At 45.2% G+C, this 572,633-nt stretch overlaps 12 protein-coding genes, 1 long non-coding RNA gene, 1 other non-coding gene, 3 pseudogenes and 1 gene segment (V, D, J or C); 11 read left to right on the top strand and 7 right to left on the bottom strand.

Annotated features, from left to right (window-relative positions):
• The first annotated feature begins 8,429 nt into the window (after positions 1-8,429).
• On the top strand, positions 8,430-8,638 carry LOC114200821 (thymosin beta-10 pseudogene; annotated as a pseudogene).
• Positions 8,639-27,368: 18,730 nt separating this feature from the next.
• Positions 27,369-74,553, top strand: FA2H (fatty acid 2-hydroxylase). Of its 2 annotated transcripts, XM_088027144.1 has the most exons (8): positions 27,369-27,716; positions 35,112-35,131; positions 54,358-54,457; positions 64,186-64,328; positions 64,929-65,035; positions 71,161-71,333; positions 72,784-73,036; positions 74,474-74,553. In XM_088027144.1, the coding sequence occupies exons 1-8, from the start codon at positions 27,369-27,371 to the stop codon at positions 74,551-74,553; spliced, it is 1,224 nt and encodes a 407-aa protein (XP_087883270.1). The 2 variants fall into 2 exon arrangements, with proteins under 2 accessions (XP_087883270.1, XP_027948821.1); XM_028093020.1 differs by lacking the exon at positions 35,112-35,131 and having other exon boundaries at positions 27,369-27,638; positions 54,365-54,457.
• A 20,646-nt stretch (positions 74,554-95,199) lies between these two features.
• RFWD3 (ring finger and WD repeat domain 3) lies at positions 95,200-141,007 on the top strand. 2 transcript variants are annotated; one of them, XM_028092929.1, is made up of 13 exons: positions 95,200-95,303; positions 100,880-101,405; positions 112,686-112,885; positions 117,855-117,925; positions 119,372-119,563; positions 119,663-119,754; positions 128,725-128,839; positions 129,350-129,578; positions 132,655-132,805; positions 133,936-134,112; positions 135,747-135,961; positions 136,623-136,834; positions 138,561-141,007. In XM_028092929.1, the coding sequence occupies exons 2-13, from the start codon at positions 100,882-100,884 to the stop codon at positions 138,702-138,704; spliced, it is 2,322 nt and encodes a 773-aa protein (XP_027948730.1). In that variant the 5' UTR covers positions 95,200-95,303; positions 100,880-100,881; the 3' UTR covers positions 138,705-141,007. The 2 variants fall into 2 exon arrangements, with proteins under 2 accessions (XP_027948730.1, XP_027948738.1); XM_028092937.1 differs by lacking the exon at positions 133,936-134,112.
• On the top strand, positions 109,944-110,414 carry LOC114200806 (small ribosomal subunit protein uS17 pseudogene; annotated as a pseudogene).
• A 16,278-nt stretch (positions 141,008-157,285) lies between the features above and the next one.
• On the top strand, positions 157,286-305,487 carry GLG1 (golgi glycoprotein 1). Of its 2 annotated transcripts, XM_028092855.2 has the most exons (27): positions 157,286-157,732; positions 245,534-245,566; positions 260,798-260,884; positions 264,555-264,770; positions 270,602-270,805; positions 271,652-271,723; positions 272,636-272,819; positions 275,456-275,670; positions 279,716-279,837; positions 281,342-281,443; positions 283,404-283,557; positions 284,330-284,467; positions 286,694-286,780; positions 288,057-288,119; positions 288,850-288,963; positions 289,957-290,045; positions 291,312-291,429; positions 293,183-293,275; positions 294,892-295,029; positions 296,454-296,577; positions 297,262-297,404; positions 297,823-297,924; positions 299,000-299,107; positions 300,627-300,747; positions 301,325-301,431; positions 303,510-303,673; positions 303,771-305,487. In XM_028092855.2, the coding sequence occupies exons 1-27, from the start codon at positions 157,292-157,294 to the stop codon at positions 303,790-303,792; spliced, it is 3,561 nt and encodes a 1,186-aa protein (XP_027948656.1). In that variant the 5' UTR covers positions 157,286-157,291; the 3' UTR covers positions 303,793-305,487. The 2 variants fall into 2 exon arrangements, with proteins under 2 accessions (XP_027948656.1, XP_027948685.1); XM_028092884.2 differs by having other exon boundaries at positions 303,510-305,487.
• Positions 305,488-310,212: 4,725 nt separating this feature from the next.
• On the bottom strand, positions 310,213-319,545 carry LOC114200730 (immunoglobulin lambda variable 5-39-like). The segment is given in 5 exon segments: positions 310,213-310,583; positions 311,213-311,281; positions 311,961-312,117; positions 312,430-312,789; positions 319,324-319,545. Coding segments are annotated over 4 exon segments (651 nt in total).
• Positions 317,187-352,185, top strand: LOC114203682 (uncharacterized). Of its 8 annotated transcripts, none has more exons than XR_015769142.1 (9): positions 317,187-318,007; positions 321,060-321,094; positions 322,209-322,295; positions 322,608-322,737; positions 340,602-340,890; positions 342,039-342,172; positions 344,246-344,425; positions 347,398-347,542; positions 351,030-352,185. XR_015769142.1 is itself a non-coding variant. In XM_088027488.1 (9 exons), the coding sequence occupies exons 4-9, from the start codon at positions 322,229-322,231 to the stop codon at positions 347,444-347,446; spliced, it is 849 nt and encodes a 282-aa protein (XP_087883614.1). In that variant the 5' UTR covers positions 317,187-318,007; positions 321,060-321,094; positions 321,723-321,862; positions 322,209-322,228; the 3' UTR covers positions 347,447-347,746. The 8 variants fall into 8 exon arrangements, 5 of the variants coding, with proteins under 5 accessions (XP_087883614.1, XP_087883615.1, XP_087883613.1 ...); XR_015769141.1 differs by lacking the exon at positions 351,030-352,185 and adding an exon at positions 350,245-350,345; XR_015769143.1 differs by lacking the exon at positions 351,030-352,185 and adding an exon at positions 346,613-346,762 and having other exon boundaries at positions 347,398-347,746.
• PDPR (pyruvate dehydrogenase phosphatase regulatory subunit) lies at positions 348,369-381,883 on the bottom strand. 5 transcript variants are annotated; one of them, XM_088027485.1, is made up of 19 exons: positions 374,187-374,273; positions 373,776-373,961; positions 373,447-373,550; positions 372,905-373,038; positions 367,996-368,077; positions 367,736-367,899; positions 366,963-367,084; positions 366,097-366,214; positions 365,240-365,389; positions 363,972-364,164; positions 362,749-362,873; positions 360,811-360,966; positions 360,485-360,618; positions 359,968-360,116; positions 359,427-359,539; positions 357,665-357,759; positions 356,239-356,328; positions 350,853-351,035; positions 348,369-349,859 (listed from the first exon to the last, which is right to left on the bottom strand). In XM_088027485.1, exons 4-19 carry the CDS (start codon positions 372,963-372,965, stop codon positions 349,455-349,457), a joined length of 2,340 nt encoding a protein of 779 aa, XP_087883611.1. In that variant the 5' UTR covers positions 372,966-373,038; positions 373,447-373,550; positions 373,776-373,961; positions 374,187-374,273; the 3' UTR covers positions 348,369-349,454. The 5 variants fall into 5 exon arrangements, with proteins under 5 accessions (XP_087883611.1, XP_087883610.1, XP_027948767.2 ...); XM_088027484.1 differs by lacking the exons at positions 373,447-373,550; positions 373,776-373,961 and adding an exon at positions 381,688-381,883 and having other exon boundaries at positions 374,187-374,475; XM_028092966.2 differs by lacking the exons at positions 373,447-373,550; positions 373,776-373,961 and adding an exon at positions 381,688-381,883 and having other exon boundaries at positions 364,065-364,164; positions 374,187-374,475.
• An 8,150-nt stretch (positions 381,884-390,033) lies between these two features.
• On the top strand, positions 390,034-399,836 carry LOC114199136 (C-type lectin domain family 18 member A). The gene is made up of 12 exons (XM_088027143.1): positions 390,034-390,178; positions 390,733-390,824; positions 392,816-393,055; positions 395,375-395,472; positions 395,884-396,005; positions 396,197-396,304; positions 396,901-396,993; positions 397,522-397,628; positions 398,221-398,350; positions 398,648-398,744; positions 399,208-399,299; positions 399,799-399,836. Exons 1-12 carry the CDS (start codon positions 390,034-390,036, stop codon positions 399,834-399,836), a joined length of 1,362 nt encoding a protein of 453 aa, XP_087883269.1.
• Positions 399,837-407,567: 7,731 nt separating this feature from the next.
• On the top strand, positions 407,568-411,831 carry LOC148163174 (RNA-binding Raly-like protein). Its single transcript, XM_088026914.1, has 5 exons — positions 407,568-407,638; positions 410,793-410,846; positions 410,926-411,074; positions 411,207-411,332; positions 411,686-411,831. Exons 1-5 carry the CDS (start codon positions 407,568-407,570, stop codon positions 411,829-411,831), a joined length of 546 nt encoding a protein of 181 aa, XP_087883040.1.
• TRNAG-GCC (transfer RNA glycine (anticodon GCC)) lies at positions 409,396-409,466 on the bottom strand. The gene has a single exon. It is a non-coding gene; the product is annotated as a tRNA-Gly (tRNA).
• A 2,524-nt stretch (positions 411,832-414,355) lies between the features above and the next one.
• Positions 414,356-415,676, bottom strand: EXOSC6 (exosome component 6). Its single transcript, XM_028095032.2, has one exon. It carries the CDS (start codon positions 415,626-415,628, stop codon positions 414,810-414,812), a length of 819 nt encoding a protein of 272 aa, XP_027950833.1. The 5' UTR covers positions 415,629-415,676; the 3' UTR covers positions 414,356-414,809.
• Positions 415,677-416,909: 1,233 nt separating this feature from the next.
• AARS1 (alanyl-tRNA synthetase 1) lies at positions 416,910-438,386 on the bottom strand. The gene is made up of 21 exons (XM_028094210.2): positions 438,325-438,386; positions 434,819-434,983; positions 433,607-433,795; positions 433,229-433,374; positions 431,152-431,343; positions 429,938-430,082; positions 429,215-429,360; positions 428,499-428,607; positions 428,193-428,343; positions 427,273-427,397; positions 426,702-426,846; positions 425,671-425,849; positions 424,374-424,487; positions 422,233-422,439; positions 421,535-421,719; positions 420,072-420,180; positions 419,266-419,379; positions 418,551-418,670; positions 418,350-418,436; positions 417,811-417,924; positions 416,910-417,459 (listed from the first exon to the last, which is right to left on the bottom strand). The coding sequence occupies exons 1-21, from the start codon at positions 438,379-438,381 to the stop codon at positions 417,274-417,276; spliced, it is 2,985 nt and encodes a 994-aa protein (XP_027950011.1). The 5' UTR covers positions 438,382-438,386; the 3' UTR covers positions 416,910-417,273.
• On the top strand, positions 423,409-423,811 carry LOC148163173 (phosphatidylinositol N-acetylglucosaminyltransferase subunit P pseudogene; annotated as a pseudogene).
• Positions 438,387-442,052: 3,666 nt separating the features above from the next.
• On the top strand, positions 442,053-459,857 carry LOC114201916 (ATP-dependent RNA helicase DDX19B). Of its 3 annotated transcripts, XM_028094888.2 has the most exons (12): positions 442,053-442,242; positions 448,557-448,605; positions 449,452-449,505; positions 450,263-450,398; positions 450,811-450,903; positions 453,290-453,392; positions 454,164-454,278; positions 456,603-456,780; positions 457,138-457,375; positions 457,914-458,076; positions 458,556-458,747; positions 459,167-459,857. In XM_028094888.2, the coding sequence occupies exons 1-12, from the start codon at positions 442,069-442,071 to the stop codon at positions 459,226-459,228; spliced, it is 1,557 nt and encodes a 518-aa protein (XP_027950689.1). In that variant the 5' UTR covers positions 442,053-442,068; the 3' UTR covers positions 459,229-459,857. The 3 variants fall into 3 exon arrangements, with proteins under 3 accessions (XP_027950689.1, XP_027950694.1, XP_087883609.1); XM_028094893.2 differs by lacking the exons at positions 448,557-448,605; positions 449,452-449,505 and having other exon boundaries at positions 442,079-442,242; XM_088027483.1 differs by lacking the exons at positions 442,053-442,242; positions 448,557-448,605; positions 449,452-449,505; positions 450,263-450,398; positions 453,290-453,392 and having other exon boundaries at positions 450,815-450,903.
• A 14,123-nt stretch (positions 459,858-473,980) lies between these two features.
• Positions 473,981-498,161, top strand: LOC114199164 (ATP-dependent RNA helicase DDX19A). Of its 2 annotated transcripts, XM_088027481.1 has the most exons (12): positions 473,981-474,145; positions 479,507-479,555; positions 482,653-482,703; positions 483,920-484,055; positions 486,628-486,720; positions 488,402-488,504; positions 488,858-488,972; positions 491,896-492,073; positions 492,431-492,668; positions 493,251-493,413; positions 493,890-494,081; positions 494,502-498,161. In XM_088027481.1, exons 1-12 carry the CDS (start codon positions 474,089-474,091, stop codon positions 494,561-494,563), a joined length of 1,437 nt encoding a protein of 478 aa, XP_087883607.1. In that variant the 5' UTR covers positions 473,981-474,088; the 3' UTR covers positions 494,564-498,161. The 2 variants fall into 2 exon arrangements, with proteins under 2 accessions (XP_087883607.1, XP_087883608.1); XM_088027482.1 differs by lacking the exons at positions 473,981-474,145; positions 479,507-479,555; positions 482,653-482,703; positions 483,920-484,055 and adding an exon at positions 484,237-484,421.
• On the bottom strand, positions 482,385-495,559 carry LOC148163172 (uncharacterized). 3 transcript variants are annotated; one of them, XR_015769138.1, is made up of 3 exons: positions 493,220-495,559; positions 486,702-492,778; positions 482,385-486,400 (listed from the first exon to the last, which is right to left on the bottom strand). It is a non-coding gene; the product is annotated as an uncharacterized LOC148163172 (long non-coding RNA). The 3 variants fall into 3 exon arrangements; XR_015769139.1 differs by having other exon boundaries at positions 482,385-485,669; positions 486,120-486,400; positions 486,702-495,557; XR_015769140.1 differs by having other exon boundaries at positions 482,385-485,301; positions 486,120-486,400; positions 486,702-495,554.
• An 8,672-nt stretch (positions 498,162-506,833) lies between the features above and the next one.
• On the bottom strand, positions 506,834-556,567 carry ST3GAL2 (ST3 beta-galactoside alpha-2,3-sialyltransferase 2). Of its 2 annotated transcripts, none has more exons than XM_028096058.2 (7): positions 556,346-556,567; positions 521,539-522,942; positions 517,985-518,178; positions 513,293-513,472; positions 510,572-510,617; positions 510,151-510,270; positions 506,834-509,338 (listed from the first exon to the last, which is right to left on the bottom strand). In XM_028096058.2, the coding sequence occupies exons 2-7, from the start codon at positions 521,875-521,877 to the stop codon at positions 509,165-509,167; spliced, it is 1,053 nt and encodes a 350-aa protein (XP_027951859.1). In that variant the 5' UTR covers positions 521,878-522,942; positions 556,346-556,567; the 3' UTR covers positions 506,834-509,164. The 2 variants fall into 2 exon arrangements, with proteins under 2 accessions (XP_027951859.1, XP_087883606.1); XM_088027480.1 differs by lacking the exon at positions 556,346-556,567 and adding an exon at positions 550,584-550,725.
• Between the last annotated feature and the right edge of the window lie 16,066 nt (positions 556,568-572,633).

The following is a 572,633-nucleotide window of genomic DNA, read 5'->3' as shown; positions in this document are numbered from 1 at the left end:
GATTTTCTTCCATTATGGATGTAGGCAGCAAATAAACCATAGTGGTATTAGCAGTACCAACAGAAATTGGAGACATTTTCATGTCATACTAGTCATTGCGGAGATCTAGAAAAGTCGCTTATGCCCACTTTTTCAAAATTCTTACATCTTCTTATTTATTCCTATATGTTTTATGCATTTGGAAACATCATTCAGTGAGGGTGGCACTTCATCAGGTCTCTACAAGGAGTCCAAGCACAAAATGGGTAAAGAATCCCTGATTGGGGTCATTTTCATTTTCTGGTGCACCAGGTGGCTCGGGGATCTGTTTTTTTGTGGTTGTTTTTTTTTTGTTTGTTTAAAGATTTTTATTTATTTGACACAGAGAGAGAGACAGCGAGAAAGGGAACACAAGCAGGGGGAGTGGGAGTAGGGAGAAGCAGGCTTCCCGCCGAGCAGGGAGCCCGATGCGGGGCTCAATCCCAGGACCCTGGGATCATGACCCGAGCCGAAGGCAGCCGCTTAACGACTGAGCCACCCAGGTTCTTCTTATTATTTTTATTTGAGTGTAGTTGGCATACGATGTTAATATTAGTTTCAGGTGTACAACATAGTGATTTGACATTATACATTGTCGGTTTATACATTATGCTGTGCTCACAAGTGTAGCTACCATCTGTCCAGTTACATGGCTATTCCAATATCATTGACTGGATTCTTTATGCTCTGCCTCTTTTTGCCCTCTCCCCTTCACCCGTTTTGCCCATCCCACCACCTCCTTTCTCTCTGGCAACCACCATTTTGTTCTCTGTATTTATAGGTCTGATTCTGCTTTTGTTAGTTTATTCACTAGTAGTTTGTTTTTAGATTCTACTTACGAGTGGAATCATATGGTATTTGTCTTTCTCAGTCTGACTTATTTCACTTAGCATTATACCCTCTAGATCCATTCCTGTGGTCTGGGATTTGGTTTTGAGGGGGAATGAGACTGGCTTAGCCCTGCAGAGCTCCTGGGACGGTCAGGCAGGGCAGGGGGTGTGGCTGGTTCCAGGCTGCTAGTATGAATCTGCCACCTAGTGGTGAAGGGCTGCGAGGGCGGGCACCCCACAGGGAGTCTACACCCAGCCCATAGGTGGTCCAGCGCCCCCACTCAGCTGCCCATCCACTCCCAGGATGCCAGATGGTGACCATCCCCTGACGCACACACCCTGACACACCCCTCCAGGGCCCCAAATTTAAGTTTTCTCCTCTGCACCTCCTTCTAGGCCTCAACATGGAAGGCTCTTCAGATGATGCCCTGCCAGCTTGTGCAGGGGTGAGGGCCAGGGGAGGGATGCCCCAGGGAGAGATACAGCCCAAGGTCATGAGGGAGGGAGACGGTTACATTCCCATCCAGTCTTCTAAACACAACTGTCTAACCTGGTGTGCGCTCACAAACCCTTCCTGCCCCAGCAGGCTTTCAGGGTGCTGGGGACACACCCATGGCATATATAAGGGGTACTGACACTCACCTGGGGCATATAGAGGGGGTAGGGACACTACCAGGGGCATATACAGGGGCCTTCCTTCCTTTTTGTATGCTAAGCACGGTCATTACCACCTGATGGATTTTGCCATCGTTATTTAAATATGTATTAGTTTTGTTTAATGGACTCACTTTTTTACTGAAATAAATGTATATAAAAAGAATACTATATACCACTTTCACAAATGGAAAACCCGGTATCTCTTGCCAAAAATATAAAGTAGCTATAGGGGCGCCTGGGTGGCTCAGTCGGTTAAGCGTCTGCCTTCAGCTCAGGTCATGATCTTGGGGTCCCGGGATAGAGCCCCAAGTTGGACTCCCCACTCAGCACGGAGTCTGCTTCTCCCTCTCCTTCTGCCCCTCCCCCTGTTTGTGCCTTCTCTGGCTCTCTCTTTCAAATAAATAAATCTTTAGAAAAAATATAAGGTAGCTATAAAGATAAACACAATAAAAACAAAACAATTACCTTATTGTTAATCGGTTCTAGCAAGATTTCGTTTGCCTGCCAAAGATAATTTCTAGCAAGGTGTTAAAGATCTAGTAACATCAAACAGAGGCTTTCTCTTTGACATAATCAGAAGGACTGGGGAAAATTGACGTAAGAATGACTTCCTTACTGTGGCATTCAGCATCATTGCAGTAAAATCATCTTACCTTTTGGGGAACACGGGGAGCAAGACAGAGCAGTTGGTAACATCTCAGCACTCAGCAGTAGTGCCTTGAGGGACTGGCCATGCAGACCAGTTTTATTATTATTATTTAATTATGTGAGTCTCTTTTATTCTAACCTTTTCTCCTTTCATGAGTCTTTTTTATTCTAAACAGGAGTTCTTTGTCAGCTATGTGTTTTGCAAATAGTTTCTATCAACTGTGGCTTGCTTTCTTTCTTTCTCTCTCTCTCTCTCTCTCTTTCTTTCAGATTTTATTTAAATTCAATTTAGTTAACATATAGTGTATTATTATCTTCAGGGGTAGAATTTAGTGATTCATCAGTTGCATATAATACCCATTACCTTTTTTCTTTCTTTCTTTTTTTTTTTTTTTACCTTTTTTCTTTCTTAATGGCATCTTTTGAAGGACATGGGTTTTGGTTAATCATAAAGTAGTTTCACTTATCAGTCTTTTATTTTATGATTGGAGCTTTTTGGGTCTTACTTAAGAAATATTTGCCTACCTCCAAATAATACATTCTTCTATATTATCTTCTAGAAGCTTTGTTGTTCTGCCTTTCATATTTAGATCTCTAATCAACTTGAAATTGATTTTTGAAGATGGTGTAAGGTATGGGTCAAGATTCATTTTTTTCCCATATGGACATTCAATTTGTTCAATGGCTATTGAAAAAAAACAGTCTTTTCTCCACTTCTCTGTGGTATCAGTTTCTTGGTTCCCAGATCTGTGCCATTAATATATTTGGTCTATTCTTGAACCATTACCATACTACTTAAGTACTATATACTTTTAATAAGTCATAAAATCTGGTAGGATAAATCCTTCAACTTTGTTCTTCAAGATTATCTTGGCTTTTCATGGTCCTTTTAGTTTCCATGTATATTTTAGAATCAGTTTGTTCATTTTCACCTTAAAAAGCTGATGGAAGGGGCGCCTGGGTGGCTCAGATGGTTAAGCGTCTGCCTTCGGCTCAGGTCATGATCCCGGGGTTCTGGGATCGAGCCCCACATCGGGCTCCTGGCTCAGCAAGGAGCCTGCTTCTCCCTCTCCCTCTGCCTCTCTCCCTGCTCATTCTCTCTCTCTCTCTGTATCTCTGTGTCTCAGATGAATAAATAAAATCTTAAAAAAAAAAAGCTGGTGGGATTTTGGGGCGCCTGGGTGGCTCAGTCAATTAAGCATCTGACCCTGTATCTCAGGATCATGATTTCAAGTCCCATGCTGGACTCCATGCTGGGTGCAGAGCCTACTTAAAAAAAAAAAAAAGCTGATGAAGTTTTGATTGGAATTGCACTGAATCTGTAGGCCAGGGAGAATAAATAATTTTACGTTGCTGAATCTTCTAATCTGTCAATATGGTATGTCCTTGCATTTATGTTAGGCTTCTTTAATTTAACTCAGTGTTTTCTGCAATTTTCCATGCAGAGGCATGTACATCTTCTATTAGATTTATTTCCAGGGATTTCTTTTCTTTCTTTTTTTTTTTTTTAAAGATTTTGTTTATTTGACAGGGAGAGACACAGCGAAAGAGGAAACACAAGCAGGTGGAGTGAGAGAGGGAGAAGCAGGCTTCCTACTGAGCCAGGAGCCTGATGCGGGGCTCAATCCCAGGACCCTGGGATCATGACCTGAGCCGAAGGCAGACACCCAACCGACTGAGCCACCCAGGTGCCCCTATTTCCAGGAATTTCATGCTTTTTATACATACATATATATATTAATGCTACATACACACATATATATGTGTATATATAACTAGATATACTATATAATGTATAATACATGATAATATAATACATAATAGCTAATATTATAAATATATTATGCTATTATAATAATTTGCTATTATTATAATATTCCTAATATTGGTAATTTGGCCTTTTTCTTTTTTATTGATCAGGATTGCCAGAGGTTTATGAATTCTATTAGTTTTTTCAAAGAACCAAATTTTGGCTTTCTTGATTTTATAGATTATACCTTTGTTTTTCATTTCATCGATTGCTGGTTTTATTTTTTTATTTTTAAAGATTTTATTTATTTATTTGAGAGAGAGGGAGAGAGAGAGAGCATGGGAGCCGGGGTGGGGGCGGGAGGAGCAAAGGGGAAGGAACAGATGGGGAGGGAGAGGGACAAGCAGACTCCCGGCTGAGCAAGGAGCCCCACATGGGGCTCAGTCTCACAACCCTGCGATCATGACCCCAGCCGAAACCAAGAGTCAGAAACTTAACTGAGTCACCCAGGTGCCCCTCGGCTGCTTTTATTTTTATATGCCTTCTCTTCTATTATTTTGTGTTTGGTATGGTGTTCTTTTTTTAAGTCCTTGAGATATATACTTAAATGATCAATTTTCAGCTTTTGTTCTAACATATGCATTTAGGCTATATATCATCAAGCAAAGTTGGCAGTCTTCTACCATCATCATAGGTTTGTCTGTTTCTCCTATAGTTCTATAAATACTTGCTTAACTTAGTTTGAGGCCACATTCTTAGTTGAAAAAAAATTCAGGGCTCCTGGGTGGCTCAGATGGTTGAGCGTCTGCCTTCGGCTCAAGTCATGATCCCAGGGTCCTGGGATCGAGTCCCGCATCGGGCTCCCTGCTCCTTGGGAGCCTGCTTCTCCCTCTGCCTCTCTCTCTCTCTCTCTGTCTCTCATGAATAAATAAATAAAATCTTTTTAAAAAAATTCAAAGTTGTGACACCTTCCCAATGAATTTGACCTTCTGTCATGAACAGAGTAAACCTCTCATCTCTTGTAATGATTTCTGCTTTTACATATATTTAATATTCCCATACCCGCTCTATTACAAGCCTAATATATGTTTGGCCATGCTCTTTTTTGTTATTTTTACTTTTTCTATTAACGTATGTTTAGATTTCTCATAAACAGTGAATAGTGGGCTCTTAAAACATTTTTGACTGACAGCTTTTGTCTTTTAAAGATTGGGAAGTTTAGGGGCACCTGGGAGGCTCAGCCAGTTAAGTGTCTGACTTTTGATTTTGGCTCAGGTCATGATCTCAGGGTTGTGAGATCAAGTCTTGGGTTGGGCTCCATGCTCAGCAGGGAGTCTGCTTGAGATTTTCTCTCTCTCTCTCTCTTCTTCTGCCTCCCCCGCCCCCCGCTAGCATGTGCACGCACACACACACTCTCTCTCAAATAAATAAATAAATAAATATTTAAGAAATAAAAAGATTGGAGAGTTTAAAAAATTCCTACAAAGGAAAAGTTGAATTCGGTTTTTCCTTAGTTCGGTAGCCCCTTCCAGATTGCCTTACATCTGCGCATGATACGACCATTTACCTAGTCCCCACATGTACAAAAACCCTAGAATTACCCAAAACCTATGCTGCAGTCTCCTCCTCTAAAGGGTATCTCCTGCAACTCTCATTTCCTTTTCCTTTTATTTTTTATTTTTAATTTTTTAAAAAGTTTGTTTGTTTCATTTATTTAAGTCATCTCTACACCCAATGTGGGGTTTGAACTCACAGCCCAGAGATGAAGAGTCACACACGCTCCTCAGACTGAGCCTGCCAGGTGCCCCTCGTTTCCTTTTCATTTTAGAAACATTAAAGTTAAAAGTGACACAAGAGAAGGAATATGGCTCAATCTTATCCTTTGATAGACGAAAATGAGCCCCAAGATCACACTGCTAGTGACAAGTACAGCTGGGAGCCAAGTTCTCTTTCACTTCAAGTTTAATGTTCATTCTTCTATTGCCACTAGAGGGGAGCAGCTAAAGGAGCCATGTTGCCTACCTGGTTGTTGAGGTGCTTCATAAATATTTGTTGGAATTGAACTTCTCTCTGTAACTCGGATGTTCCCTTCATGCTGAAACTAGTGCCATGTCCCCGACAGTCTCTCTTCTTCCAGGCCCCACCCCTTCCAATCCATCTTCAACACCACTGAAGAACTGACGTTTGATTTAGTACATGTCACCACCCTGCTCAGAAACTGCCAGAGGTTCCCTCTTGCAAAAACAATGAGATACAAATTCAACCTGGGATGCAAACCCTAACTACCTCCTCAAAGTCCTTCAAATTGCAAGATCCTTATATCTCTCCACCTGGCTGGCCTGACGCCTAGATTCAAGGGCCACCTCTCCATAAAGTCTTCTCCTTGGCATGCAGTGTCCTGTACAGTTACCCAGTCCCTAACTAGACTAGAAGTGCTTGAATCTCCAGCACTTAGCACACAGGAAAAGTCAACAGACACCTGCTAATAATTATGCCGGGAAATATAAACACACATTTGCCTCTAGCATATGTGAGCACACAGAAACCATACATGCACACACCCATTTTAAGCACTCATCTGAACATTAAACACTGTCGATATTAGGATATCTGAAGGTAATATCTTTTTATTCCACAGGTTGTTGAAGACGTACCTCATTCACTATGGGACAGACCCTAGGTTGCTTTTTTTTTTTTTTTTAAGATTTTATTTATTTATTTGAGAGAGAGAGCATGAGAGGGGAGAGGGTCAGAGGGAGAAGCAGACTCCCCACTGAGCAGGGAGCCCGATGCGGGACTCGATCCCGGGACTCCAGGATCATGACCTGAGCCGAAGGCAGTCCTTCAACCAACTGAGCCACCCAGGCACCCAAACCCTAGGTTTTTTTTGTCTGGTTGGTTGGTTTGCTGAAGGGCAGCAGATGAAGCACTGAGTTTGCGTTTTGTGTTTTTGTTTTTGTTTTTTTAGTTTTATTGAGATAGAATTTATATACAGCTGTGTGTGAGTTTAAGGTGTACAGTCGCACTTATATGTAGAATCTAAAAAAAAACGAACCCAAACTCAGAGAAAAAAAAGGTCAGATTTGTGATTACCAGGAGTGGAAACATTGGTTTGTGAGTCAGAAGCCCTGAATCGACTTTGGGTCCTAACATCGGCCCCAGTGACGTTAGCAAGTTTCTTAAGCTACCAAACACTGATTTCTTTTCTCTTTTTTAAAAATAGAGTTAAAGTTCACATAACACAACATGTATCATTTTAACCATTTTAACATGTACGGTTCAGTGGCATTTAGTTCACTATGTTGTACGACCACCACCTCTACCAAAACATTTTCATCATCCCAAAGGGAAACCCCATGCCCATTTCCTTCTCCCTGCCCACCCACCCCCCCAGCCACCCTAGGCCCTGGCTACCAGTAACCTACCCTCTGTCTCTGTGGATTGGCCTCTTCTGGCTATTTAATATAAATGGAATCATACAACATATGACGTTTTGTGTCTGCTTACTTTTACTCAGCATATTTTTTCAAGGTTCCTCCCTGTTGTAGCATGTATCAGCCCTTGATTCCTTTTCCAGGCTGAACAATATTCCACCACTGTATGGATATATTGCATTTTGTTTATCCATTCATTGGTTGAATGACGTCTGAATTGTTTCCATCTTTTGACAGTTGTGAATGGTGCTTCTATGAATATTTGGCTTCTTTTAGTGTAAAATAGGGATTTAAAAAGCTCACTGGCCTGGCTGCCCTAAGGGCTGTTGTGAAACCCAAATAAGAACACATAAGAAACACCTCATGAGCCCTCAGCCGCCTGCATGTGCATTGTGGGGGTGCTGGTGGTGGGAATGTTATGGTTATGCTTCTGGGCAAGTTACCCGTTCTGGCCTCAGCCTTCCCTCTGTCCAGTTTGCCATCCAATGCCAGTTTCAAGCCTGGCAGAGACCAGCTGCTCATAGCTGAATCTAGATGTCCATTCTTGGCCATTTCAGATCAAGCAATCAGGGCAAAAGGGCCAATTATCTATGAGGACGATAACTCCCTTTGGGCTTCTGAGTCACAATCTGGCCTTGCTGCTACTGGGCCTGAGTTATTCATGGGAGAGTGGAATAATCTCTAAACAAATCTACTGTGTGGGGTGCTTCTAGATGGGTAGGATGGGCAGTGAGTGATTGGGGTTATTGCAAAACTCTCTTAGTGGCTCTATGCTAGCCAGATCAGCAGTGCAGAGGGTGACCTTCATCTATTCCCTGTTGGCCAAGTGCCCACTCTCTTGTGACCCAGGACACCAAAGAAAGGGAAGATATCCATATGTCCCCCAATGGGGGAAAAAGAACGTGAAGCTATAGAGTATTTGTAAAGCAACTCATTAAACAAAACAAAACAAAACCCAAAAAACTCTAAATCGCTATGGTGCTGAGTGCCAAGAGCAGAGAGAACATACGCATTAAGAAACGATAGTTTAGTCTCTTGCTGCAGCAACGCGAGTGGGAGCACCAGGTGCCGGGCTCGGAGCGGAACTCCACGGATAGCTCTAAGAAAATGGCAGACAAGCCGGACATGGGCGAAATCGCCAGCTTCGATAAGGCCAAGCTGAAGAAAACGGAAACGCAGGAGAACACCCTGCCGACCAAAGAGACCATTGAGCAGGAGAAGCGGAGTGAAATTTCCTAAGAACCTAGAGGATTCCCCACCCCCGTCATCTTCAAGACACCCCAGTCGCGATGTGGAAGAAGAAGAGCCACCTGCAAGATGGACACGAACGACAAGCTGCACTGTGAACCCGGGCACTCCGTGCCGACGCCACCAGCCTGCGGGTCTCTGAGGGGATCCCCCCCAATCAGACTGCCAAATTCTCCGGTTTGCCCTGGGATATTATAGCAAATTATTTGTATGCTTAATGAAAATAAAACACACCTCGTGGCATGGCAAAAAAGAAAGAAACGATAGTTTAGAGAAATTAATGAGAAAAGGCCCCCAGGCAGTGGGTGCTCGGGTGATTTAGAATAAGGAAGGCTGGGATTGGTGCAAATTACTCTATCCCTCCCAGGGCATTTGCTTGGGGGCCAGGGACCCCATCCCATCTTTTGTGACATCTACACGCTTGCTGGGTCGCAGTGTGTGAGGTGGGAGTTTTCCTTGTCCATTAAATGATAGTACCATCCACACTCTTGACCTCCATGTTCTTACACTCGACCCCCAGGTCAAAGAGGAAAAGGGAGCAAGGGAAGTGAGAGCCATGGATCTCAGGTCCTTGTAGAGGGTTGGGAGTCTCTGCACTCTCACTTTCTTCAGACCAGTTTTGGCCCCATCGTGTTGATGTGAGTATGTCCACCAGCACCTTAATGATGGCAGCCCTTGTTCTGCTCTTATGCTTTGGCTCTAACTTCTTGTGGATCCTTGCCCCTTCTCAGACACTCACTCTCCCAATGCTTATCAGCCCCTTTGATGGCCCCTCCTTCTCCCCCACCCCCATCACCAGCATATTTTCTTTTTCCTACCACCTCTGAGATGGAACTATTTCACAAGGTCACCCTCAAGTCTCCATTTTCCCCTCTGTACTCTTCCCTCTACTTCCTTGAGCTCAGCAACCCTCTCTTGGTGAATTTTAAATCAACAGCTCCCTCCCTAACCCTCTGTCAAATCCAGGGCGGTATTTTTGGTCACTATGTGAGCTTCCCCCATGCCTGAACCCAAACCCATTATCTGGCCCCTAAAACACCAGCCTCTCCTATTTCTGCAATGACATCACGAAACTTGGCAATATTCAGTGAGGGGCTCCTTTTTAGTCCTCATCTCCCACAGGATCCAAACCAACCAGCTGCTGCGTTGGGTCCATTCTACCTCTGAGCTGTCTCTCATCTTCACCCGACCTTCACAGTCTGGATACAGATCCTTATGTCATTCACCTGGACCATCAGAGAACCTCACATTATTTCATTGAGTAAAAACTGTTGGGATAACTAGTCAATTACTAAGGCAAATGAAAGTCTGTGAGTCAATTTGGAGCACAGGAAGCAAATATATTAAAGCAGTGGCAGAGCTGCCTGGTTCGGCTGAGTATCTACTTGAGAAATTTGTAAGAATATGTACCAAAATGATTTTGGAAGTTACCTCCCATTTCCATGTTTATATTTCCCGCCTTTTTTTTTTTCTGAAATGAGCATGTGTGGATAATGGGTTGAGGAAAAATAACCTTAGATTAATATATTTATTTATATGGGTGGTGCACAGATGTGTCATTACTGTATAAAAGTTTTACAAGGGATAAAATCAGACCAAGGGCTGGGGGTAAAGGAGAGAACTGACTATAAAGGGTCATGAAAGACCTTTTTGGGGGCAATAGAAATATTCTAAGTTTTGATTTTGGTGGTGGTAACATGACTGTATTTGTCAAAACTCACAGAACTGTATGCCTAATGGGGTGAATTTTACTGTATGTAAGTTATACCCCAGTGAACCTGACTTTAAAAAAAAAAGAGGTATATAGTAGTTTATAGATTGAGTAAGGCAAGCCCTGTTTCAGTCATCATGCCCCAGCCCAGGCCCCCAGTTCTACTTCCCTCACAAGAGGTAGTCATTGTCCACAGTCTGGCATATTTCCTTCTGGTTCTCTCTCCACCCCAACTTCTGTTCCACATATACTTCTTTTTTTCAGGTTTTGAAGATTTTATTCACTTATTTGAGAAAGAGAGAGTGGGGGAGGGGCAGAGGGAAAGGGAAGGAGAGAATCCCAAGCAGACTCCCTGCTGAGCGCAGAGCCTAACTTGGGGCTCCATCTCATGACCTTGAGATCATGACCTGAGTCGAAATCAAGAGTCAGAGGCTTAACCAACTGAGCCAACCAGACACCTCTACACTTTTTTAAAATAAAGATTTGATTTATTTATTCGATAGAGAGAGAGAGAGAGTGAGAGTGATAAACAAGCAAGGGGAGGGGCAGGCAGAGGGAAAGGGAGAAGCAGATGCCCTGCTGAGCAGGGAGCCCAATGCGGGGCTCGATCCCAGGACCCCGGGATCATGACCTGAGCCAAAGGCAGATGCTTAACTGACTGAACCACCCAGGCGCCCCAACCCCTACACTTTTTTAAACTTGACATATAACATTGTATTAGTTTCAGGTATACGTCATAATGATTTGACATATGTATATATTGTGAAACAATAAGTTTAGTTAATATCCATCATCGCAAGTAATTACATTTTTTTCCTTGTGATAAGAACTTGTAAGATCTAGTCTCTTAGTAAATTTCAAATAGATAGTACAATATTGTTAGCTATAGTCACCATGCTGTGCATTACTTCCCCAGGAATTTTTTTTAAATCTTATAACTGGAAATTTGTACCTTTTGACCACTTTTACCCATTTTACACACTCCCCACTCTCCTGCCTCTGGCAATCACCAAACTGTTCTCTGTTTCTATGTTTGTTTGTTTGTTTGTTCTTTAGATTCCACATATAAGTGAGATCATACAATGCTTGGCTTCTCTATTCAGTTTCAGTTTCAATGCCTTCAAGGTCCATTCATGTTGTCACAAATAGCAGAACTTCCTTCTTTTTTATGGCTGAATAATACTCCATTGTATTTTTTCCATAACATTCCACACACACCATATTATCTTTATCCATTCATCCACTGATGGACACATAGGTTATTTCCATGTCTGCACCTTTCTTTTTCTACCTAACAATGTAGCTTAGAAATGGGAGCACCTGGCTGACTCAGTCAGAAGAATACAAGAATCTTGATCTTGGGGTTGTGAGTTCAAGCCCCAGGTGGGTGTAGAGATTACTTAAATAAAGAAATAAACTTAAAACAAAAACAATATGAATTACTCCATATCCACTTATAGAGATTTTCCTCACTTTCTGTTACAGCTTCATAGTATTACACTGGGTGGATGTATCACAATTTATTAAACCAGTCTCCTTTCTGTATATGTACATTTAGATTATTATCAGTATTTTGCAATTACAAATTGTAAAGAATGAGTAGTCACGTACATATTATTTTTATATGACTTAGATGAGTATTTTCAGAGTAAATTCCTAAAAATGAAATTGCTGGGTTAGGGGGTAAATGTATTTATAGTTTTATTAAATAGGGTCAAATCCCATTCCACAGACAACCTGTTGCACTCCCACCAGTAAAACATGAGAGTCAACAGTGGGTGGTCAAACTTTAGAATGCTTGCCCATCTCATAGGGGAGAAATTGTGTAGTCAATTTGCATTTCTCTTGGTAAGAATCAGTGTAATCTTTTGAAAGCCTTCCTGATGCAAGTCCCTTCCCCCTTAAATACTACTTACATGATGACTGTTGCCAAGTTAAAAATCTTTTAGTGTGTTGCTAAAGCATACTGACTATAACTTACATTCCTTTTCTAGTATGCAATGTCTTCTGCCATCTGTCTCAATCCACCTTTCATCTGTGTCTCCAGTTTTTGTCCAGATATTAAAAGAGAAGATAGACTGGATTCATTACTCCTAAATACACTCTTTTTTCCCCCTCTTCTCTTCTCTTCTCTTCTCTTCTTTCTCTCCTCTCCTCTCCTCTCCGCTCCTCTCTTCCTTCCTTCCTTCCTTCCTTCCTTCCTTCCTCTCTCTCTCTCTCTCTCTCTCTCTCTTTTCCCTCTGAGGCTTTGCTCATTGTGGTAGTGTCCTCTTTTGGGGATGGCCATTATACTCTTTCCATGAATTGATGTTTGTCTCTATCTCAAGGTCCAGCTTAAATATCCACCCTAATTTCCCTCATTCATATTTGTTGTATCTGTTCATAATCCATCCTCCTTACCAGACTGTAGACATTATACCAACCACTTTCTCTAGAAGAAGAAGGGACATACTGAATCACCAGAGGAGGATTTTTCTTTTTAACAAACATACTCGTATGTTCAGCTCATCACTCAACATTATGGGTATGAAAAATTCTGGAGAAATTTGGCATATTCTAGGGGATTTGGATACAGTGGTGAAGAAAACAGATAAGTTCTCTCTCTGAAGGAGATTGGTGAAAAGCACCAATCAGAGAATTAAAATGGTGATGTGAAGACATTCTCTTCCATTCAAGATGAAATAAATCAATGTAAGCAAAGCTGGTTCTTTGGGAAGATCATCAAAATTGATTAAATCTCTAGCCAAAATGATAAGGAAGAGAAAAGAATACATAAGTTAACAGTATCAGGAATGAGAGAGGTGAGCTCAAAACAAATTCTACCACTATTAAAAAGTTAATGAGGGTTTACTACAAATTTTTCCCTAACAAATTTGACAATTTAAATGAAATGGACTAATTCCTTGAAAGACATGAACTACCAAATCCATTTAAGAAGAAAGTCCTATAGCTATTAACAAAATAGAATTTATAGTTTAAAACTTCCTCACAAAGGAGATTTTAGACCCAGATGACTTCACTGGTTATTCTACCAAACGTTGTCTTCACTGAGTATTTTACTAAACATTTAAGGAAAAAATAATACCAACTCCACACAAATTCTTTCAAAAATTGAAGAGGAGTCGATACATTAACTTATACTTTGAGGCCAATATTACTGTAATACTGTATATTACTGTAATTACTTATACTGAGGCCAATATTAAAACCAGATTTTAAAATCACAAGAAAATAAAACCACAGACCAGCATTACTCATAATCATCATTGCAAAAACGATTGCAAAAATTCTTAATCAAATTTTTAAAAAGTAAGCAAATTAAACACGGTACATTAAAACAATAATATATCATGACCAAATGGGGTCTCCCAGGAATTCATACTTGGTTTAACATTAATAACTCAGTCAATAATATCACCATATTAACAAGCTGAAAAATGCAAAAGTATATGATCATCTCAATAAATGCATAAAAAGCATCTGACAATCCAATATCCATTTCTCATTTTTTCAATTTTTAAAATTGTAGTAAAATACACAAAATGTAAAATTTACCATCTTAACCATTTTTAAAATTTTTTAAAAGATTTTGTGTATTTGACAGAGAGAGAGACAGCGAGAGAGGGAACACAAGCAGGGGGAGTGGGAGAGGGAGAAGCAGACTCCCCGCTGAGCAGGGAGGCTGACCTGGGGCTCAATCGCAGGACCCTGGGATCATGACCTGAACAGAAGGCAGATGCTTAATGACTGAGCCACCCAAGCGCCCCCCATCTTAACCATTTTACGTGTACAGTTCAGTGATACTAAATACACTCATAATGTTGTGTAACCATTGTCACCATCCATCTTCATAATTCTTTTTGTCTTGCAAAACTGAAACTCTATCCCGGTTAAACAATAACTCCCCATTCCTTCCTGTCCCTAGCCCCAGGCAACCACCATTGTTCTTTTTGTCTATGATTTTGGTTACTCTAAGTACCTCGTGTGAGTGGAATCATACAGTAGTTGTCTTTTTATGACTGATTTATTTCACTTAGTATAATGTCCTCAAGTTTCATCCATGTTGTAGCATATGTCAGAATTTCCTTCCTTTCTAAGGCTGAATAATATTCCCTTGTGAGTACAGCATACCAATATCCATGTCTATCATCCCATAATATCCTTTCATCGAAGCAAGAATAGAGGGCAACAATATCAATCTCCTAATGGTTATCTTTGAAAATCTTACAACGAATATAAAACCTAATGGCAAGAAACTGAATACTTTCTTCTAATATCAGAAAGAATGCAAGGATTCCATGCTTACCACTTTTATTCAACATTATACTAAAAGTCATAGCCAAGGCGATAGGAAATAAAAGGCCTCCAGAATAGAGATGAAGAAGTCAAATTATCTCTATTGAGAGATGACATGACTGTAGAAAATCTAATGGAATCTACAAAAAAGCAACTAGAAGTACTATGTGAGTTAAGCAAGTTTGCAGAGTATAAGGTCAATTTACAGAAATCAATTATATTTCTATATACTAGTAACAAACAGAGGTTGGAGTTAAAAAACAATACTATTTACAAAGCATCAAAAAACATGATATAGTTAGGAATACATCTGACAAAAGATGTGTGAAACCTGCACCCCAAAAACTACAAAACATTGCTGAGAGACGTTAATGGAGAATTAAATAAAAGGAGACATACTATGTTCAATAATTGGAGTGCCTAATATTGTTAAGATGTCGGTTTAACCTAAATTGATCTATAGATTGAATGCAATTCCACTCAAAATCCAGCAGACTATTTTTATAGAAATTGACAAACTGATTCTAAAATTCCATGGAAACCCAAAGGACCTAGAATAGACAAAAGACCTTATAAAAAGAACAATTTGGGGACTTACACTACCTGATTTCAAGACCTATGTTGAGGCAGCATTATAGTGGGGGTAAAGTTAGATAAAAGATGAATAAAACAGAGTCCAGTTTTATTTTTCCCTCTCTTCCTTTACGATCCTGTTTTGTTTCTTGAATTCCACATATGAGTGAAATTACATGATAATTGTTTTTCTCTGATTGAGTTATTTTGCTTAGCATAATACTCTCTAGTTGTATCCATGGTGGTTGCAAATGGCAAGATTTCATTTTTTTTGATGGCTGAGTAGTATTCCATTGTATATATATATACCACATCTTCTTTATCCATTCATTGTTTGATGGACATCTGGGCTCTTTCCATAGTTCAACTATTGTGGACATTGCTGCTATAAACTTTGGGGTGCACGTGTCCCTTTGGATCACTACATTTGTATCTTTGGAGTAAATACCCGTAGTGCAATTGCTGGGTCATAGGGTAGCTCTATTTTCAACTTTTTGTGGAACCGCCATACTATTTTCCGGAGTGGCTTCACCAGCTTGCATTCCCACCACCAGTGTAAGAGGGTTCCCCTTTCTCCGCATCCTCACTTCTGTTGTTTCCTGACTTGTTAATTTTAGCCCTTCTGACTGGTGTGAGGTGGTATCTCATTGTGTTTTTGATTTGTATTTCCCTGATGCCGAGTGATGTTGAGCACGTTTTCATGTGTCTGTTGGCCATTTGGATGTCTTCTTTGCAGAAATGTCTGTTCATGTTTTCTGCCCATTTTTGATTGGATTATTTGTTCTTTGGGTGTTGAGTTTGACAAATTCTTTATAGATTTTGGATACTAGCCCTTTATCTGATATGTCATTTGCAAATATCTTCTCCCATTCTGTTGGTTGTCTTTTGGTTTTGTCGACTGTTTCCTTTACTGTGCAAAAGCTTTTATCTTTCTTTTCCCCAAAGATTTTATTTATTTATTTGACAGAGAGAGACACAGCGAGAGAGGGAACACAAGCAGGGGGAGTGGGAGAGGGAGAAGCAGGCTTCCCGCGGAGCAGGGAGCCCAATGCGGGGCTCGATCCCAGGACCCTGGGATCATGACCTGAGCTGAGGGCAGACACTTAACGATTGAGCCACCCAGGCACCCCAAAAGCTTTTTATCTTGATGAAGTCCCAATAGTTCCTTTTTGCCTTTGGAGATGTGTCCAGCAAGAAGTTGCTGCAGCCAAGGTTGAAGAGGTTGTTGCCTGTGTTCTCCTCGAGGATTTTGATGGATTCCTGTCTCACACCTAGGTCTTTCATCCATCTTGAGTCTCTTTTTGTGTGTGGTGTAAGGAAATGGTCCAGTTTCATTCTTCTGCATGTGGCTGTCCAATTTTCCCAACACCCTTTGTTGAAGAGACTGTCTTTTTTTCCATTGGATATTCTTTCCTGCCTTGCCAAAGATGAGTTGACCATAGAGTTGAGGGTCCATTTCTGGGTTCTCTATTCTGTTCCATTGATCTATGTGTCTGTTTTTGTGCCAGTACCATACCATCTTGATGATTACAGCTTTGTGATAGAGCTTGAAGTCCAGAATTGTGATGCCACCAGCTTTGGTTTTCTTTTTCAACATTCCTTTGACTATTCAGAGTCTTTTCTGGTTCCATACAAATTTTAGGATTATTTGTTCCATTTCTGTGAAAAAAGTTGATGGTATTTTGATAGGGATTGTATTGAAAGTATAGATTGCTCTAGGTAGCATAGACATTTTAGCAACATTTATTCTTCTTATCCATGAGCATGGAACATTTTCCATTTCTTTGTGTCTTCCTCAATTTCTTTCATGAGTGTTCTATTGTTTCTGAGTACAGATACTTTGCCTCTTTGGTTAGGTTAGGTTTATTCCTAGGTATCTTATGGGTTTTGGTGAATTGTTAATGGGATTGATTCCTTAATTTCTCTTTCTTCTGTCTCATTATTAATGTATAGAAATGTGATTGCCTTCTGTGCATTGATTTTATATCCTGCCACTTTGCTGAATTCCAGTATGAGTTCTAGCAATTTTGGGGTGGAGTCTTCTGGATTTTCCAGATAGAGTATCATGTCATCTGTGAAGAGTGAGAGTTTGACTTCTTCTTTGCCAATTCAGATGCCTTTTATTTCTTTTTGTTGTCTGATTGCTGAGGCTAGGACTTCTAGTACTGTGTTGAACAACAGTGGTGATAGTGGACATCCCTGTCATGTTCCTGACCTTAAGGGAAACAAGCCATAAGAGACTCTTAATCATAGGAAACAAACTGAGGGTTGCTGGAGGGGGAGGGGATGGGGAGGGGGGTAACTGGGTGTTGAACATTAAGAAGGGCACGTGATGTAATGAGCACTGGATATTATATAAGACTGATAAATCACTGAACTACCTCTGAAACTAATAGTACACTATATGTTAATTAATTGAATTTAAATTAAAAAATAGAAACTAAGCTGTTTAAAAAAACCAGAGTCCAGAAATACATACATCTCTCTCTCTCTCTCTCTCTCTCTCTCTCTCTCTCTCTATATATATATATATATATATATATATATAGTCAAATGTGTTTTTTAAATAATCCTTTTTGAGCCAAAGTCCACATATTATACAATTACTTTATTTAAAGTGTATAATTCAATGATTTTAAATATATTCACAAAGTTTTGCAATCAATATCACAATCAGTTTTAGAACATTTTCATCATCCTGAAAAGAAATCCAATATCCGTAAGAAGTAAATTCCTATTCCTTTTATTACCCTCCCCTGACCAGCCCTAAGAGACGACTACTTTAATTTCTATCTCTATAGATCTGCCAATTCTGTGCATTACCTATAAGTGGGATGATAAAATATGTGACTTTGGTGTCTGGCTTCCTTCACTTTGCATAATGTTTTCAAGGTTCATCTATGTTGTAGTAGGTATCAATATTTAATTTCTTTTTATTGATGAATAATAATCCATTGTATGGATAACACACATTATTTATCCACTCCAGTGATGAATCTTTAAGTTGTTTCCACTTTTTGGCTATTATGAATAATGCTGCTATGAGCATTCATTATAAGTTTTTATGTAGACATATGTTTTTATCTCTCTAGGGATAGAACTGTGGCAATTCAATATTTAACATTATGAGGAACTGTCAGACAGTTTTCCAAAGTGGTTCCACTATTTTACATTTCCACCAGAAGAGTATGAGTGTTCTAATTTCTCTACATTCTCACCAACATCTGTTATTGTTGTTACCATCCTTGTGGTGTGAAGTGGTATCTCATTTCAGTTTTCATCTACACTTCCCTGATGGCTAATGACGTTGAGCATCTTTTCATATGCTTATTGGCCATTTCTTTTCTTTTCTTTTTAGATTTATTTATTTGAGAGGCAGGGGGCAGAGGGAGAGAGAGAATCCTGAAACAAACTCCCCACTGAGTGTGAAGCCTGATGCAGGGCCCCAACCCAGGACCCTGAGATCATGACCTGAGCTGAAACCAAGAGTTGGACGTTCAACCAACTGAGCCAACCAGGCGCCCCATTTGTTTCTTTTTTTGGGGAAATGTCTGTTCAGATCTTTTGCCCATTTTTAAATTGGGCTATTTCTCTTTTTATTATTGAGTTGTAGGAGTTCTTTGTATATTCTAGATGCAAGTCCTTTATCAGATATATAATTGCAAAATTTTTCTTATTCTGTGAGTTGTCTTTCCACTTCCTTGATGGTGTCCTGTGAAGCACAGAAGTTTTTTTTTTAATTTCTATCGTGTCCAATTTATTTATTTTTTCTTTTGTTACTTGAGCTTTTGGCATCATAGATAAGGGACGATCACCTAATCCAAGGTCATGAAGATATATGGTTATGTTATCTTCATATTCATAAGAGATATTGGTCTGTAGTTTTCTTGTGATATCTTTGGTTTGAGTATCACGGTAATATTGGCTTCATATAATGAGTTGGGAAGTGTTCCATTCTGTTCTAATTTTTGGATGAATTGCAAAGAATTGATATAAATTCTCCAAATGTTTGGTAAAATTTACCAGTGAATCTGGGCTTGGGATTTTCTTTGTGGGTGGTTTTTAGTATTAGTAATTCATTCTCTTTACCTGTTACAGGTCTATTCAGATGTTCTATTCCTTCCTGAGTTAGTTTTAGTAATTTGTGTCTTTCTAGGAATACGTCCATTTCATACAAATTATCTAATTGATTGGCATATAGTTGTTCATAGTATTACCTTATAATCCTTTTTATTTTTGTATGGGAATAGTAATGTTCTCTCTCTTTCATTACTGATGTTTGTAATTAAAAGACTCCCTCTCTCTCCTACCTTCCTCTCTCCTTTTCCCTCTCTCCCTCTTTCCCTTCCTCCCCAGTCTAGCTAAAAGGTTTGTCTATTTTGTTGATTTTTTTTCCGAAGAACTAACTTTTGGTTCTGACAATTTTCTCCATTGTTTTTCCCACTCTCTATTTCATTAATTTTCACTCTAATCCTCATCATTTCCTTCCTTCTGCTTGCTTTAGATTTAGTTTGCTCTTCTTTTTGTAGTTTTTTAAAGTAGAAGGTTATTAATTTGAGATGTTTCTTCTTTTTTTAATCAAGTATTTACAGCTATAAATTTCCCTCTCAGTTCTTCTTTTACTATATCCCGTAAGTGTTAGGATATTATATCTTCATTTTCATTTATTTCAAAATATTTCTAATTTCCCTTGTGACTTCTTTATCGGCCCACTGGTTATTTAGGTGTTTTTGTTTAATATTCACATATTTGTGAATTTCCTGAATTTCCTTCTGTTATTAATTTCCAATTTAAGCTTCTTGTGATTGGAGAGCAAATTCTGTATAATTTCAAAGTTTTTGAGTGTATTGAAGCTTATGGCCTAGCATGTGTTCTATCCTGGAGAATATTCCATGTGTACTTAAGAAGAATGTGTATTCTGTTGTTGCTGAGTGGAGTGTTCTAGATATGTCTATTAGTTGTTCTATCCATTATTGAAAGTAGAATACTGAAGGCTATTATTATTGTTGAATTGTCTATATCCCCCTTCATTTTTTTCAGTTCTTGCTTTATGTATTTTTTGGCCCTGTTATTAGGTGCATATATATTTATAATTATTATATCTTTCTGATAGGTTGATACATTTAACATTGCAAAATGTCCTTCTTTATCTTTAGTCACATTTTTGGGTTTTTCTTTAAAGATTTATTTATTTGAGAGAGAGAAAGAGACAGAGCACGAGCCAAGGGGAAGGGGCAGAGGGAAAGGGAGAGGCAGGTATCCCGCCGAGCAGGGAGCCTGATGCAGGACTCAATCCCAGGCCCCAGGATCATGACCTGAGCCAAAGGCAGATGCTTAACCGACTGAACCACCCAGGCACCCCAATAATTTGTTTTAAAATGTATTTTATCTGATTTTAGTAAAGCTATTCCAGCTTTCTTATGGTTGCTGTTTGCATAATGTATCTTTTTCCATCCTTTTACTTTTAACCTATTTGTATTTTTTAATCTAAAATATGGCTCTTATAGACAGAATATAGTTGAATCTTCTGGTTTTTAAAAAATTCAGTTTGAAGGCGCCTGGGTGGCTCAGATGGTTGAGCGTCTGCCTTCAGCTCAGGTCATGATCCCAGGGTCCTGGGATCGAGTCCCACATCGGGCTCCCTGCTCCTTGGGAGACTGCTTCTCCCTCTGCCTCTTTTTCTCTCTGTCTCTCATGAATAAATAAATAAAATCTTTTTAAATAAATAAATTAATTAATTAAAAAATCCAGTTTGACAATATCTGCTTTTTCATTGAATTGTTTAATACATTCACATTTAATGTTATTTTTGGTATAGTTGGAATTAAATGACATTTTACTTTTTGTCATCTATATATCTCACAGTTTTTTGGTTTCTCTTATTTCTCCTTTACTAGCTTATTTCGCATTAAGTGAATTTTTTTAGTGTAACATTTTATTTTTTTTAATGATTTTTTTTCAACAGATTTCCATGCATTCCTTTTCCAATGGCTGTTCAAGGACTTATACATACATCTTAACCTATCAGAGTCTACTTCAGATTTATATTAACTTAATTTCAGGGAGATGTAAGAATGTTACTCTTATATAGTTCTATTCCACCTTCCTTCCTATTCTTTGTGCTATTATTGTTATATATATTAACTCTGTATGTGGTGTTAAAACCCTACAATACTTGTTATAATTACTCCTTTATATAATTTTCTCTATTGAAGAACCTGAAAAAAGAAAGGACAAAATACATTTATAGAGGTATAGTAACCTTTCTATTTACCATTTCTGGTTCTCTTCATTTGTTCCTGTGGATTCCAGTTACTGTCTAGTATCATTTCCTTTCTCCAATACAGCTTTGCTCCTATCTACCTCCTTTGTACTGTTATTATCATGTATGTTACATTTCTCTATGTTATAGGTCCAATCATATACTTATTGTTTTACAATCATACAATTTTATATTTTAAAAATTTAAAAATCTTTAAAAAATATTTATTAGTTATCCTTATAGCCCATTGTTTTTACTGAATTCTGTCTTTATTATTATTATTATTTTAAGATTTTATTTATTTATTTGACAGAAAGAGACACAGCGAGAGAGGGAACACAAGCAGGGGCAGAGGGAGAGGGAGAAGCAGGCTTCTGAACAACTGAACCCCCCAGGTGCCCCGGGATAACTAATAAAACTTAAATGTTCAATCTCATTGTTTCTGAGGAAATACAAGTTTAAATCACAGTGAGAGACCAATATATACATGCCAGGATAACTAAATAAAAACATTTTTTTTAAAGAGGAATAATACCAAGTGTGGCAAGGATGTGGAGATATTGGAATTTCGGGCGGGGGGTGGGGTGTGACTTGGTATGTTTTCAGAAAACTGATTGGCAGTATCTACTGAAGCTGAACACACTCAAGTCTACTGTTGGGTATCTACCTGACAGAAATGCATTGACATGTTGATGAAAAGATATGAACAAGATGTTCATAGCTGTACTATTCTTAGTAGTCCCAAGCTGGAAGCTACCCAAATAGCCATCTATGACAGAATGCCTGACTTAAGTGCAGCATCTTCACATAGGGGAATAGTATACAGCAATAGGAACGTACAAATGATTGCCATACCTCAAAACATGGATGAATGTCACAAACATAATGTGAGTAAAAGGAGGTAGTTACAAAAGAGCACACTCTTTATGATTCCATTAGTATGAAGTTCAGGGAGGCCTGGGTGGCTCAGTTGGTTAAGCGTCTGCCTTGGGCTCAGGTCATGACCCCAGGTCCTGGGTTCAAGTCCCACATCGGGCTCCCTGTTCCGCGGGGAGCCTGCTTCTCTCTCTCTCCCCCTCTGCTGCTGCCCCTGCTCGTACTCTCTCCCTCTATATATATATATATATCTCTGTCTCTCAAATAAATAAGTAAATAAAATCTTTTTAAAAATATGAAGTTTGAAAGCAGACAAAACAAATAGAGTTTTTGAAAACAATATGGTGATTTCCTTTGGTAAGAAGGTAGGTTGTAAGTGTCAAAAAGGTGTGAGGGAGGGGTGCCTGGGGGGCTCAGTCATTAAGCGTCTGCCTACGGCTCAGGTCATGATCCCGGGGTCGTGGGATCGAGCCCCACATCGGGCACCCTGCTCAGCGGGAAGCCTGCTTCTCCCTCTCCCACTCCCCCTGCTTGTGTTCCTCTCTCGCTGTGTCTCTCTCTGTCAAATAAATAAATAAATAAATAAATAAATAAATAAATAAATAAATAAAAATCTTTTAAAAAAAAGTGTGAGGGAGACTTCCGTGGGGCTGGTAGTATCTATCTTCTGATAAGTGTGTGTTTTGTGAAAATTCATCAAGCTGTATATGCACTTATGATTTTATGTACTTCTTTCTGTGGATGTCATACTTTCACAAAAAGCTTACTTTAAAAAGAAGTCATTTACAACAGCAAAAAGAAAAAAAACCCTATAAGGTATACTTAGGAATCAATTTGCATATATGTGCAAGTCCTATATGCAAAAAAAACTTTAAACTTTATGGAACAATATTACATATGACCTGAATAAGTAGAGATTTTGCTCAAGTTCATAAATAGGAAGACTCAGTATTACAAACATATTAATTGTCTCCAAATTAATCTATAGATTCAGTGCAATTCCTTTCATAATGCCACTAGACTTTTTCGTGGACTTTGACAAAATGATTCTAAAGTTTATATGAAAAAGAAATCCAAGATAAAACAAGACATTTTCAAGGAGAATAGGGTATGGGTAGCAGCCTTCCCAGATAACAGGATCTATTGTGAAGCTATGTAATAAAGACAGGGTGATATTGGCAAAGGGAGAAGCAAACCTGATCGTTACAACAATATAGAGGATCCTCAAACTCATATAAGGTACAAAAGGCCAAGTTTTACTGTATATAAATTATATCTCAATAAGAGAGCAAAATGACCTTATATGTTTGGATCTACTTATGGACTTTTCTGTTCCATCGATCTCTTTGTTGGTTCTCCCCTGTCTTGAATATGTAGTTTGAAGTCTCAAAGTCAGGAAGCGTAAGTCCTGCAACTTTGTTCTTTCTCAATGTTGCTCTGGATATTTTGGGTCCTTTATATTGCCACATACATTTTAGAATTACTTTATCAGCTTATCAATTTTTTCCTTTTATTTTCTTTTTTAAAAAGATTTTATTTATTTATTTGCCAGAGAGAGAGAGAGAGAGAAAGAGCGAGCACAAGCAGGGGGAGGGCGGGCAGAGGGAGAAGCAGACTCCCCGCTGAGCAGGGAGCCCCATGCGGGACTCGATCCCAGGACCCCAGGATCATGACCTGAGCTGAAGACAGACGCTTAACCAACTGAGCCACCCAGGCATCCCTTCCTTTTATTTTCTTGTCATTTATTTATTTATTTGGTGAGAACACTTAAGTTCTATTCTCTTAGCAAATTTCAGTTATATAATAGTTTGTCAACTTCTAAAAAAAAACAACTAGCAGGATTATGATCGAAACTGTGTTGAATGTTTAGATCAGTTGAAGGATTTGAGATCTTAATAGTGACTCTCTCAGCCCATGAACTTGGAACTTGTTATAGCTGTGAACACTTTCATTTCTCAGCAGTGTTTTGTGGTTTTCAGTTAGAGGCCTTAGATTTACTTGTTGTTGTTGTCTAATTTATTCTCAAGTATTTTGTGCTTTTTGACATTATTATAAATGGGATTTTAAAATTTCATTTTGCAGTTGTTTGCTGCTAGTAATTAAAACACATTGATTTTTGTATTTTGACCTTGGATCCTGTGAACTTGCTAAATCCACTTGCTTGTTCTAGTTGCTTTGTGAATTAGTTGATATTTTCAATGTAAACAATGATGTTATGTGCAAGTAGAAAGATTTTTGAGCCATCATCTCTGCTCTTTATGCCTTTTGTTTCTTTTCTTTTTTCTTTCTTTTTTTTTTTTTTTTGCCTGTATCACCATCTAGGACCCCTAACACAATGTTGAATATGAGTGATGAGAGTGGGCATCCTTGCCTGGTTCCGAGACTAAGGGCTAGGGATTTTCATACATCTTTCATGGGGATGTAAAATAGTATAGCCACTTAGAAGTTAATTTATATTATCTCGTAAATTTGAACACTTGTGCGCCCTATGACCCAGCAACTGCATCCGTAGGTATAGAGGCTATAGAAACTCTTACTGTATGTATAAGAATGCTCATAATAGAAAAGAAAAAAGAAAGCAAAACTCAAGTAAAGAAAATGGGTAAATAATATAGCGGAATATGACCCTGGACTGAAAAATTGGTGAACTACAGTGACCCTCAGCAACATGGATAAATCTTAAAATGATATTGAGTCAAACATGCAAGGCAACAGAAAGCAAAATACAGCATCAGGTGATTTTCATAAAACTCAAGACAAAGCTAATCTAAATAACATATAGGCCTATATACATAGACATGATAAAAATATTAAAAATAAAAAGCAAAGGAATGATAAGCACAAAAGTCAGGACAGTGATATCTCTTGGGAGGAGGCAGAGAGATAGAGGTTTTGGAGTACAGAGGCAGGTGCAAGTTTTTGCAGTGTCCCAGCCCTTGGGTTGGGAGGCGAATTCATTGAATTGGTTATACTATTTTTACTTTGAAACTTACAGAGTTTCTTTTGTTTGCATTCAAAGTCTTTTGAAAGATTAAAGAATTGAAAATAGCAAAACAATTGTTAGCATACCTTACAGAGTTGTTGTTTTCCACTTATACTGTCCTGGGGATTATTTCCCGTCAGTACACCCAGATCTACCTCATTCTCCCTAAAGGCTATCTAACATTTCACTGTGAATGCACCATCACTTAGTTATTTAGTCAGTTCTCCCTTACGATGAACATTTGGGTTGTTTCTGGTCTATAAACAGTGTTGCAATTAATATTATTACACATGCATCCTTATACGACATATCCGTAAGGTCACATTTCTAGAATTGGAATTACTATGGCAAGCAATGTGTTATGATTCTGAATAGATGCCTTAAACCACTTGTTCAACTTCAGATAATAGTTTAAGGTAATGGTGAGAAATGCAAACAGGGGTTTCCCCGAAGATATTGTCAGCAAGGAGTACCAGAGGACACCTGTGAGTGTGTGCCTGACTGCTTTTGCACACGCAAGGTATTTGGAACAGAGAAGGTGTGGAAATGGGGTGAGGGTGACAATGCATTCACCACTTGTGAAAAGCAACATTCGTGACCTAATGCCTCCAGGCCTGTTAGACAGGAGTTCCATCCAGATCCAGAGACTCAACCCAACTCTTGCCCACTCCCTGAAGATGCGTCAGGAGAGGCCCAGAAGGGGGAGAAGGAAAGGACAACTATCCTGACCTTGGGCACATCTATTGTTGGGGTGGCTTCTGAGGCATCTGGGCCAGGCTTTCTCACAGCGCTGGCTGGGCAGAGGTGCCCAGTCCCAGAACATAAACAAGAGTGACCCTGAAAATAACTTTTCCTGAGAGAGACAAGAGCCCAGCTGGATACTCTGTTCTCCCCTCAGGGTCCTCCCCCCAGGGCAAGATTAGAGTTTTGCAAGCGAGGCAGGCACTCAGGGTGTGAAATTTATGCCCGTGCCAAAAAACTTTATAATCAAGATAAAGAATATTTTAATGCAGTATTTTTAATTCAAAATTAGTGCAAAAAATAATCATGATGAACACAATACCAAAATTTTAAATATTAAGGACAAGATCCAAACTTGCACTTTGCCACCTTGCTTCTCCTGCCTCACCAGCCCTGGTTCCAATAACCTTTATTTACAAAAACCTGATTTTTAAAAATTCTTTTTTATAGGGGCACCTGGGTGGCTTAGTTGGTTGAGCCTTCGATGGGCTCAGGTCATGATCTCAGGGTCATGGGATTGAGCCTCAGTCAGGCCCTGCTGGGCATGGAGCCTGCTTAGGATTTTCTCTCTCCTTCTCCCTCTGCCCCTCCCCTGCTCTCTCTTTCTCAAAACGAACAAACAAAAACTTTATTAAATATTGTGATAACTATTATATTGTTATTGTGATAAAATACACATAATGTAAAATTTGCCATTTTAACTATTTTTAAGTGTACAGTGGCCTTAAGTACAGTCACGACTGTTGTGTAACGATGGGATTTTAAAATATTACATTAAGATATTATGTATTGTGATTATGGAGTTTGGGGGCGCCCAAGCCCAGAGCCTCACTCGTCTTACTCTAGTACTCGCCCTGACTCCACCACTCCTCGCCCCCTCCTGGAGCCTGAGAATGGAAAAGTGCAAGTTTCTCCCAACAGGCAGCTGCAAGAGTTATTCCAATAGCGATCAGGCCACCGAGGATGTCCGTCCATGCGGCCACCCGCGACAGGAAGAGTTCCTCCGCCTGCATCTGCGCGTCCCCTTCGCTTTCCTCTTGCGACGGGACACACCTGGCGGGCGCGCCCTCTACCTGCCTAGGGCCACCTGGCGGGCGGCCCGCAACGGGTGGCCCGCCCAGCTCGGGTCGCCCGGGCTTCCCCTCGGCCAATGAGGAAGAGGGAGCCTCCGGGTTCGGGCAGCGTCCGGCCGAGCGGCCAATGGGAGCACGGCATGCAAATGAGCAGGTGCGGTGGCGGACGGCCCGTCAAGGCGGCCGGGGCTCCGGGGATGTTAGAGGAGAGCTGGGCTGCCGCCGAGCAGAAGCCCGGGCTTCCAGCTGCGAGCTCCGGTCTCCTGCCATGGTCCCCGCTCCGCCCCCCGCCGTCTCCTTCTCGCCCGCCGAGGTTCAGCGGCGCCTGGCGGCCGGCGCCTGCTGGGTCCGCTGCGGGGCCCGCCTCTACGACCTCACTGGCTTCGTGCGGCACCACCCGGGGGGCGAGCAGCTGCTGCGGGCGCGGGCTGGCGAGGATGTGAGCGCCGACCTGGACGGGCCGCCGCACCGGCACTCGGCCAATGCGCGCCGCTGGCTGGAGCAGTACTACGTGGGCGAGCTGCAAGGAGACCCTCAGGTACATCCCGGCCCCGGGGTCACACACCCCCTGACTCCCCTTCTTCCCTTCCCCACTCTCCACGCACCGGCAAGCCCAGTCCACCTGCCCTCTAGGAGGTCCCAAGGTGACAGCCTCCGCCCTCACCTTCGCTTCCCACTTCTCTCCAGGGAACAGGTCACTACCCGCCCCCCTCACCAGGACTTGTCCTTCCTCTCCAGCATTGCTCCTGACCTGACCCTCTTCTACCTGCTACTTCTACCACCACCTCCCAAGTTACTCCCTCCTTCCTACTTGTTCCTTCTGCAGCCTCGGCCATCTGACAATTTGGATCCCCTTTTACCAGCCCCTCACATTCCCAATTTTTCCTTCCTGTTCCCTTATCAGCCCCTCCCTCTTTGCATCTGTTCTTCATTTCTGTTGAATAATAGCTTCCAACCTCAGCTGTCCTCCCCTCCCCATCTCACCCTACTGCTGCTTCCAAAAGTCACAGATCAGTTACCGTTCTCAGCCAGTTTGGATTTCCTGGTACTGCCCAAGTCTGCACTAGGGCTTCCCTGGGTAGGTGGAGTGGTTGGGGCAGTGTCTTGGGTGGACTGTGTGCTCCCATCCCTCAGACCTCCCTTTATTTCTTGTCTTGCATGCTGGCATGGGTGTCCAAAAGAGCGAAACGAGAAGCCACTGTTGGGGGGAGAGGGGCCGGGGATTAGCACTGTGAACTGCATGCTGCTGTGCAGGACAGCCTCCTGACGCTATTGAAGCCTCCAACTGATCCTGGTGTAGGTTTTGTTATCCCCATTTTAGGATGTGGAAACTGAGGCTCAGGGAGGCTCTGTAATTTGTCCAAGGTTAAAGAGCTAGTTAGTGGAAAAGCCAAATATATCTGACTCCAAAATCGATGCTATCTCCATCCCAAGGATCTTGGGATGTGGGGGATTGCCCCAACCCACAGGGCTCCAGGTAGGCTGAGCCAGAGGCAAACTGACTCCTTGGGCTTCCCCAGGTTCAGCTGTCGGACTGGTGACAGTGGGACCATCATGCTTGGGCATTAAGCCAACAGTTTTTTCTTGCTTCTACCTCTTGTTCTTAGGGTGGCCCCAGGAAGTGCTTGTAGATCTTTGGATAAAAGGACTTGCCTCTCACTGCTCCTGGTGGCTCCGCATGGGGCCGTCTAGTCTAATAGGTCAATCATTTCTTCAGTCACTCACTTGGTCCTTTAATGATTGTTAGCACTGAGATAGGCACTGGGGAGGTGCCGATGGACAGAACCAATACAGTCTTCAGGGAGCTAACAGGCTAATGAGGGAACATACTAACGGCACAACAATTATTTCATTATCTGGTACCATCAGAATGTGGATTTGCAGGTGAGGAGTTCAAGGAGAGCTTTCTTGAGAAAGTGACATTTGCACTGAGAGCTAACTGGTGTTAGCCTGGTGAAGTGTGGTGAGACGAGCATTCCAGACAGAGGGAACAGCGTGTGTGAAGAAGGCTCTGAAGGGTAGGGACTCGGCACAGTCAAGGGACAAATAAAACCAACGTGGCCAGAGGCTGGTGGGCAAGGAGAGAGAGGAGGGAGGAGGCCAGAGATCAGCTGCGTCACACGGGGCCTCCTAGGCTGTGGGCAGGATTTGGGACTTGATTCTAAGAAGGACAGGAAACCAGGAAGGGATTCAATCAGGCAGGGGTGTGGTGTGGTCAGATTTGCATCTTTGGAAGAACACCCTGGCTGCGGTGCCAAGAAAGAATAGAAGGAGCCCAAGTGGGTTTGAGGAGACCAGGCAGGAGGCTACCGCAGAGCCTGGGCAAGAGGTGAAGGTGGCTTGCACGATGGTGGCGGTGACCAAGGGGAGAAGGGGGTTGAATTTGGGAGATTCCATAGGTAAAATGCCAGGGCTCAGCATTCTGCTGTGGCAGCCCAGCTGACCCCTGGAAGTTGGTGTTCGGTGTCAGGTCATGCTGAAGGGGCAGAGAGGTTTAGCTATAGATATACCTCAGGGTGAGTGCAGGAAACGAGAGGTTGGGACCAGAACACTAGAGGTTTCCAGGCTTGTGATGGCCAATGGAAGCCATCCTACAACGTAACTGTGTCCTATAAACAGGAGCCTTAGGGTGTGGCTTCTCTTCCCAGATAGCAAGGATCACCCCAGGCCAGCTGCCCTAGTTGGTTCCGCCCCCCAACTCTGCGAACCACCAAACACTATGGTTTGCTTTTGCTTCGCTGTGTTTTGCCTTTACTTGACCCTCAGGGACGACTCAGAGAATAGGGAGACCAAATTTGCTTCCTACCCCTGCACTCACCTGTTACCCCAAGAGTCCCAATGTGGCCATGCTGCAGGCATCCTTGTATCTGGGCCCCAATCTGAGGATATGGGGGAAAAAAAACTAAAAACTAACAACATACTTACAAACCCATGGCTCAAACTTGACCAGTAGCCACACTTACCCAATACTCCAGCTGCCCGTCAGTTTCTGTCTACAGATTTCTCTTCTGGAAACTAGTATAGTGTTGTCTTTAAATTGAGGGAGAAAGGCAGTTGGAGGAGAAATCTGGAATGGGGTATCCTGTACAGAGAGAAGCCCTCTTCTTACAGCCTGAATGGAGACATTTATGTCCTTCTTTCTGGCTAAGCCCTTCAAGCAACCTTCATATTACTTTCTTTACCTCCCTTCTCTCCTCCTGCTAGACCAGAGATGCTGACCTCTGCAGAGCTTGGAGCCCAGCTCCTGGAATGTGAGGACCAGGAGGGGTGATGGGAAAGCGGGTGTCATGAACCAGCTCCGTTTGTTTGGAGTTCATTTCTTTTTCTTTTTTTTAAGATTTAATTATTTATTTGAGAGAGAGACGGAGCACTAGCAGGAGACAGAGCACAAGCAGGGCAGGGAGGGGCAGAGGGAGAAGCAGGCTCCCCGCTGGGCAGGGAGCCCGATGCAGGGCTCCGTCCCAGGACCCTGGGATCATGACCTGAGCCGAAGGCAGACGCTTAACCGAAGGCAGACGCTTAACCGACTGAGCCAGCCAGGCGCCCCTACAGATCATTTCTGAACGGTACTCCTTCTAGGGGTCCTTCCTCGCCAGTGTAGTCCTTGGAGGGGAGCGTCCCGGAGCTCGGCTGTGAAATTTCCAGGGAGAAGGCATGGTTCCTTTGGTTTCCCCCGTTCTCCAATTTGCCGCACCTCCTCACACACCCCTAGGTACTCTTACACACATTCACACTCACACAAAGGCACACACACACACACACACACTCACACACAAAACAAGTCAAACTTGTTTGAGCCAACATACTGTTGGGATGAAACAAGGTCTGCTCGGGCCGTGGTCTTGCACTTGAGGAAGCCGAGCTGCCCACCTAGAGCGAGTGAGAGGGCTATGGCTGAGCAGCGAAGTCAAGTCTTCTTCTCATCCTGACCCTTGGGTGGGGGAGGGGGAATCAAGCTCCTCACTCCAAGCTCAGGTAAGAGCAATGTTCTCCCAACTGTAGTTCATGTCATTAGTGGGGGCATGGAGGTCCATTTATTGAGCTGCAACCAGCATTTACGTATTTAAGATTTTATTTATTTATCTATTTTAGAGAGAGAGAAAGAGAAAGCAAGAGAGCATGTGAGCAGGGGGAGAGGCAGAGGGAGAGAATCCCAAGCGGACTCCCCACTGAGCACAGAACCCGACGTGGGGCACCATTTCACAACCCCAAGATCACGACCCGAGAATTGGACACATAGCCAACTGAGCCACCCAGGCGCCCCTGAGCTGCAACCTGCATTTAAAAGGAGTAAATAGGAAAGGAAAGAACTTTGGGTTCAAATCTCCTCCCAAGGCCATAGATACTATGTTTCCCAGAGTTGGGTCATCCATTAATCACTGTCAGGTTTGTTTGTTTGTTTGTTTTTTCTGAATTGGTATACTACTTGATCTATTATACTTGATATTCATTTTTAAGTAGATTCACTTTCTGTTTTCCCACTTACTCACCCTAGGCAATAATACCAGTGACATCATAAGTTTTACATGCACTTGAAAATAGAGAGCTATTCAGATAAGAAATGCTCATCCCCTGTATCTCCTAAAATCATCTCGGGTACCATCGATGGAGTAAAGATCATACTTTGGAAAACATACAAAGCAGAGCTTCTTAAACCTGGTGTTCTATGGATCATTTTGTGGGATTGGTGAATGAGATGAAATGTGTGCATTTTTCTAGTGAGAGAGCAACTGCTATTATCATAGTCCAACCAGAATCCTGCCCTCACTCCAAACCAAGAGGCTAATAACTGTGAAAGGATGGCTTGTACTCCCCCCACCCCCCACACCTGCAGACCTTGGGAGGTCTTCCTGTGGGCAAACATCTGACCGTGCTCTGGCTAGAAGCCCTCTGAGAAGACCCTGGAGGAAGGCAAACCTCAACTCCTCCGCCACTGCTGTTGGCATAACTCTGATGTCGAATGACTCTGGGTGCTGGGTCCTCATCCCACAGGGTGCATCCCTCTCTGAGTGGCTGAGAAGTCCGCAGCTTCTGCCACGTGTGTTTCTGCCAGCCTTTGGGGGTCTGGCCACGCAGAGCCTCAGGGCTTGAGTAATTCAATAGGGCAGGACATCTCAGTACAGGAAGACTCAGAGTGTCCACCCCACCCCTGAAACTACCCTTGCCGGGGTCATCAGGACTTTTGCCTCACTAAACCCAGCCACCAGTTCACACCTTACCTCACCTGGTCTGGCAGCAACTCAACGCAGTCAACACTCCTCTTCCTTGATACGCTTCCTTCACCTGGCTTCCGGAGACCGCATCCTTTAGTTTTCCACCTGCAGGAGTTTCCTATGGCTGCTGTAAGAGATCACCATAAACTCAGTGACTTGACACAAATGTATTCTGTTTTAGTTCTAGAGTTTTTTTGTTTTTTAAGATTTTATTTATTTATTTGACAGAGAGACAGTGAGAGAGGGAACACAAGCAGGGGGAGTGCGAGAGGGAGAAGCAGGCTTCCCATGGAGCCGGGAGCCCGTTGCGGGGCTCCATCCCAGGACCCTGGGGTCATGACCTGAGCCGAAGGCAGACGTTTAACGACTGAGCCACCCAGGCGCCCCTTCATAATTCACTTCTAAGGTCCCTTGTGATTACACTAAGCCCACCGGGATCATTCAGGATCATTTCCCCATTTCAAGGTCCTAAACTTAATTACATCTGCAAAGTCCCTTTTGCCATGTAAGGTAACATATTCACGGGTTCCAGGTATGGGGACATAGACTGGGGGGCGGGTGGGTGCATTACTCCACCTACCTCACCACCTGTAGCCCTGGTGACTAGTTCTCAGTCTCTTTTTTGCACGTTTCTCTTGCTCCTCATTTCACAGAAAAGTTTGCAAAGTTTAAATGGAACCATACGACATGTACTGTGCTAGATGGCTTCTTCTATTCAATACTATGTCTAGGAGATTATCTGTGTTTTCCTTACTCTTTTTTTTTTAAATAAAGACTTTATTTATTTATTTGAAAGAGAGAGCAGGAGTGGGAGGGTGAGGGGCAAGAGGTAGACTCCCCACTGAGCAGGGAGCCCAACGCGGGGCTGGATCCCAGGACCCCAAGATCATGACCTGAGTCAAAGGCAGATGCCTAACTGGCTGAGCCACCCAGGCACCCCTTCCTTACTCCTTTTTTTTTTTTTTAAGATTTTATTTATTTGTCAGAGAAAGAGAAAGAGGGAGAGTACAAGCAGGGGGGAGTGGCAGGCAGAGGGAGAAGCAGGACCCCCACTGAACAAGGAGCCTGACGCAGAACCCGATCCCAGAACCCCGGGATCATGACCTGAGCCGAAGGCAGGCATCCAACCGACTGAGCCACCCAGGCCTCCCCTTCCTTACTCTTGATAGCAACTGTCTCCACTGTCTGTCCGCTCTGTCCTAGAGTTGCCATACACTCTAGAAAGGAAAAAATGGAGAATAACTGGAAGACAGAGTGGATGGCTTGCACAGACCACGTGCTAATTCTCATGAGCGTCCTTAGTCTTCCTTCCAGGATATCTCCCCACTACAGCCCTACTTTGGCCAGCACCCCGCTAAGCTCATTCTTGCAGCAGTCTCCCGGGCAGATCTCTCCCTGCCCATACTTCCCGCACCCAAGTGCCTGAGACCTTTTCTAAAGAGAATTTTGTTATGTTACAGCAGTATTCCTAAGCCGTTAGGGCCTCCCCACTGCCACACCCTTTTGGTCCACCTCCAATGCCTACTTCTTTCATAGAATTTCCCACCCTTTCCCTGCATCTGCGTTACAGAGTTCATAATGTTCTTCCTTATTTACTGTGTTTTCACTGTGTCTTATCTTCTCAACTAAACTATAAACTCTCTGAAAACTGGAATCGTCTGATTCATCTGGGTTCCTCTAGGACACATTAGCACACTGGGTTCCTCTAGGACACACATACACTGGTGTATGCCAACAGGAACTAATCAATGTTTGAATCAATGAATGAATGAGCTGCTTGGAAAACTGAGACCTGAGCATAATTGAAAAGGAAAGTGGTAAACTTAGCACACACATGATACTTCAAGAATTACAAAGTTAAAAAAAAAATCTTGTTCCAGTTCCTCTTTGTTGGCTAAAAGAGCTGGGAGTTTGATGGAAAGGATGGAGGGCTATCCAGTGAGTCACTCATTTCTGCCTTTGTCCCCAGTTATTCTCAGCCAGAGAGTTGGCCAGTGTCTTCCATACCAGGCTACTCCCATGCACGCATGCTCATGAGTCCCCTACGGAGGTAGGCATGAAGTTAACCATGGAAAATGCCAGTTGAGAGCCCTCATTGCTCTCCAGGCTATGACCAGCCCCATGTGGCTGTAAGTACGAGAAATCCAGGCAGGACCCAGGATGCCTGGATTTCCAGTTCTGTTTTCTCTTTCCTGTGTCTTTTCATGCAAATTTCTCTAAAGCACATGGTCTCAGAACTGCAGTTCTCAGTCTTCTCTAATCACTGCTAATCTAGGACAATATGATATATAAACCTCATACTTAAGATTTTTTGTTGTGAAGCTTAATTCTCCAAATATTTTGTTTTCCTGCTTTGATAGTATATTGCAAGGTATTTAAATAGCGGTACCAGATAAGCAAATTTGGGGACCTGTGATGCATATAAATATGTAAAGTCCTGTCATAGGAAAAATAACAGCCAGAAATTCTATTGATACAAGAACAGGTGACTACAAAGGTAAACCATCCGATCTACAACAAACTTGGTTGATAATTACCTGTGTGAAGTAGTCTTAATTTCTCCTTTAAAGGGAATAGAATTTAAAAGTGGAGTTCTAGTTCTTTACTTTCTTCTGTGCCCCATAGAACCTTCCCAACAGTGCTTAAGCTCAGATTTCCCACTGGAAAGTGGATCTCCAGTAACAGTTTTAGTTTTATAAGGTCCAAATGTTGATGGACCATGATAACCCACTTAGTTGCTAATAAGCTCTAGTCTTTAAAAAAAAAAAAGATTTTATTTATTTATATGACAGAGGGAGTGCACATGTGCACAAGCAGGCAGAGCACCTGACATGCGGCTCTATCGCAGGACCCTGGGATCATGACCTGTGCCGAAGGCAGACGCTTAACCAACTGAGCCACCCAGGGGCCCCTGGTCCTTAGTCTTCTATAAAAACAAAACTCTATGAAACAGTCATCATTTATCCACAAAGATGAAAAACCTCAAGTTTTTTTAAGTCAATTCAAGGCCCACACTTTGAGACTGGCTGCTATTGAGGAATAAAGAATACCTACACTGGACTGACTAAAGACAGCTTCTGTGATCCTATACACCACTCCCTGCAAGCCAGGGACAAGGTCAAACCAACCAATGATTTAGTGGTTGCTTTCTCTTATCCCAGGCAAGGCCCATTGGCATGCCAAGTGTAATGGCTTTTGCAGGTTGGAAATAGGGTGCCATTAAAAATTCAGTTGTTCAGGGATGTCTGGGTGGCTCAGTTGGTTAAGCGTCTGCCTTCGGCTCAGGTCATGATCCCAGGGTCCTGGGATGGAGTCCCGCATCGGGCTCCCTGCTCTGCGGGCAGCCTGCTTCCCCCTCTGCCTCTCTCTCTCTCTCTCTGTCTCTCATGAATAAATAAATAAACAAAATCTTTAAAAAAAATTCAGTTGTTCCTTGGACCTAAGTAGGAAGGTCCTTGACTCCTAAGAAAAAAGTCACTTGAAGCGAATCTACTTTAAATGAAGACTAAATTTCATAGAAAATGGGATAGGGGTTGGGAGACGGGAACTGATTATCTTTAAAATTGAAAATGAAGGGGCGCCTGGCTGGCTCAGTCGATAGAGCGTGAGACTCTTGATCTCAGGGTCATAACTTTGAGCCCCATGTTGGGCACAGAGATTACTTAAAAAAAAAAAAAGGAAATTAAAACAAAAATGAAACCAAACATTTTTTTTAGTTTATTTTAACCTGACAACCAAGTTAAGATTGCGTGCAGGTTCTTAAATTGAGCAAATAACAAATCAAGTTGTGTAGGTTTTGTGCATATGGGTGGTTTTTCTGGCAAAACTGTATGAAAGCACAATGTGGCATTCCAAACTTCACACTGGCTTTTCACAGCGTGATCATAAAGAGTCTTTTTGCAAGAGTATTTAAGAGCTAGGGATCTCTCTTGATCCTTTGATAAACAGGTCATTCATTCTCTTTTGAAGAGCCTCATCCTTTGCTGGTCGCCTGTATTTCAGTGTTAAACAGCCTAACTTTGCCAGATCCTTATTTTGCAATGGAATTGTGAGTAAACGGTTTTCTATCAGTTTCATTGACTTCATGAAATTTTTTGTATTTTGACATTAATATTCAATTTCACGGGGCGCCTGGGTGGCTCAGTCGGTTAAGCCACTGCCTTCGGCTCAGGTCATGATCCTGGAGTCCCGGGATCGAGTCCCGCATCGGACTCCCTTTTCGGCAGGGAGTCTGCTTCTCCCTCTGACCCTCCCCCTTCTCATGCTCTCTCTCTCTCTCTCCCTCTCTCATTCTCTCTCTCTCTCAAATAAATAAAAATCTTAAAAAAAATTATTCAATTTCACTTCGTTGTGGGTTTGCATTTTGTTACATTGTATGTTGTCCGATGACAGCAACCCCAACCATCCCTTTGGCTAGGTAGACTGTGGGGACTTGGGGGAGCCAGGGGTCAGTGTTTAAGCAGGAACGAAACTCATAAATGGTCAGTTGGCTTGTGAACAGTGGCATGTTAAAGTGATTTTTGCTGTTCTTTGCAACTTGAATCTTCAGGGACCCAGATAAAGAATACTTGGATAGGGGCGCCTGGGTGGCTCAGTTGTTAAGCGTCTGCCTTCGGCTCAGGTCATGGTCCCAGGGTCCTGGGATCGAGCCCCGCGTCGGGCTCCCTGCTCCTCGGGAAGCCTGCTTCTCCCTTTCCCACTCCCCCTGCTTATGTTCCCTCTCTTGCTGTATCTCTGTCAGATAAATAAAGTCTTTAAGAAAAAAAAAGACTACTTGGATAATAATGATCCCTCTAGAACTAATAGTTTGTATGGCGGTTTACATTTTTCTAGCTATTTCTCATAGATTTCTATTTGAACCCTTAAGGTAGGTGGGGCAGATGCCAATTCTCCCATTTCATAGATGAGAAGCGTGTAGTTCTAAGAGATCCTGGAATGTGGTGGGTCTCCAGGTGCCCAGTATTTCCACTGCACACACATGGGGCAAATCTTAAGCATGTGCTTAAACCAAGGGGATCTTTTTCTTATTGATTTATAATCACTCCTTACATATAAAGGATATTAGCCCATTTTCTATCATACGTTTTACTATTTGTCCTTCAGTTTTCATTTGTCTTTTGACTTGTTTAATGTTTTTTCTCCACTTAAACCTTTAAAATTTCCATGTTGTAAAACATATTGTTTTATCATTCTTAGAAAGACCACCTCTACTTTAAGATTTTATACATCAAAAACATTTTAGGGGCGCCTGGGTGGCTCAGTCAGCTAAGAGTCTGCCTTCGGCTCAGGTCATGATCCTAGGGTGCTCTCTGCTCAGTGGGAAGCCTGCTTCTGCCTCTCCCTCTGCCTGCCGCTCCCCTCTGCTTGTGCTCTCTCTGTCAAATACATAAATAAAATCTTTAAAAAATATATTTTAGTATCAGGGTGCCTGGGTGACTCCGTCGGTTTAGTTCCGACTCTTGGTTTTGTCTCAGGTCATGATCTCACTCAGGGTCGTAGGATTGAGCCTTGTGTAGGGCTCTACGCTCGGCAGGGAGTCTGCCTGAGATTCTCTCTCCCTTCTCCTCTCCTTCTTCCCCTGCTCACAGGTGTTTGCACACGTGTTTTCTCTCTCTCTAAAATAAAATCTTAAAAAATAGTGTCTTGCTAATAATGTTATGCTTAATGTTTTGATTATTGTTTTTTTCCTTAAATTTATTATCTACCTGAGTATTTTTTAGTATAAGGAACAAAATAGATTATTTCAGGTTTACATTTTTCCAAATGACCAACTGGTTATCCCAGTAGATTTATGGAATAATCACTTTTCCCACTGGTTTAAAAAACACCTTTATCACACATCAACCATTCAGAGATATATTTTGGTCCATTTTGGGGCTTTATTCTGTACCAGTGAAATCACTCATTTTTTGTTAGGTTTCAGCCTTTAGTTAGTTGTTTTTTGTTTGTTTGTTTGTTTTGTTTGTTTTTCTTCTCCTTCTCCTTCACCTTTTTCTTCTTCTTCTTCTTCCTCCTGTTCCATTCCAGCCATGATTCTGCCCCCGCCTGCTCCACTAGAGAAAGCAAAGGGCAGGACAGGGACTGAGCATCATTTATGGGCCATGTTGCTGGCCTTGAGGAAACAGTCTGACTTTCAGGGGCTGGGGCTGTCTAGCATGCCCTGGACCCTGAGGTCATGTGGCCAGAGCAGGGAGGAAGCAGCTCAAGGAAGCCCACACAGGCGACATGCCCCAGTCACCAAGACTGGAAGGGAGGGCGGGCATCCAAAGTGGGTGTCCAAGCGGTCATGGAATGGTAATGATTTCAGCTGGGAATGCAGGGGTGGGGAGGGGTGTGGAGAGAGTGACTGGTAGCGGCCTTGCAGCTAGAAGTCTGGACGCGGGTGGTTCTGTGTGCTTTCCCTGCATTGTGTCCACAGCCTGTAGTTAGAAGCTAGAAGAATAGTGAAGCAGCCGTGTTTGCTAACAGGGAACCTAGTGTCCTTCTTGCAGAGTGCTGTAAATCTCACACTTCTTGTCCCTCTGGCTAAGGGAACTGCATACTTATCCCCCCCCCCACCTTCCTTCATCAAAATCAAATGAGGAGCTTCTTAAAAATAGATTCCTGGGTCTTCCTGGGGTGATGGAAATGTTCTACATCCTGATTTAGACATTGGCTACAAGGAGGCATATAATTGTCAAAACTTATCAAACTATACACTTAAGATCGGCAATCTTTGGGGTGTCTGGGTGGCTCAGTCGGTTAGGCGTCTGCCTTTGGCTCAGGTCATGATCCTGGGGCCCTGGGATCACGCCCCATGTCAGGCTCCCTGCTCAGTGAGGAGTCTGCTTGTTCCTCTCCCTCTGCCCCTACCCCCCAGCTCGTGCTCTCTCGCTCACTCTCTCTCTCTCAAATAAATAAAATCTTAAAAAAAAAATTGGTCATCTTTTACTATATGAAAATTAGACCAAATTTTTTTAAAGGGAGGCAAATAAATTTAACACTTATTTAGTAATCATGCCTTTGGATATGACCTCGTGATTACAAGAGTTAGATGTTGATATATACAAACCTTTAAAGAGTGCTTTTAAAAAGGACCCGTAGGTTGTAAATAAATGGTAAGACTTAGGTAGTGGGGATACATGTGTTCATGGTGAGGTTCTTTCAGATTGACTGCAGTTTAAAATTCTTCAATAATAAAACATTGGGAAAAAACTAAGTAGTCACATTATAGACATCACAGAGAGATACATGTTCTTAAAGGATGAGTGGAAAAATAAAGCAACAGCACTTGAACGGTTAAGTGCAACAAAGCATCACATTTCTAGTAATATTGTACTACTTTCCTAGAGCAGCTGTAACAAAGTACCACAAACCAGGTGGCTTAAAATGAGAGGAATTTATCATCTCAGTTCTAGAGACTGGAAGTCTGAAATCAAGGTATGGGTGGAGTTGGTTCCTTCTGGAGGCTCTGAAGGAAAATCTGTTTGCCTCTTTCCTGGTTTCTTAGCTTATAGGTACATCATTTCAATCTCTGCCTCCATCCTCACAAATGCATTTTTTTCCTGTACCTCTGCATTTGCATCTCCAAATTTCCCCTCTTCCTTTAAGGACACCAGTCGTATCGGATTTACAGCCCACCTTAATCCAGTATGACCTTAAATTAACTGGATTCCATCTGCAAATACCCTATTTCCAAATAAAGTCGCATTCACAGGTTCTAGGTGAACATGAATTTGGTCTGGGTGGTGGTGGGGGGAGACAACATTCCACCCAGTACAGATATCATTAAACAAGTCTGCCACTCAGACAACCTAGATGGAAGTGAATAGGATGCACACCAAGAACTATATTAGATTTCAGGAAAATGACTCCAGTGGCAACAGAGATTCGAATAGTGAAGACTTGTGTGAAAAGTCTGATGTTTCATTTGAGTGAAAAAACATACCTGTAAACAATCAAAGAATTAATTAACATAATACACTATATATATTTATATGAGTATGTATATATTATATGCATTTTTTCCTCCAGGGGCATGCCCCAAACCCATAAAATTAGTATCTCTGGAGGTGAGGTGCCTGGGTGGCTCAGTTGGTTAAGTGTCCAACTTGATTTCGGCTCAGGTCATGATCTCAGGGTGGTGGGATCGAGCCCCGCGTCGAGCTCTGTGCTCAGCAGGGAGTCTGCTTGAGATTTTCTCTCTCCCTCTCTGCCCCTCCCCCCCAAATAAATCAATCTTAAAAAAAAAAAAGAAAAAAAGGACTCTCCAGAGGGACGACCCCGGAAATGTGGCTCAGAAGCATTGTCAAGTTTGCAGCCCACTGTCCTAGAAGGCTAAGGGCGGAGGGAAAATGGGATGGAAAACTGGAGGCACGAAAGCTGGTCAGTGGGCAGATCTCTCGGGATTACTAAAGAATTGGCATCCCCAAGCTCCGAGCGTGAGGCTTGGCACAGAGCAGCTGTGCAGAAGGGCCACCCTCTCAACCACCCATTCAGAAAGAGCAGGGGCCTGGGGTCTGCAGCCCAAGACCTGTGCCCTGGTCCAGCTGTGTGTCCCATTGGCTGTGTGACACTGTGTGAATCGTTTAAACTCTCCCAGCCTTGGTTCCCTTATTCCCTGCATCCCTACAGGATTTGTGTGGCTACAGTGAGATCACGTGAGATCCGTAAGATAGAACATGTAGCTTAAACGGAATCAGGATGATTATAAGCCCCCTCAGCCCCACCTTCTGCTAGGAAAAGGTAGATTCCTGATGAGTGGTGAGAGATGCATGTTTTCAGAGTCTGAGATGCTATGTGCTCTGACCCTCTTGGGCAAAGCCACCCACCCCCACAGGAGTTGGAGACTGGTGACATTCCAGTCTCTCGCTGTCGTCCCTTCCCCCAGTTAGGGCCTTGGGGGTCTGTTCCAATCTGCTGCCCTCATTCCATCTTCACCTGGACAAGGGCAGGGCTGGACCGGGGAACTCACCCCCATCAGGGATGGGCAGTCTCCAAAGATGAGGCTGGCAAAGCCCCAAGTGGTCCCACGGGTGTGCAGGGCCACTTTCTTCCCCTCACATCTTCTTCCTTTATTCAAGCACAAATGCTCAGACTGAGCTTGGTGCTCAGGATAAAAAAACAACTTGTAACTGCCATCATGGGGTGTACCTGCCAGTGGAGGGAGGGAGACAGATAGGACAATTATAGGTGATTGATAAGAGCTACAACAGAATATTATATATATATGTATATATGTATGTTTTTATACATGTGTATATATAATAGTCTATGTGTGTGTATGTGTTATACAACCAAATAGATAATGTATTTTAGAATGGGTGCTGTGACACAGTGACAGTTGCAGCCCTGATGGGAGTAGTCTAGTGTGTCTTCTCTGAAGAGCTGATATCTGTGGATGACAGGAGTCATCATAAAGGAGAACTGGGCCAAAAAAAAAAAAAAATTCTAAGCAGAGGGAATAACAAGTGCAAAGGTCCTGGAGTATGATAGGACTTGGTGACATTAAGAATCCAAAAGAAGGCTCTTAAAAAAAAAAAAAAAAAGATTTATTTGTTTATTTTAGAGGGGGAGAGAGAATCTCAAGCAGTCTCTCTGCTGAGCGTGGACCCTGACGTGGGGCTCCACCTCACGACCCTGAGATCGTGACCTGAGCCAAAATCAAGAGTTGGATGCTTAACCGACTGAGCCACCCGGATGCCCCCCGCCAAAAGGAGGCTCTTATACTACTAGAGCCTTGCAAGTGAGGAGGAATGTGGTGTGGGTAAAGCGGAGGGAGCAGGAGACTTGTCTCTGCAGAGATCATGGACATCGTTAGGGGTTTTAGATTTTGTCCTGAGAACAATGGGCTGGAAGATTTTAAGTGGGAGACTGCCACAGTTGGTCTGTATTTTACTAGATTGTTCTGGCTGCCATGTGGAGGGTAGGTTGAAGGGGGTCAAGAGTGGAAACAGGAAGAGAGCTAACATTGCTACTGTTGACAGAGCCGCCGTTGAGACAAAAGGAAGTAGACAGGCATTGGAAATGTCTTGGAGGTGGAACCATTATAAGTTGCTGATGGATTAAATGCTGGGAGTAAGGGAAAGAATTGAGGATGATGCCAAGGTGACTTGAGCAACTGGGTGGCTCAATATACGGAAACCATGATTACTGGGGTGGAGACCCAGATTTGGGTTGAGGTAATCAGAGTTCACTGGGGCCACATTAGATTTGAAATGCCAAGGAAATACTCAGGTTGAGATTTCAAATAGTAGTTGAATACATGAGTCCAGAGCTATGCTCTCCAATATGGTAGCCGCTTACCACACGTGGCTATTTAATTTAAAATTAATTAAAATTAAATAAAATTAAAATTCAGTACTTCAGTTACATGAGCCACATTTCAAGTGCTCCATAGACATATGGGCCTAGTGGCTCCTGTATTGGACAGCACAGATCTAGAACGTTTCCATCATTGCAGAAAATTCTATGGGGCAGCATTGGTCTAGAGCTGTGGCCTAGAGTTGAAAGGTATTTCTCTTTAGGATAATGACGTCCTAATCTGGTGACTCTGGTCCAGGAAGCTGGTATCCCTGTGTTGTTCACAAATAGCTCCTGCTTGCCCTTGACCACACCAGATTGTGTATTTAAGTGATGTCCCTGAGTGGTAGCTATATCAGAGAGGCACTGACCACCCAGAAGGACAACTTGTCCTGGGGTTGTTCAAGGACATCATCCCCTGGGGCTACAGCACCTTATAGTGACAAGTATAAACATAGTGTTTAATGAGCATAAAACAGGGAGTATAGGCCATCGATCACCAGGAGATACCTGTTCTAGGGCTATAACTGTGGCGATTCTGCTAGTTTAAGAGATGTGCAGTGGGTTTGGAATTAGGTTAAATGAGAGTGGAAAAGAAGACACAGGCTCAGAGTCCAACAGTCTTGTGTTCTAGAATTAACCCTACCACTGGAGACAAGACAGTCGACCTCTCTGAACAAAAACATCCTCAAGAAGATTCCAGGTCCAGGCGCGGGGGGAGGGAATTATTTGAGTCAGTAGGTTGGAATCCGTAAAAAGTAGCAGGTGTGAGGCAGTTCAGTTTTGGGGGTGGTTGTTCTGTTTTGCTTACAAAACAGTTCGGTGCCTTCTCATGTTTTTGGCAATATAATCATCTGCCATTTTGTAACCAGTGGTGAGAACAAGTGAGTTATCTCTCTTAAACTAATAGATTATAAAAGGAAAATTTAGGAATATTGTTTCTGGGATAGTGATATATGGAGTCATTTGTAAACAGTGGCTTTGTTTCTCCTTTTAAAAACAGCAGTATAGGGGCAACTGGGTGGCTCAGTTGGTTAAGCATCTGCCTTCGGCTTAGGTCATGATCTCAGGGTCCTGGGATCGAGCCCCGTGTTGGACTCCCCGCTCGGCGGGGAGAATGCTTGTCCCTCTGCTTCTCTCTCTGCTCTTCCCACCTGCTTCTGCTTACTCTCTGTTTCTGTCTCTTTCAAATAAATAAATAAAATCTTTTTTCAAAATAAAATAAAAACAGCAAAATATAGTATTTTGAGGATAATCCTTACAGATTGGAGTGTTACATGATAAACCAAAATGTATTTTAACCTAGAAGTTGGGCCAGTGAGGGGATAATATATTTTAGATGGTTTAAATGTATTTCCCTTGTGCATAGCACATTCTATAAGCCTGCCCTGAGGTACGTTGAGGTCTAAGTTTTGAGAGACAACAGTCTAGAAACGTCCTATCAAATCCACAAAAGGGATTCTGAGGAACTCATTTCCTGCAGGCTGCTGAGTTGAAACCCAGGTGCTGCTGTGCCGGGCAGGATTTTGTAAGGCAGGACTGAGGAGGGGAGCCTCAGAGAGCTCCTCTTGTCCACCCTGGCCAAGCCCACGTCACCCCCACCCAACCCCAGGCTCCCAGCTGCTCCAAATCCCAGAGTCAGGCTTTCATTGAAAAAAAAAAAACCACGTGTCCACTTGACTCTTGGTGCCTTTCTAGAAATGGTGCCATAATCCCGAGGTCAGAGGCTAGAGAGGAAAGGCTCCCCGTGGATGCAGATGGTCCATGGCAGGGGCTAGTAGAGAATCAACCTAACAGCCTGAAAACTTGTATGTGTGTGTACTCTGGAGAGGAGAGGTTTGGGGAGTGATTTAGTATTTTTAATCCACTGGCCCCCTTTCCTGATGTCCTGGATTGCCCACCTAGACTGGCTTCTGCTTCCGGTGACGAGGTCGCTGGTGACGTCCTCCAAGGGGGGATCAGGCCGTGAGGAGAAGCAACCCCAGGCGAACCGATGGCAAGGACCCAGGAGGCTGGGACTGTCCTGTCCGTACCCCCCACATCTCCTGAGCGGAAGTTGGCCCCGTGTCAGGCGCACACTTCCTACTAGCTTTCTCTCCTCCTCCCTTATTCCTATCATGAACACAGGCTTAGCTGCGGGCAGAGCTATTCTCCTTGCAGGCATCCTGGGTGGGTGAGAAGGGGGGATGCTTCTGGAATGCCTTGTCACTTGCCACGTATTGTTTTTGTTTGTTTGTCTTGTACAGAAAGGCTGCGTTTGAGACGTTGTAAGGACAGACCTGACTTCTGATTTGGACCTAGTCTGGCAGAGGGCAGCTTATTAGAAATGAAAGCGAGTAGATCCTGCTGCCTTCATTTTTAGTCCCACATTTCTAGCTACTGAAAGCAACCAGTGGTCCCTGGAGGCCTCGGGGGTGGGCTTGGTAACTAGCACAGAGGGAGGACCCTCGACGCCGCTGTGGCTCTGGCACCGTCCTCCTCGGCCAGGCCTGCGCCTTCCTACTTGCCCAGGACCGTGTGCTGCCCAGGCACGTGGGGCGCCCGGAGCCCCCGCCTGCCTTTGGGCCTCTAGACGCTGGGGGCAGCTGGACACAGGGCCTGGGCCCCGTCTCATTTCAGAGAAAGAGTTTTCAGGCCAAACCCAGGCTGCGGGATAAAAGGCCATCTGTCCACCCCTGGGTGCCCAGCCCCAGCTTTCCTGAACAACATTCCTTTATGCCAGCACCGCCCCCCGGCCCCGCCTCCTGCGCCCCCGCCCGCCGCACACTGCGGCCTTTCACCGCCTCTGGGCCGGCTTGTTTGTTTGTCGCGCAGAGTGCAGGCTTTCTGTTGTTCTTCTCTTTCCTCTCCCCCTGAGGCACTCTGCACACAAACCCTCCCTGGGCACCGCAGGGTCTGGGGCCCTGGAGGAGGGCGGGGGGCTGAGGCAGTGTCCGCGCCAGGGGCTTGGGCCCCCACCCCAGCCTGGGAGCCCCCCCGGGGGAGGCAGAGGAGGGGCATGAAGAACCTTCGCGGGGCAGCCCTAGAAGTGGTTTCCTGTCTAGCTGTCCCAGCCACCACGTGAGACTTCTTGAAGCAGTGATTTGAGCTCTCGGTGTCTCCCCCGCCCCCGCATCTGTGGATACCTCCTGCCTGCCTCTCAGGGAGAGTTGCGTCGATGCCAAGGAGACACCAGCCACACGTGTGGGCTGCCGATGGTGCCACCATGGGCGTGGCATGGCTGTCCCAGGGGCCGCATGGCTGTCCCAGGGGCCGCATGCCCCAGTGGAGGGGGGAAGGGCGAAGTAGGCCAACATTTACAACAAGAGGGCGGCAGGTTGCCTGACCCCCTCCCTCCCGGCCCCCGCTCCCAGTTCAGCCTGCCTCTGAAAACGGAATAGGGAAAACCCAGGAGTGACTTTCCAGGCCCTGGGGAAGGCGAAGAAGGGGTGGGGGGCCGACAGCAAACAGAGGGCTAGGAAGGGGGCAGTGCCTCGCCTCGTGTCTTCCACACTGAAGGCTGTCTGTGTGGGCTGCCCCGGCAGATCTGGTAGGAAGGCTGGGTGGATGACGAGCCCCCTCAGCAGAGGATGAGAGGCCGACTCTTTTTCCACAGGGCCCTGGATGCCTCTCCCAGTGTTTTCTCTCCTGGTTGAACTCCTTCTCCTTCTGCGGCCCCGTCTTGATCCCGGAGGAAACGGGCTCAGGCCTGCTATTAGCTTGCTAGGCTTGCAGAGTCCCACAGACTAGGTGGCTTAGGCAACAGTGATTGACAGTCACAGGGTTCCAGAGTCTAGAAGTCCTAGATCATGGTGTTGGTAGGGTTAGTTCCTTCTAGGGCTGAGAGGGAGAATGGGTTCCATGCCTCTCCCTAGCTTCTGGGGGGTTTGCTGGCAATCTCTGCTGATTCTTGGCTTGTAGATGCCTCACCTCTATCTCTGCCTTCGTCTTCACTCGGTGTTCTCCCTGAGAAGGTGTCTGTCCCAAATTTCACCCTTTTCTAGGGACACAAATCGTATAGGATTAAGGCCCCCCTAAGGACCTCATTTTAACTAATCCCATCTACAATGGCCCTACCTCAAAATAAGGTCACATTTTGAGATACTGGGGGGCCAGCATTTCAACATATGAATGTGGGGTGAGGTGGGGAGGGCCAAAGTTCAACCCAGAACTGGCCTCTGTACCAGAAAGCGAGGCCCTGGAGGTAACATCCTTGGCGCATGGCCTGTGTCTCCACCGAGATTCCTTCACCATCACAGATTTTGTCTCCTCTTCAGTCACACAAGGGGAAAGAGAACCAGTAGAAATCAGCATCTACCACCCACTTCTGCTTCCTCTTGAAGCCAATCCTCTCTGCTAGGAGGAGGAGGCTGAAGGTCACCCCTCAATGAACCTTGCTGGGGGTCTGGCACCCAACCCACCCAGGGCCTCGTTACGGCTGACCCTGTAGGCCTGCCCCATGTGGGTGCAGCCCAGGCTCCCACCTAGACTCCCTGTTCTGGGCAGTGCCCCAGAGGACAAAACCCTGGCTCCTGCCTGCCCGGGCGTGTCCTTCTCTGTGGCAGTACCATGAGGCAGGAGGGCTGCGGCCCCCCAGACATTTCAAACGTGCAGACCAAGGGCCACGTTTGTATTCAGACAGGTTGGTTTGGCCCACATCTTTTGTTTGTTTGCTTGTTTTAAATGGAAAGCAAATTTTAAAATCTGGAGATTTCCCATAAAAATCTGGTTTCCCAGCTTTTCTTAGAAATTGGAAGGTCTACAGCCCTGAGTTCCTTCCTTACCTGACCTGGACCTAAGTCAGGGCTGCCCCCTTTAATGGGGCATGACCCCGCTGGTTCACCGCAGTCCACTCCATTCAAGACCAACAGACAGTGACCTTCGAATACTGTTCTCAGTGCATTTCCTTTCTTTCTTTCATCTCTAGCAAAAAGGTGCCTCATGGTTTTGTTTATTTTGTTTCATGGTACCTCATGTTTCCAAAATGAGAGTGAGCATCTTCCCTTGTGGAGGTGAAGGATATCCTCCATGTTTATTATGCAAACAAAATGAGTCTGCATTATGAACCACATCCTGCCTGCTTCACACATTGGTGTCACCTGCCCAACCTCTGGGAACAGAGCAGGAACTCGGGGTGCCCTGTTAGGGATAAGCAATTTCTTGTTCCGAGGGTCACATAGCAAGTTGATAATGGAGCCTGGTCTAGAACCAGGTCCCTCAGTCTAGAAGTGAACCTGCAGCATCTAGAACTAGAGGCTGGCCCCAGATTCTTCCCCCTGCCCCAGGCTGCCCCTGAGGGCTGCCTCCTTGAGGACAGGTGTGTTGAGGGCACTGGCGGGACCTTAGGGAGCTGGCAGGAATAACTCCTGGGTCCTCTGAGTTTGGGTCTGAGGGTGCTAAACTCAGGGTGAGAGAGGGCAGAGGTTGGAGCCCAGGGGAAGGGGCAGCGGTGTCCATGAGAGGAAGTCTGTGGCTTGGGCCAACCCGAGAGGAGATAATGCCTCACGACCAGCGAGGAACTGGGCATTGCCCTGGAGGAAGCTAGGGCTGGCACTGCTGTCCCACTGGCTTCTCTCCCTGCAGCTTTGCACTGAGGCTGGAGGCCCCAAGGAGAAGGGAATGCCCTCCTTGCTGCCCCCACCATATTGCCCAGCACGTTCAGTGGTTCTCACCTCAGAATGGGCGGTGCCTGCCCACCCAGTCTCCTTGGTTGGGCACATTGGCCATTCTTGAACACGTTGACCTTCTCTCTCCAAGTACACACAGGCCTTGGAAGGCTTTGGGCAGCTCTTTGTCTCCCTGCCCTGCCCACACTTCGGTGGCCTCTCCAGGCCTGGGCCCCTAAAGCCTCAACAGGCCACCATCGACTCATTATTGTGTCATTCAGTAAGCCTTGAATGCTGATCCCATGCCAGCTGCTAGGGACCTAGGGATGAGCAAGACAGCGGGATCTCTACCCACATGGAGCTACCCCATGTTCCGGCTTGGGAGACAGTCACGGGGAAATGTGTGAGGAGAGCAAGATGCTTTCAGCCCCAGCACCACCCAGCTCCACTCATCAGGCTTCTCCCAAACAGCCTTGGGCCTGATCACAAAAGTGCTTCTAGTCGTGCTCTGGCCTGCCTTCCCAGGGTGGAAAGGTCAGGAGGCGCCAGGACCATGGGGTGGGTCTTCAGCTCCATTCTTGCTGCCCCGCGACCGTCTGTGTCCTTCAGGTGGACCCTCTAAGAAAGCTATCGCCTTACCCGGGTGGGTTGCACACCCTGGGTCAAGGCACATTCATTCCCACTTAGGCTGACTGTTCTCGCAAAAGCCGGTGAGAGCCTGAGTCCTGAACTTCCCTTACCAAACTTCGCTTACCCCAATACTGAAAACATGTTCGACCGGAAGGCAGAACAATTTCCAAACACTGGAAAATAACGCACACGTTCTTCGCTTTCTGACACTTTCTTGGTTTTTAAAGATCTCTTGGGCTTGCTTCCAGGATCAGGAGAGTCTTTTAAATAATGCATCATGGAAGTTTCCAAGAAACTTTAAAAAAAAAAAAATCTTTTAAAGCCTGAGTTATAGCCTAGTGGCCAGGAGTGACCTTTACACACTTCTGATTCATGGATGGTGTTTGCCTGTGGAATTCAAGGGTGAGCCCGGCTCAACTATAAAATAAACACTGGGGCATGGAAGGCTGGAAAATGTGGCCCAGATTGGTGTGTGCGGTGCAGTGGCTCCCAGGAGGACTCATTCCTGGATCCCCCGCACTCTGGGTCAGATGGGAGCAGCCTCCAGAGCGGGAATGGGAGCCTATCTTCGGGAGGGGCTTCGTCCCGTTTGTGTGTGGAGAAGCCTTTTAGAGCTTTGGAAATCCCACAGGAGACTCGAGAAAAAGAGTTAATGAAAGACACGCTAGAGGGCACATCCTGGTGCCTGAGCGTGTCGGCCCCTGGCCATACCAACGTGCTGCTCGTCCTCACTCTCCTTGAAGTCTCCTCCCAGACCAGAGGTGTGGACCGCCTTCTGATTAAGAACCTGGGCTTCTGCCAGGGAGGGGTGTGGTCCCGATGAGGCCACCTGGAGAGCACCTTGCTTATACGGTCAGTCTGGGATGTATTTGCCAAGAGCGTATCACCCACGACACTGCTACCTGGTGCTTCCGGCGCTCTCAGGTTGAGATCAGGCTGGGGCGGCAGAAAGAGGGAAGAAAAGGACAAGAAGTGGAGCCTGCTCCCTTCCCCGCCTCCCTCTTTTCCTCCTCCTCCTCCTCCTCCTCCTCCTCCTCCGCGCGTGCGCAGTGCACCCCCATGCCAGCCTTCGTTCGCGCGGGTCTGGCCCAGGGTTCGAGGGGCCCGTCCTGAGGGAATCTCCCGCTGCTTGGTGCTGGGGAGGCAAGCCCTGTGAGCCCTGCCGTGTGGACGTGGCTCTCTCCCACTTCTCTCCTTTCACCTGGAATATTTCCAGATGAGCGACAAGAACTGTTCCAGAGTTCCATTGTTTCCATTGGAAGCCAACACCTGTCTGTGAACCTGGGTTTTTAGCAATTTTTAAGAAAAACTTAGGGGCGGGGCGCCTGGGCAGCTCAGTGGGTTGAGCGTCCCAGTCTTGGTTTCAGCCCAGGCGGTGATCTCGGGGTCGTGGGATCGAGCCCTGCATGGGGCTCCACACTCAGCGTGGAGTCCGCTTGGAGATTCTCTCCATCTGCCCCTCCCCCCACTCTCTTTCTCCCAAATAAATAAGTAAATCTAACAGAAAGGAAGGAAGGAAGGAAGGAAGAAGAAAAGAAAAGAAAGAGAAAGAAAGAAAACCTTAGAACTGGAACAAGTGAACATTTGCTCTACTTCCTGTTCCTCGTAGTCTATAGAGCCCCACACCGGCTACTTTGAACCAAGAAAATAATTGAAAAACAAAATTTTAGGTTGTAATTTTTCTGCATTAAAAATGTTTACAAACTGGACCCTTAAAAAAAAAAAGTCAGTGTAAAGTTGCCAAATGTCCTTCCTTAGGAAGAACTGCCTTTTATTCTGGAAGTATGCATTTCCTACCTATTTGGTCTGGAAATTTCCTTTCATTTATGAAATGCTGCTGCTGATAATTTTTAAAAATATGTTTATTTGGCAAAATAAAAGGCCAGCACTCCTGTATCAGTCTGAGGCAACTTTAGTTCTGCTTATTCCATTGTACTTGGCCAAAGCGCACCAAGGATATATGGCCCAGATTATTGCAACTCTGACCCTTGTATCTGGGCACTGTCGTATCCAAAGTGGCATTTTAAGATGGTGTGTTCAGTGTCCTGGGCCACTTCTCTCCTCGAAGCAGATTTGTTTTCCATTTCCAGGAAGCAGGAGCCCTGCAGAACCCCAGGGTTTTATCCCCAGCAGCCAAGCCCACCATCCTGCAGAAGCCTCAGGGAACCCTGGCCATTTGGCAAAGGACATTGACACATGGCCCACTCAAGAAATAATGAGTAGTGGGGCGCCTGGGTGGCTCAGTCGGTTGAGCGTCTGCCTTTGGCTCAGGTCGTGATCCCAAGGTCCTGGGATGGAGCCCTGCATCGGGCTCCCTGCTCCGTGGGGAGTCTGCTTCTCCCTCTGCCCCTCCCCCAATTCATGCTTGCACTCTCTCTCTCTCAAATAAATAAATAAAATCTTAAAGAAAAAAGAAAGAAAGAATGAGTAGACTATTTAGGATTTTCAGGAGCCCATCCCAGGCACGCTAAGAAAGAGGAAACGTATCCTGCCCTATTGGAATCTATAACACCATTGGACAAACAAGGTAATCACCCAAACATACAAAAAACAGCAAGGGGCAGGAAATTATAAATAACCAACGGGGACAGTGGGACACGTGGAAAGTATGATTTTTTAAACACTGGAAAATGAAGAGGTCATAGAGTTGTTCATACAGTTGCTAGGATGATGACAAGCTGGGTACGTAGGAAGCGTTTGTGAATATTAATCTTTTTTCTTAAGATTTTATTTATTTATTTGACAGAGAGAGACACAGCGAGAGAAGGAACACAAGCAGGGGGAGTGGGAGAGGGAGAAGCAGGCTTCCCACCGAGCAGGGAGCCCGATGCGGGGCTTGAGCCCAGGACCCCGGGATCATGACCTGAGCCGAAGGCAGACGCTTAACAACTGAGCCACCCAGGCGCCCCGTGAATATTAATCTTTGTCATCATCCTGGGAGGATGACATTTGAGAAGGAAAATGTCTTTTCCTTCTAGAGGGAAAAATTAGGGTTCATCCAAGAGTATAACAGCAGAGGAGTTTGGAAATACAGGGGAAAGATTTTAAATATAGGGAGGTCAACCATAAGCCGACTTACAGGGGATGATGCTATGTTCACTTTTAGGAAGTGGCATCAGAGGGGTCAGCGGGGCTTTTGGGTCAGACGATGATGTGGGCAGTTGGGAACATTCTCCAGAGGCCAGGAGTGGGGCCAGGGTCAGAGAGGGCGTCTTCTGGGCTGATGCTCTGGCACATCGTGGGTGCTCAAACATGTGTGTCGACGGGTGAATGGAGGAAAGCTGTGTGGGAGGGAAAATCTGGAGAAGAGGCAGTGATATTGCACGGAGACCATTAGCCCCGAAGAGGAAGCTGGTATGGGGCCAAGGCTTCCTGTCCCTGCAGACTTCCCGTGGCAGATCTCATTTCCGGGCTTTCTCTGTTTTCCATTGCCTGCTACTCGCCCTCTCCCCGCCCGCCCCATCACTGTTCTGGGCGCCCAGTCATCACACATCTTTCGGGGCTGTCCAGTGAACAGGCGTGCAGGTCCAAATCACCTCCTGGACCACGTCAGCCTTGCACACAATGCCAGCAGCAGCAGCCCATACAAAAGGCTCCAGGTGGCCTAAGCTAAGTGAATGAGTGCACAGGAGGGCTGCCCAAAGGCCGGTGGAAGCTCAGCTCCCATGACGTTCCATGCCAGGGAGGCACGAGCCCTGCTGGGCTCTGTGCTGGTCCCATCACATCTGCCATGGAAGAGAAACAGAGGGCCAATCCTTATGCTTAGAGACCCTGTTGTGTCCTCAGAGGGTCTTGGGGAAAAGCCGGGTGGCAGGGGGTGGGCTGTGGGCTGTCCTCAAATATGTGTCAGGCTGGCAGGTGAAAAAGAAAAAGCGTGCACAGTCCTAGAGAGAAGGAACCAGGAGCGATCCCTGAAAACTTGAGGCAGCCAGGTGGGCAGAATGAGGACTTTTCCAGGGACTGGAACTCTCGGAGAACAGTCCAGACTTGAGTGAGTAGAAACATGGGTTGGATAGATGGGTGCTCTGTGCCCTGTGCTGTGAGGGGACGCCCTTTCCTCTGCTTCATCGTTGTTCAGGTGGCTGTGCCCCAAACAGATCTGTGTCTGCTATTCAGGGATGTCTGAAAAGCCTAGCACAAAGATATTAAATGCTAATCCTTGGGATGACAGTTCCCCTGCCCGGTTTGGGATGTGTGGGGATTGGGGGGGGGTGGATGGTGCAGAGGAGGATCAGATTACCCTACTTAAGAAAGGATTTGGGGTGCCCAGGAGAAAATGACTAGCCAGGAGGGAGGGAGAATCAATACCTCAGTGATTGGGGGCGCTCTGGGATATTTTGAGGCTAGAATGGAACTAGAAGGGACAGGTGTATTATAGGACATTTATATCAGATACTTAAGGAGTTTCATTGCAGGATATGCTATAAAACGCACTCTTCTTTGTCCTTAAGGGGTCATCCGGGATGCTTTTTTAAAGAATTCAAGTATCAGCATGGTGGCCCAGACTAAGATACTGAGCTATCAACCCTGAGACAGAAAGCCTACTTTTACTTGGGTTAATATGGGTTTCCCCCAGAAAAATGCCAGCATCACTGTCACCACCAGTTTCACTTGGTTCATTTGGAAGCAAAACTGTAAGGATTGTGCCAATAGAAACCCCAAAGGGCTTTCCAAACAGGCTCCTCAGTTCTTGCCAGTACCCTGCTTCCAGGGGCCCCGCCATGGCCACCAGCACCACGGTTCCCTTTAGTCCCAGGCAGGCCTCCCCTTGGCAAGGGCTCTCCCCGCCCCCCTTTCCTGCAGAAAGACGTGAGTTTCACCTACGCACCGGCCTGCCCTCCCCAGCCTCACCCTGTGTGACGTCAGGGCCAGCTGCAGCTATGTGACCTTCCCAGTACATTCCATCTCCTTCTGACTTGGCCTCTTTGTGACTTCGGTTTCACCTTGAGCCCATCTGGGCACCTCCCTGCCAGTTCCGCCCCACGTACGGCTGCTGACCCACGCATAGGAGTTCCTGGAGGGACCGTCTCCCTCTCTCTGCTGCCTTTCTGATGGGCAGGTGGTCCTAGATGCCCCAGCACAGGCTCTGGCATGATCTTACCAGGAAGGGAGGGAGCTGGTATAGTCATCGGCATGACACAGTGAGGCTGCCAGGTACCCAGGGTGCCACCCTGTGATTCTCTCTGCCTGACACCTGCCAGGGACCTAGAGAGACTGGCAGGAGTCCCCTTGCCTACAGCGAACCCACTGATGGCTCTCACTTCCCTACCGCCTCTCTGCCAGGCTTCTTTTCTCTCCCGTATCTTTCTCCCTCTTGTTGGGGCAGAAATTATTTTTTTAACAGGAGAAGAAAAGTACAGAGAATAACACAATCAGCATCTACCTATTTTCAGATGCACTCAGCGTCCTTGATTTCCACCCTACCCACCCACCCCCACCCTGCCCCAGTATGGGGCTCTCGCCACGCGCCGTGGGGCGGCTCCCTGCTCCCTTCTCCCCCAGCCCCCGACCCTCACCCAGAACCGTAGGTAATCACCTGTATCTTCTCTCCGCAGGGCTCCGCGGAGAATGGGACTTTGACCTCTGCAAACACTCAGAAGACAGACCCTTGGTTGGAGCCAAAGCTCAAAGTGGTGGATTGGGACAAGGTAGCTGGTGCAGGGCAGGGCAGGGTGACGATCCAGGGCTCCTGGGGCCAGGGCGAGAGTGTGTGGAGCCAAAGGCTGTGGTTATTCATAAAGTTTTCCCAAGAGAGATGAGGATGGGGAAGCTGGTGCTCATAGCCCACAAGCATGATCTAGGGCAGCAAACCCCAGCTGATGGGAGTGGGTGTGGGGAAGCTGTGCACAGGAGGTCTATGCAGACCCCGGCCGTGAACACCCCAAAGGGCGGTCTCCCACGGGGATCTGGAGCTAAGAAGAGCATGATGACAAGTTCAGAAGGTCCAGACGTGCCCGCCTCGACCAGCATGCAGTGCGGAGCTGCCCCCAGCGGCCAACAATCCCTCTCAAGAGTCAGCAGCCCACAGGGGCTTGGGAGCCTGCTGAGGCCAGGGGAGGCATTTGTCCGCCGGGGGGGGGGGGGGCGATGCCTGGGAGATCAGGGGGGGAACCCGACTTGAGTGCCATTTCCCTCCAACCTGGGTTGTGGGACTGTCCCAATCCTGGAATAGATCTTACTAGGCCCATCCATAAATGGCCCCCACCTGTGTTAGACACGGAGGACAAAACACAATCGGGACAGGCCCCAGCCCCCAGGGAGCTCACCACCTGCTGGGACGGACAGACCACCCTCACCCACAGTTATTACAACACGGGGAGACGTGAGAAGCACACCCAGAGAACACAGGTGGCCAGAGGTGGGGAGGACTCCACAGAGCGGACTGTTTCCTGGGCCCCTTTGGCCAGGACCCCAGGAACTCGGAGACAGTGTCTGTCCCATGGGAATTGGCACTGCCTCTGGGGGAGCCCGCCAGCCCATGGCAAAGACACTTGGGTGCTCTACTAGAGAGGTCCGGACAAGTTGTTCTGGGGCCCGTCTCCCTCGGGGAGGCATGACAACCAAAAGGGAAATGGGCCCGCGAGAGGGAAGCCTTGCCCCACAGCTTGCCCCCAGAGGGTTCACCAGAACTGGGGGTCCTGACCTCAACCCCTGGGTTTGGCCACAGTGCTTGTTGCCCAGGCCAAGGTCTGAGGTTGGGAGGGTCTCGGTACAAGTGGCTGACTTCTCTGGAAGTTTTGGGGGCTTGAGCTTGTTCTGCACGTGGGTAGGATGGAGAGGGAGACGGCCAGCTTGAATGGGTCAAGGATCCCGGAAGCTGTGGAGTCAGGGTCTCATCCTAGAGGACGAGGAGCTGCGGAGGGAGATGAGGAGGCGCTGGAGAGAGGGCAGGACCAGAGAGTGAGCTGCAGGGTGTCCAGCTTAGGGCTCAGGGACCAGTGGATGGCACCGAAAGGAGCGGTGCAGAAGGATCGTTAGGGCCAGCGTCTGTGTGCCTGGCTTGGGGGTTGAGTGTTGGAAAGAAAATACTCTGAGGAGAGAGCCCACCGGGGCTGGGTGCATATGGACAGCCCTGTGGTGCAGTGGCAGGGAAGAATCATCCTGGAAGGGAGGGGGCTGTCGTTGGAGGCTGCCTGGGGACAAGCAGATCCTGCACTGCTGGCCCTGCCCCCCCGGGAAGGGTCCTCCGAGTCTCCTGCCAGGCTACAGGTTCTAGGCTGACCCGAGCCATGTCACTGCGTGAGGCAGGGAGAGGAGAAGTCAAGTCCTGTTCCGCCATTACCCCAGCCCGCCCCCCGCCCCCCGGCCCCACCAGAGGGGAAGAGGGGCCTCCCGCCTGCCTCCCCTCCCAGGGCCTGCTCCTGGCTCCTTGCCAGCACAGCCTGACTCATTTCCCTGCTCCTGTCATTCTCTTTCACACACTGTTCTCTCTTCCTCCTCCCCCTCCTCCTGTGTCTCCGGGCTGAGACACACTGCGGAGACCTGCTCTGGCAAGGGCCCCCCGCCCCGCAGCCCCACTGGGGGCAGTGGGGCTCAGCACAGAGAGCTGGGCCTCCCAGGGAAAGGGAACAGTGCTTTGCTAGCTTTTTCTTATTTTTGAATTCATCTACCCAATGGTCAATCCCAGCCCCTTATGGGAAGTGGAGATGCTGGGAGAGCCCCCAAGTCCCTGGTCTGATTTAAATAAACCCTACATCTGTTTCTGCCCCAGGTCAGGGGCTTGGGTGGGTCCGTTGGGTCTGGACCTTGAGGAGCTGTGGAGAGAGGCCAAGAAGGCTGCAGCTTTGCCTTGACCGGGCTTCCCCAGGCCTGGGGTGGACTTGCACACCATTCCTGGAGCAGAAGGACTTGCTGGAGTTAACTCTTAGTGTTTTGCATTCAACGGGAGCCCCTCTGGGTGCTGCCAAGGAAGGGAGTCTTAGCTTCCAGAACGCAGCCTCCCTAGCCCTAGAAGCTGGAGGGGGAATAGTGAGGGGCAACTGAGATGGGGTGCCAGGGCAAAGGGTGGAAAGTTCTAAAAAGGCAGCAGAAAGGGCCCGGAAGGGGTCCAGAGTGCCCCGTCCTGTTTAGAGGTGCGGTGTGGTCTGACGTTTGGGCTCTACGTGGGATTTTACTGGAACAATTTCTAAACCATTCCTTCGATCACTCAGCGGGGCAGGAGCCAAGCTTCCTTGCAGGATGAGAAACTACATTGTGGCACCTCACCCTACACTATGCCCTACTTGTCTCTCCCTCTGTTCTGGAGCCCGGCCAGCCTGGAGCTTGCCTGGGTACAGGTGGCCCTGGCTTCTAGGCATACCTGTCCCATTTGCCCCACTGCATCTTTTCACATTGACTGCCCCGCCCCCACCCACGGCAGCCTCCTCCACCCTTCCCACTTTGGGGGCCAGCCTCCCAGGAACCAGATAGAACTGGTGGGGTTTGAGGGGTTTCCAGAACCCCCTGGGCAGCGGGGTTACCACTGAATTAACGCTTCTTTCATTGAGCTCTAACCACATGCCAGACACTGGGCAGGGCAGTTTATATATATTATCTATTACCTGATTTAATCCTTTCAGCAACAGGACAGGGTAAGGATTAGAATGATCCTGATTTAACTAACGAGGAAGAACCGAAGTCTCTGGCCCAAAGTCACTCTGCTAGTTGGCTTAGCCGCGCAGCCCGTGGTTCCTGTGGAGCCCCCTCCCTTGCTGCATATCCTGGATCCCTTCCCCCCTGACAGCTGGCCCAGAAGAAGAGCCTACGGCCTGTCCTGGGAGGGGGGCTGGCAGAAGGGAGGGAGGAGGCTGAGGTTCAGGCTTCTTCCCCATCCTGCCTGGGGCGAAGCCAGAACTGTTCCAACAGACCGCTCCAGCTCCCCTGGCTACCAGTGGGTGAGGCCCATTCTCTTCCCCTCAGAAACAGGTAGAATCATCCAGCCAGGGGTCTTACAAAGCCATATGCAGCAGTAGGCTCTCCAGCCCCAGGTCCCGTACACACACACACACACACACACACACAGCCCCACCCACATAATCCTTGGCATCAGGGGCTGCTCCAGGGGCCCCCAGGGCCTACGCAGATGTTGATGTGGGCTACGTGGGTTTAACCTTTCGGGACCCTCAGATAAGTCCCTGAGAACTGGGGAGAGGAGCCCCTGGATCAGAACAAGGGCACTCTTGGCCAGCCCACATCCGGGGAAGGGTCAACCTCAACACTGTGGGTGCGGGCCTGACTCACCTCCCCACACTCTGTCCCCCGGTCACCTTGGGCCTCCTTTCTCACCTTGACCCTCCTCAGGGTAGGCGTTGAGAGAGTCCAGCTGCCCAGAGAGACCCCCAGGGACCTCCTCAAGGCTGTCCTTGTGGGGCCCAGGTCTACCGAGTCTCTTCCCTGCTCGCCGCCTTGCCCAGAGCTCCCGGCCCCTCTTCTGCAGTGCTCAGCGGTGCTTAGAAAAATACCTGCCCCCAGAAGGGAAACAGGCAGGTGCGCAGGGTGGGCTCTGCCCTCTGTATCCCTGCGAGGGCAGTGGACGGGGCTGGTGGGGAGGTGGGAGGGGCGGGACTTATACCTGGGTGGCCACACACGGCTCCAGGTCTATTTATCTGCAAGGTGGAGGAAATTATTCCCACCCCGTACGTGGGTTTATTAGGAGGATCTGGAAATGTAGGAAGGGGTATAGAAAGTGTGCTGCTGGTGAAAGACCAACCAACCTTGCTTTGGGATGGGGGGCAGGGCAGGTGCCTCTGCTGTTCTTCAGCCCCGAGGACTGAGGTCCCACTGACTTTCTGTATGACACGGCCAGACCTTCTCTCTCTCTCTGGGGTCTGGCCCTTCACCCCTGCTTCCCGGCCACACTCATCTCTGAACCCTCATGGCGAGGAAGCCTGAGGCTACCACTTCCCCTGGGTACACGGAGGAAGTGGGTGGACCGGAACTGCCTCTGTGGACTTGAGCTTGTCCAGCTGGGGGCCCCCCGTTAGACTGTACAGGACGGGCCTGCAGCCACCCCTTAAGGCCCCTGTGGGGCCCTCAGATCCTCTGTGCTGGGGAATTCGCAGCCACGGGGGGCCTGAGCCAGCTAATAGGAGGCCTCCCAGCCCTGTGGTTGAGACCCTGGGCTCTGGAGCTGGGCTGGCTTGGGTGCAGGTCCTGTCTGCAGCATAGACCATTGAGCATCTGACCTCAGTCTCCTCATCTGTAGAATGGGGTCGTCTCAGGCTCTAGCTCTCAAAATCACAGCTCATGTAGGATAATGGACATGAAGGCTGAGCCCAGGGGGCCTACGACAAGGACAGAGAAACAGTAGCTGGGATTCTGGTGGAGCTGCTTGTTCTCACTCTTGTCCTTAGGTCACGGCTGTGGAGGTGGGAGGAATGCTGGCCCAGCGGCCCCCTCTCCTCACATGTGCCCTGTCTAGGGCAAAGCAGATTCCCCACTCGCCACTCCTGAGCTGGGGTGGCCCCCGGGAAGAGTTCTGTGCCACCTTGTCCCTGTGCTGCCTGGGAGGAGGGGGACCTGGGGCACAGAGGAGGCCCCCTTCCAACCCTGGTGGCATGCAAGCCCTCCCGTGCTCCCTCTGGGCAGCAGGCTGCCCTTTCCCCCTGCAGGCCTTGCTGCATTCCAGACATAGCCCAGGAGAGCCCTCCCCCTCCCTTGGGTCAGGGGCAGAGCTGGGTGGGGGAGGGGAGTAGGACTTGGGCCAAACTTACCCCATTTGCATGTGTTTCCTGGGGCCCAGCCTGTTGCACAGGATTTTTGAGTTCCTTAAAGGACCCCCACCCCCGCCCTCAACAAGCAGTTTCTGGGTATATCTTCACCTTCATTCACACAGTCAGCTTTAACTGGGTACCCCTGAGTGAATCACTTGTAGTCTCTGAGCATCAGGCTCCGCATCTGTAAAAGGAGAATTTGCTATGGAGAAGGTGGCTGTGGAAGCCCCCGGATGCCTGGGAACCGGAGGTGTGGTCAGGGGTCTGTTCTCACCTCCTTTTCCCCACTCAGCCTCACGCAGAAGCCACAGACCTTTGCCCATGCGTTCCTTGTGTCCCAGAGCCTGAGGAAGTGGGGGTGGGAAGGGGCCAGGACCAGGAGCTGGGAGGGGGAAGAAGAGAGCCATTTGTTTGGGAGGACTAAGGAGCCAAGGGATCATTAGCCAGGGACTTTCTTTGGATTCCCATCTTCCTATCCCATCAGATCCTGGGCTGTCCTCTCTTACTGTCCTCCCTTCTCAAGAGCAGTTCCCAGACAGGTGCCATGTTGGAAACGACCCAGTGAGTGAGTGAGTGGTGCTGGACGTGTTAGGACCCAGCTGAGACTTTCTCTGTCAGCGATCAGGACTGGAAGAGAATTGAGAAAAGACACCTCGTTGGTGCATGTACTGTCTAAATCAAGGTTGAGCGTATGGTGAATGTCCCATCCCCCGGGAGACTGTGTGAAGGGAAGACTGGGCTGGGGAGTAGGTCAGAGGCAGCCTTGCAACCAACTCTAGACAGCAAGTCTGCCATTTGTACAGTGGCCAGTGACCACTGGTCTACCCAGGGAGGAACCAAAGTCATCTCCAAAGACCAGATGGGCCACAGGACATCGAACGGGAGACCCCTGTGTTCAAGGGGGTGGGGGGCTGAGGGGGCTGGCCCTGACTACCACACCTGAAAACAACCAGACCTCCTATCTGCTGCCCTATTGTTCTGTTCTCTTTGCAATAGGGTGTAGGATTCAGGCTGGAATCCCGGTTTGCTGCTCACCTAGACATTCTTCCTGTGTCGCAACTGAATTAAGCTTATAAGTCCCATGCTGTTTTCTACTCACTTTATGAAATAAGGGCAAAATGGATCAATAGGTAAAAATTTGCCCAAACCACTGCTAGGCTGAGAGAGGGGCCTGCCTGGCCATACAGCTTGTTATAGCTAGAAACGTTCACTGTCTAAGTTAGCTAAGTTTGAATTACGTGTACGAATGAAAAAAGGCATGGAATGTTGTGTGTAACATGCCAAAATGGAACATAGAAAATCCAGGGGTTTCATTCAAGATACATGGTGATAAGTTAAGGATGCATATTATCCTTAGAGCAGCAACTGTGGGAAAAATACAAAAGGGCATAGCTAAAAAGCCAACAGAGATTATAATATAGACTATTTCAGGGCACCTGGGTGGCTCAGTCGGTTAAGCATCTCTCATCGGCTCAGGTCATGATCTCCGGGTCCTGGGATTGAACCCCACATCAGGCTTCCTGCTCAGCAGGGAGTCTGCTTCTCACTCTCTCTTTCTCTCTCCCCCTCCCTATTACTCGTTTTCTCTCTCTCTCTCTCTCAAATATAATCTTTTTAAAAAATATTTCTAAATACTTGATTAATACAAACAAGACAAGAAAAGAAGGCAGAGGAGACAGAAAACAAACAGCAAGATGACAGACCTACCCCAGCATTAAATGTAAATGGACAAAACACTCCAATTAAAAGGCAGAGATTGTCTGACTAGATTAAAAAAGCAAGACCCAACTATATGCTGTCTTCAGGAGATGCACTTCAAATGTAAAGACATATGCAAGAGGAAAGTAAAAGGGTGGGAAAAGATAGACCATGCAAACACCAAGCATAAAGAAAGCCCAGTAGTGGTTCCATTAAAATCAGAGAAAGTGGGCTTCGGGACAAGGAATATTACCAGGGACCAAGATGGCTATTACCCAATGATAAAGGAGCCAATTCATCAAGAAGACATAACTGGGCAACCTTGGGCAAATTGCCCAGCTTCATTTCCCGTCTGCAAAATAGCAATAATAACAGTACCTGCCTAGTTAGGGGTATGGTGAGGATCAAATTATTTATTCCCTTCTTTTTCTTTTTCTTTTTCCTCAAATTATTTAATTCATATAACATGTTTAGAACCATGCTTGGCACATGACAAATGCTCTGCGAATGTTAGTTCTCAAGGTAATTGCAACTGGGACAAAGCCTCAAGCTCTCACCATGACCCTGGCTTTGCTTCCTCTGAGGTGGGGCTCTGCAGGCTGCTGCAAGATAAGGTGTAAATACAGGCCACTAGCTGGTTCCTCCAGTCCTTTCTCCGGGTAGCGGTGGTGCTATGTGCGTGCATGTGTAGAGACATGAGGCAGAGGAGTGGAGGGAATGAGACAGCCTGCACCCAATGAATCTGTTTGCTACGAGACCCAAGAAAGAAAGTCAAGGAGGCATGGGTACTGGGGCCAGGAAGGGAGCAGGCACCAGGTGGAGTTTGGGTGATTGTCTGGTATGACTGGTGCTGAATGGGATGGGGCTCCAGGCTGACTTGAGTCATCTCCTAGCCTGAGAAGCAGGAAGGCAGCCACTACGTGGGAATTACCGAGTTCACGTGGCAGGAACCACAAAGATCCTTGGGCCTTTTCCCCTGGTCACAGGCACAGAAGAATGCCCAGTGAATTCCCTGCTTGCCCCAAGGCCCCTACGCCCCTGCTCCAAGGCAGTGATAGTGGGGCTGGTTTCACCTGTGGCAGGGCTGGGAGATCTGCTAAAGCTATGCGAGCTTTGGCATGGAGGTCTGGGCAAGGATGACATTCCAGCCAGGGATGTGGGAAGACAGGTCTCTGAATCACTGTTGACTCCTTCTCCCAGGCTCGAGAGCTCTCCCTCCACGTACACCTCCTTTTCCTCTCCTTTACTCTCCTGACACTATCTCTCTTCTCACCCTCAGTGGCCGCCTACCTCCCTTATATTGGAGATTTACTGGCACCCACCACTCACTGGGCACATCTCACCCTCTCTCCTATTGTGGGTGGTAGGTCAGAGCACACCGGCTTTATAGAGGTGAGAGCCTAGGAGCTCCAAGAGGTAAAGGCATTTGCCCACTTCTGATAAATGGCAGAGTCATTCTTTGAAGGTGGTCCCTCACTACAAATTAGTTGTTCTTTACCAGTTTTAGTTGACTGATTTTGGTCCAGATTAATCTTCTTCAATACACGGACTTTCAGAAACCTTTAAGAGCTTCCCATTGCCTAGAGCTGCAGCTTCCAAGTTTTTTTTTTTTATCTTGCATCCCTATGAGTAAAACATTTAGAGCACATTCTCCATTCTATGTCCATTTTAATTTTCTATAAATTATTTGCATGTGCTAATGTACTCTTGTACCATGTACATTAGAAAATATGTGGTTTAAAGATGAGATAAATATATCACAAATAGAAGGAGTCCCTAATATTCTCTCCCTGCATCTGTGGACCAGCCTGTGAGTACCCCTAGGATATGTGTACATCCCTACCTTGGAAACAGTTGGCCTGGAGGAAAAAGTGCCAAGTCGTGGGCCTGGTACGGGGTGTTCTGCCATCTAAAGCTGTCAGCAGATTTCTTCCTACTGCCCTGCGGATCAGTGTCAAGGTACCAGATGGGCCGCAGTCATTCTCAACTCCATGTCTCCCTCTATACCCTTCCCCTCTCCTCCTTTCTGAGTCCTCCATGTTGTGCGAGCTCTAGCCCAACCCCCGGGTTTTCTGCAAAGTCTTTCTCTTCGACCCTGGACCCAGGCATTTGTACCAGTCATTCTGCCTCCTGATCTCAGCCTACCTGCGTCACCACTAAACAAACTATCTTGCCTGGCATGTTTCATGTTGCCGAGCACTTTAGGCAGGTACTATTATTATTACTTCCATCTCATAGCTGGGGAAGCTGAAGCTCAGAGAGGTCAAGTAATTTGCCCAAGGTCACACAGTAAGTGTTGGAGCCAGGATCTGTACCTGGACCTGACTCTAGAGTCTACTCTGATTAAGCACTAAGCTAGATAAAGCAAAGATGGTCATTTATATTCCTGTTTATTTTTCTCAGCAGCTTGCATAAAAATACACACACACATGAAATAGCAAGCAAATTTTTGAATGAATGAATGAATGAATGAATGAATCACTCAACATCAAGAAGAAAGCCATGGTAAAAGGGAAAAGGCCCCTTTTATTACCAGTACAGAATGTATTGGCTCCTGTACCTAAAGAGTCCTGGGAAGGACTTCAGCCTTCAAGCGTGGCTGAATCTGGGTGTGCAGGTGTCATCACCCAGATTCAGTGTCTCCAGCTCCTGGTTTGGCTATCCTCTGTGTTAACCAAGTCCTCAGGTAGGCTCTGCTAGCAACTCCAGGGTCATGCCCTGCCAACTTAGCATCTCCAGCAGGAGGAAAGAAAGGGTGTATGACGGCTCATTGCACCAGCTCAGGTCATGGGCCTGTCCTAGATCATATTTCCATGACCAGGGGGGCTGAGATGAGGGGCTTGGTCAGTTCTGGGATCATTAAAGTGGAAGGGTGGGTTGTGCCATACAGACCCCGTGAGCTGAGGTGGAGGATGGGGATCGGGATATTGGAAGAATGAGTGTGCACAGGTGTGAATATCAAGTCCACTTGACTTTGTCTCTTGCAGGATTTGGTAGACTGGCGGAAGCCCCTACTGTGGCAGGTAGGCCACTTGGGAGAGAAGTATGATGAGTGGGTCCACCAGCCAGTGATCAGGCCCATCCGTCTCTTCCACTCTGACCTCATCGAGGCCCTCTCCAAGAGTGTCTGGTGAGCCCTGCTCTGGACCCATGGTGGGTTGTCCCTCTCTCCTGATGCTGCCAGTCAGATACTGAAGGAGAAGGGGCAACTGGGGCCCCCCCCAGAGCCCAGAGCTGTACTATAGCTCTTGGGGGATAGTGGAACATGCCATAGGCATAATCCATTCCTCTGCATGGCTTGTCCATCGAGTGAGTGGCAACCTAACATGTAGCCAGGAACCACTTTCAATGTCACCCTGTTCTAGTCCAAACTCTTCTTGAGGATTTTCCAGCTTCTAAAGCCCACTGGAATTATTTTGCCTGCAATTGGCTCCTTTGCCACAAGAGGTCAGCATCTATCCAGCTGCACAGAGTCTAGCCACAGGGATGCAGTTCTTTTCTGCCAATAACTTCTCTCCGAGAGAGAAGCAGATAGACTTACAGTCTCTCTCTTCTTTTCTCCTCCCCGCCCCAAAGCAGTGTCCCTTTGGCCCTATGTCTCCATATGCTTTCTGTATAGGCTTTGGTTTCATTTATCCCTTCCTCTAGTTGAGAGATGCATCTCTGGGGAAGCTGGACGCTGTCGAGCCCCAGTGCACGTATCTCTCTTACCCTGATGGCTCTCCTACAGGTACAGTGTCCCTATCATCTGGATGCCCCTGATGCTGTACCTCAGTTGGTCCTACTACCGAACCCTCGCTCAGGGCAACGTTCGACTCTTCGAGTCCTTCAGCACAGGTAACGTTGGTTCCTTCCCGGAGGCAGGAGATTGCAGTGCTGTCTCTGGTCCTGAGTTTCGAAGAACATAGAACCCCAAGCCACATTCCAAACATTTGTAGATGAGACCTATCTGTAGCAATAGACTTCCAAAGAACAATGTCGGACTCCCCCCATTCCAACCCCAAGTGGATAAAGGAAACAAAACAAAACAAAACAAAACCAGCAACATGTTAGCAGAAACTAAATGAAATCATTTCATAGCAGTAAAGGAGAGGGCTTCTTGCTGAGTCTTGTGCTGGAAAATGTATGGCTTGGGATGGTCAAGAAGCTGAATGAGATCATTTCACTAGGTGCACAGCCGGGAGATGGACTCACAATGCTCCGCAAACACAGCACAGATTAGAACACGGGCGAGGAAGATGTGGGAGTATCCTACTGTGTTTCCTGGGCAAAGGCCCATGCAGCAGAACCCCTGACCACTGCTGAGCACTTACCATGGGCCAGGCCGACTGCTTTCCAGGGACCATCTCCCTTAACCCTCCCAGCCTTCCCTCGAGAGAGGTACTGTCATCATGCCCTTTCAGAGATGAGGAGATGGTATGCCTCAGACAGGTCAAGGGAAGTGATTCAGGTCACGTGGCTAGGACAGGCTTGGGTGTGGCCACTTCTGCCAGCCTGCCTCCCAAGCTTAGTGCCCTCCTTGTGCCTCTAGGAACAAGCCACCTGCCCAGATGATCTCCTGCCCTAGCACAGCCGGCCTCAGGGAGGTGCCTAGCCCCCAGGGGGTGGCTCAGACCAAGGCAAGGTTGGGGGACAGGCAGGAAAGGGCTGCTGGGAGTCATTGAGGTGGGTTTTCCTCTCCTGATGGCACATCACGTTCCTAACTGTGAGCCGTCAGAACCCCGCGCCCTCCCCCCCCTCGCCAGACACGGCCCCTTCTCCCCACACTCCAAGGCTTCGCTCCTGCCCGTCTCTGCCGGGAGTGGCAAGCTGAGGGTCTGAATGGCTTAGGCAAGAGGGGCCAGGAGGCCACAGTGGTGAGAGCCTCCATTGTCCCAGCTGGCCCAGGCTGGGGTGGGAGATGGACAAGCTGCAGGAAGCCCCCCAGCACCTGGAACGGCTCCTGCGCACCGCGGGTTAACGCGCCTGCCCTGCAAGCCAAGGTTACCCTTTTCTGCCCACGCTGAATAGCTCAGGCACAGCACAGGGCTTGTTGCTCAGAAGGGCTGCTCACTGAATCGCCCACTGTCCACCCGGCGCTGCTCTAACAATCACCAACAGTGGCCGGGCCGCCAAGGCTGGCAGCCGGAGGGGGCGGGGGACGCCGGAGCTTTGGCCCAGGTCCCTCTGCACGATTCCTCCAGAGATGCCACTCGGTACCAGCTCCGGCCGGATGGGCCGACAGGGCTGATGCTGGGGTGAGGAGGCGGGCAGAGACTTGACCTATAGGAGGGGACTCTTCTGCGTGGCAGGCAGAGTGATTTGAGGGCTGGGTCCGAAGGCAGGCCTCTGCAGAGAGCTGAACTGTGCTGTCTGATAGAGGTCCAGGGTGGAGTCTGTGACCGCAAGGCCAACAATGATTGCATGAGAGAGATGTGTCCACAGCCCTCCCTCATCCCCTAGCTCATCAAGCGAGGCACAGGTCCCATGCAGAGAGGACGAGAACCACAGAGGGAGGGGAGGGGATGCTCAGCAGGGTCCCAGTGCAGCTGCTGGACGGAGGGTGTACGGGAATAAAGGCAGACAAGTCAGGGTGCCAAGGAGCCAGGGAAGCTGAATGGAGGTACCAGTTCAATGCTGACATTCCTAGGTGCATGTTGAAAATGCTTGAAAAAGCAGAGGGGTTCTGCAAATTTAGGATGGCCCCCAGAGCGGTTCCTGGGAGCAGGTTAGAGTAAGCACAGCGCCAGAACCATGGCCACGCAGCACCCTCGGGTTGCAGGCCACCCCCTTGGGATGCAGGCCGCCACCGGGACTCTGTGGTGGGAGCCCGAGCAAAGGTCAAGACCAAAATCTGTGGCCAGGGAACGTTCCTGCGTGTCCAGTCCCCTCCCTGCTGTCAAGAGAGCTAAGCAGCAAGGTAGGGCTCCTGCACTGTGGGAGGGGGGAGGCAGGGGGCTGGGCTGGGAACCTCCTTCTTCAGCCAGGGACCCTCCAGAACTCTACAAGGAGAATCAAGACAAGGTAGGCACAAATTAGAACCTAGATGTATTTTGCCTCATACTTAAATTTAAATGGTCCCATTTGAAAATCACAGAGGCTACTTATTATATATGAGGAGCATATTATTATCAGTATTAATATATAATTATATATTAGTCTTACTATATAATATATATCCTATACATCATATAATCAGGTATTCTGTTTCCTCCATCCTAACAACAGCCTTTCATGGTGGGTAGGACATTTTACTGTTGAGAAAACACCAAGGTGGTGCAGAGCCAGGATTTGAATCCAGGTCTGCAAATCCAAAGCCTGTGCTCAGTGTACTTCCCCAGAGTGTTCTGAAGGACCCCCAGAGGTGTCAGAGCTTCCCCAGAACGAGGGCTTTCTTTCCTACCTGAGCAGCCCCGCCAAGGTCGGATGGCCACTCACACAAAGCTGTTAGGCAAGCATCTTGTACCAAATGCGGACACAGCTTAGGTTGACATCCTGATGAACTTCCACCCGCTGAGCTCATCTCTGTGGGACGGTTATCTGCAGAGCTGCAGGTTAGGAACAAGTGGACTGAGGAGAAAGCCAGCCTTAGGGTGCCAATTGCTAGGGATTTGGCTGGTAGGCCCTGGGTGGGGGAGGGGTTGCAGAAGGCCACTGCGCCCCCCGCCCCCCCGCTGAGTCAGCAGTCAGCAGTACGGTCCCATCTGAGAAGCCTTCAGGGCTCTCTTACGGTTACTGCTCACCCTTCCTCCCCTGCCCCTCAGCTCGGCCTGGGACAAAAGGTCAGATTCACATTGGTCCTTCATTGTTTTGTCAAATGGGGCTGGGCCTGGATTCTGTTTCAAAGAGCCAGAAGGTCACCACCACCCCCTGCCTTCCTGGGCTTTCTTCCTTCCTCAGCAGCCACCTGTGGTCATCCACGAGGGGACCACTCTGCCTGTAAAATGGGGACAAGGGGCGACAAGCATGATGTGAAGGGCGGGGCAGGAGCTCCGCAACCAGCCCAGGTGGGGATAAAGGGCATCTTCAGAGGCTTCTCGCGGTAGATACCTGGGCTGAATCTCCAAGGATAAGGGGGCAGGGAGGGAAGTAAAGACAAGATGAGCAAAATTAGGCATATGGTAAGAGCGGGGAAGTAGGAGGACGAGGTACAGCTAAGGAGCCACGAGGGCTCTGATTTGACCCCAGGACAGGTGGACAGGGAAACGAGGCCGGGATGTGGCCGGCAGCACACGTCTCGAGGGACTCTGAGTGCCCTGCTGGGGGTTTGCACTTCACCTTAAAGGTAATGAGGCACCACTGAAGAGTTTGAACAGCGCACGGACACGGGATTGGGATGGGAGGCAGATGCCTCACTGGGCAAGAGGTGATAAGGTGGTAGGAGATTTAAGAGCAGTGAATCGACCAGAGAGATTTTTTAAAAATTGAGATGAGGTTCCCATAACATAAAGTTAACCATTTTAAAGTGATCAATTCAGTGGCATTTAGTACATTCGTGACGGGGTACAACCACCACCTCTGCCTAGTTCCAGAACATTTTCACCACCCCAAAAGGAAACCCTGTGCCCACTGAGCAGTCGCTCCCCATCTCCCCTTCCCCCAGCCCCTGGTAACCACCAAATATACCTCCTGCCTCCGTACATTTGCCCATTCTGGACATTCCATACACGTGGAATCGTACAACACGTGGACTTTCGTATCTGGCTTCTTTTACTTTGCCAAGAGATGTTAAAGAGGGAGAACCCACAGGGCCTGGTGTCCGGGTGGATGCGAGAGGGAGGGATAAGTTAAGCCTTTGGTCACAGGTGGATGTTGGAACCTCTGGCTGAGGAAGAAACCCAAGAGGAGCAGCCTAGGGTGACGAGGTGGGCAGGAAGAAGTGGAGGAGGATTGGCCTCACTTCACAGCTGGTGACTTTGGGGGCCTGTGGACAGCCATCTGGAGGTGCCCAGCAGCCAGTGGCTGTCCAGGACCGGGGTGGAGGTGGAGGTCTGGGTGGGGATGGAGGCGGCGGGGGGGAGGGGGGTGGCCTGTGGGTGTGGCCGACTTCCAGGATCCAGCAGAGAGTGTGTGAGAGTAGAGGATCAAGGCTTTGATGCTGGGGACAGAGGCAGCATTTCCATGATGGCACCGGACAAGGGGCATCTAGAGAAGAGGAGAAAAGCCAAGTGACCCAGCAGGCAGGGAGAGGAGCTGTGTATTCTAACTATATCGGTCGTAGATCCTTCGAGAATCTGAAAAGCTGTGGATGGGCTCCCCTGAAACATCGCACAAAAATCAGAAGATTAAATTTAGTTACGATATGACCCAGGAACCTCACTCCTAGGCTTATCCCCAGGACAACGGAAACCATGCCCACACAAAAACTTGTACTTGAATGCTCATAGCAGCACTTTCCGTAATAGCCCCAAAGTAGAAACAGCCCAGATGTCCATCAACTGAGGAACGGATAAACAGAGGCGGTATATCCATACAAATGGAAAAATATTCAGCCTTAAAAAGGAATGACATCCGGATCCATGCTACAACATGGATGAGCCTTGAAAATAGTATATGTTAAAAAAGCCAGTCATAAAAGACCACACATCATAGGATTCCGTTTATATGGAGTGTCCAGCATGGGCAAATCCGTAGACCAAAAGCAGGTTTGTGGTTTCCAGGCGCTGGGAAACGGCAGGAGTGCGGAGAAATGAGGAGTGACCGCTAACAGAGACAGGGTTTCTTTTTGGGGTGACAGAAATGTTCTAGAATTGACCGGTGATTGGCTACACAATACTGAATATATGAAAGAAACCACTGAATTGTACACTTTAAGGGGGCAAATTGTAGGATATGTGAATTATATTTCAAGAAGGCTGTTATTTTTCAAAAGGGAGAGGAAGCCTGGCCAAAGCAGTGGCTCATGGAGGAAAGTACAACTCGGAATGAGAATAGGCGTGGAGAAAACATTGACTGGAGCTGGTGTCCCTGTGAAGCCAAGAATGAATGGGGACAAGAAATGAGAGCTTCTAAGACTGTCATCAGAGGGTGGGGGGTGGGGAACCTCACGCTTGATGACAAGTCCATCTCTCCCGTCTTCTGGTCTCCAGGCGAATCATCTTCAGGTTTTCCACATCTCCCTCGTATGCTATGATTTCAAGTCTTATCTGTTAAGATTTCTGTACTTGGGTTTTTCTCTCCCTCCTGCCCCTCCCTCCCCCGTCCCTTTTTGTTCAAACATCTCTCCTCAGTAGCCCCCTGGCTCTACTGTCTTAGTCGGAGCCATCCCTCCCTCTCCCCGGTGCCACTAAAGCAGGGTCACCCTTCCCGGGCATGTCAGCCATTTGGACCGCTTTAACAAAACATCACAGCCTGAGTGGCTTATGAAAAACAGGAATGGATTGCTCAGAGTTCCAAAGACTGGAAGTCCAGATCAGGATGCCAGCCTGGTCGGGTGAGGGCCCCCTTGCAGGTCCCAAACTTCTTGTTGTATCCTCACATGGCCGAAACAGGGAGGAGCTCAGGGGGTCTCTTTGATGAGGGCACTAGTCCTGTTCGTGATGGCTCCACCCTCATGACCTAAGAGCCCCCCAAAGGCCCCACCTCCCAATACCTTCCCTTTGGCAGTGAGGTTTCCGTTCACGTGAGAATTTGGCGGGGAGGACACTCAGACCACAGCCCCAGGGAAATTTCCAGCACTGGCAACAGCTGCTCCTCTTACTCCCCCCAAGCAAGATCTCAGACCTCTGGCCGGCAGCACCGCTGTTCCCTGGGAGGACCCCTCCCGGCCCAGGACAGATCCTCACGGCCTCCTTCCCATTTTGACCCAAGAGCCCCATCCAATGTGGCCTGGCCCCATAGCTGCTGAATGGAGAGCAGCTGCTCCCAAGGTGATGGGGCAGAGAGACAGGGCTCCTGGAGCCACCAGCCATCACTGCCCCCTGGGGCCGTCTGCCCTGACTCTGGCCTCTCTCTCTCTCTCTCTCTCTCCTGCCGTTCTGCAGAGTACTCTGTAGCCATGCCTCAGTCTGTGTTCCCGGGCCTCTTCGTGCTGGGGATGCTCTTCTGGAGCCTGCTAGAGTACCTCATCCACCGCTTCCTGTTCCACATGAAGCCCCCCAGGGACAGCCATTACCTCATTATGCTGCACTTCATCCTGCACGGCCAGCACCACAAGGTGAGCGGGGCAGGCTCCCGCCTGGGGCCTGGCAGCTGTCCCCAGCGCAGGGGGGCCGCGGGTCTTTGTGGGGGTCAGCGGGGGAGCAAGAGGCAATCAGGGCACTTCATGTTGCTCGGAGGGGTGACTGGGCCCTCATCTGACCCGGGCGTGGGCTTCGAGAGCCTGCGTGCCTGCCCACCGTCCTTACTAACGCCAGGCACGCTGCAGGTACATTTCAGAGATCATCCTCACAGCAACGAGTTCATTCATTCATTTGACAAATGTTCACCCAGTGCTCACCATGCGCGGGTACTGTTCTAGACACCGCTGGACAAAGCAGTAAAAAGTCGCGGCCCTTGTGGAGTTTCCTTCTGAAGATGGTGCCACAGTTCTCCCCGTGCCACAGAGCAGCAAACTGAGGCTTGGAGAAATTAAGAAACTGAGAAACTTGCCCAAAGTCACACCTGGCACAGCCAGGAGGTTGTGCCCCATTCTGTGAACTCCAGAGTCCGTGCGCTCAACCCTCCACCACCCTGGGGCTCTTCGGGGACAGACAGTATGTCATCCAGAGGCTGGGAGCAGAAGCCAGGGCTGACCGAGGAGGCTGCATCCCCCTGGCTGCCTCTCAGTTCCTGCATCTCAGTTCCTGTACGGTGCTCTTCTCGGCCTCTCCCAGGGCATCCCTTCCTTCTTTTCTCCTTCCCCCCTTCCCTCCCTTCCTGCCTCCTTCTTCGAGGAGCTGGTCCTGGGGGGAGGGAGGCCCACATCAGCACATTGCTCTGTGGCTATCACCCGCTTTCTCTCACTCGTTCCCCCCCCACCCCCAGCCCAGAGAGGGTCTGTCTCTTCTCAGAATACTCACCGGGGTGTCTCTGAAATCTTACCCCTATGCCCGGCCCTTGGCTTCTGAAGCTCCAGAGCCTGATGCTTGGCTCTTTTGTCTGGTTCACTGTGACTACACCCCCTTGGAACCAAGAAGGGCTCCCATTAGGATGTGGGGATGGGGAGAACGTATCCATGAACACTTCCAGTACCAGTCCTCCCTGTGAGCCTGCATTAACCTCAGCTTGCTGGGGTGCTGCCCTCCCGGACAACGTCAGGCCTCAGTCTGGTGGTGGGGCTCCTCTCTAGCACTTTGCAAATTCCAGAGCCAAAGTGGCTTCATGAGCATAAAGCAGGACTCTGAGCCGTGAGCATCCTGTCCACCACCATATACTTGGACAGGCTTCCAGGTCCCATCCTGGCTTGGAAATTGGGAGCAGGACAGTCTCTCGAGGGCTCTCAAGCGTGGCAGCCTGCCCTCCCCAAGGCCACCGAAGGTGCCAGGCCTCCCCCCACCCCCATGCATGACAGGCTGCTGCCACCTCGCTGAAATGGGCGGGCTGCTCTGCCTCCATCCTCTGCCTTTCTGAGACTACAGGCAGGCCGGCCCGGCTGTCTTCTGACATGTGAGCCTCTCCATCCACAGGCACCCTTTGATGAATCCCGCCTGGTCTTCCCCCCCGTGCCGGCTTCTCTGGGCATTGCCTTCTTCTATGTAATCCTACGGCTCCTCCTGCCTGAGGCGGTGGGGGGCACTATGTTTGCGGGGGGCCTCCTGGGCTACGTCATCTATGACATGATCCATTACTACCTGCACTTCGGCTCACCGCACAAGGGCTCCTACCTGTACAACATGAAGGCCCACCACGCCAAGCATCACTTTGCACATCAGAAGTCAGGTGAGGCCCACACATCCCTGCCCCCTCCATTTGCTTACTTATTTATTTGACAGCCACCACTGAGCCCCTAGCAAGGGCCAGGCACTGTTCTGGGTACCGGAGATCCACGGTAAGGCAAGTCTGGGGCTCCCACCCTGCTCACTGGGAGACAAACAGGAAATCAATAAATTAGCAAAGATAATTTTAGGCAGTGTTAAGGGCCATAGAGAAAAGAAACCAACGGGATGTGGGGGAGGGTCCAGCTCTAACAAAATATAATGCAAGTCACAGATGTGATTTTAGATTTTCTAGTAGCTACATTGACAAGTAAAATTAAACAGATATAATTAGTTTTTTTCTAATTTTTTAAAAGATTTTTCTTTATTTATTTGAGAGAGAAGAAGCACGAGCAGGGGGAGGGGCAGAGGGAAAAGTAGGCGCCCCGCTGAGTAGAGAGCCCAATGCAGGACTTGATCCCAGGACCCCTGGGATCATGACCTGAGCCAAAGGCAGACGCCCAACCAACTGAGCCATCCAGGCCCCACAGATGTAATTAGTTTTAATAATATATGTTATTAAGCCAAGTACAACCAAAATATCGTCATTTCAACCTGTAACCAATATAAAAAATCGCTAATGAGATATATTACATTCGTCGTATATCAAGTCTTCAACATCTGATGTGTACTTTGCACTTAGAGCACATCTCGATTCAAGTGCTAAGTTTTCATTAGAAATACTTGATCTATATTTAGAGTTTATAAAATTGACTGTAAAAAAAGCCAAAAAAGTAGATTCATATATTTGAGTTGTCATAAACGTGCTTACAAGTTTTCCAGTAACTCAATCAACACTACGTTTTCAAATTGAAATTTAACTCAGTTAAAATAAAATGAAATTAGGAATCTAGTGCCTCCATAGCTCTAGCCACGTGGTAGGTGCTCAACAGCCACATGGGCCAGGGGCTCCTGCCTCGGACGGCACAGCACTGGGTCGAGTGGTCCCGGAAGGTGTCTGTGCAGAGCTGTCTTTATAGCTAAGGCGTCCGCTAAGGGGAACCAGCATCCAGCGTCCGGGGAAAGAGCATCCCAGGAGCAACAGGTGCAAAGCCTCTGTTCCGGCCTCTGAAGCAGGAATGAACTTGGCATCTCCAAAGAGAAGGAAGAGGCTGAAGTGTGTGAGAGAGAGAGGGCAAGCATCAGACAGGGGCCAGGCTCTCCCCGGAACTCAGGACGGATAAGGAACTTGGGTTTATTCTAATGGCATCCTCGGGAGACTAGAAACACAAGTACCGGGCCCTGGACTTCTGCCAGGATGGCCCTGAGAGTTGGGAAGGCCATCGGGGACAGATGTTCAAATGTTGCCTACGGGCTGGCCCTCCCCAGGCTCCCTTCCCGAGGAAATCCCTCGCACGTTTCACCACTGCCTCATATTCTCCCCATTTGTCTCCCTCTCTAGGATATGGCATCAGCTCTAAATTGTGGGATCACTTCTTCCACACCCTTATACCGGAAGAACCCCACCTGAAGATGCAATGACAACTCCCAGCCCCACCGTCCTGCCCTAAGCCTGGCCACGGCCCCTGCCCCACCCCCAACCCCCATCCAGACCCTGCCAAGAAGGTTTGCTTGGCCAGGCAGGACAGGCTTTGTCAGGTCTTTGTGCTTGGTGGGGGTGCTGAGGAGACCAGGAAGACTGGGACTGACCCTGAGACGGCTCTCCTGACCCACCAAGTCGCTCTCAGGGACTAGCGCCTCCTTGGAGCATCCCAGCCGCCCCACGAGCATCCCTGCCCTGAGCCTTAGCCCACGGGACTGCTTCAGGACCTGGTCAACGGGGAATTTTCCAAGGGGAATGAAGGAAACTGACCTCTGGGGCCAAGCCTGTGTCCCACCTGTGTCTTACACCTTGGACTCCCTAGGACACCCCTCCCCCCCATGGTGGGGCTGCAAAGAGCGGGTCTGCAGGGTCCATGTCCTTGTCTTCCTCACCTTCCCTTCCTGGCCAGGGTTTGGTGGCTCTTGCTGTTCTGATGAGTGGACAACACTGAGGTGGATGAAGGGCTCTCACAAGGAGAGACGACATGATGCCTCCCACAGGCCACCTCCAGTTCCTTCGTCCCCCGCCACTCACCAGCTGTAGCGCCAGATGCGCCGGGCTACCGCTCATCCAGCACCTGCACGCATGGCCCTCACCTGCCTGCAGAAGGACCCGGGGCTGCTGGCAGGGCCTCCAAGCTGGCGGGAGCCCAGGCCCCTTTCTTTAGGAACCACCAGCTTCGCTAGCCCTCCTCCCGCCTGCCTTCAGAATCACAAAGCTTTTCCCCAGGGGAGGCTAAAGAGGCCTCTCTGTGGGTAGGAGCCCCACCCCATGTCTGGCCATTCTTGACCTCCACCTGGAATCGGTGGGCCTCTACCCCACTCACTCAGGACCCTTCCAGCTCGTGCCTCCTCACACCAAGAAGGAGCCTTCATGCGTGCCTTATCTCCCTCTCCCTTTGCTTCTCAGCACCACCCCCAGCAGATGAGGCTCCCGCCCCTCCTTCCTCATAACCAAAACCCTCACTGCTTGTAAGAGAGTCTTATTTATAAACCTTATAAATGCCCTTAGTCTGGCCCCAGACCAAGTAGCTGCTCAGACTGCCCCATCTAATCCCACATGTCAGGCTTCTGTAAAAAAATTCTGTCCTGTTCTTGTGCCCTTCTGACCCACAAACCGTTACTACTTGAAATTTTCTGAAAACTCGCCGAGTGTAAAGGCTAAAGAGAAGCAGTGTGAGGGATCCTGTGATTTGTACTGTTTACCGTGGAGTTATTTAAAGATTTCAGAATAAATATGCAAACTATAATTGTGAAATAAAGGTGTAAATAAATTGTATATTTTGAAAAATATAAACGCCGAAAAAGAAAACCAACGAAGTTTGTTGCTCTTGTCGACGGTGCCTCACCAGATGTCATGGGCTCGGGGAGGGGCGGCCGGCTGGGGGATGGGAGTGGCTGGTCCAGCGGGGAGGGAACGTTTATTTTATCACTGACCAGGCTGTGTAGACTTGCGGGAGCATCGTGATGATAAAAAGCTTACCAACTCTTACCCTCTTATTCGGTCTTATTACCGTTTTAAAATTCTCTGCAGACCACACCGCCCCTCTCTGCTGGCGCCTGGGGTGGAGGTTGGTGGGTTGTCAGGCCCACCAACTGCCTGGACACACCACCGCGGAGGAGTTTCTTCTGGGATTTATCAGACCCCAACTGAGATTCCAATGGACTGTCCTAAAACAAAGGGGTAAGGCTGTGACAACAAATGCCCACACCCGGAACTAGAAATTCAGGCTAGCTCAGTGCAGATAAAAGAGTTTCTCAAGAGGTCTTCTCACCCACATCAGTTCCCACCTGGGAAGCCTGTCCTTGACACTCAGTGTCTGATTCAATCGGTCTGGCGGCGGCAGAACCGGACGTGGGACGGAACCGGAAGAGGAAGGAGGCTAATGTTGGTGAGGCTCTGGCCACCCGGAAGGAGTCCCGGCATCCGCGGCCCGTCCCTGCTCCAGACGGCGCGCGGGGGCCTGACCTGACTGAGCCACCCATCCCACAGACTCCTGGAATCGGCCCGTGCAAGCGGCAGAAATCACCGCCTCCACTTCCTCGGTGGTGCTGGAGATCTGACCACGGAGCACCACGCCCCAGGGATAGGAAGAAACAAAAAGGAGGAGCAAAGGAAGAGATTCACTAGGTGTACGTGGGCAAGTCCACCAGAGAAGAGTCTAAGATGAGCAAGTTTGAGCAAAAAAATTAATTGGGGGGGGGGAAAAAAAACTTATGTAAAAAGACTGAAACAGAACTAGTAAGAAATGCCAAAATCCAAGCAAGTTTATAGCATGGTAACAAGATTTAGGGGGGAAAAAATAGTGAAACCAAGCCAATCTATTAATGAAAAGTTCTACTCCGTGAACACTGGACAGATTCCCCCAGAGCTTCTTGTTGTGCCCACTAGAACTTTCCAGGGGGTTAGGAATTTCCACAGAGCCTTTGGAAGACAGTCAGCCTCACTGTACAGAGAAGAATATAAGTGCCATGAGGCCATTAACCTCAAGCCAGTTGGCATTCATAGTGCATTCCCTACTCCGTCACCATCTAGTAGAGTCCAGGGATTTTATTATCAAGTGCAAGAGACGTAAGTAAGAGTCAAAGACATGATCAACACAGCTAGCATGATGGGAAAGCCTGGAACTCGTGGCATGTGATTATGTTTCTTGTTTGTTTGTTTGTTTTTGTGTGTATGGCTTTTTGTTAACATTTATTTATTTACTTTATAGAGAGAGGGAGCCCGTGGACCCCTGGGGTGGGGGTGGGGGCGTCAGAGGGACAGGGAAAGGAAGAGAAGCAGACTCCCCACTGAGCAGGGAGCCTGATGCAGCTCCATCTCCTGATCTCACAACCCTGAGACCATGACCTGAGCCAAAATCAAGAGTTGGACGCTCAACTGACTGAGCCACCGAGGCGCCCCTGATTATGTTTATTCCTATAGTGAGAGAAGAGTCACAAACGATCAAGAAAGTTTAATGTTTGCTTGGGCAAAGGGCCATTTAAATTCTGACCGGTGTGAACATTCGGGCTGACTGACTCTCAGGGATCCTGGAAACTTACCTTATCTTACCTCTGCCCTGGCAGAGGACAGGCCCATAGCCATTACGTTTATTTCTGGCACTCTGCTTGTACTTACAGATATGCTGTCTTTGGGTGTTTCCTGGCTGACCTGAAGACCTGCCCTCTTAACTCCACTCTGTTCCATTCCTCCCTTGGCTCTGGCTTCTGATCTCTGCCTTTGAACTTTGTACCATTTCTTATTGTGCCCAGCACAGTGCCCAACTTGTAACAGGCCTAAATAAATGTTAGTCTTGTCTCTGTGGGATCTCTGGCAGGTTACATTGTTTGATAGCTACTTCTCCACCTGTTCCCTGGCCTCTGCTGCCCTCTGGTGACAGCATGAGGCTCTACCCCTTATGACTACCCTCACAGTGAGTGTTTTGGTATCAGATGTGTGTGGTTGTAAAATTCCAGCACTTTTCCACTTTACCTGTTCTCTGGACTTACAGTTTTGTCTCGGCGACTGTTTTTGAGGGAAATCTGGAATTGTGTGTATGAATTTCCCCTTCTAATTTTCCAGGAAGATATGATGGCTGCAGAAATTCGACTGGAGCTTTCAATACAGTGAGGTGATAATAGCACAATGAATAAACTTTTTAAAAAAGATTTTATTTATTTATTTGAGAGAGAGAGAAGGAGAGACAGAGAGCACGAGAGGGAAGAGGGTCAGAGGGAGAAGCAGACCCCCCCCGCCGAGCAGGGAGCCCGATGCGGGACTCGATCCCGCGACTCCAGGATCATGACCTGAGCCGAAGGCAGTCGCTCAACCAACTGAGCCACCCAGGCACCCCACGATGAATGAATTTTATCGGCTAAAGATGCTACAAGTTGAATGTGAAATTTGGAAAATGCCAGAACTCTCATATTCACTCCATCCCAAATACCTTATAAGCTTGTGGCAGGGAGAAGGAAGAAAGGATTTAAAAAGGAGGAGGAGGAGGAAGAGGAGGGGGAAGAGAAGGAGGAGGTGGAGGGGAGGAGGGAGGAGGGGAGGGGAAGAAGAGGAAGGGGTGGAGGAGGAGGAAGGAGGAGAAAAAAGAGAAGAAGAAGTCTCGTTTTGGCAAAAGCATAAAGGTGGGATCCTGTTTTCATTTAGGTTGACCCTAACTACTACGTGAATGTAGTAGTTAATTTGGAAGGCAATTGCAGAAATCGTGAGAAACTGGGAAGGATTAGAAAGGGAAAATGGGGGGCCATATAAGGATGAGTATGTGAGGTCCTTATGCAAATTCTGCAGGGGCGTCTTGAGAAGCAGACAGAATACCTGCCAGGATTGTCCACCCAAAGAACAAGAGGCTGGAACATTTATCCACCAGCTTCCTCTCCTGTTGGTTCAGGATTGTATTCAGGGGTGTCAACCCCGTCCTCAAATATGAGCTGTCCTGGCATGCAAGACGACCAAATTCTCTGGCTTTGACAAAGTTCCTGGAGCAAAAGGAGAAATATGGTTACGTACACTTGAAGTGGGATGCAGTTGGTATAAGTTGAGTGAGAGCTTGCTAGGAAATACCAGAACTGTGGCTGAAATCAAAGATGAGACTGTGTTCAGACAGAACCTTTCACCACAACTGAAGTGAAGACCAGAGGTAGACAGAAGGGATGTGACAGGGATCACCATATGTATCTGACACAGAAGCCAAAGGGCTGCATTGTCAACGTAAGAGTGAACCAGCATTAAGCCCACCTTCCCAGGGCATTGCCTGCGTGGAGAGGAGAAAGGAGAATGTAGAACCACAGGCATAGCACTGACGGAGGTCTGAAGCCCGAATTTATGCAAACTGTGTGGTCCCAAACATCTCAAGTCAAAAATTTAGTGTAAAGTATGCATGGCTGGTAAAACCTCAAGGCTCTCAGAAGAAGGATTTACAAATTTCTGTGGAGAAATGCAATGTCAATCAGGCCTCAAAAAACTCCCACAGATAAAATTCCAAGGACTATAAACTCACAGTAAAAACAAAACAAAACACACAAGGAAAAAAGGCACCGTGAGTAAAAGCTGATAGAAACAAAATGCAACAGAAACACACAAAGACATCAAACATTGGAATTATGAGATGTGCTAGTTATTTTCCATTTGTTCTCCAGATTCACTCTGCATCTTTCCCCATCCCACTCCATATCCTTTGTGAACTGCATTGGTGTGTTCTTTTGCTTATTGGCTGCAAATAGAGGTACCTCAAGAGATTGGCAAGATGGAGAGGAGTAGAGTCCAGGAACGAATACCTCTACCCTGTTCTTTCCTTTTTTTCAGCAGTGTTTTGTACTTTTCAGCGTACAAGTTTTTTCACCCACATGGTCATGTTTATTCCTAAATTTTTATTCTTTTGACTGCTATTGTAAGTGGAATTGTTTTCTTAATTTCCATTTTTTATTTTTCATGACTGATTTATAGAAACACAACTGATTTTTGTATTAGTCTTGTATCTTGCAACTCTACTGACTTCATTTATTGGCTCTAGTAAAATAGATTTTATGGATTCTTTGAGTTTTCTATGTGCAAGATTTTGTCATCTGTGAACAGAGATAGTTTTACATCTCCTTATCCAGTTAGGATGTCTTTATTTTTTTCGTGACTAATTGCTCTGGGTAGAACTAGTAAAATATTGAATAACGGTGGTAAGAATGAGCATCCTTGTCCCTGATCTTAAGGGGAAAGCATCCAGTCTTTCACCATTAGGTATTATGTCAGCTATGGGTTTTTCATAAATGTCCTTTATCATATTGAAGAAGTTCCCTTCTATTCTTGGTCTGCTGAGTGTTTCCATCATGGCTGCTAGAGCCATGTTGAGTTTTGTCAAATGTTTTTCTTTCCTTTTTCTTTCTTTCTTTTCTTTTCTTTCTTTCTTTCTTTCTTTTTTTTTTTTGAGATGATCCTGTGGATTTTTTTCCCCTTTGTTCTATTAATATAGTGTATTCCATTGATTTTATATGTTGAACCAGCCTTGCATTTCTGGAATAAATCCCATTTGATCACAGTATATAATCCTTTCATATGTTCTGGAATTCAGTTTTCTAAATTTTGTTGAAGAGTTTTGCATCTGTATTCATCAATGATACTCGTTTGTAGTTTTCTTTCTTGTAGTGTCTTTGTCTAGCTTTGGTATTAGGGTAAGGCTGGCCTCCTAAAATGTTTTAGAAAGTATGCTCTCCCTTTCTATTTTTGGAAGAGTTTGAGAAGGATTGCTGTTAATTCATTTTTTATTTTTATTTTTTTAAGCTTTTTTTTTAAAGATTTTATTTATTTATTTGAGAGAGAGAGAGAATGAGAGATAGAGAGCATGAGAGGGAAGAGGTTCAGAGGGAGAAGCAGACTCCCTGATCAGCAGGGAGCCCGATGTGGGACTCGATCCCGGGACTCCAGGATCGTGACCTGAGCCGAAGGCAGTCGCTTAACCAACTGAGCCACCCAGGTGCCCTAATTCATTTTTTAAAGATTTATTTATTTGAGGAAGAGAGAGAGAGAGAGAGAGAATGCAAATGGGGGAGGGGCAAAGGGAGTAGGAGAGAATTTTTTTCTTAATGGAGTCTTTAGGATTTTCTATTTATAAGATCATGTCATCTGCAAACATCTTTACTTCTTCCTTTCCCATTTGGATGCCTTTTATTTCTTTTTCTTGCCTAATTGCTCCAGCTAGAATTTCCATTATTATGTTGAATAGAAGTGGTGAGAATGAGCATCCTTGCATTATTCCTGATCTGGAGGAACAGCTTTCAGTTTTTCACCATTGAGTATGATGTTAGCTGTGGGCTTGTCATATATGGTCTTTATTAAGTTGAGAGAATTTCTTCTATTTCTAGTTTGTTGAGAGTTTTTATCATGAAAGAATGTTGAATTTTGTGAAATGTTTTTTCTGCATCTATTGAGATGATCATGTTTTTTGTCTTTTATTCTGTTAATGTGGTGTATCACATTATTTGATTTTCAAATGTTGACCCATTCTTGCATCCCAGGAATTAATTCCAGTTGGTCATGCTGTATGATCCTTTTAATATGCTGTTGGATATGATTTGCTAATATTTTATTGAGGAATCTTACATCTATATTCATCAAGGATATTGCCTCTAGTTTTCTTGTGGTGACTTTGGCTTTGGTTTCAGGGTTATGCAGCCTCAAAAAATGAGTTTATAAGTGTTCTCATTCAATTTTTCACAACAGTTTGAGAAGGATTGGTGTTAATTCTTTAAATGTTTGGTAGAATTCATCAGTGAAGCCATCTGGCCCTGAACTTTTCTTTGTTGGGAGGTTTTTGATTACTGAGTCAATCTATCTCCATATTAGTTATAGATCTGTTCAGACTTTGTATTTCTTCATGATTTAGTCTTGGTGAGTTGTATGTTTCTAGGAATTTATTCATTTCTTCTAGGTTATCTAGGTTGTTGGCATGTAGTTGTTTATCATAGTCTCTTATGATCCTTTCTATTTCTGTAATATCAATTATAAGGTCTTTCATTTGTGATTTTATTTATTTGAATCTTCTCTTTTTTTCTTAGTCTAAGGGTTTGTCAATTTTATCTTTTCTTTAAAAAAACAACTTTTGGTTTCACTGATTTTTTTTCTATTTTCTCCCTTTCTTTCACTCTTTCTCTCTTTCTTTCCTTCTTTCTCTTTCTCTTTCTTCCTTCCTTCCTTCCTTCCTTCCTCTCTTTCCCTCTTTATTTTTTCTTTCTTTCTTCTTTCATCTTTCATGTAGGCTCCACACCCAGCATGGAGCCCAACATAGGGCTTGAACTCATGACCCGGAGATCAAGACCTGAGCTAAGGTCAAGAATCAGACACTTAACTTACTGAGCCACCCAGGTGCCCCCTTTTCTATTATTTTTTTATTTTTTATTTCATTTCTTTCTACTCTAATATTTATTTCCTTTCTTCTGCTAACTTTGGGCTTAGTTTGTTCTTCTTTTTCTAGTTCCTTGAGGTGTAAAACTGTTACTTATTTGAGCTTTTTCTTTAATGTAGGTATTTATCACTATGAACTTCCCTTTTATTTTTTTAAAGATTTTATTTTATTTGTTTAATTTTTTTTAGATTTTTATTTATTTATTTGACAGAGAGAGACACAGTGAGAGAGGGAACACAAACAGGGGGAGTGGGAGAGGGAGAAGCAGGCCTCCCGCTGAGCAGGGAGCCCGATGTGGGGCTTGGTCCCAGGACCCTGGGATCATGACCTGAGCTGAAGGCAGATGCTTAACGACTTGAGCCACCCAAGCGCCCCTAAAGAGTTTATTTATTTATATGTCAGACAGAGAGAGAGAGAGAGAGAGAGAGAGAGCACAAAGCAGGGCAGGCTCCCTTCTGAGCAGAGAGCCCAATGCAGGACTCAATCCCAGGATCCTGTGATCATGACCTGAGCCGAAGGCAGACGTTTAACCCACTGAGCCACCCAGGCGTCCCTGAACTTCCCTCTTAGTACTGCTTTTGCTGTGTCCCGTAAGTTTTGGTATGTTGTGTTTCATTTTCATTTGTCTCAAGGCATTTTGTAGTTTTCTTTTGATTTGCTTTCTCTTGGACACAATGGTTGTTCTAGAGTTGTTTAATTTCCACATATTTGTGAATTTTCCGGTTTCCCTTCTGCTATTGATTTCTAGTTTCATTCCACTGTGGTCAGAAGAGATACTTGATATGATTTCAGTGTTCTTAAATTTGTGAAGACTTTATCTGACCTAACATGTGATTTATCGTAGGCAGAACAGACACTGCCTCTTGCTCTGGATCCCCCCCATGGAATCTGGCCGAAGCCAGTCTCCCCTGAAACCACATCCTTGCTTAGCTTTCTTTTTTTCCTCTGCGGGATCTTAACTTCTGTCCTGAGAGCCTTCCTTCCATAGATCACATGTACCTGAACTTCTTTCTCAGATTCTGCTTCTAGGGAACCTCAGGTAAGAAGAAAACGTGACACAATAGATGGAGAACAATACACGAATAAACAAACACCCCAGACATCCTCTACCTCTGCCTTCCCAATTCAAACTGCAATCCAGTCCTGTCCTTTCAGAGGAAAATCGTCCGATGAGTAAATGAATGACATCCCTTAGACTTTTTCGCTGGGAACACAGCTAACTTTAATAAAACATGTCTCACACTGTAAAAGAAAGCTGAGCACTGACCTAACAGGGGGAGGTGATTTCCCCCTCTTAGGTACGTCTCTTCCCTCACACCCCCACCCCCATATTTTCAAGCACACAAAAGCAGACACAAGGGGTGCCTGGGTGGCTCAGTCGTTAAGCGTCTGCCTTTGGCTCAGGTCATGGTATCAAGCCCCGCATCGGGCGCCCTGCTCCGCGGGAAGCCTGCTTCTCCCTCTCGCACTCGCCCTGCTTGTGTTCCCTCTCTCGTGTCTCTGTCTGTCAAATAAATAAAATCTTAAAAAAAAAAAAAAAGCAGACCCAAGAAACTTTTCTCCAGCTTCCACAGTTTTGTTTTGTTTTTGCTCATCCAATCCTTCCCATACTGTATTCCGGCTATAATAGTTCTCTGGACCTTACTCTTTTTCTGAATCAGTAGAGGGCCTGATACTGGTGAGTACTCTATACGTAGTTACTGAGTGATTTTGGGAAAGTGAGGGAAAGTGTGGAAAAGGCTGGAGGAAGGAAGGAGCCTTCGCCCGGAACTGCCAAAAGGGGGTTCTAGGGAGTCAGGGCACTGTGAGCCGGGTGGTTGGCAGCAAGAACAACGTGGAAAGCTCGGAGGAGGCAAGTCAGACACCCTTGCCCACGTCCTAGCTAAGGACAGAGTCCAGTAGGTTGGCCGGGGGGCGGGGCCACACGTGTAGGGGTGGGGTTCAGGCGCAGGGTGCTGACCAGAGGTTCACTTCTCGAGGAAACTGGACCAGCGGGAGCGCAGAGCACCGAGGGAAGGAGGTGCAGGGACTTGATCTTCGCAAGTGGCTCCCCGGGAGGCCGCGGTCGGAGCAGCGGGAGGCGTCTTCCTGGAACTGTGCACGGGACAGATCGGACGCCCTCGGGAGGGACGAGGGTGAGTCTTGGCGTCGGCCCGGAGCGCCCGCGGTCCCCGGAGGCGGCCGGCAGGGAGGCTGCAGCCGGATCCTGCGCAGCGAGGGAAGGAAGTGGGGTGGGAAGTGGGGGTGACCCACAGCCCCATTTTTTGGAACTCGGAACCAACTTGGTTTCCTTTCCTCCGCTCTGATGCGGGAGCAGCTCCCGCCAAGGAAGGCGCAGAACGGGGGATGGGGAGTTGGGGACGGCGGAGGAGGAGCCTGGGGAACCGGATGGGGGTGGGGGGGGGGCAGGATGGGGATTGTCCAAGCAGAAGCAGCCCCAGACAAACTCCAGGTTGTCAGTGGGAAATTACCAAGATGCACGTTCCACTTCCTAACGATGAGTGCCATCTTCCTTTTCGGGGACCCTTTTTATTTATTTATTTATTTAAAGTAGGCTCCACGCCCAGCCTGGAGCCCAATGGGGCCTTGAACTCATGACTTAGAGATCATGGGTCAGACGCTTAACGGATTGAGCCACCCAGGCGTCCTTCTGGGGCCCCACTCCCCCCTCGTGTTCTCTCTCTTTCTCACTCACTCTCTCAAATAATCTTTTTAAAAAGAAAGGTGACTGATATTAAAATGTTAAATATTAAATTACGTTACAAAATATTAAAATACGTTAAAAACGGTAATAACTAGGGGTGCCTAGTGCTGTCCCGGGAGCTTTGTTCTTCAATGTGGGCACTGCCTGAGCTGGTCAGTGGGGTCCCTGGAAGCTCTTATTTCTTAAATACTTAGAGTCCTTAGTTCTGATGCCCACCGTCAGCATCCAGAGAGATGTTTGAGTACCAGAGCAACTTTTTAAGCCTCCCATGCTATTGTTTTCACGCCAGGCTGTGATTCTAAGATTTGCCACTTGGTATCCATGGCCCAGCACCAGGAGCCACTGGGTGATGATTGCCCTTCACACTTGCAGGAGATCACTGATGATTGTTGGGCATGTGAGCCCTCCAGGCGGCCCTCTGTTAATGGTGGGGGTAATTTTGTGGTCCAAAGAGCAGGAGCCACACATGTTATTTCACATTTGTGAAAGATTTCCTTTGTAGTTTGCAACCAGGGGTGGTTTTGCTCCTCGGGGGACATTTGGCAATGTCTAAAGACATTTTTGATTTTCACAAGTCAGGGGAGGTGGGGTAGGGTCGGGCATGTTACTGGCATCTAGTAGACAGATGGTACTCAACATCCTACAAGGCACGGAAGAGCCCCCTACAACAAAGAATTATCCAGCTCAAATATCATGAGAATAGCAGTTCAGAAACCCTGCGCTAAGGTCATTGCTTAGTCTGAAGTAGGTTGGAAAGGCAGGTTACTTTACTCCTGTCTATATTCTCTCTTTCTCTCTGTCTTTCTTCCTCCCTCCCTTTCCTTCCTTCTTTCCTTCCTTTTTTTAATATCCTTGGGATAATTTCCCCTACTCAGACTTTTATCTCACCATGTTATTACTCGTAGTTCCCTTACATCATCTCCCTCCCTGGAAAAGTCTCCTTCTCCCACTCTAGCTCCACATCTCTCAGGCATTCCACAGAGCTCCATACACAAAAGAGCAGCCCTGGATTGGGGAAGTGTTTCCACTGAAGTTACTACAGATTTCAAAGTCACAGAATATTTTTTTCTTATCTTTATTGTGATCTGTATTCTACTACAGCACTGTATAAAATGTATATGTAAAGTTTCTTTTAAAAAAATCCAGGGGCGCCTGGGTGGCTCAGTCGGTTAAACATCTGCCTTTGGCTCAGGTCCACAATCCTGGGGTCTTGGGATCGAGCCCCATGTCAGGCTCCCTGATCAGCGGGGAGTCTGCTTCTCCCTCTTCTGCCCTCCTCCTGCTCGTGCTCTCTCTCGTTCTCTCAAATAAATAAATAAAATCTTTAAAAAAATAAAAATTTAAAAAGCCAAGTAAAAGAACACCACTCATCCACCCCTTGGTTAGGGAATAGAAAGAAAATTGCCATTAACTCAGAAACCACCTACACATCCCTTCCTTTTCACATCCCTCTCCCTTCCTCCAAAGGTAATTGATGTCCTAACTTTGGTGGTAAAAATTTGTTTATAGGTTTACAACTTAGGTATACTACATTCTTTGGTTTCTCAGGTATGAGGACTTTTGATAAATGATATCATAATCTATAACTTGCTACATTTGCTCAGCATTATGATTCTACATTCGTCCATGCTAATGTGGTGGTTTCAATTCATTCATTTTCACTGCTGTAGAGTAGACCATTGGATAACCATGTGCCTTACTTACCTACTCCACTACTGACGGACATTTTAGTTGTTCCAGTACTTTGATCTTGGAAACCATACCCCTTTAAACATTCTTGTGCATACATTCTGGGGCACACATGTGAGAGTATCTCGACTTAGAGACCTGGAGGTGGAGAACACTGATTAGTGTGGATGGAATGCCTTGAGGGAGGAAGTAAAGAGACAGTATCTAGCCTTTTGAGGCAGTTCTCCAAGGACATCGGCACTGTCTACAGAAGTCTCTGGCATGACGACTGTCCTTCAAGGCCTTCTGATAGGTGGTGCATTGGGAATCATTCTAACAGAAGGTAGCTCATCCCTCATCCCACCCTGCCCTTCACCCCCATCCCCAACCTTTCGGAGTGAAAAATCAAAATCATGGCCTGGCATCTATCAGAAACTTCTCTTTGCCACCACAGAGCAGAAGAGCTGACTCAATGGTGCTTCCCAAAGAATTAGCCTTCAGGGTGGACGAGAAGCTGACAATGTTTTCTATGTAGCTTCCTTTGCTTCAGACTCTCCTTTGTCTTCTTCCTTCCTCTTCCAGGCTCCCTTACGATCTGGGGTCCTCCTGGTATGAGAGAATCCGATACTGGAGACTAATTCACACCAAGATGTGAGTTTCCCCCTCCCACAAGCTGGTTGCATTTTAAAAGTTGACCAAGTAAGAAGGAACTTCATATCACAAAGACATGAATGCAGATGGTGGTTTAGGCTCCAGGCAGACCAAGAGGAATGCAGTTTCTACGTTATTGTGCAGTGTAGAAATGTCTTTTTGTTTTTAGCTGGGCTCTCTGGTCTCTGCTATTGCCTAACTTTCTGTTCATTCATTCACAGAAATCTTAAAGAAATTGTCTACCTTTTACTAAGCTGTGATTTGAAAGGGAAACTAAGGAGTGTCCCTGGACAAGAAACAGGGAAGAGGCATAAGCTGGGCATCTTTCTGTCTTATATCCTTTGGCATGGAGTTATTTGTGGGTACAGGGAGGCAGGACCTCCCTGTTACAAACAGAAAACAATTCTGGTCATACAGACTCCCTCCCACTCCAAAGGATATGGTCAAAATTACACCTCTGATAGTAACTGTGATAGATATTTTACAAAACATATCCACCCCACTTGGCAATGTGACTTTGCAGCTTCTCCTATGAGGAAGTGGGGTCGACTTCCCCATCATTGGAATCTGGGCTGGCATGGTGACTCCCTCTGGCCAAAAGAATGTAGAAGAAATGACGGTATTCCAGTTCCAAGCCTAGCCTTCAAGAGGCCTTACAAGCTTCCACTCCCTCTCTTGGAGCCCTGCTCATCCATGAATGAGCTGGGCTAGTGTGCTGGAAGATGAGAGACCACATGGAACAGAGAGAGCCTGCCCCAGCTGAGATCATACGGGACCGGCCAGACCAGCAGTCGTCACACGAGCAAGTCCAGGCAAGACCAGAAGAACCGCACAGCTGAACGAGCCCAAATTGCCTGCATACAAAAACATGAGCTAAGTAAATTGTTGTCTTAAACCACTAAGTTTTGGGGTGAATTGCTACACAAGGGTAGTAACTGAGCAAACACTGTTCAATCCTTCCTCTAGCCCATAGAAATGGGTACAAAGTCTTCCTTTGGATACAGTTGGCCTTATATCTCGGACTCAAACCTGATTTCCGCTATTAGGTCCCAGAGCTCTCCTACCAGAGATTGCAAACTCTGGTTGCCTAAAGAGTCTAGGGGGGGATCTAAATGAGTAAGTTCTGCCTGGAAGGGACTTCAGTGAACAGATGAACTTTGTGAAGAGACAGCCTCCACTCTGCTCCAGCCTATTTTTATCACATAGGAATGAGATTCCAGTGTTTCCAGAGCTTTCTATTTTGCCAAAAAAAAAAAAGCTGAAAATTCATATTTTTCTGTAAATTGTTCATCTTTTTAAAGGTTGGCATCTAAAAATTATTTTAATGCTGTAGAGGACAAACACAATATGTTAGCCTAGGAGCTCTCAAATTTTAAACCCTGCCAGACTCAGATGCATGTCTCCTGTGTTTCCTGCATGGGGCCCATTTGTTCTGAAATTCTTACACTTTTGCTCGCGGTGTACCATTTGTACCTAGGGTACACTAACACTTACCTCTACATGTTGCTTTTTTTCCCCAGGACTCATCCCAACTCATTCAACAGCAAATGTGCTGGGCATTGTTCCAATCACTGAAGAACCAACAGACAAAACACATTTAGAGCTTATATTCTATTCTAGTAATCATCTCTGGGGAATAAAATTATGGCTGATTTCTTTTTTTTTTTACCTTTTACTTATTCTTGATTTTTTTAAAACCTAGAACATATTTTTTCTATAAGTAAAAATGGGGAAAAATAAATATGACATGTTGAACATTCAGAATTATTCTTTTTGGGATGCCTGGGTGGCTCAGTCAGTTAAGTGTCCGACTCTTGATCTCAGTTCAGGTCTCGATCTCAAGGTCGTGAGTTCAAGCCCTGTGTTGGGCTCCGGGCTGGGCGTGGAGTCTACTTTAAAAATATATATATATTCTTTTCTAGAGCTTATCAGGTACTACTATTTTCATCTTTAAGAGCCTTTGTTGTCTTTGCTGTAGGAGTGCAACAAAAGTCTTTCTTGTAGATTTATTATTTATACTCTGGCAGACCCACAGGCAGAGGTGGATTCACTGTGAAACTAATACAACTTAATATTCAGGGTCCTTCTCTTGCACAGAATATCTTCTAAGGCCCTGTACCTAATTTTTTCTCCAACATTATTTATGAAAAATTTCAAATACACCGAAAAGTTAGTACAGTTATACTCTGAACACCTGTATGCCCATCACCTAAACTCTACAACTAGCAATGTACTATATTTAGCACATACCTACCCATATATCCATGCCTCTTTCTATCCTTTAATCCATCCTTTTTTTTTTTTTTTTAAGAGAGAGAGTGCATGGGCAAATGTGAGCAGCATTGAGGCGGGGGGAGGTGGGTGAGCAGAGGAAGAGGGAGAGAGAGAATCTTTTTTTTTTTTAAGATTTTATTTATTTGATACAGAGAGAGAGACAGCGAGAGAGGGAACACAAGCAGGGGGAGTGGGAGAGGGAGAAGCAGGCTTCCTGCCGAGCAGGGAGCCCGATGTGGGGCTCCATCCCAGGACCCTGAGATCATGGCCTGAGCCAAAGGCAGACGCTTAATGACTGAGCCACCCAGGCACCCCAGGGAGAGAGAGAATCTTAAGCAGGCTCCACACTCAGCACAGAGCCAGTCACGGGGCTCAATCTCACAACCCTGAGATCATGACTTGAGCCAAAACCAAGAGCTGGACACTTAACCAACTGAGCCACCCCGGAGCCCCTACTCCATCCTATTTTTTATGCATTTAAAAGGAAATATCAGACATCACTACACTTTGTTTCTAAACACTTCAGCACTTCTATCACGAACTGGAGTTCAATAATTGTTTATGGGTTTGGAGGGGGCAGGCAGGTAGATTTTCCATTGTTGTGAAATGCACAAACTCTAAATATATCACTTGATGAGTTTTGACAAATGTATATACACATGAGTAATCCGAACTCCATCAAGAGAATAAGCATTATCATCATGCCAGAAAATTCCATTATACTCATAAAATCCATTCCTGCCAATTCTGATTTTTGAGGTGTAATTGTCACACAATAAACTATAATACTTAAAGTGTGCAATTTGGTAAGTTTTGATGTATGTATATACCACCACAATCAACATAATGAATATACCCATCAACTCCCAAAGTGTTCTCAATCTCCTTTATAATCACTGCCTTCTACTCCCCCCACGCCCTAGGCAACCACTGATCTGCTTTCTGTCACTATAGATTAGTATGCATTTTAAAGTTTTATATAAATGAGATTATATGGTGTGCAAAAGTTTGCTTTCTTTTACTCAGTATAGTTATTTTTAGATTCATCCATGTAGTTGCAGGTCGTGACAATTTATTCCTTTTGACTGTTGGAAATGATTGCAATGTACAGATTTAACATAACTGATCTATTCATTTGCCTGTTGATGAAAATTTGAGTTGTTTATCATTTCTGATAATTACAAATAAGGCTGCTATGAACTTTCACGTACAAGTCTTTATTTGAACATATGCTTTCATTTCTCTTGGGTAAATACTGAGAAACAAATAGCTGGATCATATGATAGGTGTACATTTACCTTTTTAAGAAACTGTCAAACTGTTTTGCAAAATGGTTGTGCCATTTTCCATTCCACTGGCAGTGTGTGAGAGTTCCAGTTCCTCTATATCCTTGCCAACATTTGGTATGGCCAGGCTTTTTATTTTTATTTTTTTTTAATTTTTTTAAAGATTTTATTTATTTATTTGACACAGAGAGACACAGCGAGAGAGGGAACACAAGCAGGGGGAGTGGGAGAGGGAGAAGCAGGCTTCCCGTGGAGCAGGGAGCCCGATGTGGGGCTCGATCCCAGGACCCTGGGATCATGACCTGAGCCGAAGGCAGACGCTTAACTGACTGAGCCACCCAGGCGCGCCTGGCCAGGCTTTTTACTTTTGGCAATTCTAATAAGTACATAATGAATGGTATCTCGCTGAGCCTTTAATCTGCGTCTCCTTAATGATTAATGATAGTGTTAAGTATCCTTTCAATTAATTTGTTATCCATATACATCTTCTTTGGTGAAGTGTCTGTTCAAATCTTTTACCCATATTTTACTTTTTTTTTATTTGTTTAAAGACTTTATTTATTTGTCAGAGAGAGAGAGAGAGAGAGAGCAAGCGAGCAAGAGTCGGGGGAGGAGCAGAGGGAGAAGCAGGCTCCAGGCTGAGCTAGAAGCCTGATGCCGGACTTGATCCCAGGACCCTGGGATCATGACCTGAGCCAAAGACAGATGCTTAACCAACTGAGCCACCCAGGCTTCCCCTTTTGCCCACATTTTAAATTGGGTTGTTTTGCTAATTATTGAGGTTTGAGAGTTCTCTATATATTGTGGATACAAGTCCTTTATCAGATAAATGATATGCAAATATTTTCTACCTGTATGCAGGTCATCTTTTCATTTTCTTAACAATGTTTTTCTGAACAGCAGAGTTTTAAATTTTGATGTAATACAATTCATCAATTTTGGCTTTCATGAATCATGCTTTTGGGGGTCAAATCTAAAAAATCTTTGCCTAACCCAAGGTCATGAAGATTTTCTCCTGCTCTCTTCCAGAAGTTTTATAGTTCTTGAATTTACATTTAAGCCTATGATCTCTTTAATATGGGAATTAGCCAAAGGACTTAAGAACCGAACATTCTTCTGGTTGTCAGCATTTGGTGGAGATCATTCTTTTCCCCCAATCTGCTTTGAAGCTCTGCATCATTTTGTAGTTTCATAGATTTGCTGCACTTTAAACAAAGAGAGGTTTTCATCTGCATCCAGGTACCTAATTTTGCCACGCAAAAAAATGAGATCCGGGGCGCCTGGGTGGCTCAGTCGGTTAGGTGTCAGACCCTTGGTTTCATCTCAGGTCATGAACTCAGGGTTGTGGGATAGAGCCCCTGACCAGCTCCAGACTCTGGTTGGAGTCTCTTGAGATTTTCTTCCTCTCCCTTTGCCTCTCCCCCTCCTCCTCTCTAAAGTAAATAAATAAAATCTTTTTTTAAAATAATAAAAAAAAATGAGATCCAAAAATGGGCAGCACCTTGTAGATATTAGTGGTGGCTGGGGGAGGAGAGGCAGAACTCAGTGTCCTGAAGTCCTATCCAGTTGCATTATCTGGGCCACTACCATGCCTATCACAGAACTTAACTTACTCCATTTTTTATTATGGTTGTTTATTGACTATACACCATTTCTCAAACTTTTCTCTAAGGTAGTTAGGTGTCAGCTCTAATATCAGCACCTCAGAGAGTCCTTGCTTGAATCCCTCAATTGAAACTAGCTTTTCTGAGCACTTCCCACTCATATCCCTGTTTTACTGTTTTTATGATACTTACTACTTGAAATTACCTTATTTATTCTTGATTACTGGTTTAGGATTTGCCTCTCCTTAGGAGGATAGAAGGGTTTTTTGTTTTGTTTTTATGACTTGTGTCTTTATTCTGGTTTTAGGAGTGAAATTCCCACCTTTTTGTTTTGTTTCTACCTTCCTATCTCCAAACATCATTTATGATGCTAATTCTTTTTCTTTTTTCTGTTTTTGAGAGAGAGCACACATGGAGAGGGTGGAGCAGAGGGAGAGGGTGAGAGAGAATCTTAAGCAGGCTCCATGCCCAGCACCGAGCCCCATGCAGGGCTCGATCTCACAACCCAGAGATCATGACCTGAACCGAAATCAAGAGTCGGAAGCCCAACCAACTGAGCCACCTAGGTGCCCCATGGAGGATACAAGTTCTATTAGGTCAAGGTCTTCTCTCTCTCTCTCTCTCTTTTTTTAAAGATTCTATTTATTTGTCAGAGAGAGAGCACAAGCAGGGGAATGGCAGGCAGAGGGAAAGGGAGAAGTAGGCTCCCCGCTGAGCAAGGAGCCCCATGTGGGACTCCATCCCAGGACCCTGGGAGCATGACCTGAGCTGAAGGCAGGCGCTTAACAGACTGAGCCACCCAGGCGTCGCAAGGTCTTCCCTGTCTTATGTACTATATCCATACCATACAGACCAGAGCCAGGATTGCAGTAGTTGTTGAATACTTGTAGACTGAATGAATGAGTGAATGAATGAATGGTACTCCTAATGATAGAGGAAAATTAATGACTTCCCCAGAGTGGGAGGATAAGGTTTCCACAAGTATAAAACTTTCTTTGGCATCTTTTGTTTAACCTTGACAATTCTTTCAAATTTTGCATTTTAAATTATACATGCAGGTTCTAATTACTATTATGCAGTATAGAAGAACTCATTAGTCCTGTCTTTTGGTGGAGAAAAAGAAAAAGACCTCCAGCCAAACAACTTTCTATGAAGTGAGTCTTAGTGCATTTATTTTTCAGTCTTTTTACAAATGAGCCAGTGGACACATTGGTATTCAACTAATCACCCATAAAGGTGGGAATGTCACCCCTAAAATGGAACACAGCCAACACCTTTTCCCTCTAGCTATATATAACTTTTGGTAGTTGGAGACAAGACTATAAATTTCTGGCATGTGTCTGTATTCTGTTCCTCTCCTAGCTAGTAAACATGGCCATTAGGTGGATCATGAATGAATATCAGAATCATTTAGAAACATTCTGTATACTTCTCACCAAGTAGCCATAACTGTTGTCCAGTTTTTTCTACCATGTGATATTTTATCTATTTTTATTTAAATTCTTTTCAAAGAGTCACTCAGTATTTGATGATGTGCATATGCATTCATTAACATGGAAAGGAATTCAAGATACATTTTAAGATTAAAACACTGTATTTAGGTAGATGAAGATTTTAAGGGAAGTTAATAATGACTTCTCTGGGATAGACACAATTTTTCTTTTTCACTTCTCTGCATCCTCTAATATTTCTGTATTGAACATGCAGGATTTATATGAGTACAGACGTTTTTCATTCTATTCCATAACATACCTGTTTGTTTACAAAAGAAAGTTTCGTTTCTCCTATTAGCCATGCTATAGTTCAGTAGCAGGTCCCTTAGATGGCAGGAAAAGAAGAAAAAGTAAAAATGCTGATGCTGACTTTGGTAACAGGTTCAGAGAAAATATTTGATTACCCACGACTTACAATTATTTATGCCATCAATTCCCCTGAGAATTGACAGCTGAGCAAATAAAATGTTGGCAATGTGCCGTCTCTGCCTGAGGTTTAGATTTTCTAGGTCTTACTCCTAGAAGTGAGATTTCGACTTTCAGTGAGATTCTTAAAAAATGTTTGCTGTCAAGTAATGTGACGATGGAGTAGCAGGCAATTTATTGCAATGGTTTGGGATTAAAGAGACGGTGTAGGCAAGTTGTTTTCCATGAGCTCTTCCACCTCAGCAGAGGATATACATGAACGCGACTGTCCCACGCCTCAGGCTCCGGAAAGATCCGAAGAGATCTTTTTCTTACAACTTTCTCCCGCCAGAAAGTTCAAATAAAGAGCGGTAAAACGCTGGTTCTGTTTTTCTCCTTGTGGGCTGGGCACGAGGTGACTGGCGAAGGTTTCTACCAATTGAACGAGGGCCCCTCGCGCGTGGTCCCGCCTAGTCAGATTACGAAATATCAGCCAGTGAGAGAGCCGCTTTTTCAGTCAGCGGCGACCTAAAGAAGAAGACGACAGGGAACTGGCCGCCGTCTAGAACTGCTGCCCAATAGGAGCAGGCCGCGCCCGCAACTCAGGCGGGCCGCTTGAGCTGCTCAGGAAGTGGCTGTTGGCCCGGGTCTGTGCGAGTTCTTCCAAAAATCCGCTGGGACCGCGGCGATTTTGCAAGCTCACGGCGTCCTCCCGGCTCTAGGTGAGGCGGGCGCTTGCGTCTGCGCAGGCCTTGGGCCTCTGGCTCCAGGATAACTTCCCGGGCTTGATCCCTGGCTGCGGGGCCCGGGGACGCCCCACGAGGGGAGTTGCGGGCGGGCACCGAACCCGGCGGCCTGGGGAGGTTCGGCCGCTCCGGATTGCCCCAACCGTCGGGCCCGTGGCGCCCAAACCCAAGCTCTTTCGGGCTTGCTCGGGGAAGGCGCCCAAGGTGGGGGCGGGGGAGGGAGGGCGAAGGCAGGAGCGGAGTTCGCCGCAGGCCGCTCTCTTGAGCCAATCTTCCAACTCTTCCTGTGCAAATATAAGTGCTCTCCCGCTGAGCGCCCGTTTGTTGCGTTACTTTCCGGTTCACCGAGGAACCTGATGTTTGTTCTTATCCGCTCTGTGACGTAAATACTTTTATCATCCCAGTTTTAGTCGTGAACAAGTTGAACAGAGAGGCTAGGAAACCCGCCTAAGGTGCCGCAGGTAGTACGCGGCAGAGCGGGGATTTGAGCCGAGATTGGCTCGCCTCGGTGCTGCGGCCCCTTATCCGGGTGATCGGCGGCTGTCGTCGTCCCGCCTGGTGCGGACATTGATCTGATTAACCAAAGTTGGAAAGATGACAAGTGGGAGGCTAGCGTTTGTGTGGCACGCCGAGGTCAAGGACAAGGCTGCTCCAGGCTTGGGGTGCCCAGCCGACAGTCTTTTTGGCTCTGATCACTCCTGGCTAGCCCAAGGGCTGGAGGATATTTATTTCCCCGCCTTGATCGGGAAGCTCTGCTCTAGACCGCCGCTGTTTCATAGAACTTTCTGCCAGGATGAAAATGTTCTCTCACTCTCCTAGATCTGATCTGTCTTTATCCGATGCTGTTCTTAGATGTTGGGGGGTGGTTGGTTGGTTGGTTGTTTTGGTTTCTTTTTTTAGGTATATGGTGGATAATTCTGTAGGTATTTAAGCATCTGCTGTGTACTTGTTGCTCTGGAGGATACCGAGATGAACCGGTTGGATTCGGCCGTCTGCCTTATTGCTCTAATCAGAACAGACCTATGACGGGGAGAAATTTCCTTTCTAATATTTAACCATAATGAAAAGTACAGAGAATGATTTAAAAAAAATAAAAAGACCTGTGCACTCATCATCTAGATCTAACAATTCTTGACCTTGACCTTTTGCTATAATTATAATTGCATCCTTTTTTTTTAAGAAATAAAAGTAATATATAGTTGAAGCCCCACGTGTATCTGAACTCTCCTTCTCCAGAATTTGGTATTTTTCATGCCCACGCTTGTTTCATACTACTGTTGTATATTTGTAAGTCCAGATAGCATGGTTTTTCATGTTTTAAAGTGTCCTAAAAATGGGATTATAGCGGATTCCTTTATAACCTGCTTTTTTCTGTTTGATGTAATTTTGAAGAATTACTGTGTTGAGGCTCTTAATGGGACGAGAGCTTACCGTTCCGTCTTGACCAGAGGTTTTGTTTTACTTTCTTCTCCGCTTTCTTGAGTTCTCTTTCTGGTAGTTCAGTTAATCAAATATCCTGGCTTGGCATTTTAATTTTATTATTGTCCTTTTTGACTTTTAGTCTATTTTCTAAAAGAGTTCCTCGACGTTATCTTCCAGTCCTTTTTTTTTTTTTTAAGATTTTATTTGACAGAGAATGAGCGAGCACAAGCACGCTCCCCCGCACACACACAAGCAGGGGAAGCAGCAGGCAGAGGGAGAAGCAGGCTCCCGACAGAGCAGGGAGCCCGATGTAGGGCCCAATCCCAGGACCCTGGGATCATGACTGGAGCTGAAGGCAGACGCTTAACGGACTGCCACCCAGGTGCCCCTCTTCCAATCCTTCTATTAAATATTTTATTTTGGCTGTCATTTTTCATTTCCAAGAGCTCTTTCTTGTTTTCTGATTTGTCCTTTTCTCCCCTGGCGTTCTTTTCCTGTAAGTTTGAGGGAGTTTTTTGTTTTTGTTTTTGTTTTTTACAATTTTTCTTGCATTGTTTTCCCTTCTTCCCTCCAAGTTTCTTCTGTTTGTCTGCTTTGGTCTGTCTCATGTTGGAAGCTTTGCTCAAATGTCAATTGAGCCTTGGCTCTTTGTTTTTTAAGGAGGGCCCCCTTCCTCCCCCAGAAAGCAGTTTGGAAGCTCTGTATGAGTGGCTGAACCTTATCAACCAGTAGGCTTTTACTGTTAAATAGATGGGCAGAGACTCAGCCATTTGCGGGGGGGGGGAGTGATTCACAATAGTCAGTATTTTATTTATAGATCTTTTTTCTTGAGGTGATTTTCTGTAGTGAACAGTCCTCTAATCTCCTGCCTTGGGTAGAGAATGTGTATAAACCAGAATATTGTGCCCTGGATTTGTGCAGGGAAAAAAGCTGGGGAGAAGAGTTGGAAGGGTCTCACACTGTTCAGTGTGTAGACTTGCACTTAACTCCTTATTTTCACTGCTGTGCTGTACCATTCTGGTGTTAATCCTGTCTGGCACAAACTGCCAGTTTTCTACAGCATTCGCGGAGGAGGTGTTTGTTTGCCTGGCTTTTTGTTCACTTGAGACAGGCTTTCAACCAGTCCTCTCTTTCAGCTCCATCTTTCAGCACTGCCCTCTGTGGTGCCCGGTTTCTGCAATCCCCTCAGTGGGAATCAGCTTGCTTCTCAGGAGCACACAGTCCCCCCTCATTGCAGGCACTTGTGGATTGGATCTTTTCAGCTCTACTAAGAAGTTAACGGTTCCAGTAAGAATTGCCTATCTCATACCTGTTTGAATTTGTCTTGTAATTTACCTTTTCTTTAATGCCTTTGGGGGTTTGTGTCATGTTCATTGGTTTTCAGGAATGACTAGAAAAAGAAAGATAAGTGTGCTTCATTCATCCACCATGTTTATTGGAATTCCCTTTATTTACTCAGCCCCCTCCAGTCTGGCCTCTGGGCCCATCACTTCAGGGAAGCTCCTCTTCTCTAGGCTGTGTGTCATCTTCATGTTGTTAAATGTAGTGATCACTCTTCTGTCCTAGACTCACCTGACCATTCCATTCTTGAGAATTCTTGAGAGCCCGTGCTCTCCCAGGTTTCCTCCTCCTTCACAGTGCTCTGGATTCTCTTCCTGTTAACTGTTGGCCTTTTATAATGTGTGTCTCAGGTTTGAGTCCTTGGCCCAATATTCTTCTATCTCTGTTCCGTAGGTAGTTTAATCTATCTTGTGATTTTAAGTAGCATGTCTATTCTTAGGGTTCTTAAAGCTGTCTACTGCTTTCCATCTCCTGCTACCACTCTGGCCCAAGCCTCTGACCACTGGTTTACACCCCCACAAGGAGCCTGTGAACTGGTTGGCTTGCTTGCAGTCTTGCTTCCCCTGCAGTCCATTCCTAACACAGAAAAAACTCCTTACTGAAGCCTTTTGCCTTAGTGTTCTGCCTCCTCAGCCTCATCCCATACTTCCAGTCTTTCTTCCTGTGCTCATTGCATCTGCCCCGTTTCTCAGTTGCACCAAACTCATGCTCATCAGGGACCTCTGTACTGATTTCCTTCTGAAACTCTTCCTTGGCTCTTCATATGGCCACCTTCTTTTAATCCTTCACGCCTGGGCTCAACTTTCACTCTTTTTGAAAGACTTTATAAAATGGTGCTCCTTGGGGCGCCTAGGTGGCTTATTCGGTTAAGCGTCTGCTTTCAGCTCAGGCCATGGTCCCAGCATCCTGGGATCGAGCCCTGCATTGGGCTTCCCTGCTCAGTGGGGAGTCTGCTTCTCCCTCTTTGTGCTCTCTCTCACTCTCTCTCTCAAATAAATAAATAAATCTTAAAAATAAAATAAAATATGAGCCGTGTATACAAGACTAATTTCCCCAGTGAAGCTGAGTAAACTTTTCCCTAATAGTTGAGGGAAAGATTCTCACATGAATCTTCGAAATAATGGGATGTGATAATATTTCTTTATATAATTGATACTGTCAATTAAAGACCATTTCCATGATGTTAAGCCGTTAACTCAAGCAGCAGATCTCAACAATTGATCAACTGTCTTTCAGAACAAAAATTGCATATTTAACATCCATGATAAGATGTCAAGATTTTTTTTTTTTAACCCAGACCAACAAGGCTGCAAATGGCTTTATCCCCCAAGAACCTGACTTTTCCCATTTGATTATTTTTTTTATTCATTGGAGAAATAAATTTATGATAAATTTTGGACCAAATTTTAAAAACCACATCCAAATGACAACATGGGATGTAATGAAACACATTGCAGAGTTGAATGCAACCGAAACTGAGAGAAGGGGTCCACCCACTGGGTTTCCACAGAGAAAGATTCGCCATGGGAGCATCAGAGAGAATTTGAAAGTTTTCAGTAAGAGTTCGCTTTATCATTCGTATGTCCACGTTTGATCCAAATACTCATAACCGTCTGCTGTAACTACCAAACATGTGCTACCATTTCAACACCCTTCTTTCCTTTAAGCTTTCTTGATTTAGCAGAAATAAAAAGTTAATAAATAAACTAAAAAAAAATAATAAAATAAAATGGTGCTCCTTGATTCCTACTCCCAAGACCAGATATCACAATGTATAATTTCCACATTTATTTATTTTCCCATTTGCTAGAATGTAAAATCTGTTATGCAGTTTTATCCTGTCATTATCTCTGTGGGGTATCTGACTATTTAACAGGTGCTTAATAAATATTTCTTGAATGGATTAACATCATGGAATTAGAGACAAGAAACAATGAAGGGGACATGCCAGGTGCCTGATAAATACCTGTGAAATGGACTAACCAATAGCGTTAGTGATGGGAAACAAAAATACTGGAAAGGACAGAGCAAATAAAGTTTGGTCAGCCTTTTTGGAGAAATTAGGTAAATTTCTATTTTGAGTTAGTATTGAGTTAATTTTGCAACTATAAAAAGCTTTCTTTGTTTATCCTTAGTAACTTGGTGCTGTGAAAGATGACTATTGCCTATGCCGACTAAAATCAAATATAGCATATATTTTGGTAAATATCTGTATTGGGGTCACAAAGAACTGCTAGAGGTCTGGGAAATTACTTTCAGTTACAAAAGTTCAGTCTCCTTATTTCATAGATCATTCTGTTACAGAAGATAGTACCATGGGGCGCCTGGGTGGCTCAGTTGTTAAGCATCTTGCCTTCGGCTCAGGTCATGATCCCAGGGTCCTAGGATCGAGCCCCGCGTCGGGCTCCCTGCTCAGAGGGAAGCCTGCTTCTCCCTCTCCCACTCCCCCTGCTTGTGTTCCCTCTCTCGCTGTGTCTCTCTCTGTCAAATAAATAAATTAAATCTAAAAAAAAAAAAAAAAAAAAAGAAGGTAATCCCATGATCACCTGCCTTCATGTTTTCAAAGGGGAAACTGGAAAACTAGTTATAAGTACCTGTTATGGAGAAAAAAGTTACTGATTACCAAACACTTCTGACTTAAAGAGATTTTAGTTGCTTATTTTAAGATTCTCAGTTTTGCCAAGAATGACCTTAAACAGAAGTTCTAGAAGACTTAGATATGATTATACCAGCTATATGGCATGTTTTATCTATTTTACTGATATTTTTTACAAATCTTACTTCTCCAGAGATGGCTGAGGAAGCAATGGAATATAATCTTGACAGGCAATTAGAGCATCATGTTGCAGAACAGCCTGTTCCTGCTGAAGTGGTCAGCGGCCAAGGGGGACCACCCCTGCTCCAGCCTCTACCTACTGAAGTGGTCAGTGGCCAAGGAGGACCACCCGTGCCCCAGCCTGCTCCTGCTGAAGGGACCAGCGGCCAAGTGGGACTGCACGTGCTCCAGCCTGCTTCACAGGTGTCTGTTGACCTGACAGAGGAAGTGGAGCTGTTGGGAGAAGATCGTGTGGAGAACATTAATCCAGGGGCTTCAGAGGAACATAGGCAGCAATCTCATGTTAACCGCCCCATCCCAGTGTCTTCGTTGGTTTCAATGAACACCTTCATCAGTGGACTGCAGAGACTTCATGGCATGCTGGAATTCCTGAGACCCCCTTCAGACCACAATGTGGGACCAGTGAGATCGAGGAGGAGGAGGGGGTCTGCTTCACGCAGGTCAAGAACCGCAGGGTCTCAGAGGACAGATGGTGCCAGGTAAAAATTTGTTAAAATCTTGGGATTAGTGCCAGGTTGGGAATTAGGAACACTGGTTATGCCCCCAGTGCTGCCGAGGCTTGACGCCATGACTTTTGGCAAGTTAGGTAGTCTTTCTGAACCCCCAGTTCCTTACAAGTCAGATGAAAATAAAAGTGCTTGCCTTATTTACTTCAGAGTCATTGAGGGAATAAGTTACACTGATGTGCTTTGAAAACTAGGTGGTGATTTGTTGGCAATGGTTTCTATGGGGGCTGGCTCTTCTTTAGATCATTTGCATATCAAAAAAGTGTATCTTTTAACTTAAAAGTCCACAATCCAATTACCCAGTATCCATCGTTCATTGGCATCCCATGTAATGGTGCAGTAGACTTTGGAAGACAGGCAGGCTGGATTTAGAGAAGCCTTGTGAAAAGTAAAATGTGAATTAATTTAGAGCTTATCTGACTAAGTGGGGAAACATTCCAGCCCTCTTCACCAGAGAATGTGTTGCAAAGTTGAAAATAATTTTCTTCCATAGTTTTTCATTTGAACTTGCCTTTTGAAGAGCTTAGCTGTCAAGTCTTGACAGGGTTACTATGAAAAATAACCACTGGCCATGCCTTGCCTGTTTTTTAACTTCCTCCTGCTTTATTTGAAATACTCAATTTCACATTTGGCCTTCTAAATGTTTTCATAATGTTTAAAGTGGTTGAATTCAACATCGTCATTTTATATATGAAGGAAACTTGGACCCTGAGAAAGTGTTTTGTTCAGGGTCTCATAGCTACAACGGGGGACAAGGTTGAGTTGGTATTGGAACCTGGATCTGACTCATTTTCTATCCAGGCAGATAGAGGAAGCTTCGGTCATATCCATTTGTTTTCTTAACATTATGAAAATAATGAGATGATACTAAAAAGTAATAGCTAGGCCATCTGTTGATTGTGTTTTACAAATGAAGAAGCTGATGGAATAATTTGTGTTCTGACTAGGGTAACTCTGGAATTGGGATTGATCCTGGACTCAGCATCCTTTTCCGTGGCTTCTGCTGATTACTGTGGGGTGAAGGGGAGGGTCCTGCTGTTCCCGTGGATCTAGTCTCTAGCCTAGTCATTCCTGGACGTGACCCATCAGGGATGATGTGCTTAGTTTTGTGTTGACAAGAGTTTCAGATGCATGTTACTGTTATTTTAAGGTGTCATTCCCTCTGATTATGAAGGCAGAATAAGATATCATATGTTTGCGTCGTAGGTGAAGGCAGCTTGTAGTGCAGTTTGGGAACCCTTTCAGAGTCTGTGGGCTGAGAGTTGAAAGTGGTGTCCCCAGGAACTGGCTGACTGCCACGAGACCTCACAGTATTCCTCAGCCTTGGTTCATATATTCATTCGGGGGAGGGGGGCGGGGGCAGATTTGATTGCTTTTTGGTGGGAGACTCTTGTGTTAACCCAGCTCACAGGAGAGTGACACTTAAAAACTAGATGCCAGTTTACAGAGAGAAATAGAAATGCCACAGAGACCAGAGTCTCTTGCTGGCATGGTTGGCACCATTCTCCTAAAAGAAATTTACCACAGAAGCTAAACTCTAATCAGAAAATTGCTTGACATATATAAGAACTGTGCTCAGGGACTGTGAAAGGATATCAGTTGAGCTCTTTGACAGTTGTGTTTGTTTCTACAAAAGGAATAAACCTAAAGAGCCAGGGATTGTGCAGCTTAGTGGAGAAAACATGGATTCTGGAGCCAAATAAATGTGGTATTAAAACTTTTTTTCCCTAAATACTGTGTTGGAAGCAAATGCGACACTAAGTTCACATAAAAGTAGGAGCTTTTCTAGGATTGATTGCTTATGATACTGTCTGAATTTCTTTTCTTTTTTTTTTTTTTTAAAGATTTTATTTATCCAACAGTGAGAGACACAGCGAGAGAGGGAACACAAGCAGGGGGAGTGGGAGAGGGAGAAGCAGGCTTCCCGCGGAGCGGGGAGCTTGACGCGGGGCTCGATCCCAGGACCCTGGGATCATGACCTGAGCCGAAGGCAAGACGCTTAATGACTGAGCCACCCAGGCACCCCACTGTCTGAATTTCTTAACATGAATTTCTTATTATGGTGTTTGGCATTTACTTACCTGACAGACTATCTCTGGGTCAGGTGTTGAGAGCCTGGGCGAGGGTGAGCAGCTTTTGCCTCAGACTCCACTGAGAAGCCAAAGTTGGGGGAAGCTGAGTAATGAGGTATTTTTCCCAACAGGCTTCTCAGTCAAGGTCACAAACTCCTTTCCTATTTCTTTGTTTGAGGCTGCTTGATTCTGGCTGTCAGCGTCATCACTCATTCATCAAATATTTCTAATACTCCACTATGTGAGAGACTGAACTTTGCCTTGGAGTTACATTGTGAACAGGACAGATCAGGGTACCTGTTCTCATGGAGCTTCTGAAATCTAGGACTACAGAGGGTAAGCAAGGCGCAAGAACTTATACTGTTATTTAATTCAGAGATGGTAAGTGCAGGGAAAGAGGAGGATTTCTTGGGTTTCAAGATTGTACTCCCAGAGAAACCCTAGCACTGCTTCCTGATGACGTAGCTCCCCTTTCCTTTGTCCTCATCTGACCTTGGAAATGCCTTTTGCTATATTAAAGCAATGTTAATGAGTGGTTTTTTTTTTTTGATCGCTTAATTTCTTACCAGTTTCTATGCAAATTCTCTATGCATGTCAGTAGCCTAACTATTAGCCTAACTTTAGTGTGGATTTCATTTGATTAAAATGATCTTAGGAGATAGCATTCTTACGTGCTTATTCTAATGGTGGCTGTAGCTGCTGTTAGCACACAATTGCCAAAATTAGTTGGTAAACTTGCTTATTAGCATTTTTAAAAAAGAAAACCTGAGTAACATCAAAAAGGGCAGAGTAAGGACCTTCAAGACAACTGGCAAAATTTATCAGAATCAATTTTCAGGACTGTGGAAATTAAGCAGATGCTTAAAGCAATTGCTTAAAGCAATTAAAAAAAAAACAGATGAATATCAGAACAGTAAGCTTCATGGCACTCCCTGTTACATATCCCTCTTCAGCTCAGTGGTAATGGTGAAAACCAAGTGTCTGCAATCACAGTGAAAACCAGCAGCCTGACAGCCACTAGAGGAAATAGATTGGGATTGGAGCTCCTTCAAAGCTTCATTCCCAGAGAATTGTCTTACTTTGTCCTGTTTGGTGGTTTCATGGAAGATCCCACTTGCAGGGCTATTTCTGACTTACCACTATGCCCAGTCTAAAAAGCTGAAAGCCTTTTCCCCAGAGGCTGCCTGAGGTGGTACATACTATGGGGGCAAACTAAACTGACTAAAAAGCTTAAAAGGAAAAGTTGAGGAATGAGATCTTCATAGGGGTTTTGAAAAGCTCTGACATATTCTTGGAAATCTAGAAGGCCACAGACATGCCTAGGGCTGTGTACGGCTGTGCTCATGCCCAGGAAAGACCTAAGAAGGCACTAATTTCTCAATTCTGGCTAACCTTGAGGCTCTGCACAATCAAGAAGCATTGTCACTTGCCTGGCTGATTCCTGAACGTGTGTCCCAACATAAACACACAGTCACACGCTCAGCAAAGACTAGGAGACTTACTGGTCCTGGGTGTTTAAGCATATCTCTGTCCAGGCATGAACTAACCCCTGAGCTAACCACATAGACTTAATGGCCACATGCAAACAAAGAATGCAAATCTTACAGAATCATTTCAGAAAAGTCACTAAACAAAAAGTAACAAGTATAAGAAATAGCAATAACAACAAACCCTGAAAAGGGGAAGAATCTGATTTCCAGAGTTACTACATTATAGTATTTGAAATGTCCAGTTTTCAAGAAGAAATTACAAGACATGGAAAGAAAGTATGGCCCACACATAGGAAAAAAATAAAAAATAAAAAATATGTAAAGAAGCCAAGATGTTGGACTTACCAGACAGACTTTAAATCTGCTTTTTAAATATATTCAGAGAACTAAAGCAAAGTATAAAACAGTGTGTCACCATATAGACAATTTCAATAAAGAGATTGAAGTTATAAAAATATACAAAATAGAAATGGTGGAGTTGACAAGTACAAGAAATGAAAAAAATCACTAGAGGGCTCAGCAAGTTTGAACAGATAAAAGAAAGAATTGACTTTGAAGAGTCAAGAAGCAAAATTGAAGATAGGTGAATTGAGGTTATCTGGCCTAGATAACGGGGGAAAATGAAGAATAATGAACAGAGCCTCAGAGACCTGTGGAACATCATCAAGTATATGCCAACATACGCATAATGGAAGTCCTTGTATGGGAAGAGAGAGAGAAAGGGACAGAAAGAATATTTGAAGAAATGACAAAAACTTGCCAAATTTGATGAAAAACATTAATCTACTAGAAGCTTAACAAACTCTAACCAGAATAAATTTCAAAGCGATCCACACCTACATAGATCACAAACTGTTAGTACCAAAGAAAAAGAGAGAATCTTGAAATCAGCAATAAAGAAGTGACTGACTTATCATGTACAAAGGATATTCAATAAAGTTGACAGCTGATATAGCATCACAAACAATGGAGGTCAGAATGCAGTTGAATGACCTGTTTAGAGGTTTAGGTGGGTATTTTTTAGAGAGAATGCACGTGCAAACACGGATGGGGAGGGGCAGAGGGAGAGAGAATCTTAAGTAGGCTCCACGCCCAGCATGGAGCCAGATGCAGGGCTTGAGATCATGACCTTAGCCAAAATGAAGAGTCAGATGCTTAACTGACTGAGCCACCAAGGCACTCCTGACCTGTTCAGAGTATTCAAAGGAAAAAAAACTAAGAATTCCATGTCAAGCAGATCTATCCCTCAGAAATGAAGGAACAGTGAGGCATTCTAGGATTTAAACAAAACAAACAATTTCTTTAGAGGAAGCCTGTCCTACAAGAATTACTAAAGAGAGTCCTTCAGGCTGAAATTAAAGAATCCCCCACCCCCCCCAAAAAAAACCCACCAGACATAAATAAATTGAATCCACAAGGAGGAATAAAGAGCACTAGCAAAGATAACTACATAGGTAAACACAATAGACGATACACTGTATTTCTTATTTATAATTCTTTTTTCTTTCTGATTTAGAACAAACAGCATAAAAAATATAACTATAAATCTGTGTTGATGGACATAAAATCATCAAAAGTGGGGAGTGAATAGAATTATAACTAAATGTGGTAAAAGAAATGAGAGAATTAAAATGTGCACTTGAAAATAATTCAAAAGAAGGCAATACTGGAGAAGTAAACTTTTTTTTAAGTTTTTTTTAAAGATTTTATTTATTCATTTGAGACACAGAGAGAGAGCATGAGCAAGGGGGGAGGCAGAGGGAGAGGGGGAAGCAGGCCCCCTGCTGAGCCAGGAGCCCGACACAGGGCTTGATTCCAGGACCCCGGAATCATGACCTGAGCCAAAGGCAGATGCTTAACCATCTGAGCCACCCAGGTGCCCTAAAGATTTTTTTTTTTTAAGTAATCTCTACACCCAATGTGAGGCTCCAGTGCATAACCCCAAGATCCATAGTCACATGCTCCACTGACTGAGCCAGACTGAGCCCTAAACATTTCTGTTATGAGCATTTAGAATAGATATTCCTATATGAACAAAAAAAGACACAGGATTATAGAAAACAGAAAAATCGTAGGTATAAACCCTGCTTTAAATTAAATGCAAATTGTTTAAATGCTCTAATCAAAAGGCATAGATCAGCACAGATTTTTTTAAAAATCCAACTATATACTGTCTGTAAGATACACAGTTTAGGTTCAAAGGCATTAATAGGTTGAAAGGACAAGGACAGAATAAAATATGCCATGCACACAGTAACCACAAGAGAGCAGGAGTTGCTGTACTAATATCAGACAAAATAGACTTTGAGGGAAAGATTGTTATAAGAGTCAAAGAAGGACATTTTATAATGATAAAAGGGATTAACCCTTTTATCATTATATCCAAAAGATATAATAATTATAAACCTGTATATATCTGCAACAGTGCCCCCAAAAACATGAAGCAAAAACTGTCATAATTGATGGGAGAAATAGACAATTCACCAGTAAGAGTAAGAGGTATCAGTACCCCATTTTCAGCAATGAGCATAACTAGACAGAAGTCAACCAGGAACCAGAAAGCTTGAAAAACACTTTCAATCTACTGGACCTAATAAACATCTGTAGGACGTTCCACTCGACAGCAGGACATAACCTATATCTCAAGAGCACATGGAATATTTTCCAGGACAGATCATATGTTAGGGCTAACATATGGGTATAAAACAAGACTCAATAAATTTAAACTATTGAAATCATGCAAAGTATGTCTGGACATAAGTAACAGAAAGAATTTGGAGAAATTCACAAGTATGTAGAAATCACATAACTCCTAAATAACCAATAGATCGAAGAAGAAATCCCAAGAAAAATTAGAAAATACTTTGAGATTAATGAAAAAGAACATACCAGAACTTATAGGATGCAGCTAAAGCAGTGCTTAGAGGGAAATTTATAGTTGTTAAGCACCCACACTAAAAAAGAAAGTAGGGGTACCTGGCTGTCTCAGTCGGTAGAGCATCTGATTCTTGATCTCAGAGTCATGAGGTCAAGGCCCACACTGGGTGTAGAGATCACATAAATAAATAAAACTTTTAGGGTAAATACCCAGTAGTGCAATTGCTGGGTCATGGGGTAGCTGTATTTTTAACTTTTTGAGGAATCTCCACACTGTTTTCCAAAGTGTCTGTACCAACTTGCATTCCCACCAACAGTGTAAGAGGGTTCCCCTTTCTCCACAACGTCTCCAGCATTTGTTGTTTCTTGTCTTGTCAATTTTTGCCATTCTAACTGGTGTAAGGTGGTATATCAATGTGGTTTTGATTTGAATTTCCCTGATGGCTAATGATGTTGAACATTTTTTCATGTGTCTTTTAGCCATTTGTATGTCTTCTACCCCAAAGATACAGATGTAGTGAAAAGAAGGGCCATATGCACCCCAATGTTCACAGCAGCAATGTCAACAATAGCCAAACTGTGGAAGGAGCTGAGATGCCCTTCAACAGATGAATGGATAAAGATGTGGTCCATATATACGATGGAATATTATTCAGCCATCCAAAAGGATGAATATCCAACATTTACATTGATATGGATGGAACTGGAGGAGATTATGCTGAGTGAAATAAGTCAAACAGAGAAAGACAATTGTCATATGGTTTCACTTATTTGTGGAACATAAGCAATAGCATGGAGGACATTAGGAGAAGGAAGGAGAAAATGAAGGCGGAGGAGACAAACCATGAGAGACTCTGGACTCCGGGAATCAAACTAAGGGTTTTAGAGGGGGGGGCGGGGGATGGATGAGCACAGTGATGGGTATTAAGGAGGGAACGAATTGCATGGAGCACTGGGTGTTACATGCAAACAATGAATCATGGAACACTACATCAAAAACTAATGTACTCTATGGTGACTAACATAACATAATAAAAAAATTATAATAATTAAAAAATAAATAAAAAATCTTTTAAAAAGAAGGTACTCAAATCAATAACCTAGCGTAAGGAATTAGAAAAAGAAAGGGAAAAAAATCCAAAATTCAAAGCAAGCGGAAGAAATAATGACCATTAGAGCAGAAATAAATGGAATAGAACCTAGAAAAGCAAGAGAGAAAACCAACTAATCCCAAAGTTGGTTTTTCTGAAAAATCAACAAAATTGATAAACTGCTATAAGTAGACTGACCAAGATACAGAGAGAAGACTCGAAGTAATAAAATCAGGAATGAAAGAACATTACTGTCAGTCTTACAGAAGAAAGCAATATTATAAGGAAATGCTGTGAACAGCTTTGTACAAGAAATTAGATAACCTAGGTGAAATTGACAAATTTTTTTTTTAAAGATTTATTTATTTGAGAGAGAGAGCACAAGCTGGGTGAGAGGCAGGGGGAGAAGCAGGCTCTCTGCTAAGTGGGGAGCCCAGTGCAGGTCTTGATCATGGCCTGAGCTGAAGGCTGACGCTCGCTCACCTGACTGAGCCACCCAGGCGCCCCTAAGATGACAAATTTCTAAGAAGACATTAGTTATCAGTATTCTTTCAAGAAGAGAACAAAAATCCAGATAGATGATTAACAAATACAGAGATTGAATTAGAAAAAAAACAAAAACAAAACAAACTTCTCACACGGAAGAGCCCAGAACTAGATGGCTTCCCTGGTGAATTCTACCAAATGTTTAAAGATGAAATAAATAGGGGACGCCTGGGTGGCTCAGTTGGTTAAGTGTCTGCCTTTGGCTCAAGTCATGATCCCAGGGTTCTAGGATGGAGGGTCCTGGGATTAAGTCCCACATCAGGCTCCTTGCACAGTGGGGGAGCCTGCTTCTCCCTCTACCGCTGCTCTCCCTGCTTGTGCTCTCTTTCTCTCTCTGACAAATAAAATCTTAAAAAAAAAAAAAAGATGAAATAGGCAGTGGATAAGGAAACCCAGATGGCTTCGGTGCTTTCCTTTTTTCAGGCAGCCAGAAAGATGGTGGACATTCAGACTGAGCATGCCTGCCAAAAGCAGCCAACCGTCTTTCAAAATAAGAAGAGCGTTCTGCTTTAAGAAAGTGGCAAGGGGAAGCTCCCGAAATACTACAAAAACATTGGTCTGGGCTTTAAGACACTTAAGGAAGCATTGAGGGCACCTATATTGATAAATGCCCCTTTACTGGTAAAGTCTCCATCCAAGGGCGGATTCTGTCTGGTGTGGTGACCAAGATGAAGATTCAGAGGACCATTGTCATCTGCCACAACTACCTCCACTACATCCGAAAGTTCACCACTTTGAGAAATCCACAAGAATGCGTCCGTGCACCTGTCCCCCTGCTTCAGGGCTATCCAGATCTGCGACAGTGTCACAGTGGGTGAGTGCCAGCCGTTGAACAAGACTGTGTGCTTCAACATGCCCAAAGTCACGAAGGCCACTGCTACCAAAAAGCAATTCCAGAAGTTCTGAGACTAGACATCTGCCCACATGCCTGAAGAAAATCAAGTTATTTTCCCGGTTAAAAAAAAAAAAAAGATAAAATAAATAACACTAGTACCTCATAAACTTTTCCAAAAAATGGAAGCAGGGGGAATACTTCCTGATTCTGTAAGGCCAGTATTACTCTGATACCAAAACCATATAAAGACATCACAAGAAAACTATAAGCCAGTATCATTTATGAATATAGATAAAAGAATTCTCAACAAAGTACTAGCAAACTGAATCCAACAACATATGAAAAGGATTATACACTATAACCAAATAGCATTTGTTCTAGGAAAGCAAGGCTGATTTCAATATATAAAAAACAGTCAATGAGATATACCATATTAATACAATAAAGGAGAAAAAACATGAACATCTCAGTAGATAGAGAAGGAGCGTTTGAGGGGCACCTGGGTGGCTTAGTCGGTTAAGTGTCTGCTTTCGACTCAGGTCTTGATGTCCGGGTCCTGGGATCGAGCCCCGAATCGGGCTCCCTGCTCAGTGGAGAATCTGCTTCTCTTTCCCTCCGCCCCTCCCCACTGCTCGTTCTCTCTCTCTCTCAAGTAAATAAATAAAAATCTTTAAAAAAAAAAAAGCAGCATTTGACAAAACCCTTTCATGATAAAAAACACTCAACAAACTAGGAATGGAAGGGAACTTCCTCAACCTGATAAAGACCATCAATGAAAACCCTCGACTAACATACTAAATGAGCAAAGACTGAAAGCTTTACCCCTAAGATCAAGAACAAGACAAAGATGTCTGTTTTTGCCAGTTCTGTTCACCACTGTACTGAGGTTCTAGCCAGAGCACTTAGGCCCCCCCGAAAAAGGGGGGGCATTCCAATTAGAAAGAATGAAATAAAACTATAGCTATTCACAGATGACATGGTCCTTGTATATATCATATATATATATACCATATATATATATAACATATATCATGAAGTTATGAAAGGGGTCATACCCAAAAGACTGTATGCTATATGATTGCATTCATATGAAATGTCCAGAATAGTCCAGTCCATAGAGACTGAAGGTAAAATAGTGGTTGCTGGAGACTGGGGAAAGGGGAAAAGAAGGAAAGACTGCTTATATGGGTATGGGGGTGTGGTAAAAATGTTTTGGAATAATACAGTGGTGATGGTTGCATAACCCTGTGGTTATGCTAAAAACCACTAAATTATACACTTAAATTGTGAATCAAAATGGATTCACAATTGCTGCTTCTCATTTCAATTTATTCACATTTCTCTCTCTCTTTTTTTTTTACAAAGGTGAATCTTCTGTTGAATTGGATACCAAATAACATTTATTTTGTTCTGTCATTTTTTTGTTGTTCTATCATCATTTTTTAATAGAAAGTCCTGGTTTGCCGTAAATTACAGCCAAACTACGAGAAATCACATTTTTTCTGTATTAGCAGTCTCCAACGATGTTTCTGGGGAATAATATATCTTAATGTTATAAAGACAATTGTTAAAACTTAAAAGTAGGTCACCTTTCAGTAATACTTCGTAATTAGTAGCTAGGTAGTATGTTCTAAAGTACAGAACACCTTTTTGGTTTTTAATATTGAAGGTCATTCTGTGCAGGAAGTAGAGTATGGTTTGTTAGCTTGGATGTGACGGTAACAGCAAACTGTAGTGAGTGTGGTTAAAACTCTGCCAGCCTGACAGATGGAAGTGTTAAGAAATCTGCTACCGGCTCTTCTCATCCTGAGTTATTTTTTGATATCATGCTATGTTTTTAAATTTACCATGACATTATTTAAACTTAAAAAGAAAAATAATGTTTTAAAGTAAGAGGTAAAGCAATGGTGACTGAAGCCAGACTTCATTTTTACCCTGAAAGACTGTGGTGTGCGTTGTTGCAGCAGCAGAATCCTGTGAGGCTGTATTTGGTCAACAGAGCCCTTTTTCTTCTTGTCCACTCTCTTTCAGCCCTCTAATACCAATAGACAAATTGCTGCATTGTGTCCTTTAAAAGATACTGACACATGGCCAAAAGTCAGTAAAGGAGAATTTGCTTTTAGCTAGAGTCAACCTCCAGTGTGGCGAATGTGGAAAAGAGAATATCCAGGCCAGCCAACATCTGCCTAAAACTGCTGTTTCTGCTTCAGTGGTCAAAGGCAGCATTTAATGGCCTGGAGATGGGTTGAAATGACTAGGATTTACCTTCAGATCACTGTGCATTTTTCTTGTGATGATGGTCCATTGTACTGTAATGCTGTTGTCTTTCTGTATATACATAGGTCGAGAGCACCATTGGATGCTTACTTTCAAGTGAGCCGGACCCAGCCTCATTTACCAAGCACCTCTCACAATTCAGAGACCAGGAATCCTGTTTCTGAAGACTTGCAGGTCTCAGGTAGTTCCGATTCTGACAGTGATAGCTCTACAGAGCCCGAAGAAATTGTCCCGGCGGAGGAAACCAGAGCTGTTGTTTTAGAAGGTGAGTGTTTTATTCAGTTTTGGATTCGCAAGGCTAACACCCAGGAAGCTTAGCCTCCAGGAAGCTAGGAACTCTCGACTTGTGTTTTGATACTTGACCTTTTCCCCCCAGATGTCATCGATTTGTGCTTCAGATAGTGCAAAGCTTTCACTGGCCATAAGCCTATGTAGAGGATTTGATCTAACTTGAAATGTAATGTGATTTGTGACCCAGTAAGTTGGTCACTTTGTCGTGGCATTTTATATCCTCTTTCATTTTCTTTGACATCCGAGAAGGAAGTAGCTTCTATATTTAAAAGAGAAGCTTTGTAAATTCAGTACCCTGTCTAGTTTGCCACTTTTGAAGTCCTAGTATAATGTTACGCATTGTGCAAGTAGGATTTTGTTTAGCAGTAGTGGGCAGAGACCCCTCGTGCATATGTCCTGCTTACTCTCTGATACCCAGATTGTGGTTTTTTCCCACTTAAAGGAACCAGGGCTTCTTGGAGAAATGGTTTTCCAAGTCTGGGATAGGAGATACACAAGGTGAGCCTAGGGCATTTAATTGTGCTAGGAAGCAAGGAAGCCGTCTCTCATGGAGTCACCGTGTCCGAAGGCATGGGAGCAACCTTAAAAGGGCTCCTCGTGGCTTAAGATGGGACAATTTAAACATCAAAATGAATAATGAATGTATTCTTGGATTATGGATTGAAATGTAGGTTAAATACATCAAATCTGTGAAAAATCTATAAATTCCTGTAGATTTTAAAACCTTATTTATCAGCATCCTAGGTTATTAGAGCCCTGACTCATTGCTCTGAAAACTGGTAAATTAAAGGATTAAGCATTTATCCTGTTTTTCCTCTGTGAACTTTATTCAGGAAAACCAAATAGTTGATGAAGGAGGTTTGCTTTTGTTAAGATTTTTTTTTTTTAAGAGTAGTTTAAGATTCACAACAAAATTGCGAAGGCTCAGAGATTTTCCATGTGCATGTCTCCACACATGCATTGCCTCCTTATTATCAGCATCACTCACCAGAATGGAGATTTGTTACACAGCATAATCACTCAAAGTCCATAGTTTACCTTAGGGTTCACCTTTGGGTTATACATTTTACAGATTTGGACAAATATATAATGACATATCCATCATTATATAGAAATTTTCACTGCCCTAAAAATTCTCTTTGCTTTGGCTATTCATTCCTTCCACCTACTGCTAGTGAAGTTTTTTTAAATGAAAAATTCCAGCTAATATTGGAGGAGGAATGATAGGAAAAAGTCATAATTTCCTGACTCCTAATAAAATTATGTATCTAGGCAAAGATCAGCAGTGGATCCTAAAACGATTAGGTTGAAAGGTTAATGGGATTCCTTTTAATAGAGGGACCAGGCTGGCACCACCAGACCTTATATGCCTTTTGATATGTTGCAATCAGAAATATCCAGGGTGGCGCCTGACTGGCTCAGTCAGTGGAGCATGCAACTCCTGATCTTGGTGTTGAAAGTTTAAGCCCAACGTTGGATGTAGAGATTACTTCAAAATAAAATTAAAAAAAAAAAAAAAGAAAAATATCCATAGCACTTAGGAAGTACTGTTCCTGCCCCCCAAAAACCCTGAATCTACTTAAGACTCTAGATAAAATAACCAGGTTGCACAGTGTACAGGAAGTAGAGGAACAAGGTAAATAATACTTGAAAGACGCAACCATTCAAATCTAAAATTTGGGACATTCTACAAATGGAACACCTAGAAAAAGATCTAAATGTATATGAAAATGTAGTATAGGGATGCCTAGGTGGTTCAGTCAGTTAAGCATCTGCCTTTGGCTCAGGTTATGATCCCAGGGTTCCAGGGATTGAGCCCCACGTCTGGCTCCCTGCTCATCGGGGAGTCTTCTTCTCCCTTTGCCCCTCACCACACTCATGCATTCACTGTCTCTCAAATAAATAAAATCTTGGGCGGGGGGGGGGAAGAAAATTTACTATATTGTAAAGGGACCATCTCAAATCAGTGGGGAAAAGATAGACTTAAATTAGGTACTATTGTAAAAACTGGATTGCTAACTGGAAAACAGTAAAACTAGATTCATGACTCATACTAGAAAATAAGATATTAGTGGATCAGGGACTTAGGATAAAACAAGAAACCATCCTAGTATTAGGAGGAATATATAAGTGATAAAACCCAGAAGTAAGGAGTACTTTGAAATTTAGAGGCAATACAAGAAAATTGCATCAAAAAATTCTTTTTTAGTTTATGACAGTGAACCAGCATAGGTACTTTATGATACCACTTACATAAAATGTCTAGGAAAGGCAAATCTGTAGAGAAAAAGTAGATTAGTGATTGCCTGTGGCTGCTGGTACAGATGGGAAATGATTCTAAATTGGCATGAGAAATCTTTAGGGGATGATAGAAATGTTTTAAAATTGGATTGTGGTGATGCTTGTACAACTCTGTAAATTTACTGTAAATGAAAGTTCATATCATGAGGAAGCAATCGGTCAAATCCAGGATATAGACATTTTTCAGGACAAATGATCAGATTTCTCAAACAAATCAAGGACAGATGAGGTGAATTTTAATTTAGAACTTAGGTTCATCAACAGACATCATTAGAAGAGTGAAATGGGAACCCATTGACTGGAGAAGACATTCATAATACATATATCTGAAAAAGGGCTTATATCTAGGATATATAACTTTTGTAGCCTAACAGAAAAATGGGCAAAAGATTTTAAAAGGTACTTCCAAAGGAGGGTAGCCAAATGGCCACTAAATATATAAAAAGACTTCATTAGTCATCAGGGAAATACAAATTAAAACCACAGTGTGGTAACTAGTATGTATCCACCACTACAGCTAAAATTTAATACTGACAATATCAAGTATTAGAAAGAATATAAATCGTCCAGACCTCTCATACACCGCTGGTGGGAGTGTAAATTGGTACAGACATTCAGGTGGTATCTTTACAAACTCATCTGTATATATAAGACCTGTGGCTAAGCAATTCTGCTTCTAGGTATGTAACCAAAGAAAGGAGTACATGTGTTCAATAGAAACGTACAAGAATGTAACAGCATTGTTTGTAATGGCAAAAAACTGAAAACTACCCAAATACCCATCAGCAATAGGACAGATAAATGTGATATACTTACACAATAAAACACAATACAGTGGTGAAATTAAATGAACCACAACTCCGCATGTTAGTATGGAAGAATCTTAAAAAGAGTGTAGAGTAAAATTAGCAGACAAAAAAGTTGGATAACTCTGAAATGCTGTTTATATACAAAAGCAGGCAAAAGTCAATAGACGTTCCTAGAATTTAGTAAGGTGGTAACCTTTGGTGGGGGCAAATCATCTCCCTTCTACCCCCAAGAAATAAGGAGGACATAAGGTATAAAAGGCACTCTTGGGGTTTTTGGTGATGTTCTGGTATATAGTTCAGTTTGTGAGAATTCACTGAATGGAATACTGAGGATACACTTTTCTGTATATATATTCCACTTCAATAAAAGTTTGTGGGATTTTTGGTGTTGGGGTTTGTTTTTGTTTTTTGGTTCTAGGAGCCATTTGAAAGGGGCTCCCACAGGCCTATGATGAGATCATTTGAGCCTCAGAAAGCAAAAGGACTAAAAATTTAAAATCACCTCCTTGACCATCAGTGGAGGTTTTGAAAGGTTGACGAGGAACCTAGGGATCAGACTGGTACCACCCGAACCCAGTATGAGCCTTCTTATGTGCTACAATCAGAAGTAAACAATAAAAGATGTATTCTTGCTGCCCCTTTTCTTGCCAAAGAACAAAATTGAATCTACTGAAGGCTCTAGATTTAACTGCCAGTGTATAGGAAATATAGGTGATAGAACAAATAAGTAAGCAGTACCTCAAGGAAGCAGTCAGTCAAATGTGGGACGTAGGATATTTCATAAGACAAATGACCAGATATCCTCCAACAAATCACTGACAAGGAAGGGGTAAAATTGAATAAAGGAGGGATGCCTGGGTTGCTCAGTCAGTTAAGCGTCCACCTTCAGCTCAGGTTATGATGATCCCAGGATCCTGGAATCAAGTCCCACATCTTCCTCCTTGCTCAGCAGGGAGCCTGCTTCTCCCTCTGCCTGCCACTCCCCCAGCTTGTGTGTGCACTCTCTCTCTCTCTGACAAATAAATAAATAAAATCTTTTTTAAAAAAATGAAGGAGAGGGGCGCCTGGGTGGCTCAGTTGGTTGAGCGACTGCCTTCGGCTCGGGTCATGATCCTCGGGTCCTGGGATCGAGCCCCGCGTCGGGCTCCCTGCTCGGTGGGAGGCCTGCTTCTCCCTCTCCCACTCCCCCTGCTTGTGTTCCCTCTCTCGCTGTCTCTCTCTCTCTCTGTCAATTAAATAAATAAATAAAATCTTTAAAAAAAAAATGAATTGTTAGAGTGAAAAAAACATAAAACAATCAAGCTCGTGGAGGCTTTGCTTAGATTCTTATTGCAATAAATGTGCTGTAAAGAGCAACTTGAAAACAACTGGGGAATTTTGAGTATGAACTGTGTGGATATTAGACAGTATTAAGGGATTATTGTTACTTCCCTTAGGTATGATAATAAGAGTATGTGTAAAATCTTTATCAGTATTACAAAAATTTTTATAAGTGAAATAACATTTTAGAGTTTGTTACTAAGCATTACAAAAGAAAATGATGGGAATGGGGGCTTAGAACAAGATTGTAAAATACTGATTTGTTTTGAAATTAGGTGATGAGTACTTGTGTGTTACTTATACTGTTCTGTCTACTTTTTATGTATATTTGAAAGTATCCAAAATAAGTTAAAAAGTAAATTCACTATTACTACTTGGAGAAATTTACAGCATCATTACCAATGAGAAACGGAAAGCCGTGGTGAGCTAGGCTCTCCTGCTAGCCTCTCATACCTGACTTCTGTCTTGTTTTGCGCATTCTCTCTCTTACTGTTCCTGGAAATGACTTGGCAGAACAAGTAGGAGGTACCTCAGCAGAGCAAGAAGTTACATGTATTGGTGGAGGAGAGACCCACCCCAAACAGGTAATATGAACATCCTTTTAAATGAAATGTTTGGATTTGCATTTAAAGAAGAGGCTGAGGGCTAAAGTGGAGAGCTTGCAGACTCTGTAGGCAGGAGGTCAGGGTGTGAGTCCAGTCCATCCTACTCAGTTATGTGACTACTTCCTTACAGGTTTTGAAAAGCAGGGATAGAGGTGAGGATAACTTGGCTTGCCTACCAGACGAAGTTAAGTTTTGATTAAAATAGTGGATATGAATACAGTTTATGAACTATCTGGTAGAATCTGATTGCTATGTGGTAAACAATTTTTGTTCACAAAGGTAACACATAGTCCTTAATATGAGTTATTTACGTCAGCAGTGGACTCTGCCAATCTCAAAACATCCTTGACCTACTTTTTGCATGTTTCTATATGGCCTCCATGTTTTTATTTTTTTCTTCTAGGAAAATTTTGTGTGCATGTAAATTTATATGTGTACATAAATGTTCCATTTTTTTAATTTACACTAAAGGGAACCTCATTCTTACTAATCACTGCATAGTGTTCAGTCATAAAGAAATTTTTAGTTAACTCTTATTTTGTCATGTACACTATAGTCGTTCCCGTTTCTTCCTCCCTCTCTCCCTCTTTCCTCCTCCCTCCCTCTTCCTTCCTTCCGGTACAAATCATGCTGGACTAAGCATTTTTGTACAGTTGTCTTGCACGTATTTGTGACTATTCATATATTCATAGATATATTTCTAGCAGAGAGATTGCTCTGTGAAAGGAAAGATAGATGTATTTAGTTTTGATAGATAATGCCAAACTGCCCTCTGGAAAATTTGTGTCACTTTCTACCTGCAGCAACAGTATGGAAGTATGCCTATCTCTTCCTTAACCCTCAACATTGCTTGGTGTCATCACACATCAATTTATACCATCTAATAAATGAAAAAAATGGTTTCTTACCTTAATTTGCATTTTTTAATTATAAACGAACACTTATGAACCATTTGTATTCTTTTTGTAAGCTGTTTCTATCCTCTCTTTGTTTTTCTGGGTTTCTTTTATGTATTTTCTATTCAAGTATTTTGTAACTATTTGACGTGATTATGAACCTAATTTTGAATGTTTAACAACCTACTCTTCCGTGTTGTTGGTTATTCAGGTAACTGCTGGATTTGTTTTGTTTTTTTAATGTCTTTGTAAAGATAGTTCCTTTTCTTCATTTGAATGAAAAAGAAATCCCAAGAATTTCATAAGATCAAAGGGAAGTAATATTTTCATGGCTTCTATGAAACATTTGACCAGATTGCACTTTACAAAGAATGACAAGTGATTCAGAGGTGTTGTAGTTTTTCGGCAGCATTTTCAGTTGGGTTTGTATTGTTTTTGTGTGGTTTTGTTGATTTGATAGAGTTGCGCATCCTCTTCAAGACTGATTTTGTATTTTCCGTAATTTGAATATATTCTGATTTCCATCTAGTCTCCCCAGAAGACCAGCCCTCTTCTACCTTCTGTTTCTATGGATGATGAAGAAGGGGACACTTGCACAATATGTTTTGAACATTGGACCAATGCTGGGGATCACCGACTCTCAGCATTACGCTGTGGACACCTCTTTGGGTATAAGTGCATTTCTAAGTGGCTCAAGGGCCAGGCACGAAAATGTCCCCAGGTGAGAACCATAGATAAGGACTGAACCTGTGCACAGTCAGCATGTTAAGTCAGGAGGGTTCCTAGAACCACACTAATTTTATCTTGTTGGGCTCTTTAGTGCAACAAGAAAGCCAAGCACAGTGACATCGTTGTTCTTTATGCCCGAACCCTGAGAGCTCTGGACACTAGTGAACATGAGCGCATGAAAAGGTAGGTGGCAAGAATCTACCTACTTGGCAAATCTGAAAAAGGAGGTATGAGTCACTCTTAATGTGGTTGTAAGGCTTTACTTGGATTGTGATGGGGGAACCTCTGGGGGATCACTGGCAGTCTGTCTCACATTGTGATTTTTAATACATGTCTGATATCTTCTGAAGGAGGTCTGCATGGTTTGCTCTCCATACAGCATTAAAAATGAGGTTTTGGAGTAACAACTAATTGTGACTTCAGCTAGCTCAGTGAATGTGGGCCCCAGGCTTATTGAATGTGTACCTTCTCAGCCACAGAATGGAGGAGCCTACCTAACAATGAAGTTGATGCACAAGAAAGCAGAGCTGGGAAGTGGAGAAAGACAGATTCATGGCCCTTGATTCAGCCATGCCTAAAGTTAGACTCCAGTGGATTTCTCAGTTATCCAAGTCAATACATTGGTTTTCAGTTTTAGTTTGCCAGCTTAAATAAAGTTTCTATCATATAATCTAGGGAGTATTGACCAATGTTTCATCACATAATGTTTTCATTCTGGGAAAACTGACACCTGGGTCATGAAAAACTCATTCCTTGAAAGAAGGGGAAGAGTGCTCGCTTTGGCAGCACATATATGGAAGATAAAAGAAGGATGATAGGTGGTAGACTGTGCCACTTACTTGTGTGCCTCGTGTAAGCCTCCGCTTTCCGAGCCTGAGTGCTGTGTGCTGATTGGAACAGGTAGATTCAGAAGGAATAGAGCACCTGTTCCTTCTGCAGGAGCACTTAGCTATCCCCACAAACTTAGAATGAGCTCTAATACTTAAGCTGGCAGTAACATGACCCGGGGAAGCCAAGACCAGGGTGTCTTAAGCCCTCCCCCAGTCAAAAGTCGTAGAGAAACCTGCAGCCCTCCAGGATTACCTCACACCTGGTGTGGGCAGCAGACCCAAGCAGAAAGATTCCCTGAAATTTTTGTAGCTTATTCAGATTCTTCTCTAGGGTTTACATTTCTGCCTGCCTGTGCTTCTAAATACCATGAACATTTAATCAGGGATTCCTTGTCTTACTCTTTGTAGACAATTTATAACCACTTGGAGTATTTTCCAAGTCTTAGTTTCCTCTTCCCTACAGTAGGCTTAATGATACCTTAAACAAAACAACAACAAAAAAGAGAATCTGGCACATTGTTTGTTGCCATATTTTGCTGCTCATGTCCCTAAGCCCTCCTACAACGGCACTCTATACAGAAAATTCATGAGTGAGGCTTTGCACATGTAGTGCAATGTAAGAAATTATCAGGATTTTGGAAGCCCAAGAACAGTTGCTAATAATACTGCTTAAACTTTAAGAACACTAAAAAAATAAAAATACCCACCGAGTGCAGGGACGGGTTTTCTCACAGTGCTGCTGTTAAGAATGTACACCAACACAACTATTTAGAGAGACCATTGACTCTGTGCTTCAAAAGCATTTAAAACTAATTCTACTTTAGGCGTTCATTCTAAAGGAACGATTTGTGAAGAAATGTGTGCAAAGATTTACTAATGGGGGCACCTGGCTGGCGCAGTTGGTGGATTATAAGTTCGAGCCCCATATTGGGTATAGTGATGATTTAAAAGTAAAATCCTTAGGGGCACATGGATGGCTCAGTCAGTTAGATGTCTGACTCTTGGTTTCAGCTCAGGTCGTGATCCCGTGGGTTGAGAGATCAAGCCCCACATCAGGCTCTGCACTCAGCAGGGAGTCTGCTTGAGATTCTGTCCCTCTGCCCCTTTGCCCACTCGCGTGAGCTTGCCTTCTCTCTCTCTAAAATGAATAAATCTTTTTAAAAATAAATAGGGGCGCCTGGGTGGCTCAGTCAGTTAAGCGTCTGTCTTCGGCTCAGGTCATGATCCCAGGGTCCTGGGATGGAGCTTCGAGTCGGGCTCCCTGCTCAGCAGGGTGTCTGCTTCTCCCTCTGCCCCGCCCCCTGCTCACGCTCTCTTTCGTTCTCTCTCAAATTAATAAATAAAAAAAAATCTTTAGAAGTAAATAAATCATTTTTTAACAAAACAAAAAGATTTACTTCATGAGACTTTCCATTTAAGCATTGTTAATCCAAACCGAGAGAATTAATTAATTGAGTAAACTGGCATATCCAGCGATGGAATACTACACATTTATTTAAACTGATGTTAAAGTGCATGTAATATTTTGTCATGTGAAAGCACATTATGGTGATTATATTTTTGCAAAGCAGAAAAAATACTACAGGTAGTCACTGAGTAGTGGAATTACAGATGACTTTAATTTTCTTCTTTATTTTTTCTCGTTTGGTCCAACAAATACTTACTTGGTCCAATAAATATTTAGTGTTTTTACATGGCAGCCTTGTGAAGAGGGTAATTTTGTTGAAAAAGCTAACTTTGTAGGCATGGTTGTTAAGATATGAGTATATTTAAAACTTTGCTGATTACTCAAAGAACTCCCAAGAAACAGAAGTCCAGGACCAGTTGGCTTTACAGGTGAATTCTACCAAACATTTGAAGAAGAGTTAATACCTATTCTTTTTTTAAGGATTTATTTATTTATTTTAGTGGGCTGGGGCAGAGGGAGAGAGAGAATCCTGAAGCAGACTCCCTGCTGAGTGTGGAGCCCAACACAGGGCTTGACCCCAGGACCCCAGGATTGTGACCTGAGCCCTAATCAAGACTCAACCGCTTAACCGACTAAGCTACCCAGGCGCCCCAATACCTAATTCTTTTCAAACTTTTTCAAAAAATAGAAGAGGAAGGAAAACTTCCAAATTCATTTTATGAGTCAAGTGTCACCCTGATACCAATACCAGATAAAGACACCACAAAAAAAAAAAAAGAGAACAACAGGCCAATATCTCTGATGAATATAGGTGCAGAAATCCTCAACAAAGTATTAGCAAACCAAATCCAACAATACATTAAAAAAAAATCATTCACCATGATCAAGTGGGATTTATTCCCAGGATGCAAGAGTGGTTCATTATTTGCAAATTAATGTGATACATCATCTCAATAAGAGAAAGGATAAAAACCAAAGAATCATTTCAATAGATGCAAAAAAAAATTTGACAAAGTACAACATCCATTCATGATAAAACTCTCAACAAAGTAGGTGTAGAGGGAACAGACTTCAACATAATAAAGGCCTTATATGAAAAACCCCACAGCTAAATCATCCTTAATGGGGGAAAAGTGGGGTCTTTTCAGTTAAGGTCAGGAACAAGACAAGGATGTCCACTCTCACCACAGCGATCAGATAAATAAAATAAAAGACATCCAAATTGGTAAGGAAGAACTAAAACTTTACTATATGCTGATGATATGGTACTGTACGTAGAGAACCCAAAGAAGACTCCACCAAAAAACTGCCAGAACTGATAAATGAATTCATTAAATTTGCAGAATGAAAAATCAATGTACAGAAAACCATTCCATTTCTATACACTAATAATGAAGCAGCGGAAATAGAAGTTAAGAAAACAATCCCATTTATAATTGTACCAAAAATAATAAAATACCTAGAAATAAACTTAACTAAAGAGAAAGACCTATACTCTGAAAACTATAAAACATTGATGAAAGAAATGGAAGATGGCACAAATGGAAAGACATTCCATGCTTATGGATTGGAAGAACAAATATCATTAAAATGTCTGTGCTACCCAAAGTAATCTACACAGTTAATGCAATCTCTATCAAAATACCAACAGCATTTTTCACAGAACTGGAACAAACAATCCTAAAATTTATAAGGAATCCTAAAAAAAAACTGGAGGTATCACAGTTCTGGAGTTCAAGTTATATTACAAAGCTGTAGTAGTCAAAACAGTGTGGTAATTGGCACAAAAACAGACACACAGTTGAATGAAACAGAATAGAAAACCCAGAAATGAATCCACAGTTACATGATCAATTACTCTTTGACATAGCAGGAAAGAATATGCAATTCGGGGACAGAGACTGTCTCTTCAACAAATGGGAAAGCTGGACAACAACATGCAAAAGAATGAAACTGGACCACTTTCTTATACACAAGAATAAACTCAAAATGGATTGAGGACCTAAATGTGAGACCTGAAACCATAGAAAAGCCTAAAAAAGAGCATAATTACACCACTGACATAAGCAGTAGCAACATCTTTCTAGCTAGGTCTCCTGAGGCAAGGGAAACAAAAGCAAAAATAAACTACTGGGACTGCATCAAAATAAAAAGCTTCTGCACAGCAAAGGAAACACCAACAAAAAACAACCTACTGAATGGGAGAAGATAATTTGCAAATGACATATCAGATAAAGGGTTAGTATCCAAAATATATAAAGAACTTCTACAACCCACCACCCTAAAAACAAATAATCCAATTTTTTAAAAAATGGGCAAACAACATGAACACACATTTCTCCAAAGAAGACATCCAGATGGCCAACAGACACATGAAAAGATGCTCAGTATCACTCATCGTTGGGGAAATGCAAATCAAAACTATAATGAGATATCCCCTCATACCTGTCAGAATGACTAAAAATCAAAAACAGAAGAAACAACAGGTGTTGGCGAGGATGTGGAGAAAAAGGAACCCTCTTGCACTGTTGGTAGGAATGCACACTGGAGCAGCCACTGTGGAGACAGTATGGAGGTTCCTCAAAAAATTTAAAACAGAAATACCATATGATCCAGTAATCACACTGCTGTTTAACCACAGAATACAAAAACACTAATTCAAAGGGATGTATGCACCCCTGTGTTATAGTACCATTTTACAATAGCCAAAGTATGGAGGCAGCCCAAGTAGAGATGAATGGATAAAGAAGAGGTGGTATACACAAACACACACGAATATTATTCAGCCACAAAAAAGAATGAAATCTTGCCTTATGCAACAACATGGATGGAGCTGGAGAGTGTAATACTAAATGAAATAAGCCAGTCAGAGAAAGACAAATACTGTATGATTTCACGCATATGTGGGATTTAAGAAATAAATGAGCAAAGGGGGAAAAAAAGAAAAATCAAAAAACAGACTTTTTTTTAAGATTTTATTTATTTAACAGAGAGAGACACAGCAAAAGAGGGAACACAAGCAGGGGGAGTGGGAGAGGGAGAAGCAGGCTTCCCACAGAGCAGGGAGCCCGATGTGGGGCTCGATCCCAGGACGCTGGGATTATGACCTGAGCCGAAGGCAGACGCTTAACGACTGAGCCACCCAGGCGCCCCCCAAAACAGCCTCTTAACTATAGAGAACAAACAGATGGTTACCAGAGGAGAGGTGGGTGGGGGCTGGGTGAAATAGGTGAAGGGGATTACAAGTACACTTATCTTGATGAGCACTGAGTAATAGATGGAATTGTTGAATCACTGTATTGTACACCTGAAACTAATACGACACTATGTTAACTACGCTGGAGTTAAAATTGAAAATAAACTGCTGGTTACTATAATCAATCAGTATGCTCCCTATCCTCCTTAGAAAATGCGAACATTCTGAAAATGCCAATAAATACAGAAACTTAATAAAATGAACACCCTTGTACTGGACTTTATCAGATCTTAACAAATTGCCATATTTGTTTTAGGCCTTAAAAAAATAAATCATTATAGGTAAGGCAAAAGCTTCCTTGTGAATTTCATTGTCCTTAATTCCATCTCTTTCCCCAGAGGATCTATAATTATAAATCATATAGTATGATTTAGAGTTTTTACACTTTATGCAAATGTTACTAGATTATAATTTTCCTCGGTAATTTTTTTTTTTAATTTTATTTATTTAGGGGCGCCTGGGTGGCTCAGTTGCTAAGCGTCCGCCTTCGGCTCAGCTCATGATCCCAGGGTCCTGGGATCAAGCCCCGCATCGGGCTCCCTGCTCTGCAGGAAGCCTGCTTCTCCCTCTCCCACTCCTGGGAGCTGAAGGCAGACGCTTAACCAACTGAGCCACCCAGGTGCCCTGTTTTTTTTGTTTAGAATTATGTTTGGGGTACATATCCTAGTTGGGATAGCTCTAGCTTATTCATTCTAACTCTTGTAGAGTGTTCTAGTTCTCTAATTTAGAATTTCCCTGTACATGTTTTGTATTGGTGGACAGTTAAGGTGGTTTCCGGTTTTTGTTAATATAAGCCATCGTGCAGAGAGATGGGCAAAAGTCTCCTTATGTCTAGAAATGGAATTACTTTATTGTAGGTCACATGTAATTTCAACTTCACTAGATACTGTCAAATTGCTCTTCCAAGAAGCTGTTTCCAATTTACACTCCCACCAGCAAAAGTAAGATTTCTCATTTTTTTCATACCCTTGTCCGCTTTGTGTTATCAGACTTAATTTTGACAGTCTCATGGAGTCAAGTAGTGTTTATTTAATTTGTATATCCTCAGTTATTAATGAAGTTGGACATACTCGTCTGTGAATTTTGTTTTTTATCTTTTGTTCATTTGTATTGAGCAAAATACATTGTTTATTTCTTACTGATGTATAGTTCGTTGTGTTTTCCTTATACAGTTGACCCGGGGACTAGAGGCACCAACCCCTCTCACAGTCAAAAATCCACACATAACTTTTTTAACTGCCCAAAACCTTAACCTTAATAGCCTACTGTTGACTAGAAACCTTACTGGTAACATATATTGGTTAACATATATTTTATGTTATATGTATTATGTACTACATCCTTACAATAATACCTAACTTTTTCTTAATTTTTTCCACATTTCTAGGCTACATGGCCAAACATTTCTAGGTTTATCTGTGAGTTTTTTCAAATTGTTGCAAATCTCCAAAAAAATTTTCTGGTGTATTTATTGAAAAAAATCCACTGTAAGTGGACCAGCGCAGTTCAAACCCATGTTGTTCAGGGTCACCTGTACTGATTCTTTGCTGGTTGTGTATATTGCAAATAGCATCACCCATTCTGTGGCTTGTCTCTTTAACTTGTTTATGTTTTCTTTTGTTGAACATGAGTTTTTAATTTTAATGCAGTCAAATTTTATCTCTTGTGTTTCTTTGTCCACTGCTTCAAGGTCATAAGGACTTAACGTCTTCTTCTAAAGGTTCTTCAAAAATTTTGCTTTTTATGTAGGTTTTAAATATTTTTAAATATAGTTTTATGGATAACCAGGTGTTATAGCGTAATTATTAAGTAATATGTTCTTCCTGTATAAGTTTTCATTGCTACCTTTATCCTAGATTAATTTTTTTTTTAGATTTTATTTATTTATTTGAGAGAGAGAGAATGAGAGATAGAAAGCACAAGAGGGAAGAGGGTCAGAGGGAGAAGCAGACTCCCTGCTGAGCAGGAAGCCCGATGTGGGACTCGATCCCAGGACTCCAGGATCATGACCTGAGCCGAAGGCAGTCGCTCAACCAACTGAGCCACCCAGGCGCCCCTAGATTAAATTTTTGTATATGAATGGACTGCTTTTAGGTTCCATGGTCTCTTTGTTAATTCTTGCCCCAGTATTCCAAAGTTATAATTTAGTGTAGTTTTAAAATACCTCCTCCCACCTTGTTCTTCAAATTGACTTTGGCATTCTTGGCATTTTGCTCTTAATTTTAAAATTAGTTTCCTAAGTTCCATTTAATGCAATTTCAATCAAGATTTCAAAGGGAAAAGCTCCCTTTGAAATCTTGATTGAAATTGCATTAAATTTTTTGAGTAACTTGAGAAGTTCTATCTTGATGATTTTGAGTCGTTCCAGCTGTGAACATTATATAATATCCTTCCTTCCACTTATTCACTGTCTTCTTGTGCCTTTTACAAGTGTACTTTGCTTCGTAAAGCTCTTGCATGCTCTTTAACTTTATTCCTAGATTGCTATTGTTAGAATTGCTCTTGTGAATGATGTTTTTTCTGTTACATTTACTAATCAGTTATCTGGCATATGGGAAATGCTGTTGATCTAAATCTTTTGTTTTAGTTCATTTATTTTTTCAGTATTCTGTATACCCACCGGGGGGCTTGAGCTCAATGACTCTGAGATCAAGAATCACGCATTTCTGTGACTGAGCCAGCTAGGCACCCCAATCTAATTTCCGGATCTTAATTCCAGCACATAGTTTGTGGGTTCTCTTAAACTTTCCACGGAGATGAATAGGGCAGCTTTATCCTTTCCAGTTTTCATCTTTTCTCCATCCTGTCTTACTGAGTGTAAGTTTTTTTGTGTATGCATATTTTGAAGTGTCTTTGGGTACATGCAAATTTATAACTTTTATTTTTGGTGAATGTATGTTTTTCATTATGCATTGTTCCTCTTTATGCCTATTCATGTTTTTTTGTTTGTTTTAAGATTTTATTTATTTATTTGACAGAGAGAGAGACAGCGAGAGAGGGAACACAAGCAGGGGGAGAGGGAGAGGGAGAAGCAGGCTTCCCGCCGAGCAGGGAGCCCGATGCGGGGCTCGATCCCAGGACCCTGGGATCATGACCTGAGCTGAAGGCAGACGCTTAACGACTGAGTCAACTAGGCGCCCCTATTCATGCTTTTTAATTCTGACTGGTCTTAGCATTTTCCCAGTATATACCTTCTATCTTTTTACCTTCAGCCTCGTTTTTGTAGTGTTATTTAATTTTAGTATCTGACAAACAACTCGTAACTTACTGTTTTCTTTTAATCCAACAGATGACCTTGGTCTTTTAACATTGTCATTTTACTCTTATAATTTGGCCCTAACTCGAGCAGTGGGTTTGCCTCTGTTCTCTCATTTGGCACTTTTGCATTTTTGGTCTCATTTCCTAGTAAAAGCCAGATTCCTGGACATCACTGCCTGCATTAATGCTGAATCCCAGTGACTCCTGAGTTCGGCCCTGCGTGCTCCTTTTCTGTAGTGTTTCTGGATGTGAGAGATTTTTTTCTTTTGTTATATTTTATTCACCATCATGACATATTTACAGCAAAGTGTGTGTATCTAGCATGAACTTAATCTGACATCTTGTTGGGAAGTCTTCTGTGGCCTTCCTAATCTACACCTGTTGCTGGCTTCCCTTTCTAGTTCCTTACTGAAGGAGCAGATGCTGAGGAAGCAGGCCGAGCTAGAATCGGCACAGTGCCGGCTCCAACTTCAAGTCCTCACTGATGAATGCAGTAAGCTTCATAGTCGTGTGCAGGTAGGTTTCCCATTCTAATCCAGAGAACTTTGGGGATAGGAATGGAAAAGGAATCTAAATAGAACTTTGGTTCATCTTAGATACAAATAAAGATTTACCAGGTTTTTCAGGAAGTAAGCAAGACCAACTCTTTATTCTATTTTTGATTAGAGCATTTGTTGGAATTGTACACTCTTGAGGATGAATTCTGCAATTCGAACTTGGAACAAATTAAACAGTCGGCTGTTAATTCAAATTTTAAGTAATTTTACCTCCCAGAATCTACCAATAAAATGAGGAGTTTAGCCAAGATGACCATTGGAGACTTTCAGCCCCCCTATTTTCTGATCTGTGCTCTTGTTGGCTCAGTTTCTTGTTGAAATACTGGGAGAACGGCAGTGGGGCTCTCGGACTCATATCAGCATTTCCATGTAACGGAGAAGAAACATTCCCATGTGAAATGAAGGAATTGTGCATGAGGGGGATATCAGACGAAAAGGCTTCACATTTACAACATCGTTTTCATTTTAGGACTTGCAGAAGCTTATTGTGCAGCATCGGGATCAGATTTCACAGTCCCCCGGGGGCTCCCAAGCACGTTTCCCGAACTGCCTACCCTCCAGCCAGAACCAGCACAAGTACCATTTCCAGAAGACCTTCACAGTGTCTCAGACAGGAAACTGCCGCATCATGGCATACTGTGATGCTCTGAGCTGCCTGGTGGTGTCACAGCCTTCTCCTCAGGCCTCCTTCCTGCCAGGTGAACAATCCAGCACCTCAGCTTTCATGTTCATTACCGAACTTCATTTATTTCTCTTGTCTCTTTTTTGTAGAATCCAGGACTTGCTAGTGGGTGAACGCTGACCACAGCCCACCAAATCACCTTTCCTAGTCTGTTAATGCAGATGCTCTAAGGTGCTGCAAAGATTATCTGTCCATTGGCTTCATTCTGTACACACGTGTGTATTCACCAAGAGCCCAGGAATGCTGATTAATAACTGTAATAAAGTAAGAGAAGATAGGGTACTTGGAAGCATGGGTTACTGGTATAGTCCAAGGAAAAGGACAGCACTTCCTGTCTGTCCCATTAAAGTCACACGTTCATGGGGGGCACCTGACTGGCTCTGTCAGTAGAGTATGAGACTTGAATTTGAGCCCCATGTTGGGTATAGAGATTATTTAGAAAAAAATTTTGTTTAATAAAAATTAAATAAGGTCACAGATTCATTTTAGACTAGAGACTTTTTTTTAAGATTTTATATTTTTTTAATCTCAAAAAAAACAAAAAAAAACCCCACAAAAACTAAAAAGGTAATCTCTACACCCAACGTGGGGCTCAAACTTAGAACCCCAACATCAAGAGTCACATGCCCGGGCGCCTGGGTGGCTCAGTCGTTAAGCATCTGCCTTTGGCTCGGGTCATGGTCCCAGGGTCCTGGGATCGAGCCCCGCATCGGGCTCCCTGCTCGGCGGGGAGTCTGCTTCTCCCTCTCCCACTTCCCCTGCTTGTATTCCCTCTCTTGCTGTCTCTCTCTCTCTCTGTCAAATAAATAAATAGAATCTTAAAAAAAAAAAAAAGAGTCACATGCCCTACTGACTCACCCAGACAGGTGCCCCTAGACTGGAAATATTTTTAAAAACGCTATCCCAGGGGTGCCTGGGTGGCTCATTTGATATATCATCCCACTCTTGATTTTGGCTCGGGTTGTAATCTCAGGGTTAGGGGATTGAGCCCCACACTGGGCTCCGTGCTCAGTGGGGAATCTGCGTGGGATTCTCTCCCTCTCCCTCTGCCCTACCCCTTGCCTGTTCGTGCTCTCACTCACTTGCTCTCTGTCTCTCTAAAATAAATAAATAAATCTTAAAAAAACAAAAAATACTATCCCAAGGGCTCATTCAAGTTGAAACAATTATTTTCAGTAGTATTCAAATTCACAAATTCTGAATAAAAGAATTTGGAAATTGATTAGTTATTGATAATAATACAATAAATACTAAATTTTCTCATATTTTGTGCTTTTTTAACTAATTAATTTATTTATTTTAAAGATTTAATTATTTATTTGACAGAGAGACAGCGAGAGAGGGAACACAAGCAGGGGGAGTGGGAGAGGGAGAAGCAGGCTTCCCGCCGAGCAGGGAGCCCGATGCGGGGCTCGATCCCAGGACCCTGGAATCATGACCTGAGCTGAAGGCAGATGCTTAACGATTGAGCCACCCAGGCGCCCCTATTTTGTGCTTTTTAAAAAGCTTAATTTTAGGTTGTCTTAATGTTGAAATCTCCTCACATGCCCAGTTAAATCATTCCTGATTGTAGTAGATGTTTCTTTCCACAGTCTTCAGCATATGATTTCTCCCAGCTGTCAGGTCCTTTTGCTTCAGCCTGATTTCCTGTTTACCCACTTAGAAGTTCCATTCAAATGCTTCAAAACTGTGTCCCCCTAAACGTAGGTATGTATAGAATTAGAAGTGGAATTCCTAGATCATTGTATATTTTTCTGTTCACTGATAGCTGGGAGTTGAGAGAAGCTCTAGTTACGGGGAACATAAAAGAATTGTTTATAATGTTTCTATGTTCCGTCCACATCTTTAATAAAAGATTTATCATAAAAGCCTTTCCTACAAACTGGGAAAATACCTATTTCTTTGAATTGTTCCCCCATTTGGGTGTGATCTGTTCCTTTTTCCTTAATGCATCTATTCCACACAGCACAGCCAGGTCTTGATAGCTTGTTGGCGCTAATTTCTCTCTGTTTCCCTTGATCATTAACTAGTCCAGTATTCATGCTCCCTCTTGATTTAAAGCCCATTATTTCCCTGTTTGTCTTTCTGGCTCTCCTAATTCTGTTTCAGGAGAAAACACAATAAACTTTTCCCACTTGGTTCCCCAGAGAAGCTGACGTGTGACTCAAGGCTATCCTAAATCTTAAGATTTGACAAATTCTTTTGTGGATAACTTGGATAATAATAGATACTTAGTAAAAATAAATACATTATCAGAGCCTAGGAAGAGAACAGAGTAACAAATAAAAAGGTCAAGTTTGGGGGGGGGATTTTTTTCCCCTTCTGGAATGGTGCAAATTGATTAGAATACTTGAAGTGTCATCTGTTTTTTTTTCCACTCAGACAAATGTAGCATGTCTTGACCACCTGGCATAGAAATCACCCATCTCCATTCTTTCTTGTTCACTCTCTCTGCATCTTCACTGTGAATCTCTCTGTTAATAGCTTTATTGAAATTTGACTGACATACAATAAATTGCACATATTGAAAGTATAGTTGGATGAATTTTGATACATGTATACACCCCTGAAACCATCCCCACAATCAAGATAATGAACATCTATTGCCCCAGAGTTTTCTCATGCCCTTTATAATCTATCTCCCATCTGCGCCTCCCTCCTCTCTCCATCCCCAGGCAGCCACTGATCTACTTTCTGTCACTACACATCAGTTTGCATATTCTAGAATTTTACATAATCATAATCATACAGTATTACCTTTTTTGTCTGGCTTCTTTCAGCATAAAGTTTTAGAGATTCATCCATATTATTGTGTATATCAGTAGTTCATTTCCTTATATTGCTGGGCAGTGTTCTCTTCTATGTATATGTACATATAGTGGTTTATCCATTCACCTGTTGTTGGACATTTGGAGTGGAATATACTTTTTAAAATAATTATAACCCTGGGGAATTTTTTTTTTCTTTGTTTGACCAGCTGTTTTCCCGGGATTTATATGCCAGGAAAGCTGAACAAAGGAGCTACTTGAAAAGGTAGTTTGCTTTGCCTTAAATTGACTTTCAGTGATTTCATGCTCTCTTGTCTTTGGCAGGCTTTGGCGTTAAGATGTTGAGTACTGCCAACATGAAAAGCAGTCAGTACATTGCCATGCATGGCAAACAGATCCGCGGACTGGCTTTCAGCAGTCGGTTCAAAGGCTTACTGCTTTCGGCTTCCCTAGACAACACTGTTAAACTGACCAGGTGAGTGCTTCGGGGAGGAAGTAGGAGCCTGGGCTGTTCAGTGTTGAACAGAGTGGAAATTAGTATCCATGTTAGGATGGCCTTAGCTCGCTTTTTTTTCCTTTTTTTTTTTTGGTCTGAGGCATTGTCTTCTGAGATCCAGGTTCATTGAGTTTGAAATGTATTCCTTTTCAGAGTAGATGCCGCAGGCTGCACAACAGTATGTGCAGTGCCCTGTTTCTTTAAAACTTATTTGTGTTACAAAATACATCCTAAGCCAGGCAGATGAGAGGAACAGCCTAGAGATGGTTGAATGACATTATGGAGGGAGGCTTGGTACCGGGCACCATGGGGTTACCATGCCAGCTTGGACCTGCTTATTCCTGGTCTGTTACTGGGATCATCCTGCCGAACAAAAATGCTCTCCAGGAGCTCATTCTCCTGGGGTGCCCTGACTTCTCTCGTCAGTAACCCTCGGTTACTGCATTTTATCCATGTGCCCTGTGACTGCTATGAACCAGATCTGAACGCACTCACTGCCTTCATCTTAGGAAGTAGTTCTGATCAGACGTCTGATAGTTGGTTTCCTGTCCCACAGTTAAATCTGAGGGACATCATGATATTGCTATCAGGCCTGATAAGCCTTTTGATTTTTCAAGAATGCTCCGGCTTAATTAGCCCCAAAACTCAGCGTGACATTATGTTTTATACATATGTATAAAAGGTTTTTTTTTTCCCTAGTAGTGTTAAAAAATAGATGAGAAGAAAAGGGCAGGTTAAAGACTAAAGTGTTATTAATGACTATCTCTGGGTGGTTGGATTGTTAGTTTTTATTTTTCTCACAGGTATATTCTAATTTTTCAGCATTGAATATTGATTACCTGTATAATAGATAATTATGGAGAATTATTTATTTAACTTATTCTTTTATTTTCCTTACATTTCAAGAGGAAAGCCTGTGTCCCCCAAAACAAATATTTTGGAATCGAAAGGAGTTACCTGGGCAGTCCCTACAGGAAATTGGGAATCCCAAATTGTTTGGGTGTGTGGGTGTGTTCTTAAAAGATTATCACTGAAATGATAATCTTTACATCTTTGTTATATATTTGATTTCCTTAATGCATAGCTGTGAAAGTCTTATATCTCCACAGCCTGGAGACAAATACAGTGGTCCAGACTTACAATACTGGTCGCCCTGTCTGGAGCTGCTGCTGGTGTCTTGATGAAAGCAATCACATCTATGCTGGACTGGTCAATGGTTCGATCCTGGTGTATGACCTTCGAAACACGAGCTGTCATATCCAGGAGTTAGTACCCCAGAAAGCCAGGTAGGGAACCACTTAGTTTTTCCCAGTAGTTAGCAGCTTTCTCTTGGACCATCATATGAATCCTCTCTTTGGAGAGTATTTCCCATTTGGTCAGAATTCCTCACAGAGGGCAGTTCTCTGCGTGCAGTAATGTGTTCTTGCTTTGGGCTCAGTAAGATCCTTTCCATATGTTCATGCTATTTCTACATGGTAGAAAGCCCTAGTGCCAAGTATAGCCAGGTTCAGTACAATCATTCATCACTCAGCATGGCAAAATGAAGTCAGATCTGTGTTCCAAACCTGGCTCCACTGCATAGGAGCTGTGTGACCTTGGTCACGGTTCTTGGCCTGTTACAGAGACTTGCTTTAATAGCCACGTGTCTAACGCACAGGAAGAGATCAGTAAAGGGTAGGCCTATGCAAAATGATTTAAAATCTCCAGCTAAACCAACTTGGTCTAAAGATGCCATGTTACTATGATGGATCATCTATAATCCAGTTACAGAGTTGGGAGGTTTATAAAGTCAAGCCCAGAATCTGAGGGTGGGTGGCCACCGGCACCACTGTGACTCTTCAGAATGTGTTGAGTACCATTTGGGCCTAATACGCTCCTGAAGGCATAAAGTTCTCAAAAGGAAAAGTGGAATCTGACCTAGGCCAAAATGAGAAGTATCTTAAAAGAGAATTTCCATTTCCAATGTGAATATATATTAAAAAGGGGGCAGGGGGATCTAAATGTAAAGATATCACTATAGTAATGATATAGTAATGGTTACTAAACCTAGGCTCAATGCTCTGGGGTCTTCTCATTTGAGTGGAGTAGACTCATGCTTATTTTACGTGGTCTGTGGGCCTGAAGAGGATGGATGTGAACTCCCAGCAAACATGGGGACTGCCATTGATGTTGACGGATTCAGGCAGAGCAGGCAATAAAATAGAGCAAACAGCCAGGAAAGACAGGGCAATGAAAGAAAGCAGGCAAAGTGACCGTTTTGAAAAGTCCAGCAGAAACAAAGTTCATAGGAACAGATTCGGCAGGCTGATAGTTCTGAGAGAATTCTTGGCGTACAGTTCTGGTCATATGCTTGCAGAAAGAGATTTAGAAAATTTCTAAAGAAACAATCTTGTTTCTGAATTAAAATGTAGTTGCTTCAGGGCCTGGCTCAGTTGGAAGAGCATGTGACTCTTGATCTCAGGGTCATGAGTTGGAACTCCGCGTTGGACGTACAGAGTATTTAAATTTAAAAAAAAATGCAGTTGCTTCAGGCTATATGTTAATTGAAGGGTCTGTCAATTACAGCTTGGAAGCTTTATTAAATGTGTAAGCTGCATTTCCTTTCTGACTTTCCTTGTGTATGTGGCTAGCCCCATTACTAGAAACTTCACATCAGTCAATCTTCCTTGTATTTGTGATCTTGTACTATTAAATTTCCTAGTCCTTTTTTTTTCTTAACTGTTTTTCAAACATGTGATATCTCCTCTGAAATTGGATGCAGAGATTATAGGTATACTCTTGTGTTTCTACAGAGTGGGTTGGTAGTTTTTATCAAATGTCAAAGGAGAGTGACCCAAGGAAGGTCTTTACCCTCTTCTATAGAGGTAGGAGCAGTACAAGTATTGGAATGTGAAACATGGTTTCCTTTCTTCCCCTTCAGATGCCCGCTGGTATCCCTATCATACATACCCAGAGCTGCCTCAGCTGCATTTCCATATGGTGGGGTATTGGCTGGAACCTTGGAGAACGCTTCCTTCTGGGAGCTCAAAATGGGCTTTTCTCATTGGCCTCACGTGCTGCCCATGGAGCCAGGGGGCTGCATAGACTTTCAGACAGAGAGCAGCACCCGGCACTGTCTTGTGACCTACAGGCCTGGTGAGTGTTGGGATGTCCTCGTGGGACCTCCTGTGGGTTGTCTGGGAGCAGATCGGTTCAGAGGAAAAAAGGTGAGCTTGCCCTACTCTTCAGGTGGCTCTGGGAAGCGCCCCCAGAGACTAACGGCTCCTGCTACTACACTACATGGAAGATGGTGGCCCCACATTCCTCCCTAGAGCCTGCCTCTGCTTCTCACTTGTCTGAGAATTCTGCCAGGTACTCCTTGGAGTGAGTCAGCCACTTGAGGAGCCCCTGTGATTTAGAACAGTAATGGAATGAGGAGGCCTGGAATTGAGGCCAGTGAGTCACCCTCAGTGCAGTTTCGTGTCTTCTGCGTACCCCTAAGGAATATAAAAACCTAAGCCGGGGTCTGGCAGAATACAGTGATTTTACTAAGAAGGATAGCTTATGCTCAGAATTGTTTCCCTCATAGGCAAAAATACCTTGTAGATAACTTGCTTTATCTTAGCCTGGGGTTCTGAATTTCATTTATGCTGTATCATTTTGTTCTTATTATTATGGTTGCTTTGTAGCTATTCTTAATGGCTTAGTAAATTGTGGCTCTTGCACTCAGGTAGTTGGTTAGCATCCGAGGTTCGGGTACTTCATTCATTTCTTTGGATCATCCCCATGGAGCAACATTGATTTCTTTGTCCCGTAGATAAAAATCACAACACTTTACGAAGTGTGCTGATGGAGATGTCCTATAAGCTGGATGGTGCTGGAGAGCCAGTCTGTTCCTGCCATCCTGTACAAACGTTCCTTGGGGGACCCGCTTGCAAACTACTGACCAAAAGTGCCATTTTCCAAAACCCAGAGAATGATGGCAGCATCCTGGTGTGTACCGGGGATGAAGCATCACATTCTGCCCTGGTGAGCCTGTTATTTTTTTATACTGAAGTGTGTAGAGCAAAAAGCCAAAGTTCTCCATAATTGTACATATCTGTGCATGCGTGTATGTAGGGTTGTTTATTTTTACCCAAGTTACACTTTACATACTGCCCTATAATTCGCTCTTCTCCCATTTAACTTCCTAGCTTGGGTATCTTTCCATTTCAATATCTGTAGATTCACCTCATTCTTTTTTATGTGAGCTATAGTGTCCTGTGGGTCATCTTGTGAATCTTTAAAAAAAAAAAAGAACTACTGAAACCCCTATAAAATAATTGATTCAGGGGCTCCTGGGTGGCTCAGTTGTTAAGCGTCTGCCTTCGGCTCAGGTCATGATCTCAGGGTCCTGGGATCAAGCCCCATGTCGGGCTCTCTCCTCAGCGGGAAGCCTGCTTCTCCCTCTCCCTCTGCCCCTCCCCCTGCTTGTGCTGTTTCTCTCTGTCAAATGAATAGAATAAGATCTTTTAAAATAGATAGATCAATAGATAAAATAATTGATTCAGGTAACAGTTTCATGAGTTCAGGGTGAAACTGACAAATGGATGGTTGATGGGGAGTTGTACAGTGCAGGGATCATTCTGTCATGACCTGGACACATTGATCAACCTTAATATCACTGTAAGTGGGTTAACAAGAAATAATTTGCCTCTTAATGTAAGACAATATGAAACACACGGCACCTGTGAGATGCCCTTGAACCTAAATCTAATCAAGCTTTGGAGTGTTGCTGACCAGTGTAGTTGCACTAACCACATAAGGACTTGAAATGTGATTAGTATGAATGAAGAACTTAATTTTTAAATTTTTATTTAATTTTAATTTAAATAGCCTGATGTGGCTAGTGGTCACCATATTGGGTGGCACTGCTATAGCGTAAGGGTAAAATGACATGAAGTAAGAAACAAACCAAAATAGCATCAGTAAAGCAGATATGGTAAAAAGCTTAATAATCTGGGTGATGGGCAGTTCATTGTACTACCCTACTTTTTATTATGAAAATTTTTTTCGTAATAAAAAGTTTGTGAAAAGGAGAAGAAAGCACTAGTTAGAAGATTTCATGAGGGCAGAGACACAGGGACTTTTGTCTTGTTGACTCTTCTGTCCCTCGATGGAAGGGCTTGATGGAGGGCTGAATGCTAGCTTGGTTTTAGATCCACTCACAGGTAGACTAACTGCTTATCACACTGCAGAGGCCAGAGCTAAACCATGTTGTGTATCCTGGCTTTGTGAAGGTTAGGGACAATCTGTCTTACTCCCCGGGCAGTGCTCTCTCTCTCTCTCTCTCTCTGCAGCTCTTTCAAAGTTGTCTGATGGTGTTAAGGAGTGCGCTTGTGAGGAGCACCCGGTGTTGTACGGAACTGGTGAATCACTTCATTGTACACCAGAAACTAATATCACAGTGTATGTTAACTAACTGGAATTTAAATAAAAATTTAACAGAAGGGCGCCTGGTGGCTCAGTCAGTTAAGCGTCTGCCTTCGGCTCAGGTCATGATCCTAAGGTCCTGGGATCGAGCCCTGCGTCAGGCTCCCTGCTCTGCGGGGAGTCTGCTTCTCTCTCTTCTGCCCTCCTCTCCCTCCCTCCCTCTCTCTCTCTCAAATAAATAAATAAAATCTTAAGAAAACCCCACAAAGTTGTCTGATGATCAAGCAAGCAGGAGCCCCAGCTCAACTGAATGACCCCTGACCCTTCTCTCTGTCTTCTGTAGCTGTGGGATGCCGGCAGTGGCTCATTGCTTCAGGAACTGCAGGCCGATCAGCCTGTCTTGGACATCTGCCCATTTGAGGTGAACCACAACAGCTACTTGGCTACCTTAACCGAGAAGATGGTCCACATCTATAGGTGGGAGTGACTGTGTCTGGAACTTGGCAGGCCTGCTGCTGGTTTTCGTTAAATGTTTGCTAGCAGCTAGCAGCCCTGAGCAAGATCCCTGCTTATTGTCTGTGGCCTAGAACTTCTGGGATCATGATTCCTTTGGGTTGATGTGACTCAAAGACTCCGGGTCACTGAAACACTACGGGCCGTGTATTTGCAGTGTCCATCAAATGAGTAAGTGGCCGGTACTCCCATCTATGTATTCATGTCTTGGGTTAAAATCCTTCATGAATCTGCTGAGAATCTATATCTGATCAGACATTCTGCTGGGCCTCCGAGAATATCCTCCAAGCAGTCATGTAGGATATGAGTGTACACCAAGCATTTTCTGAAGGATGTGACCCTGCCTAAGTGGTCTTGTCACTTGAGCTCTATGACTTGGGGATGAATGCTTATATTCCAGAAGGGGCCAACCATCTTCATGTTGCTTGGATGCCACGTGGATGCAGAAGAGTCTTCAGTTGAACACAAGAGGGCACTATACAACCTGGTGAAGGATTTGATCTACTTCTGACTTTGTTGGTGACAACCTTTTAGTCACTTGGTCTCATCCGCACAGAAGCGTGTGGTAGAGCACATCTGGTCTGCTTTGTGGCAGCAACAGAACATTCCAGGTGTGCAGTGCTGGGATCTTGGCAAGCCCAGTGAGGGAGGCGGCTGATGAGCTATAGACCCTTTCCTAATGCTGAGTGCATTAAGTTCATCACATTGTGGGAGCCAAGGAAAGAGACCAGTTGTTGGAGCAGTGGGGAAGCCTCATTTTTTCTAGCTAGCTTGGGATCTCAGGCTTGGTTTTATCTAAGCAGTGCTCTGAAAACCACTCCTTTTCCCTCACACTAGGAAAAAATGAATATATGTGAAAGCTCTTACTTAAGTCTCTCCTAGTAAAAGAGATCAAGAGCAAGGGGCTAACCAAGAGAGGGCTGCAAAAGAGAAGCTCCTCAGACTGCTTCTGAAAACAGGAGAAAGGCTTGTCTCTTCATTTTGAAAGAGTTCCTATCTGAATAAAGCCGAGCTCTCAGTGAGGGGGCTGTTCTTGAGTGTGTTTATAGAGTTCCCAGGTAAAGCCTTCCTCCTGTGAAACTGATGTTTGGCTCCGATAGGCCTCCCTTCCTAACCTTTTTAAAAAGTTGTTAGAAAAATAGTTACTCTCAGGAAGATAAAGTGGTTGGAGACCTGTGTGGATTGCAGGGAGAAGCCCATGAGCTTTCGTTCCGACCGTGGATTGTCCAACGTTGAGAGCTGCCCTTCTCTCCAGGAGAGGGTTCAGTATATGTCTTTTTGCTTTGCCGAAGGCTGCCCTGCTAAAGCACAGTCCAGAGAGGACGTGCCTCAGGCGTGGTGGCCCGTGCCCTGTTTTTAGAAGCAGGATGGCCAACACTGTGACTTTCTTAAATGATTGTTCTGTAAGTGTTACTATTTTTATTTTAAAACAGTTCTGGCCTGACAGGTCCTGAGCTGTTTCTAGCATTTCTCACTAGCAAGGGGTTATTGTAGTCGATTTCCCCAGAGTTCCAGGTTCTAGTTGTGCCTTTTAAAGAGTGCCCTCCTTCTCTTTTAGTACATCTTTCAAAAAGCCAGTTTCCAGAGCCTGGGAAAGAGCCCCCTTTTCTCAGAGGAGATACTCCTTTCACTATGTCGATGATTCAGAATGACTGCCCAGGCCTAGAGCATCAGTGGCAGGAAGGGGTTTGAATTGAAAAGCAGAACTCATCTGGTTTCAGCAGATTGCCAGAGAGGATGCAGTTGGGCAGGCCCTGGCTGCCTTTGTCTTTGGCAGGGACAAAACCTGGAGCCGGGTTAGGATTTGACTGGGGCTGGAAGTACACTCAGCTGTTGCTGATTGATCCCCCCAAGCACAGGAACCACGGGCCTTATTACCACGGAGGTTGGGTGAATCTCAGGTCTTGCTAATTCTTGTGTTCCTCCAATAAATTTGAATGCTTCAGAAACAAATTTATATGACTTCAACTGATTTCTCCCAAGGAAAAGACTTTGCCCCCAGCCACTCTACCCCTGCCCCCCTCAGCCCGCAGGAGGTTCCATCTGTAGACCCAGGCTCCGGGCTCTCATGCAGCACTAGGCTCTGCCCCAACATGTCCCCTCACCCGTCTCTAAGGTGGTTCTCCCTTTGGAAGGTTTGGAGTTAAACAGACTCAAAACATTTTGTAAATGTAGATATCCTTGTACCTGCTTTGACAGGGCAGTGGGACCTCTGTTCATATTCTGTGTTTTAATGTTTGTGTTAATATGAAAATAAAGCATTTGCCATGTGTACCAGCTCCTGGTGTCTTTTGTCTCTTTGACTGCCAGAGGCAAAAGCATGTCTGCCTCTTGGGAAAGTGGAACAATCTCAGCCTGGTGGATTTCTTCATTTCATGCCGTACTGGATCTGAATTACACAGGATGGACTCTGGATCTGAAGCAAACATCTTATTTAAATTGATGAGGTAGTTTAACTGGCAGTTCTTTTCTACTGTTGCTTAATGGGAAGCTGTGTGTTTGCTTCTTAGGAACTTGCCTACACTGGTGATTTGTTTGCTCTCAGATCCAAGGGGCTTAAATCTTGGAAACTATACTTCCCAGACTCCCTTTGCCCACTGGCATCCTTGGTGTGTTCTTTGAATCCAGAAAACCGTAATGTGGGAGGAGGGGAGTGGAAGAGAGGACTTACCCTTTTATTTGTTTTAGTCTTTGGCTGCTCTGGGCAAGTGGGGACTCTGGGTTCCTGCTCAGCACAGTTCTGGCCTCTTGCCTCAGTGTCTTTGTTCTGTTTAGTTCCAGAATTTCTGTTGCAGTAAATCATGGTTCTGGGATTAGATTGGAAAGGCTGAAAATGTTTTCCAGATGAACAGCAAATGGAGTATACTAGACTCCAGCAGGACCGGATCCATAGGTGGAGGCTTGTTATTGTCATGGAGCCTGGTGCTCCAACAATACATGACAAAGGTCCTGGGATGGAAGGAACCCCTGCATTACTAAGAAACCCAACGCCATTTTTTTCTCTTCCACAGTACTCGTTTCCCGTCTCTGATTGGCTGTCAGGTGAAATTCTGGAAACAGACATTTGTGTGTCCTTGTCTTTTAATGAGTCAACTTCGGTGTATTGGTAACAGTTGCTTCTGTTTATCCCTTTAGAGTTTACAAAGTCCTCTCCTAATCTATTGATTAATTTTTAAACAGTGTTATGGAATAAGTAGTTATTCCAATTTACAGGGAAAGAAGCAATTGAAAAATCCTATTAAAGGAAAGTGGCATTAGATAGCGTTGAACTAAATTTTACTTCTCCTCATGTTGACATCCTATCCTTTCCATTACAGCTAAGCACGAGTTAGGGAACGGGGGGAAGCTCACTTTGACTCTTAACGTCTCCATCTCCAGAACAGCCCAGGCTGATTCCCCACAACTCATTTCTCCTATATTTAAAATGAAAATAAATCAGACAGTCAGTATTATCGTGATGCTTTTACACCCTTGTGGGTGCCGAGGCTGCAAACACCACTGCCCAGTACAACAGTCACATGGCTAGAACTGCTCTGTTGGCTCTAGAAAGCAGGGTGCATGCAGGGCTGGCTGAATAAGGAGCCTGCTGTTGAGATGGCATGTGCAGAGGGATGCCATGAACCCTCACTCGCCCCTAAAAAGTACCAATAGGTTTATCCAAAAATGGCTACACTAAACAGAAGGGCTCACCTAGAAGCCGAGACATGGGGCCGAAACTAACAATACCTGGATTTGGTTAAAAGGAAATGTTACCCATTGAGAGGAAAACAAAGGAAGTTCAGAACCTCACTTAACAGATGATTGGGTAAAAAGACGTGGAGGTTTGGTTATGTAAGCTAAGCTCTGGGTGAGTTCCCAGTGGTTGGATGGACTGTGGGCTAATGAAAGTGGGGGCTTGGCAGACCACTTGTTCCTGGAATGAAGGAAGGAATATCTGTCCCTGGATAAAGACCCTGCCATCTGATTAAAATACCACCCCTAGGGGGAAAAAATACAATAAAATGCCACCACTAGATTAAAAAGCAGTCCTTCCAGAAAGGTCCTGGTAAATTCCTAGGCTTGAGCTATGGGAGGGGTGTTGGATGTTAGTGTGGCTCAATTGTTTCTCTTAAACGTGGTGTAGAAAATTGATGGTTAATCAAGAGGTCCCTGGTTCATATCCGGGTTCCCCGTGCCCCCTCAAAAAAAAAAAAAAAAAAAAAAGATTGTTAAATTAGCCAGCAACAGATAGGAAGGAATGAGGGTCTAACCTAAGAAAGGGTGTTGAGGTCAGGAGAGGAGAAATTGTTCTGGAAGCTTAAGCCCTTTGAAGTGCTGAAACCTGACTTGTACCCCAATGGAAGCTCTAGAATTGGCCCTGACACCACGTCCCCTCATGAGGATGGTATCCTGACTGTGGAGACAGTGACAGTACTGTACTGGGCAGATGATAGGCCCCTTCCCTCAGCTCACAGGATCCACTTGCTACCTGAGTCAAGGAAAGGAAAGCTATGTTATCAGATTCTAACATTTATGTCTTTGATTAAGACCCCCTTCCTCCCCAAAAAGCATGAAATTTCTTTACAGTAGGGACCACATGTTGTGCAACGTGGCAAGTTGTTCTAAGGGAGGTAGGCCATCCAAACTAAAATGCCGTGCTCCTCTCTGGGTCTTACATTCTCGGCCTAGATAATCACTGACGTTTCTGTGATGGACATGTTCAGGCCCCTTAGCTGCATAATTTGGGGGTGCCTGGAAGCACGTTAGTACATTGTTCATCCCGTAAGTCCTAATGCTGTGGTACACCTTTTATATGAAAGGAACGCTCAGAAGTTACAGAATTTGCCTGGGTGTGGTGGCCATGAAAATGAGTCCCTCAGAACTCCAACAGTGGGGAGCATAACTGACTGCTACTGGTGTTCCACCTGGTAAGCCCTGACAATCCATTAGTGCCCCCGCAGCAAGACTGCCCTTCCCGAGCGTTGCTCCAGCCAGTGACCGAGGACAGCAGGGATACTGAGGCAGGCCCATTTCTAGGGGAGGCTGAACTCCCAACAGGCATCTTTAGCTTGAGGAGTCTCCCATGGCCTTAGCCAAACCTTTTTTTTTTTTTTTTAGATTTATTTATTTGAGAGAGCACACATGCGTGTGCAAGAGAGACCACAAGTGGGGGAGGGGGGCAAGGGAGAGGGAGAGAGAGAGAGAGAAGCAGACTCCCTACTGAATGCAGAGCCTACACAGGGCTCTATCTCATGACCCTGAGATCATGACCTGAGCCGAAATCAAGAGTCAGATGCTTAACCGACTGAACCACCCAGGTGCCACCTTAGCCAAACCTTAAGAGTTGAAGTGCAGTCTAAGTTCAGTCTAAGCTGTTTCCACCCATCTATCCTTCGCTCCCTTTCTTACAGGGTCAGACCTGCGTCATGTTTAATGGCCCTTTCACTCACCCAATTTTTCCCACAGGTGTTGCCCCCTAATAAATTTTTTGCATGGCTAACTCCCCTTCCTTTTTTGCCGATTTTTTAAATTGTGGTAAAATGCACACTTATTTATTTATTTATTTAAGTAAACTCTACGCCCAACATGGAGCTTGAACTCATGACCCCGAGATCAAGAGTTGCGTGCTCTACAGACTGAGCCAGCCAGGCGTCCCACCCTCTCAGACATTTTTAAGTACAGTTCAGTATATTTAGTACATAGTGGTTTAAGTACAGTTCTGTGTATTAAATTCATATTGTTGTACATCCATGTCTATAATTTTTCATCTTGTAAAACCGAAACTCTATGCCTATTAGGTAATAACACCTCATTCTTCCCTCCTCCCAGCCCCCTAGCAACCACCATTCTACTTTGTGTCTCTGTGTATTTGCTCTCATCACCTCATATAAGTGGAATCATACAGTATTTGTCTTTTGGTGACTGGCTTATTTCACTGAGTGCAATTTCCTCAAGGTTCACCCATGGAGTAGGATATGTCAGATTTTCCTTTCTAAGACTGAATGATATTTTATTGTATAAGTAGACCACCTTTTGCATATCCATTCATCTGTCAGTGGATACTTGGGCTGCTTCCACATTTTAGCTATTGGGAGTAATGTTGCTATGAACATGGGTGTACAAATACCTCTTTGAGATCCTGCTTTCAGTTTTTTTCACCCAGAAGTGGAATTGTTGGATTACGGTAATTCTGTTTTTAATTTTTTGAGAAACTGCCACGCTCTTTTTCTGCACCATTTTACATTTCCACCACCAGTGCACAAGGGTTTCAATTTCTCTCCCCCCCTTTTTTTGTTATTTTCCGGGTTTTTTTTTTTTAAGTTTGTTTTTTATTTAAGTAATCTCTCCACCCACCATGGGACTCAACCCACAACCCCGAGATCAAGAGCTGCATGCTCTTCTGACTGAGCCAGGCAGGCGCCCCTATTTTCTGGGTTTTTTTGTATGGTAGCCATCCTACTGGGGATGAGGTGGTATCTCATTGTAGTTTTGATTTGCATTTTCCTTGTGATTATTAATGTTGAGCATCTTTTCATGTGCTTATTGAATGTGTATCTTCTTTGGAGAAATATTTATTCAAGTCCTTTGCCCATTTTTTAATTGGATTGTTTGCGTTTTATGTTAATGGCTAATTCCCTTTTATTGTCTGCTTCCTGGCAAACCTAGAGTAATAGAAGTCGTGCTGGGAGTGTTCCAGAAAACAGGTAATAAGATGGGGATGATGGGACCCCAGAATAATAAAGACTGGGTGGCAGTACTTAACTGCCAGAAGCCAGGAGACCACAATTATCATTATTCCCAGCAAGACTGAAGAGGCAACCAAGGGGCCAATCAGCAGGGAGTTGTGGAAAGGGCTAATAAAAGATAGCATCCCTAAGGGCAAAATAGACTCAGTCAACAAGGGTGATTTTTCACATCCATAACCAAAAAAACCCCAGAAGACTGGAGGGGCAGGAGGCTAAGGGTGGCCATCCCCAGTAAGTCATGCTCCCATGCTCAGTTTCTAGACCTGAGCCAATTTTCAGATCCAGAACCCACTGATGAATAAGGAGCCGGGAGCCTAGGAACAGAGACTCTGCAACACCATGGCAGATATATACCCCAACAATGATTCCCTCTGTCCTTCCCCCAAAGAGATTCATGGCATCTACTTGGGTGACCGTACACTGGCAAAAGGGAAATAACCAAATATGTTGAGGATCATTGTACACTTGGTCTGAGTTGACACTGACACTCAGAGACCAAAAGCATCATCAGCCCTCCTGCCTCTGGGGGCCAATAGCAAATGGAGTCCTGGCTAAGGTATGGCTCATAGTGGTCCCACTGGATAGGTGGGCATATCCGGTGATCATTTCCTCAGGCCCCAAATATATAACTGGAAATCTAGAATAATACCACATTGTGTTTCTGGCCTATGTAAGAATGGTAAGAATGGTAACAGGAGAGGCTAAATGTGAACCTTGGAAACTGCTCTCATCACTGGCCAGAATAGTAAATTAAAAGCAATGTCTCATTGGGGGATGGAGGATGGTGGAGATTCGTGCCACCGTTAAAGACAGGAAGGATGCAAGCATGACCCTGAAAGAGGCAGGGTGAAAGATACTCCTAGGGAGAGGAACTGCAAGCCTTGCCCTTGGCTTTTCACTTTGTATGGAAGGACAAGTGGTCTAAGGTGAGATGATATACAGGTTACTGGGCAGGGTTCAATGGCCTCGTGGTTGTGGATGAACTATATGGAAGAAGGCATAACACATAATTTTTATCAGATGACAATGCCTGCCAGAAAGCCTCCCCCATGGAAGAGGCACTGAACAATCAAGCAGGCAGAATGACTAGGTCAATTCACGTTAGCCAGTCTTCAGCCCCTGCAGACTTGATAGGCTGGGCACATGAACAGAGTGGCCATGGTGACAGAGATGGAGGCAACATATGGACCCAAAGTCCATATGGAAGAATGGACTCCCACTCACCAAGGCTGCCTCTGAATGTCCACCCTGTCGGGAATAGAGACCAACACTGGGTCTCTGATTGGCTCTATTCCTAGAGAAAATCAAGCAGCTATGTGCTGTTAAGTCAGTTACAGTGTGCTCCCTCCCTCCAAAAAGGCCAGCAATTCATCCTTACAGGGCTTGATACCTGTTCTGGGTATGGGTTTGCCTTTCTTGCTCTCAGAGCTTCAGCCAGCAGAATACCTGATCGAGGCACAGATTGCCACACAGCATAACATCTCACCCAGGGGACCCACTTTACAGTGAAGGGATTGCAGAAGTGAGCCCATGACCATGGGATCTGCTGGCATATCATACACTAGACCATCCAGAAGCAGCCAGCTAATGGAATACTGGTAATGACCTTCTAAAGGCACAGCTGAAGCACCAGGGGAGAAGAAACACTCCAAAGAATGGGATGCCATTCTTCAGGTTGCAGTATTAAATAAGGGACCTCTATATGGTGCTGAACCCCAGTAGAGGGAATACATGGGTCCAGGAACCAACATGGGGAAACAGGAGTGACCCCACTTACCATCACTCTCGATGACCTGGGTAATTTTGCATTTCCCAGCCTAGCAACTCTGGGCTCCACGTGGTTGAAGTTCCTGAGTCCCTACAGGGCGTACACCTTGCCAGAGGACACAGAACTACAAGTTATAACTGCTACTTCGGGACCTTGTGCCCAGGGACCATAGGTGAGAAGAGGAATCACCATACTGGCAGTGGAAAATAACCCTCGTCAACAGAAGGAAGTGGGGCTGCTTGTACATAATGGGGGTGGGAGGAAATACCCAGGTAGTCCACTTGGATGCTTTCTCATTCCCTGTTGCCTCTCTGTAACTATAAACAGACATGTGCAATAATACCACGCCAGACTGACAAGGGTATAATGACCAAGAGTTCAGACACCACCACCACCAACAAAAACCCAGGAAAGAAGGCTTGGGTCATATTACCAGGTAATCCACCAAACCTTCCGAGATGCTAGCTGAGGGTAAAAGAAATTCAGAATGGAGGAAGGAGAGGGCAAATGCTATTTGCAACCCTGAGATCATTTGCAATGATGGATGTTAGTTTATGCCACTAATCTCCCTCATCGCAGTTTTTCCCTCGGAGAGAGAGACCCATTGAAACTATGGAGTAGCTGTTCACTAAACTAACATAGAGAAATAAATCTGTGGGCCCAAAGGGTACAGTATGGTGGCCCTGAAAATTTGCTTCTCAGGTCTCCAGATGGGGGAGTGCAGTTGACCAGTCTTCCCAACTGCTGTGCTCTGAAACCACATTCCCCAAGGGTTACTCCCAGCCAGTGACTGAGTGTGGCAGACATGCTAGAGCAGACTCATTCCTGGGAAGCTTTCATCCTAGTAAGTCTCGTCCATGGCTAATTCTGTCCAGATAATTTTTTTTATTTTTTATTTATTTATTTATTTATTTGACAGATAATTTTTTTTAAAGTTTTATTTATTTAAACAATCTCTATGCCCAACGTGGGCCTCGAACTCACGATCCCAAGATCAAGAGTCACATGTTCTTCCGACCGAGCCAGCTGGGCATCCCTGGAGATTGCTTCTCCTAGAACCCAGAATAACCCAGCAGTAGGCAAATGGCAGAGTAGCTAATGAAACCCAGACAGCCTAGTCCGGCTCTCCTACCCTACAGAGCTATCCCTAAGGCATGAAATAGGAGGCATTCAGACATAATTGCCGTATAAACGAATGAATATAAAAATGACATGTTGACAAGGGGTTAAATTTTCCCAGTGAGGCCTTAAAGACATTGAGACTTTTGAGTCGAGCATTGAGGGATAAGAAAAAAAAGTTTTAGAATGAAAGTGTTAGAACTTAACGGGTCAAAGTTACTCTGTTTGATCTTGAAATCTTGGATACCGGCAAAGGTCAGGAAGATGCCTGGGGAAAGGGAGACCACCCATGCTGTCCTGCACTACAGCAGCTGTTGCCAGAGACCCACGGGGATCAGTGCTGGCTTAGTTGTTGGAAACAGCATATTCCTGGATACCATAATCAGAAACGTTTGAAAATTGCTCCAGGTGATTCAGCTTCACAGTGAAGTTTGGGAAAGTATTGCTGAACTCTGGAAGCTGCCATAGTACTTAAATCAGAGTAAGAAGGGGCGGGGGGCTGCTCTGCCCAATCACCTGCTTTCACCTTGCTTGCCCAAACAGCAGGTGAGAGAGCAACTGGACGGCTTCCTGGAAGTAGGGACCTTTCAGCCGTTCGCTCAGCAGTGGGAGAAGCAGCTTGGCCATGTCAGTAAGTCTTCACTGATTGCCCTCTGTGTGCCTCGCACCATGCTGTGCACCGTAGAATCTTTATAACTCAATAATAAAAACACAATCCAATTTTTAAGGGGGTTAAGACTCCACCTTTAGTAGCTCCTACTTGGCGATTAAATCATACCCCTGCTGAAAACCCTCCAAGAGCTTCCCATGGCACTTAAATTTAACTGGACTTAAACTTCACGCAGTTGTTTCCTATTTACCCCATGTGTTGTTACTTTATTCCCACCCTTTAGGTCTTCTTTTGGATTAATCATGTGCTTTTTATTCCAGTGGGGGTTTTTTGTTTGTTTGTTTCTTCTATTAGCTTTACAGACACATTCTTGTGGTGTTCTTTTAGTGTTTACCCTAGACTCTAGAGCCTAGAGAGTACCATCTGCGTCCTTGATTATATATAATGGGAATCATATAGTTCACCGTTACATCTGTTATAAATCCCTCATTACTGTTGCTTAAAGCAATATTAATTGTCCACATATTTACTCTTTCAGCGCTCTGTATTCCTTCCTGCAGTCCCATGCTTCCATCCGGTCATTTTCCCTCAGCTTAGAGTAGGGCAGGTCTGCTGGCGATGAGTTATCTCAGCTTCGGCTTGTCTGAAAATGTCCTTAACCTTTTTTAAAATGGGTCCAGTTGTATTTAAAACATTTTTTTATTGAGGTAAAATTCACATAACATAAAATTCACTACTTTAACCATTTTTTAAGTATACCATTCATTGTTTTTTAGTATATCCACAATGTCGCGCAACCATCACCACTATCTGATTCCAGAATATTTCCATCACCCCCAAAAGAAACTCCATACTTTTCAATTCTCCCTTCCCCTCATCTCCTGGGAACCATTAATCTACTTTTTGTCTCTATTGATTTGCCTATCCTGGATATTTCATATAAATGCAATCATACAGGTGCACTGGCTTCCGTAGTTTCTACTGAAAAGTCAGATATTAATGTTACTGCTTTTGGAAGATAATATGTCTTTGTCTGCTTTTAAGATTTTATCTTTCTTTTTGATTTTCAGCAGTTTCATGATGATGTGCCAAGATGTGGTATTCTGTGTTTATCTGCTTAGGGTTCCTGGAACTTCTTGAATCTATAGGTTGATATTGGGGGGAAATTCAAAGCATGTCTCTTCAATATTGAGCTGCACCATTGTCTTTCTCCTTTCCTTTTGGGATTCTAGTTATATATATGTTAGAACTTTTGACTATGGCCAACATATCTCTTAATGCTCTGTTCCTTTTTAAAATCTTTTTTTCCTTGGGGCGCCTGGGTGGCTCAGTCATTAAGCGTCTGCCTTCGGCTCAGGTCATGATCCCAGGGTCCTGGGATCGAGCCCCACATTGGGCTTCCTGCTCGGCGGGAAGCCTGCTTCTCCCTCTCCCACTCCACCTGCTTGTGTTCCCTCTCTCGTGCTCGCTCTCTCTGTCAAAATGAATAAATAAAATCTTTAAAAAATAAAATAAAATAAAATTTTTTCCTTAAAATAAAATAAAACAAAACAAAGTCTTTTTTTCTTTCTGTGCTTCCTTTTGGATCTTTTTTCTAATTTTATTTTATTTAATTTATTTATTTTTAAAAATTTTATTTGGGATGCCTGGGTGGCTCAATTGGTTAAGTGTCTGCCTTCGGCTCAGGTCATGATCTCAGGGCCCTGGGATCAAGTCCCCCATGGGGCTCCTTGCTCAGTGGGAGCCTGCTTCTCCCCCTCTCTCTGCCCTCCCCCTGCTTGTGCTCTCTCTCTCTCTCTGACAAATAAATAAAATCTTTTAAAAAATAAAGATTTTATTTATCTATTTAGAGAGATTGAGCAAGCAGGAGGAGGGGCAGAGGGACAGGGAGAGAAAAAGAACCCCAAGAAGACTCCCTGCCAAACCCCAAGAAGACTCCCTGCCAAAGAGCCCCCCAATGCAGGGCTCAATCCCACAACTCCAAGATTACCACCTGAGCACAAATCAAGAGCTGGGATGCCCAACTGACTGAGTCACCCAGGCGTCCCCCTTTTGGATATTTTCTACTGACCTGTTTCCCTTCAATAATTCTGTCTTCTGCCATATCCAGTGCCATGATTGAATGTTTGTGTCCCCCCCAAATTGATGTTGAAATCGTAACTCCATAGTTTCTATTGAAAAGTCAGATATCAGTGTTATTACTCCTTTGAAAATAATATGTCTTTGTTTCTAAGATTTTTTTCTTTCTCTTTGATTTTCATGAGGGTGGAGCTCACATCAATGGGAATAGTGTCCTTCTAGAAGAGACCCCAGAGAGCTCCCTAGCGCCTTTATACCCTCTGAGGTTGTAGCAAGAAGATGGGGCTGTCTATGAATCAGGAAGTGGGCTCTTACCAGGTATGGAATCTGCCAGCATCTGGCAGTCTATTATGGACTTCCCACCCTCCAAAACTGTGAGAAATAAATTTCTCACCCGGTCTATGATATTCTGCTATCGTGGCCCAAACAGACGAAGACATCCAGTCTGCTGTTAAAATCATCTAATGAATTTTAGGGGTGGCTGGGTGGCTCAGTTGGTTAAGCGTTTGCCTTGGGCTCAGGTCATGATCCTTTAGTCCTGGGATTGAGCCCCAAGTTGGGCTCCCTGCTCAGCAGGGGAGTCTGCTTCTCCTTCTTCCTCTGCCCCTCCCCCACTTGTGCGTGCTTGCTCTCTCTCTCTCACTCTCTCAAATAAATAAATAAAATCTTTTTTTATAAAAAAGTTTTTTTTTTAAGATTTTATTTATTTATTTGACAGAGAGAGCCAGCGAGAGAGGGAACATAAACAGGGGGAGTGGGAGAGGGAGAAGCAGGCTCCCCACTGAGCAGGGAGCCTGACTCGGGGCTCGATCCCAGGACCTCATGACCTGAGCTGAAGGCAGACACTTAATGACTGAGCCACCCAGGTGCCCCAATAAATAAAATCTTTAAAAAATCATCTGATGAATTTTAATTCAGTTCTAGAATGTCCGTTTTGTTATTTGTGTAGAATCCAATTTTCTGTTGAAATGCTCTATTTTTCACCTATTTTTTTTTAAGATTTTTTTTTTTTTTTTTTAAGTAATCTCTACAGCCAGTGTGTCGGGACTCAAACTTACAATCCTGAGATCAAGAGTCACGCATTCCACCGACTGAGCCCACCGGGTGCCCCTATTTTCTCTTTTATTTTCTATAACATATTAGTCACAGCTATTTTAAAGTCCATATCTGATTAAGTCCAATATCTGAATCACAGGGAGTTTGGTTTTGTTCCTTTTTTTTTTTTTTTTTTACCTTTTCTTTTACATGTAGGCTTCATGCCCAGTAGGGCTTGAACTCACAACCCTGAGATCAAGAGTCGCATGCTCTACCAACTGAGCCAGCCAGGCACCCTGACTTTTTTGTTCTTTTTGGTTTGGGTTATTTAGTTCAGTTTTGTTTTGTTTTTAGCATGCCTCATAATTTTTGATCCAATGCTGGGTCATGCAGATTAAAAATTATAGAGGCTTTCGATGATGTCATCTGTCTTCAGAAAGATGACGTTTTCTTCTTGTAGACAGAGTACTGGTGGGTCACATTGACATTGACCCCATTGAGGTATGTTTTAGGCTTTATTAGGGTTGACTATTGTAGTTTTGCTTTTTCTTCTAGAGCAGTACCCTCACTCCTCAGGTGGTGTCCTTTCTCCTGGGGTGTGGTTTTTCTTCCCAAGGGGTAACCGTTCTGAGGCCTCAGTTTAAAGCCTGGTGCATTGACCAAGGCTTCTATACTTCAGCAGGGTTTAAGCTCTAACTTCTATTTCCCTAGCACACATGAGGCTGCTTTTGTTTTCTTCTGGGTTTGTGGAGTCTCCCATCTGCTTACACAGCTTAGGAGTTAGCCAGAGACTTGTGAGAAATGCATTCACAGATTTTTGGCTCTTTCTCTGTGGTTCTCTTCTCTCCAGTCTTTTGACCCTTAAGTCCCAGCCATTTGGGGGGCCCTGAACCCCTACCTGTGTATTTTTGGCCCATTGAGATCGCTGCTTTCTGCATGGGCTCAATTCTTTTGAGCTACAATTTAGATAGTATAACCCAGAAAAAAATCTGGACTGTGTAAATCCCTTTTCTCAAAGATTGTCGCCCTTCATTTCCTAAATTGCCTTGGTTACTTTCCAGTTCCTTTCAAAGATATTTTATATATTTTGTCTAGCTTTTATGTCTTTCTTTCAATGGAAATACACACTGTTTGGAGTCAGAATTCTCCCCCAGTTATATGGATATATAGGGCCTACGGGGTCCACTATGGTCTGTCCCCTGACCAGTTCTCTGATTCCTTCTTCTGTTTCCTTCTTTCTTCATTCTAATTCAGCCATATAGGCCTTTATTTTAAATGCTTATTCCCACATCAGGGTCTTGAACTTGTTAATCTCTGCTTTTGGAACATTTTTGCTATGGTCTAACTGTTTGTGTCCACCCCTAAGTTTATATATTGAAATCCTCCTAGCCAATGTGAGTATATGAGGACATAGGGCCTTTGGGAGGTGCTTAGGTCATGAGAGGATGGGATGAGTGTTCCTATAAAGAACCCCACAGAGCTCTCTAGCCCCTTCCACTGTGCAAGAACACAGCAAGAAGTCAGAAGTCTGCAATCCACAAGAGGCTTCACCAAAACCTGGCCATGCTAGCACTCTGATCTTGTACTTCTAACCTCTAGAACTGTGAGGAACACATATCTTTTGTTTATAAGCCCCCTAGTCTGTGGTATTTTGTTATAGCAACCTGAACAGGCTAAGACAACTTCAGATCCAGATTTTTTTTCCATGGCTGGCATCTTTACGCTGATTGGCTCTTTGTTCGATTATCACTCAGAAAGCCTCTCCCCAGCTGCCTTTATATAAAAGCCCCTCCCTACCCGTCATCCCATATATCTTTTATTTTCTTTACAGCACGTATATGGTCTGAAATGATCTTGCAGACCATTCTTTACAGCACGTATATGGTCTGAAATGATCTTGCTCTTTGTTTACTGTCTTATTGTTTATCACACATAAGCTGGTTTTTGAGCAATGCCTGGCATAAAAAAAAAAAAAAGCTCAACAGATACCTGTTGAGTGAATCAAGGAAGTCAGGATCAAGAAAAAAAAGGTACAATAAAGGGTAAAATGAATTCGTAGTTTGTGATAGAGATAGTCTATATTTTTTTAAGATCTTATTTATTTTACTGGGGTGCCTGGGTGGCTCAGCTGGTTGGGCATCTGCCTTCGGCTCCGGTCATGGTCTCAGGGTCCTGGGATTGAGCCCTGCATGGGGATCCTGGGATTGAGCCCTGCATCGGGCTCCCTGCTCAGCAGGGAGCCTGCTTCTCCCTCTGCCCCTCACCCCACTCATTCTCTCTCTCTCTCTCTCTCAAATAAATACATAAATACAATCTTTTTTTTTAAGATTTTATTTATTTGAGAGAGTGTGAGCTGGGGGAGGAGCAGAGGGGGAGGAGGAGGGACAAGCAGACCCTGCAGTGAGTGCAGAGCCCATCCAGGGCTCCATCCCCCCCACCCCCCCCACCCGGAGATCATGACCTGAGCCAAACCAAGATTCAGTTGCTTAACTGACTGAGCCACCCAGGTGCCCCAGAGATAGTCTATTTTATATTGAAAAGTCATTGCGGTCAGGAGACCCAAGTTCGGTCAGCCCTCTTCCTTAGGGGTTTGTACCTTGTATAAAGTCTAGACTTGCCTGACACAGCCTGAGCTGGCGAGGTTCCCAGATTTCTCTGGGTTTCCTGCTTCTTGGTCATTGTGATTTTAAGATAGGCACATACACTCCTCCCTATCTCCAGAGGCAATCTGTGGCTGGGTCTAGTGTTTCCTCAGTGCAGGATGAGAGATAGGCAACTGCTGGCTTCTCAACAGATTGTCAATTTCTAGCCTTAAACTAGTTTATTTTAAAATGTTTTTAAAACGTTTTATTTATTTATGTAATCTCTACCTGCAATGTGGGGCTCAAACTCACGATCCCGAGATCAAGAGTTGCATGCTCTTCTCACTGAAACAGCCTGGCGCTCTTAGCCTTAAACTTGTTTATTTTTTTTTTAAGATTTTATTTATTTATCTTAGAGAGAGAGAGAGATCTAGAGAGAGCAGGGGAGGAGCAGAGGGAGAGGGAGAGGGAGATAATTTCTAGCACACTTCACACTGAGCGCAATCCCAGGGCCCTGAGAGCATGACCTGAGCCGAAACCAAAAGTCAGAGGCTCATCCAACTGTGCCACCCTGGCACCCCTTTAAACTAGTTTAAAATAATCTCCCACTTGTTTTCTGAGCACATGCAGACCCATTATTGAAAATTAATGGCCCCTAGTGACTTTTTAAGAGCTTCTGGTGATGTCTCCAGCCTGCTGACTGACTACTTACCTATGCCGTTATCTGTTAATGAATATGTATGTTTATCTGGTCAATCCTGGGCTGCCTTAGTCAATGCTAATGTTAGCATCAGCCTCAGGACCATTTTATGGCAGTAGCGGGGTGGAGGGGGAGTGTTGGCAGAGATGCCAACATACCCTCATTCCCAAAGATAGAGACCTGCTGTCAGCCATAGTGGGGGGTTTGTACTCCCAGGATATTCTCGGTCTCAGGGGTTCCTTATGGGGTCTCTGAATCCCCACCTGACTTTTTTTTTTTTTAAATTTATTTATTTCAGGGGTGCCTGGGTGGCTCAGTCGTTAAGTGGCTGCCTTCTCAGGGTCCTGGGATCCAGCCCTGCCTCCAGCTCCCTTTCTCTCTGCCCCTCTCTCCGACTTGTGCTCTCTCTCTCACTCTCTCTCTCTCTCTTAAATAAATAAAATCTTAAAAAAAAAAGAGAGACTGATTTTAGAGAGCCTGTGAGAGCGTGCAAGTGGGGGGAGAGGCAGGAGAGAATCTTCAAGCAGACTCCCTGCTGAGCACGAACTTGAGGTGGGGCTTGATCTCACAACCCATGAAATCATGACCTGAGATGAAATCAAGAGTATGACACTTAACCTACCCAGCCACCCAGACCCCCCCACCCCCACGCAACTTCTTAGACTCTAGTTACGTTTGATTTGATCTTCATTGCCCATTTGTGGGTCAGGACAAAAGTTGCAGTTTTGAACATTTTGAACATCCCAGTTGGGATCCTATGTCCCTAGCTCTCCTCATTCCTCAATATGCTGTACTGGTAGAGTGGGATAAAAGTGCACCAGGGCAGTGAGAAGCCTCCCCAATCCTCTTCCCAGGCTGGCAGAGTTCATCCTGGGCAGGTCTTTCAACCCTGCTGTGGAGAACTTGTTACCATCTCTGTGCCATTCCTCAGTTGAATTAGAATCCAACCCAGGCTTGATACAAGGCTCAAATGACGATGTGAGACCTTTGAGAAGGTATCACCTCTCCTCTAAGAAGAGGGAGGGGATACGGTGTGAACTGAAACAACCAGTCCCTGCCTAATATGAAGATGCTGCATGCAGGTCAGCAGAAACAGTTCTGCAAGGCACAGACTTAGAAACCTGAGACCTCAAAGACCTGTTTTGTTATTTTCTTTTCCTCTTTTAAACACGAGGTTAAGTTCTGGTCTGCCATCAGGTCTCTGGCACAAAAGGCTTTCCAGTTTATTAATAATATTGGCTATAACTTTTTAAGTTCTATATTGTGGGCTAGGCGCTTTCCTTATCATTTTTTCTAATCTTCACAATTACATTTCACATTAGAGCTCCTCCTCTTCTTCATGGGACGAGAAGAATGAGGCTCAGAAAGGTAAAGGACTTGCCTAGTCTGCAGGGGAGCAAAGATTATAAACGCGTCTCTTCTTATCCCGGAATCTGTGCTCCTAACCACTATTCAAGACTGCCTTCTTCCCTGGGTTAAGAAAGATTCTGAGGCAGGTAGAAAGCCGCAGGGAGAGATGCAAGAAGAGGCTCTTAGATTTCGGAATACACCTGATCGTGTAAAGTTCACCTCTACACAGAAAGTTTTTTTGTTTTAGTTTTTACCCCCAATCACTGAACAGGCGACATACTCTACCGGCCATCTTGGTTGTGGAAATCCCAATTCCTCTTTATTTTTCTGTGACGACAACCCAGGGAATGAGGCAAAGCCTCCCAGCCCAGGCTTTTTAAGGAGCTCCAGCAATTCCCCGGGCAAAAAGCCTCCAGGGCCCAGGGCGTGGGCCGTTTCAAGCGCAGCCTCCAACAAGGTTCCGCTCCCGGCTCGCCGGTCGGCGCCGGTCGGGGAGGGGCTCGGGCTGGCCCCGCCGCACCCCGCCCGCGGGCCCGCCCCCTCATTTAAATACGCGGCGCCGGCGGGTGCGTCGAGCTCGCCGCGGACCCAAGATGGCGGCGTGTGGACGTGTACGGAGGATGTTCCGCTTGTCGGCGGCGCTGCAGCTGCTGCTGCTCGCGGCGGCCGGGGCCCAGAAACTCCTGGGCCAGGGCGGCCACAGCCAGGGCCAGGGCCCGGGGGCCAACTTTGCGTCCTTTGTAGGGCAGACTGGAGGCGGCGGGCCGGCGGGTCAGCCGCTGCTCCAGCTGCCTCAGGCATCTCAGCTCCAGCAGCAGCAGCAGCAGCCACAGCAACCGCCTCAGCCGCCGCAGCCGCCTTTCCCGGCGGGTGGGCCTCCGGCCCGGCGGGGCGGAGTGGGGCCCGGCGGGGCTGGAGGGGGCTGGAAGCTGGCGGAGGAGGAGTCCTGCAGGGAGGACGTGACCCGTGTGTGTCCCAAGCACACCTGGAGCAACAACCTGGCGGTGCTCGAGTGCCTGCAGGACGTGAGGGAGGTGAGGAGGCGGGCCGGGGCCGGGAGGGCCAGGCCTGGTGCGGGCCCGAGGGTGTTGCCGGCCTTGGACGCCGCTGACGCCGGTCCGCTGCTTCTCTCTCTTCCTCTGTGCTGCGCTCGCTCCTTCCCTCCCCGTCTCTAGCTCCCCAGCGCATTCCGAGAAGAGGACCCCACCCCCCCACCCCTCATTCACTCCTTGGTACGGGGGTCTGGGACTCAGACCCTGGCTCCTGGCCGCTGTCTGCGAAGGCCCAGAGCGTGTTTATGTTTGCTCCGGTCTTTTGTGTGATGCTCTAAGCACAGTGGCTCCTCGCGGAAGACCTGCTTAGAATTTGGCTGTTTAGACTTGGACAGTTCGTAGCAGCCCTTTTAAACGTGAAAAAATGGTTGGCGGGCGTACCTAAGCTGTTAAGAAATGATCTGTTTATTGGCAGTAGATAACGTTTGTTTAGGTAACTCAGGTTCTGTTCTGATGTGTATTGTAGTCAACACCGAATTTACTGTCTTTACCCCATTCTTTTGTAATTTAGCAAATTCCTGTTATCAGATAGGGTGTTGAATAATGTATCTTTTTTTTTCTTAATTTCTTTTGGTCAATTTGTAGTGAATCTCAAGCTATTACTCCAAGTAAATTAGAGTCCCAAAGCTTGAAAAGTTTGGGGGTGGGGGCAGCAGTCGAAGCTGTAATTCCTATACAGTATTTGTGATTGGGTTGTGGGATCTTACCTTTCTGACGTCTGAATATGATTTTAGAGTACCTTTTAGTGAAATCTAGATTTGATACTCTTTAATGTGAGTCAGTTAACTGACATGTCTTCTCTTGATTTAATGCTGCAGACATATTTGAAAATTCTCAAAGTTTGGGAGCAACTCTGGTAGGGTTGTGGGATTTTTGTTTGTTTGTTTGCTTGTTTTTTAAGATTTAGGTATATAGAATTAGACCTAAAGGTTGACAAATAGAATGAAACTGCTGCTTGATACAGTTTTGTGTGGGAAGTTGTATCATCAGAATTCTGTTAGGTGTTCATGATCATGGGATCACTGGTTTGTAGAAAATTGCTAGTCTTGGCAGTACTCCCCCCACCCCCATCCCGCTGTGATACCTGCTCTAGTATTCTATACAGAGTAATTCATAAGAGGAAAAGACATAAATAATCCGAAGACAGAAAGGAAATTTCCTGAGCCAACAGAAATGTGGGGCCACAAATGACTTCTCATCTACAACATGAAGACTAGAAGGATAATTCATTGTCATTCTTTATTTTTCAGCTACTTCTCTAGTAGATACAGGTGAGATTCTTAACTGTCAGGTTTTTTGGAATTTTCTCTTTGGTCTTTGAGGATATATAATCGATGTTGGTCCCTCAGAGTAAGACCCTAATATTGGTGACCACTTTGTTTGTGGCTTATGGCAGAAATAGGACATTATTAGGCAAAGTGGCAAAAAATGGCCCATGCTTGGAGCACGTCTCTTTCTTTGTGTACATTAGGGACATTTGGAAACTTCCACTTACAAGAGCAGGCTTCCTTTGTCATGCAGTAGAAGTGTGTAGCAGCTTTATATAATCCATAAATAACAGATTTGACCACTTTTGGAGTCTGTTTAATTTTGTGGGTACTGTCTTGCATTACTTAGTGCAGAGAACCTGGCTTGAAAATGGAGTCCCTGCTCCACATTTGACTGTAAGATTCTCAGCAAGGATACTCTTTCTGTAACTACGTTTTTCCTCCTTTATGGAGGTGATGTATAAACTCTTTGAGGGTGGTTACTAGGTCCTTTATTTCCTTTGTAACTTTCCAGATTACTTAATTCAGTGATGCGACTCAGTAAATATTGCCAGCAGATTGAGGATGAATAAACTAATGAAGTCAGTTTTATGCTCCAGAGGAAGAAAAAGTGTCATGTAAATTGGAGTTGGGGGTATTTTGGGGAGCAGGGCTTTCCAAATTTATAATTTAATTTTCCTCTAATTTTATATACATAAAAGTTGAAAAAAGAGTACGTGAATGACCATGTATATTCTTTGGGAGGTGGAACTATTTTCTTTTTCTTTTTTTTAAGTAGGCTCCTTACCCAACATGGGGTTCGAACTCACAACCCTGAGATCAAGAGTTGCATGCTCTAGGGACTGAGCCTGCCAAGCTTCTGGAGGTGGAGCTATTTTAAACTCCTTTTTTTTTTTCTTTAAAGACAGCAAAAGAACATTTAATCCACTTAGTCTGAGAATTAGTTAGATCTGATTTATGTGTTTGAAAGAGCATACCTGAATTAAAGAAAGAAACTGCCTAGGCACATTTGAAGTGAAATTATGGAACATATTTTGTATTTGCTCTTTGCTAAGTAGTACTATTTGATAGGGAAGTTGATATAATGTGCTTCTTTATCCCTTTGGGTTTTCTTTGTTTTTTGTTTTTGTTTTTGTTTTGTTTCCTCTTTATCCCTTTGGATACGAATTTGGAGAAGACTGTTCTCTGTGTACTTGCTATTAGAATTATGGAAAGGCAAAGCATGTGAATATTTAAATGGTAGTAAACATTTGTATTTTGAAACAACATGGGGGTGGGGTATATAGTGTTAGGTTCAGTCTTGAGCTCAAATATTTTAAGATTCTCTCTACTGTAGTGTTCAAAGTTATGAGGTAATTCACTTACAAACTTTATTTGAAAGTATTTATAGCTACCTTTAAATAATTTCAACTGATACTTTCAGTTTGTCTAATGTATGGTATATCAACAAATTAAAAATCTGTGTGTAAACTACAGTAAGCCTGCATATGGACTATAGTTCACAGCTTTTCCTCAGTCACTTTGGCTGCTATTTTGAATGCTATTGTGTTATGTGAGGGATTTTTTTTTTTTTGAACCCTTTCAGATGAGTCATGCTTTTTAAAAGGTCAAGTATACCCAGTGGGTCCACTATTAAATAGTAGATGTAATAGTACTAATAATGGGATAGTAGTCTTGGTTGTGTGTGTGTGTGTGTGTGTGTGTGTGTGTGTGTGTGTGTGTGTGTGTGTGGTGTTGCCTGTGTTAATGTGTATACGTGTATACATATATATGTTAGGTTACATACATGTATATACATATAGAACTAATAGTAGTGCTAGTCATAAAAAATGTTAACAATGTATAAAGGGGAAAAAGGAAAAATATACCCTGGGCTGTTCTACCAGGTGGAAGAATTAATAATACCAAAGAAAGAGAAGGTACTGCTATGTAGTTAGTATTTAATGAAGAGATAAGACATGCTTTATGTTGAGAGTAATCTTAAAATACTTTATGTATTTTTGGCTGAAATGACCGGTATTATCTTGTCTTTAGAAGTTTCAGATGAAGACATTGGTTTCTTGGGAGTTTATTAGTGATATGCATAGTTTTTCTTAGGGGTTTTTTTTTTTTTAGTATCTGTTTGTTTGTTTGTTTTTTAAGATTATTTATTTATTTGACCGATAGAAGACACAAGTAGGCAGAGGGAGAGGGAGAAGCAGCCTCTCCTCTGAGTAGGGAGCCCGATGTGGGGCTCGATCCCAGGACCCTAGGATCATGACCTGAGCTGAAGGCAGATGCTTAGCTGACTGAGCCACCCAGGCGCCCCTGTTTTTGTTAGGTTTAAAAAAAAAAAAACCTTTCTAATATGGAAAATTTCAAGTACGCACAGAAGTAGAATAGTATAGTGATTCTCCATGTATGCATCACCCAGCTTCAACTGTATCTACATTTTTTGTTCGTTTGGCACAGGAGTTGGGAGACTGGCATATTTTAAAGCAAGTCCCAGACACATGTCATTTCACTTCCTTTTTTTTTTTTTTTCCATTTCACTTTCTAACTACTTGAATGTGTATCTTTGATAAGGACTTAAAAAAATTAAAATGTAGATATTTATTTAAGATGTATTCTTATGTATTGAACAGGAATTAACATTTAAACATTACAAACTGTAAACCCACTTTCAAACTCACAGATGAACATTTTTATTACTCTATTCTTTAAAAAAACTTTATTTTTGAAGATTTTTATTTTTCAGTAATCTCTATACCCAGTGTGGGGCTCGAACTTACAACCCTGAGATCAAGAGCTTTACACTTTGTCAGCTGAGGCAGCCAGGTGCTTCTACTCTATTCTTAACCTTAACAGTATCCTAAGATCATGTTTTGCACTGTCTGTATTATCTCATTTAATATTCTTGATAGTCCTGAGAGGTAAATGTCTTATTATCTTAGTTGAGAAACAGGCTCAGAGAGATGAAGTAATTTGTCTGATGTTACATCATCATAAGTAATAGACCTGGTATTCAGCAAGTTCTCTTTGACTTCAAAGTCATACACTTTGCAATCTACCATGGATGGTTGCAGCTAGGGAAATTGGTATGTGACTGTTGAGAATGCCAGGGTTTCAGAAATGGACACAAAATGCGAGGAGTCGCCTGGAATTACAATCCTCTTTTCTTTACTACTGAGAACAATTGGGTAGCAACAAGTCCTATCCACTCAAATACTGTAGATTTCTCAGGGAGACAGAACAGCATTATTAGACAAAGCTAATTTAATTTCTAATTTGAGCCCGTGATGAGCAGAATTTCTGCTTAATGAAAAGATTTTCAAATTCCATCTTACCTGAAGCAGGATTTGTACTGGTATAATGGAAGAATTTAGACATATTTCCCCACTGTGTTGAATCCATGGAACAGCACAGAGTGAATTAGGACTAGAGCTGGCACTTCCACTAGCTAACCATATGACTGTGGGCAAGTCTTTTTACCACTTTGAGTTCTGGTTTCCTCGTGTATTAAATGAGAGGTTTGGGTAATACTACAATTTCTAAGATCCCTGTTACTTTTTTTTAAAGTTTTATTTATTAGAGAGAGAGAGCGTGCGCGCGCGAGCACGTGCACAAGTGGGAGGGAGGAGCAAAGGGAGAGTCTTAAGCCGACTTTGCTCTGAGCGCAGAGCCCGACATGGGGCTCAATCTCACAACCCTGAGATTATGACTTGAGCCGAAACCAAGAGCTGGATGGGTGCTTAACCGACTGCACCACCCAGGCACCCAGTAAGATCTCTGTTATTTAATCTGTACAAGTTTCCTATATTCTATGTATATGTTGTATAGTTTTTAGGATTTATAGGTATACCATCTCCTGATTCCTTATTCATTCATGGGAGGAAATAGTGATGTGAATAATGCAAATGGCAATTAATCCAAACAGTGTTTGGCTTTAGGATATCTTATGATTGTTTTGTTTGAGCCAATGTGAAATTTCCTCCAATGCTAACTCTCAGTGGTTGGAAGCAATCTAACCACAAAATCGAGGCGTTATTGATCTTTTATTATGAAAGAACACTAGTGCTTTAAGACACCACCACTGCTTACAGTTGGTTTGATAAATGAGATTGTGATCAAGAAACAGTTATTTAAGAGAGTGTCCGTTGGTGCTGTACAGACAGTAAATTGTTTAGGGCAATGAAAAGAGCCTAAAAATCCTAAAAAATTAGGATTTAGGCTTGAGTGGAATCCAGCTCTGCTACTCTTAGCTTAAAAGTTTTTTCTCCCTAAGGGGCACCTGGGTGGCTCAGTCGTTAAGCGTCTTTTGGCTCACATCATGATCCCAGGGTCCTGGGATCGAGCCCCGCATCAGGCTCCCTGCTCGGTGGGAAGCCTGCTTCTCCCTCTCCCACTCCCCCTGCTTGTGTTTCCTCTCTCACTGTCTCTCTCTCTCTCTCTCTCTCTGTCAAATAAGTAAATAAAAATCTTTAAAAAAAAAAAAAGTTTTTCCTCCCTTCAGTTGTGACTGTTGAACCATGTCATAAGTGAAGATACACATGAATTCTTGAGTTTGATGTGCTACTTATATTTTTCTAATACACATTAAACAAAAAATACATGGCCATTAAGTATACAGTACTAACACCTCTGAAATTATCTTTCTTACCTTCTATGGTACCTGCTTTGGAAAATACCAAGACTGGATTATCTCTTAAGATCCTTCTAGCTCTGATACTTTGTGATTCTGTGATCTGTAAGAATACAATTATGTGTGGGACACCTGGGTGACTCAGTTAAGCGTCGGCTCAGGTCGTGGTCCCAGGGTCCTGGGATCGAGTCCTGCATTGGGCTTCTTGCTCAGCTGGGAGTCTGCTTCTCCCTCTGCCTGCACTTCCCCCTGCTTGTACTCTCACTCTCTTTCTGGCAAATAAATAAAATCTTAAAAAAAAAAAAGTACAATTATGTGCAAGAGAATGAAAAATTAAAAGCACAGGTGAAAGGGGGAGATACTTTAAGAAATTTAGGGGGTTGTACTGATGAAAATAGAGTTTGAGAATTTTTTCAGAGTCCAGATTATAAAGGGTCTTAGAGGTACCACTGGCTCGTTCTCCAAGTAAAGCCCAGAAGTGGGATGTGTTTTTATTCCGACCTGAGATAAAAATATTCTTGCAGATAATTGAGAGTTACCTGTAAAATTCCACTGTCATTGATGAGAAATACTTTTCTAAGAAGTCTCTTAATAGAGTGCTTAATAGTGTATAGTTGCTTAATAATTCATTGTTCTCTGGAACAAAATAAAAATACTTGAACAGTCCAAAAGATGAAATGGTACACTTCTCTTCTGTATACTTCTAATGTGTTCAAAACCAGTGTAGTCAGCAACAATAAAAAAAAAAAACAAAAAACTTCACCTGTTTATATATTTGAAAAATAAGCAATTAAAATGGCTTATAGGATGTCATGCAAATTAATTTTTCTTCCTTCAGCAAACATTTATTGAATACCTACTGTGTGTTAGACACTGTGCTGAGTGTTAGAGAATATAAATACCTGATAATAGTTTGCATTTATTGAAGGCTTTCTCTGTGCCCTGTGCTAAGGGACCAGATGTTTTCTAGGCATTATATCTCATTTAATCCTATCAGAGATGTATTATTATTATTTAATGAGGAGACTGCTTCGGGCCAGTAAGTGGTGGAATTAAGATTTGAAAGCAAGTCTGTCCAGCTACAAAACAGCTCATTCCTCTTCCATCCCTGTGGTAGTCCAGTGTGGTAGTCACCAGCTCTATGTAGCTGTTGAGCATTTCAAGCATGAATAGTCTGAATTGGGATGTACTCTAAGTGTAAAAGACACACTTGATTTTAAAGGCTTAGTACAAAAAAACAAATGTAAGATAGCTCATTAATTTTTATATTGATTATCCATTTAAACGGCAATATTTTGGATATATTGGGTTAAATACATTATTAAAGTCAATTTTACTCTTATTTTTTAATATGACTCTAGAAAACATAAATAATAGATGTGGTTTACATTTGATTTCTAATGGACAGCACTGATCTGGAAGAAGAAAAAGATATCTTTCCTAAAAATTATTAGTATATAATAATACTAATTATTAGTAAATAATGGTTCAGTCGGTTAAGCGGCTGCGTTCGGCTTGGGTCGTGGTCCCGGGGTCCTGGGATCAAGCCCTGCATTGGGCTCCCTGCTTTGCGGGAAACCTGCTTCTCTCTCTCCTGCGCCCCTTGCTGTGTGGGCGCTGTCTCTCTTTGTCAAATAAATAAATAAAATCCTAAAAAAAATTAATGTAAGTTATGAAATAATAAGTACCATAAAAGAAGGATAAAATAAATGCAAGGGTATATGCTAGGGGAAGTGGTTGGGAGGATCAGAAAAAACTTGTCAGTACTTTTCATTCTTCTTAAGTTGATTGTTCTTATCATGAAAATCTTTTTTTTTTTAAGATTTTATTTTTCAGTAATCTCTGCACCCAACATGGGGCTCGAACCTACCACACTGAGCATGCTCTACTGACTGAGACAGCCAGGCTCCCCCATTTCATGAAATTCTTAATTTAGCTCCTTTAAAATGCCTCCTAATCTGGCATCATTTTCATGCCTAATTTATGAGTTGTAAGGGGTGCTCCTTCAAGTTGAGAAGAGCAATACTCATAAAACTGGAAGTCAGTAAGTGGTTCATCTTTATTTGGTTGAGTTATAGAAATTGGAAACTTACGAAGGAATCTCAAATGATGGCCCTTCAGAACTGTGCCAGTGCTAACTCTTGTATCTGCATTAAAATAGAGTGTGGAGGAACAAGAAGTGTGGACTGGAATCTAAAAACAATTAAGAGAACCAGGCATCTATTTTCATTCAGCTTTAATAATTTTACTGAAATTAGAAAATTGTATTAGATTGAACGCATAGTATTTATAGTACCTTCTAATGAAGATGTGAATATCATGTATAATTCTTTGTAGGGGGAGGAGTCATAGTGAAATAGGTGCTCACTTGAATTCCTGGATCTGTACATTTGTAAAATAGAACAAACTCTTAAATTGTTTTTGTGTTCCTTAAAAATAACAAATGTGATACATATTTAGAGTAAGTAAGATAAACAGTGAATGGAAATGATGTGGGAGAAAAATTATCCAGGAGAATGTGCATACAAGCTATAAATCAATTCAAATGCAAAGGAACAACAACAAAGAAGGAAAAAAATGTTTAAAGAAAGATACAGGGGGTACCTGGGTGGCTCACATGGTTGGGTGTCTGCTTTTGCCTCGGGTCATGATCCTGGGGTCCTGGGATCGAGCCCTGCGTCGGGCTCCCTGCTCCATGGGAAGCCTGTTTCTCTCTCTGCCTCTGCCTCTCTTTCTCTCTCTCTCCCTGTCTCTCATGAATAAATAAATAAAATCTTTAAAAAAAAAAAAGATACAGAAGGTATCTAGAAAGGTTTCTTTTGTAACTTAAGTTTAAACTAGAAAGAGCCTGCAAGTCAACAGAATTCCCAGTTTCTACACTGTCCATCAGCTATGTAATGTGATAAACAATTGAAGTGAACAGAAACTTCAAGGAGGGAGAAGGGGATGTAATGGAGGGTTTTAATCATGAACAAATCTGCCTTCTGTTAATTAGGACCATCTACTCTGCACACCTATTTAACATAAGAAATAAAAATCAGAATCACAGTCCTGGATTCAAATCCCAGCTCATTTATCACTTACTCTGATCTTGGGCAAATTAATCTCTTCAACCTTCAATTTTCTTATCTATAAAACTGAGATATGAAACCCACTCTCACAGGGTTATGGTGAGGATAAAAATTTTTTAAAAATGTAGACCGTGCATCAAATTGCATTTGCCCATAAATGGTCTTTCCCTTCCCTTTTTCTTCATTGTTGCAAATGAAATCATTCAAGATTAGGTTTTGTGGGGGCGCCTAGGTGACTCAGTTGTTAAGCGTCTGCCTTCGGCTCAGGTCATGATCCCAGGGTCCTGGGATCGAGCTCCGTATTGGGCTCTTTGCTCAGCGGGAAGCCTGCTTCTCCCTCTCCCTCTCCCTCTCCCACTCCCCCTCCCCCTGCTTGTGTCACCTCTCTTGCTGTCTCTCTCTCTCTGTCAAATAAATAAAATAAAATCTTAAAAAAAAAAAAGATAAGGTTTTGTGTTCAGTGTGTGTTAAGAGAAATGTGGAGTGAATGTAATGTGCCACACCTTTATATAGTATTTCCTAGGCTCCTTGATGAAAACTTTAGTTGAACTTACTTGAAGAGTAAGGTCAATAACATTTATAGTCTTTTTGTTGTTGTTGTTTTCTTTCAGAATTTTATTTTATTTTAAGTAATCTTTACACCCAATGTGGGGCTTGAACTCACGACCCCTGAGAACAGTAGTCGGATTCTCTTCTGACTGAGCCAGCCAGGTGCCCTGAGAACATTTATAGTCTTTACTGAGTATTTAAAATGTGTGCACTTTGAGATTACGGAGTGCAAAGGAGTGAATTCTCTGGGTAAAGGAATTCAGTTCTGCCCAATGTTCTTTAGTTCTCTTGGCCTAAATGATGCCTAAATTTGGAGTATACTGCCTGTCAGACAAAGGAAAATCACATTCTTAAATAGAAGAGGAAAAGAATTAGTTCTTGTATTCTGAAGACAGCATTACTTAACGCAGATCCTCCCTCTGCAGAACGGAATGACTAAGAACTTAGCTTTTTATTAGCTGAGAAAAAGAAGGCATTGATTCTTTTTGCCCTTTATAAAACCGGATAAATATAAAAATCACTGAAATTTTCCTGAAGATTGGCAACTTTTCAGAGGGAAAGTAATATGTCAGGACTTTGATATTGCTAAGGTTGGAACATTCTCTGGCCTGTGAAACAATCTATATTAAAGTAAGTTAATCAATGTTAAGGATAGTGCAAAATATTTTCAGTATGCAAGCCTTCTTTCTGAGGCAATTAGATAGCAGAGTTAGTTTTGAATAGTTTTGAAACAGTTAAAATTCCACAGTCATATTATTAAAACTGATTTGATTTATTAGGACCTCACTGTTTGCTATGTGTACAGATAAAAGTTTTTGGTGTGTCTGGTTGTTTTTGTTGTTTTATTATTATAAGAAAGTTTGGAGAAATTATACCATTGTATATTGACTTCCACCTTGAAAGTGTATCTAAAATAGGAGAAATTAGAATAGTGGAAATAGAAATCAGAAGAGATTGGTGGGGTTCCCTTCTTCTTATGGAGACAAATTTACGTTCTTCAGTGCCGTGATCTCTGCCTCCTTCTCCAGCTCGCCTCCTGCTAGCTCATACAACATCCTGCCATCCCGTGTCCCCAGCCCTCCCCATACGTGGTGTAGTGGTGTAGGCTTCCTACACCGCCTTACAGCTTGTGAGTTTACAGAGTTTTTGTGTAAATAATACTTGTTGGTAAAGATTTTATATTCAGTGATTTGGGAATTTTCTGCACCAGCATATTGTTCAGTATCTTTCCCTTTGCATAACCCAGTGGCCCTCTCCCACTCCACCTCTTCTTTAGGCATGGTTTTCTGGCTACATTGTTTTTATTAGATTGAACTGAAGAGTTACCTTCTTTTTTTTTTTTTTTTTTTAAAGACTCCATTTATTTATTTGACAGAGAGAGAGAGACAGCGAGAGCAGGAACACAAGCAGGGGAGAGGGTCAGAGGGAGAAGCAGGCTTGCCGCCGAGCAGGGAACCCGATGTGGGACTCGATCCCAGGACCCCGGGACCACGACCTGAGCCGAAGGCAGATGCCCAATGACTGAGCCACCCAGGAACTGAAGAGTTACCAATATTTGGTCATATTTGACTTATAAAAGGAGCAATTTCATATGGTTCAACCTAATAGTTCAGATTTTGAGTACATAATATCTGCATTTATAGCAATTCCATTGTTTACTTTTTTGTATCATCTTGAAATCTACAGTTAAGAGTGAGGAGATAGGATGAATTTGTTATTTTCGTGGAGAGTTTTACCTTGGGAGTCTTCCTGAAATTTTTTCCCCCTGACCTTTTTACTTGGTTTATCTGCCCCCAGGACCAAAAGAAGAGAATCAGAATCAGTCTAGATTATCTTACACTTTTGCTCGTTTGTAAAATATTTACTGAGCACTTACTCTGTGGGATAATTTGGCATAAAAAAGGTGACTTGAGAGTTTTGTTTCATATGAAATAATGTGTTCCAAAAAACTTTTCTTAACTCTTGCAGTAGTGGAAGTGTGAAACCAGGTACAAATATCAGAAAGGACCTTAACCAAATATACTTGCTTTTTTAAAAAATGAGTATTGGCCTAACAGTCTTCTCCCTAAATATTTAGTTAATCTGAGTCAAGTAAGTTGTTATCAGTGTGTGATTTATGGAACCCTTTTTTATGTCATTTATAGCTCTTGATAAAGTATACAGTAGATAGAATAAAAGCCTATTTTACAAATAAAAAAAAGGAATCAGATGGATTGTGATTTGTTCAAGTCACGTGTAAGTATTAAGAAAAAGAGCTTAGACTCCACCCCAAATCTTTTTAAATGTAAAGCCTCTGTCTTTCTGTGTTATCACATTGCTTTTCCGATAAATTTTACATTTACATACATATTTTTATTTTGTTTCTTATAGCCTTTCCCATTTTTATTTAAATCTGTCAACAGATATTTGAACATACACTGTGTGCCTGTTGTTTCTTCAAATAGTTTTTCTGTCCCTACTCTCCTGGGCTCTAATTTTACATATGTTTAATTGCTTGCTATTGTCTCAAGTCTTGAGGAGATATTCTTCACCCTCTCCTCCCCACTGACAGTTGTTTTCTTTCCCCACTCTTTACTATTGCTGTGTCTTTACGTTCATTGATCCTTTCTTCTCTGGCTTTCAATCTGCTCTTAAACCCATCTCGTGTGTTTTTTATTTTCGATATTTTATTTTTCATTTGTAGAAGTTTGATTTGGGTCTTTTGTGTGTGTGTGTGTGTGTGTGTGTATGTATATTTATTTCTCTATTATATATATATTCTATGGAATATATATATCTTCCATTTCTCTATTATGTTCATGTTTTCCTGTACAGTTTTTTTTTTAAGACTTTTAAGTAATTTCTACACCCATCGCGGGGCTTGAACTCACAACCCTGAGATCAAGAGTCATATGCTCTACCAAGTGAGCCAGCCAGGTGCGACTTTCTTTCTTTCTTTCTTTTTCTTTCTTTCTTTCTTTCTTTCTTTCTTTCTTTCTTTCTTTCTTTCTTTCTTTCTTTCTTTCTTTCTTTCTTTCTCTCTTTCTCTCTTTCTCTCTTTCTCTCTTTCTCTCTTTCTCTCTTTCTCTCTTTCTCTCTTTCTCTCTTTCTCTCTTTCTCTCTCTCTCTCTCTCTCTCTCTCTCTCTCTTTCTTTTCTTTCTTTTCTTTCTTTTCTTTCTTTTCTTTCTTTTCTTTCTTTTCTTTCTTTCTTTCTTTCAAGATTTATTTATTCATTTATTTATTTGACAGAGAGAGACACAGCGAGAGAAGGAATACAAGCAGGGGTAGTGGGAGAGGGAGAAACAGGCTTCCCGTGGATCAGGGAGCCCGATGTGGGGCTCCATCCCAGGACCCTGGGATCATGACCTGAGCCGACGCAGACGCTTAACGACTGAGCCCCCCCAGGTGCCACTTTCTTTATAGTCTTTTCTCCCCCGCTTCCTTTACAGTCTTGAGTGTATTTATAATGGCTGTTTTAAGGTCCTCATCTGCTAATTCCATCAGTTGTCATTTCTTGGTCTTTTTCTGCTGATTAATTTTTCTTCTTGTGGTCACATTCCTGTTTCTTTGCATGTGTGGTAATTTTTTTAAAGATTTATTTATCTTAGAGAAAGAAAGCATGTGCTAAAATGAGCAGAGAGAGGAAGAGTCGCAGAGTCCCCACTGAGTGGACCTCAAGTTCACGACCCCCAAGATCATAACCCCAGCCAAAACCAAGACTCTGGTGCTCAACCAACTGAGCCACCCAAGCGCCCCTACATGTGTGGCAATTTTTTATTCGATATTGGCCACTGTGCATTTTACAGCTTTGAGTGCTGAATTTTGTTGAATTCCTTTAAAGAATGTTGGATTTTGTCTGGCACAGAGGTTATATGCAGATCACTTTGAACCTTTTGAGGCTTGTTTTTAAGTTTTGTTGTGGTAAGTCCAGAGCATCCTGTAGTCTGTGCCTAATTTAATTCTACTAAGATGTGACTCTTCTAGGATTCTACCCAGTGTCCCGAGTTAAATGACAATAGCAAGCAATTAAACATGAGGTCTCTCCTTTCAGGCTGGTGGGAATGAACTACTCCCTGCCTTGTGTGAGCATCAGAAATTATTTGGTCTATTTGCTTTTTGTATTTTATTTGCCACCACACATGGGTAGGATAAGACAACACTCAAGGGGATCCCTCTGCAGACATCCTGGGTTCTTTGTGTACCTCTTTTTTCCAGTACACTATCTTGCAAGTTCTAGCCACCTTGATTCCATTGGAGTTTGATTTCTCTCCTCTACTCAATGAGAATACTAGATTCTTTTGGGCTCCCCGATCCTGTGCTGCAGCCTAGAAACCTCCTCCAGGCAGTAAGTTGGGGTAATCATAGGTTCACCTTGTTTCCCTTCTCTTAGGGATCATAAGTCTATTCTGCCTGTTGTCCAGTTACTGAAAATTATTTCATATATTTTGTCCAGTTGTTAATTACTATGGGGGCAATTCCTATGATAATTAATCCTTCATAAGTAGTAGTAGAAATCATCATTGCTTGAATTTTAACTTCTGACATGCCAAATGGGATTGAATGGAGAGAATTTGTTAGAAAAGGAGATCATGAATTACTTATTAAAATTGTAAATATATGTATGTGTCTTTTGACCCAACAGCCCTATTTCTGAAACTTTATATATAACACTATGATCAATGTGTAGGAAGTATTTTATTGAGGTTTTTTTTGGTAATAGCAAATAATTGGAAATAACCCAACACCCTTCAATAAGGGAGTGATTAAATGTATTATGTGTATTCATACAATGAGCTATTGTATTACTGTGGAAAAGAAGGTGTTTACGTCAGGTATGGAAAGATCTCCAAGATCTATTATTAAATTATTAAATTATTTGCTTGTATTTGCATTAGAATGCTCTGGAAGGAGACAGAAGAAACTAGGTTAATAATGGAGGATAAAAATAGGTGGGAAACTTTCCACTATATTCTTTATATTTTTTATTAAAAAAATTTTTGAGCCTGTAATATGTCCATTTGACATTTTTAAAAAGTTAAGATAACAAAAGATCTTTATTGCCCTATGTTGACAAAACTACTTTAGCACAAGAGTGCCACACACAGGTATAATTTCATTATGTGTCAAGGGGTCAGCTTCTCTGTAACCGGGTTGAGCCAAGCTTTTTACTAACTTAGAAGATAAAAGATTTCATTTCAGTTAATGTATTATTTGCGGCAAAACTGACCCCCCATAGTAAACCCCAAAATATCAGTGGCGTAACACAAGAGAAGTTGTGGGAGACTATCAGCCATCTGGTGATCCAGAGACCCTGGTTCCTCCCATCTTGTGCTTTTGCTTCTTAGGGCTTCAGAGTCTTCTGCTTTCACGCTGGAAAGTCAGAACCCCTGCCTGCCTGCTGCTTTTATTTATTTATTTATTTTTAATCCTTATTTCCCTCCCTCTCTTTCTTCCTTCCGTATAATTCACATACCATAAAATTCACCCTTTCAACCACCTTCTCTTGAAAGCCCTGGCCCTGAAGTGATTGACTGTCTCGCTCACATTCCACTGGTGAGAACTCTTCACATGCAGCACCTAGCTACACGGGGGACTGGGTAAGCACTTAGAGAGACAGTTTGGCATTGTGAAAAGGGGAGCACACAATTCTAGCAGACAGCTAGCAAGCTCCCTCGCAGTTGTCTGGGCAAGTCAGGTCAGGTTCATGTGCCAGCCTTTGATTTGTCACATTAAGAAGTTAATGTTCCTTCCCATTTTCTCTAGGAAGGTGAATGTTGTTGATAAATAATCAGGTTTTTCTTTTTTTTCTACTCTAAATGTGTAGAAAGGGAGATACTTTCTTGTGATCAGTTTTCTGTGTTACAGTCTCTTAGGTTTAAAGTATGGAAGCAGTCTCAGTGGTACATATTGATCTCAGTTCTAATTTTATAATACTTGCTGAGGGTCAGTATCTTGTGTCCTGTCCCTTGTCATTAAGCCCCAAGCCCTAGGTTAATGAAACAATCTCCCTTCTTCCTCTCTTTCTTGATGGCCATGTGTTTTTTTTTTAAGATTTTACTTATTTAGAGAGAGAGCACGTGAGTGTGTGGGGGGTGGGCAGAGGGAGAGGGAAAGAGAAAGAATCCTCAAGCAGATTCCGTACTGAGCGGGGAGCCCAATGTGGGGCTTGATCCCATGACCCTGAGATCATGACCTGAGCCGAAACTAAGAGTTGGCCACTTAACTGACTGAGCCACCCCAGGCGCCCCAGTGCCATGGTTTTTAATCCATCCTTCCTCCCTCCTTTTCCTGGCAGCTAGGGGAGTCCCCTTTTCTTCTGCGTTTGCCTGTGCCTTTAAAAGGACTTTGTTTATACTGTTTATTGATGAAGTCTTTTCAAGTTCTGTTCTTTGCTGAAGAACATAAATATTGCTAGAACCTGAAGTTGTTGACTTTTGAGATAACCTATTCTTTTGATGTTGTTAAAAACGGATGAGGAGATAGATTAACATTTATTGGGCAACTACTGTGTGCTTGTGTACATTATCTTGTTTAAGCACCTTTGTTTCTAAGAGATATATTTAGTTTTTGCCCCCATTTTATTATGAAGAGTTTCAAGCATACAGAAAAGTCTTAAAAAATCGTACATTGAAAGAAAATCACACATTGAATACTTACATACTCAGTCACTGAAATTCTACCATTCACATTTTACTTTATCTTTGCTTTATCAATAAAGATGGTAGTTTTAAACATGTAAGTTGTATGAAAAATTGTATTCCATTTTCAATTTTATTCATAATTTTTATTGTGCTTACTAAAACAAAATATCCTTCTGCTGCCAGAACTTTAAAAATCTTGTATCTTAGTAGAAAACAACTGCATCCCCCACCCCCCTCATCTTAAAGTGCCTTAAAGTGGTTAGGAAAACCAGTATCTTTTTGAAGTGGGTCTGCTTCATTCCGCTCTGGTGAGCCAATATTCTTAGACTTTCCTTTTTTCCTCAAGTGTATTTTTTTTTTAAGATTTATTTATTTGAGAGAGAGAGAGGAGGGGAGGGGGAAGAGCAGAGGGAGAGAATCTTCAAGCAGACTCCCTGTTGAGTGCAGAGCCGGATGCAGGGCTCAGTTCCATGACCCGTGAGATCACGACCTGAGCCACATCCAAGAGCTGGTTGCTCTGCTGACCCAGTCACCCAGACACCCCCTTTTCTTCTTAGTTACTGAAGAATTTTTTTTCACAGTTGCCTGTTTCTGGATGTGTCCTTTCCCTTATTATAAGTATCAGTTTATGTAAACTAAAAAGAATTCCAGATGCTTTAAGGTATATCAAATTTGGGGAATTGAGCTTTCTCCTGAATGGCAGACCCTGCAGTAAGGCATGGCAAGCCAAATTAATACACATTGGAACTTTTGCTATTATACATGAGAGTTCAGCAATGCCATATGATGGTGATTTATAGATTACATAGAGATAGTGATAGATTTATTCTTTAAGTTTATTAGAACATAGCAAGTAGGGGGGCACCTGTGTAGCTCAGTGGGTGAGCGTCTGCCTTCGGCTCAGGTCATGATCCCAGGGTCCAGGGATTGAGCCCCATGTCGGACTCCCTGCTCAGCAGGAAGCCTGCTTCTCCCTCTCCCTCTGCCCCTCCCTCTGCCCCTGCTTGTGTACTCTCTTGCTCACTCTCTCAAGTAAATAAAATCTTTTTTTTTTAAAGATTTTATTTATTTATTTGACACAGAGAGAGACAGCAAGAGAAGGAACACAAGCAGGGGGAGTGGGAGAGAGAGAAGCAGGGTTCCCGCTGAGCAGGAGCCCGATGCGGGGCTCGATCCCAGGACCCTGGGATCATGACCCGAGCCACCCAGGAGCCCCTAAATAAATAAAATCTTAAAAAAAAAAAAAGAACATAGCAAAATATTCATAGTAGAATGTAGCAAAAATGGAGACTAATTGTTACTCTGAGCCAGTATCCTCCATCACCCAAAATAATTGTTTAATAATGTAGTTATAATAATAGTTTGTATAGGATGTTGTTAACCTTTTGAAATGTTTAGTTTTTTTTTTTTAAGATTTTATTTATTTGACAGAGAGAGAGGGAGACACAGCAAGAGAGGGAACACAAGCAGGGGGAGTGGGAGAGGGGGAAGCAGGCTTCCCGCGGAGCAGGGAGCCTGATGCGGGGCTTGATCCCAGGACCCTGGGACCATGGCCTGAGCCGAAGGCAGACGCTTAACGACTGAGCCACCCATGCGCCCCTGAAATGTTTAGTTTTTTAAAAATTCTATTATTTTGTGTCTTCATTGGATGATTGACAGATCAGTCTTTTGTGATGATAAATTAATTCCATTGACATACTAAAGTCTAGACTAGGTTTATTCTTGGTGTACATTGCCTGTGTTTCTTGGATTCAGAAGTTGGCTGTTAGCTGGAGGTTTCTTTCTTTTTTTTTTTAAGATTTTATTTATTTGACAGACAGACACAGTGAGAGAGGGAACACAAGCAGGTGGAGTGGGAGAGGGAGAAGAAGGCTTCCTGCTGAGCAGGGAGCCTGCTGTGGGGCTCAATCCCAGGACCCTGGGATCATGACCTGAGCCGAAGGCAGATGCTTAAGGACTGAGCCACCCAGGCGCCTATTTAGCTGGAGGTTTCGAAGAGTCAGTTTAGTATGATTGGATATATGTTAAAATGCTGTTTGTATTGGTAATGACTCCTTTTTGCCAGAAGGACATTTAAAATGTAGGGTCCTGGTTTATTTTTTGTTTATTATGTGGTTAGGTTACAAACTAGAATACTTGTGAAATGATGCTACTTGTTGAGGCAAACATACTCATTTATATAATGTATTTACATAACATTTATATAATATTTCCTCCAAAATAGTTAATTTCTTTCCTTGCAACACTTAAGAATTCATCAGATTTTCAGCAGAGAAAATGAAAGCAGATTCAACCATGGAGAATGTTTGCTATCAGCACAGAAACAAATCATTCAAGAAATAGTTGTGTATATAGTTTTTGCAACAAAATTTAGTCGCTTTGCACATATTCGCAGTGGTGATGCCCATGATTTAGTGTTTATTTGTATTTGTGTTTTAAATTTTTCCACCAGCAAACTGAATAATTGCTGAGCAAACACTTAAAGTTACTCACTGAAATGGACTCTTAATATCCAATTTGGGATGTCTTGCAACCTAGTTTAGAAAGTGCTGATAATGCCTATTCTGGTAGTGATGCTTTATTTATTGATGAAGTAAAGGAATGTTTTATTTTATTTTATTTTATTAAGATTTTATTTATTTGACAGAGAGAGACACAGTGAGAGAGGGAACATAAGCAGGGGGAGTGGGAGAGGGAGAAGCAGGCTTCCTGCCGAGCAGGGAGCCCGATGCGGGACTCGATCCCAGGAACCCAGGAGGAATGTATTTTAACTAAATATGAACATCATATATAATATTTTTTGAAACTTTGAGTCAGAAAACCATAGATGCTAAATTATTTTATGCAGGTCAATTTGGTGAGCTTCAGTTTCTTTATAAAAATGAGCAGTTGTGGGGCTCCTGAGTGGCACAATCGTTAAGCATCTGCCTTCGGCTCAGGTCATGATCCCAGGGTCCTGGGATTGAGCCCCATGTAGGGCTCCTTGCTCAGCAGGGAGCCTGCTTCTCCCTCTCCCACTCCCCCTGCTTGTGTTCCTTCTCGCTGTCTCTCTCTCTTTGTCAAATAAATAAAATCTTTTTAAGAAATTATTTAAAAAAATGAGCAGTTCTAAGGCGTAAAGGTTAAGTGAGATGTAATAGATCTGAAAGCATTTGGTGAACTGGAAAACTTTCTATGGGATATAAAGAACTCTACTACTGATCAGGATATTCTGTGGGAGTTGGCAGATTATTTTATGTCAATTCAGCATTACATGGAAGAATTATAGCTCATTCAAGGTTTGGAACAGTTTGTGAACAAGTATTTAAAAATTATTTTTAGGTTATTTCAAAGAAGTATTCCCATTAATGTGTGATTAATTGATATTTGTGTGTAAACTTGGATTTGATTTAACACCTTGGATTAGACTTTATAGGCTGCTTTTTATGTTAATGATAAGAATTTAGTGATAGAGACCCCTTACTGTGATGTGCCTTTACCATTTGGTTTAGCTTGAGGTCCTAGACCTCTGTCTGTATTTGCTTGAAGCTTTTATCCAAGGTAATTAAGTACCATTTTTAAAACACATTCTTTGTTTATGCTACTGTATCATTCTTATACCCTCTCTCCTTCATTTCAGTTTTGGGCAAATTACCTAGTGTCTCTGGATTTAATGTAACACTGGTGATAAAACACAGAATAGCTGGATTCCTTGTTTAGTTCTTTTTGAAAAGCCAAATTGGAATTCTTATTAAAAATTTGTGGTAAAATTCCCACTGTCTTTTTTGAATTTAGATATGGTGTGAGGACAGGTTTATTTTATGAAGTTCTAGGAGTGTGACTGGTAACGTGTTTTTTGTTTTGTTTTTTTAGTAGTGTTTAATCATGAATTGAGGTCCATTTTGTTCTCCAAAAGCACTAAATTTAGCAAGCCTATTTGATAGTCTTCTCTTCCCTGCAAAATTTTGGGGTCATATTTGTGGTTTTCTAGTGGTGTGGTACCTGCCTGCCTAATGTCCACTTGCTTGTTTTTTTTCTAATCCAGAGGTATTCTAACTTTAATAATGCAGCTTTTTATTTCAGGAAGTTCTTTGTATTGAAACATGAATAAAATTATGCAGGCATAGAATTAAATCACTTAGAAGTAGTGTAAGTGTTTTAATAATAAAGAATCCTAAAAAAATTTGGTAGTATTTCTTTCTCTGTAAATCTTAAGTATATAATCTGAAAAATCCATCTGGGGAAAAATACTTGCCATTAGAGAACATAGTTTGTTTATTTTTATTTTTAAAGATTTTATTGATTTATTTGAGAGAGAGAGTGAGAAAGAGCTTGAGAGCGGGTTGAGGGACAGGGAGAAGCCCGATGTGGGACTCGACTCCAGGATCCCTGGACTCCAGGATCATGACCTGATCCGAAGGCAGCTGCTTAACCGACTGAGCCACCCAGGTGCCCAGAAAACAGAGTTTAAATTATTGGAATTAAATAATTAAGCCACTTGATTGTGTTACATACTATTATATTTCATAAAGATTTTACTATAATAGCATAGTGATACATTATGGTCAACTTTTTTTTCTAATTTTTAAGTATTTTGTATATTTTATTTTGTATAGAAACAACTTTTTGAAAAGGAAATGTGCAGTTTCTTAATGGTATATTAATAGATTTTTCTGATATTGAACTAGTCTTCATCTGTTGTTTTTGATAGCAGAATTTAATTTGCCATAATTTTACTTAGAATTTTTGAACCTGTGATCTTTAGGATTTAAGGACAAATTTATAAAATGAAACTTTCTGAAACTATGATCAATAAGAATGTTATAATGTTATAAATAATAGTACTAATCATACCTTCTAAGAAATATATCCTTTTTTTTTTTTAAGATTTTATTTATTCATTTGAGACACAGAGGTACAGAGAGAGAGAGCATGAGCAGGAAGAGAGGCAGAGGGAGAGGAAGAAGCAAGCTCTGCGCTGAGCCAGGAGCCCGATGTGGGGTTTGATCATAGGACCCTGGGATCATGACCTGAGCCAAAGGCAGATGCTTAACCATCTGAGCCACCCAGCTGCCCCTAAGAAATACATCCTAAGAAATACATCCTAAGAAATGGTTTAATCTGTTGCCAACAAGACTTGCTTCAATAATGTTAGGCATTTGTGATGCATTTGTGCTGCAATTAATAGTAATATTTCCAAGGTAATATTACTGGTGGTGGTTTGCAAGGAAGAATAAAGCAGAGTCAAAGAGAAGAGTCAGTGGTTTTCAAAGCCGTGACCAGTGGGAAGGGCTGCCCTGAGTAGCTGACATTAGTGTTCATGGCAGATTGAGCTCTTTAGTGAAAGGTCTGCATAAGTTTAGATTTGTTTTTGTTTTTGTTTTAAGATTGATTTATTTGAGAGAATGAGAGAGAGAGAGTACATGAGAGGGGGGTGGGTCAGAGGGAGAAGCAGACTCCCTGCTGAGTGGGGAGCCCGATGTGGGACTCGATCCTGGGACTCCAGGATCATGACCTGAGCCGAAGGCAGTCGCTTAAACCAACTGAGCCACCCAGGCGTCCCAGTTTAGATTTGTTTTTGAGGGAAGTGGGAAGTAGTGAAGATTATTGGGTAGGAGAATGGCATGGTAAAATAGTTAAGGAAATTATTCTTGTGTGCAGTGTGGATTGAAGTAAGGAAAATCTGAAGGAGCTCATTGAGCTGCTTTTGTAATTAAACTGTGAAGTAAAGACCTGGATGATGGTGGACTAGTAGGAGATGGAGATGGGATTGATGGGAGACTTATTACCTAGGAAAAATTTAGAGTGCTTTTGTTTATTCATTGGACAAATTTGGGGTAAATATTATTTACTCCATGTCCAAAACTTAACGATAGATGCTGGGAATATGGTGATTATCATACCCCTCACCTCCCACTCTGAAAAGACATAATCCCTGCTCTTACGGAGTTTACCATCTAGTGGAGGAGGTAGCCATTAAAGAATCACACACAGGGGCGCCTGGGTGACTCAGTCGTTAAGCGTCTGCCTTCGGCTCAGGTCATGATCCCAGGGTCCTGGGATCGAGCCCCGCATCGGGCTCCCTGTTCTGTGGGAGGCCTGCTTCTCCCTCTCCCGCTCCCCCTGCTTGTGTTCCTTCTCTCGCTGTCTCTCTCTCTCTGCCAAATAAATAAATGGAATATTAAAAAAAAAAAAAGAATCACACACAAATCACAGATAAATGGAAAATTATAGCTATGATAAGTGCTATGAAAAAGAGAGATGTGGACATTTGGCTAATCAGAGAGTCAGGGAATGTTTTCCTGAGAAAATGATTGAACTGAAGGAATAGTGGAGTTTAACCAGGTGACAAGAAGTCAAAGTTTAACTGTTAGGTTACCTCCAAAAATATATAATTCTTAGCTTGTGTTGAATTTGAAATGACAGCCAGGTATTTCAAGCAATTTCCAGTAAAAGGATGTAAATTTGGAACTAAACCTTGAACTGAATCTAAATTTTAGTCATTCAGCTTAAAAGGCTATAGTTGGAGGTATGAAAGTGGTTGAGGCCTCTTAAAGAATGTGTAAGTAGAAGAGTATGATTGCAAGGACTGAGCCTGGAGAATGCTCACAATTGAGGGTTGGAAGAGAAGCTTGTGGAGGGAATTACAGGGAACAGAAGGAGTGGTTGAGAGTTAAAAGAAGATTTAGAAGAGTTTAATTGTGGAAGCCAAGGAGGGAATTTTTAGCTGTGGGAGCCAAGGAAAGGGAAATTTGAAAGGAGGGGGTAGTTATCACTAGGATAAATAGCATAACAGTTAAGGTTAATGACTGGGAAAAGGGGGCATGGTGTTTGGTATAACTGAGATAGAACAGTTTCTATAGAACCCAAATTTGAATCTATTTCAGGAGTTTGATAGTGGTGACAAGAAGTGAGAATAGCTGGAAGGGAGGATATTCCAGTTAAATAAAGGTTTTTCAGGATTAAAGAAATCTATTTTAGTTTAAAAGAAACCAAAAGAAGGTGAGCGATTGGAAATGTTGAGAAGGAAGAAGATGAATATAAATGTTCATAAAGGAAGAAAGGAGGGGAGGAGATTCAAATCATTTGGGTGACAGAAAACAATGTATAATTTTTTTGAAGAACTTAAAGGCTGTAGCTCTTATGAATTTCACAAATCTTACCAGTTCCCAAGAGAGTTGCTATCTTAGGTTGCTATGATCCACAGAGTAAAGATTATTCTGCTTTTCTTCTTTTTTTCCTTCCTCAGAACTGTTTTATTCTGAAGTTAAATTTCAGCAAAAGTAAATAGAGATGTTTAGCTCTGTTGTCCAAAATAATTGTGTAGCTGCTTTCTAAATTGTCACCATGTCGATTAATATTGCAGAGTAGTTTTGGGGTGAGGCCAAACACTTGGGACTTTGTGCCCCACAAATAATGTTTAGTAAGCCTGGATGACCTCTAGGAAAGTAGATCAGAAATGGCCTAAATGCCATTCTGTAGTAGATCCAGAACATTTGAAAAAGTACCATAAGTAGCTACTGTAAAGAAGAATTGTAGCTGTAGGAATGCAAAATGTCAGGATTACTAAGAGGGAACATGATCTAGCTAGTAGTTTTTCACACTTGATCTTAGCCAAAAGGCCAAGAAGCTGTATCTAGAAGTTTTTCAATACATTGTATAATACCTGAATTTTATCAGTGTGTCATCTCATTTTTGTGTCTGTGTGGAAGGACCTGGCTTTTTGGGCTCTGAGTATATATGCTTGCTTGCAGCATCACAATGTTGTATTCCCAATTCCCAGCCCAGTGCCTCCTAGATGCTCAATAAATCCTTGATGGAAAAAGAAAGTAACTTTTTACTGGCTGTGAGTAATTAGAAAATTTTAAATTTTGCTGCCACTAATGCAAACAAGGAGTATCTTGTTTTATATGGTTTATTTTCAAACTTGGCATCTATCCCACTGTTTTTTTAGAGAGAGAGAATGTGTGTGTGAGCAGGGGAGGGGCAGAGGGAGAGGGAGAGAGAGAATGAATTAAGCAGGCTTCATGCTTAGTGCATAGCCTGCCGCGGGACTGGACCCCACGACCCTGAGATCATGACCTGAGCCGAAATCAAGAGTCTGATGCTTAATGCACTGAGCCACCTAGGCGCTCCCCTGCATACAAGTTCAAGAACAACCTAAAACTATGCCATCCATTTTTTCCCATTCTTTTTTTTTTTATTGTGATAAAATATATACCAATAGAATTTAGCATTTTAACTATTTTAAGTGTTCAGAATGAATTAGGTACATTCATATTGTTGGTAAACCATCAGTCACCACCGTCCATCTTCAGAACTTTAATCATCACTAACTGAAACTCCCTACCCGTCAAACACTGTGCATTCTGCTTCCCTCCAGCCCCTGGCAATCGCCATTCTTTCTGTTTCTGAATTTGACTACTCTAATACCTCATGTAAGTGGAATCATACCATGTTTGTCCTTTTGTGTCTGGCCTATTTCACTTAGCATTAATGTATTTAAGGTTCATCCATGTTTTGGCATGTATCAGAATTTATTTTTTTAAGGCTGAATAATATTCCATTGTATGTGTAGACCATATTTTGTTTTTCCGTTCATCTGTCAGACATGTTGTCTTGCTTCTGCCTTTTGGCTATTGTGAATTATGTTGCTAAGAACATGTGTGTATAAATATCTGTGACCTTGCTTTCAGTTCCTTGGGATATATACTCAGAAGTGGAATTGCTGGATCATATGGTAATTTTGTTTTTAATTTTTTGATGAATGGGCATACTGTTTTCCACAGTAATGGCCACCACTTTACATTACCACCAGTGGTGCACAGAGTTCCAATTTCTCCACACCCTCTCCAACACTTATTTTCTGTTTTATTTTTTTCATTTTTAAAAATAGTAACCATTTTAATAGATGTGAATTGATATCTCACTGTGGTTTTGATTTATACTTCCCTAATGATTAGTTTTGTCGAGCATGTTCATGTGTTTATTGGCCATTTGTATACCTTCTTTGGAGAATTGCCTGTTTAAATACTTTGCCCATTATTAATTGGGTTGTTTTTTGTTGTTGAGTTGTAGGAGTTTGTTACGTATTCTGGATATTAAGCTCTTATCACATAAATGATTTGTAAATATTTTCTCTCATCCAGTGGGGTGCCTTTCACCCGGATGATTGTGTACTTCAATGCACAGAAGTTTTTAATCCTGATGTAGTCCAGTTTATTTTTGTTGTTGTTGTCCATGCTTTAGGTGTCATAGCCAAGAAATCATTGACAAATTCAATTATAAATTTTTTCCCCTATCCTGTCTTCTAAGATTTTTATAGTTTTAGCTCTTATATTTAGGTTTTGGATCCATTTTGAGTTAAATTTTGTACTTGCTGTAGGGTAAGGGCCCAGCTTCATTCTTTTGCATAAGGATATCCAGTTTTTCTAATACCATTTGTTGAAAAGACTGTCCTTTCCCCATTGAATGGTCTTGGCATCTTTGTTGAAAATCATTTGATCATATATGATAACGTTTCTTTCTGGGCTCTTTATTCTGTTCCATTGGTCTGTGTGTTGTGTGTCTTTATGCCAGCACCACAGTTTTAATTACTGTAACTTTGTAATAATTTTTGAAATCAATAAGTGTGTGAGAGCTCAAACTTTGTTCAAGATTGTTTTGGCTATTCAGGGTCCTTTAAGATTCTATATGAATTTTAGGACAGATTTTTCAAAAACCATTATTGGGACTTTGATAGGGATTGCACTTAATTGTAGATTTTTTTGGTAGTATTGACAATATTAAATCTTCCAATCCATGAACATGGGATGTCTTTCCATTTATTTGTGTCTTTAATTTCTTTCCAGAATGTTTAATGGTTTTCTTTTTTTTTTAAAAGATTTTATTTATTTATTTGAGAGAGAGAGAGAGCATGAGAGGGGGGAGGGTCAGAGGGAGAAGCAGACTCCCCGCTGAGCAGGGAGTCCGATGTGGGACTCGATCCCGGGACTCCAGGATCATGACCTGAGCCGAAGGCAGTCGCTTAACCAACTGAGCCACTCAGGCGCCCTGTTTAATGGTTTTCATGTGCAAGTCTTCTCTTTAAATTTATTCCTATGTATTTTTTTTTCTTTTTGATGCTATTGTAAATGAAATCGTTTACTCAGTTTCCTTTTCAAATCATTCATTTTCCTGAGTTTTTGACCCTCAAGCTTGACCACACTGAGCCTGGAGCAATTGTCAGTTAAAATTCCTGTATTCCCCTGGGTGCTGGCTCCAGCAGTGGTCTTCTGCTCCTGGGCTTCAGCTTCCAGTAAGCTGTGATTCTCTGTATTTGCCTGTCTCTCCAAATTTTGGCCATGAGTTTGCCCTGTGACTTCAGTTCTCTTCTGGATCTAAGAGGAGTTGTTAATTTTTAGTTTGTTCATCTTTTTTCTTGTTGTGAGGATAGCAGTGATGAGGGGTGCCTGGGTGGCTCAGTTGGTTAAGCATCCGCCTTTGGCTCAGGTCATGATTCCAGGGACCTGGGGACGAGCCCTGCATCGGGCTCCCTGCTCAGAGGGGAGCCTGCTTCTCCCTCTCCCTCTGCCTGCCATTCCCCTTGCTTGTGCTCTCTCTGTCTCTCTCTCTGTCTCTCTCTCAGATGAATAAATAAAAATCTTTTTTTAGATTTTTATTTATTTGAGAGAGAGAGAGAGCATGAGAGAGGGGAGGGTCAGAGGGAGAAGCAGACTCCCTGCGGAGCAGGAAGCCCGATGTGGGACACGATCCCGGGACTCCAGGATCATGACCTGAGCTGAAGGCAGTCGCTTAACCGGCTGAGCCACCCAGGTGCCCCTAAATAAAAATCTTTAAAAAAAAAAAAGAAAGAAAGAAAATGAATCTATTTCAAATGACCGTAACCATAAAAAGAGACAAGTATGGAGGAGGGAGAATAACTTGAGTGGCTCATAAACACAGTATTTTGAGTATATATCCTCAGTCCAATGACAAAAAGAGCTGTAAACAAATACTGAACTCTAGGAGGTTTGTTTTTTCATAATGGCATAGCTTAGAATTTTAAATATATTTTAACTCTATTATAGGATTCAGCAAATAAATAATTAGAGGATGATAGGAACCATGTTTTCACTGTGATAGGAGGAAATTATAAACATGGACAGGGAGACAGCTAGAATAAACCCTGTGGTACTAGAGGCATCGATATGAATAAAAATTACTTTTTAACATGTGTGCCTGTACATATAGATATGAATAGATGTCTGTGTGTATATACACATATGGAGATGCATATGTACTTAAGAATGTATTTATGTAAAAACATAGAAACACACACACACATCTACTTTATACATTTTCTGGCTTTGCCTGCTGAAGCGATAACACTCCAGAAGCAATGAGCACATCTAGCACCTGGACCTTGGCTTCTAAATATCATTCTCCACTAAAAGGAAAGAGAGCTCCTTGGAGAAGTGAGTGACTTCAGGGCTAGGATTAGAAAAGTACAAGAGAGCCTAGGAGACTTCTGCTTTCTGGGCTGATATGTAAAGTGCTTTGAAATCATCACTCCTATCACAACCCTGAGATCACGGCCTAAGCCAAAATCAAGAGTGGGGCACTTAATAAACTGAGCCACCCAGGTGCTCCCATTTTTTTTCTTTTGATTGCATTTTTGCCTCCCCCCAGTCTTACTTTAGAAATATTGAGTCAGTAAAAATAACACAGTTCTAGGGGCGCCTGGGTGGTTCAGTCGGTTAAGGGTCTGCCTTCGGCTTAGGTCATGACCCCAGGGTCCTGGTGTGGAGCCCGGCTTCAGGCACCCTGCTCAACAGGGAGTCTGCTCCCTTTCTCTCTGCCCCTTCTCCCACTCATCCTCTCTATCCCTCTCTCTCTCTCTCAAATTAATAAAATCTTAAAAAAAAAATAGCATGGTTCTAGAATTGCCTTCCTGCTACACCTTTTATCCCATTCCCTTCCTTCCATTTTCTTCCTGCACATTCCTAGGGTAGCCAGTCTCCGTTTTTAATTTATACTTTGTTTCTTTATGTACAAGTGAGCAGATACATGTGTATTTTCTTATTTTCCCTTCTTTCTTACCCAAAAGGTAGTGTAGTTGATACTCTTCTGCATTTTGCATTTTTTCATTTAACGTTATACTTGGAAATCACTTTAAATCAATTCATACAGATCTTCCTTAGTTTATTCAGCCACTTTCCTATGCACGAGTATAAAAGTTATTTCCCATATTTCACACTTATGAACAATCTTCCCTAAAAAGCCCTGTACTTACTTACTTTAATATTGTTGGAGTTAATGTTCCTAGAAGTGCAGTTTTGTTGACTTTTGTTACTGCACCAGCAGAATATAAGTTCCAAAGCAGATTAAAGATTTTTGAAGTTTTGGGGGCGCTTGAGTGGCTTAGTCAGTTAAGCGGCTGCCTTCGGCTCAGGTCATGGTCCCAGGGTCCTGGGATCGAGCCCCGCACTGGGCTCCCTGCTCGGCAGAGAGCCTGCTTCTCCCTCTTCCTCTGTCTGCCGCTCTGCCTACTTGTGTTCTCTATCTCTGTTAAATAAATAAAAATCTTTAAAAAAAATTTTTGAAGTTTTGTACAATTTATTTTTCACAAACAGTTGATTTTTGAAGAACCTGTTAATAGATGACTCCCCAGCTACTGCTATTGGGTGATGTAACCTGACTGAAAAATTCCACCTATCTGAATTGCTTTAAAAGTTAAACATGCAAAAAATTGAAAGAGGAAGCCTCTCCTTATCTCAGTAAGCTATGTTCAAGTTCATAAACTTACTTTTAAGTCACAAAACATTATATACTATTTCATAATTATTTTTCTTAGTTAGTTCTTAGTTGTAAGTTTTGGGAAAAGATTGTCCTGTACAGCTCTGCGAGTAATATGAACTCCAAGCCTGTCACTTGTTAGGAAAAAAAATCTAGACATACATTAACAACACTTACAGTTTTAAAAATTGGTTATTCATTTATTTATTTATATTAACATATAATGTATTATTTGTTTCAGGGGTACTACAGGTCTGTGATTCATCAGTCTTACACAAGATCCTTGATTTAAAAAACAAAACCGTCACAGCATTTGTAGTTAGTGTGGCTTTGATTCTCAAGGACTTCCTATAATGAACTGTTGCTTTTCTCCTACCCAATCTTTGGATCTTCTGTTTTCCAGATAGGCCTAGAAAAGCCTCACTGGGATTTGTTCTTATCCGTACTAAGAGCAGCATTTTCAATTTAGTTCTTTGACTTAGCATCTTTAAAAGCCTTTAGGATTTAGATCTGTGTTTTCAGAAATGGTGCAGCATGAGATTCAGCTGTTCTGGAAGTGTTATGCTAATACCTTTACATGAAGATCTCTTGAGTTTTTAAAATAGTTTACGCATTTAATTTCTCAAATCCTGGTATATTATTAGTACTCAACATTCCTGAGGCAGCCTTGAACCCTCTGATTCAGGATCCTAACCCATTTATGTGGATTATTAGAAACTTGCTCTTTTTACAGAACTTTCAGGACCAGGACACATTTACCTATTTTTAACTAGTTAAAGATTACTTAAATACCTTGTAAGACCATGTCATCTTGGCAAAAAACATTGTTTCAAAGGTCTTTTCTTAAATCTTATTTTAACTGGAGAACTCAAGATAATCTATGTAAAGGGAGAATTTGGGGAGAATTTAAGAAAACCAAACCAAACCATTACCTCCAGACTAGGTAACTTTTTGCGTCCTGAACCACAGCAGAGCAGAATAGGAGTACAAGTTCAGAAAATGCTCCCATACTCACATAGACACCCTATGTCCTGACAGACATATGGATTATTCAAGTAATACATACATAGTTTTAATACATGATTGTAGAAGTCAGAGTGCTACCAGGTATATAATGGAAAACTGTAATCTCCTGTTTTAGCTCTCCCCACTTTCAACTCTTTTAGCTCTTTATTCTTGCATTTACCTAATTTTTAAGTAGAATATTTATGCTGTTCTCTTGTTTTTTTTAAATATTAGACATTATTGATTTCTTAAAAACGATTTACATTTAGTCCTCATAAAGCACACTTGACAGTATTTACTCTGAAATTGAACTTCATAGAGCAAGAAATCCTACAAAGCCACAGGATAAAATAGTCTCTGTTGCACCATAGTCAGTATTCAGACAAGTCTGTAGCTGTAGAATATGGCATTAATTGGCTGAGTTTTGTAGAAAGCTTTTACCTACTTTAATGAGATCAATTTGGGTCCATTTCCTTTTTGTCTCTCATTCTTATTCATCAGTCATGAGTCATCAGCATACTCATAAGTAAACAGTTTTTTAAAAGAGAGATTAAACTCATTGCCACTTAGGGCTGGTTGGTTAAAAAAACAAAAGCAAACAAAAAACCAACCTAAAGTTGAGTTTTATTCATTCTCTTCGTTTTAACAAGGAACAAATCTAAATTCTTGCTATAAGAATGTTTTAGTGTGAAGTCAGAATACTTAGAACAAGATATGTGATCCCCCTACATTGGTTTTATAATTTTCATTGTTATAGTTGAAATTCTAGTTACAAATTACAGTCCATTATCTATGTTTGTTTTGCATTGCTGGACCCATAGCCATGGCCCATTTTAACATGGCCCAAAAGAGTTCTTTGTTAGAAAATATTTCTAGAGTCTGCCTTTGGTGATTTCCTTTGTGATTCAATTTATCAGAATAGATTTACTTAAAATTGTGTGAATGTACTTTTTAAATTGGTAAATGTTTTCTTCGACAAGGAACAGCTAAGGGTATATATATGGTCAGTTTGACAGATTTTTCTGAACTAGCATTCAGTTATTAAGTTTTTTTTAGTAACTCCTGAAAACACCATTTATATAAAACTCAGCAATGAAGGGATTTTTCCTTTTATAAACAAGTACATATTGGGCAGCACTAATACAAAAGCTGTTGCTTTAGCCTTGGCATTTTACTGATCTTTAGAGATTCATTTCTCTTTTTTGATGTTTATCAGAACCTGTATAGGCTTTGCAGTTAGCAAAGTGAGCAGGATAATCCGCTGATAGTTATTTTTTGTGTATTTTTTGTTGAAGCCCAGGGTTGTGGAGGGTAGGGTCCCATGTATAGAGTATGATAGAAATCATTAGAAAAAATGATGTGACCTCAGTAAGCTCTCAATGTCGGTTTTTCCTAAATTAGAATTAGTACATGATTTTCTCCAAGAAATAAAAATAAAAAATATTTCTTCAACCACTCATTTAGGTTCCTATGCATAAATAAACAGAACCTTGTCAAAGATTATATTATATCTTTAAAAAAATTTTTTAAAGATTTTATTTATTTATTTGACAGGGCGACACAGCGAGAGAGGGAACACGAGCAGGGGGAGTGGGAGAGGGAGAAGAAGGCTTCCCACGGAGCAGGGAGCCCGATGCGGGGCTCGATCCCAGGACACTGGGATCATGACCTGAGGCGAAGGCAGACGCTTAACAACTGAGCCACCCAGGCGCCCTCAAAAATTATATCTTAAATGAAAAGAATAAAAAATAAAGTTTTTCTTCACTAAGCTTTATTAGTTTTTTTGGCTTAGCAGTTCTTGTTAAAGCATTTTCCCAAACCTGTTAAATTAAAATCTGGAATAGATCTGTTCTCTAATTTCTTCAGCAACCTTGTTTTATGAAGCACTCATTTATGCCCATTTATATCTTAGACTAGAAATTAGCAATCTACAGCCCATGGGCCAAACCCAGCCTACAGCCTGTTTTTTATGTCTCTGGACGTAAGAATGGTTTTTACAGTTTTAAAAGAAGACACCAAGATTGTAGAGATTGTATGTGGCCTGCAAAAACTAACAGTAATTATGAATGTCCCTTTATAGAACAAATTTAATATATAATATGTAATGTTCATACAGCTTTTTAATGGTTTACAGTCCATCCGAATTAGAAAAATGTTTTGCTATAATTTCTTTACATAATCCTACATTTATTGTAGGAATTCACTGAATTTGTCAGTTTTTATTTTGGTATGAACTTTTATCAATCAGGGCCAAATGTGTATGCATGACACTGCAGACTTTCATTTAATTAGCTTGACTTTTTTAGAGACAGAATGTGCACGGTGCACAAGTGAACCAGCACACTTATGCTTGCTTTCTTATACGGGTGTGTACATTTTTGTGATACTGCTTTAGGGGTGGTGATGAATTTGAATATTGCCATTTCTCTATTGGTGTAGCATTTTCTCTTTGATACCTTTACTGCATAGTTATTTCCTTGAGGCTGTATTTTGATATTAAATTGGGTTGTGTATGTTTGGTTTGGATGAGAGTTTTAATACTGGTAGGTAGCTTCTGGCAAAAATTCCCTGGTTGCCTGGTTATAATGCTTTGTCATTTATCTTATTTTATTGACTATAAAGCATACTTTTTATTTTTCACCTTAACATTTTTGGAATCAGGATGCTTCTTAAATTTTATGACATAATTATGATTGGTAGAGTTTTTTCCTCTAGTGATACATGAAATAATGGTGTATCTTAAAATCAATAAGGTATGGCTTGTATATTCTACTCATTTATAATATCTGTTAGGTGCTTCGTTTTCTTATGCCTTATGTTAATTCCACCCCTTCTAATTTTGCTATTGCAGCCAGAATTTGTTATTTTGGAAATTTTTCATCATTTAAGGGTTTGCTTTGAGGGTTATTTAATTCTGAGATTGGTGTATTGATTTAGATCATAAGCACCGTAAACCATATCTAGTCAACATAACAATTTAGGAAAATGAACAGTTAACATAGAGTGTTTTGAGTAGTACAGTGTCCTGATCGGTTACTGTTAGTTTAGTTAACAGATGGCCTGTAGGCTGGTCTTAATATTAGTTACTCTTTTGCTGAATAGACTGTAGAAGAACATTAACTAGAAAATCTGTTTAGTTTTAGCCTTAGCTGAGATTTTCTTGAATGCTTGCAACTGGGAACACGCTGTGAATTTATAGTAATATCCTGTTGATGGAAAATAATTAGAAATTACATAGTAATTGTTTTAAGACCTTTTAGTGTCTCCCAAGGTGAGCCACTTTGTATTACAGAGACAGTAATTTTTTAAAAACCTATTTCAATGGAAAATCACAAGTCAGTATTTTCAAAAAAGGCAAGCCAAATAAAAGTAGAAAGAAGATCAGGATTAATGCCAACTTTAAATATACAGGCATAAGTTTTTTATTTAAGTTAGTGATTCCAAGCCCTTGTTGCACCTGGGGTGATTTTTAAACTATCAGTACCCACATGTCTCTGGTAAATTAAATCAGAATGTCTGGGAGTGGTTGCTGGCATTGAATTTTTTTAGCTATTGTATTACAAAAGCAGCTGGCATTGAATTTTTTTCATTCTATTATTATTGTATTACAAAAGCAATATTTTTATAGATTACCTATGTATTTAGCCCTTTCTTTGCTCCTCGTGCCTTCTCGCATCTCTGATCTTCCATCTGGGACCACTTTCCTTCTGCCTACAATACATTCTTTAGAATTTCCTTTAGTGAGGGTCTCCTCGTGGCCAGCTGTCAGGTTTTGTTTGTCTGGAAAAGTCTTTATTCTACCCTGTTCTTAAAAGATATTTTTGTTGGGTCTAGGTATCAATTATCTATTTCTGGGTAACAGACCATCCCAAACTCAGTGACTCAAAAACAACAACTGCTTCCCCATATATCTGTAGGTTAGCAATTTGGGCCCAGCTCAATGGGATGGCTTGTCTCTGGTCTACATGGTATCAGCTCAGCTCATTCATGTATCTGTGGTCACTTGTCAGGTTACCTGAGGGCCAGACAGTCATGTGTCTGGTGGTCTGCTATAGAAATGGCAAGTTCCAATGCACAAGTACTTTTCAAGCCTTTGCTTGTATTTGCTGATTTCTCATTGACCAGAGCAAGTCCGGTCGCCAAGCCCAGATTTCAAAGAGTGGAGGAATTAGACTCCATCTCTCGATGGGAGGAGTGACAGTGTCACATTTAAAGGGGTGTGGGGTGTGCATAAAGAAATGGGAGAGATTTATGGGCTTAAAAAAAATCTATCACGATATAAAATTTTAGGTTGGAATATTTTTTCTTTTAGCACAATTTCTTCTTTCCACTGTCTTTTGACTTTCACTGTTGCTATTGAGCAGTCAGTTCCTATGGCTTCTTTTCAAATATTCTTTGTGTTCTCTCATTCACTGTGATTTGTCTAGGTGTGAATTTCCTTTTATTTGTCTGGCTTTGGTTTTATTGAGTTTCTTTTGATTTAGTATCTTTTATCCATTCTGGAAAATTCTTAGCCATTATCTGCCTCTGCCCCACTCTTTCTCTTCTTCTTCTAGAACTTCAATTAAGTTAGATTTCTTTGTGTTTTCCCATGTTTATTTTTTATTTCTGTGAAGGTTTTATTATATACAGAATGGGGAGAGGGCTCAGTCCACGGCAGCCGCTTTCCTTTTGGCAACCAGGACTTTGCTCAGCTCCTGTTGCTTCCTTTTGGCGTGGATGTGTGTCCCCAGTCTTTTCTTTCTTTCTTTCTTCCTTTAAAAAATATTTTAATTATTTATTTATTTGAGAGAGAGAGCACACGCACAAGCGGGGAGGAGGGACAGAGGGAGAGGGAGAAGCAGGCTCCCCACTGAGCAGGGAGCCCAATGCGGGGCTCGATCCCAGGACCCTGAGATCATGACCTGAGCCAAAGGCAGAAGCTTAACCAACTGAGCCACCCAGGCGCCCCTTTTTTCTTGATGATCTTGAGGGCATACTTGTCATTGGAGACTTTGAGCAGCTCCAAGGTGATCTGCTTGTATGAGGCGAAGCCACATAACTCTCTGATCATGTCCCTTAGGAATCTGGTGTGCGTGATGAGGTGTCCACAGTGATGGCTGTGCCTTAGCTTGCTCATGTGGCCCTTGTTGAGGCCCATGACCATTGGGTATCACAGAACCATGGCTGCTGTTGTATACGGCTGCACTTTAACTTTTCTTTGTGCTACATTCTGAGTAATTTCTTTTGACTTACCTTCCAGTTTACTAATTTGCTCTTCCATTATGTCCAGCTGCTTAACTCTTTCTTTTTTTAAATAGATTTATTTATTTATTCGATGAGAGAGAGAGAGAGCGCGTGTGCATGTGCACAAGCAGGCGGAGTGGCAGGCAGAGGGAGAGAGAGCAGCAGGCTCTCCACTGAGCAGGGAGCCCAACGTGGGGCTCCATCCCAGGACCCTGGGATCATGACCTGAGCCGAAGGCAGATGCTTAACCGACTGAGCCGCCCAGGTGCCCCAGCACATGCATAGACTCATTCCTTTTGTCTGTATATTTGTGCTTATGCCAATACCACACTTTTTTTAAAGACTTTATTTATTGAGAAAGAGAGAGAGCAAATGGGGGGAAGAGCAGAGGCAGAATGAGGGAGAGAGAGAATCTCAAGCAGACTCCACACTGAGTGCAGAGCCTGGCTCGGGGCTCGATATCAAAACCCTGAGATCATGACCTGAGCCACCCAGGTGCCTCTATCACACTCTTAATTACTGTTACTTTGTAGTAAGTCCTGAAATCTGGTATAGTGTCTTTTTACTTTCTTTTTCACAATTGTTAGGCTCTTCCAGTTCTAGATCTGCTAGATCACTTTTTATGTTTTACTGTTCCGTAGAGATTTTGTCAAGTTTGTCTCATTTCTTTAACTCTTGTACTATATAAGGTTCCATTGGACCCAGTTTTAGTTTTTGAGTTTCTTTTTTGAAAAATAATATTTGTGAAGATTGATATCATGACCTTTATTCTTTCAAAGAACAAAGAAAAATTACTTTCTATCTTGCAGTTACTATAGGATGCATTAGACCTTTTATAATTCTAAGATACCATGTTTATAGTTTAGGCTTTCATTCAACACAGTTGAAAATTCAGAATTTTTCATTTTCTGCCCATAATGGCAAAGAGAAGAACATTGACAGAAGAACATTGACAGAAGAACATTGACAGAAGAACATATGTACTTCATAATTATATGAATTAGGAGAGAGATGTAAAGAGACAAATAGCAGCACTGTAGATTTATGTATTTTGATACGGTAGCCACCATATCAAAGGCTATATGAGGCTATTGAGCACTTTAAAAAGTAGACTTGAGATGTGCTGTAAGTGTAAAATGTACGTGGGATTTCAAAGACTGGAAAGAGAAAAGAAATGTAAAATTTCTCAATTTTTTATATTGTTACATGTTGAAATAACATTTTAGCTATATCAGGTTAAATCAAATATATGAAAATTAATTTCACCTGTTTCTTTTCACTGTTTTAATGTGCCTACTAAGAAATGTAAAATTACATATGTTGCTCATATTACATTTCTGTTTGGCAGCACTGGTCCATACTCTAATAGTATAGAAGCAACATTTTGGACTGAGTATTCAGATGACAGTATCCTGGGTAAATTTTCTGAAACTCAAAACTCAGTGGGTGAACAAATTATTTCTAAGGATAAAAATGAAATATATTCTTATCTAATTAGTTATTCAGCAAGGTCTTCATCAAGTAGTATTTTATGACAAGTATCTAGAACATCTTTTGCTGGAAGAATGTGCGGCAGCGTTTGTATATCTTTTATGATGTTTTTGCACCAAAATTTACTAAACAAGTGGACAAATGCAGAAGTCAGGTGTGTATACAGAGGTTAATAGATGGATAAAGGTGATGTAGAAATGAAAAATATTCTGGGGCGCCTGGGTGGCTCAATCGTTAAGCGTCTGCCTTCAGCTCAGGTCATGACCCCCGGGTCCTGGGATCGAGCCCTGCATCAGGCTCCCTGCTTTGTGGGAAGCCTGGTTCTCCCTCTCCCACTCCCTCTGCTTGTGTTCCCTCTCTTGCTGTGTCTCTCTCTGCCAAATAAATAAATAAAATCTTAAAAAAAAAAAGAAAAATGAAAATATTCTTTGGGTTTATTATCCTGATTGGTTTTTATTAATATATAAATGAAAATGTTTTGCAGTGATAGAGCAAAGAAGAAGCAGTCCTGTATTATGAGGTATCAAAATTTTAAAAACTATTGCATTTTGATGATGAAAGTATAAGAAGCAGCAGAAATAATGATAAGCTCGAATCTGTTAGAGATGTATTTGAAATCTCGGTGGGGAGTCTGCTTCTCCCTCTCCCGCTCCCCCCTCTTGTGCGCTCTCTCTCTTTCTCTCAAATAAATAAAATCTTTAAAAAAAAAAAGAAATCTGAGATCAGTATTTATAAGATGGATATGTTCTAGGTTTGTCATTGACAGCTGATAAACAGCTGGGTATGTATACCTTCAAACCCAGGAAAATACAGAATAACTATTTGGGTTTACTGTATTAAAAGGTATATTAAGATTTCTATTAAAGTTTTCTACTTTTACTTTATTCTACCCTAAATTATTCATGAAGTATTTAATATAAAAATGGTAAATAATGATTTATATAGGATTTTTGTAGTTTTCTGATGATTCTGGTGATTACCTACATGATTTTTCTTAGTATTCTGAAAGTTAATTATGATTATTCTTTTATCTCTGTCAAATAGTTCTGATAGTTCTGATAACTGAAATCTTTTAAGATCTGTTTCTTTGTCTTTCTGTTCTCATTCTAGGTGTCTTATTTTACAGTATGTTTAGTTATTTTTACTGTATGCCACTTATTGTCTTTTGGGAAATTATTTGTAGGAATGATTTGGGGCCTAAGGTAAAAGTGCTCTTTCAGAATGGATTTTTATTTGCTTCTGTCAGGCTCTTCTGACCACTACCAGTCCAGGACCACCTTTTTTTTTTTTTTTAAAGATTTTATTTATTTGATAGAGAGCGAGAGAGGGAATACAAGCAGGGGGAGTGGGAGAGGGAGAAGCAGGCTTCCCGCTGAGCAGGGAGCCTGATGCGGGACTCGATTCCAGGACCCTGGGATCACGACCTGAGCTGAACAGGCAGATGCTTAAGGACTGAGCCACCCAGGCATCCCCCAGTCCAGGACCACCTTAAATCAGTTTCATAGTCTTGAGATTTTCTGAGATTGCCAGACAGTACAAATCTGTGGAGGGGATGGTTTACTTGTAGTTTGCCCTTGAGAGTGTATGTAGCCTTTTGAGAGTCCAACTTAAGGGAGGAGCATCTCTTATTAGACTTTTTGCCTTGGGCAGATCTTGGCTTTGTTTCTGTCCACATACCCTTCAAAAAGGAGGACCCATTTTGATAGGTTTAGCAAGTACCTTCAAGGCTAAAATAAAGTTTTGAGTTCTCCTATGTTTTGGGGTATCCCCCTTCCTTTCAGCACTGGCTTGGCAATATCTACAATTTTGTTAGCTATTAGTTGCTTTTAAGAAGATTTTTTAATCTTTTAACATTTTTAGTTGATTATGATTTGAGGATCATTCCAAATAATCTAACCCACAAGTGGATTACCACATCTCTTTTTTGTTTTTTTTTTTAAGCTTCCTATTAGTTTACCTGTACACTAGGTTTAGGATACTCTTGATTAAGCAAATAGAAGATACATGTAGAACTATAAGAATTAAATAGGTGGGGAGTCAACATTTTAGGAGGGAGAGCCCAGGAGTCATTAAAGTCATTGGGTGTAATGTTCATTTCAGTTTAATCAGACAAAAACTTGATTTTCTTCAGTTAATAAAAGGATGAGACAAAATATTTTTGTTATCTTTGGGGCTTTTGAGTTGGTCAAATATGTTTGTGGTTGTGCTTATCAATATGGAAAATTGAGGTTTGGTTTGAAAAGAAATGATTACTAAAACCCTTACTGATGGCTGCTTTAGTGCCTGGATGACAGATCATCCATACTCATGAGTTGTGACATGCCTAGTGAAAATGTAAGGTTCAACCCTTTTTTTTTTTTTAAGATTTATATGTTTGAGAGAGAGAGTGCACATGTGCAGGTGCACACGGAGTGGGGAGGGGCAGAGGGAGAGGGAGAGAGAATCTTAAGCAGACTCCACACTGAGCATGAAGTCCACACAGGGCTCAGTCTCATGACCCTGAGATCATGCCCTGAGCCGAAACCAAGAGTCGGATGCTTAACCAACTGTGCCACCCGGGCACCTCTAAGGTTCAACTCTTATATCAACCTATTTTGAAGGAAGCTTAATCTAGTAATTTATATTTATTTTAGGGTTCAGGTTTGCATTTTTTGTTTTGTTTAGTTTACAGTGAGTCACTTTTCTAAGCTACCTTATATGCAGCAAAGCAATTGTAATTTGACATTCTCCAGTCTAAATCTACAGGTGAGATGTAGAAGGATGTCATCTCATTATTTTGTATTGTACAGACTTTTTCTCTTGCACTAAAAGCAAATCTTTCATACCCAATTATTTTCTGTTACATTTACAGCTATGGTATAGCTAGGGAAATGACTGTTTTTTTCTTAACACTTAACAAGTAGCTTTGCTTACTACTCCTCTTTAAGAATGTGGTTTATTATGTTGCTCTTGACTATACAGGCTAGGAATTAAGGTATTTAAGTAGGAATATCAGATATTTTAGTAACTTATAGTAGGTTGTTGCTATTATTCTTGGCCCTGGTGGTCTCAAATTAGATATGTCTTTTCTTGAGCCACAAAACAAATGGTTTAGAGCAGTGTGTCAGAGACATGGCAGAAGGTAAATCAGATGTGTGTGGTGGTGAATGGGAGCTTGAGAGCTGGTACTTATGTTCCCACTCACATTGAATCTTGCAGTTGACGAAGGCAAAAGAAGAAATTAATTAATTAATGTAATTGTGTCATAAGGAATGAAATTTTTGCCCATTATGTGATTTGACAACTCTTTGTGCCTTGTAACATGCTTTGGTTTATTATGCATTAAAGTCAACACTGATGTTTACATTTTGCACAGTGAATTATGTCAAGGATCATTGTCATCTGAGATAGTCACTCTAAAGTCAAGCTGGAGTTACTCCAAGCATTGAATAATTCACACTGCTATGAATTGAAAAATTGAGTGTGTTAATATTTATTAGGCTATAAACATTTAACCATATTTTTACATCAGTGATCCAGTTCCAATGTTAGGAAAAATGAGCAAGTTCTGTTCCTGTACTTGTCTTTTTGTTTAATACACTTTTTTTTTTGTTTGTTTCTCTCTCAACTCTTGCCTCCTAATAGTAGTTGCAGCATCAACTGCTACCACCAGCATCCACTAAACTATTTTTTGGTTAGTTTCCTTTCACAGACCTATCTCTGAGAAAAACTGGATGACTTCTTGGGCGCCTGGGTAGCTCAGTTGGTTAAGCGACTGCCTTCGGCTCAGGTCATGATCCTGGAGTTCCAGGATCAAGTCCCGCATCGGGCTTCCTGCTCAGCAGGGAGTCTACTTCTCCCTCTGACCCTCCCTCCTCTCATGTGCTCTCTCTCTCTCATTCTCTCTCTCAAATAAATAAATAAAATCTTTAAAAAAAAAAAAAGAAAAACAGGATGACTTCTTTCCAGGATTACCTACATGTAATCAGCTTCTGGGTCTTCCAGAGAGGCAGGCATTTTATTTTTAATAATTCTACATAACTCATTTGATTTGTTCTTCTGTGAGACTATCATTGAAATACCTTGCAGGATTTCAGCATACTATAGCTGTAGCCAGAGATCTGTTAATAGAATTTGTGTAATTTTGAGATATAAACTTGTAGTTTGCCATCTGCCCATTAAAAAACAGATGAGACTTCAAATAAGCAGGTGAAAATTTAGTAACTCTTCCAGGCCTTACTGAAAAATGTAATTTAGAGGGCTGAGAGATCCCAATTGGGATCTAATCACCCATTGTGATTAGAAAGATAAGTGATATGAAAGTATGTCATGTTACTTTTGGAAGACACTAGGCAGAAGTTGTTCTTCGGAACTAAACAGGCCCATTTGCCAGACTATAGAATAATAAGCTTTAATGTCTTAAAAGTACTATGTTTCCTTTTCCGCCATCTTGGAGTCTGTGGAGGCCTGCTGGGAACAGGACTCCTATAACGCCAAATAATGTCTAGAACACTGTGGTCCAAGGCCATTTTTGCTGGCTATAAGCGGGGTCTCCGGAACCAGAGGGAGCATACAGCTCTTCTTAAAATCAAAGGTGTTTATGCTCAAGATGAAACGGATTCTATCTAGGCAAGAGATGTGCTTATGTGTACAAAGCAAAGAACAGCACAGTGACTCCTGGTGGCAAACCAAACAAAACCAGAGTAATCTGGGGAAAAGTAACTCGTGCTAATGGAAACAGTGGCATGGTTCGTGCCAAATTCTGAAGCAACCTTCCTGCTAAAGCCATTGGCCACAGAATCCGTGTGATGCTGTACCCCTCAAGGATTTAAATTTAATGAAAAGTAAATAAAGGTGTAGATTTGTTAAAAAAAAAAAAAACAACAAAACAAAAAAAGATAAAAGTACTATGTTTCATTTTCCTGTATCCTCTTAAATTTTACTGGGTGACTCCATTGCACTTAGCATTTAGTGTGTCTCTTTTCTTTTAAAGAAATCCAAATACCATTGGATTTCTTTAAAAGAAAAGAGACTTTTACTGTGTTGTCATTACAACTTTAGATAAACATGGGCTAGATCAAAGATAATAAAATTATTCTAATGTTTCCTTCACCTTTGTTTTATCTGAGTGAGATTTAAGTAAGAAGTACATGTTCATCAGGGTGCCTGGGTGGCTCAGTCGGTTAAGCATTTGCCTTCGGCTCAGGTCACGATCCCAGGATACTGAGATCGAGTCCCGCGTCAGGCTTCCTGCTCAGTGGGGAGCCTGCTTCTCCTTCTGCCTGCCGCTCCCCCTGCTTGTGCTCAGTCTCTCTCTCTCTGTCAAGTAAATAAGTAAAATCTTAAACAAAAAAAAAAGTACATGTCACTAAATCAGTTAGGGGTTATGATTCTTTTGTGGTAACAGGAAGCCCTATCCAAACTAGGTTAAGCTAAAAAGAGAATTTGCTTTATATAACTGTAATAAAGAATAACATTGACTTCAGGTTTAGCTGGATACTGGAGCTCAACCTCTTATCTGGACTTATTTTTCTCTTCCCTCTGCTTTTGGGTTCGCTTCCTTCATAGCCTCTAACTGGTGGCAGGATGGCCACAGTAGCTCTTATTCCTACTCCATCTATGCCAGCATTGTTTGCAAATGTTTTATTGTTTGTCATTGTCTGAGTCCCTGAAACACTTAGGAATGTTGCATGTATAGTCTGAGGTTGGAATCATTTGATATCTCTTCCCAGGAATGAAGTCCCACCTGAAGTGCTGGAACAGAGTAGGATTAAAAGTGGGAGAGACAAACAGGAGCTCAGTGTATTGGAAGCAGTGACTTTTGTCTTTGGGAGTTTTATTTCTGAGGTGACCCAAAACAAGATCAGTTCTATGTCCTAGGGAACTCTACTGTTTTTACTTCACTTCTTTCATTAGAATAAAGAGATACCTGCCGTTTTGCTCATTTCACATCCTAAAGAGCTGGCGTCATACATCACTGAACCACTGTGAGCTAGGCTAGAGCTGAGGGAGATGTTCGCAACACAGATGACTTACTGTGTTCTTTCCACTGAAAAACAAAACACAGGAGACAAAAAATTCTATCTGAAAGGCAAGTCCAGGAGGCCAGTGCTCATGTTTCATACCATGAATTATAGATCTCAGCTGTTAATCAGTCCTCAGTTCTCAATAAATTGGAGAACTTTATAATAACGAAGTTTTAGTGTTTTGCTGATTTAAACAGTTTTTAACCTCTATGCAATCATATCTCTTTATATTAAAAATAAGAATTTAAAAAGCTTTCTAGTCAGATATATTATTAGCATTTTATAAAAGCAAGGAGAAGTAAATGACATTTGGGCAACTCACACTTCATTTCCTCAACAAAAATAAGCTTTGTCCCGCCCTGCCCGCCCCCCCCCATTTTTGCCACTGTCCTACCATCCTTTATTTCTTGTGTTAAATAGTTGACAAAGCTATACTACATTATCTGCTGCTTACAGATCAAAAGATAGGATTGGATCCCTGTGGTATAGGATATGTCATTTTAGTCAAGATTTTCTCCTATAGAAAGTTCAGAACACTAGGTTTTGGAAGACTATTGAAGAATCTGGATTCTTAAACTACCTACATTATTTTTCCAGGCAAAGACATTTTTCTTTTCTATCTTCTTAAATATTTTCTTAACTGACATTTACATTCTACCTGTGATTATTTTTCATTCATATATTTTTTCATTCACACCTTAGTAATATGTATTAGGTTTAAAATAATTAAGATTTAAATATTTCTGTTATTTAATTTTTTGTAGGCTGTTTTTATTTCCTAGCATGGAGACTAAACTGTGAAGAAAAATTTTGTTGTATTTTCTACTTCCCAGCATTTATTTATTCACTTTCTATATTCTAGGTACAAATTTAGAGTCAGGAATACTCTTTCTGCCTTCGCAGACATTTCTGTCTCATACAGTGTAGACTGTGTGATACAAAAGACAGTTTGGAGTAGAAAAACACATGGAGGGAAAAAAAGTAAGTCCTGCTAAGAGCTTATTTAAATCATCTAGAAAATGAGGACGGCCTGGATTAAAGCAATGACAAAAGAAAGAGAGATTGACTTAGTCTGAACAACAGTGAAAAAAGATGACTTGGGAGAGCTTGTTACAGGACTAAGATATGAGACATGCAGGAGAAAAAGGAATGAAAGGTGAACCCAGAGTCCCATTGGGTTTGTGGGGGTTGCTCACCAAGGGAATGCTGATGCCATTCATGGTAGAAAGGAGAATTGACTTGGGGACAGAAATTAATTCTATTAAATAAATAAATGGGAGAGAAGAGACAAATCTGTATGGAATAGCAGGTAATTTACATAGGTACGTCTTTGAGCTTAACTCAGCATTCCCCCTTCAGTATGGGTTGAATTTAGTTAATTGCTTCCAAAGAGTAGGCTATGGGAAGGTGGATGGGAGTCATTTTACATTGGAGAAATCTGACAGACCGTCTCTTGACCAGGTGATCCAAGTTGGCATCATCAGTGATGTCATGTTTATGCCATGTATGCCTTTCTTATGATGTGTTGAGAATGGCTCTTCCTGGGTGCCTGGGTGGCTCACTTGGTTAAGTGACTGCCTTTGGCTCAGGTCATGATGCCAAGGTCCTGGGATCGAGTCCTGCATCAGGCTTCCTGCTCAGCGGGGAATCTGCTTATCCCTCTGCCCCTCCCCCTCATTTGTGCCCCCCCTTGCAAAAATAAATAAATAAAATCTTAAAAAAAAAGAATGGCACTTACTCTCCAAAACCTATAACCTATGAGAAAAATATCACATAAACCTAAATTGAGGGATAGTCTACAAAATACTTGACCCCAGGCTTCCTTAAAACTCTGAAAGTCATTAGAGACATAAAGGCTAATGAGATAGAATGACTAAATCCTGGATGGGAATAATGTTTGACCAAATATCTGGGCACCCTTTGTCCTAGTCAAGTTTATACATAATCTTGTGTCACTGTCCAAAACTAAGAAAGGATAGAGAGTTAAAGAGGATAAAGTATTGGGGCGCCTGGGTGGCTCAGTCGTTAAGCGTCTGCCTTCGGCTCAGGTCATGATCCCAGGGTCCTGCGATCGAGTCCCACATCGGGCTCCCTGCTCCACGGGAAGCCTGCTTCTCCCTCTCCCACTCCACCTGCTTGTGTTCCCTCTCTCGCTGTGTCTCTCTCTATCAAGTAAATAAATAAAATCTTAAAAAAAGAAAAAAGAGGATAAAGTATTAAGGGGGAGAGAGTTGTGTCTTCAACAGCAAAAACAGCAGAAAGCCTCAAGATGGTATAGAGATTATTTTTAATGATAAAAGTCACATAAAGTAGGAAATAAGGAACTGTAGACAACCTCTTCACTTATTTTTTTATTTTTATTTTTTTAAAGATTTTATTTATTCATGAGAGAGAGAGAGAGAGAGAGGCAGAGAGAGAGGGAGAAGTGGGCTCCCCACGGAGCAGGGAGCCTGATGTGGGACTCAATCCCAGGACCCTGGGATCATGACCGGAGTCGAAGGCAGATGCTTAACTGTCTGAGCCACCCAGGTGCCCCTATAGCCTCTTCATTTAAAAAGTGAAAGGAAGGGCGCCTGGGTGGCTCAGATGGTTAAGCGTCTGCCTTCAGCTCAGGTCATGATCCCAGGGTCCTGGGACTGGGTTCTGCATTGGGCTCCCTGCTCAGAGGGGATCCTGCTTCTCCCTCTGCCTCTTTCTCTCTCTCTCTCTCTCTCTCTCTCTCTGTCTCTCATGAATAAATAAATAAAATCTTTAAAAAAAGTGAAAGGAAGATGCACAGTGACAGAATGGATAATAGAATTAACTTAAAATTTCATTTTATTTTAAGATGTGATTAATTTTTTAAAGATGGATTTAAACATTTTTATCTGCCCCTCTCTTAGGACATCCTTTTCTTCTGACTACTTCAGTCCCCCAATACTTGTAGGGCCAACATAACTAATTAATATATAAAATTTTCCTTAAAACAAGTTTAACATCCTCTCAAAAAAAGCAGATGCTTCACGTCCTCTAAAAATGTCTTGAGATTCTCACGTATTCAGATTTATGAACATGTATTCATAGAAACATGGATGAAAGCCACAGAGGTTAAATCAGATTTACATGTTATAAAGCAGGTGCTCAGTGAGTTAACAAATATTATGAAATCCCAAATTGCTCTTACCCTTTTAGATATAGTCTTCAGTAATATAGTTCAAATATTTGTGCACATTCTTTCATTTTATTATCCACCCTTCATAATTGAGTAATGGAAGACTGGCTTGAGAAGAGAAAACAGTTAAATTGGAGATGCTTCTTTTTGCTAATATTAGCACTTGCACCGTCTTCCTTCCCCCCCCCCCAATACCAACTAGGGATTCTAATAATTTCACAAAGATGCACCTTAAGTAGTGATTGTGGCAAAGGTGAAATATTGGTGGGCAAGTAGTAGTACCTCCACTCAGTAGTTCAAAAGTTTGTCAGTTGGAAAAGTTGGCAAGCACAGTCTACAAAGGGGACAGACCATACATACACAAGACCATTCCTTCAAATTTACGAAAAGTAGCTGTTCCACCTAATCCATAGAAACAAATACAGAAAGTCAGGTAAAATGAAGGGACAGAGGAATATGCTTCAAAAGAAAGAACAACAAAGGACCTCAGGAAAAGAACTAAATGAAAGAGAGATGAGCAATATGCCTGATTAAAGAATTTAAGTAATGATCATAAAGATACTCACTGGGCAGGATGCCTGGGTGACTCAGTCGTTAAGCGTCTGCCTTCAGCTCGGGTCATGATCCCAGGGTCCTGGGATCGAGTCCCACATCGGGCTCCTTGCTCTGTGAGAAGCCTGCTTCTCCCTCTCTCTCTGCTGCTCCCCCTGCTTGTGCTCTCTCTCTCTCTCTCTGACAAATAAATTAAAAAAAAAAAAAAGATACTGGGCTGGGGAGAAGAGTGGGAGAACTCAATGAGACCTTCACTAAAGAGATAGAAAATATAAAAAAGAACCAGAGTTGAAGACCACAATAACTGTAATTAAAAAACACACTAGAGGGAATCAACAGTAGATTAGTGATGCAGAAGAATGTATACATGATCTGGAACACAGGGTAATGGAAAGCACACAAGCTGAACAGCAAAAAGAGAAAAGAATCTGAAAAATGAGGATAGGTGAAGTGATCTCTTGGACTACATCAAGCAGACAAATGTCCGCATTATAGGGGTCCCAGAAGTAGAAAGAAAGAGTAGAAACTGATTGAAGAAATAGTAGCTGAAAACATCCCTAACCTTGGGAAGGAAATAGACATCTAAGTCCAAAAAGCATAAAGTGTTACAAACAAGACGAACCCAAGGAGGTTCACCCCAACACATAATAATTAAAATGTCAAAGAGAGAATTTTAAAAGCAGCACGAGAGAAAAAGTTACCTACAAGAGAAAACCTATAAGGCTATCAGCTGATTTTTCAGCAGAAATTTTTCAGGCCAGAAGAGACTGGGATGATATATTTAAAGCACTGAAAGGAAAAAGCCTACAACCAAGAATACTCTACCTGGCAAGGTTGTCATTCATATTTGAAGGAGAGATAAAGAGTTTCCTGGACAAAAGATAAAGGAGTTTATCACCACTAAACAAGCCTTACAAGAAATGTTAAAGGGACTTCTTTAGGTAGAAAAGGACTGGCCATAATTATGCCTAAGAAAATTATGAATAAAAAGATGTAAAATATGGCAGTATATACATAAAACATGGGGGAGGGAGAAAAAAAGGGAAGGGAAAAAAGAAAAGTTTTTTTTTCTTTTTTTAGAATGTGTTTGAACTTGAATAACCATCAAATTAACATAGACTGCTGTTTACTTAGGATGTTATATATGAACCTCATGGTAACCACAGACCCAAAACCTATAATAGATATACAAAAAATAAAGAGAAAGAAAGCTAACAGCACTACAGAAACCAATCAATCACAAAGAAAAAAAGCAAGAGAAGAAGAAGGGAACAGAGAACTACAAGAAGAACCAGAAAACAAATAAAATGGCAATAAATACATAACTGTCAATGATAAGTTTAAATGTAAATGGCCTGAATCCTCTCTTCAAAAGACACAGGGTGGTGGAATGGTTAAAAAAACAAGACCCATCTATACGTTGCCCACAAGAGACCCATCTCAGACCTAAAGGCACATACCAACTGAAAGTGAAGGGCTGGAAAAACATTTACTGTACAGGTGGAAGCAAGAGAAAAGCCAAGGTAGCAATACTTAGACAAAATAGAATTAAAAACAAAGACTGTAACAAGAGACAAAGAAGGGGATTACATAATGATAACGGGATCAATCCAATAAAGATATGTAACAGTTGTAAATATCTGCATACTCAACACTGGAGCATCTGAGTACATAGAGCAAATTGAAGACATAAAGAGAGAAATTGATGGTAATACAATAATAGTAGGGGACTTTAACAGCCCACTTACATCAATGGATAGATCATGCCGGCAGAAAATCAACAAGGAAAGACTGCCTTTGAATGACACATTGGACAGAACATTCCATCCAAAAATAACAGAATACACATTCTTCTCAAGTGCACATGGACCATTCTCCAGAATAGATCACGTTAGGCCACAAAACGAACCTCAACAAATTTAAGAAGACTGAATCAAACCATGCATCTTTTCTGATCATAATGGTATGAAACTAGAAATAAATCGCGGAAAAAGCACAAGTACATGAAAACTAAACATATGATACTAAACAACAAATAGGTCAATGAAACGAAGAAAGTAAAAAAAAAAAAAAGAGACAAATGAAAATGGAAACATGATGGTCCAAATCTTTGGGACACAGCCAAAGTAATTTCAAGAAGGAAATATATAGCAATATAGGCCTACCTCAGGAAACAAGAAAAAGTTCAAATAAACAGTGTAAACTTAGAACTAAAGGAGCTAAAGAAAGAAGAACAAAGAAAGCTCAAGGTGAGTAGAAGGAAGGAAATAATAAAGATCAAAGCAGAAATAAGTGACATAGAGAAAAAAAAAATCAATGAAACCAAGAGCTGGTTCTTTGAAAAGGTAAATAAAATTGATAAACCTTTAGGAAGACTCATCAAGAAAAAGAGAGAAAGGACCCAAATAAAATCAGAAATGAGAGGGGTAGTAACAGCTGACACCACAGAAATACAAAGGATTATAAGAGAAGAGTATGAAAAATTATATGCCAACAAATGGAAACCTTGAAGAAATAATCTCATAGAAACATCTTCCAGAACTGAATGAGGGAGAAATAGAAAATCCAAACGGACCAATTACAAGTAACAAAATTGAATATGTAATCAAAAAACAATAAAAAGATAAAAAGTCTAGGTCCAGATGGATGGATTCACAGGTGAATACCAAACGTTTGAAGAAGAATTAATACTTACTCTTTTCAAACTATTCCAAAAAATAGAAGAGGAGGGAAAGCTTCCAAATACATTCTACAAGGTCAGCAATACCTTGATACCAAAACCAAAGACGCCACAAAAAAAGAAACTACAGGCCAATATCTCTGATGAACATAGACGCAAAAATCCTCAACAAAATATTAGCCAACTGCACATAAATGCATTAAATGGTCATTCACCACGATCATGTGGGATTTATTCCAGGGATGCAAGGATGGTTCATTATTCACAAATCAATCAACATGATATACCACATCAACAAAATGAAGGATTAAAAATCATATGATCATCTCAGTAGATGTAGAAAAAGCATTTGACAAAATTCAATATCCATTCATGATAAAAACTCTCAACAGAGTGGGTTTAGAGGGAACGTACCTCAACATGATAAAGGCTATATATGAAAAACCCACAGCTACCATCATCCCCAGTGGGGAAAAACAGAGTTTTTCCTCTAAGACCAGGTGGAAGAGAAGGATGTCCACTCTCACCACTTTTATTCAACACAGTACTGGCAGTCCTAGCCACAGCAGTCAGACAAGAAAAGAAACAAAAGGCATTCATATTTGTAAAGAGGAAGTTAAACTCACTATTTGCAGATGACATGATACTATACATAGAAAATCCTAAGGACTTCACTAAAAAAACTAGAAGAAATAAATGAATACAGTAAGTTGCAGGATATAAAATTAATACCCAGAAATCAGTAGCATTTGTATATACTAGTAATAAAAGTAGCAAAAAAATTAAGAAAACAGCATCATTTGTAATTGCACCAAAAAGAAGAGGGGGGAGGGTCGGAGAGAGAAGCAGACTCCCTGCTGAGCAGGGAGCCCGTTGCAGGACTCGATCCTGGGACTCCAGGATCATGACCTGAGCTGAATGAAGGCAGTTGCTTAACCAACTGAGCCACCCAGGTGCCACAAGAATTAATATTGTTTAAAAGTCCATATTACCCCAAGCAGTCTACAGATTCAGTGCAGTCCCTATCAAAATACCAACAGCATTTTCAACAAAACTAGAACAAATAATATTAAAATTTGTATGAAACCACGAAAGACCCTGAATAGCCAGATAGTCAAAGAAAGAAAAACAAAGCTGGAAGTTTGACAATTCCAGATTTTAAGATTTACTACAAAGCTGTAGTAATCAAAACAGTATGGTACTAGCACAAAAATAGGTAGATTAATGGAATAGAATAGAGGGCCCAGAAATAACACCTGTGATTTTATGATCAATTAATCTATTACAAAGGAGGCAAGAATACACAATGAGGAAGAGGCAGTAACTTCACTAAATGGTGGTAGAAAAACTGGACAGCGACATGTAAAAGAACAAAACTGGATCACTTTTTGACATCGTACACAAAAATAAACTCAAAATGGATTGAAGACCTTAATGTGAGATCTAAAACCGTAAGAATCCTAGAAGAGAACGCAAGCAGTAATTTGTCTGACATAGGCTATAGCAGCATTTTTCTAGATAGGTCTCCTAATGCAAGGGGAAAAAACAAAGTAAACTATTGGAACCACATCAAAATAAAAAGCTTTTGTATAGTGGAGGAAGCCCTCAACAAAATTAAAAGGCAAACCTACTGAATGGGACAAGATATTTACAAATTATATATCTGATAAGGGATTAATATTCAAAACATAAAGAACTTATATAACTCAACACCAAAAAACCCCATTAAAGAAAGAGGAGGTGCACCTTGGCTCAGTCAGTTAAGCGGCCAACTCTTGGTTTTGGCTCAGGTCATGATCTCAGGGTGAGGGATCAAGGCCCTCATTGGGCTCTGTGCTCAATGGGGAGTCTGCTTGAGATTCTCTCTCTCCCTCTGTCCCTCCCCCTGCTCACTTATGCTCTCTCTCTTTAAAATAAATCTTTTTTTTTTTTCTTTCTTGTGGGGCTCCTGGGTACTAGGTCATTTAAGCCTCCAACTCTTGATTTTGGCTCAGGTCATGATCTCAGGGTTGTGAGATCGAGCCCCATGTCATTGAGCTCCAGGCTGAGCGTGGAGCTGTTTAGGATTCTCTTTCTCCCTTTCTCCCTTCCTCCTGCTCTCACACACTCGCTCTCTTGCTAAAAATAATAATTTTTTAAAAATGTAAAAATAAAGAGCAGAGGACCTGAATAGGTATTTTTCCAAAGAAGAAATACAAATGGCCAACAGTCACATGAAAAGATGCTCAACATCACTAATCATCAGGGGAATGCAAATCAAAACCAGAACAAGACATCCCTTTACACTTGTTAGAATGGCTAAAATAAAAAATACTTAGGTGCGCCTGGGTGGCTCAGTTGTTAAGCATCTGCCTTTGGCTCAGGTCATGATCCCAGGGTCCTGGGATCTAGCCGCGCATCAGGCTCCCTGCTCAGCAGGATGCCTGCTTGTCTCTTGCTATGTCTCTGTCAAATAAATAAATAAAATCTTAAAAAAAAAAAAAGACAAGAAATAACAAATGTTGGCAAGGATGTGGGGAAAAAACCCTTATGCATTATTGGTGAGAACGAAAATTGGTGCAGTTACTATGGATAACAGTATGGAGGTTCCTCCAAAAATTAAAAATAGAAATAACATAAGACCTAATAATTCCACTATTGGGTGTTTACCCAAAGAAAATGAAACACTAATTAGAAAAGATATATACACTCTTATGTTTATTGCAGCATTATTTGCAGTAGCTAAGATAGAGAAGCAACCTAAGTGTTCATTGATAGACAAATGGATATGGAAGGTGTTTTATATATACACAATGGAATATTATGCAACCAGAGGAAAGGATAAGATCATGCTCTTTGAGACAACATGTGTGGATCTAGAGTATATTATGCTAAGTGAATTAAGTCAGACTGAGACAAATATCATTTGATTTCATGCTTACAGAATCTTTAAAAAAAAAAAAAGCCTAAATGAATAAACAAACAAAAGCAGAATCACACCTATAAATACAGAGAACAAACTGATGGTTGCCAGAGAAGAGGAGAGTGAGGGGATGGGCAAAATGGGTAAAGAGGAGAGGGAAATACAGTCTTCGAGTATGGAATCATGGGGTTAAAGGGAACAGCACAAGGAATGTAGTGATATTGTAATAGTGATGTATGATGATGGGTGGTAGGTACACTTGTGAATATAGCACAATGTATAAACTTGTTGAATCACTGTGTTATACACCTGAAAATAACACTGTGTCAACTATACTCAAAAATAAAAATTATAATTTAAATTCCTTGCATTAAAAAAAAAAAAGTTTGTGAGGTGGTGAACGCAAAATAGGAAATCAACATTTAAAAGTTTGCTGGAGCGCCTGGATTGCTCAATTAGTCGGTCATCCTACTCTCAATCTCAGCTTAGGTCTTGATCTCAGGGTCGTGAGTTCAAGCCCCATGTTGGGCTCCATGCTGGGTGTGGAGCCTACTTAATATTCTCTTTGGTATATAAATATATAATGTATGAAAATCAGACTGAAAGTTGAAGACCATCTGTAAATCAAAATGCAAGACTTTTAAATTCTTAACTACCCAGGATTTTAGTGTTTTACTGCTTTATTTGTTAGTATGTATCTGCCATTTTAGAATGTTCTTCATTCAGCATATGTTCTTTCCAAATAACTAGTCTATCTTCTAAAAAGGAGTCATTTTACTTCCCCTTTAGTATAGGGGAAACTGATTAAAAGCCCAGGCTCAAGACAGTACAGTTTCTACCAAAGAACCAAGGTGACTGCTTCTGGATGGCTATCTTGATGTTATGCATGATTATTTTATACAGAAGCATAAAAACAGTTGTAAATCATTTGGAGAATGGTATCACATTTTAAATGTACTGATGGAATTGATGATTTAAAGGAAACGTGCTAAGTTTACATTTTTAATGTTCTGTATAATGGATCCTTTCACAACATGAATAATTGACCTATTTTATGTTTTGTCAGTCTGGAACAAAGCCACTAAACAAAGAAGATTACAATTTGGGGGAGTTTGGTGACCCAGTCCAGTTTCAAAGAAGGAAAAGTTGAAATTTGTGAACATGTTTTTAAAGCCACTACAGTGATCATTTGATCAGTATGTGACAATAGTCCATCTAGTTAGTATCACCCAAGCATAGCTATAACTGATTAAACTTTTTTTGATAGATTTTTTACATTTCGCCATAAAATCCTATAAAATAAATGGAAGGAAATTACATCTTTTTATATTAGCATCTCATCTTTGGCTATCAGTTGGTCCACTTTTGAGCAGGAAGCGAGTAAAAGTGATAAACAATGATATCATTGAATTTACAAGTTAAGGAAATGAATATTAATAAGATACATCCATCAAAAGATGATTTTATTCATGCATTTTACAAAGTTTCTGTCTCTAACAGTTCTTTTCCTGACTGTTCATTTTCATCATCGTTCAATGAAGTCCCATCTGACTTTAAATGACCAACTGATATTTAGCAGCAATATATTGAGAAAAGTATAGGAGTCCAGCCCATTTATGAAAAAACCCTGTCTTTTTTTTTTTTTTTTAAGATTTTATTTATTTATTTGACAGAGACACAGCGAGAGAGGGAACCACAAGCTGGGGAGTGGGAGAGGGAGAAGCGTACTTCCCATGGAGCAGGGAGCCCAATCTAGGGCTCAATCCCAGGACCCTGGGATCATGACCTGAGCCAAAGGCAGACGCCCAACAACTGAGCCACCCAGGCGCCCTGAAGAAATCCTGTCTTAAATCATTTTGGAACAAAGTAGGGTTTAAATATGTAATGCTGAGGAATTGAACAAAAAAAAATTTTTTTTCAAGACTGATTTTGTGCGAACAGTAATTTTCAAATACCTCCTAGGGATGACTATTCTGTGTCATACTACCTGGTTTCTAAATACTTGTGATACTGAGGTTTACCATAGTTGTAAGCCACATTGCCATGGTTAAGAATGTTGGATGGATATGCTTTGGCTGAGAATTTTTAATAATGCCATAATAAATCTGGATTGATAATTTGTATCTTTGTATATGTGAGTCCTGCTGTTATCACATGGCTCCTTCTATAAAAGAGCTGTTTGCCATTATGGAATTTGGATATACAGTAAAAATTCATGGTTTAGCAGCCACAAGAAGATCTTACGGCAAAATGTAAGAACTGGAGTTGAAACTGTTGTGGAGTCTATCCCTATTTTATTTTAATTAATTAATTTACTTTTTTTTAAAGATTTTATTTATTTATTTGACAGAGAGAGACACAGTGAGAGAGGGAACACAAGCAGGGAGAGTGGGAGAGGGAGAAGCAGGCTTCCTGCTGAGCAGGGAGCCCGATGCGGGGCTCGATCTCAGGACCCTGGGATCATGACTTGAGCCGAAGGCAGACGCTTAACACCTGAGCCACCCAGGCGCCCCTTATTTATTTATTTTTTAAAAGATTTTATTTATTTGAATGAGGGGAGGGAGAGGGAAAGGTAGGAAGCATGGGAGGGGCAGAGGGAGAAGCTGGAGACCAACACGGGGCTCCATCCCAGGACCCTGAGATCATGACCTGAGCTGAATCCAAGAGTTGGCTTCTTAATTGACTGTGCCACCCAGGCACCCCCAGAATAGTCAGATTTTGAACAAAGAGATAATACAGGGTTTCAGACTCAACCATGAACTTAAATACAAGTTACCAGAGGGAGTTTCTCCTAGAAGAGGACGTAAAAGGAGGATTTAGTGAGCTATGTGGGAGAATGGAGAATTATCCCTGAATCATAGCCCCCGCTGTACTGAGGGTATGACTGAGGTATGGCTGCGGAGACACTGTAAAGGCAACTCCTTGGAAACCACTTCTGTTTCTCGGGTCCCTGTTGTGCTTGAAATGACCCAAGTTAATTTTGAGTTTTAAAGAAAGGTAGTTGTAAAAAATAAATAAATAAATAAATAAATAAAATAAAGGTAGTTGTAGAGCAGACCAAGTGATCCTCATACATACCACTTTCACGCTGGTGAATTTGTGGCTTATTTATAAGGAAACAAGCTTCCCTCATTTTTTTTTAAGAGTATGATAAAAAATGTATTTGGTCTTCATCCCTGGTTCTGGGCTCCGAGCTCCTAAAGCCCTTGGAATTTACTGAATGATAGGAATTCTTTTGTTATTTCTAACAAGCCTCCTTCCATTACACCTGAGTTTATGTGAATGTGGTGACTTAAGGTAGGGCCCCTAGATGGGCTTGGTCATCTGAAAGACCAAGAGTTTAGAGGATTGGAACTTTCTGTCCCACCTGCCCACCTCTAGGAAGGTGGTGAGGGTGGGTGGCTGGAGGTTGAGTTTCATAAAAGCTCTTGACCTAGAAGACCTGGGGAGATTCTGGGTTGTTGAACATATCAGGGTGTTGGGAAGGCACTTGCAAGCCCTGTGGCTCCTCTTCCCACTCTGCCCTAAGCATCTCTTCCATTTTGGTTATTTCTCAGTTGTATCTTTTATAATAAACTGGTTAATGTAAATGTTTTCCTGAGTTCTGTGAGTCAGTCTAGAGAGTTATACAACTTGTTGAGGGAGTCTTAGGACCCTCAAATCTGTAGCCAACTTGGACAGAAGTACAAGTGTCCTTGGGACTTGGGACTCGTGAATGGTATCAGAAGTGAGGGCAGTCTTGTGACTGACCCTTCAACTTGTGGAGTCTGTACTAATTACAGGTAGTATAGAATTAAATTTTTTGACGCCCAGTTAGTGTAGGAGAATCTGATAGTTGGTGTCACAAAAAGTAAGCTCTGCTTTGCTTTTATATGTCTTTAGTAGATATTAAAATTTGCATTAAAAAAATTACATGAGAATATGGTAAAAGAAAGTAAAGATCTAACTAAATAGAGATAATCTTCCTGGGTTTCGAAGACTTGGTGGTTCAGTTCGATGCAATCCCAGTCAAAATCCCAGCAGGCTTTTTTGGGGGGAGAAGTAAAGGTAGGGAGTAGAAAACTGACAAGCTGAGTCTAAAATTTATATGGAAATGCAGGTGAACTAGAAATAGTTTCAATAACTGAAAAAGAAGAATAAAAATAGATGTTTTGCCTTACTTGTATTTCAAGATGGCTTATAAAGACTTACTATAAAGCAATTAGGATAGTATGGTGTTATCAGAAAGATAAATTTATAAATCAGAGGTCCATGAAATGGCTTTGTGTTTTGTAAGGAAAGTTATATTGGAATAAGGCAAAACCTATTAGCTTACATATTCCTTAAGGCTGCTTTTGACCTGCAGTTACCAAGTTGAGTATAACAGAGACTGTATAAGGCCCCCAAGCCTAAAATACTGTCTGTCCCTTTAAGATCAGCAGTTCAGAATAGAAAGTCCATGACTAGGTCTGTATATTATGGTGTCTCTACTGATCGGATGGGGGACCCCAAATGTGGGGTGACCTGATCGGGTAGAAGCTGGAGGCGCAGGCAGGTGGTGAGTTCACTTGAGGTAGAAGAAAGGAGTTAGACGTTTATTGAATGTACAAGGGAATGGTGGGCAGGACAGCAAAGCAGAGATTGTCTGCAGTGAGGCAGTGGTTGGGGGCTATATTTAAAGGAGAAGGTGTAGAGGTATGGGAACATAGGGAATTTTCCTTTTTTGGTCCTGTGCCTTGTGGTAAGTAGCCCATTGGTTCATTAGGGCTTCTGGATGTTTTGAGATGGGTCACCCAATGGGCCTGTCTGTATTCAGCCAGGGGGTTACGGTGGGCTCTTTTGCCTTGATCAGGCTTTCACTGCTCAAGTCTGTTGCCTAAAAGCGGCCTCTACACATATATATGGCCAAATAATTTTTGACAAAGATGCCAAAGGGAAAGGTTAGTCGTGCTAGCACAGTTTGTTGAAGAATCTGTTATATTTATTTGGAAAAAAAATTAATTTCAGCCCTACCTCACAACCTTCACAAAAAATAACTTGAAGTGGATCATAGACCTAAACTAAAACTATAAGAATTCAAGAAGAAAATACAGAATATTCTCATCAACTTGGAATAGACAAAGATTTTTTAAGACACAAAAACATCATAAAAAGAAAAAATGGATAAGTTTGATTTCATAAAAGTTAAAATTTCTGCTCTTTTTCTTTTTTTTAAGATTTTATTTATTTGACAGCACAAGCAGGGGGAGTGGCAGGCAGAGGCAGAAGGAGAAGCAGGCTCCCCGCAGAGCAGGGGAAGCCTGATGTTGGACTCGATCCCAGGACCCTGGGATCATGACCTGAGCTGAAGGCAGTCGCTTAACCCATTGAGCCACCCAGGCGCCCCAAATTTCTGCTCTTTAAAAGTCACCATCGGGGGTGCCCATGTGGCTCAGTCAGTGGAACATGTGACTCTTGATCTTGGGATTGTAAGTTTGAGCCCCACGTTGAATGTAGAGATTACTTTAAAAATATAAAAACATACATACAAATACATAAATACATAAATATCACCATCAGGAAAATAAAATGGCAAATCATAGACTAGGAGAAGATATTTGTGTCTAGAATAAATGAAGAAGTCTTTAATAATAAAACCGTTCTAGGGGCACCTGAGTGGCTCTGTCAGTTAAGCATCCCACTCTTGATTTTGGCTCAGGTCCTGATCCCAGGGTCATGAGATGAGCCCCACTTAGGCTCCACGCTGAGTATGAAGCCTACTTAAGATTCTGTCTTTCCCTCTCTGCCCCTGCCCACCTTTCCCCCCCAATCTGTGCATGCTCTCTCTTAAAAAAAAAAAAAACCAACTCCATTTTCAAAAATAGGGAAAAGGGTTTGAACAGTGCTTTACAAAAAATATTAAAATGATCACTTATCACATGTATAAATTCTGTATATCATTGGTCATCAAGGAAATTCATATTTAAACCATGAGATACCACTTACCATCCACTAGAACAGCTAAAATTAAAAACACAGGAAGTGAAGCAGCTAGAGCTCTCATACATTGCTGCTGGTGGTGGTGTCTAAATTGGTATAACCACTTTTGAAAAACTGTTGTAATTATCTTATATTTCAATATATACTTAACATATGACCCAGAAATTATAGCCTTCAAATGAAAATACACTCATATGTAAAGATCTGTACATGAATATTCAGAGCAGGTTTTTTCATAAGAGCCCAAACCAGAAACACCCCAATTGTCTGTGGGTGAATGGATAAACAAATTATGGTATGCTTATACAACAGAGTACCACTCAGCAGCAAAAGGGAATAAATTACTGATACACACAATGGCATGGATGACCTTCACAGACATTTTGTAATTGAAAGTGAATAGACATAGAAATTATTCCATTCATATGAAATTTTGAATAGGCAGACACTTATCTACTGTGATAGAAACAGACCATGAGTTGCCTAAGGCAGGGGTGAGAACAGAAGAGATTCTAGAGGGGCCCAAGTGAATTTTGGGGGATGGAAATGTTCTGTATCTTGATTGTGGTGGTGATTACGCAGACACTTACATTTGCCTGTACACTTAAAATGTGAATTTTATTGTAAAGTATATCTCAAAGTTTTTTTTTAATAAATTTTTATTTATTTATTTGAGAGAGAGGGAGAGAGAGAACACAAGCAGGGGGAGCAGCAGGCAGAGGGAGAGGGAGAAGCAAGTCACCACCTGAGCCGAGGGCAGCTGCTTAACGGACTGAGCCACCCAGGCACCCCTCTCAAAGTTTATTTAAAAAAAAAATTGTATTGAAATTTGATGGGTAAACACTATCTCTTTTACAAAAGTAATTTCATCATGTCTATCCCCTAACTGAAATTCTTTAACACCTTCTCATTGCATTTCTTTTTTTTTAAAAAAAGATATTATTTATTTGAGAGAGCATGTACGTGGTGGGGAGAGAGGGGCAGGTGGAGAGGGAAAAGAAGACTCTCCACTGAGCAGGGAGCCTGATGCGGGGCTCCATCCCAGGACCCTCAGATCATGACCTAAGCTGAAGGCAGCTGCCCAGCTGGCTGAGCCACCCAGGCGCCCCTCTCATTGCATTTCTAATAAAATCCAAACTCCTTCCCGACTTTCTTTTTGAATGCATTTTCTGCCATTTTACTTGCCACTGGGCTCTGTCCACAACTGTCTCTAGCTGCTAAAACTTGGCCAGACTCTTTCCAATATGATGTTCCTCTGCCTAGAATGCTTTTACTACACCTCCACCTCCCCCACCCACTTTTGCATAGTTGCATCCTCTCCCTTTAGAGCTCAGCTTAAATGACAGAGCTTTTCCTGCCCTCCCCATCTAAAATAAACTTCCCACTGTTACTCGTTATTCACTAGTTTGTTTCTTTCACAACAAAATTTGCTGTAGTTTTAGTCATCTGCCTATTTTTTCTTTACCTCCATGCTCTCAAATGTCAGCTCCATGAGGGAGTGCGCATGACTGTCTCATCCAGCACACATCTCCAGCGCCTACACCAGGGGAAATGCAGAAGTGAACATTGTTCCCTAAGCCTGAAATCTCTTTTCCTTCTCCTCTGTTGAAATTCCCCCTCATCTTTCAAGGCCTAGCTCAAATTATGGCTATTCTTCAAAGTCTTCTTCCAGTACCCTATTTAATTCCCCTAAGAATTATTTTCCTTCATGTACAGGCTAGTGTTGATCACATGTTTTCAAAACTGGTGAAGGAACTTAGAACCAAAGCACAGGTTGAACACTGGTTTAAGCAGAAGGACCTATAACTTAACAGAGTTCATATCTTCCAAGTCAAGACACTCGAAGGAAAAGATGGTAATTCATCCCATAGAAGACAATACTGAGTTTCAGGCAAATGTTGGATACGCTTTTGATTGCTCAGGGAAATTTTTATGTAGCCTATTTCCCACATTCCCAAATTAGTCATAGCAGTGGCCTAAATAATGTACTCTTCAAACTTCTTTGATTAAAACTTAATTCTTCAGGAGGAAAGGTGAAGGACTGTAGGAAAAGAAAAATTGGGAAGATGTTTCCATTTCCTTCTAGTTGTAATTACCTTCTTGTTTTAGACTAGCTGCTGTTGTGTCTACTTGGACTAGAGTAAGATCTTTAAGAGTTGGCAGATGGAAAAAGTATTTTATTTATTTTTAAATATTTTATTTTAAGTAGGCTCCATGCCCAATGTGGGGCTTGAACTCACAACTCTGAGATCAAGAGTCACATGCTCTTCCGACTGAGTCAGCCATGTGCCCTGAAAACAAGTATTTTTTTTTTTTTTAAGATTTATTTATTTGGGAGAGAGAGAAAGAGGGAGAGGGAAAGAGAGAATCTCAAGCAGACTCCCCATTGCATGCAGAGCCTGACGTGGGCCTCAATCTCACAGCCCTGAGATCACTACTTGAGCCGAAACCAAGAGTCAGATACTTAGCTGAGTAAGCCACCGAGATGCCCGTGCATACTTTGTCTTTCTTATATCAAAAGTCCTCAGTGGTTCTTAAACTCAAGCGTCCATTAAATCACCTGGAAGCCTTGTTAGAACACAGATTTAGTAGATCGAGGGGTGGAGGCCTAAGAACTTGCAGAGGCTGATATTGATGCACTTTGAGAACCTGAGTAGCTTGTAGGAAAGTTTCTACATATTTGGGTTGGCTGGACCAAAGCTCTCTTTAGGTGAATATTATTAGCATTTACAATTCACCTTACTCTAGATAATTTGTGTTTATTGTTGTTCAGTGTATTGGGTGGGCAGGAAAATGGGGTTTTCACTTGTAATTTTAGATTCAATCTAGTCCTTATCTTAAACTTTTCTTGCCTTATGTAAAGCAGTTCATAAAACCCATTTTATTTCAGGGCAAACTAAAAGCTATTTTTATTACCTATAATTAACCTAATTCACAAAGAAGGAGCAGGCTTGGGGAAAAGGCTAGCATTGACAAAAGTGTGGAAGCTGAAAAATTGCTTTTCTGAAATTAATATCACCAGCGTCAATACAGCATTTGAGGTTGTTGTTTTTAGAATCCTGGAGCTAATTATTCCAATCTAGGGCTGCACTTGTAAGGGTTAAGTAGTTTGTTGGATTCAACATGAATATTTCCCGGCTTGCTCTGAGTTCAAATATTGTATCATCTTATTTGAGTAGTTGGAAGTTTGTTACTGTGCTAAAACTTGGAGAAGTGGCTAGAGAGAAATACAGAATCCATCCTCTTGAGGAACCGTCCTTAACCTTCTCACATCTCCTGCACTCGCTTAATGTTTTCAAAATGTAGTATTTCAAAAACCGTTTCTACACATTGTACCCTTACGTTCATAGTACAACTACAGAGTTTCTGTTTGAATCCTTCAAAAATATTATTTTCAGAGAATAGCTGCCAAGCTTATTCCCCAACTCTGAACTTTTGTTTGTGTCTTTGTCTTATTTCAAAGACTGAGAGCTGTTACCCAGTTGAGCGCTGAATTACAAAAGTCCAATATTTAAAATCTTTAAAAAGATCTTTTTTGGTTTAAAAATTCTTAATGTTTTAAATTTGGGAATTATCACATTTCATGGCCCAAAATAGCTCGTTGAATTTTTGGCAGCTTCTGCCCATGCCAAGAAAAGCAGCACCGTATGGTGTGACTGCACTAGGAAACCCACACCCTGTGGAGACACCGCCTGGCATGAAGCAGAGCTGCTGCTCCCCACGTGCTTATCTCTTTAAGTCAGCATATTGGCCAAGATACATTAAGATTCCAGGATATCATCGTATCCTGTCACTTGAGTCTTGCAGCTCTTTTTCCCACCAGCTCTAACATTTGGCCACATTATAAAAACCTGTACTCAAAACTTGATGGAGGGGCGCCTGGATGGCTCAGTTGGTTAAGCGACTGCCTTCGGCTCAGGTCATGATCCTGGAGTCCCGGGATCGAGTCCCGCATTGGGCTCCCTGCTCCGCAGGGAGTCTGCTTCTCCCTCTGACCCTCTTCCCTCTCGTGCTCTCTATCTCTCATTCTCTCTCTCTCAAATAAATAAATAAAATCTTTAAAAAAAAAAAACTTGCATCTCTCACCCATCTTCAGAAAAAAGCTTTTGAATGACTATTTTAAGAAAGGAAATTATATACTTTTTAGGACACAATTAGTACAATCAATTTAGTACTCCTTGCAATGCTAGTACTCCTCCACAATTGTGTCTTCTCTGAATAATAATCTCTTCCTCTCCTACTAACCCCCCTCCCCTGACCAAATAGCCAGAAGGAAAATAATTTGCAAATATTCATCCTAGGTGTGGGTTAAATGTTGGAAGATGGGCTAAAATTTGTAGTTTTGTGTGATGGAAAGTGTTCAGAACATGGCAAATAGAAGGGACCAGTTGCTGTCCTTCTTTCTCTTCTGTGAATTTTGTCCTTTGTTGACTAGGTGTATTATGTTTTACAAATAAGTGCCCTCTTCCTGTTGTCTGTCCTATCTTAGAGCAGTCATTTAATTCATTGTGACCTTCATCCAAATGTTTCTTAATCATAGGAAATTACTATTAAGGCTTTTCAATATAAAATTGTCTAATTCTCCTGAACATAAAGGCATGGAGGTAGGTTTTCTTTATCATATAGTTTATTACTTTTCAGTAACCTTGTTCATTTATTCTTGAAACAAATATAAGCACCTACTATGTGTACTAGCTGTACTAGGCTCTGTGTATAAAAAAATGGAATAGACAAATTTTCACCCTCCAAGAACACGGGAGCATTTTATAATACAGTTTAAAGATTTTTAAAAATTTATTCATTTATTTGAGAGAGAGAGGGCATATGTGCAAGCAAGGCGGACGTGGGGGTGGGCTGGGGTGGGGGTGGGGCAGAGGTGGAGGGAGAGAGAAGGAGAACTTGCAGCCGACTCTGAGCACAGAGCCTGATGCAGGGCTTGATCCCACGACCTTGAGACCACAGCCTGTGCTGAAATCAAGAGTCCGACGCTTAACCGAGCCAGCCACCCAGGCACCCTATAATACAGTTTAATGCTTTACTAAAGAGATACACTATGCTTCTATCTTGAGGCAGCTGATGAATTTACACGTTCTAAAGATTCAAAGGAAAATACTACATTTCAGCATTACGGAGAAGTGCTTATAAATGTTCTTGCCTGGTTTGTCAAAACAAAAATGCTTAAGCTCAGTGTGAATTACAACCCTGGTTCAAACTAAGTGACAAATAACTGAAAAATATCTCTTTAAATATTTTATGTTATTTCTAAAATTTGAATAATGGTCATGTGTGATTTTTCAAAAAAAATTGGGGGAAATTATATTTTTAATTTGCATTTAGTGGAATATTTTGTTGGTAAGGCAGATGCCTTGTATTTAAATATTTTAGGATAAGAATCTGTAGGTACTTAACCTTTTGAAGTGCAGATGTGAACATGTTTAAGTTAGTGTTTTTCACTAGGAATGCTTTTGGTGATTAGGAGGCACCATTCCTCATTATGCATTACTATCCTGTGCATTGAAGGTCATTTAGCATACTTAGCCCCTTTTTATGATTTTTGTATTCATATAAAAAGCTAAATGCTAACTTACAACTGTTTGGCCCAGTAATATCAAGGCAGCTTTTATAAAGTGTAAGTGAATACCACTATGTATTCCTGATTTATTATTTTTTAAGGTTCTATTTATTTATTTGAGAGGAAAAAAAACACGGGCAGGGTGAGGGGCAGAGAGAGAAGCAGGCTCCCCACTGAGCAGGAAGCCAGACTTGGAGCTCGATCCTAGGACCCTGAGATCATGACCTGAACTGAAGGCAGACGCTTAACTGACTGAGCTACCCAGATGCCCCAGAAAATTGTAGTTTAAACATTGCCCTCCAAATATAAGTGTTACCCCCAAGTCCGTGTGATGAACAAAAATGCCCCTTCATATTTTCAAATGTACCTGATTGGGAATTGGTCACTGCCTCTCTCTCTGTCTCTCATGAATAAATAAATAAAATCTTTTAAAAAGGGGCACGTGGGTAGCTCAATTGTTAATCATCTTCCATCGGCTCAGGTCATGGTCCCAGGGTCCTGGGATCAAGCCCCGCATCGAGCTCCCTGCTCCGCGGGAAGCCTGCTTCTCCCTCTCCCACTCCCCCTGCTTGTGTTCCCTCTCTCGCTGCCTCTCTGTCAAATAAATAAATAAAATCTTAAAAAAACCAAAAACTCTTTTCTTTAAAAAAAAATGAGTCTTTTGCTCAACATCACAGAATCATCTGCTGGCTGAATGCAAGTCTTAAGGTTCCGTATGAATGCTATTAAGTACAGAAAAATATTAAAATCTGTGTGAAAACTGTACTGGGAAAACCTAGCATACCTGAGCAGTGTTTTGAGATTTGAAAACACAGCTATAAAACAAAATTAATCCTTCACATATCAAAAACAAAATAGCACCCCAACACAAAAACCCAAACTCCACCTTTTCCTTCATCTTCTTATAACTCCATTCTAAAACCCCAAATCTAAAACCTTCTGTCATGTCACACCTAGGAAACAACACTTAATGACTATTTTCAGGAGCTAGTCTAGCCATACTGTGACATGAAAAAGATGGTGTGTGTTTAATACCCGTTTCATGTTTATAGGCTTTTTTTTTTTAAAGGTTTTTTATTTATTTATTCATAAGAGACAGAGAGAGAGAGAGAGAGAGAGGCAGAGGGAGAAGCAGGCTCCCAAGGAGCAGGGAGCCCGATGTGGGACTCGATCCCAGGACTCTGGGATCATGACCTGAGCCGAAGGCAGACGCCCAACCATCTGAGCCACCCAGGCGCCCTAGGCTTTTTACTTATACAAATAAACCTTCTGATTCCCTATCAGATCTAACCCTTTATCTACTTGATAATGTCTCCACTTAGTATTCTCCTACCTGGCATCTGTCTTCTTTTGAATAACAACAGAACTACACATTAAAATTTAGCAATATAGGAGTATTCTGGTCAAGAACTGGTCATGCGGTAGTCCCTAGTGACTGGTGCTAATGTGTGATAAGTCTGTTGGTTACTGCCAGCAAACTGGATGAGTACTAGTTAGCTCAGTAAGCTGATGCTGAGTCAGGGGTCCGCCCTGGTCCTCGGGTCCCCTTCTTCCTCCAAAAAAATGAGACTGGTAACTTCTCTCCAGAAAGAGAAAATGTGGGCCTCGGTGCTGAATTGTACACTTTAAAATGGTAAATTTTGTAAACTTTGTGTTACGAGTATTTCTCATAAAATACCAGTGAAAGAAAGAAGTGGGCTTCAGCTTGAGATCTGAAGCCTTAACTACTCAGTAGGAATTGTGGACGGTTTCCTTCTATCCTCAGTCCTCTTAAAACACACTTTATAAGTAGAGCAGAAAGTTGGGGAACTCTTACATGCTATAGTTCACAGATTGGAATAGGAGCTAGACAATCAAAGAAATCATGAAATTAAGTAATTTGGCTGATAGTCCCATACATAGATCTGTAGGCACTGTGGACTATGGATGAGACTTGTTCTCGTTTTAATTTGGGCAGTAGGCTCCTGGCTTAGAAATGAACTGGAAACTCTGATCATGATCTCTCTCCTGTTGGGGCTGCAGTGTACAAATACATAATCTCCCGAGTCTTAAATGATGGATCAGATGATCCAACAAACAAATGCTCATCCCACAATAAGAACAAGTTGATATATATAGTAGATGAAATGACTACTACCAGAAACTAGATATGCAACCATGATTCTTTAAAACAGTGGTCTACATCCGGATTGATCATGTCCCTAGGTGATAATGTTCCCCTCTCCAGTCTGCGCTGAAGAAGGACCATAAGAGAGGACTGATAATGAGACCAACTCTGTAACGTAAGACTGTAGACCGCCTATGCTAAACATGACATAGTTGTTATTTCAGGGCATCTTTGCCCAAGAAAGACAGATTATAAATCAATAAATAACTTCACCATTTGATTCAGGGAATTCCTAAGAGATCAGTTTATCAGAGTCAAGAGTCTTCTCATCTGAGCAAATAACTTCCTTATCTAACATGTTTATGTCAAGAAATGCTTTGGGACTCCTGGTGGCTCAGTCGGTTAAACGTCTGCCTTGGGCTCAGGTTATGTTCTCAGGGTCCTAGGATCGAATTCCACATCGGGCTTCTTGCTCAGCAGGGAGTCTGCTTCTCCCTCTGTCTGCTGCTCCCCCTGCTTGTGCTGTGCTCTCTCTCTCTCTCTCTCTCTCTTTCTCTGACAAATAAATAAATAAATAAAATCTTTAAAAAATAATAAAAAAATTGCTTTAAGACCTTTACCTCAAAATGTCCACCAATCCTAAATTATTGTATCACAAATCTGGCCAGTCACAATCAGTTCCCTTCTTTAAAAGGCCATTTGAAACCACTTGATCTCAGACCTCAGAGCCACTGAGATATCCCAGTTTTGAATTCTTCCTGTCAAGGTGGTGTTCTCCTTTCTCTATTAAGTTCTAATAAATTCAGCTTTGTTTTATTAACAGATAGTCTGGTGAAATTTAGGAGAGTCTATCGGGGTCCATGCCAATTGATTCTTCAATATATAGCTCAAAGAAGGGAGTCTATGGCTAAACTGGGAAAAACTCAGTTGATATTTTAAGACTGAATCTTCTGGGGGGTACAAATATCAATGTGCATAATATAATCTAATAAAATCTTTGAAAGTTTCCCACATTTTTTCTTGCTTGGATAATATCAACTTACAGTTGACAGAACAAGGTACTTCTAAGTATATGTCAGTAATCACCACTACATCAAACTATAAATGCTGAAATGATATTAATTAAACACTTACTTTGGGAAATATTGACAGATTAAAGTAAACCTTAATAAAGATGCAATATTTTACAAGAATTATCCATAATCTCCAAATCATATCTTTGCCTTTTTAAAGTCATAATTTTCTATTATAAAACGATTTGATTATGCAACCAAAGTGCAAAGAACAAAACACCAAAAGGATCCTTTCAATGGTACTCCAGCTGAGCTAATGATCACTATATGACCTGAATAAGTCACATGTCTCCGCGCTTCAGTTGGAATAGGTGGAAAACTAAATAAAAAGCAAGACATTTTGACTCCAGTTGGTTACATATCTAATATGATTCCATAAAAACAATACTTCTTTCTGAGGAAGGGGAAATAATGTTATAGAAAGGGAGTAGTTCACTGGGAGAAGTGAAAGGAGGTAAGTGGACCAGTTGCAGATCCTTTTAGAATCACTGTTTTAAAACACTTCATAAAGTACATCAATGGTTTAAATATGCTTTACTTCTCAGGTAAAGAACGTTCACCTCCAGTGATTGAAACAAAGGACACTCCTAGCCATTTCTAAGCACTCATTACTGTATAGTCTGTAGGACTGGTTGTGCAGCATAGACTGGAAAGAAGTGGGATCAGATTTAGGTTCTTCAAGGTACTAGCTGGACTAATTATTTAACTCTTGTAAGCCTTAATTTCCTCATTTATAAATGAGGAGGAGGATGAGTATTTATTCTATATGTAGGAATAAGTAAGGCAAAACATACAAAGCACCTATGAGTGCTCACTGTAAGCATATAATAAATATTATCTATAATAATATTATAGTATATTCTAGAAGAGTGTTACCTTTGTACTGCCCTAACTCCAAAATAAATCAATAAATCAATCTCAAAAATAAGGAAAAAAATAAAAGGTTTTCTTTTTCTTTTTTTAAGATTTTTATTTATTTATTTGACAGAGAAAGAGAGAGCGAGAGCAGGAACACAAGTAGGGGGAGAGGGAGAAGCAGGCTTCCCGCTGAGCAGGGAGCCCGATGTGGGGCTCAATCCCAGGACCCTGGGACCATGACCTGAGCCGAAGGCAGACGCTTAACGACTGAGCCACCCAGACACCCCGAGGTTTTCTTTTTAAACCTCAACTTTAGGAGTAAGTTTGTAGATACAGAGATTCTTAGCTACAGGAAGGCAACTTCAGTTTAAATAGTTCAATTACATTAGGATAAACTGAAGTAAAGGCATAAATTAATTTAGGAGATTATGGTAGAAAAATCTTATCCCGATGGAAAGAATAGTCTTTAAATAACTTCATCAAGTTTGCTTAGCACAAATAAGTGTGTGTGGAATTTCTGCCTGCCCCTCACCCTAATCTCTCAGTCTAATATCCATATACAAATCCAGATGTGATATCTATTTTGAATTTCATTTAGGTGGTTTCTAAGTAAACACAGGATTAAATACTTTTGATTTTGTTCACTCATGTTTTAAGGCTCCAAAGAGCCTTTATATTTAAATCCAACTGCTCAGATGCAATTATTTTTAAATATGCAAACAAACCAAGGCTATTAGTCGTCTAAAATCACTTTTCTCAATCACTTGGGAAATGTTTCTAGCCCACCACTGGCACTCAAAGCACCTTTCTCATCACATCAAACTCAAGTTGATGCATTCTGTGAAAATAAATGTTACTTGTGGCCAACTGGCCAACTTAATAATAAGCAAGATCAATGACTGACAATTCAATTTAGATGTTCTGCATTCGTCTGGCTTTATGACAGCCACCTGTAAACAGGTAGTATAATGCAGTGCAAAATGGTGCCTGGAGGGCTCAGTCGGTGAAGCCTCTGCCTTGGGCTCAGGTCATGATCCCCGGGTCCTGGGATTGAGGCCCTCATCAGGCTCACTGCTCAGTGGAGAGTCTGCTTTTCCCTCTCCCTCTGCCCCTCCCCCTTGCTTGTGCTCATGTGCTCTCTCTCTCTCTCAAATAAATAAAATCTTAAATAAAGCGGTGCAAAAGAGGTCCAGGACTACACTACCATAATTCTTCCAAATACATTCAGATCTTACAACACTATCTTTAAAATTTTGATCATCACAATTATTCTTCAGAAGAAGATTAGGAAATCTAATGTCTAAAATACAGGGCTTTGACTAAAGGTCTTTGAATCTTTAGTCTACACCAGAAATAGAAAAGATAAGGACTGGAGGAAAGTTTGCTATTTCGAAGATAATATATTAAATTCCAACGTATGATACAAATGAAATACCTCACACGGACCACAGAAAGAGGACAGACCAAATAATGTAAGTGAGCCACAAAAAGCACACGAGCATTTTCCAAGAGAAATTTTACTAAATGACCCACATCATAGAACTTGACTGGGAAAAGACTCTCTGCATTAGGTAGAACATATCCAATTCATATACCTACCTATTCAGAAACAAGAGATGGTATCTAATAACGGAAAATATATTTTTGTTTCAATTTCAAAAGGAAAAAAGAGACGGGGTGGGGTGGATAGTAGAAAGTCAATTTGGGATTGCTCTCTCTAAAAATCTTGCTTCTGGTGCCAGGAATTTTTTTCTTTTTAACCATCTACATAGATTCTCTATGTTCCTTATTTTTACCTCAGTATGCAAGGAAAAAAGTTTCAGGCATTTAAATGAGACTTACCCTTTCTGTAATATGCACTAAATGAAACATTCTATAATTTATTTAAAATACACACTTCAGGGGCGCTTGGGTGGCTCAGTCAGTTAAGCGTCTGCCTTCGGCTCAGGTTATGATTCTGGGGTCCTGGGATCGAGCCCCGGGTCGGGCTCCCTGCTCGGCAGGAAGCCTGCTTCTCCCTCTCCTACTCCCCCTGCTTGTGTTCCCTCTCTCGCTGTGTCTCTGTCAAATAAATAAATAAAATCTTTAAAAAAATAAAAGGCACACTTCAGTTGTAAACAGTACTGTACACTTGTATATGTCTACTCCAAGCCATTTGTCTGGTTAAGAATCTTACAACGCCATGATGTTGATAGCTAATTATGGCATTAACATAAGGAATTAAATGCATATACACAAACCAATTTAGATGATCCACAATAGATTTTAAAATAAAAATAAAATTTTAGGACATACTGAAATATCTTAGATTATTTTATCTAATTAAGTAACTTACTAAAAACCTTTAGCTATAACTTTAATTTTTAAACTTTATCTCAAAATTAACAAGTACACAAGGTGGCGCACCTGGCTGACTCAGCCAGTGAGGTGTGCGACTCTTGATCTCGGGGTTGTGAGAGTCTGAGCCCCAAGTTGGATGTTGAGATTGCTTAAAAATAAAATCTTAAAAAAAACTTAGCAAATACTCATTTTAAAATATAAATATGGAGTAATTTTGGCCTAAGAGCAAGTTAATGAAGTTTCAGAAAAGAAGTGAATGCATTAATACCTCCTTCCCAAAAAATTTGCCACTGAATAAATAATCTCACTATCCATGACTTACCAAAATAATTTATTCAGTTGGTTACTAAAATTGTCCCTGCTTCCAGACAAAGAAATAGTGTATAAGAATGGGAAGCTGCCTTTCTGGTTTAAAAGAGTCTCTCGGGGCACCTGGGTGGCTCTGTTGGTTTAGCATCCAACTCTTGATTTTGGCTTAGTTCAAGACCTCAGGGTTGTGAGATTGAGCCCCTTACCGGGCTTTGTGCTGTGTGGAGCCTGCTTAAGATTCCCTCCCCCGCCCCCCCCGCCCCCCCCCCCGGCCCAACCCTGGCTCATGCAGGCCCTCTTGAAAAATACGTACATACATACATAACAGTCTCTTATTAGTTCACTTTGGGGCCATTAAAAATTCCTAAGTTTTTCTGGTTTTATTTTGTTCCTCTGCCCTTTTGCTGGTAGTGCCTCAGTTAAAAATAAACACAAGAAAATTCCTGTAAATCTAAGTTATCTTTTCAATCTTTTCCCTGTTTTACCAGTACCTTAATTAATAGAATTCCACACGCTCTCTAAGTCTCAGAAACACAAAAACAGAAAAAATAAACAGCAGATTCTTTTTCCCCGAGATGACTAATCACCTCTGCCTTAGAATTTAAGTAGATCCAATTTACATCATTAATTGCCACCAAAATAGATCAGACAAAAGTATCTTGCATCTGCGTATTGACTTAAGGCTACAGTTTCTTCCACTTATGACAAAATACTTTTTTTTTTCATATTCAGCTTTCTTTTTGCATAGTGAGGAAACCAACTGACCCGGTAAGACCATGAAATTGTTAATTTCAATTCCTATTCTACCAGTTAACTTATACTGTGATTTGGGAGAAGCCAATCCTTAATCTTACGTTTGCCATTAGAATTTTTTGAATCTGAACTATGGCAAAAAGAGAAAAACACATTTTTTCAAACCTTTTCCCTATAAAAAATAGACCCATCCTTTCTGAAGCCCTCTTGACAATTTTGATAGTATAACTACCAACTCAGAACAGCTTACATCTGTGAAAAAATACCCACTTTCAAATAGAGGGATTGTTTAAATCGTCTCTGATGCCAAAAGTTGCTTTCTTGTGATATATATACATTGATACATTGATATATATATGTGTATATATATATATCAATGTATGTGGTGTTGATTTAATCTACTGATGACCGCTTAAATGTGCATTTTCAGAACAGAAGAATAATCAGGATGAAAGATTTCAACTCTTAAAGTCAATATTCAGGATCAGTCTGAATGAGAACCTGACTCACAGCAAGCCCTGGAGCTGCTCCTCCATTCTAAAAATATCTGCCACAGGGCACCTTATTCATTCCAAACTGAAAAAGAATTTCAGATCTATGTTCTAATTCTTACTTGGTGCAACCATGACATCACAGAGCAGGCAAATGCACAAGAAATTTTGCTACAGTAATTTGGCTATGAGTTTTACCTGTCTTGAAATTCTTCCTTTAAAAATTAAAATCCTAATGAAATAAATTCTTGACTGATCACAAAACCCCCACACTCTCTGGCAGTATTTTCTTTTCAGATAACTGAGGGCAGTGGAGCACCTGGGTGACTCAGTTGGTTGGTTGTCTGACTTGGTTTCCGGGGTTTCCGGCTCCGGTCGGGATTTCAGGTTGTGGGATGGAGCCCCCTAATGGGCTCCACGCTCAGCGCAGAATCTGCTTAGGATTCTCTCCCTCTCCCTCTGCCCCCCACCCAAATAAAATAAATAATCTTTTAAAAAAGATACCTGAGGGCAGTTCCAGGAAGGCAGTGATCACAGTTTGGGCCATCACAGCATTAGGCATACCCTGGCATTCTGTATACGTTTTTATTTGGTTGACAGAAATTCTGTCTGATCTCTAGGCTTCCAAAGTCAAGCTCTCAGTCACTGGGGTCACAATGAAATAAACAGCTTCTCCCCAGCTTCTTCCTTTTGGGTCTATTTTTCAGGCTTTTTAATTTTAACATCAATTCACTAATATAGCCCCAAATTAAAACCAAAACTATGCAATGACTTCACGTTGGACGGGACAAGAAATTACTAAAAAAAGAGGTCAAAGAGCACTACTCTCAGAAAATTAAGCCCACTATTTTGGTTTCTTGATGGAAAAACATTAGGACAGAGAAGGAAAAGTATCAAGAATTACATATCTGGAGGGCCTCTGCACACATCTGAAGGAATTCATTACCATTATTTATTTAAATCCAATTCTCCAGGCAGAAACTACTCATGCTTCAAATGAAGCTTTTAGAAATGACCAAGAAAAAAAAATCCCATATGAATAAACACCAATGGATTAGATCCGAAGGGGAAAAAAAGACAACTTCTGACAAGCCGACTTACCTCATGAGGACAACGTTATCTCTTTAAACTCCCCCCACAATATACATCCTTTTACTTATTTATTTGTTTATTTATTTTTAAAAATATTTTATTTATTTAACAGAGAGAGACACCACAAAAGAGGGAACACAAGCAGGGGGAGTGGGAGAGGGAGAAGCAGGCTTCCCGTGGAGCAGGGAGCCCGATGCGGGGCTCTATCCCAGGGACCTGAGTCGAAGGCAGACACTTAACGACTGAGCCACCCAGGCGCCCCTATACATCCTTTTAAAAACTTCTAAAAATTAAGCAGACATAAACTGGTTACAACTTATGTATAACGTGGCTTTCTGCCTCAGAAATCAACCACTCATATGAAATCTCTCAGTAAATTCTGCTTCATTTCCTTCTTGTAAGCACCTATTTGGGGCAGTCACAAGACTGACTCTCTGGGAAGTGAATGTGAGGCACATAGAGATGAGTGTGGATGAGCACCCGTCAGCCTCATGTAAGGGGTGGAAAGGACCTGCATTTTCTTAGGCCTGTGGGGAGGGAAGAAATGTTGACAGGGAGAGGGCCTGAGCAGTAAAAGAAGAAAAGAAAACAACTAAAGAGCAAAGCGTGATTATGTCCCCAAGATAACAAATGGAAGAATAAATCAAAAGAGAGAATCATAAGAAAGCCATCTCCTAGACAGAAAGAAAAACCCCTCTCCTTAGTTTCTCAACAGCTGCTTAGGAAAAGGCGTCCTTATGAGCTTCTACGGATTCTAACAAATCTGTTCCTCTGTTCTGCACCAATTCCCCTCAGGCCATGATCTGAGTGCCCTGGAAGTCTAAGTCAATAAAGATTCTGCATAAAATTTTAAATGCTCTTTATCCCACTAAAATGTGCTGCTAAATGAAAGAATAAAAAGGAACTTTACTCTTGTAAAGGGGAAATGCAAACAGTAGCATTTACCTGCTAAACTGGAAACTGCTTCCATCTAATTGTCTCAAACCACTGTATACAGGCATTCAGTTTGTTATGTGAGTAGCAATTTTGTTGTGAGAAATGAAACTGTAAATTATACTTCTGTTCTTTAGAACGTAGAAAACTTTTCTTACAATATAGGGAGAAGGAAGGTAAAAGACAGAAGAATCTATGTTTATCCTTAATTTTTAAAAAGTATAAGGGGAAATACAGATTGCTATGTCTTAACAAACTTTGTTGAATCCACTGTTCTTTTTTTTTTTTTTTAAGATTTTATATATTTGAGAGAGAGATCACAAGTAGGCAGATGGGCAGGCAGAGGGAGAATGGGGAGAAGCAGGCTCCCGGCTGAGCAGGGAGCCCAGTGTGGGGCTCGATCCCAGGACCCTGGGATCATGACCTGAGCCAAAGGCAGACGCTTCACCGACTGAGCCACCCAGGCACCTGAATCTACTGTTCCTTGAATTACATGCAACTTTTCTAAAAAAAAAAAAAAAGAAAAAAATTAAAACTAAATTATAATACAATTAAAGCTGATAAAAAGAATTTTGAAACTTGTTAAAGATGTTACTAAAACTGTGCTGAGTTTATTCTGATCAATCTCGAAACCCAGAACAACTGGTAAGGATGAGAATTTACTACGCTTCCCGTTAGGGCCTGATCTTAACTTAGAATCTCTACGTATTTTTTAAAAAAGAATCTCTACGTATTCTTGACTCAAACTACATGGCATACTTAAACCATAAATTTAGGTTAACTATATTCAGTGTATGTGGTATGTAGGAGGTGATTTCAGAGTTGGAAATTTACTGGACAATGAAGTGAGGGAAAGAAGAATAAAGTATGATGGTGCCCTAGTTTCTGGGTTGGGGGACAAAGTGGATGGTGGCAGCTTCACTGAGAAGTGAAATCCAGGCCCAGTAGGCTTGGAGTAGCAGGTACTCAGCTCAGTTCCAGAGCTGTTGAGATTGAAGTGCCCATGGACATCCCCCACAGACATAGTTGGCAGTATGGTTCTGGAGCTTAGGAAAGAGGTTTAGGCCTATGATAGAGATACAGGAATTATCACATTTACCTGGGAATGAAATCGTCTCGGCCAGGTGAGAACAGAACCATGACATTTAAGTACCTGATTAAGGGGGTGACTGAGAAAGAAGAGTCCGATAGAAAAGCCACAGAAAAATGTTAAGTTTTTGTTTTAATTGCTTAGTTAACATACAGTCTTATAGTAGTTTCAGGTGTACAATATAGGGATTCAACAATTCCATACATCACCTCATGCTCATCATGACTCCTTTATCCCCATCACCTATTTCACGCATTCCCCCACCCACGTCCCCTCAGGTAACCATCAGTTTGTTCTCTGTATCTTAATTTGTCTCTTTTTTTTACCCCCTTTGCTCATTTGTTTTGTTTTGGAAATTCCACATATGAGTGAAATTATATGGTATTTGTCTTTCTTTCCTCATCTTCTGTGTCACAAAATTTGTGGGCATGTTTGGCAGTATCCATCACATGGAACCAATCTCAGGGCCTCATGGATAATTTCTCTGACAGTCCAGCACCAGGATTATCTGGCCGTACAAACAGTGGTAGACATGGAAGGGCTCCGTGCCCTCGTCCTGGTCCCAGGTGTTGGTGCAGACTACTGACTGGGACACTACTTTAGGTATAGTCAGAGGAGCAAGCCCAAAAACTCAACATCAAGAATAATATATACTAGTTACTTCTATAAGAACATGTTGAGTTTTAAAAGGGGTAAAAAATAGATATGACCCCCACAAAAGTGGGTGCCTGGGTGGCTCAGTTGGTTAAACGTCTGACTCTTGATATCGGCTCAAGTCATCATCTCAGGGTCATACCAAAGCCCGGTGTTGTCAGGCTCCAAGCTGAGTAGGGAGTCTGCTTGAGATTCTCTCTCTCCCTCTGTCCCACCCCCCTGCCGCTCACACACACTCTCTTAAATAAATTAAATAAATAAAATCTTAAAAAAAAAAAAAAAAGACCCCACAGACAAATTAGGGTCTTGGTTCTTGGATAGTCTCACTTAAGTGCAGAGCATTAAGGGGTCTGTGTTGAGGTTAAGACCGATTTGTACCTTTAAAATGAAAAATACCTTCAATGCCCTTTAATTCTAATAAAGTAAAAGGACACACACATACACACTACAGTGGGGATTAGCAAATAGTTCTGCTTTGTTTCAGATAGCATACTTGACCCATGCAAATAAATACTGGCAAGACTTTCAGCTCTGTCAAGTACTAATCCACTCATCTTCAGTGAGGTTATACCCCTGTCCTGAAAGTATGAAAACACACAACAATCTAGCTAATTACTGAACTTAATGGCTGACAAAAAACAACAACAAATTGAGCAACTCTTGACTCAGTGATGGAATAATTCATATCCATGAAGATGCCATGCCCCAGAATTTACTTTGAGATGTCAAATTAACATATAATTTTAAGAAAACTTTAGAACTAGTTAAACTGACTGAGTGGAAACACTCAAAATTAATACAATTTATCATCTACGCTGCCCAGAGCAGGAAATGACAAATACCAAATAAGGATACAGTGATCTAGTTATTGAACAAAAACTGCATAATCACATTATGGCATAATCACATAGGATTATGGTTTTGCAAATATTAAAATTTATTTTTAAAATGTAAATTACAAAAACATGTACTCTCTCTACCATAAGAAATACCGTGAACTCTTTTCTCATTTTCCCCCTATTTTACTGTTACGAATTAGAAATAGAGATACCTATAAACTGTAGGAGACAGTCATCCTCAAAAGAATGTTTGGAGATAACTTCTTTTCACGTAAGAGCTCAACCTTTTCATCAGCTTCCTATTGGGTACTGCCCAATATTCAAGATATGTAGGGCTTGTTTTATAATGACAAGCATTTAAAGTCCCAATTATGGCCTTACAAAGATTCTGCCTCATTTCCACATTGTGAATGAATGAGCTTCTCTGGAACTAAACCTTCCTCATGAGAGCCTAGAATCAGTAGGGAGGGAAAAGTTAACCTCCCATTACTCATTTTTTTCTCCCTAGGAGATGACTTAGATTTCTAGAATCCAGTTTAGTGCGGCTGGGAACATTTTAACCTAATTGTTGGGTGAAGGAAACAGATTCAGACATTCTATGGAATGCTTGACCAGATTCCCATCTAGCCTCAAGGGAAAGAATCTTCAACAGGTGGGTCTGTCAGCTTGGCTCCTAGCCATGGCAGGGTCATAGCTGTAAAGGGACAAAAGGCCTTGTTTTCCATTGCCCAGTTGCCTGGTTAAAGTCAGTTTGGAGCCTGTGTTACCACAGTGACACCTAGAACATTATCATTCAGTCTAAAGTGCCTTGCATTAATAAAATATTTTGTAGAAATTCATCACAAAGACTATACTTCCTCTGAACCATGAAGCTGTAAATACTACTATTGTAGTGCTACTATAAAAATATAGTATCAAAATTCTTCTAAAATAGCTACTCATAGTATTTTTCATACCTCATAAAAGCAGTGTATTAGATCCCCTTACATCATAGTGTTTCAGAGGCAACATGGTAGTAAGAACTCTGAACTAGGAGCCAAAAGACTTATGAATTCCACTGCCATTGCATATTCGTTGTGTAATACCCTCGATCAAGTCACATAATTCTTTAGGCTTTAAATTTCATGTCTAGAACAGATAAATCCTGCTTTACCTACCTCACGGGGTTGCTGTAAGTAAAATGAAGGCTTTGAAAATTAGAGGACCTTGCAAATATAAGATAGTACTGGCCTTTCATTCTCTGTAAATAATCCAGTCATTTAAGCATCAAAAGCAACCTTACTGCTTTCTAGTAAGCCATAATTAATGCAAAGAATATGAATTGAAAATACATGAAATACATACTTAACTGTTATGTGTACATACTGTCTCTGAAAGAATACATAAAAAATGTATTTTCAGTATATACCCTTTTGCACCTTTTGAATTTTGTGCCAAATGGAAAAAAAAAATCAAAGATAATTCCAGCTTACGCTTAAACAGAGACACTTTTGAAAATATTTGGCATACACTCTTCCCAGTCCGTATTTTTCTATTTTCTTTCTCTTCCGCTGTCTATTTCAAAGGGATTGTGAGGGCGGGGAGGGGGGCGTGTATGGGAAGTCCACTCTCTCTGGGACATGGCAGGTAGCAATCTGGCCCTCTTAAGAGTCCTAGATTGGTAGTTCTGTTCTAAGAAAAGCACATTAACCATTCTATGGTTTAGTTTTCCCAGTATGGTCAACTTAATGTGGGAGTTTTAGAGTGAGAGGTGAAAACAAAATTATTTGAAAGACATGGTATGAGTAAGAAACAGAGTATCAATTTTTGTATGGTATCCTTTATATTCTTTATTTATTTGCCATTTCAATTGATATGGAACAGCTAAATACATGTCCAAATTTGTCAAAGCAGTAGCTACTATAGCCAAATGCAAAGTGAGAACCTAAAATAGAAAATTTCCAGACATCTGACAATACTATTAATATTTATACTGAGTAAATCTGGAATGATTCTGTCAATGTAGCTCAGTACCTCCAATCTGACTATGTTACTTCTATAATTTTGAAAAGATAAAACCAAAAAATGCATATAAAATTGCCAGATGCAAAAAAAGTCCCCAAAACAGCACCATATCCAAGTATCTAAAAATATCACATTTCTTCCATACTGACCAGTTCTTAGTGTGCTGTTTACTTTAATTGGCCTAAAGAGAAGCAAATAGCGCTGAGCTGCCAGAATGCGTGGAACGCTTTCTGTATAACCCAGTGCAGATGACTAGCGCTTCTGAAGAGAAGAGCTGTGATTCGGGGACTGGCCTTTCATCTGAGTGAGAGAGCAACTGCATAATTCTCAAGGATGTGTAAGTTTTGAAGCAGGAGCCGGCAGGAAGACAAAAATGAGGTTAGGTGAGAGAGATAAAGACCATTTGAATACTGGGAAATGCTGTGTTGAAATGGGGGAAGAACAGTACCTCGTACCTCAGCATCAGTGGACTTGAAAAGTATCAAAGAAGCAGCAAATATTTTTACACAGATAGTCTGTTCTTGAAAGAGAGTCACGTCAAGAAACTGAATGGGCAAAAGTAATCACTGTTGAACAATATAGCAGCTATGGAGAAAGATAAATATAAAATAACAGACAAATATAAAGAAGAAAACCTGAATACAGTTAAAGATAATGACAAATGCAGCTATAGGAACCTTTAGAAACTCCTATAAGTAGTCCTGACCAAAAGCTATAAAGGGTATTATGTCCCAAAGTTCACAGAATCGTCAGAAGGTCGAGGAATTAAAAGCATAATTTAGAGATACTTTATCCAAGAGATTTTCAAATTTGGGGGACCTCCTCCATACTCCTCATGACCGTCTGAGGCACTGCCAAGGTAATCCAAAACCACTTCCCCAACCACGCTGTACCACTCTACCTTTCTACTTAAGTCAAAAATGAGGAATTTGAGGACGCCTGGGTGGCTCAGTCAGTTGAGTCTGCCTTCGGCTCAGGTCATGATCCCAGGGTCCTGGGATTGAGCCCCACATCAGGCTCCCTGCTCATTGGGGAGTCTGCTCCCTCTCCCTCTGCTGCTCCCCCTGCTTATGTTCTCTATTTCTGTCAAATAAATAAATAAAATCTTTTTAAAAAAAAAGTTATGATGACCAAATGGACTTAAGACATGGGCAAGTTCAGCTCCGTAGAGGAGGAGGAGATTGAGGCTAGGGATGTTGCTGACTCATATGCACACAATGCCGAAATGAACGAAAAACAGCTCGGGCACAGAGTCCCGAGTAAAAGCTTCCAGAGCTGGCTGTACTGGAAGCCAAGAAAGTGAAAATGAGGGGGACTTTGATTGACAACCAGTTCAAATGATTAGGACCTTTCTCCAAACCTGTACTGGTGGCAAACGTTTAGATCAGGAGGAGAAAGAACTTTTTCGGGACTACACAGTCTGCCTCCTACCTTTATGCCTCAGCCCCATTGATTTTCCTACATTCAGCAGGGTCTTTGCGTTCATATGATCTGCTTTCTAGAGATGGATTTTTCTAAATCTTTCTGTATATGGATCTTCTGTACTATTTTTTTTGTCTATTTGATGTAAGCTTCTTGCTGTGTAGAAACTATGAATAGATCAATGCTTGAGTGTCTCCAGTTTCTAAAGTAGCTGTTCTTATTCCTTCTTCAAAACAAAAATGTTTAAAGATTAAAAAAAAAATAAGTAGTAGTAACAATACCGTATTTACCAGCTATTACCCCACCCACTTTCTGGGGATGCACACAGGTAAATAACAGTAAATTAAATTACCACTCTCTGCACTGTGTTTAGCATAACATAACTAATTTGGATTATGGAAAACCATTATTGGATCAGCATTGAGATTTTATTAAAATTTATAGTTATCCCACCATATATTAGGAAACATCAAATATGTAAGCCTAAGAATGGTCACTGTAGGGTTCCTCATTTTCTCAGGTCTCTGCCCTCTGCACAGAATGTGCCTTTCCGATTCCTCCCACACCCTAGCATTCTTCTGCCTTGCACAGCCCCATCTCATCTGCCTCAGCATACACAGAGCATCACATCACCAAATCACAACCTCTTTTTAAGGCTCAACTCAGATGTGCCCTCCTCCATTAAACCCCCTCTGACTTCCTTTCTATCATCTTACTCGTGGTGGGTGGGGTTGGGGCGAGACTCTTTTCATTCTTTAAAGTATCAGGCCCTCCCTCCACCCAAACTCCACTCTTTGTATGATGGTTACATATAGACTCATGTTTTATCTGCCCCACTCTTTATATGATGGTTACATAAAGACTCATGTTTTATCTACCACACTAATTTACTTGAAAGCCAACATCTATAATCTGTGTCTCATACCCTTTCTTAAAACTCTCCCACTGGACCTTTACTGTAAATCCTTTTTGAAAAGATGGGTTGAATGTTAAAGAATCACACAAAAGCACAACTCTTTAGTAAATGAGACAGAGCATTGTTGGAGGGCACAAAGCCTATGTTGATCCACTGTCCTTTTGGAGAAACATTGCTTAGCAGCAGTCCCTGGATACAAGTAAGAAAAGTGAATTCTGATTGAGCCAGAATAATGCACTAAGAGGTTATGAATCTGAGGGTTAAGATTCAATTGACACTTGCTCAGGGAAAGTTTACCAAGACTAAAAGACTGACTTTTTCTGTTCATTACCAGCCATATTATGTTCAGTTTCCTTTTTTTTTTTTTTTTTTTTTTTTTTTTGGAGGGTGGGCCGTGGTTTGGGTTAAGTTAATAAATGAATTGCTCATATGATTGGCACTTTACCAGGTTCTTAATGAGTAAACTCCCAGAAGAAGAATCTCTTTACTACTACTACAGGAGAATGTTTCTAATTACAGGGAGACATCATGTTGTTGCCCAGCCTTCAGATTTTTGCAAGGCCATAAAAGCACTGATACTGTTGACATTTTTTTGTTTGTTTTCTCCCAGGTGATTAATAAACAGAATCTGTTGTCACTTCATTTAGTACTAGGTGTGACCATGTAGGTAGTTCAACTCTAGTTGATCTAACTGTAGAATGTTGGAATTTTTTGCATGAATGTTCAAATTTTAGACACAATCCAACTCCCAAGCATTTCTTTTTCAGAAACTGGGACAACTTCCAAGTTAGTTTCGTGAATCCTTTAATTTCTCCTGCGAGACTCATTAACTCAGCCTGTTCACCTTGGGGAAATCATAGCTCAGACTTGTACTTTCTGTAAAAACCATCCTCTTAAGTGAATGTGATAGTTGATTTAATTGAGAACATTCAGACTCAAGCTTTTCAATAGTTTATTCTGAAACCTGTTTGTTGTGCTTTGATCAGGAGAGAATGATTAAGATGAAGCACTAGGAAACCATAATCATAATATGCAAATTACCTACATTAAAAGACATGGAAATCAATAAATACCTCTATTTCTGTATTCCACATCTCAGATCTTACAGTCTCCTAAAGCTGCAGAGAATCTCAACCATCTTAGACCACTGTTTCTTAATTTTGGGGTGTCTTATGGATCTTTCTGAGATTATGATGACAGCTGTGAATTCTCAGAAAAATATACTTAACACACAAAAGTTTGTATTCACTTTCAAGACAGTTTCACTCCTAAAGTCAGTTCATGATCAGAGGTGAAGAAATCCCTGTTCTGTCTTCAGGGGTCTGGAGAACTGACACACCCAAAGTCACACAGCTTCTGTAGCTGAATATTTGAGTCTGTTGTCCTTTTTTCTACCATTGCATCCTTTAGTTAAAACCCATTTTGAGGGGTGCCTGGGTGGCTCAGTCGGTTAAGTGTCTGCCTTCGACTCAGGTCATGATCCTGGGGTCCTGGGATTAAGCCCCGTGTTGGGCTCCCTGCTGAGCAGGGAGCCTGCTTCTCCCTCTCCCACCCCCCTGCTTGTGTGCGTGCTCTCTCTCTCTCTCTCTCTGCCAAATAGATAAAATAAAATCTTTTTAAAAAATACTTAGGCGCGCCTGGGTGGCTCAGTCATTAAGCATCTGCCTTCGGTTCAGGTTGGGATCCAGCCCTGCATCAGGCTCCCTGCTCAGTGGGAGGCCTGCTTCTCCCTCTCCCACTCCTCCTGCTTGTGTTCCCTCTCTCGCTGTCTGTCAGATAAATAAATAAAATCTTTTTTAAAAATACTTTAAAAAAACCCATTTTGAATTACAGAGCTTAGAGGAAGGAATACTGATTTTAAGCCTTAAAGTCAACTATTTCATCTTTGCTTACCCAACATGGAGATTAAAGTACAGTAATACCCAAAACATTTATTCTTAATCTTTTAAAAAACATTTATTTATTTGAGAGAGAGCACAAGTCGGGGGAAGGGAGAGGGGCTGAGGGAGAAGGAGAAGCAGACTACCCTTTGAGCAGGGGGTCTGATGTGGGGCTGACCCCAGGACGCTGGGATCATGACCTGAGCTGAAGGCAGACACTTAACCAACTGAGCCACCCAGGCGTCCCTATCCAAAATATTTAAATGATTTATAAAGGCCAAGTGAACTAAGCAAAATTTTTTTTATAACTTGCTGTGGTTATCATAGGGCTAATGTGGATTTGTAGTTCTAATTACTCCAGCAGTTTCTTCCCTGGGCCACCTGCATCTAAATTCATCATGTAGCTGTCAGATCATTCTAGAGCACTTGTTCTGTTTATTCATCTTGTCTTTTTCTTGCACCTCCTGAAGATACACCCTCCCCCCATCATTGTGCTCAACTTGGCCTACTGAGCCTTTTTTGGAGGTATCAAGCTGAAATCGTTACAGTGAGCATTAGTCACCATTTATTATCATTATTTAAACTCCAGTTTTGTTGTGTCCTAGAAGTGTACTTTGATTACTTAGTTTCTCCGTATTTCAATATCCTCATCTGTAAAATTGGACATAATACCATTTTTCTTTTTTTTTTTTTTAGAGTTTTATTTATTTATTTGACAGAGAGAGACACAGCAAGAGAGGGAACACAAGCAGGGGGAGCGGGAGAGGGAGAAGCAGGCTTCCCGCTGAGCAGGGAGCCCGATGCGGGGCTCATCCTCATGACCTGAGCCGAAGGCAGAGGCTTAATGACTGGGCCACCCAGGCACCCCAATACCATTTATCTTGCAGTCCATCATGTAAGAAATTAATGTAGCACCTAGCTCAGTTAGTTAAGTAACAACTTTTACCTTTTCCTGCTACCCATGACATTCCTTATAGGAGTCAGGCACGTGTGATCAAGCATTCAGTGCTTATCTCCTCTACAGTGTTATTGCCACATTGCTCATTCAGCATTATCGGAGCTCCTTCTCTAGTTTTAGTCCCTGCTGTGTTGGGTTGGGTTGTATCACATTTTCGTCTTTTTCTTTTTCCTTTATTCATAATAGTTTCTTTATTGATACTAATGTATGCAACTTCAGGAGTTTCTTCTACAAAGTTTGGTCATTAAATTAACAGAAAGCTATTTATTTATGAGGCTTTTCATAAATTTTTCTCCTCCCATTTCCATTGCCAAGAGGACAATTATTTATTTTCCATGAGGAAACACTTGATGTAAGAGACACTCCTTTTTGTTTTTTTTTTTAAAGATTTTATTTATTTATTTGAGAGAGAGAATGAGATAGAGCATGAGAGAGGGGAGGGTCAGAGGGAGAAGCCGACTCACTGCTGAGCAGGGAGCCCGATGCGGGACTCGATCCCGGGACTCCAGGATCATGACATGAGCCGAAGGCAGTCGCTTAACCAACTGAGCCACCCAGGCGCCCGAGACACTCCTTTTTGAAGTCCAGAGTTCTATCTCCTAAGTGATGGAGAACAGCTAATAATGTAGCAAAGCTCAGCTTCAAATCTGATGCTCCACAGGCTTGGAGCCAGCTCTTTGCCTCTGATTTGAAGCGGTGGGAGTGAGGGGAGGAGTCCTAAACTGGTTGCAAGGAAGGTTTCAGCTCTTAATCCTCTGTTTTGATCGTGTTCTTCTTTATCACTTGAAGCAAAATTACTACATATACCCCTAGTATTATATAGTTTTTTTTTAAGATTTTATTTATTTATTTGAGAGAGAGAGAATGAGAGACAGAGAGCACGAGAGGGAAGAGGGTCAGAGGGAGAAGCAGACTCCCCGCTGAGCAGGGAGCCCGATGTGGGATTCGATCCCGGGACTCCAGGATCATGACCTGAGCCAAAGGCAGTCGCTTAACTGACTGAGCCACTCAGGCGCCCCTTTATAGTTATTTTTAAGTATTAATTATTCTAGGGATGCCTCGGTGGCTCAGTCGGTTAAGCATCTGCCTTGGGCTCAGGTCATGATCCCAGGGTCCTGGGATCGAGTCCTACATCACACTCCTTGCTTGGCGGGAAGCCTCTTTCTCCCTCTGCCTGTGCCTCTCTCTCTCTCTCTTTCATGAATAAATAAATAAAATCTAAAAAACAAAAACAAAACAAAAAAAGAAAGAGACAAGATAGGAATGCCATAAGAACAAGGTTATGGTATTAAGCCATTGAGACTCATAGAACTGAATAGCTATGAAGAATGTCTACGTGTAATTGCAAATAATTAATTTCAGAAACTTAAAAGGGTCTTTAGAATCAAAGGACACAGTGATGTTTAGGGGAATTGAACAGAGACCTATCTGTAAATATAAAAGATGAAGTAGTATGCCCAAACAGTAGGAACATGAATAATGCCAGCACTAAGTAACTCGAGGAAGTAGAAAGAGAAAATGCTATGGTTTAGTACTCAATCTCAAGGACCAAAAACAGATGTGGGTGCTGACACAGGTTTATTCTCAGACTGCGTGATTCCTGTGATGTCCCAATCAAATCACTTCATCATAGTGTAACTACTTCTGCTAAACTATAAATGCAGATAGGCTTCATTATCTTTAATCTTAGAAGATGAATAGCATGGGGGAATAAAACCCAGAATTACTAAGGTAGAATAAGGCCGAGGATTTTTTTTTTTACTTTTGTTAACTATCAATGAAAGAATATCTGAAATGATCCCAAGAAATGAATCAACAAGTAAATACTGCATAATCATGATGTACCCAAAACTGTGCAAGGCATTGCTGTTGGATACAGAAGAAAGATAAGATAGTCTCTAACCTCAGATAGTTTACAATCCAGTTGGAGAGATAAAATGGTGAAGTCATGCAATTAAGCAAGAATAGGGACTTGAGATAGGCCTGAAGGATTAGACAAATGATTGATGCTCCAAATGAATGATTTCCAAAGAAGATGCAGGTTAGATGACCCCTAGGGCTCAAGAAAAAAATAAAAGAATCTCTTTTTTTAAAAGCTCATCTTTTAATTTATATTTTAATGCTTTTATAATGTATATGTTAGAATAATTAATATTTAAGATTTTATTTATTTGTCAGAGAGCGCACAAGCAGGGGAAGCAGGCAGGGAGCCTGATGTGGGACTTGATCCCAGGACCCTGGATCATGACCTGAGTTGAAGGCAGATGCTTAACCGTCTGAGCCCCACATTGTCTCTTTCTGGAAAGAGACATTAAATCTAAAAAGAAAAAAATAAGACCAGTTTATTGTCAATTACAAATTAAGTTGACAAAAGAGACCCTGGGTGGCTCAGTCGTTGGGTATCTGCCTTCGGCTCAGGTCCTGATCCCGGGGTCCTGGGATCGAGCCCCGCATCGGGCTTCCTGCTCAGAGGGAAGCCTGCTTCTCCCTCTCCCACTCCCCCTGCTTGTGTTCCCTCTCTCGCTCTGTCTCTCTCTGTCAAATAAATAAATAAAAATCTTTAAAAAAAAAAAAAAGACAAAAACTAAACACGGGTTTCCAAATGTGCAGTTCATTTGTGTTCATGGCTCATGTCATTCCTTCATAAAGGCTGTAATACTCTGTACTTACTAACATAACCCACTAAATTAGATTGTAGCTGTTATCAATTGCAGCTTTAAGGTTTTTAGAATTTTTATTATTTCATTTGCTTGATAGGTATATTGCTCATTTTTTTCTTCATAACAAACTCTTCAACATTTCAAGTGCTTATAATGACAAATAGTTATTTTTCTTGCCTGTGGCTCTGCAGGGCAGTTGGGATGGCTCTGCTCTGGGCTCCAGGTTAGGTTTAGGTCTGCTTCATGTCTTTCCTTCTCCTTGAACTAGCAGCTACCTGGACACGTTCTTCTCTTGGAGAATGACAGGAGTGTGAGAGTAAAAAGCTAAATGGCCCAAGAACATTTAAAACTACTTCTCTTATGTCTCTGTAAAATCACGTTGGCCAAAGCTCGTCAGGAGCCTAGCCTCCTATCAGTGGAGCAGGGTGTATACTCATTGCACAGCAGGAGTGCTGTGCAGAGTTACAGGGCAAAGGTTGTTGGTATCAGATGCTATTAAAGAGGAGAAAAAACCCGGGGGAAATAACCTGGACTACCACTGTAGGGAAGCAAACCACTAAAACAGTCATTAATTTAGTAATATGGGTCCTGTGAATATAGGTCCGTTGTAAACATGACAACACTTGCATATTATTTAACTACCTTCTTTTGGAAAATGCTCTACCAATGCTCTGAATTTCTTTCCAGAATGTTCTCTCTCTCTCTCTTTTTTTTTTTCCTTAAGTAGGCTCCACACCCAAGGGTACACAGAATTCACTTCCTTTGAACAGGTTGGAATGCTATGGAAACTCAAAGAAAATGTGTCTGTTCATACAGTTGTATCTTTTTTAAAGGTATGAACAAGAACACTAAAGGAGATATGTATTGCAGTTATGTAATATTAAATATAACCTAGTCTGTTTTTTAAATTATGGAATAGATATTTCATTTTATCTCTGGTTCATGGACCTGGCTTTGCAGAGTATATGTAGTCATGGGAATATGTATATAATTTCTGTTTTTAAAAAAACTTTTTTTTTTTAAGATTTTATTTATTCATTCGAGGCACAGAGATACTGAGAGAGGGTATGAGCAGGAGGAGAGGCAGAGGGAGAGGGAGAAGCAGGCTCCCCGCTGAGCCAGGAGCTGGACATGGGGCTCCATTCCAGGACCCTGGGATCATGACCTGAGCCAAAGGCAGACGCTTAACCATCTGAGCCACCCGGACGCCCCTAAAAAAACTTTCCATTTTAAATTATATACTTGAAAGATTATAGACTCCTAAGAAGTTACATTGAGGTCCTGTGTACCCATCACCTAGCTTTACCTAGTGGTGACATGAGATTAGTATGTATGTATGTATGTATGTATTTGAGAGAGAGAGAGCATAAGCATGAGGGGCAGAGGGAAAAGGAGAGAGAATCTCAAGCAAAGTCTGTGCTCAGCACTGAGCCTTGTGGGGTTCGATCTCAAAACACTGAGATCAGCACCTGAGCTGAAATTAAGAGTTGGTCACTTGACCGACTGCACCACCCAGGCGCCCCGAGATTAGTTTTGAAATCATTGATAAACCTTCTTTGCCCTCTTTAAAAGCCTGGGTTTTTTTTTGTTTTTTTGGGTGTTTTTGTTTTTGTTTTAGATATTTTACTTTCTTTAAAGAAAGGACACCTATCATATGCCTGATCCTCCTTAGCTTTCAGAATTATGAAGTGTCCTGTAAGGATCCTGATGTCACTATTGCTTTGTTTCTTTAGTACTTTCTTCTCCATTTTCCTCATTTTCAGATTGTACCATTGATTGGGAAGTGATTATGTCTCATCTGCTTTTCTGGTATATTTCTCCCTGAAAATTTAAAATATATATAAGCCCCATTTTATTTCTTAAGTTGAAGAAACATATTCAGTTAAATATTCAGATTTCTTGTTTGGAGTTTATTTTGGTGGTATTTGAAAACTTGAGGGTTTTTAACATCATCTCTTTTTTTTTTTTCCTTTTAGCCTGAAAATGAGATTTCTTCAGACTGCAATCATGTAAGTATGGATTTTCCATAACTCACCATATGTGCTTTATATATATGGCAGATTCAGGATGCTTTTTCTGTTGTTTTGGGAAACATGTCTTCTTAGATTCTCTTAATCTTAACAAGGATGTTAAACCTTATTTAAGGACCATGGTAAATCTGCAAATACCCCTCCATTCTAGAAACAAGCAAATTTTGTCAAATATTTATGTGCTTAAGTTTTACTTCAGTTATAGCTACCATATGAAAATAATTTTCTCTGCTTATCTTGCTTACAACTTTATTTTTATTTTTTTTTTAAGATTTTATTTATTTGCGAGAGATAGCAGGCACAAGAGAAAGCATGTGGATGGGCAGAGGGAGAGGGAAAAGCAGACTCCTGCTGAACGGGGAGCCCCACGCAGGGCTCCATCCCAGGACCCTGGCATCATGACCTGAGCTGAAGGCAGACACTTAGCTGACTGAGCCACCCAGGCGCCCTGTGTTAAAGGTTTTATACACACACATACACACACACACTCTAGAGATAACTATAATGAATACATTAAAAATCATTTATATAGGGGCGACCTGCGATCCTGACCTCAGCTGAAACCAAGAGTCACATGCTTAACTAACTGAGCCACTCAGGCGCCCCAAAGGACTATATTCTTTAATAGAAAGTGCTGTTAATAAACATAGGCAACAGGGGCTCCTGGGTAGCTTAGTTGGTTAAGCATCTGCCTTCAGCTCAGGTCATGATCCTGGGGTCCTGGGATTGAGCCCCGCATCGGGCTCCCTGCTCCGTGGGGAGCCTGTTTCTCCCTCTCCCTCTCCATCTGCTTGCCGCTCCCCCCTGTTTGTGCTTGCTTTCTCTTTCTCTGTCAAATAAATAAATAAAATCTTTAAAAAAAAAAAACATAGGCAACAGGTATAAGTAGATTCTTCACAGGTAAAGAAAAAGATGTCCAATAAATAAGAAAATTTGATTCTCTCTTATAATTAAAACTGTGAAAATTAAAAGACAGATGAGTGCATTATTTTCATCCATCTGATTAGCAAATATAAAAAATTTGACAAATACACAGTATTGATGGGAATATGGGGATTTAAGCATTCTCTAGCCTGCTAATCAGCAAACTGCTATCCATTAGTCAAATCCAGACCACTGCCTGTTTTTATGCATAAAGTTTTATTGGAACGCACCCACACCTATTCAGTTACATACTGTCTTTGGTTGCTTTCCATGCTATAATAGAAAGGTTGAGTAGTTTCTTTTTCTTTTTCCTTTTTTTTTTTTTAAGGTTTTATTTATTTATTTGGCAGAGAGAGAGCACAAGTAGGCAGAGTGGCAGACAGAGGGAGAGGGAGAAGCAGGCTGTCTCCACTGAGTAGGGAGCCCGACGTGGGGCTCGATCCCAGGACCCTGGGATCATGACCTGAGCCAAAGGCAGCAGCTTAATTGACTGAGCCACCCAGGCGCCCCAGTTGAGTAGTTTCAACAGTGACTGTAGGTTCCTAGAAGTATAAAAGATTTTACTTTCTGGCCTTTTGCAGAAAAAGTTGTTAAACTCTGCTCTAGCCTATAAATAAGAATATAAATATGAAAAACTTCTTTGTAAAGCAGAGAACTTAAAATATACTTTGGCCTAGCATTTTTACTTCTAAGAATTTATGTATAGTTATACTTAAAAGAATGGGTTCAAATATGTCTATAAGAGGATATTTGGCATTATTTATGAAGCAAAAAATTAGGGAAAAAACTCAGAATCCATCAGTAGAGTGACTCGGGCATGGGGGAATCCCAGAAAGCAGCTAATCTGTGCCCTAGAGCTCCTAAAAGACTAGAGAATAGGAAGGATTTGACACTGCTGAAAATGGGGACAAATAGTATACAGAAAACAGGAGAATTGATGTCCTTATAAAAAGAGATTAGGACACAGAGACAGAGGGGAAAACCATGTGAAGATACAAGGAGAGAGGTCTCAGAAGAAATCAGTACTGCCGACACATTAATATCAGACTTCTAGACTCCAGAATTGTGAGAAAATAAATCTCTTGTTTAAGACACCCAGTCAATAGTATTTTGTTATGGCAGCCCAGCAAACTAATACACTTTTGGGTTGGGATGGGTTGCATGATAATTTTTACCACTAAAATTATTGGAACAAATTGTAAAAATCAAACAGCTTTCCACATAGTAGGGAGATCTGGAATGAGTTAGTGTTGTTAAGCAAGAGATAAAATTGGTTGTGAACAATTGTTAGGCCTGTAAATACATTTGAAAATGTTTACACAATGGACAAATTCCTAGAAAGACAAATTTACCAAAACCAACACAAGAAGTAGAAAATCTGAAAATCCTATGTTTATTTTAAAAAATGAATCTGTAAGTAAAAATCTTTATTGGTTGGCTGGCTCAGTCATTGGAGCATGCGATTCTTGATCTCGGTGTTGTAAGTTCAAGCCCGATGTGGGGTGTAGAAATTACATAAAGAAATAAAACTTAAAAAAAAAATATATATATATATATATATAAAACATATTTTTTTAAGTTTTATTTATTTGAGAGAGCGAGAGCCAGAGAGCATAAGTGGGGTGAGAGAGCACGAGCAGGGTGAAGGATAGAGGGAGAAGCAGACTCCCTGCTGAGCAGGGAGCCTGATGCAGGGCTTGATCCTAGAACTCCAGAATCATGACCTGGAGCCAAAGGCAGCCACTCAACCGACTGAGCCACCCAGGTGCCTCTTAAAAAATAATTTTAAAAAATGGATCTGTAAGTAAAAATCCCATAATGAAAATTTCAGGACCAGATGGATTTATTGGTGTAAGGAAAAAACAGCACCAGTCTTTTATTTATTTATTTATTTATTAAAGATTTTATTTATTTGAGAGAGAGTGAGAACATTCAAAGTGGGAGGGGCAGAAGGAGAGTTAGAGGGACAAGCAGACTCCCAGCTCAGTGGGGAGCACGATGCCAGATTCCAGTACCCTGAGATCATGACCGCGAGCTGAAGTCAGACGCCCAACCCCTGAGCCACCCAGGTACCCCGTAACCAGACTTTTATTTTATTTATTTATTATTTTTAAGGATTTTATTTATTTATTAGAGACAGCTTGTGCGCAAGCAGGGGGAGCAGCCGAGGGAGAAGCAGGCTCCCCACTGAGCAGGGAGCCCAGTGTGGGGCTCGATCCAGGACTCCGGGATCATGACCTGAGCTGAAGGTAGACGCCTAACCAACTGAGCCACCCAGGAGCCCCTATATCAGTCTTTTAAGAATGTTATTTATTTATTTGAGAGAGAGAGAAAAACAGCATGAGAGGGGAGAGGGAGAGGGTCAGAGGGAGAAACAGGTTCCACACTGAGCCGGGAGCCCAATGCGGGACTTGATCCCAGGACTCCATGATCATGACCTGAGCCAGTGGCAGTTGCTTAACCAGCTGAGCCACCCAGGCACCCCCAGTCTTTTAAAGAATAAAATAAAAGTGGAAATATTTTTCTGTTCATTATGAGGCTAACATAACCTTACTGTCACCTAAAAAGGATATAACAAGAAAGAAAACATAGGCCAGTGTAGTGTCACTTGTGAATCATAGATGAAAAAATGTTAACCAGATTAGTAACAAACTGAATCCACTAAAATATAAGAAGGGAAATACATCAGAACTGCATTGGATTTAGTGCAGAATTGTGAGGTTAATTTAACACTTGAAAAGTTAATCACAATAAAGGAGAAAAAGTTATGTCATCATCTCAGTAGGTACATTAAAAATCATTTGACTAAATTCAATACTAGTTTTTTTAAGTTTTTATTATGGGAAATTTTCTAACATTAGTCATTAGACTGAAGGCTGCAGGATACAAGATTAGTAGATTAAGAAATCAGTTGTATTCCTACTGACTAGCAGTGAATGATCTGAAAATGAAATTAAAACAACTTTATTTACAAGAGCATCAAGAAGACTCAAATACTTAGGAATAAAATTAACGAAAGAAGTATAAGACTTGTAAACCGAACTCTATGGAAAACATCTTTGAACAAAATTAAAGATGACTGAAATAAAGGAAAAGATCTTGTTTCATGGATTGGAAAGCTTAATATTGTTAAGAGGGTAATACTCTCCAAATTGATCTAGATTCAGTGCAATTCCTATCAAAGTTTCTGCTGACAACTTTGCAGAAATTGACATGCTGACTCTAAAATTCATACGGAAATGCAGGGGATCCAGAATAGCCAAAACAGTCTTGAAAAAAGAACAAAGTTGGAGCATTCATAATGCCTGATTTCAAAATTTGCTATATAGCCACAGTAATCAAGACTGTTGGTACTTGCATAAGGATAGACATATAGATGAGGGGAGTAGATTGAGAGTTCAGAAAGAGACACATTGATTTATGGTGAACTGATTTTCAGCAAGGATGACAAGATAATTCACTGGGGGGAAACAATAGGCTTTTCAACAGATGGTTCTGGGACACCTTGATATCCACATACCTAAAGATTAATTTGGACCCCTATTTCATACCGTATACAAAAATGGATCAAAGACCTAAATATAAGAACTAAACTGTAAATCACCCAGACGAAACTATAGGTATAAATCTTAATGGCATTAGATTAGGCAAAGGTTTTTAAGATATGATACCTAAAGCACAAGTAACCAAAGAAAAAATAAAGTGAGCTTCATCAAAATTAAAAACTTTTGTGCTTCACGGGCGCCTGGGTGGCTCAGTCGTTGGGCTTCTGCCTTCAGCTCAGGTCATGATCCCAGGGTCCTGGGATCGAGCCCTACATCAGGCTCCCTGGCTTCTCCCTCTCCCAATCCCCCTGCCTGTGTTCCCTCTCTCCCTGTGTCTCTCTGTCAAATAAATAAATAAAATCTTAAAAAAAAAAAAAAAAAAAAAGAAACTATGGGGAAATTGGAATCCTCATACAATGCTGGTGGGAATGTAAAATGGTGCAGCCACGACAGAAGATAGTGTGGTAGTTCTTCCAAAGGTTAAACAGTTACGATCTGAACAATCAGTTCCACTCCTAGAGACTCCCAAGACAGTTGAAAACATATGTTCACAGAGAAACATGTACACAGGTGTTCATAGCAGCAATAATTGTAACAGTGAACAAATGGAAACAGCCCAAATGTCCATCAACTGATTAATGGATAAATGAGACACAATATAGCCATATAGTAGAATAATATTTGGCAGGAAAAAGGAACGAAGTACTGATACATGTCACAATAAGGATGAAACTTGGGAACTGGACCCAAAAGATTATATATTTTATGATTTTGTTTATATGAAATGTCTTGAATAGGCAAATCCACAGAAGATTCGTGGTTGCCGGGCGCCTGGGTGGCTCAGTCGGTTAAGCGACTGCCTTTGGCTCAGGTCATGATCCTGGAGTCCCACATCAGGCTCCCTGCTCAGCAGGGAGTCTGCTTCTCCCTCTGACCCTCCTCCCTCTCGTGCTCTCTATCTCTCATTCTCTCTCTCTCAAATAAATAAATATAATCTTAAAAAAAAAAAAAGATTCGTGGTTGCCAAGGGCTGGGGGAAGTGGGGAATAGGAAGTGACTGCTACTAGGTATGGCATTTTTTTTAAATTTATTGTCATTATTATTATTTAATTCCAGTATCCTTAACTTACAGTGTTATTAGTTTCATGTATATAATATAGTGATTCACCAATTCCATACATCACTCAGTGCTCATCACTAGTGCACTCCTTAATTCCCATCACCTATTTGTTCTCTGTAGTTAAGAGTCTGTTTCTTGGTTTGTCTCTTTCTCTTTTTTTTTCTCTCTTTGCTTGTTTGTTTGGTTTCTTAAATTCCATATATGAATGAGATCATATGGTATTTGTTTCTCTGACTAATTTTGCTTACCATTATACTCTAACTCCATGGAGTTTCTTGTTGAGATGAAAATGTTCTAGAATTAGATAGTGGTAATGGTTGTCAACATTTGAATATACTAGTATACACTAAATTATACTTTAGAAGGGTGAATTTTATAGTACATAAATTATTATCTCAGGAGTATAATATAATCAACCCTCATGTAATCACCACCCAGCTTCAATTATTTATTCAGATGCATCTTGTGTCATCTCTATCCATACTTACTTCCCCTCCTTTTGTATCATTTTGAAGCAGAACCCAGACATCATTTCATTTGTTAATATTTTGTTAAATACCTCTAAAAGATAAGGCTTTATAAAAAATAACCATAATACTGTTATATCCGAAAATCTCATAATTCCATAATGTTATCAGTTAACCAATGAAGGTTCAGATTTCTAATTCCAACATCCATCTTACAAGAGAATTTATTTAATTAACCTGATAATATGTGGTTATAAAAAGACCAGTAGCAGTGGAAATAAACCATTGGGAGTACATCAAAATAAAATGTTTCTGCACAGCAAAGAAAGCAGTCAACAAAGCTAAAAGGACATATCCAATAAAGGGTTAGTATCCAAAATATATAAAGAGGTATTACAGTTCAATACCCCCAAAATAAATAATCCAATTAAAAATGGGCTGAAGATAAGAACAGGCATTTCTCCAAAGAAGACATCCAGATGGCCAACAGACACATGTAAAGATGCTCAACATCATTTATCATCAGGGAAATGCAAATCAAAACTACACTGAAGTATCACTTCACACCTGTCAAAATGGCTAAAATCAAAAACACAGGAAACAAATGTTGGCGAGGATGTGGAGAAAAAGGAACCCTCATGCACTGTTGGTGGGAATGCACACTGGAGCAGCCACTGTGAAAAACAGTATGAAGGTTCCTCAAAAAATTAAAAATAGAACTACCCTATTATCCAGTAATCACACTACTCAGTATTTACCCAAAAAATAGAAAAACATTAATTCAAAGGGATATATGCACCCTGATGTTTATAGCAGCATTATTTACAATAGTTAAACTATGGAAGGAGCCCAAGTGTCCATCCATAGATGAATGGAAAAGAAGAGGCGATTATAAATATCTATATATACATACACATATATAGATATAGAGAGAGAATATAATGCTAAACAAAAGTCAGAGAAAGACAAATATTGTATGATCTTACTCATGTGAAATTGAACAAAATAAGTGAGCAAAGGAAAAAAAGAAACTAAGAAACAGACTTTTTTTTTTTTTTAAGATTTTATTTATTTATTTGACAGAGAGAGCACAAGCAAGGGGAGTGGGAGACGGAGAAGCAGACTCCCCACTGAACAGGGAGCCTGATGCGGGGCTCAGTCCCAGGACCGTGGGATCATGACCTGAGCCAAAGGCAGAGGCTTAACCAACTGAGCCACCCAGGCGCCCCAAAGAAACAGACTCTTAACTTTGGAAAACAGACTGATGGTTACGAGAGGGGAGGTAGGTGGAGGGATGGGTGAAATAGGAGATGGGGATTAAAGAGTACACTTACCATAATGAAAATAAAATAAAATGATAAAAAATTACCACTTCGCAATGGGGTACAAGTGGAATAAAGAATAGCGTAACATTTTCTTTTGTAATCAGAGAGACTGATACACGTGAGTAGCAATGAAGAAGTGAAAGGATTCTAAATATGTTTTAGATCCTAACGTCTAATGAAGTGTAAAGGGCTACATCTAGACTGAAAGGAAAAAAAGACCTGCAGCAAACATGATGAAATATTAACAGCTTTCTACCCAAGATTGGCAACAAGACATAGTTGGCTCATGGTCACAGAGATCCTAGCCAGTATAGCAAGGTAAGAAAAAAGAAAATAGGTAAAAATTAGAAAGGAGGGCGCCTGGCTGGTTCAGTTGGTAGAACGTGGGACTCTTGATCTTGGGGTTGTAAGTTTGATCCCCAGGTTGGTGTAGAGATTACTTAAAAACAGTTGGAAAGGAGAAAATAAAACTCATTATTTACAGATGAAATGATTGAGTAAGTAGAAAACCTGAAAGAACTTACAGATAGACTATGAATAGATGAATTTAATAATGACCTTAGGTATAAGATCAATACACAAAGCTTAATTATGTTTTTATATAGTAGTAACAGCAGATTTCTTAAGTGAAATTTAAAAGTGACACTATTTAGGGGTGACTGTGTTGTGCAGTTGGTCAGGCATCCAACTCTTGATTTCGGTGCAGGTCATGATCTCAGTGTTGTGAGATGAAGCCTCGCAACCAACTGTGAGTTCAGTGTGGAGTCTGCTTAAGACTCTGTCTGCCCCTCCCCGCCCAGTAAATAAATAAATGTGGGTTTTTTTGAAGTGACACTATTTAGTATATAAAACATCAAATACTTAGGAACAAATCTAACAAAAGTGTGTAAGACCTCTCCACAGATAACTACAAAACGTGTTTCAGAGAAATTAGAAGACTTAAATAAATGAAGGGATATACACACACACACACTATACTCATGAGTTGGAAGACTCAGTATTATAAAAATGTTAAAACTCTCATTATCTGTAGATTCTTTACCATCCTTTATTTGTTGTTATCAAAATGGCAGGCCGATTCCAAAATTTATTTGGAAACACAGAAGGCCAATAATAGCCAAAACAGTCTTGAAAAGAGCCACACAGAAAAATTTCACCACCTGGTTGAAGACATAATGTAAAGTAGCAGTAATTAAGGCAGTGTGATAGAGGCACAAGGGTCAACAAATAGAACAGTGGAACACAATTCCAGAAACTGTCTATGTATCTGTCTATATCGAGAGAGAGAGAGACACTTGAATAAAGAATTTTATCCCTGCTGTACACAATTCACAGAAAATCCATTCTAGAAGAGCTTACAGATGTGAAAATTAAAACAACAAAACTTCTAGAAGGTAACATAAAAGAATACTTTCATGACTATGAGATTAGCAGAGAATAAATGGGAAACAAAAAGCAGTAAGCATAAAGCAAAAGATTGATAAATTACATTACATTAGGGGCGCCTGGGTGACTCAGTCGTTGAGCGTCTACCTTCGGCTCAGGTCATGATCCCAGGGTCCTGGGATCGAGCCCCACATCGGGCTCCCTGCTCCGCGGGAAGCCTGCTTCTCCCTCTCCCACTCCCCCTGCTTGTGTTCCCTCGCTCGCCGTGTCTCTCTCTGTCAAATAAATAAATAAAATTTTTTTAAAAATTACATTAAATTTTATTTTATTAAATATGATATTGAGTGTGAAAAGGCAAGCCATAGAGAAGAAAACATTTTAATACATATATCTGACCATATGTCCAAAATATTTTAAGAATTCATACAAAGCAATAAAGAAAAGACAAAGGAATAGAAAAATGGGTAAGATAAATTTAAGGAACCCAAAGTCCTCTGTAGTGGAAACTACAACACATTAACGAAAGAAATCGAAGATACAAATAAATGGAAAGATACTCCATGCTTATGGATTGGAAGAATTAATATTGTTAAAATGTCCACATTACCCAAAGCAGTATACAGATTCAGTGCAGTCCCTATCAAAATTCTCACGGCACTTACCACAGAAATAGAACAAGTGATCCTAAAATTTGTATGGAACCATAAAGACCCCCAAATAGCCAGAACAGTCTTGAGAAAGAAAAACAAAGCTGGAGGCATCACACTCCCTGAATTATAATTACTCTCTAAGGGTACCATATTGGGCTTCCCTGATGTGGCGACTCATACCTGAGTATGTCCCTTGCGGGGACCCTGAAAGCTATGGCCAGAGGGTTATTACTGGAGATGGTGGCTCCCATGAGGCTTGCGTCTTCTAAGCCAAGGCTCCTCCTTCCGGTGCCCATTGTGGGTCTTGTCTTCTCACACCTGAGCTGTTACACCTGGAGAGAACGTACCTCCAGACGGCTACGTAGACTACTGCCAGGACTTCTGTTGAGGAAGAACAGTTAATGCTGCCCTGGTGACAAGTTGTGGTTCCTGTCTTTATCCTTTCCACAGAACTCCAAACTCCAGCCGCTGATTTTTCACATTTCTACTCTGTCTGATAGTCATTTCTAGAACCGAACTCTACTTTTCCAGTAAAGAGATTAGGGATTAATTAGTAATGGGTATAGTGAAAAATAGGCCTATGAAATAAATGACCATTAACTATATGATAGACTAAAAGTGGAAAGAAACAAATATAATAATAATATTATTTATGTCTCAGGATGTATACTCTTTTACATCATCAATAATGTAAATTCTGTCTAACATTTTGATTTAACTATATTGGGATCAGGAAGAAGCATAGAAAAGTACATTCCTTATCTTCTATAGTATAAAGGTATTATAGAATATTACAGAATATCTAAAAACTAACAAGTCAGGAAACAGCAAGTAATTTAATGAAAGTGTAGAGTGAGGGGCGCCTGGGTGGCTCAGTCGTTAAGTATCTGCCTTCAGCTCAGGTCATGATCCCAGGGTCCTGGGATCGAGCCCCGCATCGGGCTCCCTGCTCAGTGGGGAGTCTGCATCTCCCTCTCTCCTCACGCACGTGCATGTGCGCACGCGCTCTCTCTCTCAAATAAATCCTTTAAAAAAAGTGTAGAGTTAATTACCCTAAGAAAAAGCTAAAGGAATTTAAAGTATTTGTCTCTGGGGGAGTTGGTAGGACTTCAGAAAGTGACTTGTCAGAGAACTGTTTTGATTTTTTACCTACCTTTATAGAACTATTTGATTGAACAGCTATGATTTAAAAATCTTAAGATGGGGGTCGCCTGGGTGGCTCAGTAGTTAAGCGTCTGCCTTCAGCTTAGGTCATGATCTCAGGGTCCTGCAATTGAGCCCCGCATTGGGCTCCCTGCTCCGTGGGAAGCCTGCTTCTCCCTCTCCCACTCCTCCTGCTTGTGTATCCACTCTCGCTGTGTCTTTCTCTCTGTCAAATAAATAAAATCTTTTTTTTCTTTTTTTTATTATGTTAGGTTAATCACCATATATTACATCATTAGTTTTTGATGCAGTGTTCCATGATTCATTGTTTGCATGTAACACCCAGTGCTCCATGCAGAACGTGCCCTCCTTAATACCCATCACCAGGCCAACCCATCCCCCACCCGCCTCCCCTCTAGAACCCCCAGTTTGTTTTTCAGAGTCCATAGTCTCTCATGGTTTGTCTCCCCCTCCGATTTCCCCCACTTCATTCTTCCCCTCCTGCTATCTTCTTTTTTTTTTTTTTTAAACATATAATGTATTATTTGTTTCAGAGGTACAGGTCTGTGATTCAACAGTCTTACACATCTTAAAAAAAATTTTTTTAAAGATGAATGGAAGAGTAAGTGGATAAAATGAGCTATAGACACTTTCAAGGAGCTTGACTATAAAGGAAGATTTTTCCTTCACCCTCCGCGCCCAAAACTTGTCACTCTCCTGATTTTTTCAAATACATCCCATCTTCTCCCACCGTGCCTTTAACTGGTCTGCTAACCTCCCCTAGTCTAGCCCTTCTCTGCACTGTGACCAAAGTTGACCTTTTGAGTTCTCTGGTTAAAATTGTTCATTAGCTATAAGATAAAATACACATTCTTTAATGTGAGCTCTGATACCCAATGTGATCTGATGCCTGCCTGCAACCCCCCAGCCCCATCTTTCATACCTCAACCCAGCCATCCTGAGCTATGGGTGTCCCTAGAAGTTATAATTACTCTTTCTGTCATTTTTAGCTTTGTATTCCTAGAACCGCAATCTCCCTCAGTTCACCTGACAGAAATCCTTCTTACTCCTGGGAATTGAGCCCAGTATAACTTGACCACTACCACCCCCACCTATCCCTCCTCCACATTCACTAAGCTATGTTCTTCCTTTGTATTCCCATAACATCTTCTGTATGCATCTGGTATCACATTTATGACACTATATTTTCATTCCTTATTTGCTTCCCAGTCTGACTCTTTCCGTCTTTTGGCTCCTGTGGTTGAGCTCCTTGAATGCTGAGACAGTGGCTTTTTTTTTTTTCTTCACCCTTCATTTTGTCATCTAGCAGGATTGATTCCAAGTTATAGTAGTTACTCACTATGTGTCTAGGAGAGGGAGATGGGTAGGTGGATGGATTCATAAGTGAACATCTTATGTTTAAGAAAATTGAAGCTGGACTACATCCTGCTAACTGACAGCACTTAGTGTCACATTGCAGTATTTTTCTTAGTTGATTCTAACCACTCAGGAGGGGACAAGTATCAGATACGATGCAAGTAATCAACTCTCAAAAATCAGGTGTAATGTGTGTTTATGTTTTCTAGAGGAAAAGGTACTGGTGGCAACCTATGCTGAATTCCCTTTTTAATTCTATTCCTGAAAGAATAATAATGCATAACTAGGTCATATTAAAAATAAAAGACCAGGGCGCCTGGGTGGCTCAGTTGGTTAAACGACTGCCTTCGGCTCAGGTCATGATCCTGGAGTCCCGGGATCAAGTCCCGCATCGGGCTCCCTGCTCAGCAGGGAGTCTGCTTCTCCCTCTGACCCTCCCCCCTCTCGTGCTCTCTATCTCTCATTCTCTCTCTCTCAAATAAATAAATAAAATCTTTAAAAAAAATTATAAAAAAATAAAAATAAAAGACCAGGAAGTAGATTAATGGTTGCCAAAGGATGGGTGGAGGAAGGATGAGGAGTGATGCAATGGCTGTGGGGTTTCTGTTTGGGGCGATGAGCATGTCCTCAGATTAGACAGTGGTTATGGTTTGCACAACCGTGTGAATATACTGAAAACCACTGAATTAGATACTTTAAAAAGGTGACTTTTATAGGATATGAATTTTTTCTCAAAAAAAAAAAAGATGTTCTAAATTAAAAGTTAAAGACATTTCAGAAGCTCTAAGTGATTATCTAAATGGCTTTGACAGAAAATCAGTTTCTAGCCCATCACAGGATATCTGAGTTTGTGTTAGATAAATTAGGGAAGCACTCTCTGATTTGTATATTATAATTTTTCTGTTGTTTGTTGCTATTTACTCTAAATTCTTGAGCTACCAGACAAAATAAAACACTACCATTCAGGCATACTTTTTTCTTTTTTCACTTAAGGACAATTTTTTGTCCTTTCTTGTTTCTCTCTTTCTCTCTCTTTCTTTCTTTGAAAGAAATGGCACTGAGTCAGCTACCGTCACCCAGTAAGGAGGAAATATTTTAGTCTTGTACACACAGAATTAGAATGTTCTTAATTTTAGAAGGAGAATGTTGCTTTAATTTTAAAATATAAAATTTAGGGGCACCTGGGTGTCTCAGTTGGTTAAGCAGCTACCTTAGGCTCAGGTCATGATCCCAAGGTCCTGGGATTGAGCCCACCCTGTGTTGGGCTCCCTGCGCAGCAGGGAGTCTGCTTCTCCCTCTTCTTCTGCCCTCCATCCCCCCCCCCATGCACTCTCTCTCTCAAATAAATAAAATCTTTTAAAAAATAAAATATAAAATGTAATGACCAAGTAGTACTACTTAATTCATAGGTAATTGTAAAATGTGTTTGTCTAAATTCTAACCTTGTCTTTTGAGTCACTGGATTCATCTTTGCTTGTAGGGAACCAGGAGACCCAAGATTCCTTCAGTTAGAACTAAGCGTCTCCTTTACCCCCATTCTCAGTTTGGCCTCATATGTCCTATTGGTTGAACTTGTCACTCATCATGGTATAAGTTTGTTTTTTTGTTCATCTATTTAACAAATATTTGTTGATACCTATGTGTTCCATCACTCACTCTTATAGGCACTGGGCATACACTGTACGGAACAAGGCAGAAGTCCATCCTTGTAGAGCTTTTGTTATAGATGGTGGACAGATTCTACTCCTTTTTTCTAAAAACTCACTTAGTAATCATACTTGAGGGATTAGAGCTTTTTGCTGGCTTTTATTTTTAAGGGAGGAGGAGAAGAAATACAACTCATCCTTCACAAAATTTTATTTATTCACAAAATCTTCCTCCTGTACAGAATTAAGTGCTTATTTCTGTGTTCCTAAAACACATTATATAAGCCTCTGTTCTACGTCTGAAAAGCAGATCTGGTCATGTCACTCCCTTATTTTCCCTTCAGTGACTCCCCATTACTCTCAGGTTGAAGTTCAGACATAGTTTACAAGGGTTTTCAGAGTCAGTTTTCCTTTGGACTTTCAGTTCCTCTAACATGCTGTTTCCCTTTCGGTGAGCTTCCACACAAGCTGTTTCATTTACCTAAAATAGTCCTCTCCCTACCCCTTTACTGTGGCTAACTGCTAATCTTTCAGGTTTCATCTTAGATAGCACTTTCTATGTTACACTTTACTTGAGCAAACCCCCCAACACAGTCCGGGGGTACCTTCTATTGCCGTTAACCAAATACTCACACTACTTGCCATTGACCAGAGCCACCACTGGATAGTATAGTCTGTCTTTCTCCTTTTGTTTTATCCCCCAGTTCCTAGTACAGTACATATTAAACATGTTTTTCTGTTTCCTCTAATAGCCTATGAAGACCTTGAGTTCATACTGTGTGTGGTATATCATAAGTGCTAAGCAGATGTTTCAGTGAATCAGTGAGTAAGTGATTGTATTGTTTGTCTTGGAGTATAGCAGAGAGAAAGGCTTGTGAACTGCGTCTCCCTCCCCCAGTCTCTTCATGTTCAGCATCATACAAAGTCCCTGCTCTGTCTCTCCATCTGAGCTGAGTATAAGGCCTCGTTTGTGCTACTTTTCAGAAATTGAATCATACACTGAAAATTGTTAAGTAAAAAGCTGCAGAAGGTACGGTAATGTTCAGCGCTCATCCATAAATAGTAATGGCTTTAGGTAGTTTGGAGTTTAAAACATGTTAAAAACAATTGTGTAAAGTAGACCTTATGGTGTATGTGTCAAGGCAAAGAAGGATTTTAAAGGAGTGAAGATAGATACGCCTGCAAACTAGGCACTCGGCATCTCTCCTTCATAAAACCGATGTGTGGCAGCACTGTGGGTTGTGAAATCTGCAACTAAACCCACCAAATCTGAGCTACTGGGTTAAACTTTTTGATTTAATAGAATTTAGCTTGTACAACCTTACTAATGTTTTCTCTGAAAACCTTACCAGGGATTTTAATTGTGATTTTTTTCTTGAGTTAAAAAAAATTTTTTTCCTTAAGTGTAAAAAGAAGAAAGTATGCCTGAATGGTAGTGTTTTATTTTGTTTGTTCATTTTTTTTCCTTTGATCTGTAAACACAATGACATTTTTATCTTACTTTTCTTTTTATTACCTGAATATGTTTTATCTGACTCTTTGTAATGGACTTTTATCACTTACAGTAACCATCAATGAAAAATTTCATATTCTAACTGGAGTTTTTGTATTTTTCTCTTGTACATAGTTGTTGTGGAATTACAAGCTGAATCTAACTACAGACCCCAAATTTGAATCTGTGGCCAGAGAGGTTTGCAAATCTACCATATCAGAGGTAGGTTGTGAAAGAATTTTGTGAGTATTTAATGGCTTAGAAGAGAAAATTACATCTGTTCACCAGGCCAGTCATTAAGGGAGGAATGACTGACTCAGTTACTTTACTTTTCTTGGAATTCACATCTGTATTGGCTGAGAGAGAGGCCGAGGCAGCGGGGAGTGTAACCAGCCTCCTTTTTTGTTAATATTCACCTACATTTATCATAGGATGCTGTTAATTCAGACACATTGGAAATCAGGCTCTGTTGGCCCCCAAACAGAGGATACAACTGCTTCTTCTGTCATCAGTGCTGCGCTCATACTTTTTGCAATCTGCTGATGTCTGAAGCTTATCAGAATGGTCTCCCCAGGAGGCCTATAAATGTTTCTGAGTTACGCAGTTGGTTCAATGGAACCGCAGGGGCATATGCTTCAAATAATAGGAGTTAGCATTAAAAAGATTTGTGACAGGATTGTGTATGTTGTTATAGATAAATGTTGAATATAAAAACAAAAATAATGATAATGTATAGCATCGTACGGATGTTAATTGGGGAAAATTTTCTATTATCTTGGTTCAATGTAAACAACAAAAAATACTAGTGAAAATTGTGGTTTTGAAATTTTTATTTTATTTTATTTTTGGGAATCAGAGATAGAAATTCCAAAAGGAGGCACCTGGGTGACTTACTCGGTTAAGCAGCTGCTGTCAGCTCAGATCATGATCCCGGGGTCCTGGGATCGATCCCCACGTCAGTCTCCCTGCTCAGAGGGGAGCCTGCTTCTCCCTCTCCTCCTCACTCATGCTCTCTCTCGCTACCTCTGTCTCCCTCTCTCAAATAAATAAATGAAATCTTTAAAAAAAAAAAAAATTCCAAAAGGCCAGAGATTTCTGCATACCAAAGTATGAAAATCACAAAGAACAGTTGCTGTTGTTCTACCTCAAAGCTAATAATTCTAGATCTTAACAACACGTGGATCTGTCCTCAAACTACCCTACTGATGACTTAATTCAGGACAACGTTCTTAGCTCTTAAGGAGGACACTATCCCAACCAGATAAGCCCTCGGCTGTTGTTCCTCACTTACATCATTATGGGACCTTGTAGAACATGTTTTCTTCCTCAGACCTTCTAGTACTTGATCTGATATGTTTTATTCTTTTAAAGCAGTGACCCTTCATATTCACTTTGGGGCTCCAGAATAGAATAGCATATCTTTGAAAACATTGGCTTCAGCTTTAATATTCTGCACCTCGTACTCCCTTCAGCTATATGGTTAACTGTATATACCAGTTTGATTGCCATATGGAAATTTAGCTCAGAGTCTATGCAGATTCATCAGAATAATTTCCCTCTTTACTGGCTTATAAAAGATATATATAGATATAGATGTATATATGTGTGTATAACTGGCTTTCTTATAATGTTTATGTAATAGTGGTCCTCTTGTAACCTTTTGGGGTGTTGTGGCTTTGTAAATGATTTCAAGTAAAAATGGGAATTAATCCCTCCCTAGAGGGAGATTATACTGGAGTCAGGGAAATTAAATATCAGGAAGAACATAGTTGCCAACAAAATATTTTATTCTACATCTCCTTCCAGTCCTCTCTCCTGCAATCCTACTTGCAGGGAGAAAAATAGCATCAGAATACCTGCAAACTGCAAACCAAACTTGTATTTACTCTCTGTTGTTGAGCCAAATACTGGTGGCTTTCCTCCTGCTTCATGTCAAAAATCACGTCACTCTTGACGGCAGCACTTTTCCAATGGCACCTTATGAATCTGCTCCCCAGCCACTTCAGACTTTACTCCCATTCATGGACATGTTGATGACTTAATGGTGTTTTTTGCTGTTAATCATAGAAATTTTCCTTCCGTTGTATTAAGCTTCTAGCCAAGAGAATGGTTGAAGGAAAGCATAAACTTTTCATTCAGACACTACACCCTATCCTAATTGATGGTAAACTAAAATACAAGTAGGTACTACCTCTCTGTGTTTCAGTAAAATCTCAAGTGATTAAAGCTAAATACACATTTATTTTCTCACTGGGGCTCCAATTCAAAATATGCTCCTGGTTTTTCTTCAGATTTGTAAACTATTGATTGCCCAGTGTAAGAGCTGTATGAATACTTGCACTTCACTAAGGTTTAAAACCCCAGGCGTCTGCTGCTAGTTCTCTGTTCTTATACAGGGTTTTCTCAGTGGTTGAATTACAAATACTGAGAGTTTTCAAGCAGCTATTCCTCCTTTCACTTTTGAAACTTAACTCTGTTTTGCTCAAAAACAAAACAAAAGCCTTTTCCTGGAAATAAATTCATGACCCTCTTTTTGGGCATCTCAAAAAAAAAAAAATAGCTCAAGGTTAAGTTGAAAGAGTTGCATTCATCTTGATTGTAGAAGATCTCTGATACCTCTTGAAGCCAGAGCGAGACTATTTGCTTAAATTCTCTAGTTTGCTTTCTTGAAAAGTAAATACCATTTTCTTTCTTGAACTGAGTGTTTGACATGGTTTGAATTTGATGCAAGAGTTAGACTTGAAGAGACTCAGTGGGCTACAGGATAATGAGTGTGTAGTATATTCTTCACCTAGCACCTTTTGGAAAGGGAGAATGTATTTGTTTTGCGCTCTGTACGTATTTAGGATAGGTAGTGTGATAGTAGAAAATGGTCACTCTTGGTTTCAAAAAGCCAATAAAACATTTTCTTCTTGTTTATATTAAAAGTAAACATTTACATTTGGGCCCCTTACTCTTGTCAAAACTACCATTTTTGTTTGTTTTTAATTTTTTCAAATGCAGTAGGGTTTTTCTAAACAACCTCCCCTGTTTTATAATTCAAGCTTACAACCCAGTAAGTAGATTTTACTTTTTTATGTCTGAATTTCAGCATTTTTTGGCTAGCTTGCTTCATTAGCACGTGTGGTTTGGGATGCACTTTGCAAGAACACAAACCATGTGGAATAGCTCTGTGCTTGATCCATTAGAACATGTGTCTGAACCACCCAAGTTAGATTTGCAGTGGCCTTCCCCTTCTCAGACTTCTTGCCAGACTGCACTGAGCATCATTTTAAACATGTTTCTGTTCCAGACCACAGTGGTGAAGCTGGGGATTCTACTAAGTTCAAAAACACATGTCCAAATCCACAGTTAATTCAGAACATATTAATGTCATGTCAAGAAGTAATATTATGCCTTTCCACCTCCCTTCTTTTAGCCATTAGGTTTACCTAACAATAATAGTTTGTTGTGTAGCTTGGCTTGGGACATGCCACTAGACTTCAGTTCTGCACCTGTTTTCCGGAACTATTTCCTAGATTAATCTCCTCACTGTCCATTGCATTCTTTGCGTGGATAAAGGGACTTCTCAGTAGAACCATTCTAAAACTGTAGATGTTAAAAGCTTTTTAAAATTATATTTCAATAAAGCTGAAATTTTAAAAATCTGTTGCCAAACACATTAATCAGATATATCCTAGACACCGCAACAATCTGAGTAGGCATGACACTATTTTCTTTTTTTTTTTTTTGACACCATTTTCTTTATAACAAATGTATTTCTAAGTGTTCCTCTTTTTCTTCTAAATATAGATGGGAAATCAATAAGAAAATACCAGACATTCTCTTTCATAAAAGTTGTTTGATATGAGAATAAAATACTTGTGTAAAACAGCCACTTTCTTTGGAGCAGATTAAAGAATGTGCTGATGAACCAGTTGGGAAAGGTTACTTGGTTTCCTGCTTGGTGGATCACCGAGGCAACATCACTGAGTACCAGTGTCACCAGTATATCACCAAGATGACGGCCATCATTTTCAGTGATTACCGTCTAATCTGTGGCTTCATGGATGACTGCAAAAATGACATCAACATTCTGAAATGTGGCAGCATTCGGCTTGGAGAAAAGGTATCTACTATATTTATATCGGCTTCACAAAGGGGTCCTACGAACTTGATGAAAGAAAAGTTTTGTATGGCTGGCATGGGAAAAATTTAGGGCTGGAGATGGCCTTAAAGTGGACGTCCAGACAGCCCAAAGATCTAAGGCTAGTTGACCCCTGAATGCATTTCGTCTGTTTGTAGTGTTTCAGTACTGTATGGGAAAGCAGAAGAATTAATATCAGCCAAGAGAAGTGTCATCTTCAAAATACTAAACTAGCTGCTTGTTACCTATAGCGTTCCCTGGCAAAGCATTTTGTTGTCTTGTGGGCAAAGTAGTTGGAGTAGGAGAGCCTTGAATTGTCTAACCTTTCTCTGCATATACCTATTGCTGCTATTAAAAAAATTACTTAGTAAACACACTGGTATAAAAGAAGAAATTTAAATATTAGAAAAGTTTAAGATATGTGAAGGTAATTCTGGCTTGTGAGAAGAAAGGTACTCTATAAATGTGATCTATTGCTATATATTTATCTCAGAACTAGTTTTAGTAAAAACAAGAAGGAAAATAACTACCTAGTGGACGACTTCTTTCTTAATCATGTGTGGTCTTATTTTTGTTCTTACGAGTCTGTTGTCCAGAAGGTCACAGTGGAGGTTTGGCCAGGTTTATTTTGAATTTGTTGTCTCAGCAAAATGAAAGAAACTCCTGAGAAGTAACAGATGCTGGGGGAGCGGTGGTCTGAGGCATATGTCTGACATCAGCTATTAGTTGCCCCTGCTCATTAATCTGCTCTTTAGGAAATATGATGGGAAACAAAACCTTTTTGTCCCTTTGTCCTCTGTTCATTGCCCCATGGTTTGCCGGCTTCTGTCACGGACATAGGGTGGGGGGCTTGGTGTTGGAATGCTGGAACTGCACACACCAGCTCAGATGACGGTTTTAGGGCTGGTTATTGCCTGCCTGTCACCAAATACCCTTTCCTTCATACCAGCACAGGGCTCTGGCCCTTTCACAGGGCACCTCTGAGTCAGTCTTGAGAGCACTGTGAACTTGGCATAGAGCTTTTGGCAGCTATAAAGAAAGGCCAGTTTTAATAAAGAAGGCAGATTTCTTCCTTCCCTGCAGACTCTAAAAATGGCACAAAAGCTTAAGCTACCCTAATAATTCAGGAAGCTCTTCTGACTTTATTTAGGGTGTTAGAGGTCATGTCCAATTCCATATCTCACTCTTTTTAAAAGCTTCACATAAGTGTTCCAGACACATTTTTTTAGGAATCAGAATATGGAAATATTTGTGATTAGTGGTCTACACTGTAGAGTAGACCATTACAATTCACCTCTTTTTATAGTAGTTTTTCCCTGTTGACACCAGGATAATTGCTGGTTAGCTTCCCAGCAGCAATCTGAATTGTCAGTATAAAACCTGCTTTCAACTGCATGTTTGAGTCATTAAGTCTTAGTGCCTGAAACAGTCACAGAAAACAGTAGTACTAGAGCCCGAGAACTGGATGATGAGGATTGTTTGCCCAGCTTTGTAAAATAACAACAAAAAAAATGTTTCTATGGACCATCAAAATGCACGTTTTTGTCATATTTATCTTTTGCTCTACTTCCCGGTTAGGTACACTTCTGTTTATACCAGGCCCTATCCTAGGGCTTTCTGTATTTTGGGGACAATAAGATAGATTCATGCCTGCACTCTTCAAAAAGCATGTTCCTTCCTATATAATCCACTCCGGTGCTACAGCCAAGTTTAAAAATGAGGGAGGCATGTCCTTAGCCCTTCTTGGCTTTTCTTTTTTTTTTTTTTTTAAGATTTTATTTATTTATTTGACACAGAGAGAGAGAGCACAAGTAGGCAGAGTGGCAGGCAGAGGGAGAGGGAGAAGCAGGCTCTCCACTGAGCAGGGAGCCGGACGTGGGGCTCGATCCCAGGACCCCAGGATCATGACCTGAGCCGAAGGCAGCCGCTTAACCGACTGAGCCACCCAGGCGCCCCCCCTTCTTGGCTTTTCTAACTATAGTTCGTTTCTCTGAGGCCAGTTATTTAGATATGCAAATTATCCTAAAAATTAATGAATCAGCTTCTGGCTTGTCGATTTCAAATCTGCCACTGAAGCTTGCCGACTCCTCTGTGACTGGCTTTGAACTGACTTCCTCCAAAGGTCAGAGGATTGGGGTAATGGTTCATCTGTTTGTACCCTGCCTCTATATGAATGTAGAAGAGTCATGGTGTCAAAACTGATTTTCTTTCAAAATGTTAATATTTGTAAATTTGAGAACAAAGACTATATTAATAAAAATTTTTCTTTTTTTAAAGATTTTATTTATTTTTTTGAGAGAGAGAGAGAGCACATGAGGGGGTGGGGGGATCAGAGGGAGAAGCAAACTCCCTGCTAAGCAGGGCAGGGAGCCCACTGCGGGACTCAATCCCGGGACTCCAGGATCGTGACCTGAGTCGAAGGCAGCCACTTAACCGACTGAGCCACCCAGGCGCCCCTAATAAAAATTTTTCTAAATAAATATAGTTAAAATGAAAGGACAGATCTTCACATGTAAAAGTGTAAATGATTTACATCATCTGAAGAAAAAGTACAGTGTGCAATCCAATACAGGAACTTAATTGTGGACATGTGCCACATTGTTACTACTTTTAGACTTTTCACTTGGTAGTAAATATAATTTTACCATTCTCTGCTTTTAACCAGCTACTTTGAATAATTTGGACAGTCTTTTTCTCTGTGTAGTGAGGAAGATCACAGAAGACACAAAAAACATTGAATTAGAGAGTGGTTTATAGCAGAGATGAAAACTAAGTTCTTCCTTTTTGAGATTAGTGTCATTTTTCTCTGTTCTTAAAGAGAAAAAAGGACAAGGTTTATGGGGAAGAAAAGATATTACCTATCAAATTGCTAAAAACTCATCAGGACTATTAGTAGTTTTAAGATGACATTTATCTCATCACAGTAGAAATCCATTTTAAGTTCATTTACAGGATCATTTGTTATTCCTATGTCAAGCATATGTATTAATAACTTACCCTTTTTTAACCTAAGTAATTTTATTTTCCTGTAGATGGTGTGCTAGTGTGTAGTTTACCTCCCTTGCTTTCATTCTTATTCAGTAATTAGCCATACAGTCTTCTTTGTCAAATATTTGCATACATTTCAGTTATATAACTAAAATGGGCTGAACTGAAAATGCTCAGACTCGAGGAAACTGAGAAGATTACCTCAAATATATTTATTTGAAAAAATTATCTAAAGTTAGGATGAATGAAAACATCTATCTAATGGAGATGACGGTATGGCCCAGCCCCAATATGTGGTGCTACAATTGCTATAATTATAATTAAATCTCAGATTCCTGAGGGGATCTCAAGCCACGATGATGCTGCCTTTATTTAAATCCAAGAAGAAGCAAATGGAACCGTTAGGAAATATAATAGCCCTAAGTAGATAATCTTACTGGTGGTACATTTAAAACAGTTACAGACCCTAAGTATACGGGGAAACACTTAGACTCATTACATGGAAATCATTTCTTTACCCTTTGATGCCAGGACTAAAGGCTATATCTAAATCAAGAATTGACTATCAGATTATTTTTTTTTTTTTAAAGATTTTTTAAATTTATTTATTCATGAGAGACAGAGAGAGAGAGAGAGGCAGAGGGAGAAGCAGGCTTCCCGCTGAGCAGGGAGCCCGATGCGGGACTCGATCCCAGGACCCTGGGATCATGACCCGAGCTGAAGGCAGACGCTTAACCATCTGAGCCACCCAGGCGCCCTGACTATCAGATTATTATTTTCAACCCCTTTTATATGATTAAGACTTATTGCTAACAGCCATCTAGGTAAGTTATCATGGACTACTAAACTTTGGTATAGGATGTTGTTTTATAAACTAGGATCATGTTTATAATAATCTCTTGTATACTGTAAATAGTAAGTATCTGATATGTTTCTATCGAAATGTTTGTTATCATAGGTTTGTTTTTCCCTTGGGAAATGGAAAAGGGTAGGCCTTGCCTAAGTGGGCCATAGTTAGACAAACTTGAGTGTCACTCATTAAATTAGGAAGAAAAAAATAAGCCTTATTCTGGAATTCCGGGGTTTGTGTCAACTCTTCTCTGTCCTTATCTCTTTGTCACTTGTCTCTCAGAGTCACACAGACTTTTTTTTTTAAGATTCTTTTTTTTTTTTTTTTAAGATTTTATTTATTTGTCAGAGAGCGCAAGCAGGGGGAGCGGCAGGCAGAGCAGGCAGAGGGAGAAGCAGGCTCCCCGCTGAGCAAGGATCCCGATGCGGGACTCGATCCGAGGACCCTGGGATCACGACCTGAGCCGAAGGCAGCCACTGACTGAGCCACCCAGGTGTCCCAGAGTTTGTTTATCTTATTCAGAATTTCCCTCCAAAAAACCTTTATGGTCCTCTCGGGTTTTTATGCATTTAGCATCATACAACTAGTGCTCAGGGTTCAGGTACAGATAGAGAAGAGGAGGTATGAGAATCTGCTAGGACAGTGCTCTTCCTAATCTTTTTTGGGTCAGCAAAATTTTGAAAATTTAATGAAAGCTGTGAACCCTTCTCAAGAGAAATAACACCCACATACAAATTTTTAGGAGTGTCCTAGAACCCCAAGGTCTAGAAAAATAAATGATGGACTGTTAGCTGGGCACCTTACTTTCTGCAACCCAAGACGAGTTGATAAACTCCTCTAGGCCTGTGTTTACTCCTCTACACAAGAGATGCCACAGCTCTTATCTCCTTTCCACAGGTATCAAAGGAGAGAACATGGACGTTTTCATGGAAATACTTAGAAATGAATGGGCTGTCAAACAAATTGCATTACAACAAAGTTTAGGAAAAAAACTATATACAATTTTTGTTATTGTTGAAATTTTGCTTAAAGTAGATGTTTCCCTGCCTGGTTTCAGGAATCTTTTTATTACGTACAGATGATTTCATAGACACTGTATTCTATTATAACAAGATTGTGTGTATGTGTGTGAATAAGAGATAGCATGTACTTCCTGCTGCTTTGGTTTGCTGTATTTATAGTTCTACCTCTCAAGTTTTTGAAGCGTGTCTTCTGACTATAGCAGATTGGGGCTCTCGAATAGAAATATTTAGGGGAAATTTCTCATATTTTGAGTGAGTGAATGCTTGTGGTTGCTACAGGGATGATGCAATGTACAATTAAAGATAATTGGATGGTTTTAGGAAAGCTCTCAAACTCAGTTTGTATAAAGGGTGGTAATCTCATTAAATCGTATTAAGATAAATCCAAAACATCAAAGTGAGTATTACACTACAAATTGTACATATTGGGGTCTTTGTGGACAGTATGGAGTAGAAAAATGAAGAAAGAGGGTCTCTGTAACGTCTTTTCTCAATGGATTTTGTGGTGGTGGTTTTTTTTAACATGACTAAAATTATTATTGGGGAAATACCTCTCACCCTTTGAGGTCAATAAACAGAGATTTCTGCAGTGTTAATTTTGTATTGATATGAACCATGATCAGAGCATTGGGCTGATGTAAATTCTTAAAATTTTTCTGACATTTAAACAAAGAATTCAGGTTTCTATTTCTAGTGCTAACTAAACTATATTTAAATCTCCCAGGATCTCTCTTTCCATTTGTAGCATGCAAGTATTCTGTTCTAACAGAAGATCGTTGAGGACATTTTCTGTAGCTTCCACAGTGTGGTTGGTTCCCACCTAATTTCTCAGCAGAATATCAATAAGCCAACTATATATTGAATTGAGGGTTGTTTTTTTTTTAAGCAAATGATGTTTATTTAAAACTCATTGTGGTGAGAGTTTTACAGTATTAGTACCCTTGCTATTTTAGGATGCACATTCACAAGGTGAGGTGGTATCATGTTTGGAAAAGGGCCTGGTGAAGGAAGCAGAAGAGAGAGATCCCAAGATTCAAGTCTCTGAACTCTGCAAGAAAGCCATTCTGCGGGTGGCTGAGCTGTCCTCGGATGACTTTCATCTAGACCGGCATTTATATTTTGCTTGCCGAGATGACCGGGAGCGTTTTTGTGAAAACGTGAGTCAGCTCAGAAGCTATTCTTCCTTTAAAGTATTTTCTAATACTCTAGTCTGAAATAAAATAAACCAGCACACTCTCCTATGTAGATAAGGCAGTGAAATGGAAGGCGGAGTTGTTCCTAGGAAAACAGAATGATGTTAGATGTTCAGACTCGATGATTTAACATCTAGTTAACAGTTGGCTTCTGACAGTCTCTACACATTATTTTTTCTACTTTATCTCACTTCTCAATTTTAGTTCTTGGAAGTCTCTGTTATTTATATACAGGAATCCTGTTCTACCAGGGAATTCTATTCGCACCTATTCCTTACATGTTCTATGTTTTTGGCTAAGATGAACAAAACAGCAGGTGGCTAACTTTTTTAAAACTAAATCCTTGATTACTATTTGCAGACCTTACAGAAGACTTGCTAACACTTTAAATAGAATTATCTCCATCCTTACAACAAAGAACTGAGAGTAACTTGTGTATACTCCCACCCTCTGCTGTTTTGAATTAGCAGCTTTAACCATCAGAGCCACTGATTATGAGTTTTATTAACTCCAATGTAAAGTCATAAGAAAAGACTCACAGACACTCCTCTTGGTTCCCTAAGTAACAGTGTATCTGGGAACAAATGACAATAGCCAGGCATCATGGCAAGATTTTTTTCATCTTTCCTGCGATCACTGTTTTCTTCCAAAGGCTACTAAATGTTATAAATGGCTGAGCCATTTGTTCAAAGGTGCTCACATTTATAATAATTTAAAGAAAGTTCTATGTAAAATTGTGGATAGTGCCCAGCATAACTACTTAGCTAATTGTCATCATCTTCATCATCATGTGTATGTTCCATCTTACAGACACAAGCTGGGGAAGGCAGAGTGTATAAATGCCTCTTTAACCATAAGTTTGAAGAATCCATGAGTGAGAAGGTAAGTATTACTTTGAAACAAACCAATATTTTATTCATTTCTTTAAAGTTTTCTTAAATCCTCTCAAACAATATTCTTAAAAATTCATATCAAAATATAAATGACTGATAAAGCTTACCCTTTTCAGAGGCAAGACACTTGGCTTTTAGTTAGAGAACCAAAGCATATTTTGCTTAAGCCAAGAAAATGAAGCTTTGTGATATCTAGACATTGGGAAGCCAATTGAGAATCAATTTGGGGAGTAAAATTGTGTAGCGTAGTCACACTGAGGCCAGCCCTGCATACTCAGGAAGCTTAGGCTAACCAAATCAGTGTGCTTTCCAGGTAATTACCTGTTTAATTTTTCAGCAGCTGTCTCATTAAGCATTCTCAGTACTATTAGTCCTCTGTCCCTGGATGAATGCAAGCATCTTTTATGACTTAAAAAGAAAATTATTCTCGGTTATGCTCTCCTGCCATTTACTTTCCTGTGCAGCTGAAGAAATGTTTCATTTCAGTTGCTTCTATCATTTACTACTGAATAATCCTATAGGCTGTAACATAGCATAACACAGAGTGTTATGTCAGCTGAACCTGGCTTGAGGGACATTATGGAGGAGGACTTGGTCAGGCCGCCGTACCGGAGCCCACCAAGGACTCATGCGTGTGGGACGGCAGCTCTGCTATCGCAGCAGCTGTCAGCAGCTCAGGGTAGGACCCCAGTCCTTCGCCAGCCCTTCAGCCCTACCTCTTCCCACACTAGTTTCACACACCTGTGTTCGAGTCTAAACGAATTTCAAGGTAGGCGTTTTGGTGACTGCTGCAGTTGTTGACATATACTTGGCCACGAGCCTCTGCTGGTCTTAGAGGCCCCTGTGAACAGCAGAACCACCTGAGTGGTCTTACAACTCTGTTGTTGCACTCCTTATTCAGTGTCGAGAAGCACTGACGACCCGCCAAAAGCTGATTGCCCAGGATTATAAAGTCAGTTATTCATTGGCCAAATCCTGTAAGAGTGACCTGAAGAAATACCGGTGTAACGTGGAAAACCTTCCGCGGTCCCGGGAAGCCAGGCTCTCCTACCTTCTCATGTGTCTGGAGTCAGCTGTGCATAGAGGTAAGAGTTCCTTTCTTTTTACCCTTTTCAGTCCTTTTTGGATTTACATTCTAAAGCCTCTTGTACCTGTAAATGTTCTTTTCCTCCTGCATTTGCTCTTTTGAGCGCACCTGTGCCTTGCAACTTGGGGACCTTTCTTTGTAAGCATAACTCCAGGAACTGATGTCCTGAAGCCTTGTTGAAGGCCCTTTCTCTTAGCTCAACAATCTCCAGTTTTGTTTTGTTTTTTTATTTCTTTATGTGAGAGAGAGAGAGTGAGTGAGAGAGAGAAGGAGCAGGGGGAGAGGCAGAGGGAGAAGGAGACTCCCTGCTGAGCAGGAAACCCAAGGTGGGGCTCAATCCTGGGACTCCGGGATCATAACCTGAGCCGGAGGGAGACACTTAACTGACTGAGCCACTCAAGTGCCCCATTTTTTTAAGTAAGGTATATTTCTCAAATCCAGTCATTTTAATTTTTTAAAATGCATAGTCAACATTTTTAGCAGAGTCAGGGTAGCATAATGATTTAACGTATGAGCTTTGGGTCAGAGAGACAGGGCTTTAAATTAATCGCTGTATCATCAAATTAACTGGCTGGGTGGCCATTGTTTGCATTTCTTAGTCTCTCCCCAAACTCATTTTTCTTATCTATAAAACAAAAATAATATTTATAGTGAGGAGTTATTATGATGATTGAATGAGGTTATTTGGAATAGCACTTAGCATTCAATAAGTGATAAGTACTGTTATTGTTAATAACACTGATGATATTAGGAAACTAAATAGAAACTTTTGAGTCCAAAAGTCAACCCCTGACAAAAGAACCAAGATGGGCTGTTATAGAAGATCAAGGTTGTCTTTCTTAATATTGGTTATAAGCTGTAAAAATGAAATGCCCAGAGACAGTTGGTTAGTGATTAAAAAGTTAAGTGGAAAAAAATCATTAAATAAAACTCTGAAATTTTGATGATTTTTTTTTTTTTCATATCTGGATAGTGGGAAAAACTCCTAAGCTTGAAAGCAATGGAATAGCACCCAGGGACAGTGCATGGTCTTGGATTGAATACCAAACAAAGGACATTTTGGAGACAATTGGAGAATGTTGATTATGGTCTGGATATTAGATAAAATTGTCCTAAAATGGAAAGGTAGAGATTATTGACTTGTAAAACAATATTGTAAAACGGTATACATAACATCATCTAATTTGGGTATTTTAAAAAAAGAGTTAATGTTCTTAAACTGCAAATTAACAAGAAAAGAAAGACTGTAAATACACGGCCAAAGGCTATGTGCAGATAATTTGGAAAAGTTACACAGATTGATAATGTTAAAAAGACTGACCGTATTAAGTGTTGATAAGGATATGGAAGAACTGGACTATTGAACACTGCTGATGGGAAGTTAAAATAGTACAACCATTTTAGAAAATAGTTTGCCAGTTTCTTGAAAGTTAAATATACATCTACCATATGACCCAGCCATATTTACCTAAGAGATACGAAAGCATATATGCATATAAACTCTTATACGCGAATGTTCATAACAGCTTTATTTGTAATAGCCCAAAACTGGAAATGACCCAAATGTCCATCAACAGTTGAAGGGATAAGCACATTGTAGTATATCCACATAATGGAATCATATTACTTGACAATAAAAAGGAATGAATTGTTGATACATGGATGAATTTAAAAATAGTTACACTGGGTGAAAGAAGTTAGACCAAAAAAATGCATACTGTATGATTGTTTATATCAACTTCTAAAAAGTGGAAACTGGTAAACTGATCTGTAGTCACAGCAAGCAGATCATAGGTTGATGTGGGAGGGGTCTGGGGTGGAGAGGGAGGGAGAGATTCTCAAGGACCATGAGAAACTCTTGGAGTTAATGGAAATGTTCACTATCTTGATTGTGGTGATGGTTTCAACAACGTACACATATGTGAAACTTCCCCAGTTGTATGCTTTAAAAATACAGTCTATTTTATGTTAATTACACCTCGGTAAAGCTGTTTTTTAAAAAAACTTCTTGGGGCGTCTGGGTGGCTCAGTTGTTGAACATTTGCCTTCGGCTCAGGTCATGATCCCAGGGTCCTGGGACCGAGCCCTGCATCAGGCTCCCTGCTCAGCGGGAAGCCTGCTTCTCCCTCTCCCATTTCCCCTGCTTGTGTTCCCTCTCGCTGTGTCTCTCTCTGTCAAATAAATAAATAAAATCTTAAAAAAAAAAATTTATTGGGTTTTCCCATTTGGCATTTTTAGCTCAAGAAAGGAAGCTAGGGAGGCTATCGTGAATATTTGAAGTGTGGTCTTTTTCACAGGCTTTAACTCTGTAGGCCAGTAGGGATTGTTCTTGGCTTTCATTGTTACCCCCATAATTATCTTATTGATAAGACTTCCATTGGCACAGCATTTGCATTATTGGTTTAGTAGTATAAAATCTATATAATGCAGAACACTGTCCAGATAAACCCTAGTCTCTGAAGTCTTAAACTTATTTTATGCCGATAAAGCTCTTTCTGTATTCTAAGCTTTTCAGTCTAGATAATAGCATGACTGGTATATTATATTCTAAAGGAAAACATGTACTTTTATATGTGGTGATATCTGATTGTAATGCTCACCATCCATAATGTTGTGACTTAAATCCTAACTTAGGGCGCCAAGTGAGCAGTGAGTGCCAGGGGGAGATGTTAGATTATCGGCGCATGTTGATGGAAGACTTTTCTTTGAGCCCTGAGATCATCCTGAGCTGTCGGGGGGAGATTGAACACCACTGTTCTGGACTACATCGAAAAGGGCGAACTCTGCATTGTCTAATGAAAGTAGTTCGTGGGGAAAAAGGGAACCTCGGAATGAACTGCCAGCAGGCGGTAAGGAAAAATTTTCTACTGCCATTTTGAATGTTACATTCTGTCAGCTGAGGAACCTCTTCCTGACACTGTCCCAGCTTCCTTTATCATCTGGATCATTTGTGACATCACATGAACATTGGGTACTAAGAACCAGACACAGAATATTGTTCAAGCATATCTTAATAAGAACGTGGGATTTATTACAGAGCAGAAGTTTGAATTCATAAACAATAAATGGAGCTTTGTACTTAAAGAAATAGATAAAATGCATTGTCTGCTGGAGTTTTTAAAGGAAAGGTAACTTGCTAGATGGAATTTCTAAACTCAGAACCGAGGTGAACCAGGTCATGGTAAAACAGAAAACGTCCTCTACCAAAAGAGGATTTGCCTGTTTCTATAGGTTTGATTGAGTTGAGGCTGGAAGAGAGCTGTAACAAATTGAAATTTTCTAAGAGTTTCTTTTTATTACTGATGTGCAGCATACCATGAATTCCTGACCTGAAGGATCAAGAGAGCATGTCATTTTCAAAATCACACCATCTTTCTTGTTACAGTAGGGCAACTATGCATGGAAGGGCCTTTGTTTCTCTGTCCCCAAACTCTACCGTCAGTTCTATAAAGATATTTGGAAAAAATTAGTGTACTTCTTGGGAAGATAAAGTTTTTTTTTTCTTTTTTCTCTTTTTTTTAAGATAAAGTTATTCTTGCTCCAGGGTTCATGAACAGTTGAATAACTACAGATCAGGGACATAATATAAGGTTAACAAAATACTATAGATGCAGTGTATCTGTTTCATTACCATTGTCCATATTTATTGCCTTTGAACAATTTTCAGTACTAAATGCAACATTGGTACCCTGTGTACCCCATACATCCCTTAGAATGCACAAAAGATATCATTTGGTTTTGTATCCTAAATTAGGGAGTTGAGGCTCTTTTCTCAGTGAAAGTTTAGAAAACCACAATTCAGTTGGTCTTTTATTTTATTGGCATTTTTGTTAAAAATTGAGTATTTCAGAAAATCACAATATTACAGTCTGAAACAAAATTCCCACTGAATTTTGATATGGAGTAAAATTTCATCTTAGCTCTTATTACTCACCCTGACCCAGAGTAGACAGTAAATTTTACATCCTGTGGTGGAAGAAGTGGAGAAATAAACAGGCTCTTCTCCAAAATCCCAAACCCAGCTAGAAGGAAGCCTTCTGGAATCTGCTGTGGCTTTGGTTGGCACAGTGTAGCTCCTCAGGAGCAGTCCTTGCTGGTGATTATCCTAGGAAACCTCTGTGACAATATGTATGGGCCTCAGACCAAGAATGAATCAAGACAGCCCATATTTGCATCTCATCCTTTATGCAGCATGTAAAGGAGAGGGAGGTGGTCATGAATAAAACTGTCTTTTTACTGAAGCTACACTTTTACCAAGGTGTACAGAAAAAAGAGGAGAAATTGGCTTAACTTTATTTCACGGCATCTACCTCCAGGGCTTTTTAAAATGTAGTTTGTTAAGAACTAGTGAGTCAACTTGAAAGATAAATAAGGACCGCCCATCTCATCCTTTGTGCCTAGAAGAAAAGTGGGTTCTAAACCTAGAGGTTAGTCTCAAATAATGAAGTACATGGTTTTGCCCACATTAAGTTTAGACAACTGGGAAATAAACACTTCATTTTTTTTAGTCTTTGCTCACAAATATTGAAGGAGTAAATTATCCAAAGGGAGAATATTTTCCTTAGTCTTCTTCCACTACATTATCCATCCTCAATCAAGTGGAAGAATGTTTTGAAATAATTTATTTTGAGTAGGTTTCTTTCTTTCTTTTTCAAAGTTCACTTCCTTAACAGAGTAATCTTCTGTGCCTGTCTGTGGTTGGCCTCTGATTTTCCCCGTTCTGTGCTTGATGATGCTTTGACTCAGTGATCTCTCAACAAATAGTAAACTGTGAAACACGTGGATAATTTTTATCTTAATGAGTACATACTTTTCCAGTTGTACCATAATCATGAACCTCTTAAATTCTTTTCAGTTATGACTGAGCGCCTCTGGACCCAGTCTCTCTCTGGCCAAAGATGACTGTGCAGTGTATTCTCTAGACTGATCGTTTGTCAGAAGCGTTTCCCCAGGTTTTTCCTGAGCAGTCAGGGGCTGGAATGGATATACAATCATGTAGCAATTCATGTTCTTAGTGTTTATTTCCTACACTGCTGTCCCTGGATTCCAGAGTGGCAATGATCCCTTGAGCTGTTAGCCCACAAGAGTCTGTAGGGCATTCATTGTCTCCTTTCAGGAGCTGCAGTCTGGTGCATTCATTGTGAATTCTCAAGGTTTGCCTGTCACTTGTAGATATTTAACCAATACACCTCTTGCAGAGAGTTCCGGATTCCCATGATACTTACAGCTTCCCTCAGAAGAAGGTGTAAATGTTTTGGTCTTTGTCAGCAAGCATCATTACTAAAACTGGTAGTGATCTATCAACTAACCACAGCATTTTGTAGCTTCTCCAAATTGCCATCAAGAATTGGTATAAATAACTTCCATCCCAGAATATTGGAAATCTTTTCTGTTTCCCTCCTCTTGATTGTTGATTTTCAGATAGACAGAATTGGGATTTTCTTTCTTCATTTCCTTGTGATGTGTGTTCCCTGATCAGTGTGTGATGGGATCATTGCTTTCATATGAGCCCCTGTGGGACTGTAGGTCACGTGTATGAGGATCAGCAAATGCTCTCCTCCGGAGGCTAAATCTGTGACACAAAAAGGGCTCTAGTTCTTTAACTTGGAAGAAAGGAAACCCAAACCAGAAAGATTATAGTTTCCGAATTTGCTTTCTGTTATTTAAGATTCCCACCCCAAAACACCATCTGCTATCCATCTGTACTAATAATGATCTTTTAATACATAGAATGCTTTGCTATTTATACAGCCTTCTCCTGTATATTACTCTTTCTTGTAATCCTGTTCAGTTCAAGAAACTGCAGCTAGAGGTTAATCATGCCCATGTTCTCAGAGCTGATATCTGGCAGAGCCAGAACTATTAATAGAACTCAGGTCTTCTGATCCTTAATTTTGAGCTTTTTTTTCTGTGCCCCAGCTTGCATAAGATCTCCTCAAAGACAGGAGAAAAGAGGCACATCTTCTCATGCTTTGACTTTGTTCCATGGACAGAGGATGGACCAAGCAGAAGTAAATGTTAAAGAAAATACCCTCATTTTTAACTGTATGATGACAAGTATTTTTCTGGATATATATAACGAGCAAGCCGTGGTTTACCTCTTGGTTGTATAAAAGATAATTGAGGAAAAATGGGAGTTATTGTATTCTTGGTTTTTGTAATTGATATTTCTTTCAAGTTAAATGAAATCTCTCCTCTGTTTTTAATAACTTGGAGCATGCTTGTTTTAATGCCAATGTAGTGGCATCAAAATTCAAATTCTAGATTCTTAATGACCCAAATAGGTTTCTTTTTTTTTTTTAATATTTTATTTATCTGATAGAGAGAGACACAGCTAGAGCAGGAACACAAGCAGGGGGAGTGGGAGAGGGAGAAGCAGGCTTCCCACTGAGCAGGGAGCCTGATGTGGGGCTTGATCCCAGGACCCCGGGATCATGACCTGAGCCAAAGGCAGACACTTAACGACTGAGCCACCCATGCACCCCCCAAATAGGTTTCTAACTGGAAATGTCTTCTGTTTACCCTTCTCCACTCAATTCCGACTTGGCCGTGTCAGATTTAGCAATCTGATTAACAATCAGGCCGACCTGAAGGAAAAGGCAGGAAAAGGCTTTATATTGTAAAGACCTTTTGGTTTGCAAATGTCCAGGGATGGTCCAGACAGGTAGGCAAGCAATCCCCCACCATGGCTAAAACAGAAGAACTTGCACTCAAGACAGAGAAACCATTTGGAAAGTATTTGGCAGGAGCTCTTGGGCTTGGCCAGTGACAATTGTAGTGCCTTGTTCAAAGTCCACTGTGATGTACCAGACCTGGTAACTATTTGAAGAGATGACATTGCTCTTCCCTGATGTGTAAGTGACTTTCTCCTTTCTTAATTTTTTTTAAATCCAGCTGCAAACACTGATTCAGGAGACTGACCCTGGTGCAGATTACCGCATTGATAGAGCTCTGAATGAAGCTTGTGAATCTGTAATACAGACAGCCTGCAAACACATAAGATCGGGAGACCCAATGTAGGTTATCTTATTTGGGGTATTGATTCATATTGTATTTTATTTGGCAGTGTAGCATCGGGAACATTCCTTGAAATGACTTTTGGATGGTTTGAACATCTTAACTAAAATTGTGATAAACAGAAACACATAGCAACTTTTGTTTAAAATGATACTGGAATTGAGACCTCAGCTCTGCCTCATCCATGATGTAGATACCTAGACCCAGCTTTGTGATGACTGTGACTAAGCATGTATGGGCCTGTACATTAGGTAACTGATTAATTCCATTTAATGGTCAAATAAAAAACAAGAGAGAGAAACACTCAGGATAAAGTGACACATACTTTGTCTCTATACTTTCATCCTATTTGTGTATTGACTCATTAGCCACATTGGCTACTTGATCATTATTAAAAATTCATTAATTATAGTTGAAATAAAAAACAAATGTGGTGGTTGGAGGATGTAATCATGGACAAAATGAACTCTGAAGTTGAATCCAAGATTTAGGAAAGCTATAAAATGCTATAATAAAGTATTTGAATCTCATGCAGTAGTTTTATTCCATATGATGCACAAACAGCTCTTAAAACCAGGTTGCAAGTAAAGAACAGGTTTCCCATTCTGCAGAAATCTTTATAGCCCGCAGCCGGCAGTACCCAACAATAAAATGAGTGCAGTTGATGTTTGTCATCCTGCTGCTATGCATATACTCCTGCTCTTCATGCTGTGGCGGGGGATTAATAAAAGGTATTCTTCTTTAAAGCTTTTTGTACAGTTGGAGAAGATAGACAAACACAGTGAAGACTAAGAATATTTACCAATAAAAAAAAGAATATTTACCAATATAAAAATAACTGCATCAAGCATTAGGGGTCAGGGTGAGGGAGGGAAGGGGAGAACTGCTACAGCTGAAAATTATTTGAAGATACTATCAATCAGATGCAGTGTGTGGACCTTTTCTGGGTCCTGGTTTGAACGAACACATAAAAAGTTATAATTGCAAAAAAAAATTTGAAAACTAATAGGATATCACATGACATGAAGGATTTTTAAAAGTAATTTATTTTGGTGGATTATGGTATTATGTCTTCGTAGAGAAACATGCTCAAGATTTTATGAACAAAATGATATGGTATCTGGGATTTGCTTCAGAATATCAGCGAGGGAGGTGTAGAATTAAAACAAACTTGGCCATAGGTTGATAAAGCTATGGGAAGGGAAGGTGGCTGTTAGGATTCTGTACTTTTGTATGTGTTGGAAAATTTTTCTAGTAAACAGTTGAAAATAAAGCAACTGCACACAGATCTTATGCAAGCCAAGTCCCAAGTGCCGTGTGGCCCTGAAGTTGAGAGAAGGCATAGTCACTATCAGACTAAGTTAATTGGAGTTATTCTCAGAGAAGTAAATCCCCAACTGCCCTCAAAAATAGCTCAAGGGCCTTTTCTGCAGACCAGGGAAATACTACTGATGTGAGAGTTCCAAACCCGTTGTTAGAATTTCATCCTTGTTTTATGCCCAGGATCCTCTCGTGCTTGATGGAACACTTATACACAGAGAAAATGGTGGAAGATTGTGAGCACCGTCTATTAGAACTGCAGTATTTCATCTCTCGAGATTGGAAGTGAGTATTTTGAAGCCAGAGTCAAGTGTAAGCCTCAGCCTGTTCTCCTGTTTAGTCAGTATCTCCTCTATGGTTTGAAATAATCAGTAAGAATATGTTTTTCTTAAGTTCTGGGATGGCTGACACGCTCCAATCCCCTGAAGAACCTTTCTTGCTTTCAGAATTGTATCTAAAAGCTGAGGCAGCCCTTGCAGGTCTGCCCCATGTGTCCCCATTCACTACAGCTTTGGAAGTCAGAGTCACATGTTTCTGATACCACAGACATCCATCCTCAAAGAACTTGGGCACCTGTGGGGCAGCAGAAGCATCTTCAGATAGGTATCTAAGAGATAATAGTGCGTTTTTATTTTTACTGATTTGCACTGGGTATGGGAATTTGTTTTTATTTCTTTAACTATTCAAAGTTACTGAATTTTCTATCTTATGAGGCTCTTACCAATAAGTGACAACTTGATTCTCTAATTCTCTTCTCATACTGTTAGCCAAAAGCAGGGGTGGGGGTGGGGTGAAATAGGCGAAGGATCTGTTATAGTCAGAATCACTATAACTGACTGGCTTCACTGCCCTCCCCTTTCCATGTTTTAGTTTGCCTTCCACCCCCAGAGCAGCCGGTACCTGGCCACTTGAGAAGCTGGCTGTTACCTGTTGCTCCCATGGAAGCTCAGCTGCTTCCTAGCCGCTGGAGTTTTCTGGTGATTGAATATATTACTCACATACTTTACTAGAAAGGGATGATTCAGAAGATTCAGTTTATTTTTTTTAAGATTTTATTTATTTTTATTTTGAGAGAGAGAGCACACGAGCAGGGGGAGCAGCAGAGGGAGAGGGAGAAAATCTCAGGCAGATTCCACACTGAGTGCAGAGCCCAATGTGGGGCTTGATCTCATGACCCTGAGATCGTGACCTGAGCCTAAACCAAGAGTTGGACACTTAACCAACTGAGCCTCCCAGGCACCCCAGATTCAATGTATTTTTATTTCTGTTCCCTCAAATTAGCTCTGGAAAGAACTGAAGAAAACTGTGTGGTTATTTCTCTGTACTTTCTCAGGCCATCTAAACCAAAATAACAGGGTTTATTGAGTTTATTGCTGTAATCAAAATCATCTTATTTCCTCTTCTATAACTCCTTCACCCATGATCAAAAAATGCTTCACAGGCTTAAAAGGTACTCATTAGGGCGCCTGGGTGGCTCAGTTGGTTAAGCAACTGCCTTCGGCTCAGGTCATGATCCTGGAGTCCCGGGATCGAGTCCCACATCTGGCTCCCTGCTCCGTGGGGAGTCTGCTTCTCCCTCTGACCCTACCCCCTCTTGTGCACTCTTTCTCTCTCTCTCTCAAATAAATAAATAAAATATTTAAAAAAAAAAAAAAAGGTACTCATTAAGTGTTAGCCTTTCTCCTTCCATTCAGTAGCTCTCCCCCAAAGTCGACATTATGATGTGGATAGAATTAAGCATCCATCGGTCTGATCTGTAGAAGCAGCAGGCTCATGGCTTTAATCCATTGTCTCCAGAGTTCAAAGTTAAATGTCAAGTTTTTTTAAGTTAATAAACATATTCAAGCAAACTAAAAATATAACTGCCTTACCTGGCATGGGAAAAAGAAGAACAGTTTGACTAGAAGGCAAGTTGAGTGGGAGATTCTGTTTATCTTGCCATTTCCTGATCTTATTGAATCTCGTATAACAGATAGAATTGAATTTCATTCACGCTTAGAGAAACAGTATTGAGTGAAGAGTTGTGAACTGTCTGGTGATGGCTACAGGCCTCATTGTCTCCTTTCAGCCAGGGCATGTTAGTGCTGAGTCTGCTGTAATGTTGTGCATCTTATGTAGCCACCATGGCCTCCTTGAAGTGGAACTTAAAGCTTCTACACCAAGGTCACCAGACTTGTACCGATTGACCACTGTCTGTTCCTGAAGAACAAAGTTCAGGAATATCTTTTAACTCTTAACCTTATAGGCTGGACCCTGTCTTATACCGCAAGTGCCAGGGAGATGCATCTCGTCTTTGCCACACCCATGGTTGGAATGAAACCAGTGAACTTATGCCTCCTGGAGCTGTGTTCTCTTGCTTGTATAGACACGCCTACCGCACTGAGGAACAGGGCAGGAGGGTATGCACTCAATATTGACTTCATTTCTTCTTGTTAACCATTTGTTTTTTAATTAGTTTGCTATGTATTGTTCTGATTTCTGCCATCATAGGAAACTTTAGCAGTGTATCTGGCAGGGAAGGGTTGCTGCACTTCTGGGAACTTCATTCAGTGAGTGTCCACAGAGTTGCTTTACCAGCTTTCCATCTGATTTTACGTTTTCAACAAAGTATTTCAACAGAATGTTAGGGGACATTTCCAGTTTTTTCTTTAAATTACTAAAATCTAAATGACAAATAGACAACTAAATATTGCTGCCCTAACTTCATTTAGCTTTAAAGATCCATTAGAAACTCTTAACCAGGGTACAGATGGCTTTTGGGCTTGTTCGGAGTTTAGATAAATTTGAATTCAGTGTTCCTGACCCAACTGCACGTTCTGTCCTGAACAGGAGCTGGTATTCTACTCTACATTCATGGAGTAGTAGCAGATTAGTTATGCTAAACAAAAAATTTAAATCCGGTTCACTTTTTATCCACGTACTCTGAGAAAAGGATGTTGTTTCATTCAGTATATTAGAAAATGTTGAATGTACGATCTCCTTCCTAGAGGTAGGGGTTTGTAGAAGCCTCCTAGGAGATTTAATCCTCACTTTGGACGAGATTGGGGGTATAAAGTTTGTACAAATAACTGTAACATTATTAGTTTCCTGACAACAGATTTCCTTTATGTAGTGTCTTTTTGTCTTGGTTCTGGTACTCTTAAAGTATTTTGCTTATTCTCTCTTATGTAGCTGTCTCGGGAGTGCCGAGCTGAAGTTCAAAGGATCCTACACCAACGTGCCATGGATGTTAAGCTAGATCCTGCCCTCCAGGATAAGTGCCTGATTGATTTGGGAAAATGGTGCAGTGAAAAAACAGAGACCGGACAGGTAGCTGACATGGCTATCCCTGTTTCCCTTATAGTAGTAGTAACAATAATAATAATATTCATGATGAACATTTTACATAGAGTACAAACACCATAAAATGCATCTCTATTTTTGTTACATTATTCAATGTCTTCTTCATAAGAAATCCTAAGGAAAATTTTCTGTTTGGTCTCTATGTCAGGAATAATTATACTTTTCCAAAGCATTTGGTTTATTATGGTTACTGTATTTTGGAAATGATTATTTTCCCTCTTTGTGTTGCCTCTTAAAAAACTGGATCCAAAGGTATGGCCTGCCTGTAGCAAGTATCTAAGATTTTATGGTAGACATTTGTGTACCAAGCTTACTGCTAGCTCCATCCCACTTTCTTTACCATATTTTCTTTTCCTATTTTTTAACTTGTTTTAAATTTATTTTATATTGCCTTTTTTTTCTTACCTTAATAAGGTACATTAAACTCCTTTTGAGGGAAGTCAGGGTATCAACATAAACATATACAAATACTAACATGCGTGAATAGTGTGCATGCCCTACAGTAGTCCTACAAGATATGTAGGAATGGGAATTATTTTTTCCATTTAGTAATTGACCAAATTGAGGCCCATGGGAGTGAAGTGTATTGACTTCCTTACCTAATAATCAGGTCTAATCCTAGCCAGACATCCAGTCCATTGTCTTAGAACCTCTCCATACAGGAAAGTGTAGAGAAGAAGGGCCCCCCAAGAATTACATGCATTCTGTGAATGGTTCCTAAAGACTTTGTGCCTGGTTTAAAACATAGAAAAGCTACATTAGTACATTCTAGCAAATTAAGTTAGGAGGGAGCTTGTCTTCTGTCTTAAGGCAGGGAAACCAAGCATCAAGGAATAACTACTTGTTTAAAGCTCGAGTAATACTAGAACAAGGTGTGAACTCATGTTTCCAAGTTCCACTCTTACTACTCCAAAACACCCTCTGGGATTAAACTACCAACAACTCACCACGAGCAGGATTTGGGCATTTTTAAGAAGCGGCATGGCTCACTACTCAGATCTGTTAGCCCTGCCAGTATCATTTTCAGCAGTCTGCTTCCTGGGCCTGCTGCAGTTCTGTCAAGTTTATTGTGAGAAAGTGCCTGCAGTTGAACTTTCTGATGCCTTTGTCTAACGAAACAAAGGATGTGGTCATATGGAATCCCAGAAAACGGTTTCCTTTCACACCCCTTCAGAGTAACATTGAGAAGGCTGCACTGTATTGCAGCCCATCACTGTGAAGCTCCACTTAGGAAAGGATTCTGTGAATGGATTTTTTCCCTTAGCCATTTCTCTTACTCCAAAGGTTTAATGCATTTTCCTTCAGGGGTTCCCCCACCCTTTCTGGCCATTTTATAACTCCTACAACCCTGCTTGTCCGTTCCTATTCTAATTCTAAAACAGAGATTCTTGCAGAATACTAAGTTAAACTTGATCCTTTAATAGAGAGCCCTTTGCCGAGAAATAGCTATTGATATGCTTTGGGAAAGTGAGCTTCTGTTCTACTTAAAGCCTCTAAGTTTCTAAAAGGAATAGTAATGGATTGCTGCTACAGGGTCACTCCAGGTCAGGTTCCAAAGCCCAGACAAGATAGCTTTTAGATGCCCAAACCCTAGTGTGCTCGCTTGCTTTGCAGTTTCCCTCAGAATCCTTCTGTGTGGGCCAAGGCTAGAATCCCAGGTTTGACTTGCAGGAGCTCTCAGCTCTATGCTGGGTTTTGGACCTTGGGTCCCGACCTACTTTGCTCATGAAGAGTCTTAAAATATTCCATGTGTTTCTACTGTGAATCTGTTGTTCACTGATTATTATCGACATGCAGATTTAAAATGGGAGCAAATATATCAAAACACAGATTTTAAAAAAATGGTATGACAGGTTGTTGATGGAATAGAATAAAGGCCTGATAAAATTTTTGGACGCTGAGGACATCTGAACATGGATTCTTGGTGGACTTACCGATTTGGCCTTCTGGAGGATTTGTATGGCTATTGTACCCCCCTTGACCCTCTTAACCACCCTGTTACATCAAGTACTTATCTTCTCAACAGTCCCGGTCTGGGGACTCAAATAAAGCTTTAGTGTTCTGTTCAGTGAAATAGTTTTAAAAAGAAAAGATAAGGAGGACCACTGAAAAGGAGGTAGACACTGTTCTCTTGGCTTCCCTTGATCATTTATATAATTGAAAAATGCCAAGGGATTGCTTTCTTATTTGCAGGAGCTTGAGTGCCTCCAGGACCACCTTGACGACCTGGCTGTAGAGTGCAGAGATATAGTCGGCAACCTCACCGAGTTAGAATCCGAGGTAAGCGGCTTGCAGTTCATAGACCGCGGGCATCCTATCAGCGGCCCATCCTCTTTTCTCAGTCCTGCCCTTTCTCGGCCCCTGAAAGTGCCCACAGCCTCCGTTGACTTTACAAAGAAGTATATTGTATATTGTGTTGCTTCCTGAACCCCTTTCCTCATCTCTCCAGAGAACTATTCTATATACTTAGCCCTTTGGTTTTCTTCGTAAATTAGAATTATCACAGTGATTAGACCAATCTTTTTCCTCCCCTTTAAGAAAAGATAGCGGCTTTGCTTCAGATCTCTTAATCACATGCAAAACTAGTCCAAGCATTCCTGTTCCTGTTCTCTTATCTTAGCTCTTTCAATTAGGTCATCTGGTAATGTTTGTGTCATCAATAATAAAAGAAAAGCCTGGGACTTCGACTTAAACGTGGAAGACCGAATACGTTTGTTTATCCCTGTTTCATCCAGAAACCCACAGAAATATTAAAAAAGAAATTAGAAAGTCTCATAAGCATAGACATATTATTTAGAAATACAGAGAGCATTACTGGGGAGGGAGCAGCTAAAAATGTTAAAATTGTCCTTTGGGGGCAGAAATCAGGGAAGTGGGGGATTGCTCTTTTTTTTTTTTTTTATCTTAAGCCTTTTAGAACCGTTTGAATTGCCAAAATTGGCAATATGTAAAATTACATTTCCCAACTAGTCTTTTTTTTTCTTTCTATTTTTCAAAAGTTTATTGCTTTCTTTCATCTTCTGTCATCTGCCTTCTCCCATTCTCATTGTCCTTGTGAGCTTATGAGGACATTCTGGGGTGTGTCACTTTTTAAAGGAAGATGTTATTTCAGCAGCTAGTGCTGCACAGAGGTTACTGTCTGCTTAAAGACGTTTGTGTGTATTCCCCAGAGGCAGTGGTTTGTCATCTGTTTTATGAGCTTATAAACTAAAGACAGATGTCATTTACTCGTATTTTCATTTTGAACTGCTTAGCCATTTGGAAAAACTCCAAAGGCTGAACTCTGGTATTACTGTTAAATGTTTTTTCTCTGCACTGTTCTTAATTCTGCCTTCTCTTTTTTGCTCAGGCTCGAGGGGTATCTGCTTCTAGATAAACTTGCCTTTCAGAATGTAATGGAGGAACAATTCTGTCTGTGCCGGGGCTATCTAACCTAAAGACTACATCTAGAATTATTTGCCCATCAGTTGCTATTGATTCAGAAACACAAACTGCCACTCTTGCCACAACTAGCTCTTTCTAAAGCAGAATTATTACTATGTTTAATCTTCTACAGGACATTCAAATAGAAGCTTTGCTGATGAGAGCCTGTGAGCCCATAATTCAGAACTTTTGCCATGTAAGTAATGTGTGGAGAAACAGATGAGGAACAGAACCAAATTCACTAGGACTTTGACCCTCAAGTATATTGCACTTAACCTTTGCAGCATACATGACTCCTAAGTGATAGATTGACAAGTTAAAGTTGAAAATGTAAACAAATTAAGAGGGGGTGCCACCATCCTGGGAAACCTTACCTGATTATGCTTGGTGGATGCCCTGGTATGTACTTAGCGGCAGTTGTAGAGATGCCCTTCATAGGGGTGGGGCAGGCCCTCCTGAGCACTGCTGAGCTGCTTCCAGTAATCAGCTCAGGGTTTGTTAGCAGTGATAATAGCTTCTCCTTGTCAGTTGGATGAATTCTGTTACTCTATTACTTGATTCACTTATTGAACTAGCTAAATTGTGGGGGTGAAACCATGGAGGAACCATAAGGGTCTGACCATCAGGAGGCAATGTTGGGTGTGATCCTGAAAGCCAGCTGCTGGCGTTATGGGGGGAAAGGAGCGAAAGCCCTGCACAGTATATGTTTTTGTTGGAGCTTTGTGTGGGGCAACTTGCTCTGCAACTTTTAGTCCACGGAATGTTTATCCCTTGTAATTTCTCAGGCTGATTTTGATATAATTTATGATGTATCATGTTGGGGAAGGCTCTAGAATCAGTCTAGTTTTCATTTTTTATGAACTGGGGTGTAAGATTTGTTCATTAATTATTAGAAATGAAGTATAAGTGTGCATTGCCTTCCCCAGGATGTGGCAGATAACCAGATTGACTCTGGGGACCTGATGGAGTGTCTTATTCAGAACAAACACCAGAAGGATATGAATGAGAAGTGTGCCATTGGAGTCACCCACTTCCAGCTGGTCAGTAATGCCAGGCAAACCCTGTCTTGGCTGCTTGGGTGGTTCTGAATTCCTTTCTCTTTTCCAGTTCTCAAAAAATGTGGTCTTTATCCACGATGGCCAGGAACAATGGTAGGCTCTGGGATTGCAGTGCTAAATAAAATGGAGTCTATACCCTTAGGGAATGCGCAGCTCAGTGGGAATAGAGATGAGTCACATTGCTTGCTTTTGTAAGGTATGTTAGCCTTTGCTTACACAGCTAGTGTCAGTGGGATCTGCTCTTTTGTGTCTCTGTTCAGTGCAGCAGTCCAAATGTCTATCAGTACACTAGACCCTAAGCCTTATTCTCTTTTAAATCATACTACCATACCAGGTGTGACATCCAAAGAAGGTTAAACTGTACTCTTCAAAGTTGGCACAGATCTAAAGGAAGTGATTTGTGGTAAAGCAAGCACTTCCTTCGTAGGAGGATGAAATCTGTCATCTGTGTAAAATTGACCTCTTCTTGGGGCCTTTGGCCTATCATTTACCTTTACCAAATGATAATGAGGGCCTCTGAGGACACTGGAGACAGTGGGCTCCTTGGGCAGACAAGCCCTGCCCTTGTCAATTCTATGTTCTAGTAAGAGAAAGACACAAAAACACGTTTACACATAAATACAGTCTCAGGTGGGCCTATGAAGAAAAGTAAAGCCACCTACGGGCTGCAGGGTGAAGGAGAAAGAGGGCTTCAGAAGGAGGTGTTTGATTAGAAGGGCCAAGGAGGTGACAGAGCAGACCGTGGGAGATCTGGGAGAAGGGCCCTTTTGGCAGAGGGAGCAGCGTGATTGGAATGGTAGGGAAGCCAGAGGGGCCATAGCAGAGGGAGGATTGGGGAGGTGGGCACGTCCTGAAGCCTGAGACGGAAGGTGAGTTGCACAGGGCCTAGAAGGCAGGCTTTTGCAGTCTCTGTGCGCACTGCTGATTGGAACTTGCTGGAGAGCTGCTGATTTTCTTTCTCATCATCTTTCTCAGGTGCAGATGAAGGATTTTCGTTTCTCTTACAAGTTTAAAATGGCCTGCAAGGAGGATGTGTTGAAACTTTGCCCCAACATAAAAAAGAAGTATGTAGCTTTTACTTGATTCTTTCTGCTTCCCTAAAGTCTGGACAAATATCCTGTGTTCTGGTAGGATTAGCCTTGGAGGCCGGCACACTCTTGTGGTGGTGTGGCCAAGCACTTGGATTGTGTGGCCAGATCATCTTTATAGCTGCCTGGAGCCACGGGGCACAGGTGGTTCTGACGTGGAGAGGTTTGGAGGCTAAAGGGCCAATTTTAATGTTCCCAGGTTCAGGCTGTCTGACTGAGGAAGCAGATTCAGATTGCACACTTAGAGGAGCAAGTTGCAGTGTGAATGAGAGGTTAACTCACTTCCTCCCAACATCATTCCATGATGTCAGCTCTTTCGGAGAGCAGCAGGGGCTTGTACTGAGTTAAGAGGTCTAGTGAAGGAACAAAAACTTGATTCATTTAAGAATTAGGTCTCAATGAGGAAAGTGATGAGCTTTCACAGCATGGCTGCCCCAATTCTTCCATCTCACTCTTTTGCAAAGGCACGTTTCTTTTTTTTTTTTTTTTAAGTTTTTATTTATTTAGGGGCGCCTGGGTGGCTCTGTTGGTTAAGCATCTGCCTTCGACTTAGGTTGTGACGTGCATCGGGCTCCCTGCTTCTCCCTCTCTCTCTGCCTGCCGCTCCCCCTACTTGTGCTCTCCCTCTCTCTGTCAAATAAATAAATAAAATCTGAAGATTTTATGAAGATTTTATTTATTTATTTGACAGAGAGAGACACAGCGAGAGAGGGAACCAAGCAGAGGGAGTAGGAGAGGAAGAAGCAGGCTCCCTGCTAAGCAGGGGGCCTGATGGCAAGACTCGATCTCAGGACCCTGGGATCATGACAAGGCACCCCTGCAAAGGCACATTTCTAGAACACATTTCACTCGTATAAACCAAGTTCCCATTTTGCTTAGGTTTCTGTACCCTTCAGAAATGAATTTCACCTTTCATCAAAAACACGTTAAGAGCAGCATTCCCCCCTGGTCACATGTTTGTAACAAAACAAGCATTGAACTGTCCTTGCATATATGTCGCCTCTCTGTCCTCCCTGCCAGTCAGGAATGTAGTCTGCCTTCAGACGTTTGTAACATACATAGTCAGATTACTGCTTTTAGTGCTCTGTAAACACAGTGGGACTTCTAGAAAGGGCATTCAGAAGCATGGTAAAGGGGGTCATGCACTCTGGGGTGGTGATCCAGCCCGTGCCCCAGCCTTGCTCTGGGCTCTCTGCCCTCGTGTGGCTCCAGCCAGTCTCAGCCTTCTCCTTTCCTTGGCAGGGTGGACGTGGTGATCTGCCTGAGCACCACCGTGCGCAATGATACTCTTCAGGAGGCCAAGGAGCACAGGGTGTCCCTGAAGTGCCGCAAGCAGCTGCGGGTGGAGGAGCTAGAGATGGTAACGCCTCGTAGCATGGGCTCTGGGGCCCAGAAACACAGGGGCAGGCTCTAGAAAGTTGGGTGAAGGGTGAGGGCAAATTGGAAGATTTTAACCACTACTATGATTGTTAAGACTTGGAGCCTTGTGCTAAAATTTGCCATGTGACAGCTTCTTGCTTCACTTTTCCTAACCGATAAAATATTTTGACCACGTGTCCCTGGAAGTTCAGCTGTAAGAATGTGTTACAGTCTTTGCATCAGTAATGCCCTCAGGGATCGAGGGTCTCTCCCTATTGTCTCTGCTGTTTGTGGCACCAGCTTCATTGCAAGGTGGGTTCCCTCACAGTGGCTGCCTGCAGTAGGTGAGCCACCTGCTCCAACATTCCATCTCCAGCAGCAAAGTAGAGCAGGAAAAACCTCCTCCCTTCCTGACAGCCTGTAGCAAGATCCTTCCCTCAGTGTGTGTGTGTGTGTGTGTGTGTGTGTGTGTGTGTGTGTGTCTGTGTGTGTGTCTGTGTGTGTGTGTCTGTGTGTGTGTGTGTGTGGTTTCTTTGTTTTTGTTTTTTGAGAGTGAGAGCATGTGTGTGTGTGTGTGTGTCTGTGTGTGTGTGTGTGTCTGTGTGTGTGTGTGTGTGGTTTCTTTGTTTTTGTTTTTTGAGAGTGAGAGCATGAGCCGGGCGATACAGGGTACATAGAGAGAGGAAGCAGGCTCCCCGCTGAGCAGGGAGCCTGACGCGGGGCTTAATCCCAAGTCAGACACTTAACTGACTGAGCCACCCAAGCACCCCTCCCTCAATTTTCATCTTTCAGTTTGAGATCTGTGCCCACTCCCTGACTAACAGCAGTCTCCAGGGGAGTGCCGTGCACTGACGAGCTTATAGATCCTGAGGTGAGACAGCTGTTGGCAAGTCAGCTGCAGTGTGCACTGTAAAAGGAAACTTCTTACTTTACTTTTGAGGTTAAACCATGTTAAGAAAACAGCTAAAAGTATGTTTAATATGTTCTGTATTGTGAATCATACTTACTTCACCTCAATCTAAGCAAAATCTAGTAATGAATACCGACCACCAATAATATCGCAAAAGGTGCATTACCAGATTTTCCCAAAGGGCGGGAGTGATTCAATGCTAATTACGTTTAAGTGGAGCTAGCCTTGATGTCCAGTTGTAATTGAGACTTTGGGTCCCTAGCTTTGAACCTTGCTCTTTCAATAAAATAGTAATAAAAGTAGAACCCTACATTTATATGATGGTTTTGACTTTCTGAAGTGTTTTCCACATCATATGATCTAATTTCATTTCACAGCAGTCCTATGAAGGGGCCGGGCAGGTGACAGCATTTTGTTTTGCAAAGAAAGTCCAAGGCCATCTAGTTAGTCAGTGGCAGGATTGAAACTAAATCTAGGCTTTCTTTGTGCTGTGGTGGCCACACTGCTGCTGCTTTGCTGGGTAAGAGTTGTGGTCACTAGACAAGATCCGGTCAACATGTGAGTATGTAGAACATTTGACATCCCAGTTTAGAATAAGCTCCTTTTGGGGCGCCTGGGTGGCTCAGTTGGTTAAGCGACTGCCTTTGGCTCAGGTCATGATCCTGGAGTCTCAGGATCGAGTCCCACATCGGGCTCCCTGCTCAGCAGGGAGTCTGCTTCTCCCTCTGACCCTCTTCCCTCTCGTGCTCTCTATCTCTCATTCTCTCTCTCTCAAATAAATAAATAAAATCTTAAAAAAAAATAGAATAAGCTCCTTTTTCCATGCTGGCTCTCTCCCATGCAGACAGAGGACATCCGTCTGGAACCAGATCTGTATGAAGCTTGCAAGACTGACATCAAGAACTACTGTTCCACTGTGCAGTATGGCAATGCTCAGGTGACTGTTTTTATTTTCTGATTGTGAAAATGGGAAGGTAACATTTTAATAATTAATTCTTTGCTGGTGGGATGAGCCTCCTCACATTCTCTCCAGCCTAATCACCCGCTTATCCTAAGCTATATCAGCCTTCTCCCAAAGGAAGTTCCTTACCTGCATTTGTCTTGATGTACTGTTCATTGTCTTCCCTCTTTCAGGTTACCTTGTCCTTCCGCACCATGTCTTCCCGAGAAGCTCTTCCTGATCCTTCAGATGCTTCCTCCTCTCCATAGTTTTCCTAACACCGTGCACCTCCAGAATTGATTAGTCCCTTATTCCGTGCCCATTACACAGAAGTTCTTAACTAGTTCTTATTCTGTTAACATAAGAGTCACCTGGGAAACTTTGTTTCCTTAATGCACAGAACAGGGCCCTACCCAGAATTGTCAGGAATGAAGTGCAAACGAGTGATTTTTTTCTTTCAGTGTTCTTCCAGTGATTCGGCTATCTTTTCTCTCTAGTTCAGGGCATTGCCATAGTGCTTTAGTCTCAGTTATTGTTTTTTCAAACGCTGCCCTTTCCTTCCTTCTGGAACATCTGAATCTGTCCTCCATGTCTCTTTTTCTTTCATACTTTCCATTTCTTTGCTGTTTGTACTGCATTGAGGTAATTCCTCATTTCCACTTAGAGAAAACATGTATTCTTCAGCTCTGTCCGTTCTGCTCTTTAGAGAGACCACCAGTTGGGTTTTATTTTTTGTTTCCAAGATCCATAATTGGTTCTTTTCACAACCATCTGTTCTTGAGTCTGGTTTACCATTTCTTTCTGTATTATTCTAAGGATATTAAATGCATTTTTTAAATTGATCTATTACTTTTTCCTCTCAGTTATTTGGCGATTTTTGGTTGTGCCTTAAGGACTTCCTAGAAGTCTCCTGACCTTATGTACAGCCCTAGTTACTGCAGCTTCCCGTTTGCTTCCCTTCTTTATCATTTGTTTATAATATCTAAAAGGTTGGTGTAGGGAACAGCAGATTTCAGGATACACTTAATTCACTATCTTAAAATCCATCATGTGGCACTTTATGCTTTTATGTTAACCCACTCCTCTTTTTTTTTTTTTTTTTTGGTAGTTATTTGTTTATAAAAGTTTGCCCTGTGAGACTGTATTTATCAGGGGTAAGGACTGGGTCTCTTTCATGTCTGGCATCTAATTCTCTATTCTCATGTGGTAAATGGTGAGTTAAACTGACCGTCCTAGCTCGTGCCTACTGTCTAGTCAGGGCTTTTGCTCCAGAGAAAGGCAGAGAGCCTAATGTGGGCTCCAGAAGGAATCTGGACAAGGAAGAGCTGGAAGGCAGAAGAAACCAGGAATCCTGAGTGGGTTTCCTTTTAGACTCCAGTGCCGCCTGCTCAACTCATCCATTATTTTTATACAGTCTGGTTCACTCTTAGCCCTGAAGCTGTAAATTTATAAATGTAATTCTCCTTGGTGAGCAAATTCTAATTCCTTTTGCCTAGGAATTCGGAATAGAACAAAAGATGGCGGATGCACTAAGAACTGAGGCTGTAGTCAGAACTCTTGGATTATCAAGCCTGGATACACCCCTTAACACGACCATAATTCTTATGCCCTAGATTATTGAATGTCTGAAAGAAAACAAGAAGCAGCTAAGTACCCGTTGCCACCAGAAAGTTTTTAAGCTACAGGAGACGGAGATGATGGACCCAGAACTAGACTATACACTCATGAGAGTCTGCAAGCAGATGATAAAGGTAAGGGATCCAAAACCAGGGAGTAAGCACAGGGTAAGTAAAAATAACAACCATAAACTTCTTTAAATGTTGGAGTAAATTTGTATAATCTTTTCATTCAGCCTGTTTTATACAGATGAGACAGTGGTTCTCATAGTGTGGTCCCTCAGCATCACCTGGGAACTGATCAATGCTTGGGCCCACCCCGTATCTACTGAATCAGAAACTCTGGGATCAGAGCTCTCCGTTTTAACAAGGCTTCCAGGTGATTCTGATGCAGGCTCAAGTTTGAGAACCACTGAGCTAAGCTAACTGAGCTCACCTTGACCTAAGGCACAAGTGAATAGATACCCAGCAAATACATGATTAGTCTTTGAGAGCAGGTAGTGGTAGGTAAACTGAAAAAGCCATCACCAAGTGTCCTGATCATCGTCCTTCCTCAGTCGAAAGACTTTTCTGTTCTGCAAGTTCTTTTGTTTCATACACTTTTCCAGTGAGCGTTCTCTACAGCAGGGCTGACTTGAGAACCTAGATGCCAGTTCCTGAACCTTTCCACATATGTGAAGAGATTAAACTTAAAGTTCTAATGCCTTATTTAAAATAAAATAAAACAAAATGCTTTATTATAATTTACTTAAAAAATAAAATACTACTTTAAAATAAAGTGGTATTTTTCACTCTATCAGATACCAAAGAGAGTTGTGAAAGTTAGAAGTGTCTTTAGCTGGGCCTGGTAGATTTGAGTCCTGTGTAAAAGTGGAAATGTCAGACTCTGATTTGAGGGAGTTTTGTAAGATTCTGATAACTTATAAAAGCCAGTCAGCAACCCACGTCACCAACCTATATTAAGATATCAGTAGACTGTGATTAGCAGATAGACTGTTGATTAGCACATAGAGATGGAATTTATTATTAGTCCAAAATGGATCTCTCTGACTTCAAGGACACTTAACAAGTGTACAGGGGCTAGCTGCACAGACTTTGGTAGGATTATAGCCCCCGTAGTTAAAAGATGAACTAGACTGGTCCTTTCCCCACATTCCTGTTCACATTGATTGGTGGATAATTTTTAAGTTCCCTGTTTGGATTGGGTAGATACGGCTTGAGGGCTACCTGGCCACCTGGTATGGCATTACAGTCATACTTAAACAATATTTAAGCTCAGGAGATGTCATATAATGTAATATAGCCATGTAGGTACAGAGTCAGTCCTATGCAAAATAGGGAACAGTGAGGGTAGTAGAACTATGAGCGATACAGTAGAGAATAGGTGAAGAAAGGGAAGTTGAGGCTGGGTGTGTATTCAGACTTAGCTGTTTCTCTTACACTGAGTGATATCTGCAAGCCGATTCTGTCGTTAGCATTGCAGTAGATGAAAGAATGATATGGATGGTGTTAATTGCCGTATTTGGATAACTACTTCTGTAAAACTTTATTTCTTGCAGAGGTTCTGTCCAGAAGCAGATTCCAAAACGATGTTGCAGTGCTTGAAACAAAATAAAAACAGTGAATTGATGGATCCCAAATGCAAACAGATGATAACCAAGCGCCAGATCACCCAGAACACAGGTAACATCATGGCCTGGCTTTCCCAGTCCCTTTGAGTGTGGCTTCAGTGGAACTGAGTTGGCATATATCTGCCTTATTAAACTACAGGTGTTTTGTTGTCCGTGGGTTTTAAGGAAACAGTCTGGATGCAATAAGCAAAATGACTTACTCTTTCTTCAAAGAGTATCTGGGAGAACAGAATGGAAGTCGTAGGAAAGAGGAGACAGGAGTCAGGGCTGGAGTTCTTTGAAAACTAGAGATTTAACAAAACTTCCTGCATGTGGTAGGAGAATGTATGGGTAATGTCTTTTAGAACAGAGAAATTTCGGCTCTGAGTTGCAAGACCTTGTAACATAGTGGATAAGATGAGTCAGGTAATCTCAGTGTTTTCCAAAACCTCTGTTACGGGGAACATTGGTGATGGCTGCTTGGTCTTCATGACAACTATTAGGAATACTGGTACTAGCAGAGCCCACGGAGCTGCTGCAAAGTAGAATTCCTGGGGCTCCATCTCCACCTCTACTCTTTCATTAAATTCTGTTTCATTAAATTCTCACAGCAGAGTGAGAGCTCAGTAAACATTTAGCGAATAAACAAATCAGTGGTTTGTTTGTGGTCAGTGGCATAATATGCCCCCTTTTGAAAGGTAGATCTCTAATGTTTGTGAATCAGGTGGAATATTTTATCATGTACTTTCCACTCTAGATTACCGCCTAAACCCTGTGTTAAGGAAAGCCTGTAAAGCTGACATTCCTAAATTCTGCCATGGTATCCTGACTAAGGCCAAGGATGATTCAGAGCTAGAAGGTCAAGTCATCTCTTGCCTCAAGCTGAGATATGCTGATCAGGTAGAAACTGGCTTGGACTCTTCACAGAGGTGTGCTTATAGAGGCCCCTCGACTCCTGGTCGTTTTTTCTTGGAAAGTCCCTAGCTTGCTCCTACTTTCCCAAGACCTTTTTCATACCTTCCCAAATCAGGGGCCAAATAAAAAGCTGAAATGGGAATGCCCCACCCAGGTGGGGCACCTGGGTGGCTCAGTCTTTAAGCGTCTTGTCTTTGGCTCAGGTCCTGATCCCAGGGCACTGGGATCAAGCCCCGCGTCAGGCTTCCTGCTCCACAGGAAGCCTGGTTCTCCCTCTCCCACTCTCCCTGCTTGTGTTCCCTCTCTCGCTCTGTCTCTTTCTGTCAAATAAATATAAAATCTTTAAATAAATGAAGCTGAAATTATCTGATAGGCTGATGAAGTCTCCCTTTGTCACATGTAGCGGCTTTCTTCAGACTGTGAAGACCAGATCCGGATTATTATCCAGGAGTCTGCTCTGGATTACCGACTAGATCCTCAGCTCCAGCTACACTGCTCAGATGAGGTAGGATTTGGGTACGAAACTGGTTATGAACAGAGCTGGTCAGAGAAATGTTATTGGAGAAGAGTCCTGTTTTCTCTTGCCCTTCAGCCTTGAATCCAGGATAGTTGAAGGCCCATCTTCTGGATTCTCCATAGTTTGAGTTTCTGGTTCCCTGTGACACTGAATTAGACTTGGCACTGGTCCTGTCACTATACAGTGTTGGTTCCGTGTTTCTCTGTTGTACTAGACTATTCTTTTTATTTTATTTTTTTTGTATTTTTTTATTATGTTAATCACCATGCGTTACATCATTAGTTTTTGATGTAGTGTTCCATGATTCATTGTTTGCGTGTACTAGAGTATTCTTTTATTATATATGTCTCCATATAGTTTGTTCTTCCCTTCTCCTTATTCTGATGGTCAACCTAGAATACCTTAAGACTTGCCAGAAAGATAAAGTGCTCCTATAACAGCACTAAAGAAATGCCTGTCCTTGGAAATTATTTGACTTCCTAGCTAGAAAAGGCCACGTGGAGAAGTTTTTTCAACATATGTCAATTTTAGGGGATCATAGCTAAAGATTTTTAAAAGAAGCTTACTCATACAGCTGTCCAGAGAAGGCTAAGTTTTTAATCTTTGGTGTGAACTGTGTTTTAGAACCCCTTTGTGTGTGTGTGTGTGTGTGTGTCTGCGCGCGCACCGCACTTGCACACATGCTGCCAAGTTGTGAGTCTGAGTTGACCCTGAACCTTATAAAGCATTCGCTTTTAGTGTTTCACTTGGTTATATCACCTTCCTCCTGTGTCATCAAGGATAGCCTTCTTTGTGACCAGTCCTGGGACAGTCTGACTCAAATCTCAGGGTTGACAGCATAAACATGGGTACACTGATTGGTTTTCCACTCTGTGTGCCAGTCCTTGTGAAGGAGAATGGGGCCTTGCAGCTCGTACAGGAGGGAGGGGAGTGAAGTCCATCGGGAAACTGTTTGAGAGGACCCGTGGCTCTGTGTGGGAGGACCACCAAATCTACAGGCTGCAGAGACGAGGTTTCTGGTGAGAGTAGAGATGGCCTTGTGTTTCATGTGTCTCCTGAACAGATCTCCAACCTGTGTGCTGAAGAAGCAGCAGCCCAAGAGCAGACGGGTCAAGTGGAGGAGTGCCTCAAAGTTAACCTGCTCAAAATCAAGACGGACACTTGTAAGAAGGTAACCACCACCATCAATGGCCCTTTCTCCTGCCTGCTTTCACTCCTTTTTCTTTTTCCTTCCAATGCTGTCCTCTGACGTCTCAGTGATAAAACATCTAAACCTTCCTCCCCAGAATTCTACACTGTTCCCTCTTAGAAAACCTTAATTGGGTTCTTACCAATTAATCACCTATACCTTAAGTATTCTTTCACATGTACTAATTATTTGTGAATATGTCTCATCCCCACAACCAGGCCGTTGTTGAGGGGCACTGTGAGTACACTGCCGAGAGCAAAATGTCAAGTCCAACATTATCAGTACATACACTGCATCCATAAAAATCATTTCAGAAATAGCACATAAAAACAAAGTTAACAAAATGTGACTGCTAAGCATACATTATCTTGCAAAATTGCAACTGAGATGATCTATCTGATCTTTTTTAAAAAACTTTCTTTTGAAAAGTGTTTCAGTAATGTCATTGTTGAGTCACTGTGACTACTGTACACAGATCTTTTCATCTGCTGAAATGCTTCCGATTGCACACGGTCTGGGGAATGGAGGGAGTTGGCGGAAAGCTAAATCCAGATATTTTCCTTGGACTGCTTTGTCATCAAATGATCCCATTTAACTTTGAAGAGGACTTTTTGAACAATATTTGAGTTTTGGGTTTTGTTTTCTTGTTTTTGTTGTTGTTTTATTGGGACTATAGTCTTTCCATTGAAAGCAAACTATTTGTATTTAAGAAAGCATTTCTAGCGGCTCCTAGGTTGCACGGTTTAGCGTCTGACTCTGGTTTCAGCTCAGGTCATGATCTCGGGATGGTGGGATTGAGCCCTGCGTCAGGCTCAGCACGGATTCTCTTTCTCTCTCTAAAGTAAATAAATAAATTTAATTAAAAGGAAAAAAAAGCATTTCTGGCCTGTCTTTACCTCCTTTTCTGTCATTGTGCATAAATGGAGAGACACAGCTGATTTCAGTTCCATCATTTTTATATTCCTCTTGTTCAGAACGTCTTTAAACTCAGTAAGAATTGTTCTTGCAGTAAAATTTATGCTCTCTCAGTCTTTTTTTTTTCTTTTGAAGATAATGGAGGTAAAGTGAAACATTTGCAAACGTTGACCGTTTGGGAATTTTAAGATAGCATATTACTCTGATTTTCAGATTTCACATTTTTCAGTCTTCTTAAAGCAAGGAAATAGCTATATTATACCAGTATAAGTACTAACGCTTAGTGTTCAATAATACGGCGTGCCGGACTGCCGACGCCCAAATCGGATTTTATAACCCCACACTTTACTTAGCATACAGCTTTGCTTACACTAGGTCTCCAAGTGTATTTATGGAATTAAATCAGTTGCCAAAAATCTACATTCTTTTCATCATCACCACATTGCCACCTGTCTCGACAAGTTCTGTTGCTTACCCTCAGCCTTCCCTCCTTGACTTTTTTGTTTGTGTATAAAGTATTTGCAGATAACAGATCTGATGCATTTCCTCTATAAAAGTTCTCTCTGCGATGATTTTCCCTTCCTAGGAAGTGTTAAACATGCTGAAGGAAAGCAAAGCAGACATCTTTGTGGACCCAGTCCTTCATACAGCGTGTGCCCTGGACATTAAACACCACTGTGCAGCCATTACCCCTGGCAGAGGGCGTCGTAAGTCACTGTTGACTCTGACAGTCTCTGAACTATCTCTCAGACTCCCGAGAGCACTTGAAGCCACTCTCTTCTGTAGCTGCAGCTCAGATACAGACAGCATCCTGTGGGGGCCTGGTTGATGCTGGAACTAGGCTTTTGTGGCAGAATGAATTTAAGAATAATCCTTTGGGTTTGAACTGACCTAGCCATGGCCAGATGTACAGATCTGATGAAAAGGGAAGGTTGAGTACTTATCAGGGAAGTAAAACTTCATCATCATCATGGCCCTCTTCCCCCTTGTCCAAACTAGAGCAGCTTCATCAGCTTTCCCAGTAGCCACACTGGGAAAGTTGTTTCCGAGCCAGACGTGCCCAATAAAAATGAGAGTGGTTTTAAAAGTCTCTGGGCAGGTGGCCTTGGAAGTTCAATATCATTCTTCTTCATGTGAAATCTTGGCTCAAGTTTCCTAGAATGGAATTAACTTTGTGTAGCCTGTAAATCTGAATTCTCTGGTGGTGAGGTCCCCTTCTCCCAACCTTACAGAAATTTCTGTTCTGGACAGTTTCAGACTCTTCTTATCCCTTTTCTTCCACAGAAATGTCCTGCCTCATGGAGGCCCTGGAGGACAAGCGGGTGAGGTTACAACCCGAGTGCAAAAAACGCCTCAATGACCGGATTGAAATGTGGAGTTATGCTGCAAAGGTAATGACCAAGAGAATCTCCTGAAACGGCCATCTCTCTGTCAGTTCCCTAGCTTCTCCACTGGTCTTGTCCTTTTTGCAAGACCAGCAGGGAGGGTATTCGAAAAGCCTCTCCAGCTTCCCTGAGCCTACAGCCCCCATCTGCTTTTGCACGGGGCTGTGTCCACAGGCTTTGCCAGGGCCAGCGCTTTCTCTTCATTGCCCATAGTCCACCACAGAAAAGCGAGTCACCCGAAGGATGGGACTGAAGCCAGCCATGCGCAGAGAACCCAGACGTCATGCTCATAGGAAAGCAAGAGGGCTGGCCACTGCTGTCTGAAAGCTTGGTTTTCTGACTTGACCCAGTGTTTGGGAGGAGCATATGTTTGTGAGACTAGCCCTGGCCCTTGGCTAGGCTGAAGCAGGGAAATAATTGGGCAGAGAGACATCAGGACACTGGTGAATGTGTGTGGTACCCGGGCAGACTGGGGCTGGGGGAGATTTTTTCTACAAAAATTGAGCCTCAGCGAGAAGAATAACAGTTCTTCTCATGTGTACATTGCTTTGTGGTGTATAAGACACACTGATGGCCATATTACCTCGCTTGAACCTTGAAACCCAGTGGGGTAAGTGGGGTGATTATTTCCTCACTTTACGGTTGTGGAAGTTGTGACTTGGCCTCAGTGAGAAAGTCAGGTTTCTAGATCCACGCTCTTGGTGTCACCCGCATCAGGACGGACATTCCCAGTTGCCTTGGATTAAGAGAGTGATCACAAGAACTGCGCCCACTTTCTTGACCAGTTCCTCCTGTCGCCCACTCGAAAGGTCAAGGTAACAGGCAAACAGGAAGGACCACGAAAAGTCTTCCCACCTAGATGTAAGGGAAATGAAGGGACGGGATCACAGCTGTCCGGTAGCAAGTACGTCCCTCACCCCTTCCCCCAAGGGACCAGAGTTGGCTTGGAAGCCATCAGTCAAGTGAGGCAGCGGAGAGGCGCCAGGTCATTCTCTCCCTTGCTCAGCCTCTCCACCAGTCAGTTGCGAAGCGTTGCTGCCATGACCCCACTGCTGGCTTGGTGCCAGCAAATGTCAGCGTGTAGATCACGTTCCTCTGAAACCTCCCTGCTCTGTGGGATGCGCAGAGAAGCAGATAGACGTAGCCAGATGTCTCTGGCAGACCCTCTTGGGCACCCAGGCTAAAGTGAGACCCAAAAGAGCAGGTTCCTGTCCCTGTGCACCTGGGGAGCCTCTGGGTCCTGATTCTGCTCTCAGGGGCTGCCTAGAGGTCCATTCGAGAAAGCAGAGAGGAGCACAGTATGGAAACTGGCTAGACTGCAAGTCCATGACTATGGGAGTGGTGCGGTGTGTTCAGTCGGCCTGACTCATGTTTGTACAGTGTTTCTGCTGAGGGGCAGTGCTCACGATTTAATGGTGAGTGAAAAGAAGTCAAGATGAAGAACCAGCATCCAACACAATTTCAGCTGTTCTCTGTGTTTTTAAAAATAAATCCGAATACATAAGAACCTGTGACATTGTGCAAGTAACCACCTCCCACCCCTTGGGCCTCTGGGTCTTCAGCTGTAATGTGGGAGTAATAAAATCTACTTTCAAGGATTGGTATGAGGACTAAATGATTGAAAACATGTCAGTGGAGCACCTAGGTGGCTCGGTTGAGCGTCCAACTCTTGATCTCAGCTCAGGTCTTAATCTCAGGGTCATGAGCTCAAGCCCCACCATGGGCTCCATGCCAGGTGTGGAGCCCCTTTGGGAAAAAAGCAAAGCCATGTGGAGCACTCTGCCAGGTCCTCAGTGTAAGGGCTGATGCCAGGTTGGTGGTGGTGGTCACCATAATGGATGGTATGAGCCCCCATCTCTTTGTATTTATCTGTATTTTCTAATTTTGTGCAGTAGATATGCCTGTATTATGATCAGGAAAAAGAATTGTAGCTCTCTGTTTGATTTGATTTTCTTGTCCCTTGTCCTCTCTCCCCAAAAGAAATGGCATAAGCTAAACTAAGAATTGAGGGGGGGCGAGATAGAGCTGACGCCACCCTAGCCCAGTTCTCTCTCAGAGACCGATGCTGCTGTGTGTCGTTCCAGGTGGCCCCAGCAGATGGCTTCTCCGACCTCGCCATGCAAGTGATGACATCTCCATCAAAGAACTACATTCTCTCTGTGATCAGTGGGAGCATCTGTATATTGTTCCTGATTGGCCTGATGTGTGGACGGATTACCAAGCGGGTAACACGAGAGCTCAAGGACAGGTAGAGCCACCTTGACCGCCAGAGGAACTACCTGTCCGGTGCCCAGTTTGTACAGCCCTCCTGTATAGTGTGCCCACTCACCTGGTTCTTCTCACAGGTGGCACCAACACCCATGTTAGAGCAGCAGCAGGTGTCCTCGGCGTTGTCCCGTCTTCGACTTCGCCTGTGTCCGTGGTGCCCTCCTCCCCCTCCTCCACCTCCACCATTTGTGCAGCAGCTGCAGCTGGCCGCTTTGGTTATCGCCTGTGTTGGCAAATTTGGGTTTACCTGCCCGTAGACAAGTCTCTCTCATACCAATGGAACTACCAATACTTCCAGAACCAACTTACCTGACCTGCAACTCAAATGATTTTTAAAAAAAAAAAAACAAAAAAAAACAAAAACCAAAAAAAAAAAAAAAAAGTTTTTAAAGAAAGAAAAAAATGTATATAGTAACACATCTCCTCCAGGCTTGATTGGGCAATGGGGTTATTTCTTCTGTGTGACTGTAAAATGAAGGCAGGACTTTAGGGGGAAAACACACCAACCAATATGCTATTACTGGGATGTCTTGCTCATTTCTCAAAAACACCTCTGGACCATGTGGTGGCCATGGACTTCACCGAGGAGTGGGAAGCCACTAACCAGCCTGCTTTGGGTCTTGTTTTCTTCTGGGCTGAAACAGTGATGCCTTCCAGTTCCCACCTTAACAGAGCCACTGCTGGTCACGACCCCAAGGCCATGAGTGTTTCTATGATCTCCTCACTTCAGTGAAGTAAAGCAAGCATGAGCTCCCCTGGGCCGAGGGCAGACGGGTTGGGGAGATCAGAAGTGTGTGAAGCTGGTCAGCCGCTTGATCTGCACCGAGAGGCTGGACTCTGAGTCCCAAGGCACAGGATCCCAGGCATCATCCTCCTCCGGGCTAGCCTAGGACTCAGTCACGTTTGGACTGACCCTGCTGGGGGATAGCAGTTACTCTAGAAGGCCTGCTGGGAGACAGTGACTACAGCGGGCGAGGGAGCTTAGGGCAGGAAGGAGGGGCAGGGATTGATTCACTTTGCTTTATGTTTCAGGCAACAATGCAGGTCAGAGACTGGCTTATAAAGATTTAGGCATGGTCTCAGGGTGTGACTGGCCATCCAACGTGACCCTTCTGCGGGCTTGAGGCCACCTTCCCAGACAAGTTCCCTTATGCCTCTTTGTGGAGAGGACTTGGAAAGTTACTATGTTAAAAGATGGAGCCTATTCTCCGTGTTTTGTTTCCCCTTTCTGTCCATTTGCTGCGTACACCCACTGTAGTAGGCATTGGCTTAAACGTTGTACTTTGATGATTCATCAGTCTTTCCAGAATCTGAGCTTTATGGAAGCAGTCTTCCTGGCTGTCCTCCCTCGTCCTTCCAGTGTGGGATGACAGGTTTGGAGTACAAAAGGGAGAGGTGCAAGCATCAGGGTCCAACCTGGCACACCTTGGTTTGAGTTTGGGGCATGGAGTTACAGTGGCTGCACAAGAGGGCGGCGTGTACAGTGGGAGATATATTTATATAATATATATTTTATTAACCTGTTAGACGTCCACAGAGTATTATAAATCACGTGCCTAAAACTGTTCACATAGACCATGGCACCATTCATTGCCCTGCCCCTCCTTTGCCACCGTCCGCATGGGCTGCAGGACCTACGCAACATTTGTCTCCCCTGAAATGTGTTCGTTACAAAGTGGGTCAGTGTGTGGATCAGTTGATTCAAATTACTCCTTGTCTAATCTGACTGGCATATATTTGAATCCTGTGGTTTTCTTCTTTTTCTTGTTGCTACCCTTCCTGGAGGCAATGGGGTCCAGAAGCCAGCTCTGTCCCCCTGCCTAGGGTACTTCAAGTCACCAGGGGAGCTGCTAAGCCACTTGGTCCCCTCAGTCCTGCTCTTAGGGTCTTCCTGATTCTCAGCACCTGTCCTGGGATTCTTAGCCTCATAAAACTTGAACCTCTTGGAGTCCGGGCAACAGCCCCCTACTACCACCATTGTGGGACTGAATTGGGCTGGTCCAGATGGTCCGCCTCCAGGAGTTCCCACCTGGGCTGCAGGAGCTCGGGAGTGAGAACTGGGGATGTCATCTAAACGCAGCACCCCCCGCCCCCGACATGTCTGGCGTGGTTTACAGGATACGATAGATAGACGTTCGTCATCTGGTGAGTGTGCGCATACCGCTCTCCATCTGTACGTTCTCCCTCCCAGTGTATGTAAAACATCTCCATAGTTTAAGGTGTCTTGACATTTTGGGTTTGTCTTAGTTGTCTGCAACAAATCGGGAAGCTTGAAAAGGAGTTTGATTCTTGAAATATTTGTCATCTTTAGAAATAATCAGAATAAAAGGGATAATTCTGCCAGTATTTTCAGTTGCTTGTTGCTAGAAAGCATTTCATCATCCTGCTTGGAGTAGTTTCAGGTGACCGGTTCTTGAGAGTCCCAGGTAGTGTCCTGAGCAGTTTTCTACCTCCAAGGGGACCCAGCACCATCTGAACCTGCAGCTCAACTGTATCCGTTTGGTCCCTCATTTGGTGGAACAACACAGGTTCTGAGCCTCATGGATTACTAGCCTTATGGGCCAGTCATGGATATGTCAGCTAGTCGAGAGCTAGTGAAGAGGAGGAACCATGGCCCTAGTGGAGGAGCCGAGGATGGACTCTGTCCTTATCTCTTGTGGTGTCCAGCCCCGGGACAATAACAAGGAGCCAGTGATGGGGTTGTGGGCAGGGGGGTGGTTCCAAGGTCAAGGCTTCAGGCACTTGCTGAAAATTACAGTAGTCAGGGAACTCATCTGGCCTTCTCAGCTCTCTCCAGTATCTCAGGGAGTCATAACTGTGTGCTCCACAACACTCGACAGGCACCAGGAGGTTACTCTATTGGGCTGGAGGCCCTGGGGTACACGAAATCAGAAATGCAGGCAGGCTGTCAAGAACAAGACCGTTCCTCTAACTGAGTTTCTCTCACCGAACGGTAGCTCTGGAAGTGAGACCTTTACCCTGGTGCATCCCTCACCTCCCTCTGCTCTTGCTTCTGTCCCAAGAAAAGTCTCTTAGCAAGATGTGCTGAGGTGGGAGCAGAGCAAAGGCTCAGGTTCACTCCAGCAGGAAAGCCTTCCTCTGCATTCCCTGGAGAACCCTCAGTGCTGTGGGTCCGGTCGGCTTGTTTGGAGCCAGCCCGTCCCTGGAAGCCAGGGGATTCTGGTGCTCGGCAGGCACTGGCCTCAATTCCCTGCGGGCCTTCCGGGCCTTCCGCTGTCTTGTATCCTGTACTTCCTTTTCTGGGGGACAGAGAGCAGCTCTGTGGGGGGGGGGGGCGGGGGCGGGGAGGAGAGTCTGCTTTCCCAGAAGAGGTGACAGAATGATCAGGTTTCACTTCCTCCCATTTCCCGAAGTCATGTAATAAAAGAATCCAATAGTAAAGAGGTCTGTATTACCCGTTTACATATCATCAAAGTGGAAAGGAACTTACGTACTGACTTCCCTCTATTTTCCCAAGAGAAGATTCATTCTTGTGTGAGAATGACTTCTGGAAATGTCTCCCATCCTCCGGGCTGTGGTACAGCTTCTATCCCAAAGACCCCCACTATAGTGCGTCATCCAGGGAGAGGTGGATTGCTTCATGTAGCTGGTCTCAAGTTCTGTTGAGAAAAGGCTCTCATTTCCTGTTTCTTCCCCTCCCCCACCAAAAACTGCCCACACTCCGAGTATAGCTTATGTTAAGTGAACCGTTATGGAGAGCCACAACGCCAGCCAACCCAGCCTGACACATTCAGCCTGAATTTTGCCATAGAACAAAAAGAAGAGGGCTTTTTGAATTGTGTGCATTTAGGTATATAGTATCTGTATTTCAGATTCTTACAAATTTGAGAAACCTGAAAGATCCCTTTTATTTCTCACGATTTGGATGGCACCTGCATCACTTTATCAAATGCAGTACTCCCAGTTCCTTAGTTTCTCCTGGGCTTTTAGGGACTCCTCTCTCTTCACCTCTTCTCCTCTGGTCTCCGATTCCCAAGGGCCATGGGGCCAGAGCTGATGTTCTGGCCTGCCTTTGTCTCTCTTACTGTCTCCCTCTCTCCTCTGTCTTCGGTCGACCATCTCTCTAGTACTCTCCTCTTGCTCCTCCTCTCCATTAGGACCAGGGTCACATGTTAGGTCAGTCTAGTTCGAAGGTGAAGCCCCCTTCCTGCCCCGGCCTCAGATGACAGACAAGTCATACAAACCCAGACTGACTCTACAGAGTGACCAGCTTCCCCGAACCATCTAGTGAGGTCACTATGGAGACCCAGGGACTGTTTGTCATCCAGAGCACAAGGTGGGACTGTCTCCTTGGGCTGGTGGTGACAAGATCCTGATGGTTTCCTTTCCGCGCCCCCTCCCAAGATCTGTCACCACACCGCGGTAGGGATGTTGGGATACGGGCAGTAGAGGAACCTCCCTAGGCAAGGAGAAAATTCAGATAGTGCCTCTATATTCTGTTTTTGCCTTCCCCCATCATGGAATCGACACCTGGACCCCAGAGCCCAGCAGGCCCATGCCAGAGCCGGGGAGGCAGGAGCAGGCCCCCGGGGCAGGCTGCAGCACACGGGCTGGAGGGGCCGCGGCAGAGCTGAGCCGGCCGCGGGCTTCCTGACGGCTCCTCCTGGCTCAGCGTGCCCAGGTCAGTCCAAGCAGGAAAACAGACTGAACAGCAGGTGCTGTGTGAGATCTTAGGCCTTGAACTTTTTTTTTTTTAAGAAAGAGAAAAAAAAGTAAAATTAACAAGCCTCTTTTGTAAATGATTTTTCTTTCTATGTATAAAATCCCGGCAGTTCCTTGTTTTTACATGTTCATGCTGTGTAATTTTGAAATGTTACTGAGATCCTGAACATAATGTGCATTTTTTTCTGTACAGATGAAATGGGAGAATTTAATAAAGAGTTTGCAGGTTTTTACTGGTGAAATCTTCTCTGGTGACTGGGAGGACCCCCGCCTGCTCTGCCAGGAGCCGCCGTGGAGCTGTGCGCTCGGCTGTGCGCACTGACTGAACTTGCCGCCGACTCGCCGCACTCACTGGCATCCTTTGTCTCCTCAGCTGGGCAGGTCAAGCACAGTAGGACATAGGACCTTTAGAGGAGAGCCAGAGGTCAGATCCAAGGTTTTCTGACTTTCAGGCTGAGGTGTTGGGAAAGATTCACTTGACAGATGTGTTTAAGGCACGACCTAAGGCTCCTTCCTGGGGAGAGCTCCTCGCCGGGACCTATCCTTACAGATAGCACACGTGGATGGCACCAGTGACTAGTGGCCACCTTCCCACTGGGGCCAGAACTAGGCCATATTTCTTCTCCATGCCCCACCAGGTCCCTGTTGGTCAGCCCTCGCCTCCCCATCCCAACAGCCCAGTCCCAGGGCCAGTGACCTCTGGGACACCCTTCCTGAGCTTTCCACCTCCTCCACTGTCGGCAAAGCTAATTTGCGCCGGGGTGTTACAAAGTCCTCACTAAGGAGTTGGCACGATAGCAAGGATTTCTCGAAGTAGACATGTGCGTACCAGGATTCAAGTGCTGGGACGCCCAGTGAGAGAGGACTGAGGGGTCCTGGGACCAGGGTTTCTTCTCAGAACTCTTCAGCTCCATTTTCGGCAGGTGCCACATCGGTGTAGCGCAGAGGCTGGGAGAAGGTGAAGTGTAGAAGAAAGGAGGAAGACGGCTTGGGGGCCTTTGAGCCCCAACTACAAACACTGTAGGGAGCTCTGGGCAGCCATCACCCTGAAGGGGAAGAGTGTGGGGCCAGATGCTCTAGAGCGTCCCCGAGAGGATGCGCCCCTGTGGTGTAAGCATGGGAGATGAGGTTCCGGGCTCAGGCTCCTCGTCGCTGGTACCCCCACAAAGGAGAGGTGGGTTACCTTGCCCTGCTGCACTTGGCTCCTCATGGAGACACAGCAGTCACGGGGACCATGCTGCCTTAGCAGTCTCTGAATGACTCCCCCTACCATAAAATTCTGTGTGCTCTCTCTGGTAAGAGATCCTTGAGCAACTTCAATCCTCAGAGGTATTTGCCATTTGTTCTCAACGGGGTAAGAGGGGCGCCTGGGTGGCTCAGTCGGTTAAGCATCTGCCTTCGGCTCAGGTCATGGTCCCAGGGTCCTGGGATGGAGCCCCATATTGGTCTCTCTGCTTAGCGGGGAGCCTGCTTCTCCGTCTCTCTCTCAAAAAAATAAATAAAATCTTTAAAGGGGGGGTAAGAATAAAAGAATTTTAACCAAAAAGGGGGGGACCCTAGATACCCCACTCTCAACTAGATGAAGAAGTGAGAGAGGGTGGGTGTGACCCGGCTTTCTCAGTTCATGAGCCGCAAAACATGATCGTCTGCCTCTGCCATATGTGTTTCCCTCCAACGAGCCATATTGGCTTCGGGACCTATTTGACCATCAGGCTCCGGGCTGGGGTGGCTGACCTGTCCTCTGAGTCTGCCGACCCTGGACAGGCCTCCCCTGGGAGCTGCTGGCCTCGGTCCTGGGATCCCACCTCCCTTGCCCAGAACAACAGCACAGCAGTATCTTCTCAAATTCCCTGTATCTGTGGAGAAATTTGAACAGTCTGGGAGAAAAAAGGGGGCCCCACGGGGTAACAAAAGGCAGCAGACTAGGAGGAAGCTGGCTGGAGCAAGGAGGGAGGGTCCAGCGCACGGGCAGCCCCTCGGAGGACGTGGAATCCGCTCCGGGGCCCTGACAGGGGGGCACCTTCTGCCCGCCTGCACCCTGGAACCGAGGGCTGCTCCTTGACCCTGTCGGGTGAGTGGCTCCATAGGGTGGGCCTTACAGCAGCGATCCCTCTGGAGGGCAGCCACGATGAGGCCATAGACCAGAGCTGCAGCAAGCAGGCCCAGGTAGCAGCAGGCGGCAGCGGTGAGGGTCTGTTCCAGCTCCGCTGCGAGGGAGACAGGCACAGTGTGAGTCGGACCAGCCTGGCCCTCTGACTGCCTCCTGGAGAGCTCTCTCTGGCTCACTTGATCCTCCAGGAGGTTCTATTACTCCCCATTTTTACAGATGAAAAAGTTAGACTTAAGATCTGTAAGGGCAAAGACAGTTTGGCCTGGGAGTGGTAGATGGGTGGGTGGATCTGAGGCCGAGAGAAGGTGAAAGACTCCAAGGGGCCACAGAGAGTTGAGGGCAGAACCAGGACTAGACCCAGGTGCTCTTGACTGGGTCCAGCTAGAATCTGAGGGCTCAGCTCTGACTCTGCTTCGTCCACGGGAGCTTCCCGGGCCCTCCTGCAGGAGGGCCCCCCCACCTCCCGCCCCAGCTCTCTCAGCTCCTGAATATCCCGTGTTCCTGCCCTAAAACCCTTAGGGCCGTTCTCCTTGCATTTTAAACATTGGTTCAGTGTCTGACCTAGCTTTCTAGACTCACTAATGTTCACACTGTTCCAGTCATCTCTCTGCCCTAGGAAATACATAGTACTCCCTAAATGCTTGTCAAATGGGTGGTTGGTGGTGAAAAGTCATGGCTTTGCTACCTAGGGGTCCAGGTCCCAGCTCAATGTCTGAGGGTCCTTACCTAGACGAGTGTGTCCGATCTTGTCATGAGTCTCCTTCCTGTTCTTCAATTCCAGCCTTCTCCCGCACCCTGGAACAGAGCAGATGCCCTTCAGATAGCTTCCCTCTGCTGTATCCCCCAAAGGAAATAAAGAGGCATTTGCCACTAGAGAATGCAGAAGCCAGGAGTGACAGAGTAGGTATGAGGGCTTTGGGGGAAGTTGGTCCCACAACGTCACTGCATAGGCTCCAAAGCCAAGTCCAGGCTTCACCCGGAAGCTGGGGCAGAGCCAAGGGTTCTTTGCCCCGCACAGCAGTGCCTTGCAGTTTGCCAGGGGGAACTGATGTCAGTGTCCCAGGTGGTTGCATCAGGAAGCCTGGAGCACACCCCTAGGTCCTCTTTTCTCACCTTGGCTGCAGGGGAGGGACAGCGCGGCTTCTGAGACTCCAGTCTGGTGCAAGCTTCGGCAAGTCACAGACATTGCCGCCACCTCCCGAGGCAGCTGCAGCCAGCTGACCACGGGCTCCCCGGCTCCTCCGGTGGAGTCCTCTTCCTCCCGATACTGGCCTTTCAGGACCCAGGAGACCCTCAGAGGGTCAGGGTTGTGTCCGAGGGCCACACAAAGTACGTGGAAGGGAGGGCCAGAGGCTGGGACAAACGGGCTCAGCTCAGGTGGCTGGAAAGCCGGGGATTGCCTCTTAGCTGCAGGGAATGACGGGGAAGTCACCCACTACCACCAGCCCCTTCCAAGCTCATAGTCCTGTTGCACCTCCTTCCTTCTGGAGACACTTCTCCCCTTCCTCCATGGCCTTCGCTTGCTTTTCTCGGAATCTGTTTCCCCCCACAGCTAGCCTTCTGGCCAGAAGATGAGCTCTGAGTTTGTCTCTGCCACGTACTCTTCATCCTCTGGGCCTCCAGCATCCTTCCTACAGAGCAAGGGAAGGGAAGGGATGTAATGTTCTTGATTAGGCTTCCCCTCCCAGGCCTAAAAGTCTGGGCCTAAGGTGTCTGTGTCCATCCTCAGATGCTCGCAGTCGAATCCACCATCCAGAAGCTTGAGCCTTTTCTCTGCTGGTCGTCTAGTCTTCTGGGCCTTCCTCCTCTTCCCTTTATCCCTACTGAGCAAGGCTTCCTCCAAGGGGGCTCCACCATCGACACCTTTCTGCCCACTGCCACCCCCACCATTGCAGTCTTACACACTAGGGCTACCACATCCCTACACTCTGAGACTCACTCACCCTGATAGAGCAGACGGGTACCTTCTCCAAAGACATACTGGCCTGAAAACCACAGGGCACAGTAGTAGATGCCCTCGTCAGCAGGGCTGGCATTGCCCACAGTAAGGAGGGCGGCATTCTTGCCTGGGTCCATCTCTACCAGGAAGCGAGGATTCACACCCAAACCATAGGTGGGGGGCATCCCTTCTCGCTGACTCAGCAGGAAGGTGGGGCCACTCCCCCTCAGCTGCTGGTACCAAGACAAGACATGAGCACTGGCAGGGCTGCCCTGCACCACACACCAGATCTGTGGATTGCCTTGCCCACTCACCACAGAAGACTGAGTCTGGAACAGAGAGGGCTGGGAGACCTCTGAGGCACCTGAAGAGGCAGAGAAGATAGTGACCCGCTCGAAACACCTCAATGGTCATTTATTAGACACTGTCAGCTCAGCCGAGTGCACGGTCTTACTAGAGGGCCGTTTGACAATACCTGTCAAAATTGCAAATCATCATACTTTGTGACCTGGCCATTTTATTTCCATAAATTTATCTTACAAAAATAACTCATGTATATCGGTATACCTATAAGCATGATTATTGCAGTACTCAATCTCAATAATGAGAAAATAAATATAATTAGAAGAGAGGTTAAATTTTTAAACGAGACACTCATATGATGCAATACTCCACAGCCTCCAAAAAGGAAAATGTAGAACTCTCACGTCTGGGTAGGATGGAGTAGTTGGCAGCCAAATAACGTTCCCAGTGAAAATAAACAGGTGATATTTCAAGTTTAAGAGAGTTACAGGAGCAACAGCTATTGGAAGGGTTAAGGTTGTGGAGAGGGGAGAACCGTGGGGATTTTCAGCCACTTGCCTTTGCTGACTCTGGCAGGAGGCTAAGGATCCAGGCTTTCCCCAGGCAGAAGGGTTTTTATAGTGAGACAAGAGAAATTAGCGGAGGTTTTTATAGTCTCATAGGCTGGAGTGATGAAATTGAAGGTTTGAGAAGCCTCAAATATAAGTTCAGGTTTCATGCCATTTACTGAAGTCTGAAGTTTTACAAGATGGGAACCTTAGAAGCTAAGCCCAGACCTCTGTAAAGCAGAGCAGAATTTTGCAGAGTCACAGTGCTGAGAAGATAAGAGATCAGAATTCAGCCTCTCTCAAAAGGAAAGACCCTGCTGTATACACCAGGATTTCAGTTGAAAACCCCAAAGGGGTAGGCCCTTAGGAACAAAGCAAATGAGAAGTAGATGGAACTCTTATTAAAAAATGCATTCTGTAGACTTCCACCTAATTGTAGAAGGAATTCTGGAATTAGAAAGCGACCATTTGACAACCACCATAGTAGTAATTGCTCATGCAAGAAGCATCAATAGAGGATAAAAAGTTTTGGGCTTTTGGGGTGTGTGTGTGTGTGTGTGTGTGTGTGTGTGTGTGTGTGTGTTTGTGTTTTGAGATCAGTATCTTCATAAATTCTCAAAATTCCTCCCCCAAATTACTTGTTAACTACAGGGAGAAAAAAATAGTAATTTATAGTGCAGAAACCTGGCAGACACAGCTTAACCACATGATCAAAAGTAATATCAGCAGGAATGGGGCAAATAGACTTCATGTGCCTCCTGATATAATGCATTGAGAACACTACCTCCTTTCTGAGGTATTCCTGTCAAAAATGCATAGCCTGAATCTAATCATGAGGAAATATCAGACAAACCCAAGCTGAGGGATGTTCTACAGAAGAACTGGCCTGCACTCTATCATGAAAGGTGAAGACTAAGGAACTGTTCCACATTAAAGGAGACTAAATCAAGAGATATGATAACTAAATACAGTGTGAGCCTAGATTAGATCCTAGACCATAGTTTTTGTTGTTGTTCTACAGAATACTGGAGAGAGAACTGGTGAAATCTGAGTAAGATTGGTAGGTTAAATCCCATATTAATGTTGACTTCTTGATTTTTTTAATTTGATGAGACTTTTTTTATTAACATAATGTATTATTTGTTTCAGGGTTACAGGGCTTCTTGATTTTGATTAATGTACTGTGTTACACTAAGAATAATGGCTTACTTCTCATCAGATATGATGAAAGCCAGAAAACAATGAAAAGACATATTTAAAGTTCTGGGGTGAAAAAAAACTGCCACCACACTTTGTTTTTGTTTTTGTCTTTTCCTAATGAAAACAGTCTTTAAAATAAAGGTGTTCTCAGATAAAAGCTGAGAGAATTTGTCACCATGAGGCTTTCACAAAAGGAATCCTAAAGGGAAATCTTCAGGCAAAAGAAAAGTGATCCTAGGGGCACGCCTGGGTGGCTCAGTCGTTAAGCGTCTGCCTACGGCTCAGGTCATGATCCCAGGGTCCTGGGGTCGAGCCCCACGTTGGGCTCCCTGCTCCGCGGGAGGCCTGCTTCTCCCTCTCCCTCTCCCACTCCCCCTGCTTGTGTTCCCTCTCTCACTGTGTCTGTCTCTGTCAAATAAATACATAAAATCTTTTTTAAAATAAGTAGGCAAAGATTTCCTAGATAGAAATAGGGAAATGCATGAAGGAATGAAGAGCCTTAGGGTAAATATGTAGTTAAATATAAATAAACATTGTCTGCACAAAGCAATACAAATGTCTTTAAAATATATATTGACTTAAAATGCCTTACCAAAACAACACAAAAGTTGGGAGGAGAAAAGTGAAGTTAAAGTACTCTAATATCCTAGCCTTATTTGAGAAGTGATCAATGTAATATTATATTAGACCATAAAGTCAGAAATGCATATTTTAATCTGTCAGAGTAGCCACTAAAAGAATAATAAAACTGTTTAATTAGCAAGTTTTTAGAGGAGGGAATGATATTTTTTTTAAAGATTTTTTAATTTATTTTTTTTAAAGAGAGAGAGACGGCGAGAGAGGGAATACAAGCAGGGGGAGTGGGAGAGGGAGAAGCAGGCAGAAGCAGGCCTCCCATGGAGCCGGGAGCCCGGTGTGGGGCTTGATGCGGGGCTCGATCCCAGGACCCTGGGATCATGAGCTGAGCTGAAGGCAGACGCTTAACGACTGAGCCACCCAGGCGCCCCAGGAATGATATTTTTTAAAAGAATCCAAAAGAAGACAACAAATGGAGAAAAAGGAAGAAGAAACAAACAATAGAATAGATATAAATGCAAATATATTAGTAATTATGCTAAATATAAGTGGATTAATTCTATGATTAAAAGACTAAGATAGAATGGATCAAAATCTAACAACTATAACCTGCTAACCGAAGACACACCCTAAATATTAGGACATCAAAACACTGAAAGTAAAAATATGAATATAACTGGTACAGCTATACTAGTATCAGACCAAGTAGACTTTAAGGCAAGAAACAGTATGAGAGATAAAGATGTCCACTTAATGATGTAAAGGGGTCATTCTACCATAAACCCAGCCATATCAATAATCATATTAAATGCAAGTGGTCTAACACCTCAACTGAAAGTCTGATTGGATAAGAAAATAAGCCCAACTATATTCCATCACAAGAAACCCACTTAAAGACAAAGATAGTTTAAAAGAAGAAAGATGGAAATGAGAGACTATGCTACTATAATTTAAAAAAAAACAAACAACTGAAGGGGCAGTATCAAAATCAGATAAAGCTGATTTCAGGGCAAAGAATATTACTGATGGTAAAAAGTTTTATTTCATAATGTTAAAGAGCTTAATTCATCAAGAGAATTTAACGATCTTAAACATTTATGCACACAATGGAGTTTTAAAATAAAAGAAGCAAAAGGAATAGAACTGCACAGAAAGATCCACAGTAACAGCCAGAGATTTCAACACCCATCTTTTAGTATTTGTTAGAAGTACAAAGAAAATCACTGAGGATAAAGATGACTTGAATAATACCATCAAACAACTTTTTTTTTTACCATCAACCAATTTAATAAGTGCTATTTATGGAACAACCCACCCAACAACTGCCAAATATACTTTTTTTTCAAAAGTCCATGGAACTTTTATCAGCATAGATCACAGTCTGAGCCATAAAACAAGTCTTAATTACACTTAAAAGGATTCAAGTCATACAAATAATGTTCTTTGACTACAATGGAATTAAATTAGAAATCTAACAAAGATATTTGAAAAGTTCCCAAATGTTTGGAAAACAGCATACTTCCAAATAACCCTTCTAAAAAAAAATGCTTTAAAACTCGATTGTACACTTAAAATGGGTGAATTGTATGACACGTATACTTCACAGAAGTTGTTTCTAAAAACATAAGGACTGGAAAGGAAGAAATAAAATTTCATTTGTAGACAACCTAGTGGTATTCATAATAAGTTTTTAAGTGTATAGACTATATTAGAATTAATGAATGAGTTTAGCAAGGTCACTGGATATAAGGTGAAGATAGAAAAATAGACAATGAAATTAATAAAATATCTATGATAGCATCAAAAACATCAGATACCTAGAAATTAATAAAAATATGCAAGTCCTCTACACTGAAATCTATACAACATTACTGAAAGAAATTGTGAAAATGTAAATAAGTGGAGGGATATACTATGTGCATGTATTGGAATATTCAATAGTATAGAGTTACCAGTTCTTCCCAGACTGGTACACAGTTTCAAACCAGTTCCAATCAAGCCCCAGCGTGTCTTTTTGTGGAAAATGATAAGCTGATTCTAAAATTTTTATGGAAATAAAAAGTTCCTAGAATATCTAGGGCCTTCTTTTTTTTTTAAGATTTTATTTATTTATTCATTTGAGAGAGCGAGAAAGAGAGCACATGAGAGGGGGGCGGGTCAGAGGGAGAAGCAGACTCCCTGCTAAAAGCAGAGAGTCTAGGGCCTTCTTGAAAAACAGCAAAACTGGAGGACTTACACTACCAGGGAACCAAACCATTGAAGGACTGATGTAACGTGAACAGTGTGGGGTTGGTGCAAGAATAGACAAGGGGTCAGCGGAACACAGGACAGAATCCAAAACGTGTATACAGTGTTAGGACAAAGGAATACCGCACGTCTATGGAGAAGGGACAGTCCTTCCCATCAGTGGTGCTGGGTCAACTTGGTAGGCACAGGAAGTGAATTCTCACCTCCATTCTTCGTAGATTATAACCAAAAATTAGTTTCAGCTGGATTATATACTAAATCTGGAACGTAAACCAATAAAGCTTAGAGGAAAACATAGGAGAATATCAACATAAATCCTAGAAAGAAATCTCAGTAGGCAAAGATTTCTTAAATACAGTACCAAAAAAAGTCAGTTATAATGGAAAAACTTTTATTTGAACAACAAAAAACTGGGAGCCTTTGTTTAGCAGGAGACACCATTAACAACAGTGAGAAAATCCACGGAGTGGAAGATACAACACATATGACCAACAGAGGAGTTCTTTTAAAGACCTGCAAATCAGTAACAAGAAGTCAAACGAACCAATAGAAAAACAAACAAAAATTTCAACAGGCCCCTCACAGAACAAGATATCCTAAAGTTCGATACACATGAAAACGCGCTCAATCCCGTTATTCATCAGGGAAACAGAAATTAAGACTACAGTGAGATCAGGTGCACACACACCTGAATGGCTAAAATGAAAGGTAACGTTTCGTTTTGGCAAAGATGTGGAGCAATGGGAATTCTCTTATATTGGTATGTGTCTGTTTTGGTCTGTATCCCCAGATCCGAAGGAGATTTTAAAACCAGTCATAGCAGTGGTCTGTGGGTTTAGAATCGTGGGAGGTCCTAACACCTTTTAATATGTCTACCCCTGTTGAATTGTATTTCTCAGGCTTTACTATTACAGTCAGAAATGAAAAGTTTCACATTTGGAAAAGAACAAGCCCCTCTCTCCCACCACACTCGCCCGCCACAACCAGTAGGTACTGGGATCTCCTGGTCTTCATCTCTCCCGAACTTTCTGCAGCACTGACCTTGACCACTCCTGTGGCAAAGCCCGGTCGGCTCTCACCACCCCCCACCCCCGCTAGCCCCCCCCACCTCCCCTGCCCATCCCATCGGCCCTTCCAGTGCCTCCATCTTAGTCGCTGCTCCATCTCCCCCTCCCTGTCTCTCCTCGCTCCCGTAGGAGCGCACCTGGGGTAGCTCTTCCCTGAGGACTCCTCGGTTCCTCTCTGGTCTCCTTTACACACAATTCGAGGGAGGAAGATTCCCCACCCCCTCCATTCCCCATCCTCGGAGCTTCACCAGCCTGCAGACAAAGTCTGGGTCTCCAGGTCCTGCAGATCCTGTCACCCAGCTGTCCACCCCTCCACCGAAGCCTCCCCAGCCTGGGTCACCTCCTGCCTCCTGGATGGCCCCCAGCCTCCCGCTGCTCCTGCTGACGCCTCTGTCCTGCTCCAGCCCATCCCCCCCCAGGAACTCCACGGCTTCCACCAGACCCCCAGCGGCCCCGGGTCAGCCCCCATCTGCGAGCTGTGTGACTGTGGACACCTTACGGGAGCCTCAGTGTCACTGTAAAGTGAGGGTTGTAGAACCCACCTCGCAGAATCGTCATAAGGATTAAATGAGATAAAGTCTAGCACACAGTGACTGCTTGATCAGTGTCACGAATTTCTATTATTTCTGTTTAGCTCCATTGGACAGCATCACACAAGGGATCTGTCCCCCTTCCCCGAGTACCGGTGCCGACCCTCCCATCCCTCAACTGCCCTTCCCAAGACTCAGCCCCCTCAACCCCCCATCTTCTCGGTGCCCTGTTGTCCCTCAGGTCTGGGTTCACCACAGGGGCTGGGAGTGAGGGGTCCACGGAGCTGTGCACCAGCCTCTCTCCGGTCCACACCCACTCCTTCTAGGTTCCTAAACCAGAGTCTGTCTGTTGGGCAGCCCTCCACCCCTATAAAAAGGAGAGAGAGGCCTAATTAGGCTCTGGGACAGGGAGAAGGGAGGACCTCACCAGAAACAGACAGCAGGAGCCAGACACACAGGACCCAGCCACGCCAGGACACCGGGACCCCGCTCGGAAGCTCTGGTTGGGTTGCCATCTCGTAACCGCCCCGGGACTGGAGGGAGCGTGCAGCGCTTCTCAAACTGAGCCCTCCCTGGGGCCCCAGAACCAGGGGCTTGGTGTCTGCTTCCTCCCTAGGTCTGGAGTGTGGGGGACAGACAGGCACAGTGCAATTGCGGGCCAACCCCAATATCCGGGTCTCTCGGAAAGCCCCTGTAGGAGTGGGGGTGGGGCATCTGAGTGCTGGGTCGAAGCACAGACGACTGCTTGGTTTGCAAAAAACAGAAACTCAAGTGCAACCAGTTTAAGCAAAGGAGGTGGTTTATTGCCCCCCAAAAGAGTCCTGAAGAGGTCCCAGCTTCATGGATGGCTGGACAGGCCTGAACTATGATGTCAGAAACACATCCCTTTCCTTCTCTCCATCCTGCATCCATCTTTTGGTAGGCTCTCCACGTGTGGTGGAGAGATGCCCAGCAGCATCCAGGGCTCCCGTTGGCCAGCATAGCCAGCCACCCCAGGGAAAAGGGGAAGTCTCCTTCCTGTTACTTAGAGCACATGTCCAAGGCTGATGTTGGTTGACCTAGCCTGGCTCATGCATTTGCCCGAGCCAATCACTGAGATCAGTGAGCTGGCTGGGCCCTCTGGAAGCTGTGGTGGGAGCAGGGGGCAATTTCAGCTGACCTTTGAGGACTTCAAATCATAACATGGTGGTTCCCAGAGGAAAGCTGGATACAATTACCAGAGGGTCCTGGGCGGGCATCTACCTGTCCAAAGGGATAATGTAGCAGAAGAAGGGGGGACCCCTCCTGCCCAAGAGAGGCCCCTCTGCAAGCCCCTTCCTGCTTCTCAGTTCAGCAGCCATGTCCCGACACTCGTCCACAAAGCCTCCACCTCATTGTGTTGCTCTGTAAAGGGCGCCTCTGCTTCCTGACGTGTCCCAAGAAGTGGGGAGCAGCTTCTCCTGCGGCTCAGGGAGAAAAGCCCTGATGTCCTGCTCACCAGAGCCCTGAGACGCCCTTCCCTCCCAGAGACCAAGACCTCATGGCTCTCTGATCACAATCAAGATAATAATAACAATAAAGAGTTGGCCACTTCCTCATCTTCCCTTCTGGTTGGGTTGCTGGGTGGGTGGACTTAGTACCAGTGCTGTAAAGTACTTAGCACACATCTGGTTGAAACACCTGCTGAATGAGGTAGGTTGTATTTTCCAAGATGGCGGCCACAATGTTTCTCACCCCACACACCCTTCCTTTTTCCACCATAGTATTCATTTTGGAAGTTGAAATATAATTGACACACATCAAGATATTGAACATATCCATCAACCTTAAAAGTTTCCTCATGCCCCTCTGCCATCCTTCCCTCCACCCCACCCCTAGCATCTCCAGGCAACCTTTGGTGTGCTTTCTGTCATCACAGGTTAGTTTGTATTTTCTAGGCTTTTATATAAATTGAATAATACCGTACCTGCACTGTTTTGTCTGGCTTCTTTCACTCAGCCTAATAACTTGGAGAGCTGTCCACGTTGTTGCATGTATCAACAGTTAATTTGTATTGATGAATTGTATTTCACTCTATACCATAAATTACTTATCTGTTCACCTGTTGAGGGACATTTGGGTTGTTTCTCATATTTGGCTAGTCCAAATAAAGCTGCTACGAACATACGCTTTCCTTTCCCTCAGGTGGTTACGTCGGAGTTGCATGGCGGGGTCATATGGTAAGTGGATGTTTCACTTCTGAAGAAACTGCCCAGCCCTTTTCCAAAATGGTTGTATGAGAGCATCCTTGACAACACTGGGTATATTCCCAGTCTTTTTCGTTTAGACATTCTAGGAGGGGTGTAGTGGTATTTCAGTGTGGTTTTAATTTGCATCATCTAATACGAATGATCCGGCTGGCCCGCCACACTGGCGGGAAGCCCGGCAGAGGCAGGCAGAGCCCACGTGTAGGGGTTCAGCTGACGACCAGCCGCCGCCGCTGGACATGTAAGAAACTGTCACGTGATTCCATCCCCCAGCCTCCAGGCCACCCCCACAGATGCCACATGGAGCAGAAACAAGCTGACCCCACCAAGCCCGCCCCAAACGACAGATTCATGAGCAAAACAGATGATTGGTGTTTTAAATCCTTGTTGGGGCGGGGGGGTGTGCAGCGGTAGATAAACGAGAACAGTGAGTCGGCTAGCTGTGATGTTATCACCACTGACGTAATTCTGTTCATCCACCGGTGGTTTATATTCGTCTTCTCAACAAACCCGCAGCTCCTGCAAGACAGACATCAACTCTTCGTTTCTGGAATCCTAGCCCCAGAACCTGACTCCTGACTTTCATTTCTTATCCCTTCAGGTCTTTGCCTTCAACCCTCGGACACTTCACCTTCTCTTAGCCACCTCTCGGGGGCGCGGGGTAGAGGTGTGGAAGAGCTTCGGCTCTCCTGCGGGGCTGTCTGGATTTGAATCCTGTCCCTGCAACTTCTTTTCTAAGCTGTAAGAAGTTAATCAAATTCTTTAACCTCTCTGAGCCTGAATTTATCTCCCACAAAATGGGAACAGCAACACCTACCTCAGAGAGTAGTTAGTCTAAAATGATCCATGTAAAGAACTTAGCAGGATTAGCCTGGTCCCTGCTAGGGTTGTTTTTACTACTGTTGTCTGATGGCTGTCCGGGTTTAAACACACCCTCCCTCGTTCCCTCCCAGGGAGCTTGTCTGCCCAGCTCCTAGCATAACGGCATCAGGTATACGGGTAGTAGGACTTAATATCGATTGTTCTAGGCGATTTACAAACATGAAATCCCTTGGGTTTTTTTAAAATCTGGATTCTCTCTTTATAGGTCCTGTATTGCCAGGCAAAATGTTCTGCCCCTCTGAACCTGCTTCCTGTCCCCCAAAAGGGTACCCCCATGCTGTCTCCCAAACAGGTGTGAATGTAGGGATATGTTATAAGGCACCATCCTGACACAGGTCCCTGATAAATAGTAGCTATTAACACTAGTAACATTTATCCTGTGTTATGTCAGGTAACTAATTATTTTGGAAGGAAAACAAGGGTGGGGGCTGACTTGCTAATGTATATTTTTTGGAGCGTTTCAAGTTTTGTATTATCTATATTGTTTTAAAAATTAAACCTAAATTTTAATAAATTTTAATAATGTTAATAAATTCAAATTATTAATAAAAATTTAAATCTGATATCCTGGGTGCCACATAAATATTTTTATCCTGGTTTATAGGTGAAGACACTGAGTCACAAATACTTGCCCACATTCAAGCAGCCAGCCAAAGCCAGAGCAGGATGAGAACCCATGTCTGCCTGATTCCAGAACCCGTGGCCTTTCCTTGCACTTACTGTCTCGTTTCTGGGTAAGTAGCACTTTGGTGGTCAGACAGCATAATGGATGAGAGTAGCTTCGTAGTGAGAAGCTGGCCCATGCCTGGTCCCCCTTAGGCTTCTGAAGATGGGGTGTCTCCTCAGGCAATCTTCCAGCCAGGAGTCCTGGCCTCCTTGCTTTCCCACATTTGCCCTTGGATGTTTCAGAGGTGCCGACAACTACCCGCCACCCTCTCCTCCCAGGTCCCGTAACTCAGGGTCTCACATGGGCAGCAGTCCCATCTCCAGAACCCAAGTGGGGGCACCCATGGAGTTGGGGAGGTTTGGGAGGGCTTTAGCACCCCGATAATCTCCATCCACTTCTTCCCCCCAAATAATGAAACAGCTTCACGACAAGTCCTCGAATCCCCACTTCCTGACGCTCTTCACTCATTTCTATCCCATCTGTGACCCGTGGCCGCTGGTCAGAGCTCAGTTTCCTGACGTGTCTTTGCTATAGCCTGCCTCCTATTGGCCCTACAGAAATGCAACCCGGGTATTCCAGAAACAACTACGTTCTAAAAAAATTACATCACTGTGGGGCGGGGGTGGGCCTGCGTCATGGGGCCTGGTCCCATCATTTTGCACTTGAGGAACCTGGATGGGGACAGGCAAAGACGCACCTCTGGACAGCGGTGGCCCAGGCTCTCCCGACCCCCAATCACCCGCCAATGCCCTTCTCCCTGAAGGCCCCTCTCCCCTTGCAGGGAACCCGAAACCAAACAAAAACAATGACAAAAACAACACCCTGCCTCCAGGGCTTATGAATGTCCCTGCTAGAGAGGAGAAGATATAGAGTGAGGGAGATTCATGTCAAAAAATGAGGGAAGCAATGGTTATTCCATAACAAACAAAGTCCTCAAGCCTACAGATGAGACCAACAGTCAGACCTCCATGGGACTCGGGGAGTGGGTAAGTGAGTGTGTGGAGTGAGGGCAGGGAGAATATTATGGCCGAAATTTGAGTCTTTCTGAAAAGGTTAGGTCTAGCCACTTAGCTGTGCATGGAAAGAGACTCAGGAAACAATGAAAGAGTCACACTAACTGTGATGTAGGAGCTTCTCAGTGTGGGGCATCGGGTTGTCTGGTGAGAGCAGGTGTCCTCAAAGGGAAGACAAAACAGATTTTGCTCAATCCGCCCCCTCCCCCCCCATGGACATAACTGCCAAAGTGTCTCGGAGTGCTCCCGGGAACACCAGTGACACAGATACAATTACCTTTAAAGGGAAAAGAAGATTCGGAGACAGGACCAGTGTCAGGTATGAAACAGGAAACCCACAGCCCAGTAGAGCTGTTCTAGCTGATCCTTCCGCAGATAAAACTGAGTGGCTTAACACCCTGATGGGAGGCTGTCATTAGACCTTCAACCCAAACCCCACGAGGAAGAGGAAGAAGAGCAAGAATTTTCATTTTTTTAAGCAGAGAAACTTCAAAATAGTGCTGTAACAAGGAAAGCACACATACACTATGTCCCAAAACATTGTATAAAAAAAGAAATGGCATACATATGTTTTTCATTGTAAGTAAATTTACCCCCATCCCCCCGCAACAAACCAACTTTAAATAAACATTGAACTCTAGTTAATGATGTGAAAGCTGAACTGTTTTGGAGGGTGACCTGTCAAGCTTCCATAATGGAGGAGAAAGCTCCTCAGAAACAGATCTTCCAACGAATAACAATTATACACTTTGGACAAAATACAGAACACAGTGCCCTGAGAAATTTGAAGATTGAACAAAAGCAGGCAATTTTTAGAGGGGAGTCAAAACTTGGAGCAGCAGCCTGAAGCACCTGATGCTAAAACTCCAGGACTAAAACCCACCAAGTTCTGGCGCCTCAGAAGACCCCTGGCTGCTAGAGTGAGGAGGACGCCTAATTCCAGTGAAAACTCACCCAAGTCTGGCTGACCCCAGAAATGTGCATGGGGGATGCAAATGATTCCAGACTTGTCAGCCCCCATCGTCCCCGGAGCCAAGACACAGGCACTCCCAAGTTTTAGTGAGATGCCGTGACATTGGAACCTACATATATTGCTGGTGGCAAATTAAAAAAAAGAAAAAAAGTACACTTTGGAAAAGAGTTTGGCAGTCTCTTAAAAAGTTAAATATGTACTTGCCATGAACCCCAGAAATTTTACTCCTAGTTCTCTGTTCAGGAGAGACAGATACAAGACAAAGTCCATACAAAGACTTGGTCACAAGGAAGTGCAGCACCATTCATAACAGCCCAAAGCTGGAAACAACCCACACAACCCTTGAAATGTTGAACAGATAAACTGTGTATGGCCATAAAAGAGAATACCATTCAGCATTAAAAAGGACCAAACTTTTGTCCCTGAGCTTTATTGACATATCATTGACAGTCATGGAACAAACTTTTTTTTTTTTTTTTGGTTGTCAAATGATCCTTTATTGAAACATTTTCCTTTGTAGTTAACTAGCCGGGCATTCCAGCGCACCACTGTTGATGTCATCTGTGATGTCATGAGGGTGGCGGCCATCTACATTGCAGCCCACAGACTGGGCAGTCCCGAGGATCTCTTTAATGGTTCCAGAGAGTTCTCTCTCTAAAGATCGGTGTCACATCTGTTGGGCAATATTGACGATCTCATCAAAAGTGATATTTCCACTGTGCTTACTGTTTTTCTGCTTCTTTCTGTCTCTTGGTGGTTCCTTGAGGGCTTTGATAATCAGGGCAGAGGCAAAAGGTACCACTTCAATCTGGGCCTGTCTGTTCTGAATGGTCAGTTTCACTGTAATCCTTAGACCCTTCCAATCACCAGTTGCCTTGGCGATGTCATCACCAACCTTTTCTGCAGACAGACCCAGCGGGCCTATCTTCGGGGCCAGGGCAGACGTGGCACCGACTTCGCCACCGGTGCACCTCAGGTACACGACTTTGATCTCGTTGGGGTCGAACTTAGGCGGCATGGCGGAGGTGGCTGGTGTTGGATGAACCCGGATTCGGGACGACCGAAGAAAGTTGCACCTTTGCCTCCCCAAGCCGAAAGCCAAAAGATGGAACACACTTTTGATTCATGCTACAATATGGATGAACTTCCAATGCATGCAGCAAAGAGAGGGAAGTCACACAAAACGCCGTATGTTGTATGATTTCCTTGATAGGAAATGTCTACCAAAGCAAATCTCTAGAGGCAGAAGGCAGACCAATCAGTGTCTGGGGATGGGAGTGGGGCCTGACTAACTATAAAAATTCATGACAGAACGTTTTGGATGATAAAAACGTTCTGAACCTGGATTGTGGTGATAGTTGCCCAAATGTATAAATTGATTGGAAATTATCCCAGGGTACATATACGATGGATGAAATTCCTGGCATGTAAAATATATCCCCATAAAGCTAAAATGAACAAACGGAGGAAACACCAACTCGTTTTATGAGTCCAGCATTACACGGACACCAAAACCAGACAGAGAGATCACAAGAAAAATATTTAGGGTGAAGAGTCCCTATGTCTACCATTTACTTTGAAATGTACTGAAACCAAGACAGATTATTGAATGGATGAAGGGATGACCAGATGAATAAAGATGTGACAAAGGATGTTTAGTACAATGGTAGGATCTAGCATTAGGTATTTGGGTGTTCACTGTAAAATTCTTTCAACTTTGCGGTACCTTTGAAATCTTGAATGATAAAACGGAGAAGGAGAATGAAATCATAGCACAGGACACGGCTCAGCTGCGATTATCTTTTATGAAGTCAAACAATGTAAATAATATTGAGTTCATCCAAAAGGGAAAAGAAAAAGTTTAAAAACTAGGTGTCACGGTGCCTAGGTGGATCGTCTGTTGGGCATCTGACTCTCCATTTCAGCTCAGGTCATGGTCTCGGGGTCATGAGAGCAAGCCCTGCGTGAGGCTCCACATTCAGCGGGGAGTCTGCTTGAGATTCTCTTTCCCTCTCTCTCTGCCCTTCCCGTTCATGCTCGCTCTCTCTAAAATAAGAAAGAAAGAAAGAAATCTTAAAAAAAAATAAAAAAAGGTGGCTCACTGAGCTCATACAATTTTGCTGAGCTCCCAGGTACATCCTGGAATAAATTTACATCAAGCCCAGGTCCTTAGTAAACAGGTCATGATAAGCTCAGTTAAAAGGCATTAGCCTTAGTGGCACTTGGGGACTCGAGCCCAGCTTTTGTCATAAGCATCTGCTGAACAGACCCTTTGCTCCTTAAGCATCATGACTCTCATTCCCTTTGGATCACTCAGTGTTGCTCATCTCCCCACAGTCTCCCACCCCCTAAGGTTCCAGGCCATGCAGCACACCTTGCAAGAGTAAGAAAAGCAGCTGTCGTGCTCTGAAAATTGTGCTCTGAGCCAAGTATTTTATCCACCTTATTTGAGTCTTGCCAAAAAGGAAAGGAAGGAAGGAAGGAAGGAAGGAAGAAAAGGTGTCATTGCCCCTTTTACAAGCAAGTAGATAGAGGCTACGATGATTAACTTTATGCGTCAACATGGCTAGGGCAGGGTGCCCAGATGTTTGGTCAAGCATGAGTCTGGGTATTCTTGTGAAAGTATTCTCTAGATGTGATTAACATTGAAACCAGTAGACTGATTAAAGCAGATAACCCGCTGTAACGTGGGTGAGGCTCATGCGTTCACTTCAAGGTCTCAAGAAAAGGACTAAGGTCTCCAGAGGAAAAAGGAATTATGCCCCCTCGACATCAATGATTCCTGGGCTTCCCACCCTGCCTGCCTGCCCTGCATTTCAGACTTGCCCGCCACCAAATCCTTAAGACAAATCTCTCTGTATATACACACATCCTCTATGGCCCTCTCTCTCTTTCTCTATAGTCTCTGTTGTTGACAACTACAGAGGGGGCTCGGGAAAGGTAACGTCTCGGTGTCATACTCCAAGGGGGAGGCAGTGCGGGCATTCGGACCCAGGCCAGGTCAGCTCCAAAGTCACGTTCTTAACCAAACAGGACCACGGCCCTTCCACCCTGGACTCTGGGGGACTGAGTCAGCGGATGCCCCAGATCCAAGTGTCTGAGGTGCCTAACTCCACAGACCCCTCCAGGTGAGGACAGCGGGAGGGAAAGGGCACATCCCTTTTTTCTTTTCTTCTTCTTTTTTTTAATATTTTATTTATATATTTGACAGAGAGAGACATAGCCAGAGAGGGAGCACAAGCAGGGGGAGTAGGAGAGGGAGAAGCAGGCTTCCCCGCGGAGCAGGGAGCCCGATGTGGGGCTCGATCCCAGGACCCTGGGATCAGGACCTGAGCCGAAGGCAGACGCTTAACGACTGAGCCACCCAGGCACCCGAGGGCACATCCCTTTTTTCGAGGCTGCCCAAAGGAGCCTCTCCTCAGCCCCTCCTGAGTCACGGGGGCCACATGGGGTGTCACCTCTCAGGGGGAGATTTGATTAGTCTGATTTGGGTTTCTAGTTCATCCTGACAACCCACACTCCAGATGCAGGGCTGGGAGGCCCCAGGAACCCTCATTCGTAGGTCACGGCGCCACCTACTGGTCCATTGGAGGGCCAGCTGCAGTAACCGAACGCCCCCTGCTCTCTGTGGCCAGGACATCATCCCCATTTTACAGATTGGCAAACAGAGCTTTTGCTCGCCACTTTCCCCCATTCGCTCGATCATGTGCTAGATGCCAGGCACGATACCAGATGCTGGGGGTTCAGAGAGGCCGGTCCTCCACGGAGGGACTGACAGAACGAGTAGGGGAAAGAACCAGCAAAGACAGAGGTGGAAAGAGTAGAGTGGGCACCCCAAAGGGAGGCCAGTTGTCGTGGGAAGGAAAGGCTTCCCCGGGGAGATGCTGGTGATGGTGGGCTGAGGTTTTGAAATTCTGGAGGCGTCTGCCAGGCTGATGGGAGGGGCAATGGGGGATCATTTGATTCTCAAGTCAGGACTCTTCCCCAAGCACAGGAGGACAGGTGCCGGGAAGGGCATCTTAGCGAGCAGAAGATGTGTTTGGCGGAGCGGGACTTGAGAGCAGGGTGTGAGATGGGATCAGTCGCACACGGGGGGCAAATGGGCCAGGACTCGGGCCCCAGCCTCGCACACAGTTGGCCCCAGAGCCCCCTGGGGCACCTCCACCGGTCTCACCATGGAGACCGTGCTCCGCCACGCTAAGGAGTCTGAACACGTCTCCCCAGCAACGGGGAGTCCCGAGGAGCTGTTAGGTTAAGCCAGTGAGTGAAATGATCTGACGTGCGTGGGGAAGGCAACCCTGCCGAGTGGGGATGGGGTGACACCAGAAGCAGGGATCACCCTTGTAGGGATGATCATCGCAGCAGGGGATGCCAACCCTCTGACCTCCAGCAGCGGGGGTGAGGAACGAGAGGCCAGGAGAGACGAGAGATCTGGGGGCACAGACTCGGTTGAGCTGGGCGATGAACTAGAGGTACAGGGAGAAGCCAGGGGGGTGACCAGATGACGCCCCGGCTTGGGGCTCGGTTGACGGTTCGTGGATGTGAAATAAAAGGAGACTTGGAAGACAGGATGACGAGGTTGTTCCTGACATGTTAGCCCGTGGGAGTCCCACCTGTAGCTGCTGGAACATTGCTTGGATGAGCGGAATAGAGACCGGTGACTCCAAGTTGGCAGTGAGTGGAGAAGTCCTCAAGGGGATGAGGCCGTGATGGCATCATTCCTACAAGGCTACACTGTCAGAGACCCCGTACTTGAGCTGCACAAGGCGGCATACAAACCAGCCCGAGACCTTGTGCCTTCCACCAGCATTTCGCCTCGTGCTTAGGGGCCTGCGGTGACTACGGTTTGGCTGGGCAGCCGATTTAGGCTGCGGGTCAGTGGGCTTTGCTTCAGGTCGGGGTCCCATCTGTTTCCCGTGTCTGTCGCTCATGCCGCGTGATCCTCCGAGATACGGTGGCTACTCAGGGCACCATCTAATGACGACAGCAGCGCCCAGGAGGGCTGGTGACCACGCACGTTTCGCCTGAAGGCCTCGGTCGCGCCCCCTGCACACCGTGGCGGCTGCCTAGCTTCTAAAGCAAGGTCCCAGCATGGCTGACGCCAACCAACACGACAGGGCGAGAGCTATGCTCCAAGCCGGTCATGCGCTGCAAGCTCACGGGGCAGACGAACGAGGGACTGAAAATGTCCAGTGTACCACAGCCAGGGAGCGCCTCCCTGTTACACTGTGTGCTCTTCCCTCGCTCCCTGTCCCCAGCCTCAAATGGCCTCCTGGCCCCCTGCCCTGTGCTATAATGCAGCACCTTTGGGTCCATTTCCACATCTTCCCCCAAGCTGTGTGATCCTGGAAACGTCATGTTCCTTCTGAGTCTACATCATCTGCTAAAACCTCACCTCCTGAGACTGTCATAAAGATTACATGGGATGATGTGTAAGAAACACCCTGTCCTGCTCAGGGACCAGCGAAAGTCCTCCCTAACCCACAGATCTCTCAACGACTACCATGTGTCCTGCGGACTCTTAAACCGTCGGCATCCAGTGGTTTCGAGACGCAAGAGAAGTGGCTGGAAGTCTCTGGAGAAATACTGATCAGATTTCCAGCCCCGTTGATTCCAATTCACGTGGAGGGGATTGCTTTAGGTGCCCCAGACGATTCTAAGGCACCCCCACTGGCGTCTAGCACATGCTCAGCTCTTACTCGACTAGTTCACCGGTTTCGTGGGTTAAAGACTCAGGTGTGAGTCCTCGTAACCTTCGGGAGGAGGAACGGAGGCTCTCCGTCCCCAGCCACGCCACCACTGCATGGACGGTGGCGTAGTGCCCACCTGTGTCTGCCGTACGTGGGTGTCCAGACTCCGTTTCACACTCTGCTAACACAGATGCGAACGGTTTTATGTACCACGTTTAGCCTTTGTGATGGCAAATACGACACACAGCCACTAGAGATGAAGAACGTTTCACAAGTAGCCACGGCCAGAGTAATGAACATGTCTGTTTATTCACTTACAAACCTGGTAGCGTGAAAAGAACATCTTAATTAAAATCCGGCTTGATAGAAATACAGGGCACGATGTCACTACCGCCCTCGTGGACTCAGAAATGCTGGTCGCTCTGGGTGCCTAAGATCAGCAGGGCTCCCGAGAAAGATCCCATCCCCTAAAGTGCCTCAAACGTCCTCAGGACCTCGTGCTGTCGCCACCCAGGGACGGGAAGGGGCTGAGCGAACCGCACACTTACAGAGGTAAATAAGGAGTTACGGCCCTGTACAATCATTACAATGGCATTTCCCAGATCCCAAGAGTAGACCCGAGAGTGAAGGGAGAACTGTGCTGCTAGAAACCCTTTGACTGAAAGAAGCTGCAGAAAGGCGTTTGATCTGGGGACGGGAGACTCTGGGAGGAGGATGGGAACCCTCAGAATGAGTGAAGTCACTTTCTTTTTCTCTTTCCTGTCTACACCCACCATGGGACATTCTGGGATAAGGCACGAGAACCCGGCTTGGAGAAGAGAGGTGCTCCCAGGTGCAGTTCTTGGTGCGCAAAGGATCGAAAGATCCTGGCAGAGATCTTTTGAAAGAGATGCCAGAAATACCCTCCCCACCCCTTGTACTTTCTGTCCTTGAGAGACAGAAAACCAACAAGGCAGAAGGTTTGCAAAGGTGAATCCAAACATCAGGCGAATAAAGTCCTACCGGGACATGTGTGATTGTGCATGGGATGCTCTTCTCTGTGAAGTATCGTACAGGAAACCACTCCGACCTTTCACGGACAAGGAGTAGCCAAAAAAGATTAAAATATCCAGTCCTCTTGAAGAATAGTGCAGTTGGTGGGTATGAGAGCCTACAAAGTACAAGAATCAACGTTGACAAGAAAAGGAGGCTTAGGACATTGCAGAGAGAAGAACAACAGTGGTGGTTGAGGGAAGCAGGGAGAAATCTGTACAGCTTGTTCAGCACTCACTGCTTGTCCACAGAACGGGACGAACACCTTAATGATCACTTTACTTCACCCACCGTTTCCTACCGACAGCGAGGTTTCTCCCAAATTCATAAGCCTGCAAATGGCATAGGTCAAGCTGCTCATCAGGGAAGCCTGTGAAGGTTTTCTCCCCAAATTGCCACGTCTGGGCATCAGGAAAAGACTTCCCCAGGTATACACCTCAGATGAGTTCGTCTATGTCCTTTTTTTTTTTTAAGATTTTTTTTATTTGACAGAGAGAGAGAGAGAGAGAGAGAGGGAACACAAGTGGGGGGAGTGGGAGAGGGAGAAGCAGGCTTCCCGCCGAGCAGGGAGCCCGATGCGGGGCTCGATCCCAGGACCCTGGGATCATGCCCTGAGCCGAAGGCAGTCGCTTAACCAACTGAGCCACCCAGGCGCCCCTATCTCCTCTTCTGTATGGGCAGTCAGGTGACACCAATTAGCCGAAACATTAAAGTATTTCTCTAGCACAGAAGCCCGGAACGTCTTAAACTTTCACGTATCGGACTAGCCAGAGAGGACTTTCTGTCCTCAGGCAGGCCGAACTCACGTGCCCTGCATCGTGTGAGTTAACTGGCGATCGCGTCTGGGGTAGAAAGTATGCAGCTTGGGGGCCGGCGTGGTGCCACAGGGGTCCCCGGAGCTTTCTTGCCACTCGCGAATGGAAGAAGCCCTCTCTTTCTTGTGCACTGCTGAATCCCATCGCCCAGTACGGTGCCTGGCCAAAAGAGGCCATAAGGAGACAAGATGGGCTTGTGTGGTGGTGAGGAGGGCCTGGATTCAACGAAAGGGAAACGAGAGCGTGGCGCAACCTGCAGGGGCCGCTGTACCCTCCGAACGCTCTCCATTCAAAGAGCTAGTGACTGGACGACGCGCCAAGCAGGGCTGCACGTGCCGGGAACGCAGCCGTGCCTACGACTGAGGTTCTGTCGAGAGAGGGCAGGGCTTGCAACTGGCGGGAAAGGCAGTCCAACCAACGCAGACTGTACAGGGTGACGAGTTCCACAAGGGAAAGAAAACGGGGCCGCTGACAGTAAGGGAGGGCTGGACCGGGGCCTTCTCAGAAGACGGACTGGCATTTCCTCGGCCCAGACAAGCCAGGAAGGCGCAGAGTGACGACCGGCCCAGAGCTCAGGGCCTCTAAATCCCGCCTCCCAGGTCGGGCCAGGCCCGCGGAGCGGATTTCAGTCGCGCTCCGCTAGAGCCTCGCCCAGGAGGAGCCGAGCGCCTGCGGGTCCAAGACGCCCTTTGGCGCCCTGGACCAGAGTGGCTCTGAGCCGCGACCCACTCGGGGACGGAAGTGGGAACGCGCCTGGAGGGCAGAGCGAAGCCCCGCGCTCCCCACAGCACGGCACGGCGAGCGGCCCACCGCGGACGTCCCGGCTCCACCTGCAGAGGTCAACCGGGCCGGACCCCGCGGCTGCCGCCCAGAGGCCCGGGGCGGGGCCTCGCGACACCCAAACAAGCCCCACGTGGCAGGGGCGGGGCCGCCGCGGGGACGTCACGGCGCGCGCGTGCGCGGGAGCGATCTGGCGCCGGCGTACCCTTGTGGGGCCCGTAAAGCGCGGAAGGTCGCGGTCCCCGGCTTTCCCCGGAACTTTTTGCTCCCTCCGCCCCGCCCCTTTCCCTTCCCCGTTCCCCGCGTTCTGGCGCCGGGACCCCCCAACCCCCGCAGCTGTTGTGGCTGCTGCCCCGCTGCCGCCGGGGTGCTGCTGACCGCGGAGCCCGCGGGGGCCCGTCAGGTAAGGAAGACAGCTGCGGGGCCGCTCTGGCCTCCCCTCCGCGCGCGTCCCCGCGTCCCCCGTTCCTCTCTGGTCTCCCTCGGGGGTGGTCCCGTCCGCCCCTCGTTTCGCGTCGCTTGCGCCGAGTCGCCTGGGGACTCCGGCGGCCCGGGCCGAGAGGGGTCCGCCTCGTCTCTGTCAGCCTGTCCGCGGTTGCGCTCCGTCCGGCCGAGGTGGTCCGGGCCTCGGAGACCCGTGCCCGGCCGCCCCGGGGCCTGCGCACCGGCTCCTCAGGGGGCGTCCGCCGGCTCAGGCCGACGTCCAGAGCGGCCGGGGTGACCTCGCTTCGGGCTCCCGGTCTCGGGCAAGCCCCTAGCGCGCATGAGGCGGGTCTCGCCCGGTCTTCCTCCACTGCGGGTGCGGTTGCTTTCCCGCCTGGAGACGTGCGGTCCGCCTGTGCCTCCCTCACTTGTAAGACCGCTGCAGAGTGCGGCGGCCGAGTTACGGGGAAGAGTGTAGGCCCAGGGCCGTGAGCCGACTTTGTGATGTGTGACCACTCGGGACCGATGTGAAGGACACTGAGATTAGATTCGGGCATCTACAAGTGCAGTTTGCCGGTGTGTGTAAGCGTGACGTACGGGGCCGCGGGGGGAAGGAGGAGGGGAGCCAGCGCTAGCGATTTGTCTTAATTTCTTCAACTTGTCTGATCAGCTGGTGGCACTTGTTGAGAATTACACACCCAGGACCAGCAGGATCCACTCTCCAGAGAAGGAGCGTGGGCTAAATGTGCTGCTGGCTCTTGTGCTGAGGCAGGTGTGGGAAATGTTGTTAATCGCTCTCCACCCGCCGGGCTTCCTAGTCCCCAGCGGCCCGGTTGTGCACACGCTGTGACCATACAGAGGAGCAGCTCAGAGGGACCTGGAGCTGCCCTCTTGTTCATGTTGGTGGAAGCGGATGGGAGCATACCTAGTCCCGATATCGAGGTTGCTTGGCAGATACTTTTCTTCTCAGCAGAAAAGACTGTAGGGTCATCTTAGCTTTTAAAACATGTAATTTATTTTTGGGGCCCCTGGCTTGTTTAGTCGGAAGAGCATGTGACTCTTGATCATGAGTTCCAGCCCGAATGGGGTGTAGAGATTACTTAAAACTTAACATGTATATATTTAGGTGTGTGTGTTTATTTTAAATGTGGTTACGACTTTTATTTCTTTGTTTTTGACATCTTCAGTTTCTTGTCTACCGACTTTCCCTTCTCTGCCGGCAAACTTTGCCTTGGTTTTGCTGCCAAACCTACTTGGGTACTCTGGTGCCTTCCTTTCTTTGTTTGCATCCACTTTAAATCCTTTTCTGTTCTTGTTTGCCCTCACCTCTTCAGTGACTCTTTGAAGGTCATGTTGCACACAGGGTCACAAATCCTTTTCTTGGTTCTTATCACCCTAGGCTTTTTTTTTTTTTAATCACCCTAAGTTTTTAACATTGTTTATTCCATCTTGAGCCTCAACTGTTGTCATGTGTCTTCTGCTACATTTGCAGTTCCTTTTATCCTGCCAGGGGCTGTGTCCTCACAAGTACCCTTTCTTTACTCATCTGATGTTGTTTGAAAGGTAGGAGGGAGGAAAGATCCCAGGGCAGACTCCGGTGCCAGCCCGGCAGGGTTTGACTCCTGGCTCTGCCCCTCACCGGCATTAGAGAAGCTCGGATGAGTTACTTCTCTGTGCCTCAGCTTCGTCAAGTGTAGGAAAGAAACTTTAGTGTCTACCTCGTAGGGTTGTGAGCCTTAAGTCCCTTGTAGGCATGAAGCGGCATCTGGCCGACTGTAACTGCCTATGAAGATACTACCATTTTCTTTTTTAAAGAATTCTTATACGTGATTTAGATATCCCCTCAAATCTGAGGGCTAGCCTTGAGATCCCAGAGTCCTCACTGAACTTTCCCCCCTCTCGTGTGTTCTCTCCTCGCAGCCGTTCGGCAATGTGTATTTCCTAGGTGCCTCCCCTGAATGCTGGGAAAACCATGATCAAGTTATATAATTGGTCTCAGCTCCCAGAGAGCTCCATCATAATAGGAGACTAAAAAGGACCACTTACTGAGTGCTGCTTAGGTGCCCGTTGCCATGTTTTTCCTTCCTGTCTGACCGAGTGTTTGTAGCAACCGTGTGAGGTGGGTAGTCCTAGCTCACCTTATGGATGAGGAGCCCAAGGCACAGGGATGTGGCATAACTTGCTGAAAGAGCTAATGAGAGGTGGGGGGAGGTTTTCCAACCCACGGCTGTCTACCTCTCTCTCAAGCCTACATTCTCAGCAGGGTGGTTGTGCTGTTTCCCTGATTGGCGAACAGACCGTGACACAGTCCGGGAAGCTCTGTGCTGGGAGAAGTGCAGGGTGTGATGGGAGAACATAGAAGAGTCACCTGACCCCGTGTTAGGGGAGAGGAGGTCTGGTAAGATGTCAGATATGCTGAGAGCTGAGGCAGTTACCTTTGGGTGGGGGAGAGTGGCAGGAACTATACTGTTAGGTTTAGAGGAACAGCGTGCCCAGATCCCGGAGGTTTCAGAATCCTGTCCTGTTTGAGGAGTCAATTACAGGTGGTTGCGTGTAGCTCCAGAGAAAGAGAGCAGAGATAAGAAACGAGAGCCAGGGAGTGAAGGATCTTGCCCTTCCTGTGAAGGAGATTGCCTTTTCCTGAGGACATCAGAAAATCATTGAAGGGTTTTAGGCAGGGGCGTGAAACACGATTTGCCTTTGAGAAGACTGGCTCTGAGTCCTGTGTAAGGACTGTGGGGTGTTGGGGAGAACGGTGTACAGAAGCCCCAGAAGTCCCGGGAGGAAGCCTCTGCAGTAATCTGAGCAAGGGTGGCGGCCTGTACTCAGGTAGCTGCAGTGGGAATGGGGAGAAGTGGGAATGAGGGAAACGTGGCTGTGGAATTGTTAGTCCTCGCTGGTTGGCTGCGTAGAGGAGAGGAGAAAGGAGGAGCCCAGGGTAACACCCAGGGTTCTCGAATATGGTGTCACTGGGGGACACAGAAGTGGAGCAGATTTGGAGATTGAGGAGGATGGGTTTCCCTGTCGGAGGTGCCCAGTTTGACCTTCGGGAGCCCAAGTGGACATGCGATTGTTCTGCTTAGAGGTACAGACGCAAAGGTCGAGGCCGCTGTGGGGTGGGCTCTCGGTCACGGTAGGCAGTGAAATCCCCCTGGAGAGTGGTGGCCCGAGGGGAGAAGCTGGTCCCAGAGCACCGTGAGGGACATGGACTCGGAAGGACGGGCCGGGGAGAGAAGCCAGCGAAGACGTGACCAGGGTGGTGGGAGTCAGGATAAAAACCGGGAAAGAGGGTGTGAGTAGCGGGAGCCATGGGCGATGTGCAGTGCTGTGGAGAGGATGTGAGGTGGGGCCGGTGTCCCCGGAAGTTGGCGACGTGAGCCTTCTTGGTGAGAGCAGCGTTCCTGGCTTGGCGGGCAGAAGCCCGACCGCTCTGGGTTCAGGACAGACTGGAAACGGGGAAAAGGGGACAGATCATGTAGGAAGCCCTTTCCTGAAGGTATTTGTCAAGTGAAAAGACAGGCTGTGAGATCACATTAAGAGTCAGTTCTGGGGGCGCCTGGGTGGCTCAGTTGGTTAAGAGACTGCCTTCGGCTCGGGTCATGATCCCAGGGTCCTGGGATCGAGCCCCGCGTCGGGCTCCCTGCTCGGCGGGAAGCCTGCTTTTCCCTCTCCCACTCCCCCTGCTTGTGTTTCCTCTCTCGCTGTGTCTGTGTCAAATAAATAAATAAAATCTTTAAAAAAAAAAAAAAAAGTCCGTTCTGGCTTGACGGCCGGCAGACTCTGCGGTCACTGAGGAGTGAGGAAAGAAGGACACGGGACAGGCGGCGGCACTCAGGTGGGCAGCAGGGCAGCACATCGGGACTGGTAATTTTGTATGATGGGAAATCATCGTTTTAAATTTTATTTATTTACTTGAGAGAGAGAAGGAGCGCAGGTATGTGCGTGCGTGCCTGTGCGTGGGGGAAGGGGCAGAGGGAGAGAGAATCCCGACGTGGGGCTCGATCCCCCCGACACCGAGACCACGACCTGCGCCAAAGCCAGGAGTTGGATATTCAGGCGCCCTGATGGGAAGTTATTACTGCCTCCTATGTTTGTGCTTTTTGCCAAGACCATAGTTTTTACCATTTAGAATTTTTAAAATGACGCTACTCGAAGACAGTTATGGAGCTTTTGTTCTGTTTCTCGGGTGGGTGGGGAGGACTTGAGCATATGAAAACGCCGAGGGTCAGAGCGGAGCACCGAAGGTACGCGGGAGAGGAGCTGGGTCCCAGGGAAGGAGGGAGAGGGGTCTTGTGGCTCTTGTGGGGCGACGAACTCCTGAGAACTCCTGACCCTCTCAGGGAAGGAGAGATGGTTGTAGATGCAAGTGGGATTATCGGTGGAGTTTCAGGGGATGCGATGAGACAGGTTATCTGCTTTGAAGGGAGGAAGAGAGGGGGTGGGGTCCGAGGTTGGGAGAGGAGGAGCGTTGTGGGTTCAGAACCCGAATGTAGACAGACATCTGCCTGAGGCTGAACCCGCAGTGGCCTCGGGGCTAGGCAGGGGGTGCCTGCTAGCCTGAGCCCCAAAGGAACTGGGCCTTTTCGCGTGTGACCAAGCAGTAATAGTTCTGAAGGAAGGAGGAGGAGGATACTCGCCCCCCCCACCCCCCGCGTGGCGAGCTCAGTCGAGTGGGGCTGGCCGTGTGGCGGTGGCCGCTCCCTCAGAAGAGCTGCATCCCGGTGGGGACAGGTGAGACAGTACTGGCGAAGGGCCGGGTGCTTAACTCTGGGAGGGATGTGCTGGAGGGCACGGTGGAGAGGTCTGGAGGGGAGGACCGCAGAGAGAGAGATGGAGGGAGGGACAGAAATTAGTCACGTGGAGACGAGGTTGCAGGAAGAAGCTTCTGTCTTGAGACCCTTGGACAGGGACCGAGGGTGTGAGGCCTGGTGACTACCGCCAGGTGGCCGAGTCATCGGCCCTGGTTGGGTGGGATTTATCCTGGGACGCGGTGTAGGCCTTGCTCGGTCTCCGTCCTGAGATGCTGTGTGGTGATGGACGGGCACCCACACCTTGGCCTTGGACAAGTTGGGCTGTTTGGGGCCCGCCGTGGGGGGCCCGCGCTGGTAGTGGCATGCCGCTGGGCGCACTGTCTGCCGGGGCTCTCCTCTGAAGTCCCCCCTCTCCCCACGCTCGGTGACCCTGCCGTCTCCTGGCAGGTCTGTCTGCGGTTTCCCGAACAGGCCTCTGCTTTGCCGGGAGAGTAATTCTCCCTGGGCCCGATCCCGTACCCTTTCCCTTCTCTGCCTTAGGATGCTAGTTGTCTCGTAGACACGTGTGCTCGGTCACAGCATGTGACACCCGAGGGTGCGGGAGAAGCCCAGCTGGACTAACCCTCCCCTGCTTCCGGGAGGAGGCCTGCCGGTCCTTGAGTCTCCCTCCAGCCCGTGGCCTGTGCAGACCCGGCGCACGCTGTCCGTCACTGCGGCTTTGGGTCCTCTCTCTCTCTCTCCTCTTCCAGGACCTCGTTCTTTGTCACCACCTCTCCTTCCGGACCCACCTCTTTCCCCTTTACTGGCCCTTCCTGCCAGCCGTGAAACAGTCTCCACGGCCCGTGCCTTTATAGACCAAGAACCTTGCTCTGCTCCCATTATTTTCTTGCTGCTGCCTGGTTTTTCCACTCCCTTCGGAGCAGAAAGTGAAGGAGTGGTCTGCACTCCCTCATCTCCTCGCTCTGCAGCTTGCTCTGGTCCGGATTTCATCCCGAGCACTCTCCTGGGAATGTTCTCTTTGGGGACACCAAGGACCTCTGTTGTCAAGTCCCAGCGGGCGGACCCTTGGCCGTCCTGCTGCACCCCCGGGCACCCTCCGTAGCGAACCGCTTCTTAAAACCCTTTCCTCTCTCTCTTCTCGGACACCGCTGCCCAGTTCTCTTTCTGCCTTGCCGCGGCTCCTTCTTGGTCTGTTGCACCACCTCTGTTTGTCCGGATGCTCTGTGCGTCTGCCCAGCGCTCTGTCCTCTGTCCGGTACTTTCTTTCTCTTCCCAAGCTGTATCTGCTGGGGAGCCTCAGGGCTCTTCTTGTTCCTTGGCGTGCCGGGTCTCGGATACCCCACGTGTTCCCCTGGCTGCCGGCCTGGATGTCCAGCTGCTGCCTGGCCTTTTCCCGTGCGTGCCCGCCCGGCGTCTTGCACTTGACCTCTCAGAGGGGAACGTTCGCTTGTCTGTGCACCCGCGCCTTCACCCCTTCACAGCCTCCCTCTCGCTCCCTCTCCTTCCCCGCCTCCCTCCCCATCCCTAGCCCTTCACACTGTAGTAAGTGGCACCAGTTGCTTACCCCAGAAACTCTGCCATCATCCTTATCTCTCCCCTTGCCCCATTTTAACATCCCGTTTGTTGGCAAGTCAGTTCCGTCATTTCACCTCCAGAACCACCCAGCCGTGGCTTTGACTCCACTGCCACCGCCCGGGTCTCAGCCCCCAGGCCCTCCCTCTAGGACTACCGCAGCAGCTGCCTGGCCCTGCCTTTCCTCTCGTTCTCCAGCCCACTCCCTGCCGCCGTGGAGCCTGACTGATCTTGGAAAAGCATATCCGATCATTTCATTCCGCCGCTTTAGTATTTTCCTTTGCACTCGGAGCAGAATCCCAGCTCGTCACGATGGCGTCCAAGCGCTGTGTGTCCTTGCTTTCTGCCTCCCTCTCCGGCCTTGTCTTGGGTCCTCTCCGCCTCACTCCTCATGCTGTGGGCACACTGGCCTCCCTTCTGTGCTTGGACTCCGCAGGGTCGGCCTCCCCTCGGGGCCTTTGCACGTGCCTGCGCCTCTGTCCGGAAGACGCATCCAGCTGATTCCTGGTCACCGTCAGGTCTCTTCTCCGATGTCCCCTTCTTCCCGACCATCCTAGTTTACATATGCCTTCGGGTATTCCAGCACACTGGCCTTGTTCCTTGTTTTATCTGTGTCTGGGCCGCCCCTGCCATAGGCGCCCTCACACACACTCAGACATCCGCTCCCTCTCTGTGTCTCTAATGAAAGGTGCATAAAGGCAAGCCCCCCCCCCCCTCGTTGTCCCCTGCTGTCTCTCCAGCTGGCAGAGCGTCTGGAACTGCGCAGGGCCTCACACATTGGCCGAGAGCATGATTAGCGTTCTTTGGGGCCTCCTCTCCCTTCCTCAGTAATCCTGTGCCCTGAGTACAGTGGAATGAAATCTGGTTGCTTTCTCCGTCTAGTGTGCATGTCGGGGGTCTCCGCCGTAGCCGAGTGAGAGCGCACCGCCGAGCTGCTGGCAGACGTGATGTCTTACCGGTTGCTGTCGGTGGTCCGAAGACAAAGGACCGGCCGAGGATGGCAGAACTGGTCGTCGGGGAGGAGCGGCGCGTCGGCTGCCGAGGCGCATTCTGTCACCCTGCCTGCCCAGGCGCAGGTGGTCATCTGTGGTGGTGGGATCATGGGCACATCCGTGGCCTATCACCTCTCCAAGATGGGGTGGAAGGATATTGTCCTTCTGGAGCAGGGCAGGTAAGGACCAGCCTGCGTGGGCTCCCCTCAGCCCCTCCCCTCCCGGTGATGTTGTCCCGCCGGTAGCTAAGCTGACTGGCGCCAAGTCGCAGGACAAGAACCACAGACAGGCCACATCCCCTGGACGCGGTTTTGCGATGCGAACCGCCCGTGTTTTCCGGCTTGGACAGAGGTGGCTGATTTCCAGCACACCCAGGTCTCTAGAGAGGGTGCGTTTCATTCCAGGGTCACGGCACACCGCGCCGTCTTGTCCTCTTCGTTGTAGTCACACAGCGACATCAAGCCCGCGGCTCAGGAGCTTCCTCTGTGAGCCGAGATGAAACTGGCTGCCTCCTGCCTGATCTCTGTTCCTTTTCCCCGTTGAACTCACTCACTTGAGAGCGGTGGTAGATTCACAGAACGAACGTGAAGGTAGTGCAGCGGTCTGTAGGCCTGGGTCCCGTGTGCACCTCGGAGGAACATCTTCGGGTGGGATCAACTAGAAATGCAGTGAATCCATGTGGATACCTTAGTATTAACTGAAGTTCATGCTCTGTTCAGGTTGTTTCACTTTTCCCCTAATGTCCCTTTTCTGTTCTATTGCCTACCAGAAATCGGATGACCTTTAACACGTCCTTTGTATTTATTTCTGAATAGGCAATACATGTACACGAGTCAGATTGAAAATTGTAAAAGAGTGTGTACAGGGAAAAGTCTGCCTCCCACCCCTGACTTCTAGCTGGAACGTTCCCTCGCTGGAGGCAAGTTAAGTTCCTTGTGTATCGTTCCAGATACTCCCCGAGTCATTATATGAGCAAATCTGTATCGGTCAGTTTGTATGTGTGTACCCGGGTATTCGTTTATTATTTTTTTCTCTTTTCTATACAAGTTGGTAGCAAACCTTAAACAGTGTCCCTCCCCTTGCTTTTTTCATTAGGGTTGTTCCGTATTGTTGCATAAAAGCTTTCTCTCGTTCCTTTTTTAATGGCCGTGTAGAGTATCCCATTGTAGAGGGGACCTCCAGCCTGTTCAGTCCCGCTCATGTCGGTGGATACGTAGGCTGCTTCCATCTTTTGATATGACAGACGATGCCGTAGTGAGGATCTTTGAACTAGTTGCATTCACAGCTGTGGGAGTGTACCTGATAGCATTTTGGATGCATCCTGCAGGCTGGCTGCTGGCTCTACGAGGTTCTGTGCTGGTATCCTGAGCACCGCCAGGCACTTGACCATCGAGCAGAAGATGGCAGACTATTCCAACAAACTCTACCACCAGTTAGAGCAAGAGACGGGGATCCAGACAGGTAAGCAGGTAATCCGCCATGTACTGGTCCGCCTGTGCCCCAGACTCTGGTGCTCCGTGCCGTGTGTGGCCCGACGCCACGTCGGCCTGCCGATCTGGTAGTCAGGGCTCGGGTCTTAGGCCGGGCTCTGCCAGTCGCCAGGGTCTGTCCTGGGGCAAGTCTGTTAGCGTGTTGGGCTGTCTCCAGTTTCCCTACCCGCCGAGAGGATTCCGTCCTTACCCCAGATCCTTTCCAGAGCCTGTCATTCTCAGGATAGGAAAGGCTTCCCGGGCCATCTCCTATTATTTCACTCACTGAAGTCTAGCAAGTGGCCACGCTTGGCTCCTGAACGAAGAAGCCAAGGACATGCTTCCGTTTCGGTGCTTGATGGTGAAATTGTGGTCCGACCCGCCGCATTTCACCTCACCAGTTGCTCTGAAGGCCTCTTCTGACTGAGAAGCTGAAACAGAGGTTACCCCTTATGCGTGTCAGCAAGGGAAAAGAACCCAGGGAATCGTGAGCTCAGTACGACCGGAGCAGGTGGAAGGGGAAGGCTGAGCCACGGGAAGGTCCCGCACGATCACGAGTTAGAAGCGTGTCTGTCAGCGTGTCGTCAGGTGATGGATCGGCCAGGAGCCCAGGGGCGAGCCTCACGTCGTGGCTGATGAAACCGTTTGGCGGCCACGGGAAATGTCCTGGGGGAGTAGCGGGGCCTAGTGATGAAATTCAGGACGCCTCCGTCCGTCAGGGTTGCTCTTTGGAAGACCCGCATAATTCAGATCACAGGTAATTCCAGGCTAATCCTGACAAGGATGGTGGCCTGATCTGTTCGCCCACTGAGGCGGCCCTGCCTGGGGTCACAGCGTAAAACATAGTGGATGGTCGCCTTTGCTGGCCGGCTCAGACTTCATGTGACCCGTGACAGTTTTCGTTGGCAAGGTGAGATTTGAAGTATTGGAAATTCTGATGACAGCCTGAGGTTTTGTAGCATTTCCCTTTCATAGGATTCCTGCTCTGGCGAAGTGTCTCCTTGTGTGTAAGTCCTCGATTAAGACTGAGCGTCTGGGAACTGGGATTGGGTAGCTGTGTTCGTGGAGAGAGGAGATGCCAGGAGAGGAGCTAGAGGAGGGGAAGGAAGGGGCTGTAGCCCTCGAGCACATGAGCAGTGCTCCCAGGCTGGCTCTGCCCCGGCTCGGTGCCGAGAGCGGGCGCCTCACTTGCCTCGCCCTGGTCCCCGCCCAGTGGATGAGCCTGACTTCCCCACGGTCACCTCACGCTTGGCCAGGCTTCCTTTAGAGAGGCGAGGACTCTGAGTGAAGATGGTAGAAGGCGTTCCTGCTGCCTCACCACCTCTGGCTTTTGTCGGGGAGGCCTGCTACGTGCAGGACAGGCGGGAGCGAGTCCCTTTTGGTTGGATTTAATTTGATTGCAACGGGTACTTGGTTGGTAAGCAGAGTTTGAGTCAGAAGAGGGCCCACCTAAAGGGCCCCGGGCTGGAACTGCTGACTTCCTCGCGGTCCCCTGGTTCGGTCCCTAGTGCTTTGCGGAGCCCCGCATTGCTTACCTGCTGGGATGCTAGAGGAACCCGAGTCGTAGGCCTCTTTTCTGTAAGGTAAGTCTGTCTCACTGGAGTTCTGGGTCACCATCTGGAACCCCTTTTTGGGCCTGGTATCTCCTTGATGCTTGCAGGGCAGCGAGGAGGTCAGGCAAGGGAGGGTCGGGCATCACCCTCAGTCTGTCACCCCTATTGCAGTTCAGCCGTGGTGCAGTGAAAATGGGATGTGGGGTCCCCCGATGGAGGATTCTGTTATTCGGCAGGACGCGCAGGGGCCGGTCAGTGGACTGCTTTTGAGACATTAAATGAAGACACGTGACATGTGTACAATCTGGATTTCCCGATATTACAACGCTAATCCTCAGAAGACAGTGCATTTATGTGGTATATGCTTTCTGACTAGGGCCCGTTTGGCTTGTCTGAGAAAGCCTCTTCCAGGAGATTTTCTGAGAGGAGAGGGAGTCGGGAAACATAAGGAGCAGAAGAGTTTGAATTCCCTAAAGCTGAAGCCTGTGTTTGGCTTTGTTTTTATGGCTCAGAGCCCCTGCTGAGTTCCTTCCTGTGTCGCATGCCAGATGGAGACTGGAGATTCTGAAGTTGGTGAACTGCCCTGAGACCTTCACTCCAGACATGAGGTGCATCATGGGCGAGTTTCCTTCAGTTCATGTGCTGGCAGGAATGAACTCTGCTGGCCTTTCATTTGGTGGAGGGGCTGGAAGGTAAGTCTTCCTTGCTCAGACCCTGCTTGCTGGGTGCTTCCTTCCTAGAGTTCCCTGTTGCTGATGTGGGGTGTAATGGATGTATGTAATCTGGTATGTTAATAATGAGGAGGACGTACACTTAATTCGAGAATTGTCCCCTTCAAAGTAATCACTGTGGGATATCCAGAAATGTCATTGTGCACAATGTTTTGAGAACTCTTCTTTTGGAATTAGTCTTGAAGCCTGTGGGATGTACTTTTGTTTTGAATGCTTGCCATTCATTACCTGGAAATTTAACAAGTAGGTTTGGAAGACCAGTTAATGAGATTGTTACAGACATATTAGCCTATCTAGTGATTCACAGATGTAGTTGCTCATAAAATAGCTGGGTAATAAATTCCAGTTACTTTTAGGTTAGTATAGTGGAAATCACTGGGTGCTTCTGTTTTCTTATCCTACTGTGTGACTTAAGAATATACAGAGTTTGTTTCACACACCAGTGTGGGTCCTCAGGGAGATGGGTGATATGTCAAGAGCCAGGTACTTACTATGTAATCAACCGTCTGGCAGGAGGGGAGGTCAGATCCATCAACAGAGAGTAACCTCAGGACGATAGAGGCTCTCTCTCCAGGCTGCCACCACGCTGTGGAGGTTAATAGCTTACCCTTGGTTTCCACATGGTTCTCGTCTTTGGTAACAGTATAAATGGTTTTATGGAAAGTGTTTACCCCTGGTGATGGCAAATATATTTATCGAGTTACTAGAGTTGAAGAACATTTCACAAGTGGACACAACCAGAGTAATTAAAATGTGTTTATTCATTTACAAACTTAGTAATATGAAAAGAAAATCTTAATTGGAATCTGGCTTGATAGAAACACAGTGCACAATGTTAATACCGCATTCATGGAGGCAGAAATGCTCAGTCCCCCTAGGTACCTGAAGTCACCAGAGCTCTTGAGAAAAATCCCATCCCCTGAAGTGCCTCAGAGGTCTTCGGCACCACAAGCTGACGCTACACAGGGACAGAAAGGGGCTGAGCGAACTGCACATTTATAAACGTAAATAAGGAGTTACAGCCCTGTACAATCATTACAGTGGCATTTCCCGGATCCCAAGAGTAGCCCCGAGAGTATTAACTATGCTGCTAGAAACCCCCTGATTGAAACAAGCTGCAGAAACTTTCTACCCCTCACCTGCTTGATCTGGGGAAGGGAGGCTATGGTGGGGTGGATGGGAACCCTCAGACTGAAATGAAGTTTCTTTTCATCCTTCCTGTCTACACCCACCATGGGACATTCTGGGGTAAGGCACGATGAACCGGGCTTAAAGGGAGGGTACTCCCAGCTCCAGTTCTTGGTGTGCAAAGGAAATCCTGGCATAGATCTTTTGAAACAGATGCTAATAATATCCTTTCCACCCTCTTGTAATTTCTGTCCTTGAGAGAGAGAAAACCGAGAAGGCAGAAAAGGTTTGCGAAGGGTAAGAATAGGTACATCTAAATAAGAGAAAGCCCATGAAGAAATGTGTAATTCTTCAAGGGATGCAGATTCTCTGCTCAGAGAAGTCAAGAATCATATTATACAATGAATAACTCTGGTGTTTAATGGACAGAAGGCAAAGACATACAAAAATATTCCGTTCTCTGGAAAAATAGTGCATTTGTAGTGATGAGGGACTGCAAATGCAAGCCCTGTGTGGGTGAGGAGGGAGCCTTACAACTCAGCACCTTGCAGTGGAGGAGGCCGAGGTGGGGGCTGCCAGAGAGGCACTGCCAGGCAGAGTCGGGGCTCACAGCTCGTTGCGGGACACGGTTAGTGCCTAACAACCCTTCTGTCAGCTACCATTTCTGCCCCTCTGCTGTGCTGCTCCTGAATCCATGTGCCTGCAAATGACTATTCTTGACTCGTGAAAATGTTCCCTTTATCGTGCTGATAAAAGCTGCTTTTATCATTTTGGGGAGGGATGTGGGTGCAGGGGGGTGTGCAAAAGAAAATGGAAACAGGAGAAAGTTCTTCAGTATTAAGCAGTAGTGACCACACCTCTACCTTGGACACTAAGGGGGATGCTTGCTGCTTATACTGGTCCAGCAGCTACAAAGAAGATTGAACCCAGTAGCTACCCCTGAAAGTCAGCCAGGACACAGCCTTCTAGGGTCAGAACCAAGACAAAAGGTTATAGAAGCTTCCCTTTTATCTCCCTTAGGTTCTCAGAGGAGGGTAAAGACTCACTCTGATGCCAGCACGTGTCCGTCAGGCAGAGGATAAACCGAGCCAAAAAGCAAAGTGAGCAGTCAGCTCTTCAGTGAAGCTAAACCACTTTTAGAAAGCTGCTGTCATTCCTGCCCCATCTGTGGTATGTGGGGGGGGGAGGGGTTAACATTTCAAATGCACTCAGAGGCAGGGTAATGGAGAAAGTGGAGTTACTTCACTTTAGTGATTTTCGAAAGAGGTAAAAGTGTTGGTCTGTACAAGAAGGTAGAATCCATGGACATGTCTCCTGGTGAGAAGCCAAGTGACCGGGTTTCTCCTGCAGAAATGGGGTAACTGAGGTTAATCAGAGCTTAAATGGTCTCTGGGCCCCTGGCCTGAACGGCAGCTCTTGTATTTGGGGGTACAGGGAGGGACCCCTGCCCCCAGCAGAGCACTAGAAATGTAGCGGGAATAGTTTGGTTCTCTCTCCTGGAGCAGGTCCTGCCCATGTGGTGGTCTGTGGCTCCAACACAGGTTAGCAGGTAGTTCTTGTCCCTTGCTCTTAAATTTTCCAAATTAGAGCTTTCCTGACTTTCGTGCTATTGTTATGGACAAGCAGTGTGTCTGCTGCAAGCTTCCATATAAGACGAGTGACCACGGCAGGGCTGGGAACCAGGATTTACATGTGGCGCGAGTAAGCAGGGACTTAGCAGGTATTCCAGGGGCGGAGAGGGGCCACAGGAGACTGGCAGCCGTGAGTTTTCATCTGCTTTAGGCTGGTACACTTTGTGTTTCCAGGTTTAAAAAGGAGAGTAGAGCCCCTCCCTCAAGAGAGCACAAGAGGTGACGGCAGATCATTTTAGAGAAAAAAAGGACCAGCCATCGTCCAGTCTGGGAGTCCAGATCTGAGGGATCTCTAGCGAGAGATGAGTGATCACACAAGGTAAGTGCGCGTGGCCTGACTGCCTGGTGTGCAGGGAGGCAGGAGTCACCCCCTTCAGAGTTAGGACCAAAGAGGGAAACTACTAGATTCACACTGATGATGTCTGAATTGAGCAAGAGACTTCAGGGGTGAGTGTCAAAGTGGCAGAAGTGAAATGTGTGTGTCAGGGGCCCTCAATAAACAAGTGATGCCCCAGGATGTTAACATCTCGCCAGTCTTTTTGTGACCCTTATTTATGGCTAAGATAAAATTAACACATAAATCTAGAATGTCTTTTAGATTCAACCCTAAACTTTCATTTACAAAGACGAGCATGGCACAGAGCACGGGATACTCTGTGTATCCTCGATACTTTAGCACCGAGTTCCTTGGTCAGCTGGGCCCCTGCCGCTCACAGCTGAGTCAGCCCAGCGCCCAGTCCCTGCTCTCCTACGCGCATCTCAGCTGCTGCACTCTGCTCTGCAGCGGGGCAACCCGCCTGCCCCTTTCTCCTCCCTACGCAGGGGCAGCAGCTCTCTGGAAACAGAGTTCTAACGACCTAATCAATTGAGACCTCTTTGAGCAGTCAGTAGTCAAGTAGGAGTTGTCTGGCTGGGGAAATGGCAAGCAGTGTCTAGAAGGAATCTGTCTGATTAAACAGACCCCAAGAGACGCCACAGCAGACAGACCCACCTGAGAATTTTAAGCTCCTCTAAAACAAATGACTCTTCAGTATAGAGGCCTATCAGAGCTAATGCTTCCAAGTTACGACGACAAAGATTTAAAATCTGGAACAGCAAAGGCTGGGCACAGACCCTACCTCCTACCTCACGGGGGGGGGGGGGGGGGGGAGGGCCTTCCTGGCGCCCCAGGCCCTTTTCCATTCCAGAGACCCAGAGCGCCGGCTGGCTGGGCAGGCAGCCAGCCGACTCACGTACCCTCTCCACAGACCCCTGGGGTTACTCTGGGGGCATCTGCCTGTTCTGGGCCAGAGGAAGCCAAACATGGGAGGCCAGCAGCGCGCTCAAACTCAGAACAGCCAGCAAGATTTGGTTCCTCACCAGGGTAGCACACACCCGCCCTGTTCCAAAGGGACAGCAGTGCCTGCTGAACAAGGGACCGGTGAGGGAGATGCTGGGTTGGGTCACTGAGCTCGGAGCGGCAGGAAGCAGCAGCAGCCTTCTAAGGGCGGGAAACCACCTCGGTGCTGAGCACCTTCAGAGAGCAGACCCTTTCAGCTGGGAAGAGCAACACAAAAGGCAACATGGTTTTTCCCTTTCAAACACCGGCTTGTTTACTCAGGCCAACAAACCCTCTGAGAGAGAAAGCTGACTGAGACAGGAGGAAGATTTTAGGCCGGAGCCAGGTCAGCTGTTTGCTAGAGACCAGGTAACGTCCACGTGATGCCTCTCATGAATGAGGTAGATGGTCAACCTCTTGCTAGAGGTATCAGGGTGCCCACCCACAGCCCAATGGAAAAGGAGAATGGTCTGCCTGGCGCAACAGCACGGGCGGGCTCGAGCACAGGGCTGATTCAGACACACAACGACCCACCAAAATGAACAGGTTGCTCCAAGAAAACTTAGCCTCAGGGAGTGGGACTCGTGCCTGGAGGCCTGTACACCACCCGCTTCCCTTGCTTCGAGACATTAGAAATCAGACTGTCATGGTTACCTACTTCCACAAGTGGAGTTCGCACCTGTCCTGCCCATCAGACATGTTTCATGTCGCCCTGGGAATCTGAGGGGTGAAGGGGTCGCTGGGAGGGTGGGTGGGATGGGAAGGTACAAAAGGGAGGAGGGAAGGTGGAAGGAGAAGAGAGCCTGCAAAGCAAAAGATTTAAAAGCAGGTGAAGTTTAAAATCCCATCAAGGAGCTGGGGGCGGTGGGAGCCCTGCGGGAGTGGGCAGGTGGGGAAGTGAGGCTAGTGGCCATTACTTCCCGTGCAAGTCACTGAGCTCCACATCATCCTTCCGGCGCTTGTGGGTGAAGAGCGAGGTGACCGGGTAGAGCTTTGCCTTGGCCTGGAACCGGTGTCCTGCGATGTCAATCTCATACTCCCCCCGGTTGATGAAATCTGCTGTCACCACCTGTTCTTCCCCAGTGTCCTCAGAAAAATTGTGCACGAAGCCCAGGCAGACATGGCGCTCCAGGGTGTAGCTGTAGGCACTGCTGGTGGTCTTGCCCGCATACTGCCCGTTGCGGTAAATGGGCTCTCCCCACCATGGCCAGAGGTCCAGGTCAGTGTCATGATCGTCCAGGATGAACATGGTGAGGCGTTTGTACACCCCATTCTGCTTCTGCTGCAGCAGGGCATCTCGGCCAATGAAGTCCATCCCCTAGGGAAGAAGGGCAAGGCTGACACGGGGCAGCCGCACTGGAGGCCGCACTCACCCCCCGGGTGGCTTTCCCACCACATGAAAACCTGCTTTCACCATATTAAAAGACCTCAGAGAACTTCTATAAAACAGGCATACATTTTTCAGAGTTCAACCACAAGACCACATAGAAAAAAAGAGGAAGAAAAATCCTCCGAATGTACTTGCTAGAATTATTTTAGAAAAACTATTTTTATATAATCTCGACAAAAAGCCCATGCATATAGGTTTGTACAAGAAACCGCAGCAGGACAGAAAGTGCGTGATTATGAACAGATAAAACAGGTGTTTAATTTTCTTCATACTTTTCCCTATTTTCCAAAATTAGTATTCATTACTTTTATAGCAGAGAAAAATCGTAATTGCTCACCGAGAAGACTGGAGGCCTACCGCCCTGCGGGGGAAGGACTGAGATTTTGTTCAGCTGCGGTGGAGCAAGCACGTGGAGGGCCGGCTGGGGGGGGGCGGGGAGGGCAGAGCAGAGGCGCCGCTGCTGGGGAGGGTGGGTCGGTGAGGGGCAGGGGTGGGAAAGAGACTCAGCACTAACTTCCTCTTGACCTGGGACTTTTTAAAAAAAAAAATGTTCCCACTACTTTGAAAACCACACAAAAAATGAGGCATTTGAATATGAGAGGAGTACTGTGTACACACGTCTGTGGCACATTAGTGGAGAAGCTTCCCTGGAAGCCCAGAGTCTGCAGGAGCGCCAAGCAGGGCTCCGGGCTGCTTCAGACAGTGGGGCGTGCAGCTCCTGAGCCCAGGGCTGGGGCGGGCAGCGGGCGCCAATGCTCACAACCAGTTTCCTTATTAGGACAGACACGTTTTTCCTTCTAAGGACACCATCCTCGTTGCCCGGCGGCCACCCCTGGGCCTTCCCCTCAGCCCCTCCCTTGAGGGAGAGTCGGCGCGGGGGGGGGGGGGGGGGCAGGGCAGTGGGCTGTGCAGATACAGTACCTTTTCCAGTTTCACCCGAGATTCTCGTCCACATTCCAGGGGCGTGGTGAGGGTATTTAAATCCTGACCCCAGAAGGCAAAAAACTTCTCAATCCGCAGACTACGAAGAGCATAGTAGCCAGCATTCCGGATCCCGTATTTCTGCCCAACACTCATCACCTCGTTGTACACGTGCAGGGCGTACTGGGGGAGGAGACGGAAGGTCAGTGAGCTGCGCACCCTCAGAATTCAACACGGGCTGTGTCTGCAGTGCCAGGGGTGGACCGCCTGCACCCTGACAAGGCAGAAGGGTGTATGAAATTCTCAAGACGTCTCATCCTTGACATAACAAAGCACTACAGCCCAGGGGTCGTGAGCCAGGGTCACCGCGAACCCCCGTTTAAGCTCCATGAAAGCAGTACCCGTATCCCTTCTCTGTGGTGCCTAGGACAGGAAGCAGTCCTCAAATGCGAATCCCAGACGCACTCGGACCTCCCCATCCGTGGCCAGGCCCCTAACTGCCTCTCCAACAGCCCACTCCTCTGCCACTTGCTCTCTTGCCCCACTCACTACCCCCGTGACCCCTCATGCATGGCCTGTGCTGAAATGTGGGTCACACACAACTCTGTGTACAGTCTGACTTTTCACAGATGATGGCACAGCGGGAGACCCAGATCAAGTCCCAGAGGAGCCAGGAAGGCGGCGCACCCTGACCCGTGTCCCACAACAGCCAGCCTCCCACGGCATTCTCTGCTCCGTTCCAGAAACCATAAGTATCAGCTTAAGTAAACAAAGTTTGCCAAACGGAAAGCAAATTTTCAATCCCTACCTAAACATGCTGTGTGGAATCTAAAGCCCAGAACAGTCATCATTTGCTTTAAAAACTGTTAACACAGACAAAACGACGAGAAATCAGAGAAATATCGTACAACTGCACTTCTGAGCAGAATCTAAAACCACAAAGAAACGCAAACTCACGGAAAAAGAGACCAGAGCTGTGGTTCGAGAGTTGGGAAGTGCAAGGAGGGGAAGTGGAGGAAGGGGGCAGAAGGCACAGACTTCCAGGTTGGAGACAAATGAGAACCAGGGAGGGAGGGAGCAAACCACCTGATGGCCCTGTCAGGGACCCTGCTGTGTGACAGATGCGGAAGTTAAGAGAGTGAATCCCAAGTGTCTCCATCACAAGGAACACCCCTTTAGTGCTTCTTATGGCATCTCTGAGATGAAGGACACTCGTGAAACTGAGCACAGACATTCTTTCATGGGACCTGTCTGTCCACCAGGCCACGCGCTGAAACCTGACCAATGACGTGTGCCCATGAAAGCTCAATAAAAGTGGAAAACCAGAAAAACACCTGGCTCCCTGGTGTTGCAGTTCTTCCCCCTGGGGGGGGGGGGGCAGTCCGCTGCCCTGCCAGTCACACTCCTTGGGCTGAGTCGGCATCTACTGAACGGGCCACGGTGGTCAGGACGATGTGACCCGCGGGAAGAGCCCCTAGAAGAGCCCCCGTGCTACCGAATCTGCACACAGCTGTGGAGTCTGTACGCGTGAGCCAGGCACCCGAATGGGGGTGGGGAAGGGGGGACACTGACATGGAAACGAGATTAATAAAGGGCCTGCATCCCTGGTGCCTTCCGTTCAGTGCTTTCCAGTCTCAAGCTGAATACTGGAGTTAAGAGGAAGGCCAGGGAAGAAAGATTTAAAGCAGGTAACTAGTCTTGGGTTAGGTGAGAAAACTCCCCAGCATGTAGTCATTTTCTAAGTGCTGGGGATTTAGTGTGAACTGAACAAGAATCTGCCATTTGCCACCATGTTTTCGAAGACATTTCCCTCAAAGAGACAAGTGTAGTTGACTAGTTCACATGGGCTTGAACTGCGTGGGTCTCACTTCTACATGGATTTTTCCATACAGTACAGGGCCATAAATGTATTTTCCTTAGGATTTTACTAACACTTTATCTCTAGCTTCCTAGATTGTAAGACGACAGTACAAAATACATAGAGCACACAGAATATGTATCAGTCAACTCCTTATGTGATCAGTGAGGCTTGCAGTCAACAGTAAGCTATCAGTAGGTAAGGTTTTTGAGGAGTCAAAAGTTCTATGTGGAGCTTTGAGTGGGTGGGTGCCCCTGACCCCGTCATTCAAGGGTCAATTGTATAACCTTCTTGAGGACAAAAGCCAGCTTGAAAAGAACCCAGGCATGGCACAAATCACCTCTTGGGCTCATGGAAAATCATAAAAACGGGACCAGCCCAGGATAATCAGAAGTAGAAACCAAGGCCTCAAGTAATGAAGCTGCTGGAGCCAGAGCCTCCCCCTCTTCATCGGGTTTGGCCAATTTATGACACAGGCACCCAGGTGGCAAATTCAGACTCGATCCTTACCTGTACAGGCACGAGTCAACTACCTCTGTATCAACTCTTCCCAAATCCTGAGTAATCCCTTCATCTTAACATTGTTATATTTGTCTGGACAAGCACATAAAGTTCCATGGGATGGTAAATGCATGCTTCAGCTAATAACTAAAACAAAGCCTAAGGCTGTAAGTAACGTGACTAACATCAAGAACAAGACAATGATGCCTAGGATCCCTATGTCTTGTCACAACTGGACAAGAGAAATTGTTAGGAATAAAAGTTAAGAAAAAACTTTAAAAAAATAAAAAATTAAAAAAATTAAAATTTAAAAAAATTAAAAGAAAAAAAACTTACTGTGTGTATTTAAGATTGGACCCTGAAAATTCCAGGGATTCAACTAAACAACAACTATAAGATAATTAGTAAGAAATAAAGACTACAATAGAAAAAATAGCTTTCAAAAATCACAATCACTTTGGGGTGCCTGGGTGGCTCAGTTGGTTAAATCTCTGCCTTCAGCTCAGAGTCCTGGGATTCAGCCCTGCAACCGGCTCCTGGCTCAGCTCTGCCCCCCCGCCCCTTCCCCGCCTGTGCTCTTACTCAAATAATAAAATCTTCAAAAAAAATCATAATCACTTAGAAGATAATGGAACAAAGACACCCTTCTCATTCACAACAGCAACAACAAAATATTATAACATCTATATGAAGAAAACTTAAAAATACCTCTGAAAGGTCACCAAAAAAACTTAAATAAAAACTAAAAGGCATGGGCGCCTGGGTGGCTCAGTTGGTTAAGCGACTGCCTTCGGCTCAGGTCATGATCCTGGAGTCCCGGGATCGAGTCCTGCATCGGGCTCCCTGCTCAGCAGGGAGTCTGCTTCTCCCTCTGACCCTCTTCCCTCTCGTGCTCTCATTCTAATAATAAATAAAATCTTAAAAAAAAAAAACTAAAAGGCATTCTTTGTAAGATTCATCATGTCAGTTCTTCCTAATATATAAATGTAACATAATCCAAAAAAATGCAATCAGTGTTTCTAACTAGATAATTATAGTTTCCAGGGGCAAATAAGGAAACATGGTTTCCTTCCAGAGTTTTCCAAGCTATGAAGGAGGTAAGTGCAACCAAATATTAAAATACATAATGAAGACTCAGTAATTAAAACAGTGTGATCTTGATTATGGATAGAGCAAGGGAACAGAATGGAAGCCCAGAAATAAACCGAAATACACAGAGGAATTTAGGATCTGGTAAGGGAAGAATGCCAAATCATTGGTTATCCATATGGAAAAAAAAGTCTGATCCCTATCTCATGAAGTACAGCAAGAGACACTGCAAAAGGATGGAGCATTGAAATATTCTTAAAAAACCACAAACCCATACAACAGAACAACACAACTATAAAAGCACTAGAAGAAAACTGAAAAAATTTTATAATCCTGGAGAAGTCCCCTCTATGCATCAAACTCTAGAAGGCACAAAAGATCAACTCAATTACATAAAAATTGAAATGATTTATGCAACATATGAAACATTTCTCATAATTAAAAAAGAAACCTATGTGGCAAAAAAAAGACAAAACGACAAACTGGGGGGGTACCTGGGAGGCTCAGTGGTTAAAGCCTCCAATTCTTGGTTTCAGCTCAGGTCACGATCTCAGGGTTTTGAGATCAAGTCCCACATCGGTCTCTATGCTCAGTGCTGAGTCGGCCTGAGACTCTCTCCCCCTCTGCCCGTCCCCGCCTGTGCACACACTCTAAAACAAAATCCTCCAAAAAAAGATAAATGACAAACTGGGATACACCTCAACAGCAAGGACTGATTCAGACGATGCCTAGAAATTGGTAAAAAGACCAATCATGCAATACAAAAATGCACAAAGGGTATGACTAGAACATTCATCCATGCAACATTTATTAAGCATTTACTATGTGCCAAATACTTCGGTAGGTGCTGGGGATATAAAAGTTAAATATTCCTGCCTTCAGAGAACTTACATTTAAATAAGGGTAATCTGATGAATGAAATAAAATACATTTTATCAGACAGTGATAAGCCTGTGGAGCAAAACAACAAAGGGAAAGCGGAGCAGGAGAGCTGGGGGTGGGGGTTGTGGCTGCGCCCGTAAGGCCTCATCCAGAAGATGCCATGTGAACAAGCCCTGAAGCAGGTGCGGCTGTGAGAGCCTCTCTCTGGGGGAAGGCCAGGCCAGGGAAGGGAAGAGCGAGTGCAAAGCCCCCGAGGCTGGAGCAGCAGCGTGTTCAAGGACTGGCGAGCGGAAGAGGCAGAGGAGGCAGGATAAGGTCAGAAGAACGGGGATGGGGCACAGGCAGGCAGGAGTGTGTAGGTCCTACTGATGAGCTTTTACTTGGAAATGGGTTCTAAAACATCGCTTCATCTCACACACAGCAGAGCGCACTGACAGTGCTGTACCTATCGGCTGAAGGGAGAAAGCGGCGCTGGTACACGCACGCACGTGCCACAGGGAGACACTCATACACACAACTTCTTGTAACAGCAAAGGACTACGAAGAGCTACAACCACAAATGTCTATTAGTACCAGGCTGATCACGTAAATTATGATTCGACGATGTGAAGGAATACTAACCACTGTTAAAAAATGAGGAGGAAGCTCTTCTCTTTAGGTACTGACTGGGAAGGATCTCTACAATAAATTATTAAGAGATCACGGAGAACATCAGTATGCTTCCAGCTGTGTTTCTAAAAAAGGGTTAAGAGTGTGTTTGAACTTGCTTGCATATGCACAGAAATCTCCGACATGACCTACAAAAACTAACAGTTGTATCATTAGTGGTGGTTGGTGGGAACTGGTCAGGTGGCACTAAATCCTTCCTATAGATTCTGATTTTTAAACCATGTAAATGCATTTCCTATTCAAAAAGGAAATAACTTAGTTCAAAATGTTGAAGTCCCTCTATTGGAGCCTATCTCAATTCCCAAGGCCTGGTCAGATCCGGCTCTCCAACCCTGCCAGTGCCCAGCAGGCTTGGGAAAGCCAGCCACCTTCCTCCAGGAGGCTCACCTCTATGGGGATATAAAGCATGAATCCCGGCTCTCCTGTGTGAGTCATGCTCATCACCCGGATGCCATTTGCGTAGCCCACACTCATCTCCTGTGGAAGCAAAGGGAGAAGTTGAGTATGGAGACTCTTCAGAGGAAGTGAGCACTCCACATCTGTTAAAGTGATGACCACCTGAGGTAAACTCCTCTCATTAGCTCTGCACCCTCTGACCCTGAAGGAGATATATGTGAATGAAAGAAATGCATCCTCAAAGTGGTCTGTTTCCAAGTACTGGGGTCACCAGGGATGGAGTACTCTCTCTATAATCTCTCTTCTGATGAATACCACTATTTCAGGAGGGCCAGCCAAGCTGTTGGTGGGAAGTGGAGGCAAAGTCTTTATAAGCATGAAACATTTTTCACAAAATCCTGCTAAAGATTTGTTAAATGTAGTCAGGGGCATGAGGAGCAACGAAGACCAGGTAAATGTCTTCTCCGGGGAATTTGGCAAGTCCTGGGCACCCGTCCGACAAAAGAGGACACCTGATGGCCACAGAACACAGTGCACCTGCTACTCTGGGGTCAGAGGGTGGGCTTCTAATGCTCAACACGTGTTTACAGCGGCTCAATTACCGAACAGGCCTCTGACACAATCACTATTCTTACTGGCAGGTCCCAGATGGCACTGTAGCAACCATACCCCCACAGGGAGCCCAACACGACACACTACTCTGTAGGCTCACGCACGTAGATTTCTCGTACAGGAAGCAAACCATGCAGGCGAGGGTCTGCTGATGGCTAACGGTCAGTTTTCTTTTGCTTTCACTCCGCCATGGAGAAAAAGGAAAACTGTACAGTCAGTAGGTAGATCCCAGCTTGGGTTTGAACTTCCGAGAGTCTCCATCAGGAACTGTCCCCCAGCTGTTTGATACAGGTTACCAAACCACTGGTCTGTTTGGACCTCTCTTAGCAGTATTCAGCTGCTGTTTCTTTTACTCAGTTACAAGTTGCCAAATATAAGAAACTTACATAAGCTCTTCAGGGATTCACCTAAACTGCTGCTCACCTAGAGATGCCAGTACACAGAAGTTACCCTGTGACGGGAAAGGGAGAAGCACTGCATGGAGAGGGGACCTGACCTTAACTAGAATGTTTTGGCATCCATGTCATAATCCTTTAATTTACAAAATTTAATCCACTGCTACACAAAGCAATAAATATATAGGGCTGACACTCATAGAAGTTAAATCCACTTCAAAGATATCCTAATGCTTACTGAATAGGGAGACCTGGAAGGGTGAAAAATAAATTTACTCATTTTTGTTTGCTTAATGAAAACCACAACACCCTTTGTGGGCACTGATGCTGTAGTAAGAACATGTAATTGCCATCCCTATAAAGAAATAATCCCTACTCATTTAAAAAACTAAAACTTTATTAGCACCCACCTTGCAAAACAGACTTGGGAAGTGGTCTGGAGTCATAGGGGCATAGGACAGCTCAGACAGCACATCCACAGCTCGGGGACCGATCAGATTGAGGGCTAAACAGAAAAGAACAAGAGATGCCAGTCAAGGTGACAGCTGAGCCCAAGAGCAAAGTCTGTTTTGGACTTGCTCCCTTACTGCCAGGCAGGTGTTGAGACCATGACAGAAACCCTTTGCTCAGGCAACCCAAAGATGGACAGAGAGCACTTCCATTCTGGCAAACACACCCCTCGACAGGCCTGCTAAGTGCAGCTCCCGCCTGCTGGCGAGAGCGTGCCTGGTAAGAGGGCTGCCTCCTGCCAGGTACACCGGCAGACAGCACCCCACAGCCTCCTCGGCTGCGACACTGGGGTCGTGCGACCACGTCCTGGCCCATGAGAGGAGCCCGCTTCCAGGCCTGGCCACGAACTCCCCGCACAGTTCCCACTGCCTCCCGCTTCCCAGTGCTGCCAGAGGACGGGAAGAGCCCACTCCCAAATCTGCACCGGGAGGAGAGCCCTGAGGAGAGCCACCCAACCACCCTGGAGTCCATCACGTGACGGCCGCTTGTGGTAACTGCACGTTAGCTGCCCTCGTGCGCTAGACAGCTTTGCTTCCACAGTCTGCCAGTCTGGTGGCAAAAAGGAAAACGTGGTTGGTGCCGTGATGAATTGGCAGTGAGGGCCTTTTGGGGACAAGTGCAGGTGTCAGTGAAGTGGGAGGGGCAGGCCTTAAACCGAGAATGTGGACTTGGGCGGGGGGGGGGCTGCTCCCCCAGAGGACTGCTGAGGAGGAGACGATCAGGAAATTAAGTCATTCCCAAAAATCATTCACTCAGTTAAAAAAAGCTAAGGGGAAATTTTGAAGAAAATAATACTTAAGCAATAAATTAAAAAATACTTTTCTGGGCACCTGAGTGGTGCAGTTGGTTGGCCATCTGACTTTTGATTTCATCTCAGGTCACAATCTCAGGGTCGTGAGATCAGGGCCCGTGTTGGGCTCAGTGCTCAGCATGGAGTCCGCTGATACATCCTTTTTTTTTTTTTTTTAAGATATTATTTATTTGACAGAAACAGCAAGAGAGAGAACACAAGCAGGAGGAGTGGGAGAGGGAGAAGCAGGCTTCCTGCTGAGCAGGGAGCCCGATGCGGGGCTCGATCCCAGGACCCCGGGATCATGACCTGAGCCGAAGGCAGACGCTTAACGACTGAGCCACCCAGGCGCCCTGATCAATCTTTTTTAAAGGAAGATTTATCTATTTTAGAGAGAGGGAGTGCACGCACGCCAGAGGGAGGAGGGGCAGAGGGAGGGAGAGAAAGAATCTCAAGCAGACTCCACGATGAGCCTGACACAGGGCTTGATCTTCCAACCCTGAGATCATGACCTAAGACGAGATCAAGAGTTGGATGCCCAACCAACTGTGCCACCCAGGTGCCTCGTCAGATAGATACATAAAATCTTTAAAAAAAAAAAAAAAACTTTCCCATTCATTCAACCAATATTTGCACTCCTCCATGCTGGCTACAGGGGATATAGCAGTGCAACCAAAACTAAAGCACAACTCACTCCACACCTCACTGACAAAAACGTGGGTATTAGAGATCAATGTTGTGCAACCAGAAAACCTCTTGCACACCTCTCACTCTGACCCCCATTTCTGAATGTCAAATAGAAGGCAAATGGAGAAGACAAATCTGGACAGGCTGGCCTTTTCCTGTGCAGCTGACCCCAGAGGCCCACTGACCAGTGTATTTCCAGGTGACATCCTCCAGAAGCAGGTTGCTGTCTTCCGGCATGTGTTTCTTAAGCCAGGCCCAACAGTGGACCTGCTGGTCGGTGGGGGAAATCATGAAGAAACTGAAAGGGAGATGGAGAGTAATCAAAGCCAGGCAGCAGAGACAGGGTCAGGAAGCAGGCAGGTTAACTCATTTCAAAGCAATCAATGAGCAGAAGACCAGCAAGTGGACTCCTAGCTTTCAGAGAGGGCCAGCAGCGCCTAATTCCAGGATCTACCGCGTAAGGACAAAACAGAAGACTTGGGCTTCCTGTCGGTGCCAAGAGAGCATACAGACCTACTACTGTAAGCGAACATCTCCGCCCCCTAGGGTGACTGCTGTGTCCACATGGAGTTTTATATAATCTGGGGTGGTTTTTTCTCTTTTCCTTCCCTTGTGATTTCCGTCTGTACTGCACTGCCAATGGACAGGCCGTGAGTGACTGAAACCTCCTTGTCCCAGGGTAATCGGCTCTGCCGCACGGCGTGGGGGGGCGGCCACGGGCCTCACCTGCGCTTGCCCAGGCGCGCGATGCTGCAGTCGTTCTCATAGCCCCCGGCCTGGTTGAGCATGCCGGTGTGCACAATGTGGCCCACAGGCACATCCAGGTCGTTGGAGAAGAGGTACTGTAGGACTTCCAGTGCCTGGTCCCCGGCGGACTGCAGGGTTAGGGAACAAAGTAGACAGCGTGAGCTCCAGAGCACATGGCCGGCGACACGGTCTGACAGACGGCGTGACTGAGGAGACTCCCTTCGTCAGTCCCCGGGCAACAATGTCTGCAGATTTACTCCACCACAAGAAGCTCTAGAGAAAGCTAGCTCTTGAGTTGAATGGTAAGTGGGCCTCTGCAAGCAGATTACAACCCAGAAACAGCTGAAAATGTAGAAAAATGCTATAATACAGATAAAACACTAAAATGTACCAGAGTCCTTACGGAAGCAGTTTTAAAGTAACAGATGAAAAACGGGGGGCATTCAATGAATATGCAAAGGTTCCTAATCTCTTCTTTTGGTTCCCAAGCACTTACTGTTATTTCAAACTTTGTGAAAGAAGACATGTCAATGACACACACAGCTTCCTTGCAGCACTTGACTTCAGACTCCACAATGTCAAACCAGTCTGGCTTATAGAACGTCTTGCTCTGCTCCAATGCCAGGAGGTCTGTGGACCAGAAAACAACAAAAGGAAAAGAGAAAAGGAGATTTATATTGCGGGCCCTCCATGTATAGCTTAGTAGAGTGTGACAGGTTTTTCTTATTTATTCTTCTAGGAACACATTCTAGCTATAATACATTTTAAATGGGTTTGGTTCTTAAGGCAAAAAGGAACAAAAATGAGAATGGGCCTTTTTACCCTTGTCCGGTGGCACAAAGTACTTCGGCCTCTCAAATCCATGTTTCTCCATCCACCTGGCTCCTTGTGCATCCAACCGGTCATAGAGAGGAGAGGTGCGTAACTGCCTCCCGGTCTGGAAGTCCCAACGGGGAACCTTCAGATCGTACAGCAGAGCTGGAACAGATAGGGACAGTCTCTGCTAGCTCAAACCACAGGGCAGAGAACACAGCATCCACGAGATTCGGGACTTGCTCCTATTCACAAGAGCACACTCTCCAGGCTAACAGGGCCTAATATGGAAATGGTACCCGGTGTAACAAGCCGGCTCCAAAAGAAAGACTAAGGCTGCAAGAGCTGCTATCATCCCTCCACAGTTACACAGCTGTGAGTCACAGAGCAGCTCCAGGTCTCTGTTCACAATCATCGTTTCAAATCAGTAGGCAGAAACAACGGCAGACTTCCACAGCAGAGAGCAAGGCTGCATGGCCAGAGCACATGGGGAGTGACAACATGTGAAAACATAGCGAGTGCTTCCTTACCAGGGCCCGAGTCGCTGAGACCTCAGAACTGTTACAGACCTCTCTCTCTGACATCTAACCTGTTTCCCAAGTGAAAGGGCACACAGCATACCCTGATTTGGTGGCTCTGAAATCGGACAGGTTGCATAGTCTTGGCCCAGTAACATATTCACATAACAAAGCTAGGGTCAGAATTTACTTTTCCTAGGGTCTAATCTGCTACAGCAAGATGTAAAAACAGCCAAAGTGTGAGCTCGAGTCCCTTGCACAGAGAAAACCTGACTTCACGGCATTCCACACAAGAGGGACGGCGGGGGCGGGGGGGAGGCTGAGAGAGTCAAGAGAAGGGAGCCGCACTGCTTGCCTTATCTTGTGACGATTTTTCAGTCTCCTCTCACACTTAAGGTCCTACTTACCCTTTCCCCACTTTCTGTCGTGCCTGCGATTCCTGTTATGTGAGAATCGGAGGCAGCCACCGTAAGTGTCATGTCATCAAAGAGAAACTTAAGCTCCATTATGATTTGCACAGGTTCTAAAGTAACTATGGCTGGAGAAGTCAGGACTTATAGGAGTTCAACATTTTAACCAAAATAATTGTTAAAATTAAAGAACCTTAGTGGCCACCCACCCTGCTGCCAGGCCCTCTGTCTCCCACAGACGGTTCTCTGCCCCAGGCCAGAAGTGAGCACGCAGGTGCTGAAGGTTATCCGTTATCCAAAAGCCCCATCATGAATGGAACCCCCTGCTACTAAACCAACAGTTCACTGTTAATCAAGAATGGTGCTCACAGCCAATGTAGAAACTTGGCTGTGAGCATAAATATGCCCCAAATATTTAGGAATATTTTGGCAAAGTCTCAGAATAATTATTCCTCAGTATAGGGCAGTGAAATGACAGTCTGATTTGGTTCAATTCCTGATACAAAAGCTGACCCTAAGGGTTTACTAGAAAGTAAATCAGACACAAGGTAGAGTACCAAGTTAAAACGAAGAAGGCTTCAAAGCTGGAGGAAAGAACAAGGAGAACAAAAACGTATGTTTTGTATTTACACGAGAAGTGGTTTCCTATCTTGTTAGCACGTAACAGTTAATGACAAAAATCACTCAGAGAAGCTTGAAGCTCTGAGAATAACGTGGCAAATTCTCTGCCCTGGAAAGCAAATCATGATCTCAAAGATCAAGTAGGGAGTGAGAGCATTCACCTGGTACGGGGACTTCTTCAGGCACAGTGGAAAGCGGACAACACTAGGCATCCAAAAGGAGCTGCCGAGGGGAGGTGGACAGCAACTACCACCCGGAAGGCCTATTCTTCCTAGTCCCAGTGGTAAATAAAAGACAATATACTAAAGAGAAGGTTCCATAAATACCACATGGGGCCTAATGCTTCAACCAAACATCAGAAGCTCGACTCGGGGCAATTGGGAATGAGCTCCACTCACGCATGACTTCCATGACCCGGTGGCGCAGAAAGGTGCGGCTGCTCTGGAGGGCTCCAAAACGCTTCAGGTCCAGCTCCCAGATGTTTTCCGATGGGTAACCGTGCACCATCCATTCAGCGAGGTACCTGTTTAGATGTGGGGGAAGTTGCTAGACCTCGGATGGGACACTCTCCTAACTGTACGAGGAATCGAGAACCAACAGAAACATCCCATCTTGACACAGACTGGCTGAGAAATTCTGGGCCATTTCCTTAACTTTTCTGAACAAACATGGACCCATCTATTACTCTCAAAACCGCTGAGGATTTTAGCTCTAATAAGATTCCCTAGAAAGTGCTATAAAACAAGCCACATCTATGAAGAAACACTAAAATATACAAATGTACTCTAATTTATCCAGCCAGTGGTTTTTTTCTGGAAAACTCTCGGAGGTTATACAACTATCTGACCACATCTCAGCTCCACTTTTGGTAACTCCTCTTCCATAACTGTTTTCAGAGCCATGCTACAAGTCACTCAAGAAAAATGGCCTCATGAATAAAAAATTAAAAAATTTAATTGTGGTAAAATACACAGAACATAACAGAACATAGAACAAAAGAGAACATAAAATTGACCATCTTAATCATTTTCATGTGTGAGGTTCAGGGGGCATTAAGTACTTCAACACTGCTGTGTGACTGTCACCACCATCATCTCTCCAGAACTCTCCATCTTCCCCAACTGAAACTCTGTGAAGCCAGCAGTCCTTCTCCACTCCACTGCCCCGGCCCTAGCAGCCACCCCGGCACTCCAGAGTAGCTCAGAGAAGTGCAACCACACAGTACTTGTCCTTTCTGACTGGCTGATTTTAATTAGTGTGTAATTTTTTTAAAAGACTTGTATTACTCAGCATGATCATAGGTCTCACTCACAGTACTTACTGTTTCCAAACTCAAATGTACTCAAAGGATCAACATTTGTAACCACTGCAAAAGCCAAAAAGTACATCTCGTGGGCTCCGAGACTAATTCCAAAAGAAGAGTTCCCAAAACATTGTGCACAATGACACTTCTGGAATCATTGTATCCCACAGTGATTACTTTGAAGGGAACAACTCTCAAGTTATGTGTACCTCATTATTAACATACCAGATTACATACATCCATTACACGCCACATCAGCAATAGGGAACTTTAGGAAGGAAGCACCCAGCAAGCAGGGTCTGAGCAAGGAAGACTTACCTTCCAGCCCCTCCACCAAATGAAAGGCCAGCAGAGTTCATTCCCGCCAGCACAAAGTAGCCCTGAACTGAAGGAGACTCGCCCATGATGCACCTCATGTCTGGGGTGAAGGTTTCGGGGCAGTTCACCAACTTCAGGATCTCCAGAGTCTCCAGGTCTGGCATGCGACGCAGGAGGGAACTCAGCAGGGGCTCTGAGCCATAAACACAAAGCCAAACACAGGCTTCAGCTTTAGGGAATTCAAACTCTTCTGCTCCTTATGTTTCCCGACTCCCTCTCCTCTCAGAAAATCTCCTGGAAGAGGCTTTCTCAGATGAGCCAAATGGGCCCTGATCAGAAAGCAGAAACCGTGGCAGAATTAAGGGACAAACCTACAAAGTGCTTGGCATAAAGACATAGAAAAAAAACACTCTTTAGAAAGGCCAGGAGCTGTGGAAGGGCACACAACACACGGGAGGAGATAAGATTTCCACGGGATCGGTACTTGGGGAAAAGCTCTTCCGCAGCACCCGAGGAGACATGCAATCAAAGTAAGGATTTCCCAAGTTGGAACAGCTGCAAAAGACAGGTCCCCAGCCTGTTTGAAAGTCAGCCCGTCATCTGGAAATTATTCCAGGGGGATACTGGCAACAGATGAAACCAGACTGAAGCTGGCTCGTGGGTACACAGAGGGTTCTGTATACTATTCTCTCTACTTTTAAGTGTCTGAAATCTCCCACAATAAAAAGTTTATTTTTAAAAAATGCCCATTAAGGGTGGGAGGGGGAACTCTTCATTATAGACCCCTTTGTATCTTTGGAATCTGGACCCTGGGACTGCATTAACTATCCAGGAAATAAAAATAAATTACACAGTCAAGTAGCATATAAATACCGAATCACTATGATGTACATCTGAAACTAATACAGTAGCATAGGTCAGTTTTTCAATAAAAACAAAAACCAACTAAAAGACCGTATTAACAAAACGATTCTACTTTCTAAAAATTTCTTCAATCTTACATGCTGTCCTACAAAACGGCTTCCTCCTAGCCTAGAATTTCAGCAGTGGTTTTAGATAATAAGCCAGAAGTCCCTTAACCGAGATCTTCGTCCCCAGAATCTGCTGCCCAGTAACTGCAGCCTTAGGCAAACTCTGCAGGCTGCCCTCTGTAAGCGCCTCATGGGGCTGTTAAAAAGATCAAAGAAGGAACTCTTCTTGAAAATGCTTCAAAAAGCTACCATCTTAGACAAACACAGGGCGTTATAGTCATCCTCTAGTTTGCACACCAAAGTGATCCCAGTCTTCCTGCAGATTCTGAATCTCCAGCTGGTTCTTGCCCTCCGTGAAGATTGGCTTCGGGTTCTTCTCAAAGCCCCCAGACAAGATGCCACCCTGCCAGTTCCGGATATAAATTCTTCCATCGGCATCCACAATAGCTAAGGAAGAGAAACAACAAGGAAGTGGGGGACAGAAGAGAAAAGCAAGGTTTAGAGGTAGGCCAGCTTTCTAAATGGACAGAAAAAGCAGAACAAGGACAGCCATTATTGGCTTCATTAGCGAAAGAGCATCCAGTGAACGCAGACCTTTCGAGGTCGTGGGGGTGGGGAATCTGCCCCCTCACATTTACAGGGGACCCTGTTTCTCTGATCAGTTACCCAGAAGCTCTGACCGCTGGTGCTCACAACCGAACTACGGAACTGCCGCAGTGCCACATGAAAGCCTAGCAGAAAGGGGGACCGCGAGCCCATTCTAGGGGTTGAGACCTTCCAGGTGATGTCAAGCCCTTTCCTGTGGCACTCAGGGTCGTGGAGCAACCTCACTGTAGCTTACCTGTCTGCAACGTATGCCATTCAAGTCAAAACTCCAGGTTACATTCCAAATATTCTCAATTTGGACCTCTGTGTGGGACTGCAATTAACTTACAAAACAAACCAAAAAATTGCTTCAGTGGAATGCCCGTTTTGTCCATCCTTTCATAAAGAGTTCTTAGAGAAAAGGTAGAACTGGGTCGGCCTCCCCGTAACACGCTCCAGAAGAGACGAGGCTCTTTGGAGCACAGTCTATCCTGAGCAGAAAATCTTCCTTTTCAGAAGACAGGACAGTGGCAAGGAAACACGATTAAAAACAAAGTGTAAGTCCTCACTTGGTGTGTTGCTCCGCAGAGGGGTCTCCAAGGGGCGAGTCAGAAGGTAGAAGTGTTCGCAGGCATGTAACGGGATACTAACCGGCTCCTCGTTGGACAGACCCAGCTCGTATGCCCACTACAAACGGACAGATTGATCCGTGCGTGGGAAGAGGAACAGAAAGACAAATGAGCATATTCAGCCGCTTGCAAGAGTTTAACTGCAAGCGGTCTGTGTGTGCTCTTGCCCCAACGTGAGCCGTGGGAAGCCAAGGTTCAGACTGCTTTAGTTATGTGGATGGGGAGCAACACGGTCCTTTTTAAACCATAACAATTATTCTTAGACCAAAGAACAAGAGATTCAGCAACTAGTAAAAGGAACTCATTGAGGGGGCAAGTGATGCCCTGTTAACAAAACTCCTGGCCTCAACTACAAACCCCAGATCCCGGCACATGTGACATCTGCAAGGCAAAAAGTACCCCTAGGTCAGTAGAACAGCTTAGTGTTCCTAACTGAATCCACACTCCTTACACAAAAAAATAGCCCCATGCTTTATTTGCTAGGTTGCAGGATGAAATGAAACACCAGAGGAGACCCAATGCCAAGGATTTCTGTCAATGCCCTACCATTTCGCAGACTTCCTGGCACCGTTTAACCCAGGGTGAAGGAAGGAAAAGGTCATCACTGGTGCTCCTCTGTGAGGACTAGCTACAGGCCTCTGATTTAGAATACAGGAATTCTGAGGTTTCTAGTCCAAAGAAGGAATAGGAGGTCCCTGACGTCTGCTTAATTCATCACAGTATTAACCTTACATCTCCAAACCTAAAATCCCAGAGGTAAAAGTGAAGTGAGAAAAATCAGTGACCCAGTACTTTTGCTAACCTACCTGACCAGCACAGTTGACAAAATACTGGCACTCGATCTGTCCTTTATCTGTCTCCACACCAGTAACTTGACCTTTCTTGACCATTACATGAAGAATGCTGGTCCGGTCATAGATCTGAACACCTGTTCGAAGGTAAAGAAAGAGTTGGTGCATTCATCCTCGGATGGCCCAGATTTAAGGCCTCTGCAGCAGATTCTTAACCCCCAAGAAATGCTGAAAAAGCCAAGTCAGTGTTTTATTTAAAAAAAAAAAAAAAAAAACTCCCAGGAACCACATCCTAAGAGTGTCAATGGGCCTATTCCAAGCCTGAAAACAGCAGACGACTTTAGTACACAACTCAATTCCAGGAATCATAAAACGGGCAGGGGAGAAAAAGTTCAAATAAGGCATCTTAAACCCTCATCCACCCACACCGGAAATCAGTTCATCCAAAGTACAGAGCACGTTGGACACTGGTTAGTCTTCCCCTCATTCATTCCAACCCCAGGACATGACCAGCTGTGGATTCAGTCTTCTGACCTTGGAGCTTCTCATGTTGGGGGTGGGGGGGGATTCCCATAAGCTTGAAGTGCACTGGTCAGCACTAAAAGCAGTTCCTTAGAACTTTAATAAGGAAAATGTGGCCCTGAGGAAACACACTTATTAACAGAGAGTATATTCAAACAAAATTCTAAGAGCCAGTGTTCAAGAACGGAAGCTGAGCTGGCGTCACTGCCGGCTGTGAGACACGTTCTTCCATAACCTCTTCCTTCTTTACCCAGAAACCTGCTTACCATTTTGGGAGGCAGCACTTGCCAGGGCAAGAGCCACATCAGCAGAGGACACTACGGCATCCTCGGGAACATGCATGGCCCCCACCAGGTCGTGCACGTTGAGGAGAGGGTGAAGTTCGGCGACTTTCTTGGGGGAGATGATCTCAGAAGGGATGCCTATGACACTGCCGCAGAACACAAAGGGACAATGACATGCATGGCCCTCTGGCAGAGGTCAGTCTGACAGGAGCATCGGGACAGGCTTCTAGCCTCATACGTACTTCAGTCTTGAGTTGATGCGCTTCAGGGAGATCAGCCGGTCCTGAGTTTGGGCCAGAAAGACTGAGCCTGTCCTTATGTAACCTGTAAGGAAAACCAGCCCAGACTGAGCAGCCCAGGCCCCCTGCAGGGGCCAGGCGGGCGAGCCCACTAGACTACAAGTTCGAAGAGCGGTGAGGAGTCCTGGCACTCTCACCATCCAGACATCCTCAGCTAGGATTTGGGGAGGATAGAGTGGGATTTTCATGTACATCTTAAATAATCACTCTTAAACACCAGAGATACTGCTGCTACAAAGCCTTTTGGAAGGGAATGTACCCCAAAACCCATCTTTCCCCCCATGGTTTTGGTGGGACTCTGACCCCCGATGCAGGCCACTCACAACATTGGCGCGGGGCGGACCCCGCCCCGGGCAGAGCCAGTGGGCATGTGGCCGAAGCTCAGCCAATCAGACCCTCCCGGGATACCAGGTCTGGAGCAAGCAGGTGAATGGCTGGAGGCCGATCATCTCATAAGCAGCGGTGTCCTGGCCAGATGGGGCCTGATCCCCTGAGGGGCTGCCTGCTGTGGGTTCCCCCTGGCCCGGCCTCCATGCTGCCTCCTCCAGCTGGCAGCCTCCTGCCAACTCGACTGGCTCCAAAAGCCTTCCAACAAACTCCTTTTTGCCCCAGTTGGCTGGAGTCGACTCCTGCTCTTTGCAATCAACATACCTGACACAACCTTGATCATGCTTGGGTTAATGACAATCTTCCTAACAAGCAGTGACTCTCAGTTCTGACGATGAAAAAGCCGAATCAATCAGGGTTATCTTTTTTAAAAGGCAGCACAAGGAGGGTCACTTAAATGTTTTTCTCATCTCTTTTGAAATCATCAGGTAAATATGCCCTTCCCTGACAACAATGTCTCCGTTTGGAGAACTGAAATTTCAGAGACTGGTTTTTTAAAAACTGTAGACAGGGGCGCCTGGGTGGCTCAGTCATTAAGCGTCTGCCTTCAGCTTGGGTCATGATCCCAGGGCCCTGGGATCCAGCCCTGCGTCAGGCTTCCTGCTCGGCGGGGAGCCTGCTTCTCCCTCTTCCACTCCCCCTGCCTGTGTTCCTTCTCTCGCTGTGTCTTTGTCAAACAAATAAATAAAATCTTTAAAAAAAATAAAAACTGTAGACAGACCAGGCCAGTGCAGTGATCGTGGCCAGTGATGTACAGGGCTTATCACACTCTGAGTCTCACCTGCAGACAAAGGCTTGAGCAGTCACTTCCCACTCACTACCAAACAGTCCCCCTGGGAGGACAGGGCCACTATGCACGAGGCAACATAACACATCATGGCACACACACGAGGTCAAATCATGCTCTTCCAAACAGAACCACCAGCCATAACAAAAGCCTATCACCAGTTCACAAGAGTAACACTACTATTTTCCCAGAGAGGCCTTGTAAAGTTTGGTCTAGAGCTTTCTGACATAAAATTTCCTTTATCACAGGTTCAAAGCAATAAAATAGAACTCTTAAGTTCAGTAAGAAAAGAAGGTAGACATCTGATATTAAAAAACAAATCAGAGGGCGCCTGGGTGGCTCAGTTGGTTAAGCGACTGCCTTCGGCTCAGGTCATGATCCTGGAGTCCCAGGATCGAGTCCCGCATCGGGCTCCCTGCTCGGCAGGGAGTCTGCTTCTCCCTCTGACCCTATCCCCTCTGATGTGCTCTCTCTCTCTCATTCTCTCTCTCTCAAATAAATAAAATCTTTAAAAAAATAAAAAATAAATAACAAGTCAGAGAAGAAATATGAATGGCCAATAGACCTATAAAATAACGTTTAACTGAAAAAGATGCAAACTGGAATCTGATAACTTTTTCTATCTCTCAGATTAGTAATAATGAAAATAATACCCAATGCTGGGGCGGCTGGCTCAGTCGGTAGAGCATGCAACTCTTGATCTCGGGGCCATGAGTTCGAGCCTCGTGTTGGGCATAGAGATTACTTAACAAAAAAGTACAATGAAAAATAAAACAATATACAATGTTGAGAAGACTCTAAAGAAATAAGCACTCTCATATACTGGTGGTAAGAGGGGGCAGCTCTTTTGGAGGATGATCTGGCAATACATATCAGAGTTGAAAATATGAACACTTTTTGCTCAAATTATCAACCTTCTAGAAATCTATCCTTTAGAACTAGCAATAGAAAACAAATATATACTGACAAGGATCTGTATTGCATCATTATAACAACAAAAAAGGAACTATAAACATCAGGTAATGGGAAACGGATAAAAAAAAAACTGCACATACTATGGCAACTTCCTCTCCAGTGATAAAAAGCAGAATTTTTTAAAGATTTTACTCATTTATGGGGCGCCTGGGTGGCTCAGTCGTTAACCGTCTGCCTACGGCTCAGGTCATGATTCTGGGGTCCTGGGATTGAGCCCCACATCAGGCTCCCTGCTCAGTGGGAAGCCTGCTTCTCCCTCTCCCACTCCCCCTGCTTGTGTTCCCTCTCTCGCTGTGTCTCTGTCAAATAAATAAAATCTTTAAAAAAAATACATGAACTAAAGATTTTACTCATTTATTTGAGAGAGAGAGGGCAAGCATGAGTGGGAGGGGCAGAGGGAGAGAGTGAGAGAAGTAGGCTCCCCACTGAGCAGGGAGCCCGATGCGGGACTCGAACCCAGGACACCAGGATCATGACCTGAGCCAAAGGCAGATGCTTGACGAACTGAGCCACCAAGGCACCCCAAAGCAGACTTATTTATATGAGCTAATTCAGAGAGCCCTCCACAATACACTTATATCGAATGATTAAAAATATTTTTGTTTTAAAATAAGAAATAAACATGTAGCAGAAAAGCAATTACCAAAACGAAAGATGATACAGAGTATATGATAAACTGTTAAGAAAAAGCACCAACAAAAGGTAATGGAAACATTGGAGAAACAAAATCTGCGTGGACTTCTGGATGAAGTACTGATGTGTCAGAATATTAAAGGAGCAAACATACACCTCACATAAATGCACTGTCTTCTGAGGATTAGCGTTGTAATATCGGGAAATCCAGATTGTACACGTCACGTGTCTTCATTTAATGTCTCAAAAGCAGTCCACTGACCGGCCCCTGCGCGTCCTGCCGAATAACAGAATCCTCCATCGGGGGACCCCACATCCCATTTTCACTGCACCACGGCTGAACTGCAATAGGGGTGACAGACTGAGGGTGATGCCCGACCCTCCCTTGCCTGACCTCCTCGCTGCCCTGCAAGCATCAAGGAGATACCAGGCCCAAAAAGGGGTTCCAGATGGTGACCCAGAACTCCAGTGAGACAGACTTACCTTACAGAAAAGAGGCCTACGACTCGGGTTCCTCTAGCATCCCAGCAGGTAAGCAATGCGGGGCTCCGCAAAGCACTAGGGACCGAACCAGGGGACCGCGAGGAAGTCAGCAGTTCCAGCCCGGGGCCCTTTAGGTGGGCCCTCTTCTGACTCAAACTCTGCTTACCAACCAAGTACCCGTTGCCATCAAATTAAATCCAACCAAAAGGGACTCGCTCCTGCCTGTCCTGCACGTAGCAGGCCTGACAAAAGCCAGAGGTGGTGAGGCAGCAGGAACGCCTTCTACCATCTTCACTCAGAGTCCTCGCCTCTCTAAAGGAAGCCTGGCCAAGCGTGAGGTGACCATGGGGAAGTCAGGCTCATCCACTGGGCGGGGACCAGGGCGAGGCAAGTGAGGCGCCCGCTCTCGGCACCGAGCCGGGGCAGAGCCAGCCTGGGAGCACTGCTCATGTGCTCGAGGGCTACAGCCCCTTCCTTCCCCTCCTCTAGCTCCTCTCCTGGCATCTCCTCTCTCCACGAACACAGCTACCCAATCCCAGTTCCCAGACGCTCAGTCTTAATCGAGGACTTACACACAAGGAGACACTTCGCCAGAGCAGGAATCCTATGAAAGGGAAATGCTACAAAACCTCAGGCTGTCATCAGAATTTCCAATACTTCAAATCTCACCTTGCCAACGAAAACTGTCACGGGTCACATGAAGTCTGAGCCGGCCAGCAAAGGCGACCATCCACTATGTTTTACGCTGTGACCCCAGGCAGGGCCGCCTCAGTGGGCGAACAGATCAGGCCACCATCCTTGTCAGGATTAGCCTGGAATTACCTGTGATCTGAATTATGCGGGTCTTCCAAAGAGCAACCCTGACAGACGGAGGCGTCCTGAATTTCATCACTAGGCCCCGCTACTCCCCCAGGACATTTCCCGTGGCCGCCAAACGGTTTCATCAGCCACGACGCGAGGCTCGCCCCTGGGCTCCTGGCCGATCCATCACCTGACGACACGCTGACAGACACGCTTCTAACTCGTGATCGTGCGGGACCTTCCCGTGGCTCAGCCTTCCCCTTCCACCTGCTCCGGTCGTACGGAGCTCACGATTCCCTGGGTTCTTTTCCCTTGCTGACACGCATAAGGGGTAACCTCTGTTTCAGCTTCTCAGTCAGAAGAGGCCTTCAGAGCAACTGGTGAGGTGAAATGCGGCGGGTCGGACCACAATTTCACCATCAAGCACCGAAACGGAAGCATGTCCTTGGCTTCTTCGTTCAGGAGCCAAGCGTGGCCACTTGCTAGACTTCAGTGAGTGAAATAATAGGAGATGGCCCGGGAAGCCTTTCCTATCCTGAGAATGACAGGCGCTGGAAAGGATCTGGGGTAAGGACGGAATCCTCTCGGCGGGTAGGGAAACTGGAGACAGCCCAACACGCTAACAGACTTGCCCCAGGACAGACCCTGGCGACTGGCAGAGGCCGGCCTAAGACCCGAGCCCTGACTACCAGATTGGCAGGCCGACGTGGCGTCGGGCCACACACGGCACGGAGCACCAGAGTCTGGGGCACAGGCGGACCAGTACATGGCGGATTACCTGCTTACCTGTCTGGATCCCCGTCTCTTGCTCTAACTGGTGGTAGAGTTTGTTGGAATAGTCTGCCATCTTCTGCTCGATGGTCAAGTGCCTGGCGGTGCTCAGGATACCAGCACAGAACCTCGTAGAGCCAGCAGCCAGCCTGCAGGATGCATCCAAAATGCTATCAGGTACACTCCCACAGCTGTGAATGCAACTAGTTCAAAGATCCTCACTACAGCATCGTCTGTCATATCAAAAGATGGAAGCAGCCTACGTATCCACCGACATGAGCGGGACTGAACAGGCTGGAGGTCCCCTCTACAATGGGATACTCTACACGGCCATTAAAAAAGGAACGAGAGAAAGCTTTTATGCAACAATACGGAACAACCCTAATGAAAAAAGCAAGGGGAGGGACACTGTTTAAGGTTTGCTACCAACTTGTATAGAAAAGAGAAAAAAATAATAAACGAATACCCGGGTACACACATACAAACTGACCGATACAGATTTGCTCATATAATGACTCGGGGAGTATCTGGAACGATACACAAGGAACTTAACTTGCCTCCAGCGAGGGAACGTTCCAGCTAGAAGTCAGGGGTGGGAGGCAGACTTTTCCCTGTACACACTCTTTTACAATTTTCAATCTGACTCGTGTACATGTATTGCCTATTCAGAAATAAATACAAAGGACGTGTTAAAGGTCATCCGATTTCTGGTAGGCAATAGAACAGAAAAGGGACATTAGGGGAAAAGTGAAACAACCTGAACAGAGCATGAACTTCAGTTAATACTAAGGTATCCACATGGATTCACTGCATTTCTAGTTGATCCCACCCGAAGATGTTCCTCCGAGGTGCACACGGGACCCAGGCCTACAGACCGCTGCACTACCTTCACGTTCGTTCTGTGAATCTACCACCGCTCTCAAGTGAGTGAGTTCAACGGGGAAAAGGAACAGAGATCAGGCAGGAGGCAGCCAGTTTCATCTCGGCTCACAGAGGAAGCTCCTGAGCCGCGGGCTTGATGTCGCTGTGTGACTACAACGAAGAGGACAAGACGGCGCGGTGTGCCGTGACCCTGGAATGAAACGCACCCTCTCTAGAGACCTGGGTGTGCTAGAAATCAGCCACCTCTGTCCAAGCCGGAAAACACGGGCGGTTCGCATCGCAAAACCGCGTCCAGGGGATGTGGCCTGTCTGTGGTTCTTGTCCTGCGACTTGGCGCCAGTCAGCTTAGCTACCGGCGGGACAACATCACCGGGAGGGGAGGGGCTGAGGGGAGCCCACGCAGGCTGGTCCTTACCTGCCCTGCTCCAGAAGGACAATATCCTTCCACCCCATCTTGGAGAGGTGATAGGCCACGGATGTGCCCATGATCCCACCACCACAGATGACCACCTGCGCCTGGGCAGGCAGGGTGACAGAATGCGCCTCGGCAGCCGACGCGCCGCTCCTCCCCGACGACCAGTTCTGCCATCCTCGGCCGGTCCTTTGTCTTCGGACCACCGACAGCAACCGGTAAGACATCACGTCTGCCAGCAGCTCGGCGGTGCGCTCTCACTCGGCTACGGCGGAGACCCCCGACATGCACACTAGACGGAGAAAGCAACCAGATTTCATTCCACTGTACTCAGGGCACAGGATTACTGAGGAAGGGAGAGGAGGCCCCAAAGAACGCTAATCATGCTCTCGGCCAATGTGTGAGGCCCTGCGCAGTTCCAGACGCTCTGCCAGCTGGAGAGACAGCAGGGGACAACGAGGGGGGGGGCTTGCCTTTATGCACCTTTCATTAGAGACACAGAGAGGGAGCGGATGTCTGAGTGTGTGTGAGGGCGCCTATGGCAGGGGCGGCCCAGACACAGATAAAACAAGGAACAAGGCCAGTGTGCTGGAATACCCGAAGGCATATGTAAACTAGGATGGTCGGGAAGAAGGGGACATCGGAGAAGAGACCTGACGGTGACCAGGAATCAGCTGGATGCGTCTTCCGGACAGAGGCGCAGGCACGTGCAAAGGCCCCGAGGGGAGGCCGACCCTGCAGAGTCCAAGCACAGAAGGGAGGCCAGTGTGCCCACAGCATGAGGAGTGAGGCGGAGAGGACCCAAGACAAGGCCGGAGAGGGAGGCAGAAAGCAAGGACACACAGCGCTTGGACGCCATCGTGACGAGCTGGGATTCTGCTCCGAGTGCAAAGGAAAATACTAAAGCGGCGGAATGAAATGATCGGATATGCTTTTCCAAGATCAGTCAGGCTCCACGGCGGCGGGGAGTGGGCTGGAGAACGAGAGGAAAGGCAGGGCCAGGCAGCTGCTGCGGTAGTCCTAGAGGGAGGGCCTGGGGGCTGAGACCCGGGCGGTGGCAGTGGAGTCAAAGCCACGGCTGGGTGGTTCTGGAGGTGAAATGACGGAACTGACTTGCCAACAAACGGGATGTTAAAATGGGGCAAGGGGAGAGATAAGGATGATGGCAGAGTTTCTGGGGTAAGCAACTGGTGCCACTTACTACAGTGTGAAGGGCTAGGGATGGGGAGGGAGGCGGGGAAGGAGAGGGAGCGAGAGGGAGGCTGTGAAGGGGTGAAGGCGCGGGTGCACAGACAAGCGAACGTTCCCCTCTGAGAGGTCAAGTGCAAGACGCCGGGCGGGCACGCACGGGAAAAGGCCAGGCAGCAGCTGGACATCCAGGCCGGCAGCCAGGGGAACACGTGGGGTATCCGAGACCCGGCACGCCAAGGAACAAGAAGAGCCCTGAGGCTCCCCAGCAGATACAGCTTGGGAAGAGAAAGAAAGTACCGGACAGAGGACAGAGCGCTGGGCAGACGCACAGAGCATCCGGACAAACAGAGGTGGTGCAACAGACCAAGAAGGAGCCGCGGCAAGGCAGAAAGAGAACTGGGCAGCGGTGTCCGAGAAGAGAGAGAGGAAAGGGTTTTAAGAAGCGGTTCGCTACGGAGGGTGCCCGGGGGTGCAGCAGGACGGCCAAGGGTCCGCCCGCTGGGACTTGACAACAGAGGTCCTTGGTGTCCCCAAAGAGAACATTCCCAGGAGAGTGCTCGGGATGAAATCCGGACCAGAGCAAGCTGCAGAGCGAGGAGATGAGGGAGTGCAGACCACTCCTTCACTTTCTGCTCCGAAGGGAGTGGAAAAACCAGGCAGCAGCAAGAAAATAATGGGAGCAGAGCAAGGTTCTTGGTCTATAAAGGCACGGGCCGTGGAGACTGTTTCACGGCTGGCAGGAAGGGCCAGTAAAGGGGAAAGAGGTGGGTCCGGAAGGAGAGGTGGTGACAAAGAACGAGGTCCTGGAAGAGAAGAGAGAGAGAGAGGACCCAAAGCCGCAGTGACGGACAGCGTGCGCCGGGTCTGCACAGGCCACGGGCTGGAGGGAGACTCAAGGACCGGCAGGCCTCCTCCCGGAAGCAGGGGAGGGTTAGTCCAGCTGGGCTTCTCCCGCACCCTCGGGTGTCACATGCTGTGACCGAGCACACGTGTCTACGAGACAACTAGCATCCTAAGGCAGAGAAGGGAAAGGGTACGGGATCGGGCCCAGGGAGAATTACTCTCCCGGCAAAGCAGAGGCCTGTTCGGGAAACCGCAGACAGACCTGCCAGGAGACGGCAGGGTCACCGAGCGTGGGGAGAGGGGGGACTTCAGAGGAGAGCCCCGGCAGACAGTGTGCCCAGCGGCATGCCACTACCAGCGCGGGCCCCCCACGGCGGGCCCCAAACAGCCCAACTTGTCCAAGGCCAAGGTGTGGGTGCCCGTCCATCACCACACAGCATCTCAGGACGGAGACCGAGCAAGGCCTACACCGCGTCCCAGGATAAATCCCACCCAACCAGGGCCGATGACTCGGCCACCTGGCGGTAGTCACCAGGCCTCACACCCTCGGTCCCTGTCCAAGGGTCTCAAGACAGAAGCTTCTTCCTGCAACCTCGTCTCCACGTGACTAATTTCTGTCCCTCCCTCCATCTCTCTCTCTGCGGTCCTCCCCTCCAGACCTCTCCACCGTGCCCTCCAGCACATCCCTCCCAGAGTTAAGCACCCGGCCCTTCGCCAGTACTGTCTCACCTGTCCCCACCGGGATGCAGCTCTTCTGAGGGAGCGGCCACCGCCACACGGCCAGCCCCACTCGACTGAGCTCGCCACGCGGGGGGTGGGGGGGGCGAGTATCCTCCTCCTCCTTCCTTCAGAACTATTACTGCTTGGTCACACGCGAAAAGGCCCAGTTCCTTTGGGGCTCAGGCTAGCAGGCACCCCCTGCCTAGCCCCGAGGCCACTGCGGGTTCAGCCTCAGGCAGATGTCTGTCTACATTCGGGTTCTGAACCCACAACGCTCCTCCTCTCCCAACCTCGGACCCCACCCCCTCTCTTCCTCCCTTCAAAGCAGATAACCTGTCTCATCGCATCCCCTGAAACTCCACCGATAATCCCACTTGCATCTACAACCATCTCTCCTTCCCTGAGAGGGTCAGGAGTTCGTCGCCCCACAAGAGCCACAAGACCCCTCTCCCTCCTTCCCTGGGACCCAGCTCCTCTCCCGCGTACCTTCGGTGCTCCGCTCTGACCCTCGGCGTTTTCATATGCTCAAGTCCTCCCCACCCACCCGAGAAACAGAACAAAAGCTCCATAACTGTCTTCGAGTAGCGTCATTTTAAAAATTCTAAATGGTAAAAACTATGGTCTTGGCAAAAAGCACAAACATAGGAGGCAGTAATAACTTCCCATCAGGGCGCCTGAATATCCAACTCCTGGCTTTGGCGCAGGTCGTGGTCTCGGTGTCGGGGGGATCGAGCCCCACGTCGGGATTCTCTCTCCCTCTGCCCCTTCCCCCACGCACAGGCACGCACGCACATACCTGCGCTCCTTCTCTCTCTCAAGTAAATAAATAAAATTTAAAACGATGATTTCCCATCATACAAAATTACCAGTCCCGATGTGCTGCCCTGCTGCCCACCTGAGTGCCGCCGCCTGTCCCGTGTCCTTCTTTCCTCACTCCTCAGTGACCGCAGAGTCTGCCGGCCGTCAAGCCAGAACGGACTTTTTTTTTTTTTTTTAAAGATTTTATTTATTTATTTGACACAGACACAGCGAGAGAGGAAACACAAGCAGGGGGAGTGGGAGAGGGAAAAGCAGGCTTCCCGCCGAGCAGGGAGCCCGACGCGGGGCTCGATCCCAGGACCCTGGGATCATGACCCGAGCCGAAGGCAGTCTCTTAACCAACTGAGCCACCCAGGCGCCCCCAGAACTGACTCTTAATGTGATCTCACAGCCTGTCTTTTCACTTGACAAATACCTTCAGGAAAGGGCTTCCTACATGATCTGTCCCCTTTTCCCCGTTTCCAGTCTGTCCTGAACCCAGAGCGGTCGGGCTTCTGCCCGCCAAGCCAGGAACGCTGCTCTCACCAAGAAGGCTCACGTCGCCAACTTCCGGGGACACCGGCCCCACCTCACATCCTCTCCACAGCACTGCACATCGCCCATGGCTCCCGCTACTCACACCCTCTTTCCCGGTTTTTATCCTGACTCCCACCACCCTGGTCACGTCTTCGCTGGCTTCTCTCCCCGGCCCGTCCTTCCGAGTCCATGTCCCTCACGGTGCTCTGGGACCAGCTTCTCCCCTCGGGCCACCACTCTCCAGGGGGATTTCACTGCCTACCGTGACCGAGAGCCCACCCCACAGCGGCCTCGACCTTTGCGTCTGTACCTCTAAGCAGAACAATCGCATGTCCACTTGGGCTCCCGAAGGTCAAACTGGGCACCTCCGACAGGGAAACCCATCCTCCTCAATCTCCAAATCTGCTCCACTTCTGTGTCCCCCAGTGACACCATATTCGAGAACCCTGGGTGTTACCCTGGGCTCCTCCTTTCTCCTCTCCTCTACGCAGCCAACCAGCGAGGACTAACAATTCCACAGCCACGTTTCCCTCATTCCCACTTCTCCCCATTCCCACTGCAGCTACCTGAGTACAGGCCGCCACCCTTGCTCAGATTACTGCAGAGGCTTCCTCCCGGGACTTCTGGGGCTTCTGTACACCGTTCTCCCCAACACCCCACAGTCCTTACACAGGACTCAGAGCCAGTCTTCTCAAAGGCAAATCGTGTTTCACGCCCCTGCCTAAAACCCTTCAATGATTTTCTGATGTCCTCAGGAAAAGGCAATCTCCTTCACAGGAAGGGCAAGATCCTTCACTCCCTGGCTCTCGTTTCTTATCTCTGCTCTCTTTCTCTGGAGCCACACGCAACCACCTGTAATTGACTCCTCAAACAGGACAGGATTCCGAAACCTCCGGGATCTGGGCACGCTGTTCCTCTAAACCTAACAGTATAGTTCCTGCCACTCTCCCCCACCCAAAGGTAACTGCCTCAGCTCTCAGCATATCTGACATCTTACCAGACCTCCTCTCCCCTAACACGGGGTCAGGTGACTCTTCTATGTTCTCCCATCACACCCTGCACTTCTCCCAGCACAGAGCTTCCCGGACTGTGTCACGGTCTGTTCGCCAATCAGGGAAACAGCACAACCACCCTGCTGAGAATGTAGGCTTGAGAGAGAGGTAGACAGCCGTGGGTTGGAAAACCTCCCCCCACCTCTCATTAGCTCTTTCAGCAAGTTATGCCACATCCCTGTGCCTTGGGCTCCTCATCCATAAGGTGAGCTAGGACTACCCACCTCACACGGTTGCTACAAACACTCGGTCAGACAGGAAGGAAAAACATGGCAACGGGCACCTAAGCAGCACTCAGTAAGTGGTCCTTTTTAGTCTCCTATTATGATGGAGCTCTCTGGGAGCTGAGACCAATTATATAACTTGATCATGGTTTTCCCAGCATTCAGGGGAGGCACCTAGGAAATACACATTGCCGAACGGCTGCGAGGAGAGAACACACGAGAGGGGGGAAAGTTCAGTGAGGACTCTGGGATCTCAAGGCTAGCCCTCAGATTTGAGGGGATATCTAAATCACGTATAAGAATTCTTTAAAAAAGAAAATGGTAGTATCTTCATAGGCAGTTACAGTCGGCCAGATGCCGCTTCATGCCTACAAGGGACTTAAGGCTCACAACCCTACGAGGTAGACACTAAAGTTTCTTTCCTACACTTGACGAAGCTGAGGCACAGAGAAGTAACTCATCCGAGCTTCTCTAATGCCGGTGAGGGGCAGAGCCAGGAGTCAAACCCTGCCGGGCTGGCACCGGAGTCTGCCCTGGGATCTTTCCTCCCTCCTACCTTTCAAACAACATCAGATGAGTAAAGAAAGGGTACTTGTGAGGACACAGCCCCTGGCAGGATAAAAGGAACTGCAAATGTAGCAGAAGACACATGACAACAGTTGAGGCTCAAGATGGAATAAACAATGTTAAAAACTTAGGGTGATTAAAAAAAAAAAAGCCTAGGGTGATAAGAACCAAGAAAAGGATTTGTGACCCTGTGTGCAACATGACCTTCAAAGAGTCACTGAAGAGGTGAGGGCAAACAAGAACAGAAAAGGATTTAAAGTGGATGCAAACAAAGAAAGGAAGGCACCAGAGTACCCAAGTAGGTTTGGCAGCAAAACCAAGGCAAAGTTTGCCGGCAGAGAAGGGAAAGTCGGTAGACAAGAAACTGAAGATGTCAAAAACAAAGAAATAAAAGTCGTAACCACATTTAAAATAAACACACACACCTAAATATATACATGTTAAGTTTTAAGTAATCTCTACACCCCATTCGGGCTGGAACTCATGATCAAGAGTCACATGCTCTTCCGACTAAACAAGCCAGGGGCCCCAAAAATAAATTACATGTTTTAAAAGCTAAGATGACCCTACAGTCTTTTCTGCTGAGAAGAAAAGTATCTGCCAAGCAACCTCGATATCGGGACTAGGTATGCTCCCATCCGCTTCCACCAACATGAACAAGAGGGCAGCTCCAGGTCCCTCTGAGCTGCTCCTCTGTATGGTCACAGCGTGTGCACAACCGGGCCGCTGGGGACTAGGAAGCCCGGCGGGTGGAGAGCGATTAACAACATTTCCCACACCTGCCTCAGCACAAGAGCCAGCAGCACATTTAGCCCACGCTCCTTCTCTGGAGAGTGGATCCTGCTTGGTCCTGGGTGTGTAATTCTCAACAAGTGCCACCAGCTGATCAGACAAGTTGAAGAAATTAAGACAAATCGCTAGCGCTGGCTCCCCTCCTCCTTCCCCCCGCGGCCCCGTACGTCACGCTTACACACACCGGCAAACTGCACTTGTAGATGCCCGAATCTAATCTCAGTGTCCTTCACATCGGTCCCGAGTGGTCACACATCACGAAGTCGGCTCACGGCCCTGGGCCTACACTCTTCCCCGTAACTCGGCCGCCGCACTCTGCAGCGGTCTTACAAGTGAGGGAGGCACAGGCGGACCGCACGTCTCCAGGCGGGAAAGCAACCGCACCCGCAGTGGAGGAAGACCGGGCGAGACCCGCCTCATGCGCGCTAGGGGCTTGCCCGAGACCGGGAGCCCGAAGCGAGGTCACCCCGGCCGCTCTGGACGTCGGCCTGAGCCGGCGGACGCCCCCTGAGGAGCCGGTGCGCAGGCCCCGGGGCGGCCGGGCACGGGTCTCCGAGGCCCGGACCACCTCGGCCGGACGGAGCGCAACCGCGGACAGGCTGACAGAGACGAGGCGGACCCCTCTCGGCCCGGGCCGCCGGAGTCCCCAGGCGACTCGGCGCAAGCGACGCGAAACGAGGGGCGGACGGGACCACCCCCGAGGGAGACCAGAGAGGAACGGGGGACGCGGGGACGCGCGCGGAGGGGAGGCCAGAGCGGCCCCGCAGCTGTCTTCCTTACCTGACGGGCCCCCGCGGGCTCCGCGGTCAGCAGCACCCCGGCGGCAGCGGGGCAGCAGCCACAACAGCTGCGGGGGTTGGGGGGTCCCGGCGCCAGAACGCGGGGAACGGGGAAGGGAAAGGGGCGGGGCGGAGGGAGCAAAAAGTTCCGGGGAAAGCCGGGGACCGCGACCTTCCGCGCTTTACGGGCCCCACAAGGGTACGCCGGCGCCAGATCGCTCCCGCGCACGCGCGCGCCGTGACGTCCCCGCGGCGGCCCCGCCCCTGCCACGTGGGGCTTGTTTGGGTGTCGCGAGGCCCCGCCCCGGGCCTCTGGGCGGCAGCCGCGGGGTCCGGCCCGGTTGACCTCTGCAGGTGGAGCCGGGACGTCCGCGGTGGGCCGCTCGCCGTGCCGTGCTGTGGGGAGCGCGGGGCTTCGCTCTGCCCTCCAGGCGCGTTCCCACTTCCGTCCCCGAGTGGGTCGCGGCTCAGAGCCACTCTGGTCCAGGGCGCCAAAGGGCGTCTTGGACCCGCAGGCGCTCGGCTCCTCCTGGGCGAGGCTCTAGCGGAGCGCGACTGAAATCCGCTCCGCGGGCCTGGCCCGACCTGGGAGGCGGGATTTAGAGGCCCTGAGCTCTGGGCCGGTCGTCACTCTGCGCCTTCCTGGCTTGTCTGGGCCGAGGAAATGCCAGTCCGTCTTCTGAGAAGGCCCCGGTCCAGCCCTCCCTTACTGTCAGCGGCCCCGTTTTCTTTCCCTTGTGGAACTCGTCACCCTGTACAGTCTGCGTTGGTTGGACTGCCTTTCCCGCCAGTTGCAAGCCCTGCCCTCTCTCGACAGAACCTCAGTCGTAGGCACGGCTGCGTTCCCGGCACGTGCAGCCCTGCTTGGCGCGTCGTCCAGTCACTAGCTCTTTGAATGGAGAGCGTTCGGAGGGTACAGCGGCCCCTGCAGGTTGCGCCACGCTCTCGTTTCCCTTTCGTTGAATCCAGGCCCTCCTCACCACCACACAAGCCCATCTTGTCTCCTTATGGCCTCTTTTGGCCAGGCACCGTACTGGGCGATGGGATTCAGCAGTGCACAAGAAAGAGAGGGCTTCTTCCATTCGCGAGTGGCAAGAAAGCTCCGGGGACCCCTGTGGCACCACGCCGGCCCCCAAGCTGCATACTTTCTACCCCAGACGCGATCGCCAGTTAACTCACACGATGCAGGGCACGTGAGTTCGGCCTGCCTGAGGACAGAAAGTCCTCTCTGGCTAGTCCGATACGTGAAAGTTTAAGACGTTCCGGGCTTCTGTGCTAGAGAAATACTTTAATGTTTCGGCTAATTGGTGTCACCTGACTGCCCATACAGAAGAGGAGATAGGGGCGCCTGGGTGGCTCAGTTGGTTAAGCGACTGCCTTCGGCTCAGGGCATGATCCCAGGGTCCTGGGATCGAGCCCCGCATCGGGCTCCCTGCTCGGCGGGAAGCCTGCTTCTCCCTCTCCCACTCCCCCCACTTGTGTTCCCTCTCTCTCTCTCTCTCTCTCTCTGTCAAATAAAAAAAATCTTAAAAAAAAAAAAGGACATAGACGAACTCATCTGAGGTGTATACCTGGGGAAGTCTTTTCCTGATGCCCAGACGTGGCAATTTGGGGAGAAAACCTTCACAGGCTTCCCTGATGAGCAGCTTGACCTATGCCATTTGCAGGCTTATGAATTTGGGAGAAACCTCGCTGTCGGTAGGAAACGGTGGGTGAAGTAAAGTGATCATTAAGGTGTTCGTCCCGTTCTGTGGACAAGCAGTGAGTGCTGAACAAGCTGTACAGATTTCTCCCTGCTTCCCTCAACCACCACTGTTGTTCTTCTCTCTGCAATGTCCTAAGCCTCCTTTTCTTGTCAACGTTGATTCTTGTACTTTGTAGGCTCTCATACCCACCAACTGCACTATTCTTCAAGAGGACTGGATATTTTAATCTTTTTTGGCTACTCCTTGTCCGTGAAAGGTCGGAGTGGTTTCCTGTACGATACTTCACAGAGAAGAGCATCCCATGCACAATCACACATGTCCCGGTAGGACTTTATTCGCCTGATGTTTGGATTCACCTTTGCAAACCTTCTGCCTTGTTGGTTTTCTGTCTCTCAAGGACAGAAAGTACAAGGGGTGGGGAGGGTATTTCTGGCATCTCTTTCAAAAGATCTCTGCCAGGATCTTTCGATCCTTTGCGCACCAAGAACTGCACCTGGGAGCACCTCTCTTCTCCAAGCCGGGTTCTCGTGCCTTATCCCAGAATGTCCCATGGTGGGTGTAGACAGGAAAGAGAAAAAGAAAGTGACTTCACTCATTCTGAGGGTTCCCATCCTCCTCCCAGAGTCTCCCGTCCCCAGATCAAACGCCTTTCTGCAGCTTCTTTCAGTCAAAGGGTTTCTAGCAGCACAGTTCTCCCTTCACTCTCGGGTCTACTCTTGGGATCTGGGAAATGCCATTGTAATGATTGTACAGGGCCGTAACTCCTTATTTACCTCTGTAAGTGTGCGGTTCGCTCAGCCCCTTCCCGTCCCTGGGTGGCGACAGCACGAGGTCCTGAGGACGTTTGAGGCACTTTAGGGGATGGGATCTTTCTCGGGAGCCCTGCTGATCTTAGGCACCCAGAGCGACCAGCATTTCTGAGTCCACGAGGGCGGTAGTGACATCGTGCCCTGTATTTCTATCAAGCCGGATTTTAATTAAGATGTTCTTTTCACGCTACCAGGTTTGTAAGTGAATAAACAGACATGTTCATTACTCTGGCCGTGGCTACTTGTGAAACGTTCTTCATCTCTAGTGGCTGTGTGTCGTATTTGCCATCACAAAGGCTAAACGTGGTACATAAAACCGTTCGCATCTGTGTTAGCAGAGTGTGAAACGGAGTCTGGACACCCACGTACGGCAGACACAGGTGGGCACTACGCCACCGTCCATGCAGTGGTGGCGTGGCTGGGGACGGAGAGCCTCCGTTCCTCCTCCCGAAGGTTACGAGGACTCACACCTGAGTCTTTAACCCACGAAACCGGTGAACTAGTCGAGTAAGAGCTGAGCATGTGCTAGACGCCAGTGGGGGTGCCTTAGAATCGTCTGGGGCACCTAAAGCAATCCCCTCCACGTGAATTGGAATCAACGGGGCTGGAAATCTGATCAGTATTTCTCCAGAGACTTCCAGCCACTTCTCTTGCGTCTCGAAACCACTGGATGCCGACGGTTTAAGAGTCCGCAGGACACATGGTAGTCGTTGAGAGATCTGTGGGTTAGGGAGGACTTTCGCTGGTCCCTGAGCAGGACAGGGTGTTTCTTACACATCATCCCATGTAATCTTTATGACAGTCTCAGGAGGTGAGGTTTTAGCAGATGATGTAGACTCAGAAGGAACATGACGTTTCCAGGATCACACAGCTTGGGGGAAGATGTGGAAATGGACCCAAAGGTGCTGCATTATAGCACAGGGCAGGGGGCCAGGAGGCCATTTGAGGCTGGGGACAGGGAGCGAGGGAAGAGCACACAGTGTAACAGGGAGGCGCTCCCTGGCTGTGGTACACTGGACATTTTCAGTCCCTCGTTCGTCTGCCCCGTGAGCTTGCAGCGCATGACCGGCTTGGAGCATAGCTCTCGCCCTGTCGTGTTGGTTGGCGTCAGCCATGCTGGGACCTTGCTTTAGAAGCTAGGCAGCCGCCACGGTGTGCAGGGGGCGCGACCGAGGCCTTCAGGCGAAACGTGCGTGGTCACCAGCCCTCCTGGGCGCTGCTGTCGTCATTAGATGGTGCCCTGAGTAGCCACCGTATCTCGGAGGATCACGCGGCATGAGCGACAGACACGGGAAACAGATGGGACCCCGACCTGAAGCAAAGCCCACTGACCCGCAGCCTAAATCGGCTGCCCAGCCAAACCGTAGTCACCGCAGGCCCCTAAGCACGAGGCGAAATGCTGGTGGAAGGCACCAGGTCTCGGGCTGGTTTGTATGCCGCCTTGTGCAGCTCAAGTACGGGGTCTCTGACAGTGTAGCCTTGTAGGAATGATGCCATCACGGCCTCATCCCCTTGAGGACTTCTCCACTCACTGCCAACTTGGAGTCACCGGTCTCTATTCCGCTCATCCAAGCAATGTTCCAGCAGCTACAGGTGGGACTCCCACGGGCTAACATGTCAGGAACAACCTCGTCATCCTGTCTTCCAAGTCTCCTTTTATTTCACATCCACGAACCGTCAACCGAGCCCCAAGCCGGGGCGTCATCTGGTCACCCCCCTGGCTTCTCCCTGTACCTCTAGTTCATCGCCCAGCTCAACCGAGTCTGTGCCCCCAGATCTCTCGTCTCTCCTGGCCTCTCGTTCCTCACCCCCGCTGCTGGAGGTCAGAGGGTTGGCATCCCCTGCTGCGATGATCATCCCTACAAGGGTGATCCCTGCTTCTGGTGTCACCCCATCCCCACTCGGCAGGGTTGCCTTCCCCACGCACGTCAGATCATTTCACTCACTGGCTTAACCTAACAGCTCCTCGGGACTCCCCGTTGCTGGGGAGACGTGTTCAGACTCCTTAGCGTGGCGGAGCACGGTCTCCATGGTGAGACCGGCGGAGGTGCCCCAGGGGGCTCTGGGGCCATCTGTGTGCGAGGCTGGGGCCCGAGTCCTGGCCCATTTGCCCCCCGTGTGCGACTGATCCCATCTCACACCCTGCTCTCAAGTCCCGCTCCGCCAAACACATCTTCTGCTCGCTAAGATGCCCTTCCCGGCACCTGTCCTCCTGTGCTTGGGGAAGAGTCCTGACTTGAGAATCAAATGATCCCCCATGGCCCCTCCCATCAGCCTGGCAGACGCCTCCAGAATTTCAAAACCTCAGCCCACCATCACCAGCATCTCCCCGGGGAAGCCTTTCCTTCCCACGACAACTGGCCTCCCTTTGGGGTGCCCACTCTACTCTTTCCACCTCTGTCTTTGCTGGTTCTTTCCCCTACTCGTTCTGTCAGTCCCTCCGTGGAGGACCGGCTTCTCTGAACCCCCAGCATCTGGTATCGTGCCTGGCATCTAGCACATGATCGAGCGAATGGGGGAAAGTGGCGAGCAAAAGCTCTGTTTGCCAATCTGTAAAATGGGGATGATGTCCTGGCCACAGAGAGCAGGGGGCGTTCGGTTACTGCAGCTGGCCCTCCAATGGACCAGTAGGTGGCGCCGTGACCTACGAATGAGGGTTCCTGGGGCCTCCCAGCCCTGCATCTGGAGTGTGGGTTGTCAGGATGAACTAGAAACCCAAATCAGACTAATCAAATCTCCCCCTGAGAGGTGACACCCCATGTGGTCCCCGTGACTCAGGAGGGGCTGAGGAGAGGCTCCTTTGGGCAGCCTCGAAAAAAGGGATGTGCCCTCCGGCGCCTGGGTGGCTCAGTCGTTAAGCGTCTGCCTTCGGCTCAGGTCATGACCCCGGGGTCCTGGGATCGAGCCCCACATCGGGCTCCCTGCTCCGCGGGGAAGCCTGCTTCTCCCTCTCCTACTCCCCCTGCTTGTGCTCCCTCTCTGGCTATGTCTCTCTCTGTCAAATATATAAATAAAATATTAAAAAAAAGAAGAAGGAAAGAAAAAAGGGATGTGCCCTTTCCCTCCCGCTGTCCTCACCTGGAGGGGTCTGTGGATTTAGGCACCTCAGACACTTGGATCTGGGGCATCCGCTGACTCAGTCCCCTAGAGTCCAGGGTGGAAGGGCCGTGGTCCTGTTTGGTTAAGAACGTGACTTTGGAGCTGACCTGGCCTGGGTCCGAATGCCCGCACTGCCTCCCCCTTGGAGTATGACACCGAGACGTTACCTTTCCCGAGCCCCCTCTGTAGTTGTCAACAACAGAGACTATAGAGAAAGAGAGAGAGGGCCATAGAGGATGTGTGTATATACAGAGAGATTTGTCTTAAGGATTTGGTGGCGGGCAAGTCTGAAATGCAGGGCAGGCAGGCAGGGTGGGAAGCCCAGGAATCATTGATGTCGAGGGGGCATAATTCCTTTTTCCTCTGGAGACCTTAGTCCTTTTCTTGAGACCTTGAAGTGAACGCTTGAGCCCCACCCACGTTACAGCGGGTGATCTGCTTTAACCAGTCAACTGGTTTCAATGTTAATCACATCTAGAGAATACTTTCACAAGAATACCCAGACTCGTGCTTGACCAAACATCTGGGCACCCTGCCCTAGCCATGTTGACGCATAAAGTTAATCATCGTAGCCTCTATCTACTTGCTTGTAAAATGGGCAATGACACCTTTTCTTCCTTCTTTCCTTCCTTCCTTCCTTCCTTCTTTCTTTCTTTCATTTTTGGCAAGACTCAAATAATGTGGATAAAATACTTGGCTCAGAGCACAATTTTCAGAGCACGACAGCTGCTTTTCTTACCCTTGCAAGGTGCGCTGCATGGCCTGGCACCTTAGGGGGTGGGAGACGGTGGGGAGATGGGCAACACTGAGTGATCCAAAGGGAATGAGAGTCATGATGCTCGAGGAGCAAAGGGTCTGTTCAGCAGATGCTTATGACAAAAGCTGGGCTCGAGTCCCCAAGTGCCACTAAGGCTAATGCCTTTTAACTGAACTTATCATGACCTGTTTACTAAGGACCTGGGCTTGATGTAAATTTATTCCAGGATGTACCTGGGAGCTCAGCAAAATTGTATGAGCTCAGTGAGCCACTTTTTTATTTTTTTTAAGATTTCTTTCTTTCTTATTTTAGAGAGAGAGAGAGAGAGCATGAACGGGAAGGGCAGAGAGAGAGGGAAAGAGAACTCCTAGGGCCACGACGTAGGTGAGAACAGATTTGCACCAGTGTCTAGGAATGTGAAGACAGAAAGCCTGAATTCGCTGGGACACACCCTGTATTCACCAGGTGACCTGAGGCAAGTCCCTTAGACCCAGCAAGCCTAGCTTCCTCATCTACAAAATGGGCAGAGCATCTCTGCTACGCCCAGGGTCGTTGCGACAATTTGGTGAAGCCACATGCGTGGTTTGTGAACTCTGCAGAGAAAGGTCACTGTTATTAAGCATTGCTAGGACCCAGGCAGGTTGAATCTGAAATTGTCTGGCCATCCGTTGGAGGGAGAAGAAACTCCCGAGGCCCTGGGGTATTGTGTGGGGGGACACACAACCCCAGACCAGCTTAGGGGTCCTTGTGCCTGGCCCTGCCCCCGCCCCCTCCCCCATTCCCATGACAATACCCACTTTCCATCAGTGTTTCTGCCTAGAAAGCCAAGCCCACTTGCATCTCAGCAGTTTCCTGGTAGGTGACACCTGGCTCTGAGATGGTGCTGGCCTAGAGGTCAAAGGTCACAGAAACTCCAGAAGGAGGAAGGAGTTGGCTTCTGAGGCTATCCTTTGTGGTGGGTGAATAAACTTCGATTTGCCCTGAGGGGCAGGGTGGGGGGGTGTGGGCATTTGGCGATCCTGCAGGATAGCCTCGTCTTTTCTAAGAATCGTGGGCCACCGTGCAGGTCTGTTTCATTGTATTCTGGTGGGATCGGATCATGTAGGTCTCAGCCAGGCCCCAGAGCATCACGGCAATGTGCTGCCTGACTGTCTAGAGTCCGACTTGGTCCCAGCAGGACTCCAGTCAGCCAAGGGCATCACGTGCTCTCCTCTGCTCGCCCGGCCCTCCACTGGCCTGCAGACATGTGGGGGATGCGGAGGCCTCTGGGGCTGGGGCCCAGCTCCCCCCCACTGCCCAGACAGAAACTGCCCCGAGCCTGAAGGCACTCTTTTCCTCCTACAAGTGCAGTGCTAGCCCACTCCCCTACAAACCCAACCCCCAGGGCCCCCACCCAACGGTGGTACCTGCTTGGTATGTGGTTACCATCCGCCTATGTTTAATTCATGGCTGGGGGTTGGGACAAGCTTCCCAAGAAAGGGAAGAACTCCCCTGGGGTCTTGCCCAGTTCTTGCCTGCCTGCCCCAGGCCTGGCCCTGGGCCTGGGCCTAGAAGCTGCCGGTGGGCCTGAAGGACACTGTCCCAGCCAGGGAACGGCCATCATTTGCTAATCCGCCGCCCTGGAATGTCTGTGGGCCAATCAGCGGGGTCTCCCAGGGCTCCCCGAGGGCTCTAATAATCCTGCAATGATTAGCAGGGGCCACAGGGTCAGTGCACACTGCTCGGTTGGTTGTTGTGGGCAGGGCTGCCGGCCAGGCCCTCGGCTGGAGGAGGGAGTGAGCCCTGGGAGTGGAGCTGGCTGTCTCTTCATGCCAGTGCCGACAGGAGGCTTTTTGGACACACCGATTATTCACACCAGCCTCCCCCTTTTGTCTGCCAGTCCAGCCTGCCTCCTTGAGATTGTGAGTAGTTCTATCTAGCCTGGGAAGCAAGCAGGACGGCTGAGCCAGGCCACACCCGGAGCGCCCAACAGGCCCATGTTGTGGCCAGAGCCCTCCGCCAGGCTGGGGGGCCACCGGCCCGGCCTCCTGCCCGTGCTCCTGGCGCTGGCCCTCCTTGGCACGGCCTGGACAGAGGCGCGGCTACTCCCGCTGCAGGAGGATCAGGCTCTAACACCTGGAGGTAGGGGGCCCCTGGGTGAGGAACGACGCGGAACAGCTATGAGCACCGCAGATCGGTGCCAGGGGCCTTCTGGAAGCCAGTGCCCAGGCCTGAGCCCTGGGCAGGCTAGTGTGGTTTACAGAGCCCCCACCCCCACCCCCGCCACCACCTGGTAGCCCAGGGAACCAAGATGGATGGGGGAGGCTGGGACTGGGGAGCAGGAAGAAGGGGAGTGGACCCGGGCTTGGGGGTCAAGGAGGAATACCAGCCCAGAGTCTGTAGCTGGGGGCCCCAGGACTGCCCCCTCCACACACGCAGCCCATGGCCCCCCCTCTCTCCTGTTAGCCCAGCCCCCAGCTCAAGGGTCCCTGTACACCTGCCTCTCTCCCAGCCCCTCAGCTCTCTGTCTCCCATAGGCCCCCCATCCCCCCATGCCATGTCAGCTCTTGCTCATTAAGGGCAGGGCTGCCCTCTGAGCTTGCCATGGCGACCCCTGCCCCATCAGCCAGGGTCACCCGGGGGGAGCCCAGGTCCTGCTGTACAGGGGGCCTGGCCTTGTCTCCCGCCCGCCCCAGCCCTGAGCAGTAAGGAGGCGTTCCTGCTCCTCTCCGTGCATAACCGTCTGCGCAGCCGGGTGCACCCCCCCGCAGCCAACATGCAGAGAATGGTGAGTACCCCAAGGCAGGCTCGCCGAGGGGGTAGCCGGAGGGGCAACCCCGAAGAGGGCTCAGGAGGCCATGCAGGTGGCAGGCGCCCTTCCGCCTGGGCAGGGCCGGGGAGCAGCCAGTCACCCTGCCCACTGGGGGGACCGTGCCTTGTTGCTAGGGCTCTGCAGCGGCCTGCTTCCCAGAAGGACAGTCCTTTGGCCTTTCCTCACATCCCATCCCGTTGCCCTGGAGACCAGAAGACATGGAAGGAGCCCCGCAGGAAAGAGGAGCTCCACAAAGGAGTCCCAGCAAGATCAGAGGGGCAGAAGACTGGGAGGGAGAAGCATCCTGCTTGAGGGAGGGGGCTTAAGTGTGACCAGGACGCAGTGCTTCTTCAGGGTTTATCTGGGTGACTAGGAGGGGCCCCTCCAAGGTCCCTGCTCCTTCTCTGGGGGCTGGGGTAGGACCTGCAGGGTTGGTGGTATCATCCTAGGGCCCAGAAACGCTGCCCCAGCACATGCTAACAGGCCCCGGGGTGAGGGCAGGATCGTGTGGGGGTGGGCAGGGTTCCTCATGGCTGCCTCCCATAAACTCCTCCAGGCTGGCTCAGTGGTGGTGACCTTGAGAGCTCTCGGGTCAGTTTCCCAGGAGGTGGGGGTGGGGCGGGCCGGCAGGAAGGGGTTGCTTCTCCCCCTTTCCCTGCTCTGTAGAAGCTCTGCCTCTCCTCAGGCCCAGGTCCTGGCTCCCATTGCCCATGCCTCATGCTCCCAGCTCAAGTCCCTGGCGTAGAGGTGCTCCCGCTCATTGGGTCATCGGTGTCGATGATTTTCACGCACCTTTGGCCAAAGTCTTAGAAATCAGCATTTCATAAAAGATGAGATGAGAACGGAGCCTCACCTCTCAGCCTCTCTCACCTCTGTGGGCCTCTAGGGCTTTTACCCAGTGGAGGCTAAGCCTCTTAGGGTGGTGCAGGGCTGCCAAGGGGCCCCCCCAAGCAGTCCCCACTGCTCCAGCTCCAGCCCTTGTCAGAGGTACAATCCGAACAGCCATCCAGCCCACGGTGGGTCAGGCCGTGAGCACAGCACTCTGCCCCCCGTACCCTATGAATCTGCACAACAATCTTACCCTCCAGGCACCTTACTGTCCCCATTTCACAGATGAGGATGCTGAGTCTCATGGAGATTAGGGCACTGCTAGAGGCCACACAGCTGGGGTGAGCTGGCTGGGCTGGCCCAGGGCATGGTGATGGGGTGACCCAAGTCTTCTTGATTGCTGAGCCCCTGATTGAAGAGGGGGGACGACTGGGTGGCCATGGGGGTATAAGGGCAGGTCTGCTGGTGTGTGGATGGAGACAGAATATCAGGGCCACTCCAGCGAACGGTGCTGGCTGGGGCCAAAGCCCTGAGGCCAGGAGCCTCTCTGGCCCTGCTTCCCCGTTGGCACCCCATGCAAGGCCATGTAGGGGGGCAGGACAAGACAAAGCAGCCTGGCTGCTGAGGCCTTCCGCATCAAAGAAAAGCTAGATGGAAGCAACCAAGCCTTCCTGACAATGGCTAGAGCCAGCTGTACCTAACAGCAAACACAAAACCAGTTTGAATGGCTTGGGCCCTGCCCCGGGCTCACATTACCAGACAGAAAAATCTACCACAGAAGCCCATCCCATCGCCCAGGCTGGCACTGCTCAGGAACACCCATCCCCTTGTGGGGTGGTGCCTAGGGCAGGACCGAAGGGTGCCCACACTGGGGTCAGGAGGATGGCAGCTCTCAGTCCGGCTAGAGCCAGGCTCCGGGTCAGGTGCCCAGACCTCGCTGGTGCTTTTACCAACACATCTCCGAGAGCTCCTTGCAGGCCAGGTTTGACCTTCCCTGGCCCCGGGGTGAAGTGGGCGAAACAAGACTTCCCGTCCAGTGCTCTCGGCATGACCCCTGCACCCGGGGGTGGAGGAGGGAGTGGGATCACTAAGGCCTGGCCCAAAGGTCCCTGCTGACATCTCTCTTGTGCGGCCCCCAGGACTGGAGTGAGAGCCTGGCCCGATGGGCTCAGGCCAGGGCGGCCGTCTGCGGTGCCCCAGCCCGGAACCCTGCGTCAGCACCTCGGGCCACGCAGCAGGTGGGCTGGAACGTGCAGCTGCTGCCCGCGGGCTCGGCGTCTTTCGTCGGCGTGGTGGGCCTGTGGTTCGCAGAGGGGCGTTGGTACAGCCACGCGGCAGCCCAGTGCGCCCGCAACGCCACCTGCAGCCACTACACTCAGGTGAGGCTGTGGCGCTGGCCCCCAGGCCCCCGGGGTCAGCTCAGAAGGGCAACAGGTCGTCTCCACACTGGTGGCTACTCTTCCAACAATTTGTAGACTTTTCCTTTTTTCAGCTCTAAGTATGAACTATTTTAAACATAAATCTAGTAATGGACCCCCTTTTACTCACCACCTACATTTAGAAAATGTTTAACTTTATTTGCTCTCATCTCTTAAGAAAAAAACCAGCAACTAGGGGCGCCTGGGTGGCTCAGTCGGTTAAGCATGTCTTCGGCTCAGGTCGTGATCCCAGGGTCCTGGGATCGAGTCCCGCGTCGGGCTCCCTGCTCGGCGGGGAGCTGGCTTCTCCCTCTGCCTGCCGCTCCCCCTGCTTGTGCAATCTTGCTCGCTCTCTTGCTCTCTCTCGGACAAATAAATAAATACATAAAATCTAAAAAAAAAAAAAAATTTCCTGTGTTTGTAGCTATAGGTCCTTTTAAACTTATCAGCTTTTTTTATTTGCACCTTCTCTCTTTCATTCTTTACCAGTCTTCCCAGAGGTGTATCTATTTTAACAAAGCAGCTTTTGGTTGTTTTTATCCTTTTTCTTTTTTTTTTTAATTTCTGCTCTTATCTTTATTATTTACTTACTTTTTTAAGTTTATGTATTTTGACGGGGTGCCCCCATTATTTACTTTCCTTTACTTTATTCATTTACTCTATTATTTTTTTATATTCGATCCCAGGACCCTGGGATCATGACCTGAGTCTATGGCAGATGCTTAACTGACTGAGCCACCCAGGTGCCCCTTTACTTCTTTTTTTAATTATTATTTGAGGGGGGGCAGGGGGAGGGGCAGAGGGAGAGAGAAATTCTCCAGCAGACTCCCCGCTGAGCGCAGCGCCTGACATGGGGCTTGATCCCAAGACCCTGAGATCATGACCTGAGATGAAATTAAGAGTCAGATGCTTAACCAACTGAGCCACCCAGGCGCCCCAACCTTTCCTTACTTCTAAGTTATTTGCTTGAGATTTTATTGCATTGAATTTATAGAATGCAGCCCATGGGATATTGTTCCTTTGGTTTTTCTTGAATCTTGCTTTGCGGTTAAGTGAGGGGTCAATGTTTGCATAAGTTTCACGCATTCCTAAAGAGAACATACGTTCTCTAATTACTGAGTACATATGTCCGTGTCTCCCTACTGCACAGCTGTCCTTTTGAGTGCTGCAGGAGTTTGCCTAACTATTCCCCTCAGGAACACCCATCCCCCTGTGGGGCGGTGCCTAGGGTCCCCTGTACTGACTATGCTGTTTCCAAGCTGTCCCTGATTTTAAGATTTTCAGTCCAAGTGTTGAATACTATCAGAGACCTGTACCTGTTAGCTTTTGTTGCATGACACACTACCCCAAAGTTTAGCATCCTATGATTCTGTAGGTTGGCAATTTGGGCTGGGCCCAGTGGGGAGGTTCTTCTGGTCTTTGCTGGGCCCATGAGCGAGTGTGGTCAGCCACTGTGTGGGCTGGGAGCGGGCTGTCTGGTGGGCTCACCTCAGCTGGCTCACTTCTGCCTGTGGGGTCTCCAGCCCTAGGTTCAAAATCAGCTCAATATCATTTTTTTTTAAATGACTTTATTTTATTTATTTATTTGAGAGAGAGAGAGAGCGCACGCACGCGGGCACACGCGCACACACACGCACTAGCTGTGGGAGGGGCAGAAGGAGAAGCAGAGAATCCCAAGCACACTCTGCCCTGAGCCTGGAGCTTGACACAGGGCTCGATCTCACAACTTTGAAATCATGACCTGAGCCGAAACCAAGAGTTGGAAGCTTAACCGACTGTGCCACCCAGGCACCCCCAGCTCAATATCACTTCTGCTGCATCCTGTTGGCCACTGCAAGCCACAGGCCCAGCATGATTCAAGGCTGGAAAAGAGAGTCCTCCTCTTATTGCAAAGAAATACAAAGGCACCTTTAAGAGTGGGCTGTAGGGAGGGAAGGGTTGTAGCCACGTGTGCGATCTGTTGCAAGGCCTTTGACGTCCAAGACGTTCTTTTGCCACTCTCCCTCCCAGCCACAGTTCTCTCCTTTCCTCAGATATCTGCTGATCCAAACCTCTCCGCTCCCCCCACCCAGAAAGCCTTCCTGGGCTCTCCCTGCCTGTCCTCATAGCTCTGCCCAGCACAGCCACTGCTCCTGAGGCCCCAAGGGAGGTCTGTCTGCCTTGTTTGGGGCAGAGGCTGTGTCTCCCCTCCCCAGGCAAACATCATCAGTGTTGTCGGCCCCCAGACTGGGAGTGGGGGTGGCCCGTGATAGGGTTTCTGAGCCACCGTGTCTCCTGCAGCTCGTGTGGGCCACGTCGAGCCAGCTGGGCTGTGGGCGGCATCAGTGCTCTGGGGCCCAGGCAGAGACGGAAGCCTTCGTCTGTGCCTACTCTCCCGGGTAAGCCCCCACCACAGCAGCTACCCTACCGTCCACCACTGGGCTGTGGGGTGGGGGACACTTTCACCCAGGGTAGAACGCTCAGCCACCCCCTCAAAGGCCTTCACCCCTGGGTCTGCACCCTCACAGGGAGAGGGAAGGAGGAAAGGGAGAGGGTGTGGAAGTGGGCAGCCCCCGAGATTCCAGCCAAGCCGAATGTGGCCCCTCCTTGGCAGCACCATTCTGCTTTGCCTGGTGGAAGAACGGAGTATTCGTATTAGTTTGGAGGCTATCTGTCCTTTCCTAGGACATCTCCCCATCTCCCCCAGCTCCCTGACTCCCTGGGTGGGCCAGAAGGAGCTGAAGGGGCCGGTGGGGCCGACGGCAAGGCCCACCCCTGCCCTTGCAGCCCTCTGGTGCTTGCTCTCACAGAGGCAACTGGGAGGTAAACGGGAAGACAATCGTCCCCTATAAGAAGGGCTCCTGGTGTTCGCTCTGCACGGCCAGTGTCTCCGGCTGCTTCAAAGCCTGGGACCACGCAGGGGGGCTCTGTGGTAAGCGCCCCACCCTGCCTGCCTCCTGCTGGGGCAGCGGCTACGAGAGAGCGCGATGTGGGGAGCCTCATGGAGGGTGGCAGCACCCACTGGGACTGTCCTCGAAGCCCTGGCCCTTGGCACCTGGGGAGGCAGCCGCCTGGCCCGCCTGAAGGAGGGCCCCCTCTCAGAGTTCATCCTCATCTGACCAGAGGTCCCCAGGAACCCATGTCGCATGAGCTGCCGGAACCGTGGCCATCTCAACATCAGCACCTGCCACTGCCGTTGTCCCCCCGGCTACACAGGCAGATACTGCCAAGGTGAGGAGGCACCCGGAGCTCCAGGTCACAACTGCCCGGGGGCCCCGTGAGTGAAGCCCAGGCCAAGGCCCAGGCAGGCAGCCGCAGGGGTGAGGAGGGACACACATTCTAGCGTGGTGTGTCCAGAGGCCGTGTGGCACCCGTGGCACCCGCTGAGAGTGCGTGGAGAGAGTCCGGAGGTACTTGCTGAACACCGCATATAGTCATTCAACCACCAGCCTGAGCACCTGCCGGACCCTGAGCCGTGTAGGGGATTCAAAGTGGAATCAGCTTTGGCCTTGAGGCCCTCGGATGGCGGAAGGAGGACATTATCACGATCTAGAAGTCGACTCTGGTCCCACTCTCCCCCTCCCAGTTCTGGGACCACAGGCAGGTCACCCCCCCAAACCCCAATGTTCTTCTCTCTACAATGAAGATCAAACCAGACCCCAAGCATAGCAGCAGTCGGAAGCCCTGCTGGGGTTCCGTCCTTGAGGGTCTTTCTTGTCACGGTTGGCCATTCCCCACACTGCGAGGCCTGTGAGGGGCAGCACGGGGTCTGGGGGCTGCAGGCTGAGCTCCGTCCTCTCCCTCCACCCGCCCCCCACCCCGGGCAGTGCGGTGCAGCGTGCGGTGCGTGCATGGCCGGTTCCGGGAGGAGGAGTGTTCCTGCGTCTGTGATGTCGGCTATGGGGGAGCCCAGTGTGCCAGTAAGTCCTCCCCCGAGGTCCCCCGATGATGAGCCAGGCCACGCCCCGGGAGCCCCGCACCAGGGTGCTGCATCCGGCTCAGACCGGCGCACGGGAACCCACGGGGCACATGTCTTCCCGGCTCCCTGTTCAGTCACATCACGCTTGGTAGCTTGAAACCAGCCACGGTGGGGGTATTCACACCACAGAAATTGGCAAATGCCACAAATCTTTTTTGTTTTTGTTGTTACGCGAGAGCAAGCTGGATGTTAACACATTCCCCAACACCCCACCGACTCCCACCCACCCTCCAGCTTGGAGAGGGTGGCCAGAAGAAGGGGCTTCTTTTGTTTTTTTAATTTTTTATTGTTATGTTAATCACCATACATTACATCATTCGTTTTTGATGTAGTGTTCCATGACTCATTGTTTGTGCATAACAGCCAGTGCTCCAAGAAGGGGCTTCTTGAGCTTAGCTCCCTGGCAGGGTGGAAGGCGTGATGGGTCTGAGGCCCCCCCCCACGCCTAGTCAGGCTCCCCTGTCCCCAGCCAAGGTGCACTTTCCCTTCCACACTTGTGACCTGAGGATCGATGGAGACTGCTTCCTGGTGTCTTCGGAGGCAGACACCTACTATGGAGCCAAGATGAAATGCCAGGTGACGGTGGACCCCTGCCTTCCCAGGGACCCCCCCCCCAGGGTCTCAAGCGAGGGTCTTCATGGAGGAACCATGGACTAAGAGATGGTTCCTTCGATTTCTCCTGCCCTGACTCTGGTCATTACCATAAAGCAGGGGTCACAAAGTCAGAGGCCCATGGAAGCCAGGAAGTTCACTGAATGAGCTGAGGGACCCAGGGCGGGAGGCCCCACCCAACCCCCCTCTAAGGAGCCGTCCTGATTCAGCTCTAAGCTGCTGGCTGCCAGGCAGGTAGCCGAGTTCAGGGAGGCTAGAACTTGGGATTTTTCAAGAGAATCAGAAATTCAGATTTTCACTGGGATCTCTCGATGTATTAATGTTGGCAACCGATTCCAATGTATTCAGGACACTGAATACATGAAACAAAAGCCTCCCCAGGGCAGGGCCCCCAGGCCCAGAGAGAGAAGACGAAGGCAGGGGAGAGGAAGGGGGACCCCGATGCGCTGCGAAGCAGGAAGCTGTGGGGTGGGGGAGAGGGCATCCCTGGCTGTGGCGGGACGGGCTGGCCTGAGCTCTGGGGCCCTGCCAGTGTGACATGGAGTGGGGGTTACAGGGAAAGGGCGGGGTGCTAGCGCAGATTGAGAGCCAGAAAGTGCAGGACATCCTCGCCTTCTACCTGGGCCGCCTGGAGACCACCAACGAGGTGACTGACAGCGACTTTGAGACCAGAAACTTCTGGATTGGTGAGTGCCTGGCTGGGGGTGCAGGAATCTGCGTAGTGAAAACCCACCAGCAGACAGTAAGGGTGCTGTGGGGGCTGGGGGCCCAGAAGGGGACTGGCAACCTCCTTCCCTGGGGAGAGCACAGAAGGGAGGGAGAAGGAGAGTCACCAGGGGCTAGAAGAGCTAGGAAGGGGATTAAGGGCTGGCAGCCGAAAGGGCATGAGGCAGCAGGCTCCAAGCTCAGGGCGCTCCTCTCGGGGAACCTGGGCTCTGAGTGGGGCCCCGGGTGGTGGACCAACCTTAGTTGCCATGGTCCAGGGCTCACCTACAAGACCACCAAGGACTCCTTCCGCTGGACCACAGGGGAGCACCAGTCCTTCACCAGTTTCGCCTTCGGGCAGCCTGACAACCAGGGGTGAGTCCGGGGTGCCCTCCCTCCCCTGGGCTCCCTCTGTCACCTGGGCCCTTTGCTGAGCCTGAAGAACTGAAGAAGCTCCACTGAAGAACCTCCACCCAGCCCGCTGCCTGGCTGAGCCCCCTGAGGGCCTGGGCCTCCCCCGGTGCCCAGGAAGTCTGGGCCCGGCTGGGTGAGACACGGTGCTGAGTTGAGGCACACCCTGGCCTCCACAGGCTCACACAGAGGAGCGGGAACCCCAAAAGGCTTCATCCACTGTGCCCTCAGCGGTCCCTCCACCCCTCTTCCTGAGAAGAGCGGCTGAGGCCTGGGGAGCAGGCGTGGGAGCTGGGGGGGTGGGTCTGGCTCCCGGAGGCCCCATCTGTGGGACGGGGCTCTTAGACACAGGGGGGCCTGCTGGCGTGGAAGATGGAAGCCTAGTTTCATTGCCCCACGCTGAGCACCCAGCATCTCGGCCTGGCAGTTTCGGCAACTGTGTGGAGTTACAGGCGTCCGCCGCCTTCAACTGGAACGACCAGCGCTGCAAAACCCGAAACCGTTACATCTGCCAGTTCGGTGAGGGCCCCCTCACAGCTCCCCTCTTCTGGCCCCTGCTGGCCCGCTCCAGGGGCTGGGGTGTCCAGGTCACAGACCCGCAAAGTGTCTGAGCACGCAGGGCCACCGGGGAAGTCCTGCTCGGCGCTCCGTGGTCCCTGCGGGCCCCTGAGGCCCGGGGACGAGAGAGAAGCCCGGCCTCACGAAGCACGTCCCTGCGGCGGACTGGGAAAACAGCCTGGCCAGGGATGTCTCCACGGTCCCTTTCCCCCTGTCACCGAAGCTGCTACTTAGGGACCTGTTGGGTTCACCAGTGCTCCCTGATTCCCTAGAGCCTGGTGAACTGTGGCGGGGAACAGAGGGGAAACGTGGCCCAGAACCCGCCCCCAGCGGCACCTGCTGGAAAGGTCTGGAGTTCCACGTGGGAGCATAGCCATTTCAGGACCAACTGCAGAAAGGTCCCCATCCTAGGACTGCCCGGGCTGCCACTGACCCTCACTCTGTCCGGCTTCCTTTCCAGCTGAGGAGCACATTTCCCGGTGGGACCCGGGACCCTGAGACTCGGCCGTGCCCCCCGCTGCCAGCGCCCGGATGCACAGCCGCTCTCGCCCAGCTGCCCACCTGTCTGGAATAAGGGCCAGGCCAGGACTGCAAGCCAGCATCCACAGACGTCTCAGAGAGACCCGGCAGGAAGGGGGGCAGGGGGTACAAGTCAGGCCCAGAGGGAGTCTGCCATAGGGGGAGGGGAGCCGGGGCCCCTCAGCCTGCTGTTGATTGGGAAGGTGGGTGTCAGGCACCCAAATAGGAGGCAGGGCCAGCAGCCAGAAGAGACCACTCTCCTCCATGGTCGCCGGACCCTCTGGGGCAGACGGAGGTTCCTCACTGCCCAGGGTGCACCCCGCAAAGGATTAAACTAAGTTATGAATCAGCCGGACTTGCGACTGCTTGTTTTGAAGGGGAATCAGCCGACCAGAATGATCCTGGGAAGACCAGAGGATGCCTGAGAGGCTTCACAGCTGGCTGTCTGCTACCCACCCCTTCCCTGCCCACCCACGTGACCCAGGCCACCTTCTGGAAGCTTTCCAGTCTTAGCCCCTGAGTGATGCACAGATTTAGAAGCTTTGTTTGCATCCCTAACTTCCTGCTGCAGCTCCTCTCACTACTGGCTCTGTGGGCTTTGTGCTTCTGCTCACACCCTCTCCCTGTAGTCACTATGCGTGCTCCTGCGTGTTCCTCCTGCTTTCCTAGTGATTATCTGAATTGGGGGTGTGTCGTGGCCCCGGCTCCCTCCGCTCCCTACAGTGGTGAGAGGGGCTGTGTGGGCAGGTGAGGGCTGGGAGGTGCCCTCATCAGGGTCTGGAAAGCACCCCGGCCCATTTGCACACTGTGATGTGTGGAGCCGCTTTGCTGGTTGGAGGTGGGAGTTTGGCCCGGGACCTTGGAACGGAGACAACCGTAGCAGCCACAATTTTTATTGTTGCAACCAGGAGAAACACAGAAACGGCTCCGACTAACCATCGCAGAAAAGGAATTTATCAAAAAGACAATGACTTTAAAACGAGCAAAGGCAGTTCTCCAAAGAAGCTATACAAATGGCCCACAAGCACAAAAACACTAGTCAGTAAGAAATCCACAGGGAAACCACACTGAGACACCACTTCACACCCACTAGGACAGCTGTTATCAGAGAAACAGAGAATAACAATGTTGACGAGAACTTGGACCAGCTAGAACCCTTATAGGCTGCTGGTGGGAGCTTGAAATGGTGCAGCCACTCTGGAAAACAAGTTCGCTGAGTCCTCAAGGAGTTCAGCGCAGTTACCACGTTACCCAGCAATTCCACTCCTAGGTCTGTACCCGAGAGAACTGAGAACAAATACTCAAATCCTTACACACAAAGTTCACAGCAGCATCGTTCCCAACAGCAAAAAGGTGGAAACCAGCCAAACGCCCACCAGTGGATGAGTGGACGTGCCATAGAATATTATTCAGCCATTAAAAGGAACAAAGAACGGATACAGGCTCCAAGGTGGATGAACCTTGAAAACCTTATTCTAAGTGAAAGAAGCTAGTCACAAGGGGTCACATATGGTACGATTCCATTCAGATGAAATACTCAGAATAGGTAAACCCACAGAAACAAAGCACATCCTGGTGTTTGCCAGGGGACGGCGGGAGAACAGGGAGTGACTACTCAACGGGTCTGGGTTTTATTTTGGAACAAAAATGTTTCGGAACTTAGCGGTGGTGGTCTCACAACATGGTGAATGTACTCAATGCCACCAAATGGGTTACCTCCATGTTATGCGAATTTCACCTCAATTAAAAAAAAAGGGAGGGGACCTGGTCACAGGGTCCTGGGGAGAGTCAGAGAGCCACGCCCCAAATTCTGCTGCAAAGTCAGGCCAGGGAGACACTCGTGCCACGGCTGCCAGGCACTGGAGTCCCCTCTGTGGCAACCCCACCTTGGCCTTGAGAACTACAACCCCGTGCCCTTCTGAGCCCAGACACCAGCTTCGAATCCAGCTGCACGCAGCCTCCCCCATCAGTCGTCCTGGCACGGAGGCCCTTCCCCAACCCTCGTGTTTCTCAACGCCATCACGGGCTTTGTGAGTGCAGGTGGCAGTGACCGTGTCCTACCTGAAAAGTCCACCCCAGGCTTCTCATCCAGAGGTGAGGTGGCTGAATGCGGAGATTCTCCAAGTCCGTTTGCAGCCCGGCAGCACCGGCATCACCTGGGAACTTGGTAGAAAAGCAAATTCTCGGCCACCCCCAACAGACTGAACGGGGAGGGTGAGGCCAGGGCTTGGGTTTTGGTTTTTTTAAACAAGATCTCCAGCTACTTGAGACACAGGCTCTTCAGACGCAAGAACCACTGGCAGAGGTGGAGAGTTTTGAGCCTAAAGTCAGAACACCTGAATTTCAGGACAGGTTCTGCCACTTACCCCGTTCCTTTGGGCAAGTTACTTAACAAGGAGACCAGTCATCCCAGTCTGCCTGGAACTGTCTGGGTCTTAGCACTCCAAGTTCTACATGCTGGGAAACCCCTCAGTTCCAGGTCGCCCTAAGACATCTCTCTGCCTCATGTTCTCCTGTAAAATGAGGATAACTGGGGCCCCTGGGTGGTTCACTGGGTTAAAGCATCTGCCCTTGACTCAGGTCATGATCTCAGGGTCCTGGGATCGAGCCCCACTTCGGGGCTCCCTGCTCAGTGGTGAGCCTGCTTCTCCCTGTCCCTCTGCCCCTCCTGCCGCTTCTGCTCTCACGCTCTCTCAAATAAATACATAAATTTCTTCAAAAAATTTTTAAAAAATGAGAATCATAAACTGAGTTGGTACACTTAAGTGTCTGAACCAGAGCCCGAAACCAGTAAACACGGATGAACGTCAGCCTAGCTGAGCTCATGACCTAATTTTTTCGATTCTTTCATCCACAGAACACCATCTAAACCTTACTTGCTAAGTAAATTTGTGAAATAAATATTAAGTGCTTAGAACTGTGCCTGGTGGGTAGTAAATGCTCAGTAAGTCTTAGGCTCATTTTTCTTCTTCACTGTTAGCTTAGGTTATGCAGCCACAATTAAGTCCAGGTTTCAAGCAACCATCTGAGCAAACAATTAGAACCATCCACGCTACTCAGACTGGCCCCACGGAATCCGAAGTATCAATACACTCAACCCCATTTCACATTCTTCCTACCTCCATCCTCCAACTTCAGAATCTGTCCCCTGATCACTTTGCCAGGTTTTTACCAATATAAATTAGCAAAATCCCTCGGTTCTTTTGGTGATTCAATATCCTCCTTCTGGATTTGAAGTCATCATCCCCCTGGGGCCTGCAAGGGTCTGACTTGTTATTTCGGTCCAGAGAAAACAAGGGGTGGTGGGAGAGGGCACACAAGGGGACTCCCTCACGGCAAGTCATTAGGGGGGTGTATTGTTTAAGGAAACGCTAGCTGGGGGCCGCCCCTCAGCCCTGTAGCCCACTAACCGTGAGGGAGGGCGAGAAGCTCCACCTAGACATGCGCCCAGGGAAGGGGTATGGGTTTGGACAAGTAGCCAGCAAGTTTCCGCCTCCAGGGTGTTCAGAACAATCGAGAGGTAGCTGCTGCTGGCAAGAGAGCCTGGCGGGGGGGGGGGGGGGGGGGCAGGGGGAGGGGCATCTAAGTCTTCCACCTTCCCAAAGAGCCTCATTCTGATGGCCTCTGCCCTCCACTCTCCATTCTTTCCCAGTTAGAGACCAGGCAAGGGTGTGAGGCCACCTGATGGTGTCAGTTTCTAGCCATTGATCAAGCTGTTAAGATTGGTTTTCTCACTCTTTCATCCTTGTAGCTGCAAGATATAAAAATTCCCTGGTTTTCTAACCATACCTTGAGCAGAGAATTTGGGCCCTGAGCTTGTCTTTTTTTTTTCTTAAGATTTTTTTTTTGACAGAGAGAAAGAGAGAGAGAGAGAGCGCGCGCACGTGCGTGCACGCGCGCGCACAGGCAGCAGTGAGAGGGAGAAGCAGGCTTCCTGATGAGCAGGGAGCCCGATGCGGGGCTCGATCCCAGGACCCTGAGATCATGACCTGAGCTGAAGGCAGACGCTTCAACGGCTGTGCCACCCGGGCGCCCTGAGCTTGTCTTTCTTTCCTTCAAGCTGTGTGGTGCCATTAGCACAACCCTCTGACCGACAGCCCCTGACTTTGGGGTAATCTTTATACTCTTCTATGTCAGGAGCCACCAGATCCCCAAAACCTTGCCTTTGAGGGACGCTTTGTTCTGGGGGACCGCAGGATTAAGTGTCTCACCATGGCATGCCATGGGCCGCCGGTGTCCTGCCCCTTCATGCTAGCAGGATTTTCACCGTCCTCTGGCCACTACCCAGCCTTAGATCGCCCCTGTTTCCTCCTGGGCTTCTCGCTCCTCTCACACAGGAGTCCTATTTTGTATCAATCAAGGTTCTTGTTTTAAGCAACAGAAACTAATCCTGGCGACTCTACACAGAGAAGGAATTTGCCAAAGAGACTGGTGAGTTCCCAGGAGCTCTGGGAAAGGCCAGAGGATCAGGCCTGGAAGGCACCTCACTGCCCCTGCCGAGCACAGACGCCACAGTCAGTGTCACCAACGTGGGACGGGGCTGGATGTATCTGCTGCCGTTGCCACCATCACCTGCTGGGACGAGCTGCGTCACACTGACCGCTCGAATTCAAAGTCAGGCCCATGGGTCTGATGGCAGGGGCCACGTTGTGTGTCCAGGCCCTAGGGGCAAGGAAGGTGGGGAGAGGGAGGCAGAAAGGGGTGTTTTCAGCTCTTTTCCTGGGAGGCAGTTTCTGTCTCCAAGCTAGGGGACACCTGTAACACAGGAAGGGGGCTCAGATGTGAAGTGGCCGAAAGAATGACTCGTGTCCACTGCAAAAAGCCACCTGCTACATCCAGGACCCCGGCCTGCAGTGCTGCCCTCGTCAGCCCAAGCCCTCACCAGGGTTCTCGCCCCCACTTTGGAGCGGGTCATGCAGCCATCCGGCGCCAAGACATGGCAGCCCGGAGGTGCTCCCAGGACCAGACTCTGCTTCCAGCCGATCCCCCTGGGCACCTTCAAGTAAGTTCTCTGACTTCTTGGAACACGGCAGTGGTTGCAAGGCAGGGGCCGGAGATCCCAATGTTCCTCTTAGCTTGCTCTCCACCTGACCCCGGATCCAGTCCGATGGGGGTACCGACAGCATCTGCCCTGCAAAGCTGCCAGGAGGGTTCAGACGATGGGTGTGGAGTCTGCAGCCCAACGTCCAGGAGATTGTTGGAATTCAATCATTGCTGGCCGCTGCTTGCAATATATTTTAGTGCTGGGGATGATACAATGACCCTTTCCTCTCTTCCGGGGAGCGCTATGAAAATCAGTGAACTGCTTCGCATCCGTTTGATGAATTCAGGATGGACACATCTGGGAGGCAGCTCGGGGAGCTCCGGAGATCAGCTGTCCAATATATCCACCCCCTTCTGCTCCTCTCCTTGGTCTTGATTCTGGTCCTTCTACCCACTTGGTCTGTTTCTGTCGTCTGCTTTCTTCCCACCTGATGCTGATGTCCCCTGTCCCTGTGTCATCGGCTGTCACCCATCATGACTGTTTCATGAATCAGGCACTCACGGCCTGGGGGAACACAAGAGGGCGTGTCCCTTTGTGAGAGATGAATACGGAGCACAGACCTCCACCCGTTTCCGGCGCTTGGCCCCTGTGATAGTTAATTTTATGTTTCAATCTGGGCCACAAGGTGGCCAGAGATTTGGCCAAATATTATTTTGGGTGAGTCTGTGAAAGTGTTTTCGGATGAGATCAACGTTTGAAGGGGCTAAGTAAAGCAGATTGCCCTCCCCAGTGTGGGTGGGCCTCATCCAATCAGTTGAAGGCTTGAATAGAACAGAAAGATTTACCTTCCCAAGAGTAAGAGGGAACTCTTCCTGTCTAACTGCCATTGAACTGGGACATCCGGTTTTTGTTTTGTTTTGTTTCTCCTGCCTTCAGACTTGAACTGAAACTTTGGCTCTTCCTAGGTCTCAGACCTGCTGGTCTTTGGACTGGAGCTATGCCATTGGCTCTCATGGGTCTCTGGTTTGCTGACTGTAGATCTTGAGATTCGTCAGCCTCCATAATCATGTGAACCAATTCCTTATAATAAATCTCTTTCGGTATATGCCTCCTATTGGTTCTGTTTCTCTGGAGAATCTTGATTAATATAGCCCCTGAGTGGGGGAGGGGCCCAGCCATGCCCCCAGGCTTGTCTGCTCTGGGCTGAAGGTGGCACGTGCCCAGGAAGATGCCCATTACACATTGGACAAGGTTTGCCATTGATGGTGAACTTCCCAGATACTCCACTAGCCCCCTTGTGATAATTAGCCCATGATTGGCAATCTGGGGGCCATAAATGGTTTTTCCCACTTGACCCTTCCATCTTGGGCACAGTAGGCATTTCTATGTGCCCATGCCCTGTGTGGTATACATGGGTGTGATTTTCTGTCCCCTTTGGATATTGCAAATGTGAAGGTGACCACAGGTATAAAGTTATGCCAAAAGAAAAGCCGCAGAAAGCCAGGCAAGATGGAGGTGCGGGCGTTTACCTTGGCGCATGGTCATTTGTGTGATGTGTCCTTGAGGGGATGAATCAGGACCACCAATGGAAGAAAAAGTCCAAGGTGACAAATTGCCAACTTCCTCCCAATTAAACACTCGGTCTGGATCGTCAATGCCTCGGGGACACTGTCGCCAGTCTCCTGTTCCTCCCAGAAAGCAAGCAAGCAGGTGCTGAGTGAGTGCTCTCAGCGCTTGTATGGCATGAAGTCTTGAGAACGGGAAAAAGAAGGCTCACATTTGTTACCGTCTTGGCAGCCACGGTGGACCACGGATGATGATCACAGATTGAGGAAGAAAGGGGTTGGGGTCAGGGAGGGGCCCTGAAGTCACAAGCGAAACTCTGGGGTCTGATCCAAACCCCACACAAAAAATGGAATGATTTAATGGGCTTCCATCCACGTATTCCGCAGACATCAACGGGTGCCTGCTGAGTGCCAGGCCCTGAGCACCGAGGGGCGGGGGTCCGCGGTGAACAGAAGCCCCTCCCTCTGCCACGGGGGCAGTGCTGCTGTCTCCAGTGCTGAGGCGAGGAGGAGAGGAGCCCAGAAACAAGAAGATCTGCCGTGACAGGTGCACAGAGGCTGCCTCGCTGGGCGTCTCTCAGCCCTCCCCTGCATGGGTTCAGTGGACTCTTGCCTCCCCCACGGAGAGAGGGCAGGGGGGTGTCCAGCCCCAGCCCCGGCCAGCTGCAGGCTTTGCTTCTCACTCAGAGCCACCCTGGCCAGCTCCGCCGCGGCCGGCCCCCCAGGGCTTAGCCCGGAGGTAGCTGGGGCGCGTGGGCCAGCAGCAGGCGGGCAAGTGGGCAGGCAGACGGGCAGCAGGAGGACATTCGAGCATTGACTCTGGCCAGGGCTAAGGGTCTCCTCAGAGGACACGGAGATCACGAATATTTTCCCTTCTGCCTTTTGACGGTACCACACCCAATTCCAGGCCACGGGCAATGGGGCTGATTCCCATTGTGGGTTTGGGGTGTGAAGGAGGCCAGGCGGGGCTGCCCACTGACCGGGGCCGTGCTCTGCCGCGTTGCCTCTTACAGAGCAATACCCACGGCCTCGGAGCGGAGGAGCAGGGAAGGGCCAGCCTGGAAGCCAGTGGGGCCCGTGAGCACCTGGGCCCTCCTCTGCACCCCTCCCTCATCCTCTCAGGCTCTGCCCTGCTCTCCTGTTCTCTCTTCAGTCTTCGACATGGCTGGAGAGCCCAGGCCAGGCCCAGCCCACCCGGGCCAGAAGAGACATCAGGGCACAGCCATCTCCTGGTGAGTCTGTGCAGGACTGCCCGCAGCCTGCCGGGGAGGGAGGCTGGTGGCTGGCTTGTCCGAGGCTCTGGGTTCCCCTGAGATGGAACAAGATCCCCAGGAGGCCAACTCAGACTACTCACTGTGGCACCTGGAAGTCTCTTCTCCCTTGGCCTCAAGTTTTGTCTGTAAACTGAGGGAGATGACCCAGTTCATTCCCAGGGCCCCCGTCACTGATGTCACCCAGCACCACCCTGCTGACAGAGACCGGTGCCCCACCTCCCACCTGGAGCCAGGTCTGCCCCAGGAAGCCCCACCTGCGTGGTGCCTGGGGGCTTCTTCCAGCTAGAGATGTTTGGGAAGTAGCAAATGGGAACATGCCTGGATGAAATCTTGCCCCTAACTTGGGAAGCTTAAAGAAAATGTTAGGAACTCTTGAAACATTTTCAGAAAGGAGCTCACCAAATTCTGCCAGCCAACATGCCATCTTCACAGGCGTAAGGACATGCGTCCTTTGAGCTGGGCATCTGTGGTGGCCTCACTCAGCTCCTGGCCCTCCTGTGGGCACTCGGGTGGTTTCCACCTTGCGGTGGAGGAGGCGGTAGGGCAAGTGTTTGCTGTTAGGAACCACACTGTGTAAATGCCCTGGTGCTGAAGGTTCTGGTTGCTTTTGGGTTTTGCCTTGCCTCGTCTTCCCGGAAGGGAGATGGCAGGGCTGAGCTGGGGGCTGCTCCAAGAAGTCTCTGCACCTTCAGCTTGACCTTGACACAGATGAGGCCCAATCTCTCCCTGCCAGCACCCGCCTGAGGGTGTGTGTCACCCTGTGAGTGTGCCAGTGTGGGTGGCTTTGCCACTGCTTTTGTTCTGGGCTGATGAGTAGGTGTCTGCTCCTGGGTAACACTCGGTTCTTTAACCTGGTGTTTCTTCAGTGATGCAGAGCTGCCTGTGAGCTCTGTTGGTTTGCCATGTGTCTCATGGGAGACTCTAGGGGTTTTGTAATGATCTGGCCCAGGGGACTCCAGGAGGGAGGATGAAGCCCTTTGTTGGGGGGCGGGGGGCGCTGGGCCGCCTGGATCTGGGGCAGCAGTGGGTGGGCAGCGGTGGCCGTGGCTCGAGCCCTCAGGATGGTGCCCGGAGGAAGGGCAGGGGTGGCGATGGGATTCTGGTGGCTGCTGAACTGCTGAATGACGTCTCCGTAAGAACGAGTCCAGTCCAGGCCTCCAAATGGAAGTTTTCAACCTGAAGGGAAAGGTTTGTGGTGAAAGACTTGCCCCAAGTCTCCTCCCCCTGCCCCTGGCCCTCAGGACACTTGAGGTGGCTTGATCTCTGCCCACAACACCATTCTAAAGCTGCGTCCTGTTTCTCTTTTCGTGGGGAGCCCCGACTTGCCAACTGTGACAGTCCAGACCAGGGACCAGACGCAGCTGTGCAGCCATGGGAGCAGGCAGCTGCCCCCTGAGGGGAAAGAGGCAAGGCCACAGGATCAGGGCACAGGCTTCAGCCCTGGCTGATGACGGAGGGTGGGGTGGGGTGAGGGGCCCCCCTTCCTCAGGCCCAGAGGGACTCTGCCTGCAGCAAGCACCGCTGTGGGGTGCATGGGGCCTGACACCCAACTCCCAAACCCATCCCACCCCATCTCAACTCGGGCAGCTCTCAAGTCTGTGCTAAATGGTCAGTGAAGTAACATTCCTGTATCATTCACTCCTGGCTGCTTCAAAAAGTCATTTTAGGAAAAAATGCAAGAGAAGGTGGAAAAAAAAAAAAAAAACTTAACCGGCTGCATTGGCCGGGAATCGAACCCGGGCCTCCCGCGTGGCAGGCGAGAATTCTACCACTGAACCACCAATGCTACACGGCAGGAAGGTTTGCCACAGAGACCCAGGTGGTCTAGCAGTCGCCGGCTCCGCGTCTGCTCTCCATCGAGGTTGTGGGCCTGTCGGTGAGGGACGGGTGGGGGGACGCGCCGGACAATCTAAGGGAATCCAGACCAGTGAGAATTTTCTCGGAGCAGTCGCGCCCAGCTGGGACGCGTCAGCTTCAGATCCGCCCTAGCCCCCAAGCCACCGCCCGCTAGTTCCTGGCCCCCAGTAGGCTGCCAGTTTCGGCACCGCGCCGGGGACCCGCCCCCGCCCTACCGCGACCCCCGGGGGCTGGGTACGCAACGTCCCCGCGTTCAGCCGTCAGGCTTTCCTTTCTCCAAGGACGCGCCTCCCACCAGCGGAATCAGCATCCCTGCGGCTTCCAGGCCGCCCCTCCAGACCTCCTGAAGCCAGAAAGCGGGGGCGGGGGTGGCCGGAACTCGCACCCGCGGGCCTGGGCGCGGGGGAGTCAGGATGAAGGGGAAGGGGTCCTCCGAACGTCCTCCAATCAGACCCAGTGCCCCTATAGACCTCGCCCCTCGTGGGCTGGGCCTGAGCTGGGGGCGTGGGCGCACATCACCCGAAAGTTGTTTTAGAAACTGTGCTGCCCCCTGCACGCATCCCTTCCCGTCCCCCTCATCACCCCTCCAGCCCCAGGCGTAGGGGGAGCCTGAAGCTTCTGCAGCTGTGTCCCCACACAGCCTCGCTGCCCAGGCCGGGACCCACCAGTTCCCTCCCTGGAGATGCAGGGCAGAGGAGAGAAGGGGCAGAGGACGGACGGGCAGTGAGAGTCTGGGACCTTCCAAACTCCTCCCGTCTCCACAGGCCTGGAGCAAAGAGGAGGGTGGCCTGGCTACAGCCCTCAGCCTGCCTGGCTGGCCCTGCCAGTGCTGGGCGGCATCCTGGCCATCCCCACGCAAGGATTAAAGGCTCTCACATCCCCACCGTGGCTTTGGGCCCCGACTTAACTCTTCCCTTTCATGTTTTGCCAGACTAAGATCCAGAAGGTCAGCTGTTCCTGGGTCAGGCAGAGGAAACTTTGGAGGGCCCCTATCTGGCTGGCCAGAAGGCTGTAGGCAATTGTCCCCCTCCTGTCACCTGGAGCCACCTGAAAAGTGCCCCTTCTCAGAGGCCAGACATGGGGAAGCTGTGGTCTCCCAAAGTGGCCTTGGTTAAGTCCCTCAGGGCTCTTCTAATGGAGAATCCTGGCGTTCTAAGGAGAAGTTGCATGCCTCAGTTTCTTCAGGTTACACTGTGGTCTAGGCAAGGACTCTGGCCATGGAGAGTGACCCCTTCTCCATTTGTCTCTGTTGTAGCAGGAGTCACTATGACCTGGACTACAAGCTGTACAGCGAAGATGTCCTCTACGGGTAAGTGGGTCTTACTCCTCCGTCCTCTGGGTAAACTGGTGGAGCTGCTCGGTCTGACTCCCTCTCTGTCCCGTCCCAGTAGGGTGTATGAATTCCCAAGGATCCCTCCACTCATCAATCGCATGCCTGTTAAGATCCGGAGGACCCAGCTGGGCTTGGGAGTCAAGAGCAGCTTCAGTGCCCACAAGGGTGCCAGGAAGAGCCACCTGCCCCAAGAGCAAATAAAGCGTGAGTGAGGGAGCACAGCCCTTACCTACAGGGCTAAGGAAGAGCTGGGCAGACCTTAGCCGTGAGGTCAGGCCGGGAGCCCTCTGCCCTCCCGGCCTGGTGGGACACCAGCTCTGGCCCCTCTCCAAACAGTCCAGATTGAGGAGCTGCACTCCATCAGGGGCGAGCTAAGCCAGATCAAAGCCCAGGTGGACCGTCTACTGGAGATTCTGGAGCGCATGGACCAGCAGAGGGACCAGCTTCCAGGTCGAACACCTCCAATTGTGGGCCCACATTCCCAGTGAGCTCCAGCTTTCCTCACAGCTGAAGGTGCCAGGGCACCTGGGGTCCTGCACCTGGGGGCTTTCTGTCTGCAGGGCTCCTTCCTGCCCTCCCTTCCCCCCTCCCTCTAGTTGTTCCATTGGCTTGGAGACCCTGTGGCTTCTAGGTTGTTCTGTGAGGCCCCCCCCCAACTCAGCAGCTATCCAGAGGCAGAACAGTGTCCCAGCCCCTCCCCATCTTGTCCTCTCAAGCCCTGGGCACCCTTGATCAGTGCTGGGCACCAAGTGGCCTCTCTGAGATCAGCTGGGGCCTCCAAACCTGGCCATTAACTGGTGACTCTCCCTGCACAGGGTCAGAGGACAGTGAAGAAACCAGGGGCCCAGGGAGTAAGGGTTCTTCATGCAGAATCAATGAACTCCAGCAGGAGCCCAGGGGCCAGAGGGCCCATCCCGAAGCAGACAGCTCTGAGGACAGCACGACCCAGAGGAGGCAGTGAGTGGCCTGGCGCCTCCCCTCACCCTCACCCTCCTTGCGTTTGGCTCCTTGCGGCCTCCCTGTGAGCAAGGGAGGGCCTCAGGTCCGTGCAGGAGCCCACAGCGGTGGTTGAGGGGAGACATGTGACGTCTACCCCATACAATCCCCAGAAGATGGGCCCTGCACTGCTTTTTATCCTCTCGACACTGGCTGGATGAGCTCAGGGGACTAGGGGCTTGTTCTGGCTTAAAATACCATCTTCTCCTGGAAGCTGGGAAGTGTACTTTGAGCAGTGCAGAATGGCCCCAGACCCCTTGCCTGAGGCCCCAGAACCCGTTAAAACCCACTTCTGCCTTTTTCCTGCCCCGCCCCATCTTGTCAGGTACCATGCTCCCTGGGGAGGAGCCCTACCTGCCCTACCATATCCTCCCCCCTTACTGGTGCTCCCTGCGGCAGGCCAAGCCCCACGTTTGTTTGGGCCATCTCTGCGAGGTCCGGGATGCTGAGGGGCTGGCAGTAATGAGCCTTCCTTCCTCCATTTGCCCGGCTCTGCCCCTTGGACTGCTGGGCTCTGGAGGGCCCTTACTGCTGCCCGGGCCTGAGTCACATCCGGGAAAAGACGACGCTCCATGAAGGGAATGCTCTGGTGGTTCTGGATTCCCAGGCGTCAGGAAGAATCTAGGGTAGCACCGAGCTGGCAGAGCTGCTGAGGAAGGGACGTGGGGCTGAGGGAAGAGGTTAGCAGGCAGGCCTACGCTTCCTAGCCATCCCCTGCCTCTCAGCTCTCCTGGCCAGAGTCCTGCTTCGGTTTTTCCTACAGGGGAAGAATCCGGCACTGGATCCGGAGGGCAGCCTGTAGAAGGGTGGAAGCCCTCCAGGCTCCTTCCCAGGTGGCTCCCTTCCTTGCCTCGTGTGGGTTTCTGAAGGCCTCCCGGGGGTGACTATACGACCAGAGGTACCCATTCTGGAATGAGTACGGTGAAAGCAGAGGCAACGTTCAGTGAGACCAGCCAGGAAGCCTCCCCGTAACGGTGGCTTTTGCTTTGGAGGTCGTGTTTCCAGATAGGGGCTGGGAGGGAGGCCGGCAGCTGCCTAGCACAAGCTCACCATCCTCATGAAGCCGAGGCCGTCTTGCAAGGGGCAGCGCCCAGGCCCCCCTTGGGTGCACGTCAGCCCCTGGGGACTGCCGGTACCACTCTGGCTGCTCTTCCCCGCCCCCCCACCCCCCCACCCCCCCCCCAGGCCCTGCCAGTTCCGAGTGTGGAGCATCGTGCAGCGGCCAACCCAGCTTTCTCCAGCTACAGTGGTGCCCAGGAAACACTCACGTGCCTACAGTGCCCCTCCAGTCTGAAACTGAGCTTTAAGCTCCTCAGTGTGTGCCCTACATAAGCCCTTTGGTTCCAGACTCCCCATCCATCCTAAAAAGCTATCCTTCAGAATAGGGCTATCATTTTTATGTCTGTTTCTATCTTGTCTCTTGCTGGTGTTACCATGTATTTCAGATCTGCTCTGGAAATTATGCCAAAGGGAGAAAAATAAAATGTGTTTCTTTTCCCCGGTCAGGGGTTTTTGGTGTGGTCTCCAAGCCTCATTCTGGTCCTGGGGCTGCCTCAGGCCAGGCCTTCCTGGAGAAGCTGAGCAGGCCCCTGAGTCACACACCTTCAGAAGCTCCTAACTAAGCCAGGGCACACAGAGGGGACCAGGCTGCCTGCCTTCTTCCAATTCAGACCTGAGCACAAACTCACAGGGCTCAGGAGCCACACAGGAAAGGTTCCACTCTTGTGGTCACTCAGGCCAGCTCTGCTGTATGGAATAATGGCCAGGCTGCATCTCGTTTCCCAACATCCAGAAGCTCTTGCTCCTGGAAGTTCATCTGCACTCTTCCAGAAGCCAAGACTGGAAAGGGGAGCCAAATAATAAAGCCAGCCTGATGGGGCGCTTGGGTGACTCAGTCAGTCAGGCATCCATCCGACTTTTGATTTTTGGCTCAGGTCCTGATCTCAGGGTCATGAGATCAAGCCTTGCATCAGACTCTGCGCTCAGCATGGAGTCTGTATGGGATTCTCTCTCTCTTCCTCCCCACCCCTGCCCCCAACACATGCACTCTCTCTAAATCTAAAAAAAAAAACAAAAACAAAAAAACCAGCCTGGACCCCCACTTCTTACCAGCAGTGGAGGAGGCCTCTAGCTTCCACCCAGAGCCAAACCCCTTCCAGCTACCCACCCCTGAGCTGTGGTCTTGCCCAGCACCAAACCAGAGACTAGCGTGCTCCTCAGCCCATACAACCCTCCATACTCGTGTCACACCTCACCAGTGGCCAACTGTGGTACTCAAGGAGCAGCTTCTCCTCCTTCAAGGCACATTCCCCCACACCAGCCCCTGCACCTCCTTCCGTTTCAGCCGGCCTCTTTTGCTTATGTTGGTCTAAGGAACAGGACACATTCCAGGCAATGCTGTCCCAAGCCCTCGACCCCATGGGTCCACTACTCGGTGCAAGAGTCTTGCTCCTTTAAATTCACTACCGAGAAGAACCACAATAGAACACTTCTCCAGATACAAAGGAGTTTGTTTTAGCTCAGATATAAATGAGAAGACACAGCCCCCTTGTCCATTCTCTCAAGAGCAGACCAATTACATAGAAGGGAGTCACTAGCTGGCCTGCAGAGTCCATCCCTTACAAGACAAAAGCTTCAAGTCCCGTTTTCCAGGCGAGTCCAGCTGAAAAGTCCTTTCCAACTTGGGAGTCAGGCCGCATTCCCAAGTTTCTTTGGGTCGTAACTGGGAAGCACCAGCTCACGTAGAAAAGTTTCTTTAACGGAAGTCTCTAAAAAACTGTCCCAACACAGCTGTCCAGTGCATTAGCTCTGTGCACGCCTCCTCAGATCCTGTCCAGCCCTCTGAATTCTCAGCTCCGTGCAGTCTGGAAGCTGACGGCACGGGTCTTTTAGGGGACGGCGGCAGCTCGGCCCTCCGCGTCCGTCGTTGCTCAGGCTTCTGGTTCAGGACGGCGCGGCGGCGCCCCTCCGGCGGGCAGCCCGCACCAAGCACTGCTGCAGGACGGGGTAGAGGCGCTGGCAGCCCTCCAGGCCCAGACGCACCGCCTCGGCCCAGCTCTCGGTCGGGCCGCCCTCCCCGCTGCCCAGCAGCCCGGCCACCTGGTTGAGCACAGGCATGAGCGCCACGGTGAGGCCGGCGGCGGCGTGCTCCTCCTCGAGGCGCGTGGGGTCCAGCAGCCAGGTGGGCGCCGGCTCCGGGGTGCGGCTCAGGCCGCAGCCCACCACCAGGTCGTACATCTCGACGCCCGCGTCGGCCAGGGCGAGCGCGGCGGCCGTGAGCGCGGCGGCCAGCGCCGAGCCGCCGTCCTCGAGCAGCAGCGCCGACACCTCGAGCTGCGCGCGCGGGTAGCGGCCCAGGCGCACCGCCGGCTCGAGCGCCTCCTGCAGGGCCAGCGCCAGCTCGCGCTCCTCCCCGCCGCCCGGAGGCGCGCGGCGCCGGCGGCCGGAGAAGGGCGCGCGGCGGAAGTCGCAGAGCAGGCGGCCGCGCAGCGCGGCCGGGGCCTCGCCGCCCGCTCCGGCCGGGCCGCCACCGCGTTCGCTGCCCTCGGCCTGCCGCGGGCCGGACACGGCGCACAGCACCTTGGTGCCTCCCGCCTCCAGGTAGGCCGAGCCCTTGGCCTGGCTCAGCAGCCCTGCGCGCGCGTACACGGGCCGCAGCCGCGTCGGGTCGCGGGCGGCGGGCGCCTCATCCTTGTCGGCCGCGTACAGCTGCGGCGGCTGCGACTCCTCGGGCCCGCGGATGCGGCGGTGGTCCCCGGGCATGGCGACGCCTGGCGTGCGAGCCGCTTCCGCCCGCCGACCCGGCCTCGCGCGCGGGTTCTTCCGCTTGCTTAAGCCGCGCGCCCGCGCGAGGGCTGTCGGGATAGCGGCAGGCGGCGCCGCACCACCCCCTGCTGTCCTGGAGGGAGAACAGCGAGCGCCGCCGAGCCCCGGGGCCGCCCCAAGGACCCTTGGGATCTCGATGGATGAATGGTTGGACGGCCTGGGCGGCCTGCAGAAATGGGAGCTGGGCCGGTCTGGCTAACCTCTAGCCTCTCGGGCCAGAGCAGTCCCAGGCCGTACGTCTTTGTCCATTCACTTGTGTAAGTTGTAATTATTTTAATTGTGCACTTACTTGTGTCACTTTCTCATACATGTTCCCCTCTGGTTCCCCCAAGAAGGCAATGGCCTTTTGTCTTCCTGCCATCGTCAGTGCCCTGGCTGGCACAATGCTTGTTGATGGATGAAACGGCCTCTGCTGCACTGGATTGTGTATTCTTTGTACCCCTGGGGGTCCTCACCTGGCATGTGTTTGTTGAAGCCAGGTCCTCAGCACCCTCCCCCTGCATGCTTCTCTCACTGCAAGCCGGGACAGTCCCTCACCCCCAGGCTGGTGACAGCTAGCCTCTGCGGCTTCTCCCAGCATAGACCAACTTTCCCCCCTCCTTCCGAGTCAACGGTACCAAGTGAACCTGGGCCCCACGGCCACCTCTTGTACCCAGCAAACGTGAAATCGGCCAGAGCCAGCACAAGCAAGCAGTACCTTTAAACCTCCCCCGCACACGGTTTCCGAACCCAGCTGTCTTCACATCTGAGTGAAGGACTCAGGCCAGGCAGGTCCCAAACCTCACCGTTCATCTTTGGGTCAGGAAGCCAGGAATGATGGGTCAAAGGGGTGGGCGTAGGCAACTACTGCACCCGAAGTACCCTCTGCAGCAGAGAACACCTCTGACCTCCCCCAGACCGCTCAACATCACGAGGCAGGGGAGGAGGGACACAGGCCTAAGAAATGCAGAGCTTCCCCTAGGAACTGCTTCCAGTAACCCCACGGCCCATCTTCTGTTCAATGCTGAATGCCTCTCTCCATCTCACCCCACCAATTCCCCATTCTATGGGCCACCTCCACCGATGTCTTCAGGTATTCCCAGTGGCCATTCCCAAAGTTCAGGAGTCTGGAGCTGGAGCTGGTGCGGACCGTAAGCCGAAACCAGTGGGAGCCACAGGCTGTCATGTGGGGGCTCGTATGGGAGGCAGGCGGTTAAGAGAACAAATGGCGTCATCGGGTATTGCACAGAGTCCTTTTATTCTCTGCAGCAAAAAGGATCCCTCCCTACAGACCCAGATCCTCAGGCCTGCAAAGAACTCTCTATCTACAGACACAAGCAGGACGATGATAAACGGCAATCCTGGGGTAGTGGTTTTAGACGATGGCGCTGGTGTGTAGGGCTTAGGGCAGAAATGTAATGCGTGCCATGAGTCATAGGCCAGCTCCCAGGTGAGTGAGTTCCAGTTACTGCTGGGTTAGGAGGACAGACGGGGGTTTTTAAGGGTCCCAAGATCCCAATGTCCTCGTGGCAGATGGAGAGCTGGCTGGACGGATGCATCGGGTGAAGGAAGGCTGCTTCCCAGCGGAAGCTGCCCCTACCCCTCAGTTCTTCACATCTCCCAGGTGCAGCTGGGCAAAGGAAGTGGCCAGCTGCAGGGCCTCCTGAAGGCAGCCCACATTCTTGCCTGTGGCCTGAGCAGACACATCTTTGCCACCACCTTTGCCGTCCATCAGGCCTGACACCTGCTGCACCCACTCACTGGCTTTCAGGCCCCTGTTGGCTGCATTCTGGAAGACAGGAGAAGTGGGAGTCAGGACAGAAGATGAGACTGAGGAAGACATGGAGGGGGGAGGAAATGAAAAAGGATGGGGGAGCCACAGAGCCCCATTCCGGCCCTCCTGGGTGCTGCCGCCAGGGCTGAGGCACACGGAGTCGCCAAGCGAGGTATCACCACAGTGAAACGTGTCCGAGGAGAGGGCCTGAGCGCAGGGGCGCTGGAGGAGGTGACAAATGGGGCCGGGAGGACGGCTGTCTCTAACTGGTTGCACACGCACAAAAGGGTCTTGGAAAACAACTGTAAGAACCACCAAGCTTCCAACACCACTCCCCACGGGCACAGGGCTGCAGGGTATTCTGACCTGGGGCACTTGACACAGGCACGTTATCTTGCCAGCTTCGTTGTCCACTGTGAAGAGCATGGCAGAGGTCTGAGGGGAATGAGTCTTGAAGAGCTTCAAGGCTTCATTCAGAGCCTGTGGGGAAAGCTGCTGTCAGGCCAGGCCTGGGGAAGGGGAGCCATGCTCTCCACCGGGCAGCGAGTCCGCAGAGCCCAGTTCTCTGAGCAACCTCTGCTGCCCACCCTCTTCTAAGAGCAGGTGCTGGTCCTAGGACACTGTACGGGGAGGAGGACCCAAGCACAAGGCCCTGCCCACACTCTGGCTCTGAGGTTTGCCTTCCATCCCCAGGAGCCGTAGCTCTCCAGCCACCAGATCCCTCCATGGCTCAGCCTAACCTCAATCCCAGAGAACAGGCCCTCAGGCTACCACTCCACTCAGAGCCACAAAGCTCACACTTCAGCCACCAGAGGGCTGAGACCCCGAGAGGAGACAAGCAGTGGACAGGCACAGAGAGGCACGTGGAGTCCCAGCCTCCCCCCTGCCCCCCCCCCCCCAGTTGCCTTGGCTGAGGCACCGCTCTCCATCTCCAAGATGACAAGGGGCTGGTTGGGGTTGCTGTCAATGAGCTGCTTTGTCTTCTCCAACACCTGCAAGGAAATCCAGAAGAGAGGTTCGGGTCAAAGGCCCAGATAGCTCACCACACAGTCTCCACTGGGTGAGTCCTCGGACTCCCTTCCAGCCACCTGCATGGCAGCACTCACTCGCTTCTGGACATCGGCTTTGCTAGCCCGGTCTAGGTCATCCATGATCTTCTTCAGGGATTTGAGATCCTCTCGGAATTCATCCTTCTGCCACTGGGGGATGACTGCAGTGGCCAGGGCCTGGAACCAGAGCCAGAATACCACTGGAATCCAGACCACAAGGAGCTAGGATATGAGGCCCAAGCCTACCCCACCCTTCTGGCTTTGAACACCAAAGTGTTCCCTGACTAGTATCCAGAAGGAGAGAAAACAAAAAACAAAAAGGTATCCAGTAGCCTAGCGACCACTCTGTGAGCAACTACGGCAGCTGTACCAATTAGGGCGAGGGAGAAAGGGGCAGACAGAGAGAGCTGGGACCCCCTGTAAGAGCTGGTCCCTACCAGGCAGCGAACACAGCCTGTGATGGGCTCACGGGAAGCCTCCACATATTAACAGACATGAGAAGGTCTGGAAACAGTGGGCACCCCTTCCCTCAACCCCCTCAACACTGGTGCCCACTCCTGCTTAGAACAGGCCCTGCCATCGGCAGTGGGGGCAGCAAGCAGATTCCAGGGGTCCGCAGACCAGGATCCACAGAGCCCCCTTTGCAAGGCTGCCAGACAACAGAAGTCAGTTCAAAGAGCCACTGCACTGAGAACCAGGACGTGAGACTTCTTCAGGGAGTGCCTGATGTACCAGCCCTGCGCAGGGCCTTGAGGAGGGAGGCCTCCCCTACCTCACCAAGGTCAGCGATCTCCCTCTGCACATCCTTATTTGGCGCAGTCTGGGCCTTCACTTTGGCCTCCATGACAGACAGAGTGTTCTTTAAGCTCTCTGCTTTCCTGAGGGCCTAGAGAGGGACAGAGTTGTAAACTCCGGGTCAGGTGACTTTCAGCTTCAGTGCTATCTGTAAACTGTGGCAAGCACTGAAGGCAGACTATGGAACAACACACCCCCAAGACACCAGAAGTTTCTCTGCCTTCAGGGGGCAAGTGTTGGCCACCTCATGCCCCAGGAAGGAGCGCCCTCCTCACACATCTGACCAGCGGAAAGGCTACACTACCTCAGGCTCAGGGCATAACCAAGAACCCCCAAGCCAGGAGCCCTTCTCACCCCAACGAAATGACCGGTCCTCAAGCCTCAGCACCCCTCAGGCCCCAGCCACAGTCCCCACCCCGGGGCAGCTATCCCCGTACACTATGTGTCTTGAACTAGGCACGTACCCCTGGGGAGATGTGAATGCTGGGGGCACTGGAAGCTACAGCCCAATTATGCCTTACCCTCCTAGAGACAGACAGATGATGGGGTCAATGGCAGAACGTACATATATTTTTAAAGATTAAACACAGTACAGCTAAGCAGTCCTGTGCGGTGGTGGCTCTCTTCTGCCAGGTGGGGGTCAGTGGATGACAGTTCGGGGCAGAGCACTGTACTTCCAATTCTGAGCGCAGCAGCTACAGAACCATCTACACTCCAGATTCCCGGACTGCGTTCCTCCTGCCTTGTTCAAATAAGCCACAAGCCACAAACCGCCGCGCTCACCTTCTGGGCTTCAGCCCCTGTGACGGCAACAATCCTCCGGATGCCCTTGGCAATAGCTTCTTCACTCACAATCACAAAAGCTCCCGCGTGACTTGAATTCTGCAGGTGCCTGAATGGCAGAGCACGAAGTCCACGGTGACAAGAAGGCCCGCACACCCTGGTCCTTACCACACCCGGGAGCCCGTGGTGAGGGCCTGGGGTCTTTGCAGTTCTGGGAAGCTCCCTCAAGGGGACAGTGGGAAGAGGCCCTTCACGTGGATTTCAGGGGAGGACTCAGGCCAGGAAGCCCAAGAAAGTCAGAGAAAGCCTAGCTGGGGCTGAGAACACACTGACACTGAGCAAGACACCACCCTTCTGAGCTTCAGTGTTCTCGTGTGTAAAATGTGGAGAATTCTCCCTCACGGGACTACTGTGAAACTCAAACGAGATCCAACGAAAGTGCTTTGTAATCCTTAATGCCCAACACAACATTCCTGCTGGCAGGCTCTACGTTCATTCCTGTTTCTGGTCCTCTTTGAAACAGAAACTATATTCTTCTGTCCCTGCCACTAGCTGAGAATATCCAAGGATTACCTTTAAAATCTCACCACAATCCTGTAAAAAGGTTTTATTCCCCAGGTGCTCAGAGAACCTCAAAAGCTCATTAACTTTCAGTCACTGCGAGAGTGGTGTAAAGGCTTTGCCAGCAGCTTCCTGTGCTTCTCGAGAAGGTCGAAAGAGGCATTAATAAGGCAGAGTGGGACTCAGGTGAAGGCCCAATTCAGCTGGGCAGAGGGAGGCCAGGAATGTGGTGCCCCAGATCCCTACTCCATCCTTCACACATGCACCTGTTCCCTGCCTGCTGCCTGCAGGAGGCCCCGGATGGGCTCTACCATGGCCTTAAGAATGTTCTTCTCAACAAGATTCCCCTGCAAGCAGGAACGTCCCAGGCTACCACGCCATCCCAAAATGACCCCAAGGGCTGCCGATGACTCCAAGTTGGAAGAAACAAGTGGCTCTTGCAAGCCAACCTGAGCGGGGTGTGCTGTGGGGCCTGACACAGAGGCCCTGACACGATGGGGTTAATGAATCCCCAGGAATGGAGAAGGGCTAGGGCCAGCTCGGGAGCTTGGTGAGTGCTCCATGGCCTTCCTGAACCCCGAATTCACAGGCCTTCTCGTCAGATCAGCCCGGGACACAAGAGCAAGCAACCATGAACTAAACGTTAAGACCATGCTTTTCCCCGTCCTAGGAAGAATATTTCATCACAAACCTAGGAAATGTCAATGTCGGACACCAAGGGGTCTGACAGGAGCACAGGACCCTAAAGTTCTTGGGAATGTTGTCTGGCAAGTATATTTCTGAGAACTTCATTTCGACCTTAGAAAAATAAGAGTGGGTCTACCTATTAACTCACATCCTCCCAGAAGAGCACCAAATTAACAAAAAGCGAGTCCATCCACTGCTCCCCCTGATGTACTCACGTTCCCCCACAGAACTCAACAGAAGTGAGCGAGCCAGCAGGGCCAGAGGGGTCCTCCAACAGCTCGGACACTGGGACCCCAATGGAGACGACTCGCACAGGGTCAGGATAGGTTTCATCAAACACAGCCCGTAGGCCCTGGATGGCTTTAGCTGCTGCCAGGGGACAATCCTGGGTGTAGACGGGCTGCCAGGGAAAAAGACAGAAAACAGCTGGGAAAAGATCTTCTCTGGTGGTGCAGGAGGAAGCGGCAGAGGCAGCACAGTCTTACAGGCAGGACTCTGGTTTCTAGTCCTAGCTCTCACCACGTGCCCTGAGCCTCCTGAAATAAGGCACCACGTGTAAAGTCAAGGAGATCAAAATAGGAATTTCCAATTATTTTGCTAAACTGTGAACCAAATCTTATATGGATGCGCTACATGTGAAGAAGACAGAACCAGAAGAGCTCTGGAGGGAGTGAAGCAAACACCTCCCTCCGCTCCCTCCCCGGAGGCCCTAAGCCCCCTCCACGGGATGCCACCACTGCCCCTACACCCCGTGCAGTTGAGAATCAGTGCTTCAAACAAATCTGTGTGCTCGGCAGGATGTGGTCCAATGAGGAAGAGCATCAGGACTGAGCAGAAGGCTCCACGGAGAGAAGTGCCAGTGCAGGAAGGAGCGGGGCTCACCACCCAAGGGCTGACGCACGATCCGGCCTACCTTGGCTGCCTCAATCATCCCATTGGCAATCTCTTCAGCCTTCTTGATCTGCTGGGTGGACATGGCTCCCTTGGCAGTGAAGTCAAACCGAAGGCGGTCAGGAGCAACCAGGGAGCCTCTCTGGTCAGCTTCCCCGAGCACGGAGCGCAGAGCGAAGTTGAGGATGTGTGTGGCTGTGTGGTTGCTCATGACGGGCCTCCGTCGGGGCTGTGAAAGGCAGGGACGGCTGGTGGAGAGGCCTGCCGGTCATCCCCCAGCACCACGCTCTCCTTCCCGACTGCTAGAATTTTAAGCGGGACACGTGGCTGCCCGCAATAAGGGCTACGTTTCCCTCCTTCCCTTGCAGCTAAGTGTGGCCATTTGACTACCTTCTGGTCAGTGGGTTGTGAGCAGATGTGATACACACCCTTAAAAAGGAAGGACATGCCTTCCCCTTCCTCTTTCCCACTGCCTAGAATGAGAAATAAGAGTTGGCAAATTATGGCCTATGGGCCAAAATCCAGCCTTTTGTCCATTTTTATAAACGGGTTTACTGGAACACAGCCATACCCATGTGTTTATATATTACCTACAACATGAGAGGTATACAGTTGTGACTGAGATGGTATGGCTCACAAAACCAAAAATATTTACTATCTGGAACTTTCCAAAAACAAAAACAGAAAAAGTTTAACTCCTGGCCTAGAAATGGATCCAGTGGCTACCTTCTTGGACTATGAAATCAAGGGCAACACCCCAGGAATGAGGATAGAAAAACAAGCAAGGAAAAGCTGGGGCCTATGACTTTGTGGGGCAGACCCTCTGCATCAGCTTGGACCTTGAGAAACACATTTATACCTTGTTTTAAGCTATTGTTATTTTGGAGCTCGGTTACATGAACAGAACCTATTTCTTAATACAGGATCCCGGACTCCTGAAGAAGTATTCACGGTTATTCTGGAGAAAGGCAATCCATGAAACAAGTCTATAAATCTCAACTAAAGTCACTGTCATCTGGGGTACCTAGCTGGCTCAGATGGAAGAGCTGGTGAATCTTGATCTCAGAGTTACGAGTTTGAGCCCCACGCTGGGTGTAGGTTACTTAAAATATATAAAGCTTTTCCGCGGTGGCAAGCAGAGCGATCCGGCAGTCCCCGGCGCTCGCGCGCTCCGGGCCGGCAAGGGTCGCGACTGTCTAAAGCCACAGGGAAAATGGTGGAAAATTCACCATCGCCATTGCCAGAAAGAGCGATTTATGGCTTTGTTCTTTTTCTTAAGCTCCCAATTTGGCTTCATCCTGTATCTCGTGTGGGCATTTATTCCTGAATCTTGGCTAAACTCCTTAGGATTAACCTATTGGCCTCAAAAATACTGGGCAATTGCATTGCCCGTCTACTTCTTCATTACTATAGTAATTGGTTATGTACTCTTATTTGGAATAAACATGATGAGTACCTCTCCACTCAACTCCATTCATACAATCACAGATAACTATGCTAAAAATCAACAGCAGAAGAAATACCCAGAAGGAGCCATCCCAGCATTAAGAGATATTCCTATTAGTGAAGTAAACCAAATGTCCTTCCTGGCAACTAAATAACTTTATGCCAAAAACTAAATTGTATGTAGACTAACACCAAGCATTTACTATAATTTTTTATAATAATTTTGACCATAATTATTTTGACTCTCTCGTACCCAATATTGAAATGTAAACAAAGTAAGTTGATTCTTTTAGATTGTTATATTAATATTATAAAAATTCTTGAGTATTAGTTATTAATGAACAAAATAAATAAAATACTGCATTACCATAAAAAAAATAAAAATAGAATAAAATAAAATAAAATCACGGCATCTGACTTGAGAACATATCCATTTAGTAACTCACAGTTGCACCCCTCATAAAATGTTCTCCTGCATCAGACTTAGAATATTCTATCTATTCACAATTTCACTTAGGAGTGACAATCATGACTGGACCAATTTAAAGCCAAAGGAGATGAATTCTTTTCCTAACGTGTATCAAGTCACCATGACCTACACTTGAAATATCTTGGAATTTTATAAGTCAACTATAACCTCGATAAAGCTGTTATTTAAATTAAAAAAGGACAGGATTACTAACCAGGTCCAGAGCCGAGCAGCATAACATAACTCACCTCGTCAATAAACAGCCGGACCTGGTCCCCAACTCTCAGGCTGCCGTAGATGGTCCCTATGTGCAGCACATACCCCCCTCGCACCTGAGCGTTCTTCACTGTGAACTCTGTTTTCTAAGAGGAGTCCAGGAGGAGAACAATATGTAAATAAGCCCAAATATATATATATGTGTGTGTGTGTGTGTGTATGTGTATATGATATTCTCTCTTTATATATACGTTACACATTCTCTAAGCCCCTCCTTACTAGTGTGTGTGTATACCCTTATACATACATTATACCATTAATACCGTTACAGTTATTGTATATATATTGTATGTATATATATACATGCACCATTATCCACTGAAAATTAATAAAAAGGAACCACACTGATGTGGAGCCCAGTGACTAGAAGGGGAAACTCGAGCAGGAGCAGTAGTCAATTTCAGAAAGAACTGTCATTTACAGAGCCAAGCAGAATCTCAACAGGAAAGAACCATCAAGTACAGGCCCTAACAAGGAAAGATGCACACTGCATCTCCTAGGAGAAATCAACTACCCCTGCAACTCAGCCAATGAGAAACCATCATCAGCCCAGACTTGCGATTTTCTCCGAAGGACTTTACTTTAAAACAACCCCTCCCAACTTCCTCCTCCTCCTTCTCCCTAAAATGTCAGTCCCTCTCCTTCCTTTGCTGGACTTGCCTGGGGTCTTGCCATAGCTTGCATGTCCCAAATTGGCAATTCCCTGCAATTTCCCAATAAACTCACTTTTCCTGGTAAAATAACGGTTTCGTTTTTACAGTTTAACCATAGCTATTTACCATTAAATATAGAGACCACTTTATATGTGTACAAATATATGCACATATATCACACAGACGTTCCCTTAAGGAGCATCTTAGAGAATTTAAAACCATCATAAGGAACCTGAATCCCATGAGACAAGGTAACTCATCCAAGATCAGAGTCAGCAATGGCAGAGCTAGAGGCTGGGGCTTCTTCAAGGAAGTCTGCCCTCCAGAGAGCTACCTCTTCTTATTCATGAGGAAAGCCTGGAGGAATCCAGGATCAACCAGTGCAGCCCGACCGCAGGGATTCTGCTAAGTGGGACCTAATGGCAGTAGGATCAGTGGTACAAGACGCAGCTCCCTTGGCCTCAGAAACACTGACGATGGACCACACCCAAAGATCGGTTATGTCTGCTCCCCAAGGCCAAGGGTGTGAGGAGCCAGAAAAGCTACCCAAGTCCAGGCCCAGCCCTGTGTTGGACGCCCCCATCCCTGGCTAACAAGGATGAAATGCTGGGCTCACATCTTCGCTGTTGTCCTCAACCTTCACCAGGTAGCCTTCATCATAGGTCTGCCCGCCTTGCTCAGCATAGAAACAGGTCTTGTCCAGCACCACGCCACACTCCTGGCCTGTGGACACTTCTTCCAAAAACATCTTATCCCTGCGCAGAGCCATCACTGTAGCCACTGTGCTCTCAAAGGCTGTACAGAAGGGAGAAAGCAGGGTCAATGACTTCTTTCACACATTCGTGGTCATCTTTTGCTGGATTCTATTTCTCAAACTCTCCTTAGGTCTTAATTGTCTAATTTTATTTTACAAGCAAGACCATTAGACTCCACAAAAAGGCTTAAGAGCAGGGAATGTTAACAGCAGAGTGACCTTGGGACCGAGAGGCTTTCCAGGGGAGACTTTCACATCAGTGGGACAGTTCTGGTCACTCTATCTCTGAGCTATTGAACAGTAACCTAGCGATTCTGAGAAGTATTTAGGAGTAGTAATAAATTCCCTACTTCCAAGGTCAATTCACAATGTACTCATTTTGTGGGCTTGCTTGGATAGATTCAGGGATCTCTGCTGAAGCAAAAAAGCGAAAACACGTATTGCCTGTTTCTTTCGATTCTTAACTTTAACTTACTTATTTAAATTAAGTAATCTCTGTACCCAGTGTGGGGCTTGAACTCATGACCCCAAGATCAAGAGTCATATGATCTACCGAGCCAGCCAGGCACCCCTAGAGTGTTGCTATCCTGATGCAAAATTCAACAGCCACTGAAGATTGTATCAATGCCAATTTCCTGGTTTCCTGAAAGGTGTTACAATTAGGGGTAACTGGGTAAAGAGTACAAAGACTGTCCCTGTAAATTTTTTCACAACTTCCTATGAAGCTATAATTATTCCAAAATGAAGAGTTAGAAAATTAATTGCCCCGGATCTCTAGAAGTATAAAATTACAGAGCATGACTCCACAGCACTCCAGGAGAGGCTCTGTCAAATACCCCAGGTTCCTAATCTGGAGACTTGGCCGAGGTACACACAGTAACACACGAACGTACCGTAGCTCCCACTGGAGTCTGAATGGTAATTATACTTTGGGGAATCGTCTGTTGCTTCCAGACCCTTCTCCCGGAGCTCTTCAATAGCATAGATGTCCAGCATAATGAGGTCTTCCCCACCAGCTCCCTTGCCCTGTGATTTCAGCTGCCAGTAAGAGAAATAACCAAAAGTTACCCTAATGTGGGAAAAAGAATTCTGAAGGACTACAAATTGCTAAACTAAGCCCAATATAAAGCTCTAGAACAGTTTTTCAGTCTCAGCACTACCAACGTTTGGGGCCAGGTTAATTCTTTGTTCTAGGAGGCTGTCCACTGTAGGATGTTAAGCAGCATCCTTGACCTCTACCCACTTGATGCTGGTGGCATCCCACCCTCAGCTGTGAAAACCAAAAAAGGTCTTCATACATTACTGCCAAATATCCCCTGGGGCCAAACTGCCCCTGCTTGACACTCACTGGTCTTGGGAAAAATAGAATTCCAAAGACTTTAATAGAAGGAAACTCTTGTTATTTGCAGCCAAGTCCTACCTTGTTTGGTGTCGGGTTTCCTGCTCACTCCCCAAATTCTTTACCTGGGCCAGTTTCCTCTCCTCTTCAAATCCATCCATATCCACCACCAGGCCCTTCTCTTCAGCAATCAGTCCAGTGAGATCCACTGGAAACCCATAGGTGTCATAGAGAAGCCAAGCAGTGTCCCCTACAGAGCACAAAGGAACTGTGTAAGAATGACACAGACAGTCCCCTCCTTTGCCACCCCAAGCCCTTCCCAAAGGAAGCTGGCAGTGACAGAAGGAACTGGAGACAAGGCAAGTTAGTATTGATTCTGTTCACTTGTCAGAAAATCCATCAACTCTTTCAGAATTTTTTTTAGGGGCGCCTGGGTGGCTCAGTCGTTACACATCTGCCTTCGACTCAGGTCATGATCCCAGGGTCCTGGAATCGAGCCCTGTGTCGGGCTCCCTGCTCTGCGGGAAGCCTGCTTCTCCCTCTCCCACTCCCCCTGCTTGTGTTCCCTCTCTCTCTGTGTCTCTCTCTGTCAAATAAATAAAATCTTAAAAAAAAAAATTTTTTTTTTGGAATTTTCCAGTCTAGAAAAAACAAAAAAGAAAAAAAGCCAAGCTGCACAACACTATATACCATATGTTCCATTTTTGCTGGAAAACACACACACAGGCCCCTACATACATGTGTATGCAAATAGAAAAAAGCCCTGAGTAGTTATACAACAAACTCTTAAGAACTGTTACCTCTGAGAAATGAGTTTAGGAAAGAGAATCTTCATTTTTAACTTCTGTTATTTAAATACTTTACCACAATAACATATTACTTTTACAATTTTACTATAAACCCCACTTTATACCAAAAGCAGTATAACCAAGCTATCCTTAGCCCTTGGGAGACATGGGACTCCACTGTCAATTGTGCAAAAGGGCTTGCCTCTTCTGGAAAGATGAACCAGCCTGGGTGAAGAAAGGAACAAACCGGTCCTTACCAGGAATGGTTTTACAATCTCCCAGGCTCTGTATTTTCCTGTCCAAGATGCGGCGCCCTCTGCTGAGAGTCTTGAGAAACTGCACTTCTTCTTCATTAATGATGTCCTTCACCATATCTGGGTCCTTCTTCAGCTCAGGAAATGCGTCTCCCTGGCAAAGGGGAAACAGAGACGTGGGCTCAATGAAGACAGAAACCATTCCATGACGCCCCTAAAAACTCTCATTAACAGTATGCTAACTCCCACCCCATCCCTCTAAGCTATGTGCATTAGGAGAACAGAGGTTAAGCAGGGAGATAAACCTACCAAGGACTGGACGACAACATCTACTAACGTGGCAAAGAACCCCCTGCTGGCATTGAGTTTCTCATGGGAATATCGAACAGCCCGGCGGAGAATCCGTCTCAACACATACCTAAAACAGGCAGAAGACCACCTCCTCTAGACAACATCCCCAGCTAGGCATTTTGTAATAGGGCTTTTGGAATTCTCCCCAAAGCAACATGACCAGCTTTTTGTCTTTCTCTTTCAGAGACTTTCTTTTATCCTAAGACCTTTTTGTGAGCCCCAGAGGTCATTAACATTAATTCCAGCAGAAAACTCAGGAATATCCCCACAAATATGCATCAAGGGTAACCCTAGTTTGTTTTTCTACCACATTCTGCTGACCCAGAGATGGAGGCAAGTTCAGCCCAGATGGCTGATGACCCAAATCCCAGGTCCTGTCAGTAATAAAATTGCTCGGGGCTAGCCAGTATCTGCCCCATCCCCACCCTCCCAATATCCTACCAGACAACCTAAAATACAATCTCTATCTTATCTTGTACTTAGCAGCAAAGATTTACTATAGTGGAACTCTGTAACACAAGCTAAAACTCTCTTAATCCCTAAAAAAATATAGGGATCCCTCCAACCACCTAAAAGAAAAAGAAAACAAGAATAAAGAATGGCTTTAAGTTCCACAGAGAGCCATCAAACTCACAGTGGCAGTCCTAACCCTGCCCCGTGTGTACCAGACTTACCCCCGCCCTGTGTTGTCAGGTCGGCCACCATCGGCCAATGCCACGGTGATGGTCCGGGCATGGTCAGCCAGCACCCGATAGGCCATATCGATCCCATCGGCATCATCAGCACCAACTTTCCCAGCATATGGCCGGGCACCTGTGCCCTACAGATAAAAACCAGGAGGCGGCTCATTAGGAAGCACCCTTCTGACACTGCCTTGCCCTAGAAGATTCCAAGAGGACTGAGCAGGCATGGGGAGCAGGATGACCCTCTTGCCAGATCTTTTAACACCAAGAAAGGGGACAGCAAGAGTAAAGAGCCTCCAGTCAGGTCCCTGCACTCAACAAACCACAGTGCCTCGTGCTCAAGAGCCTCTTAGGTTATTAACAATTAAATTGACAGATAGGGGCGCCTGGGTGGCTCAGTTGGTTAAGCGACTGCCTTCGGCTCAGGTCATGATCCTGGAGTCCCGGGATCGAGTCCCACATCGGGCTCCCTGCTCAGCAGGGAGTCTGCTTCTCCCTCTGACCCTCTTCCCTCTCGTGCTCTCCATCTCTCATTCTCTCTCTCTCAAATAAATAAATAAAATCTTTAAAAAAAAAAAATAAATAAATAAATTGACAGATAGTCACAGGTACCCTTAGCTGGCAAAGATAGGATTATTTTATCTTTAACAGTATTGCTAAGAGTCCAACCTAGAAACCTCCAGACGTCTGCAATGTTTGCAATAGGACCAGTACCTTCTGAATGGCTTCGAAGTAAGGAACAAAAAGGTCAGTGTCATAGTTGGACATCTTATTCTGCAGTACCGACACCAATCGCTCCAGACCCATCCCTGTGTCGATGCTTTTCTTAGGAAGAGGTTTCAAAATGCCATCGCTTTCCCTGCATGATCCAGAGAAAGGGGAAGTTGAAACAAGCACTCCAGGTGCCACCCCTTCCCACTGGTTAAAACTCAGTTACATAGCACAGATTACAGACTCTATTTGTCATCTGCCTCTGCCCGATTTGGTGGGAGGAGAGTGGAGGGGAAAAGGGACGAAGTACTCTGGGGCCTATTAAAGAATGAGGCAGGCACTTGGTGGCTCAGCTGGTTAAGCATCTGCCTTCGGCTCAGGTCATGACCCCAGAGTCCTGGGATCGAGCCCCACATTGGGCTCCCTGCTTCTCCCTCTGCCTCTGCTGTTCCCTCCCACTTGTTCTCTCTCACTCGCTCAAATAAATTAAAAAAAAAAAAAAAAAAAGTGAGGCAAGCCTCAAGCAAATGAGGTTTTTTTTTAAATAATTTTTTTAAAAGATTTTATTTATTTATTTGACAGAGAGAGAGGGAGAAAGAACGAGCAGGGAGAATGGTAGGCAGAGGGGGAAGCAGGCTCCCAGCCCAACTGAGCCACCCAGGCGTCCTGGAAATGAGCTTTAAAATCGCAGTCCATAGGGGTGCGTGGGTGGCTCAGTTGGTTAAGCGTCCAACCCTTGGTTTCGGCTTAGGTCATGATCTGATAGTTGTGGGATTGAGCCCCACATCAGGATCTGCACTCAGTGCGGAGTCTGCTTCAGATTCTCTCTCCCTCTCTCTCCCACTCTGTCTCTCTCTGTGTCAAATAAATAAATAAAATCTTAAAAAATTAAAATAAAATAAAATCGCAGTCCAAATTACCGCAAAAATGACATTATAGGAATAGTCCTGAAGCAGGTACTATGTGGAATAAAACTAATTTACAAAAGATTAGGTCCAGCCGTGTCTCAGAGATCAGAGGGAAAGAAAACCAGAGAAATAAAATCTAAATAATGTCCACAAGATCCCCTGATGCCTTTAGTGCCTGCTTTAGCTCTGCTCCACTGTCCCGAAAGACGAGGATGAGAAGATAGCCTTGTGCTCTGAGTTCCTCTTTCCCTACTTGGCTTAGGGAAAGGTGCTGCTATTAGCAGCAACAGTTCAGGACCCCAAGGCCACCTGTTATACTGGATGAACACAAGGTTCCAAATCTCCAGCACATTGGGGTCATCCTGGTTGACGAGGTGTGCAGCATCCCGGCCACCAATCCGGTCATAGTGGATCTCACTGCAGGGACCACATGGGCCTGTGTCACCCATCTCCCAGAAGTTATCCTTCATGTTGCCAGGGAGGATTTTGGTGTCATCCAGCCTGCGGAGAGTAGGGAAGATAAGCCCAGTTACAGCCATTGACAAGGATTCTGCCCAGACTTGCATCCACTACAAAAGGAGATCCTTATACATTTCTATTTGGGGGGGAAAAAAAAAAGGCGCCCTCCTTGGCAATGACTAATGCTGAGCCTGCACAGCAGGGACTAAAGAAGCAAGACAGGATTCTTCTCAGGAGTGACTACAACAGAATACAAAATATACATAAGTAAAGAAAATATCATAACTAAATAAAAATGGGAAAAGATAGGGATAGAGCCTAGAAAGGAACACATGAAAATGAGATCATCTATGCTGAATATGACCAGAATTTAAGCAAATACTTTCTTTGCAAATGTTCCTTCATTTTATTTATTTATTTATTTTATTTATTTTTTTAAAGATTTTATTTATTCATTTGAAACACAGAGAGAGAGGGAGAGAGAGAGAGAGCATGAGCAGGGAGAGAGGCAGAGGGAGAAGCAGGCTCCTCGCTGAGCCAGGAGCTCGATGTGGGGTTCGATCCCAGGACCCTGGGATCATGACCTAAGCCGAAGAGCTTAACCATCTGAGCCACCCAGGCGCCCCTGTTCCTTCATCTCAAAAAATGGAAGCATGGGGCGCCTGGGTGGCTCAGTTGGTTAAGCGACTGCCTTCGGCTCAGGTCACGATCCTGGAGTCCCAAGATTGAGTCCCGCGTTGGTCTCCCAGCTCAGCAGGGAGTCTGCTTCTCCCTCTAACCCTCCCCGCTCTCATGTACCCTCTCTCTCTCATTCTCACTCTCTCAAAATAAATAAATCTTTAAAAAAAAATAAAAATAAAAAATAAAAAATGGAAACACTAGAAGCATTAAAATGCCTGCTGAGTATTTCAAGTCACTTTTCTATGGCCCAATTTAGTCAAATTTTTCACCTTAAAACGATAACAAAAGGAATTTAGTAAGATTAAAATTATTTCTAAAATACTGAACTCTGCTGAGAGCTGCTAGATAACACAGCACTCAGAAAAGATTGTGCAAAATGGATAAACAGAGTCCAGATATACACAAGCCAAGCAAAATAGGATTCCCGGGGCGCCTGAGTGGCTCAGTCATTAAACGTCTGCCTTCAGGTCAGGTCATGATCCCAGGGTCCTGGGATCGAGCCCCGCATCGGGCTCCCTGCTCGGCAGGAAGCCTGCTTCTCCCTCTCCCACTCCCCCTGCTTGTGTTCCCTCTCTCGCTGTGTCTCTCTCTGTCAAATAAATAAATAAAATCTTAAAAAACAAAACAAAACAAAACAGGATTCCCAATCAAGAGTAGTATTTAAGGTTCAAGTGTGTTACTGCCCTAAATGTCCAAGTACATGTAGACCACAGAATCTAACCAAGGAGGGGTTTCAGACCAAGTACCAGGGGAAGCTGGATTGGAATAATATTACTAGAGTAAAAGTAATTAATTAATAAATGAATGAAACAGAGAAACTGTGCTAAGTGTGATAAAAAGCTATGCCTTTTTTAAGAGTTAAAGTAAAAAGCATAAGAAAAAATGAACAGGGTGCCTGGGCGCCTCAGTCAGTTAAGTGTCTGACTCTTGGTTTTGGCTCAGGTCATGATCGAGCCCTGTGTTTGGCTCCCTGCTCATCATGGAGCCTCCTTGAGATTCTCTCTCCCTCTCCCTCTGCCCCTCCCCCTACTCACCTCTGTCACTCTCTCTCAAACAATTCTTAAAAAAAAAAAAAGACAACAAATGCACCAAAGGATAATTGTTCCCAGTCACTCCCACCTCCATCTCAAAACGCATAACCTAAAACAGGAAATGGCAATGCACTCTAAGCCCTAATACCCCACTGTGGCACCAAGTCAGAAATCACTTCATTCCTCCACACTCAACATGTGAGATGCATTCTTACCCCAGGTTTTGCCAAATCTGTTTGCACTCCAGGTCTGGTTCTAAGCCAGCTGCTTCATCCCCACCAAAGTAAGTAACGTAAAGTCTCTCAACTGGAATGCCAAACTCTTGGGTGAGAAGCTCCAGAGCCATCTTACATGCCAATTCCTACAAAAAGAACAAAAAGAAAGATGTGGAATGTGGCCAAACCAAAATCTATCTAGTCTGAGTAGAAACAGTCCAGATCCTAGGAACACAAATATAAAACTATAACATCTTCACTATCAACCCAGACAAATTCAGGATCAATTTATACAAGACATCCAAAACATAAACTGAAATCATCAAATGCTAGGCACTGCTTCCAGGAAGTCTTAGTAGATCTCCTCTTTGAGCTTACCTTGAAGTAATCTCCAAAAGACCAGGAGCCCAACATCTCAAAGAAGGTGTGATGATAGACATCCTTGCCCACGTCATCTAGATCATTGTGTTTGCCCCCAGCCCGGATGCATTTCTGGGTATTGGCAGCTCTGCTCAGCTTGGCCATAGGGTGAGATGGGTCAATAGTGTTCAGAAAAATGGGTTTGAACTAAAAAAGAAAGGGAACATTTCAGCTTTGACAGAGTTGCAGATCTATCAGGGGGTCACATGGTGGCAGGAAGAGACCACACAGAAACTGTTCAGTTTGTGATTTAATTAGCCTGGAATACAGAAACTCGCGAGGCACGTGGCCTGATGGGGCCACAGCAGAAGCAGCCTATGCTGGAGCAGCCTCTCCCTGGTCCTAGGTCTCAAACGGTCTCCACCACTGCCAGCAACACCATCGCTACTAGGGAAACACCTGCTGGATCTGTGGTAACAGTCAGAGGCTGATGTGGTGAAATCCGAGCTTCTTCAGGAGTCTCTGGTGGTCAGGGCTTGTAACATCTTTCTGGAAGAACTTATTCTAAAAGTGATGTGTTGGGGGCACCTGGCTGGCTCAGTCAGTAGGGCAAGCAACTCTTGATCTCAGGGTCATGAGTTCAAGCCCCACGATGGGCACAGAGCTTACTTAAAAAGAAAATAAATAAATTTTATTTATTTTTTTTTTCAAAGATTTTAATTTATTTATTTGAGAGAGAGAGAATGAGAGAGAGAGAGCACGAGAGGGAAGAGGGTCAGAGGGAGAAGCAGACTCCCTGCCGAGCAGGGAGCCCGATGCGGGACTCGATCCCGGGACTCCAGGATCATGACCTGAGCCGAAGGCAGTCGCTTAACCAACTGAGCCACCCAGGCGCCCCGAAAATAAATAAATTTTAAAAAGTGATGTGCAGGCTTAATGGTAAAGGTGATAAGGAAGAAAAACAATTGAGATCTATTAAGGGAGTAAAATCAGTACAACTTGGGGCGCCTGGGTGGCTCAGTCGTTAAGCATCTGCCTTCGGCTCAGGTCATGACCCCAGGGTCCTGGGATCGAGCCCCGCATCGGGCTCCCTGCTCCGAGAGAAGCCTGCTTCTCCCTCTCCCACTCCCCCTGCTTGGGTTCCCTCTCTCGCTGTGTCTCTGTCAAATAAATAAACAAAATCTTTAAAAAAAAAGAAAAGAAAAGAAAGGAAAAGGAAAAAACCCTTACCTGGTTCATGCCCGCATTGGCAAAGAGCAAAGTGGGATCATCCAATGGGATGGTGGCAGATGAGTGAACATAGGTGTGCTCATTTCTCTTGAAGAAACCTATAAACCGCTGCCGGATTTCACCTGCTGTTAGGGTCGAGTCCATCTTGAAAATAACCCTACAGAACTAACCACAGAAAAAAACGAAGGAAAATTAGGGGAATTGAAACTAAGAGATATGTAGGCATTACACAAGACTCCTGGCTTCTCAGGCCAAGTCAAAGCAGGACACCGGTAAGCTGTTTGATCCTAAAAGCTCTATCTTGTAACATCCAAGGCTAAAATCATTATCGAAGCAAAACTTGCTGTACCAGCAAACAATAGCCCCACGTGTTCTTCCTTTCCATGCCAACCTCAATAGGTTCAATACACCAACACATCAAGTAGAGCAGGAGTGTTTTCTTCATGTGTTCATTTACTCCAAAATATGAAAATGTACACTGCATCCTCTGTGCCAAGGCCTAGGCCAGGAATTAGGAAATGGAAATAAAAACCTCATGGTTTACAGTCCAGCAAAGAAGCCTACTAGGGCTGGGGGAATGCTCAGGAGACCTGGGTTCCAGTCCTAGCTGTAAACCCTTACGGAGTCACTTCACCTCACCAACAAATGGAGGGGTACATACGAGATGAACTCTAAGGCCCCCTCCAGCTCTGTGTTCATCTACATGCCTAGAATCTTGCAAAGTCCCACTATCCCTAAAGCCAGGGTCTCTAGGTTTGGCCTGACCATCTTGGGGAGGCTGCTGTCAACAGCAGTGGACCTGCGGATGGGCCTAGTTATACAAGGGACTGCCTGCAAGTAGGACTATACCTGCCTCCACCTAGCCTGAGCACCCCCAGAACAGCTGGCAGGCAGACTGCTACCTTCCCAGCTATTAGGTTACTAGGGGGTGAGGATGTTGCAGCCATCCTGAGGAGGTCAGCTCAGAGCCAAAGAGAAAGGGGTTCAGAAGAGAGAGAAGGGGTGCCTGGGTGGCTCAGTTGTTAAGCGTCTGCCTTCGGCTCAGGTCATGATCCCAGAGTCCTGGGATCGAGCCCCGCATCGGGCTCCCTGCTCAGCGGGAGGCCTGCTTCTCCCTCTCCCACTCCCCCTGCTTGTGTTCCCTCTCTCGCTGTGTCTATGTCAAATAAAGAAAGAAAATCTTTAAAAAATAATAAAAAAACAGAAGAGAGAGAAATTTAGGAAATGAAACAACTTGACAATTTCAAAGCTCTTTCATACCTATTACGATTTCCCTGAAAGGCAGGTTGGAGAAAAGTGATAGCCCTTGGTGGGCAGGTGCCAGTCACTGGCATGGTGCTACAGTGTCATCAGCACTGGGAAAATGGGAATGACATTAGTCTCTAGAGTTCAAGACCCAACTCTAACCATAAATAAGTCACTTTGTCCCAAATTTGTTTCCTTTTTTTGTTTTTCAGGTTTTTTTTTTTAAAGATTTATTTTTTGAGAGAGAGAGCACATGGGCACAAGTGTTGGGGAGGGGCAGAGGGAGAAGCAAACTCCCTGCTGAGCAGGGAGCCCCATGTGGGCTTCGATCCCAGAACTCTGAGATCATGACCTGAGCCGATGGCAGACACTTAACCCACTGAGCCCAGTTTCTTTTGTAAAAAAGTTGTATCTAACTCTGCCTACTCCACCCGGCTGTTGTGAGACTCAAAACCCATCAGTTATTTGGAAGCAACTTGTAAACTGGAAAGCACTAAAGGAACATGGATGCTACTACTTCAAGTCACTTAGTGCAAAGTTGTTCTTTCCCTTCTAAGGAAGATAAAGATGTACCCAGTGATTTATGGCTAATCACAATTTCAAATGATTAATTCACAATTCAATCAACTCATTACTCAAACAAAAGCCCTTTGGGCGAAAAGATGGTGAAACACTGGCTGAAAGAGCCCAAGAGCAGACCAAACTCCCACAGATAAGGACTTTTACATCCTTGCAAAGGAGTCAAGGCTAGGGTTTTTAGAAACTTTGCCACACCACATCCCTCCTCATCATGACTCTCAATGAATCTTAATGGTGGCAAAAATGAATGTACAGTGCCAATTCTGACTGAGCAACATCTAAGCAGTTTCAAAATGTTCCCTGTTCCTCCTCTAAGCAGGCTGAGGTAAATAAGCTGTATTCCAAAAGACTCGTAAATTTCCCATTCTGCTTACTCATTTAACATATATAAATGCATACTGTGCCAGGAACCAAGATGAATGAATCTATGACCTCAACGGGGAGACAGTATAGAAAAACTGCAAAATGATGTAAGGATCCAATATATTCACTATAAGCCCTATAGAGGCAGGGACTCTTAAAAGCCATGTCACCATCACAAATTCATTTATTCAATATATACTGGAAGGCTGTATATATTGTATATCCACTGGAAGGTGGGAGAAAGGATGGAGATTCTACTTCCCAGTAGAGGCTGTAAAGGTCTTGAGTACCTTAAATCACACCGGCCTTTGGGTTTAAGGCTCCAGTGGTAGGACCTTTCAATGTGCCAAGTCAGCTGTCTACCCTACCCCACTCTTGCCCATTTCCTAGTTAACTCCTCAATTTTGATATATATATATATACATATATCAAATATATATATTTGATATAATTTTGATATATCAATTCCGAAGACACTGATTTAAGGAAGCCTTCTCCTTCTTGATCCCAGATTCTCCCTATTTTTTTTTCCTCCTAGCTCCAAGTGTCTTCCTTTATAACTTCCACACCCATTGGACTGCTTGCTCCATGTCCATCTCCCCCCATCAGGCTGTAAGTTCCATCCCCGTGAGAATCATGACTGGCTTTTGCTCACCATAGGGGAACAGCTTCAACATCTAGTACAACGATTGCTAAATAAGTATTTCAGGATTAGTATGGTCAATAGCAAACTGTTAGCGAACTTAAAGCACACCCGGAATTGCAGACTCTCTTTAAAAGTAATAGCAGAACATGATGGGGCATAGAAAGTGCTTCCAGATGAACCTGAACCAGTACCGGCTAGTTTTAAGAATTCAGGAAATGGCTCATAGGGGAATTACACCCATCTAGACCACCCTGGCGCCCCACCTCCCCCACAACCTCCTCGCCCGCCCCTGGGGAATTAAAACCGGGGGAGATAAAACCTCAGCTTTGGGCGGGCAGTCAATGGCAACCGTGATCCTCCCAAGGTCTTGGTCCTCGGCAAGGCCACCCGCGCGCGGCCACTCCGCCACCGGCGCCCTAGGGGGCTACAATATGCCTCTCTCCCGCTGCGCTGTAGCCAGGCGGCTGCCCCCGCCGCGAGTCCAGCCCAGGCCCCGGTTCCAGAGGCCTCGTGGGGCCTGGCCCCAGGGACCCGCTGGGGCGGCTGCGCTTTCAGGCCCCCGACCCAGCAGCTCTAGCGGCGCCGCAAAACTCCCCGAGGCCCATCTGCTTCTCCCGAGGGTCGCCGTCCCTAACTCTTCCCTCATAGCCCACCACCCTGAGCCAGAGGTTACCTGTTCCCGCAGACGCGCAGCGGCAACCGCGGGGAGTCCCAACAGACCGCAACTCATACAGCCCTGCCCAATCAGTGCGTCCCGATGGAAAGTGCCCCGCCTAGACTTACCTTACGAGACATTTATTGGTCATCCAACATGCCAATCAACTCGAGCACGAATCAGCTTACTAGTTGTTTTCCGGGAAGGCGGCTCTAAGTCGGCTGATGCAACGGACGGGAAAAGAAGAGCAGGGATACGTCACGTGACCGGGTAGGATGCGGGCTTCTGGAGGTTGACATTTTGGTTTGCAAAGTCCTAATAGTTGACCTGGTTAATAAGGGTAACCGGCGACGTGTGTTTGGTAGAGGTCACACTCTTGGTATACATGAACAGTTCTGTTCATTTTAGTTGCAAAATGGTGTGCAGACTTAAGGGATTCTGATTTCTTGTGCCCATGGTTACGCTTGTCTTTGTCAGACTTTGGATTTGGTGCGGAACAAATGACTTACTCGAAGAGGGACAATTGAGTTGGCATCTGGTCCTCGATTTGCCTTTGAAAAATAATAATCAGTATTTATATGCGAGGCATTGCATTTCACATAGATTATTTCATTTAATTTTTAAACTGCATATGAGGCAGGTCAACTGGCATCTCTTTTCAAAGATGAGGTAACTGCCTCACCCAAGTTCACATGGAAGAGTAAGTTGCAGAGCTATGATCCAAACCCACTCCTGTTTAACTACAAAGCCCATAGTTTTGTTTTGTTTTGTTTTAAATAAGTTCTACACCCAATGTAGGGCTTGAACTCAGCTACCCTGAGATTAAGAGGCCCATGCTCTATACATGGCTCACTCTGAAGTAAAACATTGGCTGAATCTCTTGGGAGATGAGGAAGCTAATAGAGCTCAAGATAGTACAACTTAGTTTTGGAAATATGTAGTCCTAGATTCTAATTCTCCCATGGCACCTAAAATATTTTTATCATCTATAAAATGGACTTAGATCGTTCATTTATTTGCTATCAGGTCAAATGGGAGTGACCGAATACTTTTCAGACCATAAGTTGTTAAGAAATCACCTGATATCTTAAAATGCAGATCCTGGTTTAGTAGTTCTAGGAGTGAGGCCTGAGATTCTACATTCTAATGGGCTTGCTAGGTACTGATATCTATGCTGCGGCTGCTGCTGGAGGAGGAGGATCACACTTGGAGTAGCAAGGGCATAAACTAGGAATGAGCTTCTTCACCTATTTGTTCAGAGATAACGACTTAAAAGTTTGACCTACTTGGGGTATGTGTATTTCTCATCTAGTCATTCACCAAATGGGTATCAATTATGCATTAGTCCCTGAAGGTCAACATTAAGGAATGCAGACACTGCTCTACCCTCATAAAGTTTCCAGTCTAGCAAAGGAGCTGGATATTCAGCAAAAAATGACAAAGTTCAATGCACAAAGGACACTTTGCTGGAGCCTAGACTCAGCCTTTCGCCCCTGGGCACCTGGGCACGGTTGCCCAAGCCTGTGCCATCCCCTCCGCTGATTGGCTGGCCGGACAGGCTTCCAGGCCTCAGCCAATGAGGTTGGGGCAGTGAGTGGCCGTTGGCGGAGGTAACCGCCATGCTGTGGGGCAATGGCCGGGGCTGCTGGCCGCATCCGAGGCCGCGCCCTGGGGCGCTTTCCGCTTGCCTTGCCCGTGGGCGATGTGAGTATCTCTGAGATTAGAAACAAGACCCTTTTTTCCACATTTAGGCGTCTTCCTCACCCCCACCCTGGAAGGGAGAGCCAAGAATAGTAACAATAGCTAATATTTATCAAGCCTTCGACATAGGCCTGTCACTATATCACATAACCTTTTGACTGTTGAATCATTGAATGATGCAGTGGGTACTTAACCATGACTTCAGAGAATACGGAGGCTGCCAAGGTCATGTGGGAGTAAATGCAGGAGGCTGCATTCTAATCCAGCTGCTCTTATAACCTTGATTCCTCTCTCCACGCTCGGCTTTGGAAGCCAGATTTCTTCTTAGCAGGTGTCTCACGTTGTGCTGGTATCTGGGGGTGGAGACAGGAGACCCTAGCATCCTGATGCTTATTAAGTTTTGGGTTGTTTTGTTTTATAAAGAAAGCAACATGTGGTAAAAAGCATTTATGGGAAGGATAAGCACCATAATTCAGGAGAGCTGCTGTCTCTTGGGGGCTTCGATCAAATCTTAATTGTTTTCTTTCTTAAGCCCTAAGGTGGGAACCTAGGTGTTTATTATATTATTCCCTTTGTTTGTCTGAAATACAGTTTTAAAAGGAAAATATGCCCGTGGAAAATAAATTTAAGAGGATGAAGTGTACAGAACGAAAAGGAAGTCTTCTCCCACCCCAGATTTCTAGAGGCCCTTACTAGAAGCAGTTACTGTTAGCAGATTTGTGTGTATCTCATACATTTTCTATAGTATCTACAAGCACATGAGGGTTTTCTTTTCCACAAGTGGATCCTATTATATACAGTCCTGCACCTTGGATGATTTCTTTTTTAACCTCATTAAACTTAAAAAAAAAATCCTTAACCTCCATTAACCCTGTGATCAATATAATTTTGCTGGCAAAATATTCCTAGGATTGCTTCTAATATGATGAGATGTAGGTCATGGCTTCTTTGGCTGTGTGTTTGCCTTTTTCTTTTTGAACATCCTCCCCTGTAGGTTCCAAAAAATCTTCACCAAATGAACCCCCTCAAGCGTACAGGAGAAAAAGAATCATGGCAAATAGAGTATTGCCTGGAACTTTTACCCTTTTCTGAACATTCTTACTCTACAGGTAAAATCCCACATAGAGCCTACTACTGCTTGAAATTAATTTACTGAAGTAGAATAGTGGCAGAGAGAGATAAGTGGGGATTCATTTTCTCAGCCTGCAGGAAAATGCCCAGCTTCTTTATAGTGAAGTAACAAGGGGAGAGAACCTTGTTTGTTTCCAGTTAAGGGAAAGGGAGTGTCACACTTAATCCTTATTTTACCTCTTCTAAAAGTCCAAGATATTTTTTTCCTTTTAAAAAAATTCTCCCAATCACGCAACTTTTATATGGGAGCGCTGGGATTCCAACCCAGGCACAGCTAACTCCAAAAGTCACGACAGATGGGGAAGAGTTCCCTGGAATGAACTCATTTGCCCATTAAGCCGCTTTGCGTGGCCCTTTGCCTCTATCTCCTACCAATCTCTTCATCCCTGGCTCTTATCAATCCCCACAAGAACTGTGTCCTTCAGACACAAACCTCCTTGCTTTTTCTTGTGTCCGATCCTCTACCTGGAACACATTTCCCTAGCACCTTACTTGAGTATTTTTTGAAGGTGAAATTCCTGTAAGTGGTGTTGCCACATAGTTTGCGGGATAAATTTTTAACCAAATGGTGTTTGACATGGCTGACTGCCAACCCCTGGACACTGAAAATGACCAACCTTAAGATCTTGTTTCAATACGCATTTTGGTGACTACCTTATCTGTAATGGTTCTGTGTTTTGATATAGTCAATCTATATGAGCTTCTCTGCCGGCGTGCTGGGTGGGAAAGTGGTTTTGCTCGTGGGTTGGAGAGCCAGTTGGCAGTCAGAGTTTCTGGACGTTAGAGAAGAAAGCCTGAGCTAAGCAGGGGTCAGGGTTGGGGGTCTGAAAGCGATGGAAACTACAGCTCGAAGTGGGCAAGGGGCGGCTGGGTGGGCGCAGATCTGACGTCACTACGGCGCGCCACTTCCGGTCCCCAGCGCCTGAGCGAATGACTTCTCCCTCGGTGGGGCTGGAGCTGGGCTTGCTGCGATCCCAGGGAGCCCACGATCGCGCCGCCCCAGTCAGGGAGTCTGCCAGCACCAGCGTCTCACCGGCGCCTGGGACCATGGCCACCGACTCGTGGGCCCTGGCGGTGGACGAACAGGAGGCGGCGGCCGAGTCGGTGAGTTGGCTTCAGCCGTAAAAGGGTCAGGGGGTCAGTTTTGTCCGGAGATCACCCCTGGATAGGACACTCGCTACTTTGGTCAGGACGGGTATGGGGCGCATGTGAGGATGGAGCCTGGACCCTGAGCTGGCTTTGTTTATCCATCCGCCTCCTGGGTTACATAAGAGCAGGTGAGTGCTCCCATGGATGAAGAGTCCAGCCGCCTGTCTTCCGGGAATCAAGACTGATTGTAGATTGTTGCACTCTCCCCACTTGGATTATAATCACCTTTGTGTCATTCTCCACCTCTGGATTCTGAGCTTCCTGGGCTCTGGGACCATGGCTTACTCATCTTTGTGTATTTGCTTGCTTAATGATGATGAATGACCGATTCTGTAGGCCTGGTAGTAAATCCTCTTCTGATCACCTTAACTTCATTCTGGGCCTCACACACATTAACCAAGATATGACTTAAACGTGACTATGTAGAATTAATTCCTCCACCTAAACACTCTTAAGTTCTGATAGTGCTTTGAACCTACTTCTGTTAGTACTTATTTCTGTGAATTTCTTGCGAACAAGGACTTTTTCTTACTTTTTATATGACTGATAATATATGCACATAATTCAAAGAATCAAATAGTTTTTTAAAATATTTTATTTACTTGACACAGGCAGCGAGAGAGGGAATACAAGCAGGGGGAGTGGGAGAGGGAGAAATAGGCTCCCTGCTGCAGGACTCGATCTCAGGACGCTGGGATCATGACCTGAGCTGAAGGCAGATGTTTAACGACTGAGCCACCTAGGCGCCCCGAGTCAAATAGTTTTAAAAACTGGTTCCACCACTACCAATTTTTTCCTCCTCAGAAACAACTAATAGTTTTCTTGAAGCTAATTTACATCATTGACCTCCTTGTTCTCTAAATAGCATGTTTGTTCTGCTAGTTTTTGAATTTTCAATTTTAGGTATTTACTGATTTTGATTTTTTTTTTTCTGATTTTGATTCTTTCCTCCATCCTTTTTCCACCACAGATGCACACCTTCCCACTCCCTACCTTTTCATTATAATTTTAGTTAGATCAGTATTTCATGTTTACATTATTAGTAGCTTATGAATACTTTTACTTTCCTATAAAACTTTGTTTTTCCTTGGAATTTATAATTGCCTTGCATTTTTGCTTCATGTTTTTGGTTCTTATCCCAACTCAACCCCAAGCTCTTTGCTAATTGTTTAGTTTATCTCAGGAGGTTCAGACACATTAAGTATTAATTTGGAGCGCCTGGGTGTCTCAGTCAGTTAAGCGTCTGACTCTTGATTTCAGCTTAGGTCATGATCTTGGGGTGGTGAGATTGATCCCCACATGGGAATCCACGCTCAGCGTGTAGTCTGCTTAAGATTGTTTCTCTCCCCCTCAGCCTCCCCCCCCCCCGCTTTCTTTCTAAAATAAATAATAAAATCTTTAGTTAAAAAAAAAAGTATTCTGTTAATTCTATTTCCCCCAGGTCTTTTACCCGGTTCATATTGGACTAGTTCTCCTTATGCTTAGAGAGAACTCATTTCAGTGACTGGAGGGTAACAGGGCAGACTTCCCTTCACCTTCATTCTGAGGATTCACTCTTCTCTTGTGTTGGATCCCCTCCTTTCTATATCCCTTCTCTCCATCTTTATTGATTTGGTGAAATCACCCATCAGCTTTCTAGAGGTGTATCAGAAGTTTTGTTTTTATGATACTGTTGCATTTCTGGAAATACCTTATTTTGCCCTATCATTTGGATAGCTGGGTATAGAGCTGTAGGTTGGAAATTAATTTCCTACCAAATTTTAAAGGCATTGTTTCATTGTCTTTTAGACTTCTTTATTGGTTATTGAAATGTCTGAGACCATTCTGATTCCTGATGTGACCTGTTTTTCTCTTTGTAATCCTGAAGAATCTTCTATTTGTTTCCAGTATACAGAAAATTCATGATAATGAATCTTGGTATGGGTCTTTTTTCATCCATTTTGCTGGCCACTGGGTGGGCTGTTGTATCATCTATTTTTTTTTAAGGTTTTATTTATTTATTTGACACAGAGAGAGAAAGCAAAAGTAGGTAGAGCAGCAGGCAGAGACAGAGGGAAAAGCAGGCTCTCCACCGAGCAGGGAGCCAGATGCGGGGCTCGATCCCAGGACCCAGGTATAGGTATCATGACCTGAGCTGAAGGCAGCCGCCAAACCGAATGAGCCACCCAGGCGCTCCAGGTGGGTCCTTTCAATCTGGAAAATTCTTGTCCTTAAGTTATGAGAAAGTTTCTTGAAATATTTCGTTGTTGATTTCTCCACCTTTGTTTTTCCTTTGCCCTCTTTCAAGAATTCTTACTAGTTGACTGTTGGATCTCTTGGACTGGCCCAATTTTTAAGTCAAGTTTATTGAGGTGTAATTTACATGTAGTACAACTCACCCTTGTTCAGTGAATTTTGACAAAGGCATTCAGTTGTGTAACCACCACCACAATCAAGATACGGAACATTTCCACCACCTCCAAAAGTTCCCTCAAACTTTCGCAGTCACTGCCTTCTCCCCACCCTTCTCTGGCAACTGCTGATTTGTTTTCTGTCTCTTTAGATTTGCCTATTCTGGGTATTTTATATAAATTGAATCATACAATATGTGGTCTGTTGTGTCTGGATGCTTTCACTTAGCATTATATTTTCAAAGTTTGTCCATGTTGCAGTAGGTGTCATTACTTTTTATTGCCAAATAATAGTCCACTGTCTAGATATATCATATTTATCCATTCATCAGTGTCCATTGATGAGCATTTAGATTGTTTCTACTTTTTGGTTATTATGAATAATGTTACTATGATTGTTCATGTACAAGTTTTTGTGTGGACATTTCAAATCTCTTGGGTATACACCTAGAAGTGGCATTTCTGGATTATATAATAACTCTATGTTTAACTTTTGAGGAACTGTCAGACTTTTCCAGAGTGGCTGCACCACTGTATCATCCTTAAAATGATTATCTTCTATGAGAGTAGTATTAACTATGACAGGCACCATTCTGTAGAGGTTAAAACCTTAGTCTTTATAGCCAGACAGTCTAGAATTTGTATTCTGGGTCCATCATTTACTAGTTATATGACTTTGGGCAAATTGCTTAATCTTTCTGTGCCTCAGTTTCCAAATGGAGATAATCATAATACCTACCTCATTGAGTTATGGACATGCTTGTTATAAGTGCTACGTAAGTAATAGCAATTGTTATTATCCATAAATCACAGTTCCTTTGCAGGAATCCTTTTTTTAAAAATGTTTTTAAAAATATTTTATTGGGGGGGGAGAGGGAGAAGCAGGGAGCCCAACGTGGGTCTTGATCCCAGGACCCTGGGATCATGACCTGAGCCAAAGACAGACACTTAACCGAGCCACCCAGGTGTCCCTGCAGGAATCTTTTAAATTAGTTGTCCATATCCTATGGATTAGATAGTTGAACCTGGATAAGATTTGTGAATCTACTTAACCATGCACAAGTAAATTAGATCACAATATTCCAAAACTGAGCAAATGAGTAAAGACGCCTCTGTTACCCTCGGCCTTATGGAACTCTCACTGAGGACACTGCATGACATAGGTGACAGTGATGTGTGTAGTGCAAGGTTACTGTATTTTAAATATTCATTAAGCTTCATTATTTATTTTAGATAAGAAAATACTAGATTCTATTTATATTTATTTCCTCCTCCTCCAGTGGCTCCTCTCTTTGTTCCCCTCTGTTCCTTTGGGAGATTTCTTTTTAGAGGAGGACACACAGATAAGAAAATTGATGCGTATGACTCTACTCTATGTCCTCTACTTCACCATTTTGCCAAAGATAATCCCTATTCTGTATAGTTCACTTACCTTTAAATCTTTTATGTCTCAAGAATCCTTTCTCAAGTAGCTTTTGAATAAAATGCAATGTGTAACTGTAGAGTTTTCAATTATTTTATTTTTTCAATTATTTTAACATATCTTAAAAACTAAAATATTAAAGGCATTGAAAATATGGCTATTAAAAAGTGGATTTTTTGCTTTGTTGCCTTTTGGTTAATTTCAGAATGGTTTTTGAAGTTACAAGAGAAATTGGTTTCTCCTCTTTGGTCCAAGTAAATAGAGCAAAGGAAGGTATCTAAGCTATACTAAGAAAGCTATACTTTCTTTTTTTTTTTTTTTAAATGATAGTGCCCGGCACTTGGCAATTTCTTTTCTTTTTTTTTTTTTTAAAGATTTTATTTATTTATTTGAGAGAGAGAGAGAGAATGAGAGATAGCGTGAGAGGGAAGAGGGTCAGAGGGAGAAGCAGACTCCCTGCTGAGCAGGGAGCCCGATGCGGGACTCGATCCCGGGACTCCAGGATCATGACCTGAGCCGAAGGCAGTCGCCTAACCAACTGAGCCACCCAGGCGCCCCTAACTATACTTTCAATATAAGTTTCAGTGTTCAGTTCACGCACATTGCACTGGGTAATACAGACTTCACTGTCTCTGCTTTACAGGCTTGGAGGTCCTCAGAGCCAAGTGAGGAGCAAGTTTGTTTTTAGATTCCGCTGGAACCTCTCCAGAATCCTGATACGTTGTAATCAAAATATCTGTTGGTTTCATTTACATTGTTACTACCAACTTTACTACATATTGCATTTTAGTTACTTTAACTGTTACTTTACTCTGTTAACTTCAATTTGAACAGTATATCAACAAAAGAATGGTTTGTCCTTTTTATCATTGAATATTAAAATGTTTTACAGTAATAGATGTTTGTAACTCATTTATACTTCATTAACTCATTTATACCTCAGCCCTATCATTTGTTTTAGCTAGCAGTTATCACCCTAGGAATGAGTACTATTAACCTAACTGTTGTAAATATTGCCAGTAAGTGGGGCAGTCTGTCTATATGTTTGTCTGTCTCTCTCCCCCGCCGTGCAATCTCGCCCTCTCCCTCTTAATAGACCTGGATACTACATTTAAACAGGGTTTGTTGGTAGGATGTGAAGAAGTGTTTTAGAGAAGACTAAAATATATTGAACACCTGCTGTGTATCATGCACTGCGCTGGTCACTTCATATTCATTGTCTGTTAGTGTATTTGCTATCATGTGGAGTTAATGAAGGATTTTTACTGCTTTTATGATTTCCTTTTTTTGCCATTTCCTTTCTTGCCAGTCTCTCCAGCGTGTTCCTCCCTACTCCCCGTCCCCTAACACCAAAGCAGAGACACCAGAAACTCCCTTTTCAGTTTCCAACAATAGAAGTGTGGTTCCTCCATCCCAACTAACCATACATTAAAACAGACGTTTGTTTCATTTCTCTCTTGCCTTTCCCCTTTCCTGGAGTTAGAGGAAAGGCAGAATGAACCTCAAAACATAACCAATGTAGGTGGTGCTTTAAGAAATAGCCATTTTCATTCTTCCCCTTTACTAGATGATGTCCTAAGCCCCACTTAATATTTTATGATTAGAGCACCTGCTTTGTGCTAGGTCTAAAGATCAATTAAACAAAAATACTCCTGTCTTTAAGGTATTTTCTACCCCCCCAGCTTTTATGAGGTGAAACTGACAAATAAAAGGGTATTTTCATTCTAATAGAGGAGATAAGTCCCACCAGGATATGCCTAATTTACAGTGTTTGATCAAAGTCCAAATAATTCTTTCTCTGAAATGTCTCTCTGCTCTGACCCTTCCTTTGTATTCCTACTTCAGATTGCTAGGTATTTTGATTACACAGTGTGCCACAATGCCCCAGACTGTTCAGTTTAAAATATTAGACTTCCACCACAAGGCAAAAAACAAGGCAACCTGAATGTGAGGGTGCATATCAGCATGTTGTGGTCCTGTAGCTCAAACATATCGTGCAACGTACCTGATTCCTATTCACAGATGCTTTTTGTTGCAGCCCTCCCACCTTGATGTTCTCTGTCTGAAGTGTGATTGCATTTTCCAATATCTTTTAAAATTTCCTGTTGTTTGGAATATGAGAGAATGACAAATGGTATTCTACTGAGAGAGTCTTTGTAATCAGGGCATTAAGCAAACTCATAAATTATAATTTTCTCTAGGGACTGTAATTAGGGAGTGTGGATTTTGAGTCATTTGTGTAACCAGTTTTTTTTTTTTCTACTGCTATGTTTATGGGAAATTTTGTTTATTCTCACTCATTTAGTCGACAAAAGGAGCCCATCAGAACAACTTAATGAATAGATCTTGAGAGTAGCTCATTTCTCCCCAGCTTCACTGGGGAGGCTCTGTTGATTCAAAATCTTTCAAGTGATTTTCCTGACACTTTCCCCCCTCCCCCCATATTCTCCATTTAGTTGAGCAACTTGCATCTTAAGGAAGAGAAAATCAAACCAGATGCCAATGGTGAGTAAAAGCTAGTTTGAAAACAAATGTGATTTCCTTTAGTATTTCTGCTTTGACATAATAACTATCTGGAAAAAAAAAATTATATATTTACCAAGCAGGGGGCTGGCAGATACTGGCAGTCATTTGATTTGGGAACTAAACTGGATTGTTTTGCTTTGTATTGTGTTTAAAATAAGCATGAGGATACCTAATTGACTTATATTACTGACCATGAGAATATACAACAGACAAAAGTATGAGCAACCTGAGAGTTAACCTATTGCCATTCTGAAATGTCTACCCAAAATCCAAGATTTCCATTAAATTTTTGTTGATGTACATAATATGATGGGGGGTGGATAGTAACATTAACCTCATTCCAAATTCATTTACAATCTTTTTCTGTAATTTTTTCATACCTACAATGTTGTTTGAATATACATTTCTATTAAACAACAGTTTATATACATAGAATCTTAATGGCATTACAGTGTTCATATACTGATGAAATATGGTTTGCATAGATACTCCTCTGTTGAGCATCAAGGTGGTTTGTGATCATTGCCTGCTGTGGTCATCTTTCTGTAACATTCAGAAATACCGATGCTATGAGGGAAAGTCCCATTAGTGTTTGATGTACCATGAGAGGACTCGGAATAGGGAAGAACTGAAATATAAGCAACATTGTTCCATACCTTTGTTTATTTAAGAACAATAAAATGCTTTTATCTGTGGCTTGGTTTCCTCATTTATTTTTCTGCTCCCCAGGCCTTTACATTTCTAGTGTCTCATAGAATTTGAATTGTCTCAGCTGTTGGGTATGGGATGTAATATTGAATGACGGCCACTTTGTGTCTGATAAAGGTGCTGTTGTCAAGACCAATGCTAATGCAGAGAAGGCAGATGAAGAAGAGAAAGGTAACACAGCCTAGAGCTATACCCATGAGGTTCTACAGTCTTAAGAGAATAGATTGTTACAAGGCTTCATTTTTATACCCAACTTGGCTTGACTTCAGTGGGAGTCATAGTGCTAATAAACACTCAACATAGTTGTTTAAGGAATTCTCAATGTTTACATTTTAGAGAAATTTTACTTTGAGCAATTGATGAACTTCAACAGCCGCAGGAAATATGCCCTGAATGATGATCTTTTACAGGGCATTATAAAAGAAATTTTAAGTTGCATCCCCATTGTCTACTAAAATTAATGCTATTTGGACACATTAAAGGTGGATAACAACATACAGCTTATATGATATCAAGATACAAACTTTGTTAATTTCTGGGTTTTTTTTTTTCATTGGGCCAAGCTAATAATTTTCAATTTTCTATTGAGCACAAATTGGGGAGTAAGTACTTCGGCTGACATAGGAAGAGTAGATAACCTCCAGAAAGGAGGGTTTGGAATAGAGTCCTGGAGAGGAGTATGAGGCCAAACTGCATGATACCAGTATCAAAATCTTAATCTTTAATAAAGCAATTTTAATTCTATTTATAAGTCAAAATTACGATATGTCTTGAATTAGAAGTCCTAGCATGAATACATGTTAGTGCTTAAAATGCCAATGACAAGTGAATTCAGATGAGCTCATGGTGGATTTCATGGCCTTTTAAAATTCTTTGCTCTCAAAAAAAATTACAAAAATAAAATTCTTTGCTGTCTTTTTCCTGACAGAGGACAGAGCTGCCCAGTCCTTACTCAACAAGCTGATCAGAAGCAACCTTGTGGATAACACAAACCAGGTGGAAGTCCTGCAGCGGGACCCAAACTCCCCGCTCTACTCAGTGAAGTCCTTTGAGGAGCTTCGGCTGTGAGTGTTTACTTTCTGACTCTCCCCTTTGTGTTAGATAGAGACCCTAGGCCTATTATGTTTGTGTGTATGTGTATATATATTTTATCACAGAACATTTTTAGCTAATACAAGTTTATTTTTTTACTTTTTTTTATGCAAAAAGGTGATTTTATTAAAGCAGGAGCACAGGACCCATGGGCAGAAAGAGCTGCTGCTCGCTAATACAAGTTTAATCAAAGAATTTAGCTGCTTTGGGCTGTTAAGTAAAATTTCCAGGTAATGTGAATTGTGCGAAGTGCACAATTCAAGTATTATTAGTTGTAAGTAAACTGTGTGTAACAACAGTAAGAAAGAGAGGAAAAAAATCCCTCAGATATTTGGGTTCGTTCCTCAACCAAAGAGACAGTGACTTTCATCTCTGTTTTCCCAGGAAACCACAGCTTCTCCAGGGAGTCTATGCCATGGGCTTTAACCGTCCATCCAAGATACAAGAGAACGCACTGCCTTTGATGCTTGCTGAGCCGTATGTGTCCTGATACAACTCTATCCCATTTTTAATTTTCCATTTTTTTAATTTTCTATTTTAAAAAAACTATACTGATAATACATGCTTATTTTAGCAAAGTTAGAAAATAAAAAATAAGAAAAATTGCTTGTAATCTTCTCCCACCCACTATACTAACATTTAGAGACTTATAAACTTTTTTTTACATAAACTCACATATTTATACCTTTTTTAAAAAAATGGAACCATATGAAATCTTAAATGCTTTTTAAAAACTTAGATGATCATCTTTCTACGTTTGTAAATAAACATTCATCATTCATATACACCATGCTTTCATAAGATGGATATATAAAATGTATTGTGTCAAATATAGTAAACAAAAACCAAATAGGATTCTGGGAAACCAGAATAGGGTAATTACTAAGGCGGTTCTGTAGTGCAGTGCTTTTCATACTTTCATAGGCACATGAATCTCCTAGGAATTTATTAAAATGCAGATTCTCATTTCAGTCCATCTGAGGTTCACTATTTCTAAGAAGCTTCTAAAGTGATGTTGATGTTGCTAGTTTCAGACCACATTTTGAGCAAGAACATTCAAGAGCATGCGGAACTTGTTATAAAAACTGATCCCTACATTATATATGATTATGTAAAGTTGTACTGCATATAATCCTAAATCCTGAAACTCCTCTTATATAGTCTAAAAATAGACATTTTAGGTCTGTATTTTCTTTTTCTTTGTTCTCTGTCTTAATAGTGACTTTTTTCATGATGAATAATGTCTCTTTTTAGTTTGACACTTTGAGCATCTATGAAAAGCATTAAGATCTATAAATACGAATGACCAATGTGAAACAAATAAATATTCCATTTATGCACCTCTAAGTATGTTCAATTTTTAAATCATCAATGTTAGAAGAGACCTGAGAGAATTATCTAGTACCTTTCTTCATTTACAAATATGTATTGAGTACAGGTATGTAACAGATACTATTCTAGGAATTTGGTTACATTAGTAAACAAAGCAGACCAAAATTCCTGCCTGTAAGGAGCTTAATCTTGAGTATAGATTATTTTTATTAAATTTATTAAATGTATTTTTATTAAAAATAAATAAGATATATAGTATATAGTATGTTAGACAGTAAGTTGTAAATGTAATTAATGCCACTGAATTGTACACTTAAAAGCTGTTTTTAAAGAAGGTGATAAATACTGGGGCGCCTGGGTGGCTCAGTGGGTTAAGCATCTGCCTTCGGCTCGGGTCATGATCCCAGGGTCCTGGGATCAAGCCCCGCATCAGGTTCCCTGCTCAGTGGGTAGCCTGTTTCTCCCTCTCCCTCTGTCTCCCTGCCACTCCCCCTGCTTGTGCTCTCTCTCTGTGGGTCAAATGAGTAAATAAAATCTTAAAAAAAAAAAAGTGATAAATGCTAATGAGAAAAAGAGCATAATAAGGGAGATCAGGAATACCAAGGGAACTGACTGCAATTTTCCCCCAACATTATATTATGAAAATTGTCAAAAAACAAAATCGAGAGGATTTTTTTTTTGAGAGTAGAGAGAGAGCACTAAAGTGGGGTGGGGAGGGGCAGAGGGAGAGGAAGAGAATCTTAGCAGTCTCCATGCCCAGCACAGAGCCCCACACAGGGCTAGATCTCATGACCTGAGCCAAAATCAAGAGTTGGATGCTTAACTAACTGAGCCATCCAGGTGCCCTAAAGTTGAAAGGATTTTATAGTGAACACCCATATGTCCATCACCTAGACACTCACTAACATTTTACTGTACTTTATCACATAGCTATCCACCAATACCTCATTTTTTAAGGCATTTCAAAGTAGGCTGCAATTTTAATCAAGTGCTTAGGGTAGGATCTCATCAAGTAGGTGATGTGTGAGCAAAGCCTGGAAGGAGAGAGAGTTGACATGTCATTTGGGGACAGTGGTCCCAGCGGAGTACAGAAAACCCTGGGATGGGGGAATGGCTGGCATGCTTTCGGGGCAGCACCAAGGCCTTTGTGGTGGGGTGGGTAAGGAAGCAGGTGGTAGGAGCTGAGAACAGAGAACTACTAGGGAGCCAGATCAGGTAGGACCCTGTAATGCAGGACTTTTACTTTTACTCTGAACGAAATGGGGAGTGACTGGAAGGCTTTTGAGCAGAGCACTGACATGTGCTGACTCACATTTAAAAGAATCCCTGGCTGCTGTGTTGAGAGTAAAAGATATGGAGTGCTTTAAATCCCACCAGTCTTCTCTCTGTGGTGCTTTGTGTTTGTGGGGCCAGCATGTGTAACTATTGCAGAAATCAAAGCCTCCTTCCATAAACTAATTTATTCTTCATTGTTATTAACTAAAAGGATACTTGAGATTTAAGCCCCTAAACAGTTTGTTTTCTTGTGCAGCCCACAGAACTTAATTGCCCAGTCTCAGTCTGGCACTGGTAAAACAGCTGCCTTTGTGTTGGCCATGCTCAGCCAAGTAGAACCTGCAAACAGATACCCCCAGGTAAGGGCTTGGTAAATTTGGATTTTCTGCTAATGTGTAGCTAGAAATTACATTTGATGGACTAAAAGCCAAGATGCATATTACTTTTTACATAAACCAGAACACCTCGTCTATAGCACAAACAATATGGTTGATCTTCCAGTAGCAACATGCATCCTATTCCCTTTCCATGGTTTGCCAGTTCTGAGATACTGCTGACAGGCTTGGCACCTTTATTTAAAAAAAAAAAAAACACCTCTTCTAGGGCGCCTGGGTGGCTCAGTCGTTAAGCATCTGCCTTCGGCTTGGGTCATGATCCCAGGGTCCTGAGATCAAGCCCCGCGTCGGGCTCCCTGCTCGGCGGGAAGCCTGCTTCTCCCTCTCCCACTCCCCCTGCTTGTGTTCCCTCTCTCTCTCTCTCTGTCAAATAAATAAATAAAATCTTTAAAAAAAAAGAAAGAAAAAACCTCTGCCATCTACAACCATCTACAACTATTGGAAAGTTCTGAGAACTTTCTGAGTAAGTGAAAAGGAAGCTAATCTCCACCTGGAATTTCAGATCTGTGCTCTCATGTGGGTTTTTATTCCTGTGGCCAATAGCTACTTTCAAGTGTATTTACCCAGCCAGAGTTCTAACCCTTACGAATTCTAACTTAAGACTTTGCAGCTTAAAGAATCAAATGGCCTGCACTTTAATTTACATGCTCTTCTTCAGCTTTAGCTGGAGGAGTAAGTCCTGATGGTGATCCCCCACTGCCCTTGAGATCTCACTCTGCACTCTCTCCCTGCCAGTGTCTGTGCCTCTCCCCAACTTATGAGCTCGCCCTTCAAACAGGAAAAGTGATTGAGCAGATGGGCAAATTTTACCCTGAACTGAAGCTAGCTTATGCTGTCCGAGGCAATAAATGTGAGTATGAACATGTGATCCTAATTCATTAACCTAACAACTTCTATTTAAAAAATTTCAAAACACATACAGTAGTTAAAATAATAAAAATGAACAATTCACCTAGATTCGAAAATTTAACATTTTGCCAAATTTACTCTATATGTGTGTGTATGTTTTGGGGGAACCATTTGAAAGTAAACTGCAGACGCTGTGGATCTTTACTCCTAAATACTTTAGAATGGAGGCACATGGCTGGCTCAGTCAGGAGAGCATGTGACTCTTGATTTCAGAGTTGTGAGTTTGAGCCCCACATTGGGTGTAGAGGTTACTTGGAAATAAAATCTTGGGGCACCTGGATGGCTACCAGTCGGTTAAGCAGCTGACTCTTGATTTCAGCTCAGGTCTTGATTTCATGGTTGTGAGTTCAAGCCCCACATGGTGCTCCACAATGGGAGTGGAGCCTACTTAAAAAATCTTTTTTTTTCTTTTTGAAGATTCCATTCATTCATTTATTTGTCAGAGGGAGAGCACAAGCAGGGGGAGCAGCAGGGATAGGAAGAAACAGGCTCCGTGCTGAGCAAGGAGCCCAATGTGGGACTCGATTCCAGGACCCTGGGATCATGACCTGAGCTGAGAGCAGATGTTTAACCCACTGAGCCACCAAGGTGTCCCTTAAAGAAATCTTTAAAAAAAATTTTTTTAAATAAATACTTTAGCATGCATCTCATAATAAGGACGTTCTTAAGCATACCCACAAAACCCTTATCACAACCAAGAAAATTAGCAGATTCTCTAAGAACTAGTATCTAGTCCATTTTTATTTTTCCCCAATAATCCTAAAAGTCCCATTGTCTTTATGGCGGTTTTGTTTTTGAACCAAGATCAAATTGGTGTGTATGCACTGCATTTGGTGTTGTGTATCTTACATTTCTTTAAATCTAGAATAGTCCCTCCACCTCCTCCTCCCCCCACTACCTCTGACTTTTTGAACAGGCCAGACCAGTTGCTCATAAAATACTGCACATTCTGGATTTGTGTAATTGCCTAATTTCTTTTTAATGTCATTAGAAGAACAAAAATGTTCTAGAATATTCATGACAATTAACTCTGGCATTTAATGTTTTTAACTGAGTTATAATTAACAGAGTGTTTTATTAGTTTCAGCTATATAATGATACAGCAATTCTGTATTTTTCTCAGTTCTCATCAAAATAAGTGTAATAAATGTAAAGGATCCCCTGTATATTTCATCCAACCGCCACCTACCTCCCATCTGGCAAAAAAGTTTGTTCTCTGTATTTAAGAGTCTTGTTTTTTGTTTGGAGCTTATTTTTATTATTTTTTCTTTATTCATCTTTCCTACTTTTGTTTTGCAACAAATTAACAATATTTAAGTAATTTGAAAAGTGTTGAAAGCTTGGCTATGAATCTTTAACACGTGTAACTATGACTCATAGAAATCCACTCAGCGTACAATATCCCAATACCAACTTGAAGTTGCTTGTAAAAAGTAGTAAGATTATAAAACTTAGTGGAAGATGATCATAATACATTTAAAATTTTGCAGTTTGGGTTGAAGTTAGAATGCCAGAGTCTGAGTAACTGTTGTGGGAGACAGTAATTGGTTTGTTTAACAGAAGGAAGAAGCAGCATTTATTGGCTTTGAATTAACTCAACATTCACACTTGGACAAAATTTTGGCATTGATTAGAGGGAGTTTGTGTATGTCAGCTCAAGGTTGTAATTAAAGGACTTAAATTCAATCTATAAATGCCGTCTAATTCAAAATGAAGAGCCACATCTCAGTTTCAAACCACACACAGTCAAGAACGTGCCATGGCCCACCAGGTCTTGTCTGGGGAAGCACTTTACCTAAGAGAAGCAGTTTGTGTTTGAGAAAGCAAAGCCATTCATGATGAATCCTATTTTCTGACCTGGGCAAGGGGTGTGTAAAGGCAACCGGCTTGTTTGATGTAGATGCCAGGATAGCTGAGGGGCAGAGCGCACTGGAGAGTGCTTGTGAGGAAGTGCAACCTCGGGCTGGGGGAATGATGCTGACAGAGAAGAAAGAAAGATAACAGATCCTCCTTGAAAGAGAACTGGATGACTACAAAGAATGGACAAGAACACTACTGAAGAGGCTTTCATCTTGTCACTGTTTCTATCCTTACTATGTTTTTTCAACATTATTAAATACTATAGTGATATTTTAACCTTTCCTTAAGATATTAATGCAAACATCAAAACAGTTGCATTAAAATATATCATAGCTTTAGATTTTCTCAGAGAGGAAAGCTGGCTTTACCATGGAAATACCCACAGAAAACATCTTGTCTCCACAGTGGAAAGAGGTCAGAAGATCAGTGAACACATTGTCATTGGCACCCCTGGGACTGTTCTGGACTGGTGCGCCAAGCTCAAGTTCATCGACCCCAAGAAGATCAAGGTGTTTGTTCTGGATGAGGCTGACGTGATGATAGCTACTCAGGGCCACCAAGATCAGAGCATCCGCATCCAGAGGTAGGAACTCTTGAGCCAAAAGGAACTTCTCAGCCTCCTGATCTGCAGCATCTTTTCCTTTTACTTCAAACACCTCTTCTTGCTCCTGTCAGGTTCTTTACTTTAGTACTTCCGGAAGCATTTGTTCGATGGGCTGTTTCCTCATCAGCACTGACCGTGGGTTGAGGAAGGAGACTTAAGGAATCTAACACCAGCCCCATTCCTGCCCCATGGCTGCACTCACCTCCTCCCTGCTGTTCTCCTCCCCCTTTTGCCACTTTCCTGGGCATGTAGACCATGCAAGCTGGGGCGGCTTTCTTCTTTTCCTTCCAGGGAAAGACTCGGGATCATGCCACATGCCTGGGTCTTCCCTTGCAGGATGCTGCCCAGGAACTGCCAGATGCTGCTTTTCTCTGCCACCTTCGAAGACTCCGTATGGAAATTTGCCCAGAAAGTGGTCCCAGACCCAAACATTATCAAACTGAAGCGCGAGGAGGAGACACTGGACACCATCAAGCAGTATTACGTCCTGTGCAATAACAGAGATGAGAAGTTCCAGGCCTTGTGTAACCTCTACGGGGCCATCACCATTGCTCAGGCCATGATCTTCTGCCATGTGAGTAGCAGTGGAGGCGGCAGGGCTGCCGGGGGAGGAGCTGCACTGGAGGGGGTGCCTGCCCCTCCTCTCAGCCCGCTCCCCGTCAGTGCTGAGGAGGACCAGGTGCCCTGTGTGGCCAGAAAGGAAATGATGAATCGCCTCCACCTGCCTCAGGGAGTATTCTCAGATTGTAATGAGTTATGAGGGAAAGACTGTGAAGAATTGAACCTTCTTTGGTTCTACTTCTTAGAGATAACTTGGAAAATACTCCAGATAACATCCAATGAAATAATTATAAAACATTATGAATATAGACTATTTGAGAATGAAGACCTTTGGCTCACACCTCACTCTTCCTAGCTGAACACTAAAATGATTTAAGTAATTCATCAAAAAAAAAAAGACATGGCTAAAATTATTTGTGAAATTGGTAAGCCTTTCCTGCTGACTCAACTCAGCAGGTCTTCATGTACTTTAATGGCAGTAAACCACTTTTTTGCAGATTTTTTTTTTAAACATTAAAAACATGCATTTAAAACAATTCTGTTCACTCCAGACCCGCAAAACAGCGAGCTGGCTGGCAGCAGAGCTCTCAAAAGAAGGCCACCAGGTGGCCCTGCTGAGTGGCGAAATGATGGTGGAGCAGAGGGCTGCGGTGATCGAGCGCTTCCGAGAGGGCAAAGAGAAGGTGCTGGTGACCACCAACGTGTGTGCCCGCGGTGAGCAGGGAATGCGTCTGTCCGCCAGGCCCCGGGTCGCCAGGGAAGTCGTCCTGTACGGGGCACTCTGCTGGTTTGAGGGAGTCCACGTGGGGTTGGTGCTGGAGAGACTGGATTCCCCAGCAGATAAGAACCGTCACAGAAGCCAGGGGCCCCGATGCTGGAAGGCCACGCACCAGCATCTCACTGGTTCAGGACGGTGCTTGCTCTCTCTGGGGCCCCCACTGAGGTTCTGGCTGCATCTCCAGGTACTGGTGTCTAGCAGAGGCTCGCTCACTGGCGGTGTAATTTTGTTAGCACCTGCCCAAGTTCTCTTTTTCCCTCTGGGTTCCGCTGTGTGCCCCCATCCCCGAATCCCACAGCCGGCCTGCCCCAGACTCTTCCTTCCACCTGAAGCTGGTGCGTGTCGGCCTCACTTGGGTGGCGGTGGTTTTCGTCTCCCGTCCTGACTCCTCTCCACCTGTCTGTCTTTCATGCAGGTATTGATGTCGAACAGGTTTCTGTCGTCATCAACTTTGACCTCCCCGTGGACAAGGATGGGAACCCGGACAACGAGACCTACCTGCACCGGATCGGGCGCACGGGCCGCTTTGGCAAGAGGGGCCTGGCAGTGAACATGGTTGACAGCAAGCACAGCATGAACATCCTCAACAGAATCCAGGAGCATTTTAGTGAGTGTTTGGGAGTGGCCCCCGCCAGGGCCCTTTCCTTACAGGGGAAGTCCAAGGGAGGGGAGGAAAGGGGGTTCTCCCGTGGCCCTGAGAGAAGCCTGTGTCCCTGTTAACAGTCCCCTCCTTTCCTACAGTATGGAAGTCTCAGAGCACACCTGGCGAGTTTTCAGGGCCAGGGACTCGAATGATAGTGCCCCCCTGGCCAGGCTGAAGGGCCTAGGGCTCTGTCCCTCGCGCAGGCACTGGGAGTCTTTGGGGTCAAGGGAAAGATGGCTGTGGCCAGAGGCATGGCCCCGTTCCTAGGCTGGGCAGAACCGTGTGTGTTTCCCCTCTCCCTGCCGTGCTCTCCCTTCCCTAGGGGTGTGTCTCCATGGGAGCCCCGCGTTGATTTCTCTCTGAATTCTCGTTTTTCTCCCCAGATAAGAAAATAGAAAGATTGGACACGGATGATTTGGACGAGATTGAGAAGATCGCCAACTGAGACGCTCCACCAGTCGCCAGTGCCCACCCCGGCACTCCGCCTGCACGGGAGACCGGTGCTTTCACGGCACAGGCCTCGACAGTCACCACAAAGACAAAGGCAGAGGAGAGAGAAACTACCTACCTCATTTTAAATTACGTTTGGACTAGACAAAAATTGTGCAACTGATGGGGGAAGGTAGAAAAAAATTGTTTACACAACTTCTAAGGATTAGGCGTGAATACACAGAAATTTACCTTTTGGAAATTCCGTTTTTTGGCCAGCTTCTTCCCCATCCTGATGTTGTCGCTAATCACTTGCTCAAGATTCCTGTGGCAGCACCTCCTGGACAGGAGTGTTCAGGACAGCTACCAGACAGAGGTGAAGAGGGACACAGAGGCCCCAAGTAGGATAGGTGTATAAGCCAGCCATCATGTTTGGAGTATGGCATGAGGCCTCTGAGCTGGTGCTTTGGATTTGGGGTGGGACAGCTCATCTGAGTATTGTCAGCTCCCTCTGTCCTGATGCCCACAGCAAGAAGGGATTTGCTAAGCATGGACCAAAATGCCACCCTGGGACTTATGGTGTATGCAGATTTGTGTTGCAGGACCACAACCTCCTGGTTCTCATCAACAGGTGCAACCTGTGTATGGTGCATATCTGATTACTGGTAGGTCCCTTGCCTGTGCTTGAGCAAGGCCTGTGGACAAATCATTGTGGAGTGTTTGTGGTGGCCCCCTAGCTTGCCGCACAACCTGGGCTCACAGGCACTTGCAGCATCTTTTTTATAATCCCTAATGTTACCTTGACCCCTTAGAGCCCCAGGCAAATAAAAGGTGATCTAAGGTTTGGATCTTCAGTGAAAATTGTGGCTTCAGGTCACTCATGGCCAGCCTCAAGGCAGCTCCAGAAGTGATCAGCAGTAGTCACAAATAACTTACTTTGTCTCCAGATCCCAGAAGGCAAGATTTGTCAGAGCTGGGGTATGATTTCAGATATCTGGTGTCTTGGTTGTAAAGTGATTCCGAACGTCTGTGTTCACAGTTCTTGGAATACAGAGTGCAATAAGGGACTAGAAGGACTATGGCCATTCACCTGTGCACTGCAGGAGTAACTGCCAAGGACTTGGCTCCCTCCTTACTGGGCATCTTTGTGCAGAATAGTCAGAGCAAATATTAGTAACGGACAATTCCTCATACCTGGCCAAGGCTGATGGTACCCACGGAATTACAGAGCAAGGATGAGATGAAACTGAAACCCCAGTCACAAGGAGTCCTCTCCAGCTCTTTGACCTTGGTACAGAATGGCTACTTTGTCTAGGCCCAGCCCTGGAAGAGGGATTTTCTGTGATGAGAACTATTCCAATCCCAGACTATCCTTATAAATGTTTCCATGTTTTAGGGCCAGATCTGTTTCCTGGGAAGGAAAGGGGCCAATGCCAGCCTCCAGGTGGTTTCCTAAATCTGACATTACAGATACTGCAGAGAGACCAACAGACTGCCAATCCTGCCGCATTTCCCCAGCAGGCATTTGACTATAGAGTCTTCTCTGCTTCTGGCCAACTCTGACCCACCTTGGGAATCTTGTAAAAAGAGAAGAAATTTTTGTTTCCCATCTTCTGCAGTGCTGTGGACCAACCCTGAAATAACTAAAACAAAGGCAATAACTAAAAAGGAGTACTGACTCCTCACAAGACTGCAGGCTGACCTACATTCCTCACTTCTCACAACATTTATAATCTGTCTACTGCATAGCCCTAAATCTAAGCAGGAAAATGGGAAGGGATAGGCTTCAGACTTTTCAGTAGTAGAAGTAAATAGGTATCTGGCAGAAATCTAGATCAACAGTTCTGAATTTGGGGGCTTGGACTCCTCTAAGAATTCACTAGATGGGTTTCATGGAGTCTATGAAGTGTATGCCATATTTTGAGTTTAAATGCATTCTCCTGGGGAGAGACTCCCAAAGGAATGTCTTTTAATAAGGTAAGACTCACTGTTATGGATGGCTCTGCAATGTCACCCCAGTATCACTGCAGTCCATATTTCTTCACAATCCATATTCATCCCTGTCAGAGCTTGGCTCCCAGGGCTCAGTGGTCCACAGCCTCTGTGACTGTGTGTTGTCTTGAGACATCAGTGTACTGAAATGTACTGAGCCCTTGATAAGCTTCAGTCCCAAGTTTTTTTTACTCTTTTTTAGTAAGTTCCCATGTATGGAATGATAAACTGTCCTAAAACAGAGAAACTCACTTGGAAAAGGAGATTTTTGGTCCAGTGGAAGATTCTAGATATGTTCATTATCCATAAACAGTGGATTTTATTGGGTTTTTTTGGAGTGTCATTGAATGGCTGTGTGCATAAGTAGTCAACTGTTGATGTATTTGTTATTGATGTTAACTGAATCTAATTATGAAGTGTGCATGTTACCAGGACACCATTAATGAGTATAAAAAACCAGTATGTTTTGGGTTGCCAGTATTAGTGATCATGCCTAAGCGGAGACATTTATGATTCCACAGGTTAGTTATCACCTGATACTACTATTCCATTTCAGAGTTGACACTGCTCCAGCATGAACAGTTGTGATGTCTCTATAGGCCAAGGGCCCTCCTCAGTTGCCACAGGGCTTCTCACGTTCCTTTTTTCCTGCTGGTATAATCCTGGAGAATACTGGTTACCTAATTAGAAAGAAGGTAGATGCCAGTAAAAACAAAGTCCTCATGTTCTATTTTTCTAGTCCTAGGAAAGAAATACAAAGAGGCCTTGAAAGCAGGTCTTCTCCCTTTGTTTCATCTTGTTTATTTAACATGAAGGCAGTTTTTATTCAGTGCCACTGGTATTCAGAAGGTAAGGATTTCTTAGGCTAGAGATTTCATGGAGGAGTGGAGTTTGCTTCTGAGACAAAAGTGACAAGAAGAGTGCCACAGGCAGTGGAACTAAATTTACTTCTCCAGGATAAATCCCAGAAGGGCAGTGAGGAGAGCAGCTTCTCCATGTGGACAGAGAAAAGTCTCATGAGGTACAAAACGAAAACCTGATTGAACAATGTTTGGATTTATTAGTGAACAGTCACAGATTGTTAAATCACAGAAAGGAAGTGATGAAATTGGTGGGCGTTTTTGTGGGGGGGGTAGTCTAGCAGAGTTATGTAGGATATATTGGAGCTGGAAAAGGCAGGCATCTGAGAAAACAGTCTGAGGATGATCGCATCAGTCCCATCACAAAGCAAGTGCCAAGGTGCCATTGGTTGTACTGAAAGCACAAAAGAAGTGAACTGGAGGGATATCAGCAAAAATGATGGGCTTTTATACCTACTTGTTATTCCAAAAAGGATTTGTGGCTCGAAAAGACCCACTGTATAAAATTCTGGGGAGAAACCCAAAGGGAAGGTTTGGAAAGAACAGATGCATCAGGGTGAGTCTCATATAGCATGTATGATTTCAGGCCTGTCACCTCTGCAAGCAGGGACTTGGCCCCTCTTCAACATCTTGTAGATTTCAGGGGTCTTCAGGTTTCTCTTGGTCCTAGACACAGATGTCACATTCTTAGGAACTCTGCAGTTTTACCTGACTTGGCTTTTTCTGTTTGAGAATTATTGTTCTTTATTCTGTTGATTGAATCAGAGTGCAGCATCTTCCAAAAATGACACAATGAAGGTAAGGGAACCAGAGGGGCTTATGCTAGGAGACTCCAGTACCTTGCTTTCCCAATCCTGAATCTGGGACAGGGCTTTCCCAGAATAGCTTCAAACACTTTGTTGGAAGTCAGACCAAGTGGAGATCTGCTTGGAGGGTATTTGTCACACTCAATACCTATGCCCTCTCATCCTCCAGCCCATTGCTAGATGCTTCTGCCTCGGCTTAGAAACCATTCTGGTGTGAGTATTCATCGGAGCAAGGGGTTTCTCCATAGTAGTTCTAATTGTAAGACAGGTGATAGGAGTAGGTGGAGGAAAATATTAGATGTGGTCTGAGATTGGTGACTGTTTGGGTATCAGCTGCTCAGGTGAGATCATTCTCTTTTCCACTTTAGCCATCTCTCTCAGGCAGGATGGCAGATCTTTTGTTCATGCAGATCTATAGCCCAGGGCTACTGTCAGCTCCCTTAAGAAGGTGGGGTGGGGGGCGGTATTTAAATGGAACTCTCCTGGAAGTACCAGTACACATAAAGATAGAACTGTACTGTTCTATCTTTATCCACATGCTTCCACCATCCTTGGAATTCTCCAACTGGAGCAAAGCCAAGTAGTCTCAGGTTAGCTTGTCCCTGAGAGCACACATCCCCATGCTTAGACTTGAAAGAACAAGAGTCACCTCTGGTCAGGTGTGTGGTCAAGTGTGGTAGGTGTGTTCTCCTCTGGTCTGTGTTCCTCTCAGACACCAAGAGCCTCTAAATTTACACAAGAAATGTCCTGATAAACCAATGCCAATTGAATCCAGGTTTAACAAAAATAGGTCCCAGTGTTTTGGCACTGTTTTAGTTTCTAAAGTAAGGTTATGCTAGAGGGACAAATACTGTTCTGTTCATCTGATTTCGTCTTTAACACCCATGGAGGGGACAACCTCAGAAACAGTTGAGTATCTCTAGCCTCCTGGTTCATTAGTCCTTTTTTTAAGTAGGCTCCAGCCCAGCGTGGAGCCCAACGCAGGGCTTGAACTCACAACCTTGAGATCAAAACCTGATCTGACACCAAGAGTCATATGCTTAACCAACGAAGCCACCCAGGTGCCCCTCATTAGTCCTTTCAGGTTAACTCTTCCACTCTGTCCAGTGACCATTTTAAGACTTCCACTCACCTCCACCTTCCAACTCCATTATCTCCATACTTGGAGTAAACAATCAACACAAGGAAACTTCCTCAGCTTTCTGCCACCAGACCTTTCCCCAAGCACACCTATCCTTCCCTCTCCCTCCTATTACAATGCAAGAAGTCCCTATTGTTTAAATTTCTCTACCAGTGCACCAAATTCCCTCTCCTGTGGCTGTTTAAGGACTTGCTCCATCTATTCCCGCTCATATATTCAATCTCTCCCACCCCACTAGCTGGTTCCCCCTCCCCTCAATTTCTCTGTGTGTGTGTGTGTGTGTGTGTGTGTGTGTGTGTGGTAGTAGTAGCAGTAAAATATACACAAAATTTACCATCTTAACCATTTTTAGGTATACAGTGTATTGAATACATTCATAATGTTGTAAAGCCACCACCACCACTATCCATCTCCATATTCTTTTGGAACTTGCAAAACTGAAACTATACTCAAGGAGTAGGGGGAGGGGAAGAGGAAGAGGGCAAGAGAAGCAGGCTCTCCATTGAGTGCAAAGCCCAACACAGGGCTTGATCTCATGACCCTGAGGTCACGACCTGAGCTGAAACCAGACACTCAACCAACTGAGCCATCCAGGAGCCCCTAAAAAACACTTCTGAATTATATTTGACTCCTCAACAGCATTTAGCACTGTAACAGTCCCTTCCTCTAACCACTCTTCTGGTGACTAACGTGACACACCACACTCACTGGTCTTGCTTCACTCTGGCCCCTTCTCTTGTCTCCTTGGTAGGCTTTTTTATTTACCTCTTAAATGTGAGTGCTCCTCATAGCTCTTGTTTTAAGGCATTTCTTCCTCTTTCTCTACTGTGGGCAATCTTGTTCATTCCTCTGGCTTGCTTTCTGCTGGCAACTCCAAAATCTATACCAAGACCCAGTTTTTGAGCTACACGGTTGTAGAAGCTGCCCACTTTGACACTTGCACTTGGGATGTCTTCAAGGAATCCTGTACTCAACATATCCAAAATTGAACCCATCATCTTGTACTACCACCAAATACCATCACTCCAAAAAACTCATGTTCTGCTCTTGACCCTTCCTCTAACTTTTCTCTCACAAAATGGCACCACAATTGTCTATTGCTTAAGCCAGAAATCTGGATTCATCAGGAATTTCCTGCCCCCCAACCAATAATTGCCAAGTCCTTTTGTATCTATTATCCGTTGCTGTGTAACACATAACCCCCAAAACAATGGCTCAAAAGAACTTAGTCTGGGTGGCTCTGCTGGTCTCTCCCAGGCTCACTCATGTAGCTGTATTCCCCTGGCTGGTGTCTGGGCTCAGTTGAGAGAGCTGGGCCCCTCCACATGGTCTTTCATCTTCATAACATGGTAGATGGTCTCTGGGTTTCAGGAAGGGAGAGCAGAAGTTCTAAGTTCACTTGAAGCCTTGGCTCAGAACTCCCCAGTGCACTTTTTTTTAAGATTATTTGACAGCACAAGCGGGGGGGTGGCAGGCAGAGGGAGAGGGAGAAGCAAGGCTCTCTGCTGAGCAGAGAGCCCAATGTGGGGCTCGATCCCAGGACCCTAGGATGACCTGAGCTGATGGCAGACACTTAACTAAGTCACCGGAGAGCCCCTCCTCAGGGCACTTATGTCACATTCTTTTTTTTTTTTTAAAGATTTTATTTGTTTATTTGAGAGAGAGAGAATGAGAGCTAGAGAGCATGGGAGGAAAGAGGGTCAGAGGGAGAAGCAGACTCCCTGCTGAGCAGGGAGCCCGATGCGGGACTCGATCCCGGGACTCCAGGATCATGACCTGAGCTGAAGGCAGTCGCTTAACCAACTGAGCCACCCAGGCGCCCCTCTGTCACATTCTTTTAGTCAAAGAAAATGACAAGGCCAGTGTAGAGATGGTAGGGAAATATCTTCTCATGGGAGGAGCTTGAAGTATCTGTGGCTATTTTTAATCCACCACCTTCTATTGGGTTGAACCAAATGGGACTGACAGTTGTTGACCTACAGAAGTGGCACTTTCATATGGTTCAGTCTGACGTTTTTGAATTCACCCTGGTCTAGATCACCATTGTCATCCGTCTACTATATTAGCTTCCTAGCAGTTGCTCCTGCCTCCAGTCAGGTTTTCCTCCAGTTCATTTGGAGCCAGTGTGGTCTTTCTAACATTCGAGTCTGATGATCTCACCCTCCAGGTTAAAACCATCGGGGCGCCTGGGTGGCTCAGTCGTTAAGTGTCTGCCTTCGGCTCAGGTCATGATCCCAGGACGAGCCCCACATCGGGCTCCCTGCTCAGTGGGAAGCCTGCTTCTCCTTCTCCCACTCCCCCTGCTTGTTCCTGCTCTCGCTATCTCTGTCAAATAAATAAATAAAATCCTTTAAAAAAACAAAAACAAAACAAAAACCATCCCCTGCCCCCATACACACTTTCCATTTTTCTTAAGATAAGCCCAGAGGCACCTGGGTGACTCAGTCCGTTAAGCATCTGCCTTTGGCTGAAATCATGATCCCAGGGTTCCAGGAGAGAGCCCTCTGTCAGACTACCTGCTTGGTGGGGAGTCTGCTTCTTCCTCTCCCCCTGCTTCTCCCCCAACTCGTGCTCACTCTCTAATAAATTAAATCTTTGGAAAAAAAAAAAAGGATGCCTGGGTAGCTCAGTCAGTTGGGCATCTGCCTTCAGCTCAGGTCATGATCCCAGGGTCCTGGGATTGAGTCCCACATCAGGCTCCTTGCTCATCGGGGAACCTGCTCCTCCCTCTGCCTGCCACCCCTCCTGCTTGTGTGCTCTCACTCTCACTCTCTGACAAATAAATAAAATCTTAAAGAAATGATAAGCCCCAACTGCATAATATGGTATGTACAAACTAGGCTCTCTAGATCAGGTGCCTCACTTGCTTTACTTTCTCCCTCGTACTCTGCTCCCCCACTATCAATGAAATTTGCCCTTGTGCTGGGCTATGTCTCAGAAGTTGGTGGTCCTGTGCATTTCCCTCCCCAATTTCTTGAAACCGTATTTCCTCCCCCACCCCACTTTGAAGTCGAAACAAAAATTCAAAGATAATGCAAGGACTTAAGGGTGAGGTGAAGGGGTTTTCACCTCCAGGACTGTGGCTAAGATGAGTGTGGGGGAAAAGAAGGTAACTAAAAATGAGAGCCCTCCAGTGCTGCAGGCAGCCAGGGAGCAGTGTGGAAGAAGCTCAGAGGATACTCCCTCTGCTCCACCCTGGGGAGCTCAGTCCTCATCTCTTGGAAGTCCCTCTATCCCCAACAGAGCACACGAGACTGGGATACCCCGCATGGGGAGAGGAGCCTGGAGGGAGAACTCACCCCTCCCCAAGTTGCCCCCTAACAACCTGTGACCAGTTGCATCCACTGCCATGGTTACACTTCTCCTTGGAACTGCTCTCCCAATCCTTCCCCTTCTTCTCTTCCTGGTCCTTCCCATTTCAGTGGTAAAAATCATTTCTTCATGAAGGCATGCCTTACTTCCCTGTCATAATCTCCCATCATGCCTTGTACTTGCTTTACTAACATTGTGTCAGGTAACCTTCTAAAGGTCTATATGGATTAACTTAATTAACTCTTCATAACAAATATGTTATGATTCCTATTTTACAGATGAGGAACAGGCACAGACAGGTTAAGAAATTTGCCCTACAACATATAGCCAGGAAGGAGCAAGCCAGGCCTCATGCCTGGGCAGTCTGGCTCCAGGGTCACGTTCTTAACCACTAGGCTGTATCTGCTTCATACACAAATATGCCTAGGTTTAAGACTGCTTGTTTGGTGTCTGTGTCCCTCGTACTTAAGTACAGTAATGGCAGGAAGTAGTTTTACTCAATCATCACTGAATTCCTGTCAGCAGGATGTGTTTTACAGAGAAATCTGCTTTGCTAATGTGTTAATGAATGAAAACATGGAATACATTTTACATATTTTCTTTTAAAAGTATCCCCAATCACTTTTTCATACAATTTTTTTTGTTATTATTTTAAATTAGTATTACACCTTTGTGGGACAAATACAAACTTAGTCTGGCTCGGGCCATTATTCCTGTTATTTTCTGAATCCTTACAGCATCCCTCTTCCTATTCCCCTCCCATTGCTTCCTGTACATAGAGGCATCATTAGGGAAAAGTGGTTCCCACAGCAGAGCCACCATCCTATCAGGCCCACCCCCACCAGAGGCACAAGCGGTGCAAGTCCCTGTACCCATCTGCTCAGAAGAAATGACACCACAGAGGCAGGTGTGTCCATGAGAGATGGTTATTTGTTTTTTTTTTTTAATTTTATTTATTTATTCATGAGAGACAGAGAGAGAGAGAGAGAGAGAGAGAGAATGGCAGAGGGAGAAGCAGGCTCCCAAGGAGCAGGGAGCCCGACGCGGGACTCGATCCCAGGACCCTGGGATCATGACCCGAGCCGAAGGCAGACGCTTAACCATCTGAGCCACCCAGGCGCCCGAGAGATGGTTATTTGTTGATCACCAGTTCATTCACTGATTCTTTCACTACCTAATTCCACAACTGTTTACTGTGTCCCTGCTCTGGGCAAGATGCTGGGGAACCAAATGTGAATAAAACAGGTAAGGTCTCTCCCCACAGGATTCCCAGCTGAGTGATGAAGCTGAAAAAATCGTGATTGGGCAATTCCACAGAAGATGCAGTTCCAAGCTCACCTAGGCCCAAAGGGTCAGTTAAAAAGTACCCCAGGATGGGGTCCCAGGAATGCTGGCCCCTCACTCTGCCCTTAGTTTCTGGTTTTCTTGCCCACTGCTTTCTGAAATTGGGTTGCCCTGAATTCAAATCCTAGATTTGCCACTTATTAGGACATATGATACCTTGGAAAAGTTAACTTCTCTGAACCTCAATTTCCTTATTTGTAAAATGGAGACAGTAGTAATGTTATGAGAATTAAATAAGGTAATTCAAGTAAATTGTGTTGGATGCCTTAAAAAATGTTAACGCATCAGTCTAGCTGAATCAGACTCAAGGTAGGAGACTCTAGTCTGCAGCTTCAGGAGAATTTGCCCTTCCTGTCAAGTCTCTGGTCTGCAGAAGAGTGGGATTCTCAGTGGCTTCTGGCTGGATGCCCTCCTTCTGGAATATAAATGCTAACTGACAGGGAAGTAATAGCATTGGCAAAGAGTTCCTATTGCCCAGAGCTGCTCTAAAACAGGTTGGCTGGTTTCATTGTCCCAGCTGGAGCTTCAGCCTAGACTTCCCTGAGAGCACTCACCTGGACTAAGGAAATGCCCACTAGCCTTCCAATAGGTATAGGTGGTGAACTAAAAAGAAATTTCAGTAAACACTCTACAAATCCAATGCAAGCAAAAGTCCTACCCTCAATTCCCCTAGAGACCACATTTAACTTGAGGAGTTGTGTCTAAGTGGAAATAATGCAGGTATCACCCTCTCAGTGATAGAGCAGTTGACTTTGTAATAAAACAGCAATCAGGGGCACCTGGGTGGCTCAGTTGGTTAAGCATCTGCCTTCAGCTCAGCTCAGGATCCTAGGGTCCTAGGATGGAGCCCTGTGTGGGGCTCTCTGCTCAGCAAGGACCCTACTTCTCCCTCTCCCTCTGCCTGCCGCTCTACCTGCTTGTGCTGTCAAAAAAATAAAATCTTAAGAAAAAAAACAGCAATCAAAAGAGGACAGTGGACACCTAGACTTCAATTTTGCTCTAAGCAAAATTCTCTGCCCCCAAAGAATTTAAAACTGAGTCTGTTGGTGTTGCTTTTGCTTTTCTTTTTCTTTTTTCTTTTTTGCCTTTCATGAGAGTTTGCTGCATAGATATCTGAGATAAAAAAGACTGGGAGTGGGACGCCTGGGTGGCTCAGCCGTTAAGCGTCTGCCTTCGACTCAGGTCATGATCCCAGGGTCCTGGGATTGAGCCCCGCATCAGGCTCCCTGCTCAGCGGGAAGCCTGCTTCTCCCTCTCCCACTCCCCCTGCTTGTGTTCCTGCTCTATCTCTCTCTCTCTGTCAAATAAATAAATAAAATCTTAAAAAAAAAAAAAAAAAGACTGGGAGGGAGAGCTGCCTCAAAATCTAGTTGTTGGTTTTTTAAGCATTGTTACAATACAGAAGAAACATTCCTCAGAAAACCAATTAGCAGTCTCCCCCAGCGTTGCTGTCCCACACAGAGTTAGACCATGGTGCTGGCTCCTCATAAATAATGTAGTTTCCCAACTCATTGGTGCTAAGGATGCTGGAAATTAAACTAGTTACTTGGGAAGACAATATGGCATTTGGCATTCTTACTTCTGTAGCATAGGGCATACTTCTGTGCATGCCTATTTCAATGAGTGATTAAGAGCTGAGAAAACATTCTAAACCCCTCACAAACACTTTTTACGGTACAAGTTGTTATTACTTGTATTTTTAAAAACTTATGTTTTTTTCATTGCACTGCTTTGTAACCAACACTCCAATTAAGATACAGAACATTTAAAAAAAATAAAAAAGATACAGAATATTTTCATCACCCCTGAAAGTTCTCTTTTGTCCTTTCAACCAGTCCTACTCACCCCAGCCCATTCCCCAGCAACCACTGTTCTGATTTCTATCACTAGAGATTAGATATACATACCTATTTTTCTTTTTTAAAGATTTTTATTTATTTATTTGACAGAGACAAGTGAGAGAGGAAACACAAGCAGGGGGAGTGGGAGAGGGAGAAGCAGACTTCCCGCAGAGCAGGGAGCCCGATGTGGGGCTCGAACCCAAGACCCTGGGATCGTGACCTGAGGTGAAAGCAGACACTTGACGACTGAGCCACCCAGGTGCCCCTACATACCTATTCTGAACTTACATAAGCGGAAACATGTTATGCACTCTGTTTCTGATTCTTTTGCTCAACATAATGTCTATAAGACGGCAAAGCTCTCATTTCTGTTGCTATATTTATCACTACTTCATTCCTTTTTTTGCTTTTTAAATCAATATTATTGGGAAGTATAATTTATATACATTAAAATGGCTTTTTAAATATACGGTTCCACTAGTTTGTTTAAAGATTTTACTTACTTGAGAGACCGAGAGAGCACAAGCGGGGCAGAAGGGGGAGAGGGAGAGGGAGAAGTAGACTCCCCACTCAGTGGGGAGCCCAACGACAGGCTGGAATCAACTGAGTCACCCAAGTGCCCCCAGTTTCACGAGTTTTAACAAATTTATATATCTACGTAACCAAGACCCCAATCAAGATATAGAACATTTTGGAATGCCTGACTGGCTCAGTCGATGGAGCATATGACTCCTGATATCAGGGTTTTGAGTTCCAGCCCCATGTTGGGTGTAGAGATTACTTAAAAATAAAATTTAGGGGCACCTGGGTGGCTCAGTTGGTTAAGCGTCTGACTTCGGTTCGGGTCATGATCCCGGGGTCCTGGGATCGAGCCCCGCATTGGGCTCCCTGCTCGGTGGGGAGCCTGCTTCTCCCTCTCCCTCTGCCGCTCCCCCTGCTTGTGCTCTGTCAAATGAATAAATTTTATTTATTCATTTGACAGAGAGAGAGAAAGCACAAGTAGGCGGAGCGGCAGGCAGAGGGGGAGGGAGAAGCAGGCTCCCCACCGAGCAGGGAGCCCAATGCGGGGCTCGATCCCAGGACCCCGGGATCATGACCCGAACCGAAGTCAGACGCTTAACCAACTGAGCCACCCAGGCGTCCCAGAATAAATAAAATCTTAAAAAAAAAAAAAAGATATTTCTATCACCCAGGAAGTTCCCTTGTGTCCTGCTCAACCTTCCCTCATCCAGATGCATTGCCCCCAGATGATTGTTCTCACTAGAGATTTCCCTTTTCCTATTTTTGACTTGCATATACATGGATCCTACAGTATTGCATCTTATGTCTGACATCTTTCCTTCAATACAACGTCTCTAAGATTCACCTACTTCATCATGAGTAGTTTATTCCTTTTTATTGCTGAGTAGTAATTCAATTAATAAACATACCATAATGTGTTTATCCATTCTCCTGTTGATGGACATTTGGGTTTCTAGTCGGGCTATTTTGACGAAGTTTGCTATAAACATTTGTGTACAAGTCTTTCTGTGGATGTATGTTTCACTTCTCTTGGATAGTAACTAGGAGTAGATTTGCTGGGTCACAGAGTAGGTGTAGGTTTAACTTCGTGAGAAACTGCCAAACATACAAAACCACTGTGCCATTTTACATTCTCTGCATAAGCTTATGGGAGTTCCAGTTGCTCCTGACAAAGGTTCCTTACTTGACCAAACTTTAGTCAGGTTCTTGAACCTTCTACTAAGCCTATCTGTGCAGTTCCTAAAATCCAATTTTAGCAAGAACCACCCCCCCACACACTTGGTATCTGGTCACCCTCAATATCTGACAGGTTCTTCATCTTTGCACCATCCCCCAGGTGATGTCTGATGTCTTACCCTTCATTAGCAAGAATCCTGTTAGGTTAGCTTAACCAGAATTCCCCTACACCTTTATGCTTCCTCTTAGTAATTTTCCATCCACTGACCACTCCTCACCACCACCACCCTGCGCCTGGGCTATAAATTCCCTCTCATTCATGCCGTGTCTCACCCTCCCTGAAAAATCCCATTGTAGTGGCCCCTATACCTATCCTGTGTGCCTTAACATCTCTACCATGTCGCTGAATAATTTTTTAACATTCCACATTCTTACCAACATATGGTAGGTTAATTTTTAATTTTAGTCATTCTAGCAGTGTGCAGTGGTATCACATTGTGGCTTTGATTTGCATTTCCTTAATAACCAGTGATTTCCAGCTCTTTTTCATGTGCTTATTAACCACGTTATCCTCTTTTGCAAAGTGTTCAAGTCATTCATACATTTTGACATAAATGTTGCAATTAAAAATGTCCTAAAGTAATACATTTTAAACTAAAATCTCTATTAAATCTATTCATCCACACATTAAAAAATATTTATCGAGAGGCTACTATGTGTCATGAATTTTTCTAGGTTCACAAATTCGCTGTGACTAAGAGAGAAAATTTTTGCTCTTGCTTGAGGAGTTCATATTCTGGGGTGGGATACGAGAGATAGAAAGCAAACCGAAAGCAAACAAGGTGATTTTTGATGGTATGGAGATGCTCACTGAATATTAATGATAAAACGTTGGAAACAGGCGCCTGGGTGGCTCAGATGGTTAAGTGTCTGCCTTCGGCTCAGGTCATGATCCCAGGGTCGTGGGCTCCAGCCCCACATCGGGCTCCTGGCTCAGCGCAGGGCCTGCTTCTCCTTCTCCCTCTGCCTCTCTCCCTGCTCAGACTCTCTCCTCTCTCTCTATCTCTGTGTTTCAGATGAATAAATAAAATCTTAAAAAAAAAACACAAACGTTGGAAACAACCTATATCCTCAAGGTGACAGAGGTAGGGGAGTTAGGTAATTTATGTGATATGGCTTTGATGTATTATAATGCCATGAAATCGATAATTATAACATGAAAAAATACTTAGCCATATAATAAAAAGGTCAAATTTAAAATCGTATGTGTACGTTGTTTAGGTCTATGTAAAAACACCCGTGCTTTGATGCATATGGATGAAGATTGGAAGGACCCAGAAGAAAAATATAACGCTGCTGTGTGTATTATTCGGAGTGGTGGAATTATGGGGGTCTAACGGCTCTTGGTTTCGTTTTGATTTTTGTTGTCTTACATGTCACCGCGTTCTTAACAGCAGAAACCGGCCATCTACAGCATTCTCACGGGACTTACCTTAAGTCTTTAGAATTCACAGAGACACGTGACAAGCTTAAAATAAAACATGGGTTACTTCAGTGTGAAGTAAGGCAATAAAGTGAGGACTAAGAGTTTGACTTAGCAGAGCTTGGGGACTTCAAGGCGCGAAGAGAGTGCTCCCGGGGAAGTCTGAGGTAGACTCGCGTCGGCGGCGTACGACCAGAAAAGGCGACACCGCAGCGCATGCCCGGCGCGTCGCGGCGCGGAATAGTGACGCCTTGAGCAGGGCGGGAACTTACGTCACTTTCGGCACTGCCGCTTCCGGTCCGTGTGGGGGAGGTTCTCGCGCAGGCCGGGGACTCAGGGCAGGTGTTGGCGCGCGTGCGGTGAATTTTTTCGCGAGTCGGCCTCCTTTCCCGCCGGATCATGGCCACCGACTCGTGGGCCCTGGCAGTGGACGAGCAGGAAGCGGCTGTCAAGTCGGTCAGTGGCTTCAGCTTCCCCGGGGCGAACGTAGCAGGGGCCCGAGCGGACCCCAATAGGAGCCCAGGGAGCTACCCGGGTTGGGCAGGCTTGTGGCCCACATCTCCGTAGAGTTTGCCGCCGGGAATCACGTAGCCCTGATTTGTGCCGGGGGCGAAAGAGACTAACGTCGGCCTTGTTCTGTTCATCTGGGCTAAAGACTTTTTTTTTGCCCTGTAGCAAAATTTGTTCCCACTTTGTATGTTTTTTTCTGTTGCACCCCCTTCTTGAGGGGGGAGGGTTGTGGGGAAATTTAGATGGTGATTCTCTTGTCTGTTTTCTGAGTGATTTGTGCTAAACATTTTTAGGTTTGCGCTTAACATGGTTGGCAGTTTGTAGATCTTTGAAGAATAAGAGATTCAGGTTTAGATTTGGTGTTTCAATCTACTGCCAATGGCAGGAGGCCCTACAAATTGTTTGGTTATGTTTGAAGTGATGTTTAATTTCATATACTGGTTCTTTGATTAATGAAGATCCATCCGACTGGAAGGTAATTAGAGTGTAAACTGGTTTTCTGTTCTTATATCTTAGTTTAGGTTTGTTTAGTGATAATGCACTATTGATTTTAATAGTTTGTGTTTGGTAGTCTGAAGTCTTACAACTTTTTAATGGCTAAGTTACATTTCTTTTCCAGTCATCCTTGATTACTTTGGGAGGATTGTCAGTTTGTCACCAAATGTTATGGGCTAAATCCAGGGGAGTATAGGAAGAATCTTTATAGTCTAGATGGGAAGGTGAGAACGTGGGAAGTGCTGTGAAAATGGCAAGAATAATGTGGTAAGTGATCTCTGAGTGGGGAGAGGACGTTTATGAGTAGGGAATAGGGAAATTCCCTGTGAAGAAGTTTACATTTCAAATGGATGTTAGAGAATGAATCATTTAAGATAGAGGTGAATGGCATTTTAGGAGAAAATGCACAAAGGGGCTGGACTTGTCTAGAGAGCAAGAATCAACTCATTTTTGCTGTAGCCTAAGTTTATAGGTTGTAATAGTAGCTGTACAGAAAATACCGTATAGGGTGTACTTTGCAACGTTAACAGAAAAATTAGGAGAGACTTAATTTGGTCGATGTGGGGATTTTTCAGGAGGATATGGAACAAGATTAGATCTGAGAGCTGGTAAGATTTATCAAACTACAGAGAATATTAGAAGGAGTGATGTCCGAAGGAAAGGCAATTAGTGTGGCTGTTCCTCTAGCCCAGAGAGGGCGTCTCTAGCCCAGAGAGGGCGTATGTTGTTGGGTGGTGGAAGTGACAATGAAGAGACGGATTTAGGAGAATTATGGCAGTATAAAGAGCAGGATTTAAGAAAAAGGCAAAGGTTGCTGTTTGCAGTCGGGAGCCCACAGGTGGTATTAGTAAAATGCTAATAACAGGACTAGGGAAGTGGGAGGAAGGGCAGATTTGATATGGAGGATTGGCTCTTCTGATTTTGAAGTAAGGAGGACATCTTGGTAAGTACCTGTGTTGAGAATCCCCAAGAATAGTCCAAGTTCAGTGATTTCCTGGGAAAACTCACAGGACCTAGCATAAAATTGTACTCGCAGCTATGATTTATTACAATGGAAAGATACAAAGCAACATTTGCAAAAGGAAAAGGCACATCTGGCAGAGACCAGAGGAAAACAGCTTTCAAGAGTCCTCTCCTAGTGGATTTACATACTCAGCTTGATTAAGTCCTGCAGCAGCTAATTGTAACAGCACATGTGAAGTGTTGTCAGGGAAGCTCATTAGAGACTCAGTTCTCAGGGTTCTTTTTGGGGGAACCGGCACAAAGTCACCCTCTGCCTAGCAGGTACCAAAATTCCAGGTTTGCAGAAGGAAAGCAGGTGTTTAACATAAGTCACATGTTTTTCAAACAGTTTAGGCATAGCAGACCCCCTCAGCAGTTCTAGGAATGGTGGGAACCCTTCTGAAGTCCAAGTCCCCAGATGCAGGACAGCGGCCAACCTTGCAAGCTGGCTTTTCTAAGGATAGGAAACTGTTAGCTGTGTTAACTGTTTTCTGCACAGCACCTATCTTGCATTTGGAAATGTGGCATTGGAGTTCAGGAGAAGAATCAGGGCAGGTAATAAAACTGGCTGTTACCCACAAAGAAATCAAAGAGTATTACAAAGGATAAGGTTCTGGCACAGTAGGATTTAAGATCCACTGTTTCGCACCTAAAAGTTACTGAGACTTGTTTTCAAATCTTTTTAAGCCTATGACTACTCTAGCTATGATATTATGGATATTGTAAATATCCATACTTGGCATCTGGTTTTAATCACTCTGCTTCTCAGGAGGCTGGTATAAATAAATGTGTTAAGGCACTGCTTCCTAGGAGCATCCAGGTGGCTCAGTCGGTTGAGCGTGTGACTCTTAGTTTTGGCTCAGGTCATAATCTTGGGGTCGTGGGATCTAGCCCCGAGTCAGGCTCCCTGCTCAGAGCAGAGTCAGCTTAGGATTCCCTCTCTCTCCCTCCCCCCTGCTCGCGCAAGCTCTCTCTCTCTCTCTCAAAAAATTTTTACAAACAAAACATTGCTTCCTAATAGTTGGGGAAGACCACCCCCCCTTTTTTTTTTTTTATTTTACCATGTAGACTCGTGTAACTTAGCTTAAAAATAATTTATGATGTTAGGTTATCATGTGACTGTGCTCTCAAGTGTACAGGTAGTGAATGAAAATGACAGAAGATGACAGAGTACGCACAATGATAAAGATCTTATGGGACACCTGGGTGACTCAGTTGGTTAAGTGTCTGCCTTCGGCTCGGGTCATAATCCCAGCATCCTGGGATGGAGTCCTGCCTCAGGGAGCCTGCTTCTCCCTCTGCTTGCCACTCCCCCTGCTTGTGTGCACTCTCTGTCTCTCTCTCTGACAAATAAATAAAATCTTAAAAAAGATCTTAACTTACACACAGTGAGGATTTTTGTTTGGTTTAAGCTTATGTGGTCAAGGATGTACCTTGATTCTTCCCTGCATATAAAAATGGGTTTGGAGGGGAAGGAGCGGTATGTCCAGCAGTTTAGTTTCGATGCATTTTTAGGAACCCTGATAAAAGATTCTGAGAGTTTGAATTACTAGAAAGGACCTGATGCCAGTTCACTTGTCACTTTCATCTCTTCCAGCACAAATGGCTTCCTTAGCTACCTCTTTCTGGCCATATCACCAGTTTAATTCTTTCCCTTTCCCTGATCAGCCAAAAACAAAAACCCAAAGGCAACCCTAGGAATCTTTTAGAGACATAATCTGACCCTTTTGCAATTAGACTTGTCACAGAGGTAGATCTTAAAGCCTTGTTGAAGTGAGTGCCTAAGAGTTCACCCCTTCATGGATCAGGGACTCTGGGACTAACGGAAATTTAGCCACCCTTCAGAGCTACTCTGTTAATTTGGATAGAGGAAGGATGCTTTTATCATAACTGAAAACCTGTGTGTCCAGTGTCAAGGACACTGCCTTCTGTGAGAGGCATGATTAATAATCAGAAGGTTCCTCACTGAAGATGAATACAGAGTGAAGGAGAATGAGAATTGATTGGCCTGCCTCTTTCCCATGGTGGAGTTAAGTCTCTCAAGACAGGAGTACTCATCTGCCAGTAATTTTCCCCTTGAATGCAGCCAAATAAATGCTGACAAGTTCTTAGATCTTTCTAGCTTCTAAACACGTCATCTTTTGTTAGCACATGTATTTGTCAAATTATAATACAATAGATTTGGTTATGGTTTCATAACCATATTTTCATCAGGCAGGCTTTGAGATTAATCAACTTGGTTGGTTTGGGGACTCCAGACTGTCTCATTTGCATTTTCAGCCCACCCCAAGATTAGTTGGCTTCTGTGGATCCCTGTGTATTAGCCTAAAAATGAGGGTTAATCAGTGGATAAGTTCTGGTATAAAATACCTTCTCTGTTATGTGCCAACCTTCCCACTGGCCTTGGGAAAGGGTGTCCATCTCCAGTAGTGTGTTGATTTGATTTTTCTCTGGAAGACCTGGTTTTCAAAAGAGATGAGATGATATCCCCCACTGTGTGAGGGTGGACTTCTCCCAAAGACCAAGAGCAGGGTCAGTTGAGGGGAGGAGGGAGGAGGAAATATTTCTAAACACCCTCAGGAAACAATTGTGGTTATCATAAGGATAATGAATGATTGCATCAGTTGAAGGATCATTGTGGGGGCAGGGGTTGGGGTCTAGCGCTTGATTTGGGGTGCTTCTCAGAACCTGACAACATAGCTTTATAATACCCTTTCTGTATCACACCTTTACTCTTTTTAAGATTTTTTTTTTATTTTAAAGATTTTTATTTTATTTATTTGACAGAGACATAGCGAGAGAGGGAACACAAGCAGGGGGAGTGTGAGAGGGAGAAGCAGGCTCCCCGATGAGCAGGGATTCCCAGGACCCGGGATTGTGACCTGAGCCAAAGGCGGGCGCTTAAGGACTGAGCCACCCAGGCTCTCCCTCACACCCTTACTCTTAACAATACCTTGAATATGGAAAAATAGTTCTCATGAGATTGGAGACTTCATTACAAATGTATAAATTATTGCTCTGCTTGCACTTTCATTTGCAACCTAGTAAGCAAGTTTGCATTGACCAGCACTAGTGGCCAAAGTAAATAAATAAAAACCTTTCGTTCACGTTTCCAAAATATTCTAAATCAGGAGTATGAATTTGTCGATTTTTTCATCATAATAACTTTTTTAACTAACTCATAGTGGAGGTGGTTGATAAGGCAGGAAAGAAGGCTATAATTTAGGGCGCCTGGGTGGCTCAGTTGGTTGGGCGACTGCCTTCGGCTCAGGTCATGATCCTGGAGTCCCGGGATCGAGTCCCGCATCGGGCTCCCTGCTTGGCAGGGAGTCTGCTTCTCCCTCTGACTCTCTTCCCTCTCGTGCTCTCTCTCTCTCATTCTCTCTCTCTCTCAAATAAATAAATAAAATCTTTAAAAAAAAAAAAAAGAAGGCTATAATTTATTTGCTAAGTGTTACATTAATACAGTGTGGGTTTCAGGACTAAAAAGAAGGGAACTGTGAGTGTGTGTGCTATTGAAAGGCTATCATAGGTATTTAATGAAAGTAGATGTTCTAGAAAGAGCGTAAGGTGGAAGAAAAGTCAAACTTTTTCCATCTGCTCTGTTTAGTCCACCCCTGCCCACCCCCTTTAAGGTTCTCGAAGATAGGAAATGATGTCTTCACCCAAGCTTGTAGGAATTCTGCTTGAGCAGCGCAGCTCCCTGAATATAGGTGCTGCTAGACTTTCACTAGGGAACTTCTCTTTGCTCAAGGGACTTCCTTTAATTGGGTCACATGCTTAACTCTGTTTCCTTTTATTCCCATTCAGATGAGTAATTTGCAAATCAAGGAAGAGAAAGTCAAACCAGATACCAATGGTGAGTCACTTGTAACTACTAGCTGGATACAAGCTATGTACACGCTCTTCTGCTTTGCCTTAGTAGCTGCAGTGTGAAAAGGCGCTTTCATTTAGCATAATGTTTGTCTCAAATACAGCACTGTATTTGAGAGCCAGTAGATTCGGTTGCATTACCGAAAAGGACACGTTAGTTTTCCAGATTTTATCTAGTCTCTGACTCCTGCCACTGTTCATTTGATAGTATTTCTTTAAATTTTTTTTTTGAAAAGTTAATCTGGGTTCAAAACTCAAAGTATAGGGGCGCCTGGGTGGCTCAGTTGGTTAAGCAACTGCCTTCGGCTCAGGTCATGATCCTGGAGTCCCGGGATCGAGTCCCGCATCGGGCTCCCTACTCGGCGAGGGGCCTGCTTCTCCCTCTGACCCTCCTCGCTCTCATGTACTCTCTTTCTCTCATTCTCACTGTCTCAAAATAAATAATAAAATAAATCTTTAAAAAAAAACTCAAAGTATAAACAGGTGAAAGGCTTCCTTTTTGTCCCAGATTGTCATTTAGCCATTCTTACTCTCTATTAGTTTGCTAGGACTGCCATGCCAGGTCACAAACTGAGTGGTTTAAACAGTCAAAGTTTATTGTCTTGTAGTTCTTGAGGCCAGAAGTCTGAAATCAAGGTGTCAGTAGGGTTGGTTCCTTCTGAAGGTTTCAGAACTTACGTTCAAGTCTTTAATCCATTTTGAGTTAATTTTTGTGTGTGGTTAAGTTAGTGGTTCAGTTCTGTTCTTTTACTATAGCTGTCCATTTTTCCCAACACCATTTACTGAAGAGACTGCTCTTTCTCTATTGTGTATTCTTGGCTCCTTTGTCATAAATTAGTTGACCATATATGCATGGGTTTATTTCTGGGTTCTCAGCTCTGTTCCATTGGTCAATGTGTCTGTTGTTATGCAAGTACCATACTGTTTTAATTATGTAGCTTTGTAATATGGTTTGAAATCAGGGAGCATGATGCCTCCAGCTTTGTTTTACTTTCTCAAGATTGCTTTGAAGCGGGGGGGGGGATTGCTTTGGTTTTTCAGGATTTTTGTGGTTCCATACAAATTTTTAAGTTGTTCTATTTCTGTGAGGAATGCCATTGGAATTTTGATAGGGCTTGCATTGATTCTGTGTATTGCTTTTGATATATAGACATTTTAACGGTATTCTTCCAATCCAGGAGTAAGGAAAATCTTCCTGTTTATTTGTGTCTTCAATTTCTTTCATTATTGTCTTACAGTGTTTAGTATAAAGGTCTTTCACCTCCTTGGTTAAATCGATTCCTAGGGGGCGCCTGGGTGGCTCACTTGGTTGAGCGACCGCCTTTGGCTCAGGTCGGGATTGAGTCCCACATCAGGCTCCCGGTTCCACGGGGAGCCTGCTTCTCCCTCTGACCCTCTCCCCTCTCATGCTGTTTCTCTCTCTCAAATAAATAAATAAATAAAATCTCAAAAAAAAAATTGATTCCTAGGTATTTAATTATTTTTAACCCAATTGTAAATGGGATTGTTTTCTTAATTTCTCTTTCCAGTAGTTCATTATTAGTGTATAGAAACACCAGATTTTTGTGTTTTGATTTTTGTATCCTGAACTTTACTAAATTCATTGATTGGTTCTAACACTATTTTGATGGCATCTTTAGGCTTTTTATATATAATACCATGTCATCTGGAAGTATTGACAGTTTTACTTCTTCCTTTCCAGTTTGGATGCCTTTTGTATCCATTTACATTTAATATAAATGGTGGGTTAAAGTTGATATGGTGGGTTTAGTTAAGCAGTTTCACTATTTGATTTGTTTCTCATAGTTTCTCTACCTCTTTTCCTGCCTTTTGGGTTAATTGAATATCTTAGAATTCCACTTTATCTGTTGGCATTTTAGCTATACTTTTTGCATTATTTTATGAACGTTTTAAAGATTTCTCCATATAGGGGTGCCTGGGTGGCTCAGTGGTTAAGCAGCTGCCTTCGGCTCAGGTCATGATCCCAGGGTCCTGGGATCGAGGCCTGCATCAGGCTCCCTGCTCCTCAGCCTGCTTCTCTCTCTCCCTCTGCCTCCTGCTCCCCCTGCTTTTGCTTTCTCTGTCAAATAAATAAATAAAATCTTTAAAGATTTTATTTATTTATTTGACAGAGACAGAGATAGTGAAAGCAGGAACACAAGCAGCGGCGTGGGAGAGGGAGAAGTGGGCTTCCACCCGAGGAGGGAGCCCGATGTGGGACTCAATCCCAGGACCCTGGGATCATGACCCAAGCCGAAGGCAGACGCTTAACGACTGAGCCACCCAGGCGCCCATAAATAAAATCTTTTTTTTTTTAAAGATTTTATTTATTTATTTGAGAGAGAGAATGAGATAGAGAGAGAGCATGAGAGGGGAGAGGGTCAGAGGGAGAAGCAGACTCCCCGCTGAGCAGGGAGCCCGATGCGGGACCCGATCCCGGGACTCCAGGATCATGACCTGAGCCGAAGGCAGTCGCTTAACCAACTGAGCCACCCAGGCGCCCCAAATCTTAAAAAAAAAAAAAAAGACTTCTCCATATAAGTCTTGCATATTTTTTGTTAACTTCATTAATCTGGGTGCAGGATTTCATCTTTTTAGTTGCTATTATAAATAGTATCTTTTCAGTTATATTTCTGTACTTATGAAAGCTACTGATATCTATTTTGTACCTAGCATTTTTATCTTTTGCTGAGATATGTTGTTTTGTAGTCATTTTTCAGTTAATACCTAGTCCTATAGGCTTATAATCCTGTAATCCACAAAAAATAATCATTTTATCTCTTTTAATTTTTAGTATTTTTATTTTCTTCTCATGTCTGATTGTTTGCTAAAATAATAGTATATTTTAAAATAGGATAAGCAAGTCAGAGGTGACATATTCTGAGCCCTGTGAAGTTAGCAACATATCTAGAAAGTTGAAATTTTCTTATGTGCTTTCTAGGAATAAAAACCCATTAAATATAAAGAAATGCCAAATATTTATGTTTTCATCACTTACATAAGATTTAGTATTTCTGTTGTCACACCTTTTGGGTGGGTTTGAAATTTGCCTTTCTTATGATGACACCTGTTTTCTTGTGTAGGTGTTATTAAAACCAGTGCCACTGCAGAGAAAACAGAAGAAGAAGAGAAAGGTAATTACTTTTTAAAACTCTATAGCAAGAAACAGCGTATGACCCAGGATTTGCCTTTCTGGAGCCCAAGGCACTAGATCGAAGAGATGAGGAGGAATCACAAAGGAGATTGAGAAATAGATAGAAGGAGAACCAAAAGAGAGGGGTATCCAGAAACCAGAAGAAGGAAGTGTTTCAAAAGTAGTAGTCAAATATAGGTAATAAATTGATTAAGAAAAGTATAAACATGGGGTGCCTGGGTGGCTCAGTTGGTTAAGCGACTGCCTTTGTCTCAGGTCATGATCCTGGAGTCCCGGGATCGAGACCCACATCGGGCTCCCTGCTCGGCGGGGAGTCTGCTTCTCCCTCTGACCCTCCCCCCTCTCATGCTCTCTATCTCATTCTCTCTCTCAAATAAATAAATAAAATCTTAAAAAAAAAAAGAAAGTATAAACATGGACTGTTCACTTGATTTAGCAGTGTAGAAGCCATTGGTGTGCTCAACAAGGGCCTTTGAGGTCAAGTGCAGAGGCTAAATACAAGAGCCTATTCAGTGTATATTCAGCAGAAGGGGAGGACAGGAAGTGGGGACAGTGAGTGTAGACAGCCTTTTCAGGGAATGTCCTATAAAGGGGAATAGAGAAATGGGGCAGCAACTGGATGGGGGATAAAGGAGGAAGCAGGTTTATAATGAGAAGTTAAAATGCATGCACATGCAACGGGGGAGTGTTCCAGTGTAGGGGGAAACTGATAATGCAAAGAGTTAGTGTGGAGAGAAATATCCTTATAAGCAAGAGGGTCTGGGACCTGTTGTACCAATGCAGGGGTTAGCCTTGAGCACAGGCTGTTCATCCCAGGTTACCGGAGGGAACGTAGAGAATCTGCGCCCAAATTCAGGTGGGTGTGTAGGTGTGTTACCGCAGTGTGTGGAGGTGCTTCTGATCACTTGTACTTCTCTGTGAAGGAAGACACAGGTTCATCAGATGAGTGAGAAGGTGGAGGTGGAGATCTGAGAAGAGTGAATGAGTGGAGAATAGAAACATGAAGACTTACAGGGCAGGGCAGCCCATTTGAGTCTAGTGGTCAAGAATCTAAAGTGAGACCTGTCGGTGTGATTGTTTTTCTCCAGCCATGCTTGGCTGCCCTGGTGCTGGTACAGAGCCAGGGAGAAAGAGATTTCACGAGGGTGGGTTTGTCAAATGAGTATGAAGACAACCTGCTGGTTTCTTCCTGACAGAGGACAGAGCTGCCCAGTCCTTACTCAACAAGCTGATCAGAAGCAACCTTGTGGATAACACAAACCAGGTGGAAGTCCTGCAGCGGGACCCAAACTCCCCGCTCTACTCAGTGAAGTCCTTTGAGGAGCTTCGGCTGTGAGTGTCTGTTCCCTGAACAGCTGTTCCTTGTTGGTCCCGCCTTTCTAAAACTTAGCATCTCAGAGCTCTTTTGGGAATTTTACTTTCTATCTGTTTTTTAAAGAATCTTAATGTATTTGCTTCTTTGACTAGTTAATAAATCACATGATTCAAAAGTGAGAAAGTATGGAAAAGTTTACGGTGATGGTTTCCCTCCCACCCTTGTCTCTTGGCTACCCAGTTCTCCTCCTCTTGGGAGGGATTTTTAAATGCCACAAATTTATTCATCATAGCTGAAAGTCTTTTTTCTTTTATGCTCTTAGAACTTTCAATAAAATATTGGCTGACAGGTGATTTCTGGATGTCAGGAACATTTCTTATTAGGTAAGCCCTTTTGTTAGACTACAGGGTTTACGGTCTTGAGAACACTTTATCTGCTTTTACATAATCGATCAAAAGAGTCTATGCAGGATTCCCAGTACCTACAGCGGAAAGCAGCCTTCAATATTCAGGAATTAAAAAAAAAAAATTCAGAACCTGGAATTAAGCCACAAGGGAGCACGTTTACGGCACTGTGCTAAGAATGACTTCTAACATCTCTTTATTTTAAAGGCAGAATTACGGAAGGTCATACCAAGTTTTTTGTTTCCCTCAGCATATTTAGTAAAGAAGTTTTATGAATCCCTGGTTTATGTACATGCTACTCTGCTGGGTGTCATGAGTAACATAAGACATAACTACCATTCTTGCTGCCTGCCAGGACCGGAATCATAGAAAATAGCTGGTGAATAAAAAAGTGGTGGAATTAATAGATTCTTTGCCTTATCAGTAAAATCTTTAGTATGCCCACTGTGGGCAAATAGGCGCTACATTCTTGCCAACTTACTACCACTGCTTTAGAGTAAGAGACATTTAAAATATGAGAGCTAACTAAAACCAAATCAAGTCATTAATGAAGTGATAGCTAAGAACAAATTTTTTAAAGCACAGCTTTTTTTTTATTGTTCTCAGGAAATTATATTTTTCTATGTGTATTTCCTCTATCAGGGGCTTCATTCAGTGAATCTGTCATCTCTGCTTCTGTTTATAAACTATATCAGGGCAGTGAGATGTGCTCTTTTGTTTCCTGAAGTGACAGTTTGCTTTTCCAAGTATTGATGGGTTTTAATCCCCTTTTCATTTAAAGGACTTGAGTTCTCAGTCCAGCCAGTGAGGAACTGTCCTCTCTGAAAAGTCAAGTTCTCTCTGATTTAGTAGTCGTTGGCTAGAGGAAACAAAGAATGAAATCTAAGTTGCCTTGGTTTGTTTTGTACTTAAAATTTTTGAATTAACCTGCAAAATAAGAGAAAAAAGATGAACCACTGGAAGCTCTTGGGTCATTTGGATCTTCATTCAGTTGTGACTTTGTTCCCTTAGCAACCAAATCAAAATCTGCTGAGCTTCATAGCCTTTTCTTCCAAACAGAAGACACCAAAGGTTATGCTTTCAGAGGTCTTTGTTTCTGAGAACCAACATATGCCAGAAGAATTTGCCACTTAGAGAGCCTGTTTACTCCAAGGAAGGCTCAGAGGACAGAAGTCTTGACTTGGTTTGACTTTTCTTTACAATCTGGTGGGATTTTTGTTGAACACCCTGTCAGTGTGGAGGTAGCAGGGAACTTATTGTAAATGCGATGGAAGAACAACTTTAGTTGATATTTGTTGTGCAGCTACTTACATAAGCTGGTGCTTTCCTGTTCTTGATTTTTGACTAGACATAATAACTAAATATGAGCATTTGGAAAGTTCAGTATGGTATTTGAACACTCCTACCTCTTTACTGTAAATCAGGTACTAGAAACTGGTTGAATCAATTTTCTCATTTCTTGATTGTCCTGAGTATTTGCACAGCTGGCTTTGGAAGGACCATGGAATAAAAAATGACTGTGGTTCAATTTAACATCTACCCCAAGAAATTAAAACTGAATCTCATTCCTTAAAGGGACTTCTATATCCCAGTGGTATAGTAAGCAGTATATTTTTAGATATGCCTTTTATAATTCATTTTATGCAGATTATAAAGTTTATATGAATTAATACATACCATTCTTGTGATATCCAGGGAACATTTGTCCTTCAAAGCCAGTCATATTTGTGGGTCTGCTGAAAGCATGAATTTCTCCAAGAACGGAAACTAGTCTGTATTTTCGGAATTGCACAACAGTTGCAGATTAAGGGGCACCTGGGTGGCTCAGTCAGTTAAGCGTCTGCCATCGGCTCAGGTCATGATACCAGGGTTCTGGGATCGAGCCCCGCATCAGGCTCTCTGCTCAGCAGGGAGTCTGCTTCTCCCTCTCCTGCTGCTGCTCCCCCTGCTTATGCTCTCTGTCAAATATAAATAAAATCTTAAAAAAAAAAAGTTGCAGATGAAGATTTAGTAGGGAGAGATGGTGGCTTGGTTTCATTTTAGATACTTTTTAAGGCATTTGAAAAATATGTCTGACAAAGATAGGAAGCTTTATACTTTGCTAGATTTAGGAAAGATAAAATTCTAGGCTTTTAAAACAACGTGAACAACTAGGAATCCATCCTCTCTCTTCCTGGACTTCTAGGAAACCACAGCTTCTCCAGGGAGTCTATGCCATGGGCTTCAATCGACCATCCAAGATACAAGAGAACGCATTACCCATGATGCTTGCTGAGCCGTGAGTATGCAGACCTCGAGTGTACTTCTTCAGGATTTGGTTTAATGTCTTACACCAATAACTGTTACTGTTCTTGAGAACAAGATGGGATGTTTGGGACAGCATGTTTCTTCAGGGAAACCACTTGAGCAAGTGCAGAGAGAGTCAGTTAGAATTTGGTACAGCTTCTCCCTTTCCCACTTAACCGTAAAAACTGATGGGGCACCTGGGTGGCTCAGTCAGTTGAGCCTCCAACTCCTGGTTTCAGCTCAGATTATGATCTCAGGTCATGATCTCAGGGTTGTGAGATCGAGCTCCACATAGGGCTCCACACTTAGCACGGAGTCTGCTTGAGATTCTCTCCCTTTCCCTGTCCCTCCCCCTCTGCTCCACTCCCCACTCACACGCCCACTCACATGCACATGCTCTCTCTCTCTCTCAGATAGATAAATCTTTTTAAAAATTTAAAAAAATTTTAGAAACCTAATGTAGAAGAGGGCACCTGGCTAGCTCAGTTGGTAGAGCATGTGACTATTGATGTTGGGGTTGTGGGTTCAAGCTCCATATTGGGTGTAGAAATTGCTTTAAAAAATAAATAAAAATCTTTAAAACAGGGGTGCTTGGGTGGCTTAGTCAGTTAAGCGTTTGCCTTCGGCTCAGGTCATGATCTCAGGGTCCTGGGATGGAGCCCTGCATCGGGCTCCCCCTGCTTATGTGTATGCACTCTCTCTCCCTCTCTCTCTCAAATAAATAAATAAAATCTTTTTAAAAAAAATTTAAAACAAAACTGATAGAGAAAGCTAATGTTGTTATTCTCTGCAATTTTAAAAATCGGGTTTTTTTAAAAAAGGATTTCTTTATTTGAGAGTGCACATGAGTGGGTGCAGGGAGTGGCAGAGGAGGAGAGAAACTCTAGTAGACTTCTAAACTGTAGATAATTGGCATCCTACTTTATGTAGTAACCTTTTCCATTCAACTCTTTTTTCTTATTTAATGACAAAAATTGAGGCGCCTGGGTGGCTCAGTCAGTTAAGCATCTGCCTTCGGCTCAGGTCATAATCCTAGGGTCCTAGGATCGAGCCCCGCATCGGGCTTCTTGCTCTGCGGAGAGCCCGCTTCTCCCTCTCCTCCCCACTTGTGCTCGCTCACTGTCTCTCCTCTCTCTCTCAAATAAATAAAATCTTTAAAAAAAAAAAATTGTACCTATTTCTCTGACTGGGTTATGTGAAGTAAAATGTGAAAGTTCCCTCTAAAGCATCTGTTTGACTTGGTGTCTTGCATTTTCATAAAGAAGGGAAAGGGAACACACAGAGGGAGCCAAGTCTTGGAGACACATTATAGCTCTGCAGAAAATGTCTTCGGGGATTTGCCTTGGCACAGATTTTACTCTGCAGTGTTAATTTCCATGGGGCCCCTAGGGTACAAAATTAGGACACTCTTATCTGTGCTGGAGTCTAGAGTGAAGATTTCTTGGTGTGAACCCATCTAAATCACTATGTCCTTTAATATTTAAGCAGTTTTTTGACAACATATAAAAAATTTATCATTGTGCTCGGTGCGGAAAACCTGAATTAAAGGGAGAAAGCTCCGTATGCCTACCACCCAGACAGAACTTTTTGACACTGTATTTATACAGTGTCAATACAATATATATTTAATATTTAACCAATATTATTTTCATTTCTGTTCTTCCTTGATCTAGCCCACAGAACCTGATTGCCCAGTCTCAGTCTGGTACTGGTAAAACAGCTGCCTTTGTCCTGGCCATGCTCAGCCGAGTGGAACCAGCAGAGAGATACCCCCAGGTGAGGGCTAGGGGATCCTGAGGGCCTGGCTTGCCTGCCCTGGGAAAGGCAGTGCCATCTGGTGGGCGGTTAATGAGGGTGCCCCTAAAGGGGTCAGAATGTTTCCTGTGGCTCAGGCAGAGCACTGAGCACTAGGCCACGATCTGGGTAGAATTCATTCGGAAGCAGCGGTCTTAAACAGTGGCTTCCGAAGGCATCCACCCAGCCAGGGCTCGCTGCTAAAGGCAACCTGGGTGGAGAGGATGTGGTTCCCTGCACTTTTGAGTAGTGATTAGATCAGCATATTGTTGCTTTAGGGCCTGTTTAGTACTAAGAGGCTCTCCTAAACTCAACCTTTATGATCTCCCTGTCAGTGTTTGTGCCTCTCCCCAACATATGAGCTGGCTCTTCAAACGGGAAAAGTGATTGAGCAAATGGGCAAATTTCATCCAGAACTAAAGCTTGCTTATGCTGTTCGAGGCAATAAATGTAAGTATAAAGGGGTGAAACCTAAGCAGTGAGCAGGATAGGGTGGTTGGGTGTTTGAATTTTGAAGATGTGATGATGATATTAAACTTTCTGGTTCAGTTGACCTTAGGGCCCACTGCATTACTTTCAGCAAATCTGTTTTAAACTTGCTATTTAACAGTTGTTTCTACTCTTAAAAGAAGATTTTGAGTTGTAAAAATCTTTGCATGGGTCATGGATTTCTTAAAGTCTGGTATTCTTCACTGAGAAAACAGGGTTTTGAATTCAGCATGCAGAGTTCTGGAAGCTGCTTATTCCTAACAAGGGATTAGTAGGTGTGAGGATGGTAGGTTGGAGTCATATCCCTTTGTTTAAAAACAAGCACAGCTTTAGTAAGAGTAAACTAGAAGGACATACAGATAACTTGGTGTCATCAAAACCAGAAATCCTTCCACCAGTTTTTTCTCCCTTTTGTTCTACAGAATGTAATGTAGAGAACATGGATTAAAGTAGAGAGGAGGGGCAGGTAGAAAACAGTTCATTAAAAAAGTTATCACAGTATATAAAACTACAAGTCAGTAAGGAAAAAGTAAGCAGTCTAAATAGGAAAAGAGGCCCAGTTGAACAGACACTTCACAAAAGAAGGGATTCAGATGTCCAGTAAATATGAAGAGATGATAAATAAACCTCATTTGTCATCAGAGAAATCTAAGTTAAAACCACTATATGCCTCACAGGTGGACAGAAATGATGAAGTCTGATAATGTTAAGTATTGATGGAGACGTCCAAGAATGAATGCCCATACATTCCTGCTGGGGGGTATACACTGGTATAGTTACTTTCTGGAAGCAGTTTGGCATTGCTTAGAAAAAGTACGGACAGACCTTCCTTTGACCAGCAGTTTATAATTGCCTGGAGCAGTGATTCTCAAACTTTTGGTTTCTTATACTCTTAAACATTACTGAGGACTCCAACGCGTTTTTGTTTATACAGGTTTTATCTGTTGATATTTGCCATATTAGAAGCTAAAATTAAGAAATTTTTAAAGAACTCACTTTTGAAGAATATGAAGACAATCTGGCCTTTCAAATAATTTTAGATACCCTTTTTGGATGCTACACCAAAACTTACCAAGTGGTAATTACTTAAGAGTTAGTTCCAGTCTGGAAACTGAAATCTTGTTACTGAATTTTTCGTACCGTTACATTAAAATACCTTGGTCTCTTGGAAACTGTCTTACTGAGTTACACAGTTCTCAGTGTTGAGACATCTTACCATACAAACTTTTTAAATTGCTTGCCCTAATATTACCACCAAACTCATCAGAGGACTTCATGTACATCAAGAAATTCAAACTTAGTGGCACATACAAGTCTTCCAAAATGCTAATTTTCTCTCGAAAGCTTAAGTGTTATTGTGGCAGCAAATACAGTGGATTGTTTTCATTGAAGAAACAGCCTGTTCATTTTCAAGAAAGTGGATATCAAATTCCCGGCTTCGTTTTCTATAGTTTGTCAGTCCACAGAGAGAAATGGCTCATTCAGCTCACCACACGATCACAGAGCTTTTCCTGGAGAAAACCATGCTTTGGCATGCAGCAAAACTACCTTACCCAAAAGTTACTAGGTTGATTATGTAATTTGTGTGTTTATTTGATGCCTCACACTGGTGGGTACATCTAAGTGAAGTTACCAGAATCTTGTAACAACATATATCTTCTCTAGATTATTTTGTAATAAATGGGACTTCACTATGTGTGAAGGGTTAATATATTAACTGTACTTACTTTTATACTTATACTTATTTCTTAAAAGTTCAGTTTGGACTTATGGGCAGTGGAAGTTGAGAACTACAATGTGTTTGAGTTAATTCAAAATTTTTCTAGTGGGTCGTTGATGAATTTCTAATGAAAGACCCTTCTTCTGAAATTTTAAATTTTGTTTTTAAAATAGTTAACACATTTGCATGTTTAAATTGAAAGGCCATGTGGTAGAAATTTCTTTCTCCTATACCCCCAACCACCTAGTTCTCCTTCCTACAGGCCCTCAGTACTAACCAGTTTCTCATGTGGCACACCAGAGATATTCTGTGTGGCTCCAGGCACATAGTATGTATAAATATGTTAACATGTGTACACTTACACATGGACATGTGTTACATGTATTCTTTTTTGCGTCTTTTGGTATGCAAACTGCTCTGCAACTTTTTTTCACATTTAATAATGTATTTTGGAGATTGTTCCATATCAGTTCCTAAGCAGTTTTTTACTTTTACTGGCATCATCCATTTGGTGTATCATATTTTGCTTCATTAGTTACCTTTTGATGCTTGCATATCCTTGCATATGTGTTATTTCACACATGTTAATATACACACAGGGTAATTCTTAATCATGGAGTATTGGTCACAGGCTGTGTGCATTAGTAATTTTGATAGATGGTTGTGCCAGGTTCAGCTCCCACCAGCTATAAATCGAGAGTAACATGTTTTTTAAACCAGAGAATTTGTACTTAGAAAAACTGTCTACACATTAGAATGTCTAACAAAGCAAAAACTCATTGGACCAGGATCCTGGGACTCAAAACTACAATTGAAGAAAAATCTGTGAACCGTGAGTGAATGTATGCTGTGAAGTGAGTAAGAATGGCACTGAGGAGAATGAGTGGGATGCTGTTGAATCACAGGAGGAAGCAGGAAGGGGACTTGGTGCTTATTGAGGGTTCACTTCAGAGGATTGAATCCTGACCACGATGCGGGGAGATGGGTGCCATTGTGCCTACTTTACAGTAGAAGAACCCAAGACTTTTGGATAACACTCCTGTGTGTATGTTTTGACATCTGGAATTAACTTGTTTTACTAACTCTGGAAGGACGGGCAAGGCTTTGATTTCCAAAGCTGGTTTTGCCATGGAAATACCCACAGAAAACATCTTGTCTCCACAGTGGAAAGAGGTCAGAAGATCAGTGAACACATTGTCATTGGCACCCCTGGGACTGTTCTGGACTGGTGCGCCAAGCTCAAGTTCATCGACCCCAAGAAGATCAAGGTGTTTGTGCTGGATGAGGCTGACGTGATGATAGCTACTCAGGGCCACCAAGATCAGAGCATCCGCATCCAGAGGTAGGAACTCTTGAGCCAAAAGGAACTTCTCAGCCTCCTGATCTGCAGCATCTTTTCCTTTTACTTCAAACACCTCTTCTTGCTCCTGTCAGGTTCTTTACTTTAGTACTTCCGGAAGCATTTGTTCGATGGGCTGTTTCCTCATCAGCACTGACCGTGGGTTGAGGAAGGAGACTTAAGGAATCTAACACCAGCCCCATTCCTGCCCCATGGCTGCACTCACCTCCTCCCTGCTGTTCTCCTCCCCCTTTTGCCACTTTCCTGGGCATGTAGACCATGCAAGCCGGGGCGGCTTTCTTCTGTTCCTTCCAGGGAAAGACTCGGGATCATGCCACATGCCTGGGTCTTCCCTTGCAGGATGCTGCCCAGGAACTGCCAGATGCTGCTTTTCTCTGCCACCTTCGAAGACTCCGTATGGAAATTTGCCCAGAAAGTGGTCCCAGACCCAAACATTATCAAACTGAAGCGCGAGGAGGAGACACTGGACACCATCAAGCAGTATTACGTCCTGTGCAATAACAGAGATGAGAAGTTCCAGGCCTTGTGTAACCTCTATGGGGCCATCACCATTGCTCAGGCCATGATCTTCTGCCATGTGAGTAGCAGTGGAGGCGGCAGGACTGCCGGGGGAGGAGCTGCACTGGAGGGGGTGCCTGCCCCTCCTCTCAGCCCGCTCCCCGTCAGTGCTGAGGAGGACCAGGTGCCCTGTGTGGCCAGAAAGGAATGGTTTGTGAAGATGCAACATAGTTTCATCTTAGTATCCTGAGGTATAAGTGGCTTCAAAATCGAGTAGTATCCTGAGGTATAAGTGGCTTCAAAATCGAGTCCCTAGGGGTGCCTGGCTGGCTTAGTAGAGCATGCACGTCTTGATCTTGGGATCATGAGTTTAAGCCCCACATTAGATCTAGAGCTTACTTAAAAAAAAAAAAAATAGGGACACCTGGGTGGCTCAGTTGGTTGGGCAACTGCCTTCGGCTCAGGTCATGATCCCGGGGTCCTGGGATCGAGCCCCACATCGGACTCCTTGCTCCTTGGGGAGACTGCCTCTCCTTCTGCCTGCCGCTTCCCCTGGTAATGCTCTCTCTCTCGCTCTCTCTCTGTCAAATAAATAAAACCTTAAAAAAAAAAAATACCCTCTTCATATACCTTCATTTCTCAAATGTTTCCTTCTCTCCAGACCCGCAAAACAGCGAGCTGGCTGGCAGCAGAGCTCTCAAAAGAAGGCCACCAGGTGGCCCTGCTGAGTGGCGAAATGATGGTGGAGCAGAGGGCTGCGGTGATCGAGCGCTTCCGAGAGGGCAAAGAGAAGGTGCTGGTGACCACCAACGTGTGTGCCCGCGGTGAGCAGGGAATGCGTCTGTCCGCCAGGCCCCGGGTCGCCAGGGAAGTCGTCCTGTACGGGGCACTCTGCTGGTTTGAGGGAGTCCACGTGGGGTTGGTGCTGGAGAGACTGGATTCCCCCGGCAGATAAGAACCGTCACAGAAGCCAGGGGCCCCGATGCTGGAAGGCCACGCACCAGCATCTCACTGGTTCAGGACGGTGCTTGCTCTCTCTGGGGCCCCCACTGAGGTTCTGGCTGCATCTCCAGGTACTGGTGTCTAGCAGAGGCTCGCTCACTGGCAGTGTAATTTTGTTAGCACCTGCCCAAGTTCTCTTTTTCCCTCTGGGTTCCGCTGCGTGCCCCCATCCCCGAATCCCACAGCCGGCCTGCCCCAGACTCTTCCTTCCACCTGAAGCTGGTGCGTGTCGGCCTCGCTTGGTTGGCAGTGGTTTTCGTCTCCCGTCCTGACTCCTCTCCACCTGTCTTTCATGCAGGTATTGATGTCGAACAGGTTTCTGTCGTCATCAACTTTGACCTCCCCGTGGACAAGGATGGGAACCCGGACAACGAGACCTACCTGCACCGGATCGGGCGCACGGGCCGCTTTGGCAAGAGGGGCCTGGCAGTGAACATGGTTGACAGCAAGCACAGCATGAACATCCTCAACAGAATCCAGGAGCATTTTAGTGAGTGGTTGGGAGTGGCCCCCGCCAGGGCCCTTTCCTTACAGGGGAAGTCCAAGGGAGGGGAGGAAAGGGGGTTCTCCCGTGGCCCCGAGAGAAGCCTGTGTCCCTGTTAACAGTCCCCTCCTTTCCTACAGTATGGAAGTCTCAGAGCACACCTGGCAAGTTTTCAGGGCCAGGGACTCGAATGACAGTGCCCCCCCTGGCCAGGCTGAAGGGCCTAGGGCTCTGTCCCTCGCGCAGGCACCGGGAGTCTTTGGGGTCAAGGGAAAGATGGCTGTGGCCAGAGGCATGGCCCCGTTCCTAGGCTGGGCAGAACCGTGTGTGTTTCCCCTCTCCCTGCCGTGCTCTCCCTTCCCTAGGGGTGTGTCTCCATGGGAGCCCCGCGTTGATTTCTCTCTGAATTCTCGTTTTTCTCCCCAGATAAGAAAATAGAAAGATTGGACACGGATGATTTGGACGAGATTGAGAAGATCGCCAACTGAGACGCTCCACCAGTCGCCAGTGCCCACCCCGGCACTCCGCCTGCACGGGAGACCGGTGCTTTCACGGCACAGGGCTCGACAGTCACCACAAAGACAAAGGCAGAGGAGAGAGAAACTACCTACCTCATTTTAAATTACGTTTGGACTAGACAAAAATTGTGCAACTGATGGGGGAAGGTAGAAGGAAAATTTTGCATTTCGGAAAATGTAGTCCTCCCCCTGCCACCCCCCCCTTAAGCCATGGTTTTTCCCCATCTTTATAATAATCTGGTCACTATGGATAATCGCTGAGCCTAGGATCCCCTGCTTGTTTTGTTGCTGGGGTGATAGGACCAACCCCTACCCCTGCAGAAATGGTAGATGTAGAGCGTGGGAGAGGCTTCATAGCACAGGCGTGTGAGCCCCACTGCACGGATGGAATGTGGGGAGCAGCAGCAGAGAGACCCTTGAGCTCTCCCCCTTCTCGGTCCCTGACTGGAGACCTGCCACCAATGTCTCCTGCCCTTGGGGCCATCTTCCTTCTCCTGAATCCAGAGATGTTCCCGCTGATCCCTTTTACCTCTGTTCTCTGTGCCAGAGGATGTCCGTTTCTGGGTGAGCATCTTGGGTACTTTTGTAAACCTCCGATTTAGAGAGAAACACGGAAGTCAGTGCATCTTCAGAGAGATTGGTCTGGCAAGGGTAGGTGAATCCTTTGAGAATCTGGGCCTTCCTCTTCCTGCAGTTCTGTGTTTGCTCAGGCACTGGGAGTCAGTCATGGCGGCCAGGAGACACTGGGTGAGTTTCTGACACACCCCTGGCCACGTGAGTTGATTCTTGTCCATGGGGTGTCACACTGTGCCTGGAGGCAATCAGCAGAGTTTGGAAAGGAAGTTATGACCAAGTGAAAACTCTGATAGTGCTCTTTATCTGTAATAGTGGACCTGTTGGTTACCTTAATTCAGAGGTCATCTGTATGAATAAGGACAGATAAATTTGAGCTATACCCATCATTCATTATGTTCAGAAATTTTAAAGTAATTATGAAAGGCTTTACTAATCATGATTCATTTTTATTTGTATTTTTCTGCTAATTAGACTAATATATGCTCATTAAAAAGGTGTGTGTGTATGTATATATACATATATAAGGTGCAAGTGCTCTCTATCCCCACCTCTGTGGAATCACCGTTAGCATTTTGGTGAACATTTGATATATTTCCTTCTGTTTACATACCCACTTTTTTACAAAAACGGGAACATCCTATTCAGGCTTTTGTGCACCCTGCCTCTTAGCAGCGTATCTTGGACATGTGACATGTCCTGCACACAGGCCCACCTCACTCTTGGCAATGGCATTGCTCTAGCATTAGCTGCCCCAGCGTTTAGTTCATGGCCCCTCTAGTGACAGGCACAGGAGGTGGGCATGGTGCCACAGCGTGCAGCCTCACTCACCTCTGCCCTGTGAAAGTCGCTGTAGGATCTATTCCTGGAAGTACAGGTGCTGGGTCAGAGAGTGGAGACCTTTATGATTTTAATCCGTTCCCAATTTACCCTGCCAAAAAGTTTTTACCAATTTACATTATTGTAGTGATATGAAAATACCTATTTTGTTTCCTACTTGCCAATCCTCTATATTATCAATTTTTACAAATTTGCCAGTTTGAGTAGCAAAAATAAATGGCATCATTGCATTTTGTCTTTAGTGAGCTTTGGCAAAGTTTCAGTTTATTGGATATTTGTATTTTGTCTTTTGGGGTGCTGCCCATTCTTGCCTCATCATTTTACTATTGGATTGCCAGTCCGTAATGATTTTAAGCCACTGCTATTTTAAGGAAATTAGACTTTATCTTAAGTGGCGGATGTTTTCCTAGTTTGTCTTTACAAACTCATTTTTCATAACATTACACGAAAGTTTAATTTTAATGTTACTTGGATTTCATTTTTAAGAAATCTGGATTTATGTCATGGCTAGAAAAGTTTTCCTCATCCCGGTGTCATAAACCCCAATTTATCCTGTACTCATTCCAGTATTATAAATTACTTATTCATGTTTCCTATAGTGGCAATTCTTGGGGAGTAAATTATCTAAATTCTTCTAGATCTTTAAATGTTTTTCCCTGCTTATTTCCTGCAAGTGATTATTATGGTTGTGTCAAGAGTGAGTGGGTGGCAGAGCTGTGGGTGTGGGCTGGAATCCATGCCCCCCAGGGAGTGAGAATACAGAGGATCCATTGGGAACCGATGTGAGTGAATGAAAGGCTGGGTGTCCCCATAGGTGTGGCCAGGTGCAAGAGAGTGCCTGCAAGTGTGTGAGGGGTGGACGTAAGCTCAAGGTGGGAGAGGGGTTTGGAGAAGAAAGGTGGGCAAGAAGGGGAGCCAGATTGCAGAGAGATGGGGGACGAGAAGAGGGGAGAAGAAGTACTCAAGGAAGACAGGGCAGGGGAGGAGATGGAGGAGGCCAGGTGGGGCACCAGCGTTCCAGTTAAGTGATACCCACTTTGAGCCCAAAACAACAGTGATACAGAAAAGGTAAAAACCAGAAAACACCCCCCCTGACCCAAAAACAAGGTGAATGTTTCTGTGGACCAGCAATGGGGTAAAAATGCCAAGTGCTGAGGCAGAGCTGAAGCCAAAAGCTTGCTGGGCTCTGGTCCAGAAACAGAATAGCTACCGGCTGTTGGGTCCTGTGGAGTAGAGGACACTGGAAGCACCGCATACAAGACTGGAACCAAAGCCAGGCGCGCTGCTGGGAGGGAGCCGGACTGGAACTTGACCTGCACACTGGCTGGCTGGGAGACTTTTATTAAGACCCAGACCCATGAAGGCGGTGGAAGGACTTGGACCACCCACCCCCTCTTAGAACAGGCAGTTGACACAATCCTGTTGACTCTGCTTGTTCTGTGATATCCCCAGATTACCGAATGTCAGCAGACCTGGTTCTAGAATAAAAGTCAAAAGGGCAGGAGCTGGATGGAGCCAACTGCTAAGCCCACCTGTGGATTGTCAGGGGGAAGAAATCTATGCTAAGAAAGAGTGCAAACAAGATCAAATTCACCCCAGATAAAACTACTTTTATGGAATGGCCTGATAAAAGGCGTTAAGTATGTTTGAATGTTTAAAGAAAAAAAATGCATTTCACTAGAAAAGAGCACGAAACTATTGAGTAGATTTAGACAAAAGCAGTGGCGTGCTGAAACTCCACACAAGCTGGCTGCTAAGTCACCGGTGCTGGGACGGTTTACCACCGAAGCCAGCAAACTACCTATCAGGGTTCTGTTTTTAGACAATTCACCAGCATGAAACAAATAAAACAATAAACATGATTAGAAATTTTAGAAAAGAGGAAGGTAGTCATTGACATAGTCAAATGGGAATCCTAGATTAAAATCCTAATTAGGGGCACCTGGGTGGTTCAGTTGGTTAAGCATCTGCCTTCAGCTCAGGTCATGATCCTGGGGTCCTGGGATCGAGCCCCACGTCGGGCTCTCTGCTCAGTGGGGAGTCTGCTTCTCTCTCTGCTGCTCCCCCCACTTGTGCTCTCTTGTTCGCTCTCTCTCTCTCTCTCTCTGAAAATCTTTTTAAAAATGGAATAAAATAAAATCCTAATTATACTCTTGAGGGTGCCTGGCTGGCTCAGTCAGTGGACTACACGACTCTCGGTCTCAGGATCACGAGTTCAAGCCCCATGTTGGGTGTAGAGATTACTTAAATATAAAATCTTAAATAAATCCTTATTATATTCTCATTTTAAGGACAAGAATAAAAATCCAAATTTCAGTAGATTCATATAATAAATATTTCTTAGGGCACCTGGGTGGCTCAGTCAGTTGAGCATCCAACTTTTGATCTCAACTCAGGTCTCGATCTCACAGTTGTGGGTTCGAGCCCTGAGTTGGGCTCCACGCTGAGTGTGGAGCTTACTTAAAAAAAACAACCACCTATTTCTTGCTTTAAAGTCTAACACGGAAGTCTAAAGGAAGACCACAGGGGCGCCTGAGTTCGAGCCCCATGTTGGATGTAGGGATTACTTAAAATTCTTAAAATATAAATCAGGGCACCTGGGTGACGCCGTCTTTCGGGCGTCTAACTCTTGGTTTTGACTCAGGTCGTGATCTTAGTGTCCTGGATGGAGCCCTTCATCTAGCCCCGTATCCCGTCGGGCTCCAGGCTCTGCGGGGGGTCTGAGGATATCTCTCCCTCCCTCTCTCTGCCTCCCTTCTCTTTCAAATAAATAAATAAAGACCACAGAGATAAATTTTCATTTTCATCACATCATACCAAAGGCACATATAATCAACATGACATCAGTCGTGACCTGGCAGGAGGCAGGTTTTTCCACTATAAAATTACCTTCTCCCTTTCCATACCTTCCTCTTTGAAAGGAAGTCATTATACACATCTAAGTTGTGGGGAGCCATGCTCCCCACTCCTTGAGGGCAGAGTAATTACATAAATTATTTGGAATTCTTCTATGTGGGAGATTTGTCTCTTTCCCATTTATTAGTTTATCCAATCATGTATTTATATAAGTATACACTGGTGATGTTAATTTTGATCACTTGGTTAAGGTGACTTTGATAAAAAAAAGTTTTTAAGTATGCTCAAGTCTTAGTTTAGTCATCCTTCATAGCAAAGAAAGCTGAGAACTTCCCTCGAATGGTCTTCAGTGTAGTGGTTCATGGAAACAGGTTTCACAGGAAGAGCTGTGGAGACAAAGCCTGGGAGACAAGAAAAGTGGTCCAAAGGGGGCAGGGTTCCTTCTATGATTCCCTTTACCCATTTTATGACAAGTTATAAATACAAATGAGATATTGCAGGAAGACCTTCCATGTTGTACTTTATATATTTATGAATTGTTTGAATTATTTTTGTAATGAATATTATTTTTTAATGTAAAAAAAAGAGACAAAGTTAGCAGAGTATAGCAAAGAGAGGATTAAACCCAGATCCCTCTGAATGTAGACACCATATGTTCGCTCTACCTCACCAAGCCTTCTCCCTGGAGAGAAGCCAAACTGCCAGAAAGAGCCTGTATTATTCTCCAGAAAAGAAACAGTTGTTAGATGAAAGGTGTTAATTCTATATTCTTAGAGGAACAGGCTGGTCCTGATACCCATGGTTCAGCAAGAGTGAGGCGAGGGGGCATCTTCTTGCAATTTTGTGGGTTAACTGTCATCAAGGCATAGACTTGCTGCAGAAGCTGTGATTTTTCTGGAAGGGTAGTGAGAAGGGGATTTTAATTTTTAGGGCGGCTGGGTGGCTCAGTTGGTTAGGCGACTGCCTTCGGCTCAGGTCATGATCCTGGAGTCCCTGGATCGAGTCCCGCATCGGGCTCCCTGCTCGGCGGGGAGTCTGCTTCTCTCTGACACTCCCCCCTCTCGTGCTCTCTCTCTCATTCTCTCTCTCTCAAATAAATAAAAAAAATCTTAAAAAAAAGAATATTTTAATTTTTAAAAATACAGGTTTAGGATCTGATCTTTTCCCTCACCTGGCAAGGAAAGATGTTTCCTAACCTGGCCAAACATGTCACAGGAAGCAGCTCCTTGCTTGCTGAATGGCAGCCTACAGCTGTTCCTGTGATGGGAAAAACCTTTAATCCCTTCCTTCCCTTCCCCAGCATCCATCCACCCCTGCGCAGGCGGTAAATCCAAGCACTTCTCTCCAATGAGCCTTCTATGTCATAGACTGTATTACTGCTCATCCAAATATGGTGCTTCACCCAGAAGAGGGTTACACATCTCTGCTAAACTCAGGCATGGCCATGGGACTTCTTTGGCATCAAGGACATTTGAACTTCTTGAAAGAGAAGCCTTAAGAGCCAGCATGTGGTTCAACAGATTCTGTTTTCCCTGCCCCTGAGACCCCAGATCCATCACGGATGGTACCACTACCAGTCTGGGTCCTTGAGTGACCACGATAAGCAGAGAGCCCTGGGGTGGAAATGTGGTTTGAGTGAGAAATAAACATTGCTGTTTGGAGCCACGAGTTTCAGGGTGTTTGTTACTGTAACATAACCTAGCTCATCCTTACCCCTCCATGCCATGGGATGGCTGGTTCCCTGTCCAGCCACCCTAATGCCAACCCGAATAGCAGGTAAACCCCATCCATGTACACAAAGTTCCCAAGCAGTTTCTTGATCCACTATTTCAAAAGAGAAAACAATCTTCAATTCCCAATTATTTAAAAAGCCAGAGAGTTGTTCAATAAGCAACCACAATAAACCTACTCTGTGGAGACAAAGGGAAATCAAGGAAGGAAAAGGGGTCTACTAAGTACATGAGTAAACATCACACATACCAAACTTTCCTTCCCACAACCCCTGTAACCTACAAGGAAGAAATGAAAAAGGGATCAACTCCCATGGACAAATGGGGGCAATTAATCAGTAGAAAAGGAATTTAACAAAATGTTTGGAACATACAAACAGGATGAAAAAGCTCCCATTTTTAGCAATACAGGGTACTATATAGAGCATGAAAAAAAATCCCAATCCAAAAACCAGCTACAAAGCTGAGATATATATACATATTTTTATATATAATCTGTTTGAATATATCAAAGAGCTACCACTTTTAGGGTTTTATTTTTTACATTTAGTTCTGATTCACTTGGCATTTTGGTGAATGGTTTAAGGTAGGGATGTAATTTTATCTTTTTCCAAATGGTTATCTAGTTGTCCCAATAAAATTTATTTAAACCTCCCTCTTTTCCTAAGTGATTCGAGAGATTATCTTTATTGTTAACCACATTTCCATATGGACTCAGGTCTAGGCAACCAGGCTAATGAAACAGAGTAGAGTGTCCAGAAATACTCAAGTGACCATGGGAACATCAGGGTAGTGGTCACCCTCAGAGGAAGGAAGGGGTTTGTGCTTGGAAGGGAAGATGGGGTCTGGACTATTCCCACAGCTGGGGTGGCAGCTAGGAGCATTCATTGGAACATAACTGGGTTAAGGAGCTCCACAGTTTTCCATACTGGCTGCACCCATTGACATTCCCACCAAGAGCGTTTCCTTTCCTCCTCATCCTTACCAGCACTTCTCTCTCATTGTTTGTTTGTTTGTTTTTTTCAGATTTATTTATTTATTTTGGGGGCAGGGCAGAGGGAAAGAATCTCCAAGCTGACTCCCTGCTGAGTGGGGAACCTGACTGACACAGATGCCAGGCTTAATTTCACGACCCATGAGATCATGACCTGAGCTAAAACCAAGAGTTGCATGCTTAACCCACCGAGCCACCCAGGCGCCCCTCTCTCATCTTTTTCATAACAGCCACCCTAACAGGTGTGAAGTGATAACTCATTGTGGTTTTGATTTGCATTTCCCTGAGGATTAGTGGTGTTGAGCACCTTTTTTTTTTTAAAGATTTATTCATCTATTTATTTATTTATTTGAGAGAGGGAGAGAGACACAGAGAGAGAGGAGGGCCAGAGGGAGGAGACAGAGAATCTCAAGCTGACTCCCCACTGAGGATGGAGTCCAATGCGGGACTTGATCTCACAACCCTTAGATCATGACCTCAGCCGAAACCAAGAGTTGGTCGCTCAACTGACTGAGCCACCCAGGTGCTGTAACACCTTTTTTTTTTTTTAATATTTTATTTATTTATTTGAGAGAGAGAATGAGAGAGAGAGAGCACGAGAGGGGGGAGGGTCAGAGGGAGAAGCAGGCTCCCTGCTGAGCAGGGAGCCCGATGTGGGACTCGATCCCTGGACTCCAGGATCATGACCTGAGCCGAAGGCAGTCGCTTAACCAACTGAGGCACCCAGGCGCCCCTGTAACACCTTTTTATATACCTGTTAGCCATGTGAACATCTTTGGAAAAATGTCTATTCAGATCCTCTGCCCACTTTTTAAAGTCTATCTATCATCTATATCTATCTATCTATCATCTATCATCTATCATCTATCATCTATCTCTATTTGCTATCGAGTTGTAGGCATTCCTTATATATTTTGATTATTAGCCCCTTATCAGATATGTGGTTTGCAAATATTTTCTTACATTCTGGATGTTGCCTTTTCATCTTGCAGATTTCTTGTTGTTGTTTTGTTTTGCGGGGGGAGGGTCTGCTGTGCAGAAGCTTTGTAGTTTGATGTGCTTTGTTGCTTCTGCTTTCAGTATCATATCCATAAAATCATTGCCAAGATCAATGTCAAGGAGCTTTTTCCCTATGTTTTCTTCTAGGAGTTTTATGGTTTCAGGTCTTACATTTAAGTCCTTAATCTATTTGGAGTTAATTTTCCTGAGTGATAGAAGACAGGGATCGAGTTTCATTCTTTTTTTTTTTAATGTTTTATTTATTTATTCATGAAAGTCAGAGAGAGAGAGAGAGAGAGAGAGGCAGAGGCAGAGGGAGAAGCAGGCTCCCCGCCTAGCAGGGAGCCTGATGCGGGACTCGATCCCAGGACCCTGGGATCATGACCTGAGCCGAAGGCAGACGCTTAACCATCTGAGCCACCCAGGCGCCCTCGAGTTTCATTCTTTTGCATGTGAATAAAGAACTATTCTATAGGGCGCCTGGGTGGCTCAGTTGGTTAGGTGACTGCCTTTGGCTCAGATCATGATCCAGGAGGCTCAGATCATGATCCAGGAATGTAGGCATGGGGGGTGGAGGGTGGGTCCCCCGCTCAGGAGGCAGTCTGCTTCTCCCTCTGACCCTCCCCCATTTCGTGCTCTCTCTCACTCTCTCAAATAAATAAAATCTTTAAAAAAAAACTTCTATAACTCAATAATTCTACTTCTGGGTATTTATCTGAAGGAAATGAAATCACGGTCTCAAAGAGGTATCTCCACCTTCATGTTCAATGCAGCATTATTTACAATAGCCAAGACATGGAAACAACCGAAATGTCCATCAATGGATAAAGAAAATCTGTTGTGGTGTGTGGGTATGGGTATATACAGTAGAGTATCATTTAGTCATAAAAAAGGAAATTGTGCCATTTGTAATGATGGACCCTGAGGGCATTATGCTAAGTGAAATAAGACAGAGAAATAGTATATGATCTCACTTTGGGTGGGATCTTTTTTTTTTTTTAATAGGTAGAATCTTTAAAAAAAAACTCATAGAAACAGCAGATTGGTGGTTGCTGGGAATGGGGATGGGGGTGGGGGGTGAAGGTGGTCAAAAGCTACAAACTTCTAGTTATAAGATAAATAAGTTGTGGGGGTGTAATGTATAGTATGGTGACTATAGTTGACAATATTGTATGTCTGAAAATTGCTAAGAGTAGATTTTAAAAGTTCTTACCACACACGCGAAAAATTTTAGCTATATAAAATGGTTAACTAACCTTACTGTGGTAATCATTTTGTAATATATACACATATAAAAGCACTATGTTGTATACCTTATATACTTACACAATGTTATATGTCGGTTATATCTCCATGAACCTGGAAAAATAAACAACATTCTACTTTTCCTAATTCTTCCATATAACATGCTCAACCACCTCTTTTCTCCTTTTCTTTAGTCCATTTCAATAACCAAATGGCAGTGGGAATTGCTTTTCCTTTACCACAGAAATCTATATATCTATAAATATATTTATTATAGATAATATTATCCTATCTTTGCTTTGCCAAATAAATTTCCATTATGAAGCTTTTATTTATTTTTTAAAAGATTTTATTTATTTATTCATGAGAGACAGAGAGAGAGAGAGAGAGAGAGAGAGGCAGAGAGAGAGAAAGGCAGAGGGAGAAGCAGGCTCCCAAGGAGCAGGGAGCCCGATGTGGGACTCGATCCCGGGACTCCAGGATCATGACCTGAGCCGAAGGCAGACGCTTAACCATCTGAGCCACCCAGGCGCCCCATTATAGAGCTTTTAAAAAATAATAATTCATGATCTATTTTTGCACATTTATCTTTGTGCTCTTTTCTGCATATGTATCATATCCCACAACAAAAATAGTTTAAAATTTTAATTTAAAAAATGCATTTAGTGATTGGTACACCAACATCTTTGAGGAACTCTGTGGTGGCTGTCATGTCTAAGTCATAGAATAATGTGATCCCAACATGATAAAGGCCAAAAAGACATGCCTAACTAGTGCCTAACTGCTTGAGATGGTAGACACATTTACCACAACAAACCACAGGATAGTAACTGGGGTTTTTACCTACAAGGATTTGGGAGAAGTTAAGGTCCTTTGAGGAGTGACTGACATAGCTCTGGTGTGTAGAATGAATCTTCCCCAAGCCTTTCCAGAGGGACCCATTTTCCGAGTGACAGCACACTAGGGAAAGGGAAATACCCAGAGCTTCAGGAGTTATCAGATACTAGCTCCAACATCTGAATACCAAAGTTGTCCACCATTTAGAGGCTTATTATGGCAAATGACAGATGGAGCTCTGATCCAAGTCCATTTAATGGTGGATTCAAGATCACAGACCCATTTTAGGTACAAGCATACTTGGGGTGCCTGGGTGGCTCAGTCGGTTAAGCACCTCACCCTTCATCTCAGCTCAGGTCTTGATCTCCTGGTCATGAGTTCAAGCCCACGTTGGGCTCCATGCTGGGTATGGAGCCTACCTTAAAAAAAAAAAAAAATGGGCACAGACATACTTCTGAAATATTGCAGGTTGGGTTCCAGACCACGGCAATAAAGTGAATAGCACAATAAAGCAAGTCTGAAGAATTTTTTGGTTTCCTAGTGAATATGTTATGCTTACACTATACTATAGTTTATTAAGTGTGTAATAGTATTATGTATAAAAATGTTATATACCTTTATTAAAAATACTTTTTTGCTAAAAAATGCTAACCATCTGAGGTTTCAGCAAGCTATAACTGATCACTGATTACTCTACCAAATATAATGAAAAAGTTTGAAATACTGTGAGAATTGCCAAAATGTGACAGAGACACAAAATGAGCAAACACTCTTGGAAAAATGGCACGGACAGACTTGCTTGCCACACGGTTGCCACAAATCTTAAATTTGTAAAAAACAACAACAAAAAACCCCCATCTGCAAAGTGCAAAAATACTAGTCATGCCTGTAATTTCCTCAGTCCCAAAAGGAAAGAGAGACATTTACTACCAGGCAAAATCCCCATATTGGTAACCTGACCCATGGAATGAGGGTGATTATGAAGTATGGGCCAAACAGAAGTCCCTGGAACTATCTCCAAGATAGTAAGTCAAAAGTCAAACAAACAAACAAACAAAAAACCCACACTCTGGGAGGATCTGTAGATTGGTGCTGCCATCAAACTTGAATTATACAGGGGTGGGTGATTTCTTCCTCATCCCATTTACTCAACATCTTGAGTCTTAGAAATTGATAGTTTATTACAAATGCAATCAAATGGTACTGCTAAATTATGGTTCCAGATGTGGTATCTTTGTGGGATCGAAGCAACACAGTTCTTGGTGGGACAATTTGGTGGGACTCTTTGATTCTGGAGCCAACAGGTACAGTTTTTAGGAGTCCTGCTTCAACCAATTACAGTGACCTATAAGGCAGCTGAGTGGGACCCGGACAGGAAATGGTTCTCAGCAGCCCAGGCTATGTGTGCACTCCTGCATCAGGCCTTAGGACTCCGCCAACCAAAAGCTATTAGAGCGTCTGTGGTAGACAAAGATGTATGGAGTCTCTGAAAACTCCAAATAAGAGAATTATAGCCCAAAGTTCTAGGGTTTTAGAAAAAGACCGATACCCCCCTCCACCAAAAAGTATTCTCCATCTGAAAAGCAACTCCTGGCTTGCTCTTGGGCATTGGCACAAACTGAATTCCAGGACACCAAATGACTTTAGACTCTAAGCTATCCGTTGTGAGATCTGTATTATTTGATCCACTGAACTATAAAACTGGATGTTCAGTGGCATTACATTGCATGATGGAAGTAGGCTGAAGGAGTCCAGACAGTCCAAGGAAAGGGTATGAGGAGGTGCCTCAGATGCCTGTGGCACCGGCTCCTACCATTCTGTCGATTTCCTGCCAATCCACACCTACAGCATCTGCAGAACCTGGAAATGTAGAGGAAAAGCCCCATCCTGGTGCCTGCTGGGTGTACATGCTATGGGGCCCCTGCCCTGCTGATCCACTCAGATGCCCCAAAAGACAGTGGTGAATAACCACCATTTCAGAGGGCACCTCTGGCAGTCCGGGGTTGGGAGGCCTCATGTAGAAGGTGCAGGTGTCTGGGAGTCATTCTCTTCCTCCTTCATACATTCCACCCGATGTTCTTAGTCATTACTCAGTGACAGCCCCCCAGTGACAGATATGCCTTGTTTCCATGATCAGACCCATTTCAGAAGAGACAAGTGACTATATAGTTTTTTTGTTCTTTTTAATTCAGAAAGAGAGAGAAAGGGAAGAAAATAAAAAACATTTGTTTAAATAACTATTGCAGAAAAGGAGATCTGGGCTGGATGCTGGGACCTACCTCTTCCAGAAAGGGGATTTATTAATGTTTTAAACAAAACAAAACAAAAAGAAGAAAAAGGAACAAAAGGAAATAAATTATTCTGCTCAATACTGTTTGGCATAATTGCATTGTTTTTTCATCTTCTAAACACTCCGAACAGCCTCTTCAGGAAGCACTGAGATGAGACTGGCAAGAATGGCTGGTGCCTTGACTTTCTAAAATGGTGGGGGAGGCCCTGAGAGAGGCGTTCCACTATAGGCCCCCCCCCCAAATCCACCCCCACTCTTTACTCCTACTTTTGGAATTGGGAAGGAACAGACTCAAGCTAAGTTCTCAATATATTAACTTTCGGCATGCCCATTGCCCTGCCCCAATCCTCCTCTAATATACTCCCCTGCGTTACTGTTCCCCCAGCCAGCTGCAGGAACTACACCAATGGCCAGGAGGCTGTTTGGTGGTATCAACTCACTAAGATAAAGGGTGGTATTTGTGTACTTCACTGTTGGGAAGGGGGATCCTATTAGTGGTTTGGAAGCTTCACAGAAGCCCTTTCCCCCTCCGAAACTTCCTCAACCTCAAAGGGTGAGAATACCATCAGCAGCTTCCTCTAGGGACTTAAGCTGGGTTCAGTCATGCAAGTAACTTCTAGTTGTAACCCCTGTTTGTTAGCATCCCTGCCCTTCCAGAGCTGGAAATGGAAAATGGGTTAGAGCAAGGAGGTAGGAAGTGAGCATGGGGGAGGGGATGCATGAGCAGGAGAGGAGGCATGCAGGTGGACAAGTCTACTCCTCCCCAGCTAGGATCCCAGCTATTTGCATGGCCAGCTTAGAATTTTAAAAAGAATCTTTGTTGGTCAGCCATCCCTGGTAACCTCAAGTTAATTAAATTAGGAGACCAAAGCAAATTTCACCCCCAAGCAAGAGGTTTCCTACTCCTCTTTGGGGTGATGGGTGAAGGAAAAAGGTGCATGCACCAGGCAGCTGGGCTCCCCATCTCCAGGCTTCTTTCCCACGTGTTGCTTTCTCTCCCTAGAGCCGGCCAAAGACGCGCGAGTGGGGGTAGGGGGTGGAGAAGCAGCACTGACCCCCCCCATCCCAGGGCAAGTTTTGATTTTTTTTTTTCCAGGACAAATAGGCTGGTGAGGAGGCCCAGGACCAAGGGGGAAACACTAAAAAAGTTGTGCGTGAACAGTAAGGGGCCGAGAGTACACAAGAGTGAGAAGCACCTTACATCTCAAGGGACGGGGCTTCCTTGTCCCCTACCCTGTTCCTTACACCTGTGTTCCAGAGTTAGGCCCTGGGCGAATTCCGCCCCCTAGCAAGGGGGTGAATACAGTTCTAGTTTACTGGTGAGCTGCTCAATGCCCTGCTCAGAAAGGCCATTCCATAGGGTGGCCAAAGGGGGGGATGGGGAGAAGAGAGGATGAGGGGACCCACACGTCACTGCATTTCTTTGGTGGGTTTACACTCACCCATCTGGGCCTGACAGGTAAAAGAAATATGGGGTCCAAAATTCTCTGAGGCCTGAAGAGGTTTGAGAGGGCTCTAGCTTTTCCCCTGGGATGAAAGCGCGCTCCCTGGAAACCACCTGATCTCCCCTAGACCACCACAAACGAACCGCCAACGCCCCTCCGCCCACCCCGAGGTCACGAGGGACACACACCCTCCCGCCCCGGCAAAGGGAAGCCCAGCCGCCGCTGCCCCGCACCTTCCCCACCGTTTCCTCCTCGGTGCCCCCGGCCGAGTAAGGCCGACAGGAGACTGACGCTCCTCCCGCAGAGCCTGAGGAAAGTACTTCACTGAGGCCGGATACAACCACACTACTCCTTAAAAAGCATGAAATAAAATCCTACCCAAAGCATAGGGGAGTGGGGATTCAGCGGCCGCCGGCCCGCCTCCGAAGGCCATTGATTGGAGGAGACGGGACCCGGCGCCGGAAGTTCTCCTTGAGTCGCATGATTGGTTGGGAGAGTCTCCGCTCCGACTGCAGCGCTGATTGGGTGCCAGGCCCGGACCAGCCCCCAGTCTCTTGATTGGCGGGGGACAGCCGGCGCTCGCTGGACTTGCAGCATGATTGGTCCAGACCGCGGCCTGGCGCCGCTCCCAAGGCCTGGAGACGCCCAACCGGGCGCCGCGCCCTCGCCGAGGCCGCCGCCCTCGGGCTGGCCGGGAGTCCCGGCTGGGAGCGCGCGCCGCCGCCTTGCGGCTGGGCCGGAAGGGTCGCGGCGAGGCCGGGCTCAGTTGCCTCGGTAGACCTCGATCTTGCTGGCCTTGGCCAGCATGTCGATGATGTGGGCCTCGAAGTCGGCGTCGTGCACTCCCGTCTTCCGGAACTCGCCCGCGTACCGGTTATTCTCCCAGTAGTGGTGCCAGTTGCCCCGGCTGTCGGCCCCGAACCCGTACACGTTCACCTGCAGGGGAGGGCGGCGCACGTCACCCCGCGTCGGGGACCGGGAGAGCCTCAGGTCGTTGGTGGGCTAGGACAACGGGGCCGCGGCGACCCGACGGCAGCCGGTTCGCAGAGCTCGGGAGGCACCGGGAAGACGGGACACCCAGGCCAGGAGCTGAGGACACTCTCCGCTGAAGACCTACTCCCTTCCGGTTCTTCCGCCCGTCTCCCTGCAGCAGGACGCTTCAGTCTAGGGCTAGGACGGCTCTCAACCCTTGCTAACGTCCCTTTTGGTTTTGGTTTTGTGGCTGCTCTTGTCGTTTTGTAATGGAATACTTTCAGTGTTCCAGGTCCACACAATTTACTGGCAGAAGTGGGTGTGGTGGGCGTGAGCACTGCCCAGCATGGCACAGCCGCCCGGCTTGCTAGTGAGAAGCGGCCCCTTGAACACACACACAGCAGGCTTAGCGCCGCCCACCGCTGTGCGAGAAGACCATCCGCTGGAACTTAACTACATTGTTTCCTTTCTAAATATATTTTTGATTACTTTTTTTTTCTTTATGGCAAGTAATAACCAATTATGGTGGTAGGTGTCTATTTCCTTTTTAAATAAATTTAACTTTTCACTGAAGTGATTTCAGATTTGGTAAAATGAACGTAAGTGACTTTGGGAAATGAAGATGTATACTTTACAGCCTAGAAATGGGGGAAATCAGAGCCACTTGGTTTCTGTCTACAAAAACTCATTCCTCTTGCTCTGCTAAGCCCTAAGAAGGGCTGACTCCCTCTGCTCCATGGGTATCCCTATTTTACCCCTAACACTGGGCTACCCACCTCATCACACACATGCAGGGCAAAGAAGAGCACCAGCATCCCTGTGGAAGGGTACCGCCCGTGATGCTCTGTCCACCGGTCGTGGATGTACTTGAAGAAGGCTGGGTTATAGATCTGAACCTGGGAGGAGAAAAGGGAACAGACACATGAGGGGCTTTGGGGGCCCGGACACTCAGGTCAGTCTCTGAGAAGCTTCTGCCAGTTCCTCCATGCTTGCCAGCAGACCTGTTCGTCCATGTTCCCTGGTTCCTATGGCCTCTGAGGGGGTCAGGCATATCAGCAGATGGGGGAGGGGATACTCTGAAGGTTCTGGAAGGGCACTGGGGGACACCTGAGCCACTGGAACGGGCACACCATGAGTCAAGTCTGCACTGTTTGCAATGACATGGGGATGAAGAAGGGGGAGGAAGAGGGAGCTTACCTTTTCTTTGTCCACTCGAAGGAAGGACTTCACTGGCGCATAGGTGCTTCAAGTAGAAAACAAAACAAAACAAAACAAAACATTTAGATGGCCCCTGGGATCTAGAAAGGCTCAGAGATGGCTTTCTTCCCTCACAGGCCTAAGTGATGACAACCTTACAACAGATCCCCTGCCTCCGAACTGCTTCCATAGCACATCACTGCAGTACCTTGCTCAGAAACCTTCAGAAGCTACTCATGTCCTTCAGGAGAAAATGAGGATGTGTTTTAGACGAACACTGGGGCCTTCCATTATCCAACCCCAACTTTTCTTTCCACAACACTCAGCTGTGAACTCCCCACTTGATTTAGCCAATCATTTCACACCCACTATGTCTGCGTCTTCTGCCCACGATGACCCTTTCAATACTATACTCACATTTGGCACAAATCCCTCCTTCCCTATTAGCCAGCCATGGTACCTATAATCTACACTCTTTTTCTAAGTATTATGGGACTTAAATTCAACAGCGCTTATTTTAGCCCTTATGTCTCCCAAACATAAGATGTCTAAGAAACTGTAACCTATACTTCTGTATTTAAAAAAAGATGTGGTGTGGCGCCTGGGTGGCTCAGTTGGTTGAGTGTCTGACCCTGGCTCTGGTCATGATCTCAGGGTCCTAGGATCCAGCCCCATATCAGGCTCTGTGTTCAGCAGGGAGTCCGCTTGTACGCCCCCGCCCCGATTCCACCACTGCTCATGCTCTGTCTCTCTCAAACAAAATCTTAAAAAAAAAAAAAAAAGTGATGGCGGGGGCGTCTGGGTGGTGCAGTTGGTTAAGTGTCTGACTCTCAGTTTCAGCTCAGGTTGTGATCTCAGGATCGTGAGATTGAGCCCTGTGTCAGGTTCTCATTCAGCTCAGCGTCTGCTTGAGTTTCTCTTTTCCTCTCCTTCTGCCCCTCCCACTTGTGCTCTCTCTCGCTAATAAATAAATCTTTTTAAAAAAGATTTAAAAAATGTGGTGACAGCAGGTAAAAGGTGAAACAGCCTAACTGTCCACTGATGGGTGAATGGATAAATAAAATATGATATAGCCATATAATGGAATACTATCCAGCTTTTAAAAGGAATGAAATCCTGTACATGCTACAACATGGATAAACCCTAAAAACATTATGCTAAGTGAAATAAGCCAGACACAAAAGGACAAACAATATGATTCCACTTACATGAAGTACTTACAACAGTCAGATCATAGAGACAGAAAGACTAGTGGTTATCAGGGGCCTAGGGAGTGGGGGAGATAGGGAATTATTGTTTAATGGGTACAATTTCCATCTGAAATTGTGAAGAATTTCTGAAGATGGATAGGGTGATGTTTGCACAACAAAGTAAATGTACTTAATGCTATAGAACTGTGTGGTTAAAATACATTTTATGTTATATACAGTTTTTTGGCTTATTTGTAATTTTGGTGGAGTATGTGGACAGTGGCCTGAGAAAGTTAATTTTTACTTATTTTTGCTTTTTTAAGTAACCTCTACATCCAACTTGGAGCTTGAACTCATGACCCCGAGATCAAGAGTCACATGCTCCACTAACTGAGCCAGCCAAGTGCCCCATATGTTATAAACATTTTCACACACACACACACACACACACACACACACACACACACAGTGAGACAGTGGGTTAGTGGTTGTTGCCTACGGCTGGAGGGTGGGGATGGAGGGAGTGAGGGTGATGGCTAAGGGATACAGAGGTATCTTTATTTTTTTTTATTTATTCATTTGAGACACAGAGATAGAGAGAGAGAGCATGAGCAGGGGGAGAGGCAGAGGGAGAGGGAGAAGCAGGCTCCCTGCTGAGCCAGGAGCCCGATGTGGGGCTCGATCCCAGGACCCTGGGATCATGACTTGAGCCGAAGGCAGATGCTTAACCATCTTAGCCACCCAGGCGCCCCCAGAGGTATCTTTAGATCTTTAATCTTCATCTTTAAGATGAAAGAGTTCTAAAATAATTTCTGATGGTGACACAGCACTGTATTCAATAAAAGCCACTGACTTGTATACTTTAAATGTGTGAATTGTACAGCATGTGAATTATATCTCAATAAAGCTGTTAAAAAAAATACTTGGTGATGAGGGGTGTCTGGGTGGCTCAGATGGTTAAGCGTCTGCCTTTGGCTCAGGTCATGACCCCAGGGTCCTGGGATCGAGTCCCACATCGGGCTCCCTGCTAGGCAGGGAGCCTGCTTCTCCCTCTGCCTCTGCCTCTCTCTCTCTGACTCTCATGAATAAATAAATAAAACATTTAAAAAAAATACTTGGTGATGAAACTAATATGTGAGCCAACTATACTTCAATTAAAAAAAAAAAAAGAAAGAAAGAAAAATACTTGGCAATTGAATTTCCCAAGGTTCCTAGCAACTGCCTCTAAAGAAAACTCTCAGAAGCCAGAGGTCCCATAGTCAGGAGCCACCTCCTGGAAAGGAGACCAAAACCTTTCCCCCCTTTCTACCACCAGTATGCTGGCTGTCACTATGCAGGAAGTGACACTGAACAGGCTGTGGCCTCAGCTGGCCCATCATTTTGGGCCCTCCCTACAATGGCCTCCCTCTTCACCAGCCCCTCTTAGTCAAAACATTCTGTTAAAAGAATTTTAAGAGCCACTTCCTGGGAGGAGTCCTCTCAAAATGCTCCTGTCACCCATATTCCCCTCCCAGTCAGCGGAGTGACTTACAATCGGATCTGCCCTGTGGACAAAGCGCTGGCAATCCATAGTAGGTCCAGGGCTTTGAAGGGCACCAACACGAAGCTGACGTTGGCAGGCAGGTTCTTGGCACTCTCTGGGTACATGAAATGGTGGGTGGTTCGGCTGCCAACATCCTGCTCAAAGCCCACGGTTGGCGCCTGATTCATCCTGCAGGGACAAGAGGGGGACATGAGAAGAAGCCACCATGGAAACCGGTGCAAGATTTTTAGAAGACAGTTTGGTGCCAGCCATCAAAAATGTAAATGGGCGTACACTTTGACCTAGCAATTCCATTTCTAGATATCCTACAGAAATGGTTGCCTAAGTCTACAAAGACATGTGCACAAAGATATTCACTGCATTATTTTTTTACAGTTGTGAAAAGGAGAATCAATTTAACAATAAAGAAGTGGTCAGTACATTTTTTGCACACTCACATATGGAATACCACAGAGCCACGAGAATGAATGAAGCAGATTTACATGGGCCGGTAAGAAATAAGCCCAGTGAAAAAATCCAGGTGGTGTGAGGTATCTGTCCCAATGCTTTCCTTTTAATGTATATCTTTTGAATACTGCTATGTGCTGCAGGAGGGAATTAACAAGACACAAAAGGAAAACTTAAAACCACATAGTGTGAATCCATTTTTTGTAAAAACAGAAAAAGGAGGCAGAGAGAGAAAGGAAGAAGGAAGAAAGGAAAACATACTTTTGTATATGAATATAACAAAATCTGGAAGAGTATTAAAATTGGTAACAAAGTTTACTCTTGGGAAATGGATGGGGAGGGACACTTCATCTTTCAGTGTATACATTTCTGGGGGTTTTTTCCCCCCAATAACCAGCACATATTACTCTTAGGCTTTTTTTTTTTTTTTTAAGAAAAGAACAGACTTCTACAACTTCAACCTTACCTGGCTGTTCTGTCCTCTTTCCTAAAAGACCCTGGAAACACGGTAAGAAGCTGAAGCATTCCCTCAGCTCCTGGGCCAGACGGCAGCCTCTACGCCACCAGCCCCAGCCCCTCTGTCCCTGTACTTCAGTTTCTTATCTACCTTTCTGTTCCAAGGCCAAGAGGGATGCTCCAAGTTCTGACAGCACCCACCTCGGCTGTCCCCTGGTGATGTGCAGTGTGGCTCTGTCTCTCCCGTGCTGCCATGGCAGAACTCAGAAACCTAGAGCGGGCTTGCTACCCTCCTGAGCATAACAAGCTGAAAAGCCTTCTACTTCCTTTCAACTGGTGCAAAACATAGGATCAATAAAATCAAGGCTCCCTCTTTTGGTGAACATCTTTAAAGCAGGTGATCCAGCTTTGAACATAAACGTGTCGGTCTCTTCTGCTGTGACTATTTATGAGAACATTCCTGTCTTGTGTGGACCACCTTGCAGAATCATGACTACCCAGGGAGGTGACCATAACCTTGCCTTCCAATGGGGACAAAGGGACCTCGGAGAGAGGGAGCAAAGTCTCCATGTGTTTTCTCTGCTTTTTATGCCTATTCTGTGAAACCAGTATGAACATTACGTGTCCTTACAGTGGCTGGCACCACTAGCTGGGCTTGGTGAAGACCTCCTGGGGTGCCCATTGATGGCACGACGCAGTGAGAGCATGTTCAGGATGCCCCACCACTACTGGTCATATTGCTGATCTCCTACCTCTCTGCTTCCCTTTCCTTCAGGGACTGGAGACTGTTTGGGGCTGGGAAGCCATAAAGCCTGAGAGTGGCCTGATTTGGAACTAGAGGGTGAATCTTTGTTCTTGGCCACTTCTGTTCTGGTCTGGTTCAAGCAGAAGCCTAGAATCTTCCCTATAGGACCAACTGTCCTCTGACCTCCATTTCTTTAGGTTAACTGCCCCTTTACCTCCTGTCTGGGTGCCCCTCTGTTCTCCTGGTCTTTAGAGTTCAGAGATACTGTCTCTTAGAAGAGCCTAGAAGTATCTTTTCCCATGTAGTAATAACCATTGGCTGGGGCTTTTATAGCTGTGCACACAGCCTAGTGTGTCCTGAGGTCACCATAGCTACAGTGTGGATCTGTATTCTGCCACATCAGCCCTGGGGTCTTTGAGGAACAGAGCAGTTTGGAGAGAAAGCCTTAACAGGGACAGTGTTTCTCAGCTGCCTGGGGTACGTAAGGGGGTAGCAGGAGGCAGAAGACTTGGGTGGGTGACACTCAAGTTGGCTGGGGCCTGGACTGGGCAGGACTTGGGGTCAAGGTTCACTTTGGTGAGTACCTAAGAAACAAACCTCATGTCACCTTACATGGAGAGGCCAAACTGTTCCCACAGATCAAAGGGCTACAGGTGCCCCAGGTTGGCCCCTGAAGACACCTACCTGTCCCCATCTGCCTTTTCCCCTGCATCTGCAGCCACAGTTCTGACAAAGTCCCTTCTTAGACCTGTCAGGCACAATCACTGCCTCCACCTCCCTCAGGTCCCTACCACTTGCTGGGCAGGCACCAGCTTTCAAAAGTCTGGGAATGAATGGAGAAAGAGGTCCAAAAAGATGTTTCAGAACCTCCAACGTAGAGGGTAGGCACAGGGCATGCTTTTGAGGACAGGATTTTGTGTTGAGGCTCTGATTCATTCTGGAGAAGCCAAGCCCTGAAAGCCAGGGCCAGAGCAGGATGGAGGATGAACTATATCTCCATGATTCAGGAGAAAAGCATTCTAGGATTCTATCTGTTCCTGGTTGCCTCTACCCGCCAAAGAAGCACCTGAGGGCAGAGGCACGGGAGGGGTGGATGTGGATTCGTGCTTCGGGTTTGGTATCTGGTCACCTAGTCTCTTCCATTCATTCATGTATTTACAGTGAGTCTACAATCTGCCAGGTGCTTGTTTTAGGAGTTGTGGATCTATCTGCTGGCTGGCCGAGGCAGGACCAGTCCAACTCCATTTGGAGTTGCCAGCAGGGCTCAGAAAACACATAGGAGGAGGAGGCAGCTGGGGAGTGGCGTAGGGAAATACGGGTAGAGCCATCATTTCACTATAACCCAGCTTATATTGGTCCTGCTTCCAGGGAGCAGGGAGGCCTCCCCACTGGATCCAAAACCAAGACACGCCTATCAGCAAAGAATCACCTCCACTGCCATCTAGCTCTTTGTATAGATCAGCAAAAAGCCAATTCAATCTGGGTCAGCCCTTCCACAAAGCAATTCTGGGGTCCACTCCAAAACACACATCTCCGAACCTGGTCCGGGTAAGGGAACCTCTGTAAATTCCTCTCTGCAGCCTGGCCTGACCAGGGACCACCCGGGTGTCATAGAAGCCCAGCCTTTTTGTCTGCTTCCACTCTGGAGCTTCCCAACCAGCACCGACCAACATGCACAATGAAAGCACCCACTTGGTACAGGTGGCAGGGCCAGCAGGAGCTTCAGGCACTCCACAGCACTTCCTTGGGCTTCCCAAATGTCCCAGGGCTGGACAGAATTGATGGACTTCTCATTCCCCACTCACAGCCGCTGTGTCTGGGTGGAGAGAGCTCCCTCGCCAGCAACCAGCTTGCCTCCCTTACATTCAGAGTGCCAGCAATGGGAGGATGGGAAGAAGCTCAGGTGGCTCTGGGTTCCTGGATGAGGCCTAGCCTCCCTCCTCTCTCCCCACCCCCACCATTCTCAACATGAGAAAGGTTTTGCAAGGAACGGTGAAAGCCTCAGAGACATACTGCTGCCTTGGTGTTGCCATGGAAACAGCAACAGTTTCTAAGACAAAGCCCTTCCTTCTGCCTCCTGGGGAACCTGGTCTTTCTGCAATGCTGATCCTAAGAGATGCTTAGTGAAAACTGGGCGTTTTCAGCATCTTCTCTCTTAAGGCCCTTCTCTCTTCACTCTTAAGGCCTTTCTTCCACCAAGGAGTGGGATGGAAGGATCCCCACTGGCATTTCCTGTCCCCAATTCAGGGAGGAAGTCAGAAAACACTGGTTCAGGAGCAGAATGAGCAGCCCATGTTCAAGTTGTAAGTCTACCATCTAGGGGCACCTGGGTAGTTCAGTCAGTTAAGTGTCCGACTCTTGATCTCAGCTCAGGTCTTAATCTCAGGGTCATAAGTTCAAGCCCTGTGTTGGGGTCCACGCTAGCTATGGAACCTACTTAAAAAAACAAAACAAAACAAAAAACAAGTCCACCATCTAGTCCCTGTTCACCTCCCGGCTCATAGCTCTGTCTTTGAAATGAATGCCCCCCCCCCCAACCGCTCTCCTTTCCTCAAGGCTGGACACAGATGTCTGTTTAAGGGACAGCAACCCAGAGCAAGCACTAAGCAAATCCTTTTCCTACCCAGGACCTCTGTCTTCTGTTGAGTCTGCCAGAAGGAATCATCTGTGGCTATTTATCAAGACACTAGTGTAGGGCCCTCACTCTTGGCCCAGCACTGAGGGGATCGGGCAGGTGGAAGGACCTCTGGGGGGAGTTTTCACCAGAAAAGAGCTAGGACTCTACTCTCAGCTCTTTTAGGAGGAGTTCAGAGCTAGAAACTGAGTGCTGGCCTCAAGCAGAGCATAGAATGGGAAATCTGCCTCCCCATCTACCCAACAAACAAGAGAGAGACCTGAGTCTTTACAGAAGGTTCTGGCATCAGAGACTCATAGCAGCGGACAACTCCTCCGCTGACCAACAAGGCTAAGGAGGCCAGTCCCTCCTTCCGGAGGCCTGTGCTGGGCCCATCCTTGGGCTCTCCGGGGCTCACCTCATGATGAAGTTGTGCCCATCCACATCTGGACCATAGCCAGAGCCCCGCAGGTTGCCTGAGTTCCCCACCACTGCGCAGCGCCGGCACTGGTGGGGGTCCCGGAAACGGTATGGGTTCTCGCCTGGTACTATCTGGAACAGCTTCTCCAGCACCTCGTTGGTGTTGTGTGACTTGAACTGGGGCTGCAGCATCTGTGGACACGAGGGGAGAAGGAAGGAGCGGGGATTATGCAAGCAGGGAGGGATTCTGGCCTGCCTGCCTGCCCTCACCCTCCAGTCTCAGTCAGGGAGAGAAATTCTCTCTCAGCAGCGAGGATGTTCCCCTTCTCCAGCAACAGCAATGTCCCTTTCTGAGACTGGTGCCCTGCTCATCAGGGGCACTCTAATGCACTGGGACGGGGGGGGGGGGGGGGGGCGGTGGGCTCCGGGGCCAAGGGTTACTGCAAAGCAGAGAAACTTCTTGGGCTTGTCATGCCGGCAGAGGCCCCTGCTTTTCAGTCCTCTCAGTGAAGCTATGAGTCCCATGAAGAGTCATTCTGAGGTGTGGTTAATGTGGAAAACCCTGTGAAGTTCAGGGGCTCATTCCTAACCAGCCTACAGAGGGCGCCCCTGGGAATGAGCTGGAGGCCTCAGGGTTACAAAAGCTGCAGATGAGGCAATATCCACGGGATATCGGGAGCCACCCCCTGAGCCCTGGGGAGAAGGAGGGAAGGCAGCAACGATGTATAGGAATTCTTTCAAAGTCAGAATGGCTGGAATGAAACTCGTTCCCTGTGCTTCCCACCACCAGTGACCGCGAAAGACTATGACATGAGGCTGGGGCAGCCTACGCACCAGGCAAGCAAAGATCAGAGTGAGGTGGCAGATGGAGCCCATGGCAAACAGGAGGCCCCAGCAAAAACGAGAGCCATCAGCCAACTGTTGCCATGTGGTATTGTGAGCCCAAAAGGACAAAATTTTCCAGTTTTTTTTTTTTTGAGAAGCTGAAAATATAGATTTCACGTGAAATGTCCCGACTCCTAAATGTTGGTAATGATTGCAAATATTTTAAAAATATTGAGCAGAACAGGGGTGCCTGGGTGGCTGAGAAGGTTGAGTGGCCGACTTGATTTCAGCTCAGGTCATGATTTCAGGGCCCTGGGATCGAGCCCCATGCCGGGTTCTGTGCTAGACTTAAGATTCTACCCCAGATTCTCTCTCCTCTTCTCCCTCCTCCCTTCCACCTGCTCGTGCACTTTCTCTCTCTAAATAAATAAATGAAATCTTTTAAAAAAATTTTAGGGTGCCTGGGTGGCTCAGATGGTTAAGCGTCTGCCTTCGGCTCAGGTCATGATCCCAGGGTCCTGGGATCGAGTCCCGCATCGGGCTCCCTGCTCCTTGGGAGCCTGCTTCTCCCTCTGCCTCTCTCTCCCTCTCTCTCCCTCTCTCTCTCTCCTCCTCTGTCTCTCATGAATAAATAAATAAATAAATCTTTAAAAAAATTTTTTTTTTAAATTGAACAGAGTGGACTTGGCCCACAGGCCACAAATCAGTAAGGTAGAAACTAGGGCTTTAATATGCTCTGTGGGGGGGGTGCCTGAGTGGCTTAGTTAAGAATCTGGCTCTTGGGGGCGCCTGGGTGGCTCAGTTGGTTGGGCGACTGCCTTCGGTTCAGGTCATGATCCTGGAGACCCAGGATCGAGTCCCACATCGGGCTCCCTGCTCGGCGGGGAGTCTGCTTCTCCCTCTGACCCTCTTCCCTCTTGTGCTCTCTATCTCTCATTCTCTCTCTCTCAAATAAATAAATAAAATCTTTAAAAAAATTAAAAAAAAAAAAGAATCTGGCTCTTGGTTTCCACTCAGGTCATGATCTCAGGGTTGTGAGATTGAGCCCCACGTGGGGCTCTGCGCTGGGCGTGGAGCCTAAGATTCAGTCTCCCTCTGCCCCTCCCCCACCCTCTCTTAAAAGAAAATGCTCTGTGGTCTGAGCCGTAACATGGGGGTTATGACTAAGCAGCAGCGGCTCAGGGTACAGAATAAATGAAAGAGATGGGGTAGGCATGCTTCTCTGCCTCTTCTCCGAGCAAAGAAAAAGCTCCTAAGAACAAGAACACAAACTGAGTGTGGAAGGGAAGCTTGGCTCGGAGACAAGAATTTCTAAGTTCACAGCAAAAGGGGGTGAGTGTGGGGAGCAGGAGAGTGGCTTCTGCTGCGTCTTGGCCAAGGGACATGCTTGGTGCTTAAACTGCCCTGAGTTCTATTCCTAAGGGAAGAAGGAGGCTTGGCATATCCATGGGTCTGCCTCTGCCTAGAGTCCTGTTCTGGCTCTAGATGGCCACCACAGAGACCTATGACCTTCGGCAAACCCTGTGCACTATCTGAACCTTGGTTTTCCCCACAAAATGAAGGATGTGACTATGAGTAACAGGCAGAACCCTTCAAGGGCTCCAGGCTGTCACAGGATTGGCCTGTGGGGCTCCTGGTGACCCTTGCGCTGTAGACCTCCCCATTCTTAGGGACTTGGACAGTGTGGGTCAGGAAGCGGGATCTCTAACTTGTTCTGGTAAGCCTGATCGCGTGAGCTCATCCTTACTGCTTCCCTGAATGTGAGAAAAAGAGGGACTCGTCATCCTCCCCACTTGCCAGCTGGGGAAACCAGGAGCCATGCGCTGCCTCCCAAGTCCCCCAGTAGGGAATGCAGGCAGCCTACGGGCCCCTGGGCTAAGGACTGACACTGTTCCATCTGATACGTGTGGCAACCGGATGGCCCTGGTAGAGCTTGGGGAGTGACACTCCAGAGATGACAGGGATGAAAGGGAATTAAAAGTAGCAGAAAGGTGACAGGATCCAGAAGAGTGGGGAGGCTTCGACACCCCTGTCCCGTCCTCCCCTCCCCTTCATCTCCCTTATCACTCGGAGGAACTGACCATGTTTTCTTATCCCCAGCTCAGAAGAAAGTCTTTGCCAACAATTGTAAAAAAAAAAAAAAAAAAACCAAGGGAGTGGCCCTCCTGGTGTTTAAAATTATTGTGAGCCAACATTTACAAATCAGGGTAGTTAGCAAACAAAACAAAACACAAAAAACAAAAAACGTGGACTTCCAGGTTCTCTTAAAGGGTCAGAAGATGCAGCAGTGATGGGTCACATCCCTGCAAGGGCAGCAGCTGCCGAAACTGAGAGAGGCTGCCTCCTTTATAAAGGGCAGACCCTCTCCCTGCAACGGTCCTGACCTCTCACCATCTTCCTCCTTGGGGCCTGTTTCTCCTATGGGACCTCCCTGGCCAACTAGGCATTTCTGTGCTCTGCTGGGCCCCTTATAGGCACTAGAAAATAGTTGTCCCTCCTTCCAGGCCAAAGCTTGCTCTGCCTTTCAGAATCTGTGTCCCTAGTAGATGGCTCTGGTCAAATGGACCTAATACTTTGTCAAGGCTCTGGGGGCCCGAAGACAGGCAGCCCAAATCCTGGGGCTGGGTGGGATGGGGGTGGGGGGCTTGAAGAGTGACTCCCAAACAGGGGGACAGACCCCTGGAGAGGGGGCAGCAAAGGGGAGGCAGGAGGGGCTGGAGCTCTCACCATCCACCACCTCTGGACATCTGGAGGCAGATCCATGTTCTCTCGGGTCCACACGGGGGAAATGTTGCTGTTGAAGTGGCTATCAAACCAGTCAGAGGCGCCAGCGTCACCCATGCAGCGGCGGCAGGCACAGCTCTTGCTGGTGAGCCCCTCCTTGCTGAGGCGCTGTAGGCCAGCATAGCCAGGCACCAGCTTCACCCGGTGGGTCCCGCCCAGGGCCCCTGAGTCCAGGTAGGGCAAGGTGGCCATGCTGTGGTGGGAGTAGGTGAAGAGCAGTGACATGATGAACACCAGCAGGAAGGCCACGGAGAGGAACCACACCCGCAGGGAACACTTCATGGTTTGGCGCCCCGAGGGGGCTAGACCACCAGCCTGGTGGGCGGGTGGGTGTCACCGTGGCCACTCCTTTCCCAGCCCACGGAAGGGCCAGCCACAGCGTAGCCTGCTTCTTCTGGCACCACGTGCAAAGGGCATAGGGACACGTGCTGAGGAGGGGACAGAGGCAGGGGTCCCTTACCACACCCTCCCTCAACGTAAGGGGGAAGCACAGTAGGCTGCAGTGGCTCCCCTGTCCCTGAGCCACTCAGGTGCCGGCTTATGGCTTCATCGGGTCTCTCTGTCACTAGCTGGGCCACAGAGGCTCTGACTCTCCCACTGCCCTGGCGAGGGGGAGGTCAGTCCATCCCAGCCCTCTAGTCCCTTGGGGTTGCTGGCTGCCAGCTCTGGGGGGCCCCCTCTTTGGCGGCTCGAAATGGTCCAGTCTGGAGCATTCGGGGTCCTTGTGGTTCATGAGCAGACACGGAGGCGGCCCCTCGTCCCCTGCAGTGGGGAAGCCCTCGAACCCCAATCACAGCAGAGAGCACATGGGCTTCAAGTGGCCTGGATTCCATCCGAGAGTCGTCCCCACCTCAGTTGGCCCTCCTGGCCCAACCCCTCCACCACAGGAGGGAACAAGGCCCCAGTCCTGAGAGAAGAGACCCAAGAAGCTCTGTGGGTGTCCGAAAACTCTGCTGCAGAGACCAAGATCCTCCTTGCACTAGGTTCTGCCCTTCCGCTTCCCATTCGAGGTGCTGGTCCCTTCTCCAGACGGTCACAGCCCCAAATGTGGTTGCAGAGGGGTTCGCAGAGCTCCTGCTCCTGCTGTGAGGTCCTCCGGGGCCTGGGCACAGCGGCTGCTCAGCAGGGACCTGCTTCGAATGCCGTCTGGGTCAGCTTAGCGTGTGCCGAGCTCCCTGCCAGGGCCCAGCCCTCCTTGGTGCCACTGGCCCAGCCTCGCAGGCAGGCTGCTCTGCCCATCCCCACTCCCCTGAGGCCTGCTATCCTCCTGCTGGTAGCTCGTGCTCGCAGTAATCCCCTGGCAGGTTCCCCCTCACTCGTCAGGCGCCAGGCTGCCGCAGCATGACCCTGAAATTGCAGAGGAAAAGTAATGTGCAGATAAATTGCACACACACACATGCACACACACACGTTCCCCCCCCCAAGTCCCGCCCCCAAGCCCCAGAGGGGACAAAGCTAGGAGTAGAGGAGACGCCCACTTAACCAAAGGGTGGACAAAAGAAAGGGCTTTCCCCTCTACCCACTCACAGATAGCTCTCAAGGACTGCAGAGAAAGAGATTAGCTTGCTCTCTCACTTATTAGCGAGAAGGTAAACAAGGGCATAAAGTGATTTCCCTGGAGTCCATGGTGACTCACTGGAAGAACCAGGTTTAGAAAGTTCCTTGTCCATCTATGGGGTGCCTGGGTGGCTCAGTAGTTAAGCGTCTGCCTTCGGCTCAGGTCATGATCCCAGGATCCTGGGATCGAGCCCCACATCGGGCTCCCTGCTCGGCAGAAGCCTGCTTCTCCCTCTCCCACTCCCCCTGCTTGTGTTCCCTCTCTCGCTGTGTCTTTCTCTGTCAAATAAATAAAATCTTTAAAAAGAAAAGAAAAGAAAAGAAAGTTCCTTGTCCATCTATGTGAGGTTAATTTCAGGTGAAACTGAAAACGGCCCAGAGGAAAGATTACAGGAGATTGCATATATGACTCCCCCCTCTACCCTCTGAGTACCTGTGACAAGCTCCTCTGAGCAAGAGACAGGTTGGTGGGGGAGGGCTGGGCCTCTGCCCTGGGATTTGCCCCCTCCTCTCCTGGGTGTGGGCTCTAGATGAGGCATTAGCTCAGTGAACCATTAACAATCCTTCCAACTCTGGCACCAGGGAGAGAACCTGACTGCGTCAGGATGCAGAGGTGCTGGGTTCAGCGCCCCTAACCTACAGCTGTCTGGGCAGCTGCCTTCATCTGTATGTTATGGATGAGATGAATGCCAGGGTCCCTGGGGGCACAGACAATCTGAGGCCTTGTGCTGTCCTGGCGGGCAAGAGCAGGGAGAAAAGGCTGGTAGTTTGGGGATGTACCCTGAGAAAAGGAGACTGAATCCATTCTATGTACAAGGGAGTCTGGGCAAGAGTCAGGGACAAGGCTAAGAGTGGAGGCCCTGGGCCCTGACTCCATGCCACAGGGATCACTTAAATCTGGGCTGCCTGCCGGTCCCCACTAGCTCTTCTCCAAATCTGGCTAGCCCCAGTTCTGACCTGGGCCCAGGGCCTCACAGCTCCTTGCAGAAAGCCCCAGCTCCAGCCAGTTCTGCCAGGGTCCTCCAGCCGCTGCCGGCAGCTTCAGAGAAGGCCTCTCAGACTCTGTGTTCAAGAACCTCAGCTGCCCCCTCCACTCGTGGAAGCTCAAATTTCTGGAGCCAAGCCAAATCACAGAGCCACCAGGGAATGGAACTAGCACATTCCAATAAGGAGAACATTATTCTGGGTGGGGAAATAACGCTCACAGAAGTAGAGGAACTTGCCTAAGGTCACAGTCTTGTGAGTAGAGGTGAGATCTGTGTCCACGTCTATCTGGTTCCAAAGCCTGTCACCGGCCAGGGCACAGAAAAGGGCCCGTGAGTCCTTTCAATGACCAAAGCGCTCTGGGACGAGTGACAAGGAGACACGGAAGCTGTTTCCCAGGGTCAAGAGTGAAGCTTCCCTCATATGTCTAACCCGGGGTACCTGGCTCTAATTCCCAGGGGCTCCAGCAGCACCGGCCCCAAGGTGCTTTACTTTGGATGTTTTACTGCACCCATTTGGAAGGCCAGACTCCATGCATGGCCTTTCTCTTATTGTCTGTAAAGAGGAAGCCAGGTCACTGTCTCTTCCCATTCTCCCTTTGCCCCTTTCCACACCAACATCTAAGGAAAAGAACTTGGTTTACAGGTCCTGTGACCTGGGGAGAGCCAACCACAAGGCAAGTGGCCCAAGAAAGCAGTGACTTTCCAAGGGGCCTCTCCACGGAGACCTGGTTTCTGGTGGGCAGTCCACGGTGGCCTCTGAAGGTGGGGACTGGGCAGAAGCTGGCGCAGGCGGCTCCAAAGGAATGTCTCCCCCACTGGGGAAGTCACTAACTCCTTGGGATTTTAACTCAATGAAGGGGGCACCTGAGGTAACCAGCTGCTTCGTGGGGGAGAGGAAAAGCCCTTGTTTTGTCAAGGTGTTTGAGAAGAGCAAAGAAGTGGAGTAACCAGCAAAAGCCCTTCCTTTGCGAACCCCATGATCAAGCTGTTCCCTGGAACGTGAATGGCTCAACATGTGTTGAGGGTAGAGACACAGGGAGGAAATGTTGCTGAGACTAAGAAACATCAGAGGCCCCTAGACATGAACCCCGATATCCCAGAAGTCACCCAGTGCTGACCCTTGTGAAGTGCTTTCATGCACCTTGCTTCCTCCAGTGGAATCCCATGCCCTCCAATTGCCCACGGCATGATTCTGATTTTTCCCTTGCAGCTGCTCTGACCATTCATGTTAAGCCCATGCATACACACACCAATATAAAAAAGCTGGAGGGAGGACACACACTCTGGTACCCACAAAGGGAAGCAGGCCAGTCTTCCGGGCCCATCTGGCTGCTGGGGACTTGTCTGTGCGTTCCACTGATACTTAACGGGCCAGTGCCGGGCCACAGGGTCAGTGTGGGACAGGACACACCCACCCTGTCCTCACAGAGCTTCTGGTCTAGGTGCAGATACAAAGGGAAGTTACAGGGATGCATGAGAGAAAACAAAGCGGGCAAAGAGAACGCGAAGGAAACAAGTCTGACCTGTTAAAATAGAGAACAAGAGGCCCATAAAGCAGAAGAGGGTGGCAAGGGTGGCGGAGGGGAAGGCGCAGAGGGCTTAGCGCCAGCCACAGGGGGCTTTGAAGGGATTAGGATTTATTATGAATCTGACGGCAGGGTTTTGAAGCGGGCTGTGTCATGACCTGATTTACGTCTTAAAGTGGGCTCTGGGAGGAATTTTTTTTTTTTTATTTTAATTCCAGTATAGTCAACATACGGTGTTATATTAGTTTCAGGTGTACAAAATAGTGATTCAACAATTCTCTACATCACCCCGTGTTCATCAGGACAAGTGCACTCCTTAATCCCCATCACCTGTTTCACCCAGCCCCCACCCACCTCCCCTCTGGTAACCATCTGTTTGTTCTCTATGGCTAAGAGTCTGTCTTTGGTTTGTCTCTCCTTTTTTCCTTTGCTAGTTTGTTTTGTTTTTCAAATTCCACATATGAGTGAGAGCATATGGTATTTGTCTTTCTCTGACTGACTTATTTCACTTAGCATTATACTTTCCAGCTGCATCCACGTCGTTGCAAATGGCAAGACTGCATTCTTTTCTATGGGTGAATAATATTCCATCGTGTATACACACATCTTTTTTATTTTTTATTTTATTTTTTATTTTATTTTTTTTTAAAGATTTTATTTATTTGAGAGAGAGAGAATGACAGATAGAAAGCACGAGAGGGAAGAGGGTCAGAGGGAGAAGCAGACTCCCCGCCGAGCAGGAAGCCCGATGTGGGACTCGATCCTGGGACTCCAGGATCATGACCTGAGCCGAAGGCAGTCGCCCAACCAACTGAGCCACCCAGGCACCCTATTTTTTATTTTTTTTTAAAGATTTTATTTTATTATTTATTTGAGAGAGAGAGAGAATGAGAGATAGAGAGCACGAGAGGGAAGAGGGTCAGAGGGAGAAGCAGACTCCCCGCAGAGCAGGGAGCCTGATGTGGGACTCGATCCCGGGACTCCAGGATCATGACCTGAGCTGAAGGCAGTTGCTTAACCAACTGAGCCACCCAGGCGCCCTACACACATCTTTTTTATCCATTCATCGATCAGTGGACATTTGGGCTGCTTCCATAATTTGGCTATTGTAGACAATACTGCAATAAACATAGGGGTGCATGTATCCCTTTGAATTAGTGTTTTTATATTCTTTGGGTAAATATCTAGTAATGTGATTGCTGGATCATAGGGTAGTTCTACTTTTAATTTTTTGAGGAATCTTCATACTGTTTCCCACAGTGGCTGCACCAGTTTGCATTCCCACCAACAGTGCATGAGGGGTCCTTTTTCCTCACATCCTCGCTAACACTTGTTGTTTCTTGTGTTTTGGGTTGTAGCCATTCTGACAAGTGTGAGGTGGTATTTAATCGTGGTTCTGATTTGCATTTCCCTGATGATGAGTGATGTTGGTAATCTTTTCATGTGTCTGTTGGCCATCTGGATGTCTTCTTTGGAGAAATGTCTGTTCATGTCTTCTGCCCATTATTTATTTTTTGGATTTCGAATTGTGTAAGTTCTTTATATATTTTGGAAACTAACCCTTTATTGGATATGTTATTTGCAAATATCTTCTCCTATTCTTCAGGTTGCCTTTTAGTTTTGTTGATTGTTAACTTTGTTGTGCCGAAGCTTTTTATTTTGATGTAGTCCCTCCCAGTAGTTTATTTTTGCTTTTATTTCCCTTGCCTCAGGAGACATATCTAGAAAAATGTTGCTATGGCCAATGTCATAGACATTAGTGCCTGTAGTCTCTTCTAGGATTTTTATGGGAAAATTAAAAACAGAAACAGAAACAAAACAAACAGTACCAAGAGCTGGGAGAGGATATGGAGTATTAAGAACACTTGCACAGGGCACCTGGGTGGCTCAGTTGGTTAAGCATCTATCTGCCTTTGGCTCAGGTCATAATCCCAGGGTCCTGGGACTGAGCTATACATTGGGCTCCTCGTTCAACAGGGAGTCTGCTTGTCCCTCTGTCCCTCCCCTCCACTGTGCTAATAAATAAATAAAATCTTTTGAAAAAAAAAAGAACACTAACACACCACTGTTGAGACAATAAATTGGTACAATGCTTTGGAAGATAATTTGGCATTACTTAATAAAAACAGACATAAGTATATCCCAGTGGCGTTTTATGTTTTTTTAAAAGAAAAATTAAGAACCATCTTTCTCACAGAAAACATGGTGTGGGAACGGAATGTGAGACTAGAAAGCTCCCCCAGCTGTCCTAGGCTAATTTACTTTATGACTTCCTTTGTGTGGACATCTTCAGAGATTAATCTCTGAAGATATTAATCCTCCTCAGGTTTGGGTGGGAATGAATGGTTTTTCTCTCAGAGGCTGAATATTTAGAATCACTAACAAATCCAGTGAGTTCAGGCTGCTTGTAATTTTAAGCAGATTTAAAGCTTAAGGTGAATCCTGACAACAGGTTAAGTATAGGGTTTCATTTCTCCCCCAAATCTCACCCCCACTTGGGGCAATCTGTTTTTTTCCACTGGGGTTTAATTCACATGTAATAAAATGCAGAGGTCTTTCAATGTAAAGCTTGATCAATTTTGACCTATGTAACCACCCACTAGAAAACACAGAGCATTTTGAACACCACAGAGAGTTAATTCCCTTGTGTTACTTTTTTTTTTTTTTGCTAATTAAACTCCATAGTTTATTCAGATTTCAGTACCTTTTCCCTAATGCCCCTTTTCTGTCCCAGGATCCCACATTACATTTAACTGTCACATCTCCCTTAGCCTTCTCAGGTTTATGACAGTTTGGTCCTGGTGCTTTCTTTTTTGGGAGGATTTTGATTACTGATTCACTATCTTTACTTGTTATAGGTATGTTCATATTTCCTACAGCATTTTGAGTCAGTTTTGGTAGTTTGTGTGTTTCTAGGAACTTGTGCGTTTCATCTATGTTATCTAATTTGTTGCATACAATTGTTCATTGAATACTTTTATAATTCTTTCAACTTTCTGTATAGTTGGTTGTAATGTCCCACTTCAATCTGTGATTTTAGTGATATGAATCCTCTGGTTTTTCTTTTTTCTTTTTGTCAGTTTAGCCTGAAGCCTTGGCAATTTTGTTGTTTTAAAAGAACCAACTTTTCATCTTGTCAATCCCCTTGTTTTTGTTTTCTCCTTTGCTTGTTTTCACTCTAATCTTTATTATTTCCTTCCTTCTACTAACTTTAGGTTTAGCTTGGTCTTCTTTTCCTAGTTCCTTAGGGTGTAAAGTTTAAGTCGTTGATTTAGGATCTTCTTTTTTTAAATGTAACTATTTACAGCTATAATTTTCCCTCTTTGCATAGTATTTGCTGCATTCCATAAGTTTGGGTAGATATTTTTATTTTCATTTGCCTCAAAGTATTTTCTAATTTCACTTGTAATTTCTCTTTGACCTATTGGTTGTTTGAGTGTGTTGTTTAATTTCCAAGTATTTATGAATTTTCCAGTTTTCCTTTTTTTATAACTTCTAGATTCGTTCTACATCTAGTTAGATAAGATACTTTGTATGATTTCAATCATTTAAAATGTATTGAGACTTGTTTTGTGGCCTAACGTATGATCTATTCTGAAAAATGTGTACTTGCGAAGAATGTGTATTCTGCTGTTGTTGAGTGGATGTTCTATATATTTTTCATAGGTTTAGGTGGTTTATAATGTTATTCAAGTCCTCTGTTTCTTTACTGATCTCCTGTCTAGTTGTTCTAGCCATTATTAAAAGCGGAGTATTGAAGTCTCCAAGTATTACTGTAGAACTATCTATTTTTCCCTTCCATTATGTTAGTTTTTGCTTCATATATTTTGAGGGCTCTGTGGTTAGCGCATAAATGCCTATAATTTTTATATCTTCTAAATGGGTCGACCACTTTATTAATATATAATGTTCTTTGTGTCTTGTAACGATTGTTGGTCCTTAAAGTCTTTTTTTGTCTAATATTAGTATAGCCTTCCCAGCTCTTATTTTGTAATTATTAGGGTGAAATATCTTTTTTCCATCCTTTTTATTTCAACCTATTTGTGTCTTCTAATTTAAAGTGAGTCTCTTGTGGGGTACCTGGGTGGCTCAGTTGGTTGAGCATCTGATTCTTGATCTTGGCTCAGGCCTTGATTTCAGGGTTGTGAGTTCAAGCCCCATGTTGGGCTCTGTGCTGGGTGTGGAGCCTGTTTCAATTTTTTTCATAGTGATAGGGAAAATCTGTGTCCTAAGATTGCCCACGGAGCCAGCGAGAGAGTCCCAGTCCTTGCCCCGGGGCTCTTCCGGGTTCTTCCCCTTGTGTTACTTTCTTTTTCTTTCTTTTTTTTTTTTTTTAAGATTTTATTTATTTATTTGACAGAGAGAGACACAGCAAGAGAGGGAACACAAGCAGGGGGAGCGGGAGAGGGAGAAGCAGGCTTCCCGCCGAGCAGGGAGCCTGATGCGGGGCTTGATCCCAGGACCCTGGGATCATGACCTGAGCCGAAGGCAGACGCTTAACGACTGAGCCAGCCAGGCGCCCCCTTGTGTTACTTTCTAATCAATACCCAGCAGTCCACCACTCTTCTGAGTTCTCTCACCGTACGTTACATTTACTTGCTCTTGAAATTCATATAAACACATATTATGTACTCTTGTGTATCTGGCTTCTTTTGCTCAGTGCAATGTTTTGGAGACTCGTCTGTACTGTACGTGTCTGTAGCCTTCTGCCCATTTGAGTTGCTTCCAATTTGGAGTTGTTATGAATGAAACTGCCCTGAACTTCTTGTATAAGTCTTTTTACGGACACTTACTCTTATTTTTCTTGGGTAAATACCTGGGAGTGGAATTATTGGGTAGGTGTAGGCTAAACTTTACTAGAAATTATCAAATAGTTTTCCAAAGTGGTTGGAGCATTTTACATTTCCACCAGTAATGTACAAGAGTTCCATTTGTTCCATGTCCTTGAAATTTTCTATTTTTTAAATTTTAGGCCTTTCTGATAGGTGTGTAATCAACTCTAGTATTTCTACTACCATATACATAGGGACATATGCACCAAGAGACGTAACAAGGATGGTCAAGACACCACTGGGTAAGAGCTGAAAACTGCAAACAGAAAAAAATGAATGAACTCTAGTTTCAGACATCAGTAGGGATGAATGTGTCCGAAAAACTATTATGTTGAGCAAGAAGAATAAGTCCTGAATGAATGTCAATAGTAGGAGTTCACTAAAAGTTAGAAAGTATGCAAAGCTAAGTGTATGCCTCCATATATAGAAGATAAAACAATACAGAAAATCAAAGAAATGATATAAATTCAGGAAATTCCTCTGGAGGGATAGGAAGGTAGATAAGATCAGGGAGGGGCCTACAGAGGCTTCAGAAGTACTGGGTAATGCATTTCATTACTCCTTAATCTAGTTGGTGGAAACAGTATTTTAAATTTTCATTCTTTAAAGAATATATGAGATATAAAATTTCCAGATTAGGCAAATTCATAAAGCAGATAGTGGTTGCCTAGGGTGGGGAGTTGGGGGGAGATAGGGAGTGAATGCTAATGGGTTTGGCACTGCCTTCTAGGTGATGAAATCTTCTAAAATTGTGGTGATGGTTGCGTAACCATGTGAATAGACTAAAACCCACTGAACTGTACACTTGAAATGGGTGAACTGTATGTTATGTGAATTATAACTCAGTAAAGGTGTTACCCAAAAATAAAAGGAATGGGACAAAGTAGAATGGGGAGTTAAGTTGGGAGATACTGCAGAATGTCTGTATGCTGGTAGAGTGAAAGGTTAATGCTGCAGGAAAAAGAGAGGACAGTCAAGAAGCAAAATCCTTGAGTAGTAAGAAGGGATGGAACCCACGCCTACATGGGGAGGGTCTACCTGAGAAAAAGGAGGCAAAGCAGAGCATGGGGCACAGACACAGGGAGTGATTTATTGTTGGGGTTGGACATTGACAGAGAACAGTGTGAAACAGTCCTCTAAAAGACAAGAGAAGTCACATGGAAAATTTAGTAGGTGGCAGAGCAATGCTGGATCTTCTGACTGGTTTGTGGTCACAAATTTAGCAAATTTGGTGAGACCACTCAACAATACATATCCCCTGAATGGCTGGCCGAGCTTGAGACGCTGAGGCGGAACAGAGGAACTGGCGAACATAATCCAGAAGGTCAGGGGCAGCAAGGGCTTTAAATAATGGATGGTCTCCCTCCCCTAGAGCCTTCTACCAATCAAGGGATGCATGCTTGAGCAACTAATGGAAGCTAAAGGGGGCCTTTAGCTTGCAGATAGAGGAGAGGAAAAGCAGGCATATCGGATCAAGCAGCAAAGAGAACAGGGTCGGGGAGACTGGCTTTTGGAGGGTAGGGCAGTTTTAGAGCCTTTCCCTGGTCAGTTCCCAGGAGACAAACCATCGAATTAACCTAATGAAACACAGGATAGCACAGCCTCAGACCAGTGCAGCTGAACACAATCTTCTTGGCAGGCAGAGAAAAGAAATGTCAAAATAAGGCTCGGAGGATGGGGGGAAGGGGAGGCTTGAATCTGGAAGGGGTGGGGAGAAGGAAAAAAAAAAACCCAGCAAGATGCTGACAAAGTACCCTCTTTCCACCCACTGACACACAGCCTGAGGTTGTGTCCCAGAGCCTTAATGTAAAGGCATCAAACCACAGATTACTCATATTGCATGATGTTATATGAGTTTCTGAGCATTCTGGGTCATAGCCTCTCACTTAGTATTCACAGAAACCCCAAGACTAACTGAACGAGGTCAGCCAAGCAGTAAGTGACAGAGCTTTAATGCCACTCCAGGTCTGATGGCTCCAAGGCCAGTGCTCCTGTCACGAGCACCCACTGGCTACCGCAGAGGTTCTTCCCACTAACTGGGGTGTGACAATTGAAGGGTTCTCTATGCCCCCAGATACCTGCCAACCTAGCAACCGAGCAAACTCCCTGCCTCCTGGGTGTGGCAACAGCCTATCCCGGCAGAAGGTGCCCTGGGGGTGCCAGTCATTATCTTGAGGAAGAGGCCTGATACTCCCGCCCTCACACACAACTCAAACCCAGTGAGGCATGCCCTTGACGTGCCTGAGAACGGGTTGCTTCACCTCTGCATGTTTGGCTAAGTCAAGTCATCTCATTCCAACATCTTGGCACCAGCCCCTGGCACAGCCCCATCATAGTTCTCCTAGTGACTCAGACCCTCCTGGAGCCCCAGTGATACACCCTCAGGCAGCCTGTCTCTCCAGTGCCTCCCTTCCTTCACTTCACATCCGCTCTGAGCCCTCAGCTCTGGTACTTCTGCAGCTGCTGCTCGGGGTTAGCAGTCAGGAAACCAGAGAGCAAAAGTGAACAAATTTCCTCAAGCCTATGGTCATCACTCTGGCTAACTTCCAATTAGGTCCTAGAAAAATAACCCCTCAGTCTTCACTATGAGAGGATCCATGTTGCACCTTAAGAGGTAGGCTCCAAGGGGAGGAATGCCAGGCTCTGAGGGATGGGAGAGGGTGGGGCAGGAGGAGCATCGGGATATGGGGCTCCTTCCGATCGACTCCCTGCTCCACTCTGGCCGAGCCCTGCTCCACACTCAAGGGGTCTCACTTCTTGGTTCTTGTAGGGGAAAAGTCCAGGAGTTCGCCATTCACATCCATGCTAGGGCAGGAAGCAAAGTCTAGAAAAACACCGTTATCCAAATAGCGACGCCGATGAGGCCAGACAGAAACAGCTGGGGAGAGAGGAGGAAAGATGACACAAGGAACAGAAAGTCATTTAAAGAACAGAACCTGCTGGTGACAATGGCCAGAGCCGTTCCTAGTAAGTCTTTTGACTCTCACTGACAGGTCTCTCCATGCTCCAGAACATTTATTTGCTTTTTATCTGATATGATAGTTTTTTTTTAAGATTTTATTTATTGACAGAGAGAGAGAGAGAGAGAGAATGAGAGCACAAGCAAGGGGAGTGGCAGACAGAGGGAGAGGGAGAAGCAGGCTCCCCGCTAAGCAGGGAGCCCAATGCAGGGCTCAATCCAGGGACCTCGGGAACACGACCTGGGCCAAAGGCAGATGCTTAACCGACTGAGCCACCCAGGTGCCCCTAGGTTTTTTTTTAAAACTTGAATGTAATCCACCATATTTATGCATTTGAACTTCTGTTACTACTTCACTTTGTGTTTTCTCTTCACTATTTCTTTAGTTCTTTTTGCTTTCCCTGACTTCTGTTGGATTGATAGACTATGCAAACCCTGATCCCACCATTATTTTTCCTCCTGGCTTGGAAATTATACTTCTCTTTTTTTAAGTGGTTATCTTACATTGTTAGCATATATACGTTTTTTTAATGAAGTGTGCAAGTGTACATTTAACAATGAAATTCCCTACTTCATTCTAACCTTATTCTTCCCTGACACTGTGGTCAACAATTTGTTTTCCTTTTTTTTCTTTAATTAAAAGACAAATCAGACACTGGATTTTTGTGTGTTTTGCCATCTGTGGCAGGCACTGCTGATTGCCTATCAGCAGCTACTTCCCTTTTTCCTTGCCAACAGAATCCTGATTTTGCTCAGGCAACAAAGGAGCCAGTCCCAGGAGAGGAGGCGAGCCTGCTGGTGCAAGCCAACCACAGTGAACCTGCTCCCTTTCATCTGGAATTGGTCTAAGGATGGACCAGCTTGGGCCAATGAAGACAGAAGGAGACGTCTACTCTACAGGGGCTTTCTTGGAAAGAGTCTCCTTCCTGAAAAAGAGACACATTCAAAAGCTTCCTTTCGGCTAGCATCTCCTTGCCTTCCTGCTTGGGATGTTATGATATGATGCCTGGAGCTGCATCAGTCATCTCAAAACCATGAGGAGAGATATCTTACACCCTGAGGATGGCAGAGCAGGAAGATGGAATGATCCAGGGACCAATGCCCCAACCCTGGAATTCCCTACCTCCATATTTCTCAATATAAATGAATTAACTATTTTTTTTAAGAGTTTAAGTCACTGTGGGTTATTCTGTTACTTATAGCAGAAAGCATCCTGACATACTGTCCTACAGTTAATTAAACTTATCAACATTATGTGTCTGTTTCTGTGCTTATGATGGTGCTAGCAACCTAATTCTTTCCCTGGGCTTTTCTTCTTAATGAAGCATACCTTTAGTAGATCTTTTAGCAAAGGTCTGTAGGGGATAAAACTGCTTTAGTATGTCCAGAAATACCTTTATTTCACCTCATCCTTGAATGATAGTGGGTGGAGAGTTCTAGCTTCCCTAAGATAACCTATCATCTTCTGGCGTCTATCCTTGATGAGATGTACATCAGTCTAATCGTCATTCCTTTGAATTCTTGCTTTCTCTGGTAGTTTTTAATATTTTCTCTTTATTCTTGCCTGCTGTTTCACTATATTATGCCTAGATATCTCTTTATTGTTTGGTATTCATGCTATTTCTTCAGTTCTGGAATTCTCAGCCATTCTCTCTTCAAATATTCTTTGCCATTTTCTTGAGTCGTATCTGGAAATCCTCTTAGATGCACGCTAAAGCCTCTCAATCTGTCCTCCACGTCCATGATGCCTTCTGGATGGAGTCCCCAATGTCAGCTTCCAATTCATGGATTCTCTGTGTCCAGGATAGAGTTCTATTGTTTCAAATTTGAATGACACTATTTTTCACTGCCAGAATTTTTAGTACTTTCCATACTGACATTTTCCTGTTTCTTTCTCCTTTCATAACTTCACTTTCTTTCTTTCTTTTTTTTTTTTTTTAAGTAGGCTCCACACCAGGACAGGGCTTGAACTCACGACCCTGAGATCAAGAGTCACACGTTCTGCTGACTGAGCCAGCCAGGCACCTCTCATAACTTCATTTTCTTTTCTTTAATGGATTTCATGTTTCTTTATCTCTCTGAGGGTCCTTGACCTATTTATATTAAAGACACTTTCTAATTACTCTGTTATTTTCATTTCTTCTGGGGTAAATTTTTCTTTGATTTTTAATGGTTCTTTTTTCTCGTTAGTTTTCCTCACGTTTCTAAATTTTAGTGTATAAATTCATCTTTTCTCTTATATTTTACTTTTGCCTCCCCATCTAGCACCCCCGCAGGTCCTCTGGCTCTCCCAGGCTAGAATCAAATCTTAGAGCAGTCACTCAGCTTAGGTCCAGGATGCGAGGTTCTTTCTGTCTAGATAAGCATCTTTATAATAAGTTGTAGCCCCAGGACAGGGTTGGAAGCAACTTTTTTTAGCCTACTTTTCCAGCCCCTGGGTTCAAGCAGTGTACAAACTCTAATCCCATGCTTCACGTGGAGAACTTTATAGCTCTGTTGCCCCAGATTTCCAGCTGCTTCTTCCTGCTTCCAGACTCAGAGACCAGCAGCTTCAGCCTTGCTCTCCTCTTTGTGTTCCTGCTCCATTTCTCATTACAGGGATGTTTGTCGTTTCATGTGTGGGGAAGGAGGGGGAGTGTATGACTATGTTTTTAGAATTTTATCTTTTTGTGTATTACTGCTATGTGTTTAGATATAAATTTACAGTGCCATCTTGACTGGATGAGTTGGATTAAACCATCTGTACAAAGGAACTGGGGATCCCTGCCAATACCAGTCTCCTGGGAAGGCATATCAAACCATCTCTAACAAGATTCACAGAACTCCAGCCAGCACTCTGAAGGAAGCCGACTGAGATAGCCAGGGGTAAGCTGATCAAGAGTCCCAATTAAAACTGTTCTCCCATCCCCACCCCATTTTCATTACAGTCTACCGTGGGTGTAGGGATGGGGTGGGTAGACATACAAATAGGATCTTTCAGATGTGGTCTGACCAGGCCTTCACAGGGGAAGGCCGCCCAAGCTGTCAGCTTCTCTTTCATACGACTTGACCACTCTGCAGTCTTTTTTCTGGACAGGGAAAAATGCATATTGGCTGTAAGGACACCCCTGATGAAAGGCCCATCTGACTCTGAGTTCTCAGCCTTCAGTTTCAATTACATCAGAAGAGCAGTGGATTGGGGCACCTGGCTGGCTCAGTTGGAAGAGCAGGCAACTCTTGATCTCGGGGTCATGAGTTCGAGCCTCATGTTGGGTGTAGGGATTACTTAAACAAACAAATAAACAAATGGAGGAGGAGTTGGAGGAGAGTAGTGGATTCAGGAGCCAAATTCTAGTCTAGGCTGTCACCAGGCAGCAAGCCACTTCCTCTTTTCATTTGTTTTCCTGAACAACCAGAAGAAAGCAATCCTACCTTCATCCTCTTCTTCACTGACTATCTCCTGTTTGGTCCTGCTGACACCACTTTGACTTCTAAGTCACTGCAATCTACTTTCTTGACTTGGACACTTCCTTGTTTCTTTCAGCTTGTAATGCATCCCGAAGGTTCTGCCCTCAGCCCCTTCACTTCTTTGCCCCATCCCCTTCCAAATTCATTGCTACCCTTCTACTCTGGGTTTTATTTTTTAAGATATTTATTTGTTTGTTTGTTTGTTTATTTGTCAGAGAGAGAGAGAGAGAGAGTGCACACAAGCAGGGGGAGAAACTCCCTCAGCAGGGAGCCCGATGCGGGACTGGATTCCAGGACCCTGGGATCAGGACCTGAGCCGAAGGCAGATGCTTAACCGACTGAGCCACCCAAGCGTCCCCTACTCTGAGTTTTAGACCCACATTCTCAACAGCCTCTTTAGCATGCCCATATGGCACTTCAGACTTAACAAACTCATCATCCTCCTGCATCTGAAAGCATGTGAAATGGGGTGCCCATAAGGACCAAGGTCAGGCTCTTTAGCATAGCATTCAGAGACCCCCAAACTAGGCCACCTCCTAAGCTTCATCTCTCACTATACCCAATCCTCTAGGAGTTATGAACTAGTTTGGATCACAGGCCAAATCTGGGCCATATTTATTAAGATCTTATACAGAGCCTAAAAAAGACACGTACATGTTCATCTCCTTCACTCAAAATATAAACTCTGGTTGGGCAGAGACCATGTTATTTAATTCATCATTTCTGTATCACTGTGGGACCTAGCACTGGCCTACATACAACAGGCATCAAAAAATACTTGTCCAGCTGAGTATCATCTCCATATATAACCCCAGGATTAGAAGAATGAGAGGAAGTCATGGTAATGAAGAAATGCTTTGAAATCATTTTATAAATCATTATATAAGGATGCAGATGAAGTGATAATTATATTCTGCCTCCACTCTTCCACTCCTGACATTCTACAAGTGAAAGCTTTCTCCAATTTCTTGTGGACTACCAAGAAACATGTGGCCTCAGGTACAAACCAGACTTAACAAGTCAGAGGCAGTGGGAAAGTTGTGTGTGTAAACAAAGTGCCCCGCTCTTAAATTTCTGTCAGCAGAGACACACCAGGGCTGCTAAAATGGAACTCTCTCTTCAGTCATTCCCCTAGGCACTGCAGGCTATAATTCTTTCCAGCCAGGTCTTGGGAGATCTCCCATCTGTTCACCCCAGCTCAAAGCCCCTTTCCAGTCAAGCCTCCCAGAAGAAGAAAGCACCCAGAAAAATTTCGACTCACATCCTGGCATCACCACTTGTCAGCGATTAACCATTTAACCTCTCCGATCTGCGTCCTTATCTGTAAAATGGGAATACCATCCATCTCTGTAAGGGTTTCTATAAGGATGAAAGGCATAAAGCTTCTAGATCAATGCTTGTGTGCCTGAGTTGGGTAGGTTTAGGGTCACAGTTCGGTCAGCCCCCAGTTTGGGCAACTCTTCTAGGCTGGGGCCCCATGACCTTGGACAGGCATCAAGAGGATAATCCCCACTGCACAGCCCCGGCTCCAATTCCTCAGCACTCCCATCCCCACTCCAGCCTCTCCCGGGCCAGCACCACCAGGGTCTTGCTCGAGAGCTTCCTTTCCTGGCTAACCACAGGTACTGCCCCTTCCCCCCACCTTGTCAAGCAGCAGCTTCCAGGGAGGTGGCGTGGACATGTAGACCTGAGGTCTCATAGTCAGCTCTGCCCCGGCTGACCCTTACCCAGGCTGTGCAGAGAGGAGTGCTAGGTCTATCCTGGGGCAGAGCTTATGTGTCACAGGGCCTGTCACATCTTTCCTGACTGCCACTTCACTAGAGCATACAGAACACAGGCCTGCCCTGAGCTGGTTTTAAACAGCTCCCCAAGGCCCAACCATAGTTGTCTAAGGGCTCTCTAGCCACAGATGGCAGCAAGATTCTAGAAAAGACAAAGTTAATAAGGAGTTTCTCCGTAGGACTGAAAACCTCAGACATTAAGAGAGCAGGAGACAGGTGGAAGACCCTGAAGGCAGGAGATTAGACAATAAATCTAAGTTTCCTTGGGGACTTTTAGAGGAAGCAGGAGTGAGATGAAGGAATGGTGGCCCAGGGCAAGCCAGAGAGGAGTATGGAAAGCTGGAAGCTTAGATCTTACTGCCCAACTCTGCCTCCCTGGGACAATTAAACTTTACTGTACCACCTCCCAGGGACAGGGGACTATGGTGCCTATAGTCTGCTCTGATTTTCTTTAGAGATAACGTTCAAAGTGGGGTGGCTTGGCATCACTGCTTATGGTTCAGATCTCAGTCATACCACAGATGTATAACTGAAGAGCTGCAGAAAAGCTGCTGGGGCTTCCTTCTTTCTGCACTTGTCTCGATGTCTATGTTTTGAATCTCAAGAGAAAAGCAGAGGATACGTTCGTTCAACAAATACTTACCACCGCCAAGAAGTGGCAGACCCCACAGAAAGGACCCCAGTCCTCTCCATCCTTGGATAGCTGCATCACTGCCCCTTAGCAAAACCCTTCTTTCTATGCCTTGTGGATCTTGCTCTGTCAAAGAGCAGAGAATGGAGTTCATCTGTTTTGAGGCCTCTCCCAGCCCCTCCAGACTGCCTGCCACCCAGGGCTTCTTCATTCTGCCATCCAGGCTTCCCCTGGGAGGGCTGCCCCCTCTCTTCAGTCATTCCCCTAGGCACTGCAGGCATACCCAAGGGTATGCCATGGGGCAGATGACCTCAGAGACCGGCATTCCAAGTCCCAACTGTAGGCCTCTACCTCTAAAAAGGTGGGATCTAGTGATGTGTTTCCATGGTCTATCCCAGAGGCCTTTGGAGGAGTGTATCAGAGCAATACCCACCAGCCAGAGCACCGGGGGAGGACAGAGCTGAGGGTACCAAGAAGGAAGAGATGAGTCAAGCCTCACCTTACAGCCCGCCTTAGGGAAAAGGATCATGATCTACATCAAACTCGTTTTTTTTTTTTAAGATTTTATTTATTTATTTGACAGAGAGAGAGAGAGCGAGAGCAGGAACATAAGTAGAGGGAGTGGGAGTGGGAGGAGGCTTCCCGCAGAGCAGGGTGCCCAATGCGGGGCTCGATCCCAGGACCCTCGGATCATGATCTGAGCTGAAAACAGATGCTTAACGACTGAGCCACCCAGATGCCCCTGCATCAAACTCATTCTTACCAAAGGGATCCCTCCTTGCTCTTTTCGGAAATGGATTAATCCAATCCTCCTCAACACTGGCTCCCTGCAAATACACACTCCCTCTACCCTGCAGTGGGGGGGAGTGGGTCTAAGAGAAGGTTTAGAAGAGAGTCTTCTTGCACTTCATCCCCCTCACCAGGGGGAGTGAAAGGGAAAAGAAGTAAGTGGTTTCTCCAGGTAACTTTCAACCCTCTTCTCTCCAACCCTGCACCCACGTGGCAGGGAATCACCCAGTGAAAACATGACCCACCATACCTGAACAGGTTCCTGGAACAATTCTAGGCAGGAACCAGCAGACTGAGAAGGAAGCTCCAGGGGCTGGGGGCAAAGGGCAAATGCGCTCCCAAAGGAGTGTGATTCATACAAAATGGTGGAGAGGAGCAGGACATTCCCTCCCTAAATTCCAACCAGCACTCCTTCTCCCAGCCCTTGGAGAGTAAAACCAGAATTCCCGACAGCTTTCTGGCCACTTCTGCCCTCTCTGTGGGGAAAGGAACAGGGCTGGGTGTTTCTGCTTTCTGCCATTGCTCTTTCTTGCCCCTTTCCAAGCCTGGACCATGGCAAGGGGCTCTGGACGGGGTTCACCCACCCCTCTACCTGCACGCACATGAAAGTTGGCCACCTGCAAGAAGGCTGAGGCCTAACTAGACCCCAGCAGGGGATGATGAAGAAGGGATGAGCTAGGGCACATACAAGTCTTGCCAATGCACACCTAGGGAAGGGAGAAGCTATTCTTCTAGAAGCTTCCAGGCCACAGTCGCTGTGGCTCCAAACTCCAGTTAGGCCTTGGCCCAGGCCGAGTTAAAGGACTTTTCTTAAAACTCTAGCATCTATCCCCATATCCTCTGTGAGAGGATAGGGGACAGAATGCCAGGGAAGAGGTCCTAACCCAACTGCCAGCACCGTGAACCTGCAAGAAAGAAGTCCAGGAATCAGGGCGACCGACTGCTTGCTTCACTGGCAAGAAAGGCTGTGGGATGGGTCTGTGCAGTCATTGCATACGCACGACCCAACAGGATTCCAGGCCCTCAGCAAACCAGACGGAAGACAACAGTTCTTCCTGCGTGGCATAATGAGATGGGCTCAGCCTAAGGCTCCAACACAGAGGACAAGCTCTGACCTTAAAAATGCTGACAGAGCTTCTGGGACACACGGGTCCAGAAGTGATGCTCTCTCGGAGTGCACCAGCTCTGGTTCCAGAATTCTCCTCTCTCCCAGCCCCGGGGCTGGAAGTCAGGAGCAGCACCCTCACTTGGCGAGGGCTAGTACTATGCGAAGGTACAGGTGAGAGAGGGGCTTTCCATCATCAGCCCCAGTAATGTGCCACACCTCTTCCACTGGGCTGGTACAACCGGTGGCTTAGCTTTTCGGTCCTCGTGGCCTAGCCGAGCCACCCGGGTGGAACGTCTGCCAGGGCCTCTGGGACCAGGCAACACCATGAAGGTAACAGTCTGGGCTGCAGGCTTGAAGGCCCACTCTGCACAGGGCAAATTTCTCTAAAGGGCTCCAACCATAGCAGGGTGGGGCAGCAGGCTGTAACTGATGACAACCTTCCTCTTTCTATCCATCCTGCCCCCACATTTCCTTGTGAGGTGGTGGTTCTTTTGATTTTTTTGTGTCTTCATCTGAACATTTGGTATGAAATGGGAGCATCGTGCATACTGGCAGGCAGCAGCACGGACTGTGGAGACCTGGCTCCTGGGGCCCACTCATGTGCCAGGCAGGACACAGAGGCCATGCTGCAGGCTGGAAACTCAGCTTTGTGGCCAGGCTCTTACCTACTTCCTCCATCAAGACTAGATGACTTCAAGGGGGGGGGGGTTTGAACACAAGACAATCTTTCCCCCAATCCACCCCAAAAACTCCCATCGAACGGGCCCACTTCTTATCAGCTTCTATTCTTGTAGCCCAGTGGGAGGAAGGAACCAGGTGGGGAGACTTGTACAGTTCCTGACAAGATGCAATGCTGGAGAACCAGCAGCCCTTCAATGGCAGCTGTGGGCTAAGCTGGTGCATGAGCACAGTGTCAAGAGATGTGTCCTATTACAAGGCTTATTTAGAGTAAGATAGGGGCGCCTGGGTGGCTCAGTTGGTTAAGCGACTGCCTTTGGCTCAGGTCATGATCCTGGAGTCCCGGGATCGAGTTCCACATCGGGCTCCCTGCTCAGCAGGGAGTCTGCTTCTCCCTCTGACCCTCTTCCCTCTCGTGCTCTCTCTCATTCTCTCTCTCAAATAAATAATAATAATAAATAAATAAATAAATAAAAATAGAGTAAGACAGAACTCCTATAATGTATAGTTATGTAGGTGCCAATTCTCTGGTCCCCTGGGACCCAGGGACAGAGCCAGTGAGCCCTGGGTAGAGAGAGGGTAGGCCAGGCACTTGATCAGGAGGTAGTCCAGCTTTCTTGGAGAGGATTCATGGTAGCTGGGTTCTAGGGGTTGCCTTACACAGGGAGACAGGTCAGCGCCGGAGGCCAGAGACTCTGGTAGAAGGGCATGCAGAGGTATGCTGGCATGGAGGTAAGTATCTCCAGCAGTGGAGTACTCTGAAAACCCTGAAAACAAACCTGTCGACTGCACTTTATGAGCCAGGCTGCTTTTATCCTCTATCCTTAGCTTTGTTTTGTTCTACCTTTATATTTAGTAATGTCGTCTGGAAAGGTCAGCCTATGGCAGCTATGCTAATGGAAACCCAAAGAAGTTGTTTGCAGCCATGCTTGGACAAGAGATTAAAGGGAAATGATGTCCTCACTCTCTGCTGGGAGTGGAGGTAGAGAAAAGTGGAGTAAAAGGAGGGAGGAGCCCAGAGTCAGGCCCTTTACTTGGTCACTGTGTCCTCGGGATGTTGCCTTTCCAACAGAGACCTTGGAAGTTCCAGTGAGAGGTTCTGAGTCCATGCTCAGCCTGGTGCCTTCGGTAACTTCCAGCACCAATCCCGCAAGGGACTTTGGGAAGCACCCCCCCCGCCCCCCCCCCCCCCGTTTTCCCCCATGTTACTCCAGGAGGCAGAGAGCAAGTGGCCAGTAAACTGGAGAGCCCAGCTCTGGGCTGGGTCATGTCCAACCCTTGCTTTCATTTCTCCCTTGCTCTGGGTGAGCAGTCTTCCTCTTTACTGAGGAGTTGATATTATGCTGCGACTGACTCAGGCAGGGTCCCTGAGATAAAGACCATCCTCCAGGTTGCTAGGTAATGCGCTTCACTACCTCTGCAAAGTGGCAGTATCAGCTGCTATGAGAAGGGGCCAAGGGGGCCTTCCCCTTGCACTGCCTCTGACCTCTCCCTCCCACGTGAGGGGTGTCAGGGGTGTGGGAGCAAGGAGCCCTCCGCAGTCCTATTCTCAAGAAGTGACTCATCCCTCTGGATCTGGCTAAGATGATATCCATCATGACACACATTACTGTTGTCAACTTTGGGGGGATGTGGAAGGGAGGAATACACAGGCCAGGGTCCATTACAATGGTCCCCAGGGAGCAGTCTCTGTTGTCTGGCTTACTATGTCTTTTGTGGTCGCATAGGAATGCGCTTGTTTGGGACTGGGGCTATGTAGGCGTGAGTTGGGGGCTATGAAAAGAGGGGCCCAGGGCCTGCTTTCACAAGCCTTTTGCCTTCCCTGGTGAGACTGGGACATCCCCACCCTAACATGTGCCTAGGAGTTAACATTTTACAGGGAACTCTGGACTAAACCCAGAGTACCTCAATTCCAGAACTGGCTCTGCTGTTGGACAGTTTTGTCTTTGGGTAGATCATACCTCTCTGGGCCCCAGGTCCTCTATCTGTAAAATGAACATGATCGTGCCTGCCCCACTTGCCTCACACAGTCCCTGCCAGGATGAAATAAGCGATGACTGTAAGCTGCACTATGGACCTGTGGCAGCCTCATGGAGAGCAGACAGTAGACACTGTGGCTAAGCCAAGGGAACACAGAGGTTGAGCCAGGCTGGGTGAGCACTTAGAACACGGCCCCAGACAGAAACAGGCAGACCAGGGGGCCTCCAGGAGATGAGCATGAGGGGCAGACAGAGCACACCGTCCAGTTTGGGCTAGCAGTTTGGGAGAGAAGAACTAACCGGCTGTCAGCAAATATCTGAAGGGCAAGAGGAAAGACGTATGAGAAGATGGTCAGAATGAAAGAGGAATTCTGTCCCAAACTCCAAAGAGCGCCATCTCACTCTCTTAGCACTGAGGACTTGGTGAGAATTGCCCTCAAGCTCCTAGGACTACCGGCATTTTGTTAATCTATCATTCATGCTTTCAAATACCCAAAGCCCCTCGTGGGGACAGCCTTCCCTTTCTTGATCAGAGGCCATGCAAGGCAAGAAGCCTGTGTCAGATTGAACTTGAAGCCTCCTCTTTCTAAGTCGGAGGCTCGAAGCCCAGAGCTCTTTCTTTTCTTTTCCATTTTCCCCCCAAGATTTTATTTATTCATTTGCCAAAGAGAGAGAGAGAGAGAGAGAGCACAAGAAGGGGGAATGGCAGGCAGAAGAAGCAGCAGGCTCCCCGCTGAGCCAGGAGCCCGATGTGGGACTGGATCCCAGGACCCTGGGATCATGACCTGAGCCGAAGGCAGATGCTTAACCGATTGAGCCACCCAGGCGTGCCATTGAAGCCCAGAGCTCTTTCTACAACACCTCATTCCTGGCTCTGCCAAGCTGGGTCTAATCTCTGTTCCCTCACAAGTTGGAGGCAATGGGAAAGGAAGTCAAAATTATGCTATTTCTCTGCCTGTACCTGAAACTGGCACCGCTGTCTTGGGTAACCTCTTCCAAGGGAGAAGACAGAGGGGCACAACTCTCCCCCACAGGAAATACCCCAACCTATACCAGAAAGTACAACAGCCTCAGAGCTAAATCCTTATCCAGGCTCCACCAGGAAACAATATGGAGGAGGGTGAACGTTGGGAAAGCCAAGAGGATGAAGGCAGCACCAGGGCAGAAGTCTGCCAGAGTTGAGCCAGTGCTTCTTCTGTTTACTGGGACCAGTTTGAAGCCACAGTCAGTGTCTCCCCCATCTCAGACAGACCCCTGCATAACACTATCCACCACGCAGATTGCCCTGGGCCACCACAAAGAAGGGACCTGGGCCACCACGAAGAAGGGACCCTTTGCCATAACCTGCCTGTGTCATCTCCATGACCTGCATCTCTATGACCAAGGGATGAATCACTCCTTGTGGATGGGCAGCTAAAGGGGCTACGAATCACTTTAAAAAAAAAAAAAACCCACTTCACACTGGAAGTGTGAACCCTGCCCACATCAGATGACCTGGGTTCTCTTCTCAGTGCTTCTACCTTCTGATTTGAGGAGAGTGGGCAAATTTCTCAACTTCTACTTCCTGCTCTGTAAATAGAATGACTCAATGATTCTAAGTTCCATCCTACATTTCAGCAGTTAGCTTATAACAAGGTAAATTAATAAATGGCAAGAAATCCTTATCAGTTTGTCTACAGTGGTGTTTCTGATATGTAAGTCAGGCCACAGAACTACTGCAAGATCTCCCTGAGTGCAAGTACACACCGTGCACAGCCTGCTGCCTGTTTTCCTTTGGGAAGCCACCTCTCTTCAAATTTCCATTTCTGTGCCATGTCACCCAGGCCTGGCTAACCAGAGCAGCAAATGTAACTCAGTCACAGTACTGGGTCTAGGGTTGGGTCCTGCCAGTAGGCCACTGGGGACTACCATGTGGGAAGTGAGAGTGGCATCACCGTGAGAGGGATGTGGTTTGAGTCCCCCATCTTCCTGGCGTGCAGCCAGCCATACACTTAGGTGTGAGTCAACGGATTCCCTTTTATCAATGGGCACTTCGGGTTGGATTTTTAGCCGTTATAATCGAGTAAGTCCAACTGATACAATCTTGCACACATGTATAGCCAGCTTCCATTTCATTTAAAGGAATTTTTTAAAAGCCACAACAAACTGAAGGTTGCCAGGGTGGAGGGGAATGGGGTAACTGGGGGATAGGCATTAAGGACGGCACTTGACGCAATGAGCACTGGGTGTTCTTTGCAACTGATGAATCATGAAATTATACCCCTGAAACTAATAATACAGTATGTTAACTAAATTGAATTTAAATTAAAAAAAATTTTTTTAAAGCCACTTACTGTATAACTTGCCATCTGACATAGAATGACTGCCCTGAACCTTTCCCTAAAATCCCCATCCTTGATAGGTCAACCCAGCTCAGAGGCCACACAAAGAGAAGTGGTCCTGGGATTCCCAGCAGTGGTTCAGTTCTGGCCAGGACCCAAGTCCTTCTCCAGCCAAGGACTCTGCCCAGATTTGCAGACGGTGAGGGAGGCTCTGATATGCATAGTCTTCCTGGGTGGTCTGGGGTCAGCACTGTCCACTGCCAGAGTCCCTCAACCACAGGGAACACTCAGCAGGGGAGTGTATTGTGCTTTTTGCTGCCTGGCCAGGATCCTGAACCAACTGAATCAGCCAGGGAAAGCGAATATGACCCTGACCATGGGATACAATGGGAATTCAGGACCCTAGATTCCATTCCTCGTCTGGCAATAGATTTTGGGGGATACCCTTCCAAACCTGTTTCTCAATCTGTTAAGAGTCACATCTGGTGTTTCAAATGATGCCAGACATCACCCTGAATCCCAGACCCAACTATTCCATTCATTTCTGGATGCTACCCCTTGATGACATACTTTAGAGGACCCCAAAAAACCTCAAAACTCAACCTGCCCCCAACCAAACTCATGCATGCTCTAAGCTCCCAAACCTCTCCTCTTTCTGTATTCCTATTTTCTGGGAAAGGGACATCATCCATCCAACCCTGACACCTGAAGGCCATCTATGAGCCCCTCCTTCCTCCAGCCTCCCTTGGCCAACCTAGTACCAAGTCCACCTAATTTTTATCACCTAGATCTCTCATCTTTCTACTTTTCTCTGTGTCTATCACCATCACACTATCCAAGATCTGTCATCTTTCACCTACAGTAGGCCCCGGACTGCTAAAGCCCCAGATCTACTAGAGACCTTTCCAATGCCTTCTCCACAGGGAGGCCAAAGTGATCTTTGCAAATGCAAATCCCATCAGATCCCATCAGACCCCAGTCTCTGAATCCTCCCAGCAAAATGGCCAAACCTCCCAATGCTCTGGGGCAAAAGAAGGACTCCCCAAATGCCTCCTGGTCCCAGACCTGGGTGGGTGGGTGGCAAGGTAATCCTGAGACCAAAATGGACCAGGCAGGTCTGGGAGTCACTGTTTAGCCCAGAGCCCTGACCCCAACCTGGGGTGGCTTCCCACCCTGCGATCAGGCTCAGAATTGGCATGGTCTTGCCAGGACTGACCCCTCCCCCAGTGCAGGCCTCATCTGACCACAGATGGGAACAGGAACTGGTGGCCAGGCAAGGGAAACCCAGCTGGCCTGAAGCCAGGGACTGTGTATTTCAGGAAGGGGAGGAGATAGACCAAGAGCAGTGCCACAATATACTGTCAGTATCTGTGGGGCCGGCTGAGAGAAGGCAGCTGTTGAGAGTATAAAACTCAAGGAGTTTATCTCTTCCCTCTTATCAGACTGACCCTTGGCAGCCTCACAGCCAGTGGAGAACAAATAGTCATTAACAACCCCTCCCACACTTCCAGCATGCACAATCCTTCTGTGACCGGCACAGTCCTGCAGGAAAGCCTCTGCCTTCCTGCACCAGAATGGGTCTTGGGGCCCATTTCTCAGCCAGACCCCTCCATCCTGCCCCTCCTTCTTTGGCAATTACCCAACACACCTTATGCTCTGTCCAAACCGGTCTCCCCAAGGTCCCTAGTCATGCCCTGCCCTTTCAGATAAGGCCTTTCATCCTGCTGAGTGTGGCCTTTTCCTCACCACCCTCCTCGCTCTACTATGAAGTCTTCCCCCACCCCCTTCCAGGTGTGTTCTCAACTCCTGGCAGACTTGCCCTGGATCCATGCCACTGATATGCCCCCTCCCGTGATCAGCCTGTGATCACATCTCCCACCCCGGCTTTGGGGGGGAGAAAAAACAAAACAAAACGAAACCTGGCTAGAGCAGAGCCCAGGGCATAAGCAGGTGGAGGGAATTGGGAACAGAAAGAAACAGGAACCCTATAAACAGTCACCTGGGGGCCTAACCGGTGGCCAGTGTAGGAAGGGAGGAATGTGATGAGAGACCGGATGGGTTTTTCTGCCTGAACTCTGGACAGAATCAGAGCAAAGATTAGGAGGAGGTAAGCATAAGGACAATGGGAGGCCGGGCGGGAGGGGGACACAGATCTCCTGGCTACAAGAGCCCAAATTCTCCAGAGACGCCCGAGCAAGCTGGCTGCTATTTAATGCATCTGAGCAGGTTAGAAGAAAGGTCAGACAGATTCCCATAAACGTCAAGACCACATAGTGGCATCCTGGGCCCCCAGCACCACTGCCTCATTCAGGACATGGTGTTCCTCTGTTGGGTCTACCAGATGGCTTAGGAGCAAGTCCCTGAGAAGGCCTTCCAACTCAATATTCCTGGAGGAGGACTCTGAGGCCTAGAGAGAGGCAGGGATTCGCCCTGGGTCGCAGAGCATCAAACCCCTGTGGGTAGCGAAGGCAGCAAGGGCCCTGTATGCATACAGCCAGACTGGGCCCTGGGCTGTGAAATCATCGAGGGGGGCCCCCCCCTCACCAAATAATCTGCTCTCCCTTTTAGAAAAGCCAAATAGCCTTGCCCTGAGGCGCTGGGGTCCTCGGCCAGCCCAGGCCTCCACCTTGGCCTGTGCTGCAACCTGTTTTGCACAGCGTAAAGAGCAGGGTAGGCCCACAGACCCCAGATGGGCAGGAATTACTAGGACAGATGGCTCAGGTGGAAGAAGACACCCTTCAAAATACCTCACCCGGGTTTGAAGGGACGTGGGGTAAGTATCTTCTTGTTATGCATAGAAAATGACACTTGAGAGATTAAAACTCCCATTCATCCTACAAGTTTGCCCACTGCTGCTTTAAGGTCAAGCGTGAATTACTCCTCAGGCACTGAGAAAATTCTTCCATCGAATAGCGCCACTTTGGCCTTTGGCTGAACCTTCTTGATGTAAACTGTTTACCCTGCTCCCCATTTCACAGCATCTTCCTGTCTAAGGAAGACGTGGACTCCGCTCCAATGGAAGAGCCTGAACAGGGTCCCCATCCCTCTCCTCACCCCCTTCATTCTCTCCTATGGTACCTAGGGTCTCTTGCTAAGTGATGCCAGAGGCCTCAGGAAGCCAGAGGCTGAAAAGGCAGTTGCGGGTCTGGGGACACACCAAGCCCTCTGGGAAAGGACAGAACAGAGAGAAGGCCAACCCCTGGAAACTCCCTCACAGCCTGGCAACCCCAGACTTGTATGGCTCCCTAGAGAACCCAAGAAAGAGAGGAACCAGGAGGGGCTCAGGGGCTCTCTCCCTTCCCCTGCCTTGCCCATACAGTCTCATTCCCTTGGGCTGTTTTACTGGCACAAAGGACTCAGCACAGGCCGACAGAGACTTTCATTTCCTCCTGCCTCTGGTTCTAGTTCACCATCAGCATCAAAAGATTGGTATTTTTTTTTTAAAGATTTTATTTATTTGAGAGAGAGAGAATGAGAGATAGAGAGCACGAGAAGGAAGAGGGTCTGAGGGAGAAGCAGACTTCCCGCTGAGCAGGGAGCCCGATGTGGGACTCGATCCCGGGACTCCAGGATCATGACCTGAGCCGAAGGCAGTCGCTTAACCAACTGAGCCACCCAGGCACCCCAAAAGATTGGTATTTTGTCTTTAACTGAACTTGGGTGGGAATGAGGGTTGGAGGGAACTCCACTTACAAGTCAGGGGAGATTCAAAGTTCTACTAATGTCCCTTTCAACCCAAAGAAAGCCTGAAAAAAAGGAAGGAGGTAGTGGGGGTGAGGTTGTGGGGGTGATAGGAGTGAGAAGGGGACATCTCCACCCCATCCCCTGTCCCCTCACCTGTGCCTCTTCCTACAGCCACCTCTGATCTTCCCCTCTTCACTACCCCTCCAAATTCCCTTTAGCCATACAAATAAATAACCTGTTGATTTTTCCTCACCAGAGCAGCTCCCCCTAGACCAATTAGCTATTTGCATTTGTTGCTGATTTTCTTCTTCAGAAGGCTACTGATCTGCCGAGGCTGGGAGGTTCTTGCCTACTCGTGGTGCTGGGACTTGACAGCTGAAGGATTCCAAAAAGGGCGGAGCGGGACCAGGACTGCTCTCTGGGGTCCTTAGGTCATGCCACAACAGCTCAGGGTCCCCTGCTCTCTCTCAAGCCCTGCAATGCTGCTCTTTTGGGAGCAGGAAGGGCCTCGCCCCCTAACCACACAGAAGTGGACTACTTTCAGTGTCCCTCTGGTATGTTTCCTACCCTGATCCTGTGGAGGAAGAGAAGGAGAGAAAAGAGACCCTAATGGACAAAGATGATAACCCAGGAAGATGATAACCCCAGAAGAGATGAAAAACAGAGGACTATGGGACAGAGAACAAAGCCCCTCAGGGCCGCAGACTCACAGGCTCTGGCTCTCTTCCCACCTCAGCAGCCAGTAAATTGCTTACCCTCCCTGGGCTTCCTCACTTGCAGAGTCACATGCCCCTGAAGGAAGAAGCTGGGTTGAGGGCGTTTTTAACATTCGATATCAAAACTATTTTTTTGTTTTAATATTACTATACACAAATAAAAATTTAGCACTGATATCAAAATTAAAATTACATTTTTCTCAAAATGTCCCTTTTCCTTGGTTCACCTTATTAGACATGGTACTACACACTGCATTTATAGATGGCAAATGACCACATATATTTGAATGCCAATAGCTGGGACTGAGGGACAGTCCTCTTCACTCCAGGAAGATGACTGTCTTTCTGAGAATCTGTGGGAATCAAATACCCTCGGGCACAGCTCCTCCCACCCTGGCCCCAGAGAGGACCCTGATCCCTCCCTCCCATTCCTGTAAGAAAAAATTTCCCTGGTTCTCAGCTAGCAAGTTGGGGTGGCCCAAAGCCCAGCCTATACCCTGGAGCCTTAGAAGGAGATCTGTAATGGCAACAGGAAGTCTCCACTGACAATATGTTGTAATTACAATAATGATTTATAAATCAGCACCAAGAAGTACTCTAGAATGGCTGGGTAGGGACACACGCAGGCATCCCTGGTGAGCACAGCATCACTGGAGGAAAAGCCTGCTCTCCCCAGATAGCAAGTTCAGACCCTCTCCTTCTGAAATGTCACTTGGGAGATGTCTGCCCTAATAGTTAGCAAGGACTTATTGTTAAAAAGCGTTCTGAGCAGAAAGGGAGGAAAACCCGAAAACCCAGGTCCCCAAGAGGCGAGCGAGGCCTGTTAGTTGATAAGGGCTCAGCTTTGCAGGACACAGGGTAGGGAACCTGGGGCATGCAAACGGAGAGTAGGGAAGGGGAAGGACGGAGAAGTCCACCCCAGGCTCATGGGTGGAGAGAGAAGAGATGCAGGCGTGCTCAGCCTCAGCCACAAAGCCCCAGCTACTTTCAGGATGTGCAGGGCTCCTGTGGCTTTGGGGCCCCACCTCCTCAGGGCTGAGGCCCCAAACCTCAGGAAGAGTGGAGTCAGGGGTAATGATCTCACCAAGGCTCCGGATGTGCCGTCAGCATCCTGTGTACAGCTCCTCCAAAGCAGGGCACATCACCTTCTCCTGCAAACTCTTCCTTTTCCTGACTTCCCCATGTCAGCTAAAGGGACCAACGTCATCACCCATCACCTCATCACTGAAATGTCAAACCCCAGCCAAAAAGTGTCTGTTCTGCAAAATGACAGCTACTTTCGCAATCTCTCTAGAATCAGTCTCTTCTTTTCCATTTCGCTGCCAAATTCCAGCTTTCACTACGTCTCACCTGGATCCTATCTACCTAGTTTTCCGTTTCCTTCCTCCCTTCTTTTCTTGTCCCCTTATGACCAGCTATATATATCCTGCCGCCAGTCTGCTCCTTGCCTGCTCAGGAAGTTGTCAGAACGAAGTGCTCCATCTGCCACCTGCCAATTCAAGTCATCGAATGGCTTTCTGGACTGATCTCTTGCAGTGTCCATTTCCTCTTCTTCTGGGGACTGTAATTTTTCAATACATTCTGGGGGTATTGCCTACCATGCCACCAGCCCTCCCTGCTAGGCTGGGTCAACCAGACATCTCCTCCTTGGGATGTGCACCCCAAGCTGTGGTGACAAAATTACTGAGCATGGCTGCAACAGATTTATCCTGGCGACAGTGGTACCTTGAAGTCGGCTGGCCTTTGGTTCCTTCTGTACCCACTCTGAGACCCTGGAGGGGACATGGGCGTTGAGTCATCTCTCTGATTCTGGGAGTTCCCACAATCTAAGGAAGTCCTTTCCTGCCAAACTCAGCCAAGCTGTTGCTTGTAACCAAAGATTTTCTTAGTACTTTTTGACATACATTTCCTATGTTCCAGCCAAAAGGGAAAACTCCCTAAAAGTGCCATGATGGCCTCCCTCAGCACCCATTGGCACCTCTCCAGTCCACAGGCACTGCTGAAGCTCTGCCTGCCCCTCTTCTGAACCCTCTATGGGGATGGCTTCTGCTTCCTTTAAAACAACAAGCCCGGGGCGCCTGGGTGGCTCAGTTGGTTAGGCGACTGCCTTCGGCTCAGGTCATGATCCTGGAGTCCCGGGATCGAGTCCTGCATCGGGCTCCCTGCTCAGCGGGGAGTCTGCTTCTCCCTCTGACCCTCTTCCCTCTCGTGCTCTCTCTCATTCTCTCTCTTTGAAATAAATGAATAAAATCTTTAAAAAAAATTTAAAAAATAATAAAACAACAAGCCCCTAGCTGCCCCTTCTACCTTCTTCCATTTTAGACACTGGGGTACCTGCCTTAACCCCCTCCTAGAGGACAGTGACTTGGTCTTTATCCCCTCCACAACACCCAGCAACCCAGCATAGTTTCAGGTTCAGTAAAATTGACCAGGCTCTGGGGGCAGACAACCCAAGGGACAATTACACGTTTACTGGGCAAAACAGTTGGCGAGTGACAAAGAATGTGGAGTGTGCCATCAGAATGACCGGAGTCTGAATTCCAGATACTCCACTTACTAGCTGCTGAGTTTGGGCAAGTCTCTTAAATTTTGTAAGTCTCAGTACTTCATCTCTGAGGTAGTGACAATAATGCCAATCTCACAATGTGAGGGCATCTAGCCTGGTGCCTGGCTAGCAGTGAGCACACGGTTAACACCAGCCATTATTCCAGCTATTAGAGGCTGGTTTAACAGATGCTCTATCGGAGGGCTGGAATCAGGAGTCCTAGCGCTTGCTGTGTAACCCCACCTGGATCTGGATCTGCCGTATAAACCTACTGAAAAACAACAGGTAGAAAATGCTTCACAAAGTAAAAGCACAATGGAAGTGATTCCTCCCACTTTTCTAAATTTCAGAGATTCCCAGGCATCCTGGCCAGGGCACGGCCATGGCAGGACTTCACCTTGCAAATACTCTAGCCTGTTCAGTCTGAGAGACAGAGTCAAGGCAAATGATGGTGTGGTTCCGTATCTGCTTCCCCACGTCCATACAGCCATCCCTTTTCCAAAGCCTTAGTTCCTAAACGTCCTGTTTTCATGGGGCCTTCCTTCAAATAACCATGGGGTACTGTCTGCTATGTGGTTACAGGGGGACTAGGAGCTCAGGCACCGCAAGTCACCCCTACCATTAACCTCATCAACACTGGGCAGCGTGAGAATGAAAAGCAAAGGCGGATCCAGTGCAGCTGCCAGACAAGCCTGGGTTGTGGAGCAAGGTAGAAGTCCCTCTTAAGACTTTTATCTGCCTGGATTAATCTCCCAATCCACTGTTAAGAGCCCAAACCAGTGGTTTTCAAAAGGTTCTCTCTGAGGAGCTGAGCAGAATTGCAAATTCTAGGCCCCACCCAGACTGACTGAATCAGAAAAGTCTGGGAGTGGGGCCCAGCAATCTGTGCCTTGAATAGCTCTTGAGGGGATTCTGATGCCTGCTCAAGTATGAGGAACTTTATCCTTAACCTTTAATGGCATGACCCTCTGCTTTAACTCAAACATTTGCTGAACACTGTGCACCAAGGACCAAGCCAGGTGATGCTTTCCAGAAATGAGGACACATTTGAAGAACTTCCGCAGGCTAATGGGGGCCCAAATCAAGTACACAAATACACTAGGCAGGGTGTGACATAAAAGAAGTTAAAGGAATCACTTTCCACCCCTCTCCCCGGACTCTAACCCTCAGACCTTCTCTTGCCATGACTGGGGAAAAGAGAACATCAGTTCTAGAAACCCATCCCCAATGCTGCTATTTTGGACTCCTCAACCACAGGTTGCTTTCTCAAGAGGAGTGATCCTCACCCAGAGGCATGTCTCAGGTCCAGAGGCTTGACATGTGGGGTATGCTCCCATGAGGCCACACCCAGTGGTTTTTAGGGACTTGGAAATTGGCCCTATCGGGAGTTTGGGCTCATAAAGTTCCTAGAGGGCCATGAACATGCCACAGCACATCACAACAATGCATTCCTGGGCAGGGTCACTCCCACAGGCCCCTGGCAAGCTTGCACACGAGTGTGCAGATACAGATATAAACCCACAGACAGTTGGCTCCCTGGCCTCCCTTACTCTAATCTCAAGTTACAAGGTTAAAGGCATCCTATTCACAGCCAAGGGGGAGGGATCAAAGAGGGGGTGCTGAAGCAGTGAGCCATCTGGTTCAGATCAAGATTGCTCATTCAGGACCCCAGCAAACTCCCAGAGCCTCTTGAGCCTTCCTGATGGCTCACAGACTTCCCTCCCTCCCCCAAATTCCCACAGGGAAACTGAGGACTGGGCTGGAAAGGGGTGACCCAAAGGTAAATTTGCCAAAGGAAGACTAGAAAACAAAAACCTGAATTAGGCAAGTCTGGGCCACCTCTCTGAGCCCTGGTCCCTTCTTCCCCTCAGATCCTGAACAGCATGACTAAACTCGAGACTACCGCCTACAGACACTGTGCCTTCCTCCACAAAGTGCTCAGGGCACCTAGCAGGCATCCTTCCTCGAACCAGCAACCCCTTCCAAAGTTAGCAGCAGAATCAAGATAAGTTTTAGGGGTGTGGTCTCCCAGACTCCTCTTATGCCACCATCTCTACCAAGGAAGGAGTTTCCCTCCATTCTCAGAGGGACTTCAGACCTCACCAGGCATAACAAGAGGAAAGAATGACCAACCGGCGTCTAGACAATTGCCCCAAAGCAAGATGGGAGTGTGAGTTACAGGCTAGGAATGACTGTTTCCCAGAGGCCCCAGAGTGCCTTGAAGCCCCCTCGGAGGCTCTGGCTGGAAGAAGCTGCCACTCCTTTTCTGCCACCAGCACTTCTCTTCCCCCTGTCGCCCCAGTACCTTAGACTCTGTTCTTCAGTGCTTTACGCAGCTGTAAAGCAAGAGACAAGATGGGAGATGGATGCAGTTAGCAAGAAATAGAAATTGAAAGGCCAACTTGAGCAAAGAAGCAATGGGTGGGTGACTCTTTACAGGTAGAGAGGGCCAGAAGTGGGCTATGGGAAGGAGGAGGGGGTTAACAGAAGTGATAGAAAGCTAAAGGGGAACCTAAAGTGAGCTCTGCCCAGAGATGCAGCAGGGGGCTTGGGAAGTTCGGTCCTTTACAGTGGAATGACTGAAGGAAAAAAATGACTTCCATTCCAAGGCATGGGCTCAGACCAGCCCTCAAAGGACCGGGGCATGGCCTTGGCCAAGTTCCTGGTTTATGTCATGCCTCAGTTTCTCCAAGTGGGAAGAAAGTCAAGCTATTAGGTCTTATCAGAGAGAACTGGGCCATCGGGGGTGGCCAAGGGGCAGTGCCAAGTAGGGGAAAGAGGAGAGAGGTGCTGATGGTGCAAAGACAGCCTGTGGCCAAGGGGAGCCGGGCAGGGGTCTCCAGATAGCTCAGAGGCCAAGAGCGCGCAGGGGTTGGAAGTACGAACTAGCCAGTGGACAGTAAGTACAGACTGGGGCAGGGAGCGCTTCCCAGAGCTGGGGCTGGGGGTTGCCACCATGGAACAGTCGCGCCTCAAGGGCTGGGAGCGGCTTGAAGTGCAGAAGGAGAAGGCGGGGATGGAGATTGAGGCCAAGACAGGCGGACCCCCGCCCCCATGAGGGAACCCAGAGCCCCGACCCTGGGGAAGTTGCCGGGGCGGACCGGGCCGGTCTGGGCCGCTGGGCCGAGCCAGCTGCCGGCGCGGAAGGGATTCAGGCAGCAAGGGGCCCGGGGCGCCCCGCATCCCGCCCGCCCTCATCCCGCCCGCGCACCTCAGTCAGCGCCGGGCGCCGCGCGGGCCATGCTCGCCGCTTCTGCCGCCGCCTCCGCCCGTGCAGAAAGCTGCCGCCGCTGGCGGCGTCCGGACCCGTTAGCTCCGCGGCTCCCTCGTCCGCCCGCAGCGGGCCAGTCCCGCCCTTGCCGGCTCTGCCCTCCGGGAGCGAGCCGCCGCCGCCGCCGCCGCCTCAGCCCGGCCCCTCCCCCCACCCAGCCCGGCTAGAAGGAAAGGGTGGGGGAAGGGGGCTACTGCCCCCTCCCCATTCACATCCTCTCCGTCTCTCCCCACCCTCCTCCACCCGCACGCGCGCGGGCATGCTGGGATATGGAGTGCCGCCGGCGCTGGGCTGCTGAGGTGTCCCACACCCAGGACTACAACTCCCGAAAGACAGCGCGCGCGCCCTAGGGATTATGGACTTTGTAGTTCGTTCGGGGCCGGGGGTCTACCGCGCAGGAGGTGGGGTGGGGGGGATGGGAAATCTCCATTCCCAGAAGGCTGGGCTCCCGGCGTTTGAAACAGAGGATGTGGGGCTCTGCGGTGTCCCTGGCTCGGGTTGAATACCTGGACCTCCAGGGAGGTGCGAACTACAGTTCGCACTACAGAGCTGTCTCTCAGACGCGGCTGTGGCCAGCTGCGGCCGAGCCCGACTGAAGGGGAAGCCTCCGGGCCCCCGAACAGCGCCTCGAGTACAGTTCCCACTCGCGCTCCCAAAGAGCCATGACCTGAGACCAGCTTGGCTTCGTGCCCAGGCTCTGTAAGCCGGGGGAGCTGTGGTGTGGCCTTTGAGCTTAGGCGAGAGGAGAAGGGGCTCCAGGAGCTGCGTGGGCGTGGGGTTTTCCCCACCCGGGAAAAGGAAGCCGAATGACTGTGGGTTTCCCGCAGCACCTCGTTCCAGTCGCACTCTCTTTTGTCAGATGGTCTTAGCTCCCTCCCTACCGTTTAGGGTAAGGCGCACACGTTTAAAATATTTTTTTCCATGTCTTCTCTTATCAGGGACCTTCCCCAGCTTCCAAACCTAACTCAAACCCTTCGAGAAGCTCTGGATCGACCGCACTTTCACCCTCCAAGCTTCATCTCCTCTGGCAGAGCGGAAGCCTGTAGGTCAGTGGTTCTCAAACTTTGGCGTGTATCAGATTCTGGAAAGCTTGCTCAAATAAAGCTGGCTCCCCACTTGCAGTTTCTGTTTCACTAACTCCAGAGTGTGCCTGGGAATTTGCATTTCTAACAGCATCCCAGGTGAGGCTGCTGGCTGCTGGTCTGGGGAACCGCTTTGAGACCTGCTACTGTTGCTGTTTGTTTGCTAGAGTTCTGGCTTTGTCTTTCAAGGATAGGCCTGCTGTGGAATATTAGCTTCTGAAAAGCCTGGCCATGTAAGGCAGGGTCCTAGTGTAGTTTAGCACAGGAGTGCTCTTTTTAATTGTAATGAATAAACAAATCAGTTCATCCTGTAAAGAAAAATACGATGTGGGCCATCTGACTGAAAGGTGTTCCAGATTTAGCCCTTGGTGTTTTCTCTAAAGCTGGGAAGATTTTCTGGTGCTAACTGCCCCCCCCAAGCCTTGCCCCCCGCCCCATGGTTGTAAGCCAAGGGGTGTATTCTCAAACCAGGAGTCCAGTGGGCTCAGTAGAACCCACTGCCTCTGGGTGGGTTATGACCTAAAACAGGCTGGGGAGGCACTTGGGTGGCTCAGTTGGTTAAGCATCTGACTTCGGCTTGGTTATGATCTCAGCCCCACGTTGGACTCCCTTCTCAGTGGGGAGTCAGCTTGTTCTCCCCCCTGCTCATTTTCTGTCTCTCAAATAAATAAACTCTTTTTAAAAATTAATTAAATAAATAAAAATAAAACAGCCTGGGGTAGTTAGAGGTGGGAAGGTGGCTTCCTGCCCTCTCAGGTGGACTCTCCTTACCACCTGCTGTCCCGCTGTTCTAGGAACTACAAGCCCCTGAAGATAACACTTGGTGACCGTCACCCTCAGGCACAATCCTAGACTCTTCCAGCTGTAAGGTGATAAAGATTCACTGCTTGACCAAACTTAAGCCAGGCTCCTCTGAGCTCTCTTCTCCAATAGGCCTCAATCTTGGCCTATAAAAACTACACTCCTCAACACAAATGATTTCATTCATCCTCCTTCCGGCACAGTAAAGACTTAAACACAATAACATAGTTTCTAACAGCTCAAAGGCCACATCCCTAGGATGACCCTAGCTCTTCTAAAGTGTTGGCCAGATAAAGCTCAAGGCTGCCAGTTTGCAACGACGTGGATGGAACTGGAGGGTGTTAATGGTGAGCAAAATAAGTCAATCAGAGAAAGACATGTATCATATGACCTCACTGAGATGAGGAATTCTTAATCTCAGGAAACAAACTGAAGGTTGCTGGAGTGGGGGGGGTGGTGGGAGGGATGGGGTGGCTGGGTGATAGACATTGGGGAGGGTATGTGCTATGGTGAGGGCTGTGAGTTGTGCAAGACTGTTGAATCACAGATCTGTACCTCTGAAACAATGCAATATATGTTAAGAAAAAAAAAAGAAGATAGCAGGAGGGGAAGAATGAAGGGGAGTAAGTCGGAGGGGGAGACGAACCATGAGAGACGATGGACTCTGAAAAACAAACTGAGGGTTCTAGAGAGGAGGGGGGGTGGGGGGATGGGTTAGCCTGGTGATGGGTATTAAAGAGGGCACGTTCTGCATGGAGCACTGGGTGTTACGCACAAACAATGAATCATGGAACACTACATCAAAAACTAATGATGTAATGTATGGTGATTAACATAACAATAAAAAATTAAAAAAGTTCAAGGCTGCCAAAAGGATTTATTGTTTGTTTTAGCCAACACCCGAAGATAGGTGACTACTCCAACTTACCCGCTTACTACAAAGGGCTTGCAACTGCGACTCCTTCCCCTGTCCCTTTGACATGTATATGTATCTCCTGCAGCTCTGTTGTGCCTTTCCCAAGGACCTGAAAGCCATTCCTTTGAAATGTAATCATCAGAAAGGACAGTGCCTCTGTCTCCCAGTCTCTGTGGGAGGATAGAATCCTAACTTCGATAATTGCCAGCTAACAGACACAGCTGGCCTAAGCATTTACACCGACCAACTCTTTGTCATTTTTCACTTCCCTGACTACCGCGTCCCTCTTACCTCCCTTCATACTCCCTCATTCTCTCTTTAAAATGCCCAGTCACGTCTACAAATTGAAATTGAATTAGGTTCACATTGGACCCTCTTCCTTATTGCAGTAGTATATTCCTGGTTAAAATCTGGCATTACCACTTTAGTGTCTGGCTTTGTTTATCTTTGACAAAGGGGGTTGGGTACACTGAGTCCTCAGGGCCCATATTCTAGTCTTCCGCCCATCCACTGAGGGCCAAAAGGGTGTTATTCCTAGGTCCTTGGGCAAGTAGCCAAGTGGCCACCAGAGGCATTGGACCTTGACTAAGGTTACCTCTGGAATGCTTTTCTGTTTCTTTTGTCCTCACCACAGGCCAGTGGAGGCTAAGTAATCCACATGCAACCCCATGCTCTGCCCATAAAACCAGCTGCCAGGCCCTTCCTACAAGGGCTTAGCCTCTGCACCTGAGTCATGTGCAACATTCCCTCACATGCAGAAGGTACATGGAATTTTTTGAGTTTACATCTATCTCCCAATCTCTGTTGGCAGATGATGCAGGGAGAACTGAGATGTCCTTTCATGGGCAGGACAAAGAGACCCTCTCTCTACCTCAGCTCCAACAGAAACCCTCATCATCACCCTTACCACCTTCCAATTAGATGTCAGATTGGTTCACTCATTTCCCCTTGCTGGTTCTGCCCTCACATCCCCTCCATCAATCCAAAATCTGCCTGATTGTCCGTAGTCTACCTTGAGTTTTCCTTCCTCCAGAAGGTTCTCCCCAACTGCCTCAGTGTAGCATTTGGATTTGAATCATTCATTGAAAAGCCTAGCTTTGCTGGTGAACTGTCCAGTGCAAGAGAGGAAGTGGAACAGGAATTTGGGAGTTGGAAGATGGCAGATGGGAGCATAGGGCTTTGGAGACAGACAGCTACTAAGGAGCAAGGGGCAAAGGGGAGAGGAACTGGCTCCCTTGCACCTCGGGTTTCTGTTTGGGGGACAGAAGCTTAAATGGCAGCTCCCACCCCTAGTCCTGTGTGTGATCCAGAGCAAGTTACACAGGGGGTATAGCTCAGGGGTAGAGCATTTGACTGCAGAGCAAGTTACACAGTTCTTTCATCTGTAAAATGGGAATAATAATAATAAAAGCTCATTTTTTAGAGTTGTTGTAAAGACTGAAAAAATACTATGATCTTAGATAGGAAGACTATCAAAAATAAATCAAGTTAATCTATAAATTTAATGTGATTCCCGTACAAATACGAGCACTTTTTTGTTTGTTTGTTCATTTTTTTGTTCATTTTTGGGAGATGGGAGAGAGAAGTTGATAAACTGATTTTTAAAAATTATTTGGAAAAATAACAAGCAAGACAAGTGAGGAAATTTTTTTAAAAAACTAACACTAGTAAAGGGTGTTGGCCCTCTCAAATATTAAACATATTATAGAGTCTGCTCTTAAAAGGGTATGATAGATCAATGACACAGACCTGCCAGTCTAGAAGTAAACTTAAATATTCATAGAAATAAGCTTAGATACTAAGGGAAAATTGGTATATAGCAAAGATACATTCTCAAATAAGTGGGAGAAAAGGCGAATTACTCTATAATGATGCAGGGACAGTTGGAGAACCAATTGCTAAAACTTGAGCCAACACTGAATAAATTAATGGATCGAGGTAAAAATCACCAATGGCTCTCAGTGTCATGAAAAACAAAGACAACCATCTTCATTTGAAGACAATGGAAGTATGATACTCTGAAAGTAGTGTTGAAGAGAGAAATCACCCCAAAGCTGACAACACCAATGTACAGAATATGCTGGTATCAGAGGACCAGGTTATTTGAAACCATGGAAGATATAATCAACAAATGGCCCAGTTTCTTCAATGAATACCTTGAAAATTAAAAAAAAAAGAGAGAAGAGAATCTGTAAATTTTAAAAGCCCTGTCATCCAGTTACAATGCATGGAGTTTATTCATAAAACTGAAAAAAAAGTTGTTTTAGAATAGGGGAAATTTGGGGCGCCTGGGTGGCTCAGTTGGTTGAGCAACTTCCTTTGGCTCAGGTCATGATCCTGGATCGAGTCCCGCATTGGGCTCCCTGCTCGGTGGGGGGTCTGCTTCTCCCTCTGACCCTCTTCCCTCTCGTGCTCTCTATCTCTCATTCTCTCTCTCTCAAATAAATAAATAAAATCTTAAAAAAAAAGAATAGGGGAAATTTGAACACTGACCATTGGGTATTAAGTAATTATTATTAATTTTAAGTGTGCTGATGGTGTTATGGTTAGTTTTTTGTTTAAGAGACCTCATTTAATAATATATCCTGAAATCGTATTTATAGAATGATAAGATATCTGGGGTTTGTTTCAAAATTATCTGGGTTTGGGTGGAGGTATGGATACAATGGGGTTGACTGGATTGGTCATTGTTGGAGTGGGGGGGATGATGGTTACTTGGGGTTCATTATAACATTGTTTTCCACTTTTGCATGTGTTTGGAGTTTTCCATAATAAAATGGTTTAAACATGTTTCAGTCAGATCTCTACCTCATAGCTAGCTAAAAACCACCACCATCAAAAACCAAGTTAATAAAAAATGGGAGACATTTTTGCAATTTATATTAAAAGGTGAAGAGCTAATATAAAGTGCTTTTGTAAATCAGTAAGAGGACCAAGAAACCAATAAGAAATGTGAAAATTATGTAAACAGTTCACAAAAAAAGGAAACACAATGGCTCTGATATGAAAAGATGCAGAGCTTCTGTTTTCTAAAAATTGTAAAATACACATAACATGAATTTTACCATCTGAACTATTTTTAAGTGTACAGTTCAGTGGCTTTAAGTACATTCACAGTGTTGTGCAACCATCACCACCATCCATCCACAGAGCTCTTTTCATCTTGCAAAACTGAAAAGTTCTGTACCCATTAAACAATGTCTCCTCACATTTTTCCTCCCCCACCCCCAGTTCCTGACAACCACAATTCTACTTTCTATCTCTATAAATTCGACTATGAAGTCATCAGCATGAGGACACTATCCGTCCTTTTGTGTCTGGCTTGTTTCACTTAGCATAATGTCCTCAATGTTCATCCACATTGTAGCATGTGTCAGGACTTCCTTCCTTTTTCAAGCAGAATAATATTCTATTGTCTGTATATTCCACATTTTATCCATTTATTTGTCAATTGACACTTGGGTTGCTTCCATCTTTTGGCTATTGTAAACAAAGCCACTATGAACATGGGTATACAAACCTCTCTTTAAGTCCCCGCTTTCAATTCTTTTATATATATACCCAGCAGTAGAATTGCTGTATCATATGACAGTTCTGTTTTTAATTTTTCAAGGAACCATCATAATATTTTCCATAATGGGTGGACCATTTTACATTCCCACAACAGTGACAAGGGTTTCCGTTTTTCTACATCCTCACCAGCCATTATTTTCTGAGCTTCACTCTTCTTTTTTTTTTTTTTTTTTTAGATTTTATTTATTTATTTGACAGAGAAAGACACAGCGAGAGAGGAAACACAAGCAGGGGGAGTGGGAGAGGGAGAAGCAGACTTCCCGCCGAGCAGGGAGCCAGATGCGGGGCTTGATCCCAGGGCCCTGGGACCAAGACCTGGGCCGAAGGCAGATGCTTAACGACTGAGCCACCCAGGCGCCCCTCTGAGCTTCACTTTTAATAAAATAAATGCAAATTAAAACCACACCGAAATATCATTTCTCACCTATTCAGATTGGCAAAAACCAAAAAGCTTGATAACTATCTTGGCAAGAATGTGGGGAACAGGATTCATATATGCTGTCAGTGTGACTGGAAATTGGTACAGCCTGTAAGAAGAGTAACTTGGTAATATCTTCAAATTACACATGCACACACCATTTGACCTAACAATTTGTAAGAAAGTATCCTATTTACACATTTTCTTAGTTACATACAGAGATGGCTATTTGTTACAACATTGTAAGAGCAAAGATTAAAAGTGATCTGTATGGGGGCGCCTGGGTGGCTCAGTCCTTAAGCGTCTGCCTTTGGCTCAGGTCATGGGTTCGAGCCCCGTGTTGGGCTCCCTGCTCCGCGGGAAGCCTGCTTCTCCCTCTCCCACTCCCCCTGCTTGTGTTCCCTCTTTGGCTGTCTTTCTCTCTGTCAAATAAATAAAATCTTAAAAAAAAAAAAAAGCGATCTGTATGTTGTGGCAACTGGTGGCTCAATCCCTTCAGCATCCGACTCTTGGTTTCAGCTCAGGTCATGATCTCAGGGCCATGAGATGGAGCCCCAAGTCTGGCTCCATCCTCAGTGGGGAGTTTGTTTGAGATTCTCTCTCCCTCTCCCTCTACCCCCTCACTTTCTCACAAACAAACAAATAAATAAATGTTGATGATCTAAATTAAATATTAAATGAATAGATTGAAGACATTTCAGCTGATGGTGTCTTTTATTATCATTAGCTCAGTGGATAAGAAACTATTAGAGAGCAGGGGACTGGCTTTTGTAGGTCCAAACAGACCTTCAAAAAATATTGATTAAATTAATGAAATTATTTCTTAGTCTCTGGCAGAAGTGAATTGGCAGGCAGCTCAAGGAGGTTATGTGGCTCGTCCAAGGTCATTCATATATAATATGTACTACCTATTGCTTATATGCAAGACACAGTGGAGGGCACTCTGAAATTGAAAAATTGGACCCTACCTTCTAAGAGATTGAGATCTAGCAAAGCACTCTGGCACACATCATTAAAAATGTCAAGGTTTTTTTTTTAAGACTATTTTAATCTCCACAACTGACGTGGGGCTCAAACTCACAACCCCAAGACCAAGAGTCACACACTCTACTGACTGAACCAGCCAGGCACTACCAAAATAGAAAGTTTTTTTTTTTTTTTACGGTCCTTTCAGTTATATCAATGGAGACCATTGTTCTGGTGGGTAAATTGAGGTGCAGATCAGAGAAGCAGTTTCTCAAAAGCCATACAAAACAGCAGAAGAAAGATGCTGACTAAAATAGAAGTCATCCTTCCATTTGTGCCCCATCCTTAGTGCCCTGGGGGACTCATTTCAAGGGAACCATTTCCTACCAATGTTCCATGCACTGGATCAGCCTTCTCAAAGTTGTGCAGGTCCTGTGAGATGCTCCTCTACAAAAGGATTCCCTAACCTGTGTGTGAAATGCTTTATATGTTAGTGTAAAGTTCTCCATGCGTATAGGTATTTTTTCCCCACCTTTGTCCACCAAGAAGGCCTGAGAATGGTGACACCCCATTAGCAACTGAGCTTGTTGTTTTTTAAATTGAGGTGAAACTCACAGAACATAAAATTAACCGTTTTGGTATTTTGATTTTAATTTTGTTTGGAGGGGGCACCCAGAAATTAACCACTTTATAGCATACAATTCAGTGTATTTAGTACATTCACAATACTTTGTAACCAATACTTCTATCTAGTTCCAAAACATTTTCTTTATCCCAAAAGAAAATCCTGTATCCATTAAGCAACCATGCCTCACGCTCCCTCCCCCTAGCCCCTGGAAACCACTGTGTTCTGTATCTATGGATTCACTCTTCTAAATATTTCATATAAATGGAATCATACAAAATATGGTCGTTCATGTCTAACTTCTTTCACTTAGCATAATGTTTACAAGGCTCACCCATGTTATTGCATGTGTCCGTATTTCATTCTTTTATGACTGAATACCACTCCATTGCATAGAAATACTATACTTTGTTTATCCAGTATATTGGTTTCTTAAATTTGTGAGAAGACAATAAGCCTGTCTACCTTTGTTTAATGGTTCTATAGCCCATCTGCAGCAACACTTGTTAACATCTTACAGAAGCGCTCTTTGGGAAATACTGCACAAGACATTTGTTAATGGCAATGGTCAGGCTTTGGGGAAGAGGGTCCACTTAATGATGAAGTACACTTAAAATCTCTCCAGACAGGGTTGGTTGTTTATTCTATCAAGTCTCTGTTTTAATTTTTATTTATTTTTTCCTTTTTTTTTTTTTTAAGTAGCCTCCACACCCTGCATTGAGCCTGATGCAGGGCTTGAACTCAAGACTGTGAGACCTGAGCTGAGATCAAGAATTGGACGTTTTAAAAATTAAAACACTCGGGTGCCTGGGTGGCTCAATTGGTTAAGCGTTGGACTCTTGATTTTGGCTCAGGTCATGATCTCAGGGTTGTGAGATTGAGCCCCTCTGCTGGCCTCACGCTCAGTGGAGAGACTGCTTGAGATTCTCTCTCTCCCTCTGCCTCTGCCACCCCACTTGTGTGCATACTCTCTCAAATAAATAAATCTTTTTTTTTAAAGATTTTATTTATTTATTTGACAGAGAGAGACACAGAGAGAGAGGGAACACAAGCTGGGGGAGTGGGTGAGGGAGAAGCAGGCTTCCTGCTGAGCAGGGAGCCTGATGCGGGACCCGATCCCAGAACCCTGGGATCATGACCTGAGCCGGAGGCAGACGCTTAACGACTGAGCCACCTAGGTGCCCCTAAATAAATAAATCTTTACAAAATAACTTTTATTTATATATTTGAGAAAGAGAGAGAGAGAGTGCACGATCAGAGAGGAGGGGCAGAGGGAGAGGGAGAAGCAGACTCCCCACTGAGCAGGAAGCGCAATGTGGGGCTCAATCCCAGGACCCAGAGATCATGACCTGAGCTGAAGGCAGACATTTAACCAACTGACCCACCAAGGCGCCCCCCCAAAATAATTTTTAACAACCATAACAGCTTTTTTGTTTTCTCCTTGGAAGACCCAGCAGAAGAGTTTAATATCCTCTCTCCATTTTCCTCAGCCAGGTAGTTCCCATGTCTCCTCTACTGTTCCTGTAGTAAATGCTGTGGGTTACACGCTTTTACAGCAATGTTGCACCCATTTTCCACTTTTCTCAGTTGTTGTGTTGGCAGCTAATGACTCACAGTTTCACCCTTCTCTGGAGAATTGTCCTCAGTCCACACGAGCTGTTCATCCAGACATACCTGGGAAATTATGCTCCTCCTTTCCCCATCTCCCAGTGGCCCACAGCCTGTGAATGAGTGATGTGGGATACGAAGCCCAGCTCCCTTGCTTCTGAGAGAGATAAAACTTGTGTTGCATTTTATGCCTCAGAGCTCACTGTAGGATCAGACCGAGGCTAGACATCTTTGCTTGGTTTCTTCCCCTGCCCTATCCTGCTTCCCTCACTGCCCTAATAAATCATTTGCACAAGAATCCCTGTCTCAGGCTCTGCATCTAGGGAACCCAACCTAAGCTATCCCTGTGGGTAGTCCTGGCTCCCAGAGCTATTGCCTGCTACCAGCAGCAGGCATAAATCTCATCTTGGGCCTTGCAGATTGCACCTCCTCCAAGAAGCCAAATCTGGGCCCTCACACTCCGGCAGCATTCAAGGAAATTGGATGCCTAATCTGGCCAGGCACTGTGCTAACCCTTTTGTGTGCATTAGCACATAATCCTCCCAACAAACTGATTAGGCGAATACTCTTGTATTCTTACAGATGAAGAAAATGAGGCTCAGAGAGATTGAGTGTCTTGCTCACACAGTAAGAAAGTAATGGAAATTAAGGAGCATTTGTCTGATTTCACACCTTTGTATTTAACCACCATACTCTGTCCTAGATTATAGCATCAGAACTTTTATTTTTATGGGTCTATCTACCCCAGACAGTGGGACTATATACAGAGCAGAAAGCTACATGTTGTTATGTATATTGCTGACAGATTGTGCTGAGGGCTTCGCCTTATTAAAAATGTTCTTTTTAACAGGATCTCGGCAGGACTGAGCTGGGCCAGTGGCCTCCAGGTTCTCGATAGGGAAGAATGTCGGAGAACTCTGCCAGTGCCCCTGGGTGTCCACTGGCTGGAGGGGGTGTTTGCAGGTATCTTTGCTACTCAGACCAAGGAATACTAGAGTGACTATGGAGCTCCCTACCTCAGTATGCCTATCCTAGGAAGTGGGGTGAACCCCTTTGCCTCTGAGCTCCACGGTTTTCCTTGAGCCTCTGCCAGAGGGGCAGTTGTAGGCATCCCTGCCTTCCACTCCACTGCAGAGCGGGGAGCTGCACTGCTGAGAACAGCAGCAGGGGGAGACAGCTCATCACTTCCCTGGAGGCTTCCTGGGTTCACAGAGGAAAGAGAAGGCACTGAAGTGGGAGGGTCAGACCTGGGCCAAGTGAAGAGGGGTAATGACTCCAGGGGGAGAAGACCAAGGGAAGGAGAGAGGTTGGGGGGAGGAGGTGAGGTAGTTGGGGGATGACTAGGGAGTCGTTGGTTATTCATTCATTTGACAAATTGTTTTAAGCACCTACAATGTCCTAGGCACTGTTTTGGAGACTGAGGATACAATCATGGACAAACCAAAGACCCTGCTTTAATGAGGCAACAGGCGGAGGGCAACAATAAAAATAATCCTATTAATGATCAATATTTTTTGAGCATTTACCATGGAGTCGAGAAGTTATCCTCACAACAATCTCAGGCATTTGATACTATTATTAACCTGTTTTACAGGCGGTGACAAGGAGATACAGAGTAGCCAAGTGACCGGCTGTTACACGGAGTATGAGCCGGGTCCCTCATCTTCTTTGAGACTGATGCCAAGGCCTCTCAGGCTCCCTACTGACCACAGTAGATTCAGAAAGTATGTATCTGTAAGAAAAATTCAAACAATAGCGATGAAACTCAAGTTCTCCTTGCCCATCCCCATCCCTAGCAGTCCCCATACTGTTACAATACTACGTGTCCATATACATTATTTTTGACGAGTGGCTTCCTGTATATACGGTTCTACAACTTTTTTCCCCTTAACAAAATATCTTGAGCACTGTTCCCTATTGTACACACAGTTCTACTTCCTTGTTTGTAATTGCTGCATAGTATTCCATGGCATGGATGTACCCTAGAGAAAAGGTGTTTCCAATTTTTCGCTATTACAAACAATGCTGCCATTCACTTTTCCAAAAGCTTCCAGATCCTCTTCCTACTGCAAAGTTGGAAAGTTTCTTCCTGAAGGACCCATGTAATGAAACCCGCAAAAGCACTAGCCAACTGTCAACCCAACAGTAGCCGCTTAGGCTCGGGCAACAGCTGTTGTTATCCAACCTCCCCCACCCCGCCCCAGTGGATTTTATTTTCTTCCGAGATAAGCAGCTGCCCCATGTCCAGGCTAGGGAGCTAAACAGACCCCAAACGCAAAACCTCGAGTCCCAGAAAACGAGCCTGCGTCTCTAAGACGCATTCGTTCCTCTGGGAGTTGTAGTTTTGCTGGGCAACGGAGCCACCTTCTATTCTCACTTCCTTTCCCGATCTGAACTCACATGCCTTTTAGGAAAGCGCTGCCCTCACCAGATCTGCGTACCCGTGCAATAAAGAGCTCGGAGTTAGTTTTTTGGGGAGGACAAGCCAGGACGGACGGAGGGGTGAAACTACATTTCCCAGGGTGCGCTGCGAAGGGGCAAGCAGTCCCGCATTAAAAAGCCCGCGACGCCGAAAGCCCAGCTGAGGCAGGTACGTCATTCCGTGCGGGTCCTCGCTTCGCGCACTTTAGTCCCCCCACTGTTTTTCGGCCCACGCTCTCGGACTCGTAGGACCGAGCTGGCCAGTGGCCTCCGGGTTTCCGGTAGGGAAGAGTGTTCGAGAACTCTGCCGGCGCCCCTGGGCGTCCACTGGCTGTAGGGGGAGTTTGCAGGTCTTGCTAACCTTTCGTCTGGGTCTTTTCAGTGGGAGCTCCGGGACCTGGCCAGTGCCAGGCACTTGGGGACGCCTGGGACGCGGGGCGGGGGTGGGGGTGGGGGTGGATATGGGCCCCAGAGGCCCCTCAGCCCTGAGGCAGGCGGGGCGCTGGATGCCAGCACTGCAGACTTTGCTTTGAGGCCCTGTCTCCTGCCTTAGTTAACATCTGGGCTCATCATTATGCACAAATCTCGATTACAGGACGTTTGTATAATTTACAAAGTGATTTTACTCCCAGTCAACTTCTGTGTGCCTTTTTATTTTCCAGAAGGCAAATCAGATCCCTTCATGAGCCTGGTTTTGTTTTTTTTTTTTTTTTGTACCTTTAAAGTTTTAAAATGCAAAATCCCTGCCCCCATCGCTCTTCCAAAAGCATATATGAAGAGGTTTTATTATTTTTTCTGTCCCTGGCTCCCCTTCCCTATCCAGTTTTGGGATGGGGAAAATTGGCGGAGGACATTAAAACCTGAACTCAGTAGATGAAGTGTTTTTGAAAGTTGGCAGAATATTGGAATAGAGCTCTGTATTCTTTTCTAAGTTTTCTGTAAATGTCAGGTATGACAGGGCATAGACTGCAGGAGAGATGTCTTGTTCCAACAGGGTGATGAAGAACATGAACTTTGGTGTTGGACACACCTGGCCTGCCTGTACCATCTGTGTACGACTTTGAGCAGACTCTTTTATCTCTTTCAGCTAGTTTCCTTATCTATATCATGTGTGTGATAAGATCCAATTCATACGACCATTGAGTGAGTCATGTGAGCTGATTCTGCACTGCCATTGGTGTTGGTCTCTGAAGAAAGCACTCCCTGAGCTTCAGCCACCAGTATCATTCCACCTTTTGTGTTGTCATAAAATACCCTTTTGGATGATCTGGCAAGTCATACTCCTTCGCCTGGCTTGATTTCCCTAGACCTTCCCTGATTTTTTCGTCTTTGGGGGCATCTTTGACCTGGAGAATATTTCAGAGCCTTTACTCCCACTGGCTTCAGGGTCAAGTTAAACTCTCCTGTTCCCTTTCCCTGTTGGAGAGAACTACCACTCATTGAGCCCCCGCTGTATGCCACATCGTTTCTATTTTACTTAATACTGGCAACAGTCCTGAGAGGTTGGTATCTTTGGCTTGCAGAGGTTAGGTAGCCTGTTCAAAATCACACATGAGGAGGCAGAGATGGGAACAGAGCCCTGCGGGCTGATTCTCAGCCTGGGACTGCTCTTATGCCCTAAGTCTCTAGTAGGGTGCAGTCCACATAGGCCTGCCCTCCTCCCTCTGGTCATAATCTGTCACCTGTCCATGTCTCCCAGTCACTATGCTGAGACCAAGATTGGGCTCAGATTTCCTGGGTCACTGGACCCTCCTTGGGACATTTCTTCCTTGCTCCCTTTCAGCACCTTTGCTTGGGATTAAATATCATTACCACTATCACCTGAATAAGAATTGGAGTGATCCAGCTCCCAGTCATGGCTGCAGCATCCATTAGCTTCTTTAAAGTGGAAATAATAATAGGGATAGGTTGTGGGGATGTTGTGAGGATGAAAAATTATGTCTTAACCGTGGGCCAGAGTGGTGAGCTCAGTCCCAGGGGCTCTTATCATTAACATCCTCATTTCATTATCACCTTGTATTTGTTTAGGCTTTATCATAATGGCTAATATACACTGAGCACTTTCCATATATTTACTCCTTTTGTTCTTTCCTTGTTCCCACAAAGTAGGTTCAGTGTAGTGGTTAAGACAATGAACTCTGGAGAAAAGTGGTTCAAATTTGGCTGTGCTACTTGCTCACTGTGTGACCTTGGGCAAGTTACTTAATCTCTCTGTGCCTCAGTTTCTTAATCTTTGAGGATAAAGATAGTACTTCCCTGACATGAAGTTAAAGGTTCTTACAGTGATTTTTTTTTTTTCTTCTTTGAAGGTGCCAAGAGAGGGATGATATCATACTCCCCATTTTGGTTCAGGTCCTTGGAGAAGCAGAGACCAAGATGGGACTAGACTTGCAAGAGATTTATTGGGGAAGGGGGAAAAAGGGGAGGGAGCTAGCGGGTACAGGGAGAGCTGTCAGGCTGCTGCGTGTGAAGGAGCACCAGGAGGAGGGGGAGGGAGGGAGGGAGGGAGGGAAGGAAGAAGGAAGGGTAGGAAGGATGTCTGACTGCCTTGCAGTTCTCAGACAAATTTCTGTTGGGTTGATGGGAACTCCAGAAGCCAAGGTCGCCTGTCAGAGGATCCCTATCTTGCAGGAATGGGTCTGTGTTCATGTCCCTGCTGCACATGGAGTCATTGATTGGTTGGGAACAGTTGGTGGGAAGCGTGGCCTCCATGTGAATAAGCTGGGGGCATTTGTCAGTTATACTCTCTGCCGCAGGAGGCCTGAGAGTGTTAGGGTGCCAGAGATCACAGTGAGTTTGTGGCCAAGCTGGAGTCCCACAAGGCTCCTTTACTGGAAAGTCCAGATGGACATCCTGGGGAATGCCTTTTTCCTCAGGTGGCTGGCCAAGATCTCTAGCTCAGATTTTCCCTCTGGATTTCCCTCCTGGGCTTAGCAGGGAACAGAGCAAGTTCTGTTGTGGTGGAGGCTCTCCCTGAAAGCTGGTGGGAGTATGGGTGTTGCTAAGTAGTGGTGTCTGTCAGCCCTAACCATAGGCTTGATGGCAGCAGAGTCTGCTGTGAGATGCTGTTGCTGTTGGCTCTTGGAGCGTGGGCTGACTACTGGACACACACTCTGGGCACCCCATCATCCCTGCCCATGCTGAGCTTTGGAAGTCGGAGGGAAGAAGAGGTGGGGGTGGGCTGCTTTGTGGGATAGCAGCCGGACCCCGGCCAGAGGTGGATGCCAGGGTACTTTCGAGGACTTGTCTACAGATGGTCTTGGGGGCTCTGGAGTCAGATTGATTTCCCATCTGGTAGGAGAGGAATGTTGAGGGGGGTAGGAGAGGGCAAAGCCATAGCTTTGGCCCACTTTCCCCTCACTTGCTCAGAGTGCCCTAGAGGAAGATGGCTGTCGGGTGGGTTGTAGCCCCCTTCTGGCTTGGAGCTTCTGGGAGGGGAGGTCCCCTCTGAGGTCCCTGTAGTGGGCACTGTTGGCACCCTGCCTTATCCTTTTTTTTTTTTTTTTTTAAAGATTTTATTTATTTATTAGAGAGGGAGCGAGAGAGAAACAGCATGAGAGGGGAGAGAGTCAGAGGGAGAAGCAGGCTCCCCACTGAGCTGGGAGCCCGATGTGGGACTCGATCCCAGGACTCCGGGATCATGACCTGAGCCGAAGGCAGTCGCTTAACCAACTGAGCCACCCAGGCGCCCCTCTGCCTTATCCTTTTGAACAGGTTGTGCACCCCTCCCACAGCTGCTCCCTTCTCCAGGGAATTGCCCTTGGCTTCAGGATTAGAACCTCCCTCCCTCCCGTCCCCCTAGCTCACAGCCAGTAACT

This window comes from Eumetopias jubatus, unplaced genomic scaffold (assembly GCF_037043125.1).
Source record: "Eumetopias jubatus isolate StellerSeaLion01/CBP00866 unplaced genomic scaffold, mEumJub1_p1.0 scaffold_10, whole genome shotgun sequence".
Lineage (NCBI taxonomy): Eukaryota > Metazoa > Chordata > Mammalia > Carnivora > Otariidae > Eumetopias > Eumetopias jubatus.
Note: the sequence above shows the minus strand (reverse complement) of the source record. Positions and strands in the feature narration are given on the sequence as shown.

Excerpts from the sequence above, each read along its gene's own strand:
- RFWD3 (XM_028092929.1), top strand. The coding sequence starts at position 100,882 with ATGGCTGAGGAAGCAATGGAATATAATCTTGACAGGCAATTAGAGCAT. Across the intron at positions 112,886-117,854 it reads CAGAGCTGTTGTTTTAGAAG|AACAAGTAGGAGGTACCTCA; the intron begins GTGAGTGTTTTA and ends ATGACTTGGCAG. Across the intron at positions 136,835-138,560 it reads AAGCATCACATTCTGCCCTG|CTGTGGGATGCCGGCAGTGG; the intron begins GTGAGCCTGTTA and ends TGTCTTCTGTAG.
- ST3GAL2 (XM_028096058.2), bottom strand. The coding sequence starts at position 521,877 with ATGAAGTGTTCCCTGCGGGTGTGGTTCCTCTCCGTGGCCTTCCTGCTG. Across the intron at positions 513,473-517,984 it reads GGGCACAACTTCATCATGAG|GATGAATCAGGCGCCAACCG; the intron begins GTGAGCCCCGGA and ends TTGTCCCTGCAG. Across the intron at positions 509,339-510,150 it reads CCCTGCATGTGTGTGATGAG|GTGAACGTGTACGGGTTCGG; the intron begins GTGGGTAGCCCA and ends CCTCCCCTGCAG.
- LOC114203682 (XM_088027487.1), top strand. Across the intron at positions 340,891-342,038 it reads GTCCTTCTGGAGCAGGGCAG|GCTGGCTGCTGGCTCTACGA; the intron begins GTAAGGACCAGC and ends TGCATCCTGCAG. Across the intron at positions 342,173-344,245 it reads AGAGACGGGGATCCAGACAG|AGCCCCTGCTGAGTTCCTTC; the intron begins GTAAGCAGGTAA and ends TTTATGGCTCAG.
- GLG1 (XM_028092855.2), top strand. The coding sequence starts at position 157,292 with ATGGCGGCGTGTGGACGTGTACGGAGGATGTTCCGCTTGTCGGCGGCG. Across the intron at positions 281,444-283,403 it reads TTCATCTCTCGAGATTGGAA|GCTGGACCCTGTCTTATACC; the intron begins GTGAGTATTTTG and ends TTAACCTTATAG. Across the intron at positions 300,748-301,324 it reads TACCCCTGGCAGAGGGCGTC|AAATGTCCTGCCTCATGGAG; the intron begins GTAAGTCACTGT and ends TTTCTTCCACAG.
- LOC114201916 (XM_028094888.2), top strand. The coding sequence starts at position 442,069 with ATGACTTCTCCCTCGGTGGGGCTGGAGCTGGGCTTGCTGCGATCCCAG. Across the intron at positions 442,243-448,556 it reads AGGAGGCGGCGGCCGAGTCG|TTGAGCAACTTGCATCTTAA; the intron begins GTGAGTTGGCTT and ends TTCTCCATTTAG. Across the intron at positions 456,781-457,137 it reads CAGAGCATCCGCATCCAGAG|GATGCTGCCCAGGAACTGCC; the intron begins GTAGGAACTCTT and ends CTTCCCTTGCAG.
- EXOSC6 (XM_028095032.2), bottom strand. The coding sequence starts at position 415,628 with ATGCCCGGGGACCACCGCCGCATCCGCGGGCCCGAGGAGTCGCAGCCG.
- FA2H (XM_088027144.1), top strand. The coding sequence starts at position 27,369 with ATGGTCCCCGCTCCGCCCCCCGCCGTCTCCTTCTCGCCCGCCGAGGTT. Across the intron at positions 54,458-64,185 it reads AAGTGGTGGATTGGGACAAG|GATTTGGTAGACTGGCGGAA; the intron begins GTAGCTGGTGCA and ends TGTCTCTTGCAG. Across the intron at positions 64,329-64,928 it reads GCCCTCTCCAAGAGTGTCTG|GTACAGTGTCCCTATCATCT; the intron begins GTGAGCCCTGCT and ends GCTCTCCTACAG.
- AARS1 (XM_028094210.2), bottom strand. The coding sequence starts at position 438,381 with ATGAGTTGCGGTCTGTTGGGACTCCCCGCGGTTGCCGCTGCGCGTCTG. Across the intron at positions 434,984-438,324 it reads CTGCGCGTCTGCGGGAACAG|TTCTGTAGGGTTATTTTCAA; the intron begins GTAACCTCTGGC and ends TTCTGTGGTTAG. Across the intron at positions 421,720-422,232 it reads GGATGATTGAGGCAGCCAAG|CCCGTCTACACCCAGGATTG; the intron begins GTAGGCCGGATC and ends TTTCCCTGGCAG.
- LOC114199136 (XM_088027143.1), top strand. The coding sequence starts at position 390,034 with ATGTTGTGGCCAGAGCCCTCCGCCAGGCTGGGGGGCCACCGGCCCGGC. Across the intron at positions 396,006-396,196 it reads CCACGCAGGGGGGCTCTGTG|AGGTCCCCAGGAACCCATGT; the intron begins GTAAGCGCCCCA and ends TCATCTGACCAG. Across the intron at positions 396,305-396,900 it reads CACAGGCAGATACTGCCAAG|TGCGGTGCAGCGTGCGGTGC; the intron begins GTGAGGAGGCAC and ends CACCCCGGGCAG.
- LOC148163174 (XM_088026914.1), top strand. The coding sequence starts at position 407,568 with ATGGCTGGAGAGCCCAGGCCAGGCCCAGCCCACCCGGGCCAGAAGAGA. Across the intron at positions 410,847-410,925 it reads AGCGAAGATGTCCTCTACGG|TAGGGTGTATGAATTCCCAA; the intron begins GTAAGTGGGTCT and ends GTCCCGTCCCAG. Across the intron at positions 411,333-411,685 it reads GCTTCCAGGTCGAACACCTC|GGTCAGAGGACAGTGAAGAA; the intron begins CAATTGTGGGCC and ends CTCCCTGCACAG.
- PDPR (XM_088027484.1), bottom strand. The coding sequence starts at position 374,410 with ATGTCTTACCGGTTGCTGTCGGTGGTCCGAAGACAAAGGACCGGCCGA. Across the intron at positions 351,036-356,238 it reads TGCTTTATATCCCCATAGAG|TACGCCCTGCACGTGTACAA; the intron begins GTGAGCCTCCTG and ends CTCCTCCCCCAG. Across the intron at positions 349,860-350,852 it reads CTCGGGTGAAACTGGAAAAG|GGGATGGACTTCATTGGCCG; the intron begins GTACTGTATCTG and ends CTTCTTCCCTAG.
- LOC114199164 (XM_088027481.1), top strand. The coding sequence starts at position 474,089 with ATGGCCACCGACTCGTGGGCCCTGGCAGTGGACGAGCAGGAAGCGGCT. Across the intron at positions 484,056-486,627 it reads TCCTTTGAGGAGCTTCGGCT|GAAACCACAGCTTCTCCAGG; the intron begins GTGAGTGTCTGT and ends CTGGACTTCTAG. Across the intron at positions 486,721-488,401 it reads CCCATGATGCTTGCTGAGCC|CCCACAGAACCTGATTGCCC; the intron begins GTGAGTATGCAG and ends TCCTTGATCTAG.